At 38.1% G+C, this 467,500-nt stretch overlaps 78 protein-coding genes and 2 long non-coding RNA genes across 103 annotated transcripts; 40 read left to right on the top strand and 40 right to left on the bottom strand.

Moving 5' to 3' along the window:
* Positions 1–5,398: 5,398 nt before the first annotated feature.
* LOC6639624 (odorant receptor 63a) lies at positions 5,399–7,437 on the bottom strand. The gene is made up of 10 exons (XM_002062559.2): positions 7,304–7,437; positions 7,121–7,225; positions 6,894–7,030; positions 6,639–6,830; positions 6,470–6,574; positions 6,147–6,312; positions 5,921–6,026; positions 5,744–5,845; positions 5,523–5,678; positions 5,399–5,455 (listed from the first exon to the last, which is right to left on the bottom strand). The coding sequence occupies exons 1-10, from the start codon at positions 7,435–7,437 to the stop codon at positions 5,399–5,401; spliced, it is 1,260 nt and encodes a 419-aa protein (XP_002062595.2).
* Positions 7,438–8,057: 620 nt separating this feature from the next.
* Positions 8,058–10,301, top strand: LOC111519439. The gene is made up of 3 exons (XM_023180403.2): positions 8,058–8,890; positions 8,949–9,637; positions 9,703–10,301. Exons 1-3 carry the CDS (start codon positions 8,338–8,340, stop codon positions 9,769–9,771), a joined length of 1,311 nt encoding a protein of 436 aa, XP_023036171.2. The 5' UTR covers positions 8,058–8,337; the 3' UTR covers positions 9,772–10,301.
* Positions 10,302–11,382: 1,081 nt separating this feature from the next.
* On the bottom strand, positions 11,383–67,495 carry LOC6639109 (potassium voltage-gated channel protein Shab). Of its 8 annotated transcripts, XM_023181713.2 has the most exons (13): positions 67,356–67,374; positions 43,079–43,471; positions 41,548–43,000; positions 32,616–33,459; positions 31,615–31,704; positions 24,353–24,489; positions 23,772–24,140; positions 19,936–20,049; positions 16,654–17,408; positions 16,155–16,579; positions 15,908–16,101; positions 15,550–15,838; positions 11,383–14,051 (listed from the first exon to the last, which is right to left on the bottom strand). In XM_023181713.2, the coding sequence occupies exons 3-13, from the start codon at positions 42,991–42,993 to the stop codon at positions 13,795–13,797; spliced, it is 4,920 nt and encodes a 1,639-aa protein (XP_023037481.1). In that variant the 5' UTR covers positions 42,994–43,000; positions 43,079–43,471; positions 67,356–67,374; the 3' UTR covers positions 11,383–13,794. The 8 variants fall into 8 exon arrangements, with proteins under 8 accessions (XP_023037481.1, XP_023037482.1, XP_015034507.1 ...); XM_023181714.2 differs by lacking the exon at positions 31,615–31,704 and having other exon boundaries at positions 24,353–24,564; XM_015179021.3 differs by lacking the exon at positions 31,615–31,704.
* On the top strand, positions 20,682–22,555 carry LOC124460711. The gene is made up of 3 exons (XM_047012157.1): positions 20,682–20,831; positions 20,893–21,081; positions 21,140–22,555. Exons 1-3 carry the CDS (start codon positions 20,804–20,806, stop codon positions 22,165–22,167), a joined length of 1,245 nt encoding a protein of 414 aa, XP_046868113.1. The 5' UTR covers positions 20,682–20,803; the 3' UTR covers positions 22,168–22,555.
* Positions 67,496–77,323: 9,828 nt separating the features above from the next.
* Positions 77,324–82,806, top strand: LOC6639342 (protein spaetzle 5). Its single transcript, XM_002062563.4, has 5 exons — positions 77,324–77,469; positions 77,534–77,697; positions 79,495–79,785; positions 79,867–80,376; positions 82,261–82,806. Exons 1-5 carry the CDS (start codon positions 77,404–77,406, stop codon positions 82,427–82,429), a joined length of 1,200 nt encoding a protein of 399 aa, XP_002062599.1. The 5' UTR covers positions 77,324–77,403; the 3' UTR covers positions 82,430–82,806.
* A 12,724-nt stretch (positions 82,807–95,530) lies between these two features.
* LOC6639345 (DNA N6-methyl adenine demethylase) lies at positions 95,531–180,347 on the top strand. The gene is given in 13 exon segments (XM_023181731.2): positions 95,531–97,433; positions 97,616–97,756; positions 102,778–102,795; positions 114,785–114,922; positions 172,027–172,431; positions 173,503–174,023; positions 174,025–174,118; positions 174,121–175,405; positions 175,471–176,103; positions 176,168–176,372; positions 176,491–176,654; positions 176,725–177,238; positions 177,323–180,347. Coding segments are annotated over 13 exon segments (8,253 nt in total). The 5' UTR covers positions 95,531–95,837; the 3' UTR covers positions 179,862–180,347.
* Positions 180,348–182,377: 2,030 nt separating this feature from the next.
* LOC6639346 (N-acetylgalactosaminyltransferase 6) lies at positions 182,378–185,841 on the bottom strand. Its single transcript, XM_002062567.4, has 4 exons — positions 185,650–185,841; positions 184,537–185,334; positions 183,471–184,236; positions 182,378–183,399 (listed from the first exon to the last, which is right to left on the bottom strand). Exons 2-4 carry the CDS (start codon positions 185,133–185,135, stop codon positions 182,725–182,727), a joined length of 2,040 nt encoding a protein of 679 aa, XP_002062603.1. The 5' UTR covers positions 185,136–185,334; positions 185,650–185,841; the 3' UTR covers positions 182,378–182,724.
* Positions 185,842–185,987: 146 nt separating this feature from the next.
* Positions 185,988–187,218, bottom strand: LOC6639103 (28S ribosomal protein S35, mitochondrial). The gene is made up of 2 exons (XM_002062568.4): positions 186,969–187,218; positions 185,988–186,907 (listed from the first exon to the last, which is right to left on the bottom strand). Exons 1-2 carry the CDS (start codon positions 187,084–187,086, stop codon positions 186,036–186,038), a joined length of 990 nt encoding a protein of 329 aa, XP_002062604.1. The 5' UTR covers positions 187,087–187,218; the 3' UTR covers positions 185,988–186,035.
* A 200-nt stretch (positions 187,219–187,418) lies between these two features.
* Positions 187,419–189,222, top strand: LOC6639104 (pyridoxal kinase). The gene is made up of 3 exons (XM_002062569.3): positions 187,419–187,910; positions 187,979–188,078; positions 188,390–189,222. The coding sequence occupies exons 1-3, from the start codon at positions 187,827–187,829 to the stop codon at positions 189,100–189,102; spliced, it is 897 nt and encodes a 298-aa protein (XP_002062605.1). The 5' UTR covers positions 187,419–187,826; the 3' UTR covers positions 189,103–189,222.
* Positions 189,223–189,580: 358 nt separating this feature from the next.
* LOC6639105 lies at positions 189,581–190,141 on the top strand. Its single transcript, XM_002062570.3, has one exon. The coding sequence runs from the start codon at positions 189,655–189,657 to the stop codon at positions 190,075–190,077; it is 423 nt and encodes a 140-aa protein (XP_002062606.1). The 5' UTR covers positions 189,581–189,654; the 3' UTR covers positions 190,078–190,141.
* Positions 190,142–190,148: 7 nt separating this feature from the next.
* Positions 190,149–193,993, bottom strand: LOC6639106 (kinesin-like protein KIF18A). The gene is made up of 5 exons (XM_002062571.3): positions 193,511–193,993; positions 192,403–193,444; positions 190,595–191,351; positions 190,402–190,533; positions 190,149–190,347 (listed from the first exon to the last, which is right to left on the bottom strand). Exons 1-5 carry the CDS (start codon positions 193,813–193,815, stop codon positions 190,250–190,252), a joined length of 2,334 nt encoding a protein of 777 aa, XP_002062607.1. The 5' UTR covers positions 193,816–193,993; the 3' UTR covers positions 190,149–190,249.
* Positions 191,452–192,337, top strand: LOC6639107 (ribosome-recycling factor, mitochondrial). The gene has a single exon (XM_002062572.3). The coding sequence runs from the start codon at positions 191,525–191,527 to the stop codon at positions 192,296–192,298; it is 774 nt and encodes a 257-aa protein (XP_002062608.3). The 5' UTR covers positions 191,452–191,524; the 3' UTR covers positions 192,299–192,337.
* A 189-nt stretch (positions 193,994–194,182) lies between the features above and the next one.
* LOC6639300 (protein FAM76A) lies at positions 194,183–197,325 on the top strand. Of its 2 annotated transcripts, XM_002062573.4 has the most exons (6): positions 194,183–194,397; positions 194,725–194,789; positions 194,963–195,076; positions 195,705–195,798; positions 196,070–196,489; positions 196,569–197,325. In XM_002062573.4, exons 1-6 carry the CDS (start codon positions 194,308–194,310, stop codon positions 197,028–197,030), a joined length of 1,245 nt encoding a protein of 414 aa, XP_002062609.1. In that variant the 5' UTR covers positions 194,183–194,307; the 3' UTR covers positions 197,031–197,325. The 2 variants fall into 2 exon arrangements, with proteins under 2 accessions (XP_002062609.1, XP_023034762.1); XM_023178994.2 differs by lacking the exons at positions 194,183–194,397; positions 194,725–194,789; positions 195,705–195,798 and having other exon boundaries at positions 195,009–195,076.
* A 270-nt stretch (positions 197,326–197,595) lies between these two features.
* On the bottom strand, positions 197,596–198,485 carry LOC6639301 (adrenodoxin-like protein 1, mitochondrial). Its single transcript, XM_023181149.2, has 3 exons — positions 198,342–198,485; positions 198,227–198,278; positions 197,596–198,173 (listed from the first exon to the last, which is right to left on the bottom strand). The coding sequence occupies exons 1-3, from the start codon at positions 198,457–198,459 to the stop codon at positions 197,822–197,824; spliced, it is 522 nt and encodes a 173-aa protein (XP_023036917.1). The 5' UTR covers positions 198,460–198,485; the 3' UTR covers positions 197,596–197,821.
* Positions 198,486–198,735: 250 nt separating this feature from the next.
* Positions 198,736–199,671, bottom strand: LOC6639302 (heat shock protein 67B3). The gene has a single exon (XM_002062575.4). The coding sequence runs from the start codon at positions 199,517–199,519 to the stop codon at positions 198,941–198,943; it is 579 nt and encodes a 192-aa protein (XP_002062611.1). The 5' UTR covers positions 199,520–199,671; the 3' UTR covers positions 198,736–198,940.
* A 585-nt stretch (positions 199,672–200,256) lies between these two features.
* On the top strand, positions 200,257–201,118 carry LOC6639303 (rhodanese domain-containing protein CG4456). The gene is made up of 3 exons (XM_002062576.4): positions 200,257–200,656; positions 200,715–200,874; positions 200,938–201,118. Exons 1-3 carry the CDS (start codon positions 200,458–200,460, stop codon positions 200,993–200,995), a joined length of 417 nt encoding a protein of 138 aa, XP_002062612.2. The 5' UTR covers positions 200,257–200,457; the 3' UTR covers positions 200,996–201,118.
* Positions 201,119–201,491: 373 nt separating this feature from the next.
* On the top strand, positions 201,492–202,196 carry LOC6639122 (heat shock protein 22). Its single transcript, XM_002062577.4, has one exon. The coding sequence runs from the start codon at positions 201,581–201,583 to the stop codon at positions 202,112–202,114; it is 534 nt and encodes a 177-aa protein (XP_002062613.1). The 5' UTR covers positions 201,492–201,580; the 3' UTR covers positions 202,115–202,196.
* Positions 202,197–202,414: 218 nt separating this feature from the next.
* Positions 202,415–203,246, top strand: LOC6639123 (heat shock protein 27). Its single transcript, XM_002062578.4, has one exon. It carries the CDS (start codon positions 202,439–202,441, stop codon positions 203,036–203,038), a length of 600 nt encoding a protein of 199 aa, XP_002062614.1. The 5' UTR covers positions 202,415–202,438; the 3' UTR covers positions 203,039–203,246.
* A 136-nt stretch (positions 203,247–203,382) lies between these two features.
* LOC6639124 (heat shock protein 26) lies at positions 203,383–204,327 on the bottom strand. The gene has a single exon (XM_002062579.4). It carries the CDS (start codon positions 204,155–204,157, stop codon positions 203,507–203,509), a length of 651 nt encoding a protein of 216 aa, XP_002062615.1. The 5' UTR covers positions 204,158–204,327; the 3' UTR covers positions 203,383–203,506.
* A 1,321-nt stretch (positions 204,328–205,648) lies between these two features.
* Positions 205,649–207,392, bottom strand: LOC6639125 (heat shock protein 67B1). Its single transcript, XM_002062580.4, has one exon. It carries the CDS (start codon positions 207,197–207,199, stop codon positions 205,784–205,786), a length of 1,416 nt encoding a protein of 471 aa, XP_002062616.1. The 5' UTR covers positions 207,200–207,392; the 3' UTR covers positions 205,649–205,783.
* A 1,915-nt stretch (positions 207,393–209,307) lies between these two features.
* LOC6639126 (heat shock protein 23) lies at positions 209,308–210,032 on the top strand. The gene has a single exon (XM_002062581.4). It carries the CDS (start codon positions 209,397–209,399, stop codon positions 209,955–209,957), a length of 561 nt encoding a protein of 186 aa, XP_002062617.1. The 5' UTR covers positions 209,308–209,396; the 3' UTR covers positions 209,958–210,032.
* Positions 210,033–211,145: 1,113 nt separating this feature from the next.
* Positions 211,146–212,176, top strand: LOC6639127 (heat shock protein 27). The gene has a single exon (XM_002062582.4). The coding sequence runs from the start codon at positions 211,264–211,266 to the stop codon at positions 211,945–211,947; it is 684 nt and encodes a 227-aa protein (XP_002062618.1). The 5' UTR covers positions 211,146–211,263; the 3' UTR covers positions 211,948–212,176.
* A 2,205-nt stretch (positions 212,177–214,381) lies between these two features.
* Positions 214,382–218,602, bottom strand: LOC6638560. Its single transcript, XM_002062583.4, has 4 exons — positions 216,851–218,602; positions 215,679–216,518; positions 215,217–215,515; positions 214,382–215,140 (listed from the first exon to the last, which is right to left on the bottom strand). Exons 1-4 carry the CDS (start codon positions 218,600–218,602, stop codon positions 214,537–214,539), a joined length of 3,495 nt encoding a protein of 1,164 aa, XP_002062619.2. The 3' UTR covers positions 214,382–214,536.
* A 5,089-nt stretch (positions 218,603–223,691) lies between these two features.
* On the bottom strand, positions 223,692–224,523 carry LOC26530285 (retinin). The gene is made up of 2 exons (XM_015179210.3): positions 224,497–224,523; positions 223,692–224,436 (listed from the first exon to the last, which is right to left on the bottom strand). Exons 1-2 carry the CDS (start codon positions 224,506–224,508, stop codon positions 223,879–223,881), a joined length of 570 nt encoding a protein of 189 aa, XP_015034696.1. The 5' UTR covers positions 224,509–224,523; the 3' UTR covers positions 223,692–223,878.
* Positions 224,524–224,606: 83 nt separating this feature from the next.
* Positions 224,607–225,072, bottom strand: LOC6638561 (dosage compensation protein dpy-30). Its single transcript, XM_002062584.4, has one exon. The coding sequence runs from the start codon at positions 225,070–225,072 to the stop codon at positions 224,704–224,706; it is 369 nt and encodes a 122-aa protein (XP_002062620.3). The 3' UTR covers positions 224,607–224,703.
* Positions 225,073–225,141: 69 nt separating this feature from the next.
* On the bottom strand, positions 225,142–226,680 carry LOC6638562 (trimeric intracellular cation channel type 1B.1). The gene is made up of 3 exons (XM_023181665.2): positions 226,170–226,680; positions 225,841–226,113; positions 225,142–225,775 (listed from the first exon to the last, which is right to left on the bottom strand). The coding sequence occupies exons 1-3, from the start codon at positions 226,457–226,459 to the stop codon at positions 225,475–225,477; spliced, it is 864 nt and encodes a 287-aa protein (XP_023037433.1). The 5' UTR covers positions 226,460–226,680; the 3' UTR covers positions 225,142–225,474.
* A 7-nt stretch (positions 226,681–226,687) lies between these two features.
* On the top strand, positions 226,688–228,688 carry LOC6638563. The gene is made up of 3 exons (XM_002062586.4): positions 226,688–227,360; positions 227,929–228,265; positions 228,326–228,688. The coding sequence occupies exons 2-3, from the start codon at positions 228,254–228,256 to the stop codon at positions 228,629–228,631; spliced, it is 318 nt and encodes a 105-aa protein (XP_002062622.2). The 5' UTR covers positions 226,688–227,360; positions 227,929–228,253; the 3' UTR covers positions 228,632–228,688.
* Positions 226,690–227,202, bottom strand: LOC26529760. The gene is made up of 2 exons (XM_015179180.1): positions 227,188–227,202; positions 226,690–227,109 (listed from the first exon to the last, which is right to left on the bottom strand). The coding sequence occupies exons 1-2, from the start codon at positions 227,200–227,202 to the stop codon at positions 226,690–226,692; spliced, it is 435 nt and encodes a 144-aa protein (XP_015034666.1).
* Positions 228,689–229,058: 370 nt separating the features above from the next.
* On the top strand, positions 229,059–229,526 carry LOC124459668. The gene has a single exon (XM_047012079.1). It carries the CDS (start codon positions 229,059–229,061, stop codon positions 229,524–229,526), a length of 468 nt encoding a protein of 155 aa, XP_046868035.1.
* Positions 229,354–230,878, top strand: LOC6638565 (larval/pupal cuticle protein H1C). Of its 2 annotated transcripts, none has more exons than XM_002062588.3 (3): positions 229,354–229,416; positions 230,045–230,203; positions 230,262–230,878. In XM_002062588.3, exons 2-3 carry the CDS (start codon positions 230,192–230,194, stop codon positions 230,820–230,822), a joined length of 573 nt encoding a protein of 190 aa, XP_002062624.1. In that variant the 5' UTR covers positions 229,354–229,416; positions 230,045–230,191; the 3' UTR covers positions 230,823–230,878. The 2 variants fall into 2 exon arrangements, with proteins under 2 accessions (XP_002062624.1, XP_023037359.2); XM_023181591.2 differs by having other exon boundaries at positions 229,355–229,416; positions 229,601–230,203.
* A 540-nt stretch (positions 230,879–231,418) lies between these two features.
* Positions 231,419–232,031, bottom strand: LOC6638536 (cuticle protein 19.8). Its single transcript, XM_002062589.4, has 2 exons — positions 231,965–232,031; positions 231,419–231,894 (listed from the first exon to the last, which is right to left on the bottom strand). The coding sequence occupies exons 1-2, from the start codon at positions 231,974–231,976 to the stop codon at positions 231,484–231,486; spliced, it is 423 nt and encodes a 140-aa protein (XP_002062625.1). The 5' UTR covers positions 231,977–232,031; the 3' UTR covers positions 231,419–231,483.
* Positions 232,032–235,325: 3,294 nt separating this feature from the next.
* LOC6638537 (larval cuticle protein F1) lies at positions 235,326–235,903 on the bottom strand. Its single transcript, XM_002062590.3, has 2 exons — positions 235,768–235,903; positions 235,326–235,700 (listed from the first exon to the last, which is right to left on the bottom strand). The coding sequence occupies exons 1-2, from the start codon at positions 235,777–235,779 to the stop codon at positions 235,326–235,328; spliced, it is 387 nt and encodes a 128-aa protein (XP_002062626.1). The 5' UTR covers positions 235,780–235,903.
* Positions 235,904–236,080: 177 nt separating this feature from the next.
* LOC6638538 (larval cuticle protein F1) lies at positions 236,081–236,628 on the top strand. Its single transcript, XM_002062591.3, has 2 exons — positions 236,081–236,136; positions 236,196–236,628. The coding sequence occupies exons 1-2, from the start codon at positions 236,125–236,127 to the stop codon at positions 236,568–236,570; spliced, it is 387 nt and encodes a 128-aa protein (XP_002062627.1). The 5' UTR covers positions 236,081–236,124; the 3' UTR covers positions 236,571–236,628.
* Positions 236,629–236,889: 261 nt separating this feature from the next.
* Positions 236,890–237,553, bottom strand: LOC6638539 (neuropeptide-like 3). Its single transcript, XM_002062592.4, has 2 exons — positions 237,482–237,553; positions 236,890–237,314 (listed from the first exon to the last, which is right to left on the bottom strand). Exons 1-2 carry the CDS (start codon positions 237,491–237,493, stop codon positions 237,066–237,068), a joined length of 261 nt encoding a protein of 86 aa, XP_002062628.1. The 5' UTR covers positions 237,494–237,553; the 3' UTR covers positions 236,890–237,065.
* A 1,753-nt stretch (positions 237,554–239,306) lies between these two features.
* LOC6638540 (uncharacterized protein DDB_G0272718) lies at positions 239,307–239,907 on the bottom strand. Its single transcript, XM_002062593.3, has 2 exons — positions 239,850–239,907; positions 239,307–239,773 (listed from the first exon to the last, which is right to left on the bottom strand). The coding sequence occupies exons 1-2, from the start codon at positions 239,859–239,861 to the stop codon at positions 239,423–239,425; spliced, it is 363 nt and encodes a 120-aa protein (XP_002062629.1). The 5' UTR covers positions 239,862–239,907; the 3' UTR covers positions 239,307–239,422.
* Positions 239,908–244,909: 5,002 nt separating this feature from the next.
* On the top strand, positions 244,910–245,402 carry LOC6638541 (neuropeptide-like 3). The gene is made up of 2 exons (XM_002062594.2): positions 244,910–244,921; positions 244,989–245,402. The coding sequence occupies exons 1-2, from the start codon at positions 244,910–244,912 to the stop codon at positions 245,322–245,324; spliced, it is 348 nt and encodes a 115-aa protein (XP_002062630.1). The 3' UTR covers positions 245,325–245,402.
* A 576-nt stretch (positions 245,403–245,978) lies between these two features.
* Positions 245,979–246,453, bottom strand: LOC6638736 (retinin). The gene is made up of 2 exons (XM_002062595.2): positions 246,442–246,453; positions 245,979–246,375 (listed from the first exon to the last, which is right to left on the bottom strand). The coding sequence occupies exons 1-2, from the start codon at positions 246,451–246,453 to the stop codon at positions 245,992–245,994; spliced, it is 396 nt and encodes a 131-aa protein (XP_002062631.1). The 3' UTR covers positions 245,979–245,991.
* A 714-nt stretch (positions 246,454–247,167) lies between these two features.
* On the top strand, positions 247,168–247,761 carry LOC6638737 (pupal cuticle protein C1B). The gene has a single exon (XM_002062596.4). The coding sequence runs from the start codon at positions 247,231–247,233 to the stop codon at positions 247,672–247,674; it is 444 nt and encodes a 147-aa protein (XP_002062632.1). The 5' UTR covers positions 247,168–247,230; the 3' UTR covers positions 247,675–247,761.
* Positions 247,762–249,341: 1,580 nt separating this feature from the next.
* Positions 249,342–249,923, top strand: LOC6638738 (cuticle protein 16.5). Its single transcript, XM_047012123.1, has 2 exons — positions 249,342–249,369; positions 249,436–249,923. The coding sequence occupies exons 1-2, from the start codon at positions 249,358–249,360 to the stop codon at positions 249,868–249,870; spliced, it is 447 nt and encodes a 148-aa protein (XP_046868079.1). The 5' UTR covers positions 249,342–249,357; the 3' UTR covers positions 249,871–249,923.
* A 63-nt stretch (positions 249,924–249,986) lies between these two features.
* LOC26529132 lies at positions 249,987–250,357 on the bottom strand. Its single transcript, XM_015179142.1, has 2 exons — positions 250,346–250,357; positions 249,987–250,289 (listed from the first exon to the last, which is right to left on the bottom strand). Exons 1-2 carry the CDS (start codon positions 250,355–250,357, stop codon positions 249,987–249,989), a joined length of 315 nt encoding a protein of 104 aa, XP_015034628.1.
* Positions 250,358–257,033: 6,676 nt separating this feature from the next.
* Positions 257,034–257,538, top strand: LOC6638739 (cuticle protein 10.6). The gene is made up of 2 exons (XM_002062598.2): positions 257,034–257,045; positions 257,104–257,538. The coding sequence occupies exons 1-2, from the start codon at positions 257,034–257,036 to the stop codon at positions 257,491–257,493; spliced, it is 402 nt and encodes a 133-aa protein (XP_002062634.1). The 3' UTR covers positions 257,494–257,538.
* Positions 257,539–260,803: 3,265 nt separating this feature from the next.
* On the top strand, positions 260,804–261,588 carry LOC26528986 (leucine-rich repeat extensin-like protein 5). The gene is made up of 2 exons (XM_015179134.3): positions 260,804–261,007; positions 261,073–261,588. The coding sequence occupies exons 1-2, from the start codon at positions 260,996–260,998 to the stop codon at positions 261,535–261,537; spliced, it is 477 nt and encodes a 158-aa protein (XP_015034620.1). The 5' UTR covers positions 260,804–260,995; the 3' UTR covers positions 261,538–261,588.
* Positions 261,589–263,393: 1,805 nt separating this feature from the next.
* LOC6638740 lies at positions 263,394–264,248 on the top strand. The gene is made up of 2 exons (XM_002062599.3): positions 263,394–263,508; positions 263,570–264,248. Exons 1-2 carry the CDS (start codon positions 263,491–263,493, stop codon positions 264,137–264,139), a joined length of 588 nt encoding a protein of 195 aa, XP_002062635.2. The 5' UTR covers positions 263,394–263,490; the 3' UTR covers positions 264,140–264,248.
* Positions 264,249–265,612: 1,364 nt separating this feature from the next.
* Positions 265,613–266,720, top strand: LOC6638638 (pupal cuticle protein C1B). The gene is made up of 2 exons (XM_047012078.1): positions 265,613–265,690; positions 266,296–266,720. The coding sequence occupies exons 1-2, from the start codon at positions 265,613–265,615 to the stop codon at positions 266,716–266,718; spliced, it is 501 nt and encodes a 166-aa protein (XP_046868034.1). The 3' UTR covers positions 266,719–266,720.
* A 746-nt stretch (positions 266,721–267,466) lies between these two features.
* Positions 267,467–268,066, top strand: LOC6638639 (extensin). Its single transcript, XM_002062601.4, has one exon. The coding sequence runs from the start codon at positions 267,467–267,469 to the stop codon at positions 268,064–268,066; it is 600 nt and encodes a 199-aa protein (XP_002062637.4).
* Positions 268,067–268,169: 103 nt separating this feature from the next.
* LOC6638641 lies at positions 268,170–269,349 on the bottom strand. Its single transcript, XM_002062603.3, has 3 exons — positions 269,308–269,349; positions 268,860–269,245; positions 268,170–268,773 (listed from the first exon to the last, which is right to left on the bottom strand). The coding sequence occupies exons 1-2, from the start codon at positions 269,314–269,316 to the stop codon at positions 268,958–268,960; spliced, it is 297 nt and encodes a 98-aa protein (XP_002062639.2). The 5' UTR covers positions 269,317–269,349; the 3' UTR covers positions 268,170–268,773; positions 268,860–268,957.
* Positions 269,350–270,899: 1,550 nt separating this feature from the next.
* Positions 270,900–271,359, top strand: LOC6638642 (glycine-rich protein). Its single transcript, XM_023181184.1, is given in 2 exon segments — positions 270,900–270,911; positions 270,970–271,359. Coding segments are annotated over 2 exon segments (402 nt in total).
* A 131-nt stretch (positions 271,360–271,490) lies between these two features.
* Positions 271,491–272,108, bottom strand: LOC26530072 (cuticle protein LPCP-23). The gene is made up of 2 exons (XM_015179199.2): positions 272,054–272,108; positions 271,491–271,985 (listed from the first exon to the last, which is right to left on the bottom strand). Exons 1-2 carry the CDS (start codon positions 272,063–272,065, stop codon positions 271,533–271,535), a joined length of 465 nt encoding a protein of 154 aa, XP_015034685.1. The 5' UTR covers positions 272,066–272,108; the 3' UTR covers positions 271,491–271,532.
* A 3,972-nt stretch (positions 272,109–276,080) lies between these two features.
* LOC6638643 lies at positions 276,081–276,644 on the bottom strand. Its single transcript, XM_015179020.3, has 2 exons — positions 276,599–276,644; positions 276,081–276,526 (listed from the first exon to the last, which is right to left on the bottom strand). Exons 1-2 carry the CDS (start codon positions 276,608–276,610, stop codon positions 276,296–276,298), a joined length of 243 nt encoding a protein of 80 aa, XP_015034506.1. The 5' UTR covers positions 276,611–276,644; the 3' UTR covers positions 276,081–276,295.
* Positions 276,645–278,194: 1,550 nt separating this feature from the next.
* On the bottom strand, positions 278,195–278,666 carry LOC111519601 (vitelline membrane protein Vm26Ab). Its single transcript, XM_023181197.2, has 2 exons — positions 278,591–278,666; positions 278,195–278,526 (listed from the first exon to the last, which is right to left on the bottom strand). Exons 1-2 carry the CDS (start codon positions 278,600–278,602, stop codon positions 278,233–278,235), a joined length of 306 nt encoding a protein of 101 aa, XP_023036965.1. The 5' UTR covers positions 278,603–278,666; the 3' UTR covers positions 278,195–278,232.
* A 1,641-nt stretch (positions 278,667–280,307) lies between these two features.
* On the top strand, positions 280,308–282,062 carry LOC6638716 (protein slit). The gene has a single exon (XM_023181200.2). It carries the CDS (start codon positions 280,319–280,321, stop codon positions 281,987–281,989), a length of 1,671 nt encoding a protein of 556 aa, XP_023036968.1. The 5' UTR covers positions 280,308–280,318; the 3' UTR covers positions 281,990–282,062.
* A 672-nt stretch (positions 282,063–282,734) lies between these two features.
* On the top strand, positions 282,735–283,133 carry LOC6638717 (vitelline membrane protein Vm26Ab). The gene has a single exon (XM_002062607.3). It carries the CDS (start codon positions 282,773–282,775, stop codon positions 283,040–283,042), a length of 270 nt encoding a protein of 89 aa, XP_002062643.1. The 5' UTR covers positions 282,735–282,772; the 3' UTR covers positions 283,043–283,133.
* Positions 283,134–284,998: 1,865 nt separating this feature from the next.
* Positions 284,999–285,342, bottom strand: LOC6638718. Its single transcript, XM_002062608.2, has 2 exons — positions 285,331–285,342; positions 284,999–285,265 (listed from the first exon to the last, which is right to left on the bottom strand). Exons 1-2 carry the CDS (start codon positions 285,340–285,342, stop codon positions 285,056–285,058), a joined length of 222 nt encoding a protein of 73 aa, XP_002062644.1. The 3' UTR covers positions 284,999–285,055.
* A 1,790-nt stretch (positions 285,343–287,132) lies between these two features.
* Positions 287,133–287,594, top strand: LOC6638719. Its single transcript, XM_002062609.2, has 2 exons — positions 287,133–287,165; positions 287,238–287,594. The coding sequence occupies exons 1-2, from the start codon at positions 287,157–287,159 to the stop codon at positions 287,493–287,495; spliced, it is 267 nt and encodes an 88-aa protein (XP_002062645.1). The 5' UTR covers positions 287,133–287,156; the 3' UTR covers positions 287,496–287,594.
* A 2,091-nt stretch (positions 287,595–289,685) lies between these two features.
* Positions 289,686–291,438, top strand: LOC6638720 (probable serine/threonine-protein kinase dyrk2). The gene has a single exon (XM_002062610.3). It carries the CDS (start codon positions 290,291–290,293, stop codon positions 291,203–291,205), a length of 915 nt encoding a protein of 304 aa, XP_002062646.1. The 5' UTR covers positions 289,686–290,290; the 3' UTR covers positions 291,206–291,438.
* Positions 291,439–293,518: 2,080 nt separating this feature from the next.
* Positions 293,519–295,002, top strand: LOC6638671 (myb-like protein AA). Its single transcript, XM_002062611.3, has one exon. It carries the CDS (start codon positions 293,711–293,713, stop codon positions 294,587–294,589), a length of 879 nt encoding a protein of 292 aa, XP_002062647.1. The 5' UTR covers positions 293,519–293,710; the 3' UTR covers positions 294,590–295,002.
* A 7,162-nt stretch (positions 295,003–302,164) lies between these two features.
* LOC6638672 (gamma-glutamyl hydrolase) lies at positions 302,165–304,013 on the bottom strand. Its single transcript, XM_023180889.2, is given in 3 exon segments — positions 302,165–302,893; positions 302,895–303,104; positions 303,798–304,013. Coding segments are annotated over 3 exon segments (987 nt in total). The 5' UTR covers positions 303,968–304,013; the 3' UTR covers positions 302,165–302,286.
* Positions 304,014–304,129: 116 nt separating this feature from the next.
* Positions 304,130–305,897, bottom strand: LOC6638673 (gamma-glutamyl hydrolase A). The gene is made up of 4 exons (XM_002062613.4): positions 305,566–305,897; positions 305,373–305,423; positions 305,016–305,245; positions 304,130–304,952 (listed from the first exon to the last, which is right to left on the bottom strand). Exons 1-4 carry the CDS (start codon positions 305,793–305,795, stop codon positions 304,342–304,344), a joined length of 1,122 nt encoding a protein of 373 aa, XP_002062649.1. The 5' UTR covers positions 305,796–305,897; the 3' UTR covers positions 304,130–304,341.
* Positions 305,898–306,208: 311 nt separating this feature from the next.
* On the bottom strand, positions 306,209–307,417 carry LOC6638674 (iron-sulfur cluster co-chaperone protein HscB). 2 transcript variants are annotated; one of them, XR_002724353.2, is made up of 4 exons: positions 307,093–307,417; positions 306,922–307,034; positions 306,388–306,865; positions 306,209–306,327 (listed from the first exon to the last, which is right to left on the bottom strand). XR_002724353.2 is itself a non-coding variant. In XM_002062614.4 (3 exons), the coding sequence occupies exons 1-3, from the start codon at positions 307,282–307,284 to the stop codon at positions 306,472–306,474; spliced, it is 699 nt and encodes a 232-aa protein (XP_002062650.2). In that variant the 5' UTR covers positions 307,285–307,417; the 3' UTR covers positions 306,209–306,471. The 2 variants fall into 2 exon arrangements, 1 of the variants encoding a protein (XP_002062650.2); XM_002062614.4 differs by having other exon boundaries at positions 306,209–306,865.
* Positions 307,418–307,464: 47 nt separating this feature from the next.
* LOC26529680 (mediator of RNA polymerase II transcription subunit 10) lies at positions 307,465–308,140 on the bottom strand. 2 transcript variants are annotated; one of them, XM_047012228.1, is made up of 2 exons: positions 307,876–308,140; positions 307,465–307,816 (listed from the first exon to the last, which is right to left on the bottom strand). In XM_047012228.1, the coding sequence occupies exons 1-2, from the start codon at positions 307,995–307,997 to the stop codon at positions 307,543–307,545; spliced, it is 396 nt and encodes a 131-aa protein (XP_046868184.1). In that variant the 5' UTR covers positions 307,998–308,140; the 3' UTR covers positions 307,465–307,542. The 2 variants fall into 2 exon arrangements, with proteins under 2 accessions (XP_046868184.1, XP_015034663.1); XM_015179177.3 differs by having other exon boundaries at positions 307,465–307,822; positions 307,876–308,138.
* Positions 308,141–308,374: 234 nt separating this feature from the next.
* Positions 308,375–314,648, top strand: LOC6638675 (ATP-dependent RNA helicase DDX54). 4 transcript variants are annotated; one of them, XM_023178431.2, is made up of 6 exons: positions 308,375–308,434; positions 308,502–309,054; positions 309,112–309,866; positions 309,946–310,224; positions 310,282–311,168; positions 314,521–314,648. In XM_023178431.2, exons 1-6 carry the CDS (start codon positions 308,432–308,434, stop codon positions 314,522–314,524), a joined length of 2,481 nt encoding a protein of 826 aa, XP_023034199.1. In that variant the 5' UTR covers positions 308,375–308,431; the 3' UTR covers positions 314,525–314,648. The 4 variants fall into 4 exon arrangements, with proteins under 4 accessions (XP_023034199.1, XP_046868182.1, XP_023034193.1 ...); XM_047012226.1 differs by lacking the exon at positions 314,521–314,648 and adding an exon at positions 311,491–311,680; XM_023178425.2 differs by having other exon boundaries at positions 308,376–308,434; positions 310,282–311,173.
* A 472-nt stretch (positions 314,649–315,120) lies between these two features.
* LOC6638676 lies at positions 315,121–333,439 on the top strand. The gene is made up of 11 exons (XM_002062616.4): positions 315,121–315,899; positions 323,265–324,587; positions 327,658–327,769; positions 328,546–328,786; positions 328,882–329,049; positions 329,125–331,452; positions 331,518–331,636; positions 331,699–332,111; positions 332,173–332,261; positions 332,329–332,493; positions 332,613–333,439. The coding sequence occupies exons 2-11, from the start codon at positions 323,470–323,472 to the stop codon at positions 332,798–332,800; spliced, it is 4,941 nt and encodes a 1,646-aa protein (XP_002062652.1). The 5' UTR covers positions 315,121–315,899; positions 323,265–323,469; the 3' UTR covers positions 332,801–333,439.
* A 1,291-nt stretch (positions 333,440–334,730) lies between these two features.
* Positions 334,731–337,492, bottom strand: LOC6638668 (ankyrin repeat domain-containing protein 50). Of its 2 annotated transcripts, none has more exons than XM_002062617.4 (7): positions 337,251–337,492; positions 336,854–337,189; positions 336,584–336,796; positions 336,297–336,408; positions 335,901–336,235; positions 335,745–335,845; positions 334,731–335,679 (listed from the first exon to the last, which is right to left on the bottom strand). In XM_002062617.4, the coding sequence occupies exons 1-7, from the start codon at positions 337,359–337,361 to the stop codon at positions 335,142–335,144; spliced, it is 1,746 nt and encodes a 581-aa protein (XP_002062653.2). In that variant the 5' UTR covers positions 337,362–337,492; the 3' UTR covers positions 334,731–335,141. The 2 variants fall into 2 exon arrangements, with proteins under 2 accessions (XP_002062653.2, XP_023035303.1); XM_023179535.2 differs by having other exon boundaries at positions 335,901–336,232.
* Positions 337,493–337,571: 79 nt separating this feature from the next.
* Positions 337,572–338,931, top strand: LOC26529887 (GA-binding protein subunit beta-2). 3 transcript variants are annotated; one of them, XR_006954732.1, is made up of 5 exons: positions 337,574–337,856; positions 337,914–338,126; positions 338,303–338,410; positions 338,479–338,733; positions 338,790–338,931. XR_006954732.1 is itself a non-coding variant. In XM_047012183.1 (4 exons), exons 1-4 carry the CDS (start codon positions 337,782–337,784, stop codon positions 338,517–338,519), a joined length of 444 nt encoding a protein of 147 aa, XP_046868139.1. In that variant the 5' UTR covers positions 337,572–337,781; the 3' UTR covers positions 338,520–338,733. The 3 variants fall into 3 exon arrangements, 1 of the variants encoding a protein (XP_046868139.1); XR_006954731.1 differs by having other exon boundaries at positions 338,476–338,733; XM_047012183.1 differs by lacking the exon at positions 338,790–338,931 and having other exon boundaries at positions 337,572–337,856; positions 338,303–338,414; positions 338,476–338,733.
* A 711-nt stretch (positions 338,932–339,642) lies between these two features.
* Positions 339,643–365,147, bottom strand: LOC6638669. The gene is made up of 15 exons (XM_047012077.1): positions 365,004–365,147; positions 362,300–364,862; positions 361,512–362,239; positions 360,622–361,097; positions 354,800–356,589; positions 354,085–354,670; positions 352,341–353,207; positions 351,619–352,191; positions 351,075–351,194; positions 345,958–346,012; positions 342,637–343,450; positions 342,007–342,538; positions 341,772–341,934; positions 341,199–341,305; positions 339,643–341,121 (listed from the first exon to the last, which is right to left on the bottom strand). Exons 1-15 carry the CDS (start codon positions 365,130–365,132, stop codon positions 339,999–340,001), a joined length of 10,626 nt encoding a protein of 3,541 aa, XP_046868033.1. The 5' UTR covers positions 365,133–365,147; the 3' UTR covers positions 339,643–339,998.
* Positions 365,148–367,769: 2,622 nt separating this feature from the next.
* Positions 367,770–368,930, bottom strand: LOC6638658 (mitochondrial import inner membrane translocase subunit TIM50-B). The gene is made up of 2 exons (XM_002062621.4): positions 368,855–368,930; positions 367,770–368,786 (listed from the first exon to the last, which is right to left on the bottom strand). The coding sequence occupies exon 2, from the start codon at positions 368,775–368,777 to the stop codon at positions 367,830–367,832; it is 948 nt and encodes a 315-aa protein (XP_002062657.3). The 5' UTR covers positions 368,778–368,786; positions 368,855–368,930; the 3' UTR covers positions 367,770–367,829.
* Positions 368,931–369,319: 389 nt separating this feature from the next.
* On the bottom strand, positions 369,320–371,934 carry LOC6638659. The gene is made up of 5 exons (XM_002062622.4): positions 371,798–371,934; positions 370,281–370,780; positions 370,037–370,174; positions 369,697–369,903; positions 369,320–369,636 (listed from the first exon to the last, which is right to left on the bottom strand). Exons 2-5 carry the CDS (start codon positions 370,762–370,764, stop codon positions 369,608–369,610), a joined length of 858 nt encoding a protein of 285 aa, XP_002062658.1. The 5' UTR covers positions 370,765–370,780; positions 371,798–371,934; the 3' UTR covers positions 369,320–369,607.
* A 2,516-nt stretch (positions 371,935–374,450) lies between these two features.
* On the bottom strand, positions 374,451–377,793 carry LOC6638660. 2 transcript variants are annotated; one of them, XM_023180159.2, is made up of 5 exons: positions 377,633–377,793; positions 377,431–377,475; positions 376,290–376,681; positions 375,970–376,149; positions 374,451–375,816 (listed from the first exon to the last, which is right to left on the bottom strand). In XM_023180159.2, the coding sequence occupies exons 3-5, from the start codon at positions 376,642–376,644 to the stop codon at positions 375,794–375,796; spliced, it is 558 nt and encodes a 185-aa protein (XP_023035927.1). In that variant the 5' UTR covers positions 376,645–376,681; positions 377,431–377,475; positions 377,633–377,793; the 3' UTR covers positions 374,451–375,793. The 2 variants fall into 2 exon arrangements, with proteins under 2 accessions (XP_023035927.1, XP_002062659.1); XM_002062623.4 differs by having other exon boundaries at positions 376,290–376,657.
* Positions 377,794–381,337: 3,544 nt separating this feature from the next.
* On the top strand, positions 381,338–382,213 carry LOC111519389 (follistatin-related protein 1). Its single transcript, XM_023179881.2, has 2 exons — positions 381,338–381,983; positions 382,053–382,213. The coding sequence occupies exons 1-2, from the start codon at positions 381,785–381,787 to the stop codon at positions 382,097–382,099; spliced, it is 246 nt and encodes an 81-aa protein (XP_023035649.1). The 5' UTR covers positions 381,338–381,784; the 3' UTR covers positions 382,100–382,213.
* Positions 382,214–382,276: 63 nt separating this feature from the next.
* On the bottom strand, positions 382,277–383,099 carry LOC6638661 (39S ribosomal protein L17, mitochondrial). The gene is made up of 2 exons (XM_002062624.4): positions 382,776–383,099; positions 382,277–382,720 (listed from the first exon to the last, which is right to left on the bottom strand). Exons 1-2 carry the CDS (start codon positions 382,971–382,973, stop codon positions 382,313–382,315), a joined length of 606 nt encoding a protein of 201 aa, XP_002062660.1. The 5' UTR covers positions 382,974–383,099; the 3' UTR covers positions 382,277–382,312.
* A 141-nt stretch (positions 383,100–383,240) lies between these two features.
* Positions 383,241–384,295, bottom strand: LOC6638918 (DNA replication complex GINS protein PSF1). The gene has a single exon (XM_002062625.4). It carries the CDS (start codon positions 384,231–384,233, stop codon positions 383,658–383,660), a length of 576 nt encoding a protein of 191 aa, XP_002062661.1. The 5' UTR covers positions 384,234–384,295; the 3' UTR covers positions 383,241–383,657.
* A 221-nt stretch (positions 384,296–384,516) lies between these two features.
* Positions 384,517–389,848, top strand: LOC6638919 (staphylococcal nuclease domain-containing protein 1). Its single transcript, XM_002062626.4, has 4 exons — positions 384,517–384,805; positions 386,014–386,854; positions 387,245–388,680; positions 389,092–389,848. The coding sequence occupies exons 1-4, from the start codon at positions 384,698–384,700 to the stop codon at positions 389,500–389,502; spliced, it is 2,796 nt and encodes a 931-aa protein (XP_002062662.4). The 5' UTR covers positions 384,517–384,697; the 3' UTR covers positions 389,503–389,848.
* A 76-nt stretch (positions 389,849–389,924) lies between these two features.
* Positions 389,925–391,220, bottom strand: LOC26529160 (augmin complex subunit wac). The gene is made up of 3 exons (XM_015179145.3): positions 391,145–391,220; positions 390,200–390,506; positions 389,925–390,143 (listed from the first exon to the last, which is right to left on the bottom strand). Exons 1-3 carry the CDS (start codon positions 391,146–391,148, stop codon positions 389,960–389,962), a joined length of 495 nt encoding a protein of 164 aa, XP_015034631.1. The 5' UTR covers positions 391,149–391,220; the 3' UTR covers positions 389,925–389,959.
* Positions 391,221–391,316: 96 nt separating this feature from the next.
* LOC6638921 (disco-interacting protein 2) lies at positions 391,317–399,961 on the top strand. Of its 2 annotated transcripts, none has more exons than XM_015179122.3 (16): positions 391,317–391,748; positions 392,131–392,202; positions 392,286–392,693; positions 392,997–393,394; positions 393,544–393,634; positions 393,842–394,394; positions 394,456–394,796; positions 394,853–396,187; positions 396,643–396,752; positions 396,819–396,900; positions 396,971–397,075; positions 397,179–397,548; positions 398,044–398,704; positions 398,778–399,232; positions 399,303–399,451; positions 399,514–399,961. In XM_015179122.3, the coding sequence occupies exons 1-16, from the start codon at positions 391,670–391,672 to the stop codon at positions 399,615–399,617; spliced, it is 5,313 nt and encodes a 1,770-aa protein (XP_015034608.1). In that variant the 5' UTR covers positions 391,317–391,669; the 3' UTR covers positions 399,618–399,961. The 2 variants fall into 2 exon arrangements, with proteins under 2 accessions (XP_015034608.1, XP_002062663.1); XM_002062627.4 differs by having other exon boundaries at positions 396,598–396,752.
* Positions 399,895–402,957, bottom strand: LOC6638922 (probable G-protein coupled receptor Mth-like 14). Of its 3 annotated transcripts, none has more exons than XM_023181644.2 (9): positions 402,890–402,955; positions 402,272–402,388; positions 401,845–401,969; positions 401,684–401,782; positions 401,307–401,621; positions 401,032–401,215; positions 400,483–400,983; positions 400,292–400,419; positions 399,895–400,222 (listed from the first exon to the last, which is right to left on the bottom strand). In XM_023181644.2, the coding sequence occupies exons 3-9, from the start codon at positions 401,946–401,948 to the stop codon at positions 399,955–399,957; spliced, it is 1,599 nt and encodes a 532-aa protein (XP_023037412.1). In that variant the 5' UTR covers positions 401,949–401,969; positions 402,272–402,388; positions 402,890–402,955; the 3' UTR covers positions 399,895–399,954. The 3 variants fall into 3 exon arrangements, with proteins under 3 accessions (XP_023037412.1, XP_015034504.2, XP_046868105.1); XM_015179018.3 differs by lacking the exon at positions 402,890–402,955 and adding an exon at positions 402,571–402,644; XM_047012149.1 differs by lacking the exon at positions 401,684–401,782 and having other exon boundaries at positions 402,890–402,957.
* A 1,053-nt stretch (positions 402,958–404,010) lies between these two features.
* Positions 404,011–417,970, top strand: LOC6638829 (nucleosome-remodeling factor subunit NURF301). 3 transcript variants are annotated; one of them, XM_002062629.4, is made up of 13 exons: positions 404,011–404,113; positions 404,531–404,940; positions 405,425–409,471; positions 410,558–410,923; positions 410,994–411,341; positions 411,531–412,964; positions 413,037–413,173; positions 415,935–416,223; positions 416,292–416,823; positions 416,886–417,029; positions 417,095–417,458; positions 417,528–417,612; positions 417,673–417,970. In XM_002062629.4, exons 2-13 carry the CDS (start codon positions 404,628–404,630, stop codon positions 417,876–417,878), a joined length of 8,265 nt encoding a protein of 2,754 aa, XP_002062665.2. In that variant the 5' UTR covers positions 404,011–404,113; positions 404,531–404,627; the 3' UTR covers positions 417,879–417,970. The 3 variants fall into 3 exon arrangements, with proteins under 3 accessions (XP_002062665.2, XP_023037336.1, XP_023037335.1); XM_023181568.2 differs by lacking the exons at positions 416,292–416,823; positions 416,886–417,029; positions 417,095–417,458; positions 417,528–417,612; positions 417,673–417,970 and adding an exon at positions 415,501–415,544 and having other exon boundaries at positions 415,935–416,002; XM_023181567.2 differs by lacking the exons at positions 415,935–416,223; positions 416,292–416,823; positions 416,886–417,029; ... (1 more) ...; positions 417,528–417,612; positions 417,673–417,970 and adding an exon at positions 413,527–413,992.
* Positions 417,971–451,672: 33,702 nt separating this feature from the next.
* LOC124460690 (mediator of RNA polymerase II transcription subunit 15-like) lies at positions 451,673–453,100 on the bottom strand. The gene has a single exon (XM_047012074.1). It carries the CDS (start codon positions 453,098–453,100, stop codon positions 451,673–451,675), a length of 1,428 nt encoding a protein of 475 aa, XP_046868030.1.
* A 160-nt stretch (positions 453,101–453,260) lies between these two features.
* On the top strand, positions 453,261–455,656 carry LOC124460713. The gene is made up of 3 exons (XR_006954729.1): positions 453,261–453,923; positions 455,399–455,496; positions 455,585–455,656. It is a non-coding gene; the product is annotated as an uncharacterized LOC124460713 (long non-coding RNA).
* A 5,472-nt stretch (positions 455,657–461,128) lies between these two features.
* LOC124460689 (mediator of RNA polymerase II transcription subunit 15-like) lies at positions 461,129–462,430 on the bottom strand. Its single transcript, XM_047012073.1, has one exon. The coding sequence runs from the start codon at positions 462,428–462,430 to the stop codon at positions 461,129–461,131; it is 1,302 nt and encodes a 433-aa protein (XP_046868029.1).
* A 2,607-nt stretch (positions 462,431–465,037) lies between these two features.
* LOC124460719 lies at positions 465,038–465,582 on the top strand. Its single transcript, XR_006954735.1, has 3 exons — positions 465,038–465,111; positions 465,170–465,315; positions 465,530–465,582. It is a non-coding gene; the product is annotated as an uncharacterized LOC124460719 (long non-coding RNA).
* The last annotated feature ends 1,918 nt before the right edge of the window (positions 465,583–467,500 follow it).

The raw sequence follows: 467,500 nt of genomic DNA, 5'->3' as shown, positions 1-467,500 counted from the left end.
ATCGAGAAAATTATCCTTTTTTCGTTTTTTAGCTCTCGAGTCGTTGTTGTTGTTGTTCTTGTTGTTGTAATTGTTGTTGTTGTTGTTGTTGTTGTTGCCATAATCAAATACTTTCTATTGTTTCGTTTTTTGCCTGTGGCTTTTCCCATTTTGCGTGAGTTTCGTGTCTGCAGAGCGTTTTGGCGCAATTTTATGGTCAGCAATTAACAAGTTGAGAGAGCGCTGCCCTCGAAAGTAGGCAACACTTTTCACATATGGCGTGCTGCCATTCATTAATCAAGATGGCGTCTAAATGGTTCGCATTGCATTGCATTGCTATGAAGAGTGATGAAGGGGGCACATTTCTAATGGCCTGTTTTTACGGCAATCGTAATGAAATCGAAACGAAACGGAAATGTGTACAAATAAATCACGTTCACATAAATTATGACAAAAACTCCTTCAATTCTCGTCCTGCTCACTAAAAATAACAAAATGGCTGCCTATTTGCGTCAGCTACAACAGAAACATGAAACATTGGCTAGTTTGTTTATTTTCTTTTTTCTTTATTTGCTTCAACATTTTTGTTTTTTTTTTGGATTTTCGTATTTTAGCAAGGAATCGATTCACATTGAAAATGGTTTTTACTCTGTGATAGAATTAAAAAAAATTTAACTTTGTTTTGTGTTGCTTTTGCCGACTGACGTCAAAAATGTCCTCACTTAGGGATTTGAGTGTGGGGATACCAGACTATACCGCAATGTCAACGAATGACAATTCGTTGGGTATTGGCAATGAATAAAAAAGCTTTAAGTATCCATCAGAGTAAATCCAGCTGGGCTCTCAGTGGTCTAAAATGGCAAATGGCAAAGCAATGAGTGATTTGGGAAAATGTTCAAAACAGAATCCATCGATAAACCTTTTTGGCAAATCCAAAATAAAAAGGAAACATAAAGAAAAAGAGTTTGTTATCTAAGCTAAAACTAATATATATATAACTTTAAAAGAATATGTTGTTTTATAATTGGGTATTTGTTTTTAGATAAAACAGAAAACAATCACTCTGTTAGAATAATTATTTGTTTCAGGCAATTTTCAATGGTAAGAAAAAAGCGAATTGTTCGGCATATTATATACATACACGCCACATGTATCAAATGCAAATTTCAAATATGAAAGTGTGAAAGAGTGAAAACAGCGGCGTGGTTAAAGTTGCATTTAATATTTGTGTTGTGCAGCCAAATACGAATTTCATTTCCGTTAAGGACAAATTGAAATACAATAAAATAAAAGACGGGCAAAAAATAAAAAAGGAAAGGAGTGTTTCGTATCTGTTACGGCAAATTACGTATGCAAAAGACGAGAACAGAACTGAGGTCTTTAGTACATTTTGGGTTTCCACATTGCCTTTCCCATCTGTGGGCTCAACGTGATTGCCTTGTCCATGCATTTATTTGCATGTTTACCGTTTACCTGGGCAGTTGTCTTTTGCATTGGCAGCCGTTGCTGTATATATTAAATATCAATTCGTCCCAGCAGATTGCAGCTCACTGGTAGAAACACACATAGATTCGCACTTACACACAGATTTACATATGTAGTATGCAAATTAAGTGACCTCCAACATTTATAAAGTTAAAGGACTGCGATTCGTTCAATTTTTTGCCATTGGGAGCCTATCAATCTGGCTAAGCGGAATGCTTGAGAGTATATCGATTATTAAATAATTTACTGGCCATCTGATAGATCCTGGAATAAGAACTTGTTCGCTGAGAACGCTAAATTTTAAATAAAATCCTTGCTAGTTTGTCAATCCCAGTGTATAAAAGTTATCGCAATCTAAAGGTTTTCCACTCAAATCCCTCTTATCATTTTCATTTAAGGCAGATACGTCTATGTATTGTATATCTGCCAAATTTTTCTACCATTCGATTTTTGATGTGTATGCATAAGGAGACAATATGAAACCTGCTTAGTTCTAAAATGAATAATTATTATGCAAATTATATGTGTCTAAACCTATCTAACCTGTCTAATTGGATTTGTGAAAATTATTGAAAAGATGCAGTAGTTTTGTAATGGTATATAACTAACGATAGATGCTTTATAAGGTATAGACGATGAGTTCTTTGCATATTTTCTTTTTTTTATGATATTCACCCAAACAACTCAAATATGTATAATTCCACGTTTGCCATGTTTCTCAATGTCTTATCACACATAATTTGGCGAACTTTTCATTTTGTTTTTCCGGCAGACAATTTGAAAGATGCCACTAGAAGTACCAAAGAGAGAGAGACGTTGCTGTATTCAGTATTTGCATTACCAACTTCATGTTACCATTGAGCAGGGAACAATTGTTATTTTTACTTCCTCTCTACACCGTACCCACACACACCCACAAACACATACACCATTCCCTATCATTTCCAGTGGAGAAAATGTATATGGGAGGCTGTACAAGAGGCGAGACTGCGTAACTGCGGAAAATGCGCATTGGCTGCAGCTTAGTCTTAATTCCCTTGAAACTTAAATGGATGGATGCTGAACAGCTACACACACCCATGCATAACTAAGGGGCATCAAGTGCCATTTCGCATGAGTAAGTTGAACAAAATTAAAGAAAAGAAAAGGAATTGCAAGAAAACGTACATATACAAGATGGCGAGAGGCAACTAAGTAAAATGAAATGGTGCCCTCTTTCATACCAAAGAAGTAAAAAGTGAGGGGGACACACGAGAAGATTAAAGTGCAGTAAATTAAATTTTACTTGGTCTGTTTTTACAATGGAAAACTTGGAAGGAGTTAGTTGAAGAAGAAGGTGTGGCCTACTGTTTTATTTGCCTTATTCACAATTGCCTACAGTATCAGTACCATATACGGAACAACGGCAAATGACTTTAAACGGTCCAGCAAACAATGGAAATTCCAGGCCGTTACTTTCATTCCATATAGGCCTACTTTTCGACAAGTCTCTTTAAAACGGCTCTTTTAAATTGGTTAAAGTTGTTGCACAATGGCAAAGTGAGCTGCATCTAGCCAAAAGTATTTTTTACATCAAGCATACACATACCGCACACCCGCCAACAAACATACCACAAATTGCTAACACAATTGTTTGAATTAAGTAAAGACGTTGCTTTTAGAACTTTTTACCAGCTGACACAGCTAAACTTTGTTGTAAAATCTTTAATTGGATTAGAAGATGATATTTGAAGTTTACAAAGAGTAACTTGGACGAAGTAAGTTGGACGTAGATTTAATATTCGTTTCTCTCGACGATATTTTATTTCTAACTTAAGCCAAAAGTAACCCAGGCACGTGCCAGTTACCGGTATTGGTCTTCTCTCACGAATTTGTTGTTTTTTCGGATCAAAGGCAGCAGAAAACATATTAACTCCATTATGGCCAAGACAATACGGCTAATAGAGATAAAGGCACTGAACACAAAAGGGAGGGGTCGCATTTCCCTGTTTTCAAGGGCAGGTTTGTCAACATTGTCAGAATTCTTTAAGTAAATGGTCATAGATGATGATTCTTCGCTCCGCTCCGCTCCTCTACAACCCATCTTGTCTCTATCTTGCTTTGTTCTGTTTTGGCCCTGATTACCCGACAAATGTCATGGGGACCCACACAAAGCATAAGCAAATTGCGGCCAAATGGCATAAAAAAGGAAAGAAAATAAAACAGGGCCACTTGCCGTTCCTTGGGGATGAATACATATTTGCGAAGGCAAATCTATATATATATACATATGTATATATACAATATATTTATATATATGTATGTATATTTGGACGTAATACTATTTGTCATACAAATCGTATTTGTCAATATGCTGGCTAGATTCCGGCTACGTGTGCAAACATTGTCATCAAGCCAAAAGAGATACAAGCCAGTTTTTTCTTTCATGTTAAATATCTTCCAGCGTTAGTTCCTAAGTGTGTGAGTTTGAGTGCTTTTGAGAAAAACTTAATGAATATTCCAATCAAATATAATAGTTTTCACGCATCATTTAAATTGTTTTTAGATTTTACATGTTATTCGCTTTCTGTATTTAAGGATCGTCATTGTTAAATATTAAAGTGATAAAGTCAAAATGATTTATTTTTAATTAAAAATATTGACTTTCAAAAGGTTAAAGCCTGTCCTCCTGTTCGGGTAGAAATGTAAGCTTTATCGTGCAATGCGCAGTGTGAGATAGAATATTTATCATCATTACAACTGTCTTTTTCTTGTACTTTTTTCGCATTTTGTGTTTGTTGCGTAGCCAGCAAAATGACTTATCCTTCTTGACTTGAGTATATGACAGAGGGCTTTTAGAAGGAGGTAGGAGCAGAGGCTAAGGAATGCCGACGAAAACTTTTTGTATGTATCTGTGCACTCCTGCGTCATGTCATCAATTTCATTTTTATTGTTTAACAATAGTTTTCTCACTTAGCGCTTTCTATTTTTTATTTGCTTTGTTAAACGTTGTCGGCCTTTCAAAGTTTTCAAATTGAGTTGCTTAATTAAATTGCTAATTAGTTGAAAAGTAATGGAAATAATAAAAGAAAATATTTGTCTCTTTCGAAGCAGGAAGGTGTTTCGGTTGTTAAGCAAAATTTTAACGAGAAAAATTAAAGCGTGAAATGTCTTGTTAGACTTGTTAAGCATAACAAAAGGTCTGGCCAAACGCTTTCCGTCAATGCATAAATTATAGCCGTCCTTGCTCAGAAAGGACACACACACATCGAGATAGTATTCACAACGGAATATACATGTACCTAAATAAACCAAAAATAAAGAAAATATGTCCTTTTTTTCGCCGGGCGAAAAGGCATTAAAGTGAAGTCCAAGGCAACCAAAAGAACGTTAAGACAAGGCAAGGCAAGCTTATGCAAGTTGAATGTAAGAAAAGAAAGGAAAAAACCCAAACACCAAATATGCATTAAAAATATTGTAAAGAAAATAGTCAAACTGAAACAAAGACGTTAGTCAGCCTTGAGAATAAAAAGAAATACCCAGAGAAAACAAACAAACCAACAACTAAAGCAACGAAAGAAAGAGCCACTTAAAGCATCAACCAACCTCAAGGACTCTAAATGATTAATAAAATTGATTGGCAATGGCCAAAGCAGGAGCTTCGCCTTGTTATCAGCGGGTGCGAGCCTGCCAATTTAACGTCCAAATGAATTATCAGACAAGCCAAAACGATGTCCATGAAAACTAATGGACAATTGGCGGGCGTATCGTTCGGAGGAACTGTCGGTGGGACGAACACTGACTGCAAATATTGTTTGAATTGTCAAATGTCCCGTCAATATGAAATAGGAAACCGAATGTGTTGAAAGAAAGCGACAAATGAGATAGAAATAAAGGTCATCCCCCCTAATTTCAATAGAATTGCTTTTATTTCTATTCATTTAATTTTTTAGGTCTATTTTTGAGTGACATTTTGAAGCAAAAGAAAATATTGTCCACTTGTTCGAACCATCTGCAAATCAATCATGTGATATATTAAGAAAGAATTGAAATATCTCTCCCCATCCCCTGCAACTCACCGCCATTAATGTAGGTAGCGACATTTGCATGAACCAGGACACATCTAAACGGAAGCACCGATTCGTTCGCATTATTATCATTTTAATGAGTTGTCTAAATTCCCTGGATTCCTCGTACCAGGAGCACTCGTAAAACGCCATTGGAATTTTCTCGCTCTGGGAAAAACAGAAAGTATTTACCTTTTACACCAGGAAAATCGAAAATGTGTTTGCCGACTTACAGCTGTCTGAAATCGTTGACCATTTAAGCAATAGACGACAATTTGATAGCCAGCTGCAATCAGATACATAATCATGCGCACCAAGGTGATGGGACTTGACCCCTGTGGATAGAAACGAGGTGATAACACGCACATGGTTCATATTTGAAAACTTTCGAAAAGATGCCGCAGTCATACCAAACCAATATTCATCTGAAAAAGCGCTAAACCCCAGTTGAAGAGACTCAGGAGAAACTGGGTAAGTGTTATGTGGCGAAAGCAATCATTTATCTCCGTGGCATAACTGGATAATAGGACACAACTTTAGATTAAAGGTGAATCAGTTAAACTCCTTACCCACTATGCACCCCCTAGATCTTTGGAAACCTCTACTAGAATAAATTACTAAAGACAAACCACTCACCTGGCCACTCGCTGGTATTGATAAATGCAACAACGCAAATACTGAACTCTGCGCTCTGGCGGCACCAATGATGAAGTAGAGCTTTCAATCATATGGATGAGTGACTTCATCAGTCCAACACTGTGCAGACAAAGCACTATGAAAATGCCATCGAAACTAACGGCACCTGTTTAGGGAAGAAGAAAGTGCTTTTTGACAAAAACGTCTCCTTTTTACGTCCTCCACTTCCACCAAGCTCGAGCTATCTATCAATCAATTTGAGCAGTTTATAGCTCATTATAAACATTTTCCCTCTAAACGGAACATTACCTGGTGATACTTACACATGCCGCAGATATAGAGAGAGCAGGTTTCCAAATACATTTGGATATGATAGTAGGGAAAGGCTAGGCCCTTATGCTCCCAGGCTGGATACAACGAGGGCAGAGCTGCTTTAACAAAATATTTTTAAAATATCTTAAACTAGCTGTGTGTAAGTCAAATTTAACTCACGGAGGACAATGTTAAATCCTTGTGGTTGAGTGAAATACCGGTATAAATTGATTGCAAATGAATTGATAAAATAATTGCTAGTAATACAGATGCAACAATAGAGATAGATGAGCAATTGCCGACGCGTGCTCCCCCAATAGCTTTGCATAATCCTGCCAACTTGCTGACGCAACATTTTGGCCACTGGCAGATCTGGTGATACATATAAAGAGAATGATATACAAGTAGCTGACTCAAATCTTAGGTAAATCTCACCAGACATTACAACAAACAGCTCACATTCCTGCAACAATTCGTGGCAACGAGCAATTTTTAATAAAACGTAAAGCTTCTGGTGGGCAAAAAGAAAGAACCACATTTTTGCTATAGACGTGAGGAATTGAAGAGCGGTGCTAATGGCCTGTTCCACAACCGTAAAAAGTGAATGAAGGATAGAAGCAAATAGAACAATTTGTATGCATGCGCATTATCCTATATGACACTTAGTTACCTCCACAATGCGTGGTATGTCCTGGGCATAACGCACAGACATCTGCCAATGGCCATAGAGTGAAGCAACGCTACTCAGACTCAACACAATTGTCCAGCTAGGAGTTTAAGGTGTGCGGTTATATGAATTGGCGTAGATAGATACATATGTAAAATGCATTCACACTCTGACTTACACTCTGAGAACTCTTCCCCATTTTGATGATGGGTTGGTTAGATTAAATCCAACCGTGTAGGAAAGACGAATCATTTCTCTGATGCTGCGGTAGTTGCTCCGCTTTACGTCAGTTGCTTCTTCTGTTGAATACATACTTATAGTAATTGCCAGCTAATTGCCCTAATCAGGCCATTTATAAAGTTATTGCAGAGGCCCTAAAATGGGCTTGAAGCATGGGGCGGAGGGCGTGGCTTAGAAGCAGCATTAATTATGCAGCAATAGGCAACACGAAAAGTGAGACAACGACGAGTCAAGTGTCACGCCTCATTACGTGAGGCACTGTGAGTTGCATTTTAATTATTGAAATAAATGAAAATAGGTTGAAGGATCTATCAAAGGGCGGGAATCATTGTCGTAACTAATTAGATCTAAGAAAATTTAAATGTAAGGGGAATGAAAGGGCTAAAACTATTATTTAAATAAAAGACACAATTCACCCATGTGGTAACATCCATTTGTTTGGTGTAACCCTAAGGTTCTTTGTATGTAAAGATAGTTGGCTCACTTTAAAAACACATGCGTATATGAAATTTAAATTTACGCAGCTTATGTTTGAAAACGCGACCGTGATAAAAGCTTATGCGGCTGCGAGAGGTTCCTATCTTGACTTTAGTGCACTTACGAACACTGAAAAAAGCTCATTTAAGCTTTTGAAATCTCCAAAAATAAAAGTTGTGTTAGGCTAGACCAAAATGACAATGCTGCAAAATCATTACTTTATCCATTTCCCGACACCACTCGTTAATAAAATAAAGAAAAAATAAAAATTTAGAGCACACAGATAGTTGATTGTTGACTCGTAAAGAGGTCTAGTAGGATGGTGTGCACCCATAGATGACATAGACTAAGATATATAGAGGGTATCAAGTTTGTCGCCTCAGTAACTTGTTGCTTTGTGTTATTGCGGTGTTATCAAAAGTTTTCAAGCAGGTGACTCATAAGACCATTGACAACCCATATGTTAGCTTAGTATTAACATAAAGGTGAAGCAAAATGCACATTTTGGAGCTAAATGACGACTGTTTTGGCCACATACTGAAGTTCTTGCCAATACAAGATCATATAAATGTATCACAGGTCTGCACGGTACTTCGACGCGCAGTCCAGATCTGGGCCAATACGCTCTATCCAACATTTTACGTCAACGAAATTGTGACGGAAGAATTTGAATTGAATACTCTAAGGAAACAGCTTACACTATTAAGTATCCTACATGGCTGCATACGAACTCTGGCTGTAAATATAAACCATGTTGATTATCATTTTTATAGCAGCAAACAGGCTTGCTCCCGTAATGATCAGCTGTCCAGGGAAGAGATGAACCATAAGTACTTGCGTCTTTTCCGCCAAAAGCTTGAAGAACCCAAAGAGCTAATACCCATTGACGGCTTTTGTAATATAATTAGAAAAATGCAGTCACTCGAAAGTTTGACTATCAGTAAAAACTCATTTTTCTATATACCTAACCCGAAAATTGTTAATGAAACTATATTGGCTTTAAGAGGTTTGCCGAAATTGAGAAGCCTTGCAATAAAAACTCAGCTGGGTAAGAGTTATACACCTCATCACATGACAAACTGATTTTTCTTTTGTTAATTTTACAGACATTAATATTGATGACCTATGTGAAATCAAAAATTTAGATACTTTACATTTGGAGGGCGACAAAAACATTGATTATCTAGTAAAATATTGCAAATCAAATGGAAACCTTCGTGTTTTCCATCTGCATAATTGTAAAATCAATGGAAATCTTATTGACATTGTGCCACATTGTTCCAAATTGGAGGAGATTTCTTTCCGTTTATGCAAGGATTCCAACTTATATATAAAACTGGCCGATTTACCCAATCTGAGAACCTTACATATTAGAAATTTAATTGACGATAATATGTCAACTTTTTTAAAAGCCTTCTCCCAGAAGCAATTACAGTCGTTAAAATTCATAGAAACTATTGTCGGTGTCGAAGACACTCAGCAGATTGTAAAAATCGATACTCTCAGAGAAATTCAATTAATATTTGATGACCCAGAGGCGGTTCAACTGTTGGCCCAACTTACAAAACTTCAGGTCATTAGTGTAAAATTTCGCGGCAATGCGGGCGACTTTTGCGCAGTAGCTCTGAAAATCCTCAATTCAAATAGATGTCTAAAGTATTTGCGAATCGCACCGGATCTAGGCGAAGAGTTTCGAAAGGACGCTTTTCAATTAATTAAGTCCATACGAAATCCCGAGAAGCAAAAACCCCTGCACTTGGAAATGCCAGATATTGTGAGACTAAGTCAAGATGAAGTATGTATCAATATAATAGAATACTTTTGTATATACTCAACAAATTAGTAATGCATTTATTTTAGGAAAAATTATTGGATGCTAAATATATGACATTCAATCGGCTACCATTTTATCGATGGAAATCCAAGTGAATCAGTAACGGAGTTGACTCCATCTGTGGAACCTATATTTATCTACCTCATAAAAATATTATGAAATATTGTTGAATAGCAATATTTTTGGTTTGCTCTGTTCATCGTTTAATGATCATACTCTACAATACAACTTAACTAAGAAATGACAATAATATACTACTTTCTTATATAAAGAAAATAATTTCAACCTATCGAAACAACCCGAGGAAACAATTCGTATTCGTAACTAATCTGGTTCCCATTTTATCCACAAAACACTCTTTTTCGATTCAATGGGGTGACCATTTGTTCGATATTATTAATAAATCTAACTAAAGACAGCTAACTTAATTTCACAGAAAAACAGACACTTACCTCAATATGTATGTATGTAGTACCATTTTGAAATTAGTTCAATTAAATCAATTGTGTCTAGCTTTTAAATGTTGCCAATGATTCATATATATATTTCCATTATCTTTCGCTCAATATAGATTTTAATACGTTTTAATAAATGTTTTTTTCCAACGATCGTCACTGACAGACTACATTTAAATGTACATATCGTTTAATAAATAATTTTAATATTATAATTAATATTAATAACATTTTGCTTTTGTTAAGTTTCTCTTTTGTTTTTTTTTTTGCTTTGTTTTGTTATCTTAATCCAGTTGCAGTTATTTAGTAAAAAAAAAAAATATACCGCAAGAAAGTCGGCCGCCGACTTTGAAATACCCTGTACGACAACCAAAATTCACGATGCCCAAATAATATTTTAACTTTCGAAATACCAAGAATGTGATAAAAGTTTTTAATTACGATCTACATATGTGCTTAGGTGCACAGGGATACACTTACTGACAGATGACTCCTCTGTTACAGAATCGGAAATTTTGTTTTAACTTGAATATCCAATTGAATTTAATGATGGCATTTACTTTGTAAGACGTAGAGAGTATTTAAATTTAAAAAATTAACAACAATTTCAAACTAAAATGTATATATATATTGTATGCAAAAACAACATTTTGTTTTTTAATGCCTTTTCAATTTAAACTAAAACTAACATGACTCAGTTACTCAATTTTTCATTATCCTCATCTTTACTACTTCTCAACCTCTTTCAGTTTTTGATTGTGTTCAATTGAAATCAATAAGAGAATATTTACAAAAGCCTATACACAATGAAATTAATTTTCTATATTTATGGAATGTGCCCACAAAGAAACACTGTGTTCAATCTTTTAAAACCGAAAAAACATATATGTATGTGTGTACATACATATGTATGTATGTAAGTTCGCAAATTATTGAACTGTAGCAGATGCATGAACATAAGCAATAAAAAAAAAATTTACCTATCTATGGTAATTATACAAAAAAAAAACAAAAACCAAAAAATTACATATTGTACTGCAAATTCCTTAAAAAGTTAATATTAATTTAATTCTCCTTGATAAAGTTTTATTTTCTCAAAAAGCGGACGTTAAATTTATCTCTTTTGTTAGTTTTGCTTTTGGTATAAAAAACAACGTTTCATGTTGAATTTACAGCGTACATTTGCAGTGTTCGGGTGTTTATGTCCTGTGTGAGTCTGTATTTGTGCGTGTGTGCGTGTGTGTATGTGTGTATAGAATTGTGTGTGTATTGTTATTTGTGTATGCTGTTGTTGTTGTATTCATTCTACTGATATGTTTCTAAGAGGCGAATTAGCATTTGACTTCATTTCTCATACATTTTTGCAGCCCTGCAGCATCTCCTATAAAGATCATTCATACGAAATAGGGTGAAAGAACATAATGGATATTATTTCGAACTAGCAGAATTGTTAAACGCTGGACAGTTTAAGGCTTAATTAGTTTTAAGCTTCTTAAAATTTTATATACATATATGCTTAAATATTTATTAGATTAACTTTAATGTCTTAATAAATGCTGGAATTTATTGATCTTTTTGTAGGATTTTTGTTTAACGTTTTTTTTTTTGCTTTATTTGTATTTCTTGCGTAAAAATTAGCACATTTTGCTAGCCAGGCCTAAAAATTTGCTTAAAACTTTCATCAAATGCTTAATTGTTTTTATAAATTTTTGTTTTTTTGTTTTTAGTTGTATTTTCTTTTGTGTGTGTATGATTTATTAAGAGATACTAAGTACGTAGTTAATAACAATACCAATGGAATGTTTCTAAAAGCAGAGAAAGCAAGAAAGGAGAAGACTTGCAAAGGAAATTATTTGATTTGGGGTAAAATTTAAATAATTGACGAAAGAATTGTGGGGTTGGTGTAGGACAATGTGTTTTAGGGGAAAGGTTATTTCCCTTGAGTAGGGCGACAGTTTTACCATTGAACAACTTTAGTCCAAAAATATTGATTTCCAATTTTATTGCTTACGTATTTTAGAAACAGAAAGCCAACAACAAAATAATGAGACACGATTAAACTACTTGGAGTAGATCTAACTAACTCACCTAACACACACACAAACGCACACATCGAAAGCGAGCTCACAAAATATCACCTATATATTTTTTTCACGTATATTTTTCCCACAAATATCAAGAGGCATATTTATTTAGTCATTGTTTGGGTACACATGATATCTGCTTTTGTAACTGTGTCTATAGAACTTTTGATTTTTATACATTAAGAATGTTTGTGACTAAGCTAGGAATGCAACCGTTAGATGCCCGAAACCATAAACTACACTTTATAGAGCGCAACCATTTTTAACTGCAACCGATAAAATAATGAGTTGACATCCATGTGGATGAAAAGAAAGAACTTTAACAATGGCTGGTTAATTTGAAATATGCCATTTGCTGCAACCAAATGTCTCATATTCATAGGTACTATCGTAGTCGGTATTCAGCCGATAATTAAATATAGTAATAACATTAATATCAGCTGCATTCCTTATCGATTGGGATCTCTTTGTCAAATAATTTACCTTTACTATTATTACGATCATATGCGAAATTAAAATTTAAACTAACTTATGGTAGGTAGTTTCCATCTATCGGAACAGGTGATGGTCGCTTTACCTTTAAACATATACAAACGAACAATTGCGTAACGAGTTTTAAATACAATTATGATTTTTTTAGTTGTTTTTTTTTTTCATTTTTAGAATTCTTATTATACATATGGTAAATAGTGGCATATCCGATCTACTATAAAAAGTGACTGTATATTTTCCTCTTTGGCGCGTGACTTTGAAGAATAAATAAATATATATATATAGATATATATATGTATATTCATCTGTATGTAAATATGCTGCAAATCGTAATTCCGATGGTTGAAGATGTATAAATATACATTTATGTAACCAGAGGACTTTTACATTTGTATATGATACTTTAAATATGAATATTACTTTCCTTTGTTTGGTTGCTATTTTCCTATCGGCAATTTAGGCTTTTCTGGTGATTTTGTTTATGTTAATATTTAGTTGTGTTATAGTGCTAGTTTAGTGTTTTGGTTTACTGCATTTGGTTTTAGTTTCTGCGTTTTGTTACTATTTAGGCTGTGTATGAATGTTTGCTCTGTACATATGTATGCAAGTTTATGCTGGTAAGTAAAGGATGCTTAGAACTTATTCATTAAAGAAGTTACTGTTATTAATTTCCATGCGCCTTTTTTCCTTCGTCAAGCACAATGATAAGGGCATTTGTATTTTTATATAATATTTTTTTTTCATTTCATTTTAATGTTGCTGTTGCAATTTCTTTCGTTCTGTTGTTGAATCTACTATATACGGCCGGTCGAGTAGTTTCATTTCACTTTCTTCTTTTTCCATTTTTTTTGTGTTTTTTGTTTGTTTTCTTAGCTTTGGGCTGTGTAAAAATATTCAACTTGCTAACACCATTTTGACTAGGATACTGTTCATTGCTTTTATATAATTCACATTCCATTTTTGCTAACTTTGCTATCACTTTGAGTTTTTGTTCTTTTGTTTGGATATAATACTTAGAATAACTAAGTACTTAGCGATTTTTTTTAATGTTTGTATGTTGGTTGTGTGTATTTATATTTACTTATTGCTACGTGCCTTCATTACTCTGACAACCACTGCCGCCCCCTGTTACATCTCCATCCTTGGCATTGACGTTGTCTTCACTAGCATCCCCTGTCTGAAGCAGCGCTTGCTGCTCATCGTTGGCCTCAATGTCGTTTTCGCTCTCGCCATGGCCCTCTGCTTGGACATCGCCTTGATTCTGTATTTGAACAGGATAAGAACTTGAGGCGGTCTCCTCAATAGGTCTACTGCAGATCGGTGATGTAAAGGTTGTCTCCGAATCTGTGATAAAACGAAATGTGCTTTAGATATTTAATTTATGTAGTAATAACTATTGTTTATAGTTTATTTTACTAATAACGAATGATATTCGGCGAGCCGACTGCGAAATATCCTTGCAAATACGAATAAATCATTAAATGAAGCTATACTCTTATTGCTTGTCTCAGGATGTGTCTAGAGTACCAGTTGAAGAAGCGGATTAGATGCCACGGAGGTGTGTTTAAAAAAAAAAAACACAATTCAATTCAAGCCACTAGAAAGACTCAACAAAAACAAGAATATCAATTTAAATTAACTCTACTACTAATTAATGTACTATACAGCTATTTTATAAATGAAAAAACTATTTAAAAAGCGTTGTTCCTTTTTATTCCCTTGCAGCGGGTATTGTTTACATAAAGAGACGCAGCGCTACCGTATAAAAATGGTTTGCAAAGAGGATGGGAGGAGAAGACGAAAAAGAAATTGCGGGTGAAACGAAGTAAAAAGGGACAGAGTGAACGTTTTGTCTGTGCACGGACGAATTGATTTAAAGAAAAAGAGCTTTGAACATGTATACCTATTACCTATATTCGAAAAGTAAAAATATTATTGCCAAGGACTGCAAGGGTATATAAACTTCGGCATAGCCAAAGTTAGTTTCTTTGATATTTTTTTGTTAATTTGAATATGAACTTCATAGGCGACATCTATCAGAATGCATATGAAAATTACAAATATTTGACCGTTTTGGTTAAGAAATTTGGTTTTAGGTAAACATGTACTGCAATTAGCAATTTAGCAAGGATATTCAAAGAACTACATTAAAACTATTGCAATATATAAAGCTGTGTTAGTGTTGATGTTAGTGTAAATTTATGTATATTTGTGTTGTGTGAGTATGGAGTGGGTGAAGGCCAACGGCTACAGCTGCACAACAATATCAATAAGATGGTAGCACAGCAAAATATTTCCATTTGTATTAGGATACCATGACAAGCATTATACTTGAAGAAGTATCAGTATAAATTAATTGTAACTGAGGTACGAGTAGTGCTAGGTAGTCGATTGTGGGTGGGGTGGGGTGTGGATGGTTGGCATTGGGTATATTTCAGTACAGAATGATTTTTTTTTATCAAATTCTCCCATACCCCCATGTATATACAGGTGTCAACGTTATATTTCATTGTATTTTCCTTACTAACAAGTTAACAGCGCTGTGGCGGGCTGCACTCCATATTTGGTTGGGTCTGTGTATTAGTATCAGTTTCAGTATCTGTGTCTGCGGGTTGGGATTGTGGAGTCAAATGGAGTGGGGTGGATTGGGGTTTTCAGATTGCAGCATCGAAAACAGTAACTAAAGATTGAGCGGGATAGTTAGTTTAATGGATAGATAGACAGATATGGAAGAGAGGGAAAGAAATAAAATAGTTGTTTTTGGATTTTCACAGCCAAACGTCTGGATTACTCAGTGATGTTAATGATGGAGATAGGCATTATTTTAGGGCCATAAACCTACCTAGACTGCTGTCTCTTGTCTGATGGCCATCGCCCATTGATTGGAATGCCTGCAACTGGCCAGAGTTGGAGGCCGCAGGTGAGGATCGAGCTAGCAAAGGTTTCACCTGACGCAAGGCCTGCTCCTCGGGATAACGGGGAGTTTGGAACTTGGTACGATTCGATTGCAATGTCGCGGGTCCTGATCGTTGTTGTATTAGTGTACGATGCCTGAGAGGTGGTGGGGATATAGACTTAGCTAAAACTGAATGAGGTAATTTATTCGGTGAGTAATCGCTGCCAGATTCGCCCTGTAAAACGACAAACATAACATTTAAACCTAAAATGAACAATTTAGTCTAGTTTTTATTTTAAATTACCATTACTGTGCCGTTGTCGGATACGCCCGAACCTGACATGTTGTCCGCCAACAGACGCTCACATTCAGGATCAGAGAGTATGCGTGATACATCAGACTTGTTTTTCAGTATCGATTTGGAGCGTCTGTGGTGTTCCAAATTGGGCGAGGCATCAATCGAGTCAATCGATGAGGAATGTTTGCTCTCGAATTTGGCTGTAATCATAAAACTGAGGCAACCATATCATATCGTAGTCAGCGAAACTTACCTTTGCTTCCCACGTTTTGTACGCCAAACAACCGTTGATTAATTAATTTGGTGGCAGTGGCTATGCTCTTTCCCGGCGTGAATACCGAACGCTTTTTCTTTTGGCTGGTGTTGGTGGAGCTGGGCACATTGCTGCTGCTTGCTGTACTACCTGAAACGCTGGCACTATCCATTCGCACCAAACCCGTTCCGAACCGTGAGTCCTCACCAAGCCTTGTGTCCTCGAAACGTGCTCTTGGCTTCGCACTGGCCCCTCTTAAGGTGCTCGACGCCGGCGATGTGCTCGTAGTGAAGCTCTGCTGAAATCGCGTCTTGCGATGCTTTGGCACTGAGTTTTCGTTTAAGCTGACGCGACTTCCTCGCTCCTGGACATCAAAATTCTGATAGACATCATCCAATGGACTGAGCCCACCGGCAGCAAGATTCCTTAAAAAGAAAACAGTATCATATTAGACATAAAGATAAACATGGAAAACCGTCGCTATATACGCAGAATATACCTTAATGCCGTATCCCCAGAAGCACTCTTCTTAACCTGGGCTCGAAGTCCGGATGATGAGACTGTGGGCGGCAGGCCTACTATAAAGCCCGTAGAACTGCTTATCGCTTGATGATGATGAGTGGTCTCTCGTTCAAGCGGATTTATGTACAAATTATCCATATCGATGTCCAAGGTGCACGATTCATCATTAAAGTCGAGAGTAAGATCGCCCTGTGAGAGAAACGGATGCGTCTGGCAGCTAGCATAAGTGTCCGAGCTATCCACACTGGCTAGATCGGCATTGTTATTGTTGTTGGTACCGTTGGCGAAAATGGTGTTAAAGTTGCCACCATAGACTAACAAGCCACTGGCTCCTCCACCACCTCCAGAGGCACCTCCAGCCAATCCCGCAGTGGTTGTGTTGAAGTTGTTATTGAAGTTGTGATTGAAGTTGGAAGTGGTTATAGCGGCACCATAACGTATTGGTGTGTCTGGCGGCAAAGCAATTGTGGTGGACGTGGTAGTGCCATACGACGAGGAGGTAGATGATGATTGGGATATAATGGGCATAACACTGGCACTGGCGGATGTCGAGGGGGGTAACGGTAATGGCGGGGGTGGCGGCAAAGACAACATGGGAGGTGGACCCAGCAAACCGAATTGATTGGCTTGACGATTGGCCGCTGCCAGACGCATTTCCAGACAAATTGGCTTATGAAAGTCGGAAGTTGGAAGCGAAATGACACCCTCCGCATCTGTATACTCCTTAAAGTCCTGCAATAAAGTGGAGCAACAAGTGAAATGCATCGAAACACATGAGAATGTTGGACCTAGCACACCCGATACCTCTGATGTTAAGAGCTTGACACAAATGACTCGAACTTAGGCAAAACGAATCATTCAAAGAAAACATGCTACTATTTTAATAGAACTTAAACGTGCATAAAAATAAAGGAACTCTTTAAACCCTTCCTTGATCTCAATATTTTAAAAGGAATACAAAAAGATTTTTAAAAATTCAAGTTTTGTGTTTTACTTACCATACGGATCAATGATGAAAATTATAATGCTAACCAAAATGAAAAGTATTTTAAAACGTTCTAGGTTTATAGATGGTGGAGGCGGCACACACTAATAAGTTAAACAACACGTTCTTATTGATATAGCCAATTGTTTGTATTGTTGTTGGTGCTCAGAGTATTAGTTAGGTGCTAATATATTGTAGTATTATCATATGCATAAAGATAGATTTTGAAATTATTACAGTTTGTTTGTTGTTTTATTATAAGGCTTTTTATCGTAGCATTTAGAATTGCTTAATTTTTTTTAACATTGATTTAAATAAACTAAACACTTTGGTTTGTTATAATAGTTTTCGTTTTCTGTTGTTGTGGCTAGAATTTGAAACATTTTTGCTAGGGTTAAACATATACATACATTTAAGAATTAAATATAGCTTCTGTTCAAGAACTGCGCTAGGAATTGCTTAATCGAGAAACATAAATGGTTTCGAAGTTCAGCTCTGATCGGTCCGGTTTGGACGCTAATTGAGAACCACTTCATTTACGTTATTTACCAATGTCGCAAAATTTTATGTTTATGTTTGTATGAGCGTTTTACTCAAATAACACGATAATACTATCCGAACCAAAAATATTTTCAAAGAATGAGACGTACTTAAATATTGAAGTCGTTGTTTAGATATTCGCGGATGTTAAACTTTTTGTTCCGCTTTAATTGCGTAGTGTGAAACAGCATATTCCTCGCATATTTTGAATAAAAGTTATATAGATTTAGGCTAATTGTATTTAAGTGCTTAATGTGTAAGTGTGTAAAAGAGCAAAAAAAAAAAAAAAAAAAAAAAAAAAAATAACACATAAAAGAGAGGAAAGAGGAGAACAACAACGAGATTTAAACTTTCATCAAGACCTTAATCTTACACATTTTTTAATTTGGGATACAGATTAAATAAAATAACACATGCTGCTTTTTGGTATTGTGGTAATCATTAATTAAATTCTTAGAATTTGCTATGTCTTTCTTAAGCTTTCACTTGCACGTCACTCACGAATCGATTAAATTTTTAATTTGTGTATACTGATTAAAGCTAATTAGAACTAGAATTGCATTTCTTTTTTTTTTTGCAATTTGCGATTTGCAGTCTGCGGTTACAGTGCAGTTCCACACTTTGAGTTCGTTTTTTAAATTTAGCATTTTTACAAGAATTTTTTTAAATTCGCCGGGTAAAGCTTTTTCTTTCTAAACGCTACTGGCGCGCAATGGAATACATTCGCCTTGACATCCTGGCACACCCTTTAAGAAAGAAAAGAAAAAATGAAAAGAGAAACAAGAAGTCAAAAACATCAACAAACATAAAAATTTGCTAAATTCAGTTTGATTCAGCTCCGGCCAGTACACAAAAATTAACAGAAACCGACAAAACCATAACCAAATGAGAGAATAAATCAAAAGTAGAAACGTTAAATAACCATCTTCAAATAATATACAGGTTGGGGAATACTTCTTCACCCACTCTGGACAGGGACATTACCAAGAGCACAATATACGCTGAAATTAGGAAAGGGACTTTGTTTTTGTTTGTGTTTTTTTTTTTTGGGAGGGGGTTTTATGGGGTTTTGTAGTAATTCAGCTTTACCCGCAGGTTCTCCCGTTGGAAAGCTATAGATAGTATATATCGATAATGCCCTCCTCGATCATACGCTTGAGTGCCATATAATTTTTGGGTGGTGGCGGCGGTCGAGCCAGCCTCTTGATGCTATACTCCCTGTCATGGAACACACAAATGCGATCCTGCAATATGTACACATACACACAAATATATACACTTTTAAATTGAAATATAATGATTCATTTGCATTAATGGTCCAATACGTTGCGCACTCTACGTTTAGTTTGTCCCCTTTTATGAAGGAGGAGAAGAATCAACTAATTCATTACGGGGAGCGTTTGCAGAAGCGACCTGAATGAAATTCAATTTGCCATAGTTGTACAATTTCACAGTGTTTGAATGCGATGTTCGCGATAAATGTATATTGTGTACACAATATTCACCAGTTTTAGTTTATTTATACAGGCTAGGCTAGATATTCAAAAACATATTAAAACCAAATAACCAACAACAAACCAAAAAGTGTGCAATATGAAAACGAAGCATGCGACATAACTATACATACAAGGTACATTTACGTTTATAAATAACATATACGGAAAGCTTTTGGTCAAACATTACAATTAAAGTTTTAGGCAACAATTGGGTTGACCGATTGCTGATCGATTTTACCTTAGTTGTGCAGAAGCAGCATTCGAATTCCACGGGCACATCTTGTTCCAAATTATCCATGCGCTGATTCTGCAGATTCTCAAGCGCCACTTGGCGTCGCAACTCAGCCACTTCCTACAAAACAATATTTAGGAATATTTCTTTTGCATAACGTAAATTTTTCCAAAAACAAAAAGTAAATAAAACTATAGCAAGTATAAAATTTTGAAAATAATATTAATCATAAAAACGATTCAATTTTTTAAGAAACAAGTTATTTATACATACATATACATACATACATACATATACATATATATATTGTATACAGTAGTTATGTACAATAATGAAAAATCACCATAAGTGGCATGCATCACAACACTAAAAAACTATCAGTTAGTTAAAAAGTAAAAAGTAGTAACTATCGTATAAAGGCGGCATATAGAGCATTAATTATATTAGAGTTAGTTGAATATATGTACATATACATAGCATGCAGGGGATTATATCTTTGTTCATATGTATGTATATAGAAGTATTTATAGTATCTGGGTATGAGTAGAAATCTCAAAAGCATGGTAAACGACATCACCGCATATGGACTGAGCTGTGTGTGTGCCTTGCAGTGTGTGTGAAATTGTCAAAAGGTGGCAGGAAAATCTACAAAATGTTTAGAGCAGTTTATCCCACGCAAAAAAAAAAGAGTAAACAAATAAAATTTAATTGAAAATCGATTAAATTATCGAGTTAGAATTTTAGTCATGGCAGTCCGTTGGCTATCAATCGAAATGATTGTTTTGATTGTGCGTTGATTCCGATACGAAATTGCCAGCTCTCCCATGCCTTGCCTGAAAGTTCATGTTCGAATTTGGTCCAAAGTGTGCTCTAAATGCGCCTAAGCAATTCGCTTTGGTTGAGTGAGTAGAAGGCCTAGGGCCAGAACGAAACTTAAAGTGAAAGCTAATTTTCTTCATTTAGTTTTATTGTCTGTGGTCCTACGCGCTTCGAACACTCAACAGTATCCCAAGATGAGGCAAGAAATCGAAGCAAATGCACAAGTGATTGGCGGGAATGGTGGTGACTACTACGACTATGTTTATACTAATGAGAATGGGTTTGATGATTTGGATACGCAACTGGATGCGGCGGCAAACGAGGTTTTAGCTGGTGGGTAGAGAATATATATTATCCCGTATTATTTGATTCAACAACATCCTTGTGACAGTTCCTGATGTGGCAGGCATTTGTGTTGGTCCCGAATGTGATCCGATATCGTCGTCCGTCAGCTTGGATTCTAATGTGGGAACCACTTGCTTCCCAGTCAACCAATCCCCGGGTAACATGGAAACCACTGATCCACCCAAGTGTGAACCGCCACCATTGCCAATACCTACGTCTCCGCCTATACCGCCGGGTGCGCCCACATTACCTCCAGCTAGCTCTACCACTGTGTTGTCATGCGATAAATTTTTCAAAAATGCCGATGATCAAATACAGCCGATGGACAACTTCCAACAGCAACAGCGAGCTGTTGATGCTTCTACCATGGCTCTGGCCGACGGTGAGCAGAGAAGCAAAGAGCTACGCACCCTTGTCCAGCATTTATATGTCGCCCAGGCTCGAGTTCAATTGGAGGCCACTGAAATCAGAAAGGCCCAGGCAGTGGCCTCAACAGCGCAATCGCAGCTCGAAGAGTCGGCGAATCATGTGCGCAGCATTACCGCAACCCTTCACAATGCCCAACAGGAAGTAGCTGCCGCGGCCATTAGGGCACAGATTGCACAGCTTCAGCTGGCAGCTCATGATCAGCTGCTGTTTGCTGCCCGTCAGGATGTGGATGCTCTGTCCTCGCAAATGGTTGGACTGCAAGCGGCTGAGGGTATTGTTCAGCCCAGATTAACAGTAGATCTGCACGCTCTACTTGACAAGCTGAGGCAGCCATTGCAGCAATTTGATAGACCGACTCCTGTGCCTCTTATCGTCACCCAGCCCCCTACATTTGCTGCACAGCAGAACAGGGAGGGACAGCAGTCGCAAGGTACTGACAGTAGCGATGACCCCAATGGCCAAAATAATGGGTCTTTCGAAAACCCTGTAGAGAGAGAAGTAGTAATACAGCAGCAGCCAGTTCGTTATCCCCCCCAGACTTTCAATAATATACATTCCAAAAGTTGCAGGGCAGGAGGGAAAAGAGGTCAAGATGCATGGGCAGTAGAAGATGGGGGTCAATACGTGAACATAGAATTCACCTAACTATTGTCGTTGTAGTTAAAGTTGCATATATTTTTTTTCAATTTAACATGTTTTAACTACATATTGTGTACATTAATGAATAGTGACTCGATATTTGTATAAGTATGCGTATTTGGGAGTGTATATACATATATGTTGTATTTGCTTGGTCATTTGTAAATGGATATATTCGTTTTTGGGTCCAGGGAATCCTTGAACCGATTACCTTGACCCTTTACCGCTGTAATTTTATATAATTCTTTTAATTTCTAGTCCTTTGTGACAGTTTCAAACAAATTAAATAATCAATTTTGTAGTCATATTGATTAATGCTAGTTAGCTTGACTGATTGTAATTTTTCTAGTCTATTTCATAAAATAAAGTGAATTGCAAATTTGTCTTTTATGAATATTGGTTGCATTCCCTACATTTTATGTTGAAAAATGTTTGTAGAGAAAATATATACGAAATGAAAATGATCTAGGAGCTAAATATATACAATATTATTTTTCGATGCACATTCACATCCGAACAGATCAGATCAGATCAAATTACTTTGAAATCATACATATGCCATTGACAATATGTATTGCACATTCTGTAGAGGCAAATTTAATTGTTGCTGGAAATTTTGTGTTTCGCGTAAAAGGAAAAAATTAGAAAAGAAGAAAACGTATAGCATTTTATATTCAGCCGTTGCAGCAATCGAATTTCGTATCTCAATCAAGTCAAATCGAAATGGAAATATGATTATTTATTATTAAAAGAATAGAATAGCAAGTGGTAAATATGCATTTCATAGAGTATAGAGTAGAGTTTAGAGTATAGAGAGTAGGTTGAGTTCTTGTGTATACTTTGAATGTACCTCCTTACTGCGTCCCCGTAAAATCTAAAAGTTAAAATGTGTTTGGGGTTTAGCTTCGATTTGTTTGTTTAAAAATTGTTTTTTGTTGTGAGAAATACTTATATGAGACTAAACTACGTAAAACAAATCAAGACAAAAAGACTGCCGATTCTACAACTCAATAAAATCGTATGTGTATGTGTGTCAGATACACATATATATATATATATATAATAAAGACAAATAGTATATAGAGCAGATCGAACTGAAAATGCCAAATCGATGAATTTTAGAAACCGATAGAGCCCAGTATAAAGAAAGGAATTGAAAAATTTTACAATACCGTCAAATTAAACGTGTGAGAAATAAGTTTTGTAATTATTTCTTGATATATGTATATATATTTTTACTTTTAAATAGATAGAACAGTTAAACAGGTTGGTAGGTATAGGTAGCTATATGTGTATGTAGATTCATAGTTGGAACATTTAGATCCAGTTAACAGCTTCACATTTACTAATAGTTACATAGTTACGTTTTAAGAACTTTACAAACATTAAGATATATAATATATATATATATATATATATAAATTTGTTTTGGTTTATACATACAGCTCCACACACACACACACACACACACACACACGCACACAAACACACACACACACGCACACAAACACACACACACACATACACACACACACACATACACACACACACACATACACACACACACACACACACAGACGCACCACACATACACAGAAAAGAACACTTACCCCGGGCGTTATCATCATTTGTATAGGAAGTCCTTTTTGATTTGATGCAATTGTCATGGCATCCTCTGCCTGTCCTTCCTCTTCTCCAGCAGCTTCCTCCTGTGCGCTGTTGCTGCCAGTTGTAGCCACAGCTGTTGCCGCATTTGAAGCCGCCACAATGGCTAAGTTATTGGCCATACTTCCATCACCAGCAGCAGCAGTTATTCCTCCGCTTCCCACTGTGTTTTGGGGATTTTGCTGTTGCTGGGCGTGAAGCGCCTGCTGCTCACGACGATAGCTTTCCATGGCCATCATTGAGGTTTGCCTCGCATTCGGGTTGTCGAAACTGTAAGGTGGAACAGTGTCCTGCTCAGAGCTGGAACCACGTCGCTATCATTGAAATATGCAGTAGAAGTGACAGTTAATTGATCAGTATTATCCTATTAATGTTATATACATATAACGAATTAAAAACTCCCGCAGACGAAATTGAACTATTAATTAGTTACATATGTATGTACATATGTGTATAAGTATGTAGAACAATCTACAACCAGTGAAAGGTTGGTCACATCGAATTTGCCAGTTTGTTCAATACTCACATGCTTAAGGTTTGAATTTCGTAAATTGGCTATATGCTCATAGTTCTTATAACAGCCGGTTCCCGTAGTTGCAGGATTGCGATCGCTTGTCGATTCGCCTTCAGTACTATTTCCGTCCGTTTGGGAGAGATTGTGTCCTGTGGGTGATCGGCGTAGCGCGTGGGTTAAACGATGCCAATTTTTCAGTGATCTTGTGTGACTCTCGCGCTTTTCTGCTTTTCGTTAGTGTGAGTGTTGGTGTGTTTGTTAATGTTGGTGTTGGTGTCAGTGGTAAGGGTGTGTGCGAATGATAGAGGGTTAATGTATTTTTTTGGGAGAGAATGTTATTGAGTTTGGTACGTTGGCATGTTGAAAGGGATCATTTTCATTATTTGATTGTTGGTGTTGGTTGATTGATTGGTTGGTTGGTAGGTTGGTAGGTTGATTTCAGTATTCGATTTTTGGTTTGTTGTGGTAGCACACGCAAAAAGCCATGAATGCATTTTGTTGCCATTTATTTGTTTGTTGTTCGTTTGGGTTTTTTATATTCATTTCGCATTTGTTTAGCCGACATCAGTGTTAATGAGTTAGAACGAGTTTTTATATTTTGTATTTGTTGTTTTTTTCGCAAATGATAATTTTAACCAAAAGAATAAAGGAATAAAAGAAAATATATATAGATTTGTATGAATTTTATGAACGTCGCTTTTATTATTTATTATATTTTTTTCAATTGTAATAGTTGTACGACCATATATCGACGACGAAGACGATAATAAGGAAAAATACGATGTTGACGCTTAGATATTATTAGTTGGATAGGTAAAGTGATACAACACTGAACAAAAGTCAACGACTATTAGCAAGTAGGTAAATTATCGAACGTATTCAAAATATATAATAAAGAATTGCTCTTGTTAAGTGAATTACCTTTACTAACAACATTTACTTTAATATGTTAAGGTGGCATTACTAAATTGACTATTCCAACTTTTAGAGCATTTACGTATATATATGTAGTTAGTAAAATGTAAAACACCGAATTAGTTAGTAGTCACAGTAGAAGAAATTATAAAAAACAATAGAATTTTCTCCTAATAATATTTGTATTCATTGCTTTTGTGTAAGCTTAAATTTCAACCATATCCTTATTTATTTACTCAAGCATTTACTAGTGACACTTCGAAATGTATAAATTTTACGAGGGTAATCCTAATAGCGCTCAGATCAATAACAAAGTTCTTAAAAAAATTATCAGTTAAATGTGCATTTGTCCACTACAATTGGACTGGCAGTGTGCCGTAACTGGCTCCTTTATGATCCACGTTGAAATAAAATCTTTCTTCATCTATACCAGTTAAATGGCTATTCATTTCACTTTTGTTTGATGCTGCATTAGAGTCTGTTGGGCTACCCTCGCATATGTAAATGTGCATGTACTATGATAAAGCGTGTGTGTTAGTTGTTTCTGGTTTTGATGGTTTTTGCTCAAAGCAGCTCGGCAAAACAAATGTACGAAACAAAGGACAGGCACAGCTTGAATATTCAGGTAGACAACTGACTTGATATACAAAAGCATATTTCATGGTCATTTACGCAACGTATGTTCGTCTGATACATATAAAAGATATGTATACGAGTAATTGATGAATATTGAAGACAACACAAATTAAATGAGATATCGATACTGAAGAAAATATGAGCACAGAAAATGTGATAAAATGGTAAAAATACTAGATGTTTTTAATTTGCTTTTAATGATACTCTCAAATCTATTGATTTGATATTACCTTTATTACGTATATGTATGTTTATAGTATTTATGTGAATGCATTATAAAACGAAGTAAGTCGTCGTGCCGACTTCGGTATACCATGCACCAAATGAAACAACATATTCTAAACTTATTGGATGAAAATTGATTTTACATCTTGGCTAGTAAGAAGCACTCATCTCCATTCCCTTGGTTCACGTAGTAAGAAATGTAATTATTATTGGGGAGAATTGTTATTTTGTTATTGCTAATACTTGAGTCGTGGCTCTAACTCTTATAGTTTTAAGACCTTTGTGCTCTTGTGAACGAACGGACAGGTAGGCAGTCGGATTGACAGACAAACATATTCATTTTGGTGAACTTGATATAGCCTTTCACACCATGGGTGCAACGTATAAATACGATGTGGAAAATAAAATGAACTGCGGCTAGAACAGAGCAAAAGCAAACGACAACTTGTTTGAAACTTGCCAAACATTAATCTAGATCTATGAACTAGATGTAGATGTATGTGTAGTCGTATGTATTTAGATGTAAGTATGTATATATATGTATATTCTTTAGATAAGGCACAAAATCGAAAGAAATTTGACAGCGTTGTTTTTGGTTTTGGTTTTATTGCTAATTTCACAGACACACAAATATTATTATGTTTTTTTTTGTTTGTTCATCGGTTTACAGTAGTACACAAAAGTATCGGTACAAACACGATAATCTGGTGTTTTCATTATTATTTTTTGTTTTTCTTTTTTTTTTTTTTTTGATTAAATTGAATAAGTATTTGTATAGGGGAGTATGCATGTTTCATATTGTTCATACACATGGCTTTGAGCATAAGGAGCGCACAGTTTCTATTTATATGTAGCAATAATAATTAATTGGGGGAGGAAAGTAGGGGAAGCATGCGGCGACACAATATAAAAAAACAACCGAATTTATTAAAATTGAAAACTGAAAATGGGTTGGAGTTTGGAGTTAAGGACATTACATACACACAGACATAATAACAAAAAGCTTGTCAGTATGACAAAGAGAAGGAAAAGGAAAATAGAAAAAGGCACAGAAAAGCTTTCATTCGATTAGACACAATTTTCCTCTTCTTTTTCGTTACTATAATGATATTCAAGATGTCGTAAAAGACTGCAACTTAAGCATCAGAATAATGATAGAAACTTTTGAACTGTTTTGTTATTTCTTCTTACGAAAAACAAACAACACAACCCAATCAAAATTCTACGCACAATTTTGTGGCAATTTCGGAATCGCACAGAACAGGTAAATAGATAAGAAAACTATTACAACTTGATCTTATAATTGTATGTTCTATATGTATTTTATTTTGTATATAAATTTACTTGGCTTAAGACTATTATGATTTCCTTTGTAACAGTTAACAAAAATTAAGCAAGTCGTCGCGCCGACTTTGGTATACCATGCACTTTTTCTTACAATTTTCACGTAGTGAAAAACTTTAATAGTATAATTTACGACTTTTATCCAATTCGTTCGACCGCGGATAGATATTTATAATAAATATGTGTGTGTCTGTACGACTTGATTAATTTGAAAACTGATCATTTTTAATTCGGGGCAAGCTTTTAAATAAACTGGTAAACTAGAGTTTACAAAAAATTGGTTTCACAGCACATAAAGTATACGATACATACATACATGGGTGTTCATGTGAACGAGTGGAGAAACGGACAGACCCACGGGAAGATGGGCACGGCTAGATTGACTCGGTCTTTTTGCTGAATAATAATATATACATTTCCTTTATCGGAAACACTTCCTTCAGCCGGTTACATAAATTTCACTCTGTGAGTGCATGATAAAAAAAAGTCATTAATTTGTTTCTCCTTACTTTCTCACCCTGCCTCTGCAACTAAAACTAAGCTTAGGTAGGCTTTTAATAAGGCATTTGATTGGTTTTTTCTTTGTTTTCAAAAATTGTTCACCAATGCATATTTCTTAGGAACATTTTGCCAAGTTCTCTGCTGTTTCTACAAATACATATGTAAATAGAACGATGAATATACTTCGCATATGTATATAGACATATATATATGTATATATATATATATATGTACAATACATATATAATTGGTATATTTTTATTAATATTGTATTGTTTTGATGCGCTCTCACTAAATTATGAACTAAGCAATTACTCTCTCTCTCACAGCTAGCTACAACAACTAATATCATAAATAAGGCTGATTTTCGTTTTTGTTTATTTTCCATTTTAGTTTTTCCTCATGTGGCATTGAGCAGGCCTTTCAGTACTACTTTAACTTTTTTAGCATGTCTTTAACTTTGGAGGGATTTTCAATTATTCAATATATTTGCTCAATAAATGCCTTGGAGTTTGCTTTGTCGCTACTTTAAGTAGGATTTACCTAATTAATAGCTAAGTTTTTTAGACTAAATCAAAATTGTGCTTACGCAGATTGTTTTTTCTGTTTTTCTTTGTCAGATTTTATTCCAGTAAAGCGTTTATCCACACACACCCACACACACACTCAAAACGCACACACACAAGATGTAAAGTTACACTGGTACACTGGTTACACACATAAAAATAAACTAAGTCGATTAAGTATGTGGAAGACTTTGTCAAATATCAATTAGGAACTTCTATCCAATGGAAGCGGTCAGTGTCAATTTTTGAAGTTAGTACTTGAAAGTTTTGCTTTATTTCTATTGAAATAAACTGCACAAAAAATAAAAAAAGATGAAGGGCGCGGGAGCCAAACGAAAGAGAGAGACTAATATAACAACTAATATTTACCAAAAAAAGAAAAACAAATTAATAAAATATAGAAGTCGTTGACAAATATTATAATAAAATAATGGTTACAGAAAGTATGTTGATCTTAATTTTTCACCGCGTAGTGAAATGCGAATAAAATGGCAAACAAAATAATAGTCGAATGCGATTTAATTTTAGCCAAACAAAACAAATTGACACAATCAATCACAGAACATTCGCAAAAATCGAGCAAATGCTTTTTTCCATATGTATGTACATATATTATGTTTTTTCTTCTTTAGTAAAATTTTTGGTAACTTTAAAATTATATTTTCAAGTGCTGATAGCATTTTAATAAGAAGGAAATAAAGATTAGCAAAACTTTCAATACAATTTACACAAGAGAGGTAGAGAGAGTCAGCAAGATAGTGAAGGGCAGTAAAATATTGAAATACAATATTTTATTATTGTTAGCAATTAATGCAATTTTGAAACAAAGAGCCTTATAAGTGTTTTTCTGTGTCTTTGTTAGCTTGTTCTTTTGACTGTTTTTTGTTAATAATCTTCTTATGATAAATAGTCGGGACATTTAAATTTAGAATAAATGAATTTTGTGAATAGTCGACAAATAAAATTTCTAGATACATAGTCGTGATGCAAATATATATTGAAGGTAAAAAATAACTTTGCTCCGAATCAATTTCTATTAAGTATTAGGATTCCTGCGGACAACATGAAAGAATGAGAGATGGTATATTTTTAAGCAGTTCAACCTATCACTAGCATAAATTGAATCATTCAATTTTTCTGCAAAATATAGCCAGTCTGATGCGTGTTTGTGTGTGTGTGTGAATATGGCGCCTAAAGCATTTTATATTTAGTCACAACATACAATATGGCCTAAACAAAAGTTCATACAACTCTGATTCCTAATTTTGTATTACTGATTCTGATTCCGATTTATTCAAGCATTTTGGCTCTACCTAAGAACAGCGTTAGTTAAGAGTTACATTTATGTATAATAAGGAAGTACTTTGAATTTCTTCTTTTCGCTTTAAATTTTGACTTTGGCTTGAGTCTGTAAATGTGAGATAATGTATATATATATGTGTGTGTGCGTGTGTGGAACTGTGTGTGTGTATTTGTATGTAGCTTTGTGTTTGAGACAACAAGCTGCATTTGTTTGCATTCGTAGGACTAATTTACAAATAGATTAACAATAAGTTGTGATTTCTTTTATTGCTAATTCTTTATCATGCTAAATTTGCTGCTGTTGCTGTGGTTTTTAGTATTGAGCTTGGGAGTTAGGGGTTGGGTTGTTGTTGCTATGGTTGTTGGTTGTTTTAGCGGCTATCTTCATTGTCACTGGAGCTATTCTGCTGCTGTGTATCACGCTCCTCCAAAAGGCTGCGATTAAGTTCTTGAATGCGAGCCGATAGGGCACGACGGCGTGGAGTGCCGAATGAAGGCAACGGTGGCGGCTCTATCAATGTGTTTTTCTCGCCTGAATCCGTTTTTTTTTTCAGTTTTGTTTGTAGCGTTGTGAAGTGGAGTTGTAGATATTGGCAACACACATGTATATATAATTAAAGATTGTGTGTGGTTTTGTTTGTTTGTGTGTGTATGAGTGAAGTGAAATTGTAACGTTTTATTTTTTTTGAAGAAAGTCATAAGTGTAAAAAGTAGAAAAAGAAGAACAGAAAGAAGAACAAGTTGGTTGTAGGTTCATATTGAAGCTTACATTTTAGAGAGATTTAGAACAAGAAAGAATTTGAGAGATGGAGGTTTTTTTAGGTATGCTAAAAATACATCTATCCCTTTTACCTTGCATGGAATTCGATTTGATTTGGATTTCGATTATAATTTCGATTTGGTTTTTTGTTGTCTAAATTACAAATCTACAATTGGCTAAGAAGAATGGGTATACAATATGCTTTGATGGTTATGCATGTGTTTCTTTATATAGGGTATGTATGTAGTACGTATTTAGTAGATATGTAATCAGCACTTGAAAATTTTCTATAATATTTATTTTTTATTTTCTATATAATATTATTGCAATATTTTTGTTTTTATTTTTCATTTATGTATAAAATTCGAAATGGAAATTCTAGATTGAACATTCAAATTTGTTGTAAATATAAGAAACAAGCTTGGCATTTAGATAACTTTAAATGAAAATGGGCAATTTTCACATGTTAGAGGCACGAAAGGAATTTTCATCAAAAAGAAAACGAAAATGTTTAGCTAACTAATAAATAATTAAGCAAATTTATAGAGTACGGCAAACATAAGTATTAACAATGCGGCAAATTGGAATACTTTGAATGACACATTTCATTTGTTCTATTTGAAGCCTAAGAATATTATATATAATATATTATGCTATTTTCTGTACATATTCAAAACCCTGACTATGAATATTTTTCAATTAAGTTTGTACAATTTACATATACAAACAAGAAAAAATAAATATTTCTTTCAACCTTTTATTTGAAATTTATAAGATTTTTGTTGTTAGCATACTTTTTGGGATAAGCTGAATATAAGGGTTTTTGAAGCAGTTTGATAATTTACAGTGAACATAATAATGCCGACTGAAATCATTAAGTGCTTTTTAAGCATTTATGGGCATTGGCATTTTCCGAAAAAACTACGAAAACGATATAGTTGTGTGTGTATTTATATGGATAGGTACAGTTATAAATACTGGTACGAGGTGAAGATTGATTATTGGCAATACGCAATTTTAGTCACCTGGAGCGCTTTGCACATCAAGGGTCTGTCTGCCTATATTGGGTGTACTTTGTCTTTTACCCTTGGGATGTACGACATTAGTTTGCTTGCCTAAAATTAAATACAGGACAGAGGAGGGAGAACTTAGATCAATTTGGCTTAGAATACAGGATTTCAAGATTTGAAGATTGTATTTATATGGTTATAGGCTTTTTCTATTGTATTGTACAGCTGTGTTTTATTCAGAGAAGGTGTTATAAAGGGAAGGGTGCGCTTTTATTTCCCCCACGCAATTTGCTTGGGCTAAGTACAGGAGAAAAGCAATTGCCTACTTGACCCGATGTGGGTCTAATTTTGTGTGTGTAGTTGAGTGTCTTTGTGTGTGTGTGTGTGTGTATTTATTTTTTGTGGAAAATGACGAGGAAAGCCTAACGGCTACAGGAACTTATAGTTATATGCAATTTGCTTATCTAATTTACATTTGACGAATATGTTAGTTAAACTATCAATGATTATGTCCAACAATTTCTATCTTCATCTTACGGCTTAGCAGTCGATGAGGTGTCTTTATTGATCAATATGTATTTACACGCATCTTTAATTAAATTCTTTTCTGGTTTTTTTAAACTTGAAATTATGTAAGTAAATCGGAGAAGCCATAGAAAACAAGGCATGCAGAAGAAGGTACATACAAAGTATACTAGAATTGAATAATAATCCAAAAATTATGATAGTGGTGTAAGGGGAGGGGAGGTGATATTAGAGTTCAAACAATAAAGCAATTGCAGGAGATTAACATATTGTATGTATCAATCATAATTCATCGATTGATTTACAAATGCATCTACATATAATGTACGCTTGGCTATAGATTACAAAAGCAACGTAAACAAATTTGATTTTTAAAGTAGATTGAATAGAAAGGTGAAAGGCTAGAAGAAATATGTGGGGAATTGGTGGGTTAGGTAGTTAGGTGGTTATAAGGTTGGATGCGTGGGAAACATGACAAAATGGTCACTTACCTGTATCAACAATCACATCGATGAGATCCATGGATTTGGCGAACGCATCTTTCAGATTGATATGATGAAAGGATACAATGCTGCCCTCGCGTTTGGCGCGATCGAGCGCCTCGCGCCGTTTGAGGGCCTTCTCACGTCGCATCTGATTCTTATAAAATTCAGCAAAATTGTTAACGATGATGGGAATAGGCAAAGCGATTACCAGAACACCGCATATGCAACACACAGTACCAATAACCTTTCCCAGTGCAGTTGTGGGATAGATGTCCCCGTAGCCAACAGTTGTCATTGTAATACCCGCCCACCAAAATGTTTCCGGTATTGAAACGAATTTTGTATCCTTTTCATCCTTTTCGGCAAAATATGCCAGCGAAGAAAATATGAGAACGCCCATGGCCAGGAACAGCATTAGTAGACCGAGTTCCTTATAAGAGTTACGCAGCGTAAAGCCTAACGACTGCAGGCCCGTTGAGTGACGGGCCAGCTTAAGGATTCGCAGGATGCGCATGATGCGAAAGACTTGCACCACCCGGCGCACATCCTGGAACTGGTCCGTTGCATTCTTATTCGTTTCCAATAGAAATAGCGAAACAAAATATGGAAGTATTGCCAATAGATCGATTATGTTCAAGCCACCCTTAAAGAACTTCCACTTGTCCGGCGAGGCGCTAAACCTAAGTATATACTCTAGGGTAAACCACGTGATACACACGGCCTCAACCATTGCCAATTGCGGATTATCCTGTGGCGTACCATTGTCAATGTGTTGTAGTTGTGGTAGGGTGTTCAACGTCAGGGCTATGGTAGACAGGACTATAAATAGTATGGATATCACTGCGATAACCTGCGAACGGTAAAGATAAATCGAGACTTTGTCGAGACCATAATTCAGCAAACAACATCACAACGATCATAATTACGATACTTATTACGTTTCGATTAATATTTGTTGACATGGCTAATTTAATTAATCATCAAACAACAAACAGGGTTACAACAAAACGCAACAACGAGGAGCGCCTAGAAACAGATCCTATAATTCCGCCTATATATGAAATCCAACCAGCTCCATTCATCCTCACGATTGAAAATGAAGAAGCCGATTAGATAACTTTTATTTTTGTTAGTCATCAAGAATATATAAATATAAAATTTCTACTTTTAATAATGGTATCCCGTTTTGGGATTGCTTAACCTTCTTGAAAGGGTCAGAAAAATATTGCCCAAAATATTTTTACAACGCACAAACATGAAGCATATCCAATATATATAGTATATGATCAATCTAAAGAGTTGACTTGGCACATGTATATATATATACATATATGCACAGGTCAAAAATTTGGAGCTTTGACCAAATACATATATCGGAACCGGCTGGATACCATAGGTACGAACGCTCGCAAAAGGTTCAAGTGGAGGGGAGAGGGATTTATCAATTTGTCAAATCATAATGCCAAGTTAAGCTCGCATTTGAATATATGAGCGGAAAGCTTACTTTGCTTTTAAGCGAGAACAGATGAGAGTATATACAATTTGCCGGGTACTGAAATACCCGATCATTTTCGTTACACAATCGTTTTTATTTTGTGGTCTTTTTGTTGGCATTAATTTTGATTGGTTTTTGCTCAGGGAAGCTTTTGTTTCTTCTTCGTTGATTTTTTTTTTGTTTTGTTTTGTACTTTTCAAAGGCTGCTGTACTATATGTGAAGTATATATTATTTATCGTAATCCTTCTTCATCATACAAACTGAAGAGTTAAATGAAACTATTAAATTGTAAAATCATCAAATATAATTAAATTAAGTGTGGTAACAAAATTCCTCTTTATGTGGGAGGTTGAGTTAAATCGTAGAAGTTAAAGGGAGAGAGACAGAGAGATATCCAAAATCAGCTACTCTATTTTTTGTGTGTATTTGGCGTGTTGATTGTTTGTGTGTATGTGTGTGTGTGTGGGTGTGTCTGTGTGTTCATTAGTAAGGTGTGTGGAAACTAATGGTCAGTTGGTGGATAGTGGAAAAGTGGTGCGTGTAGTCAAATGTTTAGTTTGATGGTGGCTAAAAGGACAGGAGACATGATATAACACAAAAGACGCAACACACCGAAGTGAACCTAAGTAGGCAAATACTTTTTTGACTAAAAAGAATTATAAATTGTATATCTAACAAAATAAGAGACGCTACCATCGGGTCTGCAGTCGATAAATATTTTTTAATTTCAATTTTATTTGATCTAACTCGATTCATTTGAGATGTGTTTCAACGATTTGGTGTTTGAATTCGCTGTCAGTGTTTTATTGTTTTTGTTCAATTTAACCAAAAAGTAAAACAAATATAGAATATAGTTTAAAATAATACAATGGTAATTGTAAACTCTAGCAAATTACAGGATAGGATATGTTAAATGCATAACTTTCGTATATCAAACCAGTTATAGATATTATAGCTGTAGAGAAAACGAAAATAAAAAATAAAAATACATTTGGAGTCCTTGATTATGATACAATATTCAAAATAGGTTTGAACAAAAATACATAAACAATTTTTTAATTTATTGTAATTAAATATTTAATGTAATTTACTAAACAAATTGCAAATTGCATTTTGGGAAAATGAGGCAGACATAAATCAATCATTGACAGCAAACGCAATGCAATTTCAATGCCAAAATAGAGAGAGTCACACACAAACAGAGGAGAGAATGGGAGACAAAGGATATCGTGAAATACAGAAAGAGAGAAAGGAAACAGAAACCCATCTGGTTGCCATTTTGGGTCACTTTTTTAATGTATATATAAATATTTCTAATTTTATACAAATATGTATGTATGTATTTGTGTGCGTGAGTGACATTTGGTATTGATAGAGACGGAGGCAACTCACATATGACCATGTTAATTTGACAAAATTGCTTTTTGTATAAACTAAGGAGCATCTCGGTAAGCCACGCCTCCTCAGCCCAACGTTGAATGTATTCATGTACACTGTACGAATATTTGGGTTTGTGTTCAACTGTGTGTATATTACACATATACATATATGTGAGTGTTAATGTCTGTGTGTGTCTGCTTCTCATTTAGCCCATAGATTTATATCTGGCCGTGTCCAGATCTACCATAGTAGGCCACTGTACGCAACCACGCAGTTCTGGTCGATAGGTAGGAATTGGAATTCGTGTAGAGGAATAGGTGGATAACAAGTTGCGGGAGTGGTGGTAGCGAGGATGGGTTAATATAGGGAGGAAATTTGACAAAATGGGATAACGTTGAGTATTTATTTGCAATCTCGGTATTCGGGCTACATGAACATATATTTTAGGTTTTTAAGAGATATAGGATAAGTTTTCCATATACTATATGTATGTGTTTATGCAACTATTTTTTAAGTATATATACTTAAATTCAATTAATTACTGCTTTTAGATAGATAGATAGAAAAACATATCTCAAGGCGAATTCAAACATAAAATTGAATCAATCAAATGAAACTTTTCAAAGATCGAATATGAATATGAATGATGCCAACATTTGGCTAGCTTGATTTGATGGTAAGAAGAGTTAACGAAATATATAATTATATAATTGTATAGACAAAAAAAGGAAAAAATTGACAGACATAGAGAGAGAGATAGAGACAGAGCGAGAGAGAGAGATAGAGGAATTCAAAGGGCTAGACAAATAGAGATTAAAACGTAGGCAGAGAAAAAGAGAACAGAGAGGAGTATATGGGTGTACCCAATCATGATCGCTTTAGTTTTAGCTTTAGTATTTACAACTATGTTCTTAATACAAAATTGTAATTGATTAAAGTGGTCATCGGGAAAGTTAATTAAATTTCATATTACCAGCAAGAGCTTAAAGAGGATGGGTAGTTTTGTAGGTGGGAGTAGGGGTAGTGACAGGAAGATAGAATAAAGGTTAACAACTTTCTACTGGATGTGATATCAAATGCATGATTTGAGCCGTCATTTTACTAAAACTTACGCTTCAATTTAAATTTCGATATTGAACAGAGAATGCATTGGATAGGGGAAATGTTGAAAACAATAATTTGTGCGAGATTGTATTTTGGTTTTAGTTTTTATTTTTGGAACTGCTACCATTGCTGCTCAGTCATGATGAAGGGTAGATGGAAAGGGTCGAGCGGATAAAGGAAGGACTGGGTTGCAAGTACAAAATATGATACTACATTATGAAGTTGAAGGCGGCTTAGCTTTAAATTGATTTTTTATTTAAATGATTGGGGAATTGAAAACATGTCTAAATAAAAAGATATAAAATAAAAAACCCAAGCGAAACATAAAAGAAGAAAAAGATAATAAAAAAAGCAGTTGACAACGTTGAAACATTCATATTGTTTCTTTTTGTTACTATTAGAAGCAAAAATTGAATTAACTTCCCTCAACTTAGGTCAAATCCACTTGAATCATAAATTGTATATTGTAAATATTTAATTAACCATACATATACATATGTATATGTTGTTGTGTTCAACAAAAAATCAACAAAATTCAATATATCGGTATAGGTATATACGCGTAAATAAAGATAAGTATATAGAAATATATAGGTATAGTCAACGAGTTTAACATGCTTCGGATACGTTTCAAAAGTTTATAGTACAAGATACACATAGTCAAAAATGATCCATACATAGAGATATACATAGATGTAGATCTAGGATAAAACATTCATAGGTACAATGGACAAAATGAAAAAAGTGCAGAAATTTTGGACAATTTGCTAGGTGAATTGCTCAGTGGATTTGCTAGGTGTATACATAGATGCATATTCTGCGGAATACGATCAGCAGTCGTGTATGTAAATGAGTTTACTTTTGTGTGTGTTTGTGTGTGGAAGTATTGAAAACTTTATATGTATGTAAAAATTTGAAAAAAATATATATATAGGTATTCTATATTAGTATTATACATTCCGTTTCGTTTGCTTTTGTTTGGTTTGGTTTTAATTGGTCGGTGAAAATTCCGATTCTATCGACTAGTGGATGACGAAGTGATGGGTGGGGAGTGGGACGGGAGGTATTTAGAGTGGCTGTGGTGCATGAGTTGGTTCGCATACTTCGTTCGACTCACTAAAAAACAAACAAAATTCGATACAAACGGCTATTATAGAATTCAGTACGACCCGACTACAAAATTCTATATGCTAGGGGCATACAAAATGCAGCAAATTTGGTGGGTTAATATTTCAAGTAAAGTTTTAGTCTTAAAGTTGTTCGTTAACTAAGTGAAGACAAATAAGTTGAAAACTTAAAAATTTTAACTGCTTAATGGTATGCATTTTGAAACGGTTTTTGTAATAATTTGGAATTCTCTTTTTGCGGTGGGGGCTGATGGTGTTTGGGGCTCTTGACGGAAACTCGATATCGGTTATACTTAAAGGGTTACATAGTTTACTGAAGGTGTGTGTGTTTGTGTGTTGGTTGTGTTTTTGTGTTTGTATATATAGTAAGTACATAGTTATAAGAAGAAGCTAATAGACCAATATATTTGACAGCAATCAAGATCAAAGAAATATTCAACATAAATGTACATTAAAACACAATAAGAATTCTAGGTAAACAAATTTCATTGTATATGCAATAGACGACAACAAGAAGACATCAAATACCGACAAATATGCGACTATATTTACACATACGCTGTACATGTATTTAATATAATCACTTGGCAAAAGGAACGCATGAACAAAAAGGTAAATAAGAGCACAAAAAAGTGACACTCAATTAAACAACGTTTCAGTTTGGTTATTTATACCCTTGCATAGAGATGGGAGTAATATTATAAATTCAAATAGGTATTGCAACTTAGATGTGCATCGGACTACAGTTTGGGGAAATATGGATATGGAACACGTTGCGGGAATAGGGAGTCGTGGAAATGCTGCAAGAGTATATAAATTTCGGTATGCCGAACTTGTTCATATATTTTTCGTTAACGTTGTTTTATTTTGTGTTTATTAACAAACAAAATATGTAAATTTCTGTTTGGCTGTTTGTGTTTGTTTTGTGAGCACGCGCTTTTCATTTATTGTAGGTTGAAATCAGTATTTTTTCGGTATTTCAGTAAGTATGTTTGAGTTTGTGTTAATTTTAGTAGTCCCTTTAATTAAGGATATCAACTGAGAGGGTTAAATATTTTTATAAATCTGAATACGGTTTTAGTCTTTCCTTTCTTTTGGTTCTCATATTTATCATTTCGTTTGAAAAAAGGATGTGTATAGGCAGAGTATTAAAAATAAACTAAAAATGTAAAAAAATTAAAAGATTCGTTTTTCTCTCACTCCTGGGAGAGAATTACTTTGAAATAAAATCATTGGAACAGAATTAAAAAGAAATATACATTAACATAAATACAACTGGCAAAAAACTCTGGAAATTTTTCATTACCTTTAAAAAATGGGCAAATAAATATTTGATCTAATCGATCAAATTTATGAAGATTCCATGAAATTCATTATGTTTAGATTTCCCGATGGGAAAAATGTTGAAGTAAAATCTATTGAAAACAAAAATCGATTGATTTTTTTATTGTACGTCAAACTGAAAAGTTTTTAAGTAAGAAATAAATATGAACTGAAAATCGAATGAAAAATTATTGGAGATGCACCCAAAATATGTTGTAATTATTTCCATTTTCTATTTCATTAATAAAAGCTAAAGCTAACGGGTATCGGCTGCTGCATATATACAAGCTAAAGCCAAAAAGTCTCATACATGTGTGTGTGTGTGTGTGTATGTGGGTGATAGTATGCAAACGTGATCAAACTATATATAGAGGTATACATACTATATATTTGAGCGTCACGATTATGAAGCTATGCCTAAGTCACACTGTTGAGGTTATTGTACAAGGGAAGCAAATTGACGGTACGAATGAAGTCACCGACTGGATAGATGACAGATTGTCATGAAAGATTATCCTGTTCACTCCAATCGCCCGACCTGTAAGTTTTGCCCCAATATAAGGGGATTTCTTTGCCTCAATCACCTATGCTTTGAAAATGGAAATGTATTACAACACCGTTTTGGCCGCTTCTCCCCAGAGTTCTTTATCTTGTCAATATTTTCGAGGATTTCTACAGCACACCTGCCGCCTGGTCATATCGCTTATTGCCCATTCCCAAACATTGTCACATGGGGGGAGGGGGGTTTTTGGGGAGTAAAAAACATATTAGAGATAAACAGAGAAAGAGAGATATTACTTCACCATCATCATCAACAATTAAGAGATATATATATATATTAAAAATATGTAGAGTTATATATATACATATGTAGATATACATATATGTATATATATGGAGATATTTGTATGTATAAATTTATGTAAATACTGTGTGTGATTAAAAAAAGATTGGATTAGAAAACGATTAGTAAAAAATTTAGTAATAATAATTGGTTGATTGATCATTTTGCCTTCCAAATATAGTTGGTTAGTTGGTTGGAATTTGCTTAATTCTAGCGAGGATGGGATCTCATTGGTGTCGGATTTCCGAGAACAGAAAAAAAAAACATGTAAAGGAAAGCAGTTAAAACCATACAAAGTGGGTACCGGGTGGTTGGATAGGTAGAAAATACGTAAAAGCAAAAAAATAAATTAACGAAACAATGAAAATTTAACAAAATGTGCTGCATACTCTTAGAGATAAACTCAGATCTCTTAAAATATTACTGATTCATTCATTTATTGAGAGTTGAAGGAGACTGGAAGTTGTCAAAGGCCGCATGTCTTCAAAAATGTCAGAGAGAACCAACTACAATAACTTAGAGCGCGAAAACTGTGAGACGGAGCAACGCGGGCGCGGTAAGTGGTGAAGAAGAGAGACTGTCCTGTATAGTCCAGTAGTTGGTAAGTTAACAGTTTGATTTGCTGGTTGACGAAGCATGGACAGATCTATTTGCAAAAAGTTTAAATATGCACAAATATATGTATGTATATACAATAGCAATAATGATTGGTTCACAATTTCGTAGACTTCTTAAACTCAGCAAAATCTGCCTTATGTACAGCACTTTGGTAAATAGAAGCGCAGATGCAGCGACAATCTTATTATTATCATGAACACCATCATCACATCAGCAGCAGCAGCAGCTGAATTAGAATCATAAGCAGCAGTAGAAGTATTTTACAGTTAAAACACCGGCACAAAAGCTGCTCAATATTAGGATAGACATTCATTCTAACGATTTATTCAATATATATATGAGTATGAGTACTTTTGCAGTGCAAGCAAAGCATATTTATCATATTTAGTTAAAAATAGGTATTTACGTGGAAATTGGATTGTTGTAATGTAAGTTTTTGTACAGCATTAGGTTTTGGATCGAAAATGAAGTTATTCTTGCCATTATATTTTTTACACTATATTGTGTGTAGATTCATTGAATCTGCTCGAATTAATGGAATTTAAAAACTTTTCCAACTATAGATTCTACTAGATAATTCGAGAATATATGTTTATATATATATATAATATATATTTATGTGCTTATATAAAAATATATAATATTAATGGGTTATTTATGAGTATATTACAGAGTGTTGCAAGCCCAGAGAGCTCGGTAATAAAAATAATAATGATTTTAGTTTATGTTTTAATTGCACCAAACAAAACATAGGTATAAAAACCAAAAATTAACCATACCTTTATATATCTATATATATTTAAATATATAGATATATAAAGGTAAACAAAATGTATACCAACTGAAGAAGTAAGAGTAGAGAAAAAAAAGTGGCGGGATATAGAGTTTCTTACGCTTGACATTGACACAGATTTACGATCAACACGGTTATAATATAATTGAATACGATATAGACACATCAATAGAGGAATATCGAAGAAATTGGGAAAACGGAGTTGGGTTTGGGATGGGAGACTGAGAAAAAAAATTCATTTTATTTAACTTACCCGCGCCGCAAAACTTGTATTGGGCTTCTCAAGCAGCTCCCAGAGATATTTTTGATACTCGGCGCATTTACCTTCGCCAAATTCCTCCTCATCCCGTTGCCGCAACGACTCGGCCTCCTTCCGCATCTCCTCGTGAACATTCTCCTTGCGCTGATGATACTTGTGCTGGCAACACGATTCCAAATACAGTTCGTCAACGCCCCAATACTCCAGATCATCACTAAACGCAAGCACGCACATCTCGTCCACAATATGCAATTTCCCGGTTCGATAAAAATTTAATATGGAGCTAAAGCTTTTTGGATGACGATCAAAGAAGTACTCATTGTCGACCAGCGAGTAATCGTCGCATAGCTCAATAATGGCCTCATGGGTAGTGCATTCCCTAAGGCGGCCCAGTCGTGTGTGCGGCAGCCGTTCCAGTGTGCGCCAGAGGACCTCGTGCTTGACGCCACCAACATTGATGGAAACGCGACTATTTAGCTGCTTCGACTGGGCTATCATGAACGGCTCTGGTGGCGGTATGGAGGACATTGATCGGGAATGTGTCCGCTGGAGGGCGCCAGTGGTGTTGCTGTGGCTAAGTCCTGCATTGGAAGTGGAGCCTCCGCCCAGATTAATGCTGCCTGTAGCGTTTGTATGGGGTCCGCCAAGGCTGCCACCACCTGGGCCGCTGCCGGCTCCACTACAACCACTACCAGACACCCCACCACCTGCCCCCCCAGGGCCCGCCAGGGTTTGCTGGGAAGTTGTGGGATTTGAATGCGTTGGTGATGTAACTGGGAATGGAGCGTAACGAACTTCCTTGCCAATGGCTCCGGTACTGCTGGTTGCGGTGCCGGTTGTCCCGCCCCCAGTCGCCAGATTAGCTCCTCCACAAGAAGATCCCAGACCAAGGCCGGCTGCGGTGGATGGGCCACCAATGTGGCTGCCATCAGCATAATCCAGGTGACGATTGTTGAGGACAAGTGGGCCGCCGGCAACATTTGGGCCAATGTTATAAGCACCACTGCCAGCTGTTGGGACAGATCCACCGATGCAACCATATGGACTAGTTCCACCGGTTCCCATCGCCCGCTCCCAATCGACATTACCACTTGTATCGTAGTAGGGCTGATTATCGCCGATGTCGGCAGATGGCGCAAGTTGCAGTCCGCGGGCAATTGCCTCGTGTTGCTGTTGTTGCTGCGGTTGTTGCTGCTGTTGCTGGTAGAGCAAGTGCTCCGAATGCTGCTGATGCTGTTGTTGTTGTTGCTGTAGTTGCTTCTGCTGCTGTTTTGAATGTTGCTGACTTGATTGTTGTTGTTGTTGCTGTTGTTGGCTAGCAGCCTGTCCACCTTGCAATTGCCCAACCATTTGTAATACTCCATTATTGTTTTGAAGCGGTGTTGATTCACCCGTTGCCCAGCGTACCGCCTCACGGTCCCTATCGCGTTCGCCGACCATAAGTCTGCTGCAAAATAAATGGGATGATGGCACATTATATTTAAGTTATCGAGTTGTCTTTCTTGCTATATATGTATATACTTACCGCTACATCGCGTCAATCGTCGTCATTACAGCCTCCTCTCTCCCTTCTATGTCCTGGTTCGTTTTATCGGCTAAGCAATTGATTTTGATTATTTCTCCAATCTCAAGATGTATATTTTTAGCACTTGACAGTAATGGCCTGCTCTTTCCTCCTCAAATGTGGTCTGGCAGAAAATTAGTTTTGTCTGCAGTTGTTTGTCATGACTAGGTACTGAATGTTTCTGTGTCTTTGTGTGGGTATGTGAAGGGTTTGCTGGTCGTTGTATTTAGTCGAATGATCACAGTTGTATTTCCTTGTTATTATTATTTATTCCTTGGTATTTTTTAGTGTTGTAACTGCGTCTGGTTCAGGCGAAAGTGGGCAGTATTTTGTGTAGGGATGTGAGAGAAATAACTGCAAAACAGAAAGGTAATGACAAGCTGATTAATAACGAATCCATATATACAAATAGTTGATAGGTTTCATCAAATTGTTATGTATTTACATCAAACCTTTACTTCGAATTTTTAATTCAAAAAGGACGACAAAAGTCAAAAGGAAAATCGTTTTAATTCATAGCTAATAGCGATGCAAACAGTTTTCTTATAGGCAATTTTTTATTTCCTGTTGTCTGGTTTCGCGTTGCGTACCATCACGCCCACGCGCCCATCCATATCGTTCGTAAATCAATAGTTGCTGACGGTTGATAAGATAAGCAAATTGATATTTGATATTAATATTCAGTTCCCCCTTGCGTGAACCCTCACATACGGCCTTCATTCATCCAAAAAGCAATCAGCAATGTTCATCCCATATATATTTTTTTCGGTCGCAACTGCCAGGCAATTATCGCATAATTATACATACAGAAGGAAAAGGTGGTAGCGACTAAAGAATTGCAAAGGGGTGGGTGGGATGAGGTCGATTTAGTTCACAGTTGTTTTGTAGAATTGAGGTCAGTACATTGGCTTAATTTATTATGGTTAATTTACAAAGGCCCAAGGCTAAGCACATAACATTTTCACTTTTCTTTCTCACCCTCTCTTGCATCGCGTCTCTGTTTTCTTTTTGTGCATATAAATGCTGCAAAATCAAATGCGCCACACATGCACACAGACATTGGAACGTGCATATGTAAATATTGAACTGGCTATTTTTGTGGGCCAGTTCAAGTGTTTGGCCTTTGCCTAAATCTAAATTTCTGCCGCATTGCAATCAAATTTGAATTTTTACACCCCAACGGAAATGCACAAAGTAATAAGCCTAAAATGGGTAGGCAATGGTCACGGTGCAATAGATGGTTTTCGCTGCGTATATTAGTTGCGGAACAGGCCCAGACTAGGTCCTGTAAAACGCAAATGATTTTGGGGAGAGGTTATTGGTTGTTACAAGGCGAAACGAGAAGACAGTAAAACAAAAATTACCAGTTTTAGCCCTATTATTATTAGTATTGCATATTAATAATATATACATATATTTCCAAAGCTATATTTGCCCAGGACCTTTGCTTGTCTAAGTCCAGCCCTATTGGCGGGTAGCCTTGCCATTTTCTTTCTACCCGCCTATTCATCGCTCTTTCAAACTCAACCCTCTTAACACGAACTCGAGCTATGCTTAAAACAAAATGTCTTCATTGCATATTCAGATTTTGTGCACTTGCTTGTCATTTTTATTTCAGTCCATTTTAGTGCATGCACGAATGAAAATTATTGCTATGACTTAAATTATAGGTAAATAGTTTTGTTGCATTTTGCTCCAGTTAAATTGGTATTTTTCATACAAAGTCAAGACCGGCCTAGTGCTGCTTGCTTTTCCTGCCAGGAGCAGGAAAAAGCACTTACTTGTCAATATTTTTAGGTTTAAACTCATTATAATGCATTTTGTTTACAATGTTTTCTGTCAACTTTATATCTCGTATGTCCGAGTACTTTCTCTATTTTACTGTTAATAAAAAGTATATTTTAATTTGCATTTAATAGTATTGCATTGTGAAAATAAAAGGAAAGATTATTTATTAAAGAGCCACTTAACATCCGATTATATCATATTCCTAAAGGGATGTCCTACCTTATTTGTATACCCATGTAGGTTTTTATAACCTACATAAAGTAAGTGCTGTAATTATCATGGTTTTTATTTCTTAAGATTTTGAACCCAAAAACCCCTCGCAAATGCAACAACTTGACTAGACTAGAGTATATAAACTTCGACTTACCTGAAAAGAGTTTCTTTGATATTTTTGTACATTTCGTTTTTGAATCGCGTGCAGAGAAAGTTTTCGCTTACGTTTTTTTGCAATTACTTCACTAGCAAAATGAGAAAATCAGCTGCATACGAAAAGTTATTGTGGCCGCTGCTGCTTGCTGCCTGCCGCATGCAACATGTTAGCCCCAAGCTCGACAATTAATAATTCTCTTGTACAGCACAGTCTGTGTGTGCGTGTGTGGTTGTCAAGTGGCTAACTTCACCTTGGAACCTGTTGAATTGCTTTAAGGCAAATGCAATTATTTTCCATTTTAATTAGGTGAGGCCTTTTCGTTGTTTCGGCTAAGAAAGTTCTTCGAAGTGTAATTTCTTTCGCCAGACCCCCAACATAAGCTCACCAGAAACTTTTAACAAAGATAATGACGCTTCAAATTTATGATACTAAAACGGATAGGGATAGAAAAACAGATAGTTTATATATACATTGTATATTATACATTCTACTACAGAGCACAGAGCTCGTAAACCCCAAGCATACATAATTTGTGCGTCGGAAATGTGTGGAAAATTGCAAAAATGGCAACTTAATTGCCCTCAAATAGTTTGACAACGCCCCGGAGGGTCGACAAGAGGAAAAATGAGGTCGGGATAACGGACTATTTAATGCTTTAAATAGTGTATCTTGTTTATATAGAATGTACATATGTACTCAGGTTACGCCATGGACGTTTAATTTGATGACTAAAAGCAACACCAACAAATATGACCATTAAAAAGCTGCAGAATTTGATGACAACGACTTTCGTATCTGTGTGTGTGTGATTAATGATTTCTTTGCTTAAGCCACGCTAATTGAAAATGTAATTGAACCAATATTGAAGACTTGAAGACTATATGGAAACTGTATCTTTTGCACATGTTTTCCTTTCAATATACTAATCGTGTATGTGTTTGTAAGGGTTTTAGAAGCAAAGGAACAATGCTGCTACTTCCCGCCGAATAATAATAAGAACGCCACTGGATATGCAAATATGTGCAAAGCAAAAGCGTTTCAATGTTATTATTATTATTCATCTAACTGTGATTGCTCCTTTTGAGGCCGTGGCCGGCCTGTAAAAGTGTCTACTTTGTAGCGCCAAGTTGCAGTTGCCATTGCAATTGTCTAAAATTTATTGTGCTATTTTGTTATGTAGTCACTGCAAACATTTCAGCCCAGTTTAGTGCATTTATTATACCCTTACAAGAAGAGTATATTATATTTGTTCAGATTTGTGCCACGCTTAGATAGCAGCATCCCCAGTCAAATAACCTAACCAAACCGCAGTTGCAGTATCTCGGAATAAACTAAACTGGGCTACCTTATCATGATGCTTTCATAGAAATGATCGATCTTTGGTCAAAACCTTGTGAGGGTAGAAAAACTTTGCTACATGTAAAAATAGCTAAGCACTCTGTGGTTCCAATATACTCGCAGCGGTTTTAAGTGCATTGAAGGGTCGCCGAAAGGTTAGCAGTGTCCAAATATGCGTCAGCGGTAACCTCAGCACTTAACGCGGCGAAAGCAAAAGAGGGGTGGACGGAGACGGATGAGACGTTTCTTCTTGCTACCCCAAACGACGCCAAGTACATCCGGTCCCCAGTTACGTCTTTTTGTTGCTCTAATTTCGATAGCCACCAAAGGGGGAACAAGAATTCCGAAAAATGTTACAAAAAGTCAAACACCAATACACACACATTTTTTACTAGTTTAAGGCAAGTTACACTAATTGTGCCTACGATTCTTGGCTCTCACCCTAAAGTAGAAGCTCACTGTATTCTTTTTTTGCTGCTTTTCGTACTCTCGCAAGAAACCTATACATTTAAATTGATAAGAAGTGCAAAGTAAGGTAAGATCCTTTAGGCTACAAGTCATTATATGTTTCTGATTTGTATCAATACATTTTTTCATACCATTCTTATAAGATGCACATAACAAGCTAGAATTCTGTACATTTTTATTTAAATTTTGTGGGCTGTTCTTTGGCAGAAATTGTAGATTTGACGTAAAAGGCTTATTATTTTCACATTTCTCGACGGCAAAGTGTAACTCAAAAGCCGGCAAGGGTGTGCAAACTTCGTGCAAGCAGAAGTTGGCCCGGCCCTCTGTTTCCTTTTTGGGTTTTTTGCGTGCGAATGCGAATTATTAGCCATTGGCATGCTAACTTTGACTTGAACAAACCACCAATATTCTCGGCCTTGGCTAACATTTTGGTTTCGGTTTCTATTTTTGAGTTTAATGATTAGCTGAGCTAGCGGACTGTGGGTGTGGATATGGAGAGATGAATGTCTTGAATTTTGTCTGGGACTAGCAATGGCGTGGCTCAATTGTTGCACTTGGTCACTAGGTCCTCGTCTGTCTGTTGTTGGATAGCAATTGTCACAAAACTCAAAATAAATATACTTTAGTAAGTATATGTATGTATGTATGTTAGGTGATATTATACTCTTTTGAAAAAGTTTGTAATATGTAATTATTGTAATGAGAAGCTTGCTTTGGAAAGCAATATCAAATACGTTCTACAGAATTAATGGTTCATCATTATCATTGATCCAACACAAAATTTCATAAGTTCGGACGGATAGACGGACAGAGCAACAAATGAACACACCACTTTCGTCCTGATCCTGCAAAGCACTCGCGAGATATTTTTAATTGTTTCTCAAACAAAAAAAACTTTTATCTCAGAAAGGACTATCCAGAATGTAAGTCCAAGCGGGTCATCGAGTCATAGTTACAATCTAACTAAAGGACATTCCGATCGTCCTTGAAATGGCTAAGTTATAAGGTTTCCGACTTTGGGCGGTTCCATAAACCTCGATTTGATCATTAAAGACCATCTTTAGTGCAAAGCACATATCGAGAGTCCTGTAGCCAGCTTAGATAGATTAGATTAAGGTTTTGTGGTTTCCTCCAATTTTTTTGGTCTGTTGAAACTTTCGATATTAAAAACATTTTAAATGTATCAAACTCTTAATAACAAATTAGCGTTAAATGTATGTATATGATAATTATCGTTAAAAATTTGTGATCATTTCTTTACCATAACTTCAATCGATAGACAGAAGTATAGAGTCAAAGCCATGTCTCTCTAATTTAGGTCAAATTTGAATGACTTACATACATCTCTGTTTGAATCACAACATCGCAATTGACATCTAAAACTTGAAAAATTAATTTAAATCCTTGTAATTGCTATCTTAAAAATACATGTGTTTGTAGTATGCTTTCGATATTTTGTAAACGCATAGATAGGCACACACATATGTAGTTGTGTAAAGTGGACAAATGGTATTTCGTTACAATACTTCGCAGTTCGACACAACAACTAATAAAATATTTATAATGCAACGTTCAATTTGAGGGCGGTTTCCAGCAGGAGCCCAGTCCGTTGCTTGTGGCAGTGGAAGTTTTGACTGTCATATTTTCTATAGAAATGATAGATACGAGTATGTGCATATGTCTATTTGATATTGATTTTCGATTATGAGCAATTGCTTCTTTAATCATGAATGTCTATCAGTCTGCCAACCTGTTTGCTATGCGTGTTTGGTCTAATAAGGCGTAGACACTCGCACGCAGGTCGCATCCCTGCGACTAAATAATGTATAACATACACAATCCGAATATAATATTTATGATGTTCTTCGTTTGGTTTTGTGCAATTGACTTATCCTACTTTTTATTTTCAGCTACTGAACTGCGATTATCTCTCTGTATCTCATTGATTCCTTGGAACCCTTAGTAAGAGCATTTATCAAATGCCCTTAAAACATTAATATCAAGAAAATACCAAACAAGCAAAAGAAAACCTGAGAGTTATTTAATGTCGCCTAAAATGCTTGAGCTGCTCAACCACTGATAATGATAAATGACCCAGCGCAACAGATTAGCCACGAACCACCCATTCGTATACTCATTTCCACTTGAAATAAGTTCAATGCTGGCCAAGTTCTTCGGCCGTATAAGTTTTGACCTTCTCCTGTCCGCTTTACTGTTTGTCCATTAATGTAAAAACTTATTTATTTATCTTCCTATATTCTTGCCGATTCCGCCTGAGCTTTTTAAGATATATAATAAAAATAAATAATGACTAGCAAATCGCTTAAAATTCCTCACAGACAAATTCATAGAGATCCGTATATGTATATAGATTGTGTGTATGTTTGTCTAAGTGTGTTTGTGTATTTGTATGTGCAGCTCGAGGGGGGAGAGAGCGACGGAAGAAATTCACTTAAAGATTAATTGCAAGTCAAAAATAGTTTTTCATTTGAAGAGTTTGTGGAACCCGCTGAGATTGAGATTACCTGATGAGAGAGCGTGCTGGAAGCACGTCTATTTTCAGGAAGCATTCGCGTGCCTTTTTGCAATTAAAACTTGGCAATTAGAATTAGAATTCGACTTGGGAATCTGTTTTGTAGGATTGTGTGTATGTCTGTATTTATACTATGCATCCATAGGGTGAAATGGTATATTTAAGTCGCCAAAATGTATAAAAGGAAAATATAAAGTATATATACTCTTGTTCAGCATCAACAAATTTTTGCCACGACCACTTTCCGTAATTTAAATCAAAGTTTTTATCTTAAAGACTATTCTATCTAACTTCAAATTCGGTATGCACATAATACGCGCGCATGTAATGGATATTTCAATCCCCGGTATTTGAAGAAAACTTATTTTTTCGAAGACTAACAAAAGTAAAGACACCAATTTTGGTATGTAGACTTGTTTAGTATTTGCTCATATTATGATTATTGGAAATTTTCGCCATGCCCACTTCCCCCATAAAAAAGGAAAAAAAATTAATAATATAAATTTGGTCTTCGTAATAATATATATTTGTTCCACTTGGTGCATGGTATACCAAAGTCAGCGAGACGATTTACTTACCTCATTTCTTGTAGCTTGTACGCTTTTTCAGATAATTTTTATATAATACAATTAAGTGAAAAAATCTGTTAAAACTGACCAAAGTGTAGGAATATTTATATCCAACAGGGCAACCTCCGAGCTTATATGGTAGGTAACCACAACATTTCACTTGAGGGTAAACATGTAAAAACACGAAAAAAAAAAACACAAAAAATGTTTGACATACGATCGTTTTTTCTGATGATCTAACACACAAATGATGTGTCCCTATGAATCTTTCTTCTTAGTGTTTAGAAATGGGTTATGTTTTTGTGGAATAATACGTTTTGTATTGCTTTAACGAAAGAAGGGAAAAAAACAACAAAGACTTTACGTTGTTATAAGGTTATCTGAATTATTGCAATACTTAAAATACGCTAATACATGCTCTGATAAAAAAACAAATTAATTTTGAGCAAATTTTGTCGATTTTTTTATTTTGTTTTTTTTTTTCGCCGTGCACATGCATTTTGGAATAAAAGTTGTTGCCGCCGCGAAGAAGGAATGCGGCACCAAAGTAAATCTTTGAACTCATAAAAATCGATGAGCGCACGCAATCAATTTGTTTACCCCGAACACCCAGACGAACGCACAGTCATTGAAGGGAATGCAGATACAGACGCAGAGGCAGGGGCAGTAATACTAAAACAAACTTTTATTTGTTGTTGTGCGATTTTCCCACATGACGTCATTAAAAGATAGCCAGATAGCATGAGAAAGAAATAGAGTGATGGGGTTTCCTTCTTTTTCTAACCGTTTGACTTTGGCCCGACGGAAATGATGATGGTTGGCACTCGGCCAGCGGCAACGGCAACATAAGTTTAAAAAACTTGAAGCACTGGGAAAATCGCTCTTACTCATTGGTAGTCCCTCAATTAGGATGGTTTGCGGTTTCTTCCAACTGCAGTCATCTGCTTTTTTGTCGCCATAATGCTAGGAGAAGTATTGCTTAAGTTGGTATGCACCGATTTAAAAAAAACCAAGAACGCACAGTCACAGGCGAATTCAGGGCTGTAAAATGCACTATGCACAATGAGAAATAATGTTTTGTTTGTGTATTGATGAATTGAGTTGCAGGGAAAGAAATTTCAAAATATAAAAATATTATTGCCAAGGACTGCAAGGGTATATAAACTTCGGCATAGCCGAAGTTAGCTTCTTTGATATTTTATTTACCAATAGGTCAATGACCGCTAGAAGCTTTAACTTTGCACACTTTTAGGCTGATAAAAATCGTTAACTTTATTAACAAATTCAAATGGGAAATTCTCTACTAAAGTCTCAATTAGTAGCATGCGAATTAATTCGTTCGAACAAATAATATTGCCTTCTTATTAACAATTATCATTTTCCTATCTAATACTAGCTGCCCAGTGTGCTTCGCTACACATAAATAAAATTTAGGAATGATTTGTATACCCTTGCAGAGGGTATTATAAAATTGGTCAGATGTTTGTAAGGCACAGAAGGAGACGTAAGAAGTATTTATGAGCCACCTAATGCACTGATATAAGCCTTTGTACTGAAAATATGCATACGATATAGCGCCTTAAAACATAAATTTCCGTACATCGACACCATTGCCACCTAGCGGGATATAAAACACGTGCCGGTATTTTAAGGGCTGGAAGTCGAAAATCGGTTGGGGCATTCACGAGTGAATGAGCTTACAAATAAACGTTCTTTTGATTTTTATAAAAATAAAGATATTATAATTTCTTTACCCAAATCAAATGAATACTTGATGGATGCATCTGTGTCCAGCACTGTCTAGGATGTATTTATATATTTTCTATATTTTCTAACGCGAAATCGCAAGACAAATTCCTCAACTCTTTGACTAGTTAATAAACGTTGCCTTTCCGATTTTCTTTATTGGCCTAATATTTGGGAATTTTCTAACATTTGTAGTAACAATAACAGTAACTGATATGTTTAATGTTAAAAATTTCAAGTGTCTAATTTCAATAACATCTATCGCCTTCAAGACAGGCCATTTCACAGGCAAGCCTTCTGGATTAGTATCTCACTTATTCCTCGTAAGAAGTTGCGTAGAACGTATCACATATACGTAGTGTGGAACACAACATATTGCCATAGTAGTATTGACTAAATTTTGCACTTATGAAATTCAATTCAATATAGAAATAATAAAAATAAAGAAAAAAGAGAGCAGTGTGTTTTTGCCCATGGGAGGAAAATACAGTTAACTAAAATCTCTTAAAGATCTGTATTATGGTTTCGCATGAATATATGGTCTACCATTCTGGATATTAATCTTCTATCGAAATGTATAGTAAGCGTGCAGTTAAGGGTATACATAGGTATAAACAAATGCTGCTAAATTACAAGAATATGAGCATTAAGCGCATTCGCGTACTTATATGAAGGAAGAAAGTGCCGTTGCTTTATTCAAATTATTTAAATCTATTAAAATTTAAAAACAACTAAAAAAATCAAATACGATTAGTGAAGATTTTGTCTCTTACTTTTCTCAATGCAAGAGGTGCTATTATCTATAAAGTTCTCCTTTTATCCTTCATCCACCGAACCTCAAAAACTCGATTCTTTTATTATTAAGTACGTCCACGTGCTCGGTTCATACTTGAAAGCAAAAGAAATGGGACTGAAAATGGCCAGAGTTTAGTTAGCACACATACAAATATTTCTATATATATTTATATACGTACACATTTAAATATACATGTGTATGAATGTTTGTAAAGCTAGTCAAGGCAGTGAGAGCGAATAAAAATCATAATAATTCCAATGTCTCCGATAGCAGAATGTAAACGGCGCAACGCATGTTTTTCGACTTGCACCCTTTGTTCCTCTTCTTTCCGCCCTTGTCGTATAATATACCAACAAAGACATATATTCCATGCTTTCCGGTTGCTTTAGCTTTTTTTCTTCTGTTTACTGCCATTTTATGTTGTTTTTAGAGACGCTTCCAACTCCAATGAGAAAGAGAGAGTCAGTGAAAATGAAAAAAGGCTCTCTCTGCGCAAGTTGTTTTCCAGTTGAAAACCTTGGTCATATTTTCTAACAATTCCTTTGAGTTGGTTGTGCCGAGGATCTAAAATATTAATGAATATTGAAACTAGACACAATTTCAATTTCGGCTTTCGGTATTTTTAATAACGTCGCCGTCCTAGCGGCTGTTTAGGCACGTTTTGCTCTTTGCTCTTTGCCCGTCGTTATCCATACCAGCCAGGCATCCAGCCGTAGACCACCAAGGCACCCCCACTGAATGGTCGTACAGGCGAATGAGCAGGCCAAAGCATATAGCAAAACCAATGACGTCATAACTTTTTTGTATGGACTCGTAATGAGGTTGTTTGAAGTGTTTCTACAACAAGGACGAGACAGGACGACCTACTTTGAATTGGCGGGGACGATGCGAAGCCAACCGAAGTTGAAGTTGCCTTCGTGCGTCTAATGGAAGTGGAATACTGAATGAAAATTGGAAACAGGATATTATTCTGCTTGCCTACCTCTGCCATTGGTGCCCAATGCCGCCGATACTTGGTTAGCTGGCAATTGGTAGCTCTTTTTGTTTTTGGGCGATGTTTCACGTTTTGCTTTGGTTACCATTGTGGTCGGATGAGGACGCGTGTACCGAGAACCAAAAACGGGGAAGTTCATTTCGCTCTACGCGCGTGTTGTATGGTCTACGGAATGTGTGTGTGTATGTGTATTACGACAGTTGAAGGCCACAATGTTGAAGCTGGGGTCCTCGGCAGAAGGTGGAGTAAGTAAATTTGTCTGTTTTATTGCTTGTGTTGGTACAAGGACTACAGACGGTGAACAACGGGAAATGGGAATGCGAGACTGCCACTACAATTATGACCACAGCCCAAGTCAACCAATTTTGATTTAACCTCATTGCGAGAGACACACTTTGCTGTTGTTTCCGTTAGTTAAACTGTATTTGTGGTAAGAAGAACTGTCACTCTGAGTTTGAGCGGATACCTTTTTGGCATACTTATATTGTCCTGCTCTTCTTTTTAACTGGCCCCAGCAATTAATTTATATTAACACTGGCTACCACTCACAATCTGGCTAGAAGAGACACGTCTCTTTGCGTAGTTGCGGCCGCAACGATTTATTTTATGTACTTCAAAAGTAAAAAGATAATATGAAAAACAATTACATTTACAACAATAACAAACATTTAAAAAAACAAATAAATTTGTTCTGGGTACATACTTCATGTTCAAAATTCTTATTTTCTATCTTGCCAGCAGAAACAGCGAAGTAAGTAAGTCGTCGTGGTGATTTAGCTTTCCATCCACCAAGTAAAACAACTTTTCAAAATCGTAAAACCAAATTTATAAGTATTTACGTATATTAACTCTTTGTATATGGCATATAGGCTCACTCTTACAACCACACTAGCAACAACTAGATTGCTTTAAAATAATATAGGTTTTACTACATATTGGAACTGACGTATGAAATATATTATACAGTCCCTGTTTTCCCGTGTTAGCTTCCTTCATATTTTTCTGCAAACGCATATTCTGGGCCAATTGCCAAATAGTAAAGACCAAAGTGAAAAAGAATAATAGACATTGTTTCATTTGTTGCTCTTGCCGTTGTCGTTGCTATTGTTGTTGCTGACATGTCTTTTGACAACATAAATGCGCCAGCATTTAAATCCAACAACTATCTCGACATTGCCAACTGTCTTGGCCTTTTTTGTTTTGTTTTTTTTTTTTTAAACTTAGATGAGGCAAAAGACATTAACCGAAGAGGACAGGAACAGTCACATGCTCAATGTGATCTGAAAAATTTTCCGCAGGTTGTAAGCAATTATTATATTTACGGATGTTGAACTAATTATTAATGTAAATTTTTATTTGCTCCTAATCAATCAATTTTGAGAGCATTGGAAAGGTAGCTGCCAGCAACAATGTTTCCGAACTTAATCAAATTTGGCACAGTCATTAATGGTTGTGCTAAACTGAGAAATATACATTTTTATGGCAATTGCTTCAAAAGTAACGAAGTTATTGACCAAAGTCACTGTTTTCGAGCTATATGATATATAGTCACCCGATCTTGATCAAATTTAACACAGTCGTTTGTTAGTGTAATAAATTCGTAAATATTTAATTTCACGACAATAGCTCAGAAAATAACGAAGTTATTGAGAAAAGTCACTGTTCTTGTTTTCGACGTTTGTATGTGAGCTATATGATATAGTGATGAATCCGAGATATACAAACTGTGCAGTATATACAAGCCTACATACATGCAAAATTTCAGCTCTTTAGCTCTTACGGTCTAGGAGGAGATCGCGTCGATCCAGACGGACAGACGGACATACGGACGGACATAGCTATTTGAACTCGTCTCGTCGTGCTGATCAAGAATATATATACTTTATATGGTCGGGGATGCTTCCTTCTATGCGTTGCACAGAAGTAGGTGGGAAATAGTAGGTATAGGAGTTGTGGTTAAACGTTCCACGCTAAAATTTACAGTGATCCATTTATGAGATAGCAAGTTGAAATTGTAAAACATTAAATGTGTTTGGCTGCCATTTGGCTACACAAAGGACTCTTAATCCTTCGATGCTCTGACACTGATGATGCTTATGATAAATAAGACCCCGCTCTCTCCATATCTCTGTGTCAGCAGACCATTGTCAATATGTACATGCATGTGTAGATATATTTCAAAAGGTCTCTGGCCCGAGTTCAAGAAACAACGTCAAGGTGGTATTTTAGTAATGAACCAATTTCAGTTCTGTTTTTGTTTTTGCAGTTGCTTTTACAGCTTTAATGGGTTGCTGCTGTCTTTGCCCTTGCCTATGCTCAGTAGGCAGTGAAAGATGCTATTTGTGTCTTGCTGAGGCTCCCCCCGTTGCCTTTCGCCGTCATATTCTTTGTATGCTTTATTCAGAGCATGGAGGCACTTCGTTTTGAAGTGGCCGCTCATTTCGGCGCATAATTTTAATTGGTTTTGTTTTGTAGCAGTTTATGGCCAATCGATCGAATAGCTCATACACTGCATCAGCTTATTTACATACACACTACAATTCACGATTAACCAGAGTGCATAACGCATACCCCGCATATACTGCATCATTTTAAAATTTTGGGTATAGATTTTAAACGAAATTTTAAAGCTTTTAATGTCTGTGTTACAAAATAAAAAGTCAAGGCTAATTTCTCTCACCTTAACAAGCAATGACTCATGAGAATTCTGTAACGGAATATAGAATCCGGCGATTTGAATCAAATGCCTAAACAGCTTGACGAACCATGAACTTGTTTTTCTCTAAATTGTAAAACAATATTTTTTAGGTTGACCATGGGTGTATTTATCATATGAATAGTAAAATTGTCTTTTTTGCTCTCATTTTTTATAATTATCACGATTTAATTTTTTTGTTTTTGGATAATTTTTGTTGTGATTTTTAACTTAATTTAATGCACTTGGCAGTTTTAATTGCGCATTACCCGGACAAACAGGCCATAAATTCATGTAGTTGATGCCATAAATGCCATTTTATGGCTACTTTTTATTGGCCTGTTTCTCTTACATTGCCATGACTTGCGTTGCCCTCTGTCTCCCCCTAGTCTCATCGTCCACTGCACCTTTCCGCATCTCCGTCTCTTATTGGGGTTTGTCCTCGACAAGTTTTTCAAAATTGAATTGGTTGTTTTGCCTTATTTTGTGTTTGTGTTTGCGGTCTTTTTACTATTTGCCAAGTTTCCATGCAAGCAGAGGCTGCAATGTTGCCGGGACTATTCACATGCAAAGGAGGGTTTGTGGGGAGAGGGGTAGAGGTAGTAGAACTGCGGATAGGTGGGAAAAGGTAATACTGGGAGGAAGAGACGTTGACGGGATGGCAGGGACAGGCATGTCCGTGTCTGTCGGTTCCGTTATGTGTGCAAAAACATGAAACGCCTGTGGTCTTGAATCGAACACTTTGTTAACGAGCCAGCCAACAATTTTTGACACATAATTAAGTTTTTATATTTAAACGCGTTTTGCAGGCGCCCCCATTAGCAGGAATCCATTAAGCGGAAATTAAAGGGGGTGACAGGTTGAAATAAATGGGATGATAAGTGTAAAAGGGACAAGAGGATAGAGAGCAGCAGATTCTTCATTTATCTTTTCTATGCAAATCGCATCCAACTGGGTCAGTGCTAAACACTGTGCTAAAACTTGCTGCACTCGATAACCAAAATTTATCAAACCTAAACATCCACCTATGTCGATAAAATTCTCAGTCTCAAAAAAACTCCCCACCTCCCAAAATTAAAGTTGACAACGATATGTCTAAGAGATGAGTGATCATACGAATATCAAAAATGCCATGCCTCTACGGTGACTAGTTTCACGTAATCACTGGGGTAGGTAACTGTTCGTGTAACCCTCGAGTAAAAGAAAATCAATAAAGCCCCACAATAATGACATACAATAAACTTGGGACAGGTGACATTAACAAGACATACCAAGCATAGGTGCCCATAAGCTGCTTTAAGTTCATATTTTTATTTCAAACGCATAGTGCCACACCATGCACCCATCTACCCCGAGCCCACTAATTATTAGAACCCACTTTTTGCCTTCCCACACATATAGTATTTTGTTATATGTGTTTTTCAAGCTTTTCAAACGCTGCGCAAATTTTATGCGTAGACACGATTTCAGCTAAAATTACCAATATGACACAATCTAAACGGAAATAAATTCCAAATGCAACGTGTGCGTTAAAGTGAAATAGCATTGCGGGGGATAGTGATTGGACGTTAGTGAGAAATTGCATGATGGAGAGGAATTCGGTGGCGTAAGGAAGTTGGATGCGGTTGCAGCTAAAATAGCTGCATAAATAAACATAATGACCTTCTCCTTTGCTCCTATTTTTGATACCGCCACAACATTCGCCAGCTACAAACAGTTAATAGCGAAACAAGAAAAACTTTGCTCTTCATCGTCTTCCCACACCACTTTTCCCATAACACGTCTTGGCATCTTATCAGCTGCTGAGGCGAGCACATTTTTAAATTGATGACGCCAACGTTGAGCAAAGCAAATAATAGACGTTGCTTGCATTTCCTTTTAGTTTTGGATACCCTTTTTAAAGGTGAATATCAGTTTTTATCAAAGGAATGCAACGCAAAAATTGTAACAATTAAAAAAATTATTTGTCATCAAAAGATTTAAAAGATAACAAGTAAAATAAAGAAGAAATCATAGGATTTACGAAAAAATGTTTACGTCTGTACTTATACATATGCCATGGAGAAATTTTAGTTTTAAAGTGTATTGAAAATTTGGGTACTACCATAGACATATTTTTGTGTCAAACTTTTTTTTTTGCTATATTGTTGTTAAGGCAATGTGAAAATGAGTTTTTCCTAGTTGTATAAATGAAATTTTTATCTGAAAATATATAATAGCAGAGCAGAATACCGCGAACAGAGAGGCAGAAGGAGAGGAGTGAAGCAAGAACAGCCACTGCCAAAAGAGCGGATAGGCAAAAATTATTGCAACAATAAATAATTATACAATACATACATACGTACCTATGCACACAGATGCAAGCATACCAAAATGGCAAGCGATTCATATACAAATACATGGTATACAAGTAGATCGAGTAAAAGGGTTGTGTTAGTGTGAACATATGTTTTCCATAAACAATTTCCATTGCGTTATGGAAAATTATTCGAACGTAGCCACTATGAATGTGTTTGTACATAAACAAATACTACAAACAACTTTCAAATTTGTTTATACTCAACCAGTGAAGCGCTTACTGAATGACCAATGAGATGGAAAAACAATAACAATAGCAAATATGTGTGCATGTGGATGTGGGTGTGGATTTGAGTGTAAAGAAGTGGGGATGGGAAAAGGAAAAATTACTCTTTATATCGGACATGCGATTGTATGTATGTACATGTAAATATGTGCTTTATTTAAATACTGGAATTACAGTTATCAGAAATTATGATGATTGCAAAAAATACTTAATAAAAAACAAGCAACAAATTTAAAAAAAAAAAGCAACAAGACTGAAGGCGACGTGAGTAAGAGTTTATTTTGGTGTGCAGCTTTTTTTCTATTTTTTTTTTTTTTTTGTTTTTTTTTTTTGCTAAATTCAAAATAAAACCCACACAAAGCAAAAACAAAGAGAAACACGAAATATCTTTTCACTTAAATCGAGGCATCGACATTATGATACCTTGCATTAACCTTCTTTAAGTTCCAAAACAAAAATCTACATGTTCGGGAGACATAACTCCCTATATTTTCCTGAGATTGAAAGATATTATAAGCATATGCAGACAAATCGGAGGTATGCCATAACTCAGTCGACCCTCAGTTAAACATTGTCAGTACCCAATGCGGTATTGTGTGGATGAAGGGTATATTACACATACGACTCGTACACCTAGCGGATGAAGAGATAATGATGCTGCACTGCAGCATTGCCAGCTATTTTCGTTGGCCCACATATCCGTGATCTCTTTCTCTCGCTCTCGCACCTCTCTCACGCTTACTCAGCTTTCTAATGTGGCCTTTTGTTTGCGCGCTCATTGAAAACAAATCGTATTTTTAGGCTTTTGGGAAAACCACCTGATAAATAGATAAAATAAAAATTCTCAGCCAGACGCCCTGAGCAAAATCGCCGACCGAAAATTCCTGTTTGTGAATGCACATCATTTGCATCTGAATGTAGATATGTGTATGTGTACTTAATGTATGTGTATTTAATAGCTGACTAAACTTAGCCGACTGTTTAAAACAAACTTCAAATAGTTTTCTAGAATTTTTTATCATTTCAGATAGTTCTGGAGAGAAATTTAGGTATATCAGTCGGAAATCGGCACACTTTTCTCTTGTTGATTTTATGTGAGGCCAACATAAACGAAAAAGTAAACAACTAAGAGAGCGTATTCGAAAAATACTAACGGTTATCTCGTATTTTCCAAGTCACGTCTTTAAATTTATAAGACCAGCTTTAATTCAGTGACTTTGCATGACGATTATGGGGATATCACCAATATTAAATATATATTTTACCTAAAAGTCGATACTGTATATCATAAGATTAAACGATTCCCTGCTGGTTATAAATATTAGATTTTGTATCAGATTCTCCAACAAATTCTCTTCGTATAAATATCTTCCCTTTAACAACCAACGAGAGACCAACCAAAACTAAAACCAAATACTAGAAAACAATGGCATTTTGTATATACAATGTACGTAGATATACATACATGAATGAAAACACTGTTTGGCAAGTATTTTCAATTTACTTCTCTCCAGTTGGTTTACAATTCGAGCTGTTTTTGTGTGTAATTTAAAGTGGTGCTATAGTGAAACTGTCATATAAATACTCGACCAGCAGCAGGCTGCACAATTTTCTGTCAAAACAATGGGGATAAAGAGAAAGATTTAAACTAGAATTGAGTAAAAACAGTAGACGGACTAAGTACAGATAGAGGTCTTGGCATCCTTGTTGAAGAACATCCTTGGTACGACTTGCATTGCATACAAATGCATTCAAGATGTTGGCCAGGCGCACACTTTGCTTTCAATTCCCATGGCTAAAAAACAACAGCTAAAGTCAAGCTGTTACTAGCGACAGCAAATGAATGCATTCATGCATGACTTCACACACACACACACCCTTACGTACATACATATGTACACGGATACACCGAGGAGAAGTAATTGTTTTGTGCCTTATGCCTGACTGCACCCTTTCTACTAAGCATTGGCACAACTAGATAATCTACAGCAATTGCTTTACTTCAGGGCATTGCCGAGACGCACTGCAATTTGCAAAACAAAAAATGCCTACTTTGGGGCGCAAATTACTCAAATTGTCAGTGTTCTCCATAGAGGCACAAAACTACTACCATATCAGCTTTCGTTTTTGTTTTTCTTTACAATTCAATTTAACTTTACACCCACTCACTAAATTTTAACTACCACTCTTCCGCTTTTGGGCCACCCCACTGTGAGAGTGGTGTGTCGTTTTTTTTCAATGTTACTAATCGATACAGTGTTTCTCGACGGGCTGCCTGCCGCAATTGTCAATCAATGTGATGGAAATTATGCCAGCCCCCCCATTTTAGGACATTGGCAAAACGGTGTTAATACCGCCTGTCAACCAGGAAAACACCAGGATGTGTGGTTCACAAACCACACTCTTGCATACTGAGAGAAAGAAATACGCTTGACAAGTGTTTTCCCTATCTCTCGCTCTGGTCCCAAAGTTGAGCAAACAGTTTTTGATAATCTTACTTAAGAGTAAAGCACTTTAAAATAGAGAGAGAGTGAAAAAAGGAACCAACCAACAAAAAAAAAAATCAGTCACGAATGACGGCAATGATGCTGAGTACGTCAAATGTTGTTAATGACTGTGTTGAGTGTGATTATACAGCAAAAGCTTAACGCTTCAAGTGTTCTTATGCGGCCCATAGGCACACACATCCGAACCACACATAGACACTACACTACAAAGCTGATAGGGAAAAAAGAAACACACATAAGAGGTTTATGCGAAGAATGTGTTCCGTGTATTAAGCAATGTAACAACATATATACTCTACACAATCTAAAATTCGTATTGACTTTGATCAAATGTCTAATAAAGTGCAATCAAATCTCGAAACCATAAGGCTGAAAGTCCAAGTCCAAACCCATTTTATATGATTCAATAACCAATAAATTCCATAAGTATTTTATTTATGTGAATTGAAGCTAACCGTAATTACTGCATATGCATAAACTTAGATTTTGCCAGTCTGTATAAACCTTTTCAATTAAAATGAATACCATTTTATTTTCCACTCAAAGCCGCACTCAGCTCGATTAAGCAGATAATGCGACACAATCTACACTGGCTAAATACGATTCACTTTCGCTCACTCTACAAAGAATTATCCTCATATGTATATGTACATAACCTTCCAAATTTTCATCCAAAAATATTGAAAATTGAGTGAGATGTAGGCAATCTGCGGTGGGACCTCGAAAAAAAAGTGGTTTGCGGTGAACATCGTAACTCGTCACAGAATCATCGGAAATGAAAAAATCAAATTGCATTAGTTAAAGGACAAAATTCCCCAGGTAAAGCTGTCGAGTTTTTATTTTTTAATTTCTTTTTTTTTCGATTTTTAAAGGCACTTGAATGTCAAAAAGCCCGATTTTCGAACAAAAAACCGAGAGAAAAACCGGTTAGAAGTACTGTGCAAAATTTCAAAACGATTCGTGGAGTGAATTTTGCAGGATCGTGTTCACCGACTTTGAAAATGGCAACTTTTCAGGAGGGCGTTTTAAATTTTTGGACACCCAAAAATCTAATATAAAACGGTCGGCCGACCTGCGTTCAACTGCCCATAACTTCAAAAGTTTTACTCGGATCGATCTAAAATTTTAACACACTATTCTTGAATTGAAAAAAAAAATTTAGTACTATAGCATAAAAACAATATAATCCTAGTTTATGTGGCTTTTAAATCATACCAATAGCTTTTAAACTAATATAAAACTATGAGTTGGTTCAAACAGACATACGGATATGTCTTCAAGTTTGCGTTACAAGCATCTCGTCAATTTTATAATAGCCTCTGCAAGGGTATCAAGCTAATCACTCAACATAAGCAAAATAATGAATTCAATGAGCTTTATTTTCCTTTTCTTTCTCTTTTAAATAAATAAACATAATTTTAAAATTTTTACGACAAGTGCTGTCATGGTGGATATTAATAAATTGATTTGTATTATTGTTATTTAAATAAACTTTTCTGTTTTATTGATTTCTTTGGGATCTTTTGCGTGTGGGTAAAAACGAACTTCCAGCGAATTATGCTCAATGCTTTTAAGTGTATTAATATGTAGTAATTTAATTAAATTTGAATTTGCCTATGCAAAGAGCAAGCCCCGGTGAAAGTTAAAAAACAAAGGAAACTTTACTAAAAGGCTCTTAGCAAAATTAATTTCGTGCAAAAATAAATGAAAATACAAGTGTGTGTGTCGTTTCTGATTATTTATAGTTCGACTTTGGAGGTCAATGCAGCCCAAAGAGTTAAATTTAGAAAATGGTTGTCATGAAAAACACAAGCATCGAGCCAAGTTTATCGGCAAACTTGCCCGAAAATTAGGCAATAGCAGACACAAGAATCCATTTTCAGAAACCAGAGATGAAGGCCGCCAACTCCCGCTCGGCAGGTAGAACGAAGATACTTAGACTGTATCCTGCGGCTTAGCTTAGTGCTCATTAAATAGTAAAGGCTAGCAACAACAAACAACCAAGAAACAGCAGTCAACAACCATAGATAGCAGCACAGTAACTCATCCCATACCATTCTTTTATCTGTCCCTCTGTCTTCATCTTTAGCTACATTATCAACGAAGTGTAATGGCTATTGATGCACAGTGGGTCTTAATTACCAACCATAAGCAATAGTCCTTTTGCAGGTGATAAGCAAAGCTATATACACATGTAAATTTTCATTTTTATTCATTTTTATTGCAGTCCTTGGTGGCAACTGAACAACAAGGATCCGGACTCGTATCCCAAGCTAGTGTATGGATGCAGTTTTTTGTCTAAGGCAAAGGCACAATTGCTAGTGCTTGTAAAACGTAGTTTGGTTAAAAGTTTACAACTATAGCCTATACTGATAATAATAATAATATTCCTTTCTACCATTTAAGGGGCAAACAGAGGTGATAGTTTTTTGTTCCACAAGATGAAAAAGTACCTTTTTTTAAGATTCATTTTAAAATTGGCCTAATGTGTGACAATGTAAATTAATTTGGAACGTTAGGCTGCGATGGTTCCACTTTATGCTCCTAGTATTCTGGCGATAACTGGGCGAAAGCAAATAAGTAAAATGTCACAACGAAGGAGAACGGCAGCACCACCGCCAGGTGGATACAGCTGGAAGCATCTCGTGTCCGTGCACCTTGGGTGAAAATATTTATAGCATTTATATATAAATATACCTGTATTTGTGTGGTTAGAGATTCAGAACAGGAGGACAAAGGCAAAGAGATAAATGTTTATATGAACCTAAATGTGTAAATATAGAATATATGCGCGGAGGTTGTTTTTGACATTTTAAAGGAAAGTGGTTGGTATATGCAATTTGGGCCAGATGCATTTACGAAGATTTGTGCATTAAAGGCTAGTATAGCTTTTACTAACAAAACGGAATGATTTAATTAATTAATTTTAACCGATAAAAGTATTCTTTTCCGCCGTTATAACCATCATGGATGTGGACAAGGTTGCACTTTGGAAGGGCCGAAAAAGTACGCCAGTCCGTATGCAGCTTTGAGGCGACAAGCGATCTTTATTCATACAGACAATGAGACAGACATATCTTATTCGTCTCCGCTATAGTTAATGCTGATCAATCGTATATATACGATCGAGTTGTTAATGCTTTTATTTCCCCCGTTTGTACTTTTTCATAGCTTTCAAAAAGCCTTTAACGCTGATGACGTTAATGGCTCCTTCTCCGTTCTTATTATACCTTCATATTATTTCCGCCATTTTCTTTAACTGGTTGGTATTGGACCACCAAGTAAACGAATCGATTAGGGAGAGGAATTCTACTAGGCAACAGTCAATTGCAAAATAACAACAATTGGAGCTTTATGACCAAAGAAATGAAATCGAAAAAAATACAAAAATCTCCTGTTGGGAGCAATTGTATCGTAAAAAGTATCTAGTTTTTGGATATGAAGTGTTTCAATGCTTTTTGTTCGTTTTTGTTTTTGTACACTGCTATGTCAACCATTTAGCGTAAACACCCCGGCACTTAACTAAAGCAAGCACTGAGTCGACTCGAACTGAGCGGAAACAAGGCAACGACAAACTGGCAAAAGGAAACTAAATATGGCCAACAATTAATCTTTGGCTGCCTTTTGATATTTTAAGCAATGCAAATGAGCTGCGTAGCTGTTAAACAAAAGATTAATCGCATTAAGTATACGCCACGTTGAGCACATGATTTAAATAATATTGTTTTGCCTGTGGGCAAAAAGGAGCATTGGGTACTCATTTTGCAAATGCATTTTCACTTGAACTTTTAGTAAGATAGAAATATAAATAATACAAAAAACTTGAAATAAGGCTCCAAAAGTCTGTGACAAGACGAAGAAATCCGCACCCATCCTAAAAAGGAGAATTTTGTGGCGCACTGCCATTTTGTAATGACAACAAACAAGCCTAAAAGAAACGAACTAGGAAAGGGGGACAAAAACAAAGTTTTCACTATTTTCCTCGCTCACATACATACACATACACACAAGAAAACTCAATTGAATTTTGTTTATCGCCTGCGCTTCAAGACAGCTCTGGTGTTGCGCCTCCCACACGAAGTCATGTACCTGCAGATACTGCAGCGACAGAGAAATTTCGAATTTCACACGATAGAAAAAGGACCATGAGCAATGCAGGAGCAAGTTAAGAAGCCTTGCATGTGTGCCAGAAACTCCGACTGAAAAATAATATTCTGTATTAAAAAGACTTCCCCTCGACTGTCGTCGTTGTCATTGATTTTTGTTTGCAGCTAAAGTGCAACTTAGAAAATGCAACTAAAATCCTAAATAAAGCAAGACTTCAGTTGGCTTTACTCTGGATGCAGAATTTTAGTGCCTTTTTAATTTAAATTGTCGCGAGAATATTTCAAATTCAGCAGATTAGATTGACAAAAATAATTCAATAAAAAAATAAAATGTTTTCTATTTATTAATTTATAGTTTTTGGAACCAAAGCCAGCGATATGTTTCTGTAAAGGTTGGCTCATGCTTTTTAACGTTTATATCAATGTGGATATATGTGGAATATAGATTTAGTGAGAGTAGATATTATAAGTTATATATGTATGTATATACATACATATAGTCTTTAGTCATTGTGTATCGTGTAGTTTTCGGAGCTGTCACTGTTTGTCATATGCAATTCGGCTGCTTGCCAAATATTGATTATATGCCTTCGCAAACATGAATGGAAGTGCGCTTCGCTGACTTCGCTCAAGTGTTTTCCTCGTCCAGAGGAGAAGGCACTGAAAAGGAGGATAAGACCGAATGTCTTCTGGTGTATAAATATGTTATCCCCAGTTATAGCAAGATATATGGCGATCAGTGATGGTTACAGAGGAAACAGAAGGGTAACAATATGGCACAAGAACAAATTTTCAACTGTTTTTGGTTATTTCACTTAAAAACTTAAATAAACGATCCGACAATGTGTTCTTGTGCAATGCACATTGGCAACATTGAAATTGCCAACAACGCTTTAAATTCGCAATGAAAAGCGAATACAGAGCTAAATGTGCCATAACTGATTAACCTAAAGCCATTATTACTCTCAATAGTATCCGATTTGATGAGTGAAATGGTAAGGCGGTTGTATGGATTTTTAATTTGATCAACATTTAGGTCAATTTCAGCTATAGACCTTGCATTCTTTTTCTTTTATTGTGCCGCCATGACATGTACCAACAACACTGTTCTTTAACTACCTGTCAATCATCTAGGGAATAGTTCTGTTCTAGTTTTGCCTTGTGAAAATTGACCACGCCTGTACCTTGTTCTTTGGCCACTACACCATCTCCGACCATTAAGAACCACATGCACTTGGGCTGTTTACATATCTAAGTATATAGAAAAAGCTTTATTACACATTGTGTTAGAATTACGGAGTCCAGACCTAAGCTCTTAATGGTTCAAACCGCACCTGCAAAGTTTGTACCGTGACCTCCAATCTATTCAGCTACACGCTACAGGCTCATAAAATTTCGCCAGTCGGTGTTAGTAACCTTATCACAATATTGCCGCACATCACATTATGATTGGCATTCAACTACAATGAGTATTAGCATTTATTTTCGGTATGCTTATCTAACCACGAGCAACTCAGCTCTTCCCGAAATCCCATTAACGCCGTTTGACAACTTGGCAAATGTGTTTGCTCAGATTGTGTCATAATTATAGATATTCGTTTTTTACCAAACCATGGATATGTATGTATACAGGCAAATATCCTAACCTTTGCCCGACTCCCTCCTATGTTTGTGGGAAAATGTGAAATTATACACAAGTTGTAAATGCTAGTTGTGAGTAGTTTTATTTAATTCAAGTACTTACCAGTCAAATTGGTGAGGCACATAAGGCCCTTTGAACGCTTTTATAGAAAGGTTTTAGATATAGTCAGAAATTATTACGCTTTGCTTGATTACATTTTTTGATTCAATTCAATTCCATTAATATAGAATTTGATAGGAAATCTTAAAAAAAAATATGAAAAAAAAGTTGTCACAGACACTCGCGCTATTAAATTCAATTGACATATAATAGGCTTTTGTTTTCGCACAAACACCCACACTGAATCACATGCAAATAGAGAAGATCAGCAGGAAGAAAATTTTCAAGCAATGAAAATGAGATAACTTATAATCCTAAACCACACTTCCTTATTTATACACAAGTATTTTTTGCTTTTTTATTCAATCTTTGAGTATTTTCTGCGTTATATGAAATAACAACAAAACCAGAAAAAAAACAAATAAATAAATGGGAAAATGAAAAACTTATTCCATTCAATGTGCAACCCCGCCGACAGTTCCATATTCCACCACTTGCATTCCCCCTCCATTTTTTCTGTCCTTCATAGCCTTTGGCATTAGCATTATGGTAATGCATATAGTGGCTAGGCCATGAATTTTATGAAATTTACAGAAGTTTCTTCCGCCTATCTGTCTGCCTTCGCTTTTTCGGAAATTTTTCCCTCGTTTTGCCTGTGTGTGTGTGTGAGTATGCGTGTGTGTGTGTTTGTGTTTGTGTGAGTATACGTGTGTGTGTGTGTGTGTATGGTGGAACACGCCTTACTTTCTTCACTAGTGCTTTACAGTTTTTTTAATTCACTTCCACTTTAAAAAATTCTTTCAACTTTTGTTATAACTTGTATTATATATATAATAATTTCAATTATTTCATTTCATTCGCTTTGACAATATATGGGTAGTAATAATGGAGAGAGGGGAAGAAATTTAAAGAGGGTCAGGCTAAGTCTCTGCTCTAAGTGACTATGTGTGTGAATGTGTGTGTGTGTGTATGGGTGTTTGGTCCGCTTTTCACAATTTTCAGCACAGCACGCTCCAAAGTCTAGCCACGAACTAAGCTAACAACCGAGCCAAACTCCAAGCTGAAGTACAAGCGCAAAACCCGACAACGAAAAGCGACCATGACAGAACGAACAAAGTGAAAAGCGAAAATGAAAACGAAACCGAAAACGCTTCCAAGCCAGCAAAATCCTTTTACCGAACTACGAAACGAAATGTGTTATTTTGGAAGGGAAAGCGTTTTGGAAGGAAGCGACAGCTCTCAGCGCTGACTCTCTCTCTCTCTCTCTCTCTCGCTATCCATCGCTCCCGCTCTCTCTCTTTCGCTCTATCTCTGTTTGTCTCTTATTTTGTGGTTTGTTTTCCTTGCGTCTATTGTGCGTACGTTTTGTATAAATTCTTTTTCGCAGATTGCTGCTCCTGCGTGTTCTGACCTTATTCTCTCGTCTGCACTTCCTCAGGTTCTCTTGCAGGTAATACATATACGGAGTATTCTATTATCATGTTTAGCAAAATTAAATTACTTATTAGCGAAATTAGCGCCATAGAAGATTCAATTCTTAGCCAGTTATTCCAAAACTTAATTAATTTTGAATATATTATAGTATGTTTCGTTTTCTCTATTCTCAAAAGATTTTTTATTGGCTGTGCTTTTTTTGAAAAAATTATAAATAGAAGCTGCAGCCTCGCCAGAGACAGAAAAAATGTCGACAGAAACATCAGCGAGACAGCATCAAGTTCAGGCTGATTGAGGCAAAGTAGATAGAGACGAATGCGGTGACAGTGTTGGAGGCGGAGGTGGAGACCAAGACGAAAGATGGAAGACGGAAAAACGGCAATGGCTACCAAACTTTTGACCTTAGTCAAGTGAAAAACGTGACAAAATACGTATATACATAGAAGTGAGTGCGTGCCCGTATATGTATACATGTGTAAGTGTGTGCGTTATATGCCCTTACTGCTTAGATGCCTAATTGGCCAACTTCCATTACAGCTTTTAGTTTAAAGGCTTTCCTAATTTGCCCTCACACCCGCCATAGTCAAAACTGTACTCCAAATGCCTCATATGGCACTAATAATTGAATCGATATGGTTACCCGATTCTTATTTCTCAATACGATTGTGCTGCTATCCAGACGACGTTAGTGGCCCAATTATTTATATAAATTCGGCAATTTTGATTAATTACAACTAATGAATAAATTATGAATATACATCTACATCCAAAACCCATCGCTTCCATCCACATGTAAGCCTCACTCTATTTTCTAGCTAACTTCCTCCTGCCCTTTCTTTCCTTCCTGTCCCTGTCTCTCGTTTCTCTATCTCTCCCATCTCTTACTTGTGACATTCGAATTTATGATTTTTGTTTGTTTTCCTTTTATGAGTATTGCGTCGCCGCTTCTATGTCTGCCTTTTAGACCGTGTTTTTTTCCGTTTTGACGCCATGGTCTAGAACCATTCCCATCTTAATCATCCCCTTTTACACTCTGTCTTTTAGATTTAGGGAGGCCTTAAAATGTTCTTGTTAAATTTCTGCTTCCATTTCGCAGTATATTTTGTTGTGAATCTAATTTTTTGCCGAGTTCTACCACTCCTGACATTCGCCAGGCCAGATCCCTACCTCCTCATGGCTTTCTCTGACTATTTGTATTTGCTGATTACGCTGATGTTACGGCAGCATTATTAATGTTTCATCATTTGGCCCACTTCGGCGAGTCTTGACAAAAATCAAAGTTGAAGCTGCGGCAAATGTTCTGAAATTGCTCCGATAATGAAGAAAAATCAATTGATTGGCTGCAATGGCCAATTTTCTGCACTCTTGCCTAAAGTCACAAACATTTTTCATTTCAGTTTGATTTTAGATTTGCGAGCTAAACATGTAGTATATTTCACATATGTATACTTTATGTATTTCTTCTCTCTGCCTTTTGTCACACTTGATTTATCTCGCTTGCTTATTTTCTTTACTCTTGGCCAATTTCATTTTTATTTTTGTAGGTCGGTATATTTTAATTTTTTATTTATTTTTCTGCAAGTTTCTACACACATTTTTTGTTTGCTAAATTTGCTTGCCAGGCTTTTATAATCATTTCTTTATTTTAACGATAGATTTTTTTCCTAAACTTACACTTTCTTGTTTTTATATTTCCTTTTATATATTTCAAGGTGAAACACCGAAAAAAAAGCTTAATATTTTGAATTCACTTTGTTGTTCTGTTTCTCCGCGGTGATGATGATGATGTTTAGCGTTAGAGTCAGCCCTTTGCTTTCCGTACTGACCAAAACACGAAGAATTCTCCGACAATACGACAGATAAGCGACCGAAAGACTAATTTGTTTACCCACAGAGACGTCCGTTTTCAACTGTGGTCGTTACTCCACTGAGAGCATTGCTTTGCATTAGCTTTTCCACGGCTGAAAAGAAAAACTTTTTCCTACACCCGCTCTCGCTTTTGCTCTCTGCTACTGCCTCTACCTCTGCCACGGTCTCTGTGACTGTCTTACTGTCCGCCAGTGTCTGGTTCTCTTTTCTCGTGTTAATTTTCGCTTGTTCTCAATGTCTTTCATTCATTCTAAAGTTCCAAATATTTCGGTGCTCCTTTTTTGTATGGTTTTGCTCCTTCTAGTTATCAGTAAAGGAAAGTTTTCGCCGCTGTTCTCCCTTTTTTATTGTTTGTTCTTCATGCCTTTTTATTTATGGGCATTTAGTGCGTGCGCAGCGTCAGAACACATTACGCATAAATTTAAAGCATATGGACAATACTTTTAAGTTAGGCTTTGATCGCTCATTTAAGCCCATTATGACGAAGAAGTGTAAAAAATGTTTCGGATGCTGAATACCAAGTCAGGATGTTAGCTGTGGAAAATGTTAGTTGCTCACTCGACGGAGTCAGCATAATTGAAAAACATACATACTTTTAGTTTGCTTATTCTGTCAGTTCCAAGAAAATAAATGGAAACAAACCTATGAAAAAAACAAACCTTTTGCTTGACTTAAATTTATAAATTTATAACCGCATGATTTTTGACCTGTTATCTACATACGTATTGACATGCTTTAAGCTTCAATACAATATCATAAAAGCTTTAAGCACAAGTGCTGCAAAACACGGAAGTCGGTTGAATACACATACGTACATATATATCTTATTTTGAAGATATTGTAGAGAAAAGATTTTGTAAAGAGATTTCAAGTACAGGATTACCTCTTAAATAGTCGGACGATATAAACATAAAATTGGGCAGTCATTAAATAAAGACTTGGCGACGTTTGGTCCATAAGATCAAAATAATTCATATTAAAAATTTAATTTTCATTTTTATTACTTAATTGATTATACGCACTTTCACAAAATTAGGCCAAAGGCAGCATCAATGAGTTTTTGAAGGTTTCATTAGCTAACTAGATATTGGTGGCCACATTGTTAGCATCGCCAGCGATGACAACGCAATAGTCTAGGTAGATAGACACTCAGTCAGCCTCCAATTAACAATTTCGTAATTGAAGCTAAACTATGGTAACCACAATAGACCAGTAATAACCATAATAGAGTTTAACGGGTGTAGAGGCCAAATGGAACCCTACAATGAGTTACGTATTTTATAAAAATGGTCTCGATACCATAGATGCAGGCCTTTTTGATTAATGAGCAGCTTAAGTGATGCAGGGGTAGCTAAATCTGGGATCATTTGGCCGGCCATCTGATGAAGCCACTAATTTGACTTAAAAACGCATTAAAACCCATTTTCGATAAGAGCCGCCAAAAACGGCTGCCAACAGATTCAGGGTTTTCCCGTAGTTTTCTACACGCACACATCTGATGTGATGGGGAATGCCGTGATATACTCTAGGTCGTTTTGTGAAAGTTTTGCAGAAAAAAAAAAAACAAAACCAACAAACAAAAAACAACAACAAAAACGCAAATAATAACTGAACACACAAAATTTGAAGAAGAAACATAAAATTATTAAAAGATTTTTAGCCCCATCATAAATTTTCCTTTTTATACCTTGGTAAAGGGGTTCCTTGACTATGCTTTACAAATGGAAGTCACATTTTAATGTGCCACCTCCCACAACAGCGTGTAGTTCGCGTTTAAAATATTTTTGTCTTTTTATATTTTCCAGAGATGGTGATGCTGATGGTTATTGCAGGTGTGAATTGACACTGAATGTATTTGCATTTGGAGATTGAAATAAAGCCACTCGACAAGCGGCACCATCAGCAGCAAAATCGGACATATTGAAACAAACAAAATAAAACCTTAAAATGGCCTTCATTGGATATAAAAATCACAAAATTGAGCAGCTAACATAATGAATATTTGCCACAGAAAAAAAAAAACAGAGACCCTAATAATTTTATCCATGACAATGTATGTACACCCTAGAGACTTCATATTTAAGTTATAGTAACAAAGCTTAAAATTACTAACAATCAACTTAAATCAAATAAATCCATAAATGTTACTAGAAAGAGGGTCTAGAACACTTGTCGATTTCATGTGAAATTTAAAACTATTTGAGGACCAATAAATATGTATGCTTATTTGTTCATTGCAACTTCCTTTTCCAATTGGCACACATACTAACCCGACAAAAGCAAGGGTATAAGAAGTCCGCAAAAAATTAACAATTCAAATACATTCCCTCTATTACAGTTTGCATATCGGTAACAATGTAAAACACAATAAAAATTCTCAATAAATAAAATAAAGTCGCGTTATTGTTTGCTGCGGCTGCTTCTGCGTAGATGATGAACTTCCGGTGGACGTTTTATAAACAAACATACGTATATCACTCATTCGCAATGTATTCGTATTGTGCGCGTATGCATAAATATATGAATCACAAAAGTTCAGAGGTTGCAGCATTTTAAAAATTGAAAGACAAAGATGAAAAGCCGGCATTATGTGCGCTGAAATTGCCGAACGCTTCAAGTAATGACGTCTCACGGCGTCATCACTACGCTCTGGGGCTTGTTTGTGACTATGGCTGCGGGGTCGGTGGCGGCGGCTGGGCTTGGCTATGTCTGTGTTTGGGCCGCGCGTTTGGTCCGCTCGCTCAGTTGCCTATGAGCTGCAGCCGTGAACATTGGCTAGCGCGTGATACGAAAACCGAATTCCGAAACAAAATATCCAAAACCCGAGATCAACAAAATATTTTTGCCTCCCTGCCGCTTATCGTCTGTTTTTTTTTTTTGTTTTTTTTTATGTTGTATTTGTTATTGTGCTTTTTATACGTGTTAAGTTTTTTAATTAGACAAATTTTAGAGTGAAAAAGATTTTGAAAAAGACAACAGAAAACCAAACAAGAAAAGAGAAATTACACAAAAGTAAAAAGGAAAAGACACTAAATAAATGTGGATTGAAGCAAGTGCAGTGCGAACATTATGTCAGAATAGTAAAGAGATTTGATTGTATACCTTAAAAAAAAAAAGGAAAAATACAAAAAATTAAACGAAAACATAATTAGCCAGGTGAGTAATTAATAATGCGTCAATTTCATTTTCAGTTTTGACTTATCTGTTGGCACCAAAAAATTTAATACATTAAATAACCACAATAAAAAATGAAAAAAAATTTAGAAACAAAAAAAAAACGAATGAAGAAACAGCAAAACCGCTGCATTAACATCCAAGCTATAAGCAAACATTGATTTATTATAACATATTTTGGAAATAAAGAGTGAGATGAAAAAAACACAAAAAACACATGTAACCGAAATTAAGAAACCTCACAAATTAAATCAAATGAAGCAAATCACAAAGTATAAGATACAAAAAAAAAAAAAAAAAAACACTGCCAAATGCAGGCAAGATTTCAGTAAAATAAAAACAAAAAAGAGTATCGTTTTAGCCTTGAAAAGTCGTGCTTAATTTCTCAGTTTAACTCAAGTATAAAATATATGTTTAAAAAATTATAATGAAGTCGATCTCTAGCTATCGACCCATTGTCTTTTTGGAATACCTACATCAAACTATTCGACGGGGGTGTGGGCCGGTGCGTGAGGGAGTTTGTGTATGTGCTGGCAAATTAGTGTCAGAAATCAATTACGGAAATCTACTCAGTCTGAAAGGCTTTCTTTAATATTGCCCAAAGAAGTTCTTTGCGACTTGATCAAAAAAAAATTACTCTGTTGTATTCATGGGCATTCAGTAAATAAACTACTTTAATATTCATTAGGCGACTTCGCAAAAACTTAACAAAACTTAAAGAAAAACCTTACAAATAAAACTAATAGAAGAACCAGAGCCTTTGGTCCTTTGAGTTGAAATAAGACTTAAAAGCCCTTTTTTTGTTTCAACCTTTCATCAAGGACATCTAGACATCTCTAGTCCCCCGCGCCCCGCTCGGCCCCTTATATCACGTACTAAAGTGGGCACTGCTCAAGATTCGTCTTAATTACATACGAAAGTATGAGAAATATTAACGATCTATTACTATTGCAATAATATACACCTGCCTCTTGCTTAGCAGAGTCTTCTTAAACTAGAACTTAACTTAAACTTATACTAGTATATCATTGTTTGTTATCTTCGGCCTTTAAGATGTGTAATGAAGCTTAAAGGTTTTTTTTTGCCCTGTACCTGGTAATTATGACTATTTAGGAAGAAAATTTAAAGATGATAAACTTTACTTCTTCATTTCTTGGTATCCAATTTACACATTCAGTTGAAATAAAGCGACTTGTTATAAGATAGTTTATATTAATTTTGGCTTTCAATTTGTTGGTTTTATTTCAAAATAATAATTTCTATGCTGAAATAAAATCTGTTGTTTATGTGAGGAATCGGAAGGTGGATGACGTGCAAGTTGTAACGTAAAGGAATAGAAGACAACATTTTATTGGAATTGGCACTAAGAAAGTTATGTTCACTGTACATTTTTATTTATGTGTTAGAGTATAATAAGAATAGAAATTTTTGGCCGAACGTCAGGAAAAATAAATCTTACTCAGATTTCAAAAATGTGTTGAAGTAATTATCAAGTCTGATTGAACTATTGCGAAAAAATTTTTTATTGTTAGGGGTATCAATGGATCGAAGGAAGTTTACTAAGAGTTAAAGCCAAATGTAATTATGTGTAAATGGCACATATATATACAGCCAATATTAACACTATAAAAAATAAAAATAAAAAAGCAGCCAAAAATCCAAATAGGAGAAAAAGGTAATTTCAAACCACTTTATTTGGCTATTTTATGATTTATATGATTGAACTGGTTGGCGAGCATTTTTTCGATGGGAAATTCCCATTGTGGACGTAGGCGTGTAACTCTATGTATGATATGCAAGTTCAGTCCATTAGCAGATGACAAAGATATCAAACGGCTTGGCGTGGTAAAGATTATTGGCATTTCTGCGTGAAACATAAAATCAGTGGTAACGTTGATTGATTAATAGCGAAAGTCAAAGTCTCTGTAAGAGCCTTGATTATAGTCAGCGATCCCGGAAATCCTAAAACCAGCAGGCAAACAGACCGACAGGCAGACCAGTCGAGCAGGTGTTTAGACAATTCGCATTACATTTTATTCAAATTATTTCAATTGAGCGCAATGATATGCCACAATAGTGGATTCTTGTTGTTGGAAATCAATTGTTCGCCAAAGTTATATCTGTATCACACCCATACTGCCTTAAAATCCGGTTTGTGACTTTGAGAATAGGTTATATTCTTTTAAGAAACCCGAGGACAGAGCTTACTTTGGACAATTCAAACTTTGTATCCCCCTCCATGATTTTGTCACGAACTAAATATATAACTAAAATATGGTTTATTAAGTGTATTAGTATTAGTTTGGTGATAAGTGCATGAATAAAGAAAAAAGTTTTCCGACCTAAATTACTCAATTATATTTAAAAGATGGATTTGTATCGACTACAGCAGGTCGTAATCGAATTTGGTGCAGTTCACATTAAGTGTATTAAACAAATTATTGTTAAGTTTGTTGACGTTCGCATAGATAATAAGAAAGGTATTGATTTAAAACTTCATTATTAATAGATCGATCTTCAAAGAGCTATATGATATGACGGTACTATTACGTTAAGTCCCAAATAAATTTACAAAGTCGACAGTAAATATAAAACAAATGAAATAAATGGAATTCTAGCACTGTATCTGTAACAAACGTAAATTTGTAACAGACCTATATTAAAAATTGTTCGTGGTATTATCTGCGTGCCGTTGGATTTTAGTTGATCGAAGAAATTTTTATTTCAAATTATTAATGATGATGAAATATTTACAACTGCTCTAATTGCTAATTAAGAGATGATAACGGTTGTTTTCACAAAATAACCGCTGAGCGTACTAGTGGAGGGAAAAACCCACACTTCATGTCTCACGCTAGCTCCAGTTTTAGCGATTAGCATCTAATATCCTATATTAGTAGCCGTTTAATTATTGCCATTAGTCGACAAGTCAAATCAACACTAGTACCGCCTTTCTAATGGATTTCCACCCAGTAGCACAATTGATTCTGCTTGTGTGTTTGAGGGCGTGTCCGACTGTCTCCTACTATGTCTATCTATTACGATCTATGCTTAGTCTAATGAGCTTTCAACTACTTCTACTACTACAACAATAAAATCTTTTGGTGTATGTGTGTGTGCACTTACTTTGTCGTCACTTCGCTTTCACTTTTAGCAATTTATTTTAGCAATTTACGAGATTGTTTAACTTAGCTTTCAAGTAACATTACGTGAACTCAACAAAACTGAACCGAAGTGAACTTGGCGTCAAATAATACATTTTCAGGCCAAAAGCTCAATTAGCTAAATGCATCTTCTTGGCTATGGTTTATTTGTTGAGTGGTGCAAAACCAATTGTTTAACATTTGTAAGGGACTTATGCCATTAGTTTAGTCTGCATTGTTAATGACATTTTACAAGACAATGGTATTCCTCCAACAATATTATTATATGCTATTTCTAAATTTGTATTTTTGGTTATCTCTCAAAATTTTCTTAGATTAAATAAGATTGCGCTCTTTTTTCTGAATTGCAAATCAACTTCAAATGCAAATGCAAACCAAATCATACAAAACAAACAGCGAATGAATTGACAATGACAAAAAGTATTAAACGACTTCACACTTTGAGTAGTAATAATGGGATTCTCTATACTTTAGTGGTAAGTGTTTAAACATTTTGCTCCTCCCACTCAATATATGCATATCGGTCGATCTACTCCATAGATATTAGCTTGTATCTCAGGAGCTCTCACCTCCGCACCAGGGCCGCCATCATGCGGTTTATATGGAGCACCACCTTGCCAATTTTTACCAGCTCCTCCTGGACAGACGCCAAGCTGTGCCCGGCCAGGAAAAACCTATTGCGAACATGCCGACAACTATCCTACGTAAGTCGTTAAGTCCAATAAAACTATTACGTCTATTTTAATTACCAATTTAATGAATCTGCACTCATAACATAATGGTGTTAACCTACCTTAGTCTTTGTATCTTGTCAGATAGATGCGTTGAAGTAATTCACCATTATAAATATAAATGAGAAATACCGTTTTGGAAAAAAATGTTTACAGATGAAGTACACTATACTTAGTATAGGCAACTGGTTTCTTGGCATGTAAGATTTCAACAAATGTTTCCAGAAATTTTTCGATTTACCCTCGTATGTTCGAGTATGTTGAAGTTTGTGCGTGTGTGTTATCAACATCATTAAGTGCATTTCAAACAAAATGTTTGGCCACGAGACAAACTAAAGTTTGAATTTGAAATAAAATAAAAAAATAAAACTAGTTTTTTGTTTTTAAAATTAACATAAGCGAGTAAACTCGAATCTATTGTGGAGGCTTTTGGCTTTGGTGATACTGCCTGGTGTCGCTGCTTCCGTACATAGCAGCTGCGGTCTCGGCCAGATAGGGGGGAACTCCTTGACCCAATAAACTTGAATTGACAGTTCAAGACACTTGGTTTGGCGACGTCGGTGACGACGTCAACGAAAATATACTAATATAGTATAGGTATATCTATGTGCACGCTTTGGCAAATACTGGCGTAGTGATACCCTTACGCAGTGAGTACTATGATAGTGTCACACAACTACCAAATTTCTTTGAATTTGAAGAGTATATGATTTGAAGCATTGGATCACAATAGTAACTCCAACTTGTTTTGAAACTGGTTTGTGTAGAGCTATTTTTAGACAATTGTTTGGATTTAAATAAAATGTGCATTACTTACTGATAAGTAATGGTAATGCCGTTGATAAGCGCGGCGCCGTCTTAGCAATTTAACAGACACTTTGATTACTTGGAGGATTTTGGAATTTTGAATTGCATAATGTATGTAGGTGTATAAAATGGATCAAGTAAGTCGTCGCGCCGACTTCGATACACCATGTACCAAATGAACCAACTGTACCAACTGTTTAAATACACAAACCAAAATTCGTTTGTATTTTAGTTTCATTTGACATGCCAATTAAATTACAAAGGCTATCTCGCTTTTTCCAACAAATAGCCAAACACTTTAGCGCGGCCACAGGCCAACTCCGCCCTTTTGGTTCACCTCGTAGTTATGTTTATAGTCAGGTTGTTTATACGGAGATATCGACCCATCGGAACAGCTTCCTTGAGCATGTTACATTCATTTTGACGACGTTAATATATTTCACACTCTTGGTGCATGGTATGAAAAATTCAGGTATAAGAAAACCCAATGTAGGGCTAACTGGCTCTTTTGGGTAATGGGCTCACCAGCGATACCACCGCACACCGCAATACCTTATACCCCACGAAATACCTTCATATAGGCTAACTGCTTTATAGTGTGGCACGTGATACGCATTCGATGGTCACTTTGGATAAGAAGCAATCGGTAACTGCAATTTATAATTTACGATCTTTCATATTTGCGTTTTTCCTTCACGATTGCATATTAATTATAATGCCGATGTTATGATGGACTTGGGCAACATTTAAGTATTCAAGCACTTGTCTGTCACTCAAACACACAGCCAGACGGAAGACCCTTCGCGCTTGCATAACAACAACAAGTGCATGATATACACTTTCGCAGCGACTCCCAGTTAGCAATCAAGCAAAAAATCTTTGTTTTTTAGTCTTACATCATCTTGGAGTGGAGCGCACCTTTCCATGGCTTACTCATTGTCTTCGCTTTCGATTCCATTGCAGATATCTCATCAAGAGTCTCGTACGTAAATGGGGCTATGAGGCTACTACATTGCTGGTAGATGAGACCTGGGAAGATTTCTCAGCTGTGGCGTGGTATGATACTCCAGTTTTTTATGATCCCAAGTCTATATTTCCTCCACGAGACTTTACCAGTCCGGACTTTAACGGATACAATTATCAGACACCATTTGGAGGAACGCCTCAGAGAGTTGGAGTAGGAGAAGGCGGCATAGGCGGCGGCGGAGTTTCAAATCCTCTATTTCTAAGTAATCCCACCACTGAAGCACCCACGTAAGTATAATTTTTTGAATTTATGAATATATTTAAGTCATATGCGTATGTTATAATCCCAATTACGTTTTGATTATTCAGTTATCTATTCTATACCTCTGCTGGTGCGGGTCAACGTGGTAATCATCGTAATCCTGCTGGTGGTGCACATTCCGGTTCCGGTCAGTTATTTTACAGTAATGCCCCAAATGGCAAATCAACTCCCTATAATGCAACACTTTGGTTAAAGCGTCTAGTGCGAGATCTAGGCCAAAAACAGAGGATGATAGAGAAGCTTGAAGCGGAAGAGCAAAACAAAGAAGTAGAGCGGAAGAAGTATATGCAGGGAGCACAACAGGAAGAGCGCAGCAAACGTGATGTCTCGCTTAATATGGATCTCTTAGATATCGTAGGCGTAGAAGCCGATCATCAAAGCAATCAAAATTTGAAAAAAAAACGTACCAAGCGCCAAAGTCCTGGACGGTCGACGCTCTGTACCACCACATCGCAGTTCATAACGCCACAAGCGGCGCTCAATAGTCGCGGCAATTGGATGTTTGTAGTGAATGAGCAGAATACGGCTCGTCAAATGGTCAAGGCGGAATTATGCGCGTGAGTGTCCAACCATATCAAGATTTTCTTTATTTATACATCTCGTAACGGCCATGCGCTTAAAGCTCGGCCATAGCTTTTGTAGTTCACAAGTTTTATTTTTAAGCTGTTTTTCAATAGCTTTTTTTACACGCCATCTATGGACAAACGTAGTAAACTTCTGGAAATAGCAGTGGAACTTTTAAGTTAGGCGATTTAAAATCAAATCCTGTGATAACAATTTTATTCCGAAGTAGTGTTTTTCGTCTCATTCGCCCTGGAAGCCTTTTCAATAGAAAAATATATTTGTATTATATTCAAATGATTCATTACTAGTTTGTAATATCGTGTTTTGTTTGACACTGATAAAGGACATCGACAGTTTCAGTAATAACAAATTGTACTTGCATATAAATCTATGGGAAAAAAATATAACCCAAGTTATGGTGATGACCCCCGATCTGTGTGCATTTCCCCCTGTTTGAAACACAAGTACGTTTCCTATTGCACAGCTATGCGTGCCGTCAATCCCCTTTAGTCCACTTAGTCAAATCGTTTAATCAATCTCCTTATTATTCATATTTGAATTGGACGTATTTTACCCCTTTTTAACACTTGTAATCACAGTACCAAGGTGTTGCTACCGGTACCTTCACATACACCACCATCAATACAACTAGAAAACCACAGTCACAGCAACACATGAGAAACTCACAGCAGTACAGCAGCAATACACAACTCTACCTTCCGTAGGGTTTCCCCTTTGCTTTTGATGTCTGCTGTTGCTCTCACTGTTAGTTCAGTTAGGGGAAACATCCAAGGGCACGGTACAAGTTACACGGCAAGTATTGCATGGACACTACGGTTATTTTTGGTGTCATAATTGCGGTTAAACGAATTATAACACCCTGGCAGAAAAACGTCAACATACCGAAGCAGGGCTTAAGATTTTATTCGCAGCCCCCTTCACCGAACTCTTCTTTTACATATGCACATAAATAGATATAGCTCCCTCACGGTACGCGGTATGCGACTACCGTGGAGTAACTCGTATTGAAACCTTTCAAAAGTTACGAGCACAAAAGCACACACAGAAGTGGAAAATGGGCTGACGTAGTCAACCCCCTAGTCAGCTAACTGGGGTCTGTCGAACGGACGGACAATACGTGCCCTAAAATAATTGTTGACCCTGCCTTTTAGCCGCGACTCTTTCTCTTTTTTCTGTTGTAAGTACTTAGAGAAATTTGTTTAACTAAATGAGCTACGACGGCATACTTAGAAGTGTGTATAAATTATATCGTATGAAAGTGGGATTAAAGACTAAAATCGGTTGTGTTGAATTCAACGCTAATTTAAAATATGAATTTATTGAATAAAATCAAAAGTTTTTTTTTAAGTTTTTGTCTAAAAATCGAGAAAAGGGCATAACTAAATACGACATTAACATTTAGTATTTTTCATTCAGTACTAGTTACAATATATTGGCTTTCAAGTTTTTTGTGAATTTGACAGGGGGATGGCCATCAGACCATCAGGTCATTCAAACAACTTGTATGACTACCCTCGTATTCTTGTATGCGCAACGCGCTTATAAATCTTCAAGGAACAGAGTTGAGCAGCTGGCCAAGGCTCGGGAACATAGTACGTACAAGTACCGTTTCGCTGCCTTAGCGCTCCTCACTGAACTCCTTATCAATTACGTACGATTTCCCGTTTTAACGAGTTCGTTAAACTTTCAACTCTCTTATGTAGCACTCGGCTAGGCCTTTTCTTATTCTTTTTTTCTGGCTTATTTATGAGCACAACCCACAACTAAATTTCGTACAACTGTTGATTTTCGAATTTTAGTTAAATGTTTGTTGTTAGTAAATGTTTTTGGTTCATTTCAATTTTCCTGCATTTTAGCTCGAACACCTGCTCGAACCTTTGCGAACTGCCAAATGGCTACAACTCGAGATGTGAGCAGAAATTCGTACAAAAACGTTTAATTGCACTCCAGGGCAACGGACAAAATCTGTATGCGGATACGTTTTGGTTTCCCAGTTGTTGTGTCTGCACGATAGCCGCCAATTAAAAACGAGGGAAGAACAGGAACTGAAGCTGGAAACGAGAATGAGACCGGTACCAGGATAAAGATGGAGACCCAGGCCCAAACGGCCCAGTACTGGGACCGTAACTGGGGCCATTCGTCCTGTCATCATTATAATTATAAATGTTGAAATTTGAAATGATAAAGGATTTTCTGCAATTGATAACTAAATTTGCAAAACACGCACACTCACACAGACACACATGCACACTCTCATAAATACTGTACTCTAGCTTTACAATTAACTTAAAATCGAAAAGCAAAATTGACAAATTAAATATGTAAAATTAAAATACACAGAAATGAATACGATAACGGGTACGGGCATTTTTGAGGGCTGCTCATAGCATCAATAAAACTACAACACCTCAATGCTTCTTACAAAAAATCATTGAACACGATCTTTTTCACTTTAGTAAAGAAGAATTATTATTATTATTATTATTAAAGTATAGGATATAGTTATAAACTATCAACCTAACTATATTTTACAAGCACTGGCAACGAAGGCCTTCGGCTTAGACGAAAACTACATCCATACACTAGCCTGGGATTCGAACCCGGATCCTCGTTGTTCAGTTGACTAAATGACTGGGCCACTTAGACAACTCATCTACCGAGGACTGCAGTAAAGAAGAATATTTTGCTACGTTCGCTAAATTATTCACTTGCCCAAACTAGTTCTTATCCAATCGATTTTTTTAAGTTTGCTTTTATCGGGAAAACTGTACGACAATTCGTATTTTTATGTTTTATGTGAAGTAGTTCTATGTATGTATGTATGTAGATGAACGATCTAAAAATCATTAGTTCATCTCTTATAAATGCATTTTGTAATAACGTTTTTAGTCTCTGCGAATTCTGAATCCGTTTCAACGGCAGCCACAAAAAACATTGGCAATAACAACAGTAGTAGCTACAACAACAATAAGAAGACAAATAATAATAACAACAACACCTGCTGCTACTGCTGCTTTTTGCTGCTGCTGCTGCTGCTGCAAATGCAATTGCGTTCCATAAATCCAAAAACAATAATCGTAAAATAACATCAGGTGTCACGCGCACGTAACGCAACCGAAAAAAGGGCTCAGTCATGCATTGGATTGAATTGGACGTTGCCGATGTCGATGGACATCGGAGGATACAGGATGTCTGCGGGGACGTGAGATGCTCTGGGCTGATGCTAGCTGGAGGCTAAATGATGTAAGTATGTTTTTGTCTGTATTTCCCATGTTTGCGGGTTTGCTGATGCGTAATATGCGTATTGCATATTGACAAATCGGAAGGAAGGAAGGAAATAGGGAAGCTGGTAGGCAGGCAACTAGGTAAAAAGTTCAGCCCCACACCGAACTGATTAAAGTAAGTAAACACAAATACATGCAATGCAGTAAGTAAGAGGCTTAGCACGGACTACGCTATACCATGCAGCAAAACAACTGTCTTAAATTCAAAAGGATGTGTATGTGTATATATGTACATACATACGTATGTATATAAAACGGATTTCCCTTTGACATTTTAATTCAGTGTGAACGTTTACAGACATAAATGGCTTGTTTTTTAGTAGGTTGCTGCTGATCAAGAATATATATGTATGTACATACATATGCATATACTCAATTGGGTCGAAAAGCTTTCTTTTGCCTGTTACATACGTTTCATCGACTTTAATACATTTATAAATTTATAGTAAAATATATAAATATAAATTGTGGTGTCCACTATGTTTTTTTTTTGTGTAACTATGTATATTGTTACGCCATAAATATACATACACATTTCCCATTCAAAGAATGGAGGAAAATTATTCTTAAAAAATATGTGATCACAATTAAGTTCAATGATCTAGAGCATATCGAAACACGCATCGTAGAGTTACTACAAGATCACAGAATATCTATTTTGCGATTTTTTTTTTACTAAAATACGTTCAATATACATTAGTAATATCTTCTTTTGATGAAATTTGCTTTCTTTCCCTTTTTACCAAATTAGGTAACGTGGCCTAGGCCAAGTAAAAAAAAGTAAAAGACAACAACAAACAAACAAAGCAGAACTGGCACAGTTAGCGGACAAAACCCACCCACTGCGAGTCAACGGAGAGATCTCTTTTGAATCTCACACCCCTCTGGCTCTTTCAGCTGAGGGATAGTTTATCCACTATGTGTATGTGTGTAAGTGTGTATAGTGTTTTAGCAATGATTAGCATCAGCAAATGGAAAACCATTGTTTCCAATATGCAGTGAGCACAACAGAGTGGGAGAGAAAGGAAGAGAGAGAGAGAGAGAGAGAGAGAGAGAGAGAGAGAGAGAGCGAGAAAGCGATAGGCGATGCAGCTTGCCAGGTACATCAATAAGGACTTCAAACGACATTGACAAATCAGGTAAGGACGCAGGATAAGAACGGCAAAATAGAGATAGAAGGTATGAAATAAGAATTGGTACAATTAAAATCCTATATGGATGGGGTAAAATTACTTACCAGGACAACAAGTGTAAAGTGAGCAAAAAATAACTCAACTTGCCAAAGTGCTCACTGTCCAAAGATCTCGCCAACTACTCGCGTTAAATGAAGAGCAGCTGAAGTTTCTGCCACCAACAACAGGAACATATAAAGACGAACAAAACAAAAAAAAAACAGTGCTGTGGCTGCTTGGTAACCAACATGAACAGTAAGTAAGAGAAAAAGAGAGCGCAGGACAGGGCACGGGGAGAGAAGGGAAGGGTGCCTGGACAAGCACCGTGGCAAGGAGATGAAAAAGGAGCTAAGGGCAGTGCGAAAGGAAACCAGCGGCAGAGAGCAATAATAATGCAGCACATAAAGAAGAAAAAGCAGCAACAGCAACAGCAACGCCAGCTGAGCCAGCAGCAGCAACAACGTTTGTGTATAAAAATTTAACATCTGCTCCTTTCATGATTTCGGAAAACTCAAAACTCGTACAACAGCAACAACAAGGGCTGTAATGGCACAAATATAAATATGCGAGTGTATTAGTGACGGAGTATTGTATGTGTATCTATGTATGTTTATATATGTATACATATATACTTATATATATATATGTATATATATACAACCACGCCACACTGTGTGTATGTGTGTGTGTGTGTGTGTGTGCAAGTTGCTGCTGGCTGTTAATGCATTTGGCTTGCTTTACTCGTATTACGTGCAGTTGCCTCACAGAGATATAGAAACAGAGATGCCAGTTGAGAGCTGATGGTAGAGTTTTTCTTCCTTTTCGTTTGCCTCTTGCAGAAATTTTTGTAAGGACTTTTGAATTTGGTTTCTCTCTCTCCATGACTTTATACATAGTATATATTATTGGTTGCGCTAATTGTTTACCATTATTGGTTCAAATAAGAAATCTGGCATTCGAAATTATCATATACAAATCCCAATTTAGATCCCCATATAAGGGACTTTACAGTAAGAAGAGACTAATAGCTGGATTGAATTAGCCGAGATGAGATCAGTAGAATTTCGATAAGTCGTTTCCCATTTCTTGAATATATTTTTTATTTCTAGGACATATAGTTTTTTTTTGCTTCGCTTCTCTTTCAAATATGCGGCACTTGGCAACTGTCAGAAATTTTGTTCTCTCGTATTTCCCTGAACTCTTACCACTGAACTGCATTGTGAATGTCCTTTGCTGTCCTGACAAAGGGCACGCATACTTTGAACCAAAGAACCACCAACTTTCTGGCAAAAGTCAGAGTTTGCATTTAGCATGAAGTTGGAGTCAGAAATACAACTACTGCACCTAATTCACATGAAAGGAACTTTCGGTGGGCCCACCAAAACTAGCCGGCTGCATCTTGTTTGTGCAGATGTAACTACATTCGCCATAGTGCGTTTGCCTGTGTGTGTTTGTGTGTGATTTTTCGTGTGTAGGACAGGTCAGTGTTCCCTGCCAGCATAAGAATAAGGCACACAGCACAAGGGTTGGGTTTGGGTTTTGGGATGGTGTTCCATTACGCAATGCAAATAACTGACTGACGTAACGTTTTCCAATTCCATTCCCGCTCAGAGTCAGGCAACAATGCAACTGTCAAGGTTTTTCTGTTTTCCCATCTTTTTTTTTTTGTTCACGTCTATGCAGTAAAGGGATCCTAGAGCAACATCAGCAGTAACACGAACAAAAATTCCAGTTGAACGGTGCACAAAGCTCGACTAATAGTTAAGGCAAAACGAGGTCCGAAAATAAAACAAAAAGTGAAATGAAATCAACTGACATATAGAGCCAACAGCAGCAGCAATGGCCGCCCACTTTTCTCTCTTTATTTTCATTTGTTTTTCATTTCATTTTCGGCTCCAACTCTTTACAAATTGTAGCACTAAAAAAAATTCCCAACAGCAACAACCAATGCATAGCCGGGATATAGCACACTCAACCGGTACAAAAACAACAGCAGCAGCAACAGCCGCAAACTTGGTACTGGGCTAAATAGAACCAACGAAGAGCTCACAGTTGGAAGCACTTAAAAAAAGTATCTCAATTAGGACCATTTTACCAATTAATAATATCAATTAATAATTATATTAATGTATGTGGTGTTATAATATAGAACTGTTAATACACCAAAATTCGAAAAAACTTAATATATATGCCTGGTAAATTAATTTAACAAATGTTTCTAACTAAATTTTGCTGAAGTGTAAATTACAAAGTTTCGCGAAGTGGGGGAACAATTTTTTAATTGGAACAACTGTACAGGGCATATGCATACACATGCAGCAGTGTTTGTATATGTGTGGATTTGTCATTGAATGTGTAAGCATGTGGGTACCGCGAAAAGCCCGATTCAGGACATGGTTAGTTAAACTCCAGAAGATATGAAATATGGCCAAACCCCAAGTGTTTCAAGATGAAAATATTTTATTGACGTAATTTAAAATGGTTTTCTATACCTTAAAAATAAAAATATCTTACACATGAACGCAGAATACTTTAATGCAGTTTGATCAAACTACCTAACAGCAGTGAAAGATACATTCTGCGGGACTACAGCACTCTGTTAGTTTACAGTGCAACAAGTTCGATGCGTCGGTGTCGGTTGGTTCGTTTTTCTCCCATTCGCACTCGCACTCGCGATTCAGTTGTTGTGTATCCTTCGGTTTCGAAGGGTGGAAATCCGCATTCGTTAAATATATTTTGTATCCTTCATATAAACACAAATAAAAAGATCAAAACTGTGTTGCACCATTGCCGTTGGCTGTTCTACAGATTCGAGAACTTATATATTATTTTAAAAACAACAAGCCCGAAACCAAAGTGAAAATGAATTATTTTATTTGAAAATGTATTGACAATATTACGGGATGCACGAGTGTTTGTAAGACGGAGAGGATCAAGGATAACCATGATGCTAGTGCAACTGATAACAACAACATCCGCTACGATATATACAACGGCTAATTTGTGTTAAACGCATCCTTAACCTTATCATTTACGTTAGTTTTATTCCGCGTCGCGTTCTCAATTTGTTTCGACAAAACAATTTTTTTTTTTTTTTTTGTATTTCCCTTTTTTTTTTGGTGTCAAAATCTTGGAATTTAAATTATTCTATAGTTTCCTATACGAAATTATCACAGAAACAGCGGCAATGGATTAATAACGGTTTGTACACTGAAATTTCAAATCAATAGTTGTTTAGTTCCCGAAAGCCTATCTGCTTAGGTAATTTTGACAAAAGTTTCGATACTTTCTTAATCTTCCAAAATATTTCGATAACATTTATGATGTTAATCGTATTTACAATGGTGGCATAAAACCAGTAAAAAGTCGTAAAAAGGGTTAAAAGTAATTTATAATGAAATAAATTAGAGTACTTAAGCTAAAAAAACCTGGTGGAAATTGATTGACAGGACCAAATCAATTGGAACTATTTTTGTGCTACAGGGTGGCAAAGTGTAAAGAATTTTTTGAAACTATATCGTATGAATATATATAAAAAATAATAGGTAAAATATTTAAAAAGGAAAAGTTTCTTACTAAAAAGCGTGTATACGACATGTTGGCCGATCGATACTAAAAGGCAATAAAGTTAAGCTTCAGTAACAGCATCTGTCATTGTAATAACAGAAAATCGAATTCAATTAGAATTCGATCTAAATATGAAAATAAAGGGAGCGATCTCCGACGCGAGTCGGAAATCTGGACCCAGTTACCCCAATATTTTAATTTAGCTAACTTAGCAAATATTGTTGGATAACAGGAAACTGAAGAGTTTATTTAACGACATTAGCTATGGGATAAGTTAAGTTTAACTGAAGAAAATGATGACAAAGAGCGATACCTACTTCATTTAATGTTTGGTAGAATTACTTGAGAATTTAGTGATCAAAAATAACAACAAACAGCCGCCAAAAAAACAATAAAAAATGCAAGCAAAACAAATAAGCACAAACAAGAAGAAATCAAATAAAACATAGAGGGTTAACGTCTGGCAACAATTTTTAAATTGACAAGGAAATAATACTATGTAGAAATGAGTAATGACAACTAATACAAAAGAAAATACAAAAACTGTTGCTGGCATTAGCATTGGCACAGCATCATTTGTATATGGTTTTGTATCATTGTATGCCAACACACAGACTTATATACGTACATATATATATGTATATAAAAAAAAAAAATATATATATACATATATATATATATATATGTATATGGAGCATATGTGACAAGCGAACGTCATGAAGTTAAATTAAAAAGCAGCAGGCCAAAGCTGGAGCTGATTCCGTCTTTGGCTCTGGCTCTCTGAAGAATTATGCCATTCTCAGGCACTGAAAACGTGCCAAGAACGTGAAGACAACAACAACAACAAGAACAACAATAAGCAAGACTCACAGCTACTCGTAACTAACAGTAACGTGCGTACGCCAAAGACAGCTACAAAACTTGAACACAAAGATACACACACTTGCAAATACACAGTCAGAGAAGAAGGCAGTCAGGCAGGCATACAGCGGCTTCTTTTGGCGCGCTCAAAACAGAAGCGCCAAAAAAAAACCAAAACAAAGTATAAAAATAAAAAAAAATAAAAAATAAACCGAAAAAAACCAAAAGAAAAGTAAAGGAAAATAAGGAAACGAAAGTAAAGGCATTGCAGACACAAAAGGGGCAGTGTGCAGAATTAAAGTGAAAAGGTATTTCAATTTAAAACAAAAATAATTTCTAAATATCAAAACAAAGATGATCAAAAATAAACCCATTTAATTGGCAATACAAGATCGACCAAACACATTAGAAAGAACCTTCTCTCGCTCGCTAGTTAGCCCCAATGTCCCACTGTACGTTGCCGACTCCAAAACTGCCTTGACATGGCAATAAAAAGAATTTAAAGAAAAATAAATAATAAAAGGCAAGCAAATTGAAGGCGGCTGGCAGCAAGGAAAAGAAGTTCAAGTTCAACAACGGACAGATAAATGTATCTATAGCTGTGGCTGTATATACATATCTTTGCATCTGGGTGTATCTTTTAGTCATGACCAAGGCAAACACACATGTGCCGCCAACTGGCCGCTAATGTGGCTGCTGCAGTTTTATTTTTGTTTTATGTTTTATGACTCCGCGTTGCAGCCATTTGTCCATCTCAGGCGATTACCCCCAATGAATTAGCAGCTCATGTTTGCTATAAATACCCAAAGACACGCACTTTGTTGCAAGTTCAGTAACTCACACATACACAAAACGCATACACTCACAGTATGACATACACATATACAGATATTTTGTTTTCCTTTTCATTCATAAAATACATGCCAAAAAAAAAAAAAAAACACAGAAAAGAAGCGCTCGCAGGTGAAGCGAAAAGGACACGCAGGCAAATTAAGGCTTTGACCTAGAGAAAAGAGAAGAATACATACATACATACATCTAGTCATGCAACCACCCACACACACAAACGGCAATGTGCGTGACTTTGAAAGTATGTGAAGTAAATGACAAACTCGTAAATCTCGAAGGTAAAAGTGTAGGCAGAGGAAGTAACAGGCCATGCCCCACGCCTCCCGACCCTCTAGTAGCCCACACCACCTTCTTGTTCTTCATAAGCATATGTATTTCTCTGAGCGAATTCTATGCGTAAACAGGCATAGCCATCCTCATTCTCCTTATTTACACGACTCCTTGTATGGCTTCTGCATGTTTCATTTTATCCGCACCGGCCCCCAAGCCCTCCCACACCACACAAAAAGCTACTTCACAACTCAATTTACACGTGACACACAGGAACATAATGGCGAATTAACCCATTTGAATTACAACAATTATAACGTATTTTTTTCTGATATACATATGTATCATAAAACGAATATTTAATATGAATAGGAGATTTGAAATATTCATTATTAGACTTTGTCTAGTTAAATACCTCTGTGGCTTAAAAGGTCAAATTTGAATTTCTCTACTAAAAATCACAACCAATAAATGAAGTCTCATGTTGATAATTGCTCTATTTTATATTTCTTTTCTACATATGTATGTATGTGTTTTTTCTTTAAATGGGGTAAATAGTCAAAGTCAAGCCATGGGTTAATATTTCAGGAACTTCGAGTGCAATTTGCTGAAAATTCTCATTTTATCGCATACTCAGTTCAAGGGCTTCATATGTATTGTAAAATTTTACCCAACCCTTTTGCACCTTCACCCTCCCACTGGCAATACTAAAGCACACAAAATGAACAAGGAGGAAATTATCTTCATTAACTTGTAAGATATTTTCCATGGTGTGTAACAAAATGCTAGTGGAATTTTTAATAAAACACATTTTAACAGCAATTCTAGTTTTTTTCTCTCTGCACTCTTTTTTCTTGCAAAACAATTTTCATATGAGCAGAAAAGTTGTAAACTAGCGGAAAATGTGCAGATTGCATATTAAAATATTGCATTGAAATACAGAGGAGAGAAAAGGAGTCAGTACCGCCGACTGGACAGTCACAAAGAAATGAATGGATGATGGGACAAACGGAAAACCTATGTATGTAGGGTGTTATATACGGAACAGGACCTCAACTTGCAGCACTTGTTTCACACAAACAAATAAAAGTCAGTTGGGTTCTTTGCAAAAAAAGAAAGGAAAAACAAAAACTATGAACAGCCTGCAGGTAGCGTCATGGCTGAGTTCCCGTGTTACCTTCCTCTGTTACATACGCAACGAGTCAGCGAGTATTTTCAAGTGACTGGGTGTTTTTGTGTGTGTAACCTATTTTTTTTTTGCGGCGTCTGCTGCCATTTCCATACCATTGCAACTGCTCGATTCCTCCATTCCTTCGTCATTCCAACTTTGTTTTCCAAATGACGCATTGTTCGGTACGATATGATAGATACATATATACATGTATGTGCATATGTATGTACTTTTAAATGTATATACCAAACTACATATGTAAGGCTTGCGTGGTGCTGCGTGTTTTATTTGCAAATTCAAAAAAAAAAAATTGAAATAAATTTTGTAGCAACATTTCTACTGAATTAACGGCATTGTTCCTCTTCTCTTACTCTCTGTCTCTCTCTCTCTCTCTCTCTCTCTTTCCCTCTCTCTCCATGTGTGTGTGTGTGTGTTTATTTAGTTTTTGCAATCATTTATAACATTGGAGCTAAAGTTGAGCATAACATAAACTTCATGATAAGATAAAGCAATACCAAATTTGATTACCAATTAGATTACTTGAAAAGTTCACAATTTATAAAATAGATAGAAGATATGTACATATGTACATATGTCATAACGCAGCCGGAAACGAGGATAGCTTAACCGAAAGGGCCGCGAGATGAAAACACATTTCTGATTTAAATACCCGAAAATTTATCAAATCCAGAGGCATGGCAAATAGCAAGCTCGTATACCCTACCTAAATGTAAAAACCACCTACAAACTCATACAAAGAATCATAGTTTGTATGATATGTGATATAGTGATTCGATTTTAGTCAAATTTTAAAAACGTAAGGAGCAAAAACTAAAAAAGATTCTTTTAACAAAAATTATTTGCTGGATAAGCCCTTCCTGTGCAAATATATAATATAGTTCTTCGATCGTGCTCGTAGTGCTTGAGGTACTGATCAGTTGTACTCGTAGTGCTGATCATAAATATATATATGTACTTCTTACACAAGTGACCATTTTGCAAGTGTATAAGAAAATCGAACAACAAAAAAAAAACGAAAAGGTGAATAAGGCGGCGGGTGAGAAGATTGTCTCAACTTATTCTCAGCTGAAGAGTCTCTCAGCCACGCAGAAACTTCTTTAATTGTGCACATGTTGGCCTAATTTTACCATTGCATTACGCGGGATCTTTATCGCGAAACGTCAAGCGTAATGTTCGTAACTCCGATGAATAAAAAGTGGAAACGCGAAACGGAATCGCATAAAACGGAAAGTGCAGCAAATTGTGGCAGCTGCAAAAGTTTTTTCTTCCTTTTTGCGCTTTTTAATTTTTTGCCTTCTCTTGTTCGCATCGTCGTTTCTGGTATATTTTTCTGCTGCAGGTTCTTTTTTGCTGGCCGTTGGCCTTTTACCGTTTTATTAACAGAAAGAGACAGGGAAAGAGAATGAGAGAAAAAGGGAGAGACTACGCTTAAAAGGGAACCAAATTGCAACACGCAAATTGCAGGCAGTCGACAAAATAATCAGACTTTAATTGTTCGTTCTGCAACAATGTGCAAACATGACGAGAGAGCGAGCATAGCCAAAACATAATGCCGATGAGTCGGGGAATAATCTGACAGGACTATGTAGAACATTTTCACCAATTCGTGAGGAATCGTATTGCGAAAGAAAGCCTCTTCTTATCACCATGATCCTGAAAGTGCAATTAATTATGGGTCTCCAACTTCTCCTATCATCTGTAGTTTTCATACTTGAATCCATTAATTGTTTGCCATCAAAGTTGCTCCTGTCTAAAAAAGAATTCTCACTCACTTCAACACCCAAGTGAACCCAGCGACAAAAAACACAAAACGAGGCAACGAAAAAAATAAAACAAAATTCCCTATAGGATGGCTCAGGTTTAAGGCATATTATGGGCGAAAGAGAGCCCAATGAACTTTCTGAAGCGCAACAAAATGTTGCTAAAATGCAAAAAGGACGTGCAAAAAAAAGTACACCTGTGCCATACAAAAAAAATGTTATACAGAAGAGACAAAAAAAAAAAAAACAAAGAGAAAGAAAAAATATAACAGGAAAAAATAAAACAGAAAATGACAACAACAAAAAATTAAGAGACCAAGGCATGGCATCGACTGCGGTATACCATGCACCAAGTGGACTATCTCAACACAGGAGCACCTTAGCGCACAGCGGCCAACTTCCCCAAGGTGAAACGTTTATACTTTACCATTTTTAATGCGATTTTTAAAACAAATATTGAGAACAAAATTAAATGCTCCACTTTTACCATTTCGGGGCGTATACAAAATTTTTAATAAACTCGATCTACAAACATTCTAAATGAGTCTGCATACTAAACATGGTCGCTCGACCTCTTAAAGTCTCCGACGGATAGACGGACGGACATGGCTAGATTGGCTTGGCTTTCGCAATGATTTGGTAGAGCCTATGCTACCCTTTTAAACAGGGTTACAGGGTGTAGGTAGGAGGAAGGCAACTGAAATACGCGCTGTGTATGTCTATATGTATGTATGTATGTATTTGTCTGTTTGTATGTGTGTATAAGCCAAAGAAACTTGGCAGCATAACTTACATACAAGCAGCAGCACCACCACCAGAAACAACAACATCAGAGCGTCAGCGGCAATAAAAAAAAAGTTCGAAGTGAGTGTCCTTTACATTTTTTGCCGCTTCCTGCCAGCTCAGTCGACTTGGACTTGGACTTGGCGAACGCCGCTCATTATATAGTCAAAGACCATAATTATGTGTTGAAGTTGAGAAAAATACAAAAAAAAGGCAAAAAAAATGTGAAAAAATTAGATTGAAGACAGAGTTTGTCCAGCTTAACAGGAAGAAAATAGTAGGAAGAAGGCAGAGGGAACCAACATTTTGTTTAAAATCTCAATGTTTTAGCTTACTTATCAATATTAACTGTTATGTCGATTTCAGCTTTTAACCAAAGGATTTGATAGTACTTGCTACAGCAGAACCAACAAATAGACACATTTTGGCACATACGTAATTTGCCAAATGATTTGGCTCATAATCAAAACTGAAATTCCCGAACTCGAAACCAAAAACATAACAAAAAAAAAAAAACACGAATGCAAATTATATAAAGCATAATTATATAATATTTGAACTATATGATATGATTAAATTTATTAAGTATAAAAATTAACGAAGTAATGTTTAATTAATTTGTAAGCTAACCAACAAACAAACAAACTGAAGACAAAGATTTTTCAACATTAAGCATACGAAATAAGTAATACAAATAATTAATAAAATTACAACAAAAAAAAAATAACACAAAAAGATATACTAATTTTACCGCAACTATTTTTTATATATACAACAAAACGCAATTTCAAATTTTAACAAAACAAAAAAATACAAGATCAACCAGAGTACAAAAAATTTCATTAATTATATATCAAAATAACAAAGATAAATTAATATTAAAAAATAAATCAACAACGCATACAAATTAAAAGTTTTACAACAAATTTTACAACCAAATCGAAGAAGTCTGCATAAACAACAAAAATTTATCAACAATTTTGCATAGCTGCCGTTTTACAACACAAATAAAGTACAAAAAAACAACAAATAAACACAAAAAAGAAAAAACCAACGTTTTAATATTTAACAAATTACAAATTTTAACAAGAATCAATATCAATTTAATAATAGCACTTTTACAAAACCAACAGCAATTACAATAACAAGTATTTATATAGCTATATTAACTCAATGTAATTAAGCATTAAACAAAAAACAAATTTACATAAACAAATAGAGTACACACTCAAATAAATGCACACATACACGATCATACTACAAACATATAAGCAAAACCCGTGAGTTCAAAAAGCAAAGCAAATACTGTGGCAATTTTAGTCAAAAGTAAAAACTAAAAGCAAAAAAAAAAATCTAATTCATTTAAATAATGTTCAAACGAAAAGTTGAAAATTAATCAAAAACTACCTCAATAAAGAGTTCAATTGCAAACAAAAGGATATAAACCTATACAGACAAACATATTCACACAAAAAAAGAGAGACAAGTGCAAAATTTCTCTGTAAGTACAAAAAGAAATAACGTTTTATTGACGCAACTCCAAAAAAATACAAAAAAAAGTACAAAAAAATTTTGCCAAGCGTTTTACGGTCTTTCGTTTTCTTCGGTTAACGGCTTTCGGTTGTTCCCTTAAAATAAAAACCCACGCAGTGGCAGTGCCAAGATCTGCGTAGCCATGCCCCAATGCAAGCTTAGATGGCGTCTTCAATAATTGCCCAAAGCAGCAGCACCGGCGGCCCAATTGACAGCAGCAATAGTGCCAGCAACAGCAACAACATCATTGCCAGCAACTCGACAGCCTCAGTAACGAGCCTTCACAACACTCATCTCAACCAATTGAGCACCTTGAGTCAGCACTATACAACACCTTATCACACGCACTATCAGCAACACTATCAACAACAACAACAACAACTTGTCGATCAACAGCAGCAACACCATTGGGACTACTATGCCAGGCAGCAGCCAACGGCCACCTCCACAGGCCAAGCCAACGGCAACAGTAGTCAGGATAGCTCCACAGTTCCTGCTCCTTTGGACAGCAGCAGTAGCAATCATGCTAATGCTGCCAGCGGTAATCGGCACAGTGATGCCAATGCCAATACCCTTTCCGCCGCCACCGCCGCATTAGGCGGCACCAACGGTACTAACACCAATTCCAACTCCAATTCAAATTCCAACGGCAGCTATACACGTCCCTGGGAAATGGAGTCCAAGGATAACAGTGTTAGCCATACTCTTAATATCCAGCAACAGCAACAACAGCAACAGCAACAGCAACAGCAACAACAACATCAGCAACAACAACAACAAGCCATAAAAAGCGGTTTTGAGCCATTTTCAAAGCTACCGTCATTCCAGAGTCAATTCCACGGTTATAATGAGCAAATGATAGCAGATGGCACACCTATGCCACCTGCTCCAGCTTCCACCTCTGCGGCATCAACAACAGTACCAACTGGAAATGTGCCACCCATGAGCTCCCTACAAACAGTGGCCATGTCTCCGGCGAGCATTTCCGTTAGTTCACCAGGCATGATGAGTGTTGGCTCACCGCTAACACAACTTTCTGGTATGCAGACCAGCATCACACCTCCCTCGGGTAGTTTCACCCCTCTGGGAGCACCGCCACCACCGCCAAATGCATTTCATCATCATGTCCTAAATCCACATCATCATCCTCATCACCATCCCCATCATAGGGGAACTGCTTCTGGCTATCCGTTGGGGCCAGCTCCATCTACTCCCTATGTCGATCTGCAATTGTACCAGCCTCTTACACCGGGATACGCAACAACTGGCCTGCAAAAGAAGGAATCAACAGCGGCGGCTAGCAACGATTTCGAAATGCTTATCAAGAAAGATGAATTTGATCTCAGTGGGAGCCAGCAACAGAATGTAGGGCACGTTCCACATGGCTTGCATACGCCCTCATCATACGATGGTAACAGCCAGAATAGCTATCCACATGCAACCACCACTAGCACCACACAACCACATACGCCAACGCCAACACCCACGCCCTCAACTACCACACCCATCAGGGTGGACAAATCGCAACAGTCGCCAATTGCGCGCCTGGAGGGTCGCAAGAAAGAACGCCGGAAACAAAGACCCAATTCACTCGAGTCCAGTGCCGAGAGTGAGGCCAGCGGCATGGACGTCGACCCAAGCAATCCTGGCCAAGTCGATGCCGTTTCCAGTACGGCCAACTTCAAGAGTCCTATGAGTACTTTGGGCATGGGCGACAGCAATGATGCTACAGCACATGCCAATGGTTCCGATAAGCAGGTAAGTTTGCCAAAAAGAACATATGGGGGTAAATGCAAGTCAAGTAGTAGTGGAGCACTGGCAACCGCTGCAATTAACAGGAGCCATCTGGTCACCCACACCCACCTCCACCCACTACCCTAACCTACCCCTACCATATACCCAATGCCAACCACTCCACTTCTTCCTGCTCTGTCTTTCAGTCAAAGAAGAAGCGTAAGCGCTGCGGAGAATGCGTCGGCTGCCAGCGCAAGGACAACTGCGGAGAATGCGCCCCTTGCCGCAACGATAAAAGTCATCAGATCTGCAAACAGCGACGCTGCGAGAAGCTAACCGAAAAAAAGGTAAGTCCTGGAAATCACACCAGCAACATGTGTACACGTCCAAGCACATCGCAGGGACTACGACATATTCCATTTCATTCAAAAAGTTACTCAATGAAATTGGCAAGCACCTGAAAAGGGGAAAAACTATAACCGCTACACAGTGGGTCAACTAGGCAATTTAAATGCGCAAAATAAACCTTCTCTCAATGGACCTTCTCTTTTACGTGATCTAAGTGTTTATCCGATATTTATTCCTTTTCGTTTTCTGTTTACTTCTGATATTTTTATAATTAAAAGGTTTAAATTGTTCTAGTAATTTGTATATTCAGATGCTTCTTGAATACAAATTTGAATTGAAATTTTGATTACCTTTTCAACAACTTTTTGAAGACTTCTACCAGGGAAAACAGGTTTATTTTATTGTCTTCTTTTATTCACAATCCGCGGCAGTGCCATCGAAAAATTCGCGGTCTTTCGCTTCATCGGTCAGTCACTCAAGATTTATGTCAGAGTCCAGCGGAACAGATGTTGCAGCATGAGTGCAAATGAATGCGGCTGCTTGTCTGTATTTTTTACAGGCTGATGTTAATGCCCATTCCCAATGAAAATTGTCTTTCTCTCTTTGTCTCATTCGCTCTTTACCTGCAGAATTATTAACCGATAAGCATTACGCAGTACTGGGCTTCTCTGCATTTTCCTGTAATTCAAACACTCACGTGTGTGCTTAAGTACTTTGCATCCGTACACTTTAGAGCTCCCATAGCTTTTCACTACAGCACCCGGCAGCATTCGGCTCTGACATCATTACATCGGCATAATTTTCATGTGTTCATTCTACCCGTTTATACATTTTAAAATCACTTAAAATAACTGCAGGCAAACCCATAGGCTGAGCGTATCCTTAGAGAGGTAAATCACATGTCCACATGTATGGACAAATATATGTGTGTGCGTGTGTCCTTTTCACTTAAATTAGGTAGTCAAGTGATGTTGGCTTCGGGTGATGTCAAATGTCTCTATAAGAATTTGGTTCGATGACGTACATATTTGCACTTGAAACTATATTTCTCAAGTGCGAACCTCTTTAGGTTTAAATGGTCTCTAATTTGATTTATGAGATGCAAAAGTGCTAACTCAACATACAGAAGTATATGTATGTATGATATATGTATGTACATCTACAAAAATTAAGAATGATCGCTAAGTTTTTACACGTTTATAGGCATATAGAAGAAAAGCTGCTCAAATAATAGTAGAGTGACAACAAGAACAACAACATAAACATTTGCCAATATGCCATATGAAATAAAAACAACAATAAAAACGATAATAACGAAATGAAGCAACAACGACAAACCCAAAGGCAACAACAATGGAAAAGCAAATGTTGTTCGCAGCCGGAGCTAAAGGAGCAGATGTTCACAAGTTACAAACGCGGCTTTTGATCGCACACACACACACACATATATATATATATATATATATACATATATCCATAAGCAGAGAGACGCATACGTACACACACAGATGCAAAAAAACAGAGAGATAAATAAATAACGACGACGGCCACGATCAACGCCGGCAGCAACGTGGACAGCAAACAGGAAACCAACCAACAGCAGTGAAAAAATATAAAATAAAAATAAAAGAATACAGTAAAACAGAGAGGAACTGAGAGAGTGACTGATAGGATGGGTAGAGAGGCAGAAAGAGATAGAAAGGGAGAGAGAGCAGGCTGGTCACACACAATTAAGGTTGACAGGACGCGCTGCTGAGCCTACCAACGCTCTCTATACAAATACACACACACACACACATCAAACGAAAGGTTGTCAAACAAGAAAATCGCACGCAAACGATCGACATCAGTGTACGGCCAAACGGCGGCGCTCAGCTGTACGACCGACACACATAGATATAGATAAAGTTGTAAGTTTGTGCAAGCAACGTAGTGAGCAACAACAACAAAGTTGACATGTCAATATAGACTGAAAGATATGGTGAGATGGCCCAGCCTTGCCGCGAATTTCGTTGTCGGAGCTCTTCCTCATTTTTGTTGTTGCTTTGTCATTATCGTCATCATCATTTGATGTGTCTCTTGCTTACACATACATGAAACTCGGATGATAATGACGCTTCCTTCTGACCGAGTAAATGGCGAATCAAATCCTACTTAAAGAGACGTTACCCACAAATCTTGATCCTTTCTATATTATATCAGTGCACTATTAGATGTATAAATATAAGTATATACTTTTCCGTTAGACGCTTTTATGTTCTTTTTGGCTCCACCCGTTCATTTTTTTCGCTTCTTCTTAATGGTAATGTAATACATTTTCTTGGCAATTTCGTGATCTGCCAGCTGGTAGCTGTCCATCTATTCACTAGCGAACAAATATTTAGTCAGTTAAGGACAAACTTTCCAGCGTTTTTGCTTTTACAAAAATCAGCCCAAAAGCCCTGAGGCGCAAGTCATTAACATGGTTATTTGAATTGCTTGGGCAGTTCGACTCGTTCACCACCATGCGCAGTTTGATGCTCCCAGCCTAACGCTTTTGATTTTGATGTGGCTCTTTTCTTGTTCGGTTTTTTTCTTACTTTCTTTAAATGTGCAGTTTTCTAAGGAATTTTTTCATTAAAATGTCTTTTTTCGTTATTTATGCACTTTCCATCTTCGGCGTAAAGAATAAGGAAAATATTAAAAGTGTCTGCTCTCAAAAGACAGGGAGGCAGGAAGATGGAAAGGGAGGGAAAGGGAGAGAAAGGAACGGTACAAGTAGGAGAGAGTAAAAAAAGAAGAACAGGAATCAACCCCAGGAAAACCAAGACAAACAGTAAGGATATTTTGTAGTCTATTTATGGCTTTAGTGATTGACTTCATTTTGGAGCGGCTTACAGACATAGATAGAGTTTGTGGCAGCAGCGTTTTCATTATCTCTTTTCTTTTTTCAGTCTACTTTTTGTAAACCATTTTTTCGTTAAGAAATTCCAACAAGAACTTCAATAAGTCCAACAAAAGTTAAAAGCAACTTGAATCTTTGAAGCTAGTAACAACAAAGTAGTCCAGAACCGAGTTCTAACGGCTTAAAGGTTTCACTTCGTGCATACGAAATATGCTTAGCGCACATGAACATAAACACGTATCCTTAATTTTGCACTGTGAGTGCAATGCTCCTACTTGAGCTCACACACACACACACACAGCAATGCATGCACATTCACATCCTTTCGGTCGTGACATACTCTCGGCAGTCGTCCAGGTTCTAGCCGCCCTGCCTCAGGCTGACTGGCACACATCTCCAGCACGTCCATTTTCAGAGGCAGCTCACCGTTTCGGCACGTTGGCATATGTATATAAATATGTATATGTGTACGTACGAGGATAAGTATGCATGCATATGTATACAGGAGTTGTGATACTTGAGCTACAACAACAATGAAGTGAACGTTCAGTTAATGATAATTATGAGCTTCATTATCCTCATACATTTGCGTTGTGCAATCTGATACCTTGTCGTGGTCGTGCTCCTAGTAGTATCCAGTTGCAACAGGATTACTTCACCTCCCTCGCTCCTTCTGCTCCACAAATTTTTCATTTGCGTTCTCTAGATCTCTCTTCTTCTGTGATTGTATTACAACATTTTTCGCCATATTCTGACGTTAATGATTGTTATGTATGGCCAGGCACACGCTGACTTTTTTTTCTTTCTACTTTCCTCTGCTCATCCACATTGCATCAATCATTCAATTTGTGCATTTGTCATTGAATAAGTCTCAAAAAATGCTTAAAGGCATGTTCAGACTTCTCTGCACAGAGTTCAATGCTCTATTTCAGCTGGCAAAGACAATGTTTTTTGAGTCCGAGTTTGAATCCTGCCCGAACTCCGATTGAATGAATTTTTCCATTTTGTTTTATTTCCTTTCTGGTCGAACATCTGCATCTATGTGTGAGTGTGTTTATGTGTGTATATTTTTTCTCTCCGCACATTTCAATGCACATCTGTTCGCATTGTTTTATGGACGAGAATTAGATAGGACTCTTAGACTCAAATTTAATCCTCCACACACCCACAAACACAACACATACACATGTATCTGCTATTCGGCTAATATGTCTCAAAAAAATAAGTACATGCACATAGATTGTATACATTTGTATATACATACATATATATATGTATATATATGTATATGTGTATACAGATAGATATTTAGACAAATAGAAAGCAACTATTCTTCTAGGCAAATGCAGGCTTAAAGCCGCTTATACATTTGGCTTATATTCTCCCAGTTTTAATTGAAATTGAAAACTTTAAAACTTAAATTAATACAGTTTGTGTTGTTGCTGGTTGTTTTCTGGGTTTTATTGTGTTGTAACTTCCGATATTTTAATGGGCCTCATTTGAAGTGCTTCATTTAATACAAAATAAAATATAAGAGCGTAAATTGCCGCCATGGCAGCCAATTAGTGAGCTTATTTTTGATGGTACAACCATTTTTATAGCTTTGCAAAAAGGGTATATTCATTTTTATCAGAAGAGTGGAACGTTTAGAAGAAAGCTGCATAGACCACATAAAGTACAAGTATTCCTGAGCAATATCTACATACCTGACAGTCTGTCCTTCTATTTACCTATTAAGTTTTTAGGTAAAAGGTTGTTTTAACTCAACATTTTGTGAGGGTGTTTAAACTTCGGCAAAGTGGCAAAGTTCGTCCTGTCCATTGGGTTTTGTTCGCTTAACTCTGCGATAGTCACCTACAAACATGTATGTACATATGCGTAAATACGTACAAAACTGAATGCAGAATTTATCTGTATGTCAAATATATAAGTAGGCTTAATTATACAAATATATTTAAAGGGTTTGTTGCTCACAAATTAAAAAGGAAGATGTAAGGGTCCACAAACTGCAAAGCTGTTATTTTGTCGACTTATTTTATTGAGTAACTCTTTTTATTATTATTACTTTTGACAATATTAGTATTGTTGTTATTACTATTTTTATTATATTATTATTACTTTCTTTGTTTCTTTCAGGAACCAAAATCCAAACCAGTACGTATTACTTTCAATTTAATTCAATATGTATTTAGTATTTATTTTAAAGTTATCACATGCTTTCTCTTTGTCTATCAGATATATCAATATATATCTTCAGATATCTATTTTCGATGAAAATCGCTAACCAAATCGAAGATTTCGATATAAAATGCAAAACTCTGCATTTGACCTAAAATTTTGAATATGATTATTTAAAAACTGTCAAGGTTTTTTTTCCATGGTTCTGTTGAGCATTGCCATTGTTTTGCATTGCAGATACGAAACCTTTCCATGTGTATCTATGGATGTTTTTTTCAGCTTTAGTTGGTACATAGTTTAGTTTAGGTTTTTTTTACCAGCAGATTCTTTTCTCTTTTTTTCCCACCAGGCGCATAAATTAAATAATAAAATGCTTATGTGTGTATCTATGTGTGTGTGTGTGTGCTTGTGTTTTTGTCTGCGCAATTGAACGCTTTAGTTGTTGTTGTATTTATGAAAATGATTTCGCTCATGTAGATGGATGATGGGCTGGTTTGGGTTCTGCTTCTGTCTCAATTTCTGCTGGTGGTTGTTCTTGCTGCTCTTGCTGTTGCTGTTGCTGTTGCCGTTTGTATTTATTGCTGCTGTTGCTGATGATGACAATCATTCATTCTGTTGCTCTACACATTTATATAAATCTGCACTGATTATAGTGCGTTGTTAAATTTTAATAAATAAATTTTCACATCCTTGTTAAGTTTTCAACTACAACAGCCAACTACAAAAACAACAATATCAGCAAGTGCAGCGAACAATAACAACAACAAAAATCTGAAAGCTAAATGCAAACAAATTAATGTTGCATAATTAACATTGCTGTTTATTTTTTCCTCTTTATTGCTTGCAATTTGCATAGAGGCAAGGCTAGAGACGCAGTATCCTAGCGCATAGTTGTGAAGGACACCAATACCGCAGTGGACCACGCCTTACTACTCAATTTCACCTTGCACCCACTCTCTCCATCGCTATCTATTTTGTTTTAATGGAAAAACTGTGAAGAGGAAAGCAGACAGAGTAGAAGTAAATACATTATAATGATGACCAGGGTGAACATTTAGGGTACCTTCTACTAGCAGGTGCTATGTGCAGTAGATAGATATAGATATTAAACATTTCATGTTGGTGCTGTTGTTTCTGGTATTGTTGTTATTGCTGTTGATGCTTTTATTGTTTATTAATAAACAACAACCAGAAAGAAACAAAAAATACAAAGCTTTAGCTGCTAATTGCCACAGCAACAAGAAACAGGGGAAAAAACAGCAAATAGATATCATTTCAGGGATCCCGTGGTAGAGTGAGTCAGAAAGTCAGTGAAAAATGGCCATTTGAAGGTGGACCCTTTTTACCGATGTTTAGTTGTCGTCAACTAGAGAATTTCAATTAAGGTCGTAACATTTTGTAATTGAATAAAAAATGTTTTGTTTCATAAAGTAGTTCTTCTTCGATGCAGTGCGTTGATGTATCATCCTTAACATACAAATACATATACATACTTATGTATATACAAGTATTTGCATTTCATTTTCAGAACCCTTTTTCCTTCTTCATTTCTATTTTTGAAGTGCATTTAACTTGCCCTGCGCACGTTGCTGCCCGTTGGCTCAATTTAAATATCAACGATGCATGGCCAAAACGACAGAGGGAAACCTGTCCTTGTCGTTTCACCCTATACCTGTGTGTTTGTGTGTGAGTGTCTTTTTCTGTATGTCGTGTATACAAGGTGCAATTGCACCACATTTTTCAGCTTGACCGATTCGGACGACCCTTTTTGTACCATGCACCCATCGTTTGAAATGGTATATTAATGTCGCTCAAATGTATGTAACAGTCAGAAGCATGATCAACATCAACAGCCGAGTCGATCTAGCTATTTCCGTCCGTCCGTGTTCATCAGAGTTCTCAGAGACTATAAAAGAAAGAGTCACCAAGTTTTTTTGACTCATTTCTGCCCCCGGTATTTAAATAAAACAGATTTTTTCAAAAACAGAGAAAACTTAAGTCGCCAAATTTTGTATGTAGACTTGTTTAGTATGCGCGCAGATTCTGATTATTATTTCTATCGGCGGCGCTATAGTGCCAGCGTGTTTCTAAGAGTGAGCGAGAAAGCATATGCTATAAGTCATTTGGTCGTCGCAATTTTAAATATTTGGCCCTCGTGGTGCATGGTATACCGAAGTCGGCAAGGCAACATCCTTACTTCATTTTATTTTCTACGCGGCAAAACTAAATAAATTCGCACCCCAACAACAACAGCAGCAAGCGACAAGAGCAAAAACAACAAACAGGTACACCTAGTCCTGCTGCATAAGGGGTTAAATGTAGCCCACAGGAAGCTGGTAACTATGTGTGTAGGCTTAGAGGGTCAGCAGGTTGCAAACAACAAGAGAACTAGAATAATATACTGATTACAGTTCGACAAAGTTGAAAAAATTTGTGTTGTGGAAACAATGAATAGAGTGAAAGACAAATTTTATCATTTAGTTATGACGGCATACTTCCGCCTTTCTTATCCTCATCCCCATATTTGTTTTGGTCTTCGTTTCCTTCTTACCAGCCCCATATTCAATCCAAACTGTTCTCAGAGCCACTTCCTCTACTGGTTCCTCTTGGTTTTTGGGCTCAATGAAATCCGTTTAAGCTCGAGAAAAAGAAGAAACCAAACAATTTCAATTTCGAAAATGTAAAAAAAAAAAAAAAAACAGGAAAAGATGAGAGACGCGCAGTAAAACTTTTTAGCTTACAAAGTGCCTATCAGGCAATATGAACAACAATTTGCCATATCTTTTGATTGCATTTTGACAACAACAATAACAGCGGCAACAACAAAATAAACTTGGCATGAGGTCTGGCATATTGTTACAAAAACAAAGACAAGGCACTTTTGAAATCGATTTTTGATTATTTTTGCTTATCATTGTTGTTCCTTTCTCGTGGTGTTGTCGCTGCCAATCTTCCAACTCAGTTTACAACTACCCCTCCTGTAATCTTGCTCCCAAAAAAGGGCCAATAACCTAAGCAAAATTCAATTTAATTTTCTTAAATATTTTGAGACAATTTCTCTCTTGCATTATCATGCCGAGAAATACAATTTTATAATATTTTCATATTTTACTTCTCTTTGAATATATTTTATCATGTTTACTTTCAATAACTTGTTGCCCCTACTCCAAGCCATGCTTACTCCCTCACACTGCTCCACAAAGAATTCAATTCCGCGCATAAACTTAAAAAAAAAATGGAAAAGAGAAGAAAATGTTGTATTGTATTTTCCCTATTTTGTTTTATTTATAGCTGAGAGCCTTTGCATTTGGCGGTTTTTCTTCTTTTTTATTTTTTTGTTTGTCGGCGCAAATTGAAAATATAATTGAAACAATAAATTTTGCTTTGTGTAACCAGGAAAGAGTTAGATGGCATACAATAATAACAGGAAAAAAAGTACCAAGAGGGAAAAATGTATTTCCCATTTGTAGAGAGAAAATCAATTCAATTTTCTTATAAAACTTGTCTGATGCTTTGACCAAAAGTCAAGTCGGAGTCAAAAAAAAAACACACCAAAAAAATCATCCCTTAACTGTAAAAGAGGGTGGTTTAAGGAAACGAAAAAAATTAAAAAAAGTACTCACACAGAAGGAACAGAAAGAAAGAAAGAAGAGGAAAAATTAAAGAAATGTTTTCTAAAAACTCCACAATGCTCGTTCTTCCAGAGGACGTACACATAAAACTCGCTAAAAAAAATTTCACAGCACGTAGCTTCAGTACCAGCTACATTTAAAATGGTTTTAGCAAAAGGAACAAAACAGAGCTAAAACGGTGCAGGACTTTGCACTTAGTATGCCCATACATACACATGTATATATGTATGTACATATGTATCGAGACACACAAAAACACACATACGTATAATATTCTGTACCCACACACACACACACACACACAGGGAGACTGGTATATATCAAACAATTTAGCGCATTGCATTACAAGTTGCAAAGGGCAAAAAGTTGCACTGTAAGTTTTCTAATTGCAATGGTGAACAGCTCTCGCTTCTGGTTCCTCTTGATGCAACTCCTCCTTTAATCCATCCCCAAAGGACCAGAAATGGTGGTGCACGCACGGATAAAGTAAACGGTAGAACATAAAGTGTTGTGCTGTTTGTTGCTGTTGATGTTGTTGCTGGCACCATCATAAGCTATGCAAACAAAATACGCATAAATATGCACACGCATCCACTCAACACTGAAGGTGGAGACGGAGAAAAAACACATACATACATATTATAAACAAACAGACACGCATATACATCTGTACATATATAACCATATAAGTGTAAACACCCCCACCTTTCAAAAAGTACCACCAATGTTACTCCTTAACCTCTTTCCGCGGGCTTTGCTTGAAGCCTTGCGCGTACGCATATTGCGTATACGACATGCATTTCAACTGAAGCTCTGCTAAAAGAAAGAACGCATTCCATTAGCATCTTAGATAAACTCCTTACTGTACCCTTTTACCTCTGCCAGAGACTTAAAGTCGAGCAGGACTTGGTGAGCGAGTGTATGACAGAGGGCACAATCCGCGCAAGGCTGCATTAGTTTGTACTTTATATTAATATTTGCAGTGGCGAACACCACATATACTCCTATATAAATATGTATACCAACTATACGTATACTCACATATTAGCTACGTATGTGAGTATAAGGGTGTGTTGGCGCCGTCACCATAAAGGAAACTGCAAAATATTACCCTAGATACATGCATCGGCAAACTTGACTTGATGCAATTTCTTTGCCTATTTTTTCTTTCTTTATTTAACCCTAACAACCTCAACTTTAGAGCGATTGTCGCCTTTGATAAGCTAGCACGGCTGCTGCTCTTGTCGTTGCTGTTGCTTCTGATGCTGACTTTGTTGTTCTGCTACTTGTGGTTGTTAATTATAAAAATTTCCCGTTTTAGCTGTGATCGAGCGAAGTTACGGTGCTGGAGGGCGACATAAAAGTACAAGAATATTTTCTAAGCGGACGCTCAAAAGCATGCTACACTTTTTTCGCCTTTGACGATGCTATAAATATGTGTGTGTATTCGTATGTATATATGTATGTGGGGGACCCGTTTGAACAAATTGCAAGCTAGCATTTCATGCTACTGAAACGAAGAGGGAATTCGATAGGAACAGAGGTGGAGGGGGGCAACAGGCGAACAACAAAAGTTTAAGAAAAAGAAAACTGTGGAAATAAAACTTTTTGCTTTCGTTGGCTTTCCCTGCTTTGGTCCCGTTGCAAAAGTCCTTGCCAAGGGTAAATGCAAAGTTTACACACACACACACACACACACACACACACACTTTGAGAAAGAGAAGGAAAGGGGGCGGGGCGCAACAAAAACTGTGCGCGAAAGTGGCCAAAAAGATGCAAGGAAAGCGTCAAAAATAAGACCAGAAGAAGGAAAATACCAAAGCAAAAGAGTGCAAATAAAAAGGGCGAGAGGGAGATGATGCTTGGCTTTGATTTTGCACCAAGGAGAATAAAGGGGAGAGTAGCAGGAAGAGAACGCGGTACGAGTCGTACAGAAGAAGAAGAACCGGCATTGCAGTTGGCAAAACGCTTCACTGCACTTGACTATTATTTTTAAGTTTAAAGCCGGTTGGATACCGAAGGACCCTAAGTTCGTCCTTGCCAACAAATTGAGTTGTTGTTGCTGCTGCTGCTGATGTGAAACTTTTGCCACTGCTCCTAGCCGGGCAACGTCTTTCGGCATCCTGGCATTCTGCCATCCTTTATACTTCCTCTAGCTTCTCTCTCTCTCTCTTGTTTCTCATTCCCCAATCTCTCTCTCTCTCATTCGCCTTTCCATCCTCATCATCATCGCCCTTTGCATATTTTAGCGCGCGACTCGTGGAGTTTGTTTTCTGTCACTTCTCCCGTTCTGGTTGGTTCTTTGCACACTTTTTGCATTTTTTATGTGTTGGTAGGTCATTGCACGTACAAAAGCCACTTTTACTGCGCCAGCAGCAACACAGTGGCAGCTTCTAGGGACAGCACCAGCTATAGCAGCTGCATTTGCAGCAGCAACATCAACTTTATAACAACTGTTCATTCCGCCAAATTAAAAAAAAAATGAATAAACAAAGTCCTATGAATTTTCTTATGTTTGAATTATTATCTCCACATTTTCTTTGTTCATAGGGATAAGCGAATCATGTGCCAAATTGTTTTCTTACCACTTGATCGATCTGAACTGCACCAGTAGAGTTGAAAGCATTCATGAATTGTCCCCCTTAAAAGGTCTTTTAAATTCTAAATAAAGTCATATTTAGAATTTTTTGCTTACTCTTACACTTAACCAGTGTTAGAAAGTCATTTAGGTCTGTGTCCCCCATGAAGGATAAACCAAGGACAAACTTGCTTGATGCAAATGTAAGGGAATAAGGCGAAAATTTAGAACTTTAACAGATTTAGTTCTAAAGATATTACATTCAGGGGAATATTGAAAATATAATTTTAAATCCTTCATTTTGGATTATATTTCGTCGTCATGGTGTGCCAATATTGTCTATTCAATGACAAAAATTTGCTGATTCTAACTTTTAGCACTCTGGACTTATTTATTTTTTCAAATACCAAAACAAAAAGGGAAGGTTGGTGTGCAATTGCAGTGAGTATTTAATTAGTTTGTACTGTGAGATAAAATGTCAAAATGTTCAAATGCCAAAATGCATTAATCATTTTTTGAATTCGGGTGCGATGAATTAAAAATTAATGCGCAAACCATAAAAATGGCCGACCAACGAAACTGCATCAGATAAAGAGAGAAAAATATAGAAAGAGTGAGTGTGAGGTGATTGGTACGCGGGCGTACTGATGACTGTGAAAAGCATAGTGGGGAAAGGCAGAATAACCAGGCAAGTATCTCTGGCCATGGCCAAGCCTGAGCTTGCTGCTAATGCTGCAGCATAAAGGCACATTTTTATCGATTTTCCTTGTGTTGGTGATGGCAAATGCAGGCGTTGAAATTTTTTGCAACCCCATAACGAACGATTCTGTGTTTCTTTTTTCTTTTGCTGTTTTTTCTATCTCCCTCTTTCTCTCTTTGTTCTTCGTTATGCGACCAAAGGCACGCACTTTTAGAAAAATACCAGAAACAAATGGGAAATAAAAGGAGGAGGATAGTGCGTGCATGTTTCTGAGTGTGTGTGGGTTGACAGCAGGGAGAGATAGAGAGAGAGAAAGAGAGGAAAAAAACACATACAGAAAAAAATCGCAATGAGGGTTGAAAATAAATTGCTTTTAATTTGATTTCAACTCAATTAAATCTACGAAATGGAATTTCAAATTAATTCCTTTCTCTCTATTTGCTATATCTATCGGCTGCTTTGCTGACATTGTATTTTTTTTTATTTTACTCATAAACTAACTGAAGTGTGCCTACATATGTTGTCGTAAACACATAGAGAGCGAGTTAGCCGAACGGCCCTCATTTTAATTATTTACCGAGTTGATATTTATCAACTCTTATCATTTGTTCAATAACTTCGCCCATAAAAATGGTTTTGGGCCTATTCTTTGGAATGGAGAAAAACTCGTACAGGTGTACGATTTTGTCATTAATTAATACGCAAGATTGTCTTACAATAGGAACAACTGTTTTCGTTTTGCTGTTCCTCGACTTCCGAACCCGCAACCCTTTTTGTCATTTATTTAGTCGCTCATTCATTTCTTCTCACCTCAACAAACAATCAAACATTTTCATTCCCCCTTTGTGGAGATGGCTCTGAACTTGACCTTGATAAATATTTTGAAGTGAGCTTTTCAGCACATAAATATCAAAATGGATACATCTCAAGGGGGCCGAACCTTTTTTCCCCTCACTCGTCGTGTACCCTGGGCTGCCTCAACGTGAACCACACGCCAATGGGGAAGAAATGTCGCAATTGACATTGAAAATTTTCGCATCTAAATTACTTTGAAGCACAAATCGTTGATGACGCATATCCACGCTCGAAACCTAACAAAATTTGTACTGCATATATATACACACACAATATAAAAATACTATATATATAAATTTTTCGTTTGGATAAATGTACGCATATATATGTATATATTTACAAAAATACGTGCATAGGGGTGGCTTTAATTCCAACCGAAACTCACCCTTAACTGGCAACTTTTCTGCGGAAGTCAACCCCCAAAAAAATACACAACGGGAAAGGCGCAGTCCTGCAATCAAAATGGGATATAAACCATAAAAACGTAAATCCTACCATCCGACATTCAAGCAGGAGCAGACCATGCTGCTTCTCTGTGTGAATCATCAACACCTAAACCCAGACAGATACACAGACAGCAGCTAGTCACTCAGTCAACGTTTTAGTCACGCAATCTCAATGAAAACAGCCTTCAAGGACGAACGGAGGCTAATCAGGAAAGCTCTTCCTGTATCTTCCGATTTCTTTCACCCTAACTCTGACCCTGACCCCGTCTCCTTCTATGTCTGTCTGCCTGTCGCCACAAAAATGATAAACAAAATAAACCAAAATTAAGGTTGTATAGAGGTAACCTTGAAATCCTTGCCTACAGAGATCTGTTCCCCTTTCTTTCCATTCCCATTCTGTAACCATGCTGCCTCCTTTTTAGATGCCAACGCTTGTAAAAGGGTTGCTGCCAGTGAAGTAGAACTAATTAATATTTTTGGCACATTGCTAGGCAAAACGATTCGGGTCAAGGTTGTTTCGCTTTTTGCCAATTTACCAATTCACAATTGATTTTCATATACAGACGGGCAGGACTTAAAGTTAAATAAAGTAGCTGAATAAACCAACAGATTTAAAGCAATAAAGAATCGTGGGGTGCCTACAGAAATATACATACATATACCAGCTTTATATATGTATATGTAAGTGGTTGTTGTTAGTATCTCCCTAAAAGCAGCAACAAGTAGGTAATACATCAAACCGAAGGGTTGCCAAAAGCCCAAACAGTAAACACATGCCCAAGTTTTACATAGGTCGCCCATTTGAGTCATTATCAGGGGCTGATTGTTGTTGTTGTTGCTGTTGTGCTTTCTTTTTGACTGTTGTGCTTATTGCTGTTGTTGCTGTTTCTTTCTCATCGTCTCCCCCAACCTTTTCATGCCGCCCGGCTTGTCTGATGTGTCATAAAACGAGCAACAGTTTCTGGATAGGTCTCCCCTTGTGTTCGACTTTAACTTTGCTGGGCTCCTACCATCAAACCAAGTGAGATAGGTCAGTTTTTTCGTTGTGCGTGTGGCCTGTGCGGTTAACTTGGCCGCTTGGTGTTTCGGCTGCTCTTGGCCGCTTGTTTGCTACCTGTTGCCTTCGGCTTTTTTGAGAGGCAATGCACCAGCTGCCTCATCATCATTACCATCAACAAAAACTAAGTAATAATACCAATTAAGTTAACTTACTTTTTGTTGCCACTAATAAAGACTGCAACAACAGCAACTAAATATAAAATTAACTAAAGATGTATATTTTTTACAAAAACCGTTGAAGAGTGTAAAATTGATTTTAAGACTTAAAACTCATTAACTGTTAGCAAAGGAGATGAAAGATGCGATGATTGAACTAAAAAATAAAACATTTTACTTACATATATGTATGTACATGGATACGTGTATACGAATGTACAGTCACAAATACAGAGAGTGTGTATGTAAAAGTTTTGCCTACTTTTGGCCGAATCTTAACTGGCCTTAAAGCTGCATTGCATTTTACCAAGAAACTTTTGGGTTTTGGTAACTTATATCTAGACGTAACATAAAACGAAAAAGAATGCAATCAAAAAAACTTCACAGAGAAACTACCAAATTATAAGATGCGGAATACATTCGGTACTATGATTTTGGACAACATACGTATGTAGATAGATACATATATGGAAAAAAAACCCTTTGACACTGTAATTTGGTGTCAGTTCATACGATTTTATGTCAGTTGCACATTTTCTCATAGTCATTGTGTTTTCAATTTATATAAATGGATGTCCCTCCATTGCGAAATGCCAGGCCAATCGTGGTGCAGCTTCTCGACCATTTTCTTTTGCAAACGAGCTATTTATGGCGTGGTGTCTCATACCAAGAAAGACTGTACTTGCAAATACAGTAGTGTCAATGATCTTTCTTTCTCCCTCTATCGCCCCCATTGTTAGTCTCTCTCACTCTTGCCTTAATGCGCAACTGTACTGCCACCTCATTGCATCAATTTCCACCTCAGACACTCGGCAGCTGACTAAATTTAGATGAACCAACCCCAAGCATCCACAATTTGTGTAATCCCAGACATAAGCAACACCAAAGGAATGACATCGACACAGAGGCTTCAGCTCCATCGTCTCTTCGTCGTCATTATTATTATCTTCATCATGATTGGGGGGCTGGCACGCTTTGCACTCGGTTTGGTTCGGTTACGTTCGGTTCGGATTGCCTTGATATTGCCTCAAAAATAATTGCTTCCGAAACGACAACTGCTTTCCCCATACTTCTCTACCAATTGCGTCTCCAAAGTTGATGTGACGTGATGGCAACATGTGTGCGCGCCTGCGCGTGCCAACATTGTAAATGCGGCAGCTCCAGCCTTTGGGATCTGGGATAGCATGCAAGTTCTGGGATCGGAGACCTGCGATGTTAGGGATCTATAACGTCGCTCATTTACCGTTAAAATGCAGCGGCTGTCATTCTGCCTGCACTCCCCATCCCAGCCGTTAATTTAGCTCAGACAAGGGCATTCCAGAGGCACTCCTGCGAAGCTGTTGCGTCCATTTGCCTTCATCTCCATGCCATATGTCGCCTACATCTTTCATTTCAAGACATCCGATCTATTTTTGGGACAGGCGCGTCTGCGCACACATGGAGTTATGGGGAATAGCTGGGGGTTGATCGTCACAAAACGATTTCCATTTCATTTCCACATACTTCGTTCTGTAGTAGTTTTCCCATTCCCAGCTCAAAACGGTACTTTGTTTTAATGACTCCTGTTCGGCGTTTCAAGACATGCCCGCGTTTTAGGCTCTCGAAACTATTTTTATTTATGAATTTTCAACCGGAAATAGATTTTCGACTTGAGGCTGTTGCAACAGGCGGTTATGTATTCTATGCTTATGGAATTATCTGCTTTTCTGTTCCATCCAGACACCTTTTTTAATACTTTCCTCCTTCCCTTTCTCACAATTTTCAATTTGGAGTCAATGACATTTTTCAAACTATTTAGAAGACTTGCGAGACGTGATAGAGGTTTTATGTATAACTTGACTCTTATTGTATCGAGAAAGACAGGCAGACGTATTCAAAGAATGTAAATTAAATAATTGGTAATCCAATCTTGACTAATTTTAACTCGAAGGTATTTTAGAATAAACTTATTATTTATACTTTTTCTTGTGTTTCGGAGATATTTTCTATGCGTTAGACAAAATAACTACCAGTATTGTTTCTAATTTTATTTTATGACATATGTTGAATGGATTTATTAACAGAATCTGATTGGAACTGTACAAAGCTTTAAGTGGGATAAGTTTTCTTCAAGTTAGACTTGGTTCGTGTCTCTGCTAAACATGAACGCTTTTTCATTGCTTTGAACTCATTTAAAACTTTGGTAGAAAACATTGTTGACAACGGTTTCGACTTTTGCATGCGGTTCTAACTTTCGATTCGGATGATCCAGTGGCGCCATCTAGCTAAAGCTTTGAAAGCTGCTTCACCCATGACTGCCAAATATATTACATTTTACCGGTAAAATAATCGTATCTAGCAAACAACAAGAAAGAATGCCAGGATTTCGGTATTCTAATATCGGTTTAATCTAAAATTTACGTATAACGAAAGGCAAAGGTAAATTTAGTAAATTATTAAAAAGGGATTGCATTCTAATAATAGTCTAGAAATATTTGTTTTAGTTTTCATCATCGCATCATTTTGAGAAATAACTAACTTGGTTTTATTCTAAATTCAGATTGTCTACGGTACTGATGGACAACCTGTTCGGCCCGATGCAAAACGCGGACGTGGAAAAGGAAAGACTTCCAGTACGGGGAATACTGCTGCAAATGCTACAACCATAGCCACTGCCAATGGAACACCAACATCTGGGGTAAGTGTTTGGCGGGAATAATCGTAATGGCAGAATAAGATTTGGATGAGGTGATGATGATTATTATAATGATAATGCTGATGATGCCTATGACGAAAACATCCGAATCCAATCCATGGTCACAATATTGAGGGGTACTATTAAGTCACGCGATAGTGCGTTAGCCAAATGTGCTGTGCCAGTTTAAATCATGTCTAGCTCCAGCAGACGCCCGACCTTAGGCACCAGCACCCGACGGCATGTCATGCCATGCTGTTTTCGCGGCGAACGCCACATGCGCTGTAACATTTTCCACGTCATCACGCCGGCAAAGTCGGCATCGTCATCATAGTCATTCGGCATCCGCATTATTTGTGCAGGCAAATAGGTTGCGGCTCGGGGTTCCCCAAACGAAAGGCAGACAGGCCGCCAACCAGCCAACCTCATGGCATAATCCACCGCAGGCAGCAAGCACCAACTGAACATCGCACTCAGCAAGCTGCCGAGAGCTCTTGGGGTCACCATCTCTGCCCTTTTATATCTCTTTCTCTCTAGTGCTCTCGCCATCTTCGTGGGCGAATAAAAAAGTCCAAAAACGGAAACAAGGGACCAGCTACCTTTTACAATGTCGACCTCTCCATACTCTTTATAAAATTCGAATCAACCAAATAATACATTTTGATAACTAACTATTGCTAACTGCGCTAACTATTGTTAGATAATATATTAAATTAGATGGGTACAATGAAGGATATCTATTTTCCATTTTCTCTTATGTGGCAAACTTTTGAGCAAATCAAGAAAGGGTATCAAGGAAATAAATGCGGATGGGCAGACAAAGTTACTCTGACAGGCAAGGGCACTTGTGCAGTAGCGACATGCCGCACGTACCAAAAAGACAGACGCCCAGACCCTAAGCCAGTCATTCAACTAGCTAGCTACTTAATGTCTGAGGGCAAGGGTCTCTCTGCTATCTGGTTGCTGCTGTTGCTGTCTGTTTATCCGTCTGCCGTTGCTCTGGGAATTCGCAACGAGAGACAGCATCCACAGTCACAGCATGGCAAAGGCAGTTGCCATTGACTTTGACCTTTAGCTGAGGTTTGGCACGCAATGTCGTCACTGTCATTGCCAAGTCTGGATTCTCAGTCTGGGTTTGAGTTGCTTCCGCTGTAGGCTATGGGTCAACCCCTGACATGGGAGTTTCAAGGCCGAATTATCCTAAAGAAACAACCTCTTCCGAATCTAAAAATACAATTAATGCTATACATAACTAATATGATCTATGAAATTAAATCGAGAACTAATGAAGTGTAAAGCGGTTGAATGTATTAAGTTATTTTTATTCAAATTTCGATACATACATATATGTAGCTTTAATCTATAGATTAGTCTTTTCGATTTTATCTTTTGGATTTGTTTGAAAAGCAACAGTTTTTTTATGTCTACTGGTTTTGATGTCGTTATTTCCTCCGACTTCTGGTATACACACTCAAACACTTAAACTCACAAGCACACAAAAAGACACATTTAAACAGGGGTTCTTAAACACTTGACATGTCCATAAAATTCGCCGCAACGTCATCCTTTCCAAGTGTTACCAAATAACAACGGCAACGAGTCAGAAAAACAACAACAATTCGTGGAACCCCAAATAGGTCTCTGGTCTTGGGTCGTAGTCTGATTTTAGTCTCTGGCTGTATTCCTTTAACAATGGAGACAACGATTGCCTCTGCCGCTTGAGCTTGACATTGAACAGAGCTGCTTGCGGTTGAGACTTTTGTCTTCCCGTTCTCTCTCATCTCAATTTCCATGTCTTAGTGCCTTTGGCAGTTTCCATGCTAGCTGCCTTTTCCGGCAACAGTTGCAAAGTTTTCCCTAGCGTAGAAGTAGAGAATGTGAAATTTTTGGTGGCCCAGTTACACGAACCACCACCGCCAATATCAACACCAGCTCCTGGTCTACCGACTGATACGAAAAGAAGTTACTCCCGCTGCGTTTCTGGTCGACAAACTCGTGGTTTGTGACCTTTATCGTCTGACACAGAAAGAGAAAAGTACGGTGCCACGCCGAAGTTTATACACCCTTGCAAGTTCTTGTGTCACTGGAAAATAACAAATTTATTAATCTGGAGCTATTCGACCAATTTTTCTCATAGGAGCTACATATATGATGTAGTAACGCCCTCTGAGAGCTAAGCAGTATAATGGCCCAAGCCATCTGCAGTAATTAAATGCCTAAAGTGAATACAATATTAACGGATTTCGTTCTGATCAAGCACATATGTACATATATCCCATACATTGTCAAAGAGGCGAAAAAAAAATTGTATAAAATATATATTCCTTTTGCAAGAGTATCAAAACGGTGGAAAAATGACAAACCAAAAATGCCAAAAAGAAAGATAGAAATTCCAGAGCCACCACTAACAGCAACCGGGTATCAGATTTACCAAGGACAAACCAACTGCATTGCCATGGTCATGGTTTGGCGGCATTCATGCATTGATGCCTCGGCTGCCAGAGGCCGCGTGGGCATCGTAGTGCTGTTAGTGGCCTTCATGTTTGCATGCAGTTTCACAAAAAAATTTTTTTTTGGCAATCCAATGTTAGCTGTTGTTGGCTATTGTTCATTTTTGCTGGTGGCCTCGCCTAGTCCCTGACTTTGTCCTAGTTAATGGTCAATTGCAACTTGTTGTTCCGCACCAACTGAAAATCTGCATACACATATAAACGATGACACTGGACTTTATGAAATTTACTCTGAATTGTTGTTTTACGAATGTCACTAAACTGATTTCCATCGTTGACGCAAAGAATGCGTTAACAAAAAATAATTTTAAAACATTAACAAAAAGAAGAAGAAGAAATGAATGAGTTTATTTATGACTTTGCGCTGCGTGTTTTCGTTTAGTGTCGCCCACAAACAGTTGACTGCCTGCCTGTCAGTTGCCGTGCAACAGCATAAACGGTTGTCGACGTTGGCGGCAATTAGTTAGCACTCTTTAGCCGGATCCCCAAGCCAATGCAATGAGCTTGTCACAATGTTTGGACATGGAAACAGCACAACGATACCAAACAAGGAGACCGAAAAGGAGTATGTGGAGAAGAAAGAGAACGAGCAGAGTATGCCCACCAACTGGCCGGCAACTTCAATAAGAAGCCGCGTGAACGTTTAATTAGACGGCGCCTGTTGCTTTAAAAGCCCCTCAACTGGTTGTAACTTCAAGTTAAAGTCGGTTAGGAATGTCAAACCTAAGACACACCTTGGCCATCAGTCAAAACGACAAACACACTCACACACACACACACACACACACTACACAGAGAGAGGAAGAGATAGATAAACATGGCACATGGCCAGAAGGAGCACATATAATCGTAAAAGCCAACATGTCAGAGCGGCGCCAAAACGGCTGCTACTTCAGTAGCAACAACCCAGTGGCAACATCACATCTACCACCAACCGTGACAGCGACGTCGGCGACAACTACGCCGGCGACTCCTACGTGCAATGGCTATACAAGAGCTTAGCTCGTAAAAAAAAGACCGACGGCCAGGGCAGGTTGGGCCGGGATGGGTTGGTCTTGGTCTGGGCTGTGCCGCCAACAGCAGGCAGACAAATTGTCGTCCAACTGTCCGCATTGGGTTTACCAGACATACAGCCAGCAGCAGCACAAACCCGAGAGTCGAGCACCAAGTTGGCACTTGTGATGTCCCAAACTGAAATGTAATCGAGACGGCGCAAACGAGAGGCGCGGAGCCGACTGACTTTTGGCACACGCAGCACCAGCCAACGGCAGCACGTGAGCAAAGCAACCTACCCTCCGCCCCCCATGGTCTCTACTGTTTTCCACTGACAGTCGACAGCTTGTTGCGGTTTTTTTATCTTTTTCCTTTTTTATGAATGACTGCATGAACGGACAGGGGCGTTGCTATCGTTTTGGCTGGGTCTTAAGCCGAACAATGAAAGCGTTGCGAAAGGCCACGCAACAAGCAGCAAGCAACAGGCAAAGCTGCCGGCACCTTTATGGTGGCTGCCAGTTATCCGTAATTGAAGTCCAAACCAAACACAGCGACACTAAAAGTGTAGAGCGAGGAGGAAGTGAAATAAAAGCCTTATCAACGTTAAGGCCTAGCCATTTCAATGTCATGGCTTCCTTTTCGGACCGCACTTGACATCAAATTCAAGGTCTTTAAAGCCCGACTTCAGTGGGTCAAGGACAAGGGCAGAAAACCAACAGCCAGAAAAAAAGGCAAACAAAACTTCATCTAATAACAATACTGGATTCATTATAGCAACTAAGGGAAAGCGTGAAGAGGGGCGACATGGCAAGATGAAAAGTGCTGGCTAAAGGACAAGGGGCTTTAACCCTTTACTATGACCTCCCACTGGTTTTTGGGGTTTTTGCCACGCGCTCACACTTGACCTTTTGCTTAAAGAAAAGGGGTACAGAGAAAAAACCTACAGTTCACTCAAATATCCTTCAGGCCTTTTGTGAAAAAGGGTCTGGAAAAATTTTTCTTATTCTGGCTATTTTTCGACTGCTTACTTATACAAATGGATACTTTTTCCTCCTTTTCCTTTCCGCCTTACCTACTTTATCAACTGTTGCTTATTGAAAAGAGTGAAACAGCATTTGCATGCTTCTATTGGACTCCGTTTTTTTTCCTTTTTTTGGCGGGCGAGGGTGGATTTCGTAGACTAAAGTCTGCGGCATGTCTGAGGCCAACCAAGTGCACATTTTGTCACATTTTCCTTTTGAACGTGGATTGCCTTTTAGCAAAAAAAAAAAACAAAAAAGTTGATTGACCTTTTGGAGGTCGGGGAGTTCAACAGGCTGAGTCAAGGATTCAAGATTAATAACCTGTCTGCTGATGACGTTTATTAAAATGAAATTTAAATTTAATTTTCTATTTTCTTTGAATTTTTTAAGTGTCATTATTTTTCCTGGAAAGTAAACAACAAAATAAAATTTACAACTTTTCCGAGAGAAAACAGAGCCTTAACTAAGCCGAATACTTCCGCTTTATGTTTTCTCTCTTTCTCGCAATCTTCTTTTTCCCTACATCCTAGCACACACACACACACACTTTGAGAGAGAAGGGCAGACAAAATTGCAGCAATAAATTTGAAATTCAATTTAAAATGAACATAAATTGCTGAAACTTTTCGAAGCATGTCATTTTTAAAACATTTTTCAACTAACACAGGCACACACAAAAATACACACACATTCTCATATTAATATGCATGTATGTATGTATAAAACACATTAAGCGCTTTAAGGCACAAAATGCTGCCATAAAAATCGTCTGCTCGTTAATTTCTTGTATACTTGTGTTTTTTGTATTTTGTTTTTTTTGCTTTATTTACTGCCTTTTCGCTTGTCTTATAACGACCCACCTACCCACCTACCCGCTTACCGTCACTTATTCTACACCCCACTCACTGTCCCCCACAATCCCTTCCCGCACCAGCTACAACTTTTCTATATACACTTGATAAATGTGCCTGTTTCATACACACACATATACAGATATATATTGTAAATATATATGTGCATATATACGTACAAATATATGTACATAAGAGAAAGAGAAAGAAAGAGAGAGCTATATTGGCCAAAGAGCAAGCGAAGGAAAAATAAGAACTTTCTCAAAAAAAAAAATGATAATAAACTAAATAAAAATTTACAGAAAGTACACTATTGGATACTCAGTAAAATAGCATTGTGATGCAAGCAAAACCCAAACTGTTTGAGAATAAAAGTTATATGATTTGTTGCACCGTTATCTCGAATTTTCTTCACAAACTCCTTTTTTAATTTCGGAATGCAAAAATTTAAAAAATTAGCACAAAACCAAACACGGTGAATCCATGCATACCCTAGATAGATATTATTCTATAGGTATATTGGTAAAATTGTTGTTGCTCTACGACAACGAGATGAAGGCGACGATGGCATAGCAGGCAGGGGGCAGGCAGTAGTAAAGCTTTTCAATTGCCACCCCCATAGAATTGCGCGTCTATAATGCCTTATATAAACGAGCTCTCTTACATACATACATACACATATACATATATGCATATACATACATATATGTTCTTACATGTGTGTGTGCGTGCTGTGTGTGTATCTGTCTGGTTGCTGGGTCGAATTTGGGGTTTGGGTTGGTCGCTCGCTTTAATTTTGGGCTTGCCTTAAGTGCTCACATGGGGGTTGTTTCCGCTTTTCTTTCGTTTCCGTTTTTTCTTTTTTTGCTTCTATTTTCTTGCTGTTTTTGTTTTCCAGAGCTATTTTTATGATATTTATTTTCAGCGTCGGTGATTTGAATTCTTAAAGTTATACTATATTTTCTTTTTTAAATTTTATTGCATACTTTTGTAAGAAATATGAACGTTTAATTTGCAATCGCCAAACATAAACGTATATATAAATATTTATCTCGACGTCTGGTTGTTTGTCTGTGATTAGTTGCAACCCTTAAAATTGTTCGGAATGCTCATACGACTGTGGAAGTAGGCGTCGTTATACCGTGTAGTCATGAGCTTAAGGGCTTTGTGATCGTCACAACTCGTATATTAAACGAAATACAGCTTGTTTTAATCAGGATACCCAATTTGGTTAATTTTTTGTCTGTACATTTTTTTTGTTCGTTTTCCGATTTAGCAAGCATCAAAAGGATGTGTTTTATTCGAGCCTCTTGGCTTATAGAGAACCATGTTTTTTATCCGTCTTCTGGCAATCAAGTTTTTTGTGTATAGTAAAGCGAAGTTTCTTTGTTTTTCAATATTTCTGAGCTTTTCTTTGTACTGACTGCAGCTGCAGTATCAGGCATCATTTGTCTGGACCCCTCCTCCTAACACACTGAGAAACTAGAAATAGAGAGGGAAAGAGAAAGAAAGGCACAGAGAGAGAAAGAGAACGAGAGAGAGAGATAGTAACACAGTAAGAGAGAAGCATCAACGTCAACCGAAAATGCCAAAACGGTCATAGACATGCCACTCGAACTTTGTCGCAGGCGCATTGAAAATGCAAAAGTCAGATGGGTATACCAGAGAGGAAGGGCGAGTCGTAGCAACAGAGACAAACGCAAAAGGAGTAGATGCGGCAATGGGGAGGCTGGGTAGTCGTCTAGTCTTTGGTCTGGCCTAATGCACATTTGATGGCATTCACCATTGCTTGATTAGCAATGCGGTTCTCACGCAACTTGGCAATGGGGCAAGGTGGAGGAGTAAAGTGCTCAAGCGAGAGTGGAGCAATGTGTACAATTAATAAAGAATACATATCACGCCTTAAACTCACTACAAAAAAGGGCGTTAACTGCAATACAACTAGGACCAAAAACATATATATGTAAATGGAAATTATAAATCAACGCAAACTTCTGGTCCTTTAAAACTACTTTTCTAAAAATTTCATTTCACGTCGCACCGTTACAAAGAATTAGATGACTTTTATAAATTCGACTATTTAGATAAACGATTTGGTCACTTTTACACATATGTATGTATAGTAGATAGAATAAGAGTATCGTACAAATATTGCAAGGGTATACAAATTTCGGCACGGTCAAAGGTGACTTAGCTGTCTGGTTTATTGCTGTTGTTATTTCGCTTTCCTTTCGTTAGGCTGTTCCTGGTTTAAATTACAGACGAACAAAAACGTACAACAAAATGAAAATGATAAACTGCAAACTGCACATAATTATGCAATTAAAATTTGACGTTGTTGTTGCTGCTGCAGTTATTTTTATTATTATTATTGGCCATATTTGGACAAAAATAACAACAAAAAACTAACAAAAACAAAACAAGAGTTGGCATAAATAATCAAAGAAGAAGCAAAAACAAACTTGGAAAAACAAAACAGAAAATAAATGCAGCATCAACTCGGCAGATTCTGCGAACCAGATTATTTCTGTTGCCCTTATGTAAACAGCAACTTCTTTTCTTTTCCGACCACAAAAGAAAACAAGGAAAAAAAGAAAGAGACAACTCCAAAGCAAAGGAAAAAAACTATAAAAAAAACATTACCTTACCAACAGATGCTAAAGTCTGTTAGCCTGGCTGTTAGACACAAAAATGAGTGAAGCGCTTTAAATAAGTTTGACTAATAATACATATTTAGATGAGTTGATTGAGATGATTTTAAGAATATAAAATTGGAACTAATGGCACTTTGGTCAGTTTAATCAATATTCTTATATCATCAGATATTCTTTAAGACTAACTTCCAAAATTGAATGGAGTAAGTTGTCGACTTTGAAATACCTTGCACTGAATAAGTTAAATTTTATGAATCAATTTTTTATAATCAATTCTTTTCACGCCCCAAGGAAAGTTCCTTTTTCTGCCTGCTATATACATTTTTAGATGCACCCAATGAGTGCATGGTATACTCTTTTCGTTTTTATATTGCTTTTCCATTTGGTTGGCTAAAGCTTGAGAATGCACAGAGGTGAAGGTGAAGAAGGGGTTTTACCAGTACGAACACACAAATTGTGCACATTACCGACGCGTAAAATGTAAAGAAAGAAAACTACGAATATCTTTCGTATGCACGCCCAATTTAAAATTAATTGCCAGACACAAAAGAACATAAGGCATGAGCCGAGGGGAAAGGAGTGGCACCAGGCTTGAACGAGTGGATAGGGCTACATACAAGTAGGTGAATGTAGGGAAGCGAGTGCAACTTTTTGTACGTGTTTGTCTGTCTGTGTGTGCAGTGAAGTATGCATGCAGAAAATTAAAATTAATAATTTATATATTAAAACACATGAGAGAAGCCCAGAGCCGAAGCAATGGCTCCACTCTTCACTTCTCTACAAGCTCTCCCCGTCTACGGCAGAGGATAGACGGCGGAAGGCACAGAAATACATAAAACAACAACTATAACAACAAAAGAAATCAAAGTAAATCAGTCGTTGGGCCGACTTCGACATACCATGCAATTTACAATTTTTAAATTTTTTATAATTGAAGTCCAATATCATGCCAATTGATATTGATAGCGTACTAACTGCAGCATGTGTGTATACAAACGGACGTCGAGGGTATTCCGAAATCGGCACCACTCCTAACTTACTTCTTTCTTAAAAGCGGCAAGGGTCGCGGTCGAAGGACACATAACGATATGACACAAACAGTTATTACTTGTTTATTTGTCCCTCAACCCAGACCTTACCCCGTCCCTTGCACATTGCTCACCTTTAACTTTACTTGAGAGTCAATATATTCGGTTGCCAGGGGCAACTAGCCAGTGGAACTAACTCTACCACAAGGGGAACTGCAAAGCGTTATCCCCATTAACATTGAAAACCCCTTCATCGCGCCCCTTACTCCTTATCAAAATCTGGCAGCAACCCCTTTAGTCAGCCACAAGACTCTCAAAACTTCCCTCTGCGTACACACACATACACCACTTTAAAAAAATATATACATATATGCTGCACACATTACAATTAACTAAAATTCCAATGTCAACTCATAAATTTGAATTTTTGGTATATTTTTTGCCAGCGACACTTTTCAAGTTTCTTGTATACAATTCTTTTTGCATACAATTAAGAATAACCAAAAACTGAAAATTCGTTGCGCCACAACTTCCACCATCCAATCATAAATGGAGAAAAATTAAAGGAGAAGAACAAAACAACATAATAATAATAATAAAAAAAAAAGCTTTACGTATTTTTGCACTTTAAACAAGCGGCCGTAAAAATTGTTGCTTATGTTGCTTTGAGGAGCGAAGGCTTCTTCTTAGCTAAGCGTGCGAGGATAGGAGAGGGTAGAAGCAGGTTTATAAATAATTCACCTGAATGCGCGTATAAGAAATTAAAAAGCAAAAATAGCAAAAGGAAAAGGAAAACAGACAGAAGCGAAGCAACAAAAGCTTGAATGAAGCTTATTGATTTTTCCCCCGGCCAACAGCTTCCCCTCCACAAACCCAGCCCTTACCCCCTTTCAAAAGTGGAAAAAAAGAAAACAGGCAATTTTTATTGCAATTTGCATGAATAAACTATAAAATAAACAATATAAATATAAATAATGTGTTGCCAACAACAACAACAACAACAACAAAATAGCAGCAAAACAAGAAAGGCAAACAAAGAAAAACCCAAGGCGAAATGATCGAAAGGAGCCCGTGAAAAGCGATGGTCCTGGACAGGGGGAGAAGGAGAAGGCAAAGGGAAAATATACATAAAGTGAAAACAATAAGCAATGTAAGAGAACAAAAGACAAAATAAGGAAACAATGGAAAACACAAAACGAAGAACGCAAATATAAAAAATGAGGAAAATTGTATTTTGCTTTCTTGCTGTTCTTGTTGTGGTTATTGCTGTTATTACTGCTCCTCTTTTCCACTTGAAGTTTTTCCTCCATGTGGAAATCAAGAAAAAGAGGAAGAAAATTTTGTCGAAAGAAAGAGAGAGAGAATATAAAATAAATTGCATCATAAAATACCGGGCCGAGTCGAGTCGACCCGACTCGCGCTGAAGTCAAGGCAGAGAAGAGGAGCATACGGCAAAGTAAAAAGGCAACGCGAGAGAAAAAGTTTAGTAAAAAAGTAGAAGAAATAAAGGATGAGGTAAGAAACTCAAAGAAAAATAAATAGCTAGTCTAAAGAAAAAACAGTTAAATTTGAATTTTATGCAAATAAGGTGTATTTATAAGCAATTCGAAAAAAAGAATACAACTCGGTCGGTGGGTCGATATTTATCGCAGATAATTTAAAATACTCGCAAGCTAGTTACACACTCTTTCACCATCCTTATGACATGCATTATTTAATGAATGTATAAATTCAGCACAAGCAAAAATTCCAGATCTGAAAAACTACGCAATAGCCGTTCCTAACACCAAGAGTGACACAATTATGTAGAATTATTGAAATTCATGAACTTACTAAACAAAAAATATTGCCTCAGAATGGAAAACATTTCGTTGAAATTTGAATGACCTTAAGATATTCCCATCAGATTAGAAACCATACTAATCGTTCTCTAACTAGTGGTATGTTCCAAAGTCGATGGCCACTACGGTTGAATGAATTTTCGCACTTTACTAGATTTATGACTTGAAGATGTGGCATATAAAAAGAACCAACTATAGTTTACTAAACTTATGCATACATAAATTGATGTACATATATGTGCATATATCCATATATATTTCTTACAATTAGATATGGCTTTAACTATATTATATATGTACATATGTATGTATGCTCTAAGCAAGCCCAACAGCAGAAAATGGCAATCGAGCAAAAGTGACTATCGTTTCCCAGATATCTGGACATGGTTGCATTAAAACTTTGGATAATTACATAACTTTTATATGCACGTTTACATGAATATATATATGTATATATATATATAAATATACATGTGTGTGTGTGTGTGTGTGTGTGTCACATGTTCTTTGTGCATATAAATAGTTATATGTATGTATATAAAACCTCACAAATGTTGCAGGGAGTTTGGGGCGTGGCTGGCTACCATAATAAATAAACGTACAGTTTACATGTGGCAAGTTAATGCAAACAGACACACACACACACGGAATATTGGTGGTTTTTCCTGCCCAGGAAAATGTAAAATTAATGCATAAAGTTTACAACGGCAGCAATAGGAACAGCAACAGCAACAACAAGGACACCACCAACTAAGGCCAAAACGACACCCAGCAAAACTAACAAGAAGTCCAGGCAACTGAAGACAGCAACACCATAAGCATAGGAGAAAATATGAAAATGCGGAAAGTGAGATAAAAACTGGGTATTGTTTATGGGTTTTTGTTGATTTTTGTGAAAATTTGCCGTAATTATTACAATGTGGACGGAGTTTCAATTTAGGGGTCACTGCGGGCCAGGTCAGGCAAGAACTAGTCAGGCTAAGACAGACAGTGGAAAAAATAAAAATATGATGATGATATGATGACTATGACATGATGAAACATGATGTAAATGTTTGACATTGTACAAACCGAAAGCGAAAATGGCTAATGATTATGCAAAACAGCAATAGCACTTCCCAAAAGGGCGGCAACCCGTCTACTAAGTTTATATGTATACTCCTAAATATATTTTCTTTTTAATCAATTTCTTAAAAATCAATTTCGATCTATAAAAACTTTTCAAATATAATGATCGTTGCATATTGGTGCTTTGACTGGTGAATGATTGCAGGGAGAAGCAGATTCTGAGTAGGGATGTCGGGAGACATCATTGGCATAATAATGCCAATTATTAGCAAAAAGTTTTGCGAATGAAAATGAATCTGGGAATGTTAACCGGCAGGGAGTGTATTTCATCTTCATCTTTTGCAGTTCAAATGTCGCAAAGTTGAAGATAATTGCATCACACAGATACAGTCACTCGTAAATGTGAAAAAGCCAATTCACCTCCTTCAAAAACTGGGGCCGCACCTACGCCCACAAGGGACCCTGCCAAGCTCCATCTTTTGCGACTCCTCTGCCGCCGTCTCCACCAAATTCTCTCTTTTCTCGTTGCTTCTTTTCTTCTTGCAATTTTCATATCATTTAATTAAAATCGCAAATTTGGTACACGTTTTCGTTTTGTTTTTCGTTTCGTTTCCTTTTTGGTTTTTATTTTTATTTTTATTACTGACACACAAAAATAAAAAAAAATAAAAACTCAGAAAGCAGAAGAAAAAAGTGCGCAAAATGCCAGAAAATTAAAAATACTTCGGAATTGAAAACTTGCCACGAATTGTTTCTGCCGTTTGTTGCTACAAAAGGAAGCGGGCGTAACGCCATTAAATTGCCTTTTCGTTCTCCTCCTCCGCCTCTTATTCCTACTTCGTTTTCCTTTACCACCAACTCCACCTTCCCTTCCTTACCTGGTGCAGGGCTACTCCCTGCTGCGCCCGAGTCATTTCCTTTTTTATAGGTCTTGTATTCCCTTTTGATTTATTTCCGAACCGCAAGTTTTATTGCCCAAAGAACAAAACACAAAAAACAGCAACGTTGAAAATGCAATCAAATGTTAAATCCGATAACACCTATAATATAAAGACTTCACTGACAAACTTTCGACGCCGTTTTACGTTTGACCATATTATCCAGTTTTCCCAAATTACCCGGGGTTTTTTAGGTTTTGTTCTTCAAATATAAAACAATAAAACAAAAAATCTTAAGTTATGCCAATGCAGATCAAAAGAATTTTCAATATTTTCTGATGATTCCAGTAGTTTACTATTTCAAGTTTTTAAATCGAAGAATTTTCAGACAAAGATTTAATATTTTGACTGTTAATCTTTATATTTGTTATTTAAATGTTAAGTATTTTTGTGATATTGGATGTTGTAATTTAACTTTTTTTTAAATCACAAACCGCGCGACCTTCTTTTGTAACTTCTTTTCATTCAACAATTGCTTTCCTCTCTGTGTGTGTATGCTGGAAAGAGATGCAAAAAGCAAACTAATCAAAAAATTCAATTTCCTTGGAAAATTTAATTTTGCTCAGGGAAAATTCAATTTGCCTTGCCTTTTTCGGAGATTCTCTTTTGGTAGGGAACGCTGGTCGCGAGCTTACTAAGGGTACAATTGTAGCAAAGAGAGAAAGAGATAGAGACGATGAGAGTCGCACACATAGATAGAGAGCGAGACACACTAATGGAAGAGTAGGGGAAAACAGTAAAAGAGAAAATAAAGAGTGTTACATTTTGGCCTTTGTGTAGGTTTTCCTGACAGCTATGAGATAAACATTTTTTTATATTATTAACATTTTCTTGAGCTTTTGTTATATCCGTGTTTTTTACATTTTTACTTAATATCTTATTAACTGTTTTTGGTTGCCTTTTGTATGTATACGTCACGGCGCCTCAAAGTATGCACTGCATTTTGCAAAACATTTAATTAATATTTATGCCTAACATAATGACAATCCGCATCCCCTCTTTTCGTTTCTGCCACAACCTCGATGCTTCCTTGTGGGACCAAAAGCATTTATTTCACTTGCAAAAGGTCACGGCCAAAAGTAAGCAGTGAGTCGAGAGCTAACAACAACAAGTTACCCAAACCAGCTGCAATTTAAACTTCATTGCAGGCCGCGAAACTTAACTTGCCTTTTCGCCTTGACTCTGGCTCTGACCCCGCTCTGTTGCCCGCTGTAGTTCTTGCTCTGTCTCTGTGGTAAAACGAGTTTTCGAGTCTGCTTTGGGCGCGATTTAAACATATTTTTAGCCACATATACACAACAATTGCATGCATATTATAAAAATGAGAAAAAAGAAGACAAAGAATCACAAATTGAAGAAGATGAAGAAGGAATAGGTGAAACAGGAGGAGAAGATGTTACAAAAGAAAAGAATGCCAGAGACTCATGAAATATTCTGACCCCAAGCAGTTGTTGTTTGACTGGTCACTTGAGAGATTTGCACAGAAAGATCAAGATCAGCCGGATATTTCTAAAATGGTAAAATGAGGCAAACAGCAAAAAAACAGAGACAAAATATAGAAGTATTTCACCTAAAATCTTTAAATGGAAATCAATTTCATTATGGGATATTACAATAATGGGCAAGTAAAAAACATTAAAGGGATAAAGAAGACAACCAAGAGCACGGCAAATGTTAAAAGTGAAAATGCAATTTATGAGCACATTGTCAACGTCTTCTCCTTTTCTTTATGTTTCTACTTTTTTATACCCTAGCAAAAAGGGTATATTAATTTTGGTCAGAAGTGTGCAACGCATAGAAGGAAGCATCTCCGACCATATAAAGTATATATATTCTTGATCAGCACGACGAGACGAGTTCAAATAGCCATGTCCGTCCGTCCGTCCGTCCGTCCGTCTGGATCAACGCAAACTCCTCCTAGACCGTAAGAGCTACAGAGCTGAAATTTTGCATGTAGGCTTGTATATACTGCAGGCGTTGTATATCTCGGATTCAGCCGGATCGGATCACTATATCATATAGCTCCCATACAAACGCCAAAGTCACGAACAGTGACTTTTCTTAATAACTTCGTTATTTTTTGAGCTATTGTCGTGAAATTTAATATTGGTGAGTTAATTACACATATAAACGACTATGCCAAATTTGATCAAGATCGGGTGACTATATCATATAGCTCCCATAGGAACGATCTTTCGAAAACAGTGACTTTTGTCAATTACTTCGTTACTTTTGAAGCAATTGTCATAAAAATTTATATTTCTCAGTTTAGCATAACTATTAATGACTGTGCCAAATTTGATTAAGATCGGGCGACTATATCATATAGCTCCCATAGGAACAATCGGTGGTGAACAGTGACTTTGATCAATATGTTCGTTATTTCCTAAGCCGTTCTTTCGCAAATATTATACCTTTTACACAAAAAACTTGCAAGGGTATACAAACTTTGACGCGGTCAAAGTTAGCCCCGGCCCTCTGGTTTTTGGATTGCATTGTCAAATAATAAACAACAGCAAGATCACTAAGCATAGCGCCTTTGAGCCGTACGTTTCTTTGTAAAAACTTTTCATATTGATTTGGAAAAGCGGCATTCAAGTCTACAAAATCATTGTAGAAACACCATTGACAAAAGCTGTGCGTTTCTGATTGACATCTAAAGTGAGCACAATAATATGGAATCGGGCTATGATGATACAAAGTGTAACATTACATGGTACCTTTTTAATCATGCAGCGATTTGCGACAGTACAGTAAGAAAACTTGCTCTCTATAGATATTCGTAAGATCCTTGATTTAATCTTTTTGTTGTTTTTTAAAATCATTTTTCTATAGTTTTGTATTTGTCTCGTAGCTGTTGTCTGCTGCTTGTTATTTCATGCCCTTTTTAAGCTTTTATGTCCTTTTTTGTTATTGTATTTGTTGCTGTTATTTCCTGTAAAATGTACTTAAAATCAACCGAGTCTAAACAACAGAAGATGCAACAGCAGCATCACAATATTTTGCCCACAACTTTAGCTGTTTGCCGTATTTCTTTTGTTTTAGCCTCTGCTCTTCATCTCTTATCCTCCACATCTGCCCGCACCCCCTACTCACGGCTCCGCTCTCGTTCACTGTCCGTGTCTTTCTGCCTTTCGGTCGTCTTGTACCTTTTAAATATTCGCAGGCGTCCATAAATCATTCGAAGTTATGTTGAATTTTTAGACAGTTTTTTATGCATTTAGTTTCTCTTTTGCTTGGTCTTTTTGCTTTCCCCCGTTTCATCTCCGTCTCCTTTGCTCAGTCGTTGCTTTTGTCTTTCCTTGGATGATTTGTAGTTTATGGTCGCATTTTGTTTTTTGTCATATTTTTCACTTCTCCCTTGCTCTTTTCTTGCCGTGCCTCTTTTAACAATAATAGTAGCAAAAAAAGCAGTATTTGCCTTATAAGATTCCCATCTTTGTCTTGACAGAAATTGAAATGGAAAATTAGTTCTTTTTTATCCCTTTTGATATGAATATGAATGCAGACAGACAGGCAATTAAAACAAGGCAAGCAGGTAGAGATATGGGGCTGAGTTATTAGTCGACTTTGAGTATGGTATATTAATAAACACAAAAAAAAAACTGAATTGGACTCCTTCCATCGCACCTCCCATTGCCATTTCACTTTCGAAACACTTTGACCACATGCAAATTTTGTTAGCAATTTTTCGCTGTCGTCCAAAAACTGTCTCGCCATATTTGCCCCATACTCTTCTCCATAGCCCTACAACAGCCTTCATCACCAAAAACAATCCCCCGAACTGTTCTCTGCACTAGCTTCTGGCTGTGCTTTTGACCAGGAGAACATTTAAATGCATGAAAGCGAAAGGATTTTTGGCAAGGTCCAAAATCAAAGAGCAAAAAAATTGGCCTGGCGGTTGTGCAAAAACAATACAAGAAAAAAAGGCAAGAATCCAAAAAGTAAAAACGAAAAAAAACGAAGATTTAACTGCCAGACAGAGACCTAAAAACAGGCTGGAGAGTTGGAGCCCGACTGTGCCTCTACTCTCTGAGCCTGTCCCCACTTCTGAATTTGTTGGTTGTTGTTTTTCCAGTTGACCAGGCTGGCGGCTGCGTTTTTATGACCTCGTATGCCAGCGAAGGGCTGGGACTCGACGGGCATGGGCGTAGCCAGGATCTAATCTTAATGGGTGCGTCAGGAATTATTTGGATAGAATTATGATTTTTTAAAGAGGGTACTTTGCTTCTTTACCTTATGTCAATATTTCGTAAAATCTTTGTGAGAATCTATTTTTTGTTTTTTCATATATTTATATGAAAAAATTTATTCATTTTTCCGCCCTTTTTTACATTTTTCTTGTACTTTTTACCTTTTACCTGTAGGTAAGAAAAGCGTTACAAAAAAACTAACAAGGGTATATGAACTTCGAGACGTCTGAAGGTAGCTTAGCCCTCTCGTTTTTCGTTAATCTTCCGCCGCTTGACAGAGAAGAAATGATGAACACTGACTTAATGCAATTTTCGCATCGTTTGCATTTCGCGCCATTTATTTTCCATTACTTGCAGCGACATTTTTCGTATGGTCCAGTTGAAAATCCCCCCTCCCCCCATCCCACACATATACACTCACACACTAGGACAGCCATACAGGGTCATATGCCAACTCTTTGCCTCTCTTCTTCTGTCTCTATCTTGGCCAGGGCACGTAATTCAATTTCGAACTGAAGTTAAAATTCAATTAAAATGAGTCAACGTCAACTTGAGCGTAATGCAATTTTGCCAGCCAATGCCATTAGTGAAATATTAACGCGAATGGGAAACGCAAAAACGAGACAAAAAAGATGACGACGAAAGAGAAACAAAGATAGAGACACCGTGAGGCAAAAATACAGTGTGAGAGAAATTGAGAGCTGCATTAAATATGCTTTCATAAAGGTGCGGGAGACTTCTGAATCCAGAGGGAAGGGAAAGGTAAAAGGGTCCGATCCAAAATTAATGGGATTTTCCTTTAATATGCAAAACAGAGAAATAAGAGTACATTCTTTCAACTGAAGGATATAAGAAAATAATGTTCGACTCATGACTCAAATTAATATTTTCCATCCCCACATGAAAGAATATTTCAACGAGTTTTAGGCTTTGGATTGTTTTTAATTAACCATATACCTTTATATACATACATACATACATACATACATACATAGGTATCTTTAGAAAGTGTATCAAAAATACTCAATCAAAAAGGTTATAAAGATTCATATTTTTATATTTATATATATTTGTGAAGTACTCTAAAATTAAACTTAAATTTTTAATCGATTTTTTGCAAATATCGCATACATTTGATTTGACAAATTTTAATGCTCATTATGTATTGTTCCTTCTATATCTCATCAGTTGGATTTCTAAAGCACCTGCCACCCTTGCCCTGCTGTTTCAACTGTGTCTAGTAACTGTCCTTAAATTTTTCATTTACATACTCTTTTTGTTTTTGTTGCTTTTTCGTTCTCTATTTCCGCCTGGCTCGTTATGTAACCCATAAAAACTGAAATAATGTGCCTGCCATGGCACACGCCTAAAAGTATGCTATAATTCAACGCGCACACACACATACTGATGCTGCTTGCCGTATCGTGTTTGTGTATGTGACATGTGTGTGTTTTGTGGACTATAAAAAATGAAATTATTAAATTTTATGTAGCGTAAATTCTTTATGGCAGAAACAAAAAAAGAAAAAGAAAAAACGAACAAAAACACAAATATTACACAGAATTTTTCTTACACATAAACAACTTTGATATATATTGTACATGTACATATGTATTGCATACACATTTAATGTAGGTACTGTATATAACTTACTGGCCTAACAATATAGAAAGATTTGTAAAAATTAAAGTTATCGGGAACAAAAACAAAACGCGCATAAAACACATTTTTTGTCTGACATTGAAAAATGCGCGGTCACGTTTTGTTTAGTATGGTAAAGCAAGGCAAGGCTGGGTTGAAAAGTGATGAGAGAGGATTGGGGTATCTGGTCAGGGATGAAGAACTGGTTAAAAGGTTGTAAAGATTTAGCCCGGCGGGGTTCGGAGGTGGAATTCATTTTGCCAACTTCACAGACAAAATTGTTTCTGTTGCTTTGCTGTCGCTCTGCAAATTTTATTTATTTATTTATTTGCCTTTTATCCTTTTTTCCTTGGCTTTTTCTTTTTGTAGTTTTTGTTTTTGTGGTTATTTTTATTTTATTTTTATTTTTTTGCTGCTGCCATTGTTATTGGCGAGCAGCTCGTGACTTGCTGTTGTTGGTCGGAGGCCCCCATTAAAACGACGCAGCATAATGGCAGGAACGCCAACCAAACCAAACGAAACGAAACGAGAGAAACAAGGCAAAAGAAAAAGACAAAATGAAATAACAAAAGCAACAGCAATAACAACAGCATCACCATCACATAAATTAAACTACCTGTCGCTCTACTAGCATGTTTTTTCTGCAGTTCTATCCCCCTTTCTCTTTCATGGGTCTTGTCTCTCTGCCATCAACATTGGCATCATCATCATTATCAGCATCATCATCGGCATCGGCATCATCTCCTCCAATAAGCTATAAAATTATTTTCATTTTTAAAAGTTGTACTTTTTGCTAATCATTATCTTTTTCTTTTTGCAGGTAAGTTTTATCAACTATATTTATCGCAAATTATGGTCACGACAAACATACATATATGCATATTCATATTGAAACTCGGTATCGTATATACACACACGTTCATTGATACATACATATATAGAAAATATATTGTGCATGCAAATTTTCGCAAATTTCCATGGAAAAAGGCTTATTGACAATGTGGCCGCAGGATATTCTGCGCATCCTTAATGTCGGAGAGAAAACATACAAATGGTGTACACTGGCAGAGTATAAGAGAAGACCGAGCGAGGCATAAACAGAGACAGGCAAATTAAAGAATATGTGTAAGAACGAAGAAGGTAGATTGGGTAATTAATTGTCTACCAATACTCTACCAAAATAGGCAAGCAACATACAAATATCGCTGTTAATTTCGTCAGATAAATCCAATAATTATTTCTATACCATGCACCCATAGGATACTTGTAAACTCGTTGAAATGTATGCTACAGGCAGGCCCATAAAGCATACAGCATCAACAGCCGAGTCAATGTAGTCTTACCTAGATCCCAGACACCATAGGAGCTACTTAGAGTCACCGTAGTACCTACGGTGATCAAGTTTATTTAAAATTTTTGTCATTGCCGGTCGACATTCGGCATATGCATAAGCATCTCATTTTATAATTATCCGTAGCCTTTTATGATCTAAAGCACTTATAAATCGGAGAGTCACCGTTTTATGGTTTTAGAAATTGTTCTCATATCAAAGCACTTATACCATATTTTTTATTGGAGCCATCATTTCTTTTAGGTCCCCAAGTCCCAATCCAATTATGGTATTTTGATAGTTTCTCTCCTGCTATTGAGCCACTCATCATTCTCAACTCAAACAAGTAGGAAATACAAATAAATTTCAAAAACAACTAACAGAAAAAGAAATGAGTTATTAATGGCAATCAATCAAACACTGGCTAAAAAAGATAACAAAAAAGACGGAGCCAAGAGGGAAAATTGGAAAGATAGCGGTGGGGAAAAAGGACGGGAGAGCGGAATATATGAGAAGTAAAGACAAATACGAAAAACCGCGAGGAATACATAAATTGATTGATTGATTTAATGAATGATTGATTAATGCATTTCAGTTGCAAATTTCGCATACAAAATGCAGCGGCAGCAACAACTGAGATGAGACATCATTGTGAAGTTGGAGCTGAAAACGACCGAATGGAAGAAAGAAGGGGCGCAAAGTGGAGGTGGAGGGGGGTACAAAAAGGTGAAGGAGAGAAGTGTGCAACAGAATGTGGCCTTCAAGCCCCAAGTGTCAGCCTGGCAGCCAGCCAGACAGAGAGGCGGAAGAAGTGGGACGTAAAGGCAATTACTGGACTGAGAGTTTTGTCCCTCGCATTTCAGAGACTGCTATGGCTAGATATGGAAATGGGAACGGTAATAGGAATAGAACTGAATGGTAGGAATGGAAATATAAATTTTCAGCTTTCAATTAAACTTCAGGGCTGCGCTAATATAATTAATCGAAATAATACTGAAAGGAAATTAAAGGTAAACTTAAAGATATTGGGAAAACCTTGCGCCAGCTAGCAAAATTATTTGTTTGCCTTTTTTGCTTTTTTGTTTTTTAATAATGTGGAAAACACAAGGAAAAAGCAAATATTGATGCAAGCCGCAAATTTCAATTAAGAACAGGAAGAAGCAGACAACCAGCAACGACGACGACGACGACGACGACGCCAACATCAGCGCCAGCGTCGCAACCGCAGCCAGCTACTATGAGAGAGAAGCGAAATTAAAGGAACCAGCGACAAGAGCAAGTGAGATGGGCAGAATAAGATGAAGTGAGATAGAGAGAATAGCAGCAGCACAGCTATGGAAGCAGCAGGAGCATAGCCAAGTGCCTGTAAAACATTTGATGTAATAAAATAACGTATACGCCATGGCAGCCACCAGCCGCCAGCCGAAGGAGACGTCGACAACGAAGCTGGTTGGAAAAACCCACCCTTAATCATTACCGAGGCCAGGGTGCAGGATCGCACTCATACACATACACACACACACACACACACACACACACACACACACACACACACACACACACTCACACACACACATACGCATTCACAACAATAAGAGCAATTTAAGCCACAGGAATGCTGGGCCAAAAAAGGGATGCGAAACAGGAAGGAAGGAAATCAAGCGAAATAAAAGGCAGCTGATAAAAAACAAAACAAAAAAAGAAAGGAAAATGTCTTGAAAGCAAAAAATAAATATTTCGTTGCCTGCTAAAAGGCGCCACGCTCACGTGGTGGGGGAGTGATAATAATTATGGCACGCCTCTGCAGAGAAAATCCAAAAAGAAAAACGCAGGTCGCACACACACGGCGAAGAAGAAGACACATGGAAACAAAAGCGCAAAATCAGGAAAAGAAAGTCTGGCACAAAGCAAAAGTAGCAAAAATTTGAGCGCAAACTCGTTGAGACGCAAACGGCGAGTGGCGAACTGCAAACGGCGAGCGACGAATGTGAGCTTAGTCAAAATGGCGACCTGGAGACGAAGCCGGGTGGGCAAAAAGTGGAAAATGCAAAGCGGAAGTAACGCCAAAAGGCAACGACAACGAAAACGACGTCGACGACGACGATGACGACGATGTTGACGACGAGACAACGCCGAGGAGTAAAGCGCACAAGCCGATGAAAGTAAATGCAAGAGAAAGAGCACACGACAAAGCGGCCACGAGGAGGAGTGGCCCTGTCTCTGTCTTATTGTTGTTGTTCGCGTTGGCACAACAATTTTGCTACCCCTGGCTTGTACCGCCAACCTCTTAAATCCCGTCACAAGTTGAATGCGAGCTGCTGTATGTCTGAGGCGTATTGATTTTTTCTCCATGACCCAAGTCCTGGGTGCGTCTCCCAGGAAACTCTGAACCAAAAAAAAAGTTGCTGTTGTTTTGATTTTGAGTCTTAGCTATTCTCACAAAACGATAAGAAATGTCAATGAACTGGCGTACAAAACTCAATTTCGCCAATAAGCGACTCAAATGCATATGATATCGTCACATGCAGCTTTTAGTTGTGTATAAATAATTTTTTTGATATTAAAAGGGGCAATTTATCCTATTCGCATTATGAACGTAACTAAATACTTTTATTTTTAAATTTAGTCAAGGAACGGTTAAGGTTATTCTATCAGAAATTTAAATGAAAAACAATTGAAGTTCTTTAACTTTTGGTAAACATACTTCAAAGTATTTTCTCAACTTGCAAGTGCATAGTTCCAAATTAAATCAGACGGAATCACGTAACAGAAAACACAAAAAACAAATGCAACAAAAACAATAAAACCGGCTAAGAGTGGAAAAATCAGGACAGAAAAAATAAAAACAGAAAGAATAGCAAGTTTTTCTTTCTCAAGTGAAACTTTTTAGATGCAACAACGTTGTCACAGCAAACGCGTGCGAAAGTAAAAATGTTGCAGGGTACAAAGGAATTGGTGGCTGTTACTGCCCCTGAGAGTCTAGAGGGGATACGTGTCTGGGACTTTGGGACAATGAGGACGACGCAGAGTCTTTTGGCTTCCTGGTGTGCCAAAAGGCAAAACTCTAACGCTGGCTTTGGCTTCAACCACGGTACTGGGTCTGCGTCTGGGCGATAGCTTTTGCAGCCTTTACTAAACGGTGACTAGTAGCTAAACGTTTCACGCTTTTCCTAGACGACAAGGTTGACTTCTACGGTTACCCCAAACCTCACTTTTTCCTTCCCACCATTTCTTTTTTGCTCGTTGTTGCTCTCTGTGTGTGAAGGTTGACATTATGAACTTGAAAGTCGTCTCGTGCCGCCCCCTCCCTACACCTTGCTGGGGACGAAAGAAAGAAAAAATTTGTTATGAATGAATGCATGGCATACGTTGACTTCTGATGCCTCGTAAAAAAGGGCTTCCCCGCAGGAACCAGTCAGCCACCAGCCAACAGCTGTCGTCATGACGCCCGCCAAGCTGAACAGAAAAAAGGAAAAAAAATGTAACGCCATTTTTGCGTGCTTATTTCCGGACAACAACGATTCGTTCGGTTTTATTTTCACATTCCGGCTTCCTTTCTATCTATCTCTCTCTTTTACTGGCTTAAACAAACGTCAGCTGTTGCGTCAACGTCATCAATTACGCATGCAATCGGCCACAGCAACAACAAAAACAACAACAGCAATACAAAACGAGGTCAAAACTATCAGCAAACAAAAATTCACTGGCATTGCTAGGCAACAGCGGCAGGAGGACGTAGTACAAAAAACGGAGCAGTTGAAATTGGAGTTGGAGTAAAAGGCCAGTTAAATCACAAAACAAAACACCTGCCGATTGACGATGAATGAACTCTCACGCAAACGCACACAGATATACACACTTACGGAGCTGCATTCACTCTCCCAAACACATATACATACATGAACGTAGGTTCATTACTCATACGCCGCGTATAGTGGCAGTGTACCGGGTGAAATGAAAAAAAATATCAAAGAAGCTAACTTCGGCTATGCCGAAGTTTATATACCCTTGCGGTCCTTGGCAATAATAATTTTACATTTTCAAATTTCTTTCCCTGCAACGCAATTCATCACTACACAATCAAAACATTATTACTCTTTTTACTAAAATTTTTTCTTCTTCCATCATTCCCTAAGCAAAGCACGTCACGCATACACATACAGTTTATGTAGCGTTGCGTCTGTGTGTGTGTATGCATGTGCTCTGTTGATTTGATGATGACGTAGTAGGCAGGAAGCAGCGCTGCCGGTAGCGCTTGAACCAATTTATATTAACTTGTGTTCTATTCATCCGATCAGATTCAAATTTTGGAATCTGAGGTTTTATATCCAATACTATCGTATTAGTAAATTTCATGGGGATACTCAAATTTTTATGAAAATGTTTCTTCTAGAGCTATATGATATAGTGGTCCGATCCTGATAATTTTCATACTTGATCTGCTCCAGATAATAAAAAGCACAGAAAAAACCCCGATAGCTCTTAAGATGGACATGGGTCGATATGACTCAGCTTCTCATGCTGATCAAGAATATATATACTTTATGGGGTCGGAAACGTCTCCTTCTGTGTGTTACAAACATCTGACCAATTTTATAATACCCTCTGCAAGGGCATAAAAATAGAAAAGTCCCTCTACAACTCAGCTCAAACAGACATTTTGGCACCGAATTTTCAGGTCTGGGGAAAAATGCAGCTACCAACTTTGTGACCTGGTCCACAGAACAACCAAAAAAAAAATAACCAAAGTTTCATACCGCGAGGTTGTTTGCACTTTTATTTTCAGTAACAATTTGTTTGACGTTTTACTAGTTTTTGTAAACACTACCCGACACCACACAATTGGTACCGATCGGTCAACGGTTGACTTAGGCTTAAGGTCAGTGACATGGTGAAAATTCTCTATAGTCAGTTTTTATGGTCGACTCACTATCTTAATGACATTAGACCAGCATTGCTGAGTAGATCAGTGTTAGAAATTTAGAAAATCATTCCTTGCAAAAAAAATGTTCTTGGAAATCTCTTTGGAATTGAATATTACAAGAAACTTATTGAACTTTTACTATTTAGTTTGAATAAAGTATCAAATAGTCGCTGCAGTGCAATTGGTGTGTTGCTCACTGCCGCGCAATTTGAATTTTTATGTAGTCGCAGCAAAAGCAACATGCCGCAAAAGTTGGTCGACCTATATAAACGGTAACGTTCTACTTGCCCTTCCCCCACTTTCTCATCAACTGCCACTGGCAAGGGCTGCGGCTATGTTGGTGATGGTGGTTGGGATGGTGCTACTCTTCTGGCGGATACGTGTAATGCAAGCTCAAAGCAACAACAACAGTAACTATTTTTATCGTCACGTAGTTGAAATGCAACAACCTGTTGTACTGAAAAATCCTGCGCCAAGGCTCAAATCGTTGGCTTTTAAAGCAACGAAAGAGACGAAATAGCACGAAAAGCAAAAAAAAAAACAGGAAAAATCAACAATAAAACAGAAAAAGTTTTGTGAATATCCTTGAAAGAGTGGAACAGTGAAAGTCATCTGGTACAGAGGACTCCTCATACTGAGGTGAACTTTTAATTGCCGAACAATCAATGAAGTAAATGCCGTTCGCCTCCTAACTTTTCTTCTCATGCCATTTTTCTTTGATAAAATATATGGATATATCTATACCTGAAGAAGTTGCGGTAAGAATGAAACGGTACTGTTGTGATGGTAAGGTGTATTGCTACTCCACGACAACCCACCCCATTTACGTATACATACATATACCTTACTTTTTACTAGAGGGTGGGTCGGAGAATTTTTGGTTGGCTCTTTTAACAAACGATAGCAATTTAGAAAGATGGCAGAGGTATGCAAATTTATTGCCGGAAATGTAATTTACAAAATACGCTGCAGGCAAATGGACGGCGACGACGTCGACGCTGAAGCTGGAACTGGCGACGAAGTTGGCAGCAAATTAAGGCAGAGACTTAAAACAAGCTGCGGTTACAACAGTACTCAGAATATGGGAACTTTAGTTTTTTATTTAAAATCTAAAATGATGAATGTTGGGGTTGGATCTAAGGATTAGTAAAAATTCGAGAAATCATAATTAACGTGATGGAGAATAAAGGGAAAAGCATCTAAAGAAATGGCAGGGGTACCTGCCAAGAGGGGACAAAAGTTTACAGCACTTTTTTGTTTTTTTATTTTTTAAATTACAAAAACAATCAATGCAACACCTGCGCATGATCAGAGAGCAGAATTTTAAGCAGAGCAAAAGAATAAGGCGACATGACCAGCTAGAAAGAGAGAAAGAAAGAGACAGGGATAGAACAGCTGCACCGGGCGGGTGGAAAAACAAATGCAAGCAGCCCCCAAATAGCAGCGAAATGAAAATGGTAAGCAAACAAAATTAACAAAATAAGAAAATTGGCAACCCAAGGCAGAAGGCGAAGTCGAGGAAAAGCCGGAGAGTCCAAAGAAGACGAAGCAGAAATTAGTTGAAAACAAGGGAAGAAAAAAATGTAAGATAAAACAGAAAAGGGCGGCAGCAGCAGAAATGCAGACGAGACAACAAAGAAGACAAGGTAACGGTGGGTGGGGTTGACGGATGGCAACGCGAAAGGACGGTGCGAGAGGGTGGCGACTACAGCAACAGCTATATGCGGCGCAGCTTGTATGAAGGAAAAGCCAAAAGGCAAAATGCAAAAAGAACGTCAACGCCAACGCCAAAGTGCAGCAACAGGGACGACGCACACTGGTTGTCAATTACAGGAAATTGATCAGGATATAACCTGCAAAGCATATAGGAAAGTTAAGAAAATCAAAGAAAAGTTGACGTTACGTATACGACGCGTTTTCTAAATGTAATCTTATTAAAGGCCAAAATAAAAGGAACAAAAAGGAAATGATTGTTAAATCGATATATGTACATATTTTATGATTCATTATACAGCCCCCAAAAGTATGCGATAGTTTTGTAAAATGGGAATTCGTTTTAAGGCAATTGTTTTCAATACGTGGATGTATTCTGATCTGCTTATTAAGATTTCTTAGATTTGTGTTAATAAATCATTGTTTTGACATGACCTTAAGCCCACTATGCACGCTACTAAGAAAATCCAAGAGACGTGTACGTGTATTCATCTATATGACTATATGTAGGTATTTGTGAATCGCGTCGGCGGCGCAGCAGGGCTCCCCCAACTCAATGCCGCTTCTTGTTGCCTGTACTTTTTGCTTTTGGCATTTTGTGGCGATATTCGCGATATGCGCGCAGCATACACACACAAACAAAAAGACGAAACAAAGTGCAAGACGCACAAGAGAATAATTGAATTTTATTACATTGTTTGGAGAGGCAACAACACATACAAGCACACACACATATTTTGGGGAGACTATGTGTTTGTGTGTCTGTGAGTGCGAGCGCAGCAACAACCACCAAGGCTAGCTAGCTGCAGCAACGTCAGCGGCAAGCGCCTCGAAGAGAATAATGACCCCAAAGGCTTGTCGATGTCGTAGTCGTCCGTTCACTTGATGTTGTTGTTTTTGTTGTTATTGACTGCTATTTCGCGCGAGCTTGCTCTCCCGCTTGCTACTCTCCATCGCTCTCTGTCACACACATACATACACTTGATGACGCTCTCTCGCTCTCTCCCTCTCTCTCTCTCTCTCTCTCTCTCTGTCTCTCTTTCTCTCTCTATCTTTTGGCCTCACTTGCTATTTCTTTTTCTCTTACTGACTACGAGTGTGTGTATGTGTGCGAGTGTGTCTGTTTGTGTGTGTATTGGCGTTGTTGCAGTTTGGTTTGGAGCAGCAGCAAAGGAAGAAGAAGCCGGCATATGCTGCAGCTGCCCCAACTTGCGTTGTCTCCCGCCGCCCTACCGCTTATCCGAGATCCCCTTCTTCCGCAGCATGTTTCTGTCTTCTCTCTTTCTCTTCCTCTTTCAGCTTTCAGCTGCAGAAAAGAGGTCGATGATGGTGGGTGCTGCTGCTAGCCCCTCAGCTCGTAAAAGAAGTAGACATATGGGTAGAGTGTAGAAGGGGAGCCAATGCAAAAATTAAACTTATGACGAAGTTGCACTGAAGCTACGACAAAAGCACATTATAAGCAATAAAAGTAAAAATGGCGAGAAACGATTATAGTAAACGGATAGGATAGAAACAAATTTAAAAAAAAGGATAACAAACAAACCTCCATGCAACCGGTAAGAAATTTGTATGCCAGTTTTGGTCTCATGTAATGGAACAGAAGTAACATATGTACTTACATATATTCTACTAGAGCCCAAAAACAAGCGATTGACTCTTTTTAATAAAATCCAGTCGTACTTGGTACTATGCGAAGTTGTAAAAACAGTTTTCCTTACACATCTTCCATGTCCTTCGGGCCATCAGCCGGAGCAAAAAAAGGGAATGCCGAAATGGCCAGAAAACTTTGCAAAATAATAATAATAATAAAAAAAAACTGCAAAAGAAAACACATACACACACAGAATAGAAGGAAAAAGAGCAAAAAGGAGCCAAAAGGAGAATAAAGCAAAAATAATAATAAAACAAAATTGAAATTTGTAATGAAGCCACTTTTTCACTCCACACAAATTTCTTTCTCTTTCTAGCTCGTTGTGTGCTTAATATATATATATATATGTGTGTGTGTGTTTGCGTGAGGGGGCGGAAATTGCTTGGTGAGATGAGAGAGGAATGCTAAGGAACGAGTGGTAAGGTGGCATGAAATATTGCCGGTTAAAGTTTTTTTCTTGTTTCAAATGAGTGTGTTGTGGCAAAAGAGCAAAACCAAAACAAAACTCAGACAAAATGAGAGAAAGACGAAGGAAACAGCAACAAAATAAAAACCAAAAAAACAAAATGAAAATAACAATTTCAAAATGAAAGTTAAATTTGAATCTAAAATTTGCCTTAATCGAGGGGAAAACGTTTTTGGGAGTTGAGGGATTATAGTAGCAATTGCAAACCAAAGTGATCAAAATCATTAAAATTGTTTTGAATCCTTTTCAGATTGTATTGAATTTCATTTGTAATTCAACGGTTAAATTGGAACCCAAAATTAACAAGTAATACAGATGACATCCTCTTCAGTCATATTATATTTTAAAAGCTAATCCTTTTTTTAGTCATGCAACATATTTAAACATTTCTATACATACTTATATATGTATGTACATGTGTTTATACATACATATGTACATATACATACATATATGTATATTGAGATTTGGAAAAACTATTCAATTAGATCCTCACTTTACTGATCTTAATTAAATTTTACTAATATTTTGTTATATACTGTTCTCTTTCGTTGCAGGTAAGCTAAATCGATAAACTTGGTTTCAATTAAATTATCTACTTGTCTCTGTAAAATCTCCAATATGTATGTATGTATGTATATATAACTATTATCCTATACTAGAACAGTGCGAGCAAAAAAGAGATTAGTTTGCCAATTTCTAGCTTGTCTCTCCCACAATAATTTACTTTTGAAATTTCTAACAAGTACGAAACCTAACTTAACTCTAGCCTCAAAATTTGTAAGACGAAATGCCTAAGCGTTAGACAGGAAGGCAAAGAAAGAAACTGGGGGTGCCGTCTTTGCTTTAGCCAGGAATGGCCTAAGCCTTTGTTGAATTTCTTCTGTTTTTGGTTTTGTGTTTTCGTGCTGCTGCGTTTTCGTTTTCTAAGTTTTTTTTTTTTTTTTTTTTATTGTATAATTCTGGGTTTACCGCAGTTATTTTTACTACCTTTTTTCGTAGCAACTTCACACACACATAGGCACAAAACATAGGCACACACAGATACACACACACACAAGTGCATCTGTAACAAAGAGTCTCACTGCCTCTGTCGACGTCAACGTCCAAAACCATGCCGGTTCTCTCGCGGACGGGCGGCTGGCTCTTACGCTCTCTCTCTCACAATCTCCCCAACGCAATAATCGCGGCAAAAACACGTTTGGTTTGTCTTCTTCGGGCTATTTTCAGGCTTCGGCTCTCAGCTGGCGCTCGCATGCGCTCTCTCTCTCTTTCTCTACCACCACCACCACCAACAAAGCCCACAATCACAATTACACTCATACTCACACCGAGTGCTCAATGTTGCTGCTTTGATGTAGTAGTAGTAGTAGTCGTCGTTGTCGTCGCCGTCGTCGTCGTATCTGTATCTTTTACGCTGCTTACACTCCACGTTCAGATTCAGATTCATTCTGTAAACGCGATTCCTCGAGGACGTAACGTGAAACGTTGTTCAAAGCGCGTCAATATTAACGCTGCTGCTTCTCAACGGTTCTCCCAACAGTTGAGTTCAGTCTCAGTTTCTTTTTTTTTTTGTGAGATTGTCTTTGTCTCAAGGCCTAGCCTCATCCCGCTGATCGGCCATCCTATTCCCCTTGAAAAGATCATTGTAATCGGAAATGTTCTCTTCTCAAACAAGTTCGTTTTGTAAAACGTAAAGAAAGCAAAAAATATAAATTTTTTTTCGTGTGATAGATCACGTTGTGTGTTGTGTGTGTGTGTGTGTGTGTGAGTGTGTGTGTGTCTGTGTGCTCAAGTGTGCGTGTGTGTACTAATGTGTAAATTCTTTAACTAAAATTGATTGTTTATTTCCGCTTCAAAGATAACAAACAGAACAAACAAAAGCAACTAATGAAATTTGGGGCAGTTGCCAATTGAGAAAGTCAAATTCTGATTCTGAATTCGTTATCACCAAAAAATTTAAAGAAAGAAAGAGAGGAAAGCTAAGAACGACGGCCAAAGGTGGGACTGAGAAAGCAAATACATATGAAATCAACAGCGAAAATAAATTTACGCGCCCAAAAGAAGTGAAGAATTAAATGAAAATGCAAATATAAAATGTCATTCCAACGGCCACAACAACAGCAACAGCAACAAAAAATTAATAATTTAACAATATAATTGTTTAATAACAATAGGACAGCAAAGCGAAATGAAACATCTAAAATTATAATTAAATAAATATTCAATGAATACGTAGTAAACTATATTTAACTTAAACAAAGCAAAGTAACTAAAATTCCGTGCAATCTATTTCTAAAATAACAACAAACAACAACAAGCCATAAATATTATGAACCTCCTATAATATAATAATAATATTAATTGTAAATCATCGATGAGACATTTGTGTTAAGAGCAGAATTTAATCAAAGTAAATCAAATAAAAAACTATCTGGAAAACTTGACTTGCCATAGCTATTGAAGGACTGAAGGGCCAAAGAAATAGATTTCTCTGAATTTTCTCGAAATTGCCGATATCAGCTTTATAAACCCTTGCTCAAAAACAAAGCAATAAAAAGTAAGTGAAACAAAAATAAAATATGTATGTACATATATCGGGTACCATAAGCCGATTATCATATCTATTTTATCCATCGGATGCTTAAGAATTTTTTATGGAACCTATCAATTCAAGATAAATGCAGAGTTATACAGAAGACAACAGGGCTAGCAGTGGAATTGAATTAAAATTAGAATGAAATAAAACTTCTATGGAATTGTAATTGATGCACTGGAATTCAAATGAAATAGGTCCAATAAAGAATGGTAATATTAGGGAATATAATCCCATTTGATCAGCGTTCATCCTGTCAAAATTGTGTGTTTTAAAACAGAGATAATATGCGGCCCTATAGGCTAAATAGCAGGGCACTTACATATGTACACTTCAACTGCCGCACAGTTTTTTCGGGCGCGGCATTTGCAATTAGCTTTAGAAAAACCTTAATCTAATTTGAATCAATCATTTTCGAATACAATGGCATATGTGTTTTAAAATTCTTAAAACGTAGCTTATATAAGATTATTATTGATCGATTTTATCGATCGCCTTTGTTTCTGCGGCTGTTCAGCAATGGCGAAACAACCTAAGGAACAACCCTAAATAAAAAAACAAGAAACAAATATGGAAATGATTTTTGAACAACCAAGAGAGGGATGAATTGTATAGAATGGATTGTCTAAAAATGCTTATCAATTTTTTTATTTTGGGGGAAGAAAAGTTTTTTACTCATGAACCAAGTCTAAAAAATTTAATTTAATGTATCATTTTTTTAATTAAAACAAGCAACAAATGTTGCTAATCAACGGATTGGCAAATTATTACTTTTTCGCATAAACATTTAATGTCGTGACAATAGTTTTTACTCAAAAGAGTCAAATAACAAAAGAAAACATTAAGAAAAATAAAGAAACGTTATTACTTCAAAAGTTATGACTTTAGAAATGAAAAAGGATTCTGTCGTGAAAACACCAAATTAAAAGTGAAGCTAACATTTTTGAACAAATATAATTAATAACATCAGACTTTGTTTGAAATCAAAATATAACGATTTGAAATCAAGAAGAAGTAAAGTTGGACTATGCCGAAGTTTATATACCTTTACAGCCATTGACCAAACTTCTATCCTGTATCAAAAATGTATGTAAATACAAAATTTTTCTGTCTCTTAGTATTACAAAAAAAAAAACAATAAGTTTTTCTCATAACTATTTTCCGATTGTTCCTATGGGATTTATAATATAGCGCTACAATCAAAAGTTTGTGTGACGTTCTGTAATACAACAACAGTTTGATCAAACATTTAAAAGCAAATTTACTTGTTATGACTTGTCAACCAATTTTGTAATACCCTTTGCAAGGGTATAAAAGTAGTATAACACGCAGTTAACATAGGAAAAAATTACAACCTGAAAAAGCTTCTCTCTTATGAACGGAAAGATTTAAAAATACTGCCCCCAAATACTAAAATCAACCCGAATCCCTTCCAACCACCTATGGCTGTCCCATTTGCTCGCTCACCCACAGTCTTACTCAACGTTTTCTACTTCTTAACGCGTTGCCTCTGTGTCTATTAATAATTCATTTGCTGCAAAAGCGCATGCCTTCGTTTTTTTTTTTTTTTTGTTTTTTTTTTTGTCATTTTTAATGATTTAATAAAGTTTCCTCTTATAGGGGACATAACTTTACATTTTATATGTTTTAAAAATGAAAAAGTTGATAAGGCAGAGCATTTGAGAAATGCATTTAATTAAGGTGAGGACCCTATTCTGAGGTTTAGACTCCCAATCTTTCTCTCTTTTGTATCCAAAAAAAAAAAAATTTTGAAAATCCCCTTAGATAGTAGGCTACATTAAACCTGAGCCAAAGGCGTCCAGATGTAGGGGCGAAAACCCAGAAAAGTAAAAACTACAAAATTGTAAAATTAAATTAATATTTTTTCCAATAATATCGTGAATGGTATTCGTTTAGCTGTCACACCGTGCGTATACGTTATTGTAAACTAATCAATTAGATGCTAAGGACTGCCCAAAGGCTGTCTTTGACAAATCAAAATGTGTGATCAAAATCTAATTGTAATTGCAATTAAGTACATTCTTAATTTCAAAATTAGGTTCTTAAGTCGTAAAAAAGAAAAAAATGCTTGAAAGTTTGTATTAAATTGTCTGACATATTGATTTTAGGCATATAGTATTTTATCTTGGTGTTTGAAAAAATCATCAACAAATACGTATAGCCTTGAAATCAAAACAGTTTGATCTCATGGGGATTTTGTTAGGGAACGTTTTTGATAGATTCTGACTAGAGTACATACCTACAAGATTCACATTGATAGATGGATATAGACATATGTATGTATCGGATTGGTATAAATATATATGTATATAGCCAGATATCATTGTAGTAAACTTAAGACTTAAAACAAGAATTTTTAATGAAGTGAAATTGTTGTAATAGCAATAACAACAAAATAAAACAACAAAAACAGCTGCAGCTGCATTGAGCCAAGACCTCCCCATCGTTGGGGGAATGGAGTGGATGAGAAAAATGACAAGGCAAGCGGGACGGATAAATGGCAAAATGGCGAAATGGCGGGTCGCATAAATTTTGTTACTCAGGCGCGACCCAACATTGTGGCAAGCAGGGACACAAGACGAATGAGGAGCAAAGAACTAACGAAAGAGGGAGAGAGAACACACACAAATAAATGCAGAGCGTTAAAAAGAAAAAAAATTTCTTTAATTTTCTTTTTTTACTTTTGCCGGGCAAAAGACTAAGGAAGCGACTCAAAAATATGGCAAACATGTGGCCCGCTTCTCTTCCTCTCCTATCTCTCACTCTCTCTTTCTCTGTCTATCTGTATGTGTGTGTGTGTGTGTGTGTGTTTGTTTGTGTATGGTTGTGTGTGATGTGTGTGTGAGTGTGTGTGTGTGTGTGTGTGTGTGTGAGCGAAGCGCAGACAATTAGTTTTATTATGCTTTGTTGCCGAGCTTCGCTGAAATGGCACGAAATAAAAAGGAAAGAGAGAGAAAAAAAGAGATAAAAACAGTGCATAAAGAGCAACAGCAGAAACAAGAACTAGTGTGTAATACGTACATATGTATGTACATCCACGAGCACATACATATCACTTTTGTATATAGATTATTCACACACACACGTATGTAATGTGCATCTTAAAGATACATACTTACATATTTACACATATGTATATTTATGTGGATTTGCACTAATTTTATGGCCTTAAGCCAACAAAAAGTAACAAAAATAAATATGCAAAACCAAAAAACAAAATATACATACAAGAAAAAAATCTTCAAAGGGAAAAGGAAAAATACAATGCAAAAACTGTACAAATTCTAAAAAATTATAATTATGCAAAAGCTTAAAAAGAAAACTGTGGTCGTAAATATTAATTTAATAGTTCACCGCAGAAATACATACATACATTTATCTACAGAGATAAGGTGATCCCTATCGAGGGGGAACAGAGTATCGGCCAATCCATCAATTCTTTCTAATTTCATCTCGGCTTTGTTTCCGATTTGTGTATTTCAAGTACTTTTATTTGATGTAAGACTTAATTTTAGTATCTTTACGATAAAAAACAAAGGTTACAGCTACGGCTTGGGCATAGAATTGCTTGTTCGAAACCCCTTCTCAAAAGACCGTACAAGATTTTTGATAACACAAGACTCTCGAAAGAAATGGTGATTTGAGTCTTGAGTTTGTCACATTTAAGCCAAGCTAAACGAATCGCTCATTTAGGCAGTTACGTGTGACTTCTGGTAAGATTAAAACTATGTGCGCTGCTTAACTTTAACTTCATATCGGTATATATGTACATATGTACATATATTTATGTAAAAAAACCAACTCTTTGGCCGCGACTCAAGTTACGCACAGAATAAGGATAATGTGTGAATGAAAGAGAAAGACTTTTGTATTGCTCATTTGCACATGAAGGTTTGCGTATGCGTGTGTGTGTTTGTGCCATAACAAAGATTAATGACCATCAAGGGCTGCAACCCAGCCAACCAACCAACCAAACAACCAACCAACCAGCCAGCTTTTTGCTCATCGCACAACAAAAAGCAATAAAAACATAATAAATTACCATATCAAGTATACATTGCTCCCCATTTCGCCTTTCCTTACCTCAGTGTGCCCCTTTGCCTTTGCACGCCTACTATGTTAGCATTTCCGTGTCACTAGATATTTATACCCCTTTCCTCTAGAGTAGTCAGGTTTAGCTCTCAACCTTAAGTCTTATCCATCCTTATTGGGCCAAAGGAGGTGCCCCAAAAAAACTTTACATGATTTATGCAATTCAATTCATAAAAGTTTCTGTTGCAGCAGCATCTCCTCTATGCCACTATTCACATACACAAACATACAAACAAGCTCATGTGGCATACATATGTATGGACATATATACGTAGTAGTCATACTTATGCCACGCCTTAATTTCTCATAGTTCTTTTTTTTCCTCGCAAAAGAATTTCGACTGTAGTTTGTAAAGTAAAACCAGAGGGCCGGGGCTAACTTCGACCGCGTCAAAGTTTGTATACCCTTGCAACTTTTTTGGTAACTTTTCTTACCTATAGCCATCAAAATGGAAAAACGTTTTTTCTAAAAAGGCTAAAGTTTGCGAAAGAACGGCCTTCAATCTTAGCATAGGAAAGATATTGATCAAAGTCACTGTTTTCCACCGATCGTTCCTATGGGAGCTATATGATATAGTCACCCGATCTTTATCAAATTCGGCACAGTCATTAACAGATATATTAAACTAACAAATGTTTAATTTGAAAGCAATCGCGTCAAAAGTAACGAAGTTATTGAGGAAAGTCACTGTTTTCGAAAGATCGTTCCTATGGGAGCTATATGATATAGTCACCCGATCTTGATCAAATTTGGCATAGTAGTTAATATGTGTAACTAACTTAACAATATTAAATTTCACGACAATAGCTCAGAAAATAATGAAGTTATTGAGAAAAGTCACTGTTCGTGACTTTGCCGTTTGTATGGGAGCTATATGATATACTGGTTCGATCCGGCTGAATCCGAGATATACAACGCCTGCAGTATATACAAGCCTACATGCAAAATTTCAGCTCTGTAGCTCTTACGGTCTAGGAGGAGTTTGCGTTGATCCAGACGGACGGACGGACGGACGGACGGACGGACATGGCTATTTGAACTCGTCTCGTCATGCTGATCAAGAATATATATACTTTATATGGTCGGAGATGCTTCCTTCTATGCGTTGCACACTTCTGACCAAAATTAATATACCCTTTTTGCAAGGGTATAAAAAAACTTTTTTCCAACTGTCATAAATTTTTGTGCAACTTTTATTTCATTTTTTTCTTTTGTAAAGGAAAGTTTTCCTATATGTATGTATGTACATATATGATTATAAATCCATGTAAAAGTTTGGTGAGTGTGTGTTTTCTGTTTTTGCATAAATAAAAACTATAATTAAGTCAACAAACAGAGAAAGGGTTATGTGTTAGAGTTAACCACCAACTTTAATTTCCTGCTCACATATCAAACGAATACGCTCGGCAATTTCGTTAACTCTATCTAGAACTCAAACACTGTTAATGTTATGAAAGATATGTACATATATATACATAGATACAAAGAAGATCTTCCTGCTTATTATGGTTAGGGTTTTCACCATTCGAATCTAGCTCATATGCTTCTAATAGGGTTCAGTTTGATTGAATTTTTGCCCATTTTATTCCAGCCCATAACTTTTGCTTCCCAGCATGATGTGTTGTTTCAGGGTTCGCTTCCTTTCATTGAAAATTTTTAATCAAATTCCTTATCAACCCTTCTTTGTATGTTTTTGTTGTTACCCCCCCACATTAATCTCTGGTCTCGCAGCTGTTTCTTCTAAGAAAATTTCTCACATTTTATTTCCGACATCTCCCTACCGCTATAAATATCTCCCTATCCGTCCTGGTGTAGCTCTCGCTCTTTTATATCCTTGAGTACTCTCCATAAATCGTTTACAAAATAAAGACAGAAAAAAAAACTACAAAAACGTATCTTATACAATTCCTTGCAAATAAAAATGGCAAATATATTTCATGTTAAATGCGAATGCAAATAGCAGCAAAACAAAAAGTAAAATTTTCACGTCATTTTTTGTGTGTGTTTACATAATTTCACTTTCGCAAATATTATAATAATCAAATATAAATACATATGTATATGTATATACACATACGAACACACATATCTTCAAATGTAATGTGCAAAGAAAGTTTTCATATTAACAAACAAATACTCGGCGCTAACATTTGCCTAAAAATTTTTTGTTGCCGATTGGAAATTAAAAAAAAAAAAAAAGTTTGGCTATATGTAGTTGCTGTTGTGGTGTGTGTATTTCTGTTATAAAACTTGATGAAAATTTATGCATTTTCCGGCATTAAATTATATTTTTTTCTTATACATAAATTAAGGTTTTACATCGTGCAGTTCATTAAAATAACAGCAAGCTAAAGGCATGGGCCAGTTGGTGCAGGATAGTAGAAAAGATAGAAAAAGTCAACAAACTTGTTGTTGCTGCTGCTCGTTCGACAGCTAAATTGAACTTTCAATTGTTATTGTTGCATGTTGCATGTTGCACGTTGCACGTTGTTAGTGTTATTGCTACAGTAAGCTAACAAACAACAAATGCTTGCTTCAAAAACTTATTAGCCAAGCGCATTTTTGCTTGATGAGCAAGGAAAAAATTTAGGTAACAAAAAATACAAAAACGGAAATGCAGACAGATTTTTAAAACTAATTGCATTCCGATCCATTTTACCCATTAAAAATTACTAGAATTTATAAATCAACTTTTTCAAAACCTGTTGCATCCAGGTTTATTTTGCATAATGATACTTTGTATCCTATCTTTGTATCTTGTTAGCTCCGCATTGTTGTCGGTGGAGTATTTAGAGGCTATTTTTCTAAGAAAATTAAATAAACTTTATTATAACTTTCACGATCAACATTTATCTTTGTCTGCACCTACATACATAGATATAAACACATTATACATATTTATGTATTTATGTACTTACATACATATATATTGTCTATATGTCTATGTTTATACATACATATAAATCATTGTAATGAGGTGATAGAGCAAAAACAAAATGACCTCAAAAGCTAAACAAACTCATAAATAATACTGCACATACATATGTATGTACATACATGAACGATACGCAGTTGAAGTGAAAGAAAACTAGGTTCTAATAGATAAAAACCCACCACACACACATATATATATACATATATGTGTATATACATACAGACACACACACTTAAACGCGGAAGAACACTCACTCACATATATTCAATGGAGTCCTAAATCAGCAGCTGAACTTGTCAATTCTCAAAATGAAACCAGGTTGGCATATATTTCAACTCGAATATATTAGGTTTATTTTAGCATTTTTCTTCAAGATTTCGCAAAACGCTACAAGGAAGCTGCTTCAGAAAACTATCTATGTGTGTATGTATGTACATACATCCCTCGCCATCTTTCTCTCTCTTCCAACTCCCGCTCACTGCTTTTGCCCGCTGTTTGCTCAATTCCTCCTATTTATATATCTATGAGGCTATAGAAAGTTGTTGCAACCAGTTTCGCAGAAATGGAGAAGGCTACTAGAGGAGTTGCGGGACAGGAGGCAGCTTACTTTCAAGTGGAGACAACAAAAACTGTCATGCTTGGATTTATGCTTTACGTTTATTATATTTACATTTCATTTAACTTGAAACAAAAATATATATGTATTTACATATATGCGTATACATATGTAGATATGTATGTAACCATTAAATAGTTGAATTTAAATTACTTCAGTCTGAGTAAATTAAACTACTGTTGTAAGTTTAATAACCCTACACATCCAGCTAAATTATCCACTTACATATATATATATATGTACATAGTATATCTAGTATATACATACATACATATGTATGTATATGTACATATACTGTATGTCTGTGTGTATAGTTTTTAATCGAAAGAAAACAATTTTCATGTAATCTAGGACATAATAATAAATTACTCGCAATTTCGTGCGCCATTTTTATTTTGTGTTTCGTTGTGCAACTTCTTCGGCTTCTTCTTCTTCATCGTTGTCGTTGGGCCATTACGGAAATGTGCATACATATAGATATATGGTAAATATGTATATGCATACATAGGCATAAAAATGGAGGGCTGTATAATAGGTTAGCCATTTCAGACCAAAGCAAAATGTTATCTAAATGATTATTTCTAAATTTATTTGGCACAGTTGCAATTAAGATCAATAAGTAAAAATTATAGGATATTTTGTACAATATGCTTGTTTGGAATTTTCAAGCCAAATATGAAAACTTATTACATCCAGTAAAAATATTATATATTTAAACATTAAATATTTACGGGAAAATATTGTAATTGTGAAAGCAGTAGTTTTTAACCTGCCCTCGGAACAGACAGCAACGACAGTAAACGACTTGCAAGTAAAGCCATAATAGGTAATTATTTCAAAATTTATTACTATGCCTTGGATATTATGCGCTAAACTTTGCCAACGACTTCATTTATAGATAGAGAGCAATAAGAGGGAAATATAAAAAGACATGGACAATAAGTGATGGGTGGGGAAATTGAGAAGATACAACACCGCATACATAAAGAAAAAGCTGGCTACCAAAACTCTACTCGAAAATATAAACTATTACAGTCTTTTGTAACATCTCAGAACCTACAAACATGATGACTTCATATTAATTTACCTGGTGGAATAATGAAACGAAACGAATAATTATCTATCAGTTTTTTAACTCATGTCGATATAAATTGGGCCATAAATTGAAAGCAAAGAAGAAAAAACAAAGCAAATGCAACAAACAGAAGAAGAGCAAACCAGAACGAACCGTGTGCGCAGGCAATATCCAATCATAAACTATTCGAAACAAGTTAGTCACCTGAGCTCAGCAATTTATTTACTAAAAGAGCGAAACAAAAAAATATATTTTCTAATGAGGTCTGATAAGAATTTAATTTCTAATCGCCTGAAAAAGCAATTAGTCATTTCAATTTTTTTTTTTTTTTTTTTTATGATATCACATCGAATGGGTCGAGAGATAGATTTTTTATTTACAAGCTTTCTTGTTCCTCCACTCGTTCTCTCTCACTCGTTATCGTTGGTCGTGTCTCTATGTGAAAAGTTTACTACAGTTTAAGTGCATTTCACCATCATCTCTTTATTTGCACTTTACATATATGTATATGTATATGTATTTAAATATATATATGCACATATGCATATTTATATTGGTGCTTGGCAAGGTTTTTTCTTCATATCCTGTCTAGTGTCGTCGTGGCGGAGTAGTATGGGATCCTACAACTGACATGGCCGGTCGTGCCATGACTTTGCAAATAGCAAAAGAAAACCCACAAAGTAAATAGTAAAAAAAAAAACGCTAACAAGCAAAAACCTCAACCTCAACTACTTAAGCTCGACTCACTCTTAGTTCGGTTTCCCTGTCTTTATCTCAAAAAGATTTTTACGAAACTTGAAGTACAATTTGTCATTGAATATTTATCACTACACGGAACTTGTGACCATGAATCGCTTGGGTCAGGTGTCAGGTGTTCAATTCGCACTAAAAACTTAAACTAAAACTAACAAAAAAAAAATAAATAAATAAAATAAAATAAAACAAACTGGTTGTTGAAGAGGGAAATGTGGAAGAGGAAGGTTTACTATTTCTGCATCTGCTGCTGGAGCTACTTTAATGCACTTTTAACGCTCAACGTCAATATGTCAAATTGATAATGCAAACAGCAACGCTAAAACAAAAAATTAAGTAAGTCGTCTCGCCGACTTCGGTATACCATGCACATGGATCAAATATGCGAAGACCAAATGTATGTCTATTAAATTCATTTACATGATTCATAGCATATGCTATCTTGCTCACTCTACGACTAACTAGTGTGCCGAATTTAATTTCGGTAGTCAAAAAATTTCAATCAGTTTTTCCTAATTTATGTGGGCACAGAAGCCGAACAAATCTAGGCAGATACTCCTCGAGATCTAGGTGTTCATACGGACAAACATTTTGGCGACTTTGATATACCATTTCATTCTATGGGTGCAAGGTATAAAAGGGAGAGAAAATGCAAAAACAATATTATTAAGTGGCGCAAACACAGTGGGCCAAAAATGTTTGCAAATCCTAGAAAAATGAAAAGGTTGTGCGCTAACAAAATTAGTTTTCCTAACTATGCACAGTAGGCTCTCGACTTATTTTGACGCGGAATAGTCCGCGTTTTTAATGTGATTGCCGTTTCTTTTTAAATGTAATATTTTATCAATCAAGTTTCAAAGATTTTGTTTGATTCTTTGCCTAAAAATTTGTTTTTTTATCCCACTATAGATAGAAAAAGAAGGGGTGGTATGTAGGCCCTGAAAGTTCTTGTAGTGTTGATAACAACACAGTTTACACAGAATAAGAAGAGAGAAGGCAAGGAGAGTAAATGTAACTCCATATACATATGCATGTTTCATGTATTGCCAAGGCGAATGATAACTAGAGTCTGTATGTATATGAACACGATAGATACACATACAATTCATATTGATGTATACATAGGATAATGTGTCTATAGATTTTTATTTACACGTACACGTACATATATGTAAATACTTATGCATGTCTGTAAATATAAACATCGATAAGCTAAGTAACTTGGCTGAGGTGTTAGATGTATTACCATTTGAATGAGTAAAGTACAAATTCTATTATCTTGCAGGATTCGCATTGCGATCGTTTCATTTTGTTCGAAAAATTTCAAATATGCGGCTTTCTGAATTAAGTATCGTTAGCATATGTAAACCTGCATATTAATAGTATGTATTAGTATTTAATTTAATCTTTGCACTGAACAAAATTTCTAAAAATGTTAAGTAAATCACTTAAACTTTTCAATCAATTGAATTTTGAAGACAAAGGAACAATTTTCCAGACACTCTGTTCCATTTAAATCAGAAATTCACATATATAGCTGATGCAATTTATTTAGCTTATCAGTTGAATTGCAATTGGATTTCAATTACCAGGCTAACTGAATTGCTTAAGTCTTTCGTAAGGGACTTGGCCGAAAAAGTTACACTCGACTGTTAAATGTTTTGGCAAAACATACATGCATACATACATTTATGTGTATATTCTATATAAAAAGTAAAAAGCAAACAGCAAGAGACACAAATTTGACTTTAGCTATTGCTCGGTTCCTCCTCTCATTCTCTCTATCGCACGCTCTTCGTCCGCCTTAGTGCTGCCTAACCCTGCTTCCCCCATCAGCCTTTGTAGTTGCCATCCAGAGAACGTTGTATTTTCTGCTTTATGTTGAGCAAATATTGACATTCGTTTATTAAAATTCCTGTAGAGAGGCAAAAGACTCAGACTCCTGCTCCGTCTGAGACTGCGACTGCAAATCAGGGGCAGAGTCTGCATGGGGCAAGATGCTGCTGCTACGCTGGGGCAAGCAACATTTTATGTCATGTTTGCATATGTAAATGTGTTTTATCTCGCTCCTTCTCTCTTCGTTTCTTTTGCTTACCACTTCTATCTCTCTTGGTTTCTCTGTCTCTTTGCCACTGACTAAGTCTCTAATATTTGCTTTTAATTTTTGCTTTGTTTAAACTGCAGTTTAATTTTATTTTCCACAAATATTGCCAACAAATTAGACAGAAAAAAAAAAAGACAAAAGAAATGCAAATGGGTGACTACAAAATGACGATCCACATACACTCACATACACTCACATACACTCACATGCACATCCGCATACACATGTATCTGTATCTGTAGACGATCGCAAGATAAAGTCAACAATCAAGTTTCCTGTCAAGTTTTTAAATTTAATTGACGCATTTTTTGTTTGACTCGACATTTTTTTCATCTTCTTGTTTACAATGCAATTGGTAGATGAAAAAAGGAAAAACAAAACGCAGAAACAAATGCCAAAAAATGTTCATTTTCTTGTGCAATAAAAAATTAGAAAAACATATTGAAAGAAATGCAAAAAACCAAAACCAAACATTTTGTAAGTTTAAAAAAAAAATTTAAGCAAGTGACAAACATCTCATCTCCGACAAAACGACAATTAGCAACAAAATTCCTAAGCAATTTTCTTCCTTCCATTTCAATTTTCATATGTACTTATGTATCTACATACATTCAGTCTTTCTTGACTAGCAATTTTAGCATGTTTTGCATATTTAATTTGTGATACTATTTTTACCACTACATATTTTAAACTTTTTTACAAAGAAAAATAAATAATACTGATGACTCGAATCTGTTTAATTTGCATTTATTAATATTCATCTCACTGACGGCCAGCACTTGAAATGACAAGCTTTTCTATATGTGAATATATTTTCAGGTTCGGTTGATTCTCAATATATGTATGGAACATGGTGGTTAGTGTTAGTAGATTGTCGATGGTGACAGGAAATGGACAGAAGTACAAGCGCAAAACCTTAAGACAGAAAATCTCAATTATGTATATTAAATGAAATTAAAGTGCAGGAAAACTGCTGTAGTCAAGTCTTGATTGGCAGGAAATGGCTTCGGCAGAGAGACTTTACTATGTGTTTGTTTATATGTACATAAGTGATTATCATCCTTGACCAGAGCCAAATTATAGACAATTCGCAAAAGCAGGGATACGGTCATGTATTTTAAAGTGTACCAAATGCCAAACTAAAAATTTTTTATGCGAAAATTCCACCGACATATTTTCAATAAAAATTTGATTTTCTTTATCTTCAACACGGCTATAAAAATGTACATGAAGCAAACACCTCGTCCTGGGCCCAACATTAACGGCCTTATGTTTTGTTCTTTTTTTTATTTTTGACCCATCTGCGTGAATGGACGCCCTGTCAAGGAGGCAAGGGCAACGTCTTTATTTGCTTTGTCCTGCGTTAAAGGAGAGGTCACGTAAAGTCCATTTATATTAAATTATCCTACTATAATAATGAATTGTCGGCAATTACTGGCATTATCATTATTTATAGCCATAAAAACAGTTTTCCATGTTCTTAAGATTTTGTACTTTTTTCCTGACACTAAGGCCTTAAAAAGGCCTTGCGAGTGGCCTAAAGAAACTAAATTGGATGCTGTTGAAACAAAAAAAAAAACAACAAATATAATATCGAATATAATGAAATCGCTTACTTTAGTTAAATTCATTTCTTTTTCTGCCATCTCCGCATCCGTCTCTATATCTTTAGTGAATTACAACTTAAATTTATGATTTCGAATTAAATGGCAATGAAGCCTACATTAATAGGGTATAAGAAGTCAAAGTTCTCTTTATCATTATAGACGGAAAGCGGAAGTAGAACTCGTTTTAAAAAACCTTTGCATTTGCCGGACAACTCCATAAATAGAAATACATGTGGAATAAAACACTAAATATATTTTTTTAAAACACTAAATGCGCTGGCATTCAATTAGGTAGCGGAAAGAGCTTAAACGAGAAAGGACAAACGAGAAAGAAAGAACTGAGATAGAAACCAGAAGTGGAAAAAAGAAGAATTAAAAAAGAAATGTCATATAATGGGGTTAAAGACAAACGCCCAACAACAACAACACAACAAAAGTGTACAAGCTCAGCCAAAATTAAGACCAAAATACAACCAACCGAACAACAACTGAAAAAAGGAACAAGCCAAACAGAAACAAAACTAAGAAATAAAGGAAAATGTCGAATTTAAATTAATGTCGAGTTAATCGAGTTTTGTGGCTGTTGTTGTTGCAGCTCAGAACAAAGAAGAACAAACACCAACAACACAAGGTACAAAAAAAAAGAATCTGAGAAGTTGAAAACAGTTTGTCTTCTTCCCCATGTCGGTCCGTCGATCCGTCGTGGCCTTTGTCTGCTTTCGAGCCTGTTTTACTCTCTTCTTTTTGTTTTCTTAATTTTCATTTTCTCACACACACACATACCACAGACTTTTTTATCGTCGTTCTTAAGTGTTTTACCTGGGAGTCCGATGTCGTTGTAGTTTGCTCTTCTCCGCCGGCGCAGACGCAGCTTCCTAAAGAAGACAGGCATTGTACTATTTCAAGGATAACAACTAACTAACCCGAAGAGCCTAAGACACACGAAAGCGAGAGAGGTAGCGAGTGGCGATGAGATATGACGACGGGGACTGTTTTTTGGCCTTTGGCACTATAAATTGCTATCAATTAATATAATTACGAAAGCAAAAAGAACGTGCATTCACCAATCATAAGCAAAGCCATTGCATTTAGATTTTCAAAATATTTTTATTTACCATGATCCTTTCTTTTACTAATAAAACTCTTTCTTTCTTTTATTGCAGGTAAGTGTACAATTTGATCACAAATTGTCAATTGTTACCAGGACAATGAATTAATTGATCACTTCCACTTTGATGTCAATTAGTAAGAAATTACAAAAAAACAAAACAAAGCAAATCGAAAAATACGTAGAGCTTTGTATTTTGGCTCTTCTGGTCATACGTATGTACATATGTATGTTCACATTTTTTGTATATTTCCGCCTTAAGAAAAAAGTAAACCAAAAAACCAAAACGCATCGAAATAAATACGACAAAAAAAAAAACAAACAAAATACAGAAAAACGAGTCAGTGATTCATGCTCTAACTCACATGGCGTTGGTACAGAGAGCAGTGAGGGTTGTGGAAGAATCGGGGAATCGCCTTCAAATCCAGTGGGTTCCTCAACTGAAGACAATAAGGCAAACTGTAGGAAATTAAATACAGTGGTTAAGTAACTTAATGACGCAAGAAATCCACAACATAACGAAAAAAAAATACAGGAAAAAAACAATACCTCAAAATGAGATTAGGCTAATGAAAAGACAAGAAATTCAAGTTTTCTTTTACTTTGTAGGACATTTAGTGATTTTACTTAAATGTACTAAACATGCATATATATATTAAGTTTTTGATCATTCAGCATTCAAATGAAATTATTTCCGACTATTTGCTACTTGACTGCTACGTATACAGTACTTACATATGTGTGTACATAAAGGATTAAAATAAATATGTCTGTTTGTCGAATTTAAGCTTAAAATGATTGAAAACCCTTTTGAAAAGATTCAAAGTTTAGCCACCAAATTGAAATATTTTCTTTTTGAAAATTTCACTTATGTTACTTTTTGCAAAAAATTACTACTTACAGGTATACATGAATAAATGTATGTATATATGTATATATATTGTCGTCTTTCATCAACCTCGGTTCAGTGAACCTTCCCTTTCCACTTCTTCCACTAGCTCCTTCTCTTTTTTCTCATATTTTATGCTGGCTCATTTGCATTTTCGTTTTGTGTGTTTTAATACAAACAAGAGAAAACAAGAAGCGATTCTTAAGCAAGTAAAGTTAACTTAGCTTAACATATAGGAGCAGCATTTTAATTGTGTTTAATTAGTTTGGCATACAAACAGACAAAAGAAAAGAATACACAGAGAAAGAAAGAGGCATGGACCAAATAAATTATTGTTAATTAAAGTAACTATGTATTTGCTTTTTAAAGTACATTATCTATATTTAATGGCATGATGAATTTATTAGAATTATTATACAAAATGAATCATTGCATAAATTAACTAATTAAAATATTAATAAATAATTCTAATTCTGCCTTCTCCCTAAAATTCTGTCTAATCTGAAATTGCTGAAACTTGTTTCGAGGCGTGGCGAATTCCCCCCTCCTTGTCCCCACAAAATCCATTTGTTCAGTTCAATGAACTAAAAGTAGGCAATACATTATTTTCTAATTATTTTAAGAAAAAGAAGAAGAAAGGAAGAAAAAGAAACAAGCACAAAAAAATTCTGTAATAAAACAATAGAGAATAGGTAAGAGAGAGGGAATGAGAGATAGAGCAGGTGGAAAGAAGATAGCGAGGGAAACGAACACAAGCAAATAATCTAAAATCTTGGTTTTTTTTCGTTTGTACACATCAAACCAAGGAAGGTGTGGTTAGGCAGGTGGTTAGAATTGGCTTTGGATATAGATTTGGCTTTGAATTTGATTCGACTTGATGCCAAATAATGAAGTCATTTGCATAGAAATGAATGAATGCGAATATTTCACTATGTGCGGTCATGCATACATATAAGTTTGAGCCAATAAACATTAAATATTTGATTGATAGACATTTTTAGTGCTAGTACTTTATTTATTTCGCAATAAAATGCTAAACAATTTTCAGAAGTGAGCCTCAACGAATAGCAATAAGAGAGACAAGAAGGTATTTAGAATAGATCCAGGTCAAAGGGTCTAGATGAAGATTATGTATGTATGATCGTCTGCTCAAACTCTATGTTAGGAGAGAGATGTTTTCTAATCAACCTGTCCAATAGGACTCTGTTGGGGGGTTTGTATTAAGAATGATTATAAATTAGTTTAAACCATCGGATTCATCATTGTAGAAATTCTACGGAAGACACATAATAATTCATTTTCTAAACAGATGTAAAGAACCATATAATATTCACTTTAAAAATGTTTTAATTTTGGATTGCTGCTTGCTTTGCTCTTTACCTCTTTTCTCCTACTTACAGTACAGAAAACAAACTACAAGCAGTAATAACCCTTTTTCCCATTTGTCTTTGCGTTGGTTTTTTTTTCGTTTGTTTTTCGTTTTGTTGCTGTAAAAAATTATATTTATTTTTGCATTAAGCACGAGGTCAATTAACCTCATGCTGTAGAACGAGTTCAATAAACGCAAAACACATACATACAAACACACATATCTATACATAATACATATGCATACATATACGATAGCACATGGACGGGTAAAACTTTAAACTACATGCATCCATCCATACATATGTATGTATGTACATACATTCACGTCGAAAACAACAGCAACAAAAACTGTGTTGTTGTGACGTCGTTGACATAAAAAATTGCAAAAACAACAACAGCAGCGGCAAACGCGACTCGCATTTTTTACAATTGTAAATTAAGTCATTTGGTTGTTGCTGCTGCAGCCGTTGTTGCTGTTATGCACTTGACAACGACAACACATCAACGACAACACATCAACGACAACAGCAACAACAAATGCTCATTCATCAACACTTGCAAAAGTTGCTATTGGTCTTTTTGGCTTTTGGTATTTCTGCTTAGCGACTGGTAACGAAAGTGGGACTGGGACTGCGACCGGGAAGAACTGGGGTTGGGGCTGGAATTGGGGAGACAGTCGATTTCCCCCTGGGCTATCGATACGCTCACTCACAACACGGCTCACGTGCTGTTTTTTATTAAGTTGTTTTTTGTAGTTTTTGCTTTTTCTGGCAACAAAAAGCGTTCTTGTTGCTTTTTGCTCATATTTATTTTGCGTTTATTTTGTTTTTACCTGTTTTTTTTCTGCGATATAATTCTTGTTGTTACGGCTATTCCCGCCAAAAATTAAACAGAAATACCCCAGCATATATTTATATCACTCGTTCCCTAACTAGATTGACCAAAGTGAGAAACTTTTGTATATAAGAAGCTTAAGTGAAACATCGAATTTCCACAAAAGAACAGCGTACCAACTAAATTTAGGGTATGGTAGGAAAGGTAGATGTTATGATATATTCTTCCGACAAACTCTATTTTCGACTGACTCTATATTCGCCGGTGCGACTTAGTCCAAAGTATACAAAAGTCTACATTCAGATTAAAATATGTATACCTTAATTGCAAGAGTATAAAAATTGCGGAAGTATTTTGTTGTTGGGGCAACTTTATTTGTTTATTTTTTACAAAATTTGTTGCTTTTTTTTGACGTTGCCAAGCAAAGGTTAAAATATGTATGTATGCTCGCGGTGGGGAAATGTGGGGGCAAGGTAGTATACATATATACATACATACGTATAATTGCTGCACAGGTGTGCAAAATGTGAAGTCAAAGAGTTCTAAAAAGCAGCAAAAGGGAATCGATAAATTGTTGGACAAATCTAAAATAAATGAAGACAAATTGGTACGAATGAATTTTAATTTGTTCTCCCTAGTATAAAAATTGGCAAGAGTAAAGCTCATATGTACTTCCAGGAAATATTGGTTCAATATTCAATATTGGATATAACTAAAAACAGCAATATAAATTGCAGACTTGTCTTTTTTTTAATTCAAATTTCCAGATGTCAGTCATTTAAAGATTGCCTAACATCTGGACACGATGAGGAATGCAAAAGATTTACACCTTGAACATTTTGGAGATCACTCTAACCGGTGAGGAGGGGGAGAGAAACCATTTAGAAAAATGATTCATTGTATTTTCTGTTTAGCATAAACTATTCCAAGTATTGTCATTAATCTGTATTCATTTTCTTCAGTTTCATGCGAATTAGGGTTACCAAACTTTAAATTTCCTGCGAAGAGAAACAAAACGATTTTAGCTTTCTCTCGCTCTCTTAAGACCATGACTCATGGCTAAGTGCAAGACAAAAGACTAAAATTGCAAACAATTAGCTAAGCTGTTTGTGCTGATCTAGTAACAAACCAAAAAAAAAAGTTGCTATTGCTATGTATTTGAAATTTCCACTTGGCAAAATCGCGGCCAAATGCAGGAAACAAGTTTATGCTGCCAGCGAAAAACAACAACAACACAACAAACAACAAAAAGTCTGTTTTTAAGCATGATAATAATAATGACTTCAATTTTCAGTAGTTCCAGAAAAGATTGTAATAAAAATAATAGTAATAACAAATAACGAAAGCAGACCAGAGTGGAGCAGAGCAGAAACTAGTAACGAGGTTCTCTTTGACATGAATTTATGGCAATTTAAGACAAGTTTTTAATTATTTTTGTGCTGTTCGTTGTTGTCTGTTGCCTGGTAGTTGTTAGTTTTTGTTGACTTGGCATAATAATAATTTAAATATGCTAGTAGAAGGCCTGAAATGAAGTGGAAAAGACTATCGCGTGCAGCTAAAAAGGATAACAACCAGCAAGAGTTAGCTCATATTTTTATAGGAGTATGTGTTATATTGCACTATACCATAAATACAGTGTTATTTTTTTAAAGTATCAATTTCTCGTCGACATGGCATTCCAAAGCACTTTACTTGGCCCCAAAATGCTTCTACATCTGTCTAGCGTTTGTTTCTCTTTACTAAAGATCTTCATTTTGCTTTTCTTTACTAAAGCATTTAGATTAGGCTTCATGCCTTATGACATAAATTCGTGCAATTTCGAATTTTTGTCGAAACAAAAGTCAACTTAACAATCAAATTAAAAAAATCGATAAAACTGAAAAGTAGAAAAACAGGGAAGAAGCGATGTTGATAGTAATATAAATAAAATGCATACAAATTTTTCCATTATGTGGATACCAGGAAAATTCTATATATGTAATTATGCAAGACTCGTTCTTCATCTTTATCATCTGGTGATTTTCTGTTTCCATTGCCGTTGTTCTTGGTACTGCTGCTGCTGCTGCTACTGCTTCTTCATCTACTTTGCAATTTGTATGCAAATACAATCGACAATGCACACACAACGACAGAGCCAGACAGACATTTCGTCTCTTCTCTTTGCACATTTTGCCCCACACACAGTTACAACCGTCACATACAAGAGGAATATATATATACACACACACACAAACATAAACAACGTGATTAGCATAACAGTCTACGAGGCCGTAAATATTGCATTTTAGCATAATTGTTTATATTTTGCAGCTGTTGTTGTTGTTTTTGCTGCGTCTGTTGTTGCTGCAATATACAACTTTTACTAGTACTTGAACAAAGTAATTAAGTTTGGTCAACTAACTAAATAACCCAACAACCATTTCTAAATATTAATATTTCAATAGCCGGGCCTAATGAGTTTTTGAGCTGCTGCGAAATTAATGGTTAACATTAAGACCAAATGCCAAAAGGATGAGAATTTGCCAAAATGCTGAACCGAGTCGATAAAAAGTACTTTGCTTAATTTACCTAAAAGGATACACACAAAAATATGTAATTATTCTTGGTCTTTAACTTGAAAGCCGCAAGTTCTGCGCAGTACGTTCAAGTGGGCTATACGGCACCCGGGCAAAGCCTGCTTCACTCGATCCAAGCAGAGCGATGCCCACCTATCGTGCGGCACGAAATACGTGGTCAAATATCGGAAAACAGACCAAATAGATTATTAATATACATACATAATGGGCTAAGGCTAACTATGAGCTAGATAGAACAGAATACGGGTTCTCAGTAAAGTAAGAAATGACTGCAAGCAGATAACAGGGTAAATAAGGTTGTAAGCAGAGCAAAGGACCTGAAAAGATGCAGTAATCGATAGAAGAGAGAAGTTTGCTTCAACGGACGCAAGGATTGCTGCAGATGTCGTCAATATGTACGCCTTCTCCTCTTAGCCATCATTAGCAGAGTCTGATTTCGCTTCGTTTTTCAAAAAGTTTATAATTAACTTTTGTCACGACCAAAGTGCAACAAAAACAACTACATCTACATTTTCGAGTCAGAATGCGATAGGATTTGAGTTGTAGATTCTGCATTTTCCACACATTAAAAATTATTTCAATTAAAACAAGGAAAAAATAAAAGGTTTAACAATAGAAATAAGAAAAACGCGCACATATTGGCAGCATGCCATGGCGTGCCATAAAAATAAAAGAAAACCAACGAAGAAAGAGACGAAGAGTTGAGAAAGGAAAGGCGATGAGAAGGGGCAGGAAAAGGAAGGAAAAAAATGCCAAGGAATTCGTTAACGACTCGAGACATGCCAAAATTAATGGCATGCCTGGCAATAATTAAAACAACAACCAGCACGAAACGAAACAGCAGACAAAAGGACAGGAAGACAGACAGAAAGATAAAGACAGTCACTGAAAGAGGTAAAAAAGGTAAAGAGTGGAGCCGATAGGAGAATGACGAGGGCTGAGCAACAGTTGTGATGGAAAAACGCAAAAAACTAGTTTTCTGGTGCCGTCAACCAGAACAATAAAATGTGGAAGCTTAAATATTGCCTTATATAATACCAAATATTCCAAAACTCAAATCGAATTTGTATACGAGATGAATCCCAGATGAATTCTGTGTTACCCATTGAATGGATTGATAACTCCTTGGAACAAAAAACAGTATTTCTGCAAACGGCCCACAACTTATACTATTTTAGATTTTACTTCTCATGAATTCTGGTGTATCCTTGTCGGTTATAGCCTGAAGTATAGTTTTAATTGACATTATAATTCACTTCACTTCAGTTGAAATAACTGAGCTTCTTTGGCTACAACTCATTTGGTTGTATTTTATTCGTTTTATAATCCTCCATCAGGCAGCGAATATTTTCCTTTGTGCCTTTTTCAATTTAATTTATCGCAAATATTCAATCAAAATAATGCACAATGCCATTTCGGCGGGAAATAGCCAGATTGATGTTTGACTGTCTGGTGGGCAGATGGACTGACTAGCTGGCGTGTGCTTTAAAATTGCACATTGTGTTAAATTAAGTAAACCGATTTCTTATCAACATATTTCGATTTTACTAGTTAGTCTGTCTGACAGCAGCAAAAACTGTTTTAAAATGCAAGACAAATGCCAACGAACGAACAATTGCAGCCTAATTGAAAGCTAAATTGAATAAAATACATGGAGCAAGAAGAAGAGAGAAGAGTGGTGGTATAGGGACGGACCAGCAGCACAGACTCTCGACACATGCTAACAAGGCATAGAAAGAGAAAAAACAAAAAAAAAACAAGAATAAATAAACTGTAGCCTACTCTACGGCGCACACTCAACACGTACAAAAATGCACTTATGCATGTTTGTGTGTTTGCCGTGTGTTGGTATATGTCTGTGTATATGCTTATCTGCAGAAGGGCAAAACAGATATCCAGACAGGAGAAAGAACTGAATGGAACAGTAAAATGCTGCAGGACGAGAAATAAGAGTAGGACCAAAACCATTTTGTCTGTGCATAGGAAAGGAGCAAAGAACAGTAGGAGAACGGAAAGAAGCAACTTGAATGAAGTCCAGAGATGAGGGCGAGAAAATTGTGGAAAATGCAAAATTAGCATGAATACGAAATACAAGTTAAATATTTGAGCAGCCCGAAGGTAGCTAGGTGAGTGTATTTGTGTATATACATGTGTGTGTGTGTGTGTGTATGTGTGTTTGTGTCGGAGCCATAGGAAATTGCATTTCCCATTTAAAGTAAAAATGATTGAAAACTTCTTCTTTCTCGCTTTTTGTTAGAATTGGCAAAACCCTTCGTCATCTCTTTTTATTCTGTTTTTGTTTTTCATTCACACTCTTTAGCTCCATCTATATATCTAAGTTTAAGTATTGAAATTCATATTAATTCCAATCTTAATTTTCTCTTAGATGTTTTTGCTGATGCTGTAAAAACTATTGGATGGTGTAAATAGATTTCAAACCGCCTTTCAATCGATTGTTGCCAAAGCAAATTTGTCAGTGCTATTCATGATATTATGTTATTTATTTATACGAAACATATAGTTCATTGATCGAAACATTCTGTTGTAAAAGGAACAAGAGAAAATCTCAGACTCTGCTCATTGCTTGCTGTCTCAAACTCTGCTGGCATCGCTTTTCCTTCGCATGAGCGCAATCCAAACAGGAAAAATGATAATAAAACAAAATCCATGAAACAATTCAAACAACTAAAGAAATAAACAAGTACCAATATTTGATTTATATACATTTTTCCTGCTGCATTTCTTTGTCGTTTTCTATTTTTCATTTACTTTTTAATTTTTGCGTTCCTTTTCTTTGATTTTTTATATTTTTTGTTATTTTTCATTTTCTTTTTTACTTTTTCCCTTCGGTTTGCGTTATCAGCAAACTTTGACTTTGGGGATATGTAAATAATTTATATTGTATACTTTGTTATGTGTGTAATTTATGATGGAACGCACATACACATGCACATACACATCATAGGTGCTATATTGGCTGAGGCCCCTAGTGCCCGTCTGTGTTCCAGGTCTTATCAATATCAAAACAAGAGAGGGACGGGGCATTAGTTAGAAGGCAGAAAGATAGTTGCTTTATTTAATGCCTTTCCTTTTTTTGTTTTTTTCGCTTTTCTTAGGAACAATTTGAATTCTTGATAGTTATTAAGATATATGAGCATACAAAACAAATATACAAATACATAACTGTACGTATTCAAGTGTCTTCGTACTTAAAGCCGCTTTCTAAAACTAAAACTAGTTTCTATGACACAATTCCCACATAAACATAAACACATGTGTGTATATGTAAGTGATCATAATACATATTTCTGGGCTGGTTTAGCTTTTCCTTTAGCACGTTATATATTGTAAAGCAAAACTTGGTATATTTCAGATTCTCACTTTGACATCTCTAGGATGGGACGCAAAGCTTTATACCAACTTCTCCACGGTCTGGTTTTGCTTTAATAAGTCGAGTGGCAAATATTGCAAATAATAAAATATTATATTTTGTCTCTTTTTTGTATAATGCACTTAAAATCATGAAGTTAATGTAAATATGAACACGCACAGCTAGGCACAACTAATCGCTGTTTACTCAACGAGCACATTTGTTTTAAACACCATAGTAAGGCGCTTGAGAGGAGTGGAAAGGAAAGAAAAAGAGTTATATAAAGAAATATGTAAAAGGGGGCGAGGTGAAAAATGGGAAAGAACTCAGGAGCCAAAACATCGCCCGAGGTAGTTTAGTTCGATGCACGTAGAATTGTTGAATTTGTCGTTTCAGTTGTTGTTGTTGTTGTTGCCAAAGATAACAACCTTCAACTGCATTCTACTAATCTCTCTCCCACTATCTTTACTATCATTCTACTGCTTCGTTTTCTCCACATCTGCCATCACCTCCTCACTTAAAATTTTATTTATTTTACCAAGAAACAAATAGAGAAAAAGCAGGCGAAAACAAACAGACGATCATAAACATTTAATTAACTTTTATGAACTTGGTAAATAGTGGGAAAATGCATTAAAAGCAAAAGCTAGAAAAAACCCAGACACACACACACACACACAAACACAATAATTATTTCTTCTGTTAACCCACAACACCCCTTACTAGCATACATATGTACATGTATGCGTCTCTCTATCGGCTATGGCATTCTCTTTAGTTCTTTAAGTTTGCCTTCCTTGTTGCTGTTGTTTGTAAATGGCTAAACAAACATCTTTGAGATATTTTAATTAATACCTTATACATGTACATATGTATGTACATTGTACATATAGATAAATAAACACATTTGTGGCTGTGCCTGTCTAAACATATATGTTTAGCATGTTTGCCTTTAAAAATAATTGGCAATTTTCAATTTTAAATTGCGTGCAAATTTATTTTAATTTTTATTGCACATGCGCCACAACTAGCCCAAAACTCCGAAAAAACCTAAATACTTTTCGGTTAAGCAAATATTTTTAGAATGTATAAGAAAAGGAAAGGCTGAAGGGGAGAGAGAGAGAGAGAGAGAGAGAATAGGGGTGAGAAAAATCCCAAAAAGAGTCAAACTTTACTATTTGTTTGAGTAATTTTGTAGCCTCCCTAGCCACCTGGCTACACTGCTGGATCAGGAGCAGGAAGTAGCCAGAGACACATGAGAGGCGGTGGTGGATGGAATAGGCATTTGCATACGAATTCCTGGTCATTCAAATGGATTTGGTTTGGATTTGTTGGTTGGACTTTTATTTGCATAGCATTATGCTGGCCAAAGCAAGCCAGCAAAGCAGGACAGGACACAACACACACACACACACAGACAGAGGTGGAAAATATTATATTACACATGTGTAAAATATATAAATCATTTTATTGTTGCCAATTTGCACAAACGATTTGCTTCAAACTGAGTGTCGCTGTTGTTTTGTTTCTGTCGGTACAAATATGCAAATTTCTATATATTCTGTGGTAAAAATGTTTTAAGCCTTCTTTAATTGGCAATATTCAAACATTATCGTATCGCATTTTGATTAGGCAATTTGTTTGCCTGTCTTGTAATTAGAAAGTACATACCATAACATAGGGTTCCCTCCAAAATTTTCCACAAAATGAATAAGATAAATTATCGACTAAGGGAATCCGCCACTGCTTTAATAATAATGGGTCAGCAACGGGGGTGAAATTGAAACCCAAAAGTGACAAAATTTATATAGCAGGCAGAAACAGTTGTTTCATTTGATGCATGGTATACCGAAGTCGGCGAGACATACATATATATACATACATATGTGAATGTATATTATTTTTGCCTATTTTCATTGGTATTTTATATGAGAAACACAGCAAATATTTAACTGCTCAAATATATTGCACGTATATCGTGCCGAACCAAAAAACAAGTTTAAATTTTGCGACCAAAGCAGACAAAAGCTATAAGACATTTGGGGAGGTAAAGGTAGGAATGTGGACGAGGTTACAGCTATGTGAATAACAAATTTTTCCTCGTTAAAACCATTTTTGAAATGTAATCGATATAAGGAAGGCAATTAACCAGGTTGCGACTTGGCAAATTATGAACACAGGCATTTATAATATAAATTTTATATACATTTCTTATATATCGTTTTAATGCAAATTGCTCTGCGCGGTGATTTAAGTAATGGTCAAGGTCAGCAACATTTTGCACCCACATTAGCGGTATTCAACTAACATATTGCGTTCTCTTCTTTTTCTCTACAGTCACGCCCTCGTAAAACCTCCACCAAAGCAAATAAACTTAATGCAACAACTGCAGCATCAGCAACATCGCCACGTCTTAGTCCAACGCCTAACACAGCAACCACAACAACTTTATCGCCGAACACCACAACTGGGACAGTTTTAGCCGCAGCAGGTCAGCAGCAATATTTGCAGCCGACCCAACAGCAACACTTCCAGCAACAGCAGCAGCCGCAGCAACAACATTTACAGCAGCAATATCAGCCAAACCCACAGCAACAACAGCTCTATCAACAGCAGCAACATCAACCACATCAACAACAGCAGCAACATTTGCCGCAACAGCAGCAACATTTGCCACACCAGCAACAACATCAAATAACCGCACAAATTCAAACTATGAAGGATCAACCTCAACAGCCTATGGTAAGTAAAAATCCGATCAATTAGAAAAATCGGTCCATCATGTATGTATATAATAAAAAAGATTTCCACATTCCATTAAACGGAAAATGAAAGCAAGGGCGAGAAAGGCATTTTTTATTGTTCTGTTAAAACCCAATTGTAATTAAAATATATATATACATATATGTCTCCACATATGTTTATACAATGTATGCAGATAGACATTGCGACCATTGACCTTCATGTAAAAATATATATTCAATCAATCAGAATTCAACAGCAACACCAACAAAACGAAAATAACACAACAAACACAACTAAATGGAAACTCATACTCATACGACAAAAGGAAATGCAGCTGTACATACACACATAGCAGCAGGCAGACAAAGTTGGAAAAGGAAAGGGTTGTAAATAGCCAATACGCACACACTCTTTCATCCACTCGTTCATTCATAAACATCGTTCGATTTTTATCAATGATTGCTAAAACAAAATCAAAAAACCACACGCACACACACAATTCTCATCGGCAACAACAACTACTATAAATTTTGAAATTTAATTTTTTTTAAATGAAAAAACGCATTGTCAGATGGCATAGAGTGCATCGGACAAACCAAACCCTGTAATATCCAATGAAAGAGAACATTATTGAAACTGCAAGACTCTAATGAGCATATATGTATACCTGTACTTTTGTGAATTTTAAAGAGTATTAAAAACAGATTGATTTTCAAGTTTTGTGTTCATTTATATTTTATTTGATTTCATTGCTGTCTGTCGGCGAGTGTGCTTATTTTATGTTGCTGTTGTCTTTTTCAATTTCACTTTCATAATTGCAAAATATTGGGCAGAATCATAACGATATTTTCAATGTTAAAAAATAACCAAATGAAATAACTAAACAAAGCATATTTTAAGGCGCGCTTTTTTCGATCAACAGAAAGTAGCCATTTGAGGTAACTAAATTTAAACTATTCATCGAGAATATACAATTTTAAAAATATTTCCCACGTCACTAAATCAGTTTTTGGCAAAAGATATTTAATTGTATATTTATATATATGTATTTATATTCATTTTTTGTAGGCACCCATGGCCTTTTATCCCACATGGCAGGCCGATCCTTCGCAGGGCTGGCAGAATCAGTTCATACAGCAAATACCACAGAACAATCCAGCCATCACATCACTCAACTCGCTGGATTTCCAGACCCAGTCCTATGCGTATCCATCAAATGGTTATGTCCAGTCGGGACTAGGCTTCGATCCCAATTATGGACGCTCGCCGTATGGGGCACCAGTGCAGCGTTATGATTTCCAAAGTCAACAATTGACAGGCGCTCCAACCATAAATCAGGTGCCTGGTTTGCAAGGAGTCGCGGCGGGATTTGCTCCAACTGCAACTGGTGGCGGTGTTAGCTATGCCGGCCAAGTGTCCACAGTTCCAGTGCCACCAGCCGCGGGGCAACAGCAGCAACAACAACAACATCTAAATGCTGGCGATCTGAACAAGACAATGTCGGGAAACGACACGCCTGGATATCCGCGAGTGAGCAGCGTGCCGCCGCGCTCACTCAATTGTAACGGGTATTCAGGCGACTACAGCGGACAACAACAACAACAGCAGCAATCCCAACAACAACAAACCCCACAACAGCAATCCCAACAACAACCCCAACAACAACAGCAATCGGCAAGTGCCAATAGTGGGGGCTCCACAACACCAGCCACTCCCACAGCCGTACCCCAGCCAGCCGCTTCACCCATGCTAGTAACACAAGCTCAGCCCTCGACTGTTCCCCAATCGCCTACACGAGGAAGCCTCATACAACCGTCACCAACTAACAATGGCCTCCAGCCCTACGTGGCCCAACAGCAACATCTTTCATCTTCGCCTACCATGCAAGAATGGAACTGGCAACAACAGCAGCTCGGCAGTGACGGATATCCGCAAGCAGGCGAGCGAGTACATCTTAACACACGCATTAAGTCCATGATAATGCGAAAAAGCGATCCCAAGGATCCTCCCCCTCCTGACATACAGCAGCAATTGCAACAACCTCAGCAGCAACAGCAGCAACAACAACAGCAGCAACATCAGACCGGTCATTTTTTATCGTATAGCCACCACCTCCGACCCGAGCCGGCGTTAGGCGCCAATGGTCCCAGCAGCAGTATTGTCCAGCCGCAGCAACAGTCAGCTCCGCCGGTCACTGCTGAGACCATTGGAGGTGGTGGCGATCACATATGGAAGCCGCATCACATTAACTCATTCAAGAAACCATCAGTGGCCAGCGGTTATCCCTTGACTTCAGCAGCTGCTGCTGATGCGCAACAGTTGTTGGCATCCCAAACACAGGCCCAGCAGTCGCAATTGCAGTTGCAACAACATCAACCAGGACAGCACACAACTATCAGTCATGCAGAACAGCAGCCAGTACCAGTGCCAGGAGCTGGGCCAGGACCACCGCCTTCCTCCCAACCGCCTGCCACTCCTGCCCAACCAAAAAAGTCGCGTAGTCGCAGCAAGGCCAGTCGAGCGGCAGCAGCGGCTGCAGCGGCGGCCACAGCTGCGAACGCGGTGACATCAAACGAAATCGAAAGAGATCGAAATGCTACCAACGATCCAGGAGGTGGCGGTGGTGGGGTGGTCGGTTTGAAGCCTCCTCACCATCACTATCCACCCCCTCCGCAGTCGGTCACAGGTGACTATCATGGGCAGTACATTAAGACCGAACCTGGCCTAATGCCCCATTCGGGGCCCAATAAGATGGAAGGGTACGAGCGTAACTATCAGAATTTCATTCAGTATGCTGATTTCTGTCAGAACGATGGTCAAGGTCAGCCAGTGCCAGCCCAGCATGGTCAGGACTATGCTGGCTATCATCACAATTCTTATTACGGAAGCAGTTTTCAGCAGAACTTTCAACAGAACTTTGTGCCTGGATATCAACACTCCACAGGTTACGGAAGTCGCAGCAAGCCAGCAGGTAAATAATTACCTTTCTTTTATTTTAGTGTGAAAAAATCGACTAACCAATTTTCGTATTTACAGGTCATGCTCAAAATTTAATGGATTTGGAACGTAAGCCCGATACTAATAGCATTATTCCACTGCCCACCAACTATGAGAAGGATATACCGGCTCATGCTTATCCCATTCCGCCACATCGCTATGCCTTGGGTCATCACCATGGCGGAGCACCACCGCCGCCACACCATTTGGGCCATCATGCAGGCATGCTAGAGCCCAAGCTAGAGGACATGATGGGTCATCATGGCCATAGTCACACTTCGGCGTCAGCAACAGTGGGCTACCCTTACTTGCCAGATAGCAAGGCCATGAACAATGGTTTCTCCTGCTGTCGCCAGGGCGGCACACGTCCACCTACAGCCGAGCACCTAAAGGACGGAACCTGCCTAGGTCTGGGAATCCAGCCAAAGGAAGAGCTGCTCGACGAAGACGACTTAGCCGATCCCCATAATAACAGTAGCGTCAAATCGGGCAAATCAAAAAAGCATAAGCAGGATGAAATTCCCGAGATTATTGTAAAGCATGAAAAAATCAATCCCATGTTTGATACCACAGATCGTCTCGAAAAGGGCAACAAAACTGAAATACCCGAATGCGAATGCTTCCAATCTGATAAGAACCCACCCGAACCAGGAACCTACTACACACATTTGGGTAAGTACGGAGCATACTCACTTGTCTTCGGGATTTATTTAACTCAACTTTATTCGGATTACAGGAACTGCCTCTTCATTGATGGAACTGAGGCGGGAATTCGAGGAACGTTGTCAACTGACTGGAAGGCAATTACGTATTGAAAAGATTGTCTATACGGGAAAAGAGGGTAAGACCAGCCAGGGGTGTCCTGTGGCCAAGTGGGTCATACGTCGTGCTGACCTCGAGGAGAAGATTCTGGTTGTGGTGAAAAAGAGACCAGGTCATAGGTAAGTCGTTTATTATAAATCCAAACGGAAAATGTATACTACACTAATAAGGAAATTAATTAATTTAATCGAGTTACTCGTCATCAATGTGACTAATTGTTAAAATCCTTTCTTGCAGATGTATAGCCGCTTATATAGTGGTCTGCATGGTGGCCTGGGATGGCATGCCACGTCTGGAGGCGGACAATGCCTATAAAAATCTAATACCCAAGCTCAACAAATACGGCCTGCCTACAACGCGTCGATGTGCTACCAATGAGAATCGCACCTGTGCCTGTCAAGGTGAGTCCGACGTCGACTAGAATATATTGACAGTTCCCTAGTTCTTAAACTTACGTATGCATTATTACAGGTCTGGATCCCGAGACATCGGGTGCTTCGTATAGCTTTGGCTGTTCATGGTCAATGTATTATAATGGCTGTAAATATGCCCGTTCGAAGACAGTGCGCAAATTCCGTTTATCAGTAAAAAGCGAGGAGACAGCCATCGAGGATCACATGAACCTAATAGCCACCTTATTGGCACCGGTATTTAAACAAGTGTGTCCGCGTTCCTACGACAATCAGACGAAATACGAACACGAGGCCTCCGATTGTCGCTTGGGCTTAGAGCCGGGCAAACCATTCTCTGGAGTTACAGCGTGTTTAGACTTCTGCGCCCACTCTCATAGGGATCTACACAATATGCAGGATGGCTGCACTGTCCATGTGGCCTTATTGAAGCCCAATAATCGCGATAGCCGACTACCTGACGATGAGCAATTTCATGTCCTGCCACTGTACACAATGGATGGCACCGATGAGTTTGAGAGTGTGGAGGGACAAAGGGATAAGCATCGCACTGGAGCGGTGCAAATGCTGGACAAGTGAGTGTAGTGTTGAGTTTTGAGCAGCGCTGCAGCTCCCCATTTCTATGAATAAGAACTAACATTTCTGATTTGCTCCCATAGATTTCCCTGCGAGGTACGAGTGAGATCTACACCCTTGATACCATGTCGACGACATGGTAAAAAACGCAAAGATGACGAATCTGCACCACCAGACGGCGAACAAGATTCGTTGGGTGAAGCTAATGGGGGACAGCAGCAGCCTCCGCAATCACAACAAAGTAGTCCTCCTGCGCCTCTTATTAAGAAGGAAAATGGCTCTGCGGCAAATTCCAGTAAATCCTCTAAAACGAGTAAATCAAAAACAAATTCCACAAATAACCTCACAAATAATAACTCGAGTGCCTCTACTCCTGGTTCGGCGCCACCGTCAACACCCTCGCCCCGTTGCCAAACACCAGTGACAAACAATCCGAGTCCAGCGGCAGGCAGTGCCTTCAGCACGCCTCCCGTTCATGCACCAAATGGAGGAGGTGCCCAACAAGTGGGACCCCCCAGTCAACCCAATCAATTAATGAGCTCAAATTCGAGTTTAATGAATATGGCCACCATGATTGATACCTTTACGGATGCCCAGTTGCAATCCAATCAGATCTCTAGCACTGTATTGGATTCACCCTATTCCTATGACTACCAGACTGGATCTTATATAGACTCCCGAAACTATTACGGCAACTGGCCACCACATGCCATGGGCATAAGCCAAGCCCAGGGCGGAGCACCACCGCAGCTTCCCCTTCAGCACGGTTTAGCCACGCCCACAGCAACACCAACGGCAACAAACGTAACGCCAGCAGCAGCAGCAGCTACGGCCACCCTTACTCCACCAGCAGTCGCCAGCGTACCGCCAGCAGTTAACACGCCACAACAGCAACATGAATCAGCGAATCCTAATGGGTACACAACAACGTATAACCAATTGGCTACGCCAACTCCTGTCCAACAGCCTGCAGCAGAAGACCAGCATCAGCAGCAACAGCAACAACAACCATTGCAACAACAACAACAAATTGCTCCCATTTCATCGGCAGTTGGTGAACTAAAAAGTCGTCTGGTCAGTGAAGAGAATCCCGATTCTACAACCCTGGTGAATCATCATAATCTAGCAGAGAATAAACTAACTGCCTTAACATCCATGACAGTTCCATTAGCCACCACACCCGCTGCAGCACCTCACCATCATCCGCCCGGTCACCAGGAAGGTTTTGTGAAACCAAAACCCCCACCCAGTGACTATCAGTATGCCGGATCGCCACAGTATCCGAATAACTATCAAATGTATCCACCTCCGCCACCACCTCCTCCACCACCCCCTCACTCGGCGTATACAGCTTACGATGCCTATCAAAATATGAATTACAATTACGGCTATCATCACCATCATCAGGCCTATTCACCCTACGGCATGTATCCACCGCAACAGACGCCACCCCCCACTCCACCGCCTCCTTCACCAAACTGGAATATGTATGGACATCATCAGACTAGCTCGGCGAGTGGATCCTATGGGAGCGGGTCGCTAATAGCTCCACATGCTACTAGTGTCGGGCCCACTATTGCTCCGACAATGCAAAAACCTATAGCACCACTGCAACAACAACAGCAGCAACAACAGCAGCAGCAACAACAGCAGCAGCAGCAGCAGCAACAGCAACAGCAGCAGCAACCACAACCACTGCAACATCAACAACAATTGGCTGTGACACCGCCCCAAACCATTTTGCCTGATCTCTCTAATGGTGGAACTAGTGTACCTACTGAGCCCGGTATTGCCACGCCCACACCTACTAACGAAACAACTACTAGCGATCCCGTAGCGGTCGCAGCTGGTGCAACAACAATACAGGCAACGCCATTAGCAACCACAGTCCCTGCCTCAGGGGCGGTTTCTCCAGCCAGCTCTAACACCAGCACCAGCAAAATCGAGCCTATTGGCGAAGTTGCTGAGATCAATGAGAATATCGAAGCCTTCCAAGATCCACAAATGGGCGGGGTCGCTATTGCATTGAATCATGGCAGCGTGTTAATCGAATGTGCCAAACACGAAATGCATGCGACTACAGCAGTAAGACGACCGGATCGACATCATCCTACTCGCATGACATTAATCTTTTATCAGCACCGTAATTTAAATCGATCGCGTCATGGCATCGATGAATGGGAGGAGAAAATGCGAGTAAAGAAAATCAACACAGATCTCGACAACAAGGCCAAAGAGGAACGCGAGCGTTTAATTAAAAAGGCAGCTGGAGAGGACCTTGATGACTTGGATGAGGATATGACGGATGAAAATCCTCCACCAGCATCGATAGTGGTGAAAAAGGAAAGCAATGGCCAGCAGCAAATAAAAAACGGAGCCAGTAGCAGTAAAAAGAAAAAGTCGAATGGCGATACGAAAAAGTCCATAAATTCATCATCCTCAAATGAACAGCAGTCAAAAAACGAGAAAGTTGCCCTCCACGCACCAACACTAACAACCACGTCGTGGACGACCCTGTTTCCTATGCACCCTTGTGTGGTTACAGGGCCCTACCAGGAGGGCAATAGCAGTCCAACTTCGTCCACGAATGGCCAGGCGGCTCCCCCTCATCCACAGACTTGAGAATAATCGGCCCCATCAGATCTTACTACTGGTAAAACCATTTAGTTCCGACGCAGCCGCCTAATCTTAAGACCCGCCCCAAGACAATGACTGAAAAGAAAAATAAAATTCTTTATCTCTCTCACACACAAACACAAACACACATACCCACACCCACATACCCACATATACAGAAAGACACACACTCACTATATCTGAAAGGAAAAGTTATTTTTGTAATGCGTCTGATTTCGTGTGCCATACCAGGAGAAGGATTAAGGTTCAAGTATAATGACAAGTAGGCGCTGCCCTCTATTAACATTTGCACACTGCGAGTTTCTACAACAACCACAAAGAAAAGAAAATAACAGAAATATGCAACTTTAGTTTCCTAAGACAATTTCTGTTAAATCAACAAACTAAAAGAAAACACAAAACTAAGCAACCATTTAAAGTTAGTGGAAGATCATTGCCAAAAGTACAAATAAATCATTTTTTTAACCAAAACTAAAGAAAACAAAATGAAAGATGAAACTAAAAATAACAAAAAATTTAACTAAAATGCAAACCACAAATTTTCGCGAGCAAATAGTTAAGCAAAACTTTAACTGTATAAATTATATTTTTATTATATTTTTTTAAAAATTTGTTTCGCATTTGGTTCTCCATTAAAGGAGAGAGCGAAATACTGAAACAAATTCAAACTAAAGCCAATAGCGAAAGGTCGAATATGGGAAGGGAAAGCAACCAAATGAATAACGAAACCTGTGACCTATTCAAAGACACCAGAATATACCCTAATCTATACATATATTGATTACTGAAAAAGTGATTGGGTAATGGCGGTTGCCTTCCCTGCTGGAGAACTAGGACGGTCATCCGCCTCCTTCTCCATGTTGAACACATTGGTATTTGCCCGTATTAAATTATTTGTCACGCATAAAAAACTAAACAAAAATTATAGAAAAGATAGAAACGTGCATTGGGCGACTAAAATCGAGAACACAGCGCGAGACGAGGGGTAGGCAGAAGGCAGTAGGCAAACTACAATAACAAAGCTGAGATTATCGAGCAGAATCAGAAGGACAGGAAGACATTTTTTAAATGGAAAGCAAACATTTAACATAATTTAAACTAAGTTTAAGTAATAAAATTAAAAGCATATATATACATATATACTACACACAATTGCAAGTTATAAGAATCTGACAAACATGGGTTCATATTATTATGATTATTTCTAATTCTAAAATGTGCTGTAAATTTCAAATCAAACCCAGAAAAAGACTCGAAACCAAGCAAGTATTAAGCACTCCAATGTCAAAAACAGCAGCATCAGCAAATCGAAGGGAATAAAAAAACATTCTGCTATCAACTCAATTAATTTGCATCCATCCAAGAAAAAACACAAAAAAGCGAGAAAAATTTACATGAAGATAAGAGCGGGAGTGGAAAATTAAAATGTGGCAGCTTAGCAAACTGAATTTCAAATCAAATTTAGTCTAAAAACAAAACACAAAAACACATATTTTTTGCACAAAAAACACAAAAATGGTTATAAATTTATAATTACTTATTTACATGAAATAATTTGAAATTATGATCTAAAGGCGATAATAACGATGATGATCACACCGGCCAACATAGCCAAGAACCGAAAATGGCGTATATGACTAAGCCCAAAACTGAACTCATCAAAATAATATTAAATAATTATAAATCCCGACCTTTTTTTATCTATACATATATCGGTTAACGTTGAGTTGGCGATTTTTGGTTCTTGGTCGATGTTGTAATTTTGTTGTCCAGTGTCCACCATTAAAATGTAAAACGTATGTAAATGTAAGACAGCGAAGAAGACTTTTGAGCAACAAGAAAAAACATGTTTGGATAAATATTTAAATGTTTATATAGTATATGCATATATATATATAGATATAGATATATATATATATATATATATATATATATATATATACATATATAGATTAACATAACTATATATATTTATATATATGTATATATAATTAATTATGATTATGCACACAACAAAAACAGCAACTATTATAGTTTGTAAGTGCTTTTTTTTTTATAATTTTTTCACAAAATAAAAGCAAAAAAACAAAAACTTTTTGCCATTTTTTTTTAGTCAAAATCCAAAAAAGAAAGAAAGAAAAGAAACACAATAACAAAACAACACAAGCTTCGTTTTTCCGAGTTTAAGTTCTAAAGCGGCGGCATATATAAGTATACATACATATACTATAAATATCGGCATATAAAATGCAAGATAGCAAAACGCAAAAAGCAAATACAAAACAAACAAAAAAAATAACAAATTGAACAAAGTTAAGGCTTAGAAATGGCAGATGATAGCCGGATGATACATATTGTAAAACGATAAAGATAAACTAAAACAACAAACGTATATGAAAAACATAAATTATATTTATTTAAAGTACGCGTATTGAAAGCAAACACAGATATTAATATTAAATAAAAAGGAAAATGAAAGTTTAAAAAAAACACACACTGCCGTTTTAATTGCATTGTTAATAGACAACCGATTTAATATATTAAATTAAAGGAATGCTTGAAGTGGGTCGGTTGAGACCCAGAATTTGTGTTAAAAATATTTAATTTTTTTTGGACATTACTAAGAATCCAATCGGTAAAGTAATCAATTAGAAATCAAAGTTCTGGAAGGGAACACTTTTAAATTCGGAAGAACCGAAATTAGCTTACAAAATGCCTTTCATTTTCATCTACATATATCTACATATATACATATATATATATGTAGACATATACATAAATATATATATATATATATCAAACAGACCAACACATTTTAAGTACATGGCAAGTTAGTGACTAAATCTCATCACGACTCCAGATGTAAATCTAGAATCAAGTCCTTTTCGTAATTGTCTAAAGACGTTTTGTTGAATGATCCAAAATTCCATTTCATATAGGAATTGCTCTCGCTACACTGGTTAACCACAAGCGTCTTGGAGAAGGGCAGTAATTCTAAACATCTTCGTCCCTCTTTGCCATGTCTTATCAGTTGTTTTCGGTAATCATAGAACCAATATTGATTACCCTGCTGGCCATGACAATCCCACAGCCAGACTGGCGCATTGGCATCCCATATTTGAACATCAAGACAATCTTTTTTACGACGCTGGCGTAAGTCACGTTTCCAACTCAACTGGAAGAATTGATTTCGTTGGGGCTTTTGAAGGTCCTCGGCACAACTATAGACGCCCATGCGATTATGTTTGCGAAGTCCGTGTGTATCGACGCACAGGCTGGAATCACCGACGTTTTGTATGGCGCCACTGGCATAGTCGGGCGGATCGATCGGTGGATAGGACTTCATCAAATCGAAAGCCACTTCCTCCATAAACCACTTAAAAGATTTACATTTTAGTTTAGTGCGTATGGCCTTTTGCGCTGTCAAATCTCCAGCATCTACACGATCGTAGATGCCATCGCCATGATCATACAAATACTTTTTGTATTCATCCATCCAGACTTCGGCCACACGTTTATAGTTCTATGAAATGAAATGCAATGAATATAAGTTGGTTCCAGTTTTGAAATCAGTAGGACTATATTGTCTGTCACCTTATGTAGATAATCGCCAGTTCTGGGACTAGGCACATGATTCCGAGGTCCTCGATAAATGTGACCCACTCGCGAGCAGGGGGCATCATACATTTCTCCACCACACATCCAAATCTTGAAACTTAGCTCATACTGCTCACCACCCCATATATCCAATCCCTCATCATAGCCACCTAATTCCCAAAAGAACTTCGAAGAAATAGCAAAAAGTCCACCTGCCATTACAGGACTCTTAAATGGCTCCGAAGGATGCTTCAAATCTTCAGGCAGCAAAGGCAGCCGCTTGTAAAAAAATTCCCAGTCAAATGCCCCTCGAGCACCCTCATCTTGGGCTCGATAATTAAAGTTGCTGTGATCAATTACATCAATAAAGGGGCAAACAGCTGTGCGCTCGTTAATGGCAATTGGTTCCAGCAAAGGTGGCAGCCAATTGTAATTCGCCTCGACGTGCGAATCAAGAAATATTAACACCTCACCGGTAGCATTGCGAGCGCCCTCTGAGCGGGCCCCGATCAGCCCAGTGCGTTTGGTTAAGCGCACCACACGCACATTTTTAAAGTGCTCGGCTATGTAATTTTCAAGCGGCACATACAAATAAGCACGATCACTGAAATCATCAACAAGAATAATCTCTTTTAAAAGTTCCGGCGGAGACCGATTAATCAAACTGTGGACCGAACGCATCAAGACACTAAGATATTCATTATAGAATATTATAATGACACTGACTGTGGGCAATTTGGCTAGATATTCCTTTTTCCGGCAGCTGGGAAGAAAGTTAAAAGGCAGATTTCATACTAATTTAGCATATAAAGTCGAAAAGACGAAAAAACCAAACCCAATGCAAATTTCCAACGACAAGTATATATACAACAAGCATAATTTGAGAAATATGAATTTTAGATAACAAGCATAATTTGAGAAATATGAATTTTAGATACATATGTCAGTAAAAAGCTAATCAAAAATAATGATATACATATGTACATAATATCAGGTCAATAGGTGCGAAACAAAATAATTACAGAATAAATTTGTATGAATGAATGAAATTTCGTGTACTTACGACTTGTGGCGTATATCTGCTATTGAGCGATTCACTGATATGGAGTCGGAGAGCAAGGCATTAAATCCATTTTCCAGTGACATTTTTCTTTCCAGTTCCCGTTGATTTTCGTCATCCAATTTTGCAGGTTTACCTTGTTCACCAATGCCCACACGTTCGGCATCCCTCTCCATGGCCGTATAGTCATGCCAATCTTTTTTGAGGCCATTATTACCTGGAACCGGGGCCACCTGAAGATCGGATAGCTCTTCGGGAGGTTGCTGAGCAGGTTTATCGTCTGCAAGATGCCTATTTGGCGCCGGAAGCCTCTCTGGGTATACATCGTTGTCGTTATCGTTCTCATTTCGATCGTTTGCATTATTATGCTCCCTGACACTTAAAGGATTTTCTGCATTTGAGTGCTGTGGGTCCAATTTCTTAGATTTTTCATTGGATCTTAGAGCGGATGCCGACTCTGCTTCCGGTTGAATGCCATGATGAACTGGTCGATTCGTATACGGGCTAGCTGATATCCAACTTGTGATGAGCAAAAAAAGCGTTAGCGATATTAACAACAGCAAAACCGACTTCACCATCCATTTAAAATTCGGCCTCCGCATCTTGTTTCAGCCAACTCTAAGAATACGTGTCAAGATGATAATGATGAAGCTGATGCCGATGCAGCTGAAGAGGCCAACAGTTCTAGTGGCTGGCCTCTACAGATCTTCATGGAAGGGCAAACTCTTTTTGCTAACGTTGGCTGGTGTTGATACAGGTGTCGAGTGTCTGTAGACTACTAGCAGCCGTGTCTACGTCAAACTTCGTGAGACCCAAAAGAAAAAAGACAAAATTTGTAATTAGCTACGAAGCACCAACCGAAAGCAAACAAACAGTGATAAGCAATGCCACAGCATTAAAAGCAATTCTTCAATTTCAGAGTCGAGATAAAACTTATGTGCCTTTTCTCTCGCACATTCCTCTGCTTCACGACTCCTCTCCTCAAAAAACAAAGAACACTTAAGGAACTTCCGGTAAATTTTGATATGGAATGAACTAGGGCTACATGGTTTTATATCTGCATTTTCATTTTCCGGAAGATCTGCTTGAAACAGTCACCGGTTCTGTATGTCTCACCTGTTTTTTGCCTAAATTTCACAGTGAACGACTGCCTTAATTACTTCTGCTCCAACAATAGTGCGAAGTGTTCAAAATTTAACTAATTAGCACAAGATATGGAAATATGATCCACGTCCACGTAAAATCAGTCTTTTGGTTTGGCCCAAGTTTATAACTATTTTAATTTGTTGTTGTTCTTGTTTTGTCTTGTGCTAAACTAAAGTTTGGTCACTTTGTAAAAGTAAAATGCATACGACATTATATCTACGCGGTTATTTACATAGCCTGTGCTGTTATCAAATTCAAAATACCAAGTAAAGCTAAAAAAAAATTAACGGTTTTCAGAATCAATTTTCTGTTTTTTTTAGTTTTGGATTAAACATTTATTTTGAAAATAAAGGGATTCACTGACTTGCCGAGATGTTTAACATTTTCATTACTTCTTCCTTATATTTCGCTATATTGTACTCATTCTCACCTTCATTGATCAACTTTTCTACACTGTGGGCATAAGAAGCAGGGGGTGCTGCTTTTTGCGCTACTTCTGCTCTGTTCCAATTGAGGATAGCCTCGGCGGAATCTTTAGCCTTGCTTCGCTCGAATAGATAAACTTCCATATCGGCCTCTGATTTGCTCATCTCCCATGGTTCAGTAATGAACGATTCATGATAGCAAGCCGTTAGCAAGTATAGAGCATAATCGTAGTTCTGCTTGCGCATTGGACAGCGGTCGGAGGTGAAACTTAATATATCCGTCTCCAGATTGTATCGGTCGCCCACCAGACGGAGAAATTTGTCCCGGGCATGCTTATCGAATTCCAAATCGCCAAGCTTTAGACGAATTGTGACTCGCCGCGCCTCTGGGTGACGTATTGTGGGTAAACTGTGACAATAGTCAGTGGTGATGACCTCAAAAGGAAAGTAACGTTGCCATTTCGCTTCAGTCTCAAGACCTTTGGGCCAAGGAGTACAGAACTTTTTAATAGCCTCGCATTGCTGACGTATGGCCGGCGGTGTCAAATGCAGGAAATTGGGTATTTTCATTAACTCGGCATTGGCATATTTAGAAGGAGCTGCAGCCCCACGTTCAGTGTAGCCCTGGCGCAAGGGAAGGGGCACACTAGCCGGATGAAATGAACGCGGTCCCGGCCAGGCAGCTGACCAATCTTGATCCACAGCCATGCGTTGGGTTCGGGGTGGAGCCACAGGGTCCTTTTTGTTTTCTCTTCGACGTGTAAGATTCTGTTTAACCGCCCGAAGATTAAGGACACGGAACTCTACATTAATGGAGAAATATAAGATTTGTTAACAAGCGACCATTATAACCAAATTGCTTACCTTCGTCATTCTCCGCCTCTGGCAGTTGCTGCTGGTTGCTAAACACTCGCCAGGTGCTTTGGACCGTTTGCATTTGCCGGACACTCCGTTCTAGTAGTCGAGTTAAACTAGCCGCCATAATTGTGAGCTATTTATTAACTTTCAAAAATTGGTGTTTAAGTTTTTATTAAACTTAATAAATTAAACAAAAATGCGGCTCCGACTCTTACGTCAGGAACAGGCGAGGCGTTAGTTATTTCTTGTTTGTGAGTCTGGTCCCACTGTGACCCTTTAATTCTAGCAACCCTAACAGCTGTTTGAAGCAAAACACATTAATTTTAATTGTGCCCTACTCACACTAGCATCTTAAGATATAAACAAATTTAATACGAAATAGTTTCATTATACCAGATACTTTGGTTTCTTAAAAACTAAATCTACAATCTTAACTCGAGGGTCAAAAAGAGAAGACAATTACAATTGAGCTGTTCGATTCATTTGGTTTAGCAGTAGTGTGAATAGGGCATTTGGTGGCCAGAGGTTACTAGACAGAAAATTGTTTTGATTGATTTCCAAGGTCGCTTGCAACAGTTTTTTATTAAATGTTCAAATATTGCCAATTTGTTGAAAATTGTTTTGCATCCACTCGCTATCTGGGCTGTTTACCAAGTCTGCCACCATTTCTTGCTTATCAGTAGCATTTGGTCTTGTTCCTTGTCGCTTGTCTATAGTTACTGATAAGATGACGGTCACCCGGCTATAACTCTCTGATTCTATGTTTATCTACACAATACATACTGATTTAACCATTTGTATTTAGTTCATACCCGTTCATACTCTGGTGTGGAGGTCAGTTGCAAACGCCAGATTATCGTAAAAATGTCAAAAAAACGGGTACTTTCCATTCAAAGCCATGTGGTGTATGGCTATGTGGGAAACAAGGTTGCGACCTATCCCCTTCAGGTAACTTCTTATTATAAATCGTAAACCCACTATAGACCAATTTTAAAGAGGATAATCTTTTTATACAGCTGCTGGGCTATGATGTGGATCCCTTAAATTCGGTCCAGTTTTCGAATCATACCGGATATAAAACCTTTAAGGGTCCCATATCAAACGAAAAAGAACTAGGTAAATTTGAAAACCACACATTCGTATAATTAATAATTTTTCATCGTAAGAGAATGTAAGTAAAATATGTAGTATTAACATACATTACATATGTAATTAGATTCGCCAAAGAGAGGGAGACGGCATGCGTTACTGTCGTGATGAAGGGACCATTGTCATGAAACTACTTATTAATTAAATTAAGATTCATAAGAGGGGTACTCTTAAAAACGTTGTGATATCTTTATAACTTTAGGATCATTGTGGGAAACCATTGGCTGATAGTATATATAATAGTATTATAATGAGCAAATCGTTTTTTATCTTTACAGCCAGTATTACTGAGGGTCTGGAGGAGAATGAGTTGCTCTCCCATTATTCTCACCTGCTGACTGGGTACATTGGTAACCCCTTGTTTCTACGCCAAGTGGCCGTTATCGTAAAGAAGTTGCGTCAGTTAAATCCTCAACTGATCTATGTCTGTGATCCAGTCATGGGTGACAATGGTCAACTCTACGTGCCAAAAGAGTTGTTACCAATCTACCGAGACGAAATCATTCCTTTGGCCGATATCATTACGCCGAACCAATATGAAGTAGAATTGCTTACAGGCAAAGAGGTACGCAGTGAGACTGCCGTTTGGGAAGCTATGGATTGGTTTCACAAAGAACTTCACATCAAAACCGTGGTCATTTCTAGCAGTGACTTAGGTCAGCCTGGCGTATTGCGCGCCTTTTTAAGTCAACAGGATGGCCCACGCTTAGCCATTGATATACCAAAACAGGGTGGGAAAAATTTGGTATTCACCGGCACCGGCGATCTTTTTGCTTCGCTGTTCTTAGCTCACAGTCATACCGAGGATGTGAGCCTGGCTTTTGAGAAGACGATTGCGAGTTTGCAAGCAGTTATTAAACGCACTGTGGCTTCACTTCCTCAGGGAGGTGATGGCCCAGTCAAGGCCTGGGAGCGCGAGTTAAAGCTGGTGCAGAGCAAGGCGGAAATTGAGAAGCCTCAAGTGCTGCTAAAAGCCCAAAGGCTCAACTAAACTAACAAATTATATTTTACTATTTACGACATACATACATATGTAAACCGCTCAATACAACTAACAGCTTTTGTTACTTTAAAGTGTAGCAAAATTATAAACGATATTTACGAAACAAAACATTCGTTAGTGATATAAACGAAACAAGTTTTCCAGAACTTCATCGGTTATATATGCATTTATTTTCTATAAATTATAATCGGCCTTTAACAATGCACAAGCATCAATCGTCATAGTCATTTACTTTTGTTTGTTGTTTTATACAGATATGTAGTTTTCATGTAATTTTCCCCCCTTTGGCTTCATCACATCAACGTACATGGTAATTGGCCTTTGTACATTTTAATGGAATTTCCTGTCTAATACAAAAATATTTACATTAAATAATTGCTCATTTTTATGCCATATATATCCCAATCAAAGTGTCAGCTTATGGTGACATCTGTAAGAAATTGCTCAAGTTAGTCGACCGTTAACGGTTCCAGTCATTGCTTTAAGAAACGGACTATAAAAGCTTATAAGCCGTTGGCGTAAACAAAAAACCAAAGAATCATGTTGCTCTGGTTAGTATTGATCCTGGGTTTGGCAGTAGCGAGTAGTGCACCAGATAGCGACCTTACTCCCATGGTGGAAAAGTATCGACCACGCTATACTCTGATGGCCGAGTCAAAGAATAAGGACAGTGATGATAAACTAGAACCTGAGAAAGCATTGGGCCCGCAGCAGCCCTGGCGACGGTTATCCTCCTTTGGACATAATAGTCCATGGCCACTAAACGGACTGGTCGCCTTGCCAACCGCGACAATTCTAGCCCCTCTGCTTGGGCCAGGACTTCTCCTTGTGGGCATTAATCTTGGGGCTCTACTCTACATGCTCCTGTCGTTACTAGGACTAAGTCCAAACAGAAATCTAAATGATTTCTATAGACAGAATTTAGTTGAAGGTAATGGCAAGGAATCGGACGTATATTTGTAGTAATGGTGCGTATCGCATAAGAAATACATAGAGAAATATATTTAGATAATAAAGCAAATAAAAATCTCCAATTAAGAACAAAAATATTATAATAAAAAAAAAAAAGGAATAACTAAATCTTTAAATAATTCTAAAATATTCCGGACAGAAAACACAAGTTTGATTTTCTTTCTTATTTTTTCAACCTAAATGAGGCGGCTCGATTGATTTTCACTTTGGGAGGCTCCTTGGTAAGTGGTTTTCGTGTTAAGACAGCATTACCGCCGAGAGCTGCAAATCCATTAGCTTTAGAAGGTTTAAGGATAGAAGAAAGTTCCCGCTTACCTTTGGCAATCAAGGCCTGTGGACTCTTTCGAACTTGATTAGCACTGTATTTAAGATTTTCCTTCGCTACAGAAGCAGCCGCTACTGAACGCTGAAGTCCTTGTGTGGTGAAGGTATTCGATCGAAGCAAAGCTGTAATTGAACAATACAAGAATTGTAGATTCAAAAATATTAATTGAATTTATTTTCTCACCTTTTCTAATTTTTTCAGTATTGCCGCGTACATTCTGATCTGATAACAAGTCTACAATGCGCTGATGGGCTTCATTGGAAGGCTTGGTCACTGTGACATTAAGTGCTGACACCGGATGAGAAGACACGACGCGCGTCTCGTTAAGACTTTGCGGTTGTTTAAAGAACGTCTTATGGGCATCCTGATCTGAGTCGGATTCCGTGTCCAAACCATCATTCTGGAGGCCTTTTTCATCCAACAAATACTTTGAGCGTTTTATTGACTCCTTTATTTCGTCTTGATCATCGTCGTCGTCCCCAGTGCTGTGCACACGCTTACAGTTGGCAAATGAATCCTTGGCCAACACATTTAACGTTGTCTCTTTAGGTCGTATTTTCTGCCGCAATCTTTCGTATGCCTCCTGCAGGCCCGGCGTTAATTTCTCCGACTTTTCGCAGTGCTCGTAATACTGTTGCAGCACTTCGCAACCCAACATGAGGGATTCACGCAATAATATGGAATTATCTGCCAAATCCTGAGACATCGCTGCATAATGACTACCGTTCACATTTTTCTTCAGTAGCTCCAACTCTCGATCCTTTGTCCTTAGATAACAGTATAGTATCTGATTATGTTTGGATTCCTTTATCTGATGCTTCAGCTTCTCCAGTTCACGATAAGCCACCTCCTGTTTGCCTCGCCACACCGGTAACTCGTCCTTATATTTCTCAATTTGGGTATTCAAATTACTGATATAGTCGGTAATTCGAGGGATATTCTAATAAAAAAAAAAACAATTGTAAAAGAATCATGTTATCAATTTCAAATTTAAAACAACCGCCAAAAGACACAAAGATTTATTTTCGAAATACGGACACACTAAACAACAGCTGTTCGCACTGCCGCATTCATTACTTGTCAAATTGAATTTATTTAAGAAAATCCGTAAAAATGCTACGAAAATCACTGCCTTTAATTATATTCGGTGCTCGGACAGTGTCTCTTCCTGCGGCAGCACTAACCAATTCGCAACAAGCACATCACAAACTAATCGTTTCTCCAGCGGCGACGCCATTAGTTCTGATGCGCGGTTATGCAAAGGGCAAGGACAAGAAAAAGGCCAAGAAGGGACAGCCTAACAAAGTAGAGATCAATGAGCAGCAATTGCGGGAGATTATTAACCTAGATCAGCTCAATACACAGATGGAAAAATCAGTGCAGCAAATGAAGGATGACTTCATCAAACATTTGTCCCTGCGTTCCACTAGTGGAGCTATTGATTCTCTGCGGATCAAAGTCGATGGCAATGTGCACGAACTACAGGAATTGGCCCAGATATCGAGGAAAAATCCCAAAACCATTATAATCAACATGATTGCATTCCCTCAGACCATACCGGACGTTCTGAGGGCTATCGAAAAGAGTGGAATGAATCTTAATCCCCAACAAGATGGTACCACGTTATTCATACCTATACCGAAGGTGACCAAAGAACATCGCGAGCATCTTTCCAAGAATGCCAAAGCCTTGTATATTAAATACCGCGATGCCATACGACAAGTGCAGAATGATCACATACGGAAACTTAAAAAACAAGCTGACGATATAGGAAAGGACGATGCATTTAAGGCGCAAAACCAGGTTACAGCCATAGCGGATAAATATATAGCAGAAGCAGACAAACTATTGGCCACCAAACAGAAGGAGTTGCTTGGAGAGCACTGAGTGGCAGCCGAACACAATAAAGGTTATTCAAAAATTCAATATTTCTTCGCCTGTCATTTCTATAAGATGTCGAACGCAATAGATTTGAAGACAGTTTAGCTTACCTCTTGAAAGACATTTTTCCGCAGCTGTTCGAACTCCTTCTCCACCAGTTGACGATAATTTAGAGTCTTGATCCGACTGCGCAGTCCAATGACCTGTGTCTGAATTTGCTCTACTGCCGAATAAGTGTTATCGATCCGGATAAACCAGGATTTTAACTCATCCATTGTGGTTGACGTATTTGACGCGGATTCCAAAATTTTAAGGCGCTCTTGTAGCCGTGCATTCTCGGCCATGGCCTCATCAATCTTTTTCACATAGAACTCGGTGGGCAATTTGGATTTCAGTATATTCTGCTTCAGTGTAGAGCGGATCTTTTTAGCACGACTGGCATATTTTAAAGTGTTGTAAGTGTCTTCATAGGTCAGCGAACTCATGGAGACGTTAGCAACCATCAAAGTACGACAATTGCCACCAAGGGAATCTTTTAAGATCCGCGTCAGATTGGAGTCCCGATAGGGAATATGTTTGAGGCCATCAGCCAGCTTGTTAATGCAATTGCCCAGGGCCAGCAGACTCTTATTTATACTGGCGCCCTCTTTAAACCGAACACCGATCCCCCTTGTGCTAGCCGCCCTTTCACTTCCTGCCAAATCAATCATTGATAACTTGACAGTGCGTTTGGTGTCGGTTTTTCGATCTGTGATACGTATGTGGACTTGAAATATCGCATGTGAACGAGAGCTTTCTGCATTAGCATCCGTTGGATGTTGCGTGCGTTGAGAGTTGCCCAAGGCCAACATGCGGAGCAGCTCATCGGCACTATAGATAGGTGTTAGAGCCAAACCACTAACCACCACACCATTTGAGTCTTCTCGCAGCTTCAGGGGACCCGATTTAGTAAGCAGGTTCATTACCTGTTCATTATACACCTCTAAATAAGTGCAGCCTACATCGAATTTGCGCAGTTCCTGTTGGCTTTGAATCTTTTCAAAGAGATCGCGCATGGTAAGAAATGTCAATCCTGGATACACATCGCTGCCTAGCATTGTAAAAGTTTTTCCTGCTCCTGTGGCTCCATACACAAAAACAGAACAGTTATAACTGAAAAGGTGCAAAAGGATTTCGATTAAGGACTTTCTAATTTAAAATGTCTAATAATTTACATACCCATTGAGCACAGCATCGACCAGCGGCGCTGTACACTCCTCAAACAGATCCTCATTTGTATTGTGTATATCAAAAACCCTATCAAAATCCATGGATAGCTTCTTGTTCATCCTTTTGGTTATGTCGCGGTAGTGTTGTTTGGTTCCCTGGAAAAAGAACTCATCGTCCTCCTCATCGGGATCGAAGAGCAGGGTCGACTTATCCATCACTTTGACAATGCATCTTTGATTCTGTTCCATTTCCCGCTCGTTGTACGGGCGGACGCGCACAGCTACTTTAATATTTGTCGTTTTTTCCCCCGTCATTTTTAAATTTCAACTGTATATGCTCACTAGATGTTAATATTTAAGTTTGTTTCTGCTTTTATTCCAAAAAACTTTTCCACAATAAAATACAAATAATATCCTCTTATGTACAGCCGATCGCGGCGATGCAATATTTGAACGTTGTTTTTGAAAAGTAATCGGCTGTTCCTCTTTGATGGCATCTTCTCGATTGCTCATCAATTCCTAAAAATGCGTGCGAGAGAGATGACAATACTGTATCGATAAATTACTCGTATTTTGCAATGTTATCGACTGATTAATTTTTCGCTCGTTATTTTAAGACCAAGTTGTTGGAGATGGCATGAAAACTCACTCGATTAGCCGACTGGTCGATAACCCGGTCAAACAATCTAGGAACTCCGCAGACTCATGTCATCCCTAGTTGTTGCAAATTGACTTGTAAAGAGAAAAAAAATTAAAAATTATATACATATTGCAACAAAGAAAACACAACATACATCGCAAAATAGAATGAGTGCAAAAGTATTATTATTCGCCTGCTCCAAATGTTTTTCTCGTCATCCATACGAAGAACTTTCGTCGGGTCAGCAGCTATGCAAGGTGAAAAACAGTAGAAACGCAGTAAAATCCAACCAATAACTGCAATAAACAAAACAACATAGTCAAACATTTTAGTGTGTGTGCGAGATTTTCCAAATGACGCTAGGAAAATTTTGACTAATGCGCATTTTAAAGTGCACGTAAAAATGGACGACAACGAAAACAAGCTAGGAAAAAAGAGGAAGAGGGCAAGCGTCGGTCAGTCAGGCACTAAGGCTGGCTATGACTAATATATCGGGATCTTAATCAAAATAAAAAAAAGAACGCACACAGAAGACGGGTAGTTAAATCTGAAACGGATTTTAATGCTAACTATTATATTTGCAGGGCTGCCGCGGATCTACCTCAGTTGTTAAATGTACTTACTGCCGCTCGGAGTTTCAACCCGCCACGTAAGTTAAGAGAGTGAGAGAGACTCAGGAATATTTGAAAATAGAAATATATAGTAAATCCAAAGAATGTGTCTATAAGCCTAATGTCATGATTTTAATCTCAGCATTTGAAATAATATAGAATTAGAATAATATATTATTACTTATAATCGCTTTATCTTTGATACCCACAGCAAATCACAGAGTGCCTGTAAAAAGTGTGAACATTATTTGGCCAAGTATGGCAAGCCGAATCCTTGTGAATGTTGTAAGATTGTCGCCGCCTTTGGCAGCTCCAAATGCATGAGGTAAAAAAACTATTGTTACTTTAAGCCCCTTTCTCCTAAGCTCTCATTCTATCTCTTTCCCATTGATTGTCACGGTACAGAGATAAAAGATAGTGCAAAATGAATGCTGTGCGCAAAGGCGTCATAGATACATAAAACCAGCGATCACTTTAAGCATTTAAACATTTGGTCGTTGTTTAGTTCCCAAGATTTCCTTTTAATACCGAAATTTTGAAATACTGAAAATATTTTCGAGCGGAATTGTTGCAAATGAAAGTGGCTTAATTCTTGATATCGACAATACGTGAGACAGTGCGCTATCTTCTCTCTTTGCACCGTGGTGTTAAGCTAAGAACTAGTTCTTATTTTTTAGTCTTGGCAGTGTAATTTGAATGCACAATATTTGATTGAGGTACCACCTTTTAGTTTATTAATATATGTATATACATAAAATATATGTGTATGTTTATATCCAGTAACCACATCCTAACCAAACCTAATTGTGCCTTCAAAGTACAACACAAAAAATAATCAATTAAATCCCTAAACATTGTCTCTTATGAACGCAAAACATTTTTTTCTTCTCTTTTTCTAAAAACAAAAATCCGAAAATTTCAAAAATCAAAAATGCAAAATTTTGGTAAAATAGATGCGCCAGCTATGAGGCAAAATATGGACCGCCCGTGCAATGTGATGAGTGCAAGCTGCGATCAGCCTTTGACAGGCGCGACGAGAACAAAAAGGTCAGCAAAGAAACCAGTACAGAACATAGCGGAGCATAACTGCGGAAGCGTATTCTCCTGAAGATGCCGCCCTACCGCAGTATTCCGTATAGTTATTAGAGAATTATTCTAAGTGCCCAATAAAAATAGTATTAGCAATGTAGTAGAATTCTTGAAAGGAATCCCATGTATTTGCGTTCATAAGAGCCCCCCAAGAAATCATAATTGCCTGTGACTGTTTTAATTTTTTTTAAAATATTTTCACCATTTTTTCTGTTGTTGTATTTTGCAGGTAAATGGCAAACTGCTTTGCTGGCTGTGTACCTGCGCATATAAGCGCGCCCTGCTGAAGGCCCAGCAGGAAGGCCGAATACCTATGACCAAAAAACGACCACATGAAAAATCCTCCTCCACGCACCGAGACAGTTCGAATGCAGCCAAAAAACCAACGCGCAACGAACTGGGCAAAGGTCAAGCCGGAAATGCCGCAGTTAGCGGTGCTGGATTGGATTTGCCCGAGAAGATTTCAGTATCCACACGGGGGCAGGGTGGAGGCAGTGGTAATGGCACAATAGCTGCTCCAGCTGCCATTAATGTCGATACCAATTCATCAGATCACGTGGTTGCCATTACATATTTAAAGGAACGTATTGCCAGTCTGGAAAAACGTTTAAATCAAAAAGACAAAGAGCTGCTCGAGAAGGATAAACAGGTGAGATTCACAACGAATACAAAAATACTGCTTTTGAGCACAATATGAAGATGTAAAATTACCGCCCATATTATTGCAGTTAACCGAATTGAAAGGCAAAAATTTTGAAAAGGAAAATGACATGCGCAACCGTATGAAGGACGTAGAACGATTGCACGACATGAAGGTTGATAATTTGAATCGTAAAGTAGCAAGCCTATTAAAAGACCTCGCTACTCTCAAAAAAAGCAACAGCAATAATAGCAAGAAGCAGAGCAAGTCGGACATAAAGGAATCTAAACGTGAAGCCGCAAACTTATCGCCAAAGGAGGATTCGGAGAAGTCAACTGATAAGCTGATCAGCAACAATAACAAGACACCAACCTCGGGGGCAGGATCGGCCGGATCAGCAACTCCGGTGATTGCCACTGCCTCCATGGATTCCAATGACGATGAGAAGAGTCGTGACCCAGATCAGGAAGAAGAGCGCAGCGAGCCCGAAGAGCGTAACAGCGGGCGATCACGTTCAGCCTCCAGCAGTCCTTCCCCATCCTCAAACTGAGGACCTATACAATTTTCATTTAATTATCAGTTTTAGTTTGTCCACTTACACGACCTTTATGTGTAAAATTTATATACATTTAATTTTTTTGTACTATCATTAAAACACAAAAAAGAAAAAAAAATAGAGTGCCGCTCTATCTTCGGTTGTTCCGAAGTTATTATACCCTTGCAAAAAAAACTCGTAGCGCAACGAAGCCGATTAATCTTCCGGGATTGATTAACATAGAACATATCAGTTTTGCTAATGCGATCAGTTTAGCGGAAAGATCATAGGAGTTATTCTATGGAGTTATCCCAATAAACAAAATATTTACGAAACTAGAAACCATTGAACTCTCCTCGTTATGATGATACAAATAACGCTTTTTGCAAGGGTATAAAAATATTTTACAATATTTGTTCCATTATTTTATCCTATCTTTATAATCTTTTTTTATTATTTTTTTTAGAGAGATTAGAAAATTATTATTTTATATAGGATTGTCTTAACAAATACTTTGCTTTAGTTTAATTTAAAAAATAAAGATGTTTGGTGAGCGAAAAAAAACACGTGCAGTTTGGAATACTTTTTGAAAAACTATTATTCTGATGTTTTAATAACACTAATCCAGTTTATTGGCATGGACTATTTCTGACCTAAGGAATATTACATAAGTAAATGTAAACTTTGGTCTAAAGTTTTAGAAAAATCACTACATCGTTCATAAAAACAACAAAGTATTTTGGTTAGAAATAGTAAACATTCCCTTTAGGTCTTTTTATACTACATATGGGCATAGAATTCTTTGACTAGTGCGGTTTAGGCTTGTGCCCATCCACGTAAAAATTGCGTGTAGCTTTTGGAAGCTCCAGCTCCATGCCCTCCATAGTTTTATCGAGGTGAATTTGACAGCCCAAACGAGAATTCTCACGTAGAAACGGGGCCATGTCAAGGAGGTCGTCCTCCTTTTCGTCAGCCTCGTTGAGTTTTTCAAGATAATCGTGCTGCACATACACATGACAGGTGGTGCAGGCTAGTGATGCCTCACAGGCGCCCTCCATTTCGATCCCGTGCCGATGGGCCAAATAGAGTACATTGTCGCCCACTTTGCCCTGGACTTTAAAACGTTTCCCATCCTTGTCGATGTAGATTATGTTAACTCTGTAAATGGATGCCCATAAGAAATACAACTATGTTAAGAATCTTGAGCTTACATTTCGTCCGCGGATTTTGGATCCTGCCATTCGTACTCGCCATGCTGTAAGACTGAAAGAATAAAAGAATAATAATTAATTCTAGTCCCGGAATCACTTTCACCCGACCATTTACATCTTGTTGTGTGTAACCTCCGGTTAGCACCAAGCAATACTTTCTGAGCAGGTTTAATGAATTGTTTTTGAAAGAATTGCGTAGAATTACGCGACTGACGAAATAGTAAACAAATCATATTTTCATATCATATGGCAGTTTCGATAGTATCGATGGCAATGGTAAAGACCGATAGATCGATGAAAATTTTCCGATGGTTATATATCGGCAGTACCAGCCATATGTTTTATTATGTTCTGTGTTTTCCAACATTGATAACGATAACGATTGCCGTTGTTGTTAATTATCGGTTTAAGTCGATTAAATTAATTATTAAAATTAAACATTTTGTCCAAAGCGTTTTTTCATGTGTGGAACTAACTTAATCCCAAAAAAGGCAACCAAAAAATAATAGTTTAATTTGATATTTATTTTATTTAATACTGAATAGTTGATAAGTCTTTAAAATTGTGATTAGTTTGCTTATTAAAATGTAATTGTCATAATTGGATTTAATGAATGAATGAATATTTTGAAGTGCAATAATATAATGTATTATATATTCAGAGTCTTGGAGAAAATCACTTGGCCGCTCCTTGCTTAGCTATTTTTGACTGGGCTTACTTGTCTTCGGGCTTAATATTTTCATTCTTATTTTTGACATTCTGAAATAAATCGCTTGGTCCCACATGCTTGATAGGAATTACGCGCTCCTGTAGCTCCTCCTTGGACATCAATGGTGACGCTGTTATGGTCAACACACCGTCTTCCGTCAGGGAAGAGCTTATAGCATCGGCATCATATTCCTTAGGTAGCGGATAACGGCGCACAAAATGACGAGTCACATGACCATGTTCATCTTCGCGTTCCTCGTGCTTGCCCTCAACGACCAGACAATCGTTGATTAGCTTGACGGTTAGTTCGCCTGGCTCGAATAAAGCGACATCGAGATGCACCTCAAAATTGCCTTTGTTATCCTTGGATGCTCCCAGGGCTGTCAGTTCACCATTTCGTTTTTTATTCGCCACCAAGTGATGAGCATGAGCACCCATTCTGGCAATCATTCCCAACGTATGAAAATCCAATTCATGGTGCTGGCGAGAATGCATACGTCGGTATAAACGGTTCGGAAAAATATCGTGTCCATAATAAATTGAGTCTGGGGAATCCAAATTTAAGACAAACGGAATATCCGGCATGATTTCCTTCAAATTTTCTTCGTTCCTTCGACTATCGATTAAAAGTATCTGTATCTGGCACAAGTGCACTGCACTGACTGCTATCTGTTTTGAAATTGAATAAGACTTCAACTTAGTTTAACTTTTGTAACGCAAATGCGGAGTTGTACAGGTCAATGGGTGCCTTTTATACCCCGCGCACTGTTCCCATTTTTCACAGAGCTTTTCTGGAGCGACATCGGGAAAATTCTGAAGCTTTTTAATGGGGGAGTTTTGCGAAAAAGCAAGAGAAGTAAAGTTACTTAAGTTATCATCAAATTGATTTCTGTGATGGTTGATTAAATATTTTCACATGTCATTAACGTTGATTTACATATACATATATGCATGTTAATTAAATGCCGCATGCAGACCAGACGTCTGAAAAGATGTCACTGTCACCCACTTGGCCTGCCATTCAGACCAGACACGGACTGGTCCATGTCATGTTTACCTTTTATATACATACATATGTATTAGCTTATTGTTCATTTAGGATAGTTTGCAAATAAAACTAAAAAGAACAAAAATTAAATGGCAACTTTATGGAAAAACATGATAACAAAAATCAAATCAAAAACCTAGAAACTTCATTAAAATTCTCTCGTCAATTGGGATGAATTTTCTCTGGAATCTCTAAAGAGCTTATAAGCTTTCCAACTGTCGCGGTCGCACCAAAACCGCAGACAAATAACATTCAAATTTCTATCTAGTAGACGCTGTCTAGCCTAGCAGCCAGTTAAATATCAAATTTGTTGTTCTATTTCTATATAAATTTGACGACGACGCGCCTATGACACCGAAGACAATTAGCGCCAGTCAATGCAAATATTACCACAAAAGTGACATCTGATAACACAAACGACATTTGCAAACAAATCGGAATCAAAATTGCGATCCAAATCTTTGCTACACAATAAATGTCGCTGCTAGTAATAGCGCCGAAGTCAGTTCTTCAGAGACTGGCAAACCAAGTGAAAGTTCGTACTTTTATAAAAATGGCCACCTATGAGCAGGTTAAAGACATTCCCAATCATCCAGAAGCCTATTTGATTGATGTACGCAACGAGGATGAGCTGAAGAAAACGGGTACCATACCAGCCAGCCTGAATATACCCTGTAAGGATATTACATATACATATATATAAATATTTGTTCAGTAAGAAATTTATTTTAGTGCCAGATTTGTCGGGGGCGTTGGTTTTGGAATCTGACGAATTTTTAAGTGCCTATGGCAGGAGTAAGCCGACCAAGAGCACAAAAATCATATTCACCTGTCAATCTGGACGCCGTGCCTTAGAGGCCAACAAAATCGCCAAGGCAGCGGGCTATGTAAAGTAAGAATTTATATAAGTTTAAATTTGAATTTAATTTATACATAAGTCCGAACATTTATTTAGCACTCATGTTTATGATGGTTCCTGGAACGATTGGGCTAAAAGAGAGGGTCTTGCTTAGAGCGAAAGGGCAGCACAATAAATAAGTTTTGGAAAGTTTTTAAATTTATGGAACCAGCCATCAATGGTATAAATACGTACTATCCTTATTTTATTTGGAATAAATTCTACTCTAAATTGTAAATATTTTTATACCCTTGCAAAAGTCATAGCCTTTTGGTTTTCACATCGCTAGTTTAACACACAGACAACAAACACATGAACACTGACCTGCCTCAACACGAAGAGAGAAAGCGCAGAGAGAGTAAGGAAACTTACGTTCTCGGAGCTTCTGTTAAAGCAGTGCAGCCCTTATTAGTATGGATATACATACGTATGTACACACATATATGTAGATGTATGCATAAAAATGTCACTGGCCAATTTCAAACGTTTTATAAAATTGCATCAGAATTTCGAGAGAGAGCTAGATACTTCTAGAGACGACACTTGCTGGGAATGTGGTGGGTATAAATAACAGCCGGCACTGCTAGCATGCTTCACAGTTGAAACTTATCAAATTTGGCGAAAGCATCGCTCTCCGGCAGTCCCTTTCTGGAAGTGATTTTGGTAGTTATAGTAACAATTACATTAAATCAACATAAAGATGCGATCGTTACCCATGTTCCTGCGGATGGCCGAGGAGTTGTCTCGTATGCCGCGTCTCTCGTCGCCTATTCAGGCATTCTTCCATGAGCCACCTATGTGGAGTGTCGGCATTCCACGTTGGCAACAGATTTCTCGCTGGCAGGAGCAGGAGTTCGCTCCTCCTTCAAAAATAACCAAGGAAGGCTACCAGGTGACACTCGATGTGAAGGACTACAATGAACTGAATGTGAAGGTAGTGGATGATAGTGTTGTCCTTGTTGAAGGCAAAACAGAGCAAAAAATGAATGATGACTGTGGCTACAGTTCCCGTCACTTTTTGCGAAGATTTGTTTTACCTGAAGGATATGATGCGGATCAAGTAACCTCCTCTTTGAGTAGCGATGGAGTGCTGACCATTAATGTGCCCAATCCACCGTCGGTTCAAGAAGCAATCAAGGAGCGCATAGTACCTATTCAAAATACTGGAGAACCAGCCATCAAAGCCAAAAAGCAAAAGCCTGTGGAAGAGGAAGGTGTGGAAAAGAATGCATAATCAAGCCGACTGAGAAATTAAATAAGCCCTTTAGTTTATAGACAAAATCTTGTGAAACAAAATAAAAGAACATTGCGAAAAACTTTCGTTTTATTTCTTCCTACAATGCTGTCTTCGTCACTTTCCTTCGCATGTGACGTACATTTTTGACATTCGTCCAATTTTGTTGGCCTTCTTGCTGCACTTGGGGCCGATCCGAATCGTTTAGATGAATCATCGACACTATAGCGATTCGCATCCGGTGCTGCATCTATAAAAACCCTCAAGCAGCTTCGATAAATTTTATAAAAAATCTTGAAGTGACCGCGTACGTTCCGCGTTATTATGGCTCTGGTTCCCACCACATATCGAGATCTTTCGCGAGAATTCGACAGACAGTTACCAATCCGACGTCTGTATCAACCTCATGATTTCCAGCTCTATCCCTATCTTTGGGATGACCCGCGTGTCTGGTGGCCGAATCAAAGTGACTCTCTACGCCCTTTGGATGAGCTTGTAACACGCCGAGTTAGAAATCAATTGATACAATCAACTTCTCCCTATGAGTGGGCGTATCCCATGCGCTGGGATAACTACTATTCAGGAGAACGTGTACATGTAGATGAAAAGGGCTTTCGCATTGACATTGATGTAAGGCAATTTCGCCCACACGAAATTGTAGTGAAGACCAACGATGATTATATCATAGTCCAGGGCAATCACAGCAAACGGAATGAAGGCCCAAATGGTTTAGTAGAGCGACATTTTGTGCGTAAATATCTATTGCCCAGGGGCTACAATGCGAACGAAGTGATCTCCGACATATCTAGCGACGGCATTCTAACCATAAAGGCACCACCGCCGCCGCCAGCTAAATACTACACTCCTGGAGAGCGTCTGGTGCGTGTGCATGAGACAGGAAAATTGGCCCTTCCTTGGAAATAGCTCGCAGTGTTTTCATACATATGTATGTACATATATGCCCAGTGACAAGTTGCAAACTAGAGGGGGAGAAAAAAAAGAAATCAAAATCAAGGTCAACTATTTTGGTATCCCCCAAAGCAAGTGCAACGGGCTAACGAAATTTAAATTGGAAATTAAAAATGCGCAATAAATATACATACATACAAATTGTATGCCCATATAGAAATAACAGCCTCTCGTACATTATTTAATTAAAACTCAAGGACGGGAAAGCCATGGAGACACCAAGATCCAAGATTATAGATTTAGATCTTTAATTTCGACAAAATAAAAAAAGTGTAATTTTAAATTTTGAAGCCATTGAGTATTGTAGTAAGTTGAAAAAAAAACTTTAGTTTATTACACAAATCTTTTGCTTAATACAGAAATGCAATAAATAAATTATGATGGAGGAAATGGTGGTGTGGGCCGGGCAACAAAGGAATGGTACTACTGCTTGGCACTGCCGTTTGTAGCCTTGGTTTTGACCTCCTTGTCACTATCTTCGGGACGGTTCTGCTTGATATTCAAATGTGCTGGTCCCACCTGTTGAATTTGAATGGTTCGCTCCTTGGTGTTGTCCGTAATGGGCTGAGGTTTGGGTATGACGATGTTGAGAACACCATCTGACGATAAAGAGGAGGCCACTCTATCAGCTTCATAACCATCCGGGACCTTGTAGCGGCGAACAAAATGGCGCATAATGTGGCCATGTTCATCCTCACGCTCCTCGTGCTTTCCCTCAACGACGATGGTTTTGTTGTCCACAATTTTAACGTTCAATTCACTCGGCTTAAACTGCGATACATCCATGCACACCTGAAAGCCATCTTTTCCCACCTGGGGATAAAGCGGCCAGTGCTCCAGAGTGTGCTTTGCCAATTCACGGTTTCGCTGACGTTTAGCCAAGATTTGAGCCGCCGGAGACACAGGACAAACTGGGGAAGCACATGGGCAACCATGCTCGTTAACTGCCAGACGGTGGGGAGTAACCCAGCTCTGAAGGTAACGAGGCTGATGCATGCCCAAGCCAAATTCGTACATTGGGCTGCGTGGCTCCTGCATTTCATCGACCAAGGAAATCAGTTGAGATAATGACATTTTGCTTTAATGTATATATGTATGTATGTATACAGGGCTTCTTCTCACAAGTACTTTACTTAGAATTTTAAGGTTAAACTTAAATGGCGTTTGCTTTTTTCTTGACTTCTTTGTCAACTTTCTTAGATGTACCACGATTAACGGTTGTTTTTCTATATGACGTGAAACAAAATGCTGCTGCTGATTTTATAGTGGAGCGCTTCTCTTCTAGAAGAGTCCACCCTCTGCTAGAATAAAGAGAGCGCGAAGCTTTTTTAATGTGTGTGTGTGTGTGTGTGCGATGAGAGTGATGAGTGCAAGAGAATGTTGGTTAGACTGTTACTCACTCTTCGCTGTTTCTTAACTCAATTGCAAAATATGTACATATGTATATGCAATGTACCACGATTAACGGTTGTTTCTAATAGAGACGACGTGAAACAAAAAAAATGACTATGTTTGACGGCACCACTGCAAGGGGGGATCGCAACTCGATGTCGCAGCTCGATCCAACATGCAACAAAGAGTAAAAAGAGAGTAAAAACCGTGAGAAATGGTCGGAATCGAGCAATGGAGTCAAACTCCGACAATAGAGTCGAACATGCAACCTCGGAATCGAACGTCGAAGAAAGAGAACAAATGCTGCTGCTGATTTTATAGAGGAGCGCTTCTCTTCTAGAAGAGTCCACCCTCTGCTAGAATAAAGAGAGCGCGAAGCTTTTTTAATGTGTGTGTGTGTGTGTGTGCGATGAGAGTGATGAGTGCAAGAGAATGTTGGTTAGACTGTTACTCACTCTTCGCTGTTTCTTAACTCAATTGCAAAATATGTACATATGTATATGCAATGTACCACGATTAACGGTTGTTTCTAATAGAGACGACGTGAAACAAAAAAAATGACTATGTTTGACGGCACCACTGCAAGGGGGGATCGCAACTCGATGTCGCAGCTCGATCCAACATGCAACAAAGAGTAAAAAGAGAGTAAAAACCGTGAGAAATGGTCGGAATCGAGCAATGGAGTCAAACTCCGACAATAGAGTCGAACATGCAACCTCGGAATCGAACGTCGAAGAAAGAGAACAAATGCTGCTGCTGATTTTATAGAGGAGCGCTTCTCTTCTAGAAGAGTCTACCCGCTGCTAGAATAAAGAGAGAACGAAGCTTTTTTAATGTGTGTGTGTGTGTGTGTGTGATGAGAGTGATGAGTGCAAGAGAATGTTGGTTAGAATGTTACTCACTCATCGCTGTTTCTTAACTCAATTGCAAAATATGTACATATGTATATGCAATGTACATACATATGTACCTAAGTATGAGTGTACATTTGCGTGTATGTACATTTGTACATAATGGCAAAGAGAAAAAAACTACTTGAATTGTCATTCTCTTTATTTATTTTTAAATAATAGTACATTTTGTATACTTTTGTTTGTTTTGTTTTTATTTTAGTATGGAATACTTGTAGTTGTTGTTATTGCTGTTTTGTTAGTAAATAATATTTTAGTGAAATAGTATTCTCTTAGCTGCTTCTTTTATTATTATATACGATTTAAAAAAAAAAAAAAAAAACACAAGAAACATTTATCATTTATGGGTAATAAAACGCACGACGTTTATTAATTGTAGTAGTTTTCGATTCAGTCTTCACTTGGTCAATTCCTCTGGTTTCGACCCATTTTCGCCAGCTGTAGTCGCCACCGGATTGTTCTTGGCCAGAAGTATTGCTGCATCTTGGGCAGCTAATTCCTCGGCCCCCTTGAGGAGAGGCTTTTCTAGTGTTTCTGGAGACGGAACTGGATTAGAAGCAGCTTCGTCTGCCTTGGCCGTGTCCTTCGCCGCATCCTGGGCATCCTTAGTATTGGTGTTTCCATTGTTGGAGCTGACCTCCACATTGTTGGCATTGGAATCCGGCTCAACAGTAATTGGAGAAGGGGTAGAAATCGGGGTTGGTTTTAGAGTGGGTATGGGGTTAGATGTGGGCGTGTCTTCAGACGAAACTGCTTCCTTGACTGCTTCCACGGCAGCCTCAACCTCCATATTCATGGACACAGTCTCTAGTTTCTTCTCGAAATCGCCATTTTTGGCATTGGAAATTGTGGTGGAAGTAGTTTCCACCACTGCAGCTTCCTCAGTCTCTTTAGTGGCAGCCTTAAATTCGTCTGCAGCGTCGTTTCCCATTGCATTGGCAGATTCCAACCCTTTCTCAATGGCGTTCCCGTTGCTCTCTAGTACCGGAGCGACGATATTCTTCGGCTTTGGCTCGGACGCAGCTGCAATGGAAGCTGTTGCAGCTGTTGTAGAAGTGAGAGTGGGAGTTGGTGCAGGAATAGTGGAAGCTACCACCTGCTCTACAGATTTTGTCTGCTGTATATCGACAATGCGTTCACCCCCGCCCTTAACCACTGGTGGGGGCGGCGGCGAAGCCTTTACAGTTAAAATTCCATCCGAAGATAGTGTAGAATGGACATCGACCGGATCATAGCCTTTGGGCAGTATATATTTGCGTATGAAATGACGCGAGATAACGCCATGACCATCCTCCTTTTCATCGTGCTGGCCCTCGACCACAATGCAATTATCAATGGTCTTAACACTAAGCTCGGCGGCTGCGAATTGTTTCACGTTCATGCTCACCTGGAAGCCATTGCGATTGACTACTGAATGAGAAGATTTACTGCTCCCTAATGCAGATGTTGAGGACGAGGGCGCCGTGTTGTAGCTGGCCTTTAGCAAATCCCTTTCCAACTCTATAATAGACTTATTACAACAGGCAGTCTTGGCTCCAGCCACACGGTTATATGGGTGATGGCGATGCTGCTGCTGCTGCTGCTGCGACTGCCCTTTTACAGGCACCCAAATCACCGAAGATGACGTAGAGTTTGGATTCCCCCCACCGAGGCGCATTCCCAAGCGTGATTGCTGCTGTGTGGGTGCGGATGCAGCGGCCAGCTGCTCCAAGGGATACATACCGAAACCCACATCATCTACGTCCATAGCTACGCTACGGTTGAAGTCATTGAGCTCCTCGGCCAGATCGAGTATGAAGGGTATTAGCGACATGTTTCTGACGTTTTGAGTTTTTCGCTGATTATTCTTGTTGCAAGGGGTCTTTTTCCTATAATTTTTGTCTGCGAGAAACTTTGTCTTTTTTCCGGTGCTGGACCCTGGTAATTGCTTTTGCTAATTTGCTTTGGTTTACCCGTCTGCGATCCGTTCCGGCTTCTTACTGACTTACGTTTGAGGGCTTATGGCTGAATGTTCAGGCTTTTAAACGTCTGTGCAGCGCTGAATGGAAATCTGTATGATGTCTGGACTGGAAAGTTGGGGGAGGAGGGACGGTTGGCTTAATAACTGGCTAACGAAATGTTCCCCTGGTCTCTATATCTTCCTTCTCCAAACCTTTTGTTTATTTGCCAAGATTTTTGAATCAAACATAGCAGAAATCTTCGATAGGATACGCACTTTTAGAAAACAAAGAAAATATGGCAAATTTAAAAAAAAAAAAAAACCAAACCAGAATGTGAGAAATAAAAACCGGCTTATCATTGACATGGGTTGCCCAGAGGCCCAAGACTTAGACCAATGTCTCTATACACGTATGTACAAGTACATATGTATGTACATATGTACATAAAAACATTTATGTATTCATATATGGTGTATGTGCGTACATATGTATGCATGGATATGTAAAGAATACACATACATACATACATACATATAAAGCGCTTGTAGTGTTGCAGCTGAATTCCCATTTTCAATGCTTTTTGTTTTTGGCCGGCTGAACAGCTGAGCTGAGAGACATGGGAGACCGGCAAACAACTACAACAACAGCTGGTTTTCGTGCGGCTGGAAATGAACGATGTGATATAATGTTGGTGCAGTTGATGTGTAGGGGAGGTGTAGGCGAGGGGAAGGGAGAATCATTTTGCCGGTATAGTGTAAACATGCGCAATGGCTATACATATACATGCACTCTGGTAGTAGTCTCTGGAGTAAAATATACGGATATGATATGCATACATACATATGTACATACATATGTACATCATAAGCTGCATTTGTGTCAGTGACTGCTCTTTGTATGTACGTACAAACACACAGCACATCCAGACAAGCCAGACTTACATATGTACATATGTGCATATGTACATACATACATATGTACAATGTACATCCATATACTGCTGATGAACTTTTAATGGGATGAGAATAAAAATGGCAAATAAATACAACTCGGTTGGTGATTGTAATATGTATAAAGTAACTCGTAGGTACCCCAGAGAAATTGTACACAACTTTTTTTATTATACGGACATACCTATATACATACATACATATGTACATATGTATATATGTACTTACTTATGTATGTATGTATGTACATATTTTCAGGATTTCATACGATGTATTTATGTACGAACGAATCTTAGTTAAATTGAAAACAGAAAATTCTAGAACAACTTGAGATGAATTCGTTTGGATTACTATTACATTTGCTGTTTATACATACATACATATGTATATATATATATGTACATACATATGTACATACATATGTACAAACATTTGAAATTTTATATTTATATACACATACATATGTATGTATGTATGAACATACATACATATATGTACATGTGTATATACATACATACATATACTAGAAGAATACTTTCGATCCTCATATATATGTACATATGTATGTATGAACTCATGTAGGTTCATATGTACATATGTATGCATTATTGTTAATTGCAGCTTATCTTATCACAACTGTCATCCGCTCTTCATTTCTTTAACCTCATCTCACTTTCATTTTCTGATAAAGTGTAATTTTCTGCAATTTCTAGAATAAAATTGCGAACTGTCTTATTTATTCCACACACACATATGTAAATAGGTACATGTATACATACATACATACATACATACATAAGTACATACATATGCATGGGCTAAAGTATCTATGGATATTCAACAAAACATCTCTGTGCTGTTTCCCTTTATTTCAAGTTTTGACTACGCATGTGACGACAATTCTGAGAGAGAACGATGATACCAGATTGTACGCGAATATACCAGAACATGCCCCAAACACACATACATCCACAGCAAATTGTTGCAACCACCGAATCAGCCACCCTATAAATAGCCGGAGTAGCTTCTGGCCCAGCGTCAGTCACTTACTAAAAACCAGAGCGTTAAGACGCCACTGCAAAAGAAAGTAACAGTAAATTGAATAGAGAAAGGTCTCAAGATGGCAAACATCCCAATGTTGTTTAACCTGGCCGACGATTTAGGACGTCTTTCCATGGTTCCTTTCTACGAGCCATTCTACTGTCAGCGGCGGCATAATCCTTACCTTTCCCTAGCAGCCGCTCCATTTGAGCAACAGTTGCAGCAATTGGAAAAGCAAGTGGGAGGCATACCCGAGGCACCAGTTTCTAGAGTGGGCAAGGATGGCTTCCAGGTGTGCTTGGACGTGTCCCATTTTAAGCCTAGTGAGCTGAGTGTTAAGGTACAAGACAATTCCATCCTCGTCGAGGGCAAACATGAGGAGCGAGCGGATGACCATGGTTATATTACACGGCATTTCGTGCGCCGCTACAAGATGCCAGAGGGCTATGAGTCCGACAAAGTGGCCTCAACTCTATCCTCTGATGGAGTCCTCACTGTATCTGTGCCGAAGCCACCGGCCATTGAAGATAAGGCCAATGAACGCATTGTCCAGATCCAGCAAGTAGGCCCAGCTCATCTGAACGTAAAAGCCAATGGCAAAGACGAATCTGAACAGCAGGATAATGGCAACGATAAATAGAGGGTTCGGAGAAGGGAAACCAATCAACCACATATTAATATAAAATAGCCGTCTGCATTTAATAGAAATATCAAAGTCACAATCTGTTTTATTTAATCTAGTATGTTGCGGATGTTTCAAAAATGTATACATTTCATGAAGTTATCTGCAAATACATATGTATGTATACACACATACATACATATGTATGTAGTATTTATGTATGTATGTGTGTATATCTTAATTTGAAACAATTATATGTAATGTATTTTTCGTTGCATCCTTAAAAACATAAATAAAATAATCAATAAACTATGTAAAATAATGTCAATATGTTTGTTTAAATCACATGTAGTTTTATGTATGTTTGTACATACATACATACATATATATATATGTATATATCTAAATGTTGTACATATACATATGTATTCTAAAACTACATACATATGTATGTACATACACATACATACATTTATCCAAAAAACACTAAAATAAGTCCATCGATAAGAACTTTGGCCAAATTTAATTATTTACATATGTATGTACATATGTATGCATGTACATACATACATACATTTATCGTTAGTTTTTATTATTTTAAATCGATGAGAAATGTTTGCAAAAAGAAGCGCAGACGAACAATGCGAAGCGACAGAGAGAGAAAGTTCAATGCACTTTTTTCAGTGTCTCTTTGCTCTTGAATATTTCAAACAGCAGCATCGGCTGCAAATTTGCGATAAGCCAAGTGCTTTAAATAAATGTTTATGTGCACACATATGTATGTACATACATACATACATATGTATGGCATGTATGTACATATGTACATAAATAATGAATTGTACACGAAGTACATTGTACATACATACGTATGCAAAAGTCAAATGCGTTCACAAATATGTACATACATATGTACGTATGTATATAAAACATAAACATTTATAAAAACTTCTTTAGCACAAAGTAAGAGAACTTTGCAGAAATTGCAAGAATATTTCGTGCAGATGCATACAGTTACATGCTTGTATACATACATACATGCATACGTATGTATTTTTACTCTCTATACTTTCGAGTTAGTTCGGGAAGTTCGCGAGAAGCTTTGAGAAATTTCGAGAGAGAGCGAGAACGAACACAAAGAGAGCGTAAACAGCTTGTTGCTTGCCGGCGTGGGTATATAAAAGGAATGAAGAGCAGCTGCTCGCTTTACAGTTACTTTTACAAACTTCTGCCGTGCAGAGATACGCTTAGTGAGAACAAAAAGAAAAAGAAAAAAGTAAATCAAGTTGAAAAATAAAGCAGAAAGGAAAATCGGAAAATCAAAATGTCTATTATACCACTCTTAAATTTGGCCCGAGAGCTGGACCATGAATTTCGCTCAAGTGAGGATCACTTTCTGGATGATGACTTCGGGTTTGGCGTCCATGCTCAAGAGCTCTTCCATCGTCCACGCCTGATGTTGCCTCACTATGGTGCTGGGGGAATGGGAATTGGTCGTCGTCGCTACTTGCCCTATGACCGAAGCCATCATCATCATCCCCATCATCAGTTGGTGCCACGTCGCAGGTCTTCTGGGGGCCAGAACTCTCTATTGCCGGCTATTGGCAAAGATGGCTTTCAGGTGTGCATGGATGTGTCGCAGTTCAAGCCCAACGAACTGAGCGTCAAAGTTGTAGATAAAACTGTCGTGGTGGAGGGCAAGCACGAAGAGCGAGAGGATGGCCATGGTCTCATTCAGCGACATTTCGTTCGCAAATATACGTTGCCGAAGGACTTTGATCCCAATGACGTGGTCTCCACGGTATCTTCGGATGGGGTACTAACACTTAAGGCACCCCCGCCACCTACTAAAGAACAGTCGAAACCAGAACGCATTGTGCAGATCCAACAAACCGGTCCTGCGCATTTAAGTGTCAAGGCCCCGCCGCCAAATCCCTTGGAGAGTGCAACAGCCGAGGGAAAGACTGAAAATGGCGGCGGCGGAGAAAAAATGGAGTTGGGCAAGTAAAAGCGGGAGAAAGAAAGGAATCGAAAAAAAACCGCCATGGCAGGCGTAGTATTCACCATTGCAACATTAAAACGGATGCCGTAGTAGCAGTCCTCATCACACACACTCACACATCTGCATCACATATTAATATTAAGCAACTTTTTTTTTTTTACTTTTTTACTTCAATTTTTGTAACATGAATGCGAACTGCAATTTTGTAAAACAATAAAGTATGCAAAAACAAAAATTTCGAGTAGCTACAATTATTTATACTTATTCCCGAAATGTTTTTGGACCATTTGGAATGCACTTGGAAATATTGCTGCATGGAAAAACCTACCTGTATGTAAGTATGTACATATGTATATGTATGTACATACATACATAAATACATATGTATGTATGTATGTATATAAAAATAAAATATCGGCATTTGTATAAAGGCCTTACGAAAGGTAAATTATCACTGAGCATTGCTGCAAATTGAAATTTCTCATTTTCGAAATCAAAATACATACATGGATAATCTATGCAACATTTCTTCTTCAGTACGAGCATAGAGAACAAAAAAAAACGGATAAGGGAGTTGGAGGCACTGGACATCCCAGTGTGGTGGGATTATGGAGATTTCGTAAGCCACACAAACTTCAAGATTGGCATGGGCTCATCCAATATAAAGGACGGACTTGTTCTAGACAAAATTTACTTGGAGTATTATAAAGTAGATCCAGGGAGTACATTCCGAGTTAAGGATTCGTGGGTGGCAGCCACTGGAATGACACCCCACGACATTTACCAATTCATGGAGTCAACCCAACTCGCATGCAGTACGACCTTGCAACGCAATCGGCAGCGTATCGAAACATACGAAGTGTATCCTATACCAAATGATAATAATAATTAATAATAATAATAAATAATATGTAATACATTTAAACAACAAACAGCTGCAATCAATGGGATTTTTTTAACGTATAATGGTATTTTCTTTACATTTTTAGAATAATGGGATTTTTGTTAAGAGAGCGTGACCCCCATTTTTTGAGCATTACTCAATCTTTGAGGAGCAAACCCATTTATGAATACCATTCATGACTAATAGATGTCGCCACAGGTAAAAGAGCTTTCCTATACGTTCGTTCTTATACACAGTTCTTTCTTATACTTCTTTTCCTATACACTGTCCTTTCTTATAATGGTAATAAATGGTTGTAAAAATAGTGTTGGTTAATGAATTTCTGTTGCAATATGCTGCAAATGGTGAGTACAACTCGAAGCTGGTTGCAAACCGTGAGATCAAGTACATATATTGTAAATAAGTAAAAAATAAAATATTGTAATTGTCAATATTATTAAACTGAAACTATACTGGCAACAAAGAGGAAATATACTTTAAAGAAAAAAGACGATAGATATGACAGGAAGCATACTCTTGATTCAGATGACGACGACCTCGATTAACTATGAATAGGCAAGTAATTAGCAAGTAATTGGCATATTACAAACAATTCTTTCTACAGTGAAAATCTTAACGATAGGGTCATTAAAGGAGCGAGGAATGAACTGCCAAAATAGAAGATGATATTAAAGTAATTTCCTTTAACATGCTAGAAGAGCTGGAGGAGCAGCATTTTGACAAGGATGTTCAGAAGTCAAAGTTAATGTTGATTGGATAAAGGTATACTAAGTATACTGTACGGATATACATACGTACATAAATAAAAAAGCATCTTCTAATAATGTCCAATGCGAGTGGTGCGGATGGTGTAGATAACGTGCTTGAAATGAAGAAAAAAATAAGTAGAAGTTTTAAAATTAATGACTAGTTGCATCCAAGTGAGATTGGTCGGAATAGAGGAGTAAGTGAGGAAGAATCCATGGTCCACGGGTAGTCAATTTAGTTAATCCTCCTTTAGGATTATATATAGAAATATATTTTCCTATTGTCAAAACAAATAATGCATACAAGTAATCTATATAATGGATCATGATACAGTTCTCAATGTCCATTTCTTCGCTTGTACTTATAGGACGAATCAGCAATTTGTAATAACATGGCTAACTATATACGCTGGAAGATGCGGGACTCCGATTCCAAACAAATGTTGCAAAGGTTGAATTAAATGACAGAGTCTAATGGCGTTGTGAGTGAGTGCAAAAAAATGAAAATATTTACAACTCTTCAGTCATGTTTATAAATAAATTTATTTAAATACACTTTAATTTAATTTAATACAAATATAGAAATAAATTAATTAACAATTAAAAAAAAAGAAAAAAAATTCGGTAGCTCAAATGTAAAAATTATAAAACGAAAATCTCTAATTGATATTGGTGGTCGGTCATGAATGAGAGTGACAAATTGAGAGGGCATAACAAATTAAACATAACAAGTGAAGGGTATAAAAAATAAACAAAAATGCTTGAAATAAATAACGATAATGTTGTTCAATAAATAACAAAGACCAGACGCAATACAGTTACATAACAGAGCAAATTGGACGGTTGACTGATTCAAAAGTGAAAAACAAACTCGTCGGAATTTTGGACGGAGGCATGATAGGCAGTGACCTCCGTTTCAGCACCTATCTTCTCTTGCTCCGTTAATCATTGATAGCTCTGGGTGATTTGTTGAATCCAAGGAAGGTAGGCCGACACTTTGACGTAGACTCCAGGAACATTTACTTGACCGCATCCAATGCCCCAGGAAACAACACCGACAACGTTCCAAACACCGTTACGTTCACATACTAATGGACCGCCTCCGTCTCCCTTGCAGGCATCCTTGCCTTCCTCACCGCCAGCACAAATGAATCCTGGATTTAGTTTATAGTTATAGCCCAATCGGGTATTCTTTAGCTGGGCTTCGCACTGGTGATGCGATAGTATTGGAACATCTACTTCTTTCAAGATATTCTGGTATTTGCCATGCTCTCCGAAAGCGTCCTTACCCCAACCAGTGGTCCAGCAACGGGCATTGGTGAAATCGGAGTACTTATCGGGCAGACAGGCGGGGCTAATGTGTGGGTTTTTCGTAAAGTCCACCGGGTGGTCCAACTTGAGGACGGCTAAATCGTTGTCCAATGTGCCAGCATAGTACTCGGGGTGAATGTGAACTGAGACCACATCACGTTCAATGTAGGGGAAAAATTCAACATCATGGTTAACATCCCATTCTCCCAGGCGCACGCGTAGATCGAAACCGTTTTGGCTGCGAAATATTAAAAGGCAGATTTCGTTAGAATGTACATACATCCTTGAAGAGGCAGAAAATCTTTCAAACTTACGATTTAATACAATGGGCTGCTGAGATAATGTGCTGAGCATCAATTAGTGTACCACCGCAGGCATATATCGATTCCTTGGGATCCTTTTTCAAAATGGCCACATGCCAAGGATATTCACCGAATTCACTGTCTCCATCGACATAAACGGGGTTCTTGATTCTTCCAGTGATGCCAGCGGCATTCCTAACGCCACAACGTCCAAGTTGGGAAGATAGGGCTTGAGGACGAAGTGGGCGTCGGCAGCAGACCTCGTTAATACGACAAGTCTTCTCGACCGGACGATTTCCGTAGTAGGCACGCTAGAGAATTTGCGAAAAAAATAAATTAACCATGTGCAAAGGGGACGACAGCAGGAAATTGGAGAGGCCCGAGTTTTCATGTGATTTTCTTCACCGTTTTGGTTACCTTCTCCGCTAGGATCTTTCTTGTCCCCACACGTTGCTCCTTCAAAAACTCAGCCACTTCCTCCTCGTCATGCTCACTAATGCTCCTTCGTCTACGGTCATGGGGAAATGTAATGCGATCGCTGCCAGCTGCATCACCTGGCGCCGGAGTTGGCACGTTATGTAGAGCACCCAAGTTCAACTGTTTGCCCCGGCGACTTGGCTGTATTACCGAGATCGGTTGGGTTTCGGACACATTCACACTGCGTTCCAAATGTTGGGAGTATTCCCCATAATTGCCAAAACTGCCAGAGCCATATTCAAAGTCTGGACCCGAATTCGATGGATATATGTCGTTAAATGAACTTTGATACGGAAAACTCTCATGGAGATGCTGGTAATGCGGCGGTGAAGGACTGTGATATTCAAATATTGGTGTACTGGGCACCATTTCGACATTGAAGTGTCCGCCGCCGTAATGCTCATGATGCTGATGCTCATAGCCCGCATTGTAGTGATCATGGTGATGATAGTGTGTGTTATAAGTCTCAGTTGGCTTTCTTTTAAAGAGGTCACCCACTTTCTGTATGAGATTCGCATTGGGGGTGACATGTAAATTTACAAGTGGCTTGACCACCTTTTCACCGTAATCCGTCTTGGCTACTTGAACGGATACCAATGGATTTACATTGACAAGACCCAAGTTTAAGCCATTTGGTCCAACAGAACCGAAATGTGGATTTTGTGCTGGGTAATAATCACCCAGAACATTGGCCGGATAACCGCCATAGCTCCCGGACGTGGGGTATGGCAAACCAAAGCTAACACCGTAGGTGGGCAGCACTTTGCGTTGAATTAACTCTATGGCTTGAAGAGCTGGCAGGGCTAGAGGAGATTGGCCCAGCAATGGAGCTTGACGCTAACGGAAAAGGGGAGGAGGCAAACAAATTAACTGAGGTCTTCGAACTCCGTTGTAGTAGAATAGGCGTGCGTGTTGGTCAACCGTGCTTGGTTAGCTTAGTTAGGATTAGTGACGATCTCAGGTTTTCTGGCAGCCAACAAGGAGCAAGGAGCTGTCGAGGAGTTTTAGTGGTCGAGCGAGCGAGGTTGAGTTGGTATTGAGGTTTGATTGGGTGCAAGTTGAATGTGTTTTGTGTGGGGGCTAGAAATTGTTTTAGTCTCTCAACGGATGGTTTGAGCATTAGTCGGGCCAATTACATTTACGCTTTGATAATATAATGACACACTTACCCCTTGAGCATCTAGAGACAGATCACTGGTGTCTTCATCTTTGTTGGCTTCCTCGGCTTGACGGCGGGATCGTTTCTTTTCTTCATTGTCTTCGTTTGTTTTCTTTTTTCCTTCATCAGCTTTCGCTTCGGCCTTAACAGTGGTGTTTGTGGAATCATCACTCAAAGCTTCGATTTCCTTGCCCAAATTACGCGGGTCAATGGCCAGAATAAGGTCGTCTTTACGCCCAATTCGATCGGCTGCCGGACACTGTGCGATCGGAACACATTGGCAATCGACAATCTGCTGCCGAGAAGTGTCATAGGCACCTTGTCCATACTGACCATAACCGCCGGAAAGGCCATTGTAGTTACCAGAGGCGCCGCCATTTTGAAGCTCTTTCTTGTAGTAATCGGGATTTTGGCTGTGATAGCTATTACTAGGCGAGACTCCAAATCCATTTTGACCATTTTGACCATTTTGAATAAAGCCTGAGTTACTACCAAAGCTACCTAAGCCAGATGAGGGCTTATAGATATCACCATTAGGTTTCTGGGATAGACCACTACCAAAACCGTTTTGAGATAAAAGTCCACCCTCGGAGGCACTATTAAATCCAGCGTTAAAGGCATTTGATTGAGTAAAGCCAGACGTCGGGGCAGCCTGAGGTGTGTACGTGGCTGAGGATTGGGCCAGGGCACTGAAATCCGTATTGATGGTCTGACCAGAGCCAATTGGTATAGGCACACTTGGCACCTTGACAGCACCGATACCACCATCATTACCTTCCACATGATGGTAGTGATGATGAACATGCTGCTGAAGACCTGCATCAACTGGAGCTCCAACCACAACTTTGTTGCTAGAGGAAGTAGCTGTCGAAGATGAGGAACTGGACTGTTGCTGTGAGTAAAAACCATTTAGAGAGGAACTGGCTCCTTGAATTCCCTCGGCGTTCTCAAAGTTGTAAGGAGGAGATGCTGCACCGCCATTAAAAACAGGCCCACCACTTTGTCCTATGGGGTAAATGGGTCCAGGAGGTTTGCTGTCATAGATTAAGGCACCTGGTGGTGGTTTGGAGTAGATAATACCATCTGATGAACTGCCATCAATAGCCGATGGTGGCGGGTGCTCCAAATAGCCGGGTCCGCTTGGTCTATAAGGTCCTGACATTATGGGTTTGTAAGGGCCTTCGTAGCCTACCTTGCGTGGCGGTCCAAAGGAATTCAATGAGTTTGGTCCCATTGGTGGACGTCCATTAAAATAGCTCGGGGGTGGCATAGGCTTAGGTGGTCCATATGGTCCTCCAAAACTACCAGACGGTGGTGGTGGACCCTGGGCATAGATAGTCGAGTAGAACGGGCGTTTCTCTTCTATATCGTCGCAGCTCATCAGGCCTAGGCCGCAAAGTTTGTCACGAATCAAGTTGCGCGCCTGCATATCATTTCCCTGCTGCAGAGCTTGATCAATGTTACCATCGGCATAAACGGCATCGTATTCACCCAATTGGCGACCTTCTCGACGAGAGTTAATCAATTGATCGATTATGGTATCAATTTGGGTGTCGTTTGAGCTGATTTTCTGTTGTTCATATACGGCATAGTTGCGTCCTTGTGACTCGCTTGGTGTGTTTTCTGCAGAGCGTCTACTTAACATGGAATCACTATTCATAGGAGCCCATTCATTGCCCCAATTCGACTCTGTGGCAAAAGTGACAGAGCCTAGAAAAGACACTACTAACAGTAGTGCCAAGGTGCTGTTCCTTATTCTCATTGTGTATCTGAAATGGAAGCGGAAATTTTATGTGTATTACATAACTTTTTGCTTTGGCACCATTACCCCGACATCAATATTCAAAACCTTAAAAGATGATGGTCATTGTGCTAGTTTCCATTTCTCTACCTTTTTTTTTTTGACCAGGTTGCTGTGGTAATCGTGTGAAAACCGGTCTCAAAATCTTCACAATGACTCATGAACTACGACAACACGACTTCAACGAAGTCGCCGCCAAGTTGGACTTTTACTTTCGTTCGAGGTCGCAGACCGTGGACAATTCCCCCACCATCTCTTAGCTAATGACTTGATTTGCTCGTTGCTTTTTCTCTCACACTCTTTCTTTCGCATGAGGTAATTTTGTTCCAAAGATTTTGCAAGCCTATCGCTCAACTTGATCTCTCTTTTGCCTTGCCATGACAGCTGCATCCGCTGTACTTTTTTGACTCGAATTTACGCTTCATGAGCTTGGGTTATGTCACTTTTTCCACTTTTCCAATTGAAGTAGAAGAAGTGTGGGCGGTGAATTTATGTAAAATTAAACCGTTAAGAGACGCGGGAGTCCAACGGAAATATTGTGCAGCGTTGCATTGCTAATTGCTGGTAAGATTTTTGTTGAACTGAATATGTGTGTATGTATATGTAAGTCTTGCCACACTTTGTGGCAGAGAAAGTTGTGATCTTTGCCAAGACAATCTACTAAAACGCGGTAAGTCCTTTATGTGCGTAGACTTGTGGGTATATTTAATTAGTCTAGTAGATTTGTTTTTAATGGTACATATTTTTGACTCAAGTTTAAATCTGCTTGTCTAAACATGTTTATGTTTGTTAAACTCATTATCCACATGCCACTTCAATGTTCAGTATTGACAAAAAAAAAAAAAAAAAAAAAAAAAAAACAATATACACAAGTGGCTGTATATCAGATATTGGTCAACCATCACTTATTTCTTTCTTATTGCTCACTCACTTGCACTCACCTTACTGAAATAATTTAAAAATTGTTTAATCCTTTTCTTGTGTTTTATCCTTTCACTTTTCTCTCACTCTTCATCCACTGGTAATGGCTCAGTTTATGTGCTTCGTTTGTCTACTACTCGTTTACTGATTTGACTTTCCACTGCACTGTGGGTTTTATACTTACAAAAGCTGAAAGCGTCTGCGCAACGTCGCCGACGCGTCGATGCTTTGCGAACTGTGAGCCCAAAACAAAACAAAACAAAAAATGAGGCAAAGTTTGGCAACTATGTATGAATATATATTTTGGTTGGTTTTTCTAAAGGTTGGTAGTACTCATTTTTCTTAAAGTGACGTCAAAACTTTTAATGGGTGTTTCCCATAGTGGCAATTCTGCGAAGTCTTTGGGGGTCAGAGCAACGAGAATCAACTAAAATTGACCATCATGCTGAGTCCAAGTGAGTGTATTTCAGTTGCGACACATAGTTTAAATTAAAAAGTGTATTGAGCACAGTTAATTATATTTTGTTTCTTCTCCGTTTTTTCGTATCGGATAAACCTTATGAAAAGGATGTTTGCTGCAAAAATTAAAGGTAGTCCACATCGAACGTATCCCACAGATTTATTGTCAACTGACTACCTGAAAGCAAGATTTTTTTTTTTTGATCGCTAATTGGATAACTTTTTAATTTGTCTCAATTCAAACACGAATAGGCAAGGGTATAGAAAATGTCGAAGTTGGCTCGTCTTTGGTCTTTAATCTCATGTGGGTTGTGGATAAATATGTCCAAATTTTAGCTAAGGCAAAACACTTCCCGGAAAGGCGCTGCGCTAAGCAACTTGTTCGTTGTGCAATTTTATAATTGGGTCAAAATTAATAATAAAAAAAGGTATAAACAAAAATTAGTTAAGTTCGTTCATTGCCTCAAACCGGATCTGGTACATGTGCACATCGTCCATTTTCATTTCATTTCCACACTCATCACGTTTGTTTCATATCCATGATTTTGTTGTTATTATTTTTCTTTTCTTTTAACCCATGGCCAATACAAACGTCATCGCTCGGTCAATCAGTCATTCAGTCTAAGGAATTACCCGAAGATCATAAAAATTAGTGTCTGGTCGTTTAGTATTTATTCGCGTGCCTCAATGATCATGATAATGTTAATGATGTTTGATACAGATTGATTTGTATGATATTGACCTTCTCTGATTTGCTCGTTGAGTAGCTTTTTATGTTAAACATTCCAAGAAAGTTGATAATCGACTGGAGTCGAGAAAATTATGCTAATCACTCTGAACATTGGCTGACAAAATATAAAAAAAGAGGTTTGTTTGGCAAACACCTTCGAGATTTGAGTTGAATGAGCGAAGCGTAAAGCAAAGTGGCATTTGACCATCGGGTTTTCTGTGACTCATTGGATAATGAGGTTTGTTTGAAGAAGGTGCGTCGATCTGGTTAACGTTTATTTTCGACTTAATTCCACTAGTTTTGACTAATTTTTTCAATTGGTGGTCTGAACTTGACCTTAGGCCTTGTGAAAATTTGTGGGATGAAGCCAAATCTTGAAACTATATGTTGTTGAGCGAATCAACTCTTCTAGGTCATGCTTTTGCCTAACATTTACTAATCCCTCATAAGATATCCCTCCCAAAACGTTTTTTATAATGAAGGCCGGACTGTGTCCCAATAGTCGCCGACGCACTTTAAAAAAATGCCAACTTTTCGATCCAAAATTATACAAGTTGATGAATTTTAAAGAGCAAAACAATATATTGATGATACATAGTATCACATGCAGGTCAAAAAATTTGGATTGCGAAGTCACTAAAGTACAATTCGATAACTTCTTTTGCATAACAAATACATTACAAGCAGGACAACTACGGGTGCATCTGTGGTAATAATTGAAAAATGCTGCATGGCTTGATGAGGTTTTTCCATAAACCGAAGTATGGAAAATCCCGCAAAATAACTAACATTTAGTTTAAGTACAAAATTAAAACAACAACGTTGCCGGAGACCAGCTAATTCTCAGCCATTTTTCTCTCTGTTTAGCCGGCAATAGGCCTTGGGGAAACCCCAGTTAACTTTTGCGTTTTGTTTTGTTTGTCTTTTGTTGTGCTTTTTGGTTTTGTGGTTGGTAGTTGCTTGCCTGGGCTTACATAATATACACAAACACACACACACACACACACACACAATGCAGTTGAGTGTGGCATGCCGCTGCTGCTGCGAGTATCTTTTGGCGTGGCTGCATTGATCCGCACCGGGGGAGCCGATGTCGGATTTGGCTTGGTATATGATTCATTTGATGGAAATTTGGCGTTTTTTTTGGGCTGCGATTCGTTTTGCTTGTGCTGCTACACCACTAGCATTTGAAATTGGTTTTATTTGTTTTCTGTGTTGTTTTGTCAGCTTTTGCTTTTGCGAAATTGCCTGTAGTAAATGTTGGAGGCGTTTTTTTTATTGTAATTATCGGTTCGACTCCAATCAAGTCAAGGTCGTTCACCCATATTATGTGATGAGAATTGAACACAAAATAATTCATGCTCATATTTTTTACGTGTACGCGAGAACGCTAAAAGAGTTACCATTTCCCAGTTAAATAGAAGAAAATCTGATTCAGAAAATACATGTAAATTGAACCAAACTGAAGTGTGCTTTATTTAATTTGAAACATTTCTTTCGCTTATGACCATTAATACTTCAACTTTAATGGGATTTGTAGCACTTAGCTCACTGTCAGTGAACTACCTCATCTAAAACAATAAGAGGAGTCTCTACACTGTCTTACATAATGCTCAGACCCGTTTAATTCACCCGCATTTTAACTTTGCCCTTTCACCATGCGCAGTCTACTACCCTCGCCACTGCCCCCAACCTACTTGCCACCGCACTGCTGGGCTCATTTAACATATTTTTGTTGTGTTTGTCTTAACCGAATTAATTGAAACAGACTTGACGGTAGGCTTGGCTCAACTGGTTGCGCCACAAATGAAATGGGAATAAAGCTTCCGTGCTAGACCCTCAGCCAGCTGATCGCACAAAAAAACCTGAAATCTGTTTTTGAGGCCTTAAACAGACAGATTACTCAAAAAAAAAAAAATTATTTAAATTTAAATTCATATTTCCTAATTTATGACGTATTCTTTTGAAGCTTAAAGGCTTAAAGCACTTGTGCTAAGTGGCCAGTTTTTTTTTTATTTTTTATTTTGGTTTTATTCTTTGGCTTTGACTTTGTGTTGATATCCTTGGGCCCACCCATGGCCAGGGTCGTCTCATTGGACTATCAGATGATAGCATAACGGTATTCAGCAGAGCTCTGCTCTTTTGATGATAAACAAATGAATAAATAACAAACAACTCGATTACGCAGCGGTGTCCTGACGTAGTCCACCCTCTGTGACAATTGTGGTTGCACTGAACCCCAAAGGATGATGACAGCGAGCAGGGAGCAGTCGGTAGCGACGGGAGAACTGGAGACTTTCTCTTTATTATAAATTAATTTCAATATAATTTCTCCATTTACCAATGCAGCCTTTTAGGCGAGCCGCTTTAAGTCGATGTCCCGAAAGACTGTTGCGTAGTTTGGATTTCCCCATACCGAGAAAAGTATTGCATCATTCCAGGACCTGCAAATGACAACCAGATAGGTAGACAATGTGGCTAGTTCAGTGTATGGGTTCATTGAGTGATTATGTGAACGCTTTTGTGGATGGTGGTAATTGCTTTAAAGGTGATGCGGATGATACCCTGACCTTTTTGCGTAATGAATTGCGATCAACTAAAAGCTATTATACATTGTTCTAGTTTTAGCTTTTGCTTTGTTGCATAGTTTTCAGCATGCCGAATTTATGCCGATTTGTCGACTCAACTTTTTAGGTTCATAAATTTAAATAAATGCACTTGTTGGAACTTATTTTAAACCAAACGAGTGCAAAAATGATTATAAATTTTTGGTTAGTGTGTCAGCCTAAAAGTACACTGTGGTGAAAGTTTTTTTGGACTGGCCCACTTCTCCCCATGACTTTATTTATCCGAGAGCAGCTTCGAGTTTTTGAAACGGAAAGATTAATTAAATGGAATGGAGTAATTAAATGGAAAGATTTCTCTAGGAAAAAAAAAAGATTTACAAATGCGAATTGTTTATTTCAAATACATAATAATATAAAATGGCAGGGAAGAAAAGAGAGGTTGATAGTTTTGTGGGTTAGCTAAAAGAGTAAGAGGAGCTCCTAAAAAGAAGCGTACAATTTTTCAAACTTTTGTCTTTGGTTTAAAATGCTTGTTGTTTTTGTCGTTTGCCAATTGCCTATTAGTTGTGTAGCAAAAGCACGCGGGGATCGGAAGAAGCAACAGTCCATATCAACGGCGCACGTTGACGAACTACTTGGGTGGTTCGCAATGCCGGGGCAACAATCGGTGTGACTAGACGACGATGATCGTGAACTACAGTTTGACTTTGATGGGAAATAGCAGTAGGGATATGTTGAACTACTTCTCCCACTTTGGCTACCGTTGGCTCTTGGATTGTCAGTACTGTACGTAAGCCCGATCGTGCAGCCACAATGAGGGGCAGGGGTACAGAGACCGGTACTGCTGAGACTAAGCCAGGCAAAACAGTTTCAGTTTCATCGGCGGCATCACTGTTATTAGAAGGGGATTGGTTAAGGTCCTCTTCCTCGGCTTCAACAGAACCGACGGCACTAGAAGTACTACTATCAGACAACTCCCCTGAATCTTGGCCTGCAACAGGCACAAGTTGCGATGACTTGGACGAGCTGAGAGCCACAAGATTAGAAGGCCATTCTAAAGTGGTGGCTGCTTGTGAAGCTCCGAGGAAGACCAACACAATGGCAAGAACAGGCAAAGACTATAAGTAAAAGGATATCAATAAACAATTAGCTTGAACTGAATACAAAAAAAGACCTACCATTTTAGTCATAATTCGTCACACTGCTTTAATGATTTTGTTTAAACTGATGCTTTGATGGCTGAAAGCTTGCCTTTTATAGCACTAAATCAAATAATTTGCTTGACTAGTTATGGAAATGCTTCATTAAACCAGAAACAAAAATATTTATTGACAAATTCTGACAGGAAATTTTAAACGATCTTCTAATCTTTATCTCTCTCTAAGCTAGATTGAATTCTGTGTCAGGTTAATGTTACACTTATGTTGTTCCTTTAGCCAGTATTCCTCTAAATACGAAACTGGATCTGTGGGCTGATCACGTGCCAATCCCAGCATACCTTCCATCAAAACGGGTGTCACCTTTAATTCCAAGTATGAGCGCTTCTCAGCGGGTGTGCTGTAATTTTTGGGCCTATTGCAATTTTGCGCCTCCAGCTTTTCCGATGTATTTCTTGTCATCATCTTGGCTTTTTGGATAGAAGCACATTCCCCAGGGTACACCGATAATGGTGTTGGTTTAAAGGGGTTTACGTCTTTTTTTGATTTTTCCGGTTTTGTGTTTTTCAGTTTTCGAGGACTTTGCTTGCTCGACATTTTGGTTGCTGTGATTCAAATAAACAATATATGCCTACAAATGGAAAGACAGATTTTTCAGAGCTAGAATGACTAAAATAATTTCAAAGTTTATTTTCAAATATAATTTGGCCGACAAACAAATATTAAGCAAGCTCCTGCCACACTAATTACACTCTATCTTCTTCGGTCGTCACTAAGCTGCTTAGCATGAAATAGTAATCAAGTTACGTAAACTGAACTTAGCACAAACCTGCGCGCTCAGGCAAATGAAGCAAAATATCAGCCTCAGCTAATTGTCCATCGCATGAGTGAAGTGGCGGTAACCTAAGCCGCTTATTGGCCACATCGGCAAACCGTCGCCAGTATCACTGCCACCCATCCATTTTGTTCTGTTCCAAAGGTTGTGCAATGTATGTAGTTTCAATCAAATTTCTTAAACGCCCAACGTCGCCGTCTGATTTCATCACCAGGCGACGCCGTTTGACGATTAAAAAATTTGCTTAAATCTGAATATAAGCCACCGAAAAAAGTGTAACATATACGGGATTCGATTAGCCAGATTAAATGGTCAGTTCGATAGGCCAATGACAAATACTTGAAGGTGATTAAGAGAATCAGTAAATAACCCTGCAATTGATGACGAGTCAGACCTAAAATCAAATGATTGTGATTAGTCTCGAGCACATAAAGCCAGGAAATCATTAGAGCCAGCTTTGAGTTGCTAAGGAATATAAATAATTTAAGATATTATTGCACCTAGAAAGAAGTTTAGAGTTTACGACTTACGTGCTCAATTTGACATAGGCGTGATTGTTGCCCTGACACTTATTAATTAAAAGCGATGCCACCGGCCTTAGGAGTTCTGCTCCACTACCCATAATGGTTCCCGCTACCAGCATTGGAATGGAAGCATTGCCGTATACACTTCCCGCTAGCTGAACACCCTTTTCAATGATCACAACTTGGCTAATGGCCGTCATAGTGGCAGCTAGGACACGAAATGTAACTGTACGGGCCACTGCATGACCCAAATCCAAGGGACAGAAGAAGATGATGTACCTGTCACAAGATGAGATTTTAGTAGAACCGTGCCATTAATAAGTATGTTGCTTTACCAAATAAAGGAACAGAAAAGCACATCGTGAGCATTGCAAAGAGGTTCCAAAGGTAGCGTGCCAAGGAAAAGATTACCCAATATGTCTCCCGAATAAGTCATCAAAATATTGGCTAACCACAAGGAAAGTGGCTGCCACTCCAGTGAACTACGCGGTGCTAGTGTCCCTCTTTTTCCAAATGGTGCACCCCCTTCTAATTCGTCGCGTAGTTGCAGGGTTATCAGCGAATAATGCAGAATCCTGAATAATATATGACTGGGGAACTGCTTGAGTATTAACTGAGCGTTCATCGTGTCGATCAACTGATGATTGACAACGATAATGACGCGTTTTGAGAGATTAACTTTCAGTCGAATTTTGAAATGATCAATTTTTCAATTTATGTGTTACACATTTGCCCTTATCAACTTAAAAAACAATAAACAGTACTTAAAATCTAAACGGACTAACTAAAAACGAAACAAAATAAACGGATTTTGGTGAGCACAGAGAATATTGTTGACAAGCGAAACTGAGGTGTCTACACTGGGTACAAATTATTATGGTGATGATTCTGAGTTGTCTTTATTGTCAGGCTGCGTGGTCCAGGTACTAGGGAGGCGAAACTTATATTTCTCACTGGCTTAACCCGCGGTACCATCTGATGGACAACAGGTCGAGCCGAATAAGTGAGATGCGCGGGAGTGTGACGCTCAGTTATTTGCTCCTCCTTCGCGTCCTCCTTTGGGTAGAAGTGATGTAGCTGCGGTTGTGCCGGTACTGCATTGACAATGCGAAGGATTAACGGTGTCGAGGACGTCGACGTGGACGATGATGCCGCTGACGAGGATAAACGTGTAAAGCTCTGATGAGAAATAGCTCCAAAATCCCTGTTTCCGTGCAGTATTGTGGCCGCTTGGATTACAACCGTACAATAGCTTAGCGCAAGGAATGACGTTAACTACGGAGTGAATGGATGGATTGACAAAAGTTCAAGCGCTGTGAAATTAATTAAGGTAACGTGAATGCCAAGACTTACTGCGATGGAGCGCATGATGACCACTTCAGCACCAACTAATTGCTGCTAAACAAGTACCCATTGCATTTATATATTCAGCACTTGGACCGGATTAGTAATGCGCTGCCTCTCAGCTGTTGCCTGCTTGACCAATTATGAAAAAGATGCAAAAGATTTATTGAACATTTGCGTAGGTAATTAATTAATTAATCAAAATATGTATGTACTTAAATCCGACAGCTGCTTTACAATTCGAATTGGAGTTTCAGTTGCGTTCACGCACTTGAAGTCATTGCGATGCCTGTGGCTAATCAATCGGGCTACCGGCTACATAGGTACATACCTATACACATTTAATACAATGAATACACTGACAAAAAAAAAAATTGAACTAAAAAACGATATACATATTTGCATAAAGTTCACAATCCGACGCGAACTTGATGCTGAGTGGAGTTAATTCCGATTTATAAGATTACATCTACTACATCTAGTATGAAGAGATTAGCGCTATCTCTGACTCGCGAAATCTCTTAATTGAATTTTCAATTTTTTTTTCTCAAAGTGTATATCTCTTACTCCATTTGGAGCCAACCTTCATACTTGGTGTTGCGCAGCTTCAATGGATTGCTGCTTTTAGCGTTATGTTATAGTAACATTATAATCGTTGTTGCTTTTATTGTTGTTATTACCACAATATTTGCGGCATTCGGATTTATTTATTTATTTGTTTTTTTTTGGTTTTTTCTTTACACAAAAAAGTTGAGACACTCCCACAATTGCAAGATTGTGACGCCGAGCCGCAAACGCAGACGCGTGTTTTGCTAACTAGTACCAGAGGCTTAGCTGCGAGGGGCAATATGAACTTTATTTTCCTCTCAACGATTCGTTGCCATGCCACTGCTCTTTAACTACCAATTGGCGACTGGCTTTACAGTGATTTCATGGCAGAGCAATTCACACAGCACTTCAGTTTGACTTTGCCACTCGCTTCGTTTCGTATTGAGGGAGAGAAACTATCAGATCTCCCGGCCGCCCACGTTCATTGTCCCTTGTGACCAATATAACCAAATTCATTTTACCCATAATGCGTTCATTGGTAAGACTGAACTTAAGTTTTGAATAGCTGTAAACTAAGTTAAATCCTCATCTTTTAAAGGTGATCCTGCTGTTATTTACCTTGTGCTCTTTCTGCGATTCATCTAAAGAGGAGATGGTAGCCCCACAACTTTTGATTGACTCCGCACCCTCAGTGGTTTCATATCAGGGCTCTTCGCAGACACATACTCGTTTTGTTATAGCACCAATGGGCCGATCCTTAGGATATGTTGAGCCCATAAATCTTAATCGAACTTTTCGTACTTCCAAGGCGACAATTGATGATGCTGTGGCAACAAATGAAAGCGGATCTGAAACTGGATATGAGCAGCTCAAAATAAGTCCCGTTTACGTACATCATAACTAGAATAGATTATAATTTTATTTCTTTATAGCTAAATTTGTCAATATAGTGCAATCCTTATGTAACATATTCGATAACGACTTGTTGTGTTTTATGGAATGTTTGATTAAGATTTTAGCTTAGCCATCCGCCCAAATGAGGCAATGAATCTGATGTATCATCCAATATCAACGTCGATATCCAATGACTATTGATGGAGTCATGATTAATATTCTAAATTAGTAGTGTGATGAATTAGTATTTGTGATGAATCTAAAAGTCTTAACTCAGTCGCCCGGATATAAGAGTTCAAAAATAGTGACAGAAACCGAGTAGACTGTGTTCTTTCTATCTTCACTATTCTATTACACTTCAATTCAATCGATACCTCAAACAAAACTCTTATATTTCTAAGTATTACTTTCCAAAAACAAGAAAAAACTTTGACAACATGTCGCGTATACCACCAAATCGAAACCGTTATGAGCGCTTGCCGCACCCAGCGAAGGTTGTGCGCCTGGGGCAATCAGCGGAGGATGATGCTGATGCAACAGCACTGGACTTTTATGAGAATTGGAACAAGGGATGGCGTGTCCAATATAAAAATCCGGCATTGGCCAGCCTGGGTATAGGGATTGAATTTGCACCATTGAGTGTAAGCCAACGAATGATGGGAACGCAGTCTTCCCAGTCTTCCCAATCGACACGATCGGCGTCAACTCAACTTGACCGCAATATAAACGACACTGTTATAGATGGAGATGGGAATGCTGAAAACGGCGATACGGAAAACAACAATGAACTAACGGGTAATATTTCAAGAGTTACCATAAATGACATACCGCTTCCAACGTTGCTCGACTATGTGTCAGATTATCAAGAATCTGACGACGAGAATACAATGCAATATCTGGCCTAGTTGAAATTAAACTAAACGAAAAATTCACTGTAGCTTATACTATACATAGTTTGTCTAATTTTGTTTAATCGCAGGATATACTGGTCCCACTGTTTTAACTCGACGCTGCCGAATTTAATCTATTTTACTTTGATGATCACACTAGCTACACACTCGTATATTCATTTGTCGTTCCTTTTTACGAGTGTGCGGAGTAAAATGTGCATTTCATTTCGTCTTCTTTCCGCAATTACAATTCGCTAGAGCAAGCAACCTTCATACTTACAATCACATGAAGGCTAAAGCTGCCAGTATCTTTTCACCGATTCGATCTTTGTTTGTGGTTAGCCATTGACCAGGTATTAACATAATAAAAAATACGGCCAGCAGCTGGTTGGTTATACGAGGGAGGGACAAAATAAACCAATAGCAAACCTACAGATAATACTACTTCATAACTGTTGTTGGCTTTAAAAACTTTTGGTAAACCCCTCGTTATTGATTTGTATATAATTTCCATTTTGTTTGTTGGGTTCAAGTTCAATGCTGAATAGGCGTATACGCTCTACAATATCTAATGTATCTAATGAAGGACACTTTGTTTCGAATTGTATAAAATTGATGATTTCGGCAGCTTGAGCATCAGTCACTCAGCGACTTCAAAACCTACAACAAGAAAAATAAAAATGTTCCGTTTCGTGAGTATTTGAAAAATGTCTGGGAAGCCCTTTTAGTAATCTGATATTTCCTATATAGATTACCATTTGTGCTTTGGCTACGATTGCTGCTGCTGCTCCTTCCCCGGGATTCATTGAGCATCATCATGCAGTAGTGGCTGCACCTGTGGTTGCCAAAGTAGGAGCTGTTGTCCACAGTGCTCCTGTTGCCACTTCCCATCAAAGTTTTACCCAGGTTCACAATCATGCTGTCCTTACTCCAGTAGTTAAGCATGTTGCTCCCGTTGTTCCTGTTGTGAGCCATGTCGAACCTGTTGTACCAGTGGTAAAGCATATCGCTCCTGTTGTTCCGGTGGTAAAGCATATTGCTCCCGTTGTACCTGTGGTTAAGCATATTACTCCTGTTGTTCCGGTGGTTAAGACCTTGGTGCCTGCACTTCCCGTTGTCAAGCATGTTCCAGTTGCTTCCGTTATCCATCATCAGGCTTATGTAGCTCCATCCGTTTCTCACCAGAGCCATACGCAGATTCATCAGAAGACTGCAATAATCACTGCTTCTGCCCCTGTTATCAAGACTATTGCCGCTCCAGTAGCTGTTGTCGCCGCACCGTTCGCCCATGCTTATCATCATCATCATTAACGAAACAGGCAAAATTTTTTTCTTTAAATAAAGATATTTAGTTGACCAATTTAAAACTTTACTTTTGATTTAAGCCATCGATTTTGAGTTATTGGATCGACATAGATATATTTTTTACTTCACATTTTATAAGAAACTTTTATCAGTATTTAGACCATTGACCCCGCCGAAGTATGGATACACTTGCATGTTTTTTTTTTTTTTTTCTTACTCGTTCATTACCTGTCAGTGTTTTCGACCGATCGTTTATATGAGAGCTGTATTAGATAATCGCCCGATCTTGATCAAATTTGGCACAGTATTTGGCAGTAATGAAAATGACTTATAAAATAACGAAGTTATTAGGAAAAGTCACTATTCGTGACTTTGCCGTTTGTATGGGAGATATGCAAGGGTATAAAAATATGTATCTTTTTTCGATAATCGGTCAGTTTAGCTTAACTTATATCTGTTTTAAAGAATTGGCATAATATTAGTTTAAATATTTTGATTGATAATCAATTTGACATCATCCAATGCCCTATTGGGCATACATCAATTTGAGACAGTTTAAACGGCATGCAAAAGCAAAGGAATATCCCAAAGAAAAAAATGAATTGATTTGTAATGTATTGGAAGTAGTTTTATTTTGTAGTTCGGGTCAACAAGATTTCAAATCGATTTACTTATGGATTGCTGTATAGTGTGTAACGGGAGCGACCGCTGCCACTGTTTTGACCAAGGGCACTGAATGGACAACCGGATAAGCACTATGGACCACGGGCGTGGCAACGGCATATGTGCTAATAATAGGTGCCGAGTGCAAGACTGGAGCAGCGTGTACTGCCTTAACTACGGGTACAGCGGCAACGGCAGGCACTACAGTCTTGACCACAGCAGCGGGAACCGGAAGAGGAGCAGCGTGGACCAGTGGAGCGACAGGTATTTTTCGTACCAGATTAACATTACTCTGATGGGTAATGGCGGATGATGCGCTGGTATCAATGTAAGCAGCTGGCTGTACAATTGAGTGCGTCTGAGCAATCAGTCCTGGAGCAGCTGCTGCCACGGCCAAGCAGGCAAAGAAGGCAATCTGTATAACCGTGAGGGAAAGAGATTAAGGATCAGCTTACTGAAGAATTTTGGTTTCATTCGACACTTACGAATTTGAACATTTTGTGAATTGGGTTTTAGCTGGTGGGTAAATCGACTGCAACTGTTGATCAGTCCATGATGGTTGACTGCTTTTTATAGGTTGGTTACGTTCAACTAATTCATTTCAATTGTATTTAATTGCGAGTACACTAAAAAAGCTTTAAACTTGAGCCCCTAACCGGTTTGAAATCTTTTCATGATTTTTTTGTCTATATGTGTATATTTTTTGGCTTCTAAGCCGACATTAAAGACTCAGTTCATTAACTGACCTAGGTCTGTTGTCTGCTTGTGTGGGTGAGGAAGCAAAACCAGGGACATGTTGACGGTAAGTGACCCTCGTTAGATATTGATGTCCAGTCAGAAATGCAACAACGAAAATATAAGTAAACGTCGAGTAACGCTCTTGCTTGCCTGCCGAATAAAACTAATTAGGTATTTATGCTTTAAAAATAAATCCACATTCTGGTTATGACAAATCGGTGTGTCTTAGTAGCCTATGATGCTTTCAAATGAAAAAGGTTGGCAGAAAAAACGTACACCATACACATTTCTTGGACCAATTTAACATTCAATTCAACCATTAAAGGCGTTAGGGCGTCGAAGTAATTGGCCATAGAAGCAGTCGCTTACGTAAAATGGAGAGAGACAGAGAATCAATCTATCCATGTATTGCGTAGGTTGGGTGGCATTTTGTCTTATCTATTGCCTCCTCACTTACATGTGGCTTGGCATTTCACAATCGCGTAATTGAGTTGCATTCATCACAAAACCGACCGACAGTTTTATTAAATTCTCCAGCTTGTTAAAATGCATTATCGATTTGTTATGAACACATGTATGTAAGCGTGTGACATATAGACCACTATTCGATTGTTCGTGGGGGCATGCTGTAAGGATTATAGAATATATCGAATGCCTGTTGATTCATAAGAGGCTAGAGATAATTACAGAATATTGTTGCGAGTACAACAGATATTTCGGATGTTGTGAAATCAGAGAAACCTAAGAGCTAGACGACCACGTAACACTATTAACGGATGCACCCAGATTGGTAAAACTTGACTGTACAACATACTGACACCCGGTGTTACAATTCATTCTAATTGGAGAGAGAGAACTAAAAAGCAATGATTTGGTGTTTTGTTCGAGTTACTTTATTCAATTAGTATTTCCTTATTAACATACATCCATTGCATTTAACAGTATTCTCCTTATTTCTGCCCCACATTATAAATGCATAAACAAATCTCCTATGCATTTATTTAAATTGAAACTGGAAGATTGCAACATCGCTGCGGTTTGGTTGTCCAGTTGATTGTAATCAAGTGATTCATGGTCAAGCAGCTGGCTGCCTGCCTGGTTACCTGGCTCAGTTAAGTACCCACTTGAGACCCTATGTCAAGGTTACCTGGACAAGCCCCACGCGCACTTAACCCACAATTTTTTGTTTTGTCGTTTCTATACTCTCAAAGAGGTACAGTAGTTTACTGTCCCAGTACTTATTTGCTGAGCGCTATAAATACCAATATACGCACGCTAGTGCATACAAACGTCGGTGCAGTCAAACACAACTAGGCGCTCTTGGTTTCTTCTTATTACCGTCGAGATTTCTTTTCTGAGGCCCAAGTTGAGGGGAGAGTCAAGACAAGCGACAGTTACACACGTACTTAAGATAACTATCAGGGTATGGGGGCATCGTTACGTGGAAAATGACTGCCAGAAAATCATACAGCTATGTCACTGCGTTAAGTTGAGATCGTAAATCCTAAGTTTGGTAGTGGTTGGCTGCATTCAGTTTTAATGCGTTTTTTGTTTAATAATTTTTATAAAATGCTTTCATTTCATACAATTCAATTACTCGCCTATAGTGCGCAATATATGTACATATATGCTTATCTGAATAATAATAATATATTTTTGTCCAAAATATAGAATATGTAACCATGTTGAAAATAACCGAAATTCATTTTCATATTTTTGTCGATTTTTAGTGGACTGATTTGGTTAAATGGGATATCAGAATGTACGAAAAATGTTTAGAAGGTATTAGTACATTTTTGTCTGCAATTTTGTTTGATGTTTTCATGCATTAGTCAAGGTAAAGAATTTTCGCATTATTTTTTGTTAAAGAACAGGTACATTTTCCTACCACTTACCAGCATTAATATTAGTTGGTTTCCTCATTCAATTGCTTCAGCTAAATTCATGTTAGACCTTCAGCTAATTGAGCTTGTCATTTGTCATTCGTTGTATATTGTTTTCTTTCTAAATCGATTCATTTTTTCTCTGCTATATAAACGCTTGGTAGGCCTCATTTAGGTTATGAGTTCTTACTGGGATTTCGCTGAGGCAAATTCAAACTAAGACTAAATCTGGCAATTTTTCAACAACCGCCTCAACAATATGCATCGAATCGTAAGTTCACAAACAGGTCTATAAAAATTTTTCATCTAATTAATTATAATTTGACAGTTGCTTTACTCTTTGGCGATGCTGATGATATTTAGCTGCACTCTGCTTAATGTCTTACAATAGTCTTGTTCGATGAGACAATGTACTGATTGCAACTGCGTATGAGTACTGAGGACTTGTCCCTTGGCCAAGAAAACCTGGAGGAAACTGTAAATGTAATAGCATTAGTTTGATGTTGTTGTTAGTTTTTGTATATTGTTATTAAAATAGAATTTTTTCCGATAAATATTTCGATGATACGACTGAACAAAGAACGAATTTTTCTGTTTAATTTGCATGCCCTAGTAAAGGTAATATAATGAAGCAGACGTTTCTGACCCGATTAATTATACAGATTCAGTGTGATTCTGTGCCCATTAACTTCACGCCCTCAATTTAAATACATATTACTGAAATGGAACTTGGTATTGAGATCAATTCTTTGGATCGGACCACTATAACATACATATATCTACCATCGAAACTAGCGAAATGAAAATCCTATCCTATTTATTGAAAAATATCACAATAGGTCAAAGGTCTATATAATCAAAGACATTTTCGATTATGTAGAAAACTCTTGTAAAATATTTGGAAACTGAAACTTTTATTCTGAAATTTTTAAAAGAATTAATGATTTTAAAATCGCGCTCACTACAAGTGTGTATGAACTTCGGCACAGCCAATAAAAGCTTCTCTTTCGTTCACTGTTATGTCCAGACATCAATATTTTGAAGAAACTGTGCTTGGCAGGGATGAAATATTGCATCTAAAACGAAAGTCTCAAAATTAAAAGCTACGATTTTGCAACACCGTGACGTTATTAAACCATTTCGGACTCAGGAAAAAATTACAAATTTTTAATAAAGTTTTTGGGAGTTTTATTTTTCGTTTTTACTATCAATATCTTAGTAATCTTTAATGATGCAGAGTGTAAGCCAAAGGAGCATGGTGGACCACAGATTTAATTAAAGGTGCAGAGTGGACAACGGGTACTGAGTGCACCACAGGAGCAGAATGGACAACGGGAACAGGAACCGAATGAACGACTGGAGCAGCATGGACAGCAACAACAGGAGTGGAATGGACAGCGACGGTCTTCAGTACGGGTGCCAACACAGGCTGCACCACAGCTTTGCTGTGTACTTGGGTTATGCTCTGATGGGAGACGGCAGATGGTGCACTGTGAACAACAGTTCCAACTTTAGCTAGGACAGGTTCATGGACCACATGGTGGGTCTCAATTAGCCCAGCATTGGCAGAGGCAATCAGCAAGATGGAAGCAATAGCAGCCTGACAAAATATAACAAAATGTTAGGTAAAATATAAAGACAGTGATCAAGTTCAAAAATTTACTTACAAACTTGAACATTTTAGATTGGTTTTGATTTAGCGTAGCTCACAAAGGCAACTGATGCTTTTAGGTTCTGCATGAAACATTTTATAGGAGCTTAAAGCCGGTTGTCTGCCTTGAAAGAGGCATTTGATAAGACAGTGGCAGTAACTTCGGCAACTGCAGCAACCAGAAATCTTAACGAGTCAAGTTTAATTTCGTTTTTATTTTTTGGGCCGAAAAGCTGCGTAGTGAAGGTCATTAAGTTTGTCAGAGTGTTTTCGATTTGGTATAAGTTGAGCGTGAGGTTCTCAATTATCATCAGTTTTTCAACGAACCTCTTCGTGTTAACAAGTACCTAAGGCTTTATCCTTACATTCCAATATGTTCAAATTCGTAAGTCATAAGCAATTTGTTAATAAAGTTGAAGTAAAATATACGGGATCTATTACTAGGTCGCTGTTGCTGCTCTTCTGCTGGTTGCCTCTGCCAATGCTGGCCTAATTGAGACCCACCATGTGGTCCATGAACCTGTCCTAGCTAAAGTTGGAACTGTTGTTCACAGTGCACCATCTGCCGTCTCCCATCAGAGCATAACCCAAGTACACAGCAAAGCTGTGGTGCAGCCTGTGTTGGCACCCGTACTGAAGACCGTCGCTGTCCATTCCGCTCCTGTTGTTGCTGTGCATGCTGCTCCAGTCGTTCATTCGGTTCCTGTTCCCGTTGTCCATTCTGCTCCTGTGGTGCACTCAGTACCCGTTGTCCACTCTGCACCTTTAATTAAATCTGTGGTTCACCATGCTCCTTTGGCATACACTTTCCATCATTGAAATAACATTTACTTTTGTGACAAGAATGTTTTGATTTTTTTGTTTAGTTTGAAAACTTAAATACATTTTTTCCATTACATAAAATTGATAAGAATTATTGTTGTACTTTTAAAAAATCGAGTGCTTTGAAAAGGATTTGAACACCTGAGCTTGATTGAAAACATTGCGTTGTGTAAAAGTTAAAAAAATCCAATATGCTAAGAAATAAGTAGGCGTCTTTTGCGACCCCTTAAAGATTGCTTTGAAGTAAAGCAATTCAAATGATAGTTTTTGCATTTGCCGCCTTTTAGGCTCTTTTGTGGAATAAAAGACTTTAAGATTTCGCTCGCTACAACACTCGTTATGAATATTTTATTGCTTGAAATGGTTTCCTTTTTGAAATAATAGTTATATTTTTTTTGTTTTTTATTTTGTTGAGTTTGTGTATAAACAGGGCACGACCTGGGGGTGAATAGGTATGAAGAAGAGAGGGCTGTTGCTTTTCTTCAAACATGATTATCCAATGACGACTGGGCCTAGTCCATGGACGCTCTTAACAAGCAGTGGCGATGGATGAACTTGTGTGATTGCGGCATGGGAAATTGCGCTTGGCACGACACTGACAACATGAGGGGAAGCAGCCACAAGAGTGGGTCCCCATATGCCAGGAGCAGCCACCAGACCAGGAGCCAGGAGACCAGGAGCCGGGACTGGAACGGGAGCTGGGGCGGCAATAGCCAAGCTAAGAAGAGCAATGAAAACGCACTGCAAGGAAGAAATCCGATCAATTAGCCACAAGGAAAAAAATGCAATTGCCTTAATTATTTTTTTTGTTGGCAAATCTGAGTTCTTTGGCGATCTCTTGAGGACCAATAAAAGGACAAAATTTTTTTTTGAAATGTTGGTTAATGTAAAATCAACTTCTAACTCACCAGCTTGAACATTATATTATTTTGTGTAGTTTTGTGTCGATAGCTAAGACCGATTTGACATAGACTTGCAATTGACTCTGGCTTATTTATACACCTAGCAGAGGTGCACTGCTTTAAATGGATCGCCGCCCCTACAGTGGTAACCTGGTTGGAAACCTTCCGGGGGCAGGTTCTCAGTTTACACATTTTAACTCACTTGATTGGTCACAAAATGCTAAATGCAATATGATTTATATCATGTTAGAACATACACCTACCCCCACTTTTACAGTATTGCCAACTTTTGTTTCCGCACCCCTCTTCCAACAGAATTGCTGCTATGCGGCGTTTACTTAACGTTGCTGCATGCGTCAAGCATTTTTATTCTTTGGCAAAGCTTGGAAATGCATTGTGCAATTAAGCAAACAAATAAATAAATAACTCGATACGTGTAAGAATCGAATTGCGGCCAAACAAGGAGGCCGCTAAAGAGGGAGAGTTAAGGTTAAATGACAATTGACGCTGCCGTCTGCTCTTTGCACTTTTGGCTTGCATAAATTAAGTCGCCAACTTGATCGAGGCAGAGTCGACAGCAAGTTGATTAATGCAATAGGTAAACAGGGCTCGGTGTCTCGGCAAAGATTTTGCCAGAGCTCAATCGGTTGACTTTGCGGCTCTTTTACTTGCTCGTTTCTACCTGAATGGAACATCAGTCAACTATTTCTCAGGAAATGAAAAATGGACCTTGATTTAGATTTTTTAATTTAGCTGTTTCTTAAAAGAAATTATCAATTGAGTAAAGTTTAACGATTTAGGCCCAAGTTCACTGTTGAAGTCTGGGACAAAGGAACTCATGTGATGATTTAAAATACTATAGCAAATTAGGAAGTTGACCAGTTATAATTGATATACATACTTGAATTTTGTGAGCCTAAAGCTTGAAATTCATTCGCTTAGCTTAATGGCAATGTTTGGCCAATAAGCTGATTTGAATGGAATAGTAGTTCAGAATGCAAATGAACGTTCGATGGGTGTGCTATAGTTTACGGCAATTAGCTTATGCAAGACCTTGGATAAATTACACTTAAACTTGAAAACATGTAGATCCAAAAATGTCTATTAACTAACAACTGGGTCTGAATTTTTTCATATCAACACTTGAGTACCAATCTGTCTATTGAATTATGCACTGCATTTGTATAACTCATGGCTGATGCAGTTGCCACACATAGTTACACATGGCTGTGCAACGTGGCTTTGTGTCGTTCGTGTGTCATCTCACCATGGGAATTGTGCCATTCAATACCTCACAGCATCGACACATTTTCGCAAATCTCTATTTTGTTAATTTTATACGCTACATAAAAGAGATAAATACATTTCGGATACCTTCAACATCGCAAACTTAGTTGGTTTTTACGCTAGATTTAACATATATGAACATATATGATTCATTCGTAATTATTAATATGTATGTCTTACAGCCAATAGTATTATGTACGTGTCTATTCTTAACATTCACCTACTATATTCGTATTACCAATTGAATTTTGTCTTGCAGGCCTCTACGGTAGAACTTTAAAGGGTATACAAATTTCGGTGCACCAAAGCTAGTTATATGTTTTGATTTGGACCGCAATCACATGCTAATTATGTCACTTTAATTAGATGGAAACAAATGGTTTGCGAATTGCGGTGTGGGCCTGATTTGATTAAACTTGTTGACGTCACTAAAACGTATCAATTTCCTTCTAGGAGTAAAAACGACTAAAACGATATATTTGGCTAGATTGTTATTGTATGTCATTTATATACACAAAATTAACCAAAATTAATACAGCAGCTTACAACAGTTTCGTAATATTTATCATCACCTGACACACAAACATACATACTTGCATACGACAATATAGTCGTACATCATTCGTTGTCATCGTTCATCATTATAAGTTGTACAAGTTTTTAATGCAAATGATAGTCATGAAAATCATGATGGTGATGGAAATGGAAAGGATCATAGGGATCATAGGCTTTAATTATCGGCGATGGGTGATAGGCCTTAATAATGGGTGGATGGACCACAGTTTTGACCACAGTGGGGAGAACTACGGGCTTGATTATATGGGGTATACTGTGCACCACTGTGGAGCTCTGATGGGAAACGGCAGCTGGTAAATGGACAATTTTCGCTACATGTATCGGCTCTACGTGGTGATGGTGATGGGGATAAAATTCCGGATAATGATGATGATGACCGTGCAGAAATCCAGGACGAGCAGCGGCCAAGGCGCTCAAAGAGAGCAGAGATAGCAGCTAGAGGCAAATAGATACACATTAAGAGGAGGTGCAGTAAATCCTATTGAATCCTGGGGGTGGTTAAAATTCTCACCAGCTTTAACATTGTAGATTGTGTTGATTTGTTGGCTGGTGGTTCGATGACTTACAGCTTGCAACTGATTCCACTTGAGGCTAATGTGTTGGCTTTTATTCACTTGCCACTTATGCCACCATTTGCTGCAGCTGCAGCAGCAGATGCTCTCATTGCTTCAAGCCACCATCGCCTCGCTGCCATATCCGTTTACGCTGCCAGCTCAACGGCTTCAATGTTGTGGAACCTCTGCTCTGTGTCTTTTGCATCCGCAGTTGTTGCTGCCGTTGGCATATCTTTGTTGTAATTGCACCTCGTTGCGATTGCTGCTGCTGTTGCATTGTTTTCCTCCGCCTTTGCCCAACCATCGACCCTTTCAATCCAACAAATTGAACTCTGCCGTGTTTTTGTTTTGAGTTCAACTCTTAGCAGTCTCTATTGGGTAATACTCTTTATTCAAGTAATTCGACTATCTGGAAGCCATGAACGGAAATCTTTAAAAATAGGAGCATAGATTTTTTTTGAACTCAACTAACTGTCTTTACATGGCTTCTTTGGGACAACTTCTCTCCAGATTATATTAGTCATACAAGTAGCCAAGTCTTCAAAATTGCTAAATTTTATTCTTTCTTACGAATGTATATTTTTTTAAATGCTTCTGTCATACATATATAAAGATATGGGCTCAGTTGAACCAAAAAGTAAATTTGTTTTGCGAGGCTTTTGGCAAAACTTATATACCCAATATTCGTGTTGGATAGAGAATGTTTAGTCAGAATGTTGTTTGACAATGAGTTAGATTTTCGGAAACTTTATAATAATATCCCAGCGATTGTTGTCATTGCTAATAGTTGTTTGCAATGGGTAATTGTTGCTGCTTCTGCTGGATTGCAATTTGCGTTGCCAAAATGTTTTCGTTGGGAGTACTGAATACCGTTAGATCGAGAAGCTTACAAAACTTCAAGAGAGACATGAGAGACTTGGAACATTGCTAATGCCGCAACGACCTTGACTACCAAATATTGTTGTATATTACATTTTATATATGTAAGTATGTAATTCATACTATATATGTATATATGTATATACGTAACTATTGTTTTCTTTTTTCGGTCTGATTTTTGGGCTAATGCGTATGTTGTTTTTATTTTCTCAGCGGAAATTCACACTTGCCAATTAAATTTTTAAGTTTACCAAATGTTGGCCTGAAAATAAGTTATTTTGCTTGTTATTAAGCAAAGTCAACAAATTCTTGAGTCTGAGATTATTTGTTGTAAGAAAACTTAATAGTTGTAAGATGGATAAACGGTTTACATACATATGCACATACATACATACATATATGCTATGAAACGATGGCTTCATTTGTGATATTTGAGGCTTCCGATTGTTGGCAAAGTTCATGAACAGCAGAAAAAATGTAGAACAAATTCACAAGAGTTGTGAGCACACGAGCTCATTAGAATGTCGTTTTGTTGTTGTTGCTGCCAGTGACAGGCAGGTAGAAAATGTCGTACCTCCACCTCCCCAGACTTGGAGCTGGTCTCGTAAATTTATCATGATTTGCATATTGCATTACGAAAAGTAAAAAAGAAAATGGCAGGCAAAAAAAAATATTTACACAACACTTAGTTTTGGTCAAACACTTAGTTAAGCAAGGGGAAAAACACTCCCCAAAAAATGGATGAAAAAGTTGAAGCAAGAAACAAAACAAAAACTGTAACTGAGTTCAATTGGCCTTAGCTTATCTTAACCAGGAAGAGTTGCATCTAAAAAAACGTGTTGCAAGAAAAACTGAAGTTGGCTTAGTTTTTTTTTAGCCATATCCTATTCCTCTGTCTCTCTGTCTAACTAGACTGTTAATTTAGTTCACTGGGTTAAATATCTACGATCTTTGCAGAATTTATTTCAATGTTAATGTAATTAAATAACACAATCAACTTAAAAAAACTGAACATCCGCTGGTCGAACGTATACGCAAAATGCCGAAGTTTCAATTGATGGACACATTTGACCTTAGCTAACATACGAAAAAACGACCTACTTGGCCACCTGTTGCTTCCAATTGCTGCAAATTGTATTATACAAACGAGAGCTACTTGAAAAATTTGTGGTACTATTCAAAGTATTATAATACTTATCAAGAATTTATTATATTTAATAAGTATATCACGGGACATACATATATCGTTCATTTAGCTTAAACTAGAAATTATGTCCGGACTTAATTAATTTCAATTCAAAAATTAAGACATGTTTTTGGAGCAATGGCAAATTTGTGGTGGGACCCTCTTGTAATATTTTTATTTGTATTCATCCGGTTAAATACCCCGCCAATATATAGATTGTAGTCGTAATTTGTTGGGCGAAACTATATACATAAGTAACATTCATTCTTAGTATGCAGCTGCAATACATTTCTCACTTTTGGCAATTCGCGTAACTCACCCCCTTTGACTGACACCTGACTAAACTGTGCCACTTTTAAACCACCTAACAAGAGCCAACCACTCCAGCTGCTTGGACAGGTCGACTTCATTTTGATTGTTGTTGCAATGAGTTTAAGGCGCCGCCTTAACTGACAGTAGCAGGAGTACGTTTTATGTCCATTTATGCACGTATGTATGTACACAATAGACAATTATCTGTATGTACATATATCTACATATGTATATATCCATACATATATGTGTAAGTATATACATATGTAGCTATACATTGGCCAACTTATAAAGAACAGTTTCTCTTCCTGTTTCTTTCTTCAATAATCGGTTATAAAACTAATTAACCTTCGAAGTAGTTTAATCTCACATAAATTGAATATGTATGTATGTAAACATGTACATGCATACATGCATACATACATATATACATACAGTGGCGGCCAACGTTTTGGATTTTCGCCCTATACATCTCAGCTTTTCGACTTCCAACTTACTTTTTGAAAAAAATCTTGATCCAAATCTTTGCTATTGCCAATAGGTTTATGAATCCTTTCAATAATTTTTAGGCCTGGTCAAACTTGCAAATTACAAAATGCAAAGTTGGAATTTTTAATAAAGGAAACCTGTTAATATGGTTATTTTAAAACAATTTATGGTCATCATTATTGTTGTATAATGTTCTGGTCAATTTGTGATTGCGCTAATTAGTCGTTAAACATCGTATAAAGTCTTATTGTAGCTTAAGCATCGAGTCAAAGATTTTAATTAAGAGTAAAATTGAATTTGCTGTTTTCCACTACAACATTCAATAAAGCTCCCCTCTCCCAATTCCACTAATGTATTGAAATCAGCGTTGAAAGAGAGCAGGATGGAGATACCGAAAGAGGAAGAGACAGAGATAGAGAAAGACAGAGAGAGAGAGTGAGAGAGAGAGAGAGAGAAAGATAGAGAGAGGGAACTGTGAACCAGTTCGCCACAATTTGTAACCATAGCCGTTGCTTTTGTTGTTATGCAATCAAATGTAGAACTGTCACAAGACTCTAACGATATGAGTTTGTGTGGGACGGTACATTACCCCGAAAACAGCAAGCCCGGATATTATCAAGGAATTTGCTACATACACACATATGTATGTATGTTCATGTAAATATCTTGTATATATATGAAAATCTATTAAAAGCTTTCAAGAATTCAAGTGAACAATAGCCATATTGGCCAAAGTGGTGGTAAGGGGCTTGGAGCAAGGGAGTATTAAGTTCAAAATGTTCATTAATCATGCTAAAAATTGCTGACAAATCATCATAACGGCGGCGGCTGAAACTCTTACCGCTCTGCGCCTGCGCAAAGACTTGAGCAATAGTCTGCAATGGCCAACAATCGACGTTTGTCTCTTACTACAGAAAGCGGAACTCAAACGTTCAGACCAAAGCGACGCTAAATGGGAACTATTATTATGCTAGACACAATTAAAGCGTAAAGGGGGAAGAATAGATCCAGCAACATCGAGAAGTCCTGCTTCTCTCTTTTTGGGTACTCGTTATACAATGCACTTGTAGGGTGAAATGGTATATTAAACCATATCAGATCAGATAATGAATAAATATTCTTGATGAGCACAAATTGAAATAGCCCTGTTCGTCTGTCTTTCCGTCTGTTAAACGCCAATTCTTATAGATTCTTTAAGCTACAAAAGCGGCTTTTACGGCAGGCATATTTTATTTCGGATTCAGCTGGATCACACCACTATATATATATATATATATATATTTATGCATACATAAATTTTCACAATTGCACTGTAGATTTGAAAGATTAAATTCCTATCCCTTTTCACTATCTTTCAGCTTCTTATTCTGTCGACATGAAAGAATTTGGTTTAATTAAACTCTCAAATTAAAGGTGCGAATAAGTGTAAAAAGAAAATTTCAAATACATAATTCGTTAAATAAACAAATTTCTTGATATTTTATTCGCATAATCTGGTAGGGGCCAAGGTAATCTGTAAAGTCACGCAATTGCGTTTGCATTGAACTTGGACTACATACTCGACGTCTTCGGTGGCTGGTGCGTGTCGCACTTACAAGAGATATCATATTCACGGTCAACTTTGGTAAAAATTGCCTGAAACACGTATACAACACAAAAACTAAACAAAAAAAAAAAAAATATATAGAGAAAAAAAAATTAAATTGGCGACATGGTGATGCAAGTAGCAGCTGTGACTGACCGAGTGGCCAACTGGCGCGCCGAAGACCAGACAAGTTATTTTATTTTATTTTGACTGGTTTTTTCGTTCAACTTGATGTGGCTGAGAGGGCAGTGGCTGGGAAAAGCGAGGCAACAAGACTTTACTGCTAATGCTGCACATGCAGACTTCCTCCTCCGCAACCCCATCTCCATCTCCTCTTCTTTGCATTCTTGTATTGTCTAAGATTTGCCTGTTGGCGTTGGTTTTTCAGATTTTCTTAACGAGGAAAAAATGATTATTATTGCAGTTGAACTTATGGCGGATTTGGGGTATAAAAGCTTGTGTCGATTTCATTCGGCAACACAATACGCCAAGGCGCTAACACAGACCCACAGTTCATACTATCAGCCAATAGCTAGCGCATTCAGCCGAACGCAAGGATTAGCAAAATGTACAAGCTGGTGAGTTCCTACATCAAAGCCTCCTCCTATAAAAGTTATATTTACTTTTTCGGCGTTGCTTCATTAGGTGGTGTTTTTCGCTATATGTGCTATTGTTGCCGCACGTCCAGGGTACCTTGAGGCTGGACCACTTCTTCATAGCTATGCTGCTCCTGCAACTATTATCCATGAGCCAGCCCTGGCAAAAGTGGGTCACATTGTGAAGACCATTCCTAGTGCTGTATCCCATCAAAGTATAAGCCAGGTGCACAGTTCGGCTCATATAATTCAGCCAATTGTGGCCCCTATATTGAAGACCACCTACACGGCTCCTATTATTAAAACCTATGCAGCTCCAGCCTTGCACGCAACTTTGTTGACGCCCTCTTGGGCTAGTGGTCACGGGTGGGCTCCATCTTGGTAGATCTTTGTCGATAAAACCACGATGATTATGATTCTGCTGGCCATCACCAGATTTGGTTTGCAGAAAAAATTGTGTTTTTTTTTTCCACCTTCACACATACCTACATATTTGTTTCTTCTTATTTCATGCGATGTCGACTGATGTAAATAAACGAAAACTAAGCACAAAAACTTTTACAGACACAAGTAAACTTGCTATAATGAAAGGAAAATAATACTTATTTAATCTCCCTCAATTCTCGATTGTTTTTTAATTTCCCTTCTTTTGTACCTCCTTTTTCAAAAAATTCTGAGAGCCTAGCAAATCTTAATCAGAGCCGTCGTTGGCATTTTGGTGCCTGAGATGAAAAGACAAGCCGGTAGGTAAACCGGTAGGAGGTGTCCTACCGTTAGTTAATTTTGTAAATAAAATTATTTACTGTCAAAAAGGCCTGGATATATTCAATTGAATTGAACTTATACAGGGAACTGATTAACTGAAATTCTTCACGTTATGTAGTTGCTAACTAGAATTGTGAAAAGGATCAAAAAGTGTCTATTTTTCTGAATATAAAAACGGTATTGTTTCCATTTTATGTAATAACATTTTACTCGCAATTAAACTCGGTGCTTTATACACATTAACAACAGGAACATCTCAAGTTGTTCTCTCCTTTTTCCGTTATCATTTACCACCCAGCATTGTAAATCACAGGTGAGGGAATTGTTTTCAATACAGGTGCAACGGCGGTATAGGAAGTATGCACAACTGGAGCAGCGGCTGCATAGGTGGCATGGACAACAGGAGCAACAGCAGGAGCGGCGTAGGTTACCACAGGAGTTGACTTCACCACTGGTGCAACGACATCCTGAACTACATGGGCGGAGCTGTGTACCACAGATTGGCTCTGGTGGGAAACAGCAGTGGGAATACTCTTTACAACGGCGCCAACTTTAGCCAGGACTGGCTCCTGCACTATGGTCGTATGGGCAGCTGGAGCCGCGTAAACTAAGGAGGATTCGTAGAGACCGGGACGAGCGGCTACCACCACGAGCAAAGCAGACAACACCACCTGAAATGGAAATATTGTTGTTGGATAATGGAGATGAGTGCAAAAGGAAGATTTTAAAATTCTTACCAATTTGAACATGCTGAGAAATTAAAAGTATGTTTTTGGTCTGTGTTGTTACTGCAAACGATGCGAATGATTTGATAATGCTACAGACTTCGCTCTAGTTTATATGTAGTATTGAGCCAGCAGCAAAGTTCACTGCTTAGTGAAGAAATCCAAGACTTACTTTGCCCATCGACCTTGAAAATGTACCAAAGTTTCATACGAGGGCTTACCTGAAAGTTTCCGGAAAACCAGAAATAAAACTATCAGACGCATTGCTGCCGTGTTGTTACCAAACTTGGTCAACGAACAAGTTTTCTTAAGTTTGATTCGTTAAATATGGTACTCTATTGTCAAAAGAAAAATCCAGTTGATGCATTGTCATTGATTAAGGCCATACAAAATCATATAATGAAAACGCTTTCGTCTTATAATAGTCTTTGGCTAGCCTAGTGCACTTCACGCACTGAAACTGCATGTAATGGTCAAAAGCAAGTCTGTCTGAATAAGCTGCCCACCGATACTAATTGCTTATTGATCGGCCGGTACAAGAATCTGATTAGGGATTTAATTTCAGCTTTGAACTGAGTCGTGTGACATGCTCAAGTTTTTGACTGAGTGTGTTTGTGCGTGCGTACGTGCGAGTAAGTGTTGCCGTCTAATTGAAGGTCACGCTTCAGTTTGAATTTCGAACTGGAGGTGGTATATAAAAACCCCAATGCAGCCTTAAGTCGACAATCAGTTCTCCCAAGAAACTCTATTCAAACACTTGTAATTCAATCAGTCAATACAGACCAAAAACAATTTATCAAAATGTTCAAGTTGGTGGTATTGTCTGTTCTCCTCGCCGTAGCTGCTGCCCGTCCCGGTCATCTGTACGAAACATCTCCCTTGGTTTACGCAGCACCAGCTGCCCATACGACCATAGTGCAGGAGCCAGTCCTGGCTAAAGTTGGCGCCGTTGTAAAGAGTATCCCTACCGCTGTTTCCCACCAGAGCCAGTCTGTGGTACACAGCTCCGCCCATGTAGTTCAGGATGTCGTTGCACCAGTGGTGAAGTCAACTCCTGTAGTAACCTACGCCGCTCCTGCTGTTGCTCCTGTTGTCCATGCCACCTATGCAGCCGCTGCTCCAGTTGTGCATACTTCCTATGCCGCCGCCGCTCCCGTCCTTCACACTAGCTATAGTGCTGCATCCCCTGTTGCCCAAATTGCTGCTGCCTCCCCATTGACCTATACTGCCACTGGCTTGTGGTAGAAGAGAGCCCTAAACGTTGACCAGGAATTTTGTTGGACGGTGTCGTGATATGAATTTAAATAAACGTATATATATATTTCTTGAAAACAAATAATGCCTAGTATTGTGATGAATTACGAGAATGTTTATATCACTTTTTTTTTGTTTTTTTTTACGTTACATCAAATTTTGAATTGAAAGTGAAATTGGATTGTAATTGAATTAAAATGAATTCCGGCATCAAAATTTAAAAAAATGTCTGTGTATCATATTACGCACACTTATTCAAAGTGATCAAAATACTCCAAGATTCCTGTGTTCTTAATTATTTAAAAGAGTACTTTATTGGATGTTGATTGGCTTCCCTCACATCATTCTTTCTTATTTGCAAAAAGGTTTTCAATGTGCCATGAATTTTAACTAGGCAAAGTTGTTTTGTTTTAAAGTCCATTCCTTCTATTGTACATGTGCAGTTCATTGGCCCTTAACGACGTGTTGCTACATACAAAGATATGCAATAGTCTAGGTAAAAATATATTTATACATTTGCCATTAATGTAGCGATGCTATCCCCGATGTGAAATAGGTTTGAGTTAGCTTTAACAATGAAAAACAGTTTGAATTGTTTGAAATTGTTTGGAAAGGCAAAAAAAAAGCTCACTTTCTCAAGGAATGGTCTGTAAACATATAGGTACATAAAAGTTATTGTTCTATTAAGAACATAAATCGTATTGTCCATTAAAAATGTACACTACATTTTTAGCAGTCACAAACAATAATTCCGAAATTGTTTGAAAAACTTGTCGTGGTGAATGTGTCTCTGACAACGGATTGATTATCTTTATGCACCTTAGTTCGTTCGATCAGGATCATGCTTTTTGACTTCCTGTTATCATAAAAGTTATTCAAATTGAAAAGTGATACATTTGGATAATTATCCCTACTTTACCGAACTCACAATAATCTGATTTGGAAAATAGTTTGAGTACTGTAAGGACTAAACATGTTTGGCTGCTAGTGTATGGAAGCCTTTCAGAAGTATTTATCTAACAATAAGATACTAATGTTCAAATAATAGCAAAAATATCAGTTGCCAAAATCTTTTCTGGAAGTTTAACTGTGCAGGCAGCTGCCGCATGCCAAAGTCCATGTCGGAAGTTCTTGAAAGCTGGTTTAATTAGCATCACCCCTCACTCACTTACTTCGAAATGAAAATAAGAGTTTTAGGTTTGGTAGTTAACGACGGAAATTGTTGGTTTTTGTTGAAAGAAGTGCTCGAGGCCAAAAATAAGTGAAATAATGGAGCTTAAAATTGGTTACGAATAGTAATCTGGTCTGGTTTATGGTCCCACAAACGCAGAGATAGCGGTAAGAGAAAAAGAGAGAGAATGAGACAAGACTGAGACAAGACTCTCACAGGGAGCGAGAATGAGACAAGAATCCGTTCAGGCACGTACTTTACTTGACTTGGCTTCCCATTGTATCCGCCTCAATGGTTCAAGACCAATGACGTGTCCATGTCTAGATAGATACATTTACATACACATATATGCACATACATGTGTATATAAATATTGTTGTGTATGTATATATCGTTATGTATTCGGTGCATGTGTATTTTTGAAAGTGAAGTTCAAGTATAAAAGACGTTGACAAATCCCTCATTGATTACATTCGAAAGAAGTCTCTCAAGCCATCAACAAAATGTGTAAATTGGTAAGGTGTTTGGCTTATTTAAGGGATCTTTTGTTAAAAGGTACTTCGGTTTTCCCATTTCAACAGTTCGCTCTCGCTGCTTTATTGGCTGTGGTTGCTGCCCGCCCAGAACCACATCTGTCTGCTCCAGTAGTCTATGCCGCTCCTGCTGCAGCTACTACTTATATCCAGGAGCCCACATTGGCAAAAGTAGGTGCTGTAGTGAAGAGCATTCCAACAGCTGTTTCCCACCAGAGTGTTACCCAGGTTCATAGTACGCCTGTCATCGAGGATGTTGTGGCACCAGTGGTTAAAACGACAACCCTGCATGCTGCTGCTCCAATTGTGAAGACTTTAGCTCCAGTGGCATATTCCGCGCCAGTTGCTCCATTGGCGTACTCTGCCCCAGTGGCTTACAGCGCTCCTGTAGCTGCTTATCACGGGTCTCCTTTCACCTATGCTGCTGCTGCTCCAGTTCTTCCTTACCACACCCCTCTGGCATATGCTGCTCACGCTTGGTAAGACAAGGAGAAAGAGAGTTGAAAGATTTTTCACGGACACTATCAAAACATAAATATAACTGAGTTTCGAATTTAAAATGCTGTCTATTAATTTTCATTTATTTGTCCATTTGGTTTTCACTTGAGGTAAATGTTAGGGTAGTTCCATCCTTGATCGTATTGCCATCCAGCGCTGCCATAGCTTAAAGGATCATAGGTTACCAAAGGGGAAGAGTAGGGAGCATAGGACTTCACAACAGGTCGCCAGTAAGGACGTTTTTCGTGCACCACCGTGGAACTCTGATGAGACACTGCTGCAGGCAAGGCCAGGGATTCATATCCCACAATGCTTGGTGAATATTCAACGGCGCTATAGTCCAGCGGCAGATAACTTGGACGTCCTTGGCTCAAAGCTACGAGTAAGCCAATCCAAAGAAATAGCTAGAAAAATACTTGGGAATTAGTTTTTTGTCTTAAGGTTTAAAAAGATTGCTTACAATTTTAAACATTTTCTGTCTTGCTTGATGAGTGTTTTTTCAACTCTGATTAAAATAAAAGAAGACATTGGGTGTTTTATACTAGTCTCGAAATCATTTTTTTACGTTAGAATTGGCACAAACAATCGAGCCATCAGCAAAAATTTTCTGCTGTTTTTTTGGTTTGTTGTTTCTCAGCCTCATTAGTGACCCATTTGGGCGTATCTAAATCAACTGAGTGTGCTACAAGGCGAGTCCAAGATCATTCAGAGATTTCTTAAAAAATGTGGTTTTTAGAGTAAAATCCTCCCACCCATCCAGTCTGGTTTAGTAAATTTTCTCCTCATTCATATTTTTAAAGTTCTCTTCTGATTTCCTTGTAAAAAGTGTATATCAATTTTTTAGTAAAACAACTGCCGAATATATTCATGATCAGCAGAACCAGATGAGTTCATGCAGCCATGTCCGTTTTTACGTTTGTCCGAGTCAACACAAACTTCTTTTCCTGCATATCTATATTAATATAGCTCCCATAGTAAAATTATAACATTTCGAGTAACCCTCGTTGTCGCTAGATATGTTCATGATCAACACAAATTGCCAACACTTTATTCCTAAACTTTAATTAGTCGTATTCTGTATTCACGAAACGCAGATTCCCAGCCCATTTGATACGACCTTGAGAACTAATTAAATTAACAGTGAAAAAGAAAAACCAACTCGACCGAGCCAACTTGCTGACAGTCAAATAGGGCTACTGCTGTTGTCTTGGTTGTTTATGCGCGCCGTCAACGACGACGACTTTGCTCTAGTTTTTGGACTCAAGCCAAGCGTGGCCAGATGAAACAAAAACGACATAATTAGTTTGTGCGGTAAATCCACTCTAAGTATACTCATAATAGAGTGTAAATCAGCAAACTTCTTTTAAAGAGCTTGACAATGCCAAGCTGCAGGTAAATTAGACTAACAAGAGCTGCCAAAAAAATGTGCTATGTGTGAAAACATGCTAAATCTTTCAAACAAATCACCCTGTCCATTCAATTGCCCTAGTTGATATCTCAACTGCATACAAAACTTTTAAAGAGTTGTACGTAGGAAATTTGATTTAAGTCTATCAAAATAATCTGTATGAGTGAAAGTTGATTAATAAAGACACACATTTAGAGTTGCTTATTTGGCTGCGATTTTGAGACAGTTCAACTCCTAGACATATGATTTCAATTTGGGTCAATGCAGGTTGAGACGTTAAGTGTTGCATACTTCGGAGATTACAGAATTACCAATAGAAGCCAAAAAGTATGCCTCGTTTTCATCTGCAGCAAATAATTATAATTAGTTGCTTATATTTATGTAAGTTTGAATTAATCAAAACTGGTGTCACAGAATCGTGTTAAGTTTTTGGTTTATTTATTGAAACTTGTACTTTCAAAAGATTTAAAGTTCTAAGGCAATCGAGAAAATGAGAAAATATGCATCAACTATTGGTTAGATGTTGTAGCTTATATTATTTATATGATTTTTGATTTATATATAGAATTGTTTAAAAAAAAAATAGTTAAAAGCACCAGAAAATACCAAGATGCCAAATCAGATTAGAGGCACTTGGTGGTGTCAATGTGGTAGCAATTTGATTGCTTCGGACGAACTCTTTTGAGCTAAGCTAAAGGCATATTAATGCTTTCATTTGCATTCAGTTGGATTATCTTTAGACACTGATAACTTTAGCTCACATTTTTAAACATTTTAAAAAACTGATCTTTAACAGTAGACCAGATTCCCAATAATTGGAATTAGGCCGAAAATTTCATCAAATCAAATTGTAATTTTAGTGCTTCAAGGGACTTAAATTAGATAGTCCCTGCGATTTCAATCGATTTTTAAAGTCAGGTCATTAGTCAGCTATTTTTTGAGAGAAAATTCGCGGAAAATTTTAATTTTGTGCACTTGGCAATTTTACTCAGTATGATTGGGACTTGGCCTAGTGCGCGAATGTTGTTCAAATGTATTAATATAATGATTAAACTGAATTTTAGGCTAAAATCACCAGGAAAATTTGCAATTATGAAATATATTTTATTGAATGCTTTTTCACTTGTTTTTAAAACAAACAAAAATTATGCCTATTTTGAACAAGCCTATTCAAAACAAATAAGTAAATTTCAGTCCCATTAATCTGATTAAAAAATTTTAGACCTTTATCATTTCAATAGAAGTTTATGCCCATTATTTGGGAATCTGGCCCTCTATTTATTCATACGACTTTAGATATTTTGAGATATTCTATATTTGACCAGTTCTTTCGGATGTAGTCGGAGCTCTTGTGGAAAAATGTCACATTAAATTTAATGACTAAATTATACAAAAATAGTATGTGTAACTACAGCAAAAATAAACCGGAGCTTAAACGGCCATTAGATTTCACTGTTTTAGCTTTTGGATTTCTATTTTTTTGCATTGGTTTTTTTTTTTTTTTGTCGTTTGGTTGCCAAACACCGGACCATATTTCCAGTTTTTGTCAATTATTAACTTCCTTGATTACAGAATTGCATTTTAGTTCGTTTCTTGTTTTTGTTAAAGCTTATTTATCAAAACTCTTGTTTATTCTATTCGATTGTTCGACATTCAGACGTAACGTAGAGTAGATAAATAAAAGTAAAGTTTTGATGTGGTTATCATTAGGTTTAATTAAGTTTGCTCTTGCTGGTTGCACAGTGAGGCAGGTTCAAAAAAGATTTTCTTGCCATTCACACAACCAAAGAATAAACCATGTCCACGTAGGTATCCACAATAATGTAATTTACTAAAACCTCGACTCAATATCCGCTTTTTATAGATACTGACGCAGTGTTCAGCGGTGTTCTGCTTTAAGGGGCCGAAAGAATTCTCACACAGGTGTTCAAACATGAAATAGTCTTTAATTTTTTTTCCTGTCCCCTTTTTCAATTTTAGCTCAAGTTCAGGGTGATTATGATCAAATGATCTCGATCTAGAACAATCTCAGTCCCATTGTCAGCAAAACCAAAAAGTGAAAGTCAAATTCGATGCAAAGAACAATCAATTTCGACAGAGGCAGCGAAGGAAGAGTTTGGCGCGGTAGAAGTACCTTCCACTAATGGTCACCCACTCACCAGGCCGATTCAATATCAATTAAGTCCCAATTATAGCCGATTTTACGGCGAACGTGTTTCTCGCGCTAGTTAACCTCTCACATAAATCTCTCGAATTGACTGCACTGAAAATTTTGCGAACAATTTGGTGACATATAATTAAAGCGCTGCAAGGCGTCTTGTTGAAATTTACGAGCTTATATGTATGTATAGGGGCAGCAGCAATTGTTATTGGTCTTGTTTTTTTCAATGTTGTTGCTGCATAAATTCGTTAATGATTAAACTGCTTAATTTCAAACCGATTTCAGATTGAGATATGTATTTGCATTAAAGGTGCGATGACAACCGTAATAAAACTCATTGAAGCTGTCACAATATGTTTGACTTAATCGCTTTTAACATGCCGAAAATCAAAAAATTCCCACTACTATGTACGTAATAGGCAACAATTTTGCAATGCTTACAAAACGGAAGAATTTGAACGAATATAATATTGTATAATATTTGTATTAGATTTGCATTGCTTTGCATTTAGACCGAAAGTGAGATTCTCTATTTGCCAATCGAATGGGTCAGGAGGTACTTACTAAACTTAATTTCATTAATGTAAATTTGGAGCGAAATTGTAATTTGTCACATCGGCGCCCAAGCGGTATTTGTTACACTTTAGTGTAAGCAAAGGCTTCTGTTGGCCACAATATGGCTTTGTAGATAATTCGTCACTCCATCTGTTTCTAAGGCTTAGGTAGGTCGAACCTCAATATCATCTACATATATGTATATATATCTCTCTTCATTAGAAAATTTAAAGAAATATCTCTATGTTGCATAGAGAGAGGAAGAGCGTTCAAACTTCCATATTTGATTATAATCATAATTTTGTTGTGTTTGAACTGTCTTTGTCTTAAGTTGGCCATTGTTACAGTTTCTAAGCTTACAATTCACTGCTGTTGCTATTGTAGATATAATAAAATTATTTGCAAGTACATATATCTGTTGTTTATTGTGCTTTATATTATGCACGACATTGCGACAAAACAACGTAAATACGACCTTGACCGCTTCGCCTCGGCGTCCAACATGTGGTATACTTAATTGCCCCAGCTATAGCCAAGCCATCACATCAACAACATTGTGCTGGTGGAGTCAGCAGACCAAATGCAAATGAGCACCATAGTAATAATTGCATAGACATAATAATAGTAATACAAGACAAAAACGAAATCAAATTAAAAATAAACCATAAAGTGTTTTGCGGTCACGTTATTTAAACTTGGGTCCCAGCTTACGATATTTCCTTACAAAGACTTAATAAAAAGGTTGTCTGATATGCGTCGATTTCGCATGAACTCCACATAACTCCCAAAGAAAATTTCAAATTTCTGGCTTTTAATTTGAAATTTTGAATGATTTGTTGGGCAATCGATGCATGTGGACTGGAATTCACCGCTCTGGTCAATTGCAGTTGAGGCGAAACCATTAAAATGCAATTATTTACCTCACCTGAAGTCAAATTGCAATTGCAATTGCAACTCAAATCAAATCAAAAAATGAACGACCGCAAAAAGTTACAATCCGAGTGGGTGGTGTCTTGACTTTTGGTCTATTTAAACTATCGATCACGCAATTGGCATCCCGTTTTGTGTCAATCACAAGTCGATCTTATAGATTTATGCGACAATTTGTGCCGCTTGCTATTTTGTGAATTTGCATAAAATTTAGCCATGCAGCCTCAAGGTGTCACCGATATAGTGAAGGGTTCTGGTCTCACATATGCAGATTTTATGGTTTTTTTTGTTTGTTTTCTTTTTTTTAATTCTGCTGTATCAAGTCTGCTCAAGCATTGTCCATTGACCACTGTTCACTGGCCATTAGGTTTTATACTTACTACTGAAATGAGTCACAAGCTTTATGTTTCTTTTGAATCTGTATATAAAATCTTTAGCCAATTCAACGGTGAAAAAATATGACCTGCCAGTAAATCGTCGGTAATATGAATAATTTTTGCCATTTCATTGTGAACTTTTGAGTATACCCTTGCAAGAAATGTGCATTATTCCGACCACATAAAAAATATTATTATTATCGAACTATTTGATGATATACATAGCTTCCATATAAATTATCGGTTGACTTTCTTAGTTAGTTGTCTTCATGCTGTGTGGTCAGCATAAACGGTTTTATTGCTTTGGCAGCTGTAGGCAGGGAAGAGTATAACAAAAACTTGCAAGTATAAACAAATAAAACTTATTTTGTTCGTCTTTTTTTTTCTTTCTTAGTGTGATTTATTTCCATAAGCAATAAATTGATTTTCTCAAAGTTACGCATACACCATGTTAGCCCAGGTTTTGCTTGGAGAATGACGATAAGAAATCTGTTAAAAAAGAAAAATAAGAGCCAGCTGCTGCTGTTTGCAGCGTGCTACTACACAAAATTTGTAGTCAGTTATTAACTATGGCCATTTTTCAGGGACTGATTTTGTGGTGCGTATTTGAAAATGAATATGAAGTTAGATTTGGATATGCAGTGGACACAGCTCTATTTGCATTTAACCAAGCCACAATTTTGACTTTATTTTCCACACCTACAGATATATATATAAACAGTAATGAGCTGTCAAAGTCAACTCTGAAAAGATGCTGATTGATAATCACATGCCTGGTCAGGTTTGCGTTTTAGAAAGGTGGTTCGAAATCCAGATAAATAAACTAAACAGAACTTGAACAAAATTTACATTGTAATATGGTACTTAAAATCTACAAAAAATGATTAGGATTGGCTCCTGCAAATATAAAAGTGAACCATTTACTGACACAGGTCTTCATTTACTACTTGTTCTAGTGTCAACATTTTCTAATAGTACCTTTTATTACTTTATTCTCAGTGGACGACGCAGTTAATTGTTTGCCCTACAAATAGGATAAACTTTAGGATCGCAAGAGAAATAGAGATGTGATGAGTTGAAGGTGGAATCAGAATCGCCAGAACCTATACTTATAATAGGGCTTTGTTAAAGTTTTTTTTAAATTAGCCGCTTGGCTTTGTTTTATTAACAAATATTCTTTGTATATTCAAGCATAGTAAATTAAAAGCTATCTTAGCTGATATTTGGTCTGAGTGGGGTGTGATGCAATTGTAAAGGCACAATTCCACGCTGCATAAACAATGGTTCGACTGTTAAAGAAATATACCTACTATGAAACTAATTAAAGTAAATGCCAGTGCAGCCCCAGTCCATTAAACAGTGTTTGTAAGTGGAAGTAGACGCGTGACTGATTTGAGACCCGATATCTTTAGCGATTTCTATGAGAGGCGATTTCGGCTGGCTGGTAATTCTTAAAGCAAAGCCAAAGCTTCGGCTTTCGGCAGCTTCAAGTATGCTGCCGCGGACAGGGCGTACACGTTAGGCTGCTGTTTCGCTGTCTCTCTCTCCCACGATCTCTCTTCCAAATTGTATGTTGGCACATTGTGAGAGATTTCTCAGAATATTTCTCGAGGTTCGCTTGGTATAAATAAGACGCCAAGTCAAGCTATGGCCCATAAGACATAATCAACTCATTCAGTCAAGAAGTATTCGAGGAATATATCAAAAAGCCAACAAAATGTTCAAACTGGTAAGGATAAGTCCCATGGTTTGAGTCTCATCTCTAAATCACAATATTAAATATATAGATTGCTATCATCTCTGCCCTGTGTGCTGTTGCCCAAGCCGGTGTGATTTCTCCTTATGGAGCTCATGGATATGGACTAGGATACGGTGCCGCCTTGGCTCCTGCATATGCTGCTCCAGCGGTAATCTCGCATGCTCCGATTATCAAATCCTATGCTGCTCCTGCTATAGTGGCTGCCCATCCTGTTGCTACCTCATATGCAAACACCTACAAAGTGGCAACAAAGGCGATTCCCGTTGTTCATTCGGCTCCACTAGTGCATGCTGCTCCTGCAGTTATTGCGGCTCCTGCTCTGCACACCACCTCCACTTACCACGGCGGCTTGGGATACGGTGGCTATGGATCTTATGGACTGGGCTATGCTGGCTATGGACATGCTTATCTGCATTAAGGACTTCCAAATATCGATTAGATTTCTCGTTGACGACCCACTTGCCTCAATATACCGCATTTTTGTTTTCGTAACTAAGATGTTGGGTTATTTCATGGAAGATATGTTTGTCTCTTTGCAGCTGTCAAAGTGATGAAGTAATATAGTCATTGGAAAAATAAGATTTTTTTTTTGAGACAGAAACGTAGTGAGTAAAAATAGAGATAGAGTGCGAGAGATTCCAACCTATTTGAATGCTTGAATTTAATTAATGTTTTGTAATGAGTACGGTTTTGAAAATAAGTTCTTTGTAAATAAACTCTCAAAAATTTCAAAGGAAAGTAAACCAACAAGTCAAATTTTTACCGACAACAATTAACAGTAACAGGAAGTGAATGTTTGAGTTCCAAATATTACAGAAATGTTCAATTCGAGCGATTTCATAAGAGAAAATGCATATATAGGTTATATATGTACATAGCTTTATGTATATTAGTATGTATGTATTCTTTTTTTTGCGATGCTAGAAACATGAAGCGTTTCTAAGTCATGATTAAGAGGTGACCAATAGCCTTCTCATGTGAGTATCTACAAGCGGCAAATATGTGCCAAATCAAATTGATACTCTCTTAAGCAATTCGAGGGTAATTCAAATTGTTCCAATATTATGTGTTGAAATTTCTATGAAATAGTGCTTGATTAAAACATTCACATGTGCAAACATACATATTTAATGGAATTGCAAATGCTTCGGCATTGCTCTCTAAGCAATTTTTTAATTCCAATACCACGATAAAAGACTCAAGCGGCAACTGCGAAAGCCTGTCAACAGGTTGTTTCTGCTGTCGATGTTGTTTTTGCAAACTGGAAAGTGCGTCGTCTGGCCTAATTATTAATGCATTTTGCTGCAAGCATTTCGAAAATTAAAAACTATACATAAAAACTGTCAACAAGGAATTATAAATAAAAATTGATAATTGTAAGTAAAAATGATTGCTGCTGAGACCGATTGTGAGACTTAGTGTTCATATAATCGAAATCTCGTTATGCTCACACATTATAAAGGCCTTGGGCTTAGAGCCAACCATTTGTTAAATATATAATCATAATCACGACAAGCTTAGCTTAAATTATTACTCGTGATTGTCAGCGCTGTTATTTTTCAAAAAAAAAAATGTAAGAAGTCAACAATAATATCAAGCATCAGTGTACATTGTACAGACAAAAATGCAGAGAGAAATATTCAGACCTTGAGGCACTTCCTACTTGCGAAAAAATTTGCGACAATATTCATTCAACACCAAAGGCTGAAAACTGTCTTAATAGTGGATGCAATTTTTACCTGGCATACTTTGGGCGCATTTGTTTTTCCCATAACCTCGTAACCCAAACACTTGTTTTCGTTGTTCTCTGTTCTCAGAGATCTGTGCTCTCTGTACTCATTTTTGTGGGTTGATTAGAAATCTCAGTACCCAAAAATACGATATTCGATTTATTGCCTCGCCTAAATGTATGCTTGTCGATTTTAAATTTTCACGAGACCCCAGACTGCAAGGCAACTAAATAGAATAATAGAAATAGAATTGACGAAAAAGACCGATACATATATTCGAGTGATGATTTACGCCTTCTGATTGCTTGTGTTTTATTTTGATTTAGTTTGTAATAAGTTGCTGAGCGCCCACTTCCAAATAGAAACAGGGCAAGGACCTAACATATCTCTTGATCCTCCATTTTGATTGCATTTCTCGTATGAAAAGCAATTCTGCCCACACATTTTATCTGACTGTAGCAATTAAGCTGACCATTGAAATCGAGAACAAAATGGTTTTAATTAAAGGCAAAACCGAAGAGGTCACTAAACTCAAAACTGCGCATGGCTACAAGAGCCGCAGGAAATGCACGTTTCTAGCCATTGCACACGCTTGCCCTAAGATGACAATTCTGACGATAATGATGCGAATGTTGATGGTGGACATGAAAGAGATGACCTTGTTAGCGAACGGCGACAGTGAGTTTTTGTTTTTTTTTTCTACTTTGATTTTCTATTTTGTTATTGTTTACTACTAAAGGGATTCGCTGTCGATAATCTTGTACGGATAAACGTGTATATGACCCGTGGACGATGCGGTTCTTGCGAGTTCAATGCCAGCCAATGGGGCGAATGAGTAATTTGCAATTAAAAGGACGAAGAAAGACTTAGAAGTAACTATATACATATAATGAATAATTAAAACTGAGGATGCAATTTGAAGAGACAATATTGAGTTATTCCAACAAATTTGCAAAATTCTATGTTGCTAATACTTGAAAGTTAAACGCCACATGCTTTTTTACTTTCATGTGTCCCACTCTAAAACACGTGCAACGATTAATGGAGCATTAGGAGCCAGCAGACATGGCTGCTGCTGTTGGCATTGTCATGCTCTTGAGCAGCATCTGCTGGTATCAGCACCCACTCGAAACCCTTAAAGGTGGGTCGTGTGCGCTGCACTCGAAACAGCAAAACGACGAACATCTCCATGAATCGGCTTTCATAAGGTTAACATATTGATTTCTGAATCGTTATGGTGATTCCTTCAAAGTTTACAACCTGCTTACCCTCTTCAAGTCCTTCCTGTCGGCTGCTATAAGCGCGCGTGTGTCGCATTTGGAAGCCAAGTTAATTGCCCAAAAGTAGGCAATTCCTTTAATGTTTACGATTTAGGGCCCACTTTTAGGCAGTTGAGTTAATACAACTGTTGACTGCTTTTTGTACAATAATTTTACATCTTGTTCGGTGGTCATAATAAATTGACTTTTAACGGGCGTGTGATATTTTGCCATTTATATGTTGGCAATGGCTATACATCAGAGTCAGAGTCATAAGGCGTTAAGGTGCTGGGAACGTGATCGCAGCAACTGCAGTAAAAGTTGACTCAAGTTGAATGGAGTTGAGTGGAGTATACTTGAGGCGACAAAGATGGAATACGTTCAGATGGTAAACAAAGTTGTTATTATTTCCTGACCGCATTTAAGTGCCACAAAATATATATACTATTTGATTTATAGTTATTGCACATAAATAGCAGACGCTTACAGAATTAATAAATACTTGAAAATATTTGTAAGTACGAAAAATTATTAATATTTTCGAGTATAGCTTTAAAAAAGTTTCATTAAATTGCTCAAAAACAATTGGAAAAAAATTTATTATAAAAATCATAACAATATAATGCGTCCATGGGAGTGGAGTAAAAGAGGCAGAAAGGGATTGCAAAATGTGGACGCATGCATTTAACGCACGATTTGGATTTACTTGCTAACTGCACGTAGTCTGTTTTGTTTTTGCTGTCATGAAGTGCTCCCGTAATGGAGTTTTACATTTTTCTGTTTTCCATTGACGCTTAGTTCAAAATCGTAATGGGTAATCGTGGTATAAATAAAACCTGGAGGGTTACCTAAAATTCATTCAGTACGCGTGAAAGTGCTGTGCAGTTGTGACTTGATTCAAATTGAAACCAAAAGTGGAAGTGCCAAAAAGATGTTTGCAATTGTACGTAAAATATAAAATTAAAGTTTTGGCAATAAAGGTTCAATATATATTTATGTTTCATGCAGATTCTTCTACTGTGCTTTTCCCCTGTTTTTGGAACCTTTTTACATGGGCAAGGGTCTGCGGTAGGCGTACCAATATCAGTTCCAGTTCCAGTCAGCTTGCCTGTCGCTGTGCCAGGACCTGTGGTACAAGCTCCTGTCGCTGTACCAGCAGTATATAGTGCACCACTGCAACCTTACCCACATACTGCGCCATTGGCCTATGGTGCGCCACAGCCATCTTTGTTTAAGTATCCAAATCCTGCCATCAAATATTCATTGGGAGTACCCGTGACAACCACCACCACAACATATTCCGGATTCACACACAATTCTCCACAATTTCTTTCCAAAGTTGTACCTACTGCATATCATTTGACGGCTTCGCCTTCACCTTCATTCCGCCTTCATGCTTCACCTCTACCTCTACCAACAGCATTTTATGCAGCTCCGCCGCAACTTGCCTATGCCAGCCCGTCCGCCTGGTAATCACACACTTACATACTTATTAAAATAAAACAAATATACATATTTATCTATTAACACAATTTAGCTATTAATTAAAATGAAAATATGCGAGAATTCCTATGCATGAATTATGATTTTGTAGTGCCAAAAAGATACGTCAACTCATACTCACGTCTACATAATTCAATGCGAAATTTTTGGCGTCAATTTAAAATACGAAGGCCATACAAAGACGCGTCTCTGTGCTGAGCGACTGACTAACAAACTTACTCTGATAGAAGTCCAGGGGAATTAAAAACTGATGAAACAGTTCATTAGAGTAAAGCGAATGGTCATAGAGCTTTTGTAGAGCAAATGCTCATTTCAATAGCCACCGTTTCCTCTTTACTGACCAACCTTACTCTGAAATAGGTTGAGAGTCAAAGTTTATAACGAAATGGGTTTCGATTATGATGAGATTGGGTCTACCTACTAGCCGGAGGTCAACAAGCAAACGCGAATCTCTCTGGTTTTTACTCCAACTGAATTTTTTGAATACTTAGAGAGACAACAACACTAGTATTTTTATTGGGTCTTTAACATGCAAAGCTCGACGCCGCAACAACGTGTCTTTAGTCTTTATCAAAAGTGGGCAAAGGAGAGGGGCTTAATGGGTTTTATGTTTTTGTGCGGCTTTTTTGGCTTCTGTCACATGATAGTCGATTTGTTTTTTAATAAGCTTAAAATGCTGGGCAAAGTGTCGACATGGAATGAATGCATGTCTCTATTGGGATTCACTAGGGGCGTCGATATCGGGAGGGGTAAGTCCAGGCGTAACAATAACATGTGAGATATGCATTTTTACTTTTTGGAGGCAACGAATGTGAGGCGAGTCTTGTTATTTAATAATACTATTTAAGAAAAACCCGACCACAATCAAAGGATTTATGTTTTGAAAAAAGTATTCTGCATAATCCTGCTGTCCCCTTTTTTACTACGCCTTTGCTCTTTAACCGCAGCTTGCATGGTTTAGATGCCAATAAAAACGACCAACATTGTGATTTATAAGCAAGACAAACCAAATATTATCAATAGACACAAAATAAATAAACAAAACATAGTACAGCCTAAGAAAAAAACAGAAAGCCGGGGCTAACTTCAGCCATGGTGCAGTTTGTATACTCTTAGAAGTGTTTTGTTACTGCTTCGTTTAATCGGACTTCCGCGAAAGGACGGACTAGAAATTAAAGCAGGAGAAATGCGCATAATGACAGATATACACATGTTATAGTTATCCGATTTGGTCAAATGTGTCAGAATTATATTTCTTTATGTGCGAAAGGTAACTACAAAAACAAAGTAAAAAAAAACAAGAGGGCGTGGCTAGGTTTGCATACTTTGCAAGTTTTTGTGTTACACTTTCCATTCCGATTGGCCAATGAAGTCGCAGGTTGCAGGAGGGTGCCGTCATTAATAAGTGCAACAAACTCAAACATTACATAACACAATTTTATCCGTCAATCCGTCCGTCCGTCCGTCCGTCTGAACACGAAGCTCTCAAAATCGAAATCCTTCCGCTCCCGAAGTTAAAAAAAAAGGAAAAAATGTATTGCGCTATGTGCATAATTGTTCGATCGGTCCAATTTCGACAAATGTGCGGTATACCCTCTGCAAGGGTATAAAAACACCAAAGCACAAAAGCAAACAGAGAATAAGTGAGAGATAAGTAGAGAGATCGTCGGACAAAGAGAGAAGAGAGAGAAGCTATGAACTGGTCTTGGCATGAACTAAACTGAACTGAACTGCGAGAACTGAATGATGATGACTCCCAGTTGGAGGAAGAGGAGTATAAAAAGCATCTTCAATTGGCTAACAAATTTTAATCAGCTACAAAAGCTTCGACAGTGAAGATTAACATTTAACAAAGAATTGGTTTATCGATTCATTAAAAGACTGATCGCGATAGTGAACAAACACGTCTCGAAATACTACGAAATGGTCCCTAAAATTAGTGTGAGCTATAAATTGGCTTTCCAGTTGAATTATGAAGAATAAATCTATAATAAAATTACAGCATTTAATTGGGTGTTTGATAATGGTGATAGTGGTGCACGGCGACGTCTCTCATTTGGGCAAGGATTTGGAGTACACCATCACACCTAGTTCACAGGTGGCCTATTACCACTATCCAGCTCCAAGTCGCAGTTTAGCAGCCACTAGAAGACATCAGCAATACCACCAACCATCGCAGCAGTACCAACAACAAACACAGCCGCACCATCAAGATCACCAAGTGGCTAGAGAATTTGCTGCCCCCGCATTAGAACATGCAGCATTTACCCAGGCCTTGACCAGTCATGGTTACGTGTTTGGAGGAGCAGCTGCCTCAGCTCCATTGGCCTCCATACAACCGGCACCACCTGTAACTGCTGCAGTTCCTGCTCCTCCTGCAGTTTCTTTACAGGCGCGATCAATAGCGCCAGGAATTGATTCCAACTCCTTAAACCTTAAACTTCCTGTACCGTTTGGCCTTACTCCTTTAAATGTGGCCCAGTTGCCCCTTCAGGCAGGTGCACCGTATGCCAGCGTACCACACACCACGGGTCTCACTTCATATGGAACGCCGCAGATCCAAAGACGTTAATGGTAACCTAACTTTAACAATAAAATAAAAATAAAGTCATCCAGACTGATCATCATTTTACCAAAATAGTGAATAATAAAAATCAAACTTGCCATCTAACCTTAAAAAAGACTTGTCTGCATTTGCATAAAGCGTCAAGGTCATCATCATCAATGCTGTGAAGAAGTCTTCATTCATTTAACCATTGGTCGATTGCACCTTTCACTCTAGCTAGCACAGGCAATGGAAGATAAAGATTGTGAAACAAAACATTCAGAAAGAAAAACGCAAAGTGGACTTTTAAATACTCTCTACCATAGATAAAGTGTGTACATATGTTACCGTGTTTGTCAAATAAGGAAATTAATAATAATAACTTAAAATTCTTGGTACCTGTAAATTAAAGTTTATTTACAGTGATTAAAAATGAATTTATAAATTCAATGTACATGAGAGCTTATTGCTTTATATATGTATCTTTTACTATAAAATGAAATAGGAGGTAAGTCATCAAGTCGACTTTGGGATACTGTCCATCAAGCGAAACAATCATCTTAAATTCAAGAGATCATATTGAGATGTGTTTTAAAAAAACACACAAAGACCAAGTTTGCCCTTTTAGTTCACATAATGGAAAACGTTTATACGCATAACGTGGCTATTTTTAATCCGATTTTTACAAAATTGAGATACTTTTATCGGATCTGGTATATTTCCTTCAGCTTTCTTTTGCTTTTTACAGGAATTATGGCGACCATAATTTACCATATTGGTCTATGAGTCCATCGTAAAAAAATGTTTTCATGTTTGTTTGCATATGAAGAAGACTTTATGACATGAAATGGACTGCAATTAAAAACGTATCGATCAGTTTTCAGTTTACGGAACGGAACTCTCACAAATCTGGATCCATAATAGAGAAATGTTAAGAACCTGCTTTCCCACAAGCACAAAACAGGAATTCTGTGATTAAATACATTGAATTAATTTTTGCTTTTGCCAATAAAATGACTTAATGTCTTTTGAAACGGTACAATGAAATTAATTTTATTATAACAACAAAATTAATCTCTGATGAAATGAAAGAATTTTCAGTTGAAGGTTAACTTAAAGAAGTACGATATTTGTCAGTAATCACATAGTAGTGTAGTAGTGTAGACCAATTGTGGTTGGACTTGATGCAGTTCGTGTTGTTTTTAGAAACGGATAGAAGAGTAGATACAAATACAGTTGCTTGAGAAATATTATGAAAAAAAATATATTTGCAGCCTTGAAAAGTTATCCCCAGAACCAAATGCGTAAAAAATGGTGGACTTACAGCATCAGAGAGCAGCGTCACCATATAAATTCTTCTGATTGTTTCCTGAGAAGTTACCCTAGCATCGACGTCAGATATATTGTCAAGAGTCAGCACGTGACCGTTACTGAGATTGCCGCTCATTAAATCTGAGAGCCGGTTTCACCATCTTACTGGTCAATCAAGGCATATGAATGATGGGGCAGGGCAAGATCTGTGATGTTGATGCCAACGCTGGTAATGACGATGATGATGATGGTTGTGATGATAACTGTGTTGATGACTGTGTGCCTTGTTTCTTGCTTTAGAAATAAGACCTCACATCCTGGTTTCTCAAGGCCATATCAGAATTCCTACGAAGAAGTTAAATCAACGTTGACCTGAATGTAAAGACAAATTTACTATTGCAATTGAATGAATTCGACCTTATGTAAATGCCCACAAACGGGCAGGAAGGAATGGGGCGGAGAATAGGGAAAAACGTAAAGTTTTATGGCCGATTTGGCTTAGATAACGACAAAACGTTAATTGCTGCGAAACAGACCTAGGCCACCAACTGTTTCACGGACTGTAATTGCATACAAATAAGAGCAAGTAAACTGCAAGACTTCCGATACTTTTCGTTAGGAAAACGATTAACGATCGGATCACGTCTAAATATACCGAATATCAAGTATGCAACTGGCAAAAAAGAAGCTACAAAAAGTTAAGCATAATCGCTATTTGCCTTGTATATAAACACCCAAATAGCTTAAGACCAGACATTATAAGTCTTCAGCTTGAAACTGATCAACAAAATGTACAAATTCGTAAGTTTTATCAAACGAACATTTTGGAAGCAAACCCTTTAAACTTATAAGGCGTTTTTTTCTCTTTAAAGCTTGTTATTGCCGCACTTATTGCTTGCTCTTGGGCTAAGCCTGGTGTGTTGGCGCCTTTGCCACTGGCCTATGCAAATGCCCCACTATATGCCTCTGGTGGCAGCAGTCAAGTGGACGTCCGTAACAATTATGATGGAACGCTGTCATCCTATACCACGGCACCGTTCCAGTTTACCGCTCCATTCTCCAGTCGTTATGTATCCGGAATTCCGGCAGCTCCAGCTGTGGTCGCCAAATACGCAGCAGCCCCAGTAGCTGCCCCCTTAGCCGCTTCATTGGCTGCTGCTCCTCTAGTATCGTCCTACGCAGCACCTTATACATCTCCATATTTGTCTGCTTCTTTCGCCGCTCCTTTAGCATCGCCCTATGCTGCTCCTTACGCTACTTCCTATGCTGCTGCTCCAACCCCCGCTGTATTTTAATTATATGCGTACGTTTTTCAAACTGTTTAAAATAAAACTATAATAACAAAAAAAATTGATATAAATTACCTTGGCTTTATTTTTGGCATACTAGGTGATGTATTCATATTAAATAATTTGCTCTTTGCGTAAAAAACATCAAATTTGTTTTTCATTGATTTTTTTTATTAAATTTTCCTTTTTATTTTTATTTGCAGAGAATCCTAAATGGACAATAAGCAATTATTATGAAAAGTAAACATTAGGCAAATAGTGGAGGGACTAAAAATTGTTATTGAAATGAACCAAAGCGATTTAAAGTAATCGTATTAATATTTGTTAGAAATCGCAGAGCATGTCAATTAATTTTTTTGTTATGTAATGGAATTCAACAATTATTTAAAGTCACGATTTATTTCAATTTTTTTTTTTTTTGTTTTTCAATTTACATATTTTTGAGGGGGGACTACCAACTAAGGCTAGTCAATTACTTCATATGTTGAGGTGTGGAATGAGACAATGCGTTTTGGGCCGATTGAAAGTGAAAAGAAATGCCGAAGCATGTGGGACAAAATTTTCCTATATATATTAAGACGTACGGCTAATGGATAGTCATTAATTGCTAGGCTAACGAACGGTAAGCATACAACAAACAAGTGCTAAGAAAGATGTGGCAACTAAAATGGGTGAGAATGTGTATAATTATATTGATGGAATTATATGAAGCTAAGCTCCAATTGTATAGGTTTTTACTGTGGCTATGCTTCTAATGACTCTTCTGGCAAAGATAGACGGCAGTCCTTCACACCATTTTGAACATCCACATTTGCATCACTTAAACCACCTTGAGCCACTACCACCACCATTGCAACTTGGATTGCCAAATCACCTTGATTTTACTCCGACACCACTAGCAGAAGAAGCACTTCCCTGGATACCGGCTCCAGCGCCAGTTTCAATTGCACCAGCTCTAACTCCATTAGGTCCAGCTCCATCAGTTCCAGCTGCAGCTCCATTAGTACCTGCTCCGATACTACCTCAAATTCCGGTTTGGACTTCACAAGCCTTACCAGCTGTAGCTCCAGCGCCACCTGTATTTGCACCTGCATCATTTCTGCCGGCATCTACTCCCATCGTGCCAACCTATACGCAACCCATTCATCAGCACTTGTCCACAGTAACACAAGTGCTTCCACCGATCCTGGAAGCAGTACCATTTGCTCCCAGGTATCGTGCGATCCTGGGGCCCAAAACCACTACCACTAAGGTTGCAATTGGTTATGCTTTCCCCAAACTTCTATCCACACCACATGCCCATTTAAAAGCTTTGCCTTTAAAGCTATCCCATCACCATCATTCACTATTTTAAAACACCAAAAGTTTTGCAGTCACATTTACTGATAATCTCTTAAATTATATTGAATTTTATTAGAAGAAAATAATAATATTTAAGTGAAGATTTAAATCTTCTGCTCGTTTTGTTTTAACAACTGTGCTATCTCAAAACGGACTGAACTACCGTTTAATAGTCTCGGAATCGCGAGAAATTTTGAAAGGTAAAGAGTCGTTGATGAATTCCTACGTAAGATGTGGCCCATTGATTGCTCAGTAAAAGCAACAGCAGGCGTCACTATTGCTTAGTAGAGAGTCTTTCAATTGTTTTGAAGTTATATTGTGCTTCTGCTTCGGTACCTGCTCCTGTTCTACTGTTTGAATTTGGACTTGTGCCATATTCGTACATCTTCGAACAATAAGAAGAACAGGTAAGTGGCCGAGCATCAACATTAAAATTGCCACAAAATGTCACAAGGGAAGAGGTGTAAGTCAAATGTCACGTGACTCATTGACTTTGTCATATAGGGACAAAAAACTAATGGTAATGATTTTATGTCACAAAATGTCACAAAATATTATATGTAATAACTGCCTAGTCGATCTAGCCATGTCTGTGTATGTGTAGACTTCTTAATTATGCAGGCAAATTTGTTTTTGCCACGCCCTCTTTCGATCCCGTAATTTGAACGAAACTTATTTTCTTGCGAGCGGCTGTTGTGCTTGAAAGGTGGTCGAGGTAGCCTATAAAAAGAATTTTATAAATTTAAAATACTTAGTTATTTTCCTTGCTGCGTGGTATGCCGAAGTCGACGCGACGACTTACTTACTTCATTTGCATAAATGGCATCTATGTATCGCGATAGAATATTAAATTGTCAATTAAATTGCTGTACCAAAAGAGTTTATTTTTTGTTGGTAATCCATTCTAGAAGCGAATAGTTTTCACATGTCCAATACGTTGGAAAAGCGGAACATGCTCGAATGGCGTATGAGAAATGGGGACAGAATCGTAAGTGACATGGGCTATTTTGGTAAGTGGGGCGACAATTGTATAGCCAGGATGCTCATCATGTGGCTCATGTGAGGTATGCTCTTCAACTTCAGTGGATAAGTCCAAAGGATGATGATGTACGACAACTGGCTGATGATATACCACTGTGGCGGCCCGGGCGTATAAACTGACATACATAAGCGTGCAGACATATAGAAAGAACTATCAAAAAGAGTTAAGATGATTTTCTTTATATTGTCTATTTAAAAATGTTTTAAGCTTACTATGGACATTTTTATGCGTTTTCCTTGCCTTCTGGTGTCGAACTAAACCATTGCATTTAAAACAAGACAATAGCGAGTACAGCTGTGCAGTAAGTGTCTTCTTTATCTCGAACCGGTTTGAGAGCATTTTCTTTATTGCCTATACATATATAAACCATGGGCGTTGCAACTCGAGGATTTGTTAATTATCCCATCAACATGACAGATCCCTGGAAATTTTAATTTACATATGGTTGGTTAAAAGGACATTTAAAATAAAGAAACAAAGTCTATGTATAAAAAACCAAATATATATTTTAAGTTAGTCCTCACTCTGACAATGTGTTCCTTTCCTAAGGTATCCTGACTACGCCTTTGTCTGAAAACCATCAATGATATCTATTAATCGTTTTCCACTGGGATCCACGTAGCTTCCCCAAAACTGGTTTTCAAGTTCAAGTTTATGTTTTCGTGGGTTAGTCAAAGTGTCAGTGACTTTATTTTTTTCACTTTGCTGTGGTGTATTGTTTTTAGCATTTCTTTCTTGTTTCTTTGTATCTAAAAACTGAGTTAGTTGGTCGCTTAGTCTCTTAGTGTCGCCTTTGTTTATCGTTGCTCAATCATTTTTATACCCTTGCAAAAAGGGTATATTAATTTTGGTCAGAAGTGTGCAAGGAAGAAGGAAGCATCTCCGACCATATAAAGTATATATATTCTTGATCAGCTCGACGAGACGAGCCATGTCCGTCTGTCTGTCCGTCCGTCCGTCTGGATCAGCGCAAACTCCTCCTAGACCGTAAGAGCTACAGGGCTAAAATTTTGTACGAACAGTGACTTTTCTCAATAACTTCGTTATTTTCTGAGCTATTGTCGTGAAATTTAATATTGCTGAGGTTATTACACATGTAAATGACTATACCAAATTTGATTAAGATCGGGTGACTATATCATATAGCTCCCATAGGAACAATCGCTCGAAAACAGTGACTTTTGCCAATAACTTCGTTACTTTGAACGCGATTGCTTTCAAATTAAACATTTGTTACTTAGATGCAATTTCGCTTGGAAACTTCTCGATTCCATTAAGACTTCACAATGTGTATTTTACTTTTTCATCTTTAGTTTGAAATTTATACTTATACATATATTTGTATATTTCATGGAACACAAAAATAATTAAGAGAACATTGATCTTATTATGGTGGCAAATGGTGTTCAAAATGTATATTTCTAGAGATTTTTCGTGGACCCACCCACAACACTCACAGCGAAAACAGGAAAATTAAACCATGCCACTAAATACCAAACTGCTACAAGCCATAAACAAACTGAAACTGGTAAATGCCAAAAGTGATGCATTCAGATTATACAATGGAGGACCAAAAACGTAAAGTTGTACGTTAAAATGAATTGAAGCAACCACAAACAAGTGTTGGCCTAATGAAAGGATGATGGCTTATAGCCAGTTTGCCTAAGAAAATGAGATTACTCTGAATGGTGGACAGTATTGGATAATCAATGGCCTTTTTCGTCAATTGCAATTGTATATAAAAGACGCTGGCTCGATCGATGTAGTTCAGAGTTAACAGAGACAAGAAGCCGGCAGCCTCACCATGAACAAAGGAGTAAGTGGTGACCAAAAAGAATTAAAGGATATTTCATTGATTTCATACTTATGCATAGGTGTTACCATTCATAACGCTAGTGCTATGCTTGATTCATGGCACTTGTTCGATTCCAGTTCCCGCACCCGTGCCAGCACCCAGTATTGGTCTGGGTCATGACTTGGGATATGGAGGATTAAGCCTAGGATTGGGATTGGGCTTGGGCCATCTCGGAGGCCACTATGGCGGTTTGGGTTTAGGATTGGGCTATCATCATGCTCCTATCATTTCTAAAACCATCATTGGAAAGAGTTATCTTGGTGGTTACGGACTAGGCCACGGATATCTGGGAGGACTGGGACTCGGAGGCCATGGACTCTATGGTCATGGATTGGGCCTGGGATTAGGATTGGGCCATGGGTATGGCTATGGCTGGTGATGACACGGTTTTTGGTGCAGAGGCTTGTGACATGTGAGAACTCTCAATGCCTACAATAAAAACCAAAAGAAAGGACACATTTTTTTTGCATTTTTTTTTATGAAATACGAAATATAATTGAAATTTATTACAGAAGTTTTAAACGATTACCCACTTTTTTTTTAATTTTTGACCAAAATTAAGCAACCATTATAACTTTAACCTTACCAGCCATGGGCTAAGCCCAATGCTGGGGCAGACAAAGCCGGAGCAGCAATAGATCTGTATCCCAAACCCAATCCATAGGGAGACGCCAAGGAACCATGCGATAATCCAAGAGGGGCATGTGCTAATCCCAGAGGAGCATGTGCTAATCCCAGAGGAGCATGTGCTAGTCTTAGAGGAGCATGCGCTAGTCCTAATGGAGCGGCGGCCAGAGCTGGTGAAGCATAGCTAATTTTTGGTCCCAACGAGATCGAGGAATGAGCCAAGACAGGTCCATGAGCCAAAGCAGGAGCAGCATAACTGAGTTGAGGAGCCGCTAAGCCATATGATGCAATCGACGGTCCTGACAAGGCATGACCATACGATATTGCAGGAGCTGGAGCAGCGGCCAAGCCACCTAGATATCCTGGAGCTGCGGCGGAGCTGCAAATGCAAAAAACGGCAAACACAAACTACAAAGAAACAAAATGTTTTTCAAAAAATGAACTCGAATTCTTATATATGGATGGTGATGACTTACGTATTTAAACATTCTGAGAATACAAGTTTTTGGTTTACTCAGAGCCAGAACACAAAGCTGAATAATGCCTACCGTCTAAGACATGAGGCTTTTATAGTCCATAAAATCAGCGAGAATTGAGACCCAAACTAAGACTCAAAAAGCAAACTTTTACTTTTGAGAGACCTGAACCACTGAGCCACTGAGTGGGACATGCAAAATGCTGTCCCCGATGCTGCTGCCCTGGTCCAAACAAGTCTCCAATGTGCACGGACCCCACCCTACAGACCAAACTCAATGCGGATATTTGGCTAGGCCTTACTTTTCTTCTTATTTCCCATTATTTTCTATACCCTTCAAAAGAGGGTATATTTCAAATTTGAACAGACTGACGTAAAAGTTGTATGTAAAATTTTTAGATTGCAATCTAGTGCTTCCAGATTTGTTATTATCGAGTTAAAAAATTAGAAAAAAATTAACTTAAAATCGATGAACAGAGAGAAATTTTTTAAAATATATTAAAGATTTGTGTTAAATTGTACAACTATGTATTTATGTACTGTCCCAATAATCATTAAAGTTCAATTCAGAGTATCGAAAATATGGCTATAGTTGCATCGGTTTGAAGTTAGTCTAGTCCTCTGGTTTTCGCATTTACTTTTGAACAATTTGCTTTTTGGTGGGCTGTGAGAAAATGGAAACAAAAACAAAATAAAATAAGCAAAATTGCGTTTTGTTTGCCAAAACTAGTTTTGATTATTGAAATTGCACTCGGCGTTGCCACCTATATAACTTAAGATTTCAGTAAACGTTTTCAACCATGCTACAACTACAATAAAAAAAATGGTGTAGCAAAAGAGGCGTGCCCAACGCACACCTGTGCGTAAGTCCGTAACCGAAATCCGGCCAATTTATTTTAATGTACGTAGAAAAATACAAACATAGCGCAAATCGATTTGAAACTTGCTTATCTAGAACAATAACAAGTGCCAATGGCCAAACCACTACACTACATAAAATTTGTCGTCCGACTTGTACTTGTACTTTAAAATGGTCTAAATTTGTCTAGCCCAGTTAATTTACAAGCATAAGTCGCCTAATTTATCGATAGTCAATCATATATAATTTGTTAATAATCAAAAATTGATTGGATTAAAAGAATATGTTTTTTGATTTTAAAATTATCACAGTTTTGAAGTGTGTTATAGTGAAGCATTTTAGATATTAGCATAGTCGTTATTTAATCGATCTATAAAAGGGGGAGGTCATTTGACGCTTTAGGTTACTTAGCCCGAATGCCTTGCAGCAACAACAACTGCTTGTAAAATGCATACATAATTTCAATGAACGTGGGCAAGTAAAAATGAGTGTGTACTCTGAGGTAGTCGGCGAGAAGGTGAGTTAGTGAATATTACTGCTGGCACCTAATTGCCAGATATTTTACGTAAGCTCTAGCTACACTTAACACTCTGACCAAGGAGGTGCAGGCACTTGCCAAAATGTCGCTGCCCTAGAGACGGCAACGCCCCAACCAAATTGACTGCGTAAATCTTAGGCCTTGTCAACGTAACTGGAGAGGCCTCCGGGCAAACTACAAACGACAAATGGAAAGGCAACGACAAAGCAAAGTTAAAGCTAGTGGTGAGAATCAAGCAATGGGAGAGGGGTTGTATGATGGAGTAACTTTGTAATTATGCGTAACTGGAAGGAGATAGGTGATTTGCATTTAGAGTGGGTGATCTGATCTGATTTTTTTTGTAAATCATACTCATGCAACACAAATACATTTATTTGCCATATATGTACATATGTATGTTCACATGCAGTCGGAGCTTAGATCCGGTTCTTGATTTCGTGGCTCGAAAACAAAAATGAAAATTATTATTGTGTCACTTATGCAACGCAACGTTTAATTTAATTTACAATTTATTGGGTTCGAATTGTGGTGGGTGATTTTGGGTATTAGAGCCGGTTTTTATCAACTTTTTGGATGTTACCACAAATTGAATTGAACAAGTTCTAAGAATGCGTCGCGTGTTTGACATTATTGCTTGTTTTAATTGATTTCCACAGTGTAAATCTGACAATTAAATGGAAATAAAAATTTTAATTAGTATTATCATAAACAAACCATTGACGACTCACTGGATACATCAATATATAAATTTTAACAATTATGTACATACATATGTATGCGTTTGTTTAAATGTTTTCTTTATGTTCCTTAAAGAATAAAACATAAATTTATTTAATCAAATATAACAACTTACTAACGGACAAAATTTCTTAAATATTTGTGTGAAAATAGTTTTCGGGTAAACAAATTTTCGTGTTCTAGTTTAGTTTCAGCAATCAAAATTCAATTTTGAACAAAAGTAGACTCCGTTCGCATCTCACAAAGTATATATGTATGTACAATGTACATACATACATACTGCTTGATTAGCTTCAACTGCGTCGTGTTTGTATGAATACCTGGACTCCGAAGACTATAACAGCAACCGCTATCCAAGCTTTGATGGCACTGCGTATAAAATAAAGAAGCATAAATTCGGGGTTTCTACTACAGGCGCCCCAAAGTGAGTGAGAAGGCTTAAACGAAATATTACACGCTGAAATGAGTGAAATGGCATGCATTTGTGTGTGGCGAAAGAAGGTGAGACGGAATGTATTTGAGCTACATATAGACGAGAACATAGGTTACTAAAAAACACACCAGTCTGAGTGAAATAGCAGATATTTGTTCATGCATTAAAAAAAAAGAGAAGACAACATATTGCTGACACTTTTGTGTGGATTCAACTTTATTGCAACTGCTGATGAGTTGCTGACTTCGAATTGAGAGTTAATTTTTATCAACATCTTTTAGTTTGCACATGAGTTCTGACTTTCATTTTGTCTTAAATCAGCAGCTTATGGATATGTACATATGTATGTATGTATGTATGTACTTGTCCTCAATTTGCTAGCAGATAAAATAAAACAAGAAAATCAAAATCCTTAAAATTCATAAACTTTGCTGAATTGTCCACATTCCATGTCAGCCACTGACTTACTATTCATTTCCGCACTTCAAATGTAAATACATATGTATGTATGTACATACATATGTATATATATATGTAGGTACCCACATACATATGTACATATGTTCTTATTCTAATAGTGTGAGCAGAGGCTGCTGAGAATTCGATTATCATAAGTTGACGCAGTGTGTTTATATTAAAGTAACTAAATACACACATACATGCTACGTGACATCTTAACCAATAGGTCTTCCTTCCTCCTCTTTTTCACATTACACTCTATTTATCTAAAGGTTTTTGTATGAGTATTTTCAATTGGCAACCATTTTTTTTGCATTAATGAAGGGCAAATATTTCTACAGATTAGCATATGAACGACATTGGTAGATTGACCTCTGAAGGTTCCCCTTTACGTCCAAGATCTGTTCATAAGTAACTACCTACCTATTACTTATGCGAATAATCTCTTATTTTTTTATTGTTGTCAACATTACTCACGTAACTGGGTCAACGCTGAAACTACGGTGCTGAAATGTTGTACATATGTAGGCTTCTATATATCTTTAATTAATCCGGATCGGGCCACTAGATAATTCAGCTTTCTAAAGAACGATCAGTTGATCAGTTATTCAGATCTTGGGAATAAAAACTTTATTTATTTAACAATAGTAGTACTTATTAGGGGTGTCACTGAGTTTTATTAAAATCAGGCGACTGTGTTATACAGCTAAAAGTACACACGGGGTGGGAAGGGAAGTGGCTCTGTGAAACTCCATAGGTACACATTCACATAATATATAATATATTATATATTATATATTATATATTATATATTATATATTATATATTATATATTATATATTATATATTATATATTATATATTATATATTATATATTATATATTATATATTATATATTATATATTATATATTATATATTATATATTATATATTATATATTATATATTATATATTATATATTATATATTATATTGGGGTTTAAAGAAAAAGTTATAATCCAATACGTTTTAACATAGAGTGCATTTATTTCGCAACAATTGCCGTGTGAAAATGATTTTGATGTATTCTTTTGTAGCAGTCTGGGGAACAGTTCGCCAAATTAGAATACTTTTTATAAGGAGTAGAAAGACATGAAAAATAAATGATTTGTAGCTATCCGAATATCCGAGTATACATATATCTCTAGTTCCAGTCAAATATGGGGTCCGTTCATTTCTTAACGATAGTAGGAAGCATAGGGATAAGCGGAATAGGCACTAGCGTAAGGATAAGAGTAGGCTGAGTAGGCGGCGGCCACAGGAGCTGTGTAAGCAGCGCTAGTGTAGGCAGCGGTGTAAGGAGAGGCAGCGACCAGAGGAGAAGAGTAGGCGGAGTAAGCAAAAGGAGTGGCAAGAACAGCTGGTTTGGCAGCAACGCAGGCCACAATAGCGAGCAGGCAGAAAGCGAACTAAGAATAGAATAAAAATAAAATGTCGATTATTGATCCTGATTGTAATTGGATATCCTTTGCGCTCCTTACAAATTTGAACATTTTGTTTGGATTTGATTGTGTTTGGTTGGTTCTCAAGTACTGGACTGATATCTTCTAGCTTTGAAACACTACAATTTATAGTGCCTTTGCCAATACATCTACATAATGTAACCCAAAAATGTAAGAAGAAGGTAATGTCAGTACAATACAATACAGCACTAATTTCGTATGCCAGACACAAACAAAAAGTCGCCAAAATACATATCAATTGAACATCAAGGAGAATCTTTTTTACTTTTGGTTTCATTTCTGCGTGACAATCGTACAGTGAATTGAAACATTGTGCTTTGCATACCAACGAACAAATTTAAAACCTTCTGACCCACTCCCCCTCTGGATACATCTTCATATATCATCATCCGGGTGAGAATTTATAAAGCTAAGCTTAAATTCGATTTTCCGTTTCATTTGAAGAACATACTCCAAGCGTTTAGAACGAGCTAGATTATGTATAAGAAACTTTTAAGTCTCAAATGGCTGTCTCCACTTGAAAACCAGGGAACAAGAAGGCCATTTCACTCAAAACTCCACCCTGATAAGGCGGCAAAATTAGTTGAGCTGAGATCTACTGGGGATGGCCTTGCTGTTTGCTGTTGTAGCGATCAGACGAAATTTGAATGTTGCGGAAGAGATCAGTGTGACTTATGCTTTGGTTCCAATCTGCCCTATTGCTGCTGCTGTTTCGCTCATGCCTCCTGTCGACTGTGTGCTGCCGCCCAATTGTCATTTGTTCTGCCAAACTGCCTCGGTGCGATACGGGCATTGCAGATGAGTGTTCCAATAAGTGGACATAAATTTAAAGACTCCTCCCCAATGTTAACGTCCGTTTCCGTTTCAAATGTAAAATATGATGCTTTAACAAGCAACTGCAATTGTTGCTAAACTTGTTATATAAATCAATTTATATATTATCAATATATAAATATTTAAGATTAAAAATGCATTTTCAATAACTTAAAAAGTTGATGACGTCATGTCTATTATTCACCTCAAAATTGGCACTACATGCTTGGCATATTTAAGATTAAAAATGCATTTTCAATAACTTAAAAAGTTGATGACGTCATGTCTATTATTCACCTCAAAATTGGCACTACATGCTTGGCATACTGAGCATTTCTTATCTATTATTAACCAAATCTTTTTACGAACAAAATGACGCAACTATTTTACTATTTCCGCATTCTTTTATATGCAAAACTCAGCGTAGGTTTCCTTTTTTTTTCAATTTCGATTGGTCTATATTAATGTGGGTCAAAATTGTGAGACAAGTGTATGGAAGCATCTCCGACCATATACGTAAGTACCTAATGATTTTATGTAGTGAAGTTCTTCCGTCTCTGTCAGTCTCGTCTGACTTGATCGAGGTAAACAGTTGAACTATTTATTATTAAATGTTTAAATGGCCAACGTTTTCTTTTCTTTTTTTAATTTTGGAGAAAAATGTGAAACTTGCATTTGTAACTATAGAAGCCCAGACACCTTTCAGAAATGATTTCATTAATCTCCAAAAGGCTTCACCGAATGTAATCAAATTAAGAAATTGTTTATTGGTTTATTTTTGTTTTTCATTTTTAATTGCAGTCAAGTTATATTTATTCATTGAAAGTCCTTTTGTTAATTTAAAAAACAGTAGAGTAGGTTGCGGCATATGGATAAGAGGCATAGGGATAGGCAGAGTAGGCAGCGGCAACAGGGGCAGTGTAGGCAGCGGCAACTGGGGCCGTGTAAGCAGCAGCAACTGGAGCCGTATATGCGGCAGTAACGGGAGCTACAATAGGAGCAGCGGCAATACCATTGAAGTTGCGTGCCACGTACTGAGAGCTAGTTGCAGTGACAACCGGGGCAGCAAGGACATCGGGCTTAGCATTCACCAAGCTGCAAGCGAGCACAACGCAAAGGACAACAATAGCCAACTGGAAAGGAACAAAATGTTAGGTTTGAAGTTAATAAAATTGCCTATAAAAATTCGTATCTCACCTTCTTGAACATCTTGCAGTAGAGTGGTTAGTTTAGTTTGGTTTGAGCTAACAAATTGGACTATGATAGTAAACAAAACCGACTGCAACTTTTATAGCACAAAAAAATTGAAATAAATGTTTTGTTAAATTTCCATACACATCATAACATGTTCTACTTGGCAGCCTTTTCCATAGCCTCCAGCTACGTGCCCAGCTGTTATACATATGTACGTATTTATTCACATAAGTACGTATGCATGTATATATGTACATATGTGTTGTTATTATACTTAAGGTCTTCACTTGGGTATTGCTGGCACGTCGTTCCGAAATTGGTGGTGTCCATAAAAGTTGTTGTTTTAGAAGACAACGCAGTAGCCCATTGATGAGTAACCTCCAGAAATCAATTGAATATGCGAGTACAATGGAGTTTAGATCAGAGTTAAATTCAAAGAGGTTCGTTGCACCCTGCATTTTGCACATTAAGCCGACTAAGCATTTATTTCAGGGTCACTGAATCCTTTTATGCAATGCGTTTCTAAGAGAATTTACCAAACGAAGTAAGTAAGTCGTCTCCCCGGTATCGATATACCATGCACCAAGTGAAAAAATGTTTTCAATTTTGAAGACCAAAAATATGTCAATTTAATTTTTTGTACATCCTTCATAGCAAGTGTTTCGCTTACTCTTGGAAACACACGGGCAGTTTAGCGCCGCCACCAACCTACTGCTACCTCTGCCCTTATGTCCCACCTAGTAAAATACATAAGTCCATATAATTTGACTATTTCTAGTTCGATTTCAATAACATGCAATAGTTCGCTAGAAATTAATGAGACTAATTAGTGTGCCGAATTTAATTTCAATAATCACAGAATTGCGAGAGACAATCGCTTTTTTACAAGTTTTGGCCGGAAGTGGGCGTGGAAAAAGTTTTATATAATCATAATCTGCGCACATACTAATCAAGTCTAAATACTACAGGGTAACATTATGTTTGTTAGTCTTTGAGAGAATCACTTTAATTTGATTTGATTTGCGAGGCTTTGATTCTACATTTTCGGTGGAGGGTCGAAATGCAGCGCATAGCTGCAGCGGGTGTTTGCAATTTTCAGCCTTGTTATCGCGCAAATAGATGAAGAGAAAAAAACCAGAGAGAGAGAAGCCGAAAGCGATAAAAATGTTGCTCTTCTATCCACAATTTCCAGTTTTAAGTTCCAAAATATCTTTGTTGCACACGAAACAAGTGAAGCCATGAAAACAAAGCCCAGACCGACATTTATTATCAGTCAACTGGATGCTTACTTGAAGCGAGAGCTGTGATAAACGTTTTATATGTAAGTATTTCATATAGCCGATATATACTTCAGAGCCGTCACCATAATTTACAGCCCGAGGGGATTGTCGAATGACAAACTTCTTTAGATACCAACGGCCCTTTAGCTAGTGCGTTTAAAAAAGGGATTGTTCATTTCACAGTTTAATATTTTTAACTTTAGCGAGAAACCAGAAAATAATATTTTATTTGCTTTTCTTTTGGAATGGCAACGAAATTTTTGCTAAAAAGCCCTATCTCTTCCCCTCAAATAGTCCGCCGCTGTCCTGCATGACTATAAAGATATGTATATGCATTTATATCTACATATACAAATGTCCATGTATGTATGTATGTAGAAACTGCTCCATAAATGATGCAAAATTCTGCTGCAATTAGTTGGCAATGATCTTTTTGTTTGTGAGGTTCGCGATGTCTTCGCTGCTACAACGTCATATCCTTCTTATCATTTTCCTGTCAGTCTCCGCAAATGCTGGCGATGTCCACTTAAGTTGCGATGAGTTCGAGCAGCATTTGTATATGGATGTGAGTGAGGCCTTTTGCACGGTGACAGGTTTCACAGTTACACACAGTCAAAACGTCTTGGTCAAGAACATACCTCATGGTAATATGGTAAAATTCATGAAATTCTATGACTCCACGCTGCTGTATGTCCCCTTTCACTTATTCGAAACACTGGGTCATTTAAAAACACTAGACGTGTCCTATACAAGTATTTTGGAGCTAACACGCAACACATTCAGTGCGGCCAGTAATCTGACATATCTAAACTTGAGCTACAACAATCTTACATCAGTTCAGACATCGGTCTTCATAGGAGCGAATGCGCTAATGCGTTTGGATTTGTCCTACAACAAGATATCTGTCTTGAGTGAAAATGCATTTTGCGGATTGCAGATATTAAATAAGCTGCAACTAACTGGCAATCGCCTGACTGAGCTACACAAGGACACTTTTAAGGACAATGACTATTTGGAATCGGTATCGCTGGAAAGCAATATGCTGACCTATGTTCAACCTGAAGTATTTAACCGTATGCGCCGCATTAAAGAGGTGAATTTGTCGAATAATCGGTTAATACGCATTCATCCGGATTCATTTGCTGAAGCAGCCAGCCTAGAGAGTCTAATGTTAGCCACTAATAAACTAACGGATTTTACTTTGACCGATAAAAGTATTGTCCATCAACTACATTTGGACTATAATCAGCTATCCAATCTGACCATTAATGCCACTCGCTTTGTAAGAGCTAATTATAATAATATAAGTGCTCTATATATACATCAATCGCTACAATTGGAGACCCTTGAACTTCGCGGCAATCATCTATCAAGCTTAGCCAATGTAACCAATCTCACAGCTCTACTACATTTGGATATCTCTTATAATCCGATAGGGCCATTGAACGTCACAACTTTTGATCACTTAAAAAGGTTACGGAATCTTTACTTGAGAGCAAATACCATTCGAGAATTGAAATTCGGCATGTTCTCGAAGCAGAAATCTCTGGAAATTCTGGATCTCTCATTTAATAACCTCACCACTCTCAATTTGGATTTGTTTGTGCCTTACCTAAGCAACATAAAGCAGTTCTTCGTGGATGGCAATATTCTCAGCGAGCTTCAGGGCCACAGACGTTTTTCACAGGCCTTCCCCTTATTACAAAAACTGGGCATCTCCAAGAATCGCTTTAATTGCTCTGTGCTTCACAATCTATTGATACCGCCATTCCTCTCGGAAACTGTGAACTTGCATATTGAACCTGACGAATCTGTTGAGGAAACGCCGCATATTAGGGATGTTTCTTGCGTTAGTCAGGCCACACTGGACTCCAATTCTTCTACCAAGTCAGAGCCTATTATGGCTTTACAACATCAATTAGATATACTACGAGCCTATTCAGAAAATTTGAAGCTTCATTTGCATTTCATGAATATCTTCTTTTATGTTTTCGGTGGACTTTTGCTTACAGGAACAACTGCTTTATTAACATTAAGATATATCAAAATTCGCCGATCAGGTCGGTATAATAGAAGCAGCATAGTATTTCAATCAAATGCCACCATGGATGCCAATCTATGAATCTAATTATAACTATATAGCGATAAGAATCAGGGAATGCAACGTCAAATAAATATATGTACATATATATCATCACAAAAAAAAGTAAGAAAACTACTAGTTTTATTTTAAAAATCAATCTCATAAATTAAAGCTATCCTTTTCAGAAACACAAAACTCAGTATCCGTTAAGTTGAACCAAACCTTATAGGTCACACACATTTGTTCTTTAAAAAAAGAGCTGGAACTTTTTCCAACCTTGCCGTGTCAGACACGCATGCCAGAAAAGCGACCAGCACTGAAACTTGAAACTACTGAAGTTTCAAGTGTGAGTAAACCGTAGCTTGGATGCTAGAATTTTGTTTGTAGGCTTGAGTAGTTTGTAAGCAGCTTAATATTTTTTCCAAATTTTACCACGCCGCCTATTCCATTCTTAATATATCACGCAAAATAAAACAAATTAAATTTGGTATACTAGATCAAATAAATATAAACTTTAAAATACTTAGTTCTAATTTTAATAAGGATTTTTCATTTTATAGTCAAAGTTTGGATAGCACAAATTTCTTATGTACATATGTATGTATGTATGAATTTTTAGCTATTAAAAGTCAGTAGCAGTAGCATACACATTAGCTGACCAAAAATACGTGAACCGCTTACAGAATTCCATTGGCTAAAGACCTAGGCCTTGCAAGGTCGATCTCCCAAGCTATATAAAAACACCGCAAATTGCTTTCGTCAGGCATCAGTTGTATTGCATTGTTCAACCAAGCACATCCATCAATCCTATAAAAAATCAAAATGTTTAAGTTTTTGGCTGTCGTTATCCTCGCTTTAGTTGCTTTTGTGGCCGCTAAGCCCGGAATTGTTGCTCCATTGGCCTACTCGGCTCCGTACGTGGCGGCGTCTCCATATGTGGCTACGTCCCCCTATGTGGCCTCTGCATATCCTTATGTGTCGGCTCCTTATACAGCCGCCTATTCCGCAGCTTACAGCGCACCCGCCTTCACCACAGCTTATACCGCACCGTACACTGCTGCCTACACAGCTCCACTCTTGCTTAAGAAGTAAAAACGCTCAACAGGAAATAGGATACACAACACAACCGATGCAACGAAAACGGCTCTGTCACTATTTCAAAGGAAACGAATAAAATGAATATAAACGCAGATACGATTGTGGTTTAATTTTAGAATATGGAGCAATCCAAGGATAATTAGCTAACACCAAACACATGTTCTAAGGCGTGCAGCACATTGCACACTGGCTGCGAATTGTATTGAGGAAGATTGAAAAGAAAGAGCGCCCAACGTGCCGGGGTACTAAATTTAGATATCGTGGATGCGTACATAATCTATGTCAACTCATGTACAGAATCAATTATGTGTCTGCTTAGCATATTATATAAACATTTTATTTGAGACTTTTTTAGCCGGCAAAAAGCATACTGTTAACTTTCAGCTTAATTGTAATTTAACCCTTTAGCCCGCATTTTGTCGAAGTTCGTATAAGTACAATAGTGCGGTAGTGTATAGTATTTCAAAATCTTTTTTAAAATATTGCGTATTTGTTTTAAACAGGTACCATAATCATTATAAGTTATATCAAAAAACTTTTATGATAATATGTAATTTTCGACGCAACGCTACGTAAGCTGTATGTGTATGCGTGCCAATCGCAGCATGCAGCATGGAGAAGAAGAAGAAAAATAAATGGAAATGATATTTGGAAGGTTTTATCTGTGCATTGATGAATTGATGATACAGAAAAAGTGTTTGGAACATGTAAAAATATTATTATGGTCCTGGAATATTGCAGAGTTCTGCATGTTAGGGTTATGTGAGAATATTTGAGGTTTTAAGGATTTTCCTTGTAAAAAAATATAATTTTTACTAAATCGTGATTTTCTCAGAGGTTTCAATGCCAACCGAACGTATATATTTTGATGCATAAACTGATACAAGATTTTAAAAATCGGTCAAAAATTGGCATTGTTACAGGTTCACAAAGTTAGGAATATGTGAAAATATTTGAAATTATTAAGATTTTCCTTCTAAAGAAACATAATTTTAACACTAATACAAAAACAAAAAAAAAATTATATGGAAGGGTAGTCCTTGAATTCCTTTTTAAGGATGCCCAAAAATATTTTGAAAATATTTAACACAGGAGCCGTTTTTCGAGTTAAATATATTGATGTAATCTATTCCTTTTTAAGTCCTCTATAAGTAAATGATTTTTTTATTTAATGGTTTTAATGTCTTCAACTTGAAATGTTTCGTAAAAAGAATAGCATTCTAATTCAAGGCTGCCTGAAAATTAAAAGATAATCCGAGACTTAAAGATATGCGATTGCCAAAAGCATCCACAAACACTTTGTGCTGCGGGAATGATAACGGAAATTTATTTTTTTTATTTTTTTTTGTGTTTGTGGATGGCTGCTGCACCAATTGATAGATATTGATAATGAATTTGCCAGCATCTTGAACTAAACTGTCACCCATATAAACCTTAGCGGGATCACTGTAAAAATGGATTAATGGATCGGGCACGATGAGGTCCAATGGAGAAAGGGTATCGACTGATGAGAATCTTTTGTTTAATACTACATCAGACAGTGGCTGACACCAAATGGATTGTATTAGCATCAATGACCATAGACATGCCTAGAAGAAAAGGTTTGTATACTGTGGATTTTTATAAAGTCACCTAACTCACAGTTAACATTTCGAGCACCAAGTATGAAAAATGACTAAATTCTAAGCGATATTGCGTCAGTCCTTTTATATGGCAGACTTCTTGGTATGGACGCAGTAATGGGGCTTGTGAGACCGTAAAAACTGCCAGCAAGAACAAATCATTTTAATCCTCTCCCCTTTGCTTATGAATACTACATCTGCAAGACGCCTTGATTCGTTGGGAGTTCTACCAACTACAACAATGATCATTACCAAAAACATAGAACGTCAATCAGTTGAACAAAAAATGTTAGTAATTTATTTCGAGGCATTTAATTTTCCTCTGCTATCAAGGCGGCAACTTAAAGCTGTCATCTCAAGCTGGTTGTGGTAGACATTGCAGTATTTACCACCAACCATAGCCGCCGCCGTATCCGCCGCCATAATTTAACGGACGCACAATGCTGTGCGATGCAAGCGAAGAAGTCCAAATCGGACGGATCAAACGCACTGATGGCAGGCTATGATACGAAGTGCTGGTCAAAATGGGCGTCGTGGAGTGAAGCAGACCCGGCGCAGCCAAGGCCAGGGCCAGGCATAGGCATATAAAAACGAACTGCAAGGAGTGGGCGTTAGAATAAGACAAAAAGCAAAGATGGACAGTTGATTGACTTTACTTACTAGCTTAAACATTTTGAGGGCGTTTCACACTTAAGCTCGATCTCGAAGCAAAGCCAACAGAAGACTTAATGATTTGAATTCGACGGTGGGCTTCTCTTTTATATAACACAATAACCAGGCCTTGAATAACTTTGAAATCTTAGCATCTTAAGCGTCTATGTGTGTGTGTGTGTGTGTATGTGTCTTAACCTCATACCCATGGATCGGAAGAGTATACTAAATACGCAAAAGTATACTCTGCATTTGTAATTTCAATACTTACAATATTATAATGCATTTTCGTAACTTTAAGCAGGGTATCTCAAAGACTTGTTTATTGGAATTTTTTTTTTGAAAGGTAACTACTCAAATGTCTTAAGCTAGCTGTACATAACGAATGACTTTGGCGGGTTGAATTACCCCTGTCTTTTTAAAAAACTGCTAAGCTACGATTGTGTTGTTTTTTTTTTTTTTTTTTTTTTTTTTGCGGTCTAAAAACTGAAGTAACCGAAACTAATTCTGATACTTACAACAAAAAATTAGACCAGTTTTTCTCATAGTTTTATACCATGCATACCATCCATGATGCACAGTCAGAAAGCCATAAAATATTCTTGATCAGCATCAACTGTCCAATCGATCCAGCCAAGTCCCTCTGCCTTTCCGTCCGTCTGTCTGTATGAAAAATTAGATCTCGGAGACTTTAAGAGATGGAGCTACCAAATTTTGTATCTAGTCTCGTGTAGTAAATACTGCAAATTTTTGGGAAATTTTGTCACGCCGCCCAATCTATTTATGTTGTTTAGAAGTTCTAACACGCATCCATTCGCCAACGCAGTTCAATGAAATGAGTTTGTCTCTCGCAATTTTGGTTCATGGTATACGAAAGTCGGCGAGCCGACTTACTTATTTCCATTATTTATCAAGGAAATTAATAATAATGAATTCCAAAATGAACCGGGTAAAAAATTACAACTTTTTTTTAACAACATTTCAGTTCAAATACGTTTTGTGTAAATTGTATATGTTAACACTCAGATTAAATCAGCGATTAGTTGTGGAACATTAACATCAATTTACTCTAACCCCGTCTTTTTGCGTCATTCAGTCAATTGTTACATTTCCCTTTATACAATTGCCGTTTAATCGGTGTATCGAAAAATAATGTGGATGCAAATCAATAATCCCACTCAATATCTGACCATTGATGATGCGTAATTTAAGACCGAAAGCAGTCAATAACAACATACAATAAATATGTGTACCAACATAAATTAATTGTCTTATGCGTGGGAGTTTTCGTATTTTTTCGGTGGCGCAAAAGGAAAACAAAAGATGTGTTTTCCTTGCCATTTGAGAAACATCGCATTTTTTCCTGAACACCACTCGCTCACACCCAATTTAAGTATAATTCTGACCTTGAAACTAGGTATAAATACACGGAAGTGCGCCTTATTTAATTGTTTATTTGATGTGAAAAGCAATCCAGATGCGAGTTAGGCATCTCTTATTTATGTATGTAGCATGCAGACGCATGTATCTTGCCAAGAATAAGAAAATGAACAGTGCAAAAAAGCGAGGTACCTCACGATGGGATAAAAACGTCGACAGACAGGCATACATATAATCAAAAAGACAGAAGAACAACAAGTTTTCTTTTAATGCAACGAAGTAAGTTAGAGACTTCTTTCATTTAATGCCGCCACTGCTTGAGCTCCTGAACTTGTCGACTACAAAAAAAGGGAGAAAAAAATAAAAATCATGCCTGCCTGCCTATAAAAGCTAGAGTTGAGTACCTTCGGAAATTCAGTTGAATGGCACAATCTCTAGGAGTTGGACAACTTACTATGAAGCTGGTGAGTGGTCTAAAGTTTGAACTAAGCGTACAGTTTTAAAGTTTTTGTTATCCTTTTTATCTAATTTTGTAGTTGATTTTTGCCTGTCTGCTTGGGCTTGCCTTAGGGCATGACGTATTTAGCTACTATACCCCTACTTACGACTATTACCCTGCTACGGCTGTTTCCTATGCCCACAGTACATCTATCCTGCCCTTAGCCTATTCTCGCCTAGTGACTGTTCCCGTATCCCAATCATCGCATGTCTATCACAGCGTGGAGACTCCCAATTCCTTTCAGCAACAGTATCGAGCGGACTATAAGCCTTTGACCTATGAGTATATCTACTAACGTTAAGGACACAGCTCGTCGAGAACCCATTATGCACTAGCAGCTCATAATAATCTTATACACATATGAAACATGAATAAAGTTTAACAGAAACTCTTACCCTAAGTGTCCCGTTATTATTGTCTTTCATTGACCCTGGATGGTTTTTAATTAACAACATCCCCTACTTCCAGCGGCTAGGTCACCTGCACTGTCTTGAACTCAAGGCAACCAGATTTAAACACAAAGGCCCTTATATTGCCTGACCATAACCCCCAGCTTCATTATTTAAGAGAGAGATATTCTTGAATAACTGAAAGAAAAAATGCAAAATTTAACACACATCTTTGTACACATTTATTTTTTTCTTGTCACAGCATTGCATTGTGTGTACAAATGGATGTAAAACAATTTCCAGAAAGCAGCATTGCTTTTCTCAGAATAAATTAAACACCACGCACCGTACGTCAGCGTCCAGTCGAATAGAAGCCCTAGCAATTGCGAACATCGCTTGTCACTGAAAGTGCAATGTGACGAATAATTTCTCCGCCTGACGTTTTTGACTCTTGCACTCTGCTTTCAAAACGTGACCACCGACTGGTCACATGGAGCAGCAGGTTCCCAAAGAAAGTGAATACATATTCAAAAATGTCCTAATGCAATCGCATAATTTAGTTCATATAAAATTGGTTTATAAACTCTTCAATTGATAATGACAATAACTGTATGTGTGTGTCTATCACACATCCTTTGCATTACACAAATTCTAGATTCTGGATTTAAATTTATTGTTTACAAGAGTGAAACGAGTCTCATGCTATCAATAATCAAACCAGTTTGAAAGTAAATTAATTCAAAAGTCATTGGTTTAAGTTTTAAAATCTAAAGAATGCAATATTCTTTTTTTGTGTGATAACCTTTTACGAGTGTCCGAAAACTAACCATAAACCTCTTACTACTGGATTTTGGCCTGCTGGACACAGGTTTAAAGTCAACTACTGCCAGTTGGAAAGAATAACTGGTTAAATTTTTGGTTAAGGTTTAATTATGTTCAACCAAGTAAAATTTCAATTAGGCAATCAATCTGAATCGGCACATAAAGGAATCTTAAACGCGATCTTAAGTCGTCTACCAATCCCCTAACATATATATAAAAGGCCCGCAGAAAGATAGAACAGAGCTTAAAGTATATCAGACACCTCCGTACAACGACGCTCCGACTACGACAATGACAAGAAAATGCGCAATTCTCTTTGGGTAGGTTAAATGAATATTATGCGGCGGTAACCAGCATCCGCAACCTTCTGTAGCTTCACAAAGCCCAGGGCCATACTACGGGAGACCATATAAACTATTCAAGCAATTGCTATGGCTATGCTGGCTACAGTCGTTATAGTTCACTTAATCTGAGCATAAGCGCCCTGCCGTTACCCCATATCTGATTTGAAACCAAAAAACCAACCATCAGGCAAATTGTGCAGAGAAAAATGTAGGAGTAGACCATTACAATGGCTTACTCAATAAACAGCAAATAAAAATTCAACTACCATGTTTTACTTTGAGCACGCATTGGTAAGCTATTGAGGGGCCACAGGTGGCAAAGTAAAGCAGGCACGTGACATTTTCTTATGTAAAAATTTAACTTTGTGTGATTTTGTAAGGCCTTTTAGTTTCAAAATGCCATCTTTTTATAGTTCGTATTGTCCTTGATCTTTTGTCTTAAGCGGGGGAAAGACGTATGTATTAGAAACGTATCTGCCAACTTAACTAGCAAAGCAATGCATATGTATAGCAGGATTCAGACGGACGAAGTGAAATACGGACTGATAAGCTATATGAACTCGTCATATCGTGCTGATCAATAATATGTGTATATAGGTATACGTAATATATTTGGAGATTTTTTCTGTCCATGTGTTACATACTTCTGATCAAAATTACCATACCATTTTTGTTCAAGGGTATACATTAGCATGTATGCACATGCCGCGTAGAGCAATCTCAAATTCAACCATTTTTAATAAAAAAAAGTTTATTTGTTTGAGTAAATAACAAATTAGTCCTGCAAAGTAATAAAAGTCCTGATAAATTATATGCATTTGACACCGTCGAAGTTTCTGATTCATAAGTTATAGTCACACTTGAATATAAGCCGAGAGTCTTAGCTGGCAGCGCCTTAGTTATAAATTTTCAATAATTTTAATTGTTCCTATATTATAAATAAATATATTAAAAATTATTTTTGTTCTTGATTTTTGCTGGCTGCTAAGCAAAGACTTGCTTGCATACAAAAGACGCTGAGAAATGACGTGCACGGATCACGTTCTCAATCATGCACAATAAAAACTCAAAAGTGCAGCAAACGTAAAAGGTTTTCTCTGTTAAAAAAGGAAAAATCACAAGTCACGTTGATTGGAAAAGACCAAAGGGAGGGACGTTTGTGTTTGGAATCAACAGGTCAAAAGTACAAAAAAGTACGCAAAACTTCGGCTACAGGCAAAGAAAACATGCTCGTTTAAAATAAGCACATTTGCCAAAGGTGTGTTTCGTTCAACAGCAATATGGGCACTGATTAAAGTTGACGTCGCTGGTAAAGGAAACTTGGCTTCGGATGAGGATTCGAACCAACTTCGTTTGCCGCAGCTAGGCGAAGGTTGACAAGACAAAGCTCTCACGACATTGACAGCAAGAGGTATAAAAGCAGCACCAACTACGCCTGCCAGGCATAGTCTCTGACTAGACGTCGCGCAAATATAATAGTAGCGGAATCGTCGAAATAAAACACTTGTTTTTCACGTGAAACAAATAAAGTGCGAATGGATAGTCTATCCCCAAATAATTGCTCGAAATCGTGCTCAACTGGCAGTTCAGCGGCCAGTTCCTCCGTAGATTTGGATGGCGGCAAGCAGGCAAAGTCATCGTCTTCGTCGTCCTGTTCGCGTGGCCAAAAGCTTTCCAGATCCCGCAGTCTACTGCAGTTGCTGAGCAAGCATTTGGGACGCCATTTCCAGCACCATCATCACCATAATGACACGGTCTACAGTAGCCAAGATGACATACGCAGCAGTTCTACAGATAGCTTCAGCTTAAGTTATGAAAGAGGAAGTTCTGGCTCACCAGCAGAGGGTATTAATGGTGGATCCAGTTTGGATTTGGCCTCATCGACTTCCGCATATTCGCGATACTCTCCCGGCCTGGATTACTATACTTCAAACACAGACAATAATACTCATGTTTATGTGGAGTCTGTGTATCAACGTCCAGGTAGTGCACTGGAGCACTACGATGAGGATTGCAACAGTAGCAGCAGCAGCAGCAGTGACGAGGCAGATGAGAATCGAAATGACAGTAAGCCGCGCTCGAGCCTGAGAGCTGGCTTACACTTGAGTCGCATTTCCATCTCCTCTTCGGTTAGTCGTATGCTCCAGCATTTTTCATCCTCAAACACTACAACAGCTTCACTGCGCTCGCTTTCCTGTAGCAGTACACCTCTTCATCGGCGGCAAATTGCAAAAAAATCACTGACTCCCCATAACAGCAACTCCAGTAACTCCTCTAACAATTCCACTTCTTCATCGTCATCATCATCGTCATCTAAGAAGGGAAAAAAGCAGCAGAGCATATTGCGACCTCCAGTTCAATACGTATACATGAAGGGCATGTCGGGGCTATATTCACGTGTACCCAGCTATGCGGCCTGCTGTCCTTACACCCTGCATCATATGTACTAAAAAACCAAAAACATTAAGTAATTGCTGCAAAAAGACAAAAGATCGCCGTTAGGTGAAAAGGCTATTTAAATTAGGGTTTAGTGATGATCGAGTAGTGCCTAAAATTGGAGGGAGTAAAGAATTAAATAATTTGAAAATGGTTAGAAAATGCAGCGAAACATATTTTATAAATGTGTGAAACAACGCCCAATAAGTGTACCTATATAATTCTAATAAATGTGCGTCAAAATACACCTGTTTAAGAATTAACATCGTCAAGATAATAAAATTATCTGAAGTCTACCTTAGAGAAGCCTTCATTTGGCATATTTATTATAATAAATAATTCTTCCCTTCACATATCTCTGTAAGGTTATACGTATGTAGCTCAAACTTTGAGTTAATATTTTTTTTTACGCACTTTTTAAATTAGTATTTTTGGTCCCTCCCTTTAAAGAAAAACGAATTTATACAACTGGAAAAGTTGAAAAAAAAAAATTTCAACAAAGTAAAATTTTTTTTTTAATTCTAACGGAAAACATTTACGAAAATATCATTGACGAAAATATCTAGAGAAAATGATTAGCTTCTAAGAAAATTTAAGTAAATGTATGTATATGTACTTAAACAATACCATAAATTTTTAGATCTATTAAATTACCTTAAACTAATAAATAAGAATAGCTGTCAATAATCAAAAAATCAAAGCCTTTTTTAATTTTATTCTGACAAGGTTCTTGTATGGCCAATTTAAATTGTAACGGTAAGTAAAAGCTCCGCAATCGTTTCAGTACGATGTTAACAACGCAAAAGCTTCCCGAAAATGAGCCGAATGTTTTGCAGGATTTTCTTTCTCTTCTTCTGTTTGATGGGGAGAAATGGAAGAACTGTGCCAGTGTGCGTTTATTCAGGCGAAGGACTCGACCTTATACCTTTGACATACTCCATATCATGTAGGATATTATACAATGACGTTATTCGCCGAAGTCAATTGCTTTGGAAAGTGGCAAAAATTTTTGATGATACCTGTTTTAACATAATAAAAAGTAAAAGGTAAAAGTTGCTCTTCCAGTGTGTACTGCATGTTCTGTATCTCTGATTCATGTGAAAATAATGGTCAACTATAGCACAAAGGTCTATATTTTCGCTAATAAGCAGACTAATAGTCAATCGGATAGCTAATCAAATTTATAAAGTTTTATGCCTTTTTATTATATCTTAATACTGGAAAAAACAATGTAGTTTTTAATCTGAAATTTGGACCGAGCATCCTTATAGAAGCTATATAATGCAATTGTCTTGCAGTAACGAAAGCCCAAATTAATATATTGCAGCAATATAAAAAGCTATTTCACTTAAAATAAAAGTTCAATATCCTTACTACTGATTTAATGATTGATTTTCAATCATTATTTGAATCCATTAAACAGTTTTATTATGCCAAATGAGTTAATGCTTTGACGCACAGCGTTTGGCAAGTCAACATTGTTTATTATCTTTACTCGGTGACTATCTAAAGTCTACGACAGAATAATAAGATTTAACGCTTTTGCACTCTTTAACGTCAGGCCATCTTAAATGGAAACAATTGCGACTCTAATTAGAGAATAAACAATGGGGAATGAGAAGCAATCGCCCACGACTTTTATTATGTGCCTTCTGTTAAACAAAGAACCTTATTAGGTCCCAAATTGGCAAGTGAATTTCTGTATATTTATTTATATCACATTTAAGTCAAATTTAGGCCTTATTCAAAATAAGTAAAAACAATTTCAGGGAAGAAGAATAAAACTATTTTTGACAGCTTCCTTCATTTTTAGGATCTCTTCATTTTTTAAAAAGGATGATGCGCGTAAAAGAATATAGTAAAATGTATCTCATAATATACAAAAATATTTAAGAAGCGAAACTTATTTGTAGAAGTTACTTGAAGGAATTAGGGACTTTAAAATGGCTCGCATTATTTAATTTGTTTGATTATAATACAGCAAAAAAAATTTGTATATGCAAAATATTTGGTTGACAATATTCATAGGTATGCAAACGTTTTCCTTTAAAAACTGTTTACCAGAAAGGGAAATGAATCAAAATTTAACTGTACTGTACCAATAAAAAAAGTCGTTGCCTACACCTGGGGACCAAAAGTAAAAGCAACAATTAATTTTAAATCGACCCATATATGTGTGTAACTTACATAATCTGAGAAAACATGTTTTTGTATCCTGTTTCGATTATTTAAATAAAAAGACAAGGAGAGATTAAAAAAAAAGAGAGAAGAGAAAAGCAAAAAGAGAGAGCCTCCGTAACATTGCAGACCGACTAAAAGTTGTCGCTTTGCAGACAAATCCGGTGGAGTCTATAAAAGCAAGAGGCTTTTCATATGCCGACTCAAACGCAAAAGGACAACGGGCCTGGTCGGTTCCACGAAGCCGACAGTCGGCTAAAGCAGCACAAGCAGAATACTGAAAACAATTAAAGAAAAAACCGGCAATAACAAAGCAAAACAAAGCCACACCACACCACACCATGAGTGCACCTCACGTATGCTTTGCTGATGATTTGCAGGCCAAAAAACCAAACATAACCAAATTGAAGACTTCTAGCAATGGCAGCTTAAACAACAACAATAATAACGCCAACTCCAACGCCAATTTAAAGCTAGAAGCTTCGTCCCAGAGTTCTCCAGGCAGCAGCTTAAGTGTTTCACCAACTCCACGCTTCGAACGGAACATGGGATTCTTTCAGCATCTGAGTCGACGCTTTGGGTTGAGGTCATCGGATGACCTGAATCAGGCCGATGACGTTGTTGCCGCTGCATCTGCACAGGAAGAAGATACACACAGTTCATCAACCGATTCATGCTCCTCCACTGGGCGTGTCAACGGGCATCATCATCAACAACAAATATCGTTGAGCATGTCTTGCGCCTCAAGTGAAACTAGTAGCACATTGGACATGGAAGAGCGCGAGATGGATCACCCCATTAAACAGACCAAACCTGCAACCTTAGGTCAGTCTGGCTTTTCTCGGTTGCATCGCCGATCCACGTCCTCACTGCGTCGTGCCTTTGAAAGTCTTTCGTTAACTTCACGCTCGTTATCCTGCAGCGGACATTCACCACCGCCTCCAATAGGCAGCACCTCTCTTGCCTCTGTGTCAACTGCCATGCCGTTAAAATCGGCTCTTAAATCCGCTTCTAATGTGGAGCTGAACAAACATCAGCAAAGGCATCAGGCTGGCATTCCTACTTCATCCTCAACATCAAAGTGCAAGGTAAAGGTAAAGCCTCAGCCTCAACGTATTCTACGTCAACCTGTATCCTATACATATCTAAAGGGCATGTCTGGTTTGCCCACTCAGCGGGTGCCACGCAGTTCTGTCTGCTGTCAATATGCAAGGCGTTAAAAGAAAACTTTACCTTACGTTTACAACTCACTTTCCTGGCGCATTCATAAATGTATATAACCAATAGGTAATTCTTTGACATTCTCGATAAATTACCGTATTCAAACAGCTAACCAATACATTTATAGTCGTTTTTTGGCTGTAAGGTTACATCCAGAAAAATTCTTTAAAAGTTTAATTGCACATTCACTTCAAAATCTGTGATAAAAAAGAAGGCAACACAATAAGAGAATTATACAAAATCCTTCGCTTTTTTTCTTCACTCGTTGTCCCGCCCTTCTTACCATAACGAGCGCCAAATATATGAAGATATCAATAACCATTTTGTAAGATTTGATTAATAACTTTTGCACTTTGAGAAATTATAATACCAGTAGAATTTGTAGTTGAAATTATCATAGAAATAGTGCGTAGCTACTATACTTATAGAAAAAACATTTTTTTCTCGATTCATACATACTCCATTCATATAACAAAAAGAGACTGTAGGTAAAAAATGACATATTTTCGAATTTGTGCCTTTCAACAAAGTCAAAACCAGATATTATATTTATTAAAAATGAAACAAAAAAAATTAAACAAATATGTTTAAATTTATAAGAATGTTACGTTTTTAAATGGGGATGCTAAAAAACTGAACATAATTTTTTTTTTTTTCATTAGTACCCCTCTGAATGGGATCAAAAGTTAAAGTGTTTTGCTTGACATTTAATTACATATATGTTCCACGTAAGAAAAATTTCAATAACAGATAAGCAAAAAATTATTAAGTAAGTTCACTCATGAATCATTTTATGTCAGATTGCTTATGTAGTACAGCACTTTAATGAAAAAATACTATACCTATACATCATAGAAATATAACAAAAAATGTAAGCCAAAGCAATAAAGTTGACAGGACACATACAAATACAAAAAAATTATAACGGAATGAAAACTAGAAAACTATCTACCAAAAAGCTTCCAAAATATTTAATGAATTATGTAACCATCATATAAAAGTTAAACAATAAAAATCATTTACACCAATATTAGCAAATGAATTTACTATACTAGGAAAAATTGGGTCAACGATTAAATTACAATTTTTTTCAACAGCCCTAAAAGGAAAATCTATAACAGCTTAAAGAATATCACTTATTACGTATTTGAAAATATTTGGTTCTTAAGAGTATATTTATTTGCATCATCACATTTTGGTGACTAAATTATTAAGTTATCATTCGTTTTGGGAGATTCTTTAAAATTTTTGAGCGAACAATAACTAAATCTGTCAACTCAATCATTTTAATTTAAAAACCTTATATTTAACCGATTTATCGTTATACAAATTTAGTCACGGCTCAGTAGCAACCACACACTTCATTAATATCCCTTCCATATGAGTTGGCAGACAAAACACAAGTATCAAAAATAGCCAAGAAGAACTGCATATACATATATAGGGTTTTTTTCAGCAGATTGACAGGCAGGCAGACAGTTTGATTTGACAATTGATTGATTAGTGATGGCGCCGTACAATATTTTAAATTAATTGTGGGAAATAAATTCTACAAGGCAATACATATATAAATAAAATATAAGAAGTACTCAAATTGAATCGCAAAACTAATACAATTAGCAGACAATTATTAGGTAGAAAACTCTAAGTAGCCGTAAAATGATTCCCTACCATGGCTGTGGCTTTTTGTAAAGCCATTGCAATAGCTTGTCTTTCCCTTCACAAAGGCCTGAACAGTCACGCATTCGACTTCCAGGAGCTTTGAGCCTTGCTGTTATCCTTGTGTTGATTTGTTATATCACGAAGCACACATGACCGCATGACGTGACCGAAAATGCTGATGAAAAATGTCTGAATCTAAATATTCAACTTTTCCTCGTTGTTGTTTTTCTTTTTTGTTAGAAAGCATCCCGAAACTACGCATTTTTGTGTGTCTGTGAGTTACTGTGTTTGGTGTGTGACGCTAAAAATATCCTTTGACCTAATTCTTGGTGACAGGCAACAAATGTAAAAGCATTTCTCAGGGACCAAATAAAAGGAGGCAATTGGCACATATATTCACTCATATATGTACACTCATTTATATGTGTATAATTTTCCAACTGTAAATATTGGTTGATGGTGCAGGCAATTTTTGCCTGTTCTACATACATACATATGTATGTATTTGTCGTTTTACGCAAGTACATATGTATGTATAAGCGCAGGTCACGTAGTTCCTTTATTAAAGCGTCCTAGGCGCTTTCAGCCTTCGATTTCGTTGTTGTTGGGCGGTCGCTGAGTGCTGCTCAGTGTAATTGCTATTTTTAAACTTTCAATTAAGAATTTCCATTCTATTTTTGAGTCGTATTCTATTTCTATTATGCCCTAAAAATACTATTGATAGAATTAGCTAATTTCTTTTAAATTAAATGTTTAAGTATGAAACGGAATGGGCAAGGGAAGATTATTAAGTATTGTATTAATGTTTCTGTTCAGCATTAATGGCTAAGCGCTGGTATCGGAAGTTTGAAAAACAGAGAAGGGGACATTTGCGATTCCATAAAGTACATATACATACATATATACACATACATATGTGCATACAAATGTATGTACATTCATTATTTTCTAGTTTTTTTTGACACAGTTCAGTGGCCGTTCCTAAGGGTGTAAAATTATGAAAATTAGTATTTTTAAGCACATTCCAAGACTCCCATTCAATATTTTCTTTAATGTTGTTTACGTTCTCCACTGCCAAGTAACTTATCATCGTCATAAAGTTTTTTATTTTTTTGCTTGCTTACACAGGTTTTCTTTTCTTATCTTTGTTGTTGCCGTCGTCTAATGGCCCTCTTATAAGCGTATAATTTCATTTTTGAGAAAATAGAGGGACGACTGCCAAACAGTAATGGTTGGAGCAATTAATACAAATTTGAAGTTTTTTCGCAAAACTGTTGGTTTTGTTATATTGTGTTGTCTATTTTTAGGCGCAATTAATTAAGTGCTTATTAAGGGAAGAACTGAAAACACTTAACGAACAAATGAGCCAAGTGACCTGACTTTGTCGTGCATATGAAAATATTCACTTATGCTAATTTGGGTTCTTACTCAAATACCAGACAACCACAATATGAGAACTCGTTAGATTATTCAAATACATACATAGTTCCAGTATGTACATATGCATGTATGTATGTATATTACTTCTTTATTGTTAAGAAAGAGAATGTATTGGCCCTTAAAAGTAGCCAAAAGGAATATCAAGAAGTTACTTCAATATTGGATAACTTTTGAGTTATTTGTAACTGTAATAGATAGGTAGGTACATTATACATGTGTAATAGAAATTTCGCAACTTGTACTTAACAAAGCACGTATTTATCCTCAAAGCCAAATCAAAATTACATAAGTAACTAGGTAATTATTCCAGGGGGAAAAATTCTAAAATAGAATAAGCTATCGGACCGACTTAGGTATATCATACACCAGAATCAAGTCAAAGGGCCAAATTTATATGTAAATAATTTCGACCACTACCTTTTATTATTTATTCTGCTAGTGAAAACGTCTACACGAATTTAATTATATTACTTGACCCCATGGGTGTATGGTATAAAAAGAAAAATGAGCCTTAAAATTACTCCGATCTCAACAAATAATTATATTTGTTGTTTGCGGATTCCCCATGGCATTCAAATATTTATAAGAACTAACCCAAATCACTATAAAACCTGACACATAAGTAAGCTCAGCGAGAGTAGTCAACAGTACAAACATCAAACAAAAGCAGCACCTGCGCACATACAAAATAAAAAGGGAAACATATTTTTTAGCTGCTTTGCCACTTTTCTATTTTATTAATCACACAAAACAAATAAATGCAAAAACAACACATGATTACCTATGCAGAAATGTTTAAATCCTTTAGGTTGCGAAGCCAATTAAGAGAACAGAGTACGGCGTACCTCCGGCTTTCATTCACAAAAATCGGGTGTTGACATGCAGTTGCCTTTGTAGTTGCCGGTCGAAGGTCAACGCCTGCAGTGAAGGACAAAAACTGATATCGATGGTGACGTACCGTATCCTGAATCATCCTTGAGCGTCGGATATTTTACGTCATTCCGAAGCGAGTAAATGCGTTAATGGCCTTCGTCCGGAAAATGTAGTGAGTGCTTCTGGTCCGTGAAAGGATTTTATTTTCATTCATAATTGCTGTGAACCCAATGCTATTCGCTTCCTGCGATGGCCTCGACCTATTTTCCTGCTTATGCCCACGGGAAACCTCATACAGTTTATGGTTTGTTACATTATGCTCATGATTTTATCATATATACGTTGCCATTTGCCATTTAATTCAATTATAGGCCTAAGGTTTCAAACCCACTGGAGAGGAATATTAGAAGGTTAAATCCACTTGAGGCTAAATCAAAAGATTTTTTTCCAAAGACTTTAATAACTATTTGATACATCAATAATGTTTCACCTCGAAAATCAGCGTGTTTTAATTTCTTTGTTTTGCAATTGATCAGGTAGACCCAACACTCTGAATTTTTAAAATTGGTACATATAGAGATACAGCAATCGATAGATACTCGACTGACGTAAGTTGCTTCTATTTTATGAAGTCCAAGGAAGTAAACGACAGGAGAACAGGACAGTTAATTTAATGACGCCTGTTGTTCAGAAAAAAAGTATTCGATTTGTCTGGTTTTTCCTGGATATCAGCCGTAATTAGAATAAATCCTTTAAGCAAACTGATCCCTTTTAAGACCAATAACTTGTAATGCTCTACCGAAGACTATGACGTAACGGCGCTTGCATATACAGCATATGTAGAAAGTTGATGAGAAAAGGACCGGAATCTACTGATATTTACGAATAGGGCGTATCTATTGCCTTTGTGTCATTCAGATTTTGGCTCAACTACATCAAGTGAAGGTTTTCAATTGATGACGTCAGCTTAAGATAGTTCTCACTCTTTTCTTTTGATTAGTGTATTCTCTCATTTAACTGGGTCAGGGGCCAATACATCGTCGTCGCTGGTCTCATAGTTGTTGTTCATGGAGTCATTGACGTTTGACGGCTTGCGGCTTCTTTTTATACTCGGCCATCTGCGCACATTGGTAATTTTACAGCTCTGAAATAAAAATAGATTTTAAAAATCAAAGATGCTAACTTTGGCCTCGCCGAAGCTCATATACCCATTTAGTGCCACCCATTGTAATATTTCTAATTTCCTTGAGTTCCGTTTTTTCAATACTCATTTATTTTATTTCATTTTTGTTTGTTAAAATATTTTTTACTAAGACCACCTTAAACGGATTTTCATTTTATTATAAGATATCTCTAAGTAAAGCCGGCTTATTGATCAATGGTTTCTATGGGGCTATAGCAATAGTCATAGTGGTCCGGTTCGCCCAATTGTCAAACATCATCTCAAGCCCAAATTTCATTCCAGTAGCTTACATATTGCGAGCGTAATGTTAATTCGCACAGACGATCATGGGTATATCGACTGGACTTCTCATGCTGATCAATAATATATGTATGGACATACATACATGTATATACTTTATGGGGACGGAAACGTCTCCTTGCATCCATATACAAGGAGATATATTTTCTACTGAGGTCGTTAGTTTTGTTTTTAAAAAAAGGACAAATATAAATATCTACATATGTATGTAGAGACGCTAAGCATGCTTACATATATCAGTCAGTGATAATAAAAGGAACAGATCAAAGGAGTGAGGTTTTTGCATATCTTTAAACTGCAGGCATCTAAGCCAACCTTGTTGCCTGTTGGCCAAACAATTGCCATAGTTTGTCAAGTGGCTAAGGAAAAGAGTGACAAGAGAAAGGGAATGACACTATATAAAAAGAAAGGTCAACTCTTTTAAGCAGAACAATGCAGAATCTCACTTGACCCAAAATAAAAACAAAACGAAATTCCGCAAATTCTTTTTTTAAGATGGGGTCTATTAGGTGACCTCCTTGTCAGTGTCTAATCCCTAGGCGGACTTAACCTAAATATTTGTTAGCAAATAATAAAGCCGCTGCCGCTGCTGTTGCCGTTGTAAATTGGCCTTCAATCTCGCGCATGACGTCATAAGCATCTCAGCAACACTCACACAAACTCACGTGAGTCGGGTCGTGCCATTCTGAATGTCACGCACTTGTCCCTGTATCTCTGCCCTGTCTGTTTATCAGGTTAAATTTAGCTGGTCTATTATTGGCCGCACAATGTAAAAAAAAAATAGCCCAATAGTCAATGCATATACATACATACATAACCTCTATATTGGAAAACAAAAACATCAAAAAGTTTGGCTGTCCGACTTAAAAACCATGCACACAACATAATGTAAAACTCACTCAAAATAGTCACCAATCTTTAACAAAACCCTTTTATGCACATGCACGTGCTTTTAAAACAAAGTCATACGTCTTGTTGAAGTCCTATATGGTAAATCTCTTCCTTTCTCTTTCGTCTTAACGAATTTTAACGAAATGCTTAATTAAAAATCTTTTTGCTTATATTTTAGGTTTTTTAGAAAATAAAATTCGTTTTTTTCACCCGATTTTTTGAGCTTGCTTAAGAGGGTCAAAGTGGAATCCTAGTTGTTGCCAAATTAGCAGAAGTTGCAATTTACCCAAAACAACTGTGGGATAGTGGGCTGTTGAAAGAGAAAGGACCCAATCTGTTAGTTCTTGTTGTAATGTCACTTACTGCGAAAGCTGCAATGTCCTTGCAGGAAACTGAAAGTTCATTGGCCCTATGTAAAAGTTGCAGTCTGATGCTGCAAATTGCAGCCTGCCAGTAAAATTTGTAATGTGAGAGAGGACCACAAGAGAGTGAGAGCAGCCGAACAGAAAACGAGCTTGAGAATGAGAGGCATACAGATACAAGGGTGACAACTAACAGCTAGTTCAATGTACGCCATCTAGGTTAAAAAGCTGAGCCGGTCAGCAAAACCTTATGCTGTGACGTCATTAAATACCACTACACACACCCTTCCAAACAAAAAAGAAAGTGTTGCTGCCCACTTTTTGCAATTATATGTGTGAATAAAGATGTCTGTGAAATGGGCACAAGGGCATTTAAAATGCCGCATATTTAAAACACTTGCAGTTCAGTGAGTCAAAATTTTTAGATCTAATGAGGCGTACTACATTATAAAGCATCAAACAAATAATAATAATATAACAAAATGTCAAAATAACAAAAAGGACTACACGAACATATGCCATAACGACTTTCTCGATAAAGTTAATTCAATGTCTAGCAGGAGTACAAGCCAGACAGAATATGTCCAACACAACAATACGGAAAAGCCAGACAATAAACCAACAATAACAAAATATCCAGGTAGCCAAACAACAATAATGGAAGCCTTTGAAAACATGCATACATGTATACATGTGTATATATGTATGAATAAATATATGTATGTCCCTGCATGGATATATATATATATATATATATATATGTATATCCCACCAATATTAACAGTAAATGGCAAGAGTAGATGGTAATGAGGATTGTTATAATTCATCAGACTTCTTTAAAAAAGTCTTGAAATAACTTAACATTTATTATTGCTTGTAAATTACACTCCAACCCTATTTGCGGATCAATAGGGGAGTTTTTATAATTAATTGAATTTTATTTAATATGAAATATTTTAGCTTCTATGTTAAAAACTCAAACCGACTAAGTTTTAATATTTGGAGATATGTTAGGCATGGGATAGTCTTCATTTTTTTCAAAGAGATAACACTGGAACCAATGGGAGTCTTTGATGTCACCGCTATAAACTGATTGCCAATTCCAGATAAGATGTCGGAATTTTTCTTCCGAGCTACCAAAACGATTACCATTGTGTCGGCAGGCATCAACAAAAGTGTTGCCTAGAAACTGGGCCAATTCGATACAAATCCGTGGAGAATTGACCTTATCGACGATAAATTGTTGTTCAAAGGCCATTCGTTCCGGATGAAACTGGCAACCAAAAATGGGGTAACGACGATGCTCTATGAGGGTTATATACTCCTGGTTTGAATTGGTATCAAAGCGTGTGGCCAAGATTCGCCAATCATTAAACAATTTAAAAACTTCAAAATTCTTTTTAGGTATGCAATATCTGTGTTGATGGCAGGCGAAATTTCTTTGTCTCATCTCCTCGCACATTGCTGTCGGTAATCGTTGAAGCAGGGACGAATTCCTCCAATCGTCTGTCAACTCTAAAGGTAAAGTTTTCAGCATATTCTCACATTCAGTGCGAATCTCTTTGCTTTTAGCAGAACGAATCATAAGCAACCAAGCAGGTGCCCCAAATCGGAAAATATTTGCCCGCTGCATTCATCTCGATGGCTAAATCGAAAATGTGATATGCACTCTGCACAGAGTCATTGGTGAGATCTGGTTTACCCATCGAGTCAGCCTCATCTATGAACACAGCTCCTCCAGGCAAGAGAATGCCATTAAGTTTGCTCATCATATTTAAATAGTAAGAACGATTACGTCCGATCCTAAGAAATAGAATTTAAAAAACTATCTTTAACATCTTACGGATCAAAATAAAAATTCTTTTTCGATTGGTAAATGGTTTGGATTCCGATTACGAGTATATAATATACTTTGGTTCTTTGGGGGTACTTGTAGTTAGTGTCTTAAAACAAGTGATAAATTTTATGATCTCTCCTATACAATAATGAAACGCATGAATTGGCTTTTGGATCTACGCCAACTGAGATAAACCACCGTCAACCGACTAACCCAATTCTCTCAGCTACAACAATCTCTTATGCCTAGACTGTTTTGGTGTGCTTGGGTTTTACCTCAGTTTTCACTTTACATTATATAAAGAACATAACATTCGTTGAATCTGTTTAACTTGGTACACATATGCTCCTGGAAAAAAATCGTAGTACATTTGAACAGGTCGAAAGATGAAGTTAGTTTTATTGTAATAAATTGTGATATTTGAAAAAATTTGTTTACTCTTCTTTGAGAATTTCCACCTACGACTAAGAATATAGTATATCTTCTCTTCTAGATTTTTCTTTCAAAATGTGCTTTCTTGGCACAGTGGTCGTAATGTTTTACATTTTCTTTGGGCTATATGTACATATGTATGTATATCCACTAGTCTATGGCATTTTCTATTGTCTATTGTACTTCTGTACAATGTCTAAATTTTGTAATTATTTTCATCAACTCACCAGATGGGCACCACATGCGCACCTGATGCTTCCAAATATTTAACATATGATGCGACCAAATAGCTGTACCATTTCTTGCCAAAATGAATTTGAAGCGTAGTTGCAATATCTATGCAGAGTATTCCAATATTTGGTGTAGGGGTCAGGCAGCAAGAAGAATGTGCCGACATGGTGTTACGAGACAACCGGACTGATTGGCACTGGCCCTATCACAAACAACGAATGCATTTTAGAATTCATTCGTACACTCATGATACACTTTTATGTAAAATGTAGCCTGCTTTTGGGGTTGCTTTGCTAATTGAAAGAAGAGGCTCATTTAAACTACATACATATATTAATATTTTACTCATACATTTTTACAACTTAGTCATTACAACATGCACTCCATATTCTCACCATTTTCGTTTTCAGCTTTCAGTCAAAAAAGTCAATGATTCAATGACATGCTGTATTTGACTAGTCTGACCATTGCATTTCCGAATTATGTAAGCTTTTAACCCATCGATAAGTTATTCAGTCAAATAAGTGATGTAGTCTCCTCTCAAGACAGCCACCTCGAAACAGCAACCGTTATGATGAGTAGAAAGGAAGTTTTGGTACAAAACTGAGTAGCTGCACCATCGTCGTTGTTCGGATAGGGATAATAACTGGTTCCATCGTCATCGTCATCTCCATCACCAATTCCCATATCACCATCGCTAAACAAATATTGCTGAGTATAACTGGATCCCAGCACTGATGTGTATTCCGGTTTGAAGTTGTAAATAAGTACCAGATCTAAGTCAACAGTATTGGAGTATTTCTGCAAATTTCGTCTTGCTTCATTCACAAAGAAGTTGGCAAAGTATTGACCGGATAATATAGACGCTGATGTGTGTGGTATACTGGCTTTCGTAAACTCATACAGAGGCTTCTCAGGGTGAAATTGTACGCCATAAAACGGATATATCCTATGCTCTACAGTTGAAATAAACTCAATGTTATTCCAATCATGACTGACGCTCATGACACGCCACGATTCATTTAAACCATATTTCGAAAAGTCCTCTTCCGTGTAACAGAATTTATGCCAGTTATAGGTGACATTTTCTTTTGAATGTATAGTAATTATGTTATCGCTGGCGGAGGCAAAAAGACGGCTTTCCTTATAGTCTATGATGAGAAGATAAAAAAAAGTCAATGAAAATTATAGAGAAATTTACGAATTTCGCTAACCTAACTTAAACTCTAATGGCAGTGATTGACCCTGAGAACTGCAATCAATGCGGGTCTCTACTTCGTTTGCCATTTTAAATATCAGCAATTCCATTCCTAAACAAGTGCCCCAAATGGGCATAAAGACGCCTCGATCATTTAGTTCCATGGCACCCTGTATAAGATACTCTCCTGCATCGGCATATCCACCGCTTTGATTGAACCAGGTGGCCCCACCAGGCAATAAAACTCTAAAAATAGACAAGAAACTTACATCAATATATGTACATGCATACATATGTCACATTGTCATTGTTTTCTGTTAAAAAAGGGTTCATCTGTTCGATTTGTCAACAATTTGTATGGCTATTTACTTACCCGTTGATTTTCACAAGCAACTGATCATAGTATGTTCGATTCCGTCCAATCCTGGGCAAAAACGTAAATTATTATAAAGTATTTACAGCTCTATAAATAGAATGCTATCACTGCACGGCTTCACGTCTCAAAAAGAGCTTAGTCTTATCACATTTGTTTTTGTTTTTCGATAAGGTTGTCTCCAGGAACTTACCAAATGGGTACTACACGAGCCCCAGCTCCTTCCAAATATTTTACATACGATGCAGCTATATAGCTTGTGATTCCTTCAAAATGTCTGGATATCAAACCATCCTTATAAACTTCTTGGACTAGTACTCCAATGACAGGTGTTACAGGAGTGTCATCAGCTAAAGATGATCTTACAATGCCTCCAGCCACAAGAAATATAATTAATCGCACCAAGGTGTTTAAACAGGCCATACTCAACGGTACCTTCTTCGTATGCTTTCAAACAAGAACTCAACACCATTCAGCAAAAACAATGCAAATTATAGAACTTGCGCCTAATATCAGCAACTGTCGTGGCTCATATGTATCTATGTATGTATGTATAAGTGATCAATTTGATTGGAGGATTGTGTGTGTGTGTGTGAATGATTACATACTTACGCATGTATGAAGAAATAGACATACATATACACTGTAAATAACGTCTAGACTAGTTGTCCCAAGTGGTAAATCGTAACGTAAAAATTCCTGCAATATTTTATATATGTATGTACATATGTATGTACTTATATTTGATATTTATGGTAGAGCCATCAAGATCGAATCGCAATGTTAAAAACAGATTAAGTATAAGAATCCAACGAAAAAAACGTGTTTCTATAATATTATATTTTAATTTAATGCCTTCAGTCTTTATTTATCTGCGGTGATCAGTCGAATGTATTGTATATATGTATGTGCATACATAGATGAAGTAACTATTGATTTTCATATTTCCACTTAACTGAAATTAATTTTTTTTTGCATTTATTTAGGATCAAGATTTCATCGAGTCTTTAATTACCTATTCCATGTTCTCATCATTGTTTTTATTATGTTTATGGTCAATAATGCTGGCAATTCAACAGATCTGGATTGTAGGTTATTATCAACTTATTGTTGTGATTAGGGATTGTTGCTTCTTTTTTATGCTCTGCTGAATACTTAGTAAATACTTCATTTCCACAAGAATTTTTTTTATGTTTTCAAATTCTTTAGCTTCAAAATGTTTCGATAGAGTATTAGCATTCTTCTCAAGGTCAATAATAATTTGATTATTCAACTGCTCAAGAACTGCATTATCCGCAGCTTCCTCGACCTCTTCATTACGTTCCATCATATTCATAAGAAACTCTGCATTAAGAGAACTATTATCCTGAGGCATCTGCTCGCCCTTCAAATTAAGCAAGTACTGGCCACGATCTACGGGAGTTGCCAACGTTTTATAGGCCTTGTTAATAAGAGAACTCCAATCCGACGAATTGGATTGTTCACGATCTGACCTAGTGCAAAAAAAGATGTTGAGTGAAATATAAGATAAATGACTACACGTTGTTACTTGTTACTAAATTTATCAGGATGGACTAAAGTTTGCAGCTGACGAAAACGTTTCGTCAACTGAAGTGGCTCTAACTCGAACTTTATCGGGAAACTAAGCAAATCAAAATAGTTCTGAAATTGAAAAAAAAAAATATTTACAAGTACAGAAAAAGGCAGATAATTTTCTTACTATAGAAGTATTAACATCTTGAAGGTGACCACAATCCGAACAGATCATCTTTTGTAGGTGCATTATCTTTTTCTTGCAGTTCCAACAATCGACTGCCTGATGTGTCAAGGGCGCGGAAGTAGTACATGATCGGCAGTGCATATAGGTTGACCGTCTTGTAATACAGCTTGCAAAATTTGTAGTTTTGCGCATTATTCTGATTTTCGCCTCTTATCAATTACACAACAAAGAACAGGGTGAAAACAATAAGCAGCTGACATACTTTGCTCCTAAAACGCCTAATAATCGATTACATGTGCTTCTCGATAAGACAAAATTGGTGTGGCCAAAGGCTTACTTTACCCTTCTCCCACCACTTTTACCAATCAGTTATTTCAATGAAAAAAAATTTATATTTTTAAAATGGTTTTGCTTACGACTATTTTGTTTAATGGTATATACAATGCTTCTTCAAATGGAGTCCTTTCTATAAGCTCTATAGTTGTTCATTTCAGTGGGAAAGGTTTTGTACAATTCCAATAGCAAATTGGACTTAAATTTTTTTAAACTTTCTATTTTGCCTTTGACCTCTTCATTTTTCGCCAGTGCTTTTTCCACGCAATCCTTGGTGTACAATTGGGGATTTTTGTCCTGATCTATGTAATCGAAAAACACTTCAAAGGGAACATACACATCCTGGACCTGGGGTCGCAGCTTGTCAATTTCCTGCAAACCAGTTACCAAGCTATTGCTGCAAGATGATTGCTCATATATTATTGAAAGTACAATATTATTTAAACTTACATTTTTTGATTAAGTACATTTTGTCCCTGGGGCTGAAAATCGCTAACAATGATGCGAATTTGTCTTACATTTTCAATAAACATTTCCAACTGTGTCTCCAGATTCTCTAATGGCGCCGACATGTTTGGTAAATACAATATATTGAACAAGTAAGTATGTCGTCGCTTAATTTATTTTTTTGCTTCGACAATAAATTTTTTACGCTGTTTACGTTTTACTAATGGCTTGTATTTTTGCAGTGTTAGATATTGTGTTTATCAGAAATAGTGGCTAATATGGTCGATTGTCGAAAGTACTCGGTTTTTTAGCATATCGATTCTCCAAAATTAATTATGCAACTACTCAACACTTTAAAATTATAAGTTGTTTAAGTAGTGCTGGAAATCGGGTTTGTGAAAAATAGTGGCTGAAATAGGGTCACGCAATATATTGGCAAATTGTCGATAAGTACTCGACTTTTAAATATATCGATAGATCGGGGAATTATTCAACACTTGAATATCATATGTTAGTGTTACTCCACGTGCGAAATAATATTTTTCAAGTTTGAATAGAAATGGTAAGGTTTCAAAAAAATTTTATAAAGCAAATGGTGTAATAACTACAACTACTCTTATTGATGATAGAAAAAAAAACAATCTAACGAAATACCTGGCTTTCCTTCGCTAGAGGAGCACCGGGCCGCCTCCGTCAGAGATGATATTCTCAAAAGCACCAAGGCAGCAAAGTCAAATAAAAGCGGTGGTTTTCAGTCAATGGGATTAAACCAGGATCTGGTAAAGGGAATTACAAAGCGTGGCTACAAGGTGCCGACGCCTATACAGAGAAAAACCATCCCCATGATACTCGAAGGTCGCGATGTAGTGGCCATGGCTAAGACGGGTTCAGGCAAAACGGCCTGTTTTCTTATACCCCTTTTTGAACGTTTGCAAAGACGCGAGCCCACCAAGGGAGCCCGGGCCCTAATCCTGTCGCCTACCCGTGAACTGGCCGTGCAGACATACAAATTTATCAAAGAACTGGGACGATTTATGGAACTGAAAACCATTTTGGTGCTGGGCGGTGATTCTATGGACTCTCAATTCTCTGCTATTCACACTTGCCCTGATGTCATTGTGGCTACACCTGGACGTTTCCTTCATCTCTGTGTAGAGATGGATTTGAAATTGAACTCCATAGGTAACTGCTTTAATATTATAAAGCCCAGATTCACTATAATTATTCTCATTTTGATAGAATATGTGGTCTTTGATGAGGCCGATCGTCTCTTCGAAATGGGCTTTGGTGAGCAGCTAAATGAGACTCTTCACCGCCTACCATCGTCCCGGCAAATGGTCATGTTCTCTGCCACATTGCCAAAACTTTTGGTTGATTTTGCTCGAGCTGGTCTTAGTGATCCTGTGCTAATACGACTCGACGTGGAGTCTAAGCTACCCGATTCCTTGGCTCTAAAATTTCTTTATTGCCGGCCGGATGATCGTTATACTTCTCTTATTGTGTTGCTTAAATATGTAATTCCGGAAAAGTCACAAACTGTTGTTTTTGCCGGGACACAGCATCATGTGGAACTCATCTCGTTTATACTAACCCAATCAAACATATCAAACACCTCGGTCTATTCAAGCTTGGATCCTGCTGCACGTAAAATTAACACGGCAAAATTTGTAAGCAAAAAAGTGTCCGTCTTGATTGTTACGGATGTAGCAGCCAGAGGCATAGATATACCAAGTTTGGACTATGTGATCAATGTTCATTTTCCGGGCAAACCCAAATTGTTTGTACATCGTGTAGGTCGCTGTGCTCGTGCTGGTCGTTCCGGTACAGCTTTTTCTATATTTTCCACCGATGATACAGCTCATTTGCTTGATCTTCATTTGTTTCTCAATCGTCCATTTAATATTGATGACAACATAGCTATTGGTACTGTTCCACAAGATCTTCTGGAGGAGGAACATCTTACGGTGACAGAGATAAAAAAAAGCCATCACATTGTATGTAAAGTTTAAATTCTTGCTGGATATCATATTTTTAACATACAAGTTACAATAATATGCTTATGTTTCCTTATAGGCTGGCGTTTTGAGGACCAGTGAAAATGCTTACAAAAAGTATCTCAGCTCACGGCCAGTGGCATCTACAGATGCTAACAGCCGTGTGAAGAAAATTAAATTCTTTGCCTTAAAGCCCTTAGAGGATTTTTTTCACGCGGTTCCTGTTTTGGCTCAAGCTGCTGAGGTTAGCGGTCAAGCGAACGAAACTTCTAAATCAGAGGTCGCTGCTGCAGAGCGCAAATTGCAAGAGAAAAAGCATGACATATTGGTTCAGATGAGAAACTTTCGTCCAGGAGGGGTGAGTACTGGCAACATTAACGAACACAGTCCGCTCAAACCGACTTCTTTTACTTAGACAATTTTCGAGTTAAACTGCACACAAAAGTCGACACCTTTTGTCGTAATGAAGGAGAAACGCTTACAGCATTCCGAGAAAATCGAAAAATTTCGAGAACAACGCCAGAAAGAAGATCTGAGCGAGGAGCAGCGAGCAATCGAAGTGAAAGAACAGCAAAAAACAACTTCCACCGTTGATGAAGATGTCATAAGCAAAACTTTTAACCATGTTGTGGCACCCAAAAGAAGGCAAGACATGGATAACTTATACAAGGAGAAACCAAAAAAAAGAAAGAAGTCTAATGTAAAGGATACTGAACACTACATCCCCTATCAGTCAGCTGATAAACACACTGAAGATGGCCTAGCCATTAACTCGTTTGAACGACAAGCACAAAACGCGGAATTCTCTGTCATGGATCGCAATCAAACTGAAGTTAAACACAAGCCAGGGCTCAAAAAGTGGGATAGGATAAAAAAAAAGATGGTCTCTGTGCAGGATCCTCGGTCCAATAAAATACGCACTGAGTCTGGAGCTTGGATTCCAGCGTCATTTAAAACTGGGCGCTATACTGAGTGGAAAGAAAAGTCCAAAATTGAAGAGCAATTGCAGCGGGAAAATGCAGGAAATGAAGCTGATGAGGATTTCAAGCCTCTATCTCATGCGCAAAGGTATCCCGTTGGTCGTCATGCGCGGCATAATGTCAAAATTGAGTTAAAGAAACGTCTCACTGGTGGCAACGACACGGAAATGCGTCGACCTGAACAAATTGTCAAGTCTCGCATGCGTTTGGAGTTTATCAAAAAGCGCAATGAGGACAATGCTGAGCGAAAAGCCGAGAATCGTAAGCGTAGCATGCGAAAAAGTCAGCGACCACAAATGAAGAATAAAGCTAAAAAGCGGAAGTAAGGCAAGTTTTTAATTAGTGACCCCTATATTATGTTCGTGACATAAACAAAGACTTTTAGAAACATTAGTAAATTTACCGCCACCTTGGTTAAAAACGCTAAAAGTATGTCAATGCCATGTCGTGACCGCACACATTGAAGGAATTGACTTCATTGCCTAAGTAGAGATAGAAAAAAAAAAGTGCGGACACGCAGGACGTGTTTTTGTACTTTTGGCTGGTTTACGTTTGGTGTCATTTATATTATTATCATTTAATTAAATTATCCTAAGCATAAAATCTCTCCTCTAATTTTCCGTTTTTTGATATTTTGTTTATAGCGAACTGACTGCTGTTTGAAAATTATCAAAATATTGTTTATAAAATTTTGTTTGTGTGTGAGATTGTACAAGAACTGCTATTTTGTATGCGTTTCCTTGGTCTGAACTTGGATTGTTTTGTTCCCGATTAACCCCATGTCTGTCAAGCGAACCAATAAACGTGAGCAACAGGAGTTGCATTTCAAAGTGATTGGCATTGCGCAGGCGTACTTTTTTAGATGTTTATGGGTTCATGCAGCCTCGGGTAAACAAATTCGACAGCTCTTCAGTGTGCACGTGCGCCGGCAGCTGACTTTCTCTGTGTCTTTCTATGAAATGAATATTCTTTTTTGAGCCTTCAAGCTGAGCATGACCTCAAAGGGAGCACACATGTTGAGGTCTGGGGGTTGACCTTTATCTCTGAGTACGTGTTCCAAGGTGTGTGTGTGTGTGTGTGTGTGTGAATACCAGACACGCAAATGGTGTGGATAAGCGTGGGTTAAGCAAACTGTACTTCGCACCTCAAAGCGCACCCTAAAAGTAAGACGCGATAGCCAACACCCTTGTGAGTTCACTAATTGATTAAAAATTTTGACTATCACTTTTGACTTTGCTCTTGTATATTGCAGAGATAGATGTAAATGGGTATGGAAAAAAACTTTATTTATGAATCATCCCTATAACAACTTGCAAGTAGCAGATGGTGTCGTCAGGCTGAGGCTTAAGTAATAAAGTAAATTCATTTCCGCAACTGTCAGATCCTTATTGATTATTTATAAATTTAAAGAGATAAAAAGATATTTCGGCATTTCAAACGAAAAGTCGAAGTCAACGAGACGACTTCAAATAGCCATGTCCGTCCGTCCGTCTGGATCTACGCGATCTCCTCCTAGACCGTAAGAGCTAAAAAGCTGAAATTTTGCACGTAGGCTTGTATATACTGCACAGTTTGTATATCTCGTATTCAGCCGGATCGGATCACTATATCACATAGCTCCCATACAAATGGCAAAGTCACGAACAGTGACTTTGAACTTTGATCAAGTTCTAATTTTTTTCCTATGCTAAGATTGTAAGCCGTTCTTTCGCAAACATTAGCCCTTTTTGCTAAAACGTTTTTCTCACTTTGATGGCTAAAGGTAAGGAAAGAGTTACCAAAAAAGTTGCAAGGGTATTCAAACTTTGACGCGGTCGAAGTTAGCCACGGACCTCTGGTTTTTTTTTTTTTTGTTTTTTTTTTTAAAGAGGCCTTCTTGGGTAGAACGCAAACATTCAGCAAAGATTCAGAAATACTTCACTTCGGAAAATGACGTTTTGTTCTAAAAATACAAACAGCACAGATGGCAACGTTCTCATCAATAGGAGAACTCATAAGTCTTTCACTATGTTCTTTAGCACGGACCAATTGACAAGTGCAGAATGTGGAACACCTCGTTCGTATAAAACGAACGACATTGAAAAAAGGCATACTGTCCTCTCAAAACCAGATAAAGAAAACATTAAACTCCATATGTTAACTTTACTCAAATTTGACACCATTGCCGAAATAGATCAAGTTGGTTGTAGTGTTTCCAGAGGGCAAAGTTCCCGTTCTGTAAATACTTTCTCGTACTACCCTCGTATGCCCATTGGGAAGTGCCAGAATTTTTCTCTCTTCAATTGCTGCACCACTTAAAATACACATCTTCCCCCATGTGTCATCCTACAGAAGCCGTTTCCGTGTAGACTTCTGCTATGAAAGAACCATTTCTATTAAGTGGCTTTGTTATTGTTTGCTGCACGACCATGAGGATTGATTCTGATCCCTCGCACCCGCAGCATTCTTTCTCCCCTTGCCAACATATACATAAAAAAGTATGTATGTACATACATATGTATACATATATATCTAATTGGCAGCTGACCTCAGTCTGTCAAGAATGTAAGTGAAATACTTTTGCAATCACAACACACAAATCGTTGGTGTATCATTAAAATGAAGCCGCTAGATCGATGGTTCAGATACAGCAGTATGTCTGTATACATAGTATTCACAAATACAGCCGTGCGCATTTCCATTATTTCAATTTAATTTATTTTACAATGAATAACAAATTGCTCCAAAGAGTAAAGAGTGACATGCAGTTCGGATATTTGTTGGCTTTCATGATAAAAGTACATATGTACATACATGCATACATATGTATGTGTCTACAATTACAAATATTTAGAAATATGTGATATATGTATCACATTTGAACGAACTTTGCGTACAAGTACGTACATAAATTGACAACATATTGTATATTTCTTCATGGCAGTGAGTATTGTGGTTTTAATCAGTGTTTTATTTATATTTTATATAAATACGTACATATATAGTAATATATACAAACATATTTGTATGTACCTATATTTTTTAACATATGTATACTGCCTGTATTTTTATTTGGGTTTAACATTAAAAAATACTTTAGGGGATCGGAGATGTCTACTTTTCTGGGCTGAAATTGATCAGATGATATTTTATAGAACTCATTGCAAGGGTATAAAAATGACAGGGCAATTGTTCTTGATGCTCGAATTTCTCGTCTTAATTTACACTAGTTGCCATAGTGGTCCGCCCAATTCAATTCACAGATTGTTGAACTCGTGCAATAGAGAACCAGGGCCAGACCGTCGTTCGCTTTTCTTATCTACGCCTGAAGATTTTCAGATCTCTGTCTGCCACTCAAAGTTGTTTTCTTATTTCAACTTGCATGACAGATGCAGTCATCTCTCCATTTTTAACCCGCATTCACTTAGACAATTGCACAATTTACTTAAAAACGCATTATTCAATTTACTTTTGTAATACCAAACTATTGGTGAAATTGGGCAGCAATAAGAGATACATGCAAGACCTTACTTTTATAGTTCATTTTTTCCCTGGTGACTTATCCTACATAAAAGACGTATCCGTATTTTGCTACCGTTCCAGGTATTCATTTATTACTAGATAAATATATACATTAAAAAAAAATCTGTTTTTTTTACACATTTTAATAAGTATACCAATTTGTATCTTTCCAGATGATGCTGAAATGTTACTTTACCAATGTTGGACTCTACTTTTTTTTTTAGAATAAAACAAATTACCCAAATATTGTATTTTTGTACACATGTGCTAATTATAGCTTTTCCGTTTAAAAAAAAAAAAGAAAAACTAAGAATATACATATGTAACAAATACAAATAATTTCGGAAAAACAAAAAATGTTGGACTCTACTTTTTTTTAGAATAAAACAAATTACCCAAAATATTGTATTTTTGTACACATGTGCTAATTATAGCTTTTCCGTTAAAAAAAAAAAAAAAAAAAAAAAAAAAAAAAAAAAACAACTAAGAATATATGTAACAAATACAAATAAATTCGGAAAAACAAAAAAAAAGCCACAAGTTTCTACAAAATTTGCAATGCAATATGTTGTTGTTTAATATTGTTCATTTGTGACTTAAAGATTAATGAGAATCTTTGAATTAAGCGCACTTATCGATATCGACATAGCGCAAAATTCATTTTCGATGTTGCGCTCAATTTTGAGGTTCGTCTCATTGGCTCGATGTTGCGTTCATCGGCTCGAAGTTGCAAGCAGGTTCGATGGTTTTTCTTTTTTTTATTGTCGATTTTTTTGTTTTCACGGTAAAAGTTCTGCTGTCGGAGGTTTCGTGCGTTTTATTTTTTTTTTTTTGTGGGTCGATGTGTGTAGTGCGTGTGTCGATTTGTGTATAGATTAATTAATTAATTAGCTTGTTATTGGAGAAGAAAATGCAAAAATATACATATATTGTGTTAAAGTAATGAGGCGTTTTTCATTCCGCACATACACACGCGCAATTTGCATGGGCGCGTCTCTTTTTTTTTGTGTGTGTGTGTGTGAGTCATTTGTATGTGTGTAGGTGTCGTCGCTCCCGCCCTGAAAATGGAAAACGCGCGCCTTGATTAAAACAAAAAGTAAACAGAAGTTATAAATTTTAACAGAAAAATGTTTAAACAAGAGTCTCACAAGGAAAAGTTACAACTTTTCGACTTGCAATGAGCGAAACTTTCACACGCATACATACATATGCATATGTATGAAAACATTCGTATTTACGCACACTATCAAAGCGAAACGAGATTTTTTTGCCAGTCGTCTAAGCATAATAGAAGAAGACGACAAAGGAGAATCCGACAAAGAGTGTAAATCGAAGTAACAATAAAAATGATACAAGGTGTCGACACCTACTATTTTCACGTGTAATAATAGTGGTAATAATAATGATCACAAAAATCGCATTTTTTAAAGCGACAACGACGGGTGAAAGTGTTCAAATAAAAATTGACAACCTTGTCTTAATATATACATAATACACACATGTGGATTACTTCAGAGCAGAGTCGGATTACTGGGAACTACTCATCGATATGGTAAGTTCCACATAACGCAAACTAAATCTCCTCTTTCTCTAGTCAGCCATCCATTGACTTTCATTTTTCTTTAAAAACGAATCAGTCAACAAATTCGAATAATGCACAAATTAAATTGCCAATTCAGACAAATACCAACAAACAACAAAAATCCCTAAATGTCATTGATCTCGTTGAAAGAAAAAAGAACAGGGTAACACTGGGGGTTTCCGGAAAATTGTAGAGCAACAAAAATAAAACCCAATCATAATCTTCAAGTGATTTCCTGCCAAATTGATCACTTGTTATATAGTTTGGAGCGGTGCGGTTTAGTTCTTTAAAGAACTTTGAATGTGACTCTCGTTCAACGATGTGAACACAAAACAATCAACAGCAGTAGCAGCAGCCCCAACACACAAAGTTGCTCAATAATTTTGTTTTGTGGAAAATGCAACAGTGTGATAAAGCCGCGTCAAAACCAGGGTCTGTGGACAATTAAATTGTCATTACTCTTTCAAATGGCCAAATATATGAACGAAATGCCGTGACATAATGACATAAGCCAAAACAACATTTAACAAAGCATGCAGTTGTCGTCGCGTATTGCCGAATAACCAAACCGAAAATGGGCTAAGCTCTGGCTTTAGCCAAAGAGTACCTGCGTCTAACCGCATTCCGGTGCAAGAGTCGAAGAGGGAAGTTATCAAACGTTAAAACATGCTACGCACATTTGAAACAAAATATATTTATTTCATTTGTGATGGTGATTGGAGAGTGGTGAAAATTTATGTACATATATAGATATACTTATTTACTTGCATATGTACATAAATATGTACCTGTTTTTGTATTTAGGGGGGGTTTTTGGGAAAATTTCCAATAGAAGATCGGATCCGACTCGGATCACTAATCGCTATTTGTCTGTGTTCAAGCGAAACTGTAAGAAATACAAATAATAAAATAAAAAACAAACTACTAGTGGCTCTATTTTTAAACCCAAACTCAATTTTGCCATTCACTTTGTTCGTCTCTTCTGTGTCTTTGCCTTTGTTGTTGTTGTTTGTTTTGTGAGTTCGTTGGAAGCACCAGCAAGCGGAAATTAAAATTGATAAATAATTTATTGACAAACCAGAGTCCGAGATTGTCAGACTCTTGGTGAGTCGGTTGCGGGTGCGGGTACGGACGTGTTCGGCGCGATCATTTAAGGCATTCGCGGGCTGGTGGCTGCTGGCTGCCGGCTGCCGATAAGAAACGAGCGGACGCTCGCTTGAAGAAACAGATGCTACTGCTGCTATCTCAATTCAACTGAGGAAACCCCAGCAAGCATACCAGTTAGTGATTTCAATTAGGGTGTATTCTTACTTTAGTACCCAAAACTAAACTAAGAGTCTTAAATATCAGAAGAACTTACTACGTCTAAACAAAGTACATTAACATATTTGGTATATTCATAAATATGTAAGTTTCTATACTAAGAGGAACCACGAAGTACAACGACTCATAGTTGAATTATTGCACAAATAATCATACTTATTAGTCAGTTTTCCGTCTTCAAAAAATAATCGACAAAATTAAGCAATTTAACACAACTTTCTTTGTATTCCCCTCTATCTCTCAACACCAAAAGGTAGCGGATCTGGTAATAGCTAAGTGTGCAGAATGCGCAAAAAAGTGAAAGTGTCCGCCAACTTCCCTCTGCCTTTCATTGACAGCAGATTTACGCGCACCGTAAGATTATGAAATCATTTGTGTTGTGCAGGTGTCAAACGTAAATTCCAGGAAGGCGGTGGATGTTGGTGTGCACGTGAGTGGAGGGGGGGAATTGGGGGCGTGGGTGTGGGTGTTCTTGATACCAGTTTTACAGTTTACACGTTTTTGTGATTTTTGATTTATACGAAGCCAAAACCAAATCATTGATTCAGATTTCAAAGAAAATCTCTACTAATGTTAATGTGTTGAGAGAAAAGGAGGATGTTTTGTTTTTTTTTTTTCAACCATTCCAAGTCGATGCAACCTTTCATAACCCCGCCTTCCCTAAGTTACTTATCGCATCGCTTCAGCTGAATTCCAATCCTCTGACCAAATCGTGCGTAACTTAAATACACATATACAAACACATATAATAAATAATTCTCATCATTGCAAATTTTCAAATTTACGAGGGGCAACCCTTGTTGTTAAGTGATGTGGTTTTCTTTATGTTTGTATGTACATATTTGTACGAAGTACGCCCACAAATTGAACTAAATTTTTTTTAAAAATCAAAAGACGACTGATGTGACTTCTCTTTCTCTCTCTCTTTCGTCTCATCCCTTCTGAATAAAGCATTTCTCAGTTTCAAAATCTCTGTGAACCGGCTGCTGATAGGACTAATTTCAAGCAAAGTGGTTACAGTTAAATGAGGGCGCGTTGAATAAAGTGCCTTATCAAGTTATAAGGGAAATTGCCAAGATCCTAAAAATTATGAACGAATCAGTGCCTTTTACATATGTAAAAATAAAGTGAATGATTCCTGAAGCCTTGACTTGCTGCTTCTTAATTCCGATTTTTCAGCTTTATGCACGAATAATAATTAAAGGTACACATATAAGTACATAGTTTTGCTTTCTTTAAAATAGATATTTCAATCTTTCTTTACGGAAGCTTTATTACCGATTATACATAACAGATTTTAAAACTTTAATACGTATTTCTCTGCACTGTGCATTAAAATGTAGCCAACTTTAGTTAGCCACAACTTTGCAGTGCATCTCTTAACCCCTCGTTACACTCCACTCCCTATTCAAATTATAATTAAACGAACTATTTGCCTATGAGATTTTGAATTGGGTGCAACAATGACGCGGAGATACAAACACATATAGCAAATAAAAAGCGATCCATCTTCGTCTTGGAGTCTCTGTTCATTTTATTAGCTTGACTTTCTCCTAAAAACAAAAATCAACGGAAAAGATGAAAGCTTAACGTTTGGGTTTTCCCTGGGTCATTAATTGCCAATGCCATGGAAAACCTTTGCACTGTGTAGCAAGTTGTACCTACATGTTTTCTCAAGCCAAGCTGCAAATTTTAACAATGTAATTAATGTGCCAGATGTAGAATTTTAATTTTGCTAAAGGGTTATCTCCTCATATAGACAGGTTCGGGACTATCTGTCCCCCATTTGTCCAAATAATATAACAACGACAAGGTCATTGATGGAGCATTAGTTGTATGTTAACTTTACGCATAAACCAAAATTTGCCTCAAATACGTACGTTGAATATGAACTACCTGATGTTTTTAAAGCTGTTATTTTTATTTCACCAAAGATTAGAAAAATATATTTTTATTAGATTGAGTGACGTTGACTTTAAAAGATATTTAAAATATAGGTACATTGTTGTGTTTTTGTTGTGTTTTTCAATTCGAGATCCGCACGTGGCGAAATTGTTGTTATTACCTGTTCACCTTAAACGTGAAGTGCTGTTAGTTGAACGCACTTCAACTTGGCTAGGGGACATGTTTCTTGGCTGAAAGTTCTACAATTAAAGTTATCCACATACATACAAACATATATGTGTAAATACACGGGCACAAACTTATAATATCAGGTCCAACCGATTAGGCAAGTGTAACCGTTGACCCTAATTAACAAATTTTAAACGGGTCTGTACCTAAAAGCTTGCCGGTGCTTTACTATCGCAATATTGAGTAAATTTAAGTTTCATTTCAGTAATGGTTGACATCTTAATTATCGCAGTAACAATCAGTAAAGTTGATCATTGAATTCTTATTTAATTTCATTAGTTAAATTGTGTGTGTATGTGTGTGTTGGTGTGTGTATGTGTATGTGTATGTGTATGTGTGTGTTGGTGTGTGTATCTGCATATGTATGTACAATATAGAAGCATATTGGATCTTGTCTGGTTGACCTTCATACTAAACAAGTTAAGTTGGATTTTGTTGGCAATTTGAGAGTCTCAGAAGCGTTGCTGTTTACGTCTACGGGTGGGAGTTAAAAGATCATCAACAAACTAGAATTCGCTACGAATCAAAGCTCAATTTGATACTATGTTAAACAACGTCCCTTTCAAACAATTTATTGTATTAAAAAAATCATTCAAAAATATATTCTTCAGTGGCGAAACGATTTTAATTGCAACTAAACGTTACTGGATAAATGTTGACCATTTACCAGTGACCAGCCTAATCGCTGTCATGCTGCTGATTCGTATATCTAATTACATATGCATTAATGAATATGGATGTGACCTAACCTGAACGTGAAAGTGTTAAAACGGGTCGAATATCTTTGAATAGTTTTGTTTGGTTATAACTTGGTTATAATAAATGACTGCTGTTTACAGTTATTTAACATTCAAAAATTAAACAGAGTTGGCATATGTTAATTAGCTCTATTATATGGCGATTGTGAGGCTAATCAAAAATTTTGATTGCACTCGCTCCAACACCAACGAGTTAATGGAATGTTGCGGATGGCGTGTGTAAGAACTTCCAAACGGTGTTTATTTTTTTTTTCGAGTTGCCTTTTGAGATGTAACTGAAACCTACATATGTATGCCAACAAGTATTTCATAAAAATCTATCGTGTTAAATTTCTGATTTTTGTGCGCTGCAGTTGGATCTCCTACAATTTATCCCACAATCCGACAAACTTTAATTTAGGAGAAAGGATTGGATCGAATTTATTTGTCGGACTTAAACACAGCAGCTGTTTCGTTCATAAGAATATTAAATTCGAAAATGTCAACATGAACCTAAACTGGCGTCACATAGCTATATATGTATGTAAGTCAGACTTGAATGTGACTTAAAGAAAGAGAACTGCAGACGCAGAGAACTAAAGCCAGAAAGGAGATGCACACAAGCATTAGTGTGTACATATGCTTTTGAAATGCCACTTCTCATCCTCCAACTCCTCAATGGGATCTCTTACCGAAGTAAATTATGTAGAATGCAACATATGATATAAATTCGACTGCTTTGAAAGATCGCGTAGTGGATATATCAGTATGCTGCCAACCGAACCATCAGAAAAGCATTCCTTCTTTCCGACGATATCACTATTATCAGTAGATTTCAAATTTGTTTTGCAATACAGTGTACCCTTTTTATCTCCCGTTTAGAATGCAGAAAATAATGCAAAAGAGACTTCCCTTACTTTGAAGAACAGGTTTCGGAATATGTTTGTCGTTTAAAGTTTGCAGATTAGGGTTACAATTTATTATGCTAACCTAAAATTCAACTTTAAAATGTCGATATTTTAATCACTTTGGCGTGAGTTCAGAATTGGTAACCTTGACACCAGTTGTGTACGAAAGCCGTACAAAAACTATCAGCACCATAAAAAAAATTAGTTACAAATCAACATTGGGTCAGGAAAAAAATGAAATCGAGCAAATTTTTAATATGAATTTAAAACCAACAGTTCGCTCGGTGCAATGCCCTTAACAGATAACAAAAATGCATTTCAGTCAGTCCGACCGGCCGATTAAGCTTAAGCCGTGCAGCTGTAGATGCAGCTAACTGGCTGGTGCACCCGTCAAGAGGTGAATAGAGAGAAACTTTGGCGGCAAACAAAGTAACCAAACCAAACATCTACGGGGCACTTGCGCAAGTGCAAACCCTCAGCTGCTACTGCAGCTGCAAAAGCACGACAGACACACAGAGAGAGAAATACCGCCTAGTGCCATAGTCATTGGAAAATCTGTTTAAAATTTTGTTTCTGCAGAATATAACTACATATGTATATACTTAAATATATCTTCGCCTGTTTTTCTTTGTATCAACTCCAGAAAAAAGTTTTAGTTTTTAGAACTCTTTGTAATTTGTCTTCCATTTTGCCAACCACGAACTAATTTCTAGTAACAAGGGAGGTGTCTGTTAACAAAAAAACCGAAAATTGTGAACACACATTATAGATAACAAAACAGTTATAAAAATTTCCCGAATTCGCAAAGCCACGTCGAATAGTTTTAGTTTTTAGTTCCCGTTTGGGAAGCTTCTTTATTTTAATATTAACTAAAACACGGCACATGTTTTAAATCCTAAAACCAATAAAACATTATAATTACTTAAAAGAGGTGAGACAATAATATTTGCATCTTTGTACGGTCGAATGTAAAGAGGGTGAATCTTCACATTGCTTATAAGACACCGTACATACATATGTTTGTATGTATGTATGTATATATATTTATTCATTTCTATACCTTTGCCAAAAAGGGTATATTAATTTTGGTCAAAAGTGTGCAACGCATATTTTTTTTTATATTAATATTGCGGGGGGCTCTCCTCTACAATCTATCCGAAAGTGGCGTCCGAAAGTTAGGCGTCTGGGGTGGTTAAGCTGTTATCCAGCAGGTTGATGTCCAGAAGAATGAAGTGCCTGTCGAGGCGGTCCAGGAGGTCGTTGTTTTTTGACTAACATATAACCCCCATAGGAACGCTCGGTCGAAACAGTGACTTTTGCCAATAAACTTGTTGTTTCAACAGCTCGATATATCTATTAATGACTGTCTGAACTGACTGAATGATTTGATCCATATCGGATAACTTTATTATATAGCTGTCACTTACACATTCGAAAACTTGATCCAGCTTAAAATTGTAGGCCATTTTTCGCGACCATTCGATTTTTTATACGAGACGTTTTTATTTAGCGGGTATAGGTAAGGGAAGAGTAACAATTAAACTTGCAAGGGTATACAAACTTCGGTAAGTCGGAAACGTTCTCTGGATTACAAACATCTGCCCAATTTTACAATACCCTTTGCACGGGTGTGCAAATATAGAGGGACGACTCAATGCCCTTTCGTTTAATAATCTTTTCCCACGTTACAACTTAAATGTTTAAGCAATCATCCTTAATATAGTAGTACCATTTGTTAGTATACGAATGTTGCAATGTGTGAAAATTTCAAAGGGTATAAAGTCGGTCTAGCTGGTCTTTTTGATATTTATTCATTCTTTAATTTTTTATTTTTATTTCAATTTGTTGACACTGTTGTCTAGTACTGCTACAGAAATACAGAAAAATACATAATACACACATGCATATGTACTACGTAATATGTATATATGTATGTACATATGTATGTATGTTTGTTTGTATATGATCTTTTATCTTAATAACTTTTCATGGTCACTCAAATGATTCAAGTTGGCGCGTTTTGCTATATTTATTAAATTTCTTCATTTGGCCGATTTATTTTTATGAATTTGCCGTCATTGATTCTCGTTTATTTGTATGCCAGAAAAAATGACATGCCGTGGCTGAACTTATATTTTCCGTCCTGGTGAGGGGGGTAAAAAAATAATAAATTAATTATCATGAATTATTTTTGTATCCTATCTAATAAATTTTTTTTCCTTTTTTTCTTGTAGCAACATGTCAACCATAAAGCCGCAGCCAAATAAGTTAAATGACCTGACTCAATCAGAATAGAAATGGAACCCAAGGTTGTGCATCACTATCATCTGAATCAAGCCAAGATTAGTAAAGGAACTGCAATTTAGAGACTGAAATTCTAGCTGGCTGACCTCTTCTCTGTTTTCGTCTGCGCTCATTATTAACAAAAAACGTATCAAAATGAACTCAGTTATTTCAGCTTTTAAGCCCAAAAACAAAACCAGCTCTGGAAATCCATCCAACCCCCAGTCGGTTTCATCTGCAACTTTACCTACAGCCAGCCCCTCCTCGATCAGCGTAGGCATGGGAGCTGTCACCAAAAAGAAGCTGGTAGCACAGGATAATGGGTATCAATACTTGCGTCACATCCGCGAGATCGAAACAGCTAATAAACTGCTTTCACCTGTTGTGGCAACGACTGCTGTAGCAGACGAGGGTAGCTCTTGTGCATCCTCCGCGACTGAGACGGGTATACTCAATCTTCTTCGTCCAGCCCATGGAGTTAATAATGGAGCTCCTGCTCCCGAAGCCGTTGTGACAGCAGCGGCCGCTAGTGTTGATGTGGTTGATCATTGTAAACCGGCCACGGTACGTCTGTCCGACTTCAATATGAATGGCAATACAAAGAACGGAAATGGTCCGATCATTGGTCTGAGTGAGAATGGGAACTGCTTGGATTTGGTTGAAAATTGGACCGAGGATGATATATCCGAACACTCAGGTTCGGCTGCTTGCACAAGCACCAGCAGCTCTAGTGAACATAGCAACAGCACTGTCGTTCACAGTCCAACAGCCGCAAAAGCGACATCACCACCTGCCCCACAACCATCCGCTCACAGTCCAAGCCTGAGCTTGCTCTCGACTAATACTCTTTCCTCACTAGGATCATTAGATGCCGCCTCACTTAGCCATTCTCAACCTCAGTCCCAATCGAGTGAAAATGGCACGCCGCTGGCCTCGCCTGAAATGCTGACGCGCCACCACACCGCCGTCGATAGAGATTACATACCCGCCTTTCTCATGACTGCGCCTGTCACATTGCCACTCAGTAATAGCGGTGGTGCGAGCATTCTGCCAACCACCGTCAATTCAGCAGCCACCACGCCGAAGCACTTGCGCTACTCAAAGCCACGTCTAAGTCTAAGTCGGGTAGGGACCAACAGCAACCATCAATCTATGCCTTCAGTGCACGGACGACCTAACCTCAGCGTAGCCGGTGGTGAAGCGATCACTTCTAATGGAGCCAATCCGCCTAAACGCATTTCAACACACCAAAGGAACTTAAGTCTGGATTTCAGGTGAGTCATTGCAACTGTCTCACCGTATATCATATAATATATAAATATATATATATGTATATACTTGGGAAAGATTGATATTTAGGAATCTATAAATAAATTTATTTTGCCTTACCAATTATCGAAATTGGGTCTACATACATGTGTACATATTTTTTCATTCCACTTGTGTGTGAAGAATCAAAATCGATCAAATACGCACATCGTGTTATTTTCTAAATTTTTAAAGTTTTTACTGATTGTTGCGTGCATACATAAACGTGCGTTAGATGTGTACTTTATACATATGTATACATATGTACACATTTCCACTAAACCATGAAAACCTGCACTTGACTTGTACAGATTCATGAATGGTGGGTTGCTTATGACGTGGTGGACATAGATATGTATGTACACACATACATGTGTATAAAAAAGTAGTAAACAAAGAATCAACAGCAACTTTGTATGTGTCTGCTTTTGAAGAAAAGGGCTAAACGACCTGGGACACTGACACTGCCCATTTGTAGGAGTTTGAAATTGAGGGTAATGCTTTAGTTTATAGCCTAGTTTCTACGTTCTGTGCATCGTAACATCGTATTGAGGAGCGACCCCAGAATTGATTTGCAATGCTTATAATATGTACATCTTTTGTGTGTCTTAATAGAGCTCATTCAACTAGAGAAATAGGTTTTATTAAATAGAAAAGATTTGCTTGTCAGAGGAAAGAGAGGCGAAGAAAAAACAAAATAACAACCAGAAGTCAGCCAGAAGTTCATGCTCAATCGACTGGTTTCTGCCTCAATCCTCAAGAACAAAAGCAAAAAAAGCCACAAAATGTGAAAAAACAGGCAATGTTTGCATACCACCACTTGCAAATGGTCAAATATCGCATCAATTCTCTCTCTGTATTTATTTGTGTTACCCGAATATGAAAACACAATTCAATGACAAAGTTGTACATATATATGTATGTGCGAACCAAATAAATAAATTGTAAATTGGTTTACAAAACACTATGTAGTACGTCCACATATGTACATATATGTACATATGTATGTATTACAAGCGCGACTGAGTTTGTCCGCCATTTCCTTTGCTTCGCTCTCTTTGTTGTGAGTGTGTATCCTGTTGATAATGTGCCACACCCTGCGCAATAACACTTGTGTGCGTGCGCCGCCGGCAGCTGTAGCTACATAGCTCGTTCTTTGATATACGCCCGACCCCACTCTGGGGTGTCGTGGCATAGGTAGGAAAATTAATTTCCCTCATCTCCCTTGTGCATGTGTATATTCATACATACATACATGCATACATATGTATATGTATACATTACATTTATTTTATTAAGTGTTAAATGGTATACTACTGCTGCATATCTCATAGCTGTTTCATATTTGTATGTCCAATCCCCAAGTTGGGGTGAGTAGGGCAGTCGAAAATTACAAACAAGTGAACCCGAGGATGCCTATTATAATCGAACAATGCAGTTTATTGTTTTGAAGACATAGACCCAAAACTGAAACTTGATTATTCTGTATAGACATCAGATACAAACATCCATGATAAATATCCATTAGAAGATCTATTTTGGAAGATCAGATTAGATACATACACACCTACATATACATAAGTATATATATATGGATAACAAAATTATATATGTAGAACTATTAGGTAATCAGAGGCTCAGAGGAGTGGAATACGACGACCTTCAATTGTGGATACGCGGTTTCAGTAATTACATAAAAGGAATGTGAGACGTGATGAGCTGCTGAGTGTAAAGATTGAACAGGCTGTCGTATTATAAAGTCAAACACAATCAAGTTGATGTCAATGCGGGTATGTAGAATGTAGCGGGTGCAACCGCAGCAAATGAATGCAAATGCGTATATAATTGACACAACGACAACAAAGACATCCAATATGCTGGTTTGGTATGTCGGGAATGTGCTCTGAACAACAACAACGCCAAAATAAACGGCAGCAATAACCATAAGAGCACCTCGCTGTTGATCTTTACAACAACAATACCACACAAACTGATATCACGATCTGTCAGCAGCATTTCAATGTACAAATATAACGCCCCCCATAAGTGCAGTATTAATATAAGTATATGTCTTTATGTATTTACTATTTATGTATGCATTTAAAAACAGGCATACAATAAGTTGGGGTACTAAGTCCATTTGTTAAAGCCGCAGGATAAGGCGTTGGGGAAATATTCAAAAAAAAAAAAAAAGTAGCTTTTATGACTTAGAGTGACACCCACACCCTTCATGGTTACGTCAAAGGCGGCACCTACGAACACAACGGGTTTGATTCAGATGGGCACACTCGCAGTATGTGATTATTAAATATTTTTATTTGTGCAAATATAATAACACAAAAGGAGGAAAAATTATATTTTATTAACACAATATAAAGAACAATTGGGAAGATGAGGCAAGAAGTTTAATCCATTAAATATCTGCATATTCTTTCATTATATTTGGTTGTGTGTAGGGGGGTGGAAAAGGGCGACTCGTGCTGCCTGGGTCACGGTGGCCAAGATTGTAAATCCGCCACTGGACTCACTGGGTATTTTTTAGCTTCTCTTTTAAACTATTAAACATCGGAGCTTTCTCTTTTCAACTATGAACAGCTGAGCTTTTGCGCAGTGCTGCCACCTGGTTTGTTTTCGGTTTTTTCTCCCCTATTTCTCATTTGTTTCGAAATATGTGAGTGTGTGATTGTGTGCGTTTCTTTATTTTTCTTGATTTTTTTTTTTGTGTGTGTTCACGCGCATTGTGTTTTGGTGGAATGCTAATTTAATTTAAAGGGCATCGGTTGTACCGTCTACGGATAGTAAATTCCTTTGCACAGATTGTGATTAACTACGGCGTATATAGTGATAATTATCGAAAAGTCAGCTGTAAGAAGACATATTGTTTGTTTTTGGATTAGAAAAGATAAACATAGCTTGATGACAAATCGACAGCAGTTGCATTGATTTTTCTGCATTACTAATTAGTAGCTACACGTACAAACATACATACATATGTATAACTAAAGACGTACCACACATTTTTTTTATTTGTTACAGATCTATGGGCATATTGCTGCCACCTGTGTCACAGGTGACAAATACACGCATCAATCACACCCAGCATCATCGAAATCGGAGTCTCGACAGCGCTTTGCAACGAATACCAGAGGTGAGTAAAATATCCCCTCATTCCCCCAATCACAGCCGAGGGCAATCAGCTTGCACAAACACAAACATGCAAAGATGTATACAGACACCATAAAGAACTCAAAAAAATTTGACCCGACGAAGTGCAAATACACTTACTCGCAATTGACTAGTATGCCTGTGGAACTGTAATCGTCTTGGAACACACATAACCACATATTAAAACAGGCTATAAAAGTACCCTATGGTTCGAGGGACGAAACCCTTAAATCCTAGTTAACGGATTTCCAGAAAGCAGTTGTGAGGTTTTCATGTACATACATACATACATACATATATGATTTTTTCTATCATTATCTTGTAAGCGTGTGTATGTTTGCGTGTGTGTGTGTTTATTTATATTTTATCGCTTCTTGGCATTGTTATTCACATTTTGCACTTAGTTTTGCGCTAAATATTTGTGTACGTTTCTTGTTATCAAGAAAAGGCACTGAAAAGCAACAAAGAGGAGAGCGAGCGATAGGGTAGAAAAGATTTACATGTCATAACAGTTTTAACCAGCACAGCACGCTCCCTTTCTCTATATGCATATGTATGTACGTATGTATGTACATATATGCACATGTGTAGGTATACACGTTCATACATACATATGTGTATAGGTATCTCTTTTTAATACTAGTACGGGCTCTTTCATTCTCTTAGCTGTCGACCCTAGTTTTTTTTGCCAACAATTCCACAAGTACATGTACATATACATATGTATGAACTTTTTATATTTTTCCCTTGTCTGTACAGGTTGAAGTTTCTTCCCCCAATGCCGAGAGCGAGAATACATTCTGCTCTCCATCATCGATACTTGGCACAAACATGTGCTCGAAGATTGTAACCACAGCAGCCAGTGTAACATCAGCTCTGTCAACATCACCCACGCCAGCACTAACGTCCATAGCGACTACAATGCCAGTTAGCGTTAAGGTCAATCCTGTGCAGAAATTGCAATCCGTCGCCTGCTCCAGTTCTAAGCCGAGTGTAGTTGGTAAGCACATATTTTTTATTAAAACATGATTCTCCCTACGCATATACATATGTACATACGTATATAAGTATCTAATGTTGGATTTTATCTTCCAGTTGAATCATGTCCGACACTGCGTTTACGACCAAAGTCTAGTGAAGTGGCTGGTCAGGAGATAATTGTTGGCAGTGGTGGCAGTGGTAGCAGTAGCAACAACAGTTGCAGTAGCAGTGGCAGCAGTAAGAAACGGGAGGATCTCACTAGTCTTGGATCAGATGACTCAGGTAGCTTTGTATTAGTTGTAATCATGTGATACGCTCAATCACACATTTTTTCTCCCTATCCTCCCCTTATAACAGGTATCATCTGTGGCTCGGAATCGGACCAATTATCACTGAACCGCATATGCCACTCACATGAATCGTTGGATTCGGGTGAAATGGACACCGATGCGGTGGTACCTGATGCTGACGCCGATGCCCAAGAAGAATGTATTGATATTATGGACTCCGCATCTTTGGACGAAGAGTATAATGCCATAATGCAGACAACAGAACATCTTTGTTGTTATCACCTGCAGACACAATCAAACGACATCGATTGTCGTACTCTGCGTCCAACACGAAAACAAAAACATCAGAAATTAGAGAAGAAGCAACAGCAGCAAGAAGATGTGGATGATCGAACGCGTTATCGCGTAATGAATATGTCTCAGGCAGCTATCAACATGGAGATGAGCTCGACTCCCAATGAAATTGAGCCAGTAATGGATAATGAGGTGTCACCGCAAGCAACAATCAATGCTACACCCACACCCACACCCACGGAAACCACCAACAAGAATGATCAGATTTTATTTAAGAACTTCTTTGGGGCCACCAAAAATGCAATTTTCCGCACAGCTCAAAGCATTATAGAAAATCATGAAAAGAAAAATGCAGCTAAACAGAAAAGCGGGGAAGATGCTACTGCTAGTACACCCATCTCTTTAAACTCCACATCGGGAGCTGCTGCAACAGCCAGTTGCAACATTCAATCTCAGGATCAGGTGAAGTCACCAACGGATATATCAAAAAAAAAAGAGTTCTTCAGTCTGCTTACATCCAATTCAAGTAAAAAACAAGCTGCTGCTGCAGCAGCCGCAGCTGAAGCTGCAACAGTAGCCCATCCTGATTTGTCTGGGACCAAGTTAAAAGAGCGGACTCTCAACTTGCGCCTCCCGGGATCGATAGTGGATAGTGATTTAGCCGTTAATGTTGCTAGCGAAATGGCTTTGCTAGCAAAAAGCTCTTCCATTAACTCCTTAAACAAACTAAAGGTGCCTGTACCGGGTGTAGTTAAATATTTTATAAGCGAACGGTCTCCAATTGTAGACGCACAGCAAAAACCAGAAAAGGGGCCATCAGGTCTACTGCGTTTCTTTGAGTCTCCCGTTTTCAACATTCATTTTGCTGTTCATTATCTTTTCTACTCCAAAGAGCCGGGTGTTCTCAGTTTTATTGGCAATAAGATTTTTAGCTTTCCTGACCAAGAGGTTGACCTTTATATACCTCAGTTAATTGTCATGTACATACAAATGGATGAATTAGCAGAAGTTTTGGATCCTTATTTAACGATACGTTGCCGTAAATCAGTTGATTTCTCGCTAAAGTGCTTATGGTTGCTTGAAGCCTACAACTATAATCAAGAAGATCATCTGGTGCCTAGTACTGGCATGCGTAAATCCAAACTAGCGCTAATGAAGGAAATATTTTCAAAAAAAGAGCAGAAACAGCAGGCCAAATTGTCTGTTGCACTAATCAAAAAAACGCACCACCGTTCCCAGTCGGATGCTACAGTTCTAATGGCTGACTCCCGTCTTCCTCCCTCTATATCTCATCGCCTCTACCAACAGCCGCCCTTTACTACACAAACCCTTCACCACACAAACACACCTGCAAAGCTATGTCTTGGAGATATCACCTCAGGCCGCGCGTTTGACAATGGCTGCACCTGCTTTGAGTCGGTGCGCGGCCAGGTGAATGGTTTGCTTGGGCAGCGTACATTGTGCAGTTGCGGAGCACCCAAAGCAGCCCCACAAAAGGAATTTATGCGTTCTCTTATGAATGTTGGAAAAAATCTCACTTCGTTAACTTCCAAGGCTGAAAAAACATCGGCGTTGCGCATGTTCCTCAACCTGATTAATAAGAATCTGCCTGCCCGTGTTTGGCTGCCACTCTATTCGGACATTCCACACCACGTGGTTCGCATCACTGAGGAGAAGACTGCCGTGCTCAATTCTAAAGATAAGACGCCTTACATCATCTATGTGGAGGTTGTTGAGGTGCCAGATATCTACACCTCACCGCTAATACCCAAAATGATGCCTTCGTTAAGACATACTAAGAGCGAGGAGCACTTAGACGGCTCCTGTCTCAACACACAACATAATATGAGTTGCAGTCGGACTTCAAGTTGTAGCAGTAGTCACCAAGGATCGAGCTGCCGAAGAAAACGTGGAGGAGACGAAGGCGGAGGAGGATTTGGTGACTCTCTTTCTGCTTTGGGTGGACCGCAGCTGCATGAAGATGATGTGTGGTCGCAGGAAGATGATGAAATAACAGCGCAATACTTAAACTTGCGCAAGATAAGTGAGCGCGATGCCGTTTCCCAAATGTCATTGGATTCTTGCGACTCACGAGATCAAGGTATAGTTGCCTAGACCAGTAGAATTTGGTCGCAATTTCACTCGAAATATTTTTTATTTTAATAGCTCCACCCATTGTCTTTAACATTGGCGATGTACGCACTCGTCATTGTAATAATTTAAGCTGCGAAAATACTAAGTCCTTTAGCAACGATCCGGAGGATCCTTCAGCAGCAGCTCTCAAGGTTAGTACTGTCATGATTTATTAGAAATAAATTATTTTTCCTTAATCATAAAATTTATTTAGGAGCCTTGGCATGAAAAGGAGAAACTGATTCGCGAATCCTCACCATATGGTCATCTCTCCAATTGGCGCTTGCTTTCTGCTATTGTGAAGTGTGGCGACGATTTGCGGCAGGAGCTAATGGCCACCCAGTTGCTGCAAATGTTTAAAATCATTTGGCAGGAGGAACATGTAGATCTATGGGTGCGGCCGTACAAAATAGTTTGTCTTTCGAACGATAGCGGCCTAATTGAGCCCATACTCAATACTGTATCCCTACATCAAATCAAAAAGAACTCGAACAAATCCTTGCGAGATTACTTTATCGACGAATATGGTCCGGTAACAGGGGAGAGGTTTTGTCTGGCGCAAAAGAATTTTGTGCAGAGCTGTGCTGCCTATTGCCTTATTTCATATTTGCTTCAAGTCAAGGATAGGTAGGACTACATTCGTGTTTATATTTGCACAAAGAATTCAATAGTTTTAATATATTCTTAGGCATAATGGTAACATACTTTTCCACTCTGATGGTCACATAATACACATCGATTTTGGCTTTATTCTAAGCATATCTCCAAAGAATTTGGGTAGGTAATTTCTACTACTTAAACAAGAAAGAAATTCACGTATGTATATTATCTTTTTGTTACGCAGGTTTTGAACAGTCGCCGTTCAAGCTTACACACGAATTTGTGGATGTGATGGGTGGCACCAGTTCCGAGCATTGGCGTGAGTTTAATCGACTGCTTTTAGTAGGTATGATGTCTGCGCGCAAGCATATGGATCGTATTATCAACTTTGTGGAAATTATGCGCAGCAGTAAGTTTTATAAGTTACGCTATTATCGTAACATTTGAATTTCGAAAAAAAGACAAATGAAAACTTATGTATATTATTCTATATTATATTACAAACATACTATTTTGTTTCCCCTATAGATGCTCACTTACCGTGCTTTAAAAATGGATGTTCCGGTACCGTTCAGAATCTCCGTAAACGCTTTCATATGAATTTAACCGAACAAGAAATGGAACGCAAGGTTGAGCAGCTTGTCCAGGACTCGCTAAAGAGTCTGTCAACCAAACTGTACGATGGTTATCAGTACTACACGAATGGCATATTGTGAGAACGGTTTTTTATGAAAATCTAATGCAACGCGCAGATGCGAATTAATGTAATATAGGAAAAAGAAATAATGCCAAGCTGATGAACCAAACCTATGGACTGACTTTTTGTTTAAATGAAATATAGTAATGTAAATTTTTAAGGTGTAGCACATCGGCAAACCAAGTGATGAAGAAAAAAAACTTTGGAGGTAATTGAATTGTACCAAACCAAACCATTGTTAATGTAGCCTAAAAAAATCATAGTTCGTTGTGCGTTGTCCGTTTTGCGTGTTTGCAATGTTGTTTAGCTTTTAAGTATAAATGTAAAATGTATGGACTGTATTTTTAGTTCGTCTGAATGAAAATGGGATGGTATAGGTCGTGTTAAATGCCGGTCTGCCATTGCATTTAGCCAATCAACAACATGTATATAATATGTATATCGTATATATTATTATTAACACCAAACGGATAAATATTTACATCCTCTCGTCATTTCCTCTACATTTTTTACTTTCGCAATTTATTTGTAAAATTTACAGTAACATTCTTCTAAGGATATCAACTTAATCTTATAAATTATTACATTGTATATGGCTTAGCAACAAGAAAAACATGTTAATCTACACATAAAGCAAATTATACAAATACGTACGTAATATGCACTAAAAGTTTAGCTACAAGTATTTGAAAAATGTAAATGCATTTTTCTATGAATTATTTAAGTAATGCAATTCAAATTAATAAAAAAAAAACTACAAAATAAAAAATGAGCGTAAAATCAATAGATTGCATTTCGATTATGTATGGATAAACGACTTTTAAGAAACTAAAGCGAATGAGTCCGTGATCCGTGATAATAAATAAGAAGTTCAAGCTGGCCAATGAACATGAGAATTCTTAAAATAGCTGAGCCGTTTTGGGGTTTATTGACAAAAAAGTCCTTTTGATCCAAAAAAAAATAATTGATTTTTACTAAAAATACCAATAAATGTGAGTAACATACATCAAACTCCGTTAAAAAATGCGGAAAACCACAAAATCCTTGGAATATCGCCTCCCCGTAGTACTATCGAGATGTCTTTTGAACCAAACATAGTTTTTGATAATTTCAATTTTATGACATTACTTTCGTTCTAATCTATTAAGACTCACGACAGCACTGGTCAATTTTCCAAGTAGTGTAACAATACAAAAAATCGTTGATGTCCCAGCTCTCCGTAGGACTATGGAAATTTCCTTTGCACCGATGATAGTCCTTGATGATTAAAGCTTCAAGATAGCACTTTCGTTCTGATCCTTCAAGGGACTCTGGATATATTGGCCATTTTCTCTAAAAAAAAAGTCCTTGTATCTCGGCTTGACGAAGGACATTGTTGTGTCACTCGAAGCGGATCGTCGAGAACCACAATCTGACAAACCTGATAACCTATTCGTCCTTGAAATGGCTGAGTTATAATGACATTTATGGTTTTTTTTACGACTTTTTTGCCATTATTGCGACTTAATCCCCTTACAGAAATTCGAGCAATAGTTTCGGATGGTTATTAAAAATCCTTGAATACAGATCGATAGTTTTGATCCTGGAGAAGCAAAAAAAGTACGTACTGTCGAAATTGGTTTACATCCTAAGGCGAGATAGCCCAGGACAAATTTTCCTGTGTAAGCTCTAAAATCCACAAGTCTTGACGCCGGACAAAAAGAGTTAACTTTCTAGGTTGTCAAAAAAGCTGCGATCATCTAAGGATGCAGCATATACAATTTTGAGAAAAGTTTTTTTTTCCCAGCTATGCTAGAGACATTCCAGGACTTGGTGATGTTAATCAATGCGCATGGGTAAGGTAGCCAAAGGGGATCCAAATCGTCTTTAAACTTATATGGAGCTATGACCATTTTTCTGTTTTTCGGACTTGTAATTTTTTTTCAAGTCTCAAATTAAACCAAATGCGGTTTTAATAAATGTAGTTAAATAATATACTCGTTATCATATTATTACAATTATTAATAAAACTCTGAAGAATTGATTTGGGCCTTTAACAAATGCAATTCCTTGTATACCTATACTTGTTTGTGAATGTGCTGTCTTAATTTTAAGTTAAATAAATTAACTCATTAAGTGTGAATTGCTATTAGCAAAATTTAGGCCAGAAGGTGAGGAAGCAGTCAATACAAAAGGCAACTTAAATATATGTTCTTAATTTAATCAAATCTTATTTTAACTATTTACATAAACTAATGAACTAATATTAAGATGATAGTCTGTTATGTTATTGATCAAATTTGCATACCGCATCTTTAACAAAAACAATATGCAAAAAAGAGAAACTCAAAATGAATGCTGAGACTACAGTATGCTTCGTCCTAATCGTTCACATACTGCATTACCTCCTGTGCCTCGCTAAGCAACACTTGTTGCTCTAAGTGCTCAATGCGTTTCCGCATTTCCTCCTTCTCCTTTTGAAAGGAATCGATACGACGACGTAATTCATCATTATGCCGCCTAAGTTCATGCAGTTGCCGACAAATTTCAGAAGATGTCAATAGGGGCATAACGTTGGGAGCTCTTGTGTTAGCGTTTAGTTCATTAACGCCCCGCAAGTTAGAGCGCGTTGCATGTTTAAAGGCAGTTCCATTGTTAGCAGTAGTTGAGCCAGTTGATTGAGATGGCCGCAGTTGTATGGTCTGCACAGTGCCTACTTGTCCACGTAGAGAGCTAGTACTTGACATTGGCAAATTACTTATGGGCGTAGTCATAGCTTCGTTTAATAACTGTTGCTGCTCATCAGTACTCCCACTATCCAAAGGTTTTCGAAGTGATGGGAGTTTAAGTTGACGGGACTGCAAATGTCGCATATTGACCAGCTTAGTGGCATAGGACAGCTGACGAACCACACCAGAGCTGTGTTTAATAAAAGACATTACTAACAGAAAAGTATGTAATAATAATAAGCATGATTCGTTTACCCAGCCAATGAACCAGGAATTTTCTGCACCGATTTTGCTTGATTATCAGATGAACTACTGCAAAGCTTCTTAAAATCGGTCAATGAGATTATCCTTATATTCTGATAAAAAAAGGCAAAATTAATTTTATACAAAACCACGATTCCAAAAACTCACCTTGTTTTTTGTCAAACCCGCACACGTACTTGGGGAAATTGACTCCTTTTGTTTGATGACATTCATACGAATCTTTTGCGGAGGAGAACTGTGTGTGTTAGTGACATGATTTGCGATTTTCCGGTAAGTCGGTGTGCTACCATTAACGCTTTGTGTTGCCTTTGTTTCGTGTAACACCATGCGCCCAGCCTCAGACAGAACCAACTTACGTCCATTTTGGAGAGCTGTATTAAGCATATCTTTGGAAGCTTCATCATCATTGTCCTGCATCATATCAGCAATGCCGTGTGATTTTAACATATTTAATGCGGTGTCACCCAAGACATTGCTGCCTGCTAACATGACCAATGTTTGATAAAGATTAATTATGGCAATTTAATAAAGCATATAACTTACGACCCCGAAGATTTTCCAGTACATCCATTTTATCTTCAACTGACATATCCACATTCTCAGGAGTTTTGATAGTCTCGTCCATAATAGAATTTACCGCATCACTAGTCTCTTTCTGTGAATCGTAAACAAAATAAATTCGCTTTTACATCACTGAAGTATTTTATTTGGGGCAAAAAAAAATGCTTCCGTTATTCTTTAATGCAGGAAAGTGTATCTATAGTTGGTATATTGTTGTACATATTCGGCAAATGAAAATATTAGTTAAATACTGAGACTACTTCACTTACCTCCGCCTCTTCGTTGTATTTGCGATTGGCCTGAGCCTGCCGAGCAGTTTCTAGCTCGGAAAGAATGTCTGCCTGCTCAGTAAGGACAGCTAGCGCTATTGGGGTCTTCCCAAATTTAGACACTAATGTGACATCTGCTTGACACTTAAGCAGTAAACGCACTATTATTTTGTGCCTTTTTTCAACTGCCCAGTGCAACGGAGTCATACGGAGCTTTAATAGAAAATAAAAATTAGACAAAGAATGGACTCCGAGCAGTAGTAGAGTTACCATATCTCGCGAGTTGACACTACATTTAAGAGCCAGTAAAAGGCTAACAATTCGCTCGTGACCGTAATAGCAGGCCAAATGCAAAGGCGTACGGTCTACCTTTGTTTTTGCGTCCATATTACAACCGGCTTGCAACAGAATTTCGCAGATCTCCAGCTGGTTGTTCATGGCAGCGAAGTGTAGAGCAGACATCCCTAGCCAATCGGACGCAAAAGGTGCTCCATGGCCTAAGGCTGTTTTCACCCCTATCACATCACTATCTTTCGAGCACTGTAGAAGTTGCTTTCCTAAGTCCAGGCATGTTGCAGTTGCTGTACCCTTTTCTCCTTCGGTGCGCTACAAATACGGGCTGCTATGATTATTTGCATTATAATAAATTATGATAGAGGATGCTTACAATTTCGTAGTGCAACAAGTTCTGATTTTGATTCGGATACACCTGGCCATCGGCCGTAAGTCTTGCTACCACTTTGCTGGCACTGGCGCCGCTTTGGTTGTGGCTGTGCATCTTTTAGTAAGCAAACTAGTTTAACAACTGTCGGATACGCATGGTGCAACAAGTTTTTGTTAAATTAAATAAATTTTCGTCTTGTTTTCGACCTTACGTACGTTTTGCAATACTGACATAGCTGATTTTCGATAATCGAGTTATCACCGATAGGCGGCGATACTTGTCACCAACAAACGATAGCGTATTACCGATTAATGGTAACTTATCGAGCCGGCGATAAGTTGTTGCCATAAAGCTCGTACTTAACGCAAAATCGAATAACTAAACGAATTGACAATCAGAATTATTACACTGGAACCTAGAGAATCCGTGGAGCAGTTGTTAATGACTTCCTAATATGATTAGAATTGGGCCCAAACCTAAAACCTTTTCGAATAACGAACTTACATATTAAAATATATTTATATATATGTATGTATGTATATATATACATATGTATGTATGTATATACTCTTACTGGCTCTTAAATGTAGTGTCAACTCGGGAGTTATGGTAACTCTACTACTGCTCGGAGTCCATTCTTTGTCTAATTTTTATTTTCTATTAAAGCTCCGTATGACTCCGTTGCACTGGGCAGTTGAAAAAAGGCACAAAATAATAGTGCGTTTACTGCTTAAGTGTCAAGCAGATGTCACATTAGTGTCTAAATTTGGGAAGACCCCAATAGCGCTAGCTGTCCTTACTGAGCAGGCAGACATTCTTTCCGAGCTAGAAACTGCTCGGCAGGCTCAGGCCAATCGCAAATACAACGAAGAGGCGGAGGTAAGTGAAGTAGTCTCAGTATTTAACTAATATTTTCATTTGCCGAATATGTACAACAATATACCAACTATAGATACACTTTCCTGCATTAAAGAATAACGGAAGCATTTTTTTTTTGCCCCAAATAAAATACTTCAGTGATGTAAAAGCGAATTTATTTTGTTTACGATTCACAGAAACAGACTAGTGATGCGGTAAATTCTATTATGGACGAGACTTACAAAACTCTTGAGAATGTGGATATGTCAGTTGAAGATAAAATGGATGTACTGGAAAATCTTCGGGTTCGTAAGTTATATGCTTTATTCAATTGCCATAATTAATCTTTATCATATATTGGTCATGTTAGCAGGCAGCAATGTCTTGGGTGACACCCTATTAAATATGTTATAATCACACGGCATTGAATCTGTCTGACGCTGGGCGCATGGTGTTACACGAAACAAAGGCCACGCAAAACGTTAATGGTAGCACACCGACTTACCGGAAAATCGCAAATCATGTCACTAACACACACAGTTCTCCTCTGCAAATGATTCGTATGAATGTCATCAAACAAAAGGAGTCAATTTCCCCAAGTACGTGTGCGGGTTTGACAAAAAACAAGGTGAGTTTTTGGAATAGCGGTTTTGTATAAAATTAATTTTGCCTTTTTTTTATCAGAATATAAGGATAATATTTATTTTACTTTGGCATATGGGGCATATGTTTGTATGTATTGTATATGGTTGTGTACGTTATAGCTTTGTATTTTGAATATTTTTTAACTTTACTTTAAATATGTAATAAATTGCTAGGCAACGAATCCATTCTCTGCTTAGAATATTGTGTGGCCCTTGTCTGGAAAGTCGTTCGAAACGTTGTAAAGGTTAACTAAGTACAAACTACACAACATTTTGAAACTCCCATTTCACGTATCTCTCTATCAAATAGAAAATTGCTTAAAAGATTTTTTTCTAAATTTTCACATAACATAACCGTTGCATTAAAATTGCTCAACTTATTTTGGCCGACTATTTAAGTTTAACATTAACTCTATAATGGAGATACACATATTCATTTGGAAAAAATAATTAAATTCGCTCGTGTGTTTGTGTGGTATGTTAACAACATGTGTATCCGACTAAATTTACAAGAAAACAATTTGGATATATGTACTACCATGTGCTGAACTACAATATGTATATATTTATACGTAATATATATGTATGTATATTCTTTTTTTTTATAACGGTAGATACAATCAATCACAATGACATCGTAACGTCTCTGCGTCGGAAATTTAAAATAAAAAAAATCTTAAGATTAACCATGAATCGCAATGCTTTTAATACTTTGTTGTCCTTTTATTTATTTAAATTGCAAAACGAGCTTTTCAACAGTTAAGACTAACGAATATTTTCCGTTTTTGTTCATGTCAGGTTTTTTATTTTTTTTATTTTATATTCGGTTATTGGAAGAGATAGCGTTCTCAAAACCCAAACCCATCACATTTCATTTGTATATATATATATATATATATATATATATAAAAACATTAAAAACATTGTGGGCTAACAATAAATCACTTTTACGTGATAATATGGACAAACAATGAAATAAATCTTTTTAATTGTAATTGGGTTATAAAAACCATAACAGCACTTGAACTTAAAACATATTAATATTTAAGGAATATTATTTAAATAAAAAAATTTCTTATTGTAGGTATGAGGATGACATAAATTATCTTACTTATGCACTTGATTCTATTTGTAAATGCAGTTTCAATATTACTTCTACTTGTATTGAATATTTTATATCTTGTAGGTTGCGTGTATTTTGGTATGAATTTATGCGTATGTATATGTATTTACTATGTGCAAGGAAGAGTTACTGCTGGAGCGCAGCAGTACCTTCGACCAATTCAATGGCAGCCACACGAGCTTCTGTTAGTGTTACATTTGCATCAAAGTGTGGTTTGTGAGTGGGCGATTGACTTGGCGTACAATTACTGCTTTTGGGTTTCCGTCCAAACCAATTGCCTAGTCGCCGTCGACCTAGTGATCCTGTTGATATAATTGAGCTGTCTGTAATTGTGTGCTGGCACCCAATTCCTGTAGCGATGGAGTCGCGGGATTGCGATTTCTTGGGCAACGTATCTGAATATTTGGCTGGTGACTCCGGCACTGAACTATCGCCACTAGCGGAGGTTGTACCACCGCACAGATTGTGTTCCGAGTCAGCTTGATCAATGTCTGAATGATCAGAGTAGTCACCGGGCCTCTGGTCATAGTTGTACTCAAAGCCAGCCATCTCCGAAACATATAAGGCCTTGCCTCCAAATTGCCGTTCTAGAGCCAAAGTATTAAGAAAACGATGCTTGCGGGTAGCCGAACGAAAACTAAAGTCGTACCACTTAGCCTGCAACTCGCAGTATATCCGGAGCGAGTTTTTTATTGAGTGACCAAACATCTTTCCATCACGGACATTTACTACACGGCAGCGGTCAAGAAAAACGCGTCCTTTATACATAAAGTGGCTACGCTTGATAATGTCACGCTTGCAGTAAACGAGTTGATTATCAAACAGGAACAGAGTATAGCTGCTGTTCCACAGATTTTGTTTCTGACGCGTGGCATCAATTTGCAGGAAAAAACGAGTGCTGTGCAGATGTAATGGCGGACCCATAAAGTTTTGAAAACTTGACTGGTGGCGGGCAATGGTTTCGCTGTGCCGTTTTCCTTCATTCACAGCTTCTGTAATGCCGCGCATTGCCTGCAAAGCTTGATGTAAAGTTTCTTGAGAATCTGGTATGTCCAACTGTGCTATATCGGATTGCTCAAAATCAACGGTAGCTGTAGTACTAGGATTGCCCTTGCCAAGCTCTTCGGTATGGACCAAAGCGTTTTTGATAATCTCGCTCAGATGTAGCGGATAACGACAGATGCGTTGTACAGGCGCCAGCAGATGAGCAGAAAGCGGCAACTCGGCTAGATTCTCGGACTCACGGCAACTAATCGTGTTAAATGAAAATATATACAAATTAAAAAAAAAAACACTTTTGTACGATCATTGTACGAACGAACTTACTTCTCCAATATGATGCGGGCATCTTTTACGCGATCATAAGACTCGAGTTCAATTAAAGCGCGCGGGTAGGCATTACAATAAGTGGAGTAGCAAAGAAACCCTTTATGCTAGAATCAAATTATGAAATTTTGATATACATAAGAAAAAATATACAAGTCGCGCCGTCTTCGGTATACCATTAATAAAGTATTTGAAATAAATGTGTTTTGTTGAGTGACCTTATGAAAAATTTGTGAAATAAATTAAAACTGGCTCGAGGTAAATTTTTAAAGTCATCCAAATATGTAGATGGATAAATTCACATGCCGTTTTGTAGTTCTCCAAATATTTTTGAGTATGGCGTTTTTGTTTTTTTTTTACACTGCGAAATTGGGGAATCTAGCTTAAGAACCATAAGTAGTCTCCGAGATATAGACGAAGGCCAGATGAAGGAACAGACGGACACTATAGCTCGACTCAACTATATGTATATGTATGTCTATCCATGTACTGCTTGCTTTCGCATCTTGCATACAATTTGTCGGCTTTAATTTATAGTAGACCGTTCCGACTTATGAGTGTATCAAACCTCACCATATTGAGAAAAACCTTTGCAATTTGGTCCTGTTCTATGCCGTTGCGCAAAGTCTGGAGAAATTTTCGCTGAAACTTGTAGATCGCTGCTATATTAGAAAAGATCAGGCGTATACTGTTGGGCGAGAATATGTCGATGCGCTTGCTCATGGCCGGCAAATATCTAAAGATGATAAATATGCAAATATTAGCATTGCGTGCACTGTTCATTTGATTGTTTAGGTTGAGCACTTACCCATCACATATCGAAGCCAACAATTTCACATAATTAGACTCTGTTTCAAGCAACTCGCGAACGGCACTGCGACGAAGGACAGCTGCGTTGTCCAATGGCACATTGGCTGGAATGGTTGACAGGGGAGCAGTCAGAGGGGTCGACGATTCTATAATTATTGTGGTTATATTGCTTTGATCCATTATCATTGTGGCGTCTGGATCATCGGAAAATTCAGTCAGGGTAACGGGTTGGGATTCACCTTCAAGCGTTTGCACCTCTTCATCTTTTGCCTTTTGAGAGTTAAAGAAGGCATCTGTTTCCGGGCAGTGAATTATGCGTACAAATTCCTTTGGAAACCACCCAAGTTCAGGATCGAGTATCTCTTCCACTAGACTAACGTCGCCCTTTCGTATCCTCCCGAACCACCAAGGCCCAACTTCCTTTCGCAATATCTCGATTAACGTGCCGCGCTCAAGTCCCAATTCTTGCGCTCCTCCAGCCGTAAAATTGTAAAGTACTTCCGCATAGATAACGGGATAGTAGCTGCTAGCTAAATTGGTTAAATATCGATAATTTAGCGTTTTCATTTTTACATATATAATATTACTGACATTAAACTATAGAGTGTATAATACAAAGACTGACTACCTTCATCGTGTGAAGCGATACTGTCGCTATCGCTATCCTCCATGTCTATTCGTCCAGTGCCATAGTGTTCAAGTCCATTTGGTTGGCTTAGAGATCGGGTTGGTAATGATTCGGGAGCCTCACGCTCTATATCATCGATGTGCTTGCTAAGTTTCGACTTTGTACTAGCCTTTTTTGCCGCATTGGAATCGAGAATGCCGCTTGTTTTTGCAGACTTAGTGCGGCGTATTATACGCGGCTTTATTTCAGCTTGCATGTTAGTGGCTGTCTCTGACTCCAGTTCACAAATAGATGCGTTTGCGGCTCCTTCATGTAATCGAGCAACCTGATAATGGTCATCTTGTTCAAGTTCGACCTGAATACCTGAATCGCCCGAATTACATTTGTCACGTCGATTAAATTTCGTCTTGCGGCGTTCCTTTGATGAACGCCAAATCAGGGGTCCAAAACGATATTTTCCAGAACTTGCGTCATTAACCTCAACAAGCGGTTCTTGTGCTGTTGTCCCAATGGCCAACGGTGCTAAAGGGGCAATTGGCGTAAGTGTAGCAGAAGTAGAGCCTGTTGGTGTCGTAGGAGATGACTTGGTCTTAGTAGGCTTAGCTGGCATATGAGTAATATTAAATTGGTTACGTTGTTGGAAATTATTGAAAGTGCGTTTAAACTTCTGCAATACACCAATGCCTTCACTTTCTGAGTTGTAGCAGACGTTGTCTGCTAAGTTTGACAGTGCTGTATTTTTATCTTTGAGATTCCGTTCTGTGGAGTCCGAGTCTGTCAATGCAGGACTTGATACGGCTCGCATCTGTTGTGACTGTAAGGAACAGAAAGTTTAATTAGGTAAATGACATGACTAGCGCAATGTGACGACGCGATGGGGCTTCGCTTGACTAATACACGCAACCTCTTATGCCTTATCTTTTTGGACCTGCTTTGTTAAAGAACTTATATAAATATAAATGCGTGTTTCGGTCAATATGATTTATTATAACAACAAATATGATATGGCAATAATTAAAACTACATATTGTGGTCGGCTATTGTCTACCCAAGTCATCTACAATGACACAGAAATTCGAATGTGAGTCGCTTGAAGTTATAGTTTGTTCGCGTGAATGCTCTGATTGCGTTGAACCGCCTTAAAACATGTATAGATGAGTTTAAAAAAGTACAAACTATCATACATATGCATGTATGTATGTGCTCGTATCTATAGATTTATCGAACCTTTACTTTTTATTTGACAAGAAAAACAACTGATACTGACACCGATAACTAATGTTAAAGTCTTTTGGTAAATGATAAAAAATCGTTCATACGTTAAGTAGACAGGCAAGAAGTTATCACTCTGACTGGACAAAAGGTATTAGCTGACCCGTAAAAATTGCTCATTCCACTTGTATTCCACTTTTCCCATGCTAGGCGAAGGATCATCAGCAACAGAATGTATGTTACGGGATTTCTTGTCTGCCATAGCTGACTGCTTAGACACAACGCAGTCAGGAGTTCCAGCGTCGAAATCCCAGAACTTAATCAGGCCATAAGTATCCATAATGGTGGGCACTATCAGCTTTTTCATAGTGCGAAGCAAGAATGTAGCTAACTGTTAGTCTAATGGGTAGCTGAAGAAGAGTCGCCGTTGCCTCAGTCAGGTGCTATCGAGCGAAGTGATAAATAATAACTGATTGTCAGCGATTGCTGATTGTACTGAGAATTGCAAATTCGACGTGCTCTGCTGGCTGAGTGGCGAGAGCCGTATGGCCTTTTGTTAATGGAAACGATATCACCATTGATTGATAAACATTAAAGTGTTCTTTGGTTGCTTTTTGTGGGGTCACTCTCTGTTGTATAATATAAACGAGCCTATTGGTTGGTTATTGTGAGCTATGCATACAATTCGAGTCGGGAGTGAAGTGGCTTGATTAGATTAGCACTAACATTGCCAAGCCCACGCTGCACATTGCTGTTGGCTTGTCTGGGTCAGGCTATTGTTACCGACCTTGCCACAAGTCTAAGTTTTTTTGTTTCGTTTGATTAGCTCTTATCCTTTGGTTGAGAAACGCAATAAACTCAATTAAATCAGCTGCAAAGCGATAACAATTCAATTAATTTACATGTCTTTCTTTGTATATTCAAGCGAACTATCATATGCCTTGTCTCCTTCAAATCATTTACCACCTTCCAACTAACATCCCTGTAACACACGAAAAAAACGCCTATTCTTAGAACACAAAGATTGCACCAATCGTTTAATTTATGAGCGCATTGAACCTGCCTACAGTAAACAAACATGTGACTGACAAAGTCATTAAAACACAATCCAAAAACTGAAATGCTTTTCCTTCGGTCTTATATTTTCATAAACAAAACAACAAGCATTTCTTTAGGATTTGAAACAAATCAAACAGAAAGCAGCAGAAAACAAGTATATATGTATATGTATGTATCTGTTCATTGGTAAACATCAAGTCAATCGATAATAAATATCAATTTCTCAGGTTTATTCATAGGGCCTGGCTGTGGCTGCGGTTAGATAAACCCATCTTTTGTTACGTATAATATAAAAATTACTATAGGTCGTGCGACAAATTCAAGATACCCTGTGATAAACCAAGTTGAACAGCAAAAATACATACATACACAATATAGATTATGGGTATTCTTGATTCTCAATTTAACCAACTTTAACTCAATTTATAACCTTTTTCTAGATAGATACAATAGATGTATATTAGCTGGCATTAGCTGACAATGCAGAAGAGACTAAGTATCACATGCATCTTTAGGCTAATCGACATATGTACATATGTATCTACATATGTATGTATGTATGTACATACATATTTATTGTGACTTGGTGTTCCCACATGAAATTACTTATAAAATTTCGTTTAATTCGATTTCAAGTTGTAAAACCTTTAAGAGTTCAGGTTAGATATGGCTATGGTCCTACAAATTAAAGGTGTCACGTGGGCCTTTACTAAACCACAACGAGAGATATACATATATATCTACATATATTTATGTAGACACATACATACATACATATGTACATACATATGTAGCTCTTCCTGAACCAGCGCGTGACACCCTCGGAATTGCAGCTGTTGCAGTCGCTCACTTAACGTTGGAATACGGCAGGAAATACGGCAGCTGTCTTTTATTTTTGTTTTCTACTTTCTGTAATGCGATACAGTTGGAGAAGCCAAACAACCACTCTATGAGGATTATTACTACATAAAGGAAAAAATATATACTATACATGCATACAAATGTATATACATCTAAGTATAGCTACGATTTTTAGCAATTATAACTCACCAAGCCAACAGTGTAAGCGTTGCATTTTATATCAAAAACTTCGCTTTTAGGAAAACTGAAACGAAAAAAACAAAATGAAATTCATTAGTTAATCCAAGGTAATTTTAATGTTTCTACAAACATGTACAGTAGCCAAGCATATCATATACAACGATCAAAAAACTAGCGCAGCTGTTCGTTCGCATATTGTACGTAAAACCCCAAACTTAGCACAAAACAAAGGTTTACTGCTTAAAATGATCTGCTTGTAAAAATGTGGCGAACTATATGTATATGTAAGTCTGTATATATAGCAAAAAGGTATTGTTTTGAATGGAAATTTGGTGAATGAATCTTTTTTGCCAGTACCTCTGCCTGTGTGTAGATATTTTGCTAATGATTATTGGAAGAAATGAAAAAAAATTCCATGAAACGAAATTTTTACAGAATGTAAGCCAACAAAAACTCCGGCTTAAGGAAAGCCAGGTTTGGTTGCAACAGGATTGATGTTTCGTTCGATGCATTCCTTTTCTTCATATTATTCGACAAATTCACCAGGCACCATGCATCTTAAAACCCAAATATGGATGGCACTTCCACATAGTTAATAAACTGCTTTAACGTTAGGCTCACCGTTGTAGGGTATTGAAACAACGTTCTTTTGAATTTACTTTACGTTTACTTTGCATATCCTCCAAAAGAGTCGCCAATTTGCGACCGCGGCAAATACTTCTATCTATTTTGGACACGAAATCTGGATGATACTTTGTCTGATAGAAGGCCATATTTCCTCGTCACAATAAATATTGGCAAATTAAACTGAGTCTTTAATTGCATATATGGATGGTTATATTGAGGAGTTATTGAGAAATCCATATATTTTCTTCTGTACACCTAATATTTAAGAACAGAACTGCACGCCTTGTTGCTTAGAAAGAGACTGATCTTCGTAGAACAGGACAAACTAAGCAACCCTCATGCTATAGATTTTTCTGATGCTCTTGAGCTGCATTTTGCTGTCGAAATATTCCTGACTAAGGGTACACGTCTACGTTTCGAGGAATCTCGGATGCGCACTTAAATGTTTAAATTGAAGTTTTACTGATTTTCCTTTACCAGAGTTTCTCAGCTCTCACTTCGGGTTTCAGTCTTTTCGATCAATAGCTGACTTACAAAATTGTTAATATATAGAAGCGACGGCACATTTCCTCTTAAGTCCATAGTCAAAATATTCTTAAGCAACAATGATTGTGATGGAGATAGAAACACTACCATTAAACGGCATTTGTACAAGTAGCTTTTCATTGATCTTTACCTACATACAGAACGAAAAAACATGTCCATATCTTTCAAACATTAAATTTAACGACATCAAAGTCCTTGACCTTTGATCTATGTGATCTATATATTACAGTAGTCCTATCCTGAACTCTGAGAAAACGACCAGGTCTTGTTTTCTCTCGACAAGGCCCAAGGTTACAGGCGTAATGTGGCTATTTGCAATTTTCGCCAAGGAGACCAATAAGTGAAACAAAAAAATTGTACATTTTTTTAATGCAAAAACATGCAGGGCATCAACATACACATACTTTGATAAATATACGCTGAGATAAATGGGTAGGTATGTACACATGTTGTTGACGAAAGACTGCCTATAGCCCAAAACTGGTTTTTCACTCTGAAAATAAATAAATGCCGCAAACAGGTCGTTACATACCTGAGGAAAAAACTTCGTCGGCCAAGGACAGAATTTGACAGTATGGTGCCAAATTTTCTCCTGGCGTTGTTTCTCTAAAAGGAATACTTTCTTTTACTAATTGAATTGTATCCACGCCATAGAGCGTGATCCTTATGTAAGACAAATTTGTTAAAAATAATGCAAACACGAACTAGATAGATGTGGGATCCAGTGGTATGTTTTGCCTATGCAATGTTTTCTAAGTTTTCGAGAACTTACGCCTAAGCATTTACAGTATTGTTGGAAATCGAAACACAAATGTAATTTTATTACGACAGGCTTAAATCAAAAACTTGTCTTTCTATATGTAGCTACCTGTTTGGATCTCCACTATTGAGAAAAGTCTCTTATTACCTACAATATACCAATTTGGACCCGATCAAAGTTAACCCGGCTCTCTAGTTTGTTTTTCCCGACGTTGAATACCCCTCCATATATGTACATACATATGTATTCATGTATACATATGTATCCTATCATTTTAAATACCCGTGTGATGACACCTTTTTAATGTCGACTTCTGTTTGTTGATTATAAAGGGACAGAAGAGATAGCTGGTGCCTATATTTTTATCATTAGTTTTTAATTAAACAAAAAATTGTTTACGTGGCTACTGCGCAGGCAGTGGTGCTAGCATTGCCTACAGACAACAAATATGGTATTGAGCATTATGACGAAATCTGGTTCATTTTGTTATCAGCAGCATATCATAAGTCTTTGTATTGTGATTGAATTGTACGGGGTAAACACATAGTTAATCATACATTTCCTTTTTCATTGCTACCAAAGCAATAGTTATTGATACTCAAAAAATAGGATAGCTAGGGAGCTAAAGGATTTAAGAAATGTCTATCTTTATCTATAATTGCCCTATTAGTTATACCTCATTACATGTGATACGGCATTATAATCAAGTGTTTCTTCGTTTCCTTCCCTTACCTGTCTGGCGTCGTTAAAATCTAGTCCTACGTATGTTATTTGTAAAAATATTTGTTTATTTTGTTTACAATATTGACAAACTCATGTTTTAAATTATATAATTAATTACGTAAATATCGGATAAGAAATCTAGAAGATTCATGCAATCATGTTTATTGTCCAAGGAGGCATTAGGAACATTAGAAAGCAAAATTGGAAAGTCTGCGACGAATATCCATCGACCATCAATTGATTTGGCTTAAACACTGTTGAATTGTTATTGTGCGCTACACCGGATCATCAGAGAAAGTTTACATGCAAACAGCACATCTGTTGGCCATACGTTCGCTTTCTTGCCTGCTGCTACCTAATGCATGATGCATTTGTGTTTTAAATGACCCGTGTCACTCCACTAAATAGAAAATCAGAGCGAGTTTCATTTCATCTTCGTAAGCAAATGTATTTCTTAGTAAATGTTCTTCTTAGCACAGATATGGCTTGCGTTTTGTTTGGGCCTTTGGGATGGGTTGCGCAATTTTAGGGGCAGAAGAGGTTCAAAAATGTGTCGCAAACATTCACGGCTGTAGGTTGACAATCCGCAAAAAATCAAAAGAGTGGTCAACAGGTTATAAGCAAATTGCGTATGGCTGATTGGAGGCAATTAAAATGCGAAGAATCAGGATCCAAAAAATTAATGATGCGAAAAAATTATAGCACTTGCACAGCCAAACAAATCGGCCATCCTAGGACAAACAGAATGACAGGCGTACTGTGGACGGACTGTGCGCTATAAATATTTGAACAGTTTTTAAAAATACCCTACGCAAAGGTTAAAGTAATAAGCGGCCACAGATGCAGCAGCTGTGCAATAAAAAAGAACTCCGAACGAGGGGTTGAAGTAAAAATACTTGAACCAGTTGCTTGCCACCAGCACTAAAAGGAAGATAATATTGGCATACATCTATGTACGTGTACGAATGTAGGTATGTACTATGTATGTGTGAGTATGTAGACATAAATGCATACCTAAAATGCATGTTCTGCACTTATGTCTATACAGATGTACATACATACATATATGGTATATGTCTTCTAGTGTCAAATGTGTAGATACAAATGAATGAACTATGTAGATAACAACGAATCTCAATCCATATCCCCATAATACATGGCTACATGATAAGTATGGGTCGGTATGCAAGAACGCATATGTACATATGTATATATGTGGATGACTTACATTGCACTTTTGCTCATTTTGTTGATGACAACTCTGACATTTTCACGATTCACGTTGCAATTTGCTGTTCTTGTCTGCTTACATAAGGTTGTTGTAACAGGTCTTAAATACCATTTACTCGTGTCCTCCACTTCTTGGTTAGCTATTTCATCTGAAGCTTCCCCGGTATCAAATCCATTAGCTGAGGCACGCCCACTATCAGGACCAACCGGGAAACCGGCACAGGCTTTGTCATTAGCATCCTCCTGGACACCCACAATGCAGAAGACGAGCAGCTCTTCGGCTTCCTGTTCATTGCATCCTTTTTGGGGTTGGGACATTTGCACCGTTTTTGTTATTTAAATTTATTTTTTTTGCGTAATAGGTTATTGATTTTGACAATCCTTTTGTTTTTTTTTATAGATACACACATATGTACATATGTGCATAGATGTAATTGTTAATATTGCCGCCAAATACGCGCTCACACATACATGCACACAAAAAAAATACACAGAATTTAGCTCTCGGTTTCAAGAAAACATCCGCGCACGAATTTCCGACCCCGAGTCGATCGGGAGGGCGAAAGGGATAAAATGAGAATTTGAATTCTTCTTCTTACAAAGTACTAACCTACTACGGTCACTCTATATAACGATAAACTATCGATTGCTCATGTTAGCTCATTATGAGTTACCGTAATCTGGATGACATTAAATAACGACGTATGGTAAAAGTGATCAACTAATCGCCGTAGCGTCAATAATGAATGCAATATAAGAATATATTGATTTCATACTGAGGAAAATAATGCGAAAATAAAGGAGGCAAATTTAATGCCCGAGTTTCCAAAATCATAACAGCCACAAACAGTAGTAGTATCTTTAACAGTGCCCAGTATTTTAATCCCCCCTTTAAATACAGGGAATTATTCGAAGTTTGCCTGGCGAGCCTCAGTGTTGTCAAGTTGGATTTTCCCCGTCAAATCAGGCTTTTTCAAAGTTTAATTGCGTGAAATATTAAAATTTGGATTCTTAAACATAGATTGTGTACATATGTACAATTTTATGGGAATTGACTTGTGCCAATTTAACTATGCAATTGTAATAGTTGGATCTAAAAAGTATTTGCTTGAAATTGTAATTTTGTGTGCTGCATTTTTGTGGACTTAAATATTAATCTGCGTTGAAACATGCAAAATTCTGCAACTGCCTGGACTGGATTAAAACTTCGATGAAATAAATGAAATTTTTAGTTACTTACCTTCTCTCAGCTGTGCCTGCTATTCGAAATTCCAAATTTGGTAGAGATTCAGTTCTCCGCCAAATCTCCATTTGGCTCTGTTTGTTTTTGACCATCACATCCAACAAGTCATTTTGAATACTGGAATTCGATTGAAAAATATGAGGTACGATTGTTAATACGAACAGAGAATTAACTTAATAGCTATGTGTTTTTTATACCATGCACCCACAGAAAGAAATTTAAATATATTTTTTAAACATACATACATATGTCTGTACATATATACATACATTTATGTATACCGCTCCGTAATGCGAAAAAAATGAAGTAAGTCGTCGCGCCTTCTGCCTGTTACACACATTTTGCCGATTTAAATTCACTATTTTACCCTATGGATGCATGGTATAAAAACTTATGCAAAATTTAAACTATCTTAATTAAATTTTGAAACATTATAATTGTCAATATGTACTACATATGTATGTACAATCTACATACATAGTTGTTTCACTTGGTGCATGGCATGATTTAAATATGTACCTAATTTTTTAAGGAAACTCACCTGGTCTCAATCTTGGCTTCTTTTTGCTTCCCTTTGTTGCACTCTACTGTTGTTTCTGATAATGGTAAATCAGATTCTCCTAAAAAAACCAGTGAGCTCGCAGCCAATGTAATTACGCGTGGTTTGACAATAGCTGTCAGTTGTTGACGCTCATCCACATTTTCAGTACTTGTCAAAGGGGAGACACCCCCACTACACAAAAGGGACCATTGAGGAATTGACAGCTTAGTTATCCTTGGGGTTTCCATTTCTTTATTAATGGCTACCGTAGATATATGAGTATAGTGAGTTATCGGTAACGGGTTTGCTATCTCTGTATTGGTATTATGCTCAATTTTATGTACTTTAATTGGTGTGGAACCGGGTGTTGCTTGTTGGCATGTCCCACAACATGGCCAATAGTCGGAATTATTAAGAGTTTTGCTATAGCTTTTGTTTGCCCTTTCTGATGATCTGGCTAATGTATTTGGACTAGAATATAATGAAACCCAGTTATTTAACAAGCGTACACACGCAATCTTTTTTATAACACTTAAGCAACTTAACAATTTTTTCTGGTCATTTGTGTTAGGTTAGGTTAGTCAGCTAATGTTTCAAAACTGGATTTTAGCCCACCGAGGCTTTGGTGCTTTTCAGATAAGTTTACTTAGTGGATTCTGATATAGTTGATTAGATTACGTTAGCGGGATTAGTGCTTATGGAAGTTGTTTTTAGCTCAATACCTGCTGTTACTTTTTGACTGACTTGCAGTTGATGTCGCTTGCCTGTATATATAATCTCCGCCTACCCCTACCGCCACTTCTATGGTAAGATCATCACGCGATCCTGGACTCCGGCGAAGCGGGCGCTGTGGCTTAAGCACTGTCGTGGGGTGTTCATATATTCTCGTTTCATTGCTCATAAAATTAAGTTCGCTATTTCCGCCGGAATTGATGGTCTCCCGATTACGTAAAATCGCAGGCAGCTCGTAATCGCTGCTATCGCCTCGCCGAAAATTCATTATAGGCGACTTGCGCAACATTTCATGATCACACAAACGTGTCCCATAATTCTGCTGCGGACTTCCAGATGACTGAGGAGATCGGGAGGTGACTGGAGAATTTGACTTTCGTATACGGGTGGATGACGATTGCACATTTGGGGTTGCTTCGCTGCTTCCAGGCTGAAGAAAACGTAGGCCTTCGCGATAGTCGTCATCAAATGAGCGAGTTTCCCTTTCCATACGAAGATTTTGATTGCTTTCATTATCTCTCCCACTGGCAACCGTGCCACTATTCTGCGTGGATCTCAATCCTCCATTCCCACTACGATTGCAACTCTTATAGTCAAAGTCGAAAGATCGAGCTTTATCCACGTCCACGTTCTGACGTTGTTGTCTCGCACTGGTGGATGCTTCATTTACTAGCATCTTGGCACGAATAGAAGAATTAAAAACTGCTGAGGCTGGAGGTCCACCACTGGGTAGACGTACCTGCGTTTGCTGGTAAGCAACTTGCAGGTGCTTTGCCTGTCCTACAGACGGACCTTCTACACATACGATCGATCTGTTGTGTGCACGATTTGGTGAGCGCTCACTTAACTGAAGAGACCTGCATACATATATTTTAAGTAAGTTGTAATTTTGATTAACTTCACCTTTAGCTCGTTATATATTTGTTTATAAACATGTTTATATAGTTATACCCTTGTGAAAGGGGTATATTCATTTTGGTCAGAAGTGTGCAACGCATAGAAGGAAGCATCTCCGACCATATAAAGTATATATATTCTTGATCAGCGAGACGAGTTCATACAGCCGTTCGTATGTCTGTCCGTCCGTCTGGATCAACGCTAACTCCTCCTAGACCGTAAGACCTACAGAGCTGAAATTTTGCATGTAGGCTTGAATATACTGCTGGGGTTGTATATCTCGGATTCAGCCGGATTGGATCACTTATGATATAGTGATATGATATAGCTCCCATCCAAACGCCAAAGTCACGAACAGTGACTTTACTCAATAACTTCGTTATTTTCTGAGCTATTGTCATGAAATTAGATATTTATTACACATATAAACGCCTGTGCCAAATTTGATTAAGATCGGGTGACTATATCATATAGCTACCACAGGAACGATCGGTGGAAAACAGTGACTTTGATTAATAACTTCGTTATTTCCTATGCTAAGATTGTAAGCCGTTCTTTCGCAAACATTAGACTTTTTAGATTAAACGGTTTTCCATTTTGAAGGCCATAGGTAAGGAAAGAGTAACAAACAACTTGCAAGGGTATATAAACTTTGACGCGGTCGAAGTTAGCCCCGGCCCTCTGGTCTTTCGTTTATTTAATGCTTTCTAAAATTATTTTATGAAGTGCATCAAACAAATCTCTCAAAAATCACCAAAAATGTTCAATGTTTTAACTAGCATTGCCCATTAACTGTGAAGACATTAAAAGTATTTTTAAGGCATAAAAATAACTCACCTCGAACGCCTTATTCGATGTTCCTGCTCTGCTTGCTTGGCTGCATTGCGGCTACCCACAGCACGGCGATGACTGTTGTTGATAGGTCCTGCACCCGATTGAGTTACATTCGATCCTGCTAGTACCCCAATAGGTCCAATTCCTACTGCAACAGTAACATTTCCAGGAACAAGACTACTGCCATTGGGCTGCAAGTCGCCACCACTATAGCTAGAACTAGAAGAACTACGGGAGATAGTTGGCGGAGTTTTTTCGTCGTGTCGCTGTCTTCGTTCTAATGTATTATTTCTTGAGCTTGAATTCTGTCGTGAACTTGTCTGTGATCCTCTCTTGCGTCGCTCTTCGGGAGTGATTGATCGAGACTCTGGAGTCAGGGATCGCTGCTTACGAAGACTGCTAGAAGAGCTGTGACTTTGTGACTCATTTCGATCAGGAGTTAGTGATCGTTGACGCTGTGTTCTAAATGGCGATATGCTTATGTTAACACTATCCGCGGTTGCTGTCGCATTTGCAAATTGATAACTGCTAGTAGAAAGGAATTCGGTGGAGCCAGCATCATCGTTGTCTAGTTCATCATTAGAAAGGTCTGTAATCAGTAAAGGTTAAACAAAGTCATTCCAGAAAGTCCTGAAAATTTTGTATGCACAGTGTTTCATAGTGGTATTATACCTACAAAATGTACTGGATTTTGAACAATGTAGAAACTATCACTTACCTGAACGCGCACCACTATCGCATGAGTTCAGGCGTTGGTTTATTGTTGTATCGAAGCTACGAAACCGCGACACTCCTAGACTAGAAGTTGGGTGGACTTGAACTGGGCCACCACTGGCCATGCGGCAGAACTGGGATTTACGGGAGCGTCCAAGCACATTATGACTCTTAGATCGTTCAAAGGCCACCCGATCTCGATCTTGTCGAGCGCGCGGGGAATATTTCGCTGGTTGACTGTTATTGACGATCCCAACGCTAGGCGTGTTATAAGCAGGTGGCGCCTCTTTGATGGATGCATTTAAATAAGCGGTAGTCTGTTTGGGAATTTGAGGCTGCAAAAATTTAGGTGAGTTGTCCCGACTACGGAGCGATCCACTGCTACCTCCGCCGCCCTCGCGTTTGGTCAAATAATTCGGAGAGTTTCCTGTTAATGTGCTAAAATTGGGAGAGCGTTCTTGCTCGCGTTGAAGGGCTAATGGTGGCATTGGTAATGGTCGCTCTGATAAGTTTCCATCGAAGCTGCGAGAAAAGGTTTCGACATAGCTGTCGGTGGGGGTGGGTCGCCTCGTATCATATTCGAAACTACGTGAAAATACCATACCCTTGGCAGCGACACCTACTGCACCATTGTTCACATTATAAGCATTGAGTCGGGATGGGATCTGTTGTATTTGCTGTTGACGACTAGGCTTTCTTCGTTCAAGTGGTCTCGGTGAAAGACTATTGTCCTGAAAAGCGGGTGGTGGCGATAGAATGGGAGTAACTGGTGGCGGGGATTCCAAACCGTTGGGACTCTTGACCGGCAGAAAACCGGGACGTTCATTTAGTATATTCGCCAACTGTGGGTCAATGATTCGATAGCCCGGTCGTAGAGTAGAATCTCCTCGTGTCGTTGAGATGGCATTAAGTCGTGTTTCATTACGCTGTATCAGTTCCTCTACCTTTGAACCTACGAACTTTGGTTCAAATGGTAAGTTAAGAGAGCTATTGATGTTACTCTGACGTGAAAGTTGAAGAACTCGACCAGAACCGTTCTGTTGCGAGTAATTAATTCGCCGATAGCCGATACTCCCTGCCTGTTTCTCATCTCCAACGCAACTACCACGCTTCGTATTAACCTGTACCCAACCAGATTTGTTTAAATAGATTTCCTCTTTGTTTGAAGCAGGTGAAATGGATTTACGACCGCTTTGAACACTGTAAAAGTGCTCTCCAAATAAATATGTGGGCACAGCTGCTCCAGATGTATCTCCGGTATTTCCACCGCTGCCCATGTGGAAATGCATTTTGCGTGCCTCCAGCTTCTCGTTGAAACTGCGATTGGATGCTTCAAGGCTTTCGCGTCGCTTTGCAACGTACTGTTGGAAGGCAGACAGATTTTGTTCTTGAGGTGATGCAGATGATTGCCCAATTCTGGTATTTCCTTGTACTGTGCCTATCTCAGGTTGAGCTGGCTCGAAGGCTGGATTAGTCCCATCTTCATTAATTTCATGCCGTTGTTGTCTGACGCGTGAGCGAGTACGTCGTCGTTTTGGTAATGCGGGCAACGGTAGGGTGCTCACGTCTAATTTGTCTAAGGTCGATGATGAAAACTCTAGCTCGTCGTTCTGTGACTCCCGAGTCACCGAATCCCGTGTTAGATGGCTATCGTCCGACTGCCCTTCACTGGAATCAAGGCCAGAGTAGTCCTGATTCCTTATTGTTCGAGGCTGTGATGTAGCAGTTGAAGTAGCAGTCCTTGTAGCAATTGTAGTGAGAGTAATAGGTACATTTTTATGTTCAACAGAATTACTGAAATAAAAAGGAAAACCAACAAAACCATTTTGTTCAAAACATGAATGTAATTTTATCAATTTAAACACGACATTGATCAAGGTTTAAGAAAACAAGAAAATAATACGACTTGCTCTGCAAAAAGGTTTTAAATTTATAAAGAAAAGCTTGATTTTATAAATTGATGTTAAATTATAATACAGTTTTTGGAAATTATACTCCATTTAATTTAACCGATACCCAATAAATTGTTAGTGTTGTTAGTCTAGTCCAAAGTGACTGAACCATATCTGTAAACAAAGTGACTTCTTGTGTAAATATCAAGGTCGATCCATGTTTAGGTTGAAAACACAAACTATAATAGCTTCGTCCCACACAAAAATTGAATTCTTCTATTCGAATTTCTATGCTAAAAACTTAAAAAAGTCTGTCCGTTTTTCGTTCACTGGAATGTGGGCTTATGCATATGTGCGTATTTACATGTGGTGTTAAGGCCAACTTCTCATTTCACCATAATCGGAAAGCTGTCCAACCCACTCATTGCGCTTAAAGAAACCTGAACTGGTAAAAGTCTTGCCACGTAAATTCCACGTATTTATACAGATAAATTGTACATGGATTTACCTGAAGAAAATACACATTTATCTATGTACATATATAATAGAATTAAAATTAAATATGTAGAATACTTCGGTTCGAGCATAAATCCTTGCAAATTATTTATTTTGGGTAACATTTATTTATCTCGAAAATATATTATTTATTATTTTATTTTAATACCTATAATAAGTTAAACGAGGGCCAGAACATTACTACATATATAAGGAAATGTATACATATGTAAATAACTTAGAGTTAATTACGTGTGACATCTTTTGAGATGTATCCATGTATCATAATCTAGTTCAACTAGTTTAGTGTGGTCATAAGGGAGCATCGGATGATGGACCAAATAACTAGTGTGTTTGTGTCAAATAAATGTCCACATGCTATGGACTTCACATACAAGTATCGTGGAATTCAGTGTAATCGATTTTCGACGTATGTCAACGTTGAGGGAACAAAGGGGTCATTTAAAGTTTAGTCAGATTAACTTCTCTAATTAAACAATAGCTTTCGCCTGAATTGGCCATTAATGCACTGTCATCATATGGTCAATAAAAATAGATAAACATAAATTAATGATAATTAGCACTGGGGTGGTTTTTTAATTTCGTTTACTTTTGTCTTTCAGTTTGCAAATATAATTATGGCTAAGTGAAAGGATTTTGCCGTTACGAGCGCAGCGCGTTGACAACATAAGAAAAAAAAAACACAACTAAACAGGAAGTACATATTTACTTCATGGATTGTTAGCTCCATTTATGATCTGATTAAAAATTCCTGTTCATTTGTTAAGATATTTTTAGCTCGTGCATTTCTAGGGTTAAAATGTGCACTTAATGACATTAATTTACCTATCATTTATGTTTTATGTACGTAACTTTTAAATATTTGTACTGATCTATTGCATTATGTATGTCTCAACGACAAAGTATAATATTTTTCTGCTGATAGGTAGTATTTATTAAAGACATTGTTTTTGTGGATCTGTATTGCTCTTAACACGACATTTTTTTATGGCCAGAGTTTGAAACTTGTCACTGTTCACACACTTTTGGAGCTCGGTTCAATAGCCTCAAAAATATGAGTATCCCTTGTTTCTTATTCTTCTTACCAAACTTGGTTTTTTCAAATTTTAAGAGTGGGTGTTATCGTATGTTTATCCGAATGTGCTAAATTCAAGTTAAATTTTATGAACATTTGTTGCTGATATATGTATGTATATACGTACATATACAAAGTGTAAGGCCTTGTCTAATGTTGCATGTATGTATGTATGTGTAAATATTAATCTTAAATGACAATTAAGAAGTTTACGTTCCCAAACCAAAATTGTAAGAAACCTTTAATCTGGGGTCACCATGACGATCTCGGTGAAGATATTACTGTAATCATTTGCCAAAAGGTATAGTGCAAGGTAATCGTTTAAAAAGAGAGACATTTTACGTACAACCAAGGTAAATGTCTAGTTACTAACTTAATAGTTATAGGATAGGATATCAGAAAATTCCACGAACTACTTTGTAGTAGTTGGAGTTGTAGTAGTTGTTAACTACTCTCAGGTATGTATAAAAAAACTTGTTTTCAATCATATTTTCGCAAAGCCGATCCAAAGTATGAAGACACAAAATCGATTGCATTCGCTTACATATTTCAACGTGCACTTTCGACTACAAGTCTGTCTCTTGGCCATTGGCCCGGGCTTAGTTAAGTCACTTCACGAACGCGCCACTTCGCCAGGTGCACCGAAGAAGCATTAACAAGTCATCTAAAAACATCTTTGGAAAAAGCCAATGACCAACTGCTGTTACATAGTCATGGAAATCGAGTTTCGCCTAACTTGTATCAACCAATTTTATCGTATTGAATGAAAATATCTAACTTTAAGTGATTTTCTTTGAAGGTCACAAAAAGTTTTTATTAGACAAAAAAATTTTGTTTCACATTTGAGCAGCTAATAAAGTTTAAAATTCAAAGTTTACGCTGTGTGCTGTTGTTAGCCATGAGTTCTTTGGTTTTTTTTTATCGTTTTTGGTCTTTAAAATAGAACTTGTTCTTAATTGGTATAAAAATTGTATTTGTTGTCTAGTTTTTTGGTGGATATATGCTCACCGCTTGTTAATCACGTGCTTATCCTGAATACATACACATGTGCATGTAAAAACTACTTTGACTGGTTGGTGTCGCTTGGTTAGTTTTATTCATGGTATTTTTTGTTTTTATTTTCTCTTAGCTTCCTCTAGCCCAGGAACAGTATAAATTTATGAATTTGGATACGTAAGATACTTTCATAATTGGAAAAGTGCTTACATTGATGTAAAAACTGGTGTTAATTGCCTAAACTTTCCATTTTATTTTACCAACCAAATTAAGGTTGTCAGTTCTCCTGTTACACGCCTCCGGCTCTAAGCCATTCTCCGAAGCGTATTTCCGGCAAGTGGTATTTATAATTCCTATACCTGATGCATGAGTATATAATTTTTAGCATATAAAGTGATTCCAGTGACAGGTCACACCAATTGGGTTGGGTTGCGAACAATGATAACGACAAGGCCGTTGGCTTAATGAGCGTTGGATCGCTTCAGTCAGTCAGAACTTTGACTTATGTATCTCACTCGTCCGGGCAAGTGCGTTGTCTTAAGTGTTTCGCTTTTTTTTTTTTTATTGACTACTTAGCAGTAACTTTTCCTCTCGCTTGTTGCAGTCCACTTCTACGCACACATGACTATTTTCTTTCTTTCTATTAATATATTATAAGATTTGCCACTTGTCAATACCAAACTATGCCGTTATAAATTGACAGTACACGGATTTGAGAATGTCAGTTGACAGTCTACGGCTCTACACACTTAAATCAGTTTTGCGGTTGTGTCTATAAATACATATATGTATGCAATATGTGTATATGCAAAATCAAATTGCATTGACCTAATTAGGAGCTAAACGAAAGTTTTTATTTTCACTTGCAACGCGAAACTCTTTACACTTTACTAACTAAGGGTTGCAGTTACTCACGTTTTTTTTTAATGTGAGGCAGGACAATTTCAACAAGCAGAATTCAGACCAGAACACATGAGGCACATTTAACAAGCACTCACTCTAACACAATTTTGACAAATAGTAAGTACATATTTTTAGACGTTGATTTAGCAGTGTTGGATTTGATAACATTTAAATGTGGCATAAATCATTCACTTTATCCACTAAATATTAGAATACAAAATAAATAAAAATGTCAAGTCCATTGACTACTGCGTGCACGTTCCTCCTAACTCTTCTTCACACCGGAAAATATAAAAACAACAAGTGTTTTGTTCGTTATCTATCTTTCAATACACAAATTGTTACACACACAATCTCAATACAAGTAAAAAAACAAAAAAAAAATTTTGGCAAGTACTAACAAAAAAAAAATCGGTTAAAGGAAGCTTAAGCCGAGTTGCATACCTTTGCGTCAACGTTGCGCTATCCGTGTGGTCCGATTTACAACTGAACTCGAATTCGGTTGAGCACTCCGTAAGCTCCAATAATGTGTTGCCGGTGCTTGTGTTGGGGATGGCTGAGTTGCTGTGAGCAGCAGCTTTTGTTGCTGGTTGTAAACTGGTCTGAGGCTGTTGCCCCTCCGAATATGTTGCCTGAACATTGGTCTGTAAAATTGTATTTTCGGGTTTTGTTTTGCTCCCTGCTTCGTTATGTGTACAAGCTCTTTCAGCCTCCTGTAGTATTTGGCAAGTCTCAATGTTCTCTGTGGATTGCGTTTCCTTTTTTTTTAATTCGTTTCTCTTTGGCTTTTTGGTATGTTCTGTCTTTTCTTTTTCAACGCTTAAAATTAGTGTAGAAATACTGTCACCAATTTTGTCATCTGTGAGGCCAGGCGTCTCGTTATCCCCCGCCGACAATATACCCATATCTAAAAAAGAACCCTATTAAAATGGGACAAGATAAATATCCAATACTTTTTTAATCTCTTCTTGATTTTAAATTTACCAGTTTGTTTAGTCTGGATAAATAATTTGTAGTTACTATATTATTTGAAAAAATATTTTTCTCCGGTGCTAAAAATTTGTAAAGGTATAATTTGGCTATACTTATGATTATAACCGAGTTATAAAATGCATTAATACGTCACGTTAAGATAAGTGAAAGAAAAAATTTAAATTATGTGGCGAAAGAAGCGTGGGAAAAAATTAAATTAACTGAATATTATCTCTAATAAACCTTATATCCTTCTCTGCGTTGCAAACATATGACCGATCTTAGGATATACTTTTACGCAAAGCGTTTGTTTTCTTAACTGCATTTATCTTGGTAATAGTTAAAAACATATATGTATCTACCTTATGATTTTGAGAAACCTTGTGATTCTGAGAAACACCGCCTCCTGAGTCTTCGCTGCGGGCATCATAAAACACATCGTCATCCTCCCCTTCTGCTCCACTGGTTGAGGTATTAGCCGGTGCTAACGATTTTGTCCCAATAGCCGTAGTTTTTTGATTACTTTCGGTAAGTATTGAAGATTTTACATTTAAGAGGCAAACCCCCAATACTGAGTTGACCGGTTTCTCTCTTACTTTCGCTTCAGTTTTCAAATCATTATTAACAGTTAATGTTTCGCTAGTCTCGCTTTCCAGAGATCGCGACTTCGTATCATCTTGAAGGCCTTCCATATTTGCTTTTAGTTCTTGCAGATCTGAATAGGTAGCTGGAGAGGGCGGAGGGGGTGCGGGAATATTATCTTTACGTCGTGTACTTGCACTGGGGGCGGCTGAGTGGGATTTACCCACACTGGTACGATGATGTCGTTTGGTAGTAGGAATCGGATGTTGGGAGACGGACAACACATTCAAATGTTGAACTACACTACGGTGATCTCTACGGTCCCTTGTATCCGTACTGTTCGGCTTTGATTTTAGTTTTGGGCTAACAGTTTGTGCTTCCATTGATCGGCTGTGGTCTTTAGGTATGGCACCTGTGGTTGACGCCACGAGTCGATCTAACGATGGATATTCGCGGCGCTCACTTGGCTGTAACTTGCTATGAACCAGGGATCGCGGCGTGGGTTCTTCTTAAAAGTAAAACATTGTCAATAACTTTGCCAATAGTGGTATCTTGCTTTACTACTTACTTGGTGTAGATGCGGTTATCAGTGCAGACTGGGCCTGTAGGCTTGTACGTGGAGCCGGTGTAGGCTTGGATGGAGCGGGTATGCGCCCTCGACTTAACGGTAGTGTAGTCACCATCGGTGAGGAGAGCTTTTGGGTAAGCCTTTGGTTAGGACTAGAAGATGGACTGTTAGTGAATCCTTTCGGCCCATGTCGTGTTGACTCCATGCTATTGTTTCTCTGCATTTCGGATTGATAAATACTGCGTTTTACATCATTTACATGCTTAAAAAAATCCTGAGCGTATTTATTTTGCTTGAGATCTGTGTATTGTTGCTGTGGCTGAGCTGTCGGTTTCTGCTTAACACTGTCTCTCTGAATAACTTCCGTGGTTGTGGAAGTGGAAGGTAAGGTGCCGGCAGCAGTTTTACGAGGTATGCCGCTGCTTCCACCACGTGCTATGGAGCTATACATATCATCAAAATCTGAGCTAAAATAACTGGAAGAACAGTCACAATTCCATCCATAACGACAATTATCCGAATAGCTACACTTGTCCATTATAACAGAGGAACCTCTAGTACCTATCACTCCATCTAAACTGCACCGTCGGCAATCGTAACCGAAGCGACAGCTCTCAGTACTTCCAAAGTAACGTCTCTGCCCCGCATTTCCGTAAGATGCCAACAGATTTCCGTGACCATGACTATGTCGGCCATGTGGCGGATATCTCATATAGCGCTGAGAGTTATCACTGCTACGCAATGAGAATTCACTTAGTATGGAGGCCTTTGAATCACTTTTATACATATGAGGAGGATCGTAGGATGAAGAATCAACTAGTATTTGCGATCCTCCAATAGGCCGACTCGCCGCGTACATCAAGGAATGCGCTCCAATTCCGCCTCCGACTCCTCCGATGGCGTAGTATATGTCCCCTGTTGCTGAAATGGGAGTAGTGGCCATTACATTTGCCTCTAGGTGGGTCATTGTGTTGTATTTGTTGTGATAAGGCAGGGAATCGCTGGACGAAGACGATTTTGTATTAAGACGCTGAAGTGATGTCAAACCATTGGCGTTTTGATAGCTAACAATATAATGTTGCTGTTGAGGAGGACGTCGCGTCGGATTGCCGGCGGCAAGCAGCAACTGACCATTGATACCACTAACAGCATAGTGATTTGTGAGTGGCGTGCTGCCTATAGGAGTTTGATTTTGCGAAGAGTAGTAAGCACCATAAGTATGATCCGGAAGTTGCTGCATTTGCTCACTTGGTGTTGTTGTGACCGACGTTGAGGCTGTGGTCGTGGCGGTGGATGATGATTGCTGAAACTGTAACACAGGATTGTAGTCGCCGGTAATCGCAACAGGTGTGGTCTCCATTTTGTAGACACCTGGATTGTTAGGATTGTACGACTGAAACTCTAGAATATGAGCTGCAGGAAGATTGACATTAGTCATTGTTAGTCCTTTTTTGTCCTGTTGCAGTGGCTGGACTTTGGTTTGACCAATGTATGGCTTCATGGGCTGCTGGTGATGCTGTGAATGCGCTCCTTCTAGGCAATACTCACAGCTCTCATTATTGCACTGTTGCATACAAATTTCACAATCCGTCGACTGAGCCTCTCTTTGTTGTTGCTGTTGTGGTTGTTGCCCGTGTTCAGATTTGTCAGATCCGGCTTCTTCAACGCCAACTGCTTCAGACTGACTCTGGCCAATTGTATCCTTAAAGAATATCTCTTCATAAATATTCTCTTCGCTACGAGCATGTAATTTGTTTTCACTAGTAGCACTTGTCGACGGCATATTTCGCTGTTTGTCAACCAACTTCTTTGAGCTCTTAAGTCCCTCTTTCAGCAGATAATAATTAAAGCTCTTAATTCCAATTTCTCCCCGCAGAAATCGCCTTCCAATTGCCATTTTGGTTGAATCGCTAGCCGCTGTCATCGTCGAATCTTGAGCCGAGCTACGCACAGAAAAATCATCCAAGTCATCTAGTTCACTAGCTTTAGTATCCAAGGCCATACGACTGCGTTCCTTACGCCCACAGGTGTTATACTCTTGACTCTGTTTCGTCGCTGTTGTCACCTGCTGCTGACGGTTGTTATCCAGACTCAAGTTCTTCTGTTTAGAACTACGTTTTTGTAATGCTTTCTTGTCGCTCTTTTCATTTGACATTGCCAAACTCCGTTCTAGGCTACGCACCCTGCGAGTCATGCTGCTGCTGCTTCCTTTGATTGGTTCCAGTGGTTCGTTTTCTGAACTACTTGAGTCAATGTCATAGCCCACCGTTCCACTGCCCCCAGTTCCAGAGCTTATTTTTAAGGGACTTTGTTTACTTGCTGCATATAGTAGAAATTCTTTCGTTAACTGGCTTCGTTTACCTAGCGAACTGCTGCCTGGCTCTGAATGACCAGAATGTTTGGCACCTGTTCCATTGCCGGACTTATTTTTGTGTTCAGTTAAAGTCGACTTGCCAGATATACTGCTTCGTCGCATCGGGTTTGCCAGATGGCTTATATCTTCGGTATAGGCAGGATCATCGTAAATGCGTTCACGCACTGAGATCGTTGAACGATCCTTCGACTAATAAGGTATGCATCAATATAATATTAGAAAACACAGAATTACAATAAACAAAACTGGAAAGAATGCTTTGAATTTTGTGGAAAACACACTAAACCAAATCAAACTTAATCCAGAAAATTTTATGTCAAGCATATTTACCTTAACTTTTATTTTCTTTCGACTGCGATGAGGTATTGTTACGTCGGTTAGTTTTAGAACCTTTGGTCTTAATGGTCGTTTGGAGCTCTTAACACGCTCATAGCTGACGTCCATTGTTTCAGTTGTCATAATTAACTATATTTGCCTGTAATATTTGCAAAAAAAAACGAAGAGGAATCTAAAAACACAATAAATAAAGAAATTATTGATTGTTTATGTTAATTGAATATTATTTTTGTTTTGCTTGGTGCATGATTTATAAATTACCCACAAATAAATATATAAGTCTAAGCTGAAATGGCAACTCCTGACAATGCAAACATTGTGTCATAAAATATTAATTGCATTACTTCCATTGTACATATTTATGCATTCAGCTTACAAATATCAAAGAATATAAAATGTTCCATCCCATCTTCGTTAGAAACACTTGTCCTATTGGTTTGATACTTTTTTTCGTACAAAAGTCGGAGATCATCTATATTTCATTTAAGTATATCATTGTTGCACTACATTTTTAAAAAATGAATGCTTAGCCAATAATATATATCTACTGAATATGTCTGAAGGTTTTTTATATGCATGTAAAAATATGATTTAAATTCTTCATGCTCTAAGATTAAGGAAATTTAAAACCATTAATCGAACATACATAAAATCTTATCATGGTGTTAATGCATGATAAACAAACACATTTTCAATTGCCTTTATTTTTGTGAAAACAATTATTCTTGTTCTAGTGCCGTTACTCTATCTTTAGTGTCTGTATAAATATTTCAAATTGATGTGAGGTAATAAATAAATTAAACTCTTTCTGTTTACACAATGCCAAAGTATGGAAATGGTTTAATTCTTATGATTTGTCACTCTTCGTATAGTCATTGCAGTAATTGTATGAACGAGCATGGAATGCATATATGTATGTGCAGTGTACACTGAGCTCTCTGTCCCCGTTTAGGGTGTGGCTATCTGTGTATCAAACATAACTCAAAGAATTCAATCTAAATATCAGTCAATTTAAAATATACCTCTATCTGCTTTCGCTTTCGTATTCCTTCAGTTTTCGTCATACATACTTTTTGGCATACTTTTAGGAGTCATTGAGGGTAAAATTCCGTCATTTCTGCCGAACAGAAGGAACCGAGATATACTAAGTTCAATTGCGTTTTTAAACATAATATAATTAATCTATTCGTTTTGGAATATAGTGCACGGCAGTTTTTTTATTTAAGGGAGCGGCTTTAAATTAAGTCAAGTCCTTTTTCACGCATTATTCCTTTTTTGTTTTTTTTTTTACACGAACTTTCACAAGTGCAAATATATATACAGAAACACACAAGTTAGTATATGTTTTGTGCTTTCGAATTGCTTTTCGATGTTTTAACCACTATTCGTACAAAATTGCGGTCCGACTAACGATTGATGCGCTCGTTTGACGAAAACTAAACTGAATTCTCATACGCTGCGACAATCCTTACAGCTTTTGCAGAGTCAAACTGTGGGAAAAAATGTTACATTTGCCATTTTCCACCCATAATCAAACCAAAGCTTTTCTCTTGCAATATGATGCTGAGCATCATATGTCCTTTTGTCTCCTTTGCCTACTGAATATAAAAATGTGGAAACCCTGCGCATGCGCTTCTTTGTTGAACTCCTGATTGAGCTCATACTCGAAGTTATATCGCATTAAAAAACATGTGCTTGGCCTTGCTGACTTGTTGCAATACGTACACAATATATTTAATAGCGCAAATATATTAGGCAAGCTTTCAAAAACGCAAGAACTTTAAATTCTCAAAAAACATCACGACTAAATAGTGGTCGAAATGCAAACTTTTCACTAGAGTTTTAACTATGTCTGTATTTCGACCAGCTGTATGCGTCTTGTGATTTATTATGTATGTACGTATATACTTATGTATGTATCTGTGTACATATCTCAGCAACATTTGAAGTTAGTTAAATGTTGCCAGTTTCCCCTCACATTTATGCGCATGACCAATTTGGTGATGAACGTTTTATGATTGTCAGTCGATAAACCATTTTTTGGATTATCAAAATTCAACTCCCCAAAAAAAATAAAGGCCCAGAAAGAAGACTGAGGGGGCTAAAAGTTTAGAAACATGTTGCCAAAACCACTGAAGATACGTATACCGGGATTCGTTTACTCCGTCTTAGATTGTGGCCCATTTTTTTGACCATTTGCTTTTTAGATAAAAAGGCTTTACTTCAAAATCGGTAGCCAACGAAAAAGCATAAACCAGGTAAAATTAGACAAACTTTGGAGTGCCAGAAATTAATCAGAACTTACATGTTTCCTTTTATTAATGTAGATTTCCGAATCTTCGGTCAACCTTGTGTTCTATATGCGTATTCGTTATTATTGGCGGGAAATGGTAATAATCTAAAGCTTTATTGCGTAATGATATAAATTAGCAATTCAAACTGGGGTTTCAACTAACGTTTAGCTAGAAACTTTTTCAACTGCCAACAAAAAAAAGTTAAACACGTAAAGGAACATTTTTTAATTTTTGCGGACCTTTGGTAAACGATATCGGGTGTCACACATGTTTTTAGGTTTTAATGACTGATCTAAATGCTACACATTTTCCTTTTAACGATAAATAGGAAAGAATTATTCAAATATTTTTTTAGTCTTTCAATCTTTCTCGATTAAATTTTTATTTAAAAGCAAATTTTAATAGTCTCAAAACATACGAATAAAAGGCAGCAAAAGAAATACAACAAAAATGAATGAACATAATATTCTCTTCAGGTTCAGTTTATTAGTCTATACTTAAGTTAGAGTGCGCTGATTTATCCGATTTATAAAGCAATATGATTGCTAACTTGATTATAGTTCTTTAAAATTTCGCGCACATCCGTTTCTTCATTGGTACCCAGCATACTCAGGAAAGACACCAGATCATACAAACCGGTATCGTCGTTATTGCCACACCAACGTGGAATCAAACAAAAATTGGATGGGTGCAGTTTCATCGAATTCTCGTCACAATCCACTACAACAACGCGCCTAAGATCGCGGTTTAATTTATCGAGATTCTTTACATGATGACTATCAGGGCCATATGTGGAATCCCCCACCACACGATACATAATGAACCTACTTGGATCTAAGGCATCAATCAATGGAAATACTGTAATTCTCTGCTCAGTGGTATAGACAACAATTTCAAAATACTTTGCACATTCCCTTAAAAAATGGTCCAATCCGGGTCGCTTCTTAAATCCGGTTACATCAGGGTGCATTAAGACGTCCTTAATCTCCAATACCAAAGTATAAAAGGGTTGAACATATGGAGCTTGTAGCGGATCAGGCAAAAGTTTCTGCATGGATGTTTCTTGAATGCACAGATGAAAATTTTTTAGCCTCATCCATGTACGAACTATGTATTGGTGAACCATGGATACGCGAAGCGATAACAAAATGCCGCCAATTCCAAAAAAGGTAAAGCCACTCTTCATACGTCTCCGGTCCTCATCTTCGAGTTTCTGTCGAATATCACTCTCCCCATCATTTAAATGAAAAGTTGTGTGGGGAATAAGTTTAGTTAGCGAATAAGGTGAGGTATTTTTGAATGTAGAAAATCGACGATGGACCATATAGACTAGAGTTGAATAGGGATAGACCATACCATAACTGATATAAAGACGGGATGTCAAGGTCAAAACTCTTATCTCTGTAACTGACAACTGAGAGTCAGTTAAAAATTTCAATTGACCTTGCAGTTTCTTGTAAAATGGGTTATCCATTTTAGAGAGCTATCAAAAAAAAAAGGACAAGCAATGTATTAATTTGATTTAATTATTAGATTTTTACCAGAAAAGACCTTATGTATAGGAACCCTGCGATCGCTTTTGGAGCCACTTAAAATTTTGTAACTTTTTGAAAAAGAAGTATTAAATTTTTTTTTGTTTTCAAGAAGTTGGCAATATTAAATATTACATTTTAGACTTCTCACTAAACGGAAAAAATTATGTAAATTTTTATTTTTTTTATTTTTGGGGTTGTGTTTGTGGAAGTGCAGATTATAATGTTTGACTGATGAATGTTTTGTTGCTTTGTTCTATTATAAATAAGACAAGAAACTATCCTTCAAACACTTATAATCAATCTGTCTCTTTCTGTTTCGCTATGCCATCAAATTAGTTTATTCCAGCTTTGCTTCTTTCACGAGGCACATACCAAGGGCTTGTATCATTACATATGGGGTTTTAAGTGTTTAGCAGTACATTTTTAAACCTATTTTTTTATCTCTTGTTGTTTGAAATAATTGCCATTCCAAATTTTAGCGCTTTTTTGTTTTGCATTTTTGCTCATCTCATATTTATTGTCACAGTTTTAACGTTTTAAATCATGTCAAAAATATGTATAATTTTATAGTGAAAATAGCAATTATGGAAATTTGCTGCTCTCTTAAATGTTTACAAAAAGTTATGTTTTTTAAAGTAAAGCAAGCAATAAATTTTCTTGCTGATAGCTTATACATTTCATACATCTACGCATGTTCATACATACAACATATGTACTTATACATACGTCGTTTTAACTCCTTCAGTATAAAAAAAAAATTGAAGACCTTTTAAACTTCCGTCGGTGTACGGCGCGTGCCTGCGAATTACAAATTTTGTTATTATAATTACAATTTAGTTAATATCATAAAACCTTTACCCTTTTCCTTGCGTTTGCGTTCTTTGTTACCACTACGATTAGCTGCAACGCCTCTTTGTTTGGCACCCGGATTACATTTTTTATAAACTGTACGTACGGGATCACATTGCCCAGTTCCCATTGTAGATGAATCAGCTCTTAGTTTATCTTCACGTGTTATTTGCCCAGCAATGCAATCTGACCAAGCGCCCTTTTCATAATGACAGTCTGTTTAAAAAATTTATCATCAAACTATGGATATCTTAAAGGAAAATTTCACGAATCGCTCGAGTTTAACAAGAAGCGTTTTAGAATTCAATTTTGTTATCGAAAACAGCACCTAATTTAGTACACAACGTACCTTTTTTGCACTTCTTCTGAATGGTTCGAGTGGGAAGACAATTGGCTTCACCCTTTTTTAGAGACAAGGTGCGCGTCCGCATATTTGTTGCACCATCGCAATCCGACCAAACGGTCTTGGCATAACGGCAGGTAGATGCTATTACAATGACGAAAAAGACGCAATTAATTTAACAGTTGTATTTCATTCTTGTCATACAGTATTTAGATTTTTTTTGGTGCTGATCAAACTTTTCGATTCTTACACTTGTTATTTTCGGAAGTCTTGACCTTTGGTTTAAGCCCCTGTTCATTGCCATCTTGTTGTTCTTGCTGTGAGTGTTGTTGCTGGTGCTTCTGCTGTTGTTTAAAAATTTGCCGATTGTGCTGCGAATTGTTATTGCCATTATCGCCTAGCTTCTTAAACCCCGACTTGCGTCCACCTGTCGATGTTGCTCCGTGTTGTAAATGATCTTGCCTTTTAATGGATTTCTTATTATTCCTGATCCGTTTGTTTTCTTTACTAGACGCAGGTGTTGGTGTGCCAGCCTCGCTCGCTACACTAACAGCTCCGCGTGCCTCACGCTCAAGAATAAACCCGGAGCGAGTCTTTAAAATCAGTCGGGCACTACTGCGGGAGACGTTTTGATCATGCTCTTCGGCATAAATCAGTGTCGTTGGCATCAATAGCAGAATTAGCGAGAACTGCAGAACTGCCATTACGGAAATAGTCATTGCTGTGAGATTCATGTTTTATTATTCAAACCTGAAATATAAAAAATAGCCTATAGTCTTGTTTACTCGATTCTGTGCTAAGCAGTACCCACATAAGCCAAATCAAAATGTCAAATTCACACAAAAATTATTTAAATATTTTTATCTGCTGATGCTATCCACATCTGGCAACCATGTGGATGTGCTAATTCTGGAAACAAAGTTTCACCCATCCTAAAAGACTCATTTACGTCACAAATGCAGTAGCGGATTTGGGTACACATTGGCGATTCCATCTGTCATTTGGGGCGATGTGGGAAAACTCCTTAAATGTGTACTTTGCTTAGCCATATACTATGTGAAACAACTATTTTTAATTCATAACACCAATTCTGTACATATATAAGAGTATTTTCGCATACTATTTCTCAAGTATAAGCTATCTGACTCACTTTTACAAGCACTTTCGCGCCGCCACTGGGAAACTCTGCACATTTAAACGTATAAGTTGGCTATTTTTAATCTAATTTTAATATTTTATTTTTATTTAATTGATAACAAAAATTAGAAGTTTTTGAAAATTTGTGTTTTTCTTGACACTTATACCATGAAAGCTACGCGGTTTGTTAAATATAAGCTTGGCTCAATCATTGTAGCTGTTGATGCTGTGCTGATCAATAATATATGTATACATACATATGTACATATTTACATATACTTTATGGGGTCAAAAACTCTTAAATCTGTGTGTTATGCATTACGATGACATTAATATGACCACCTAATCTATTGGTGCACGATATAAATATTTATGCAAACACCAGCAATTATACATGGTATAAGTAGTTTTTGATTACACATTGTACATATACATATGTATGTATGTATCATTGAACATGCATACATACAATATGTGCATAACTGTTGGACAAGGTGAAATTACAACTCCTTTAAGTTGGAATTCGGTGGCCTTAGCCAAAATTAATACGGGGAGATGGGGTACCTGCGCGCGCACATCTTCCCCACAATAAAAATCAAAAACCATAATAAGCGGTCGTAAGAAACTCACTCAAACAATAACAAAATGTGTGTGCATATCCTCCTTTTATAAGATATTTGCAGATATTGTAAATGTCGCTGCTTAATACAAATCTTGCGATCAACAGTCCAGATCCAGTGCTGCAGTTAAACTGAACAGAAAGGCAACGACATCAGGCACCATTAACTTGGCTCACTGTGGAATTGCCTGGACTTCCAGCGGTTAAATTTGAAAAAAATTTAAAATGTTGAACTAATGACACCTTAAAAACGTAAAAAGTTCGCGGATAGCTTAAAAAGTGATTTGGAACTTTCGAATAAATGTTAATTTTGCAGATATTAAATTTTAAATTAATCCTGAAGCATTTAGTTTTTCTGCTTTCAGGACGTATGAGTTTGAGATTGTTGATTTTTTGCCCACTGTGAATTTCTCCATAGTTGGAAATGAAGAGGGCGAAGAGGGAAAAGAGACAGGGCACCAGCAACACTCAAAAATCTGAGTAAAAACAGCAGACGGCGGCAGCCGATACTAAGATGTAGTGGGGGTATGTACGAGTATATACAAACCAAAAATACGTACATATGTATGAACGTACATATAGCAGTGCATACATGTTTATACATACACACATACATGATTACTTTACATATGGTTTGTGAACTGGAAGAACGACTGGAAACTTACACACTTTTCGGTGATTGTTTACTCTTAACTTCCATTACCTATACATGCTATAAATCACTAATAATCGGTATGAATTTGTTTGACATACACATACATCCATACACAAGTATTTGTTAAATATGTTTATACATATATAGGTACATATGTACATAAATGTTCTTTGAAATATGTATGTATGTTCGTTTATTCGAATTATGTACATATGTATGCATATGCACATGCATGTGTAGCTGTACCATTGCATTGCATTGCTTATCATAAAGCTTATCAATGTATATTGATGTATGTTGACTCTTTCACCCATCCATCAATCTGAATAGATGTACATACATGTGTATATATGTATGTATGTATGCACACTTTTGAATAAACATTCATGTATGTATGTAATTATCTGCATAATTACACAAATACACTTGAAAATATTGTTAAAGCCGAAACAGAAAAGTATCTTTTCAGTTATTATATTACTTATGACATCATGGATGAGTTAATAAGCAATTGATAACATCACATCCGGTACAACATGTTATTTTTAATTTTTAAACGTAGAGAAATGTCCTTAAATACAGTTCTGAACAAATGTACTTTTTTAGCAATGTAGTGTATTCATATGTATATACATACATAAATAAATATATAAGAGCCTGTATCAGTATCTGTGTAAGAGTATATTCTCTCACCCATTTCCATTTCGTTCCAAGCGCTTGAGCAATCAAAACAAGTTTTGAGTGTTTTTTTTTCTCTTTTTGCCCAGTTTCAATGGAAGATACATATACTGCCTGAAACATTAGATATCTGTAAAGGGCCGCCGTGTGGACAGGCTAAAGAATAGAACTGAAGACCTACAGAAGATCCCAGACACCATTCTAAAATGCATGTATGTATGTATATATCGTTATTGATCTGACAATTTGCAAAAATTTTTATATTTTCGTTTGTTCCTGTTGTTGCGCCTGTGCTGTAATTAGGGGTATAAATAATTTCCTCGCTTGCACCAACACTAAGTGCGCACGAGTCCTCTCTGGATGAGCGAAAGTCCTTTTTGAATAATAATTTATTTCCGACTTGTATGGATTCGTTTGAGGGGAATTTGTTATACGCTGCAGGATGAACAAACGATAAAAGACAATGCCCGGCTTAAAAAGGACGATAAAATTGTTTTCGTTTACATTTTGTATAAAATCATTGTGTTCAAGCAAATAGGCAATTAACAGAGATTTGACTGTTGGACTTGCAAATTGAATGCTTTTTGGGCAAAATTGGCTAATTTATTGTTGAACATTGATTGTGTTGAAATTGCAGATTTATGAAAAATATCAATTATTTAAATTAAAGGTCTAGATTTCAAAAAGATTAAATTAATCATTATTAATTTGATATAGACGCGTACAAATTCATATGTACCTATGTATGAATGTTTTTATATAAATTCTGAAGACAAGTGTGGAAATTAAAGGATGACAACTCAATGGAATCGTATATAGTATATATGCATTTATAGTAAAATATGTATGTATGTATGTATATAAAATAAAAAATGATTTAAAAAAACAGAGAAACCGTTTTAAACAATCTTTGTCCCAGGTTAGTTTAGTTTATATATACATATGTATATTTATTTATACATACATACATATATGTTATGTACATACATATATATTTTTGTTTTTCCGTTTGTTAAAGATGAGTTTTGTGTTTTCTTTCCATATCCCTGCAAAAGGCTTTTCTAGTAAAACTTTCAATAGGAGTAAAGTACAATATAATATGTTCTCAGTACATTTTTTTCTACAGAGCTCAGACCACAATCGATGTCCAAAATAGTTGATTTCATACATTGGTATAAATATTTTAAGACCTGCAAGATGTATGTATACATATGTATGTACATATGTATGTATGTACATATGTATATAGAGCGACTTCGGAATACCGAAGTTTGATAATAGGACTTTCTTGTATTGTATGAGTGTCTGTATATATATGTAAATAGAAAGACTTTCAGTTAAATACGTTTTATTGCCACTTTACTGTAGAGTGGAGTTGTTCTTTTTCTAGTTGTTGTTTTTGGTTTTGCGGGTATTATCGAATATGAGTATTGTGTAGAAACTGCTTATATGCAAATACATTAAGTCGTAACTAACATACTAATTTTAAATATTTTTTTGTTTTGTTTTTAATACTTTTCTTTATTAAAAAGACAAACCATTGTCTTGTAATGGTAAAATTATTGAACTATGTAATATATATCAGCTAGACCAACTGCTCGATAGTCTTACACGTCGTTTATTTACGTTGAATACTATATATTTTGGTTTCTCTTTGAGGAAGATGATGACAATTTCCTAGAACATCAATTGTTGTTTCAATAAAACTTGGGAATGGGAGAGCTATGTGAGTGTGTGTGTATTTGTATGAGTGATTATGTATTAATATCAATTGTATCAATGAAGTTGAAGGTTATGTGTATGATATTTATTTTTCAAATGTAATTTAAAATGCCAATCGCAAATAAAGAACAGCTACGAAAGCAACTCGGACAACTGTTCCAAATCGATTGTTCGCTTCCACTGTCTTTAGGTATATTCAATACTGTTGTATTATTTTTACAATATTTACACTAAGTGTTTTTATTTTTGTTCTTGTTTTTAATGCTTGACAAACTTGATCCGGTTTTGTTTTTTAATTCTTTTCATTATATATATATAATGTATTTTACCGTTCTCTGATTTTCTTGAGATCAAATATAGAAGCTGATATTTTTTATTCACGAAAAATCTTACATACATTTTTTTTTTTTTTTTTGTGTTGGTTTCCGTGAAATGTTGTATATTTTATGTAAAATTCAATTAAAGAACAACGTACTAGTTTCATGGAAAGGTTTTGACTTTTAATTGTTTGACAATTTTATGGGTTCTTTAGATTTCAGTTTGGCAACCGCCCATTTTGAGTATTTATAATTTGATTAAATGTTTGTAAGTGTTTATGGTATTAGCAAATATATAACTAAATAAATAGGTATGTGTATGTAGTTATGAATATATGTTTTGCATTTTTGGCATAAATATGTATGTATTATGTTGCATACTTTCCATAAAATAGTTGTTGGCCTTTTACTATAATAATGGTCTCGCATTTGCATGGAAACCAAACTACAACACTTAATGGAATCGTTAAATATTTTGTGTTAAATTTGTTACCATTTATCTTGTTGCTTAACATATGCATGCGTATTTTGAATCTGTATCTTAAACCAAAAAGGAGATCAATGTAAAAATATTTGGTTTCCGGGGTATAAACAAACGATTGGGCATACTATTGCATCGGGTATTATTAAGTTAATTAAACGCGTCCTTTGCGAGCAGCTGTTGAAGAAAAACAAAAAATTTTTAGTTGTCAAGTTAAAATTATGGAAGTTCATAAATAAAAACAGATTTCAAAATAAAAACAAAGTGAATAGTTGTTAATGAGTAAATAGCTAAGACTTTAAGATGTCTATAGCAAATCTGGCTAACAACCTTTGTCCTTATTTTTACGCTGCTCCTTAGCACTCTTGTCCTTGGATTTTCCGGGCTTGCAGTTCTTCTTGATAATACGAGTTGCTTCGCAAGACGGATCGCTGCTCGCCTTCAACTTATCAGCACGAGTCATTTGTCCAGTTGCACAATCAGACCAAGAGCCTTTCTCATACCGGCAAGCTTGTAAATAAAAACGGAAAAAATAATGATTTTTCCAAAATTTCGGTTTCAAATTAAAGCTACAAACAATAAATCTTCGAATGTATGTATTTGGCATACGTACATATATACACACATATGTATGTTCTTAGAAAACCTACCTTTTTTACATTTTTTTTGGATGGTGCGTGTCTGATCACAAGCTGGATCTCCTTTTTTCAACGTCAAAGTCCTAGATCGGGTGTTGGTCTTCGTATCACATTCTGTCCATGGATTCTTTCCATAGCGGCATGACAAACCATCATTTTTTGTGCCGCGTTCATTGCGTATTAACACTTCGTGATCATCTTCCTCCCACACTTCGCCTTGTATAGCTGTGGTAGGCAGTGTATGCTCAGATACAGGTAGAGCTAATGGTGTCTCTAGCCCCTCTGTAGTTCCCCAAACTCTGCCGCACAATATGGCTGACCATGTTACAAATGTAGCCAAAAGAATTGCGTTGCAATTGTTTCTCATGATTAACCTATGTCTGAAATTGACAATTGATAAAATGCTACAAGAAAAAACCAAGCCACACAAAATTACAAATCAAAATATTAGAATATCAAAAAACAGGAAAACCGTGATGGAAAATAGAATTCGCTATGAAACTCAGTGTTAATCTATATAAAACTCCACAGCTACGCATATACATACATAATTTTATATATAGAAACGTGTGTATACATCGACCCAGCCAAGCGCTTCATGAGAAAGTATGTATGGCTGCTGTTTTGTGTTTATTTTCTACTGCATACTTTTCTGACAATTGACAACTGTTTGTGAGTGGGTATGTATGTACATCCAGACATATTGATACATACATATGTATACAGTTACATATGTATACATACATGCTTTTTTGCGTTTTTGTTATACAACAAGAACATGGCATACACGCTCACGTACTCTTTCCTCACACACCCACAATTGCAACCGGAAATTTTTGAGGCTGCTTCGTTGTGTGCATGCAATTTGTGCGCATTGCAATTTTTATGTCTCCCCGGTTGGTATAGAACATAAAAGATCGGAACCCTTATGTCATTGTTAGGAAATTGGCTTAGTGGAAAAATGTTTCAACGTTTGTATAAGTAAAAATGAATTGAGTTGCTCACAAAACCAATTTGCCCTACGTATGCTTTTAGATGGATACCTCTTTATAGTAAAAAAAAAAAAAATATACTACATATAAAGTTACAATGAAACTTGCAAATATTTTAATGAAAAATGTGCAAAAAAAAGTGAAAAGATCATATTTCTTACCACTAGCAAAGGGACACAATTATCCTGATTGATTATACAAGTTTTCTATACACAGCAGAAAAAAAACAAATTTTAATGAATGGATTTTAAATTTGATCACTTTTTCAATCATTCAATTTTGGGTTTTAATTGAAAAAAAAAATCTTTTTAAATGGCTCGGCATTCATGCAACCAACCCACGACGCAAATAGAAAAAACTAACCGATATACACACAAAAACGCTGTGGCACACACGCACACAACTCCAGGGATGTGACTGAGTCAATTTCAAATGGAGATATAGTTAAAGCGCCGGATGACGGTAACAGCGGTTGGTTTAAGATTTTATCAACTGTTCTCGTTGCGCGACTCTTTCAAACTGAATGACAAGACATTCGGTGGTCTGCAAAAAAGGCCACGTATACAATATATCCTGTAGGAATTTGTTCTCTTCTTTCTCTCTTGGTTACCCAGAGAATGCGCAGCATTGCAAAATTTTATAATTGATCTGCGCATGTTTCACAATAAATATTCAACATTCTGTTTCTGTCTCCATCCTCTGGCTACTGCCGTTATGTCCTGTTTCCTGTTTTTATCGACACACATGTAGTGAAGTTTAATGAGCTGATGCTACTTGCATTTACTTTTGTACCATAATTTTGAGGTTATTTCTGTTACAAAGTCCCATACAGTTATTCCCTTGACTGTGGTACTTCTTTGTTTAACACATTATTCCTCATTACTTGTAACTCAATAAGAATACCCACGCTCTTTGCTTTTAATTGTTTTTTTTTAAACTTACAAATGTGCATGTGCACATTTGTATGTACATACATACATGTCCCTTGAAAAAAGCCATGTATATGTATATGTATATGTATATGTATATGTATATGTATATGTATATGTATATGTATATGTATATGTATATGTATATGTATATGTATATGTATATGTATATGTATATGTATATTTATATGTATATGTATATGTATATGTATATGTATATGTATATGTATATGTATATGTATATGTATATGTATATGTATATGTATATGTATATGTATATGTATATGTATATGCCCTGCAGTACGCGTCTGCGGAGACTCTCCGTCGAGTTTGCGGGGACATGTCCGCTGTCTTGGGGGACATAGCGGCGACACGCTCATTTAAGTTGCGGCGACATTTAACATTAGATGACCTAGCAATAAGGACAATCGGGACAACTGAGCGACAACGTCGACGGTATGTCCGCGGATGCTTTTTCGAAAATGTTTTGAGGGACATTTGCAAAGAAATTTCCTCTGAACGTCGACGGTACGTCGGCAGGTCTTCTTTGCGTTCGTGTCAGAGGACGTTCCAGCGACATTTGCTTTGAATGTCGACCGTTGATCGATGGATTTTCTTTGCATGCGCGTCAGAGGACGTTCCATCGACAATTGCGTTGAATGTCGATAGTGTTGTCCATACAAAAATAAAAAACAAAATACAAATGTTCTTTTGATTAATTTATTCATTTATTAAATTTTTATTTCACAGCAATTTATTATATTATATTTTTTATTTATATTTATTTATATATTTATTCTTAATTTTTAACTAATTTTATTTAATTACAATAAGCTGTTGATCCAGACAGACAGACGGACAGACGGATTCGAACTCGTCTTGTCATGCAGATCAAGAATATATATACTCTATATGGTCGGAAACGTCTCCTTCTGTGCGTTACAAACATCTGATCAATTTTATAATACCCTCTGGAACATAAAAAATTAAAATTTGTCACTTCTATTGTTACAATTTATTTTCATTAAACTTCATTTGATTTATTTTGAAATGCATGCAAACTTACCTTTATAAATTTTTAATAATTTAAATATTTTCACTGTAATCTTTCTCACTGTAATCTTTGACAACTGTCTTGTACGCAATTCTAAATCAAATGCAAAGAGAAACGAAAATTACAAAGCGACGCGTGCCGAAATGGTAAATAAAAACAACAATGCAATGTCCCGTTTTAACTTTGTTCTTTTTGTCTTCCTTCTTGTCGCGTCCCGAAAACACAGAGTATGCTTGGCCATAACCGACGATGCATGTAAAATTATGTAAAATTTACATATGTTTCACATCAAAAGAACATGCTTATTTAATGATCAATTTATAAGTAACAAGTTATTGACAAATTATGTATATATAAAAATAATATGTATATGGTAATAAAGTTCAAATTTTTCCCTCATCCATAAGTAACAAGGGTATGGAAAAGCCGTCATGAAAATAAATATTTGATGCTGCATTTTTCCTATTCTTGCCTTTTTTTTTTTGTGTCAATTTTTTTCAAGAAATTGTGTTTGCTCAATTCTTTTCAAACGACGAAGTGTTTCGACGACGACATTGGATAGTTCGGGCACCGTCGGCTGGTCTTTGCTTGTCGACGCCGGCAGAATTAAATTCTGCCGACGGCGGTATAGTCGACGATGCGGCGACATTGTCGACCGGGGACATTTGGTACTGGAGGGTGTATATGTATATGTATATGTATATGTATATGTATATGTATATGTATATGTATATGTATATGTATATGTATATGTATATGTATATGTATATGTATATGTATATGTATATGTATATGTATATGTATATGTATATGTATATGTATATGTATATGTATATGTATATGTATATGTATATGTATATGTATATGTATATGTATATGTATATGTATATGTATATGTATATGTATATGTATATGTATATGTATATGTATATGTATATGTATATGTATATGTATATGTATATGTATATGTATATGTATATGTATATGTATATGTATATGTATATGTATATGTATATGTATATGTATATGTATATGTATATGTATATGTATATGTATATGTATATGTATATGTATATGTATATGTATATGTATATGTATATATGCTTATTCCACCGTCATAGCCAGATCATTTTGAGTTTTTAATTGCTCTGCGTCAACATGAAGGCGTTATTGAGCTTTTGTCATAAAATTTAATAATGCAAATGTAATTATGTCACCTGGTCAGATTGAGGACAGACTACAGCACTTTCTACACACCACTACCTAAATCCGCCACTACACCCACAATACTGCCCATTTGAAAATGTGGTTGCCTTTGCCACGCAGGCATCTTACGGCATTTTCATTATGTACATATAGTATCTTACGAGTAACGAGTTTCAAACTGCAATCATTTAGCACCAATAAATACATACATACATATGTATATAAATACTTATAAATTTATGAATAAAAAAATATGCAATCATTTAGCATCAATAAATACATACATACATATGTAAGTACTTATAAATTTATGAATAAAAAACGTGTTTAATTTACATAGATCTCTGACTCAGAAAATGGGCTTAAAAAAACATTCTCAAGAAGTATAAATGTAAATAGGTTTTTGCAGATGCCGAAAGATAGGTAAAACTGCTAATAAAAAAAAATCCTTTGTATGCAGATAGGTAAATCTGCATATAAAAAAAATCTTTTGTATGTAGTATGGCTCTGACATATGTCACATCTATGATCCATAGGAAATCCTTGAGAAGCGTATTTCAAATATTGGGAAGGAATTTTGTAAGATATATTTTTTCGTTTTATATAGAAATATACTACGACTCCTGGGGGGTTTTGAAATTAAAATCTCTTAATTATACTTAATTATCAATATACAGGCAAAAAATAGGAAAACTAACATTTAGTAAATGAGTTTTTTGTCAACAATCTTGTTGCAAATATTAATGAAACGCCCGAATTAGAAAGAGAGAAAATAACTTTTTTATAAGCTTCACATATCAGACATTTGTGACAATATGTATGTATATTATGTACATATATATGTATGTGATTTTTTGGTTAGTATTCGCTTATAGCTAATTAGTATAATAGTTAGTTTGTGACTCATATGCACCTGCATCTGCTTCACTCTAGCCTCCGATTCAGCATTTCCGTTCAGAAGCCAACACCAAATTAGAGACAACAATAACATTAGCAGCGTTACCATCAGAATACGGTTTGAGTGGAAGTTCCAGTCAGTTGAACAAACAACATTCCGGGAGTAACATAAACAAAAGCTAAAGCTTATTGTTACTTGGACCATTGTCATGGCAACCATCGCAACAGACAAGTGATATGGAGCAAATAAGCTCCCTGGTGATTATCAGTTGAGAAACCACCTTCGTGCGCGAATCAGCAAATGTTGCGAGTATACAATTAGCAGTCATTCAGATTTTTTTGATTTGGGTTTTACCGCTAGAACGTGAACTTTCATGGCTGTCAACAAGGAATACTAAAATCATAAACATAATTCATTTCGCCAGCAAGATGGCAACTGAAGTTTGGGTAGTGCTACTTCTTTTCTGCGTGGTTTCCTTATCCTTACCATTGCTTGAAAATACTGCAGCCTGCAAAGCCATTGATAACTGCGATCCCTTCCAGCCAATATGTGCAACCTACGGAAACGAACATCAATTCTTTTACAGTCACTGTGATATGATGCGTGAAATTTGCCTTACTGGTAAAAGTGAGTAGTTAATAAAATATTAACAATAATAAAACAGAAGTGCTCCATCATTATTTTATTTATCTTCAGATTGGAAATATGATTTCTTTAGCCATTGCAATGTCAGCAAGCTCTAGCAGGACCGGATGTTCGCAATCTGTTACTACTGATATACTAATGAGCCATCTCTTTCAAAAGACTGATATACATACGTACTCTGACACCAGTTTGCGTTTGCCTTTTTCAGTGCTGATTTTTGTTCCGGCTAATTGCTTAGACTGTACATTCATATAAAATCGTAACCGATCAGTGAATATTCTTAAATACATTTTGTAGCATAAGCTTATTTATTATATTGCTGTTGGTTTTATAGTATCTGATGACTCTTCCACTGTTTTTTTGGGTGCTTCTGTTGCGACATTCAACTTGTTAGCCAAATCCGCTACTTTTTCACGACGAAATTCTTTTCGCGCCTCGTCAAGCAGAACATTGTGCAATAAATTGCGGTTTTGTGTTTGATCCGCACATAGTGTAGGATACGGGTTTCCCCGAAGCTCTAGTACCGACTTCTTGTAATACATCCCCGGATAATCGCGTGGAGCCTTATACATGCGAGTGTATGACACATTATAATTATCATAACGAGGTACTAGCACTTTGAATAGTTTATGTACTAGTTGCTTTTCCAGCAGCCAATAATCGGCCAACTCCATTGTCGGCTTGTGTCGGTCCCCATGACGTATGGCATTCGATATTAACTGCAAAAATTTATTAACATAAATAGAACTCTCAGTGTCGTTGTAGGAAACTCACCAGTTCGGCATAACCACGGGCCTCATCTGCCCGATTATAATATAACTCAATTCGCTCATGTTTCACCAAAGCGGTGACAGTTTTGCGCAACTTCAGCAATCGCCCTTCCGGGCCGTCGGGATTTTTTAAATTGCGGTTTTTGGGTCGCACAACAATGCGAAGCTGTGATATTAATTTACTGACGTCGGCTTGATTCATTTTTTCATTACAATTTTATCTTATTCACGTAATGAAAAATGCACAAGAAATGGACAGGTTTACAGCTGGGGACAAATAGTGGCTAAAATCCCGCTATTTTAATTTCAACTCTGAAGCGCCGAATAATATGTTTAGCTATCGATAGATTTTACAAAAGTGAATGTCGCGGTTTATACACAAGAAAAATGTTTCTTTTATTTTTGTAATAACTGGATTTTTTTTAATGTGAAATGAAAAGACGCCTGAAAAAAACTAAGACACAGTATCTAGTAATTTCCGAGAATTTATTATTAAAGCACACACATTAAGAAAATAGCTTTCATTCTTTGAATTGGCTAGAAAAAATTACTAAACGTACGGACAGCATCAGCCTGTAGTCGTTGTGTCTTCAGATCTCGATTTGATAGTTTTACATGGTTTTACACTTACACACTGACATGTGTGGTTGAAGTTGATTCTAACGTACCACCTGTGGATGCTCAGTCAATTATTTAAAGCGAAATTTTACAAAGCGTGAAAAAATAACTTAGACGGATTGCTTTGGTAAGTGAAAACAATACTTTCATTTAGGCCAGGACCATGTGACATATGTATACATGTACGCTTAATAAATACAGATGGTTAGGTTCAATAAATTATCAGTCAAGCCGCAAGAAATTCGCTCTTTTTTTCATAGTTTTGATTCTATGAGATGTGTTGTAATATTCCCTGCCTCACCAGTGACTCCACCTGTGCCCTTGGTAAATAGTGCTGGCTGTTCTTCTTCAGATGTATTACTTCGCCATCATCCAACTCAAATTTACCATAATCTTCAATGCAACGCACTTCAATATAGAGCGATTTCGGTGGTCGCAAATTGCTGGTTAGATCAATACCTTGACTATCGCCTACAGCACGCATATATGCTGCAAGAGATTTAGAGTAGTTGTTAAAGAACTGGATTTCCGGCTCACAGAGTGCCTGTTTAATGTCATCTGGAATTATTGGACCAAATTCCCAACGGAGGGCTTTGATGCGTCGGCACCGTTCATAGAGATAGGCTAGAAGGCAACGCTTGTTGCGTTGTAATGCTGCGTGTCGAAAGTGCAATAGGGTATAGCTTGAAGCCTGTCCCTGGGACTGAGCCTGTGCGACGTTCTCTTCGAAGATGGCCTTTATCTCTTCCAGTACCTGTCGCAAGCCGTCATCGTCAAAAGCGGGAATAGTTTGAGATGATCGTTCTAGATCTTTGAGCAAATCGAATGCTTTGTCGCCAAACATTTTATTCAAACGGCTTGTGCAATTAAAACTAGAGATGTTAGACTACCAGTGTTTGCTAACGACAACTCAAACATCGATATACCGCAACGTTATCGATGGATTCCCCATCTCTAGTGAATCGGGAAGTTTGGTTAGAGATGGGAGTAGAACAATGTTGGCTCAACTCGATAAAAGCGATGAAAAACAACGATATATCGCACTTTACCAGTGTTCGTAAACGATATTTCAAATCTATCGGCTTTGGACAATATCGTTTTTTTAGTCCATCTCTAAAGTGAAAATTTGAGCAGAAGTGATTGAATTGTTGTTGTGTGCGGTGGTGCGTTCGTTTCCATACTCAATTAACTTAATTAAGTTAAAAGCAGTGTTAGGCGCACTTTAAAACAACGAAACGCTAGGAACGGAACTCAGCCCTTTTACTAATTCTACGGCAATAAACGCACCCGCATTTAAAGTAAAAAAAAATGGCAACAGCTAACTCGGCCGCGACGACAGCAGCTGCCGGAGCAGCAAAAGAGGCGCCGCCAGCGGCAGCCGCTGCTGCGAAGACATTATCCGGCATTGTGAAGCAAGTAAGTCGAAACTCGTCTTCGATTTTGGCGGTTGCGAATGTAAAGTGTTGCAATATTAATTAATATATTAATGAAAAGAAGGGAAATGAGCAAGGAATAGGTCCGTATGAACGTATAATATTATCATAAGCGTGGCAAATGTGGTTGCGACGACGAGTTAAAGTCGAGTGCAACTCTGTGTGTATGACACGTAGCACACGCTGGCACACGAAGGTGCCAACTTGGCAGATTTTGTTCGCTGGCGGGGCTCAGGCTCCATTCACCTATAGGGGTGTGTGTATATATACACATATGTATGGGTGTGCTGCTGTGTAGTGTAGACAGACTGGCCAACGTCATCATTTACCGGCATTATTTCATTTCTCGAGGCTTACACTCTCGCCTCAACATCTGGCGCAGCTCGAAAATTTTGTGACGAAATTATTTATGTATGTACATGTGTAGAATGTGAATTGTATTTCGGCTTGGGTTCACAAGACTGGTTCGTTCCTAACCTCGTATAGCCGCTAAAGAAGTTTAATTTTCTTTATTTTTTTTTCGATTCATTTTATTATGTATATGTAAAGCCATTATTGTAGCGAATACTGGTGAACTTTGTTTAATGCATCCAGCTACGAAAAATACTCGCGCATGCTAAAGTCGTTAAATATATTAAATATTCCTGCGACTTAATTTGTAAAAATCGGGCGTGCACTGGCTTTTGATAAGACTTATCAGCCTCCGTCTTCTGCTTGGTAGCAGGTTTAGATTTAAAATTGATGACGCTGGCATTGCATACGTCTTAGCAACATTTTTGTACACTACGCACTTCGATTTCTATCGATGAAGACGGTTCAATGGAACCTGTTGCTTGAATTCATTTTGCTAATGAAATAAGTATTGTTTGTATTTATATATATATGTACATACGCAAATGTAAGCGAGTATATATATATATATATATACATGTATATACAATATGCATGTATCTACTTATGTTTCCGTTAAATCGGTGCATTTGTTATCCCTTGCAACCCTGTGACTGTCCACTAGCGCCATCTGGGCATATGTACATACATATGTATGTGTGTATTTTCAGTTGAACATGTGCCCTGGGCACGTGTTCGAGACTATTTAATTTGAATTTTAACCTCATTCTACCCGCAGAGTTCGTGATTAAAGTTTTTATTAATCAATGGTTTCTTCCAAATGATATCTCTTTTCTCCAGGTACTCTCTGGAGATACTGTCGTTATACGCGCCACCAAAGGTGCTCCACCTCCGGAGAAACAGATCACCTTCTCTCATGTTCTTGCGCCCAAATTGGCTCGTCGGCCAGGTGCTGGTGGCGATGAAACCAAGGATGAGCCTTGGGCTTGGGAGTCAAGAGAATTCCTGCGTAAGAAGTTAATCGGCGCCGAGGTGACCTTTACTTTTGACAAACCCGCTAATTCGAATCGGGAATACGGTTTTGTCTGGTTGGGCAAAGACAAGGAGACTGGCGAAAATGTTGTGGAGTCGATTGTACGCGAAGGTCTCGTCTCTGTTCGCCGTGAAGGACGCCCAACCGCTGAACAGCAAACGCTTATTGAACTCGAAGATCAGGCTCGGGCCGCTGGTCGTGGCAAGTGGTCACATAATGTCAATGCTGTTGACAAGGTTCGCAACATCAAATGGGCGCACGAAAATCCAGTCCATATAGTGGAAATATATGATGGAAAACCGGTGAAAGCCATTATTGAACATGTGCGCGACGGTTCTACTGTACGTGCCTTTTTGCTTCCCGAATTTCATTACATCACGTTAATGATATCTGGGATTCGCTGTCCTGGAGTAAAGCTTGATGCTGATGGTAAACCTGATCTTACTGTCAAGGTTCCCTTCGCCGACGAGGCACGCTACTATGTGGAGACGCGATTGCTGCAGCGTGACGTGGAAATTCGTCTTGAATCGGTGAATAACTCCAACTTTATTGGCACCATTTTGTATCCCAAAGGAAACATAGCGGAATCCCTGCTTCGTGAAGGGTTGGCCAAATGTGTCGACTGGTCTATGGCCGTAATGAAAACAGGTGAGTTAGTTGAAATTTACGTTATGTTATATAAAATACATGGCAAACATGTTCATACATCATAATTTGAATGATTTCTTAAATTGTTTGCAACTAGTTCTCACAGCGTAGCGCCGTCTTGGCCTCAAAGCCTTTTGTTGCGCCACATTGCTGCGTTCTATTGCTTGCTATATTAAAGACGGACTCCAAGAATGCTGTGGTATTACAATGTGACCAATATGCGTTCATTTCACCCCGTCGACATGAATATTTCGTGCCATAGTTATCGTAGTTAACCAGATTATGAATGCTCATTTGTTCTTTTGTTCTATCATCAACACGATCTATAATGCTTATTTCTTGTTTATTATCGCTGTTCCATTCTTTTTTATTTTTATATTATATATGTAGGTGCCGATAAATTGCGCGCGGCTGAAAAAATTGCCAAGGAAAAACGTCTTCGCCAATGGCAAGACTATCAGGCCAAAACGCCCGCTTTTAACTCAAAGGAAAAAGATTTTGCTGGCACCGTGGTCGAAGTTTTTAACGGCGATGCTGTCAATGTGCGTCTTGCCAATGGTCAAGTAAAAAAGGTCTTCTTTTCATCTATAAGACCTCCTCGTGATCAGCGAGCTGTTGTCGGCGCGGATGGTGAGGAGATGGTCAAAGCTCCACCGCGGGGCAAGAACTACCGTCCGCTTTATGAGATTCCTCATATGTTCGAAGCCCGCGAATTGTTGCGTAAAAAGCTCATCAACAAGAAGGTTCAGTGTAATCTAGACTACATTTCACCTGCACGTGAGAACTTCCCGGAGAAGTATTGCTATACAGTCTTGATCGGAGGCCAGAATGTTGCCGAGGCCATGGTAGCCAAAGGGTTGGCTACTTGTGTGCGTTACCGCCAGGATGATGATCAACGCTCGTCTGCCTACGATCAGTTGATTGCCGCCGAGCAGCAGGCCATTAAGGGCTTGAAAGGTCTGTACACCAAGAAGGATAATGCCACGTTGCGTGTCAACGATCTCACTGTCGATCATTCCCGCATCAAAGTGCAGTATTTGCCCTCGTGGCAACGTGCGCTTCGCACCGAAGCTATTGTTGAATTTGTTGCTAGTGGGTCCCGATTGCGTCTATTTGTGCCAAAAGATAGCTGCCTGGTCACGTTCCTACTTGCTGGAATATCCTGCCCTCGCTCTTCGCGCCCAGCCCTAAATGGTGTTCCAGCTCAAGAGGGTGAGCCTTTTGGAGATGATGCTTTAACGTTTACCAGAGAGCGCGTCCTACAACGTGATGTTTCTGTGCACATTGATACCACCGACAAGGCTGGTTCCTCGGTTATCGGATGGCTCTGGACCGACGGTAATGTCAATCTCTCTGTTGCTCTGGTGGAGGAGGGCTTAGCCGAAGTCCACTTTAGTGCCGAGAAGTCTGAATATTATCGTCTCCTAAAAAGCGCCGAGGATCGCGCCAAGGCAGCTAAGAAGAACATCTGGGCAAACTATGTGGAACAAGTGCCTGAGGAAAAGGTAGTTATAGAAGAGGAAAAAGATGAAAAGGTTCCGGTTGAACGCAAGGTCAACTATGAGAACGTCATTGTCACTGAGATTACCGAAACATTGACCTTCTTTGCTCAGTCCGTGGACAATGGACCAAAGTTAGAGACTTTGATGAGCAAGTTGCATGCAGATTTCCAGTCAAATCCCCCGATTGCCGGTGCGTATACACCCAAGCGCGGTGATCTGGTGGCAGCCCAATTTACTTTCGACAATCAGTGGTATCGCGCAAAGGTCGAACGCATTCAGGGCAACAATGCCAGCGTACTTTACATCGACTACGGTAACAAGGAGGTGAGTCGTAAGTTTAAAACTTCCTTTTGCAAGTTCCTTAGATCCGTTTCCGTCTTAAAGCGAAACGCATGAGTCATAAGCTTGCTACATGAAAAATGTTTCTCCATGTGACCATAGCCATTGGCAATATGTGTGTATACCAAACTCTACAGCAACAAAATGTGTGCACTCCCAGGCAGACATTTGGCAATCTTTCTAAAATGGCAAATATAGTTGAATGGATTATATTTTTTGATTTGTTCGTCTGTCCGTCCAAGATAGAAATATATGTCAATTGTTTAAAAGCAAGGAGTGTGCACGTTGCTGGGGGCACTCCAAAAATGACAGGGCGACTGGCCATGGGAATCGACAATAATTTTGAATTTATATAACTGTTTTCAATTAAAATCTAACCGGCTTTATATTTATTAGACCCTGCCTATCAGCCGTTTGGCAGCTTTGCCACATGCCTTCAGTAGCGAGAAACCGCATGCCACGGAATATGCCTTGGCTTTGGTCGCCCTGCCTGCCGACAATGAAGACAAGGAGGAAGCTCTGCGTGCCTTCTCTGACGATGTTCTAAACCACAAGGTACAACTAAATGTTGAACTGAAGGTTCCCGGAGGTCCAAATTTGGCCACTTTGCATGATCCAACCACCAAGACCGACTTCGGTAAACAATTGGTTGCCGATGGCCTTGTCTTAGCGGAAAAGAGACGCGAGCGCAAATTAAAGGATTTAGTGGATCAATATAGGGCCGCACAAGAGGCCGCCTTGGCATCGCATTTGGCTATCTGGAAGTACGGCGATATTACACAGGATGACGCGCCCGAGTTCCGCTAATTCCGAGTTGGTTCGCAACGTGGAAATGTTTGTCTGCCACATACCCGCCCTTTATATATACAACAACAAGCAACAACTTAATGATTATGAAATTACTAATTCTATCTGCATCTTTAATCACATTGGAAATAAACCGATGATACCTACATATTTGAGAAACGAAGTAAACAAGGAGCATAGCATGGAACACATTTTGTATCCTTTAAGCAAACTGGCAATTCGTCGCAAATTTCTTCACTTTTTTCTTTGTTTTTAAAAACATGATAATATAATCCATTAAACAAAATATACAATGTAATCGTAAAAAATCTCTAGCCTATAGCCAAACACTGGATTCAAATTTCAATTTGCTGATTTTTTATTTTATTGTAAAATGTTTTTTTTTCGCATTACTGGAATACACACACAGATATATTAAAATCATTTTTTTATATACATTATAAAATGGCCAAGAATTTTAATTGCTTCCTTCCATCTTCAACATATCGATTTTATCCATAATAGCATCTAAGTTAAGTTCATTGAGTATTTTAAGGGATATCTGTCTGTCTAGCAAAGCTTGCTTTGTGGCCTCAAGATGATTTTTTCGCTGCTGAAGTTCTGGGTCAGAGATGCAACGTGCTTTAGCCGTCTCAATAAATCTGTGGGAAACATTTTTTTTATTTTTACTGCTGAAGGAACATGCATCTGGACTCACCGCTCCAAAATATCAATTTCTTGGTCGGTTTCGGCTATGATATTCTTTAACTCGTTTACACCGGCAGTCTGTTGCATAACTATGACTTTATGCTCAATGCCATCTTTTTTCCTTTCGTAGTAATATTCATGCAAATTTTTTAAGTCGTGTATATATAAATCTGCCTGCAGACCAGTGCACACCTCAAGAATGTCCAACTCGGACCCGTTAAATTCACAAAGTTCAATGTTCACCAACTTCAATTGGGCTTCGTAATGCTCAGCTAGAGTTTTGAGAGACTTTATTTCCTCCTGGTACTTTAAATTATCTGCGAAGGCATAGTAAATTGTTAAATAAATAAGCAAAATTCAAATTCGTAGTAAAATTCATGCAAATTTTTTAAGTCGTGTATATACATATGTATGTCTGCAGACCAGTGCACACATCAAGGATGTCCAACTCGGACATTTAAAATTTGCAAAGTTCAATGTTCACCAACTTCAATTGGGCATTAATGCTCAGATAGTGTTGAGAGACTTTTAAATTATCTGCGAAGGCATACTTGTGTGCTTGAAGGGTATATGCGACTCCTTCCTATGTGGTTAGTGATCTTAGCTGATGATATTTAGAACCATTTTAATACCTTTTTGCCGCCAATTACTCTATTCCGGCTAATCGTTCTGCGACTTCCAATCAGGATTCTGTTTATTTATTAAACCATAAATCGTTGTTTTGCAACTGGACCGGATGGACCAAATGGATTTTACTGCATTCTACCAAATTCATGGTCAGCAATCAATAAACTTGTATCCAGCACTTTTCAGCATCGTTGCAAATTCCCATAATTTTTTCATACTATTTTGCTGTCTTACTTTTAATCTACATTCTACACACCCGCTTTTAAATCGCTGATCTTCTGTTTAATTGGCTTAATTCTAAAAGAGTATAAACTACAATATTTCGTACCCATAGTGGCCTATTCGGAACGATCTTTTTATTCTCTTGGTTAATGTTTACTTTGACTTTAAAAAATTCTGTGTTGAAAACGACAGAAAGGCATCGATAACTTATTAATGTTTCGCTCAGATAACCGATAAAAGCAACTTTTTCCTCCGGCACTCTGGCAGCACTAGTTGGCATCCATTACTCGATGTTTGCAGCGGCACACCCCCCACCCCGCAGACGGGGGCCAATAAATCTTGCACATATTTTGTTGGGAAGTATCTTGGTTAAAAAAAGAGATTTATTTGTTGAAAAAGCAGCAAATTGGTAAAAAATGCAAGCAAACAAAATGTGAAATCTAAAAAGCGGGTGGTTGATTGAATTTTAACAACGAAGTAAGAAAGCTGCGGCACAACGCTCTTTGTGGATTTATAGTGTGGTGGTGTGGGTGGCGATTGAGTGTGTGTGTGTGTGTACTGGTGCTGTGCCCAACAAGAAAAACTCTACCTCTGCCCACTAAGGAAAAACAGGAAAATCAGCGAAAGCAAAATGTCTGAGCATGCTTCATCGTCGCTGCCCGTGGATGTGCGTGAAAAACTAGCTGAATTAGATTTGGAGCTCTCAGAAGGTACTTTTATTTTTTTTAAAATGCATATAAAAGGATCCAAGCCCTAAGTCTATTCCTTACCCCCACCCAAAATGTCTTGCGAATTGTGAACCATTTCAGTTGCGCTAATTTATTTTAGTGTACTTAGTTTTAACTTTTCTATTGTTACTCTTATGATTTTTGTCTGGCGTCGGTGGCTGTGCAATATGTGCACATATATATTATATTACATACATATATTTATATTTGTACACATATATGTATATATATATATATGTGTGTACATAAGCAGTCATAAACTTTAAACTGTGATGTCTGGTTCAATTAACCCCAAGCAAAAAAAAGACGAAAAAAAAAACAAGTCAAATTGTAAACTATTATGCCTTCTGGTTTCTCGTTTAAGGTGACATTACCCAGAAAGGATACGAAAAGAAACGGGCCAAGCTATTGCAACCGTTTCTGAAGAAACACGAAGGTAAGTATTAGTGATTTACAATTTTTACAACTAATATGTAAGTATATTTTTTCATATATGATGTTAAAATTATGAATGCAAAGATGTGGACAAAGCAAAGAGCAATCCACTACCGCCATATTACAACATCAAAGATGTCAATAATAGCAACAGCATCATCAACACTAACGTCAACAATGATGGCGTTATAATCTCCAGTGAAGGATACAGTTATGTATCCGAAGTTCCTTCGCTGTCCTCATCACAACAAAGACATTCCAAAAAGTCGGACTTCCATAATCAGCAAGCTTCAGCACCTCAAAGTGGTGTTGGTGGTTACGAAAATATGCGGCCACAAGGTGGAGCCATGGGTGATCCCGGCTACCAGAACACACGAGAACCGAGTGGCTTTCAAAATCAGTCACAAGCACAGGCTACCGGCAATAATAGTCAACATAGACAGCGGCGCACACAGCGTAAAGTAACGCATAATGAGAAGCGATATCATTCCGGTAGGTATTTCTTCTGTTGTATTGAGTCCTGTAATAATTTTTTTTGGCGCTCGCTTCGTTTTTCTTGTTCCGAGAGAAAAAAGCAAGTTTGGTCGGGAATTTTAAATATGATGCAATCAAATGATTACATAATTTTGAATGAATAATTAAAGTTAAAATAACATATTGTAAAAGTTCAGGCTTGCAATACCTTCGCAGTCGCCAAAGAAAAAAAATAGTTCATATCAAATGGGAACAACAATTTTGGGTTAATGCTAATTAATTAACTAAAATTTTCACAAACTTTTTTGAAATGGTTCACAGAGGTACGCCAAGAGGCTGTGCAACAGGCGTTAGCGGCTCTTAAGAGTCGTCCAAAACCCAGTCTGCCGATGCCTTCTAAACGCACCTCAGTGCTTAATCGCAGTCCTCCAGGTTGCCACGATGAATTGGATTCATCGACTGATGACGAATCTATACCCGAAGAGTTAATTTCACCCGACAAAGAATACAATTATCCTCGCGATCATATAAGCAATAGTATGCTACCTCAGGAGCCTATTATAAAGCCACCAATTCGAGAATCATCTATGATATCTCAACAGCAACAGCATCTACAACGACATGACGTTAAACCCACACAAACTACGTCACACTCACAGAAATATCCATCTTCAAGCAGCGTTGCCGAACGACGCCCACCGCAGAATTTGCCACCCCTGGTAAGTAGGAAGTCCGTCCGAATCCCGAACTAAGAGGTATTATACACACTGTGGTATGCTTTTAATGTTAAATCATATATACTTATATAATATAAGACTTCCAATATTAAAAATATTAAATTTTTATGCCATTTAAATTCATAACACAGCCTACATCGGATACATCGAGTACCGACTCGCCTCCTATTGCTTACAAGCGTGATGTAGATGTCTCGGATAAATCATATAAGCAAAAACATTGTAAGTTTTTTTTCCTTAGTATTCTTTATTTGTAAGTAGATATGTACATACACACAAACATGAACAGTGAAGGAATTTGCATTTAATAGTTTGATGACCTCAATCAATTAAATACATATATGCATATTATGTAGATATGAATAATATGTAAGCAATTCTTACAAATGTAAAATAAAACCGTGCTGTTACATGTCTTTTATTAATCAGACAACGCCCCAGATATCACTCAATTTAATAACGCACATCGCATTGCCGATCGAGTTACCCGGTATGCTAATGTCTCTCAAACTGAATTAAACGATACTGATGTCAATGGCAAATGGAAAGTTTCTGCCAAGATACAACAATTGCTGAACACTTTAAAACGTCCGAAACGACGACCTTTACCCGAATTTTATGAGGACAATGACATTGAGCTGGAGATTGCTGCTAATACGAAAGATCCAAACGCTCCTAAGCCCGAGGGCAGCACTATGAATCCAGTGCAAGGAGAACAGCTTTCTATCCCAGCTGGACTTCCACGTACATTGGAGTGTGCTGTCCAACGCTATGGCACCAATTCGTTTAAAAGCTCCATGGCAACAGTTTTGGATCCCAATGGAAAGATTACCACTACTTTGACATACGGCAAGCTGCTTTCACGTGCACAAAAGATAGCTTACGCTTTGTCTACCAAGATATTTAGTAAAGGACCTGAACAGGTTACACTCAAAGCAGGCGATCGTGTGGCACTGGTATATCCCAATAATGACCCATTAAGGTTAGATATATGCACATACTGTTCTATGAGCAAAATACATTCCCTTTTTTTCTACTCACAGCTTCATAACAGCCTGGTATGGCTGCATGTTTCGTGGACTGGTACCGTTACCCATTGAGCTGCCTCTTTCCAGTTCCGATACACCTCCACAGCAAGTAGGATTTTTGCTAAGTTCGTGTGGCATAACCGTGGCTCTAACTTCAGAAGCATGCCTCAAAGGGTTGCCAAAATCGACAACGACGGGCGAGATAGCTAAATTAAAAGGTTGGCCGCGCCTACAATGGTTTGTTACCGAGCATTTACCTAAGCCTCCAAAAGACTTCAATGTGGGTAATTTACGTATTGATGACACGGCTGCTGCATATATTGAATACACCACAGATAAGGAAGGCAGCGTAATGGGTGAGTAGGATTTGTAATATTATTATACATATTCGTAATACTGGTTTTTGTTATAGGTGTCACAGTGACCCGTGCTGCCATGATCAGCCATTGCCGCGCGCTAACCATGGCGTGCCATTATACCGAAGGGGAAACAATTGTCTGTGTGCTCGATTTCAAGCGTGAAGTCGGTTTGTGGCATGCAGTCCTGACATCTATACTAAATGGAATGCATGTAATTTTCATACCTTACGCTCTCATGAAGCTGCGTCCCTCGAGTTGGATGCAATTAATTACAAAGCATCGGGCCTCGTGTTGTTTGGTTAAAAGTCGTGATCTTCATTGGGGTCTATTGGCCACAAAGGATCATAAGGATATATCATTATCTTCACTTCGTATGTTGTTGGTAGCAGATGGTGCAAATCCATGGTCACTTTCATCGTGCGATCAGTTTTTAAACGTATTTCAAAGCAAAGGACTGCGATCTGATGCAATTTGCCCTTGTGCTAGTAGTTCGGAAGTGTTTACTGTTTCACTGCGTCGTCCGGGACGGTCATCAGCTGGTGGTTTTAGTCAGTCTGCTACAGGACGTGGCGTACTCTCGATGGCAGCCCTATCTCATGGCGTCGTACGTGTTGATAGCGAAGATTCTCTAACTTCACTTACTCTGCAGGACTGCGGTCAAGTCATGCCTGCTGCCCAAATGGTAGTTGTGCGGTCCGAAGGACCTCCTGTGCTATGTAAGACAGATCAAGTTGGAGAGATTTGTGTAACCAGTGGTTCGACTGGGGCTAGTTATTTCGGGCTGGATGGTATGACGAATTCAACATTTAAGGTCCAACCCTTACTTGAAGATCCAGAGCAAGCAAAGGATGGCACGGGTTCAGGTACAGTTACTAGTACTTCCTGCAAACCCATAGGCGAAGAATATTATGTACGATCTGGGCTACTGGGGTTTCTTGGTCCTGGTGGTTTAGTATTTGTCTGTGGCTCTCGCGATGGACTTATGACTGTTACGGGCCGAAAACACAATGCGGATGACATTATAGCCACAGTTCTCGCTGTCGAACCAATGCGCTTCATTTACCGAGGGCGAATAGCAGTGTTTAGTATTAAAGTACTAAGAGATGAACGCGTCTGTGTGATTGCCGAACAGCGACCAGACTGCTCTGAAGAAGAAAGTTTCCATTGGATGTCGCGTGTACTACAAGCTGTTGATTCAATACATCAGGTTGGCATTTATTGTTTGGCTCTAGTGCCACCAAATCATTTGCCGAAAACTCCCCTGGGTGGAATACATTTGTGCGAAGCGCGACGTCGCTTTTTAGAAGGGTCATTACATCCAGCAAATGTTCTAATGTGTCCTCATACTTGCGTTACAAATCTGCCAAAACCTCGGGAATTGCATCAAGGTGAGTACCTTCCCTGAATTGAGATTTATTGCAGTAATCAAATATGTTTCAAATGTCGGCTTTGTTGGTCTTTCTATGCTTTATTTATCTGAATAAAATACAAATATTATTTTCCTCTTTTTTTAACCAACCACCAACAACACAACAACAATGCTGCGATTGCTTCTTGACCACTACTACTACTTCTTTTTCCACGACAATACCCACCATCATCACTAATATTGATACAAAATTCACTGCAAAAATCAATGAATTTTAAATAATAACATAAACACTGTAATATAACAAATACTACCGAAACATTGCTTTTATTAATCATTTCCATACAAAATTTAAATCCACGATAAAAAAAAAACCCTTGTAAAAAAAAAAAATCATTCATAATACTACTAACCATTCAAAACAAAAAGGTGTGCAAACAACTGCAAAACTAAGCTCTGGCTGTGGTATTACAGACACGGGTGTAGGACCAGCCTCTGTGATGGTTGGCAATTTAGTGCAGGGAAATCGTTTGGCTGTAGCACATGGACGAGAGGTTGGATTAGCCGAGGATACTGAGCGCAAGGTAGTTTTTTTAAACTTGTATTAAATATGTATTTCAAACATATGTTTACAACTTTTCCTTACACAGCCTCAGCTCATTACGGGTGTATTACGTTGGCGCGCTAATACTTCACCAGATCACATTATTTTTACCCTATTAAACTCGAAAGGTGAGTTGCGATACAATATGAGTGTACCTATGTATACATTATTAAAATTTAATTTTCAAAAACATTTTAGGCGCCATTGCTAAAACTATAACGTGTTCGGAACTACATAAACGAGCTGAAAAAATAGCGGCGCTACTGCAGGAACGCGGAAAAATTGACCCAGGCGATCATGTTGGTATGTACATATGTTAACTCATTTTGAAATTTTTTGTTTGTTTTAATATTGTGAATTTATTATTGTTTAGACTAAAATCAAAAATATGTTTTTCCTATTTCAGCACTTATCTTTCCTCCCGGTCTAGATCTTCTGTGTGCTTTCTATGGTTGTCTGTATTTGGGAGCCATCCCTATTACTATTAGACCACCACATCCTCAAAATTTAATTACTACCTTACCTACTGTGCGCATGATTGTTGATGTATCGAAAAGCGGTATTGTCCTCTCCATACAGCCAATTATTAAGCTACTAAAATCGCGTGAGGCAGCCACTTCGATCGATCCAAAGACTTGGCCACAAATATTAGATATTGATGATAATCCAAAACGAAAATTAGCTGGAATAGCCACAGTCTCCTTAGACTCAAGTGCCTATCTAGATTTCAGCGTATCAACCTGTGGACGTCTAAGTGGTGTTAATATAACACATAGGTAAGTCTGAAAATATCGCTAATTTTTAAGATTATGTCGATTTATGGTGTTTATTTAATAATAATCTGATATATAGGTAATTAGGAATTGTGTGCAATTTTTTAATAACTGACAGAAAGGGAACACAATGCAACAATAATTTAATTTAATTTTTAATCTTGTAAAATAGTTTTGGTGCTGGAATTCACAATCTCTGTAATTTAGCAGATGTTTCGCAAATAAGGTTTGAATATACATACATACATACATATGTTTTGTTAACATGCCAAAAAAACCTAAACGTAGAAGTGAGAGAGATAGAAATATTAATGACATCATACAAATGTATGTACATACATAAGTTAAAAATCACACGAAATAAATTTGTTAGGATTTCGTAATGAGTTGACGAGGGTTTTAGGATATGAGTTTTAACTTACATAAACCGCAAATAAATTTTAAAGGAATATTAACAAAATATATTTTATAATTGAATGTGTTCTTTTTTTGTTCTAGATCTCTGTCTAGTCTATGCGCTAGTTTGAAATTGGCTTGTGAACTTTACCCTTCACGACATGTAGCTCTGTGCTTGGATCCATATTGTGGGCTTGGATTTGTAATGTGGACTCTGATTGGTGTATATAGTGGCCATCATTCGATACTTATAGCACCATACGAGGTTGAAGCAAACCCAAGTTTGTGGTTGTCAACGCTGTCGCAGCATCGTGTGCGCGACACGTTCTGCTCCTATGGCGTCATAGAGCTTTGCACCAAAGCATTAAGTAATTCGATACCTTTATTAAAGCAACGAAATGTGGATTTACGATGTGTGCGAACCTGCGTGGTCGTAGCAGAGGAACGACCACGAGTCCAGCTTACGCAGCAGTTTTGTAAGCTTTTCCAGGCGTTGGGATTAAACACACGATGTGTTTCTACGTCATTTGGATGTCGAGTAAACCCAGCTATTTGCGTACAAGGTGCTAGTTCAGCTGAAAGCGCTCAGGTTTATGTCGATTTGAGGGCATTACGTAACAACCGCGTTGCCTTGGTAGAACGCGGTGCACCGAATTCGTTATGTCTAATTGAATCCGGGAAGCTGTTGCCGGGTGTAAAAGTTATCATTGCTAATCCGGACACGAAAGGACACTGTGGTGATTCGCATTTGGGTGAAATATGGGTATATTTATATGGCAAAATGTCATCTACTCCATAATAACTAATTTTTCTTTTGTATTGTATTGTATTAAAAGGTACAAGCCCCGCATAATGCCAATGGATATTTTACGATTTATGGAGATGAGACAGATTATAATGATCACTTTAATGCGAAACTTGTCACTGGTGCCACTTCAGAGATGTATGCACGTACCGGTTACTTGGGTTTTCTACGGCGTACGGAATGTTCACAAGCAGCGTCTATATTGGATGAGACAACACCAAGCGTGGCAAGTCGTGACAGTGATACAGAATCTTTAAATTCCATGAGTCAACTGCAGCTGAACTTTTCTAATGCTTCATTGGGTGGAAATTCGGAGCACAGCCTAGTAAGCGGAGGTGGCGCTGTTACCAGCAATGAACAGGAATTACACGATGCCGTGTATGTAGTCGGAGCTGTTGATGAAGTGATCTCACTACGTGGCATGAACTATCATCCAATAGATATAGAAAATTCGGTGCTTCGTTGTCACAAAAAAATTGCTGAATGGTATGCTTTATCTGCTGTTACTTAGTAGATTCTTTTATTATTCAGATTTAAATTATTTAAATATTTGCAGTGCCGTATTTACATGGACTAATTTATTAGTTGTAGTAGTAGAATTAGATGGTAACGAATCTGAAGCGTTGGATTTAGTACCCTTAGTCACAAATAATGTATTGGAAGAACATCAATTAATCGTGGGAGTTGTCGTCGTTGTAGATCCAGGTAGGTTACTTTGGAAGCTTATAAGAAGTTGTAATTTTGTTATTTGATTTTTAATTTTTCAGGTGTAGTGCCCATAAACAGTCGTGGCGAGAAGCAGCGCATGCATTTACGTGATGGTTTTCTAGCGGATCAATTAGATCCTATATACGTTGCATACAATATGTAAATATATATATACACACATATATAAAATTGACACAAAAGATCTTTAAAAAAAATATATATACAGAAACATTGCCTAGTATTATAATGCATGTCACAATGCTGCACAACCAGTACACGTATGCAAAATTATTTATTCTTAATATTACCTAATCAATTACCATTAGAATTGCCGTCAAGTAGCCGAACCAAACACTATTTATATATTCTTACAACATAGTTGGTATGTCATTCTTATAACGAAATCTGACTCTTAAACTCAATGACAATTTACGTATGCATACAAGTAAAAGAACAAAAATCATTTAATATAATAAACAATTTATATGCAAATATATTGTTCACGTAGGATTTGTGTTTTTATTGACCACCTGGAGCTCAGTATCCACAGCATGGATTGTGTGGGAACCGCGATCATACCACCAACGAAGTATAATTGTGCGGCGTCTGCGTACTACCAAAAATATCAATAGGACCCAGACACCCTGTAAGCCATTCACCATATCACAAAGGAACAAATAAATCGAATCAGAGCTTGAATAAAATGTCACCATTTCAAGTAACCACGATATGATCATAATGATTCCCAATAAACTTATGCATTTAGCGCTAAAAAAAAAAAGTAAACGTGGAAGACAATTTCAGAATATATCAAATCAAATATTTTAAACTACTTACTCTTTTTTGACCTCTTCGTATTTCTGCTGATCAAACATCGCTGTGCGAGAGGAATTCACATTGTCTTCTTTTTCAGCACGTAGATAGCCGTCAATGCGTTGAAATCCAAAAAAAGATATTATATTAACCTAAACATGAAGTGGGATTATAAATTTCGCTGTTCACCATAAAAGAAAAATTGGGAAGCTTACCAGGAAACTTATAAAAAGAATTGTGGACACAGGAGGAATAAAGTACCGTTGTGATTCCCTTATAGATTCGGATAACCCTTGTAAAAAATATGAAGGCATTCCAGGCAAGCCCTTTTGAACGGTTAAAAAAACTAAAACTGATGGTCCAGTGAATGACACAAAACAATAACATCCAAAATTAACCATTGTCCAAGTCTTTGACAATTGAATGCAACATGGTAATTTGTACCAAATATTTAGCAAAACATTACAGCATATACATAAATACCAAAAAAAGTAGCTTAGTATACAAAATTGTATTACGTAACCAATAAAACCCATCGATGGAATACCATAAATATGTACTACTGAGTGTACAAAGTATCCAGAAGCTAAACATAACGACATCAAGCTTAAGGAAAGTCCATGTAAATTGCGCAATAGACGTAGTGAAATGTGCAAATAACTAACTAAGAGTAGGGCCGGCATTGATATCAACATTAAAACAGCCACAGTGACTACCTGAAAAAATTGTTTTAATTATGAACTCAATTAAAAACTGATTTTTACCTTAGCAAATGCTATGTGTTCCTCGACCTGGGTAATGCAAGTGAATGCAAATAAATGCCCTGATTTATCGACATCGAGGCAGTAGTTTTGTTCGACCGTATATGATTCGTTGTCTAAGATCAGTAACGAGCCATCTTGCAATATAAAAAAAACATCGCCTTCTTCTGAAGCGTATTGAAGTGAGCTAAAATTTAAGTGCGTGTTACTACAATTGAAAATACGCATTCCTATTTTTTGTGTGTATCATTATAAGGACTGCTAATATATATACTTACAAATTGCAAGGGTTACCTATGTCGTATGGCAAAACCATGTTTATTTCTAAATCTTCTATGCAGTTATCAAACAGTACAGCGCTTATTATTGGAGGTTCAAAATTTAGGATGCCATTGTCACACATCGAGTCGCTTTGGTTTTCACGATAAATGTCCAAATTTTCACCAAGTGGGCAACATTTCCGCAAGCGTGAAGTTGATGAGAATATTGGCTGTATGCGGGATTTTTCCCGTTGACTGCAGTCAACTGGTTGTTGTTTTTTGGACGTGGATGTGGAAGTAGGGACTTGTTTAGGTGTGGATGTTGCATCGATACTTTAAATGGAGAGGTAAATTTTATAGCGCTCTACTCAATGATTTATTGACCATTTATTTACCTAATATTCTTGGGGTCGTCGATATCCATAATTTGTCCCCATGTCGGGGACGTGGATATGGAAGCAGAGACTTGCTTAGTTGTGGACGTTGCATCGGTACTTTAAATGGAGAGGTAAATTTTATAGCGCTCTACTCAATGATTTATTGACCATTTATTTACCTAATATTCTTGGGGCCGTCGATATCCATAATTTGTCCCCATGTCGGGGGCGATCTGGATATTATTATGAATAGAATGGTAATTGCGAGATTTGTCCACCTCATATTTTAAAGTTGTGTTTAAATCTACAAAAGACTTTAAACCTTTATTTGTATACTAGGAATGTACGAAGTAAAAGCCAAGAACCTTTGACGTTCGTTAAGAATTAGAGGTATGGTAATTGTGTTTCTGCGAATTTCTGATTTAATCAATTATTCTTTGAGATAGTACATTACATATGTACATAAATATGCATATATATCAGGCACCATTATGTAGATATCATCTTGTTCAACGACAATAAGTTAGGCAATGTTCAAATTTAGAATGGCTATGCTGGAAATAACCGCAATGATACATGACAAAAATTATGTAAAAATATACTTACCCTTTTGTGTAAGAGTATAAACGTAATCACAAATGCTTCACAAGTTTTTAATTGTAAAACACATGACGTCAGATCGATGAGTGTGTGCAATGTGCTCGTAAAAGAATCTCCTCCCAACTATGGAAAATCAAGCAAATAATATATTAATTGTAGTTTAGATACTTATTTATGTAAATATACAGGTACATAGATACACATGTATAGATATGTATATAAAAGTACTAAGTATATAAACATATATTATCTGAGATAAAATTTATAAAAAATATACAATGATAAGGTTTAAATCAAAGAGGTACGGTAGATAACGGCATGATCTCGGTAGACTGGTCACAACGTAATGCACGTACATATAGGTTTTTTTTATTCGTAAAAATGAAAATGACGACAGTTGCTTCTATTCTCAAAATACAAACACATATTTATACAATTATTTTATATATTGTTTAATATAGGTAACAAATATTTGTGCAGATCAACAAGATAATTATGATTTCAAAAACTAGTTCTGCTTGTATTTGACAAACAAATTCTTAATTACACGAACGTCAAACTCAAACTTTTTTCCGAATGTCTTTTTATAAAATTTGTTTTATTTAGTCACAAATATTTACGAACGCAATTTAAATCATTATGTTATGGGAATGCTGTCGCGCTTGGACTGCCAATGAAGTAATACTAGTACTAGCGGAATTAACGCCCATGGCCCGTTAGGCAGCGCCTGTTTCATGAGAGACTGAACTGATAAGATAGGCAAGCCAAGTACTGTTTGGAAAGAACCACATATTGGGTATTCTTGCAAAAATTTTATTGCTTTGAAAAAAAAAACATTTTTGCCTACAGTAATTGAAAGAAAAAAATATAAATGAAAGAATTCACAACCCATATACAAATATGTATGTATAGTTGTAAATATATGTATAATCAGATGTTTGTATGCAGGTACAAACAGTAAAATATACTATTGTATTTGTAATATATTTTTATTACAGGTTGAATGTAGACGATACATGCAAAAAACCAAATTTAAAATATTGATCTCGTCAAGGCGCCATTAAAAATTTTAAAGTCAACGGTAGCGGTAAATTTTGCCAAGGTAAAACCAGTATTTTTACGATACTGTTTTTTTTCAATGCAACCCTGCATATATCGCGCGTGCAACTATGTGCGCATCAGTACACAAACCGATTACCAGATGGCTCTTAAGGCAATAGAAAATAAAAGGTCTGCTATGATTGGCTCATTTCGTATCAAGGTTTAACCAGTAGAAGATTAAAATGGTGTTTAGTGAGTGAATGAGAGAGTGTGAGCTTAAAACGCGTGACGTCACAAAAAATAAAATACTTTTCTTATATGTTTTATAAACAATGTGAAACGGGAAATATCCAAAAAGTATATAGTAGACCTATACGGTAACAAAATCTAAAATACATCAAATTCAACACTTAATAACTACTGGCTTATAAATATGTTTTTTTTTAATTTTTATTACAATTTTTTTAACAATTCCAAATTAGGTTTACCAGCAGTCCAGAAAAATTCAAATATTCTTTTCACTAATACCGATTTAAAAAAAGCTTTAAGATTACATTGATTTAACTTAAATAAAACGGAAAACATAATGTACCATACCAACAAAACAGTTTGTGACGTCATTGGATAAGCGAGAGTGCAAAATCTCTTTGAATAACCTGTGCCTCCATTGCAACCACGACTGTACGCCACCACTAGTTTATTCAGAACTAAAATGTAAGGTAAAAGTTGCTCTCGCAGTTTTCTAAAAAGTAGTTAAATATATACAATAAATTGTGCAAAACATTTACAATGCCTTCCCTATACTAGGTAAGGTGTGAAAACGAAAATCTACATATTGGTGCGATCGTTGAGTTTTTATTATCCGTTTAACCAAATTTTCACCGTTTTATAAATGGCGGACAATGAAAATGTGCGTTGGCTTTAGTTGCGTGTGCGTGTGTGGAACTCAGCCCCCACATAAGAAAAAAAAAATTATCACATAGTTTATCGAGCCAAGATCGTCTAGGGACTCAGTATTTTGGTTCAGGCTAAACGTTAATTTTGAACAATTTTTAAATGAAATGCATAGATTTATGCCAACATTGTGGTTTTCAAGTTTTATCGATTTTTTCAAGTCTATTCAAAATGTATGCTTGTATGAGTGCGAGTAAGAAAAACTGCCTAAATTCAGTTGGTGTCAAATTTGTTTTTACAATCTGATCAATGTTTTTTTTTTCAACACAGATTTAATGGGTAACTTTAACTCTAAATAAACACAAAAACACGGAGCAGCAACGACAATTACTATTTCTACACAGTAAACGGTTTTCCTACATACAAAATGAGCGGACGCGGCAGCCGTAAACGTGGTCGCCCGCCAAAGACGCCAAATGACCGTTCATCATCGGGCCGTTTTAATTATCAGCTGCTCAAGAAGCCAAAATATTTAAGCGAGGGCAACAACAAGTCCCAGGCAAGCACGCCATCAGCATCGCGCGGCATTTCTCCACAAAGTGACGAATGCAGCCGTAGCAGTAATAACAATCACAATCGAAGTCGTGGAAGTGGGAGCACAGCTAACAAAAGGGGACGCGGACGGAAGTCCAATGTGAACGTTAATGCCAACAGTAGCTACTCTGGTTCGGCTAGAAAAGGTAAATGTCGCCCTGTTTATATTCAAATTTTATTTCTGACTTTAGTTGTATATCAAATCTGTATATCAGGCATCTGGTAGCAAAATGATTAGGAATAAGTACTTATTTGCAAGCGATATAAGATTTTAGTTAAATGAGAACTCGTAGTAGCCTTTGAGAGTATAGTCAATGTTGAACGTTGAAGCACATAATACGAAAAAACATTTATACTAATTTTCAGATTTTATCTGAGAAATTTAACTAGCCGGTCTTACATTCTACATATATTTCCAAACTCAATCAATTTAATTCATTTTGACAATTAAATAGAGTTTACACAAAAATCGGCGAATACGACAGTTTAGTAAAGTGGTAGTTTGCCAACAGAAAAGAAAAATGTCTAGAATAAACGCTGGACGAATGAGAGGTGACCTGTTATTAAATCTTAACGTGAAATGCATAATTTGATAATTGTATATTTGTATATATTTTTTTCTCTTGCCAGGTTACGAATCGGAATACCATTACGGATCGGATTTCGGAGATTCGGATGATGATAAATCTTATAACGAAGATGACATGCTCCTCACACCAAGTGATGATGAAAGTTTGGAAGCCGGCAATGAAAGTGAATCGGAGTTCTCAGTGTGCAGCTTCACTCAAAATGGTGGAGTTGGTCGACCACCTCGTCCGCCAAGTCCAGATCCTTTATGGTTGCAAGAGAGTCGAGAATTCGAGCCGCTCGAGTTGCCTGAGTCATCGGAAGATTTATTTATTGGAAACGAGCATGTTCTGAGAGCCCTTAGTATTTACGAAGTATTAAGACGATTCCGACATCTGGTGCGCCTTTCGCCTTTTCGCTTTGAAGACTTCTGTGCAGCCCTCGTATCCGAAGAACAGAGCGCTTTGCTTACCGATGTTCACATAATGCTACTTAAGGCGATTTTACGCGAAGAAGATGCCCAAGGCACTCATTTCGGACCGTTGGATCAAAAGGATACTGTGAATATAAGCCTGTATCTAATTGATGCCATTACTTGGCCAGAGGTTTTGCGAAGCTATGTGGAAAGTGATAAAGAATTTGATCGTAGTGTCTACACAATTCTCGGTCGTGACGAATATCCCTATACAGAAGTCGAGCATCGTTTGGTTGTGCTGCAGTTTTTAGCCGATCAATTCTTAACAGCAAATTCTGTTCGCGATGTCATGTTGCAGGAAGGCCCTATACACTACGATGACCATTGTCGGGTGTGCCATCGCCTAGGAGATTTATTATGCTGTGAGACCTGTCCCGCTGTGTATCATTTGGAATGTGTTGACCCACCTATGAACGATGTACCAACAGAGGATTGGCAGTGCGGGCTTTGTCGTTCCCACAAAGTGAGTGGGGTAATTGATTGTGTTCTACAACAGGAGAAGCAGGGTGTTCTGATACGACATGATAGTTTGGGTGTTGATAGACATGGACGTAAATACTGGTTTATTGCTCGCCGCATTTTTGTCGAGGAACAACATATGGACATAGGCAGCAGTGGATGCTGTTGGTATTACAGCACAACAAGTAAACTGGAACTTTTATTAAAGCGTCTTGACCCAGTGGAGTTAGAGACAAGGCTTTATGTTCAGCTGATGGAACGGAAAGATGAAATTCAGCGTCAGATGAAGTTGACCCAGTCGCTAACGAATGAGAATAAACATAGCGCCAACAAGAGGACACTTTTGGATATTGAGCAAACCACTACTCAAGAATTACTACGAAAGGAACCCTGCAATTCAAACAATTCCTTACATGAAGACTTGGAGAAGTCAGATGACAAAATTGACGATATTCAAAAGGCAGAGGATATTGGAAATAAAATGGTTACGCGGCAGAAAACACATCAGCTGAATAACGGTACATTGTATTTTAAACTTGGTATGGATCAAGGATTTAAAAGCTATGTTAATCAGTATTCAAGTAATCCAATAGCTCTAAATAAACCACAGCGCAATGAAGAACGTGATAAACGACGCCATTTATCACACAAGTTTTCACTAACGACAGCTTCTGACTTTAAATGGATTGGCATCACGATGGGAACACCTGAAAATATGATTACAACTCTACGGCAGACCTTAATCAATTTTGAGTCAAATATTGCAGCTTCCTTTTTAAATCCCAATTGGATGCTGAACAAAAAGATATGGAATAATGCTGTAATGAACGCTCGACGCGCCACAGATTTTGCTGCAGTCTTGCTTTTGTTTCAATCGTCATTAAAAAGTGTCGTCTTCGCTAATGTTTGGCACGAACAACTTGGCCATACCAGTCTCCAGCGGATTACAAGTGCTGAGCGTGAGGAGCGCAAGAAATTGGAGAAACGTGAAAAACGCGAGCGTGACGATGAAGAAGAACGCAACCGATTGGCATTCAATTATATAAAATATTCCTTGGGACTGAAGCATCAAGTGTGGAAACAAAAAGGCGAGGAATATCGTGTACACGGTCAATGGGGCTGGCTCTGGCTATCAAGTAGTCGACGATGTGGAGTACGTGCGAGATCCCGACGCTCAAATTCTCTTGGCTTTAGTCGAATATATGTGCACTACACAATGGGAGAAGAAGAGCAAAAAGTTAACGAAATAATATTAGTTGATCCACGAACTCGACGTTTCATGCTGCAGTGCGAGAATCGTGGAGTATGTCCTCACCCGCAATTGCCGGAACAGTACTCAAATGTCAAAGTCATAAATGATGTAAGCAATGAAATGATAAATGAAGTAAGCAATAACGTCAAAGGACAAATCGATGTAAGCAAAGCCTTAAATGCTCCAGGTCGTATATATTATCCAAAAGTTGCGCGTAAATGTCGGCGACTCGATGATTTACTGGAGAGACGTTTAAAGCTAGCCGAAGCTGAGGAGCAAATTGCAACAAAGGTGGAGTCAACTGAATTAAAATTAGCCACACCCATACATGTTTCTGGAGTAAATAGTAAACAAACGTACCTAGAAAAGAGAATGCTTCGACTCACTGAATCCTCAGTGGGAAAACTCGTCGGTACGTCATCAAATGTTAATCTTGATCTTGTTAATTCGTTGGCAAAGCAAATTCAGACAGTTCGGTTACAATTTAGTCAACTGAATCGCTTTGCAAAGACTTTCCGATGCTATACCAGAGACTGCAATACAAATTCAAACGCTGTTTCCCAAATTACTCAAAATACTTGTTACTCGCCGCTTTGTTTGCAAAAGGCGCGAGCCAAAAAGGAGCTTCTATTATTGCTGCGAAAAGCACATACTGCGGGAAATGGATCTAAAGAAACAGTAGCAGCTATTTTGGGGGCGGTCAAAAAACCTTCTTCCATTCTAGAACAAAAATTAACAGAGGGAAGAGGAAAAGGAGAAACAAATCAATCAATACCAATTGATGATTCTGACGATGCTAAACTTGCTATTGAGGTTGAAGCCCCTTTGGATTTGCTACAAGATTGGGAGCAGGCGCGATCACACGCTATATTGTTTACTGATAATTTGCTCAGCGATTGTTTGTTAGGCGAGCCGGAGATGGATGCTATTGCTGCTACAGTAACCGTCGTGAAGGAAGAGGTATCAGGTGCAGTAGACTCAAACACACAGGATTCATCTGACAAAATGGATTATATCGAAAACATGGATGTCTGCAGCAATGTTGAAATCGAAAGTACCGAAGATTCTTTAGTGGCTGCGGCTAATATAACTGGCACTAACATAGCTAATGCTAATGTGGAAGATAATGATGCGATTTCCGGTGCCGGGTCGCGGCGAAAGCGCAACCAAAAATCAAAGAAGGCATATATTGGTACCAAAGATGTGCTTGACCAGACATTGGATAAAGATATACCATTAAATAAACAAAATCGTCGGTTTCCCATTACTCCCCGTCCAGTTAAGCGTGAGGATAGCACAAAGTATGATCGTGAGTATTTCAAAAATGGTAAAGAGCGCATTTACAGTGCCTCTTCAACCCGTGGACGCCTTTATCTTCATCGCGATGTCGCCAAGTTGTATGCGCATGAACAGGCAATTAAGTCGGAAAACGAAAATAAGATCAGTGTCGACAAAAAAACAGCAACATCGCCTACATATGACCGATATCCACTTATCTCGAATTTCCTCACTCATAAACAAAAGCGTAGTTTATTGGTACTCCCACGATACGAATTGCTTAAGCTGGCTCGCTTGGGCGGCAAGTCGGCAGCCAACGGTTTTCACCATGCCGCCAAAAATAACTCCATTTGGCAGTATCAATGTTCGCGTCCACTATTCCGTACATGCTGGTCATATCGCACATCAAGTGCTACATCGCTGTCCAGCATTGCGTTACAATTACGTATTTTATGGTCCTGCTTGCGTTGGGACGATATGATTGCCAAGCCGCCGTCTACAGATGGAAAACATCAAGTAACTACAGAAACGGAAATTGTTACCCTGGAATTATTGAAACTTCGCCATGCCGGCCGTTATGGTGAAAAAACTAGTTATTTGCGACGCAAAGTTGTTATCCCACTTGAGATGCCCAAAACTATAAGGGGTGAGTAAACACTTTTTATATTTATTAATTTATTTATACCACGATTGAATCGCAATTACAAATTGCGTTCAACCCTCGGATTAGCTATAGCTACTAGGCCTTAAGCTAAATTATTCTATTTTATGGTTTAGTAGAGTTATTAATATATTTACAGATGGTGTGTGGTGTGGGTTGTCTAACATTTTAGTTTTTTAATTGGTATTTGGGTGAGTTTAGTATAGTATATACTATATAGATATGTTTTTACTTTTTGGGGTTATATAAGATGATAAATTCTTGTAGCCGTTTGATGGTCTACTCGTTCTATTATTTTAATTGCAAGCAATTCTTTTTGTTTAACAAATGCTGGGCAACTTTGTCTAAAGGGCTGTGGTTGAACTGATCATTGATGTCATACTTGCAGTTGATGCAAAACTTTGGTTTATTGCATAATTTGTTTTCCGAATGCAGATCGGAGGAACAGTTGTGGCAATGTTGTTTTTCTTTATTGCATGCTTTGGTTGTGTGTCCAAGCCTGAAACATTTTTTGCATTTGAGTGGCAATGGGATGTATGGTCGAATTTTAACTTTCGTATCCAATCATCATCGTTGCAGGCAGAGTAGTCGCAAATGTTAGTATGACAAGACCAGTTTTATTTAATTCCCCGTTTGTCATTTTCATAATTTTGTCAACTTGGATAACTTTTTGCGAATTTAATTCTTCTAATATTTCCTTGTCTTCATCATTGCGCAAATCGTTGGAAACGCACTCATATTTTTTTATTTGATTATGAAAACGAGATGAGTATGGTCGAATTTTAACTTAACTAACAGGCAGAGTAGTCGCAAATGTTAGTATGACAAGACCAGTTTTATTTAATTCCCCGTTTGTCATTTTCATAATTTTGTCAACTTGGATAACTTTTTGCGAATTTAATTCTTCTAATATTTCCTTGTCCTCATCATTGCGCAAATCGTTGGAAACGCACTCATATTTTTTTATTTGATTATGAAAACGAGATGAGTTTAGTTGTTTTTAATTAAATTGTATTAATTGAGATTGTTAGATATTGTTTAAACTTATGTTTATTTCTTTGTATACTACAGAGGTCACATCCATCCGTTCTGGACTTCGAAAACGGAAACGCGCTGAATCGCCACAGCCTACTGAACCACAAATCAGTGAGGAATGGGTAGACGAGGATAAACTTGAACTGTGGGAAATAAAATTCATTGGCGAGAAACAAGAAAAAGCACGTTTGTCTGCTGTAACGCGTTCAGTTGCATCTCGACAACTTGATTCGATCACTACCTCTTCAATACCAGGCAGTGGTGTACCGGGACGTATTCTCCTTGCGCCAAAACCTAATGAAGATATTAAAGAGAAAATGGAACAACAATTAAAACTGCAAAGAGCAGCTCATCAACAACGCAAAGTTGTTGAGGTGACTCGATCATCAACTACAGGTGGAGGTAAGCTGATTGAAATAATTTAATTTAATTAATTATTTACTATATGCACACATTACTTTAAATTATACAGTTAAAGGACAAGTAATTGGCAGTAGACGTGTTATAGTTAAGAATCCGGATGGAACAACCCGAATTATTCAGCAGGCAGTTACACAAGGTGCTCGTCCCGCAACAACGACTACCATTGGAACATCCACAGCTGCTTCGGCTTCGACAGGGTCAAACACATCTAATATTGCACAGCCTAGCACGCCAGCACCTACGGCGCCTACACCACATAAGGTTCAAATCATACGTGGGCCCGATGGCAAAGTAAGCGTGCGAGGCCTTAATCCAGGGCAACAACTAGTACAAATGCCGGATGGGAAATTACATGTATTGACTACTACAACATCATCAGCGAATGCTGGAACAGCAGGTAAAATGTCTGGTCATTTCGCTTAAACTGCAAAATAACTAATCAATTAGTTAAAAATGTTGAAAATTACAAATTTGATTTCAAAAATGTAATAGTGTTTTTTTCACAAATTTTGTTGCAAATTTAAATAATTTTATGTTTTGACAAATTTATATATATATATATTTTTTTTTTTTACCAATATTGCAGGAGCAAAGAACAAGGTACCAATCAAATCACTTTCTACTTCGGCATCAACAGCTGTTGCGACTTCGTCGACGTCTGTGATTAAACAAATTTCTGTAAAACATGCCACAAAAACAACTTCTGGAACTGCATCACTGGCGTCCTCACAACGAATTTCCTTACCACTGGCGCAAGTTAAAAATAAATTATTAATGGCTCAACAACAACAACAGCAACAACAACAACAACAACAGCAGCAACAACAAAGTATACCTCCACCGACTGCAACATCTACTCCTATTCAAAAACTGGTGCCAAAAGTACTAAATTCAGCATCCGCCGGTCAAAACCTGCAGCAGGTATTTGTTCAACCTGGTTCCAAATTAGTTGTTGGTCAAAATGCGCAAGGACAAAAGGTGATCATATCCGCTTCACCTAATCAGTCGCAGCAGCAATCCTCAACATCGGTTCAACAACAACAAATTCTACCACAACAGTCAACACAGCAGCAATCACAAGTTGTCGTCAATCAGACAGGCAATAATCAACCGACGCAAAAAGTCATTCAACAGATTGTCAACACAAGTAATGTACAGCAGCACATTGTTGTTGGAGGGCAACGTATTATTCTTAGCCCTGGACAAACAATAGTTACGCAACGGAATGTTCCACAAAGTCAAGCCCTGCAGATGGTGCAGCAGCAAATACAAACCCAGCAGCAACAACCTCAACAGCAACAATATGTGGTGCAAGCCAATCAAACACTTCAATCGTCAACATCTGCAACGTCCGCACCAGTACAAACTAAAATAGTTAAACAGCTGGTTGTACATCAACAGCAGCAGCAGCAACAAATTATAGAAGAAAAACCTCATACGCAGTCCTGTGCTAGCTCAAACGCAGAGGCCAACGATGCAGCTGGTACAGGATCTACACAGCAAGTGATTGTTCCAAACTCTACCTTAGCCCAACAGTTGGCACAGGGGAAATTGCAAGTAGCGACAGTAAACGGTCAGCAGGTCATAGTTAAGCCATTGGGCAACAATCAAGCACAAATTGTAGCTCATATTAAACACCAAGGTGACGGCAATGCGCACATTGTAACTAATAATGCTACCTTACCAGCCGTAACTCACGAGAGCCAACCGTCTCCTGTGAAGCCGCAAGCGCAGCAGCAGACTAGTATTATACAAAATAGTCCACAACAAGTGGTGCAACAGCAGGATACTAATTACGAAAGTGCCCCAGCACATCAGCAACAACAGCAGCAGCCTTTAAGCGTAGAAGAAAGTCTCCTTCAAAATCAGCCACCTGGTACAATCATTAAATGTGTGACTGCACAAGTGTTGCAAACAGAACATGGGCCTCGGATTGTATTGCAAGGTTTGGTTGGCAATGATTTTACGGCTCAACAGTTGCAGCTTGTGCAGACGCAGGTTAAGCAACAGCTTATGAAAGGTAAGTATTAGGTTGTTTTATGATTAAACCGACCATGAAGCTAAATGTCGCTTTTATTTTAACCTAACCTAGCTCAAGAATCCAATGGAAAGTTAGGTGTTTTGGGTCCAACTAAAATCTATTTGGCCGTTCAGCCGGAAACAACAACGGCAACACAATCGCAACCACCTCCGCTAACACCAGTTCATCAGGCGGCTGCCCACCAACAAGTGAGTAGTTTTTAATTGCCAAATCACAAAAAAAAATAATAAATAAAGACTAAAACGGGCAAAAAAAGTAGGGAAAGAATTGAGCAGGCTTTAGAAATGTACGTTTGTGCTGCCTGCTGCCTAAAAACCGAAACGCCAAGTTAAATGTTCTTTACCATAATTATTCATATTTAAGCTATTTTTAATCGTTTTGTACGTTATAAGGAACGAAAGCATGTTGCTTTTAAATTTTACCCTTTATTTATTACAAGTTTTTGTTTGGTACTTATAATTCATATGTTTTGTACTTCGACACTCATTAAATTCTTTCAAATGTATATATGCATACATACATTCCTAACATAATCTTTTAGGGTTCGAGTGAAATATCTGCTTTGTATTTAACAAACAAAGACTTATTTTTGAACATTACTACATACCACAAAGGCTTAATTTTGCAACATAATTCTTCAACAAATTCTCCAACATAGGTAGCTCTTTCGACCTACAATTTTGTATAGAATGTAATCATAAATACATATTTATTTGTTTTATATAAATTTAATTTCCAATGTATTTAGTTTAAAGATTGTGAATAACAAATTAGTCTTAAGAGATTATTTATTTGCAAGTAGCATTTAAATGATCAATTATTTAGACTGTGACTTAATTAATGTTCGAAACCCGCACAATAGTATTAGACAATACGCAGCAGCGTTTAGATTTTCTTGCCTGGATACATTTGATTTTTTTTTTTTTATACTTACATACTATCTATGTTACTTGTACCTATAATTATGTAAAGCGCTTTTTGCAATAAAATGTATTATTCAATACAAACCCTGTTTCTTTTCATATATAAATATTCAGTTAACAAGTGACCACTAGAAGTAAAATTGAGATAATCTTAATTATTGATAGATAAAGTGTTGCATCGAATAAGAGAATACATACATCAAAATATAAAACATGTAAATAAAAATGTTTAAAATGTGGCTGGTACTTTTTTTAGACGATCGTTATAAACAATACGTGGTGTATGTATTCTATTAGATGTTCGAATTAAAGTATATCAGTTTATTTTATATTTTTAAGGGAAATCGCTGTTACAAATCTAATTTGAATAAATTTAGTTTGCATATTCTCTTCTACATAGACTGAAATAGAAAAATAGACAAGCGATAAATATTTATTGTAAATATTTAAAATATCAATATTTACTATAAAAAAAATTGCTGCAAAATCGTTTAATTTACACTTTACACATTGTATTATTTACCCATTTTGTAAGAAAGTAAAATCGCGAAACAATATGATAAACCTTTGTCTCTTAGTAACTATTCATCTTAATCATTATGAAAGCTTCGACTTTTATTACTTCTCAATCCCCCCATATGTTTTACCAAACACTAAAATTAACCTTGTGTGAATTTTTGTTTCTGAGTTAGTTGGATGATTATTTGCAAATTGGCCTTTGTGTTGACAAAAAGCGCTACCTACATATATGTATTTTTACATACATTATGTAGTCAAGAATCGGAATGCGAAAGAAAAGTTGTAAATCAGTGTAAGAAATGTTCTTAATGTTAAAGAAAAACATATGCTTTTTTAATCAGATATCAGTTCAGTAACCAAACAAATAGACTTATCAAATTGGTTTTTTTTCTATGGCCAAAGAAAATTGTTTTGAAATAAAACAAACAAAAAAATATGAAAACAAAAAGAATCTGAAACTAAATATTGCTGAAGAGATTAACCTACACACAGAGTTTTAGTTGGCTGACATATCATAAACCGAACATATATATGTTAATCAGAGGCATGGCTAGTCTTCTGAAAAAATGGCAAATTAAAAAAACTATAATTTCCTGTGAACGCTCAAATAAAAGTGGCGTTTGATATAGTTTTCATATGAAAAAATACAAAATAAACACAAAGGCTTAACCATATTTATAATCATCTCATCTAAATCGAAAAGAAATTCTACACTTGTCAAAAAATAAATAAAAATAAAAAAATCAATGCACAAACAATTCACATGAACACTTTTAAATGTACACTACACAATACTAATCTAGAGATACCCAAAACACATTACAAACCATTTTGCCGCAATTTTCATTAAAAATATTAAAACAAGTTTAAAAAAAAACTTTTTTGAACAACTAACTTTTGTACTAAACAAAATTTCAAATACCCTTAAAAATAATATCCATGCTGCTGTGCCACTGCTTAAACTGTTAAATACAATGTTTAAATCTCGCGTGTCAACAACTACAACTCCAAACTTCGTGTTAATCTCTTCGGCAACCACAACTACTACAACCACAAAAAACAAACTATAACAGTTTGCCTGGAATAAATACTACAACTGATCTCTGATTAAAGCAAGGTAGGTCAAATTTTTTGTATCATGCATTCCATACAAACATTTGTTATACGATAAAAACGAACTAAAAGTACATATATTGTATGAGTTTTTTTTTTTGCGAACAATTAGGTTGGTGGCGGCGTTTTCATCCTATTGTACTTTTAAAAATATTAGTTTCTAAAGTCGCATAACGTGTTAAGTTATCGTCAATCATAACAAAAAATAAAAGGTATTTAATTAGAAAGGCTCTCTTTGAAAAATTCTTTGACTCAAAAAACGTAACACCACACCAACATTAGTTGTCAGCTGACGCGGAGCGTTAATGCTAATACAAACAAAAGATGTATTTCTTGTTGAGGTTCATTTAAAAGAAAATCAAACGCTAAAGAACATTATTAATGTTTATTGCAGACCAACAACGACGCTACCTCGCCTACAGCCACTAACAACATCAGTACCAAAAATGACATATTATCAGCAACTACCACAAAGGTCAATAAACACGAGCAGCTCATTAGAAGTGCCGAAACTGATCAAAATATTACCAAAAGCAACGACGAAACCTTTAAAACAACATCATCATTGCACGGCATAGAGCATGACAAAATATTTGATCGGGCTAATAGTAACACAATAGGTAAATGTACGAAGAATGAAAAAACAGAGGGCTTTGTAGTGACCAGTGGCTATATACGAGAGTGTAAGTGTCCTTGCATTACGTTATACAACATTTTTAGTTCCTAATTAATATGTGTCGTTTTTGACCAGCCATTTCAAATGCACTTAAGCAAGGTGATTTGAGTCCAGAACTTGAAGAAAAATTAGAAAGTATGCGCAAAAAACAAGATCATAAACAAGAGTGGCCATCACCCACTTGGAGCAGTAGTGTTGATGTAGCTGTTAACCGACGACGCACTATAACACGTCAGCAAAATAATGATGACGCAGAATGGAAAATCAGGCCTTCATCTAAACGTCATCATGATGCAATGATAAGCGGTGGTCAATGCAACCGCATTCTGAAAAGTAGTCGCAAGCAACAAGTTGAAGATGTATCCACACTTGGAGAACAAAAACAATTGCAGCTGGATCGCCATAAGGAACTCCTTAAAAAGAGTATATTACGTAAACGCTCGCTTTTGGAAAGAAATCTCCAAAACGAAATTCGTGAAGAAGTACAAGCAAAAGTGCAGAGACATGTGCGCGCCATGACCGTACATTCTCCAGACGAACATAGCGAAAACGAACGCTCATCAACCTTTGAAGACCGTCTTACAGAGCATAATGTAGAAACTAAGCGGTAAGTTTTATCCGTATGGAGAAAAAAATATTATTTAATTATTATTTTATTTATAAATGCAGACAAGGTAAATTAACAACCAGCCGGAATCTCAGTGCAGAAACAAGTGCACCCAATAATAGACACAGTGTTGGTAGGCCAAAGAAACTGAAAAGAAAAAAAGAAAAGCTGTATTGCATTTGTCGCACACGCTATGATGAGACTAAGTAAGACTAAATTGGATAAAATAATCAAGATCAAATCAATATTAACAGTTTAAAATTTTTACTAGGTTTTATGTCGGCTGTGACTTGTGTAGCAATTGGTTTCATGGCGATTGCGTTAACATTACAGAGGAAGCTTCAAAAAAATTATCAGAATTTATTTGCAGTGATTGTAGAAAAGCGAGGGAGACCCAACAACTGTATTGTAGTTGCCGCCAGCCATATGATGAATCGCAATTTTATATTTGTTGCGATAAGTGCCAGGACTGGTTCCATGGTCGTTGTGTTGGTATATTGCAAAGCGAAGCTGAGTTTATTGATGAATATGTTTGCCCGGAGTGTCAGAGAAATACCGATGCCAATGCAGCTAATATGAAGAGTCTAACCTTAAATGAAGTTGGCGAGCTAAAAAGCTTAATTAAGCAAATTCAGGTAGTTATAAAGAATATGTTTTAATGTGTTTTTTCACGCCAACATTAAAATTGTGGAATTTTTTTGTAGTCACATAAAAGTGCCTGGCCTTTTATGGAGCCGGTTGATCCGGAAGAAGCTCCAGACTATTACAAAGTAATCAAAGAGCCGATGGGTAAGCATTTAATTTATAATTTCTAAAAAAATTTATTGGAACATATATTGTTTCTTGCAGATCTCAAACAGATGGAAACAAAACTCGAATCCAATAGCTATACCAAGCTATCAGAATTTATTGGCGATATGACGAAAATTTTTGATAACTGCCGCTATTACAACCCAAAAGAGTCGTCATTTTACAAGTGTGCCGAAGCGCTTGAATCGTATTTTGTGCAAAAAATCAAAAGTTTTCGCGAAAATGTTGTTGGTCAATGTAATTGAAATCCTTCTCTTACAGTTAAGCCGCTAAAAAGTTCTTCAAAGGTTAAAAAGAAATTTCAAGATTTTTGTATAAATACCTTTATATACATATAAGTCCAATTTATTTTTAAATCTGTACAGGTATATATATACATATAGCTTTTCAATATATATATATATATGTATATATATATATATTGAAAAGCTAAATTGATTTAATTGATTTATATCAATTTTTTGTATAAGTATTTTTTGGTAATATGACAAATGTCGCTCTGAATAGTAATGACCTGTAAATAAAACATTCATGCATTTTTTATACATTAACCGATAGATTTAAACAAACAGAATAAATAATAAATAAAACATTGAACCATGTATGACAATAATCCATTGTAAGGTCAAATTTGCTATATCTGCTGAAAGTTTGCATTAACAAGTATTACACCCTTGCAAAAAGGGTATATTAATTTTGGTCAGAAGTGTGCAACGCATAGAAGGAAGCATCTCCGACCATATAAAGTATGTATATTCTTGATCAGCATGACGAGACGAGTTCATATAGCCATGTCCGTTCGTCCGTCTGGATCAACGCAAACTCCTAGACCGTTAGAGCTACAGAGTTGTAATCTTGCATGTAGGCTTGTATATACCGCACGGGTTGTACATCTCGGATTCAGCCGGATCGGACCACTATATCATATAGCTCCCATACAAATGCCAAAGTCACGAACAGTGACTTTACTCAATAACTTCCTTATTTTCTGAGCTACTGTCGTGAAAATGTTGTTGGTCAATGTAATTGAAATCCTTCTCTTACAGAGTTTGTATTTGTTAGTTTAATATATCTGTTAATGACTGTGCCAAATTTGATAAAGATCGGGTAACTATATCATATAGCTCCCATAGGAACGACCGGTGGAAAGCAGTGACTTTGATCAATATTTTCTTTATTTCCTATGGTATGAAAGTTTGCATTAACAAGTATTACACCCTTGCAAAAAGGGTATATTAATTTTGGTCAGAAGTGTGCAACGCATAGAAGGAAGCATCTCCGACCATATAAAGTATGTATATTCTTGATCAGCATGACGAGACGAGTTCATATAGCCATGTCCGTTCGTCCGTCTGGATCAACGCAAACTCCTAGACCGTTAGAGCTACAGAGTTGTAATCTTGCATGTAGGCTTGTATATACCGCACGGGTTGTACATCTCGGATTCAGCCGGATCGGACCACTATATCATATAGCTCCCATACAAATGCCAAAGTCACGAACAGTGACTTTACTCAATAACTTCCTTATTTTCTGAGCTACTGTCGTGAAAATGTTGTTGGTCAATGTAATTGAAATCCTTCTCTTACAGAGTTTGTATTTGTTAGTTTAATATATCTGTTAATGACTGTGCCAAATTTGATAAAGATCGGGTAACTATATCATATAGCTCCCATAGGAACGACCGGTGGAAAGCAGTGACTTTGATCAATATTTTCTTTATTTCCTATGGTAAGATTGTAGGCCGTTCTTTCGCAAACATTAGCCTTTTAAGATAAAACGTTTTTCCACTTTGATGGCTATAGGTAAGAAAAGAGTAACAAAAAAGTTGCAAGGGTATACAAACTTTGACGCGGTCGAAGTTAGCCCCGGCCCTCTGGGGCCTCAACGCTTGATTAATAACTGTATAATTTTACCAGAAGCTTTTTTCCATTTTAATGGGCTGAAATATATTTATAAATTTAAGAAGTTTAAATATAAATTTATTTTATTTTAATATCTATCGGTTTAGTTGGTATAGATAGTAATGTAGTGGCCCACTTACTTATTTCGCGCACCTTATTATGCCTACAACGATATACTTACGTATTCAACGCTTGATTAATAACTGCGTTTTTTCTTTAAGTGAATTTGGTGTTTTCGCAATGAATGCGTAATTTTTTGTTAGCTTAAAATTGCATTGAAATATGGTACTAGATTGTGCAATAATGTTTCCCCTAAATTGTTATCGACCTGAAGGCGTTTACCTTATTGCTAAACGATTAATATTTCTTTGCTTACGACATGGATACAAATTAAACCTTTTACAGAAGGTCGCCTGTCTTGGAACTATTAATAAAAATAATTACCAAAATTATTTATTCTTGTAATTTTATCAATTTACTGAAGAATTAATTTGAAAAACATGATGAAAGCGGCTGGCGATTTTCTCAAACACTATACTAACTAGATACACCAAACTGGTATGTATATTTGCTTAGTAACTGCGCACATTTTGTAAGTGTAAAGATTTTGCCACGCCTCCTACCGCCCTGCAAATTAATTAACACCGATTTTCTCAAACAGTATACTTATTAGATACACCAAATGCATTTCTTGTTATAAATTTGAAATATTTGTTTTACTGGTGTATGATGATATACCTCAGTCGGCAAGACGATTTACTTACTTCATTCAAATAGTGTTCTTGGTGCCCTGCATTAAATCGGTGTTCTACAAGCAGCAGTTTAATTTTATAATTTATTTTTATTGGGGAACAGTTTAAGTTTCCATACTTTAAAATTTAAGTACATTTATTCTTATGTTTAGCTTTTAGCTACTAAATCTTTGGTATTACCGGTACACCTTAAGAAAACGCAATTTTTTATTGCAATGAAACTATTTAAAACTTGATTAACGTTACGTCAATTGATAAATGCAAAATTCTTGCTCTTCAAACCTGGTGAATAGGGATTCCCAGAGAGAAGGAAAATAACCCAATCTTCATTCATTGAATTCAAAATATGAACTGATTTTATTTACCAAAGTGTTGTGTATATAAATGAACTCTTAGACTCTAGGCGACAATTGTTCTTAAAAATACTTATTCTAATGACCCACGTTTTCGGGGGTTGACAATTGTTTATATTTCATATGAATCTTTATGACTTATTTTTGTGTTATGTTTTTGTTTCGTTTTGTATATTTCTTGGTGCATCTGATTTAGTGAAGCCATTTCAGATGAACACGATGTCTTAATCTTAAACACCTGGATTGGAACGGAATATATCTAGTTTCACCACATCCTGTACATTGAAGCATGCATCCAACCATTTCGCAAAGTGTATGAGGGTCCACATGACTCGATGGCTTAAACTGATTTACATTCATTCTTAAATAATAGGGTAGGGTCCCCCAAGTCACCAGCTGGGGTATCTTCAATTCCGAATTGCATACCTGCACCAAGTGATATATCTGATTATATTTATTTCGCACTATAAAACTATGTTCGCCGTTTTTAAGCGGCAAAAAATGGATCATTGGGTAAGATGGGATGTAGAAGAAGTTAAATACGTTTACCTTTAGTAGCAAGTGTAGAATTCACAGAGGGAATTATTCACTGCAACGAAGAAGCAATTACCACACCGTCGATCAGTTTGAAATTCTTGGCCAACGGCTGGAGATCTTGATAATGAGCTGTCTTAGCTGTTTGGCACGAAAGCGCTCTAAGTCTGAGCAAATGATATTCCAGATACAAGATACAGCCGAGACACAAACCAAATATACGATATACGACCAAGTCTAGCACTGGTCGATCGAAACGACTCAAGGCAAATGATTTACGATCAAACATGGTCGATCGAACCACACGCAACCGCTGGCGATTTCGTACAAGCGGGAAGATGCGTGGGAAGCATAATACAAGAAATCGGCTGTATAAGAGCAAATTAACGAGGCTTGGCATAATTGCAAGCAAAAGAGGGCATTGGCCTAGTAAAGCAACTCAAGAGCACAGAGAGGCAATAATAAAGATGCATGCATTAGCATACCATGCGTGTGACAATACGCTGAATAAGCATACACCCACACTACACGTGTACTATGCGTGTATGACCGCGAGAGAGAGTACCGGTGGCCAATGCACGTACTCTCTGCCTACGTCACGCATGCGTGACCGAAAGCAGTTAGATCGCGAACAGCCAAAATCATGCGAACAAAAGAGATAAAATCAACCACCAATACTTATTAAAATAAACAGGCTAAATAGCGTAAAATAATAGATTAAGTTGAATATAGCAAATATATGTATGTTTTAGTTCTAGTGTGGGGGGGATTTGGGCGAAGTGGGGTATGACGAGTGGATCAAGGGGAGCGACGGGCAGCGCCGACAGAGAAAAGAAAGCAGCGAAAGTCAACGGGATAAGATGGGCGGCCAATAGGAAAGCGACGCCAATACGAGAAAGTGATAGAAGATCAGATCAAATTTTGGGATCTGAGTTTTTATATCCAATACTATCAAATTAGTAAATTTCATGGAGATACTCCAATTTTTATGAAAATGTTTCTTCCAGAGCTATATGATATAGAGGTCCGATCCTGACAATTTTCATACTTTATTTTTCCCGGGTAATAAAAAGCCACCAAATTTCCTCCCGATATTACTTAAGATGGCTGAGTAAAACGCATACGCACAGACGGACGGACAGACTGTCAGACTGACATGGCTATATCGACTCAGCTTCTCATGCTGATCAAGAATATATATACTTTACGGAAACGTCTCCTTCTGTGCGTTACAAACATCTGACCAATTTTATAATACCCTCTGCAAGGGTAGAAGCAGAAGCGTTTGACAAAGTTTGGCACTGCGGTCTGCGTAACAAGTTGATAAAGCTGCTATTAACCTATACAAAGTTCTGGACAGTTACCTCAAGGATCGCACGTTCTCCGTTCGCGGTAACCATGGTATTATGTCCCGTGATGGGAAAATTTTAGCAGGAATCTCCAGGGTAGTGTTTTGGGACCCCTGCTATACAACATATACTCGTCAGACATGCCAATTCCAAAGTTCATCTTAGCACCCGCTGCAAGGTCACTATCTACAAGCAAATCTTAGTCCCTATTTGGACATACGCTATTCCCATATGGGGTAGCCTAATATCTAACACCCTATTCAAAAAGCTCACCGGAACTCACAATAAACTGCTCAGGAAGGTAATAAATGCGAACATCTATTGCCCAAACTCTGAAATTTGAGAAAAACATAACGCCAAACCTCTAGAAACTATATACAATGACGCTTGCCTAAGATTCTTTAACTCCATGTCTGACCATGAGAACAAGGAAATTGAAAAACTTTATCTAAGGCCATTTATCCCTAAACGTTTGCCATGGCCTAGGTACTCAAAGCAAATAGAAATTTGGCACTGCGGTCTGCGTAACAAGTTGATAAAGCTACTATTAACCTATACAAAGTTCTGGACAGTTACCTCAAGGATCGCACGTTCTCCGTTCGCGGTAACCATGGTATTATGTCCCGTGATGGGAAAATTTTAGCAGGAATCTCCAGGGTAGTGTTTTGGGACCCCTGCTATACAACATATACTCGTCAGACATGCCAATTCCAAAGTTCATCTTAGCACCCGCTGCAAGGTCACTATCTACAAGCAAATCTTAGTCCCTATTTGGACATACGCTATTCCCATATGGGGTAGCCTAATATCTAACACCCTATTCAAAAAGCTCACCGGAACTCACAATAAACTACTCAGGAAGGTAACAAATGCGAACATCTATTGCCCAAACTCTGAAATTCGAGAAAAACATAACGCCAAACCTCTAGAAACTATATACAATGACGCTTGCCTAAGATTCTTTAACTCCATGTCTGACCATGAGAACAAGGAAATTGAAAAACTTTATCTAAGGCCATTTATCCCTAAACGTTTGCCATGGCCTAGGTACTCAAAGCAAATAGACAAACTTGTCGCCTCACGAACGATAAAAAAAGCCCAAACACCACCACTGATGCTAACCATGGTATTATGTCCCGTGATGGGAAAATTTTAGCAGGAATCTCCAGGGTAGTGTTTTGGGACCCCTGCTATACAACATATACTCGTCAGACATGCCAATTCCAAAGTTCATCTTAGCACCCGCTGCAAGGTCACTATCTACAAGCAAATCTTAGTCCCTATTTGGACAAACGCTATTCCCATATGGGGTAGCCTAATATCTAACACCCTATTCAAAAAGCTCACCGGAACTCACAATAAACTGCTCAGGAAGGTAACAAATGCGAACATCTATTGCCCAAACTCTGAAATTCGAGAAAAACATAACGCCAAACCTCTAGAAACTATATACAATAGCGCTTGCCTAAGATTCTTTAACTCCATGTCTGACCATGAGAACAAGGAAATTGAAAAACTTTATCTAAGGCCATTTATCCCTAAACGTTTGCCATGGCCTAGGTACTCAAAGCAAATAGACAAACTTGTCGCCTCACGAACAATAAAAAAAGGCCAAACACCACCACTGATGCCACCTCAGCTCAACCCTAGCGTAACACTAACAAACATAAAACTTCGCATTGAATCCAAGCTTATGGAGTTTTTCTCCAAGGCGCCAGCTCTTATTGCTGACAACTGTCACCAGACCTACAACAGGATCACTGAAAAGCAAGATGTTCTCAGAGCTAAGGAAGCGTCTATAGCTAGAAAAAACCCCCCGGAACGCCTGCCTGGACACATCATCAACTTGCTGTTTAGAGATAATAAGACAGGCAGAAGATCCAGAGCGGACGTTGAGGAAAAAATCAGGGACCAACCACTTGTCATTCAAAGGCTCATCCTGCCCCCCCTTGGGCCAAACGAACAAATTCAATACACGGAAAATGAACTACTTGCTCTAAACAGCTAGCGCCAGCATCAGTAGTGTGAACCTAAAAAGTTCTTGAAAAAAAATTCTAAACTATTTTTTTTATTAAATTGAAGTTAGGTTTTTTGGTGAAAAATTCAACTTTTTTTTTTCAAATCTAAAAAAAACTTTGATTTTCGCGTTTTTTTCGGGTTTTCATAGGTTCACATAGAAGAAGGACTAATGAAAATTAATTATCCATTTGATTTTTTTTGTTTCCGACAAAAATTGCGACCTACATTTTGCCCGCCAATTGGACACTTCAATTGCGCGGTGGTGCACAAAAGTAGATGAAAGTGGGCTGTATTTCGATATTTTAAATTTAAAAAAATGTTTTTTGTAAGTTTAAATATGTAATAAAATTATGTAAAAATTTCATTACATTTGCTTGTTTTTTCTATCCTAAAAAAAAAAACACGAAAAACTGCCTTTTTTAGGCCTCCTAAAGCAGGCTGCCCTCTTAAGCTTTATATTGGAGAGTACTTTACAAGGGCTAGGCATGTTTGGTTGCGCAGGAGGAGGCTTGGTATTTGTAATTTTCCGTAGGGCAAGAAGTTTTTCTATCTGCTTGGAATATCTGGGCCATGGCAATCGACTAGGGATAAATGGATTTATGTTTTTTTAGGATAAGGCGTTGGATCCGCCTGGCCCCAGTCAGTAACTGAGGCCGCTTTATTGTTCTATTCTTTCATCTTCAAAGAGGTATATAACAGAAATTACAATTTTGACGCCGTTACGGCATTAGCAGTGGATTTTTACTTGTATGGCCGCAGTTGCAAAGCCAAGTGTTTGGCTCCCGTAGGAGTCAACCATCTTTTATTGTTTTTGGCCCCCTATCAGGGGGCATATACAATTACAATAAAAACGAACTTAGAAATATTTTACAATGACTTATTAATAATGTGACATGATTAATATATAAAAATAATGTTTGTTGGGTGTTATTGATAGGCCAAAAAAATTGTGGTAAATATTCATGGGAAATTTCTTACATGCAAGTAAATTCTTACTGGGTAACACCAAGCGTCATAAAAACGAAAAAAAGGGATCGAAACAAGTTGCAAAGTGCAATAATTATGAAAATATAGTATTTACAAGTATTGTTGATTAATAATGATTAGTATTATAAAGTCCTATTTATTTTATAAAAATGATAGTGATTAGTGTTGGTGACAAAGATTTAATTTTTAAGTTTTCCATCTAGTGCGTCTGTCTTGGTTGAACGTCACCGGAAGAAGAGGGAGAAAACTTTCAGTGCGGCACCAGGCCGATACCGATATTTTCCAGAGGCGACTTAATACTAACAACCGATATTTAAATACTAACAATCGAGACTTAAATACTAACCGCGATATATGTGTAGATAGCTAAAATTAATCGAACAGAACATAAATAAATGACGGTAAATATTTACTATAGCTACTCGAGATTTCAGTGTTGAAAAGTGAAACAATCGGCTAAAGCTAGATTTCAGTGTTGGCAAATGTTATTTTTTTATTTGGCGCGTTGTTTGACCGCCCTGGCAGCTAAATATTTTACTCTAAATTATAAAATTAAGGAATATTCCGCGGCTCTGGCAGCCGAATATTGTATTCTGAGCTATATTTGTTCTCTAAAATCAAGAAATAATGTAAACTCAACAATATTTTCGATTCTTGAGAATAGTGCGAACACAAGTTTCAAAAAGCGCTCGTTTTCAAGTATCCGATATTTGGCATCTGACAACGCTATTTTAAAATTTGACAGCTTCTTTTAGCCGGAAAAAGCTACTTTTAGCTATAATCCAGCTAAAATCATGATTTTCCTTTTGTTAATTGCACAAAAACTACATAATAAATCGCCAAGGCGCACCTGAGGTCATGCTCGTGGAATTTTTCTCTTTTGTTTGATACCAAATTTATGTAGTTTAAGCGCGTTTTGGGCCCGAGTAGCTATAGTAAATATTTACCCGGTTGGCAAGTTTATTGAGGCAGCGCTCTTATTGGCAGGAAAATTCCCTCTTATAGGCAAGAAGTAAGTGACATGTGTTGTTTTTTTTTTTGCCATAAGCAAACATTTCAGCATAAATCGGCTAATTGCTGTCTCTCTTCTCGAATTGGACCATGTGAGACCCCAGAATGATGTTTGCGTGCCTTTCAGCCCCAGAATTGGAAGTTTTGGGCAGAGGAGAAGCATCTGTTTCATCTAGAGGCTCGTCTGAAGGAAAATAACTGGGAGCGGGAGGGCCAAATCCGTTCGACCGCAATGTAGTGCTCAAACATGCATCGTTTGGATGATAGGTCCATATCGTCTGTCTGCTGGCCAGGCCTGGTTCAGGCTGGCTGAGAGCGGGAGGGCCAAGTCCCTTCAACCGCTGCATGAAGATTTTGTCGAAGTCAGCTGGCTGAAAGTGACTAAATAAAGAATTAGCAGTTTTTTGCACCTTCATGGGTGGTAATATCTCATTTTTTTTCGTTTCAGCTTCTATGCTATTATCAATCTCATTCAAGAGCAACGTTTTGGAAATATGGCTTTCCCAAATGGGGATAGCGTATGACTAAATAGGAATTAAGATTTGCTTGAATATTGTCACCTTACAGCGTGTTCTTAAATGGCTGTTTGCTCCGACAAGCCATTTAAGGCGATTATGTGTAGCCTTGGCTTGGCAGCAGAGTTTGGCAATATACTTTTTAATAGAAAGCTTACTATCGATGGTAACCCCTAAATATCGGTGGGACGACTAGTTTTTTATGGGTTTATCTTTGTATTTGACGGTTGCGGCTCTGGCAACAGGAGACACGATCCGTCTAGAGAAGAGGACGTGGACTGTTTTTCCACATTGACTGTAAAACACCATTTATTAGTTCAGGTTGAGAATTCATGTAGATAGTTTTCGGATTTTCTCATAGCTATTAGAGGGTTTTTATCAGTAGCAATAAAAATGGTGTCATCAGCAAATGTGGAGAGAAGAGTGTCGTGGTTTTTATTGGATACATAGGAGTCAATCAGCGTTTCATGCTCAATAATGAATTTGGGAATTGGCATATCTGACGAGTAGATGTTGTAGAGCAGGGGCCCCAAGACGTTTTGTTAGTTTTAGCAGCTACAATTTGTGGCTGATCTTTTGTCAAATTAGTTTTAATGATTTTTAGCTGCCCATCTTTGCTTTTTGTTGCTATCTATGCATTTGCAATTTGGGTCATATAGTTTGTCCTTCCATAATTTGGCAAGGTCAAAGTTGTCATTTTTTAGAAGAATCGGAGTAGGTTTTAAGATCGGAATAGAGGGCACATCATTATCATCAGAGTCAGAAGAAAGATCAATAACATTGAGTCCCATTTGCTCAATAAGAAAGGTTTCCATATTTTTAATGCCAGAAGCCATAATTTGGTCATCAGTTTGTATGGATTCTCTTATCCTTTCTTCATCAGTAGGGGGTGGTATAATTTTTTGTTGTATATATAATGGTTGATCAGCAAGAGCTCTTTTGACAGTGTCTCTAGTCTCAGTACCTTCTTTTAATCCGATTTTTAGCATTTTCATGTACCATCTGGGGATAATTGGAGCTGGACCATCTTTGAGTCTCGCTTGCCTCGCCAGTTCCTTTTTCTTTTCCTCGTCTTCGCGCATTAGTTGATCGTCTTCAGCTTTTTGTATTTTGATTAGCGATGGGATGTTAGCAGCTCGATCTTCAGCGAGTTTAACAACATCTCCCAAAATTGGGAGTTGAAGATTTTTGTAGGTTGTTAGTTGAGGATCCAAATAAAGTTCCAGTTGTTTGACGTATCTAGGCCTAAGAATTCGGCTAGGTCGAAACGGTTTTAGGAAGAGTATTGAGGCCAACGGGTTATCATGGCAGCAAAGAGATGAGAAAAGTCGTTCCCTAGAAGTTGAATAGACTTCCTCCACGAATTTAATGTTAAAGTTGTCTCTAAGTATTTGGTTAGTAGTGTATCTGGAAGCCCCAGTAATACGTCGAATAGCTTTGTTTTGAGCTGCACAGATAGTTCCAAAAAGGGTATCCGAAGCTAAGGCTCCCCAAATGGGCAGCGCATATTGCCAGATTGAGGCAACCATTTGTTTATACAAAAGGACTTTGCATTCAAATGGCAATTTGCTGGATTTTCCAATTAGCCAGTTTAACTTGCATTCCACACCTCTAGATCGTGTTTTGAGGTATTTCACATGAGTAGTCATACCGAGTTTACGATCTAGATGGATGCCCAAATATCTATAGGATGATTCATTCGGTATTTTCTGAGAATTAATTTTAGGCGCCAGTGATTCTATGCTTTTTGTTATTACTTTTCTAGTATAAAGAACATGAACAGTTTTCTTTACATTTATGGAGACACACCATTTGTCTGCCCAATTCATAAATTTATTTAGATAAGAGGTGTTGGAGTTTATAGCATACAGAGCGTGTTTGTGTTCAGATAGGATGACAGTGTCATCAGCATAGCTGGAGAGAAGAAGGTCACGAGCGCCCAGGTGGATTTTTGGTTCGTCCTTGAAGGTGGCAGTTAACCATAGATGGAATTGGAATATCTGAAGAGTAAATAGAGTAAAGCACAGGGCCAAGGACGCTGCCTTGAGGCACCCCAGCGTTGATGCTTCCTAGCCTGGATATAGTTCCATCATTACAGCAAACTTCGAAGGTCCTATCTTTAAGATATGAGTCCAGAATGTTAAAGAGAGGAATTGGTAGTAATAATAGTAGTGATATCAATGTATACAGCAGAGCAAAATAAAATCGGTTTTAATATCATTTTAATAACAGCGTGTTTCCATTGACGTGGAAAATATCCAGTTCTAAGCATGCACTTAAAGATATTTGTAAGTAGTAAAACCAGGCCCGACGAGAGGGGGCTGGTAAAGGTGGGATTCCCACCGGACCCGTAGTTTTCAGAAGGGCCCGCGATACATCACAGTCGAAAATAGCGAATTTATTTTTTGCCACATTAACGAAGACGATTTAGAATCAGAATATGTGATTAGTAAGGATATCGAGTATAAAACGTGTCGCCAATTTCAGCAATTAGTTAGAAACAAGTATATTGATGCCCATAGACCAGAAACACCAGATATCAAGTGCTCGATGAAGCTAAGCTTACAGAATTCTAAACCGTTTAGTTGTGCACCTAGGCGATTAGCATATACAGAGAAGGAAAAGCTACAACTTTTGCTGGATGAATACCTGAAAGAAGGAATTATTAGGCCAAGCGATTCCGAATACCTATACACATTAAACTATCCATTGCTGGCCCCATAGCCACAAATGACGTGCCAAAACCACTCCTTCCAAAGGGCGCGAACATCAAAAAGTTCATAAAAAATCTGGAAAACACAATAAAATTAGAAATAGAAATAAAAACAGACGATGACATTGAAACAGCTATAGACATACTTATAAGTAATATACACAATGCTGCTAAATCAGCTACATCATCTCAGCTCCTCCATAACCTGCATGCAAATAGAAATAGATATCACTCACAACGACCAAAATCGAGAAAAATAAAGAAACTTACCTCTACGAACAAAAAAGCTAAAAAGAGACTGATAAAAACCACACAATGGCCAATCAAAAATTCTTTAAAGACTCATCAACCAGGCTGAGAAAAGCGATAAAAGAAGAAAGTAAAGTTAAACAAGCTATTAAATACTATTAATCCATCCGATAGATACAAAATGGCCAAGCTGTGGAGACCTACACAAAACATCAAAAGACAACCAGAACCGAACTGGCCAATAAAAATCACAACAACAAACCACTCAACTGCCAGCACTGCTACAAATAGAGTGAATCACACATGGACAAGCACAAATGAGGAGAAAGCGAATGCATTTGCCCTACACCTTGAGGACAGATTTAGCCCAGCAGATGCCTCACTGAACAATCCAACGAATAGGATAATTGAAGAACTAGAGCTAATTAAAGCAAAATAAACGAAGGATCTCGAGCTCTCTAAGCTCCATTGGAAAGACCACCAATTCCACCGACATGCAGCCCACTTGTCTAAAGAAAACCCATTTTTCTTAATAATTTTCTTAATAAAATTCCTGCCATTTATTTACGAGGAATTGAAGATGTCCATGATATAGTAGCAAAGCTAGATTCTATAATGCTAAGAAGCTGTTACAGAATAAAGACTACTTCCAATGGGGACATCAAATTGACCTGCAAAGATATAGAAACCCATACCAATGCTAAATTAATGCTTAAAAACAACAATAATAAAATCCATCACAAGCTGCTGCAAGAAACCTACAACAAGCCACTCCGTCTCGGCCACAACAACATGATTCTGCAAAAAAGAATAATAAAAGATTAGTAAACAACCGAAGACAGACACCTCAGGAAACCAGCCGCAACCAGCCGCCACAAAAGTCTTCAATGAAGAACAACCCACAACAGAAACAACATCAAGCAACAGGAGCAAATGGTGCCACTCTCCTAGTGCTAAAGGAAACAATGATCATGATGGCTGAAATGGCCAAAAAAATTGATGCATTGCTAGAAACGGTAGCTCTTCTTACTTCGGAAAACATCTATGATTAGACATCCAACAGCTGCCTACATAAACCCTAATACGGCAACCCAAAATTTGCCTGCAAATATCCAGTCCAACCGCCCTCTTAAAATGGCACACTGGAATGCATGCGGCATCAGAAATAAAATCCTTGAGCTTGAAAACTATGTCCAACGGCACCAGTTAGACATAGTTCTCATCGAGGAGACAAGAATAGATCTTAATACAGCTAACTCAATCTCGATCACTGGCTACAATTTCTACCTAGCTCCAAACCCAGCCAACCATAAAAGCGGTGGAGTTGCAATTGTAATTAAAAATAATCTAATTCACAGCGTTCTTAGCCCAATCGCCTCAGGAAAAATGCAATGCCTTCCTATGACGATCTCCATCTCGGCCAAAGAAAACATCATAATCGCTGCGATTTACTGCCCTCCCCAGCCAGTTTGGACGACGGAAGATTTCAAGCAGCTACTAAAAACTGTTGAGTTTAGCGGTAATGACCGCAAGTACCTAATTTGTGGAGACTTCAATGCTAAACATTCATGGTGGGGCAACCCCAGATCGTGCAAACGAGGACAGGCTCTCCTCAAAGCTGTCCATGAAAATGTAAAAACCAACATCTTAGCCACAGGGGGGGCAACCCACTACCCTAAAGACAGCAGGAAGAGGCCCCCTGCACTAGACTTCGCAATCTATAAAGGAATTCATGATAACCGATTAAAAACCTATGCCAGTAATGAACTCAGCTCAGACCACTTACCTGTACATATTGAAATGTCCATCTCAGGTGCTATAGCCACAAATGATGGGCCAATACAGCTCCTACCGAACGGCGCGAATATTAAAAAGTTCATACAAACCCTGGAAAACACAATTAAATTAGAAATTGAAATAAAAACGAATGACGACATTGATGCAGCCATTGACATACTTACAAATAAAATACACAATGGTGCAAAAATAGCTACATCTCCTCAGCTCCTCCAAAACATGAAATTGGATAAAAACAAACATCACTCACAGCGTTTGAAGTCCAGGAAAATAAAGAGACTTACCTCTATCAATAAAAAAGCAAAGAAGAGACTGATGAGGAATAACACAATGTCCAATCAAAAACAGTTTAAGGACACCACAACTAGATTGAGACAAGCTATAAAAGAAGAAAAGAAAGTTAGATTAAACAAATTACTAAACACAATAAATCCATCAGACAGATACAAAATGGCCAAACTATGGAGACTCACAAACAACATAAAAAGGCAGCCAGAACCAAACTGGCCAATTAAAACTACAACAGCAAGTCTCCCATCCACCAGCACTGCCACAAATAGGACGAGCCACACCTGGACAAGGACAAATGAGGAGAAAGCGAATGCTTTTGCGCTACACCTCGAGGACAGATTCAGTCCGTCAGATGCTGCACTAAACAACCCAACGAATCCAATAATCGAAGAGCTTGAACTTATTAAAACACAAAAATTAAGGGATCTCGAGCTCTCTAAGCTCCATTGGAATGACCATCATTTCCATCAGCAGTCAGCTCACCTGTCCAAGGAGAATCCATTCTTTTTCCGGCCAATCACTCTGAAGGAGATAAAGGATGAAATTAAAAACCTGGAAAACAAAAAAACACCGGGAACACCACTTGGACAATATGAGTTTTTAAGAATGCCAATGGGGATAAAAAACGCATCACATGTATTTCAAAGATTTATTAACCGAATTTTTGAAGATATGATTCGAAAAGGAGAAGTCCTCGTCTACATGGACGACATCATGATAGCTAGTGCGAATATAAAGGATCATATGCAAACGTTAGAAGAAGTTTTTAAAAGACTAGTTCAGAACAAATCGAGGTTGCGAATGGTAAGTGCGAATTTCGTATGTCAAGCATAAAGTACCTGGGCTACAAAATTACGGAGAATGGAATTAGTGCAGATGATAAGGGCTTAGATGCAGTTAAAAATTTCCCAATACCAGACAAAATACATGCGGTTAAGAGTTTATTAGGATTATGCTCGTACTTTCGAAGATTTATAAAAGATTTCTCAATAATAGCCAAGCCTTTATATGATTTCATGAAGCAAGATAAAGAGTTTAAATTTGGAAAGATTGAACTAGACTGTTTCTTAATGCTCAAACAAAAACGTATTGAGGCACCTGTATTGGCAATTTACTATCATAGAGACGAAACAGAACTGCATTGCGATGCAAGCGCTTTGGGTTTTGGCGCAGCCTTATTACAGAAGAAAGCGGATAGCAAATGCTAGTGTTGGTAGACGTGGATTTTCAGGTGAGATTTGTAGGTTTTTTAGTGATTTAATTGTAGATTTTAATTTACTTTATGTTTCAGGTGCTGCAGTCAAAATTGCTGGACTAGATGGACGATTCAACGCAGGACGAGAAGCTGCTAATTTTAGCTGGCGATTTTCAGGTGAGTGAGTGTAAATATTTTTGGATCAATTTTCTTTGTTTTCATGCTGCTGCTGCCTTTTTTTTTGCTCTGGGCGCTGATCAACGAGAAATTTTGCCAGTTCAGCCTTATAGAAGGCGCAGCCTCTATATGTGGCTCGATGGCCACCTCCGCAGTTGCCACATTTGGGCAGCTGGCCATCAGAGGAGCATTTGGATGAGTGATGAGAGCCGGCACAAATGCGGTATAAAGGAGCGAGATGGCAATATCTGTCCGTGTGCCCGAGTTAAAGACAATTTCCGCACTGAGGCAGCATATTTCGCCCCCTTTGCCTTTCTATACACATTTCCTGGCATCCAAGGACTTTAACATTAGGAATTTCATTATGTTTGTCAGCCTTTTGTTTCGCTATTTTAATTAAAAAAACATTTATTGGCCTGTGATTCTTAAAATATGTTAGTCCTTTTATAAATTTTGCATTAAAGCCTAGGTCTTTTAGGTTTTTGCGTGTAGATTCGCACGGTGTAGTGTGATGTAAGTTTGGGTTTGCAAATCTGGCGACACGTTCCCATCTGGGCTGGTGGGTGAAATGGGCATATTTGTTGCCTCTAGTGTAGATTTAATTTTGGCATAGGTATCCATAGTATTAGCGGTGATCTGGGTGAGTCCATTCCACAGCCGGGCCAGATAACACAGGGCGAGGGGATTGGTCACTTCTTCCATCAGGACTGGAAGGAGAGCATTTTTGTTTCGGCGCAAAGGCAGGAAGAAAGCTGGTGGTTTGTCTGCCAAGATTTCTTTCTGCGTGTCATCATCGCCCAAGTGCATCTTTTTTGCAGCTGAGAGCGCTCGTCAAGTATAAGTGGCACAAAATTTGGCACTGGCTTGGCCAAGATGGCCAGATTTGGTGATCTCTTGCTTTGAGTATTCTTGGTAATGGTTAGCTTAAGTAATGGGTCTTTTTTGGCAGGCGTAAGCATAAAGACAGGTAGCGACATGAAGAAAGGTAGCATAGGGTAGAAATTGGGCTGTTTTCTAGCAGCTCTGGCATTAGAGGGGAGGGACATTCAGTGAGATAAGCAATGTTGAGATCAGCCATCGTAAAGGGTATATTCAAGGGTAAGTTATCAGGGCGAACAAGCATATTATTGACAATATCCAATACAATGTAACAATACAATATAACCTATAAACTAGCTTAATTACTAACAATGAATGTATAATGAGGCAATAAAATTTAGAGTTTGGCAAATTTAGATTAAGTTAACGTTTTAGAATTAATTTTAGCACAAGTATAAGTGATTTTTAGAATTTTAGTATATGCATAAGGTAAGTATTTATTATTAAGGAATCAGGTAGCTGCCATTGGTGCTTGTGGCTAAAAGAAAAAGCGATAAACGGTTGGCGGAATGTGCATGTGGGTAAGCTTGCAGCAATGGCCGCCAATATTCATGTAAACCAATCAAAATTCAGCATGACTGTTTACACAATGTGGAAGTGCGTAAGCTGCAGCAATGGCCGCTAAAATTTATGCGGACCATTGGTTGCTATTTATGCAGGCTATTGAATGTTGGCCAATCAGAATTCAGTACATAGCTTCTGGTGGCGACCATTGGGCCATGTGACTGAAAGAGAAAGCGATACACAGTTCACACAATGTGCATGTGTGTAAGCTTGCAGCAATGGCCGCCAATATCGATGTAAACCAATCAAAATTTGGCATGACTGTTTACACAATTTGCGAGTGCGTAAGCTGCAGCAATGGCATCCAAAATTCATGTAGACCAATGGTTGCTATTTATGTAGTCTATTGGATGTTGGCCAATCAGAATTCAGTACACAGCTACTATTGGCGGCTATTGGAGCATGTGGCTGAAAAAGAACGCGATCGACGGTTTACTCAATGTGCGTGTGTGTGAGCTTGCAGCAATGGCCGCCAGTATTCATGTAAGCCAATCAAAATTCAGCATGACTGTATACACAATGTGCGAGTGCGTAAGCTGCAGCAATGGCCGCCAAAATCTATGCGGACCATTGGTTGCTATTTATGCAGGCTATTGAATGGTGGCCAATCAGAATTCAGTACATAGCTTCTGGTGGCGGCCATTGGGCCATGTGACTGAAAGAGAAAGCGATACACAGTTCACACAATGTGCATGTGTGTAAGCTTGCAGCAATGGCCGCCAATATTGATGTAAACCAATCAAAATTCAGCATGACTTTTTACACAATGTGCGTGTGCGTAGGCTGCAGCAATGGCGTCCAAAATTTATGCGGACCAATGGTTGCTATTTATGTAGGCTATTGGATGTTGGCCAATCAGAATTCAGTACACAGCTACATTTGATGACTATTGGCGCATGTGGCTGAAAGAGAACGCAGTAGACGGTTCACACAATGTGCGTGTGTGTAAGCTTGCAGCAATGGTCGACAGAATTCATGTAAACCAATCAAAATTCAGCATGACTGCTTATACAATAAAGCGATAACGTAAGCTGCAGCAATGGCCGCCACAATTTATGCGGACCAATGGTTGCTATTTATGTAGGCTATTGGATGTTGGCCAATCAGAATTCAGTACACAGCTACAATTGATGGCTATTGGCGCATGTGGCTGAAAGAGAACGCGGTTGACGGTTCACACAATGTACGTGTGTGAGCTTGCAACAATGGCCGCCAGTATTCATGTAAACCAATCAAAATTCAGCATGACTGCTTATACAATGTGCGAGTGCGTAAGCTGCAGCAATGGCATCCAAAATTCATGTTGACCAATGGTTGCTATTTATGTAGGCTATTGGATGTTGGCCAATCAGAATTCAGTACACAGTTACAATTTCATCCTCGCCATTTTAGCCGCCCATTTTGAGCTTTTTAGCCGCTATCTTTAATGTAGAAGCCATACTAGCTACTGGAAACATACTACAGCCGCCATTTTGAGTCTCCTTTACTATATTCACACCCCTTTCGCCCAATACCACCTCCCCCCTTTTCCAATGAATTATCTTTTTGCCCTATACCCTCCTCCGTGGTTCATACCGCTTTCCAAAAAAAAAAACAACTTGCCACTCACCTTATACCATTGCCCCTTGCCCCATACCATCCTTATAATAGCACCTACCACATCCTTTCTTTTGCCATATAACACCTCCCAATACCACCACACCTCTCACCATATACCACCTCCTAATACCACCATCACTTCTCGCCCCATACTCATCTCTACACTAGCCCGATACCCTTCCCCTTTGCCACATACCCACCTCCCTCTTGCCATACACCCGCCCCTTTACCACATAAAAACGACCCAATACCACATCCCTCAACGCCCTATATCCTGATCGACCAATACCATCCGCACATGCACCATACCCCTCCTGCCTTGCATAATACTTCGTACCCCCTGTCCCAATCACAACTCTACATGTACCAACCACCCCCTTACCATTTACAATTCCCCCTTGCCATATACCACCCCACCAATATCACCTATCCCCTCGCCCTATACGCTCACCCCTTGCACAATACGCCCTCATTCCATGCAGCAGACCCCCTCCCCGCTAACCCAATTTCCCCTTCAACTGTACAACCTACCCTCTTGGCCACCACTACTCCCCCTTGCCTTATACTACTATTTCAATACCCCCACGCCCCTTGTTGTTGTTTTTGATGCGGGTATATGGGCACTCTCGCTCTATTCCCTTCCCCTTGCCTAATACATCCCCCCCAATTCCACAAGCCCCTCACCCTATAACCCTTCCCCCTTTTGCCCTATACCACTCCCCAATGCCCCCACGCCCCACTCGTTGACTACCCTCCCCCCTTGCCCTATAAGCTTACCCTTTGCACCGTACCCCCTCCACCAACGCACCAGACCCTTACCCCACTGGCCCAATCCCCTCTCCACCTGTACAACCTAACCCCCTTAGCCACCACTACTCCCCCTTGCCTTATACCACCATCCCAATACCCCCACGCCCCTTGTTGGTGTATGCGAATATATGGGCACTCTCGCTCTATTCCCTTCCCTTGCCTACTGCCCCCTTCCCCCTACCACCAGCCCCCTCACCCTATTACCCTTCTACCTTTTTTCCTATACCAATCCCCTTTGCCATATACCACCCTCACAATACCGCCTACCTTATTGATAACTACCCTCCCCCCTTGCCCTATATTAACCCCCTTGCCTAATAAAATTCTCCCAATACCACTAGACCCTTGACCTGTAATCCTCCCCCCTCCCCCACCAATACCCCTCCCCACTTGGCCCATACCCCCTCCCACAAGCCACCGTCTCAACCCGATTGCCCCGTTACTACCGTCCTATACCCTCCTCCCACTGTTTATTCCCAGTTGCACTATACCCCCCTCCTACTAAACCATTCTCCCTCCGACTTGCCCTTCTCCCAAAAACCCCTCGCCATATACCCTCCCCCCTTTTTCCATACCAACCTCACAATACACCCTACATCCTCGCCCTTTTAGCCGCCCATTTTGAGCTTTTAGCCGCTATCTTTAATGTAGAAGCCATACTAGCTACTGGAAACATACTACAGCCGCCATTTTGAGTCTCCTTTACTATATTCACACCCCTTTCGCCCAATACCACCTCCCCCCTTTTCCAATGAATTATCTTTTTGCCCTATACCCTCCTCCGTGGTTCATACCGCTTTCCAAAAAAAAAAACAACTTGCCACTCACCTTATACCATTGCCCCTTGCCCCATACCATCCTTATAATAGCACCTACCACATCCTTTCTTTTGCCATATAACACCTCCCAATACCACCACACCTCTCACCATATACCACCTCCTAATACCACCATCACTTCTCGCCCCATACTCATCTCTACACTAGCCCGATACCCTTCCCCTTTGCCACATACCCACCTCCCTCTTGCCATACACCCGCCCCTTTACCACATAAAAACGACCCAATACCACATCCCTCAACGCCCTATATCCTGATCGACCAATACCATCCGCACATGCACCATACCCCTCCTGCCTTGCATAATACTTCGTACCCCCTGTCCCAATCACAACTCTACATGTACCAACCACCCCCTTACCATTTACAATTCCCCCTTGCCATATACCACCCCACCAATATCACCTATCCCCTCGCCCTATACGCTCACCCCTTGCACAATACGCCCTCATTCCATGCAGCAGACCCCCTCCCCGCTAACCCAATTTCCCCTTCAACTGTACAACCTACCCCTCTTGGCCACCACTACTCCCCTTGCCTTATACTACTATTTCAATACCCCCACGCCCCTTGTTGTTGTTTTTGATGCGGGTATATGGGCACTCTCGCTCTATTCCCTTCCCCTTGCCTAATACATCCCCCCCAATTCCACAAGCCCCTCACCCTATAACCCTTCCCCCTTTTGCCCTATACCACTCCCCAATGCCCCCACGCCCCACTCGTTGACTACCCTCCCCCCTTGCCCTATAAGCTTACCCTTTGCACCGTACCCCCTCCACCAACGCACCAGACCCTTACCCCACTGGCCCAATCCCCTCTCCACCTGTACAACCTAACCCCCTTAGCCACCACTACTCCCCCTTGCCTTATACCACCATCCCAATACCCCCACGCCCCTTGTTGGTGTATGCGAATATATGGGCACTCTCGCTCTATTCCCTTCCCCTTGCCTACTGCCCCCTTCCCCCTACCACCAGCCCCCTCACCCTATTACCCTTCTACCTTTTTTCCTATACCAATCCCCTTTGCCATATACCACCCTCACAATACCGCCTACCTTATTGATAACTACCCTCCCCCCTTGCCCTATATTAACCCCCTTGCCTAATAAAATTCTCCCAATACCACTAGACCCTTGACCTGTAATCCTCCCCCTCCCCCACCAATACCCCTCCCCACTTGGCCCATACCCCTCCCACAAGCCACCGTCTCAACCCGATTGCCCCGTTACTACCGTCCTATACCCTCCTTCCACTGTTTATTCCCAGTTGCACTATACCCCCTCCTACTAAACCATTCTCCCTTCGACTTGCCCCTCTCCCAAAAACCCCTCGCCATATACCCTCCCCCCTTTTTCCATACCGACCTCACAATACACCCTACATCCTCGCCTTTTTAGCCGCCATTTTGAGCTTTTTAGCTGCTATGTAGAAGCCATACTAGCTACTGAAAACATACTACAGCCGCCATTTTGAGTCTTCTTTACTATATTCACACCCCTTTCGCCCAATACCACCTCCCCCCTTTCCCTATGAATTATCTTTTTGCCCTATACCCTCCTCCGTGGTTCATACCGCTTTCCAAAAAAAAAAACAACTTGCCACTCACCTTATACCATTGCCCCTTGCCCCATACCATCCTTATAATAGCACCTACCACATCCTTTCTTTTGCCATATAACACCTCCCAATACCACCACACCTCTCACCATATACCACCTCCTAATACCACCATCACTTCTCGCCCCATACTCATCTCTACACTAGCCCGATACCCTTCCCCTTTGCCACATACCCACCTCCCTCTTGCCATACACCCGCCCCTTTACCACATAAAAACGACCCAATACCACATCCCTCAACGCCCTATATCCTGATCGACCAATACCATCCGCACATGCACCATACCCCTCCTGCCTTGCATAATACTTCGTACCCCCTGTCCCAATCACAACTCTACATGTACCAACCACCCCCTTACCATTTACAATTCCCCCTTGCCATATACCACCCCACCAATATCACCTATCCCCTCGCCCTATACGCTCACCCCTTGCACAATACGCCCTCATTTCATGCAGCAGACCCCTCCCCGCTAACCCAATTTCCCCTTCAACTGTACAACCTACCCCTCTTGGCCACCACTACTCCCCCTTGCCTTATACTACTATTTCAATACCCCCACGCCCCTTGTTGTTGTTTTTGATGCGGGTATATGGGCACTCTCGCTCTATTCCCTTCCCCTTGCCTAATACATCCCCCCAATTCCACAAGCCCCTCACCCTATAACCCTTCCCCCTTTTGCCCTATACCACTCCCCAATGCCCCCACGCCCCACTCGTTGACTACCCTCCCCCCTTGCCCTATAAGCTTACCCTTTGCACCGTACCCCCTCCACCAACGCACCAGACCCTTACCCCACTGGCCCAATCCCCTCTCCACCTGTACAACCTAACCCCCTTAGCCACCACTACTCCCCCTTGCCTTATACCACCATCCCAATACCCCCACGCCCCTTGTTGGTGTATGCGAATATATGGGCACTCTCGCTCTATTCCCTTCCCCTTGCCTACTGCCCCCTTCCCCCTACCACCAGCCCCCTCACCCTATTACCCTTCTACCTTTTTTCCTATACCAATCCCCTTTGCCATATACCACCCTCACAATACCGCCTACCTTATTGATAACTACCCTCCCCCCTTGCCCTATATTAACCCCCTTGCCTAATAAAATTCTCCCAATACCACTAGACCCTTGACCTGTAATCCTCCCCCCTCCCCCACCAATACCCCTCCCCACTTGGCCCATACCCCCTCCCACAAGCCACCGTCTCAACCCGATTGCCCCGTTACTACCGTCCTATACCCTCCTCCCACTGTTTATTCCCAGTTGCACTATACCCCCCTCCTACTAAACCATTCTCCCTCCGACTTGCCCTTCTCCCAAAAACCCCTCGCCATATACCCTCCCCCCTTTTTCCATACCAACCTCACAATACACCCTACATCCTCGCCCTTTTAGCCGCCCATTTTGAGCTTTTTAGCCGCTATCTTTAATGTAGAAGCCATACTAGCTACTGGAAACATACTACAGCCGCCATTTTGAGTCTCCTTTACTATATTCACACCCCTTTCGCCCAATACCACCTCCCCCCTTTTCCAATGAATTATCTTTTTGCCCTATACCCTCCTCCGTGGTTCATACCGCTTTCCAAAAAAAAAAACAACTTGCCACTCACCTTATACCATTGCCCCTTGCCCCATACCATCCTTATAATAGCACCTACCACATCCTTTCTTTTGCCATATAACACCTCCCAATACCACCACACCTCTCACCATATACCACCTCCTAATACCACCATCACTTCTCGCCCCATACTCATCTCTACACTAGCCCGATACCCTTCCCCTTTGCCACATACCCACCTCCCTCTTGCCATACACCCGCCCCTTTACCACATAAAAACGACCCAATACCACATCCCTCAACGCCCTATATCCTGATCGACCAATACCATCCGCACATGCACCATACCCCTCCTGCCTTGCATAATACTTCGTACCCCTGTCCCAATCACAACTCTACATGTACCAACCACCCCCTTACCATTTACAATTCCCCCTTGCCATATACCACCCCACCAATATCACCTATCCCCTCGCCCTATACGCTCACCCCTTGCACAATACGCCTCATTTCATGCAGCAGACCCCCTCCCCGCTAACCCAATTTCCCCTTCAACTGTACAACCTACCCCTCTTGGCCACCACTACTCCCCTTGCCTTATACTACTATTTCAATACCCCCACGCCCCTTGTTGTTGTTTTTGATGCGGGTATATGGGCACTCTCGCTCTATTCCCTTCCCCTTGCCTAATACATCCCCCCCAATTCCACAAGCCCCTCACCCTATAACCCTTCCCCCTTTTGCCCTATACCACTCCCCAATGCCCCACGCCCCACTCGTTGACTACCCTCCCCCCTTGCCCTATAAGCTTACCCTTTGCACCGTACCCCCTCCACCAACGCACCAGACCCTTACCCCACTGGCCCAATCCCCTCTCCACCTGTACAACCTAACCCCCTTAGCCACCACTACTCCCCCTTGCCTTATACCACCATCCCAATACCCCCACGCCCCTTGTTGGTGTATGCGAATATATGGGCACTCTCGCTCTATTCCCTTCCCCTTGCCTACTGCCCCCTTCCCCCTACCACCAGCCCCCTCACCCTATTACCCTTCTACCTTTTTTCCTATACCAATCCCCTTTGCCATATACCACCCTCACAATACGCCTACCTTATTGATAACTACCCTCCCCCCTTGCCCTATATTAACCCCCTTGCCTAATAAAATTCTCCCAATACCACTAGACCCTTGACCTGTAATCCTCCCCCTCCCCCACCAATACCCCTCCCCACTTGGCCCATACCCCTCCCACAAGCCACCGTCTCAACCCGATTGCCCCGTTACTACCGTCCTATACCCTCCTCCCACTGTTTATTCCCAGTTGCACTATACCCCCTCCTACTAAACCATTCTCCCTCCGACTTGCCCTTCTCCCAAAAACCCCTCGCCATATACCCTCCCCCCTTTTTCCATACCAACCTCACAATACACCCTACATCCTCGCCCTTTTAGCCGCCCATTTTGAGCTTTTTAGCCGCTATCTTTAATGTAGAAGCCATACTAGCTACTGGAAACATACTACAGCCGCCATTTTGAGTCTCCTTTACTATATTCACACCCCTTTCGCCCAATACCACCTCCCCCCTTTTCCAATGAATTATCTTTTTGCCCTATACCCTCCTCCGTGGTTCATACCGCTTTCCAAAAAAAAAAACAACTTGCCACTCACCTTATACCATTGCCCCTTGCCCCATACCATCCTTATAATAGCACCTACCACATCCTTTCTTTTGCCATATAACACTCCCAATACCACCACACCTCTCACCATATACCACCTCCTAATACCACCATCACTTCTCGCCCCATACTCATCTCTACACTAGCCCGATACCCTTCCCCTTTGCCACATACCCACCTCCCTCTTGCCATACACCCGCCCCTTTACCACATAAAAACGACCCAATACCACATCCCTCAACGCCCTATATCCTGATCGACCAATACCATCCGCACATGCACCATACCCCTCCTGCCTTGCATAATACTTCGTACCCCCTGTCCCAATCACAACTCTACATGTACCAACCACCCCCTTACCATTTACAATTCCCCCTTGCCATATACCACCCCACCAATATCACCTATCCCCTCGCCCTATACGCTCACCCCTTGCACAATACGCCCTCATTCCATGCAGCAGACCCCCTCCCCGCTAACCCAATTTCCCCTTCAACTGTACAACCTACCCCTCTTGGCCACCACTACTCCCCTTGCCTTATACTACTATTTCAATACCCCCACGCCCCTTGTTGTTGTTTTTGATGCGGGTATATGGGCACTCTCGCTCTATTCCCTTCCCCTTGCCTAATACCTCCCCCCCAATTCCACAAGCCCCTCACCCTATAACCCTTCCCCCTTTTGCCCTATACCACTCCCCAATGCCCCCACGCCCCACTCGTTGACTACCCTCCCCCCTTGCCCTATAAGCTTACCCTTTGCACCGTACCCCCTCCACCAACGCACCAGACCCTTACCCCACTGGCCCAATCCCCTCTCCACCTGTACAACCTAACCCCCTTAGCCACCACTACTCCCCCTTGCCTTATACCACCATCCCAATACCCCCACGCCCCTTGTTGGTGTTTTTGATGCGGGTATATGGGCACTCTCGCTCTATTCCCTTCCCCTTGCCTAATACCTCCCCCCCAATTCCACAAGCCCCTCACCCTATAACCCTTCATCCTTTTGCCCTATACCACTCCCCCATGCCCCCATGCCACCATGCCCCCACGCCCCACTCGTTGACTACCCTCCCCCCTTGCCCTATAAGCTCACCCCTTGCACCGTACCCCCTCCTCCAACGCACCAGACCCCTACCACCTACCACCTATTACCTACCACCTACCACCTACCCCACTGGCCCAATCCCCTCTCCACCTGTACAACCTACCCCCCTTAGCCACCACTACTCCCCCTTGCCTTATACCACCATCCCAATACCCCCACGCCCCTTGTTGGTGTTTTTGATGCGGGTATATGGGCACTCTCGCTCTATTCCCTTCCCCTTGCCTACTGCCCCCTTCCCCCTACCACCAGCCCCCTCACCCTATTACCCTTCTACCTTTTTTCCTATACCAATCCCCTTTGCCATATACCACCCTCACAATACCGCCTACCTTATTGATAACTACCCTCCCCCCTTGCCCTATATTAACCCCCTTGCCTAATAAAATTCTCCCAATACCACTAGACCCTTGACCTGTAATCCTCCCCCCTCCCCCACCAATACCCCTCCCCACTTGGCCCATACCCCCTCCCACAAGCCACCGTCTCAACCCGATTGCCCCGTTACTACCGTCCTATACCCTCCTCCCACTGTTTATTCCCAGTTGCACTATACCCCCCTCCTACTAAACCATTCTCCTCCGACTTGCCCTTCTCCCAAAACCCCTCGCCATATACCCTCCCCCCTTTTTCCATACCAACCTCACAATACACCCTACATCCTCGCCCTTTTAGCCGCCCATTTTGAGCTTTTTAGCCGCTATCTTTAATGTAGAAGCCATACTAGCTACTGGAAACATACTACAGCCGCCATTTTGAGTCTCCTTTACTATATTCACACCCCTTTCGCCCAATACCACCTCCCCCCTTTTCCAATGAATTATCTTTTTGCCCTATACCCTCCTCCGTGGTTCATACCGCTTTCCAAAAAAAAAAACAACTTGCCACTCACCTTATACCATTGCCCCTTGCCCCATACCATCCTTATAATAGCACCTACCACATCCTTTCTTTTGCCATATAACACCTCCCAATACCACCACACCTCTCACCATATACCACCTCCTAATACCACCATCACTTCTCGCCCCATACTCATCTCTACACTAGCCCGATACCCTTCCCCTTTGCCACATACCCACCTCCCTCTTGCCATACACCCGCCCTTTACCACATAAAAACGACCCAATACCACATCCCTCAACGCCCTATATCCTGATCGACCAATACCATCCGCACATGCACCATACCCCTCCTGCCTTGCATAATACTTCGTACCCCCTGTCCCAATCACAACTCTACATGTACCAACCACCCCCTTACCATTTACAATTCCCCCTTGCCATATACCACCCCACCAATATCACCTATCCCCTCGCCCTATACGCTCACCCCTTGCACAATACGCCCTCATTCCATGCAGCAGACCCCCTCCCCGCTAACCCAATTTCCCCTTCAACTGTACAACCTACCCCTCTTGGCCACCACTACTCCCCTTGCCTTATACTACTATTTCAATACCCCCACGCCCCTTGTTGTTGTTTTTGATGCGGGTATATGGGCACTCTCGCTCTATTCCCTTCCCCTTGCCTAATACATCCCCCCCAATTCCACAAGCCCCTCACCCTATAACCTTCCCCTTTTGCCCTATACCACTCCCCAATGCCCCACGCCCCACTCGTTGACTACCCTCCCCCCTTGCCCTATAAGCTTACCCTTTGCACCGTACCCCCTCCACCAACGCACCAGACCCTTACCCCACTGGCCCAATCCCCTCTCCACCTGTACAACCTAACCCCCTTAGCCACCACTACTCCCCCTTGCCTTATACCACCATCCCAATACCCCCACGCCCCTTGTTGGTGTATGCGAATATATGGGCACTCTCGCTCTATTCCCTTCCCCTTGCCTACTGCCCCCTTCCCCCTACCACCAGCCCCCTCACCCTATTACCCTTCTACCTTTTTTCCTATACCAATCCCCTTTGCCATATACCACCCTCACAATACCGCCTACCTTATTGATAACTACCCTCCCCCCTTGCCCTATATTAACCCCCTTGCCTAATAAAATTCTCCCAATACCACTAGACCCTTGACCTGTAATCCTCCCCCCTCCCCACCAATACCCCTCCCCACTTGGCCCATACCCCCTCCCACAAGCCACCGTCTCAACCCGATTGCCCCGTTACTACCGTCCTATACCCTCCTTCCACTGTTTATTCCCAGTTGCACTATACCCCCCTCCTACTAACCATTCTCCCTTCGACTTGCCCCTCTCCCAAAAACCCCTCGCCATATACCCTCCCCCCTTTTTCCATACCGACCTCACAATACACCCTACATCCTCGCCTTTTTAGCCGCCATTTTGAGCTTTTTAGCTGCTATGTAGAAGCCATACTAGCTACTGAAAACATACTACAGCCGCCATTTTGAGTCTTCTTTACTATATTCACACCCCTTTCGCCCAATACCACCTCCCCCCTTTCCCTATGAATTATCTTTTTGCCCTATACCCTCCTCCCTGGTTTATACCGCTTTCCATAAAAAAACACATTGCCACTCACCTTATACCATTGCCCCTTGCCCCATACCATCCTTATAATAGCACCTACCACATCCTTTCTTTTGCCATATAACACCTCCCAATACCACCACACCTCTCACCATATACCACCTCCTAATACCACCATCACTTCTCGCCCCATACTCATCTCTACACTAGCCCGATACCCTTCCCCTTTGCCACATACCCACCTCCCTCTTGCCATACACCCGCCCTTTACCACATAAAAACGACCCAATACCACATCCCTCAACGCCCTATATCCTGATCGACCAATACCATCCGCACATGCACCATACCCCTCCTGCCTTGCATAATACTTCGTACCCCCTGTCCCAATCACAACTCTACATGTACCAACCACCCCCTTACCATTTACAATTCCCCCTTGCCATATACCACCCCACCAATATCACCTATCCCCTCGCCCTATACGCTCACCCCTTGCACAATACGCCCTCATTTCATGCAGCAGACCCCCTCCCCGCTAACCCAATTTCCCCTTCAACTGTACAACCTACCCCTCTTGGCCACCACTACTCCCCCTTGCCTTATACTACTATTTCAATACCCCCACGCCCCTTGTTGTTGTTTTTGATGCGGGTATATGGGCACTCTCGCTCTATTCCCTTCCCCTTGCCTAATACATCCCCCCCAATTCCACAAGCCCCTCACCCTATAACCCTTCCCCCTTTTGCCCTATACCACTCCCCAATGCCCCCACGCCCCACTCGTTGACTACCCTCCCCCCTTGCCCTATAAGCTTACCCTTTGCACCGTACCCCTCCACCAACGCACCAGACCCTTACCCCACTGGCCCAATCCCCTCTCCACCTGTACAACCTAACCCCCTTAGCCACCACTACTCCCCCTTGCCTTATACCACCATCCCAATACCCCCACGCCCCTTGTTGGTGTATGCGAATATATGGGCACTCTCGCTCTATTCCCTTCCCCTTGCCTACTGCCCCTTCCCCCTACCACCAGCCCCCTCACCCTATTACCCTTCTACCTTTTTTCCTATACCAATCCCCTTTGCCATATACCACCCTCACAATACCGCCTACCTTATTGATAACTACCCTCCCCCTTGCCCTATATTAACCCCTTGCCTAATAAAATTCTCCCAATACCACTAGACCCTTGACCTGTAATCCTCCCCCTCCCCCACCAATACCCCTCCCCACTTGGCCCATACCCCCTCCCACAAGCCACCGTCTCAACCCGATTGCCCCGTTACTACCGTCCTATACCCTCCTCCCACTGTTTATTCCCAGTTGCACTATACCCCCCTCCTACTAAACCATTCTCCCTCCGACTTGCCCTTCTCCCAAAAACCCCTCGCCATATACCCTCCCCCCTTTTTCCATACCAACCTCACAATACACCCTACATCCTCGCCCTTTTAGCCGCCCATTTTGAGCTTTTTAGCCGCTATCTTTAATGTAGAAGCCATGCTAGCTACTGGAAACATACTACAGCCGCCATTTTAAGTCTCCTTTACTATATTCACACCCCTTTCGCCCAATACCACCTCCCCCCTTTTCCAATGAATTATCTTTTTGCCCTATACCCTCCTCCGTGGTTCATACCGCTTTCCAAAAAAAAAAACAACTTGCCACTCACCTTATACCATTGCCCCTTGCCCCATACCATCCTTATAATAGCACCTACCACATCCTTTCTTTTGCCATATAACACCTCCCAATACCACCACACCTCTCACCATATACCACCTCCTAATACCACCATCACTTCTCGCCCCATACTCATCTCTACACTAGCCCGATACCCTTCCCCTTTGCCACATACCCACCTCCCTCTTGCCATACACCCGCCCCTTTACCACATAAAAACGACCCAATACCACATCCCTCAACGCCCTATATCCTGATCGACCAATACCATCCGCACATGCACCATACCCCTCCTGCCTTGCATAATACTTCGTACCCCCTGTCCCAATCACAACTCTACATGTACCAACCACCCCCTTACCATTTACAATTCCCCCTTGCCATATACCACCCCACCAATATCACCTATCCCCTCGCCCTATACGCTCACCCCTTGCACAATACGCCCTCATTCCATGCAGCAGACCCCCTCCCCGCTAACCCAATTTCCCCTTCAACTGTACAACCTACCCCTCTTGGCCACCACTACTCCCCCTTGCCTTATACTACTATTTCAATACCCCCACGCCCCTTGTTGTTGTTTTTGATGCGGGTATATGGGCACTCTCGCTCTATTCCCTTCCCCTTGCCTAATACATCCCCCCCAATTCCACAAGCCCCTCACCCTATAACCCTTCCCCCTTTTGCCCTATACCACTCCCCAATGCCCCCACGCCCCACTCGTTGACTACCCTCCCCCCTTGCCCTATAAGCTTACCCTTTGCACCGTACCCCCTCCACCAACGCACCAGACCCTTACCCCACTGGCCCAATCCCCTCTCCACCTGTACAACCTAACCCCCTTAGCCACCACTACTCCCCCTTGCCTTATACCACCATCCCAATACCCCCACGCCCCTTGTTGGTGTATGCGAATATATGGGCACTCTCGCTCTATTCCCTTCCCCTTGCCTACTGCCCCCTTCCCCCTACCACCAGCCCCCTCACCCTATTACCCTTCTACCTTTTTTCCTATACCAATCCCCTTTGCCATATACCACCCTCACAATACCGCCTACCTTATTGATAACTACCCTCCCCCCTTGCCCTATATTAACCCCCTTGCCTAATAAAATTCTCCCAATACCACTAGACCCTTGACCTGTAATCCTCCCCCCTCCCCCACCAATACCCCTCCCCACTTGGCCCATACCCCTCCCACAAGCCACCGTCTCAACCCGATTGCCCCGTTACTACCGTCCTATACCCTCCTCCCACTGTTTATTCCCAGTTGCACTATACCCCCCTCCTACTAAACCATTCTCCCTCCGACTTGCCCTTCTCCCAAAAACCCCTCGCCATATACCCTCCCCCCTTTTTCCATACCAACCTCACAATACACCCTACATCCTCGCCCTTTTAGCCGCCCATTTTGAGCTTTTTAGCCGCTATCTTTAATGTAGAAGCCATACTAGCTACTGGAAACATACTACAGCCGCCATTTTGAGTCTCCTTTACTATATTCACACCCCTTTCGCCCAATACCACCTCCCCCCTTTTCCAATGAATTATCTTTTTGCCCTATACCCTCCTCCGTGGTTCATACCGCTTTCCAAAAAAAAAACAACTTGCCACTCACCTTATACCATTGCCCCTTGCCCCATACCATCCTTATAATAGCACCTACCACATCCTTTCTTTTGCCATATAACACCTCCCAATACCACCACACCTCTCACCATATACCACCTCCTAATACCACCATCACTTCTCGCCCCATACTCATCTCTACACTAGCCCGATACCCTTCCCCTTTGCCACATACCCACCTCCCTCTTGCCATACACCCGCCCCTTTACCACATAAAAACGACCCAATACCACATCCCTCAACGCCCTATATCCTGATCGACCAATACCATCCGCACATGCACCATACCCCTCCTGCCTTGCATAATACTTCGTACCCCCTGTCCCAATCACAACTCTACATGTACCAACCACCCCCTTACCATTTACAATTCCCCCTTGCCATATACCACCCCACCAATATCACCTATCCCCTCGCCCTATACGCTCACCCCTTGCACAATACGCCCTCATTCCATGCAGCAGACCCCCTCCCCGCTAACCCAATTTCCCCTTCAACTGTACAACCTACCCCTCTTGGCCACCACTACTCCCCCTTGCCTTATACTACTATTTCAATACCCCCACGCCCCTTGTTGTTGTTTTTGATGCGGGTATATGGGCACTCTCGCTCTATTCCCTTCCCCTTGCCTAATACATCCCCCCCAATTCCACAAGCCCTCACCCTATAACCCTTCCCCCTTTTGCCCTATACCACTCCCCAATGCCCCCACGCCCCACTCGTTGACTACCCTCCCCCCTTGCCCTATAAGCTTACCCTTTGCACCGTACCCCCTCCACCAACGCACCAGACCCTTACCCCACTGGCCCAATCCCCTCTCCACCTGTACAACCTAACCCCCTTAGCCACCACTACTCCCCCTTGCCTTATACCACCATCCCAATACCCCCACGCCCCTTGTTGGTGTTTTTGATGCGGGTATATGGGCACTCTCGCTCTATTCCCTTCCCCTTGCCTAATACCTCCCCCCCAATTCCACAAGCCCTTTTTACTTGTATGGCCGCAGGAGCAAAGCCAAGTGGTTGGCTCCCGTAGGAGACAACCATCTTTTATTGTTTTTCGCCCCCTATCAGGGAGCATATACAATTACAATAAAAACGAGCTTAGTATTATTATACAATGACTTATTAATTATTTATATATATAACATAATGTTTGTTGGGTAATATCGTTAGGCCAAAAAATTGTGGGAAATATTTTTGGGAAATTTCTTTTTTATGCAAACAAATGTTTGCTGGGTTATACCAAGAATCAAAACAAACGAAAAAGAATATGAAAAACGAGTTGCATGAACAGGTAATTATGGAAAAATATAGTAAATACAAGTATTATATATTAATAACGATTGAACAAATTGCTTATTGCAGGTAAGTGGATCAATTTTATGGCATCGTTGCAGGTTGCAAATTCGTTTAGTCCGCGCTCTTATTGGCAGAGAGATTTTCCCTAAAGGCAAGAGGTGAGTATCATGTTGCAAGGAACTAGCAATTTTGAAGAGAAATATAGTATTTACAGGTACTATTGGATTAATAACAATTAGTGTTAATGCTTATTTCAGGTCATTGGGTCGAAATTAAGGCGTCATTGCAGATAGCAGGATACATTGAGGCACGCTCTTATTGGCAGAGTTTTTCCTATAGGAAGGAGGTAGGGGCATGTGTTGTTTTTGCCATGGGCAAACATATCATATTAATTCGGCTATGTTCATGTCTTTCTACATAGATTGGACCAGGTGAGGCCCCAGGAAGACAGTTTACGTGCCATTTTGCTCCAGAATAGGAGCATGTTCGCCTGTGGAGTGGCAGCGCAGTGGACTATCAGCTGGTACACGGCGTTGGAGAAGCATCTGTTCATCTGGAGGTTTATTTGGAGGAGAACAACTGGTAGCGGGAGGGCCAAATCCCTTCGACCGCAGAGTAGAGTTAGCACAGGCATCATTTGGACGATGCGTCCATATGGACTGCCTGCTGGCCAGGCCTGGTGTGGGCTGACTGTGAGCGGGAGGGCCAAGTCCCTTCAACCGCTGCATGGGGATTTCCTTGAATTCATCTGGCTGAAAGTGAGTAAAAAAATTAGCAGTTTTTTGCACCTTCATGGGTGGTAAAGTCTCTATTTCATTTTTTTCAGCATCTGTGCTATTGTCAATCTCATTCAGGAGCTCGTTTTCAATTCGCTCGAGATTTTTTGAGAGTTGCTGATCCTCGGTGTATGTGATTGTTTCCCCAGGCCTGAGAGGGGGCAACACAAGTCTCTGGATTTGTATTGGCTGGCCTTTTAGTCGCTCTTCGATGTACGCGCGATTCCGTGTGCCGTTTTTAAAGTCTCTGAATAGGCCATTTATGACGTGTCCTTCCATGCGCTCAACCGGTTTGTTTAATTTTAACTTTTCCTCCTTTTGCCTTTTAAGTTCGTTATTCTCAATAAATTTCTGATATCTTAGATGGCATTCAAATCGGATGAGTGATGGGGCACCATCAAAGTGGGCCGACCTCTCCATCAGATGCTGATCTGGATGTTGCTGCTGGCTCATCAGTTGTTGCTGCTGCTGTGTCGCCAATATCTGAGATTGCTGTGAGTTTGCTGCCACAGGAGGAGCTGGAGTTGAAGATTGCTGCTGCTGTGTGTCAGCAGAAGATGAAGCCAGTGGCTGGGCGGCCTGTGCTGCAGGCTGGTGCCGCTGGATAACGAGTTGCTGCTGCTGCTGTGCCACGAATTGCTGTGAATATAGCATACTTGCTGTAAATTGCGGAGCTGGAGTTGCAGGTTGCAGCTGCTGAGTGTCTGTAGGAGACATGATCCGAAGCTGAGAGGTCCGCGCTGCGGGCTGGTGCTGCTGGGCGGCCAGTTTATGCTGCTGCTGAGCCATCATTTGCTGTAAAAGCTGATTTTTTGCTGCAGTTTGAGGCAGTGGACTTTCAGCCTTTTGCTGTTTGCTGACTGCAGAACTTGACGCCTGTTGCTGGGAAGCCTGTGCTGTGGGCTGGTGCTGCTGTCCAGCTGATTGATGCTGCTGCTGTGTTGCCAGTATCTGTTGATGTTGGACATTTGCTGACATAGGAGGAGCTGGAGTTTTGGGTTGCTGTTGTTGAGTGTCAGTGTGAGTTGACGCCTGAGACTGAGAGGCCTGTGCTGCAGACTGAAGCTGCTGGTCAACCATATGATGCAGTTGCTGTGTTGCCATTTGCTGTGAGTATAAATTATTTACTGGACTTGATGGAGCTGGAGATTTATAATGCTGCTGCTGAGTGTCAGCAGAGGATGAGGCCCGTGGCTGAGTGGCCTGTGTGGGCTGATGCTGCTGGTCAGCCAGTTTATGCTGCTTCAGCTCCGTCAATATCTGTGAATGTTGTATATTTGTTATAATTTGAGAAACTGTATTAATAGATTGGTGTAGCTGCATGTCAGCAGAGGATGGAGCTCGTAGCAGAGAGGCTGCAGGCTGGTGCTGCTGCCCATCGAGTTGATGCTGTTGTTGCGCTATAATTTGCTGTGGCATACTTGCTGCTATTTGTGGAGCTGAAGTTGTGGATTGCTGCTGCTGGTTGTCAGCAGAAGATATAGCCCAAATACGGGAGGATTGTGATGCAGGCTGGTGCTGCTGACCAACGTGTTTATGCTGTTGCTGCGCCTTCATTAGCTGTCGATTTTGCGTGCTTGCTGCAGTTTGGGAACCTGGAGTATCAGATTTATGCTGCTGACTGACAGCAGAGGTTGTCGCCTGTTGCTGAGAGGCTAATGCTGTGGGCTGGTGCTGGTGGCCGGCTGATCGATGCTGCTGCTGTGACGCCAATATCTGGAGATATTGTATATTTGCTGACATAGAAGGAGCTGGTGTTGTAGATTGCTGTTGCTGTGCTGCGGGCTGAAGCTGCTGGTCGACCGTTTGATACTGCTGCTGTATCACCATTTGTTGTTGGTGGTGTATGCTTGCTGCAATTTGAGGAACTAGAGTTGCTGTTTGCTGTGATCGTGAGTCTGCAGGAGATGACGTTTGTGGCTGAGAGGTAAGTGCTGCAGTCTGGTGCTGCTGGCCAGCTAGTTGGTGCGGCTGCCGTACCGCTAAATGTTGCAAGTGTTGTGTGTTAGCAGAATTTAGAGTAGGCATGGTTGTAGTTAGCTGTTGCTGAGTGCTATTTGTAGTTGAAAGGTTCTGAGTTGGTGCTGCACGCTGCTGCTGGTTTGGCTGTTGCGTGAGATGAGGTGGATTCCGGGCATCTAGCATTTTTTGTAGTTGAGTGGAGTATCTAGGCCAGGATAGCCTTGTAGGAATAAAGGGGTTATCCAGGATATTCCTTACTTCTGCGTTGGGATGCCCTAGTGTGGAGATAGCAAATCTCACGCACGACAATTCATATTTGAGTTCCATGGATTTGACGGTATGTTTGTCGCGAATAGATGCATTTGTGGTGTAAATGTCCGAGTCCGTAATTTTCCTTAATAATTTGTTATGCGTTCCACAGATCTGTTTGAATAGAGTTTCTGAGATAAGGCTGCCCCAAACAGGAATAGCATACGTTAGAATGGGAACAATAATTTGCTTGAAAATTGTGACTTTACATCTTGTGCTGAGGGAACTCTTTACGCCCACAAGCCATTTTAGGCGGTGATATATGGCTTTAGCTTGTATACATACATGAGTAATGTGATTTTTTAGTATTAGTTTGCTGTCTATTGTGACTCCAAGATATTTATACTGGTTCGCATTTATTATAGGCTTTCCATCGATTTTTATTAAGTGAGCTCTTAGAGCAGGAGAGATGTTTCGTCTTGTGTACAATACATGAACAGTTTTATCGTTATTTATTGTAAAGCACCATTTAGAAGACCATTTGGTGAACTTGTTTAGGTATTGTTGTGTTTTACTGATGGCCATATAGGCGTTTTTGTCAGAAGAGACAACAATAGTATCATCTGCAAATGTTGACAATAGGATGTCAGGTTTCTTATTGGTTTTGCCTGATTCCAAGTGGTAGTCGTGTTCGAATATATAATCAGGAATTGGCATGTCAGACGAATAAATATTGAAGAGAAGGGGGCCCAGAACACTGCCTTGGGGTATTCCTGCAGTGATTTTTCCAATTCTAGAGCTTGTATCATCTGTACCCCTGACTGTAAACGATCTATCCTGCAGGTAGCTCTCAAGAATCTTGAACAAACAGTAAGGCAGGAGTTTGGCTAGTTTATTCAAAAGTCCTAGGTGCCATACTTTATCGAATGCTTCAGTTATGTCAACAAATACAGCAGAGCTGTATTCTTTTTGATCAAGGGATTTTTGTAGGAACTGTGTGACCCTTGCAAGCTGATGTTCGGTGCTATGATTTCTGCGAAATCCAAACTGATGATTTGGAATTGCTTTGCGAAAAGTTGAGCACTCAAGGAGTCGATTCGAGAGTAAAGTTTCAAAGATTTTTGAGAAGCCTGAAAGCAAACTTATAGGTCTATATGATTTAACTTCAGAAGCGCTTTTCTTTGGTTTCAGAATCATCACTATGGTGGCAGATTTCCATATTGGAGGGAAATACCCATGTCGAAGAATATTATTGTAAATATTTAGGAGAAATACTACTGCTTTAAAAGGTAAGACTTTTATTAATGCGTTGTTTATTCGATCGTGTCCAGGTGCTTTCTTGTTAGTTAGTTTTCTAATCTCTTTTTGCAATTCCAGGAACGTGATGGGTCTAGCGAATGGTGAGGTCGACTGGTAGCCTGCGTTGGAGTCCCTTGTGAGAGAGAAGAATGACTGGTAAGCATTAGATTGGAGAGACTTTTGCAGGATGATTTTTTCTGTTTCCTCTTTTATAGCTAGTCTTTCGCTGTCTGTGTTCGTCAGGTTTGGCGAAAAACGTTTCTCTAGATGGCTGGCAAAGGCTTCCATTTTGCTCTCAGCTGTCTTAGTCCATTGAATAGAAGCTGATGGGCTATCCTGGATTTTAAGCGGCCAGTTTGGGGTCGGTTGTCTCTTCAATTTATTTGTGATCTTCCAGAGTTTATGCAGACGTAGCGATCGTCTGAGTCAATCGCCTTTAATTGCTTATTAGTATGTTTTTCCTTGGCTTTGGCAATTTCTTTATTTAGGAGCTTAGTTGTTTGTTTAAGTATCTTTTTATTTTTTATACAGCGTGTGTTCATGTAATCCAGCTTATTTTTCTTTTTTATTTTCAGCAGTTTCATCATTTTTCTGTTAACGGGCACTATTCCTCCAATTTTGTATGTGTTTGGCAAGTCTCTCTTTAAAGGAAAGGTTGCCAATGCAGCCGCGTGATGGATGTTATTGGTGAGAATGGATATAGCGTCATCGATGTCTGGCCCGCTGTTAATTTCAATATTTAGGTGTAGTGAGCTGCTAAGCACTGATTGAAACTTTTTGATGTTCGATCCTACTGGCAGAAGGCGTCTTCTGTCAGGTTGTAGAGATGGATATCTATCATAAGCCAGATTTATGAACACCGGGACATGATCCGAAGAAAGTTCAGGTAACGAATAAGTTGTTAATCTATCATTATGTATTCCAGAGTAGATGGCAATGTCTATGGCAGATGGATTTTTAGCTCTGTGGTGTGGAAAGTGCGTCGCGCTGCCTGTCGCAAGAATGTCCAGCCTCTTATCAGCATGCACTGCGTCAACTAGGGCTTTTCCTCGCTTGCAGGAGCGCATGTTGCCCCACCAGCCATGTTTGGCGTTAAAATCGCCAGCTAAAACAAACTTTGGACCCCGCGAAGAGGAGCGAATATTAATAAAAAGATCTTTAAAGTCCGTTTGAGACCATTCCAATACAGGGTGACAATAAATCCCTGCTATCGTGATATGTTCGCTGTCATTTAGCTTAATAGAGATCGGAACGCATTGATGCAGATCATTCTCAATTGTAGGAATGGCCATGTGTTGGATGCAGCTCCGAATAATGATAGCTGCACCACCCTTTTTCCTGCCAGAGGGGTGGCAGGCAAGGTAAGTGAGATATCCATTGATATTTGGCTTGTTAATACCTGAAATTTTGTTTCTTTTATCTATGCGTGTTTCGGAGATTATCATTATGTCAATGGAGTGTTGCTGCAGGAACATTTCTACTTCCTGGAGTTTGTTGGAGACTCCTGCAGCGTTCCAGTATGCGATTTTCAGGTGATTTGAGCTGATCATTATAAAAAAGGTAAGTAACTTAAGACGATAAATAAAGAGATAAAACTGTATATTAATTTATTTGTTTATTTATTTTGAATTTTAGCGACTGGGTATTGAAGTCCGGCATCCATGATGAATTTAGTAAGGGCCTCTATTTGCTTATGGAGCTCTCTCACCATATTCTCTGCCGCTTTGAGGGCAGCGGGCAAGTTTCCATCGAACTGCAGGAGAGAATCAGGATATCTGAGGGCTTCCATTGAAGGTTGATGAGGCTTTACAGGCGTTGGCGTTTGGCATTTTCTGTGGACGTCCGCCTTCACTACCAGCTGATGTGGCCCATTTATTTGGGGTGAGTCGCCATTCCTCTGGATTTGCTTAACCGGAGTGAGGAAGAGCGACCGACGAGCCGGTTTCTCGCTTATTTCCTGACTGGGACTGCGGTTTCTCTTCAGACTAGGTGATTGCGCAGCTGGCTGCATGATCTTTTGCTTTCTTGCAGGAATAGGTGGCGGTGGGCGACGCACAGAGTTGCCTCCTTTCTGGCTAGAGCTATAAGCAGCTCTTGGGAGACTTATTGGGCTTCTTAACACAGATAAGTTATGTATTCCTTTAAGCTGGTCAGCAAAACTAATTTGTTTATTCTTTTGTGATTGTGTTTGCTTTTTTAGAAACGGATTTACGTATTCCTGTCGCCTTGCGGATCGCAGCTCCGTAGGATGTGGACTTCTGAACGGGTTAGTATGGCTCCTTGGGCCTGTATTGTTTTGTGGTGTGACTTTATTTGCTAATCTTCTTTTTTCTTCCAGGAATTTTTTCAGCTCGGCCTTGTAGAAAGGACATCCCTTCCAGCTGGCCACATGTTGACCACCACAGTTGGTGCAAACTGGATTTGGGATTCGTTCAAGACTGCAGTCTTTTGTTTCATGGCCAGATTTACAGCATTTAAGGCATTTTGGATCATAGCTGCAGTAGTTCCTGGTGTGGTTCAATCCTTGGCATCTGTGGCATTGTGGGAGCTCCACTTTGCTCCTCTGGAATTCAACTTTAATGGATTGAACCCCAAAGAATTTTAAGCTAAGGATATTGTTGTTAAAATTGTCTAATCTGGGTTCGAGTTCTATTTCAAATATATTCATCGGTTTGTTTGTTCTATAGCTTCTCAAGCATTTAACGAATCTAACTTTGTAACCTAAATTACCTAAGACTTTTCTAATTTCATCACACGGTGTGCTGTGATGAAGATTTTTAAAAACGATTCTGAATCCACGTTCCTCTTTAGGTTGGTGAGTATACATTTCGTAGTTGTTGTTTTTCAGGTATTCCTTTGTTTTAAGGTAGGTATCTTTGTCGGCGAAAGAGAGCCGGACAGTGCCATGCGGCTGAGTCCTGGAAAAGAATTTATTGTTTTCCCCCAAAAAACCCAAAAGAGTGGATGATAACAATTGAATAGAAGAAACGTGTCTTAGATAAATAGGAGGTGGTTTATTTAACAACTTTTCTCTTTTGCTGGTGATTTTCACCCATTTTTCAGGCTCATTTACGTTTGGGTCCTTCTCAGCAGCAGTCGAGATGTCGAAGCGAGTGGCAGCAGCAGCAGCAGAGGGAGCATCATGATGAGTAGCAGCAGCAGCAGTTGGGGCATATGATCGAGTAGTAGTAGCAGCAGTATAGGCATCAAAGCGAGTGTCAGCAACAGTAGGGGCATTTGGACGCGTATTTGCAGCAGTAGAGGCGACATATTGAGCAGCAGCAGCATCTAATTCCGGTATAATTAAGGGCAGCTCGTCTGCTGCAGTAATGTCTGGTGTTTTTTCCTTAGTTTTAGTGAGAATAGCAGGTTCAGTAGGCTTAGTTTTTGAACTAGATTTACGTAAAGCAGTGCGGCGAGCTATCGTTTTGCTGCCAGAGTATTTATATTGATTTAACTTCATTTTAGGTTGTTTTTTTGTAGCTTTATCAGTATTTTGCTGTTTAGAAGCAATAGTCGGAGATTTTTGCCTGGTGTCCTCCTTGTCAAGTGTCAGCAGTAGCAACGGCGATTTGTTTTCCTCCTGCAACTCAGGATTGGTGACTTCTTCCATGGCAACGTCAGTAGATTTATGGATTTTCATGGGGTATGGGCTGGGGTTTTCGATGAGGTTTTGCCATTTAAAGATTTTTTCCACATTTAGAGTAGTATCGTTTGATGATGAGCTATTGGAGCATATCGGTGTGCAGTCCCTGGTATTGCTGCCAATAAGAAACGAGGAGCCTGTCACGCTTGAAAGGTCGCTGCTGCATATAGCTTCAGCGTTGTCCAAGATGTTGGTTTTTTGGTCCATGTTAGATTTTGCCATCCTATCTATAGGCGACTGAGTTTGCTCAAACGAGGTGATTGAGTCGTCTGACAAAATTACTGGAGAGGAGGCTCGGGCTTTATCCATTATTTTTTCGTTTTCCAGGGGACCGATGAGTATTTGTTATTTATTCTTTGTGAGAGTATAAGCAAACAAGCAGTAGAGCTGTATGTCGTCAAATGTAATTTTAAGCAGTACAAGTTCTACAGATTCCACTGCTTGGTTTGCCAGAGTGAGTACACATACACAGACAAGGCTTTTAGACAAAGACGAGAGTATATTGAGTGGGACACATACATGCACACAAGAAAGTTTATTTCCCCTTAAATTGAGTGAGAGTTTGCTTCTCCAAGATGGCTGCGTAGGTTCGTTTGTGTTTGTGTGAAAGAGTGGAGGAATTAGATATGTGTGTGATAGCTTGGTCTCTTTTATTTTTTTCCTCTTCTATATCTTATATGAAGAGAGCAATTTGCGGGAAAAGAATATGGCTGACTTTTACCGAGATTTAAGCGAGAGACCAGTTTATAGCAAGATCTCTTTTGTTTTTTTCTCTTCTATTTCTTATTTGAAGAGAGTAATTTGCAGGAAAAGAATATGGCTGACTTTTACTAAAGTTTAAGCGAGAGACCAGTTTTTCTAAGTATTTCTGTTATACTTTCATATTTAAACATACAAATGTTATACATACGTTCCTTTATACATTTATGTACTTTTCTTTGCTAATGGCAGGAAAAGAAAAGACAATTATGGCAGCCGGAATTTTATATTTCCCTTATGTAGTCAATTTCCAGCAGTCAGGTATAATTCCTCAGCACTCCAAATTTGTGGCACAGATTAATAACGATAATTGGGGATTTTTTTATATTTTTATAGCAGCTTTGGTTTAGTTGGTTGATTTAGTAAAACTTAGTATCACTTTATGTAATTAGTTAATAAGAAGTAGACACTTTTTCTGTTAAGGCAACTTTTTTTTTTTTTTTTTTTTTTTTTTACTTGTATGGCCGCAGGAGCAAAGCCAAGTGGTTGGCTCCCGTAGGAGACAACCATCTTTTATTGTTTTTCGCCCCCTATCAGGGAGCATATACAATTACAATAAAAACGAGCTTAGTATTATTATACAATGACTTATTAATTATTTATATATATAACATAATGTTTGTTGGGTAATATCGTTAGGCCAAAAAATTGTGGGAAATATTTTTGGGAAATTTCTTTTTTATGCAAACAAATGTTTGCTGGGTTATACCAAGAATCAAAACAAACGAAAAAGAATATGAAAAACGAGTTGCATGAACAGGTAATTATGGAAAAATATAGTAAATACAAGTATTATATATTAATAACGATTGAACAAATTGCTTATTGCAGGTAAGTGGATCAATTTTATGGCATCGTTGCAGGTTGCAAATTCGTTTAGTCCGCGCTCTTATTGGCAGAGAGATTTTCCCTAAAGGCAAGAGGTGAGTATCATGTTGCAAGGAACTAGCAATTTTGAAGAGAAATATAGTATTTACAGGTACTATTGGATTAATAACAATTAGTGTTAATGCTTATTTCAGGTCATTGGGTCGAAATTAAGGCGTCATTGCAGATAGCAGGATACATTGAGGCACGCTCTTATTGGCAGAGTTTTTCCTATAGGAAGGAGGTAGGGGCATGTGTTGTTTTTGCCATGGGCAAACATATCATATTAATTCGGCTATGTTCATGTCTTTCTACATAGATTGGACCAGGTGAGGCCCCAGGAAGACAGTTTACGTGCCATTTTGCTCCAGAATAGGAGCATGTTCGCCTGTGGAGTGGCAGCGCAGTGGACTATCAGCTGGTACACGGCGTTGGAGAAGCATCTGTTCATCTGGAGGTTTATTTGGAGGAGAACAACTGGTAGCGGGAGGGCCAAATCCCTTCGACCGCAGAGTAGAGTTAGCACAGGCATCATTTGGACGATGCGTCCATATGGACTGCCTGCTGGCCAGGCCTGGTGTGGGCTGACTGTGAGCGGGAGGGCCAAGTCCCTTCAACCGCTGCATGGGGATTTCCTTGAATTCATCTGGCTGAAAGTGAGTAAAAAAATTAGCAGTTTTTTGCACCTTCATGGGTGGTAAAGTCTCTATTTCATTTTTTTCAGCATCTGTGCTATTGTCAATCTCATTCAGGAGCTCGTTTTCAATTCGCTCGAGATTTTTTGAGAGTTGCTGATCCTCGGTGTATGTGATTGTTTCCCCAGGCCTGAGAGGGGGCAACACAAGTCTCTGGATTTGTATTGGCTGGCCTTTTAGTCGCTCTTCGATGTACGCGCGATTCCGTGTGCCGTTTTTAAAGTCTCTGAATAGGCCATTTATGACGTGTCCTTCCATGCGCTCAACCGGTTTGTTTAATTTTAACTTTTCCTCCTTTTGCCTTTTAAGTTCGTTATTCTCAATAAATTTCTGATATCTTAGATGGCATTCAAATCGGATGAGTGATGGGGCACCATCAAAGTGGGCCGACCTCTCCATCAGATGCTGATCTGGATGTTGCTGCTGGCTCATCAGTTGTTGCTGCTGCTGTGTCGCCAATATCTGAGATTGCTGTGAGTTTGCTGCCACAGGAGGAGCTGGAGTTGAAGATTGCTGCTGCTGTGTGTCAGCAGAAGATGAAGCCAGTGGCTGGGCGGCCTGTGCTGCAGGCTGGTGCCGCTGGATAACGAGTTGCTGCTGCTGCTGTGCCACGAATTGCTGTGAATATAGCATACTTGCTGTAAATTGCGGAGCTGGAGTTGCAGGTTGCAGCTGCTGAGTGTCTGTAGGAGACATGATCCGAAGCTGAGAGGTCCGCGCTGCGGGCTGGTGCTGCTGGGCGGCCAGTTTATGCTGCTGCTGAGCCATCATTTGCTGTAAAAGCTGATTTTTTGCTGCAGTTTGAGGCAGTGGACTTTCAGCCTTTTGCTGTTTGCTGACTGCAGAACTTGACGCCTGTTGCTGGGAAGCCTGTGCTGTGGGCTGGTGCTGCTGTCCAGCTGATTGATGCTGCTGCTGTGTTGCCAGTATCTGTTGATGTTGGACATTTGCTGACATAGGAGGAGCTGGAGTTTGGGTTGCTGTTGTTGAGTGTCAGTGTGAGTTGACGCCTGAGACTGAGAGGCCTGTGCTGCAGACTGAAGCTGCTGGTCAACCATATGATGCAGTTGCTGTGTTGCCATTTGCTGTGAGTATAAATTATTTACTGGACTTGATGGAGCTGGAGATTTATAATGCTGCTGCTGAGTGTCAGCAGAGGATGAGGCCCGTGGCTGAGTGGCCTGTGTGGGCTGATGCTGCTGGTCAGCCAGTTTATGCTGCTTCAGCTCCGTCAATATCTGTGAATGTTGTATATTTGTTATAATTTGAGAAACTGTATTAATAGATTGGTGTAGCTGCATGTCAGCAGAGGATGGAGCTCGTAGCAGAGAGGCTGCAGGCTGGTGCTGCTGCCCATCGAGTTGATGCTGTTGTTGCGCTATAATTTGCTGTGGCATACTTGCTGCTATTTGTGGAGCTGAAGTTGTGGATTGCTGCTGCTGGTTGTCAGCAGAAATATAGCCCAAATACGGGAGGATTGTGATGCAGGCTGGTGCTGCTGACCAACGTGTTTATGCTGTTGCTGCGCCTTCATTAGCTGTCGATTTTGCGTGCTTGCTGCAGTTTGGGAACCTGGAGTATCAGATTTATGCTGCTGACTGACAGCAGAGGTTGTCGCCTGTTGCTGAGAGGCTAATGCTGTGGGCTGGTGCTGGTGCCGGCTGATCGATGCTGCTGCTGTGACGCCAATATCTGGAGATATTGTATATTTGCTGACATAGAAGGAGCTGGTGTTGTAGATTGCTGTTGCTGTGCTGCGGGCTGAAGCTGCTGGTCGACCGTTTGATACTGCTGCTGTATCACCATTGTTGTTGTGGTGTATGCTTGCCTGCAATTTGAGGAACTAGAGTTGCTGTTTGCTGTGATCGTGAGTCTGCAGGAGATGACGTTTGTGGCTGAGAGGTAAGTGCTGCAGTCTGGTGCTGCTGGCCAGCTAGTTGGTGCGGCTGCCGTACCGCTAAATGTTGCAAGTGTTGTGTGTTAGCAGAATTTAGAGTAGGCATGGTTGTAGTTAGCTGTTGCTGAGTGCTATTTGTAGTTGAAAGGTTCTGAGTTGGTGCTGCACGCTGCTGCTGGTTGGCTGTTGCGTGAGATGAGGTGGATTCCGGGCATCTAGCATTTTTTGTAGTTGAGTGGAGTATCTAGGCCAGGATAGCCTTGTAGGAATAAAGGGTTATCCAGGATATTCCTTACTTCTGCGTTGGGATGCCCTAGTGTGGAGATAGCAAATCTCACGCACGACAATTCATATTTGAGTTCCATGGATTTGACGGTATGTTTGTCGCGAATAGATGCATTTGTGGTGTAAATGTCCGAGTCCGTAATTTTCCTTAATAATTTGTTATGCGTTCCACAGATCTGTTTGAATAGAGTTTCTGAGATAAGGCTGCCCCAAACAGGAATAGCATACGTTAGAATGGGAACAATAATTTGCTTGAAAATTGTGACTTTACATCTTGTGCTGAGGGAACTCTTTACGCCCACAAGCCATTTTAGGCGGTGATATATGGCTTTAGCTTGTATACATACATGAGTAATGTGATTTTTTAGTATTAGTTTGCTGTCTATTGTGACTCCAAGATATTTATACTGGTTCGCGTTTATTATAGGCTTTCCATCGATTTTTATTAAGTGAGCTCTTAGAGCAGGAGAGATGTTTCGTCTGTGTATAATACATGAACAGTTTTATCGTTATTTATTGTAAAGCACCATTTAGAAGACCATTTGGTGAACTTGTTTAGGTATTGTTGTGTTTTACTGATGGCCATATAGGCGTTTTTGTCAGAAGAGACAACAATAGTATCATCTGCAAATGTTGACAATAGGATGTCAGGTTTCTTATTGGTTTTGCCTGATTCCAAGTGGTAGTCGTGTTCGAATATATAATCAGGAATTGGCATGTCAGACGAATAAATATTGAAGAGAAGGGGGCCCAGAACACTGCCTTGGGGTATTCCTGCAGTGATTTTTCCAATTCTAGAGCTTGTATCATCTGTACCCCTGACTGTAAACGATCTATCCTGCAGGTAGCTCTCAAGAATCTTGAACACAAACAGTAAGGCAGGAGTTTGGCTAGTTTATTCAAAAGTCCTAGGTGCCATACTTTATCGAATGCTTCAGTTATGTCAACAAATACAGCAGAGCTGTATTCTTTTTGATCAAGGGATTTTTGTAGGAACTGTGTGACCCTTGCGAGTGGTGTTCAGTGCTGTGGTTTTACGAAAGCCAAACTGATGGTTTGGAATTGCTTTGCGAAAAGTTGAGCACTCAAGGAGTCGATTCGAGAGTAAAGTTTCAAAGATTTTTGAGAAGCCTGAAAGCAAACTTATAGGTCTATATGATTTAACTTCAGAAGCGCTTTTCTTTGGTTTCAGAATCATCACTATGGTGGCAGATTTCCATATTGGAGGGAAATACCCATGTCGAAGAATATTATTGTAAATATTTAGGAGAAATACTACTGCTTTAAAAGTAAGACTTTTATTAATGCGTTGTTTATTCGATCGTGTCCAGGTGCTTTCTTGTTAGTTAGTTTTTCTAATCTCTTTTTGCAATTCCAGGAACGTGATGGGTCTAGCGAATGGTGAGGTCGACTGGTAGCCTGCGTTGGAGTCCCTTGTGAGAGAGAAGAAGGACTGGTAAGCATTAGATTGGAGAGACTTTTGCAGGATGATTTTTCTGTTTCCTCTTTTATAGCTAGTCTTTCGCTGTCTGTGTTCGTCAGGTTTGGCGAAAAACGTTTCTCTAGATGGCTGGCAAAGGCTTCCATTTTGCTCTCAGCTGTCTTAGTCCATTGAATAGAAGCTGATGGGCTATCCTGGATTTTAAGCGGCCAGTTTGGGGTCGGTTGTCTCTTCAATTTATTTGTGATCTTCCAGAGTTTATGCAGACGGTAGCGATCGTCTGAGTCAATCGCCTTTAATTGCTTATTAGTATGTTTTTCCTTGGCTTTGGCAATTTCTTTATTAGGAAGCTTAGTTGTTTGTTTAAGTATCTTTTTATTTTTTATACAGCGTGTGTTCATGTAATCCAGCTTATTTTTCTTTTTATTTTCAGCAGTTTCATCATTTTTCTGTTAACGGGCACTATTCCTCCAATTTTGTATGTGTTTGCAAGTCTCTCTTTAAAGGAAAGGTTGCCAATGCAGCCGCGTGATGGATGTTATTGGTGAGAATGGATATAGCGTCATCGATGTCTGGCCCGCTGTTAATTTCAATATTTAGGTGTAGTGAGCTGCTAAGCACTGATTGAAACTTTTTGATGTTCGATCCTACTGGCAGAAGGCTCTTCTGTCAGGTTGTAGAGATGGATATCTATCATAAGCCAGATTTATGAACACCGCGGACATGATCCGAAGAAAGTTCAGGTAACGAATAGTTGTTAATCTATCATTATATTCCAGAGTAGATGGCAATGTCTATGGCAGATGGATTTTTAGCTCTGTGGTGTGGAAAGTGCGTCGCGCTGCCTGTCGCAAGAATGTCCAGCCTCTTATCAGCATGCACTGCGTCAACTAGGGCTTTTCCTCGCTTGCAGGAGCGCATTTGCCCCACCAGCCATGTTTGGCGTTTAAAATCGCCAGCTAAAACAAACTTTGGACCCCGCGAAGAGGAGCGAATATTAATAAAAAGATCTTTAAAGTCCGTTTGAGGACCATTCCAATACAGGGTGACAATAAATCCCTGCTATCGTGATATGTTCGCTGTCATTTAGCTTAATAGAGATCGGAACGCATTGATGCAGATCATTCTCAATTGTAGGAATGGCCATGTTGGATGCAGCTCCGAATAATGATAGCTGCACCACCCTTTTTCCTGCAGAGGGGTGGCAGGCAAGGTAAGTGAGATATCCATTGATATTTGGCTTTTAATACCTGAAATTTTGTTTCTTTTATCTATGCGTGTTTCGGAGATTATCATTATGTCAATGGAGTGTTGCTGCAGGAACATTTCTACTTCCTGGAGTTTGTTGGAGACTCCTGCAGCGTCCAGTATGCGATTTTCAGGTGATTTGAGCTGATCATTATAAAAAAAGGTAAGTAACTTAAGACGATAATAAGAGATAAAAAACTGTATATTATTTATTTGTTTATTTATTTTGAATTTAGCGACGGGTATTGAAGTCCGGCATCCATGATGAATTTAGTAAGGGCCTCTATTTGCTATGGAGCTCTCTCACCATATTCTCTGCCGCTTTGAGGGCAGCGGGCAAGGTTCCATCGAACTGCAGGAGAGAATTCAGGATATCTGAGGGCTTCCATTGAAGGTTGATGAGGCTTTACAGGCGTTGGCGTTTGGCATTTTCTGTGGACGTCCGCCTTCACTACCAGCTGATGTGGCCCATTTATTTGGGGTGAGTCGCCATTCCTCTGGATTTGCTTAACCGGAGTGAGGAAGAGCGATCGACGAGCCGGTTCTCGCTATTTCCTGACTGGGACTGCGGTTTCCTTCAGACTAGGTGATTGCGCAGCTGGCTGCATGATCTTTTGCTTTCTTGCAGGAATAGGTGCGGTGGGCGACGCACAGAGTTGCCTCCTTTTCTGGCTTAGAGCTCTAAGCAGCTCTTGGGAGACTTATTGGGCTTCTTAACACAGATAAGTTATGTATTCCTTTAAGCTGGTCAGCAAAACTAATTTGTTTATCTTTTGTGATTGTGTTTGCTTTTTTAGAACGGATTTACGTATTCCTGTCGCCTTGCGGATCGCAGCTCCGTAGGATGTGGACTTCTGAACGGGTTAGTAGGCTCTTGGGCCTGTATTGTTTTGTGGTGTGACTTTATTTGTAATCTTCTTTTTCTTCCAGGAATTTTTTCAGCTCGCTTGTAGAAAGGACATCCCTTCCAGCTGGCCACATGTTGACCACCACAGTTGGTGCAAACTGGATTTGGGATTCTTCAAGACTGCAGTCTTTTGTTTCATGGCCAGATTTTACAGCATTTAAGGCATTTTGGATCATAGCTGCAGTAGTCCTGGTGTGGTTTCAATCCTTGGCATCTGTGCATTGTGGGAGCTCCACTTTGCTCCTCTGG

Source organism: Drosophila willistoni (genome assembly GCF_018902025.1).
Source record: "Drosophila willistoni isolate 14030-0811.24 chromosome XR unlocalized genomic scaffold, UCI_dwil_1.1 Seg144, whole genome shotgun sequence".
NCBI classification, from domain to species: Eukaryota; Metazoa; Arthropoda; class Insecta; order Diptera; family Drosophilidae; genus Drosophila; species Drosophila willistoni.
The sequence above is the reverse complement of the archived record's forward strand: the minus strand, read 5'-3'. Positions and strand labels throughout refer to the sequence as shown.

What these genes read in the sequence shown, in the direction of transcription:
- LOC6638561 (XM_002062584.4), bottom strand. Translation starts at nt 225,072, where the DNA reads ATGTCGAGCAAGCAAAGTCCTCGAAAACTGAAAAACACAAAACCGGAA.
- LOC6639104 (XM_002062569.3), top strand. Translation starts at nt 187,827, where the DNA reads ATGTCAAAAAAACGGGTACTTTCCATTCAAAGCCATGTGGTGTATGGC. An exon ending in TTGCGACCTATCCCCTTCAG is followed by an intron (nt 187,911 to 187,978) that starts GTAACTTCTTAT and finishes CTTTTTATACAG; the next exon opens with CTGCTGGGCTATGATGTGGA. An exon ending in ATCAAACGAAAAAGAACTAG is followed by an intron (nt 188,079 to 188,389) that starts GTAAATTTGAAA and finishes TTATCTTTACAG; the next exon opens with CCAGTATTACTGAGGGTCTG.
- LOC6639105 (XM_002062570.3), top strand. Translation starts at nt 189,655, where the DNA reads ATGTTGCTCTGGTTAGTATTGATCCTGGGTTTGGCAGTAGCGAGTAGT.
- LOC6639302 (XM_002062575.4), bottom strand. Translation starts at nt 199,519, where the DNA reads ATGCCGGATATTCCGTTTGTCTTAAATTTGGATTCCCCAGACTCAATT.
- LOC26529160 (XM_015179145.3), bottom strand. An exon ending in GAAATTGATATTTTGGAGCG is followed by an intron (nt 390,144 to 390,199) that starts GTGAGTCCAGAT and finishes TGTTTCCCACAG; the next exon opens with ATTTATTGAGACGGCTAAAG.
- LOC6639127 (XM_002062582.4), top strand. Translation starts at nt 211,264, where the DNA reads ATGTCTATTATACCACTCTTAAATTTGGCCCGAGAGCTGGACCATGAA.
- LOC26529887 (XM_047012183.1), top strand. Translation starts at nt 337,782, where the DNA reads ATGTATATATATACATATGTATGTATGTATATACTCTTACTGGCTCTT. An exon ending in AATACAACGAAGAGGCGGAG is followed by an intron (nt 338,127 to 338,302) that starts GTAAGTGAAGTA and finishes TACGATTCACAG; the next exon opens with AAACAGACTAGTGATGCGGT. An exon ending in ACTGGAAAATCTTCGGGTTC is followed by an intron (nt 338,415 to 338,475) that starts GTAAGTTATATG and finishes TGGTCATGTTAG; the next exon opens with CAGGCAGCAATGTCTTGGGT.
- LOC6639342 (XM_002062563.4), top strand. Translation starts at nt 77,404, where the DNA reads ATGACAAAAAGTATTAAACGACTTCACACTTTGAGTAGTAATAATGGG. An exon ending in GGATTCTCTATACTTTAGTG is followed by an intron (nt 77,470 to 77,533) that starts GTAAGTGTTTAA and finishes TCTACTCCATAG; the next exon opens with ATATTAGCTTGTATCTCAGG. An exon ending in CATGCCGACAACTATCCTAC is followed by an intron (nt 77,698 to 79,494) that starts GTAAGTCGTTAA and finishes ATTCCATTGCAG; the next exon opens with ATATCTCATCAAGAGTCTCG.
- LOC111519439 (XM_023180403.2), top strand. Translation starts at nt 8,338, where the DNA reads ATGCACATTTTGGAGCTAAATGACGACTGTTTTGGCCACATACTGAAG. An exon ending in TGCAATAAAAACTCAGCTGG is followed by an intron (nt 8,891 to 8,948) that starts GTAAGAGTTATA and finishes TTAATTTTACAG; the next exon opens with ACATTAATATTGATGACCTA. An exon ending in TGAGACTAAGTCAAGATGAA is followed by an intron (nt 9,638 to 9,702) that starts GTATGTATCAAT and finishes CATTTATTTTAG; the next exon opens with GAAAAATTATTGGATGCTAA.
- LOC6638658 (XM_002062621.4), bottom strand. Translation starts at nt 368,777, where the DNA reads ATGGATAACCCATTTTACAAGAAACTGCAAGGTCAATTGAAATTTTTA.
- LOC6638829 (XM_002062629.4), top strand. Translation starts at nt 404,628, where the DNA reads ATGAGCGGACGCGGCAGCCGTAAACGTGGTCGCCCGCCAAAGACGCCA. An exon ending in AGCGAATGCTGGAACAGCAG is followed by an intron (nt 411,342 to 411,530) that starts GTAAAATGTCTG and finishes CCAATATTGCAG; the next exon opens with GAGCAAAGAACAAGGTACCA. An exon ending in GCTTAATTAAGCAAATTCAG is followed by an intron (nt 417,459 to 417,527) that starts GTAGTTATAAAG and finishes ATTTTTTTGTAG; the next exon opens with TCACATAAAAGTGCCTGGCC.
- LOC6638639 (XM_002062601.4), top strand. Translation starts at nt 267,467, where the DNA reads ATGACTCTTCTGGCAAAGATAGACGGCAGTCCTTCACACCATTTTGAA.
- LOC6638919 (XM_002062626.4), top strand. Translation starts at nt 384,698, where the DNA reads ATGGCAACAGCTAACTCGGCCGCGACGACAGCAGCTGCCGGAGCAGCA. An exon ending in TATCCGGCATTGTGAAGCAA is followed by an intron (nt 384,806 to 386,013) that starts GTAAGTCGAAAC and finishes TCTTTTCTCCAG; the next exon opens with GTACTCTCTGGAGATACTGT. An exon ending in TCGACTACGGTAACAAGGAG is followed by an intron (nt 388,681 to 389,091) that starts GTGAGTCGTAAG and finishes TATATTTATTAG; the next exon opens with ACCCTGCCTATCAGCCGTTT.
- LOC6638659 (XM_002062622.4), bottom strand. Translation starts at nt 370,764, where the DNA reads ATGAATCTCACAGCAATGACTATTTCCGTAATGGCAGTTCTGCAGTTC. An exon ending in GACTTCCGAAAATAACAAGT is followed by an intron (nt 370,175 to 370,280) that starts GTAAGAATCGAA and finishes TCATTGTAATAG; the next exon opens with CATCTACCTGCCGTTATGCC. An exon ending in TCAGAAGAAGTGCAAAAAAG is followed by an intron (nt 369,904 to 370,036) that starts GTACGTTGTGTA and finishes TTTTTTAAACAG; the next exon opens with ACTGTCATTATGAAAAGGGC.
- LOC6638660 (XM_023180159.2), bottom strand. Translation starts at nt 376,644, where the DNA reads ATGAGAAACAATTGCAACGCAATTCTTTTGGCTACATTTGTAACATGG. An exon ending in CCAAAAAAAATGTAAAAAAG is followed by an intron (nt 376,150 to 376,289) that starts GTAGGTTTTCTA and finishes TTTATTTACAAG; the next exon opens with CTTGCCGGTATGAGAAAGGC. An exon ending in GCGTAAAAATAAGGACAAAG is followed by an intron (nt 375,817 to 375,969) that starts GTTGTTAGCCAG and finishes TTTCTTCAACAG; the next exon opens with CTGCTCGCAAAGGACGCGTT.
- LOC6638562 (XM_023181665.2), bottom strand. Translation starts at nt 226,459, where the DNA reads ATGAACGCTCAGTTAATACTCAAGCAGTTCCCCAGTCATATATTATTC. An exon ending in CTTTTCTGTTCCTTTATTTG is followed by an intron (nt 226,114 to 226,169) that starts GTAAAGCAACAT and finishes ATCTTGTGACAG; the next exon opens with GTACATCATCTTCTTCTGTC. An exon ending in GCCTATGTCAAATTGAGCAC is followed by an intron (nt 225,776 to 225,840) that starts GTAAGTCGTAAA and finishes TATATTCCTTAG; the next exon opens with CAACTCAAAGCTGGCTCTAA.
- LOC6638918 (XM_002062625.4), bottom strand. Translation starts at nt 384,233, where the DNA reads ATGTTTGGCGACAAAGCATTCGATTTGCTCAAAGATCTAGAACGATCA.
- LOC6638717 (XM_002062607.3), top strand. Translation starts at nt 282,773, where the DNA reads ATGTTTAAGTTTTTGGCTGTCGTTATCCTCGCTTTAGTTGCTTTTGTG.
- LOC6638921 (XM_002062627.4), top strand. Translation starts at nt 391,670, where the DNA reads ATGTCTGAGCATGCTTCATCGTCGCTGCCCGTGGATGTGCGTGAAAAA. An exon ending in GTTTCTGAAGAAACACGAAG is followed by an intron (nt 392,203 to 392,285) that starts GTAAGTATTAGT and finishes ATGAATGCAAAG; the next exon opens with ATGTGGACAAAGCAAAGAGC. An exon ending in GGTGTTAATATAACACATAG is followed by an intron (nt 397,549 to 398,043) that starts GTAAGTCTGAAA and finishes TTTTTGTTCTAG; the next exon opens with ATCTCTGTCTAGTCTATGCG.
- LOC6638674 (XM_002062614.4), bottom strand. Translation starts at nt 307,284, where the DNA reads ATGCGCAAAACTACAAATTTTGCAAGCTGTATTACAAGACGGTCAACC. An exon ending in AAGATGTTAATACTTCTATA is followed by an intron (nt 307,035 to 307,092) that starts GTAAGAAAATTA and finishes TTTCAATTTCAG; the next exon opens with AACTATTTTGATTTGCTTAG. An exon ending in CCTGATAAATTTAGTAACAA is followed by an intron (nt 306,866 to 306,921) that starts GTAACAACGTGT and finishes TTTTTGCACTAG; the next exon opens with GTCAGATCGTGAACAATCCA.
- LOC6639126 (XM_002062581.4), top strand. Translation starts at nt 209,397, where the DNA reads ATGGCAAACATCCCAATGTTGTTTAACCTGGCCGACGATTTAGGACGT.
- LOC6639122 (XM_002062577.4), top strand. Translation starts at nt 201,581, where the DNA reads ATGCGATCGTTACCCATGTTCCTGCGGATGGCCGAGGAGTTGTCTCGT.
- LOC6639124 (XM_002062579.4), bottom strand. Translation starts at nt 204,157, where the DNA reads ATGTCATTATCTCAACTGATTTCCTTGGTCGATGAAATGCAGGAGCCA.
- LOC6638737 (XM_002062596.4), top strand. Translation starts at nt 247,231, where the DNA reads ATGTTCAAGTTGGTGGTATTGTCTGTTCTCCTCGCCGTAGCTGCTGCC.
- LOC6638716 (XM_023181200.2), top strand. Translation starts at nt 280,319, where the DNA reads ATGTCTTCGCTGCTACAACGTCATATCCTTCTTATCATTTTCCTGTCA.
- LOC124459668 (XM_047012079.1), top strand. Translation starts at nt 229,059, where the DNA reads ATGTCGCGTATACCACCAAATCGAAACCGTTATGAGCGCTTGCCGCAC.
- LOC124460689 (XM_047012073.1), bottom strand. Translation starts at nt 462,430, where the DNA reads ATGTCAGCAAATGTCCAACATCAACAGATACTGGCAACACAGCAGCAG.
- LOC6638922 (XM_023181644.2), bottom strand. Translation starts at nt 401,948, where the DNA reads ATGAGGTGGACAAATCTCGCAATTACCATTCTATTCATAATAATATCC. An exon ending in GACGACCCCAAGAATATTAG is followed by an intron (nt 401,622 to 401,683) that starts GTAAATAAATGG and finishes CTCCATTTAAAG; the next exon opens with TATCGATGCAACATCCACAC. An exon ending in TTCTTTTTATAAGTTTCCTG is followed by an intron (nt 400,420 to 400,482) that starts GTAAGCTTCCCA and finishes CTTCATGTTTAG; the next exon opens with GTTAATATAATATCTTTTTT.
- LOC6638661 (XM_002062624.4), bottom strand. Translation starts at nt 382,973, where the DNA reads ATGAATCAAGCCGACGTCAGTAAATTAATATCACAGCTTCGCATTGTT. An exon ending in CCCGTGGTTATGCCGAACTG is followed by an intron (nt 382,721 to 382,775) that starts GTGAGTTTCCTA and finishes AAATTTTTGCAG; the next exon opens with TTAATATCGAATGCCATACG.
- LOC6638675 (XM_047012226.1), top strand. An exon ending in TAAAAAAAAGCCATCACATT is followed by an intron (nt 309,867 to 309,945) that starts GTATGTAAAGTT and finishes GTTTCCTTATAG; the next exon opens with GCTGGCGTTTTGAGGACCAG. An exon ending in GAAACTTTCGTCCAGGAGGG is followed by an intron (nt 310,225 to 310,281) that starts GTGAGTACTGGC and finishes TCTTTTACTTAG; the next exon opens with ACAATTTTCGAGTTAAACTG.
- LOC26529680 (XM_015179177.3), bottom strand. Translation starts at nt 307,997, where the DNA reads ATGTCGGCGCCATTAGAGAATCTGGAGACACAGTTGGAAATGTTTATT. An exon ending in AATGTACTTAATCAAAAAAT is followed by an intron (nt 307,823 to 307,875) that starts GTAAGTTTAAAT and finishes ATCATCTTGCAG; the next exon opens with CAATAGCTTGGTAACTGGTT.
- LOC111519389 (XM_023179881.2), top strand. Translation starts at nt 381,785, where the DNA reads ATGGCAACTGAAGTTTGGGTAGTGCTACTTCTTTTCTGCGTGGTTTCC. An exon ending in AATTTGCCTTACTGGTAAAA is followed by an intron (nt 381,984 to 382,052) that starts GTGAGTAGTTAA and finishes ATTTATCTTCAG; the next exon opens with ATTGGAAATATGATTTCTTT.
- LOC124460690 (XM_047012074.1), bottom strand. Translation starts at nt 453,100, where the DNA reads ATGGCAACACAGCAACTGCATCATATGGTTGACCAGCAGCTTCAGTCT.
- LOC6639103 (XM_002062568.4), bottom strand. Translation starts at nt 187,086, where the DNA reads ATGGCGGCTAGTTTAACTCGACTACTAGAACGGAGTGTCCGGCAAATG. An exon ending in AGAGGCGGAGAATGACGAAG is followed by an intron (nt 186,908 to 186,968) that starts GTAAGCAATTTG and finishes CCATTAATGTAG; the next exon opens with AGTTCCGTGTCCTTAATCTT.
- LOC6639107 (XM_002062572.3), top strand. Translation starts at nt 191,525, where the DNA reads ATGCTACGAAAATCACTGCCTTTAATTATATTCGGTGCTCGGACAGTG.
- LOC6639303 (XM_002062576.4), top strand. Translation starts at nt 200,458, where the DNA reads ATGTCGCTGCTAGTAATAGCGCCGAAGTCAGTTCTTCAGAGACTGGCA. An exon ending in AGCCAGCCTGAATATACCCT is followed by an intron (nt 200,657 to 200,714) that starts GTAAGGATATTA and finishes AATTTATTTTAG; the next exon opens with TGCCAGATTTGTCGGGGGCG. An exon ending in AAGGCAGCGGGCTATGTAAA is followed by an intron (nt 200,875 to 200,937) that starts GTAAGAATTTAT and finishes ACATTTATTTAG; the next exon opens with CACTCATGTTTATGATGGTT.
- LOC6639123 (XM_002062578.4), top strand. Translation starts at nt 202,439, where the DNA reads ATGGCTCTGGTTCCCACCACATATCGAGATCTTTCGCGAGAATTCGAC.
- LOC124460711 (XM_047012157.1), top strand. Translation starts at nt 20,804, where the DNA reads ATGCGCCTAAGCAATTCGCTTTGGTTGA. An exon ending in AAGCAATTCGCTTTGGTTGA is followed by an intron (nt 20,832 to 20,892) that starts GTGAGTAGAAGG and finishes TTCTTCATTTAG; the next exon opens with TTTTATTGTCTGTGGTCCTA. An exon ending in GGCAAACGAGGTTTTAGCTG is followed by an intron (nt 21,082 to 21,139) that starts GTGGGTAGAGAA and finishes TCCTTGTGACAG; the next exon opens with TTCCTGATGTGGCAGGCATT.
- LOC6638638 (XM_047012078.1), top strand. Translation starts at nt 265,613, where the DNA reads ATGGGGCAGGGCAAGATCTGTGATGTTGATGCCAACGCTGGTAATGAC. An exon ending in ATGGTTGTGATGATAACTGT is followed by an intron (nt 265,691 to 266,295) that starts GTTGATGACTGT and finishes TTCTCTTTAAAG; the next exon opens with CTTGTTATTGCCGCACTTAT.
- LOC6638720 (XM_002062610.3), top strand. Translation starts at nt 290,291, where the DNA reads ATGGATAGTCTATCCCCAAATAATTGCTCGAAATCGTGCTCAACTGGC.
- LOC6638669 (XM_047012077.1), bottom strand. Translation starts at nt 365,132, where the DNA reads ATGACAACTGAAACAATGGACGTCAGCTATGAGCGTGTTAAGAGCTCC. An exon ending in AGGTTTCTCAAAATCATAAG is followed by an intron (nt 361,098 to 361,511) that starts GTAGATACATAT and finishes CCATTTTAATAG; the next exon opens with GGTTCTTTTTTAGATATGGG. An exon ending in CGATAGTGGTGCGCGTTCAG is followed by an intron (nt 354,671 to 354,799) that starts GTAAGTGATAGT and finishes TACTGATTACAG; the next exon opens with ACCTTTCTAATGATGAACTA.
- LOC6638671 (XM_002062611.3), top strand. Translation starts at nt 293,711, where the DNA reads ATGAGTGCACCTCACGTATGCTTTGCTGATGATTTGCAGGCCAAAAAA.
- LOC6639301 (XM_023181149.2), bottom strand. Translation starts at nt 198,459, where the DNA reads ATGATTTGTTTACTATTTCGTCAGTCGCGTAATTCTACGCAATTCTTT. An exon ending in GAGGTTACACACAACAAGAT is followed by an intron (nt 198,279 to 198,341) that starts GTAAATGGTCGG and finishes TTATTCTTTCAG; the next exon opens with TCTTACAGCATGGCGAGTAC. An exon ending in CCAAAATCCGCGGACGAAAT is followed by an intron (nt 198,174 to 198,226) that starts GTAAGCTCAAGA and finishes ATCCATTTACAG; the next exon opens with AGTTAACATAATCTACATCG.
- LOC6639300 (XM_002062573.4), top strand. Translation starts at nt 194,308, where the DNA reads ATGAGTGCAAAAGTATTATTATTCGCCTGCTCCAAATGTTTTTCTCGT. An exon ending in GGCGCGACGAGAACAAAAAG is followed by an intron (nt 195,799 to 196,069) that starts GTCAGCAAAGAA and finishes TGTATTTTGCAG; the next exon opens with GTAAATGGCAAACTGCTTTG. An exon ending in TGCTCGAGAAGGATAAACAG is followed by an intron (nt 196,490 to 196,568) that starts GTGAGATTCACA and finishes ATATTATTGCAG; the next exon opens with TTAACCGAATTGAAAGGCAA.
- LOC6639125 (XM_002062580.4), bottom strand. Translation starts at nt 207,199, where the DNA reads ATGTCGCTAATACCCTTCATACTCGATCTGGCCGAGGAGCTCAATGAC.
- LOC6638668 (XM_002062617.4), bottom strand. Translation starts at nt 337,361, where the DNA reads ATGCACAGCCACAACCAAAGCGGCGCCAGTGCCAGCAAAGTGGTAGCA. An exon ending in ACTTGTTGCACTACGAAATT is followed by an intron (nt 337,190 to 337,250) that starts GTAAGCATCCTC and finishes CCGTATTTGTAG; the next exon opens with CGCACCGAAGGAGAAAAGGG. An exon ending in AATACAACGAAGAGGCGGAG is followed by an intron (nt 336,409 to 336,583) that starts GTAAGTGAAGTA and finishes TACGATTCACAG; the next exon opens with AAAGAGACTAGTGATGCGGT.
- LOC6639624 (XM_002062559.2), bottom strand. Translation starts at nt 7,437, where the DNA reads ATGTATTCAACAGAAGAAGCAACTGACGTAAAGCGGAGCAACTACCGC. An exon ending in GCTGTTTGTTGTAATGTCTG is followed by an intron (nt 6,831 to 6,893) that starts GTGAGATTTACC and finishes ATGTATCACCAG; the next exon opens with ATCTGCCAGTGGCCAAAATG. An exon ending in CAATACCAGCGAGTGGCCAG is followed by an intron (nt 6,027 to 6,146) that starts GTGAGTGGTTTG and finishes CCTATTATCCAG; the next exon opens with TTATGCCACGGAGATAAATG.
- LOC6639346 (XM_002062567.4), bottom strand. Translation starts at nt 185,135, where the DNA reads ATGCGGAGGCCGAATTTTAAATGGATGGTGAAGTCGGTTTTGCTGTTG. An exon ending in GCAGATATACGCCACAAGTC is followed by an intron (nt 184,237 to 184,536) that starts GTAAGTACACGA and finishes CTTTCTTCCCAG; the next exon opens with CTGCCGGAAAAAGGAATATC. An exon ending in CTGGCGATTATCTACATAAG is followed by an intron (nt 183,400 to 183,470) that starts GTGACAGACAAT and finishes TTCATTTCATAG; the next exon opens with AACTATAAACGTGTGGCCGA.
- LOC6638676 (XM_002062616.4), top strand. Translation starts at nt 323,470, where the DNA reads ATGAACTCAGTTATTTCAGCTTTTAAGCCCAAAAACAAAACCAGCTCT. An exon ending in AACTTAAGTCTGGATTTCAG is followed by an intron (nt 324,588 to 327,657) that starts GTGAGTCATTGC and finishes TATTTGTTACAG; the next exon opens with ATCTATGGGCATATTGCTGC. An exon ending in TTGCTTCAAGTCAAGGATAG is followed by an intron (nt 332,112 to 332,172) that starts GTAGGACTACAT and finishes ATATATTCTTAG; the next exon opens with GCATAATGGTAACATACTTT.
- LOC6638673 (XM_002062613.4), bottom strand. Translation starts at nt 305,795, where the DNA reads ATGGCCTGTTTAAACACCTTGGTGCGATTAATTATATTTCTTGTGGCT. An exon ending in TTGCTTGTGAAAATCAACGG is followed by an intron (nt 305,246 to 305,372) that starts GTAAGTAAATAG and finishes GTCTATTTTTAG; the next exon opens with AGTTTTATTGCCTGGTGGGG. An exon ending in GCCATTAGAGTTTAAGTTAG is followed by an intron (nt 304,953 to 305,015) that starts GTTAGCGAAATT and finishes TTCTCATCATAG; the next exon opens with ACTATAAGGAAAGCCGTCTT.
- LOC6639106 (XM_002062571.3), bottom strand. Translation starts at nt 193,815, where the DNA reads ATGACGGGGGAAAAAACGACAAATATTAAAGTAGCTGTGCGCGTCCGC. An exon ending in GTCGATGCTGTGCTCAATGG is followed by an intron (nt 193,445 to 193,510) that starts GTATGTAAATTA and finishes GCACCTTTTCAG; the next exon opens with TTATAACTGTTCTGTTTTTG. An exon ending in GGAAAAATGTCTTTCAAGAG is followed by an intron (nt 191,352 to 192,402) that starts GTAAGCTAAACT and finishes TTTTTTTATTAG; the next exon opens with AATATCCCTCGAATTACCGA.
- LOC6638560 (XM_002062583.4), bottom strand. Translation starts at nt 218,602, where the DNA reads ATGAGAATAAGGAACAGCACCTTGGCACTACTGTTAGTAGTGTCTTTT. An exon ending in GTGAGCATGACGAGGAGGAA is followed by an intron (nt 215,516 to 215,678) that starts GTGGCTGAGTTT and finishes CAAATTCTCTAG; the next exon opens with CGTGCCTACTACGGAAATCG. An exon ending in GCAGCCCATTGTATTAAATC is followed by an intron (nt 215,141 to 215,216) that starts GTAAGTTTGAAA and finishes AATATTTCGCAG; the next exon opens with CCAAAACGGTTTCGATCTAC.
- LOC6639109 (XM_023181713.2), bottom strand. Translation starts at nt 42,993, where the DNA reads ATGGTCGGCGAACGCGATAGGGACCGTGAGGCGGTACGCTGGGCAACG. An exon ending in GAAATTCAAACCTTAAGCAT is followed by an intron (nt 24,141 to 24,352) that starts GTGAGTATTGAA and finishes TTTCAATGATAG; the next exon opens with CGACGTGGTTCCAGCTCTGA. An exon ending in GCTGCTTCTGCACAACTAAG is followed by an intron (nt 17,409 to 19,935) that starts GTAAAATCGATC and finishes ACTTTATTGCAG; the next exon opens with GACTTTAAGGAGTATACAGA.